Source organism: Mirounga angustirostris, unplaced genomic scaffold, assembly GCF_029215605.1.
Source record: "Mirounga angustirostris isolate CCGP_5_RB_7025 unplaced genomic scaffold, mMirAng1.0.hap1 SCAF_17, whole genome shotgun sequence".
NCBI lineage: Eukaryota > Metazoa > Chordata > Mammalia > Carnivora > Phocidae > Mirounga > Mirounga angustirostris.
The window spans coordinates 23,100,902-23,658,851 of record NW_026991725.1 but is presented as its reverse complement, the minus strand read 5'-3'; the positions used below and the strand labels follow the sequence as shown (position 1 = coordinate 23,658,851).

Genomic DNA, 557,950 nt, shown 5'->3' with positions numbered 1-557,950 from the left:
AGAGGAAGCTCTCCCCCAAGAAGATGGTCTTTACTTTCAGAAGGGGCACTACCACTTGCGGAGAAGAATTATCTAGAAGCTGGGCTGGAGGCAGGGAAGAGCATCACCTGAGACTCAGAACACTGGCATCTCATCTTCTGCAATGGATCTGGAGTGTCTCTTTGGGCAGGTCACTTTTCCTTTGAGGGCCTCAGTTTCCCCAGTGGCAAAATGACCACACTGAACTAGTTCTGTGATTCTCAAGCACAGGTGGAGAGTGGAGGGGAGGGATTCGTTTTCAACCACACAACTCCCACTGCACAACAGAATACTTTCATACTCTGTCCGTGGACTGCCAGCAACAGCATCACCTGGAAACTTGTTAAAAATGCAGAATCTGGGGCACCTGGGTGGCTCAGTTGGTTAAGAGGTCGACTCTGGATTTCCGCGCAGGTCCTAAGATTGAGCCCCGCGTTGAGCTCCGAGCTCAGTGGGGAGTCTGCTTCTCTCTCTCTCCCTCTGCCCCCCAAATAAATAAATAAATCTTTTTTAAAAAGATGCAGAATCTTGGGCCCCACCTCAGACCTACTGAATCAGAAGCTGCATGTTAACAACACCCCGCCGTGTAAAGTTTGAGAAGCGCTGTTCTAATACGCCCTCGAGGACATCACTTGGTGGGTGCTGGAGAGTTAATCGGGTGTCTTGAGAAACTCCATGGGTGACTCGAATACGCCCTCTACCGGGCGAAGACAGCCAGACTGTTCGATTCCCGAGATGCTTTCAAACCCGCGCTGCTAGGACGCGGAGCTGTCGAGCTCTCCAGAGCTCATGGAAAGTGAAGGCTGCTTCAGATGTGCTGTCGACGGGGAGGTGTCTTGAGGTTGCCGTCGGAGGTCATTCCAGAAGCAAACGTCAAGGCTGTGTGCTGATGAATGTGAGCACCCAGAGCGGCGGGCAGCCCAGCCGGCCCCCCTCCTGCACTTCCCCGGCCGCCCGAGGTGGGGCCGGGACTGGCCGGAGGAGCAGCGTGTGTCTGCGGGCCACAGCGCCGCCCCAGGCTGCAGTTCCCGGGCGGCCTGCGCCTCCGTCACTTTCCCATTCCTGATTTCACTCACCAACCCGGGAGAGGAGGTGGCCGCTCAGAGAGGTTGTCCAAAGGGTGAGCCCACATGGCCTGATTTCCCTAATTCCTCCCTGGCCCCTCCAGGGTCGTCCCAGCCTGGGAGCGCCAGATCTGAGGGGTCAGTGGTGGCCTTGGGCTCCCGGGGGGGGGGGTGTCAGGCCAGCCGAGCAGCATTGCTGCCAATGCGGGCCAGTGAGCAAACATCAGAGCCCCACCAAAGGCCCCCGCTAAGAATGCAGGTCAGCAGGAGGAGCTGCAAGGGGAGGAGGGGTGGCCCCAGCCCTGCCCAGACAGGCCCAGCCAGCCCCACAGCTGCCCTCCTGTCCCTGGGGGCAGCGATGGGCTACAGGAGGAAAGGGCTCCCCAGGTTCCTGGGGTCTAAGTTCCGCAGAACCAAGAAGACAAAAGAGGCGCCCCACAGAGTGGGGCCGGCAAGAGGTCACGGGAACACAGGCCTGCCCCTCCTCCTCCTTCTAAATCCAGGAGCAAGAGAAAGCAAAGAGCTACTCCCCCAAAACCAGTCTGCTTCCATCTGTAACCCCTAAATCAGGCTGCTACCCTCCCATCCCAAAGTGGCCTTAAACTTTGTGACCCCAGATTCTCCCAAACAGGTGATGCAATGAGCCAATGTGGGTACCAGATTTGGCTCCAGGCAACTGGGTTAGGGGTGGAGTGGGGGAAACAGGAATCCCACTAGGGAAGGTAATTGTGGCCAAAATGTAGGCTGGGAAGGTGAAAGAACACCCTTTTGGAGCCTGAAACTGCTCTGCTGTCAACCTGCCTAGCTTTGGCCTCTGGACTCATGAGATTTTTTTACTCATTTCACCTGCATCAGGCACCTGAGTAGCAGGCATTGGGCAGCCTGGGAGAGTATGTACAGATGGGCGTTTCTGCACATCCCAGGCCGCCCGGTGGGTCTGGTGAGGGTGCGTTGGTGCGCACTGGGTTTGTGTAACTGTGGCGAGCCCTCTAGCTGGGAGTTGCAGTAGGATCCTTCCCTCATACTTTCCAGCTGGGCCGGAGCCCATCAGATATCTTGGCTGCCTTTCATCGCCTCGTCCCTGATAGGATCATCCTGGGTGAAGAAATCGCTGTCAGTCACCCCCGCCTCGCTCACAGCCAGAGGGATCGATCACACCCCCACGGGGGCGGGGTGACCGAGCCGGGAGGCTGGTTCTCCGGGGCAAGGCAGGGAACCGGCATTCTTGGAAGGGGAGGGCAAAGAGGGGGCTTATATGTGCGGGAGGCAGGAAATATCTAGAACCTTCTCATCCCCAGGGAGGGACAGTTAGCCCAGCTATCAACCCTGAGGGAGCTCCTCTCTCCTCCGGCACCAGCCACCTCCTGGGGAAGGGTCTGACCCTTCCATCAGCTTGGCTCTGCCCCAAACAAAGGGAGGAGAGGTTGCAGCAGGGCTGCGGGATCAAAGGAAGTGTCCACCCCACCCTGCAGCCGGCCTGGTCCTCACTGCTGAGAGACACTGAGTCAAAAATGAAACAAGAGCTGGAAGACAAATGAAGCAATGATGTGGTTGATGACTTTATTATGGCATAAAAAACACAGGCTGTTTCTTCCTCCTCCTCCCCCCCCAAAGGGGGTTCACAGCAGTTAAAGGGAAAAAAAATCCTACATTTCTCCTCTAGGGGGCTGCCTACAAGGGGGTAGACAGCCAAGCAACCTAGATCTATAAAGGAGGGGAGCAGAAGAAAACCCATCCAAAGCCCTCACCCGCACCCTTAGAGCTCAAGGCCTCCATAGGGGGAACATCAGTGTCCCCCCCTGCCGCCCCAACACCCATTCGGGAGTTCCCCTTACAGTGGTCACTGGGGAAGGCTGTCCTGGTGGCACAGGGAGGGGGTGGCTGGTTTCGATGGGTGGAGGAGAAAGGCATCCCACACCCACAGGGCCCTCCCTCTCTCCCCCTGTCTCCACCTGGCCAGGCAACCTGCGGTACTGCCAACTCTCTCCTGCCCCCAACCCTCTCGACAAGGAAAGGGACCTCTGGTTGGCATAGCAAGAGGTAGGGAAAAGAGGGAGCAAAAAGAAAGAACATTACTTCTTAAACTACCCCAGGCCCATGGTCTCTCAGGGAGAGTCACCCTGTCCCTTCTAAGAAGGGCTCCCTTCTTTGCAAACGCATATTCCTAACCAGACCCCAGACCCACTTCCCATTTAGCTCCCAGTCCTGGGACTGGGCTCCAGCATCCCCAAGGGAGGGAGAGATGCTGTGGGCCTAAGCCCTAGGACTTTGGACGGGGTGAATAAGGTGGGGTCTCTCCAGCTGGAGACCCCAGGCTCAGTAGAGAAACACACACACATGCACACACAGGTACAAACAACATGCACACACACATGCCCTAATATTAAATAAAATACCTTTTGCTTATAACTTAAAAATCAATACACAACTAATCCTTGCATAGGGCTCTGGGTGGAGAAAGAGGGGCAAGGTCAAGGGAGGTCAGAGGGAATCTTAGGGCCTCTACCTCTAGCTTTGGAAAGGGTACTAGTTCCAGATCCTTACCCCTATCAGCTTCCTTCCCTTTGCCTGGCTCCACCCCTGTGAGGCTCTCCCCTCCCCAGTCCCCACCCCAAGATCAAAATCAGGATGTATCTCTAGCATCTAAAGAAGGGGACAAGGACAGCTTCCTGGACATCACCTCAGAAGGCAGACCCCTTCCAGTGGGAGAACACCTCCTTCATATGGAAGGGGAGTTCCCCTGCCCAGAATTGAGATGAGGAGAAAGGAGCCTCCTAACACATACTCTACAGGAGGGCCAAGGCTTGCAGGCAGCAGAGAAAGGGGAGGGGAGAGAAAAGAAAGAGTGGGCCTGAGCTTCTCAGTGAATAGAAGATGGCTGGGCAGAGGCAGAGTCCTCTTCTCTGAGTGGGGACCACTGGAGGTCCCTCTGCTGGGACACCCCACCTACTCCCCCAGGCAACCCAGGTAACCCTTTTCCTTCCATCCCTAAGGGGAAGGCAAATGATGGGGGCGGGGACCCAGGATGAGGAACTACATCAATTCTAGGGTGAGGGCCGGGGCTTCCGGTTGCCTTGAAAACCTAGATCAGGTAACAGAGGGGGAATGTGAACTATACTGAACTTTTTTTTTTTTCCCATAAAAACCATGAGTTAAGGACTGAATCCGAGTTAGAGAGGTAAGGGGTTAATTCCTTCCATTGCCCCACCAAATCCCTTTCTCTCATTTTGGAAGGGGACTTTCTGCCCTCCCCGTCCCAGTCTAGCTCCCTCCTGCACCCCACTGCTCTCGATTCTGGTCTCTTCCCCTCTTCCTTCATGGCTCCATCAGAGTGGGTTTGGAAGGGTTAATCAGGAGGCACATCAAAGGAGTTATTTCTACAGCAACAACCCTCCCAACCAGATAGAGACCCCTCCCTAAGGGGGGACCCCTGTCTCCCCTACCCCACCTCAGCTCTCCCTCGGGAAACCATAAGGATAGAAGCACTATAAGGGGGATGAAAGGGACCTGGGCCGCAGGGCGGGTCCGGAGGCACTTTTATGTCCCGGTTCCCAGGCGCTAAGGACGTGTCCGGACAGCTACCCCCAGCGCCCGCGGCGGCCCCACTCCTCTCTGCTCCGGGGACGCGCCGTCTCTTCCAGCAGGTCCCCTCCGCCCTCCAGCCGCGGTAGGGGTACCCCACCCCAACCCCCCAGCCCGGACACAGGAGCGAAGTAGTGAGGAAGGGGAGGACGGAGGGGCATGCGCAGCTCCTCCCAGCCCAGCCAAACACATCTCGTCCAGCCCCAGAGACTAAAGAAAACCCTAGCGCCCGGTACCCCTGACCCCGCACCACTTTTCCTCCCCCTCAATAAATAACCACCTTCTCCTCGGACTCAAGTCGCCCCCCAAGGGCGTCATGCCGGCGGGGGGGGGGGGGCGGGGGCGGGGAAATCTCCTCTGATGCCCCCAGGGGAGACCAGCGTGGGGGGCGGGACGGGAGCAGCTCAGTTGGAGGGAGCCGCGCCGCCCTCGGCCTCCCGCTTGCCTTTGCCCCCGGGGGGCTCCACCGCTCCGCCGGCCTTGCCCTCGCCCGGGGCCGCCCCTGCAGCCTCCTCTTTGGCGCCCTCGTGGGTTTTCATGTGTTTGGCCAGGTGGTCGCTGCGCATGAAGACGCGGCTGCAGACCGCACAGGGGAACTTCTTGGTGCCCGTGTGGGTCTGGAGGTGGCGCTGCAGCTCGTCGGAGCGCGTGAAGCGCTTGCCGCAGAAGAGCCAGTTGCACACGAAGGGGCGGTCGCCGCTGTGCCAGCGCAGGTGCGCCTTCAGGTGCGACGTCTTGGCGTAGGCTTTCCCGCAGCCCGGGATGTGGCAATTGTGCAAATGCTTCTTCTTGCCGCCGTCGGGCCCGCACGGAGCCCCCAGTCGCTCCGCCTCCAGGCAATTGGGGCAGCGGCAGACGGTCTGGCCGGAGCTGCGGGGCACTGAGCGCCGGGAGCCTTTGGGCCGGGCTGCCCCGTCCAGACTGGAATCCAGCCCCTGGGACTCGGGGGCGGCCGCTTCCAAGGCCTTAGCCCCGTCGGGAGGCCCCAGGAGGTGCTGCCCTCCCGCGGCCGGGAGGAGGTGGTGCGGGTGTGGGTGGGGCGGCGGGGCACAAAGCTGGTGGTCTCCGACGTAGCCCCCCAAGCCAGCCTGCAGCGCCCCGGGGTGGCCGGGTGAGGTCAGCGCGCCCTGAGTGTGGGGGAGGTCCATCCAGCTGGCGCCCGGATGAAGGTCCCACCACGAGCCATCCTCAGTGCCTGGGTGAGTTGGCCGGAACCACGATTCGTAATGGTGTGACATGTCCGGCTGCAGGAGCTTGGAAAAGGGTCCCGGGGCCAAGGGACTGTCGCTTTCCAGGTCCTCGCAGGTTACCCGAGAGGAGGCCCCCGGGAGCTCATAGCCCTGTGAGAAGTCCACCTCAGGGCCCAGCGGGAGGCTCTGCAGCTCTCCAGGCTGCAGCGGGGAGGGGTAGTCCCCGGCCTCCGGGCTCGTGTGGCCCTGGTATGTTTGGAGAGGCTGCAGGTCGAGGCGCGGCGGGGAGGCGTGGGGCGCGTCCGTGTGCTGGCTGCCCAGAGAGCCGCAGACAGCGGTTAGCATTGCCGGGATCCGGGGTGGGGTGAGGAACAGGGATGGTCAGGGGCACCTCAGGTGGGACCTAAAGGAGGCAAAGAAGAGGTGAAGTGAGTAAAGTAACCAACTCACTTTTAGTCCTGACCCAGATCCCCTCGAAGTGCTCCTCTGCGGCTGGACAGCAGGTGAAAAAGAGGAACACACCTCTGAGTGGAGACTAAAGACCAGTAAACAGAATTTGGAAGTGCTAGGAAGGGTTGAGAGTGTGAGGGTCTCAGCCAAGGGGGGAAGTTGACCTTCTGCTAGCTGATCCCTCCTACCCGACCCAGCTCATCCTGAGAGTTGGGCTGGTCCCAGGCTGGTGGGTCAGATGCACCTACAGTACAGTGCTAGAACCATCCCCACCCCGGGTGCCCAGGCCAGCACAAAGAGCGGTGGCATTTACCCCCTGCAGACCGGCCGCCACCCCCAGTGGAGAGGGCCTAGACCCAACTCTGCTTCCCTAGTTTAACTCAGGACACAGATGAGGAGAGGGTGGTGGTCTGTTTCTGGAACTCAAAGCTTGAGGTGACTTGACTTTCCAAAGCCCAAAGCAAGTTCTGAGATATTGGAGAAAGAGACCTCATTCCATCCCTGAGGCATGTTCAGTGAGGAAGAGCATTTCACTGTTCTGTACCATTCACCTCAGCTCTCTGCCTGCCCGGCTTGCCAGGGCCCCACCAAACCCATGCCTGGCCCCCACCCCTTCCCCTCAGGCAGGGACTTCACCTTCCTGGGGGGCAGCCACAGTGCCAGTTCCCAGAGAAAGTTAAGCCTCCTCTCCTGTTCTGACCCACACAGGCGCCAGCCGGCTGTCTGGAGGCTACCCATGCCCTCCTCCAATCTAGGGGAGACTCAGATGTGAAGCTGAGAGGAGGTCAGCTTCCCCCGAGAAGGGGGCCAGCCAGAGAAGAGCTTACTAACCAGCTCAGGAAGGTAAAATTGTCACCCCGTTAAAGGATACAGAGTGAAAGTGGGGACAGCGAAGGGCAACAAGAAAAACCAGAATCACAGAAACTACGAATTACCCCAAGAGATTATAGAAAGGGGTGCATTCTAGGCATGGATCATTTTTAGGAGTTCTGCAGATGGTTCCCATATGCAGCCAAGTGTTGAGAACCACTGCTTCAGGCCAACCCTCTGATTTTAAAAAAGAAACAGAGGCAGTATTCGGAGAAGTGACTTGAACAGACATTCATTTACTTGTTCAATCAACCGATATGGACTGTATGTACCTCTGTGAACCAGGTCTCTGGACTCCCCGTCTGTTACCCTTTCCCTAAACTGTCAGCAACCTAAAGACATCCACCCCGTTCTTAACCACATTATCTTTCCCTGCCCCGGTACTTCAAGTGCAGAGTTTGTGTGCCTGGCCTCCTCTGATGGTGGGGGAGGAGGTGCGGTGGGTTAGGCCAGGGGCTTCTTCCCACAGCAGGGCTGACCCTACCACCTTTGGCCCTGGTAGTTTGGGGGGGAGGGGAACTGGGGCGCCTACTCAGGCTCCGGCTGCCTTACCACAAGAAAGGAACAGGGTGAAGCAGCAGGAATGGAGCCTCAGGCCCAGGCGGGGCGGCCCAGAAGGGGCTGGGCGGGAGCAGCGAGGCCTGGGACCCTAATAGCTTTTAGTGTCTGGGAACTGCCCCAGGGACTAGGGGGTGGGGACGCTAACGACCCAGGCTCCAGAGTGGCCTCTCCCGACGCAGAGCCAGGGAGTCCAGCCCTGGGATGCAATGGCCTGCCTGCAAGTTTTCGGGACAGCTGGACACACACTCTCGGCTTCCCGCTCCCCAACGCAGGAAGCCGGGTAGAGACACCCTTCTAACCCCCTTCCGCCGTCTCCCTCTCCCGATCACCGGCGCTCAGGTGGTCAGGACTTCCGTACTCCCAGTCCTCAAGGTTCCAGTCCTCCGGTTGTCCCAGTCGCTCCAGTTTCCCCGGTTTTCAGCCTCCTCGGTCCCTCGTCTCGCCCTTCCGCCCAGTTGTCGCTCGGCCGGGACTCTAAGCCCCTCGGATTCTTTAGAACCACCTCCCCCAAGGCCACCGGAGGCTGCGGCGAGTTCGGGGCGCCGAGAGGATCTTTCCGAGAGGATCCCCGGAGCGCGCACCCCTCGCCGCCCCGACCCTGGCTCCTACCTCGAGGCTGCGCTCGGGCTCCGGGCACCGCAGGCTGGCGCGCTACCGACGGGCGCTCATGGGCCCTGCGCGCCGGCGGGCTCTCCAGCGGCGAGGGGCAGGAGCCGAAGACGAGCGCGGGCCGCGACCAGACCCGGCTGCGGGCGTCGGAGGAGGGGCGGAGGGCCGGCGGGAGGGCGGAGGGCGGGCGGGAGCCAGGGAGCGAGCGAGCGAGGGAGCGAGCGAGCGAGCGAGGCCAGCTCCGCCCGTGACTCACCCGCGCTCTCTGCCTTCATCCTCTGCCCTGCGCTCCTTTTTCCCCGAGTCCGCGGCCCCGCCCACCTCACCTGCCGCCGCCTTTAACCCTTGCGGGCTCGGCCGGACGGGAGGCCCGCGCGGCCGGGCCGGCGGAGAGGGGGCGGGCTCGCTAACTAGGTCGCCTCCCGCCCCTCCCTCGCCCCTCCCCGGCCCCTCCGCTCCTCGGGCGGGGGTCCTGGGCGGAGCGTTTCCCAGGCTCCGAGACCCGCCCCTCGGGTGCAAAACTGCCCCGGAGCCAGCTGAGTCTGCCGGGGGACGCGGGACTCAGACCCTGGGGGCCTGGAGAAGGGGGCGCGTCCTCGGGGCGATTAGGAGCGTCCCTTGGGCGGCGATTGCTTCCTCCGCGCTCGAGCCACCCGCCCGGCCGCGCGGCGCTGCCCCGGGTACCGAGAGGAAAGGGAAACAGGACTGAGCGCCAAGGATGTGTCCGGTCTACCCCAGGCCTAGGCCGTGAGAACTTTGGGCTGCCGCCCTCTTTCACCATTCGCCCCGCGCCGCTTCTCTCCGCCACCACCATCCTCCCCCGGCCTTTTCGCCCCGGCTTTCTGCCTCTTCCTCTCCGGTCACTCGCCTTTTTCGGGTGGCCTCCTCTTCTCCTCTGCCCACTCCCCTGCTCCTCCACTTGCCCTGTTTCCCCCTGCCTGCCCCTGTTCGTCTCCCAGGCCCCCTTCAGGTCTCACTCCCCATCTCCCCTTGGGCAGCAACCCCAGCGCGTCCTAAGTCCATCTTTCAAATACGCGACCCCCTCGGTCCGGGAGCTGCTCAGCCTCCGTACGCCCTCCACCTTTGCCCCCGTCCTGCGCACCCGGCTCTGAAAGTTGGGGCAGGCGCCAGAATGGCCCTGGGAAGGGACACTTCTGGAAAGAATTGATCGACCCATTGGCCACGATTCTCACCTGAATGTCTAAACCCAAGGTTCTGAAGTTTGGGGAAGAATCTGGGATTCCTTTAAGGAAAACAAATGCACATACACAATGCACCATTCTGGCAAAATTTCAGGGCGCTCACGGCGTCCACCGAAAAACCTCTCTCCAGGTCCCAGTTGGTGGAGATAGCAAGCGCGGGTGGCGAGAGGAGCTCCTCCTCCTCCTCGCCCGCCTGGCCTGTGCACCCGGGGAGTCCGATGCTCCCTTCCCGATCAGTGCCTCCTCCCCGCCGCGCTGACCTCCCGAAGTGACTCCTTTCTTGCAGGGGAATTCTGATCGATTTCCATATTTTTTTTTTCTTTGCGCTGTTTGGCTTTCCCTACGCGCTCTGCCATCGGCTTTTTAAATTTCGTTTTTTGTCTTGACAGTCTATCACGCACAGCAGGACCAGAATTAAGGATGATTCAATCTCACCTCTATAGCCTCGATTTCCATCACCATCGCTCTACACGGCTCGAATTTCCGTTGGGGACGTTCTCGAAGTGCCACTACAAAACGACTAAACTGAATCCACAAGCCCCTTGAAAAGCAGCCTTTGCCTGCATAGTTCCCCACCACCACCACCAAACACACACGGTCTTATATCCAGAGTCAATGTCTGATTCGTCGGTTTGTCTCCCTCTGTTCTAAGACTCAATTTCTTCATCTGGGCCACCTGAGTTCAAGTTGGGAGACTTTCCCGGGGCTTAAAGTAATTGCTGTACCTAAAATACTTAGCCCCTGGATCCCCCGGTAAGCTCACAGTAAAGGGAAGATGTTGTTATAATCATTAAATAAGTGGGGTTCCCAGCAAATGTTTATTGGATTAAGGTATATTCACAAGATCTTTGGACTGGAAGTTGGTGGACCTAAATTCTCGCCCCGGCCCTGGACTTGCTAAGCTGATCTGGTGGGTCAGGTTGCTCTGAGCCTCAGTTTCCCCCTGGGTTAGAATGCAGTTAGAGCAGCTGCCCTGCAGGGTAAAAGACAGGCGCTTGGGAAGCCTGGAGGAGCTGTGGCAATGTCCGGGATTGTACTTTCTGATCAGTGGCATTTCCTTCTTCCGGACACTCAGACCCCAGCGATGTAGGTTCTCAAGCACTGCTCTGGATCTTTGTGGCCACTGCCACATTGACAGCTCTCTATCGACATGGTTTTATCTCTGTTCACAGCCACATCCAGAACAGAGCCTGTGACTCAGGCCCCTGTGTTAAGTCTGATTTGACCCATAGGCATTCTCTGCCTCCTTCCTCCCTGCAGCCCACTGGCCTCTGGCTATTCCTGAAGCTACTGCTCTTAAGGGATCTAAGCAGGGATCTGAGTCCCCCCCATCCCATTTTTTTTTTCTAGGCACCAGATTATCTTATCTTCCTGGCTCCTTCTGCTCTTTCCTTGGAAAGCAACAGGGAAAGGGGTCCAGGCCCCGGATGGTAGACTTCCCACCCCGCTTTTATCCCAGGTCCCCTTCAACCCCACCCAGCCCTGACTGGCAGCCACCTAGGGTTCCCAGGAGCAAAGACCCTCCATCTGCCTGTGGTGCCTAATACAGTTGTCTCAGAAAACCCAGCCATCCTGCTTTCCTGTCGTGCCTAGCATTCTGCCTCTGACTCAGGGTGCTATCTTTCTTCCAGGTCCCCCTCTACTTGCCTTCTTCTGATTCCAGTCCTTTCCAATTTTCCACTTGCCAGATGGTTTCCTACTAAACAGTGCCCCTGGTCTGACGTTGACTTGACTGCCAATATCACCACTGCCCAGTATTCTTATGTCTTCTCAAAATTGAGCAATGCTGCCCACCTCATCTCCCACACAAACTGAGATTTTGCCCAGGACTTGGACCATTTCTGGTCTTTCTCCCTCATTTCCCCAAAGGGGTAAATAGATTTTGCCACAAGTGTCCAATCCTGCCACCCCTCTTCTCACACCTCATTTATACTCAGCAATCATTCTGCACCTGGAGCAGGTTAGTCTCCTACTCAAGACCACCATTTATTTACTGAGCATCTACTATGTTCCAGGTACTTTACACAAATATCATGAGGGGCACCTTAGTGGCTCAGTCATTAGGCGTCTGCCTTTGGCTCAGGTCATGATCCCAGGGTCCTGGGATTGAGTCTGCATCAGGCTCTCTGCTCAGCCAGGAGCCTGCTTCTCTCTTTCCCTCTGCCTCTCCCCCTGCTTGTGCTCTCTCTGTCTGAAATAAATAAATAAAATCTCTAAAAATGATATCTGTTTTGGGGGCGCCTGGGTGGCTCAGTCGTTGGGCGTCTGCCTTCGGCTTGGGTCATGATCCCAGGGTGCTGAGATCGAGCCCAGCATCGGGCTCCCTGCCCAGCAGGGAGCCTGCTTCTCCCTCTCCCACTCCCCCTGCTTATGGTCCCTCTCTCACTGTCTCTCTCTGTCAAATAAAATCTTTTTTTTTAAAGATTTTATTTATATATATATTTATTTATTTTTAAAGATTTTATGTATTTATTTGACAGAGAGAGACACAGCGAGAGAGGGAACACAAGTAGGGAGAGTGGGAGAGGGAGAAGCAGGCTTCCCGCCGAGCAGGGAGCCCGATGCGGGGCTTGATCCCACGACCCTGGGATCATGACCTGAGCTGAAGGCAGACGCTTAACGACTGAGCCACCCAGGCGCTCCCTAGATTTTATTTATTTATTTGACAGAGAGACACAGCGAGAAAGGGAACACAAGCAGGGGGAGTGGGAGAGGGAGAAGCAGGCTTCCTGCAGAGCAGGGAGCCCGATGCGGGGCTCGATCCCAGGACCCTGGGATCATGACCTGAGCCGAAGGCAGACACTTAACCGACTGAGCCACCCAGGCGCCCCTCTGTCAAATAAAATCTTAAAAAAATATATCTCGAATTCTCATGGGCATGCCGCAAAGTTGTTATTATTGTTCCCATTATACAGATGAGGAATTCTGCCAAGGATCAAAGAAGTTCAATGACCTGCTCAAGATTACAGAACTATTAAACGAGACAGAGAAGGAAACTGAGTCCAGATCTGTCAGGCTCCAAAGCCCTGTTCTGTCTGCCACTCCATCTGGCCTCGCTGGGGCAGCAGCGCTGCTGGGCCCCGGGAGTCCGGCTCCCCTAAATGCTGAAGGTAAAGAGGATAGCATTCTTCAGCTGATGTCCAGATCAAAGCCATCCATGATCCTGCCTTTAATAGGACAAACTGGTCCCATCTTGGATTGCTGGGACAAGCCACAGCTTTATCTGTGGCCCTTTCTAAACCTCAGTTGTCCTTCTATGGAGACCGCGCTAGGAAAATATCAAAGCTGGTCTGCCTATAAAAATGGTCTTGTGCAAGTCCTCATTTTACTGGTAGGAAAACTGAACCCCAGAACAGGGAGGCAAGTAGCTCAAAGTCATCGGAAAGTTAGAAGCAGAGCAGGGCCCAGAATCCCAGTCTCCTAATTCCTGGTTGTTCACTCTTCTTCTCCACTTCCCACCCCCACCTTCAGGCTGCACTTGGAAACCTGCAAACTAATGATCCTGGACACCAACACATTCCTCCTTTCCGTCCCTCTTCCTACCCTGCCCTCCCATGTTCCTGGGAAACTGGACAGAATCCAGAGCTGGGGCCAAAATGGTTCTCTTTCATGCATCTCTATTCATTCAGCCAACATTTACTGAGGGTTTACCTAGGGCCGGGCACTACACTGGACACTAATTCTATTATCCAAATTCAATATTATCCAAATATCACTAGCGTCCACATCTGTTTTTGGTCTAAAAGATGAAACCAGCTGAGGCCAGTGCATCTGTATGCTGGGGTACGTGTGTGTGTGTATGCACAGGTGCATGTGTGTACCCATCATGCCTGTGTGTACCAGGGGTTTGGAGGTGGGGTGTCTGCCCCCCCTCCTCCATCATAAAGGGAGTTCCCCATGAGATATGCACAGAGGTTTCTCCTTTACCACTTCTGCAGGTGTTCTATCATGCACGAACTTCCATGTGGCCAGTGTGTGCCCTGCGGGTCTATTAATATCTGCCCATCTTTTCTCTCAGAGTGAAGCCCCTGGCCGTCAATTAATGACCACTCCACTTCTCCCCCACATCTCAGCCTGGCCCAGTCCAAAGACGTCCAAAGGAATCCTCCTTGGTTCTCCATATAGATCCCCCCAGGATCTCCCTCTTATCTCTTCCTCCCAGATACAGAGAGAATCAAGCTTTCCAAACCCTTCTCAATGATCCCTCTAGAGTGGAGACTTGATCCTCTTGCCCCCTGAACTGGACAGGGAATGGCCCCTCTTACCAGTCCATGGAGCCCAGAGCTGGCAGCAGCAGTGAGGGGCAAGTGCGGGTGATGGGAGAGCCAGGCTTTATAAAGGAGGCGACAGCCAGAGCCAGAGGGGGGAGGTGAGAGTCGTGGGCAGGGCTGTTGCCAAGTCCTCACGGCCTCTCGGAAGCTTTTAGGATAATCCAGGAAACAGTGGCCCCCGGCTCTCCTGGGGGAGTGGTAGGGGGTGAGATCTGAGTTTCTGAGGTCTGCCAGGAAGGTAGGATTTCAGCTAGAAGAGGCAGCTGGGGGTGGGGAATGGAGGAACAGGACTTCCTTCCCTCCTTCCCTCCCCAGAGGTTGGATGGCAGTGGGAGAGGGACAAAGTGGTTCTCACAGGATCCAGCGGAGAGATCTTGGATGGCTGGAACTCTCCACATTCCATCTCCCTCCTTCTGAGGTTTTCTCCATGAATTTGATGGGAAGGAAAGAAGTACCACTTTTAAGAGACTTGAGACACACACACCCCCTTCTAGCCGATCGATCCCTCCCTGCGGAGCTCCCCATCAGAGAATGCTGTTCAAGTGGGGCTCTCCCACCTCTGCCGGAGCCTCTCTTCTCCTTTCCTTCATCCCCTTTTCAGTTACTTTCCAACTTGGAACCCCCAGGATCCAAAACAATCCACTTTTTGGGTCTGGGATCTCTCATTGTGAAATGGAGTGGGAAGACCAAGACCATCTCCCGGACTTCGGATGGGGTGGGGCAGCTTGGGTTGGACAAGAAGAGGTCACCTAAGACCAGAGGCGGAGCCCAGCCAAGAACTTTTACAGACAGTTCAGGAATCCTGGGACTCCAGGAGAGTGAAAAGCCTGGGAATACGGCCTGGAAAGGGAGATGGGGCCTGGAGCGGAATTTAGGTGGTGGCCCCACATCCCCAACCATTTACATGAACTTAATTTTAGGGTGGTTGTAAGTTTAGGCCTGTCAGCTAACAGGAGCATGTCCTGGAGCAGAGGGGGACAACAGCCCAGGAAGGAGAAAGGAGATGAAACAGAGTAAGACTGGTTTCCCAGAGCTCTCTGAAGCTAGCAACTCTGAGCCACATCAGAATGGCCTGGAGCCTTTTCAAGGGGTCACATCTCACGCTCAGCCGTAGCCCAGCACCCTTGGCCAGGCACTGCTGCACCCTTCCGGACCCGCACACGACCCAGTGACTTCGCCTCGAGGGCCACCTCCCCCCCACGGAGTCTAGCACAGGGTGAGTCAGGGTGCCTTCATCCTGAACTCTTGTCCCACCCCTCCCCCTACACCCCCAGAAATCTCTAGACTGGGGATTCCCAGTCCCTTCATTAGCTTTTCAGTAATTATCCTGTAAAAGCCCTGACAGGTCCTTCCTCTCCCCATTTCAGAGATGAGAACACTGAAGCCCAGAAGAGCGCTAAAAAGCTCAGCAGAGAGCTACCCATCAGGCGGGAGAGAGTAGAGCGGTGGCGGGGGACTTGGGAGGCAGAGCTGCACCCCTTCCTTCAGCCCTGGGCCAAGTGGGCAGGACAGGGCCAGCACAACTTCCCCCGGAGGACCCAGGCGTCAGGACTGTGGCAGGCTCCAGGGAGGGGCTTCCCTGTCCCTCCCCACCTTCCAGCCCAGAAAATCAGAGTGAGGGGGGGAAACAAGCTGGGGAGACCACACAGGTGGAGTAAATAATGTTAATACGGGAGCATTATCACTAGGGCATTTCCTCATGGATAAATGTCTCAAATACCAAAGGATGCCTCCAAATTATAGTTAATTACAGAGTTGATTTGCATAAATTATAAGGTGAGCATACAAATTCTTTCAATCGGTTCCATATGCTTAGGTAGCAGGTCCAGTCCAAAAGATGGGAGAATCTTGGGGTGGGGGGAGTTGGGGGGGAGAAAACGACTCAGTCCTTGGCCTGGACCTGCTGGCCCACACCCCTTCCCCCAGCCTTTGGATCAGTAAAGGGTGTATGGAGACCCTGACTGGTTTGCTGAGACAGGAGCTATTAACACGACCCAGACCCTATCTGGCAGGGGACCCCCTTTCCTCTTCTATTCGTACCTCCGGAACAACTGAACAATGTGCTTTCCCACCACCGATGAGGGGCGGGAGGGAGAGATGAGGTAGGACTGCTGGTGGTGGGCACAGCGGGGGGCCTGGAGCTCTGTGCTGGGGATGGGGCTCTGGAGTGGCGTCTGGGCTTCAGAGGGAAGGGGAGGAGTGCTGGAGGAGGCCGAAGGCCAGCGGGGTTAATGGCGCATCCAGGCCCCTCTCTTGCTCTCAGCTCCCCCTGGAGCCACGCCCTCCCCCAACTGCAGTCGTTCCCAGAGCCAACCCTGGATCCCAAGTTTGATGTTGCCGCTGCCTGCACCTTCCAGGTGGCTCCTCAGAGGCTCAGACTCCCAGACTTTTGTCTCCAGCTCCTGGGCCCATTTCCTCTGCCCTCGCCTCCCAGCCCCCACGTCCTCCCTCACCCACCTCTAGCAGCTAAGACCATACTTCCTCCTCCAGCTCTCGGGTTTGTCCCTCCCTCCTGGCCCCCATCCTCACCCAGAGGCCTGCCTCCTTCTGGTCCTCCACCTTTCTCCTCCTTACCAGCCTCCTTCCTCCAGGCACCCCATCTCCTCCACACTCCATGGCCAACTTTGCTCTTCCCATTCTCCAACAGCTTTCTGCTGCCCCAGCTGCTCACCTTCCCCACCTCAAACTTTCTTACCTCACACCACCCCACAAACCCTTACTGCATGTGGCTCTCTCATTTTTTTCCCCATATACCTGCTCCAAAGACCAAAGCTACTGGATTAGTTTAAGTAGAGACGAGGAGGCTGGGCTGAGGTCCCCCAGATGCCGTGGGTGAGAGTTTACCTTTGTCTTCTCATCCGAAAGTCAGCAAGACAGAGGGGGGAATGAAGAAAGAGCCTAAAATGGCTCCTGGTACTTAGTAAGTGCTTAATAAATATGTGTTGAATGAAGGGAGGAAGGAATTGGAAGTGGGCACTGGTCTGTGAAAATTCTAGGGAAGTGTCAACTTGGTGACAGGAATTACTTCTCCCCTGGAATATTTTTCAGGTCTCCTATGGGGTTTCTGCCACTTCTTCCCCAACCACCTAAGTTGTCCTTTATTTAAATAAACCAATAACAGATGAATCATGCTGAAATGCCACTCCGGCTTGGCCCTCTCCATCTTAAACACCTCCAGTGGCTCCCCAGTGCTACCTGGGAAGACCCCCCTATTTGGCCTCTGTCCCCTTTGCAATCTCCACCTCCATTGGTCCTTGTACAAACCCTCCAGCCCAGCCCCGCACGTCCAGCCACCAAACATGTCCAGCCTTCCTGCTTTTGCTCCAACTCTTTTCGCCCCTGCTGCCCTATCTGTGCCCCAGGAAAGCATATCAGCCTTCCAGCTCCTGGCTCAAAGCTTGCTTTCTCTAATGAGCTCTTCCCTTATTAGCACATCACTGGCTTGCTCCTCAGAACTTCCCAAGTACTAATTGCCACATGCCCCGTTTCCATGGAATTGTTTTCTTATCTTTCCCACCGGTCAGTAGGCTCCTGGAGGGCAGGGGCAATCTCTTCAATGCCATGCACTCCACCGGGCACCTTTCTCTGAGAAAGGTGGATAAGCCACGGCTGAATGATTTAGAAAATTGTTTCCCTGGAATCAAGGCTTCCAGAAGCTCCTCAGCTGGGGAGGGTAGCGGTGAGGGTAGAAGCCTGGGTCAGCTGGGAAGACACAACAGAGGCCTTGAAATCCAAAGATCCATGAAGGAAGTGAGCCCAGCTTCCCTGACATTCACACACACACACACACACACACACACACACACACCCTGCCGCCCTCCCCCACCCTGGCCCCTGCTTGTGTGATGGAGGTGGAGGGACCCAGCAGGATGTCTGGGACCTGCAGAGCTTGGGTGAGAGCTGAGGGATGGTGATGGGTTCTGCCCTGTCAGCCTGCTTGGAACAATGAGTTGGAGGTTTGGAGTAAAGGGAGCAGGGACAGTGAGCGGGAGTTGGGAGAAAGCACCGGCGGGCCAGCAGCCGTGGAGAAGAGCAGAGGCAGAAACAGCAGAGTCCTCTTTGTCCCTCTTGGGCACTTAAAATCCTCACCAGCGTGGCTGATTATGTCATGCCTCAGCTCAAAAACATTCAGTAGCTTCCCATTACCTAGAGGAGAAAGTCCATACCCTCCAGCCTGGAAGGTAAGCCCCATTCCCCATCTGATCTCAGCCCACCTTCCAGCTTCATCCCTCTCCCTCCCGGGGGCCGCCACAGGGGGCTTCTACCTTATTCTTATTGCCCACAGGTTTTTTTGTTGAGATTTATTTATTTACTTTAGAGGGGGAGGAAGGGCAGAGGAAGAGAGAGAAGTTCAAGCAGACTCCCTGCTGACTGCGGAGCCTGACTCAGGGCTCAGTCTCACCCCTAACCCTAACCCCAAGATCATGACCTGAGCAGAAATCAAGAGTTGGTCACTTAACTGAGTCATCCAGGTGCCCCTGTCCACACATTTTTATGACACATCATGTTCCTTATCTTAAATGCTCTTCCTCATTTCTCTGCCTAGGAGCTCCTATTGATCCTTTGAAGCCCAACTCATATGTCCCCCTCCTCCATGAAGCCTTCTGCAGTTCTCCAAGTTACCCTTTTCTGTGTCCCAGAGTCCTAAAATACAGAGGGCTTAACACCAGTGGGTGATAGCATTAGTTGTGTGTGTGTCAGATTGTGAGCCCCTCAGGAGACTGGAATTTTCTCTGGTCATTCTCTGGTCATCTTTGTACCAACCCCCCAGCATCTCATACAGTGACTAGTATGGAGTGTACAGTAAATATATGTTGCACTGGATTTATTTGCATCCTTTGCAGAGGATAAAGGGCTACCAGGGTGGAGGTTGGTGGGTTTTCTATAAATCCCTTTGTCACAGCCACCCATCGTCTGCCTTGTGGGCATCAAGATGCTGCCCGAAAAGTGTGCCTTGACCCTTCCTCTTTCACCACCCCCCACTGTGCCCAGTGTCCTTTCAGGAATCCAAGATCAGGCTGGCAACAAGGCACTGAGAGGCCCCGCATCCCGTGTCCTGGCCAGTTGGGCACGGCCACCAACCTGCAACCAGGGTCTCCCAGAGAACCTGCAGCAGGATCCCATGAGAGGGGAATTAGAGGGGAGGGCTTGGTATCAGGACCTGGCAGGCAAAATCAGGCAGGTAGTGGGGAGGGCGGGCAGTGCCCTGGAAAGGGGGCCGGTCTCATTGTTGTGGTCTGTCTGGGAGATTCCTCCCCTTTTTAATTTGCTTCCTGATTGAGGGGTTGGCTCTGCCTGCCCAGCTCCCCCATCATTATGTGCTGCCGGCGGCTCAGGTGCTGGCGAGCCTGGCGTGGCCCCTGGGTTATTACCTGGAGCTCTGGGGGTGGCAGAGGCTACCCCTCTGGCCGGGGTGGGGGCCTGTCTGGAATTTGCCCTGATCCTACCACCCACAGGACAGTCAGCCCGATGCCTAGCATAGTGGACACACTCAGGGTGAGGGTCTGTTTTTATGGGAGACAGCTGGTTCCAGGGAGACTTCGAAACCTGAAAGAAGGTTCATCTATCTGTAAAGCGCCTACAGTATTGATTCAGGAACCTGAGACTGTTCACCCCAAATCAGAGCTCTTCCCCAAAGGCTGATGAAAGGTCCTGAAGTTAGACATCAAGAAGAACTTCCCAGCCATGTTGGCAATGAGAAAGAGAGGGCAGTGCAGCTTGGTGATTTCCACCCCGAATTCTCCCTCTACTGCAGCGTTCAGAAAGCCGAGTCCTGGAGGAGCAGGAGTGTCACTGATCCAAGAACCCATGACGACCAGAACCCAGAATCTAGGAAGTTCCTGTAGTGTGGGCTCTCCTCACTGATGCCCGGGAGGGTTAGTTAGACCTCAGACCTCTGGCCAGCCGCCCTCGGGGGGCACAGCCTGGAAACCTGCAGGGGAGAAGCCGTGCCTCTCCCTCTCTCTGAGTCCCCAAGGCTCCTGTCCTTTACCCCATCTCCGATTGGGCCTGTAGGCTTCAAGGACAAGAGATAATATCAAGACAAACAGGAAGTGCTGAATTAGAGACATGAAGTTTGCTGTTTCAGAGGGCGCCCCGCGCCAAGCCACGGTGCCAGGTTGGCAGCCCCGGAGCCCGGCGTCTGCCTGCTCTCCACAAAGCAGCCAGGGGCCCCTTCCCACCCTCACTCGGGACCCTGGCGGGAGGGCTCCCTGGGGAGGAAGGGAGCGGGGAGGCCGGGCATGGTGGCGGAGCGGTTGAACAGTGATTCTGTTTTCTCCACCCCAGCTGAACTGTTGCAGTGTCGCCTCTGATTCACCCTGAGCCTTTAGTCACTCATTCAGCAAATACCCGTGAGCGCCTACTCTATTCCAGGCATGTGCTGGGCACAGTCCCTTCCCTGTGTCTCTAACACACCACTCACTCAAACGGAAGCTCCAGGGAGGCAGGGGCTTCTGTCCACTCCATTCCCGGGGCTCGGAATGGTGCCTGGCACTCTCTGAGGGCGTTGGAGGTTTGTGGATGAATGGAAGTCAGGATGGACGGGTGGAAGGCGGGCAGGCAGGCAGGAAGGAACCCTTAGAATGGATCTAGTGGGACCCCAGGATTTTTCAGTCCACTGGACTCTTAATGAGGACATTGATGATCCACAGATGCTCTTTTTCCCATCCTGGCTGCCCCCACATGATTCTTTGAGTCTTGACACTAGGAGGTAGCCATGGTCCATTCTCTTGCTGGGATTCCACCCAGGAGTTCTGCCTCTACACTGTAGTCAGAGGATGAGGAAGGCGGGCTGGTGGGACAACAGGGGCCGTGCGTGCAGGAAAGCCCACCAGGCCCCTCCCTGGGGAATCGAGGTGCTCCCTCGAGGTCGCCCAGGGCCTGTGAGCTGACTGCTCTCCTGGGTCCTGGCGAGCCGCCCTCTGCCCCAGCCTTCCTCCATCCTCGGTGATGGTGCCAAGTGAGGCTTCAGGCCGGCAGAGGCTGAACTGAGAGCCACCCCACCTTGTTCCTGCGGCTCCATCTCCCCGATCCACACCCAAGAGGTGAGATCCTGGGGCAGTTGGCATCTGACAGCCTGGCATCGACTCATGCCAACAGCTTGGAAGCTGCAGTAATTAGAAGGGAAGAGGGAGAGAGGGGGAGAAGAGAGCGAAGGCAAGCTCGGAGAGAAACCTTCTCCTGCCTGCCGCAGGGCAAACTACTTCAAACGAATTCGTTTCGCTCTTGTGAAACTGAAGACAATTTCCTTTTCTGTCATAAAACAAATTATTGCTCATCAGGAGCACTGGGCTAGTCTCTCTCCCCAGGGTTTGCTCTTACTCCCATGCAAAGCCCCAGGTGGGCAGGAAGATGGGGAGCATCAGGGGAGGGGGCCCAGAGCACAGGAGGGGATTCAGTGGGAGGCTCTGGGGGTGGGTAGGAAGAAGGTGTGGAGAGATTAATGTTCCCATCAGGAATGAAATAGCCCAGTATCCCCCTCATCAGCCTCCTCCACTGACCTGGGAAAGGGCCCAGGACCATCCCACTGGCTCTAACCCCCAGCGCTGAAAGGGACCCAGGAGGTCATCTCATCCATCCTCCTGCCTCAGAGCCAGCCTGGAGGAGGCTCCACCTCCTCCCTCAGGCACCTGTTCCTGGGGTGGGGTGGGGGCGGGGACAGGAAAGGGGAGCCCAGAGAAGCTGAGGAACTTGCCAGAGATCACTCAGCAAATTAATTAATGGCAGATCCAGGATTAGAATCCAGTGGGTTCTCTTCCAGGCCAAGATTGGAGGCTGCCTGGGGACTTTTGTTAGCACTTTTTTTTTTTTTAAGATTTTATTTATTTATTTGAGAGAGAGAGAATGAGAGACAGAGAGCATGAGAGGGAGGAGGGTCAGAGGGAGAAGCAGGCTCCTTGCTGAGCAGGAAGCCCGATGCGGGACTCAATCCGGGGACTCCAGGATCATGACCTGAGCCGAAGGCAGTCGCTTAACCAACTGAGCCACCCAGGCGACCCTTTTTAGCACTTTTGACGACTCTGGATTGCTCCAGTCAGTCCACGGCATCCGAATCCTACTGCTAGGCGAGTAGAAAGAGGGGACGGGCGGATGGAGCAGGTTTCCTCTTCCCTCCACGATGGGCTCCCACAGAAAGTCCTTGCTTCGGTAAACTCTTCCAGGGAACCTCTGGTCAGACCCACCACAGGAGCCGTGGGACTTTCTCTCTTCCCACCCTACCCCTCCCTACGCTTTCCTAACTCTTCCTTTCTCTTCACTGCCCTGCAACCTGGGCCCGAGCTCAGGGGAGACACACTTCTTATTTCTGCTTGCCAGTTCTTTCTCAGCACCTCCCCCTGATAATCACACTCATCCCCTCCCTCACCTCTTCAAGCCCCGCTGTCATGGACTTTTCTGGGGTGTTTCTAATCGGGGTGGGGCGAGATCCAAACCTCATCCTCTGAGAACTGCTGGCTTACCTCAGCAAGAGCCAGCACACATGCCAGGAGAGACACTGGCAGACTCTGGCTGAAAGGGGGGAGGGCATCAGGACTGGGGAGATAGGCCAAGGCGCGAAGGAAGAAGCAAGGCCCGGTGAGGGCTTCCTGGAGGACAGAAGGAAGATGTGAGGAGGTGTTTGGAGTAGAAAATCTAAGCTGCAGAACTCTTGGAGATGAGGAGGAAGATGGGCCCAGGTTGGGGAGGCATGCCTGGGAAGGGACTGGGAGCCAGGACAGGCAGGCACCTAGGAAGGTCCAAGAGTGGCAGCCATTTCCAGTGATGTGGAAACCGAGTTTTAAGCCAGGGTGGATGGAGAAATGTTTGGGACTGGCTGCCAGACTGGAGCAGCCAGATATCTGTGGGGAGCAAAGCGTTGGAGATGGCGTCCGAGGGCGGAAGGGAGACGGGAAAAGTCACCCAGCCCACCTCTCTGCCCCCGGGGCACACTGTTCCTTTCCCTCCCAACTAGTTGGCCAGCACTCTTGCTCCCAGGGTAAGTGGGGCCTACCACCTGCCCAAGTTCTTCACTCAGTAACACCCCTAGAAGGTCCTCCTTGGGTCCAACCACAATTCCCCTAGTGGCCAGTGGGGGCTTGGCAAGGAGAGGGGCAGGAGGGAGACCACAAGCAATCCCCCCCCCCCCCCCCCCCCCCGCCCCGTGGTTTCCCCCTGGTGGGGAGAGAGACAGGCAGGAGGTGAGCAGAGGGCAGGGCTGGGAGAGGATCGTGTCAGGGCGAAGACTGTGGCTCATCGGACACGCCACGCTGGGAATCTGAGAATCCGCAGTGGGAATGGGCCAGGCTGGCAGGAACAAAGGATGAAAGGGAGGTTGAACGACCAGCTGGGACATCCACACCCACTGCTGACGTACATCAGCTCCAGTGACCTCAGCCAGCCGTCAGACCCCATCTCATTGTGCTGTGCCAGAGGGGTCCCCCTGCACCCAGCCCCTTAACAGGGCCTGAGAACATCAGGGAAGTCGGTCAGACTCCCAGAAGGACCTGCTGTCAGGATGAGTTTGGGGAATGACCTTTCCTGAGATGGACAGGGTCGGAGGAGGGGATGCAGGGAGGTGAAGAGAAATGACAAGGCTTAGGTAGAAGGAAAAGGGGGGGCAAGCGTGATGGCTGGGCCCCTTGGCCTGAGGATCAGAATACCCAGGATCAAAGGTTCATGTCTAGGTAAGGATTCTGACGATGGGAGGGCAGGGCCCAGGTTGGCCTGGAATATGGAGGATTGGGTTAGACACTGAGAAGAACTTCCTTGCTTTGGGGTAATAGGACCACCTAGAGCCTGAGTGCAGAACCCCACCGACAACACGGGAAGTGTGCAATTATGCGTCCTGTGCAAGGGCAGATGGCCACTTGCTCATCTCGCCAGTCAGGGAGCTTTGACTCTCCCACCCTGGCTCCCCAGACCCACCCAGCTTCCTGGGCTTCCCAAAGAAACCCATCACCAGCAGCTCAGCTGGTCCCTTGGACCAGGAGGGATGTGGAGGACTGTGATGTTAGGGTGGTGGCTGCCTCCCACTCACCCCACTGTGGAGAAGGAATGGGCTCTTACCCCTTTTCTCTCCCAGCCTTGATGCTGGGGGCCTGGCAGGGGAGAAGCCCTCCGACTGGGGAGCTCGTCTGCTTCTAAAGAGCTCAGCCCCATTGGAAGCCCTAATCAGACCCTCAGGTACAGCCACCTGCACGTTCCTCCCCTCCGCCCTTCACACCTGCAGACGTGGGTGGATATGGCTCCTTGCACAGAGTTCCGCACGGAATCATGCAGGTGGATCCCCTGCCGTCACGCACACACACACACGTGCGCGCACGCACGTGCATGTACACCTCACTCACCCACATGCCCTCCTGGGGCATCCCTCACTGAGAGGCTCATTCAGACCCCAGTGCAGACAAGTGCTGCAGAATCACTCCACTCATACACCCGCGGCAACCTCTAGGGCACACGCGGGTGCACACGCTCATGCACCGGCCCATGCCCCCCTCGCTGTGTTGCTGGCACGCACGCGGTGGCCACACACACTCTCCTGCTGACATAAGGCCTTCCCCCACTCCAGAGGAGCCCTTCGCTCATGCGCTTCTATCACACTCTCTACTCCCACGCTGCAGCCCGTGTACTGAGCACCTGCTACGTTCCTGGGCGGGGCTGAAGGCACAACGTGGCGCTTCAGCGGATTTGCTCACATGGTGAAGGGAGACTGGAACTAATTTTTTTTAAAGATTTATTTATTTATTTATTTATTTTTAAAAGATTTTATTTAGGGGCGCCTGGGTGGCTCAGTCATTAAGCGTCTGCCTTTGGCTCAGGTCATGATCCCAGGGTCCTGGGATCGAGCCCCGCATCGGGCTCCCTGCTTGGCGGGAAGCCTGCTTCTCCCTCTCCCACACCCCCTGCTTGTGTTCCCTCTCTTGCTGTGTCTCTCTCTGTCAAATAAATAAAAAAAATCTTAAAAAAAATAAACAGATCACTGCAAAGCAGAGTATCACGTGCTGGAAGAGGCATAAGCATAGAGAACTGGGGAGACATACTAAGTCTTGGGGGTCCAAAAAGCCTTCCCTCGCAAAGTGGCAACTTTCCCACACTCAAATAAACCCCTGCTAGAGGCCAAGTGTTTTATGTGCATTGTCTTATCTATTCTTCACAACCACCCTGTGAGGTAGGCATGCATATCCCCATTTTACAGGAGAGAAAACTGAGGCTTACATAAGTAACACGCAAAGTCATGCAGCTAATAAAGTAGTGCAACATGGATTCCAACCCAGAGCTGCCTGAATCAGAGCCCACGTGCTCATGGTCACCATTAAACCAGCTCCGTCATAGATTTGAACTTTCGCACCCACAAGGCCCTCACCTACTCCCTGGTGCCTCTCAGCAACCCTCCTAATGCTACCCACACCCTCCGTCTCCCACCCCTCAGGTGCACACACAGGCCCACCTCCCAGCCTCTGCTCTCAGGCACCCTCCCTCCCAGAAGACAGGGCCACTTGTCCCTAGAGGAGCCCTAATTGGCAGGTGCCGAGGCTGCCGCCAGAGCTTTAGAACAGGCAGAAGGGAGGGAGGAGAAGGGTTCCTGAGGCAGGGGGCTTGGGAGCTGGGATGGGGGAAGAGGGAGGGGGCTGGCTCCAGTGCCCTCTCCTCTGCTCTGCAGGTGTAATTAGCCCTGGCAGATGAAAGGGCGTCTTTGAAAGCGGGTGAGATCCTTGTCTGTCAGCAGGGCGCTCTGGGTGGCATCGGCAGCTTATCCTGAAACCACACACGGCACCAGAGCCGGGCTGTCTGGGTGCTGCCCGGGAGGCGGAGAGGCGGACCCCAGGGGTGTGGGCCCTGGACTCCCCACTCCCCAATATCTCAGCCCTGAGCACCCTCTTTGGGCAGGAGCGTCTCAGAACAGAGAATCCTTCAGAGCCTGGCAATGCCAATCCCATAGGCTGTTGCCCCATCTCTGGGGCCTGAGGGCACAGGGTCCTCCCCTCCCCCGCCAAGCTGGACAGGAGGCCAAGGACAATGGCTCTAGGCAGTCCTTTCATCCTGAGATCTCAAAGCGCCATCTAATTAACCCCGCCCAGGTCGGGGACTTCCTCTGGAGTCCCTTTGGAGGGGTGTGGTCTGGGACCAACAGTTCCCAGATCCCAGCTTGGATAGGAGGACAAGGTCTCCCAGAATGTTCATCCTGTTTGGGACCTGGGACTCTAGAGGACTGGTGAAGTGGGGGTGCTGACACCAAATTCGGAAAGGTTCGAGGACAGAGGATCTCAAGGGAGCCTAAGTTTGAGACCTGCAGAGGCCAGTCTCTGATACATCCCATTTCTCTCCTCACAGATGTGTTCAAACTCAAGCAAAGGCTGGATCTCACAACCATGTGGAGTGAAAGAGGCCAGACACAAGGGTGCACAGTACATGTCTCCATTCATATGAAGGTCAAAAATAGGCAAAAAAAAAAAAAAACTACGTTCTTTGAAGTCAGCGATTCTATTACCCTTGGGCAGTTTAGTTCAGAAGGGGGCACAGTAAGGGCCTGGGACAGTGGTAATGTTCTGATCCTTGAGCTGAGTGCTGGTCACCCAGGTGTGTTCATTTGGTGAAAGTTTATCCCACATTTTACTTACAATTTACTGAGATCGTATATTTATGACATTTTTCTATTTGCATGTCATAGTTCAATAAATGTTCACGTTAAATTTTTTTTTTACACATCAAACCAAAACTTTGTTTTATGATTCCTTGAAGGGGCTCTCACAGCTGTCTCCTTCCTCAGCTGGAAGATCACAGGGGTCACTCCAGAATGAAAACCTGGTGAGGCCAGATTCCTGGAGAATTTCTTGACTATGTGTGTGTGGGTAAAAAGCAGGGGGTGGGGGAATGTGGAGCTGTGCAGAGTCAACATATTGGTATAGGATCCTGCACCCCTTTCCCTATCACCCCTCCCCAACACTCACACAAACACTAATCAGTTCTACTTTGCTGAAAGCCAATGGATGCTTTGATGCTAAGGGAGCCAATGAGATTTGCCAGGATCCCTGCTTGCCTCTGCCCCACCCCCTCTATCTGCTCCTGAAATCCATTCCCAGTCCGGTCCCACCCTCCCCCCCACCCCCCACACACACCCATGGTCAGCTCTGTCCCTTTCATCTCCCTCCTCTGCTTCAGGGCCTAAAAGAGGCAGCTGGGGAGAGGTGGAGGGGTGTTTGTGAAGGAGGCTTTGGTCCCCACCTCATCAAATGACATCCTTGCTTCTTTGTCCTTCTAACCCTGGAAAAGGGCAGGAAGCATTACATTCTTCACTGCCGCTGAGGGAGAGGGCTTTGAGCTGGACCTTCAGGGACAGCTTCCTGATAACAGGGACGTTAAGAAATCCTTGGAGAGAGTGAGAACAGAACCAGGAGAAAGATGAAGGTTGCTTTGAATACTGACCTGCCTAGAGATGAGTCCTCCTTACAGCGTCCTAGGCTTGCTGGTGTCCCACTGCAATGAACCCCTCAACCAAGCATGAACACAGCGAAGGTTCTTGCTCCTGACATCACATCTCCTGCTGGAAGGGATCCTAAATGTCCGGGTTTCCTAGCTGGTACTCCAGAACCCACAGCCATACCAGATACTGAAACTCTGCCTGTGTTAAAAGTGACCTCAGGAGGTGCCCACCCTTTCCTGTTCTGAACTCGGTGGGTGTTCCCCTGGTGACCTGGTCTCCACTGGTTTGCCTGGCTCCATGATTGAGTCTAGAGCTCATCTTCTCTAGAATTTTCTGGCAGATCCCAGCCCTCCCAGAACTCATTTTCTCTAAGTAGCTCCCCTACAACATGCTGAGAAGAGGGATTTGTACTGTTGTGACCTTCCTGCCGGCAGGCAGAGTCCATAACGTCCTCAACTATTCCCAAGGATCTGTGTTCGTTTTGCTCACTAATTGTATCAGAAGCACTCAGAACAGTGTCTGGCACATAGTAGGAGCTCTAAAAACATTTATTGTTTGATGAATGGTTCTTATGCTCAGAAAGTCCCTCCACCAGAAGTCCATCCTACATCCCTCTTGCTGCCACTTATTTGTTTTTTTAAACTTTATTTATTTATTTAAGTACTCTTCACCAGCATGGGGCTTGAAGTCAAGACTGGGAGATCAAGAGTTGCATGCTCTTCCAACTGAGCCAGCCAGGCCACCTCCCACCCCACCCCCCATTGCTGCCATTTAAATTTTGAATTGTCCTGGCCTCAGAAGAGAGGGGTCCTCTGCCATCAATTATGATCGAGCGCCTACTGTGTACAAACCTTTGTGATATGTGACTCTCTTCAAAATTTGTCTTGGCTCATCACGCTGCTTCCTACTGTCCTCCCACCTCCCCTCCAAGTCCAGCCTTTATGCAACTTCAGTGGTCTATTCGCCAAGAGTTAACCCAAGATTTAATAAAATATAACAAGAAACGAGAGGTTTGCTATATTTGTCCGTTCTATTTCTTTTTTCGTCTCCATTTAAGAGAAACGGAAACCTCTCCGTTTCTCCGTCCTTTCCTCTCTGTGCGCCTCTGGCTCGCTGCGCAGGCTTCTCTGTGGCCCGGGTCTCTGCTTCTCTGCTGGAGTCTCCCCCCTTTATCTTGGGGAGTGTCTCTCTGTTTCTTCCTTGGTGCGTGGCTGTGTCTCAGGCTCCCGGGCTAGCTCCCCGGCTCGCTCTCTCTTCTCCGTTTCCTTTACAACAAACAGGTAAACAGGTGACCGAGAAGTAGGAAAAAAAGAAGCTAGAGTGGAGTGTTTTCTCCCAGGTATCGGGGTCGCAGGTAGCTCCAAGCCTAACTGGGAGCAAGTCCCGACAGGTGCAACGCCCGTCCAGATGTTGCGCAACGCGAGGCGCGTGCCCGGAGCCCAGTCCTGGGTCCGGTTCCCGGGCTGAGGACGGGGGTGGGGGGTGGATTCAGACCAGAAAGATTCTTTCAGGTCCCCGTCTGGGAGACCGACCCCCGCCGGCTCAGCTCCCGCCCACCCCGGCTCCGGGGCCGTAAGGGGAGGCCGAGCGGCGGCTTGCCGGAAGGGGACAGTTTGGGACCCGGGAGGGGAGTTCCCCGCGTCTGGGCCCGTGGGGGGAGCTGCAGGCCGGCGGGGTGAGTAAGGCCCAGCGGACGCAGGAGGCTCAGTGGCGGCGGCGGCGGCGATGGGGAGGAGGGTAATTACGCAGGGAGGCTCTCGCCACAGCACGTCCCCACAAATGAGAGGCCCCGGGCCCCAGACACCACACAACAAAGCAGGAGGCAATTATTTGGCTCCAGTGGGAGGGGACAGCCCTTCGCCGGCCCACTGCCGCTGAGCACCCGGCCTCCGCTGAGGGCGCTGGGGGGCGGGGTGGGGGGCCGGGGCCGCTCTCACCAGCCCCCTGTGAGCAGGGGAGGGCCCGAGGGACTCCCGCTGGGTCACCCTCAGAGGGGGTCCACGTTTCGGAAGGCAGAGCGGTAGGAGGCCCTGGGCATGATTAGAGCCATCCCTCAGCCAGCCGGGAGCCTCCCCCAAGGCCTCAGGGGAGGCCTCCTGGGCACCCCACGGGAGAGAGGCCAGGAGGGCCCGGGGCGCCCGCTGCAGCGTGGAAGGCGCTTTGTCGGTTCCGGGGGGAAGCCAGTGGCCAACATCTGACCCCCCCGCCCCCTTCCCCAGCTGTGGCCACACAACTGGCAACCAGAAGCCTCTCAGGCAGGTGGGGAAACCACAGAGGAGGGAGCGGGAGCCAGGGAGATTCCAGAGCACGTGGCCAGGCCTGGAATTCACGCAATTGATATGCAAATCAAACGCAAATTGGTCCTCTTTCCCCCCACCCCTCAAAAATCATCCGATCGGGGCCCCTGTGGCAGCAGAGCATGCCCGATCAGCTGGGGGTACCCCAGCCTCTGCTGGTCTCCCTCTCCTTCTCCAGCCACCCATGTTTGCTTCAGGAAAACTGTTAGCGAGTCCTACCAATACCTTGGAATCATGAGGAACCTTCCTGCCAAGGACTTCCCCCTCCTTGATGAGAGAACCCAAAGTACAGATGGAGAAAAAGAGGCCTTAAGAGATTCAGGTACTTTCCCCTGTTCTAACAAAACACCTGGAGGATAGCAGGGCTCCTAGAACCTTCTGACAACGGCCCTAGGTTATCAGCATGCCAGCTGGGGGAGGAAAAGGAGAGCAGGACTAGGAGCCCTAAAATCTGCTCTCTGGTCTCAGCTTTGCCCCTAACTTGCTGGGTCACCTCAATCCTGTCACTTCTCTTCTCTAAGCCTCAGTTTCCCTGAATGTCAATCCTGTCACTTCTCTTCTCTAAGCCTCGGTTTCCCTGAATGTCAAATGACCATCTCTGGAGAAAAAAAAAAAAAAGGCTCTTCCAGATGTGGAGTCCTCTTTTTGCACTGCGGCCCTCCAGGGTTGCTGCCCAGAGGCCCATGAGCCAACTGTCCCCTTCTTTGTCCTCACCAGCTCTACCCTCACTGCCCCAGGCCAACCAAGGATGAACCCTGAACCCCTGTCTTTCTCCATCTTCAAAATTTCACTCAAAATCCACTTGAGGGAGCCTCCTCTGATTAATTCTGCTAAACTAATTGCTCCTTTATCTTGGGGTCCCCTCCGTCTATGAAAGGCCCAGCATTCACAGCTGTCCCTTATGTTTGCCTTGCTGCTATGTTGCTGAAAGAGCTTCTAAGTAATTTTGAAAATATGTATCGTGTCCCATTGTGTCCCCCACCACCCGACCCCAGGATGGAGGCAAGGGTTGTGTCTCCTCCATGAGACTAAGGACTTCCCATGGACTTGAGTTGTGTCATTGGGACAGAAAGCCCCCATCGGGGTGGGACTGTGTCTCTGCCATCAGATTAGGACTTTTCCCTAGGGTGGAGGACTCGGCCTCCTCTATCTGCCCCAGCCTGGATTTGGCAGGAGCCATTTGACAGTGGGGAGGGACCCAGACAGCCTGCCTTTCCCAGGTCTCCACTGGCCGATTTCTCATTTCTCAGCTTCCCCTTCAAGCCCGAGCAACAGCCAGGGCGGCCGCTTTCGCCATCACCCTCTCCTGCCCAGGAGTGATTCTGCCTCTTCCTTGCTCAGGAAACTGCTCCAGCACTCTGCCTCGTCCCCTTCCTCCTCCTCCTCCTCTCTCAGCCTCCAGCCTCCCAGTCCCTCTCTAGGGCCTCAGGGCAAGTATTTGCCATCTGCCGTACTGGTGCGTTCCTGGGGCTGGCTCCAGGCTCCCTGGGAGGCCTGAGAGCCCTGCTCAGCTGCCCTTCACCCTCAGGGCAGCCTCATTACCCCCCAGAATGCCTGGGTCCCTTGCTCTCTCCCCTCCCAGACGTCCTGGCGTCTGCAATGCTGGGCTCCTCAAGTCCCAGACTGCCCTCTCCACTCTGGAGCTGGAAAGCCTATCAGAGTCAGCCTGAGGGGCCCATGCGAGCTGCGGGCGGCCTCCGGTGCTTCCCTCCTCCACATCTCCGTCACCACCTCAGGGAGCCTCCTCACCTTGGAACCCCACCGCTTTATATTCATCTGCAGACTACACTTTTTTTGGTCCAGTCCAAGCAAATGAATGTAAATGCAATGCAAGCCGGCTGCGAAGAGGCAGCAACACGGAGTGGCCCTGCCCCAGGGTAGAGGACTCCTCATCTGGAAGAGCCTCGCCTTTCTTTCCAGAGATGGTCATTTGACGCTCAGGGAAACTGAGGCTTAGAGAGGAGAAGTGATTTATTCGGGCATTCCTGGCTGGGATGCCTAGTCCTTTGGAAAATTCCAGGAGCCGCTGGCCTGAGTTGTGCAACAGGTGTGCTCTCCTCTTCCCCCAGACCTCGTTTAGCTGTGGCTCCTCTTTCAGTTTCGGTACTTTTCCTTCTCTGTGAGGTTCCCCTTCCCGGCCTCCTGCCACTTCTTGTTCCCGGAGGATGGGTGAGGGAGGCTGTGGTTCTTGTGTTCTCTGAGGAGAGCTGAGAGGCCAGGGCTGCCCTAGTGAGAGCTCCCACCGGCCTAAAATCCCTGTGATTAGAGTATTTCTGGGTGTGCCAGTGATATATACAGATGTGTTGGGTTAAAGACCTGTGACCCAGGGAAGGGGGGGGTCCGGTTGACATATTCTGGCATTACCACTCCTCAGAGAGCAGGAACTTGGGGCCCCTCCCCCACTCCTCGAGGGAGATTGGGGTTGTTGGGGTTGTTGGGGTTGTTGCCTGGCGTGAAAGGAGGGGGTAGTCACCATCTAGAAATGCATTCAATCGGTGGATGTTTATTGAACACTTACTATGTTCCAGGCCCCAAGCTGGGTGCTGGGGATGTGGTGGAGAACAAGAGAGCCTGCCCTCAGAGAGCACGAGGGGGCAGTTCTCAAGCTTGGACTGAACCAGCATCACCTGGGATGCTCATTAAAATGAAGGCTCCCGGGGCGCCTGGGTGGCTCAGTCGGTTAAGTGTCTGCCTTTGGCTCAGGTCATGATCGCAGAGTCCTGGGATGGAGTTCCATGTCGTTGGGGTCTCTGCTCAGTGGAGAGCCTGCTTCTCCCTCTGCCTCTGCCTGCCACTCCCTCTGCTTGTTCTCTCTCTCTCTCTCTGTGTCAAATAAATAAATAAAATCTAAAATCTATGGGGCCCAGGACCGTGCATTTAGACAAGCATTTCCCCTTCTCTTTCCCAGGGACGTCGATGCAGGTGGTCTGGGGGCCCACACTGGAAGAGCCCTGGTGGCATGTTCTGGGTTGTAAGAATGGCCTGGAGCTCTCACAGAGCCCCGGGGAGGCAGGGAGGGGAGGAGGATGCTGAGAGGAGAGTCAGCTGGGGTAGGAGCAGAGATGCAGGGTCTCCCCTCATCACTAAGAAACAGGCCTGCCTCCCTCTTCTGATGCCGCCCCTCACAGACTAGGAGTTTGCACACTCAGCCCCCCGCCCCCACACCCTGTTGATTCCTACCCCTCACCTCCCTGGGGGCCCCAGGTAACCTTCTCCACAGTCCAGAGAGGGTGAGCACCAATGGGGAGGGATGGCAGAACTGCCTAGCAGAGACCCCTCTGACCACACTCCCCCCCACCTGCCTGGTCTCAGAGGGGCTCCTGGTCTCAGTGTCCAGGCTACAGAGAAGGGGGCCAAGAGGAAGGGATTTGAGGAAGAGAAATAGAGGGTGAGAGCAAGGCGAAGGGAAGGAGGCTGCCCCTCCTCCCCTCCAGCGCCTGGCGTTTGATGCTGGGGATGCTAAGACATCTCCTCTCCCGGAAACCCAAGGCCAGACAGATAAACACAGATGGAGGGAGAGACTCAGCTGCTTTATTTATGGGCCTGGTGACAGGCCCTCTCCTGTCTCAGAGTCCCTAATCTACCAGGCGGAAGAGCCATCCCACCCCCTCACTACCCTCTTCCCTCCCTCCTGAGACTGGGGCTCAGCCAGGCTCCAAGCCTTCCCCACAGTCAGGCACAGGCCTGTGTGCCTGCTCCCCTGGGCTGGGAGAGAGTGTCCAGGGGCTCTCTCCCAACAATACGGGGAACACACATCCCACTCCTTGCCCACCCCCCACGTCCCACCCTGTCTTCACGGGCCATTAGGAGCCATTGGCTCTGCAAGGAGACCCACCTCCATGAAGGTGCCCGGGGACAGGTGGATGGGCTAGGTGCCACTTCAGAGGGTCCATAACCACCTAGAGGTTGGGCAGTTCAAGTGTCTTGACTTGGGAAGTGCCTGAGGAGAACCTCTGGGCCGGCCCCACATGGGCCTATCCCGAGCGGGGGTTGATGGGGGATTCCCTGAGGTCCCTAGAGGCTCAGACCCAGAGCAGAAGGCTCCTGGGCCCCTGCAGTGCTTCCCTCTAAGGAATTTCCTCTAATGGCAGTTCGTACCCACACAGAGGGGGCTCTGGGGACCCACGTTAGTTCCTCTTTTGCCCCACCCCCCTGGCGCTCACACGCCAGCAGCCTCTTATGAAGGGTCAGTTCCACTGTGGCTATCAGAGTGGGGTCCAGCCCTGGCCAGGCCTCCCATCAGCTGAGAAACACGGATTTCTCCAGCTCCCTGCCCTGTGCCCAGGTACACAGCCCCTTCGTTCTGTCCCTTTTATCCAGGTCTACCCCAAATCTGGGTAGGGGGAGAAGTAACTCAGCTTTCCAGGGAGGCCCCAGGGTCAGAGGTCAGAGAGCAGCGAAAGGGCAGGAAAAGAGGGAGGTCAGGGAGGGGGCAGATCCCTACTTGGAGGTGGCTTTGAAGCTAGACCTAAGAAGCCTTGAAAGCCCCAGAGATTTGGGGATTTGGCTCATAGGATCAGAGGGCTGTCTCCCTGACTCACAGCGGCCAGACAGGGACCTGTTCAACTCGCCTCTCTTTCTTTTTCATTTAAGTGACTTTGGTTCATCCACAGGCCAGGGAGGAACTTCACCAAAATGACACGCTTCCCCCCGTCCTCCCATTTCAGCCGGTCCCCTGATTGTCTCCCAGCCCTCCCTACCTCCCACCTTCTCCTAGCGCCCTCCTCCCCCTGGGGAAAAGGGGCAACTTGGAATCCTGGCTCAGATGTTCTGATTTACTGTGAAGTCCCAGGCAGTTTCTTTTTTGGACAAATGGGCCTGGTTTAAGGATAAATGGCATTCGCTGGACTCTCCCCCTAAATCTACTTCACATTCTCTTCTAGGAGCTTCTCCCCACTGACTGCACTCAGCCAGCTCCCTAGAGTGTCTTCCCAGTCTCTGAACACCACCTCAAGAATTCCATCTCTTTGCTGTCTGTCCTTGTTTCTGGACTCTTGTTGAATCAGGGACATGCTCTATCTCCCCTGTCAGTCTGGGAAATCTTTGTGGTCAAGAACCATGTCTCCCCTATCTGACCAACAGCTCCCTGAAGGGGTGGCCTTTTGCACCTACTTCCAGCACTGGGCACAGGCCCCCCTGCCCACCGGTGGGGGAGGGGGAAGGACGGGAGGCACGTTCAGTTCTCCACTCAGTGAACAGGTCACTACAAAGGTAAGCAAAGGGGAAAGGTTCCCACTGTGGCAACTTTTAAGTTGAAACTGAAAAGAAGAAAGGAAGAAGAGAGAGCGTTTTCCCCCAAGATTCTCCCAAGAACCTCAGAGCCTTCCTCCAGCCCCACCTCCTTGTTCTACTTGCTTTCCCCTCGAGGCCCAAGACCGAGGCCAGCAGGGTCTGTCCCATCTCTTCTGTAATGGCACGGTGCTCCGTCCTCCTCCCACTTGCCTGCCCTGCCTGCCTGAGGGCCCTGGCTCCGTGCCAATTGTCAACCTGCTCAGCCCCACCCAGGGTCCTTCCTCAGGGCAGAACCAGTTGGAGAGGCTGTGCCTCCCCTTCCTGAAAGCAACTGCCAAACCTGAGACCCCCTTCTCCCTGAAGACAGGCAGTATGGATATGTGAGGCAGCTTGTGGACCACTCTGAACCCAGGAGCGTGTCTCTAGCCATGAGAGGGAAGATGAATGTGCTCAGCTTGGGTATGTTTTCACCTCCTTCTGTCCCCTCCCCTCCTTCAGGTGATGTTAGAACCCATGGTCTGGGAGAGGTCACAGTGTCCATCCATGCCCAACCCTCCACCATGCTGGATAAGCATCTCTGTTGGGTTTGAGACCCCCAGCACCCTGGCAAAGATGCTGCCATGGTCTTCTGAAGCCATGAAGCACACGGACCCTACTCTCCACTTGCCTTGACAGTAGGGTCCTAACCTGAAATCCCTTCATTGCTGCCCTCTCTGTTCCGGGTCCCCGAGGTGGCCCATGCTGATCACAGCTCTCCTTGCTCTCTCCTGGAGAGAATGGACCTGGTCCGTCCACCTGGGGCTCAGCCAGAGATGCTCACAGAGCTGCCAGGCTGGCTGGCTTCCGGCCTTCCCGTTTTAAGCCTGGGCTGCTGGAATTCCATCCTGACTTCTTTTTTTTTTAAGATTTTATTTACTTATTTGACAGAGAGAGACACAGTGAGAGAGGGAATACAAGCAGGGGGAGTGGAAGAGGGAGAAGCAGGCTTCCTGCAGAGCAGGGAGCCCGATGCGGGGCTCGATCCCAGGACTCTGCGATCATGACCTGAGCCGAAGGCAGACGCCTAACGACTGAGCCACCCAGGCACCCCCATCCTGACTTCTGATGGGCCGAAAGCTGCTGTCTCCCTTGCATCGGCGGCCCCCAGAGCTAAGAAGAGCTCTCATTTACTGAGCCCTTAGTACGGGCCCGGAGCGCACACGTTCTTTATAATTGTCACAACAACCGCTGAGGTGGGTCCTATTATTACCCCCATTTTACAGATGGGGCAATGAAGGCCGTGACAGACCGTGGTGGTGGCACTTCCTGCCCAGAAGGCAGCCCACTTTGGGCCAGACCACAGTCATTGTTGTATGGACAGCAGGAGTGACCTACTGTGGACAAAGCTCTGCTCTGGGCAACTGAGGGAAAGGGCAGAGTACAAACCATGCTTTCGCTTGCAAAGACAGCTTCTTGAGGGGTTTTCAATCTGATGGAAGAGACAAGACCACTGTCCTCTGGGAGCTGCCAGTCTGAGAGAGGAGTCTGATGGTACTAAGGAAAAATCAGCAATTCCCCTGACCCCCGATGACCCCATCCTGGGGAGCACCCACCAGAGGCCTCCACAACCACATCCGTGTCCTACGTGGGAGGCTAGCTCCTGCTGACCCTGTCCTGGGAAGAAACAGGATGGGATTCCTCTTCCCTGAGTTGCTCAGCAAAGGACAAGAGAAGACCCCTTTCTGGGCGCCTGGGTGGCTCAGTTGGTTAAGCGACTGCCTTCGGCTCAGGTCATGATCCTGGAGTCCCGGGATCGAGTCCCACATCGGGCTCCCTGTTGAGCAGGGAGTCTGCTTCTCCCTTTGACCCTCCCCCCTCTCATGCTCTCTCTCTCTCTCATTCTCTCTCTCAAATAAATAAATAAAATCTTAAAAAGAAAAGAAAAAAGAACACCCCTTTCTGAGGCTAAAGGACTCTTGTTGGACACAGAGGCCTGCTGACTTCCAGGGCTGAGGACCTCACTTGGAGGGAGATTCTCCTGATGGCATGGGGCATGGCCCCCCGACCCGGAAGCAAGGGGATGGCTGGCGTGAACTCTGAAGGCATCTTGGAATTCCTTGCCATCCCATTTCCTCTTCATCCCGGCCAAGCTCGGAGGATTATGACAGAGTGGGCAATAAAAAGTGCCTAATTGGTTGTTGTCCAGCTGAGGCTGCTCCCCGGTTCCCTCCGCGGGGGCGGGAAACCCGCCGAGGCAGTTTCACTTTTGCTGGGGCCCAGTTTCCTGAGGGTGGCTGGCGCTAGTCCCTGGGGCTGCCTCCAAGGTGGGCGGGCCCCAGGAGGCGGAGGGCCCCCAGAGAGGACCAGAACCGCTCTTTCCCTGAGCAAAAAGGACAACACGCCTGCTGGCCTCTGTGGGAGTTGGGAGGCGGCGCAGAGGGTACCCTCTGCCCTGGGTGACAGTGCCCTCCGTCTACTTCTGCATTAGGGGGCCGAAATGGAGCGTGCTGGCTCTGGAGCCAGACTGCCTAGGCTGGAATCCTGACTGTGCCATCATCCAGCCGGATGATCCCGGGCACATTCCTTAGACTTGCTCTGCCTCAGCTTTCTCATCTGTAAAGTCGGGCTACGTGCGCATGAAGTGCTTAGAGGAGGGCGGCTCTTCCCTTCCCAGCTCTTCCCTTCGCAGCTCTGATTCCAGGAAGGGCAGAGCCAGGCATGGGCTCCTCACCTTCCCCGCAAACCTGCTCTGTCCCCAGCATCGCCCCCCCACCGCAACTCCGCCAGGGAACTTTCTAACAGACTGTTCCCTCCACTGGAACCAGCCACCCTGCTTCCTCTGCAGCTCTCCCCTTGTCCTCTTTCTCCAGCCACCAATTCCCAGGCCCAAGCCCATCCCTCCCTTGCCGGCCCCAGCCCTGAGACACCCCAGGCCCTGTCACCTGAGGCCCTCCTCTCTGTCCCGTCCGGCCGAGTGTCCAGTGTCTCCCATCAGACTGGGAAGTTAAGAACTATGTTTTACTACTGAATCTACTGGACCGTGCTAGTCATGTGTGGCCCTCCACGTCGCGGGCACCATTACCCCCTTGCCCATTCCTCAAGCTCCCCATTTTGATCCAGGAAAGTGGCACAGTCACTGGGCTGCCTGCCACCTCCAACTGCACCCAGGGGCTTGGCAGACACACAGCCGCCTGTCTGAGAAGGCTCAGGTGGATGCCGGCGGGCAGCGGAGGCCAATAGGCCTCCCCACCAGAGCCCCGCAGAAGCCCCTCCAGCGCTGGATGCTGTCACAACAGACCATTCAGTTATAAGGTCCAAACCCGGCCAGGCAGTGGCTAATGCTGCAGAGCCAAGTGGGACTCTCCAGAAACCCCCTCACCCAACTGCTGCCCTCAGAAGTCCTTTAGCCTCCTTTTCCTGCCCCTGCTATGCCATCTGCCATCTCTTGGGGGGGGGGGGGTGAGATGCTTATGGGTGGGGAGTGGAGTGGGAGGAAGGCGGCTTGGCCCCTAGGGGGGCAGCTGAGATTTATGGGACTGGATTTTTACAGGCTGGGGAGAGGCCCCAGGCAGGAGCTGTGGAGCCCACAGAGGAGCAAAAGCATAAAAACCTCCGGACTTGAAAGCTGAGCAACAGGCACCCCCAGGCCTGTGGGTGGTGAGAGATTTACGGCTCTTGCACAAGGCCTGGAGGGGGCCTGGGGAGCTGCAAGGACACTTCAGAGCCAGAATAACTCCCCACCAAGGCCTTCACCTTTCTCCTCTAGGAAAAAAAATTACTCACCAATAGAACAGGTTGGAACCGCCAGAAAGATGGTTATCGCTGTGGGGACCCCGCCCCACCTGGAGACTAGGTGACTCCCAACTTCCTCCCCCACCCCGGACTCTCCTTTCTGCCCCCAGGTCAGGGAGAGGTGCCTGGGGCCAGGTGGAGGGAGGGGGGTGACTTCCAGAAGGGGCCTCCTTCTGGAGGTAGGGACTGACGCTTGGATGCTTGTGTTCCCATGGCCCCTTCTCCCAGGAAGTGGGGGCAGGACGGGAGGGTGGGTTCTGGCCAATTCTGGAAGAGTCCCAAGATTTACGGAACACTTTCAGAGTATGTTTGTGGGGTAGGAAGGAGTCTTCCTTGAAGGGAGACAGGAATGGCACAATAAGGACACAAAAATACAGAGAGCTCGGTGACCCTGCGCTTGGTGACCAGCTTTCATTTAAGCCAATGAACCAGAGGCTGAGCTGGGAGTCTCATGAGCAGGAAGTGCCCAGCCCAGCCCCTACCTTCAGCTCTTGCCCACCAAACTCAGCTGCCAAGTTTCCCTCAGGCTTGACCCCAGGCTCCTCTCCCCGTCCAGGAAAGAATTATTTAGTAGTCATCGGAGCTGTGTCTAGGGCTTGACATCACTGGGGGCAGCTCAACTGGTTTAATGCTGTGTTTCTGCTTCCTCCCAGACTCTGGACTCTGCACCCCATCACCCTAAGTCCCCCCACGTCTCCTGCACCTTCATGGATCAGCCCTGAACCTCAGCTGGGTGGAGGAGGGGTGCGCTGTTAACCACTTAAAAGGGCCCCAGGGGGAGCATCCCAGGACAGGTGAGGAGCTAGAGCCTTTGAACTGGGCCAGAGGGTGGGGGTTGCCGGAAGATGGAAATCCTGGGCCAGCCTTGCAGTGCTATAGGCAGAGGGACGGCGAGGAACTCCATCAAAGGCTGACCCACCCTCTCTCCAGTCTGGCCTTCCCCTCCCCACCCCCTAGTCCGGCCTCCCAAGACCAGAGCTGGCGCTGAGACGGCCAACTGAGTCATGTCTCGGGTGCCCAGCCGGGTGGGCACAGACTTGCCCATGGCCAGGCCCCACCCTGAGTGGTCGGTCAGCACTCCCCGGGAACAGGCCAGGGGCCCAAGTGGGGAGAGGACAGAGGCACTGTCCTTCCAAGCAGGGCACTGCTCTAATCTAGCCCAGCAAGGGAGACATTGGGGTGGGGAGCCCAGTGCTGGGTAGAAGGTGGGTAGGGAGAGCCAGGTATATTCTCCTTTTGTCCTTTCTTCTGCTGATTGGCAAGCAGGGAAGGGAAGGAAGACTCACTTGAGGTCAGGGTTCTAGCAGGGAGGGAAAGGAAGTCAGAGAGGAAAATGGCTTTGCTCCCCTGGTCCCCAACCCCCCCCCACCCCCGCCCCAGCTTCAGACTACAGGCTCAAGGAGTGGGCCGGGCTGGTCAGGACCTGCCTCCAGCCCGCCTTCCTCCCCAGCAGGTCGGGGAAAATTACTCTCCTCATACTGCTTTTTATTTTTTGAAGCCAGATCAAAGCTGGGACCCAGCTGGGAGCCCTAGTAAACTCCCAGCAATGTGGAGCCTTGGAGTTTCAGCCGGGGAAGCAGGAGCTGTGGGACGGACAGGCCCAGGCCCTGGTGGCCCCGGGGTCAGGGGCGAGACAGGAGTCAGGAGTGGAGCTGGGAGGTGGGGGCCAGTCAAGGATCAGGGACTTGAAGTATCCAGGCAAGGCCGTGGCTGTGGTCAGCTTGGTTTCCGCAGCTGCTCTCCCCAAGCAGGGACCCACCCACGGAGGTATGACGCCCCAATCCCAGCGCCCAAGCCAACTGGAACGGTGTTGAGATTAGCCAAACGTCATCCCACTTTTACTTCACTGCCCTCCTCCACCACCTGCTCCGGGGCACAATTTTGTGTAGCCAGGAAGCTTTTAGATTAGATAGCCGTGTGCCCTCCTGCAAAAAAAAAAAGCACATTCCCCCTTTCCATGCCTGAGTTCAGACTAGAAAGCATCTCCTTCTTTCTTTCTTTCTTTCTTTTTTTTTAAATATTTTATTTATTTGTTTGACAGAGAGAGCGCACACAAGCAGGGGGAGCAGTGGAGGGAGAGAGAAAAGCAGGCTGCCCACTGAACAGGGAGCCCGACGTGGGACTCGATCCCAGGACCCTGGGATCATGACCTGAGCCGAAGGCAGAACTGAGCCACCCAGGCGCCCCTCCTTATTTCTTTTATACTTTTTCGGTGAGAACTTGAAACTGAGAGTCAGCCCTGTGCCTGGCACCGTCTCTCCCTGCCTCCCCTTGTTCCTGTCCACAGCAGAGTCTTCTTGTGTAGGCCAAATAAGGGTCATTACGGTTTGGGGGGGCCTCCCTCCTCTCTAGGGTGGCCACGTCTCTTTTCTGGAATCGCACTGCCGTCCCCACTACCGTGGCTGGAAGGGATGAGTGGGGTCCCCCGGGTGAATGCGTGTCTGGCACTATCCCGGGGACATGTTGTGCGGGCACCCAGACAGCCCCATTTCTTCCCTCATGCGTCCTGAAGTCTGGAGAGCCTGGATCCTGACTGGCACCCTGGCAGACCTGAGAGATTCCCCTGGAGCCTTGGCTGGCCCCGAGAAGCCCTCCTCCATGGTTACCCGGATTCCCTCCTTGTCACCCCAGGCAGCAATCCTTTGCCCCTGTTCCAGCTTCTCCCGAGGTGGAGGGATGGACACTGAGCGGGTGCACGTGCATGCGTGCGTGTGAGTGTGTTCTCGGGCACACACACCTAGGTGGGTCTGGATCTAGAGGGAAGCAAGGACAGAGGGCCACTCTACCAATTCGGCTCCCACTGATGCACTGTGTGACCTCAGCCAACCCTACCACCTTCTTAGAGCCTCGGTTTCCCCTGGCCATAAAATATGGGGTTAATTGTCCCTCCCAGGGAAGCTAGGAGGCTTAACTGGGCAATGGCTCTGAAGTGTCTTGGAAGGGAAGGAGATCTATAAATACAAGTGATCATTAGGGGGTATTTTGCAGCCATTTTGTGGGCCCCAGTGTATTATTACTATTATCATCGCTACTGCCATTGCCAACCCCGTCACCCACTTCCTGAGTCTCTGCTGGCTGGGTCGGCGCTTCCAGGTGAAGAAGTGATGTTCCTGAGCCCAGCATCCCAGCCGATGGCCTCACTGAATCCACATCCTCCACACTCAGGGCGTCTGGGGAAGCCTCAGGAGGCCAGTGATGGCCACCAAGATGGGGCTTTGACAGGAGGGGGTCAGGGACCCAGAAGAGAGAGGGAGACAGGGCCCACCTGGGGAACTTCACTTTGTCCCTAGGAACGTCTCCCGTCTGCCATGGGAAGCCTGGACCCGGAGAAGCAGACACAGAGCTGCGGTCTTTGGATCAGGAGGGGTGGAGAGGGGCTGAGCGCAGGCGAGAGGCTGGGGCAGAGATAGGAGAATGTTACCAGACATGGGAAGATGAGCTGGTCGGTAGGAACTGATTCCTTGAAGAGGCAAATGGCTCTGCAAGGAGTCTTTTTTTTTTTTTTTTTAATTTTATTGATTCATTTGAGACACAGAGATACGGAGAGAGAGAGAGAGCATGAGCAGGGAGAGAGGCAGAGGGAGAGGGAGAGGGAGAAGCAGGCTCCCTGCTGAGCCAGGAGCCCGATGTGGGGCTCGATCCCAGGACCCTGGGATCATGACCTGAGCTGAAGGCAGACGCTTAGCCATCTGAGCCACCCAGGCGCCCCTCTGCAAGGAGTCTTTGCAGCAGCTAGAACATACCCTCTTTCCAGGGGAAGCAGGGCATGGGCCTGGCAAACAGTAGGCACTCAATGCATGCTTGCTAAACTCAATTTCTATGCTCGCCTTTCCCTTCCAGTAAGGTTAAAAACCCAGCACCGGGGCGCCTGGGTGGCTCAGTCGCTTAAGCAACTGCCTTCTGCTCGGGCCCTGATCTCAGGGTCCTGGGATCGAGCCCCGTATAGGGCTCCCTGCTCCGCGGGAAGCCTGCTTCTCACTCTCCCACTCCCCTGCTTGTGTTCCCTCTCTCTCTGTCAAATAAGTAAATAAAATCTTTTAAAAAATAAAATAAAATAAAAAATAAAAATAAAAACCCAGCACCTGCTTTTAGAAGTGCCTTGGACGCCCCCTAGTGGCGACAAGCGAAGGCTGCGCGGGCACAGGTGCTTTCGACCCTAAAGGGCTGCTCCCTGGGAAGGGAGGAGGGAGGAGGGGGGAAGGAGGGCCTGCCCTTTCTTCCTGAGGCTCCACAGACCTCATCCCAAGGGGACTAGGGGGTAGAAAGAACCAGGTAAGAAGGAAGAACTCTGTGGAGAAGGATGGGTGGAATGTTCTTGCTGGAAGATTCCATGGCAGTTGGCGGCCAGCCATCGGGTCTGGCAGAGGAACCAGGGACAGAGGGAGCTGACAAGTCAGGGCATGGGTCAGGAGCAGCATCCCTGGACAGTGGAGAAAGGGGTGGCTCTGTGCGCACCCCTGGGGTGTGGGGTGGGGTAGCTGCCAGAGTATAATAGAGAGATACACTTTACAGCCTCCATCAATGTTTCGTGCTCATAGAAGACTAAGGAAACTTAGATCACTGAAATCATAGATGGGCTGGGGAGAAAAAAAGTAATGAGGCTTCACTTAAACTAGTTGTTTGTCCCACATTTCTCTGGGCAAGTAGGAGTGGCAGGGATGGTTCGACAAGTCTGCAACTTTGATTTCTCTGTAGGTGGAAAGAGAAGGAATGAGAATGTGGAAAACCAGAGGAGGGAAATGGGAGAAGCAGAGGCTACTGGGAAGATCCTTAAGGGAGAATGAGCTGGCTTTCGAAGGCTCAATTGGTTGTAACTCTTCAAAAATAAACAATAAAGCTCGGGTTGTAGTGCTGAGTGAGGACCAACAGATAGTCAAGGGTGGGACACTGACGTTCCTCTAGCTTCTGGACATCCAGCACCCGCTGCACCATTCTTTCACAGAAGGCCCCAGAAGGAATCTGGAGCTTCCTAAGGGCAGAAACTGCAGTTCTGCGTCCCGCCCTCCCTCTGGTGCTCTTGCCCATCCTTGGGGATGGATGCACTAATGAATGAGATGCGGGCAACTACATGCAAAAGAGGCCAGGGAGGGTGTCAGGAAGCAGGAAAAGCAGGGGAGAATCGAGAGGGAAGGAGGTGAAGAGGGAGACCGGGAAGGAGAAGTGAAATGGAGGTGGAGGAAGCTGGGCCTGGCAGAAAAGGGAATCCACGAAAAGTGTTAAAAGGATGCAGTCATTTAGTCAGTCAACAAACATCACCGTGCACCTACCCTACAGCAAGCAGTGTGCTGTGGGGGGCGGGGGAGAGGGGCAGGGGTGAACAAGATAAACGTGGGGCTTTAAGGGGTGGCATAAATGAGAAAGAGAGAGAAATCAACCGCTTAGAACAAGAGGCTGAGAGTAGTTAGAAACAAGAAGGGAAATATCACTGAGAGAGAGAGAGAGAGAGAGAGAGAACCTGCCCCCAGGCCCATCGCGGGTGAGACACAGCGGGAACCACCTGTCAGCCCTGGCTCCCTGAAGACCAAGGCAGGTAGGGGGAGCAGGGGTGAAATTCAGGAAGGGGAGGGACAGAAGTGGGGGAGGGAGGAGGGTGAGACTGTTCACAGTTTTTCACTTGGCACCCACAGTCGACAGATATCTTTGGGCTACTGAGACATTTGGCTGCCTGAGGAACTAACTACTTAATAGGGTCGCCGGGGTCCCACCCCCGGAGATTCTGATTTTCTCCACCTGGGATGGAACCTAGACTTCAGAATTTATGAATAGCTCTCCAGGGAGTCTGAAGTGCGGCCAGGGAGAAAGTGGACATTAGAGGCTGCCCGCCTGGCCTCCTTCCCCTCATGAGGGTGGGGGCCTTCTTGAAAGCAGCGCCCTGTGGGAAGAGAAGTTGTATGGTGGTTTTAGGGGGTTGTAAATGAGGCTCAAAGACTCCAACGGTCCTGACAAAAGTATAAGGGGCTCCTGTCTTTAGAAAGTGCCCCCTTGGGCGCCTGGGTGGCTCAGTTGGTTAAGCGACTGCCTTCAGCTCAGGTCATGATCCTGGAGTCCCGGGATCGAGTCCCGCATCGGGCTCCCTGCTCGGCGGGGGGTCTGCTTCGTCCTCTGACCCTATCCCCTTTCATGTGTTCTCTCTCTCTCATTCTCTCTCTCAAATAAATAAATAAAATCTTTAAAAAAAAAAAATTAAAAATAAATAAATAAATAAATAAATAAAAAAGAAAGTGCCCCCTTCCTCAGCTATGCTTCTGGTAAGAAAGGAGCAAGAGAGCCTCGAAAGAAAGAACAAAACAAGGCAATGGCGGTCTTTAAAAGAGAAGACCAATTCAAGTAACTCACAAGGGCTGCCAAGTTCTGTTTTTGCACCCTGTTCCCCCACCCACACACATGCACCCCCCCACTTGGGCTGCCTTCATGATGGGGCCTCTGGGGTGAGAGCAGCAGCAGAGCTGCCCCCGCTTTTGTCCCACAAAAGGTTTGGCAGTGGCCCAGCAGGATATTCAACCTCACCCCCCCAAAAACTCCCTGCACCCTAATACAGCTGAGTCACTGAACCGGGGTGGAGTCCTTGGCCTGACAGTGAAGCAATCTTAACTTGAAAAATGACATGGGAACAGAATGTATGGTCTACATAAACAAGTCCCATGTAGATGTAATTGTATGCAAATATTCATTTTTTAACTCCGCATTCATTTCCTGCCAGTCCTCTTGTACAGGCCTCAAACCTTCCACTGCAGCTCACAGTACAGCAGGGGTCAGAAGTGAAAACAGAAGTGCAGTGTTAGCGAGCCAAGCCCTCTGCTATGGCTCAGCAGGAGTTAGGTGTTCAGACTTTAAGCAGGATCTTGAAGGATGTATAGGAGTTTACCAGGAGAAAGGAAGGCTAAAGTAGGAAGGGAAATAGAAGAAGTGTTTAAGAAATGTGGAATTTTTCCTTGAGGCAAAAGGGTAGGTAGGATCTGTAGAAAGGGAATGGGGCGGAGTAGGAAAAATCCACAAATGAGTGTAAAGGTTACGGTTTGCCTCCTAGAAAGGAGTTTGGGCTTTTTATCCAGAAAGGCATAGATCGGGAGACAATGAAGGATCTTAAGTAGAGGAGGGATAGCTTCTAGAGCTTTGTTTTTCCAAAGGCTAAGGCTGGGAGGGGTAGACTGGAAGAGAATATTAACATTTATTCATCAGTTCCTACATACAGGGCATTGGCTCTGCATTTTATCACTCCAACCCTTTATGATAGCGTTTTTCAAACTGCCAGTCATAATCAAGAAAAGGAAGGCAGGCAGAAAGGAAGGGAGGGAGGAAGGAAGGTTAACAGGATAGAAAATACCAGCGTCTCACGGGTAGGAAGGTTTAGTATTGTTTGCGGAAACTTTGTTATACATTCTCGCAGGAGTGTTAAGTGTACTGTATCAGGATTCAAATGTATTTCTCGCTGTGGCTTATGGTTAAAAAAAAGAGAGAGAGAGAGAGAAGCCGCTGCTCGGAGGTGTAGGTGTGGTGGGCCTCCTCGTACAGACGAGGACGGAAGGCGCGGGGAGTTTCAGTACCCTGCCGCTCTCCTAGGGCGATGTGTAAATTTCGAACCAGGCTGGTCTGAAGCCAGAGAGGATTCCTTCTCGATAATGCCCGGCAGCGCCCTCCAAGCGCTGTGCGTACTCACACGGCACCTCATTCCAGGAGGTAAGTGGGGCAGGACCAATTCTGTCCGCCCGAGGCGCTGGTCAGAGCGCATATTCCGGGGGTGCCCCCGACACACAGAATCGGATTATTAGAGGCAGCCCCGGGAAATCTCCCTTTAGACAGCTTCAGGAGATTTTGGGGGGCCGCCCGTTGGGGGGGGGGCGGTCGCGGCAATAACCAGGTGAGGATGGACAGGGGCTTGCACCGAGACGGCGAAATAATCCCTTTTCTCAGAAGTGTCACGTAGCCCCAACTCCCGCTATTGTTGGACTCCGATGCCTGGCAGCACAAAATCGCCTGGGGGCTCATTTCCCTCCCCCGAGGCGCTGAAAGGCGAGGGACTAAATAAAAGGCTGGTGGCTTTCCACTCACCAGGCACGGGGCTTGAGTGGCCGAAAAGCAGGTGGCCCCTGCCACACCAGGGCGACACTGGACTGAGGTGTAATGTATGTACTATTTATAGGGCATTTCTGGGCCTCACCCTAAGGACTTCTGATTGGCTTTAGGGGAGATCTATCACTCATCTTTTGGATTCGAGGTGGGTGGAAGGTCAACCACGACCAATACAAAACCACTCCTCGGCTAAACCCCTCCTCGTCTAGCTTCCTGTTGCTGTCCATCATCCACCTAGCGGGCGGGACTTTGCCTCCCGCCAATTGGCTGGCGAACATGTCGTTCACTCTTCAGTAGGTTTCCGGTTGGTGCCCTCTACCGTCCATCAGTGACATTTCACAGGTCGATTGGCTAAACCAACGTCGCTCTAGATGCCTCTCTTTGATTGGTTATTGGTGCTGTCGGTCCCCAATGTACTGAACTTTTATTGGTGAACGCTGCCGTCGCTCGGGCGGTGGCGGGCTCCGGGATTGGCGGGTGCTGGGCGGGCGGTGTCAGGCTCTCGGTGGCGGCGGAGGCGGCGGAGGCCAGGGAGGAAGATGTCGTAATGAGCGGTGGGTCCTCGCCGCTGCCGGCGGGGTCTTCCCGGCCCCCAAGGGTCGGGAAGACGGGCAGAGGCCGCAGGGACGGGGAGCCGGGGCTGGGGGTTCCCCCCTGGGGCCGGGCCTGGCGCCGGGGCCCGGCTCCGGGAGGGGCGGGGGAGGGAGGATTCCCGCCCGGAGGAGGAGCGGGGATGGCCAGCCGGGCGGAGGCACCCGGAAGGGGGCGTTCGACTCCCCGCCCCCTCGGAGCCCGCTGGGCGGGAGGGTGGCGCTTCCGGGGGCTGGCAAGAGGTGCGGGCACCCGGGCGGGCCTGGCACCCCCCTCCGCCTGGTTGCCGACCCGCCTCAGTGCTGCTCGGCCCGTGGACATAGCCTGGGTCCGCCCCGAGGAGGCGGCCGACGCTCCTCGTCCTTGTCCTGTGTTCGGGGGACCCTCCTGCACTCTGACTCTAGGTGCCCGCCAGCGATTCGGGGCCCTCCCGAGTGCAGAGAGGAGCAAGGGAATGCTTGAAATGCAGACGGCGCCAACCACATGGGCACTGCTGGGCAGAGAACCCAACCTGGTTCCCGATATGTCCCAATGCAGAGATGGTGTCCGGACACGAGGGCACCCCTTGGACAGATGACTTCTCGCCTTAGACTGCGGAGTGGGCAGAAACCTCCGTTTAATGTTTTTACTTGGGTCTTTGGAGTACCAGCTAGATACATGCAAGCTCTTAGCAGAATTGTTAGCCGTTTAAGAACTTGTTGACAAAGAGTTCCCAGCCTGTTAGCTGATGCTCCGTCGGGGGGACTGCTGATTTCCAAAAGCCAGGTGCAAACCTAAGGAATAACAAGAGAAACAAAACAAAACCGATACTTACTTTCTTCCTCCACCCCACCTCCATCCCCATTGCTGACTTAAGGTTTTCAGCCTCCTACCCGTGCTTCTTGGCTTATGTTCCCAGTGGCTTTCTAATTTTAGTTGAAAAGGAACTGTGTCTTCTCCTCTGGGCAATTGAGAAACCTGTCTTCACTGCGTTCCTTGGTTTTGATTCCAGTATACCCTCATGTTTGTTTCTTAATTAACTTGATCCAGAGGGACTCCCTCTGGCTCTTCTCAGTGCACATTCTCCCAAAGTTTGTTTTTCTTGAGGTTACTTCTTGCTCACTTGTTGATTCCTAGAGAAAGGGAGAGAGGAGCTAGAGATCTGCTTTAAGCAATGAATTGGCTCATGGTCCCCCATGACACTGATTTTAAGCGATGATTTATAGGTGATGACTCTTTCAAGGTGCACTAGCATGCACTATCTAAAACTTGCATGCTCTAACCCAGAAGGCATTAAGTATCATAATGGAGGGCTAGGTGTTGAGTTGGTGTTTTGGGTAAGATTTTTAGGGCTAGAAAGTTAAGGGTGTTGGCCAATTCACAGAGAGGCTGTTAAAGGAACAGTGCAGGAGTCCACACCATAGAAGTCATTTTGATTAATAACACAAAGAAACATGTTGTCAGCAATAATGAATGTAACTGCAGTGTCTTGTTTTGTTTTAAATTCTTGTGTGCGATGAAGGGGGCGAATCTGTCAGACAACCTAGCAGTTGGGCTGATGATGTCAGTGTTCCAGTGGCTTCTAACAGGCATTAATACCTGTTGGAAATGGATTCTCATTGGCTGGGGCGATTGGTAAGTTTTCTAATTCTGGTTCTTCCCCTTGGTTGTAGAGAGGCTTACCCCCTTCATTTGAAAGCTGCAGCAAGGAAAAAAAAAAACTGGTCTGACACAGTGTCTTTGCCAAGGAGACCCAAGTGGAGTTAGTTCATAATCAGATCCTCACCTGACTGCCCTATAGGGAGAACTGGCTCCTGGAGGAAGAGTTTGGCATCAGTGTTGACAGCACATAGACTGGCCAGTTTTTTTGTTTTTTTGTTTTTTTTGTTTTTTTACCTCCGATTCTATTAGTTTGGGCCTCTGGAGGCCTGTCAGAGGAGAGAAGAAGCTGTAAGAAGATTTTGGCAAATTATCTGGGTAAAGGAGCTTCAGGGCGTAACAGCAGATAGGTTAGTTCATTTGGATATCTTGGCCTTGAACTTCCTCCTCCTTCTGTTGACTAATGGCAGCTCTCTGGAGAAGCTGCAGGGTCTCTGTAACCTGAACCATCCTTTGCCCATAGGCATGTGATAATTCGAGTCTGCTTTAAGCAAGTATTGCCCATCCAGGGCCCTTATGAAGACATTCTAAACTTGCTGTCAGCCAGTAGACCCTGGTATTGGCTTGAGTTCAGCAATCTTCTAGACTTTGTCACCCCATTTCTATGATGGAAATGTAGCATATTTTTCTTTTATGATTTATCTTTGCCTTCTTCATTCTCTGTTTACACACATATTGGAAGCCTTGCTTCCAAGGATTGAAAAATGTAATTATTTTGGAAGGGGTGGGCAATGGCCACAGAATGAAAGATGCAGAGAAACACTGCTTTAAAGTGCGTATAGAGTATTAGAAAGTGTAGAGATGTGAACACTTCTGAGTTTAAATGATTATGTGGTCCAGTTGAAACCTTGTGGGCTGAAGACTTGAAGTAAAATCTATTTGGAGAAACTCCAGTACTTTCTTATGAGTTTATTGGGTGATACATCTGGTTCCTTTGGGTAGCTCAACTGGATTAGGGAACTTCTAGTAAGTTCTAAGCTAGGAAAACTTGGCCTACATGCTGGACCAAATCAGTACAAGCTGGACTGAGAAATGTGCATCATGATGGAATGCATTTGTTGATGTTTTGCTTGTTTTTTGCTATGGATTAAGAGGGTAAAAACATGGGACATTACCAACTCAAGGGCATTGTCAGCCTAAGTAGGGAAGGGATTAGAGATCGCCCTAGAAGAGATGCTCCCAGGTGGTACTGGTAGATTTGTTCTAGTTGATAGGATTCCAGAATGGAAAACTGATTTTTCTGCTGCCTCACGGGATGATGGAAAGAGAACCCAGGAGCAAGTTCAGCCAGCACTCACTGCTTGGGGGAAGCCATGGCCTCTACCACGTGTCTAGGAAGTGGTCTTTCTGAGTGCTCCGAGGCCGTCACTGACACGGGGGATGACCAGGCTTCTCATCAGGGTGGGCTCTGGGCTGGTGGGCTCTGGGGAGATGAGCTCTGCTCAGGAGCAGCGGAGAGCGAAAGGGCTGAGTGCCCAGTTGAGATGCTCTTCAGTCTGTCCCCGGGAGCGGCTCCGAGCAGTGCTGAGATCAGGGCTGTTTGTGTCACGGGAAAAGCATGTGTGCAGGCCCAGCTGTTTGAATGCTCCCTCCGGACACCTCATTCCCTTAGCTAGTTTGTTTCAGCTGCCGAATCGCACGTGGCCAGAAGCCTCACCATCCCAGTGCCAAGGTTTAGCTTGGGTGACTGTTGTTTTTGATTCTAAGGGCTCTAAGATGCCAGTTTGTCCTTACGCACTGGCCTGCACCCTGCCAAATGTCCTCTTTCTAGAGCTTCCTCTTTGGGGTATTTGTTACCTCTCCTCTGGGACTCCGTGGAATCACAAAGCGGCTTCTCAGAGAGTGTGACTGGGGAATAAGAGATAGCAGGCAGGGCCGTGTGATTGGAAGTGGAACATTTCAGCCCCTGGTCAGTGTCTAACTGAAGTCTTCTCAGATTGGCCTCAACACAGACTGAAACATTTCCCAGCCTTCAGAACAGTAAATGGTATGAAGTCAGCACTCATCTCAGAACTGGTTCGCGCCCAGGATGAATGCGGGAGTGACTCAAATAAATGTGCTAAAGCAGAGAAAGCGTGTTTGTACAGAATGCTCTTCTAGGGGGAAAAAGTGTATCTTGCTTTCTTTTTTTCTCCCGTTCTCCAAGACAGCTCTGAGGTCAGGATTCTTTGTACCATTTCCTGGGGCTGCTCTGTCAGAGCGCAGAGCTTCCACCACCCTCCGCTGCCCTGGGTCCCCACTCACTTCTCCAGAGCCCCTTCTAGGACCAGTGGGTGTGACCCAGGCAGGATGCAAAGTAACAAATGACAGTCCCATTTCGAGGAGGGGTGTACATATAGCAGATGCTCTCATCTGAACTTATTCGGAAAAGAGCCCCCTCCCTGTGTATGTTAATCAAAAGAAGCATTGAAATGTGGTGCCTGGTGTGTGGTGATGAGGTGTGGGCTTGGAGATATTTGTCCAGGAGCAGGACTGGACCGTGCTGGTCTGCACACAAGCACTTGTCCCCTCATGACGTGACTGGCAGGCTTGAGAGTTCCATCTGGGCCTGCATCAGCTGAGCCGACCTGGCAAGTGGATTCCCAGCCTCCTGCCAGGACACACACATCTGCGGGTTTTCTCTTGTAAACTCCATTTAGGCTCTCCTGCTCTACAGCCTCCAGGATTCATTCATTCATCCATTCAAAAAGAATATACTAAGCACCTACTATGTGCCAAGTAGGAGGGATACAACAGTGGGTAAAGCAAGGGGAAATCCCTGGCTTTAGGAAGCCTACATCTTAGCGGGTGACAATAAATAAATAACTCCTCGGTATTAGATATGGGAAGTGCTAAGGAGAAAAACAGAACAGAGGATAGAAGAATGGGAAAAGTTGAAATTTATATAGGGTGGTCAGGGAAAGTTTCAGTGAGATGGTGACGTGAGAGCAAAACGGGAGAGAAGGGAGAGAATCAGCCATGCTCAGTCTGGGCTGGGAGGCGGAGGGTGAAGGAGAACAGCAAGTGCAAAGGCCCTGAGAAAGGGCCAAACCTGGCATGTTGGGAAACCGCAGGGAGGCGAGTGTGGCTGAAGCAGTGAAGGGGAGTGACGGGATAGGTCAGAGGGGTCACAAGAGACAGGTCACATAGGGCCCTTATGTGTCGTGGTGGGGACTTTGGTTCTTTGAATGGGAGAGGGGATGCTGTTTGGGGCGGGGGAGGGCTCTGAGCAGAGGAGTACCATGAAGTGTGGATAGGTTTCATTCTGGATGCATGTTGCGAATAGGCTGATGGGAACAAGGTCAGAAGTCCAGATAGGAGGTTTTTGCATTTAACCAGGGGAGAGATGATGCAGACCTGAATCTGGGTGATAACAAGAGGTGGTGGTGAGAGCAGTCCGATGCTGAATATATTTTGAAGGTAGAACCTAAAGTGTCTGCTGACTGTCAGATGTAGAGTGTGGAAAATAAGAAGGGGCAAGGATGACTTGCAGGGTTTTTAGCACCAAACCGCTAGAAGGACAGAATTCCAACCCCTACATGAGGAAGTTTGAAGGAGACACAGAATTAGAGCGATATCAGTGGCTAGTTAGATTTGAGATGCTTGTTAACATATCCATGTGGAGATGTCACTAGGCAGTTGGATATACAAGTCTGCAGATATAAATTTGGAAGTCATCATTACGTAGAACCTATGTACTGTTGGTTTTTAAAGCTGTGAGGCTAGATGAAATCACCCAGGAAACAGGTGTAAACAGAAGAAAGGTAAATGCTGAGACGGTACCCTGGGGCCGCCCAACCAATTAGAATTTGAGGAGAGGAGCACCCAGCAAAGGAATCTTCGAAGAAGTAGCTAGAGAGGTAGGCCAACCTGGCAAGTGTGTCCTAGAAGCCAAGTGGAGAAGTGTTTCAAGAAGAAAGGGGTCTGCTGTCAGATCAACACACAGAATGAGGCCTGAGAATTAACTGTTAGACTTAGCAACGTGAGGTCACTGGTGGTCTCTGTGGCATGGCAAAACCTGGAGCAGTTCCAGGAATGGCAGGAGAGGAATTAGGGGCAGCAATTATGGGTAACTGGCAAGGGGTTTTGCTTGAAATGGAGAGAAATAATGGAACTTAGCTGATGTAGGGAATTTTAACTTCTTAATGAAATGGTGGGCCCACATAAGGGTCCTGGGCTGAGGCCGGGGTCAAAGTTGGGCGCAGGGAAGGCTCCTAAAGTGTCTGGATAGAGACAAAATCTTCTTTTCCACCCTCCTCCTCTGGCCTGAGGCATTAGCCAGCTTAGCCAGCTGCCACCCACAGTGTCCTCCTGAATTGGAAGTCAGTGAAGTTCCTTTTGCCCGTATTGAGCTCTTCTGTATGGTTATTACAGTGCTGGAGACTTGCTTCTCAGTGCTTTGGAGTCTTTAACTGCCAGTGTCACTGCTCCCTCCATGCGGGCCAGTTCTCTTAGCTCATTTATGAACGCCCTTTGAGGTCCAGCTTTGTTCTCTTAAACCAGCCATGGCTTGCTTTTCCCTTACCAGCTCTGAATTCTTCCAGGCCAGGCAACTGGGAGAGACTGGGCTTAGACACTGTTTTGTTGGCTTCCGGCCCAGCTGCGCTGACCAAAATAGCCAGCAGAAGGACTGTTTGTGCAGAGTGAAATTCCTCCAGGGGAAATAACATAGCGCATGGCCAAGAAAGCCATGGTAGGAACCCATGAGGCAAAGAAAAAAAAAAAAGCCAAGTACCCCCAAGGTCTGGCTATGGAGTTTGACCCAAGTTCTCTCCAGAGGGAAAAGAGCTTCCTAAAGCCTCTTGTGGTATTTCTTTGGACCCCTTCTCTCATTCCTTGTGTCTCAGGAGTAGTGTTCTCAAGTGAAGGACCAGTGGAATGGCCCCCAGTCTGATGGCCAGGACTTCAGGGTCCTGTTGGAGGCCTCTTCCCGTTACTGGTGCTCCTTGAGCCAAACCATGGAAAGACCTCTAGGACAGATAGCACTCCCTGCTCTGTGAAGGGGGCTGTGGGGCCTGTGCATTGGCATATAGCAGGGGCACCTGACCCAGACTCGGGGGGCTGGAAGGGAAGAGGTCAGGAAAGGTTTTGCCTGAGTGAGTTATAAACCAAGCTCTGAGGACCGCCGTTGGCCAGATAAATGACAGAGAGCGCGTACACGCGTGCGCGCAAACTTGGGCTCCAAGTGAGAGAGGGCAGGGCATAGTTCCAGAAATGGAAAACACTGACGTGCCTGTGGGGAGAGTTGGAAGAGCAAGAGATAAAGGAGAGGTGGAGGGGGGAAGGGCAGATTGTTTTGGCTTTTACAAGCTTATCATAAGATCATCTGGAAGCTATTGAAGGGTATAATCCGGAGTGGCTGGATGGGATTTGCATGTTAAAGATTCTTCTGACACTGATAGTGGAGGCTGGATTAGAGCGGGCAAGTCCAGAGGCTGGGGAGCCATTTTGAAGGCTTTGGGCAGTATTCCAGGCTGAGTGGAAGGTGGTTAATGCCAGGGTCATGGCGAAGGGGATGGAGAGCAGTGAGTGGATTGGAAAGAGGTTTATATTTAGGAGGTAGAATCATGAGGACTTGATGAGTCATTGGCGATGAGGTTGACGTTCAGGTTTCCTTGTGATTAGAAATACCAGGGAGAGGCTGGTTGAACCAAAGACTCCTCCGGCCTGCGGGCGCTGAAGGACCCCTGGGTTGTGTGCTGGGGCGTGGTGTAGCAGTGCATTGAAAACTGGCCTGGCCCACCCTGGGCACCCTCCTGTGAATATCGACAGAGACATTAAGCCCATGATTATTTAAAGGGGGGCGAGGGTTACCAGAGGGGTTAACCTCCTCTCAGGGGTCTGAGTAAATGACACGCTGGATCCGGAGTGGGCTCTCAATAAATTGCGCTGGGGAAAAAACAGGCTGAGACCTGAAGGGTGAGTAGGTGTTAGCTAGTAAAGAGAGAAGAGCTCTGAGCAAGGAAAGGGCAGCGGCAGAAATGAAAACTGCAAGGATCTGGAAGAGGGCCTGTGGAGGCTGGGGATGAGAAAGCTGGGGAGAGAACGGGCAAAGGTGGCAGCTCAGTGTGGGCAGTCCTGTGGCCCATCCAAGCGAAGGCCTGCAAAGGGCTCAGGAGACCGGCGCCACACACACCCCCTGGAGTCGTCAGTCTGCGGACGGTACCTGAAGCCTTGTGAGTGGGCACGGTCACTTGTGGAACGGGTATTGGGCGAGCAGGAGGGGTGTTGAGGAACAGTAGTATTGAAGGGTGGCAAAAGGCAGAGGAGCCCACAAGGCGAAGAGGAGGCCAGAGAGGTAGGAGAAGATCCGTGGGAATTTTGAGGAGGAGGAAACAGCGAAAGGGTCAAGAACTGCTGAAGAGGGTCTGTTGGCTCTAGCAGTGAGGAGGTCCTCGGTGACCTTGGCAGGAGCAGTGTCCGCAGAGAGCCGCTGCTCCAGGAAATTAGCAAGTGAGAAAAGAGGGAAGCAGTAAAGTGCTGGCAGCTTTTCCACCAAGTTTGGCCAGGGAGGGAGGGAAAAAAAGGCTGTCGCTGGAGGGGATGGTGGTGGAGATGGCTGATCTGTCCATCAAAAGCCAGAGGCTCAGCGGATGCCTTTTCTGCCGTGTTGAAACTAGACTGGCTTCCAGTATGGGGAGAGGAAGGTCAGGGGTGGTGCCGTCAAGCCCTCGACCCCACCCCCAGCCCCCCAGTCTGGAAGCCTTGCTTGATGCCACTGGAAGTTTTCCTTGGATGGAGCCTGAGAGCTACTGTTGTTTGTGTAATAAATCACGGTCAATCTTCACCAGCCAAGGGACTGTTGGGAAAGTTTTAGCCAACCTGAACTAATGAAGAGTCTGAATGACTGAACTCTGAAAGGAACGCAGCATTTCTTTCAAGAATACTCACTAAATCCCATTTACCGTGTTGCTAAATGTAGGTTTCAGTGACCAGACATAAACTGTTAAAAGCAAATGGTACGATTAAAATGGTAGAAGCGGTATAAAACAATTACATGATTATGCCCAGGAGTCCCTTTGCAGTCTTCATACAATAGTTAGCCTCACTTTGAATAGTATGAAGACAAATTTAAGCACAATTTATGTCCCAATTACACGTTTAGATATAAGGTTCCAAATTAATGAGGTTCAAAGATCATAGTCTTGCAGTTACATATCTACGCCACTTCTGAACCACTTTTCATTTTCAAACACCCAACTGGAAATGCTTCTCTTTTCCCTTTCATGGTTAATCCCAGGATATAATTCTGCAATGGCAGGGAGATCAGTCTGTTTTGGTTGCCCAAGCTTGCAGCCCAGGGGCTGCAAAGCTCAGCGACACTAGGAGAGATACTTACAAACACTGGTTTGAAAGCTAGAGGGTTATTTCAGGAGCCAGCTGGGGAGGAAAATGAAACCAAACTGAAATGGTACAATGTCAGGCCCAGCAGTTCTGGCAGCTTGCTCCAGTAAATGCTGCTGTTAACTTCCTAACTGAAGAACCGCTCTGAGCCCAGCCCGAGCTCCAAACTGTTTGAGTCCAGGGTATCAAAGACTGCAGAGGGAGAGAGGAAGATGGGAAAGGGAGATGAGTAGGAAGCACGAGGCCTGTTTTCATTTCATTTGCACTCTGTCCTGTTCTAGTGCCCTTCCATTTCCTTAGCAGAAGATGTCTGTCTGCAGGAGAGTCAGTCACCCATTTTAGTCAAGGGAACTTGAGTCCAGGGGAGCCTCCTGGGAGAGCCCCCTGCCTTCCCTTCCCAGCCTTGGCCTCAAGTAACTCAGCTTGTTTTTAACAGCAACATGGTCTGAGAATTTAAAAAAATCTTCAATATCATTTAGTCCAGGTTCCCACCCCATCTAGACATCCCATCTCCAACAGAGACACACATCCTGCCTCTTGTCTAAATGATTCCAGAAAAGGGAGAACATTACCTCAAAAGGCAACTGATTCCATTTTTTGAAAGTTCCCCCTTCTGTTAATTTGAAGTCTGCCTTTTTAAAGTAAACTCTACATCCAGCATGGAGCTCAAACTCACAGCCCCGAGATCAGAAGTCACATGCTCTGCCTACTGAGCCAGCCAGGCACCTCAAAATCTGCCTTCTTGACGTTTCTATCCTGAAGTCTTTGAACCACGTATGGGGTGGATGCCCTGGTGGGTATCACTAGTCCGGCATCCTGGCCACACCACTGCAGCTGTCCTCTGAACAAGCTCCCATTGAAAATGCCCCTTTCAACATATCCCTCAGAACGAAACCTGACACTCCAGATGTGGCCTGAATGTGCAGAACACACTAGGATGATTATTTTTATCCCTCTATGATTGAACTTTTGGAAATGCAGTCCAAGATTGCAGTAGATTTTTGGCAACCACATCTAGATTCTATTGCCTCCTGTTTAGCTTTGAGGCAAACCCACTGGGGCTTTTTCACAGGAGGACCACTGTGAAGCTCTGTTGTTCCGTCCTATAGGCATGTGAATTTTTTTTTTTTTTTAAACCCAAGTGCAGGATGTACTCAACTTCAAAATTTAAAACACTATTTATTGATTATCCACTGTGTGCGTGCTGCTTCCATAGTAATTATTGACACCTCCCAGAATCCCAGGAGGATGCTGTTCCCTCTGTCCTATAGATGGCACAGTGAGCCTGAGAGGGATGTCCCAGCCACCCCACTGATGACAGCACGGCTCCAACTCTCATGGAGGTTTGGGACCTCATGCTCTAAAGCACTGCACATACTAGTTTGTAAAGATCTCTTTGAACCCTAATACCGACAGCCAGTGTATTTATAATCCTTCTCGGTCTTGTGACATCTGCAAGTTGAACGTGTCTGCTTGGTCTTTGCATGGTTTTCCAAACTTGGGTGGTGGGTCAACTACTCTAAAGCCACGTTTTCCAGCCTCTAGGGCACAGAACCAATTCAGTGAGTCACAACTAGCATTTAAAAAAAAATGAAATAGAGTAGAAAAATACCCAAGTCCGTCACACATAGTAAGGGCAGATTATTTTTTTCAAGAAACTCACTGCATGAGCACAGGACAGGGAAGTGTGTGGGTGCGTGCATACTGGGTCTTGACGTAAACTGTTTTTATAACTGTGGCTCATGGTCTAAATAGTTTGAACACCACTGCTCTAAAGGAAAAATATTTTTGAGTCAGCTTAGATCGTTTTCATTTATAATGCTGCAACTTTACTTAATTATGCACACAAATCTGTTTATCAGCTCACTGATCCAGCTCCTATAAAATTAATTAACTACCAAAAAGCCAGTAAAAGTCACATCACCAGCCACATTCTGGGAGGATGACATCTGATTGAACCCAGATCACTGCTGTCAGCATAAGCACGGCCAACTTGACACCTCGGGCTGCTTGGGTTTCGCACGCCTACCCTGCCATGTCTTGTGCAGAGCCATCATCCCTCACTTTGCACAAATGTAGCGCGAATTAAAACGTGCAGAATTAAGTTGTCTTAATTAGCCCACGCAGTTAGAGTGGTGCCACTTGGCACCGATACAGCTGTAAACACACACACACGCCCCAAAACAGGCAGAGCTTGGTAAAGTAGCAGTCACCCAGTGGATGTTTGTTTTTAAAAGATGCCCATCACAGTGATAACACAAGAGGAAAACATTCTGGCAGAAAAAGCACGCGCCTCCAAGGAGAAGCTGCAGACCCTCATCCTAGGACTCACCCCTAGTTTGAGACACCCCGGTTGCCCCTGCAGCAGCAAACCCCTCAGGATGTGCGGATCTCAGCACTTCTAGGGGGAGGCACATCTGGCTTAGCCCCCAGACTAGACCATCCTGCCTGCAGTTTTTTTCCCTTCTTGTTCCTAAGAATATTATGAAGATGTCAGTCAGATGCCTTGTTGAAATAAAAAAACACAGTGTATACTCTTCTCTTGATGTATCCAGGCAAAACCCCATGAGACAGCATGACTCCGTTTTTGCAGCCCTGTGCTTATTCCTCATGATCATTGTTTCCTTCAGTAATTGTAGTGTGCTGTTTGGTCATGTGTTCTCGGATTTTGCCAAGGATCAGTGTCTGTAATATTTCAGGATCTCCCTATACGATTTTGTCCAGAGCTGCCCTTTGGCTTCTCAACACAGTTTATTTCTCTGAAATAATAACCTTGTTTCTGTACTTCTCGAAAGCTACCTTCCAAAGGTTTAGGATGCAAGTCTCACTGCCTGGTGTCCTTTTCCTTTGTGATTTATGAACTACAGGATGGCATAGATTCTCTCCCCACCCCAAATTCTCATGATTTCCATTTTACTTCTATTTCTCTTATATCAGATTTCAGAGTAATTCCCCTCATTACTTCATCAACATTCTTTATTTTTCTTTATTTAAAAAAAAAAAAAGAATAGAGTATATTGACTGTGGGAAAATGAGAAAATCCAGAAAAAACAGGAAAAAAATTTAAGTCAAGCAAAATTCTACCACCAAGAGATAATGGGTTTCAACATTCCAGCATTTTCAAAGACTTTTCCTGCTGTATTCACATACAGAAATATGTCCATGTTTAACGAAAACAGAATTTACTCTATTTTCATTCTTCTTCTTATATTCAGTCATTAGTTCTAGTCTTGGTGAAGCCTTTGGGGCCATACCTATTAGCCTACGTAAATTCACTTAAAGCGGTTACCCATATGCTGAAGATCATTACCTGGGCCATGGCGCTTTTGTGGTGAAGGCTGAGCATAAAGCACCTAAGACTTCCTCATGGAGCAGGTGTATCTTTGTCAGGGATCCTGGCTGAGAGACGCTACTCTCCCAGGCTGACTTGGCATCTGGCTATAGCAGGAGTGAGCAAGAAGCTTGGGTTGGGGTGCCTGGGTGGCTCAGTCGTTAAGCGTCTGCCTTCGGCTCAAATGTAGCGCGAATTAAAACGTGCAGAATTAATTAAAGGGTCCTGGGATCAAGTCCCACATCGGGCTCCCTGCTCCTCAGGAAGCCTGCTTCTCCTTCTCTCACTCCCCCTGCTTGTGTTCCTGCTCTCGCTCTCTCTCTCTGTCAAATAAATAAATAAAATCTTTAAAAAAAAAAAAAAAAAGCTTGGGTTAGAACTAGAGGATGAACTGCAGGGGTGAGGGGGACTCCCCTGCTCACCAAATAGGGATTCCGACCCAGCTAGAGAGAGTCAGCAGTACCCCATAGAGACAGCTGTTAGGTCACTGAAGCTGGTCTTGGCAAAGTCTCGTATCTTCGTGTTGTCCCAGGCTTTACGATGGCTGGAGACAGGACCAGCTGCCCTCACAGCCCGGGATGGACAAGTCATTGGAAAGCAGAGGTCATCCACTGAACAAGACGTAGGCTTGCTAACCTTGAGTGGGGAGGTGTAAGGAAAGGTTTACCTCTCAGAGAAGCAGCAGTGAAGAGAGGCAAAAAGGGTATCTGAGGCCCGTGGGCCTGGGTTCCATTTGGGCATCTTGTGCATTATTCCGTCTCCTCTTCCAACAGATCCACAGACCAGCATGGCCGCTACTGCCGCTGTCAGTCCCAGCGACTACCTGCAGCCCGCCGCCTCCACCACCCAGGTGAGTGGGCAGCGGGTTCTGAGCGTTGGGGGCTGCACCAGCCTGGAAGCACTCGCTGAAGCTGACATTAAACCACAGCTGAAGACTCTGTCCTGGCTCACTATAAACACCCTGGGATATGAGCCCTGGGAAGGTTCGGTTGTCTGCTTTTTCTGAACTGAGAAGCCAGGGCCACTTACCTGAGGTGGCACAGTTGAGTCGGGGGGAAAAGCAGGATTTCCCCACTGACCATAAAAGGGAAATAGAGGCTGGGTCCCTACACTCCAGAGGTTCTATCCTTGTCACCTCGAAAGAGCAGCCCTCCCCACCTTACCAAAGTGTTTATTCTTCCTGCGGCCTGTCCCTTCTTCTTTCCCTCCGTCCCTCCCTCAGTCCTTCCTCAGCTGAGGAATCAGGGGCCCCTTAACGCCTGTGATGGGCCAGTGGGCTTCTGCCTAAGAGCTGAGGGTGATTCCGTGACCCCCTGAGAAACAAGGCTGCTGGGAAGTAAGGGTGTTGGTTCACCCTGTAAATGGGGACTCCTGGAGAGTTCCTTCCTGAGAAAGACATTGCCTACTCTTTCTCCCTCAAAGAGGAGCCAGCAGGGAAGGGAAAGATGTTGGCACCGTGCCTACCACAGAGGTGGCGAAGAGCCTGCCAAGAGGAGAGGACCATGAAGGGCAGAGGGTGGCTGGGCAGCAGGTTCACGTCTCACCTTTCCTCCGCTTGTTCTCTCGCAGGATTCCCAGCCATCTCCTCTAGCCCTGCTTGCTGCAACATGTAGCAAAATTGGCCCTCCCGCCGTGGAAGCTGCGGTGACCCCTCCTGCTCCCCCCCAGCCCACACCACGGAAACTCGTCCCCATCAAACCTGCCCCTCTCCCTCTCAGTCCTGGCAAGAATAGCTTTGGAATCTTGTCCTCCAAAGGAAACATCCTTCAGATTCAGGGGTCGCAACTGAGTGCATCCTATCCTGGGGGGCAGCTGGTGTTCGCTATCCAGAACCCCACTGTGATCAACAAAGGGACCCGATCAAATGCCAATATCCAGTACCAGGCGGTCCCTCAGATACAGGCGAGCAACTCCCAGACTATCCAGGTACAGCCCAGTCTCACCAACCAGATCCAGATCATCCCCGGCACCAGCCAAGCCATCATCAGCCCCTCACCATCCAGTCACAAGCCTGTCCCCATCAAGCCAGCCCCCGTCCAGAAGTCGAGTACGACCACCACCCCTGTGCAGAGTGGGGCCAATGTGGTGAAGCTGACAGGTGGGGGCGGCAACGTGACGCTCACTCTGCCCGTCAACAACCTTGTGAACACCAGCGACTCCGGGGCCACCACTCAGCTCCTCACGGAGAGCCCCCCCACCCCACTGTCTAAGACTAACAAGAAAGCCAGGAAGAAGAGTCTCCCTGCCTCCCAGCCCCCTGTGGCTGTGGCCGAGCAGGTGGAGACGGTGCTGATTGAGACCACTGCGGACAACATCATCCAGGCAGGAAACAACCTGCTCATTGTTCAGAGCCCCGGTGGGGGCCAGCCCGCCGTGGTTCAGCAGGTCCAGGTGGTGCCCCCCAAGGCCGAGCAGCAGCAGGTGGTGCAGATCCCCCAGCAGGCCCTGCGGGTGGTGCAGGCGGCATCTGCCACCCTCCCCACCGTCCCCCAGAAGCCCTCCCAGAACTTTCAGATCCAGGCGGCTGAGCCGACGCCTACTCAGGTACCACACTCACCCTCTGCACCTGCCTCTCTCTCCTTCGCACTGAATGGCTGACTCTCTGTTCCCCCTTGGCTTGCTTGGAAGATGATGCTGATGCATCTCCTGGTTTGACCTGAGTGCTAGGAGTCCGTGTTGCCTGGGGTGGGCAGTGAGTGGCCATTTCTGCCGACACATGGGGTCTCTTCAGTTCAGAGGGTTATGTACAGCTCATCCTTAGAAATCAGATGAGACGTCCCTATATACCTATATTATGGTCCACTTCTTTTTGGGGAGTCTTTTTTGGAGGGTGGGTAGGGGGCAGATACATACTTGTTTTTTTAAATAAAATTTACTTTTTTTGATAGAACTACATACTCAGAACAGTAGCAAGAAAAACGAATTTCAGTCAGAACCATAGAATTTGATTTAAAGCAAGAACAAGGAGAAAAATTCTGGTCATTGTTAATGGCAAGGAAAAAAATAGGAAGACAGGGCACCTGGGTGGCTCAGTTTGTTAAGCGACTGCCTTCGGCTCAGGTCATGATCCTGGAGTCCCAGGATTGAGTCCCCCATCGGGCTCCTGCTCGGCAGGGAGTCTGCTTCTCCCTCTGACCCTCCCCCCTCTCATGCTCTCTCTCTCATTCTCTCTCTCAAATAAATAAATAAAATCTTTAAAAAAAAAAAAAAACAGGAAGACATAGCCCAGCTTGACAGCAGGAATACTTAGGCTAGATCCATCTGGGATGTTAATAATTCAATAAGAATGTTCTTTTGGGGGGCTTATATGAAGGTGCCATATTACTCGAATCTCTTTGGCCCTGTGAGGTGGTTTTATTGTTTGTGTATGCCTAGTAAATGCCAGAGATTATGCCCATGTTGCAGATGGGAGAACCTGGAACTCAGGAAGTATCCAAGAGCTCGTGGGGCATAGATGACAAGAGCCAGGATTCAACTCAAGTTTCTGACTTCAAACCCCATGCTCTTTTCCACTTTTCACCTTGACTTGCTGTTTCTCAGTGTGGCAGGTGCTACAGTTAAAATTGAGGACAAGGTTGTTGTTGTTGTTGTTAAGGATCTTTTTAAATATAAGAATATAGCTCCTGCCATTGAGGAATTTATAATCTGGAGTTGTCTGGAGAGAGAACAGAAGCATCACAGAGAGTGACAGTGGGGAGTTATGTCCTCTCCTGGGTGGAGAAGGAGTGCCCTTGAGATTGAGCTATGGACATGGAAGTCACACAGGAGAAAATCTGAGGCCTGCCCTGGAATGCCTCCTCCATCCTGGCATATTAAGTATTGCCAAGTGATTTTCTTTACACTGTTTAATTTACTTACTAGAATTCCTATGAGGTTCCATTACCAGACCTACCTTACAGATGAAGAACTGAGGTGACAGCTCAGGTGCACACGTCCTTGGCGGTACCTCCCCTCCCTTCCCTGAGGTCCCATATCTTGAGATTGATGGAGGCACGGCTTAACCCAGGTCTTCCTAAGGAAATAATCATACATATGCAGAAAGTTTTAGCTGCCTTATTTTTTTTTTTTTTTAAGATTTTATTTATTTTTTTGACAGAGAGAGACATAGCGAGAGCAGGAACACAAGCAGGGGGAGTGGGAGAGGGAGAAGCAGGCTTCCCGCAGAGCAGGGAGCCCGATGTGGGACTCAATCCCAGGACCCTGGGATCATGACCTGAGCGGAAGGCAGACGCTTAACGACTGAGCCACCCAGGCGCCCTTAGCTACCTTATTTCTTAAAGATGACATAGTTTTCCAATATCCTGAGTTGCTGTATATTACACAACTAATACTCTCTTAACTGTAGATTAGGCAGTTTACAGTCTTACAGCTAACTAAATTCCTAAAAGTGGGGCAAAGCATATGCACATTTTTCTGAAAGGTATTATATTCTGTATCAGAGATGGGCAGTCCACAGCCTGGGGTCAAATCTGGCCCACGCTTCTGTTTTTGTTGTAAATAAAGTTGAACTGGAATGCAGACACTGGAATGCCCGTGTGCACTGCATTTGCACTACAAGGCAGGGACCTCGTCATGACCTGCAGAGTTTAAAATACTTACTGTCTGCCCTTTACAGAAAAGGTCTGCTGACCCCTGCTCTATATTATGAACAAAAAATGTTCTAGTAACAGAAATTTGAGATACACAGAAATAGCATTGATATGCAAAAGGGGTACGATAAGATGTGTCTATTCATTAAGAGATGACATGAGGTTTGTTTCTTTGCTTTTAACTGAGAAACAATCCCAAACAACCCAGGAATTAAAAATAACTCTAATCAAAATCACAGCAGGATTTTTTTTTTTTTTTTTTTTAACAAATAACTTTTTGCTCCTGGATCATTTGAGTGTAAGTTGCCACCATGATCCCTGTCACTTCCAAATGTTTTATAGAAAGTGTCTCATTATTACATGCAAGGACATTGTACATGACAACAATACAATTAGCAATGAAACATGCTAATGTCTTTCGTTCCCCAGTCTTTACTTGATATTCACGACCTTGACACTTTGGAAGGCTACAGGCCAGTTATTTGGAATACGGTCCTCAGTTTAGGTGTCTGTGATGTTTCCTCATGACATGTGGGTTGTGTGGTTTTTGTGGCTTGTTTTTTGTTTGCTTTGGGGTTTTTTTTGCAGAAATACCGCAGACGTGATGCTGTGTTCTCACTGTCCCCTAAAAGGGGTGCGTGATTTCAGTTTGTCTCAGTACTGAGGACAATTAAAGTGATGTTCGCCAGATTTCTGCACCTTTTTTTCTTTGTAACGAATTAGTATTTTGTAGGGAGGTACTTTGAGATTACGTAAATATCCCATTCCTCATCAGACTTTTTCCCACTTGTTTTAGTATCTTTTATTATGATAGAGGTTTTCTTAAAATTAATGTTTTGTTTTAGAAGAACTTTCTATTTACAGAAAGGTTGCAAAGGGAGTACATAGTGTCTCTTTCCCTCTCGCTTGGTTTCCCCAATTGTTAAACATCATACAGGTACCTTTGTCAAAACGAAGACACTGACATTGGCACATGACTGTTAACTAACTTCACACTTGGTTTGGATACCACCAGCTTTTCCACTTATGTCCTCTTTCTGTTCCAAGATCCAGTCCACATACCACGTTGCACTTAGTGGCCCAGGACCCTCAGGTGATAGCTTTTGGTCCTTGTTTTCCATGATCTTGACAGTCGTGAACTGTATCGGTCAAATATCCTACAGAACTTCCCCCACTCTGGGGTTATGGGCTTTTGGAAAGAATACTGCAGAGGTGACATGGCCCTCTCACATTACATGAGGAGCACGTGATATCCACATGACATCCTGGTGATGCCCTGTCCCTGATGATAACCTTTTGCACTGATTAAGGCAACGTTGGCCAGGTCTCTTCATTGGAAGTTGCTACTTTTCCCTTTCTCTGTTCTTCAGAAGGGAGTTGCTAAGTCTCCCGTCTTCGGGGGTGGGAATTAAGCTGTACATCCTGGAAAAGAAAGTTATCTATGAAATATTATTTGGAATTCTTCTATAAGGAAAAGTTTTTTCTTCTTTGTTCAGTTTACTTTTTCAATCATTATTTATTTATTTATTTTTAAAAGATTTTATTTATTTATTTGACAGAGAGAGACATAGTGAGAGAGGGAACACAAGAATGGGGAGCGGGAGAGGGAGAAGCAGGCTTCCCGCTGAGGAGGGAGCCCGATGCGGGGCTCGATCCCAGGACCCCGGGATCAGGACCTGAGCCGAAGGCAGACGCTTAACAACTGAGCCACCCAGGCGCCCCTCAATCATTTATTTATTAGCAGTAGGGGTTCGTGTGTATTTATTTTATACTTTGGGTTATAAGCCAGGATCATGTTATTTATTTTGTTGCTCACATTGTTCCCAGCTTCGGCCATTTGGAGTGCTTTGAAGATGGCCCCTGTATCCCCTGGCCCACTCCCACCTTTTGTTGCTTTTTTAAATCAGCTATGAGATATTCACGTGCTATGAAATTTACCCTTTTAAAGTGTACAGCTCAGTGGGTTTTAGTATATTCACAGAGCTGTACACTCATCCCTGCTGAGAACATTTTCATCCCCCCAAAAGAGACCCTCTACCTTTAGTAGTACCTCCTCATTTCCCCTCTCCCCCCAACTCCCCTGGCAACCACGAATCCATTTTTTTTGTCTCTGTGAATTGGCCTATTCTGGACATTTCGTTTAAATAGAATCGGACAGTAGGTGATTTTTTGCAACTGACTTCTTTCACTTAGTAGTAGCGTTTTCAAGGTTCACCCCTGTTGTCGTAGGTGTCAGTGCTTCATTCCTTGTATTTCTTACTTATTTAAGTAAGTAAGTACTACCTTACTTTAGAGGTACTACTAAAGGTAGAGGGTCTCTTTTGGGGGATGAAAATGTTCTCAGCAGGGATGAGTGTACAGCTCTGTGAATATACTAAAACCCACTGAGCTGTACACTTTAAAAGGGTAAATTTCATAGCACCTGAATATCTCAAAGCTGATTTAAAAAAGCAACAAAAGGTGGGAGTGGGCCAGGGGATACAGGGGCCATCTTCTTAGCCCTGGGATCGACCGTTCTTGGAGAGTGCAGTAATGGTTGTTTAAATATGTCATTCTCTTCTCCATTCGTTTATGTCAATAGGGACTATTAGGTTCCCATTTTATTCAGTGGGTTGTAATCCATTAGTATTAAGATTTTGACGTTCAAGTTACCCCGTTTGGCCAGTGGGAGCGCCCTCAAGTTGGCTCCTGTGTCCTTTTCCCGTCGTACCCCCGTTCCTTGAGGACCTTCTTACTTGCTGGTACCACAGATGTTCCAGTCTCTTCTTGTACTCTCCCTGCCCCCAAACCTGGAATCCGTTTTTTTCTCCAAGGAGCCCTGGTTCCTTTTAGTGGAGCATGATATTTAGAAGCTGAATCCCGGGTGCTGGGTGAGCTCATTGCCCCTGGAGCGTTGCTGCTCCCAGCCCTTCTCAGTAGACACAGCCAAGAACTATATATAAATATACATACATATATATGTACACACATGTAATGCCTGGATATATAGACATAGGTGTGGACACACACATGTACACCTACAGATATACACACATTTATATCTATATTTCTGTCTTTATATCGAAACCCAAGAGTTGCCACAATACCTCTGATTCCTATCTAGTGCCACACACTTCATCCTAGTTTCTCCCTTTCCATATTTGTAACCTTCTTCTGACAGTGAGAAACCTAGCTTCCTTTAGCCTTAATATATTCCACGTGGACACGCTCCTCAGCCTGCTGGGCCGGCGACACCCGGGCCGGCCTGCTGTCATCACTGCCCCACAGAAGCCCTCCTCGTCCCATTCAGGCTCTAACGTGCATATCTTGCCGCCTTTGAGACACACTCCCAAATTTCCCTCCGGCAAGCCTAGACCACTTTATACTCCCGCTCCTGATGTAAGAGTAAGTGCCTGTCTCCCTTCTGTCTCACCAACGGTGAGCATTATATTTTATTTTTCCATCTTTGCCAATCTGAGGTGGGAACAACTGTTTCTCATCGATTGTGCCTCTTAAGAGCTGTTTTCATTTGTTTGGTGGTCTTTCACGGTGCATCTTTTCTGACGTCACCATTTCGCTGCCTTCTAGTTCTCTAATTCTGAGGGCTGGCAGTGTATTTTTCCATGCTGAGTAAATTCAGTGTTGGTTTCCAATCAGCAATCAGCATTTTGCTACCTTAGTACAGGGATGCCATCGGCAGTGTGAACGTAGGTCTGGGCCAGTTGGAGAAGACTTGGGTGGACCAAGAGGTGCCCCCACTTCTCACCTGGGTGGTGAGGGCGGTGACACTGCATTCAAAGGTGTGGGGGCGTGGGGCGCAGTCTGTCCTGGGGCACTGACCCTTTTCCTCCGGCCCTTCCAGGTCTACATCCGTACGCCTTCTGGTGAGGTGCAGACGGTCCTTGTCCAGGACGGCCCCCCAGCAACAGCTGCAGCCCCCTCTGCCACCACGTGTAGCAGCCCTGCGTCCCGTGCTCCCCATCTGAGTGGGACCAGCAGAAAGCACTCGGCCGCCATCCTCCGGAAAGAGCGCCCCCTGCCAAAGATCGCCCCCGCCGGGAGCATCATCAGCCTGAACGCAGCGCAACTGGCAGCCGCGGCCCAGGCCATGCAGACCATCAGCATCAACGGTGTCCAGGTCCAGGGCGTGCCTGTCACCATCACCAGCACCGGCGGTGAGGGGAGGGCCCCTGAGCCAGGGTGTGGGCAGCGGGCCTGTTTGTCCTGCCCGTGAGAACTGTGGGCCAGCCTGGGGTTTCCAGTCACCACAGCGAGGACACTGCCCATCATTTGCCTGGCCCCTTCTAGCTTAAGAGCATGTCCTTACAGTTGCCCTCTGAGATCATCTAAGACACATGTTGGCCCCACCTGACAGCTGAAGATCTTGGAATATGATGGAGACATAAGATGTACTCAGGAAAACTCCAACTAACATACACATGCAGATTACTTTGGTACAGACATGAGGGAGATGTTCAAGGGAGGTTCCAGGTAAAGGGACATGAAAGAAGGCTTCTGGAAGGAGACAGCCTTGAGTTAAGGTGGGAAGGAGAGGACAGAGCCTTTGGCAGCGGGACTGGCTTGTCCTGCACTTCGTTTCAGTAGTTATATTTGGTAGTATTTACAGTGCGAAAGCGCCTTGCACATAATCAAGGGCACACTGTAGCTACGTAGCAAAAATGGTTCCTTGTACTTCAGCAGGGTGTTCTTTAACTGGGTGAAGAGCACTTTTCAAGGTAGTGGAAGCTCTCCGAATCTCCTCTTTTCATCCTTAAATGAGTTTACAGCACTTAACGTATTGTGCGTCTGGGTTAGGGGCATGGGATGCATCCACTCAGAGAGACACCAGTGTTAGGTCAGTGACACTCCCCCTGCTTGAGAATGGCTTTATGCAAGTCGTAGAGGACTTGATTTTGTCCTGGTTTCTCAGTCTTTGTACCAACGATCCCTGGAGACCTTCCTGAGAGCCTGAGCTTGGAGGAGTTTCCAAAGAAACACTCCCAAGACAAGCCAAGACAGGAACTTTCCCCACTGAAGTCACGTGGGCAGTGTAGTGACTCAGGACACCAACCGTGACGTCAACTGCCTGGGTTCAGATCCAGGTCCTACCAGTGATTAGCTGTGGCCTTGATATGTTATTGAGCCTCAGGTCCCTCAACTACAAAAGAGGGATAATGGTGTCTGATTTATGGAGTTGTGAAGGCTAAGCAAGTTAACACATTTGCAGCCTTGAAAATGGTATGTGGCACATAAGAGCCTCACAGAAATAGGAGCTGCCGCCACGACCACCTTTATCGAGGGCAGAAGGGCATCCGGCTTCTGCACCCTCAACTGTGCCCCCCTCTGCCCCACAGGGCAGCAGCAGCTGACGGTGCAGAACGTCTCCGGGAACAACCTGACCATCAGTGGGCTAAGCCCCACCCAGATCCAGCTGCAGATGGAGCAGGCCCTGGCTGGAGAGGCCCAGCCTGGGGAGAAGCGGCGCCGCATGGCCTGCACGTGTCCCAACTGCAAGGATGGGGACAAGAGGTAACGTGGGGCTGGGGGTAGTCCAGACCACCAGCCTGGCACATGCCTGTTCCCCCAGCCCTTCTGTGGGACACAGATGGAAAGGGGATGTCCTCCTCACCCTTCCTGTGCCCTCGGACCTGACCTCGCATCCTCTCTCCATCCTGTCCTGCCTCCATCTTCTACCTCCTCCCTTTCTCGGCTTCCCACTCCCTCCGTCCCTGCCCCTCAACCCAATTCCCAGGTCCGGAGAGCAGGGCAAGAAGAAGCACGTGTGCCATATCCCCGACTGTGGCAAGACTTTCCGGAAGACGTCCTTGCTGCGGGCCCACGTGCGCCTGCACACCGGCGAGCGGCCCTTTGTCTGCAACTGGTTCTTCTGTGGAAAGAGGTTCACCCGGAGCGATGAGCTGCAGCGGCACGCCCGCACGCACACAGGTCTGCCGCCCGCCCCTGCGGCCCCCTCGGGCCCGCACCCCCTCTGCTGCCTTCAGCAGCATCCCGACTCCTGGCCCTGCTGACGAGCTGCCCCACTGAGCAAGAGCCACAGACTGTTCTCAGGGGGGCCAGGACGACCCAGGAAATCCCTTCAAGCCAGTCCTTTACTGCAGTGTTTCCCAAACGGAGGTCATTTCCCTGACCCAGCCTCCACGACTTCCGCCAGAGCCGCAGAGTTACTTATTTAACAAGCCCTGGTGGAGAGGGCCAAGCACCGTACAGTGCTTTTTACCCATGAACTCATTTAATCCTCTGAACGACTGTGGGGAGGGCTCTTTGATTGTGCCCATTTTACTGAGGCCTAGAGAGGTGGCCGGGTCACCCAGCTAGTGACAGGTGGAGCCGGGTTCAACCCACGCGCTCTGTCCCAGGTCCGTACTCATCACTTCCCCACACTGCCTTTCCTGCTAGTATCTACCAAATGACTTCCCTCACATCGTTTCACTGTTTTTACTCATTTGTGTCCAGTGCCATGTGTTTGACCCCGCAGGCTTGATATCATAGTTACATGTTTTAACGCACTGGCGAATAGAGAACGATAAAATAGAAAAACGTTCACCCATCTGCCACCAAGCACTGCTGCGGGAATCTCCGGCGGCCCCCAGCACACGCTTTGAGAACCACTGCTAGAGCGAGGGCGTCCGTGAGCAGACCCCTGTCCTGGGACCGCCATCCTGGGCCTGGGGATGGGGCACACGACCCGAAGCCAAAGTCCTTGGCCGGTGAGGGGCAGGGGAGGGGGGCAGATCCTGCCCCCCCCCCCCCGCCCCGGGACTAAAGAGTCACTACTCAGAACAGCAGTGGCGGGCCAGCGAGGAGTGGGGCTTTCCTCGCAGGGGGAAGACATGGAGCCAGGGTTAGTCACAGGGACGGAGATCAGAAGGAAGCAGGTGATAGCCTTCCCTACACAGGAAGAGCCCTCGTGCAGGTACAGGGGCCCACGTTGGGGCGCTTCAGGCAGGGGAGGGAGGATGGGAACAGAGGAGACGGGGAAGTGACGTCACACGGGGGCGCAGAGAAACGAGAACTGCCACAGGCTTTGCGTGAGTCGACCGTAGGGAGCGGATGTGTAAGCAGGAGGTGGGTAGACCAGGATGGCGATGCCAGCTTTACAGGGTGACCCCCCCCTCGTCGGCTGGGACAGTGTCTGCACGTGGGCTCCCAATGACGTGCATCTTGTCTTCCCAGGGGACAAACGCTTCGAGTGTGCCCAGTGTCAGAAGCGCTTCATGAGGAGTGACCATCTCACCAAGCATTACAAGACCCACCTGGTCACAAAGAACTTGTAAGGCCAACTGAGGCAGGAGGCCCCGAAGACACAGTCCCTCATCTGCGTCCTGCCTGGGCCCCTGGTGGAAAGGAGGTCCCCGGGCTGCCGTCGGCCCCTCCCTTCTGTTCTGCGACTGTCCCCCCAGGAAGGGGCTCCGCTGCCCCTACTCGCCTCCCTCTCAAGCCCCTCGGCTCCGCCCCGGCCCTCCCCTCTCACCTCGAGCTCCCGGCCTGCCCAGACCGTGGACGTTGGCCGTGCCCAATGAGACGTTCTAAACCAGGACGAGTGGGAACCCTTATTTCCAAAGGAAAAACATGAATTTCACTCCGTCGAGGAGCAAAGTGAGCCCCCCCAGTCCTCTCCCCCAACACTGCCGGAGTCGCATTGTGCCATCTCTCTCTCTCTCTCCCCCCCCGCCCCTCCCCAGCCCACCAGCCACCTCGGATGCCCTGGGACCCTGCACCCAGGGCACCACTGGCACCCCCTTCCCCCCGGAGAGGCTCACGGGGCTGCCTCCACTCCACATGCCCAGCCCTGCCACAGCTCTCCTCCAGCACATTCCAACTTTCTATTTAAAAAGTCAAGCTACCCACCGATGCCCTCTTTTTCTATGGAGAACGTTGCCTTATACTCTACTTCAGATGATGAACACTGTGTATTGTGTGTGCTTTAAAGTTTTATTTAATTGCTCCCTTCTTCCTGTCCTCGTTACTCACCTCCCCCACGCCTGCTTCAGTTTAGGGTTTGGGGGGCAATGAAGAGCATACGGATTTTTTTTTCCCTCATTCTAGCAATTCTCTTTTCTAAATGACACAGCATTTCAACTCGAATCTGGATCCAGATAAAAACACCTTCACCTCCTGACCCCTTCCCTCTCCCCCTCATCCCACCCCAGCTGTGGCCCCAGCCCTACTCGTGTACAGTGTATATTGTATAATGGACAATTGTGTCTACTACATGTTTAAAAACATATTGCTTGTTATTTTTGAGGCTTTTAAATTAAACAAAAATCCAACTTTATTTTTAGTTGTAACTGCTTGAGGTATGTTTTATGAATTAAGTGACAGATTTGTTATCCTTTATTAACGATGTACTTTGTTGGTCAGCACTGGGCTGACAAAAATTTTTTCTTGCTAATAAATTTAGTTGCCTGAGGCAAAAATCTGCAACCTGGCGGTGCAGCTTCTTTCCTCTCTCACCTCGGAGAGCTTGGAGAAGGGGACTCCAGAAGAGGGAGCCCTGGCCTCTCCCAGCAGTCCGCACGGGGACCAAGGCAGGACCAAGGCAGGACCTGGCCCTCCTGGCGTCGGCATGAGCCCCCAAAGCCCCCGGGTGGGACCTCGGGCCAGGGCCCAGCACAGGCGTTCCTGCTTCTTTGAGCCAGTTTTGCGGGAATCAAAGCTGGCGCACGCTCTGCCTGCAGACTCAAGTGACAGCAATGCCTTCCTTACGAGCGAGAGAGTTCCCCTGCTCAACTCCTCTGCCCCGGGAGGAAGGCTTTGGCCTCAGAACCTTTTAGCAACAACTCTCGGGGAGAGAGAGCCAGAGGGCCCTTGGCTTCATCACTCCCCGGAGGCTAGAGAGTCTGGAGAAAAGGCAGTTCCCTAAGGCCAAGATCCGTTCCCAGGGTGGAGGGCTGGGAGCCCAGCTTTCCCCGGGCGAGGACCCTGACCACGGATTGTGTTTTTCTTCCGTCCCCCACCCCAGACAGGCCAGCCCAAGTGCGGCACCTCTGAAATTTTGGTGGGGCTCTCGGGGGTGGGGGGGGTGGGCAGAGCTCTGAGGAGGATGTGGGTGCACGTGTTTAAACCTGGCGGGGCCAGAAGAGCATCTGGGCTGAAGGGAGAGGTGAGTGACAGAACAGTATGTGCTTTCTCCTTTTAACAACATGCCTCTTCACCTCCAAGGGACACAGCGAGGGTCGCTGCGCCGTGCAGGAGTGGGCAGGCTTGGTTTTGAGCTCTCCGCTCCCTCACTCGGGTCCTCTGCCACTGGCGGCCTGCCTTGGCGAGCAAGCAGCTTTTCCTCAGAGCCAGTCCACCCTCACATCTAAAGACATAAAAAGGTTATGATCTCAGATAGATCACAGGTTCTCTGCCCCTGATCACTACACATAAGCCCTTTGGGGGAAACCAGACCTACAGCTGCATCTGCCCCGGCACAGAAGTCTCTCAGCCAACTTCCATCAGTCCTCTATCTCATCGCTGCCCGGGCAGGGGGGAGACGTGAGGAGTGTCTCTCCCTCCCTCACATGTGGGCTACATGACTAGAAAAGTGTCTTTGCTGTGTCCTGAACTGGGATTGATGGAGAGAAGGGGAACATGAGCACATTGCCCACTTTTTGCCACATTTCCCCCCTTAGCTTTGCTCTTCGGCGCAAAGAACGATCCTCTCCTGAGAGCTGATTCCAGTCATGTGCTTTTATGCTTCATGTGCGGAAACTGACCCAACTCCCGGGCAACCTTTGGTGATGAGGGGGCCAGCCCCCAGCGAGCAGAACTGCCTACTGGCACTCGGATTTCCCTTCTCCAGTGAGATACTCAGGTTCCAAGTTAGGCCTGACTACCTCTGCCTCCCATGGGGTGCCTAAGTCAGACAGGCAGTGGGAGAGTGCTGCCTGGTGCGGGTGATGGCATGAGCAAAGAAGGGAGACTGGTGGTAAGGGAGCCCTCCTCTGCCTTAATCCAGCCCTGGTTTACTGGAGAGTCGTGGTGGCGGGGGGGGAGGGGGGGGTGCAGGGAGCTGTTGATGGTGTCGTGCGGCCCCAGCTCACCCCAGGTCAGAGGCGTCTCCGGGACACCTGCTAGGCCCCGACTGAAGATCTGGAAGCAGGCCACCCCCAGCAGCTCAAGAGTGGGGGCCATCCTGCCCAAGTTCCCTCCTCTGCCCTGCCCCCTCCTCAGGGTCGTCTGCCCCAAGGTCACCCCTCACCGCACCCTCCTGTCTGCTCAGTGATGCTCAACACTGCGGCTCTTTGACCCCAGATACTGGGATTACAAGCCTGGAAGGAAAGGGGGCGGGGTTCCTCCTTTCTGAGATCCTCCCTCCTGAAGGCAATTCCAGGCAAAATACCTTTAAAAAACAAACAAACAAACAAACAAGGCAGCAAATAGAGCTCAGACTTCCTTTAAACTCCTCAGTCCATCTTCACAATCACCTTCTGAGGGCCCTTTGAGGCCCCACACTTGAGTCTGACCAAGACCCACCCGCAGCCTCTCAGGTCCCTGGACCCCATCAGGGGCTTGTGGCTGACGGAACGTGGCTGAGGTCTACATGGTGGTGGATTCCAGGGACCCTCACCCGGGGACTCACTGCCTTGGGAGACCTCTTGTGACCTGACCAAGGTCTTTGGGGCTAGGATAAAGTCACTAAAGGAACTGCAGTCATGTTGGGACAGGTGGCAGCTGGGTTTCCAAGAGGAAGAGGGCGAGGAAGGGACAGGAAGTGAGCCTGGGAAGATGGATTACAGAACAGGGGTGGCTGAAAAGAAAGCAAACCACGGTGGCATAGGGCAGAGAATCGGGGCTTGAGGAGGAGAGTCAAACACTGGCTCATCATAGGCCTGGGTGAGAGGAAATGAGAATTGACCAGGGGTCAGGCCAAAAGCCAGGACTGACCAGGATTTCTCAAAGGAAACTAAGAAGCCGCCAGGTCATATTCCTTGGGTTCTGCCTGGGAACCCCCCATCAGGCCCCCTCCCTCTGCCTGTGGCCCCAATTACCAAGGCAGCCAGGGCTGAGACTGAGACTGATGCCCTAATACCCCTCTCAGCCTTGGAAAGCCTAACATCCCTCCAGCCCACGGAAACACTCAGCCCGGCCCCCACCAGGCCCCGAGGCCCACTCACCAAGCCTGGCACCCAGGTACAGAGAAGCTTAACGAAGGCAGTTTATGCATAAACATTACAGAAGAGCGTTTCCTGGCCGGGATTTTGAGAAGGAGCCGGAGACAGTAAGGGATGTGGTCCCTCCCAGAAAGGCACTTCTAACGAGGGCTGGGGCAAAAAATGAAAGGATGCATTTGGGAAGAGATCTGTGGGCCCACACAAGGGTCGTGAGAGGGGCTAACCCCACAACCACAGGCAGGCCCCTCGGGGAAGGGTCAGCCTCCTCCAGATCCCACTACAAGCCTCTGAGGACCCAGCTCCCATCTGGGCCCCCCAACAACCATAGTACTCAGGGCTCAGGTAGCTGCTGGCAGAGCACCAGGTACCCCCCCTTCTGTGAGTCCTGAGTGCACCCCAAAGCTGGGCTCAGGAGTGCCTGAGCTTCGGGCCCCTAGCACACCTCTCTGGCCTGCCTGCCGCTGGCCTCCTCGAAGGCTGCATTTCACTGGCATCATTACCACCTTCCTGGGCCTCTCCCCTCCCCCGCCCATCCTCCTTAATCCTCCCAGGCCCTCTTCTTGGACATTCTCATCCTCCCCCATGGCTTCAGGTGCCACCTCGGGGGCTCATGATGCCCAGCCCAGTCTCATCAGCCTAGACCTCTCCCCTAAGCTCCAGACCTGATGATCAAACCTGGCCAAACATGCATGTCCCATAAACCCTCACACTCAACAGGTCTGATCGGCTTCCTCTTTCCCCCAAACCTCCTCCTCCAACATGCCCCCACTTCAACAGCACCACCCGTGATGTCTCAGCTTATCCCGGTGAGTGGATTTGCCTCCGGCCCCATCCCAGACTCCGGCACCAGGCTCCCGGCTCCCAGCTTCTGCCGTGTCTCTCGACGTCTCCCTGCCCCTGCCTCACCCTCCCTAGCCCACCAGCCACTCTGTCACCAGAGCCAGGTCCCCAGTCACTAAGATCCAAGTGAAATACAAATTAGACGAAAAGGTGACTTAAGAACATAAAGGCAAAAACATGGGAAGAAGACAGGCAAGGCCCAGTGCCCAACCTCACACACAGCCCTTTTGTTTCATAATGAGAAACCAGGGTACCTCTTCTGCACGATGAAGCATTACCACACATTTTCTATTCACTTAAGACTCTCTGGAGAAAAGATTAATAATTTTACAAAGTCAGGGAAGGGAGGAGGGTGGCAAAGTGTTTAGGAAAAAGCAGTAACAATAAAATATTCCTTTCTCCCACGCAGACAAAACCCCTGGGGGGCTTCAGAGATAGCAGCAAGGCCGGCCCCTCTCTCGTTTGCGCTGTGGGGCTGCTTTGTGATCCAGACACCAAATCCCACTAGGCAGAAAAGCACAACACAAGCCTACTTATTATTTTCAAGGCAGAAGGGAAAAATCTAAAAAGGCAACAAATTGCAAACTTCCTTGCTAATCGCAGAGGATGGGAGAGGCTGTCGGAATCTAGTACTTTTTCTCTCCATCTGGTCTTAAAAAAACAGAAATTAGATACTCTGGTTCAACAATAGCAAGAAGGATTAAAAAAAAAAAAAAAAAAAAAAACCCAACCAGAATCATTGTCTAAAAGCCTGGCCCTTTCCACCTGTCCGATCATCAGCCCTATTAGGCTGGCCTGCTGCCCACCTCGCCATCTTGCTCTAGGAGAACGAAGCTGTTTGTTCCACATTTCCCTAACACACCGCGCCTTTACCCACATTGTTCCCTCTTCTGGGCATGCCCGTTCCATTGTCCATCTGGCAAACACTCAATAAGACAAATCAAATGTCTCCTCCCTTTCCGAAGGCTATCTGACCGTCTGACCCCTGGAGACCACTTTTTCATTTCTGCTCCCCTTTTCCTAATAGAAGTATCTGTTAAAGTACCTGTAGGGCGCCTAGGTGGCTCAGTTGGTTAAACGACTGCCTTCGGCTCAGGTCATGATCCCGGGGTCCTGGGATCGAGTCCCACATTGGGCTCCCTGCTCTGCGGGGAGCCTGCTTCTCCCTCTCCCACTCCCCCTTCTTGTGTTCCCTCTCCCGCTGTGTCTCTCTGTCAAATAAATAAATAAAATCTTTTAAAAAAATAAAAATAAAAATAAAGTATCTGTAACCCTTCAGCCTTCAGACTTGCTTCCCCTGTAGACTACAAACCCCTTGTGGGCAGGAAGCATGTCACCTTCTTCATCTTAGTATTCTCAGACCTAGCTCAGTGCCTGGTAAAAAAAGAAGTCTTTAACAAGGGCGCCTGGGTGGCTCAGTCAGTTAAGCATCTGCCTTCAGCTCAGGTCATGATCCCAGGGATGGAGCCCCACGTCGGGCTCTCTGCTCAGTGCGGAGCCTGCTTCTCCCTCTGCCTGCCGCTGTTTGTGCTCTCTGACAAATAAATAGATAAAATCTTTTTTAAAAAAGTCTTTAACAAATGTCTACGGAATGAATAAAGATCTAACTGATCTCTTGGCTTTTAAGCAAACTATTCAAATGATCCTAGTTTTGGTGCCCTAGCGTCCCAGGTCCAGGGTAGCATAGCCCAGGAGTGCTAAGAGTGTGGCCCCATGAACAAATCATCTGTGTTGAAGGGCACTAATTACGCTTACACAGGTCCAAGTGCAGGGGCTTGGGAGGAGCCGAGAACAGCAATGTTCACATGTGAAAAGACAACCTCAACAAGACAGTAAGTCCAGTCAACTCTCTCAGTCATGTTGATGGAGGAAAACGATGCAGCAAAAAAATTCCAACCAGTGGAGAATCCATAGATCAACATCATTAAGCCTTGAGACATGTATTATTTCATTGCAGCAAATTGGTCTTCCAGATTCCATTTGGCTCAAGCTACATCCATATAATAAAAGATGATAGGTATCTAATGCAGGGCTTTATGAAGCTTAACACCTGGTAATGCAGAGACCTGGGTAGGACAGGAAGTTCCCCTTACCTGGCACAGTCCTGGGGTGCCTGCCTAGATGGCTCTTGCAGCTCCCCTTCCTGATGTTGGTGGAAACCAGGACTACAGAGAGGACTTGACCCAAGGCTGCCCCAGCCAGGCCAAAGCCGGAATGGGCACTGGTAGGTTTTCCACGTCTCAGCCCTTTGTCCACAGCCTGCAAGCGGCTTTGCACAGCCACCTGCTCCCCTGTGCCCTCAGCTATGGCTGGCATTACCTAGGAACCAGACTCCAGCTAACTAGGAAGATCAAAATGTGAAGAAGGTGGAAACCCGGCTAAGATGAGGGAGGCCCGGGAGAGGTGGGGCAGTGGCAACCTTTCCATCTACCAGAACACTGGCTAGTGTGAACTCCGCTGCACCAGGAAAGGAGAAACCATGGGCAAAGGGAGCAGCATGCTCTGACCCGGGGGTTAAAGAAATGAGGCAGAGAGGAGTTCAGAGCTGCACAAGGAAGATGGCTCTGGTCTGGGATGGCTTGATCCCAAATTTCCCTTTCCCCTTTCCATTCAGCAGGCTTCATTCCCACCCCACAGTCTCTTCCTGGTCCCGCTGCATCTCCCCCCACTCCCCCAACTCCAGAGAACCCCCGCCCATACACTCACGCACAATACACAGCACCTATCCTGTGTGATCCACAACTCACTTCAACCTCTCCCACTCTCCAGCCCCAATTTCGTCCCCCAAACGGACTGCCCCTCCTTCTGTGTCTCCCCATCACCTTGCCTCAGAGTCTGGCCCCTAATTCCGTTTTCCATTTGTCCTTTCCCAGCCCACAGGCTTCCCCCCTAGGGGGTACTTCCTGCACTAGGCTCGCCTCCAGGCACCTGCTAGGGGCCAGCCACTTAACATTGACCACTCCCCTCAAGCCCCCAGCGACTCATTCCCCGCCCCCCGCCTGGGCGGCTGCAGTCCCTATACCTTTAACAAACCTCCACGTGCGTGTTAACGGCGGTGACAGCATTTCCTTGTCTCTCTGCTCCCGCCCCCGGAGGCGCCGCCCATTGGCCGCTGGGTTCCTCTGTTCTCGCTCTAATTGGCCTCGCTGCCGGACAGCTCCAACCAATGGCCTCTCCGCGCCTGTCTCCCTCCTCCGACCCTGAGCTCCCATTGGCTCCGAAGACTTAGGACCTGTTAGCGGGGCCTGGCGACGGGCGAATTCTTCCTTCCCCCGGGTAAACTCCCGGGCTGAGAAATTGGTTCCGAACCCAACGGAACCCAGCGCTGGGCGCCGCCGGGTCACGTGGCTGGCGGCCTCATGACGTGCGGGCTGCGAGGCGTCACCGTGACGTTCGGGCGACCTGCCGAGTGGCCCCGCTACCTCCACCACCTGTGCGGTGGCGGTGGCGTGATGGACCTGGGCCCGATGCGCAAGAGTTACCGCGGGGACCGAGAGGTGAGGCCACCGGGGCAGGGCCTCCCGCTGGGAGGGGTCCCCGAGTCATCCGCGAGGGGAGGAACCCCATGGGGTGGGTTTGGGGTCACCCCGTAGGAGAAGGGGGTGCCAAGACAACCAATGGAGGGAGGAAGGGCTCTGGGGAAACAAGGATGAAGACAGGCAGCGGGTTGCAGTGGGTGAGAGCGCGAGCTCTGCAGGCGGCCCGGGGTGGGATCCTGCCACTCACGGGGTGCATCACTTGGGTCAATAACAACCTCTCTGGGCCTCAGTTTCCTCACCTGGGAAGTGAGTACCTAACTCGCAGGGATGGTGTGGACTTTGGTATTTGCAAAGTGCTTGGAACAGTGATAATCAGCTTCTAAATATTTGATAAGTAACACATGGGGGAAGGGTACTGACTCACGGAGGGAGGGGAGGAGAAAGCTCCTAGATCTCACTGCTGTCAGTCCTTTCCCTTACCTTTTGGAGAAGTTCTTTTCCTTTTCCCTCCTCAGAGGAGAAACCAACAGAACTTTTTTTGGAATTGAGGCCGGAGTTGCAGTTTCTAAATCTAGTTGTGTGTGAGCATTTCCAGAAATACTTGTTAAATAAACATGCAGTTTTTCACTGAACCTCAGACCTACTGAGAATTTGTGGGGGTGGAGCCCAGGAATATGGCTTTTTTTTTTTTTTTAATGCTCCCCAAGTGATAGGTTTGACACTCATGACATGAAACTCTTGATTCATCCATCACTACTGTGGAACCTGGCGAGTTACGCCACGTTTTTATGCCTCTGTCCTCACCCGTAAAATAGAGCTAGCAGAATCTACTTCCTGGGTAGTACCACATACACAGTAAGAATTATATGTGTTTATTAAATAAAACTCTCCTTTCCCAGGCATTTGAGGAGACTCAGCTGACCTCCCTGGACCCCATGAAGCAGTTTGCTGCCTGGTTTGAAGAGGCTGTCCAGTGTCCTGACATAGGGGAGGCCAATGCCATGTGTCTGGCTACCTGCACCAGGTGGGCATAGCCGTGGGCCCGTCTGTGGGTGGGTACAGGTGAAGTAGGAAACTTACGAAGCTCTCAACTTGGTGGAATGCAAATTTATGGTTATAGCTGTGTTACTAACATGCTGTGTGGCCTCAGACAAGTTACTTGTCCTCTCTGGGCCTCGGTGTCCTTATCTGTAAACCAAAGATCATACTTCACTTAATTCCATTTCAGTAATAAAATGTAGTGCCTCATTCATCTCTGCCCCTAATGCATTCACCCCCAGAACCCTTGTCTCCCTTATCTCCCCATCTACCCAATTCCCATCTGTCCTTTAAGAGCTACATCTCCTGGAACCTCTCCATAAAGCTCTCTCTCCCTCTCCTGAAATCTAGCACAGTGCTCGGCTGTATTATTTATTTGACAATCATATACCCCTGAGACACCTCTTCTAGTAGGCTGTTATTCAACTCTTGTCGCCCCCCCTCATTAAAGTGTAAGGCCTTGGGCGCCTGGGTGGCTTAGATGGTTAAGCGTCTGACTCTTGGTTTCGGCTCAGGTCATGATCTCAGGTTCTTAGGATTGAGCCCCGCCTCGGGCTCCCTGCTCAGTGGGGAGTCTGCTTCTCCCTTTCCCTCTGCTCCTCCCACTGCCCCCCCCCAGCTTGCAAGCACACGTGCGCTCTCTCTCAAATAAATAAATAAAATCTTTTTTATAGAAGATTTTATTTAGGGGCGCCTGGGTGGCTCAGTCGTTAAGCATCTGCCTTTGGCTCAGGTCATGATCCCGGGGTCCTGGGATCGAGCCCCGCATCGGGCTCCCTGCTCTGCAGGAAGCCTGCTTCTCCCTCTCCCACTCCCCCTGCTTGTGTTCCCTCTCTCACTGTGTCTCTCTGTGTCAAATAAATAAATAAAATCTTTAAAAAAAAAAAAAAAAGGAATTTATTTGAGAGAGAGAGAGAGCTAGAGAGAGCACGAGTGGGGGTAGGGGGGAGAGGGGAAGCAGCCTCCCCCCTGAGCAAGGAGCCCGATGCGGGGCTCGATCCCAGGACCCTGGGATCATGACCTGAACCGAAGGCAGACGCTTAACGGACTGAGCCACCCAGGCGCCCCTAAATAAAATCTTTAAAAAAAAAAGTGTCAGGCCTTGAAGGCAGGGCTCTGGTACTGTGCCCCTGGATACCCCTCAGAGCTCTGAGCAGAGGTCCTAATGTAACTACCCTTTCTATGATCACTAAGCGTTGGCTGATTGCGTTATTGTTGGTCACCACCCTGAGAGCCTTGTTAGCCTGCTAGGACTGCCAAAATAAAATACCACAGACTGGTAGGTGTAACCAACAGAGATTTAGTTGCTCACAGTTCTGAAAGCTAGAAGTCCAAGATAAGGTGCTGTCAGAATCGGTTCCTAGTGAGGCCTCTCTTTCTAGCTTGTAGGTGGCCACCTTTTTGCTGTGTCCTCACATGGCCTTTCCATCATGCCTGCTGAGAGCGGGGGGTGGGATGGGGGGTGGGGGTGGGGGGGAGGAGAAGGAGAGAGAGAGACATAGATATCTTTTCTGGACACCAGGCCTATTGGATTAGAGTCTCACCTTTATGACCTTATTTAATCTTAATTACCTCCCTAAAAGCTCTGTCTCCAAATACAATCACATTGAGGGTTAGGGCTTCAACCTAGAATTTTAGGGAGACACAGTTCAGTCCATAACAGGTCCCAGGCAGCAATGTCATACATGCACCTCTAGGACAAATCCCCAGGGTGGGGGGTGGGGGGTGGGGGGGATGGGTAGCCAGACAGTGCAGAATAAGGGGGCACAGGTGTGGGGAGCTCAGGGGAGCACCTGGGGAGAGAGGTGGTAGCAAGGACAGTGATGTGGGTTCTGACCACACGCTCTGGTCTTTGCCCCAGAGACGGAAAACCCTCTGCCCGCATGGTGCTGCTGAAGGGCTTTGGCAAGGACGGCTTCCGCTTCTTCACTAACTTCGAGAGTCGGAAGGGAAAAGAGCTGGTAAGGGGCCTGCAGGGGCCAGCCCTGGCTTCCTTCATCACCCTCTGGTGCCACCCCTGCCCCAACCCACTTGCTGGCTGTGCTCAGGCACCGTCCTGCCTGTGGGCCTTGGCACTTGCCCTTCTCTTTGCCGTGAATGAGTGCTCTCTCTGACCACACCGCCTCCGTCATCTGCTTCCCTAAGTAGCTCCTGTCCCTTTGGCCCTCAGCCCCCGTGTTGCCTCCTTGGGAAAGTCCTCGATCCCCATGCCACATCAGCTGTTCACCTTCGTGGTAACTCGTAACTTTACTTTCTGCCTTTTTTTCAGTTTATAAGTGTGCATTTGTTTGTGTGCTTATGTGATGGATATTTGTCTCCTCTGCTAAACACCCAGTAAGCTCTGAGGAGGCAGAGGCTGCATCCGGTGTACCCCTCTTGTCCCCCCGGCACCTCTCATGGTGTCAAGCCCAGAGTTGATACTTAGTGTACATTCGATTCATGAATCCAAAGGACTCCCCGAGTCCATGCCGGCCGCAGATGCATTTCTGAGGACTTGCAAATCTATGGATGAGAGAAATGGCAAGCCTCACTTTGGTGTCCATCTGGCTTAGGTTTTCAGCACGGCTCTAGCACTTCCTGTGTGAACTTGGGCAGGTTCCTTAACCTCTCGGAGTCTGTCTCCACCCCTGTAAAAGTAGGCATACCTTTGAGGGTTTAAATGAGATGTGACAGTGAATGCATCCCCTGCAGGCCTGCATACTGCAAACTTCCTGCCTCCTTTCTGCATGGTGGAGGTGTTCTCCCTGCTGTTCGGATGGCCGACTGTGAATTCTCTTTCATTTCCAGGACTCCAATCCCTTTGCTTCCCTTGTCTTCTACTGGGAGCCCCTCAACCGTCAGGTGAGTGAGCATTCCCAGGATGGCCTGGGCCTCGTTATGGATGCGCCCAGTGGAGGGCCCCAGGCTGGGCAAACAGCCTGCCTCTCAAATAGCTCTTAATGAGCTGGTCTAGTTGGAGCCAGCAGTGGTGGGGCAGTGGAGAAGGGAAGAAAGAGAGGAAGGGGGCCTGTGTTGGTGGAGAGGGCAGATGGCATTGAATGCCATCTAGCCAGGGCCGTCCTTGAGCAGGTGCGCGTGGAGGGCTCCGTGAAGAAGCTGCCTGAAGAGGAGGCTGAGTGCTACTTTCACTCCCGCCCCAAGAGCAGCCAGATTGGGGCTGTGGTCAGTCGCCAGAGTTCTGTGATCCCTAATCGGGAGGTGAGTTGGGCTCCTCCTTAGTTCTCTGGGTGGCAGGGGCCTTAGCTCATCCCCCAACAGCTGTCCCCTGGGGGTGCCAGGGCCCTGTCTCTCCAGCAGAATGAAAGGATGGTCTCCCTGGGGGAGAGGGGGAAATGGGCTTCCTTTGTCTGACCCTCTGGTTGGACTATGCTCCCAGAGGAGAGAGGCCAGCCTCCCTTGCTCACCTGTGTCCCCAGTGCCTGGCACACAGCACATGCTTAGTAAATGGTTATTAAGTGATCACTGACCCGGTCTGGGCCTTCCTCTATTTCCTTCCCCTGGACAGTATCTGAGAAAGAAAAATGAGGAACTGGAGCAGCTCTACCGAGAACAAGAGGTGCCAAAGCCAAAGTACTGGTGAGTGATATCTGGTGGTCGTCCAGACAGGGGCCCCAGAACCCTCATGTTTACTCAAAACCACTCTTACCTGCAGAATTACAGATCTACTCCCCTCACCCCCCACTAGGAATCCTCTTTGGATTCATCCCAGCAGCTTCCTTCAAGGGGCCCTGAGATGGGCTGGGGTGGGGACCGGGGGGTGACCTGCTGGAAAAATGCACAGAGTACCAAACCCACTGCCTCTCCTTGAAGGGGTGGCTACATCTTGTACCCGCAAGTGGTAGAGTTCTGGCAAGGCCAAACCAATCGTCTGCATGACCGGATCATCTTTCGGCGGGGCCTGCCAACAGAAGACTCCCCTCTGGGATCCATGACCCACCGTGGGGAGGAAGACTGGCTCTATGAGAGACTTGCACCCTGACTTCCAATCTGCTGGCACCAACTGGAGCTGGGGCCGGGTGCTAAGAGAGGGTGTGGGATGGCGAGTGGGACCCTTCTAAACTCAGCCCATTTCCCTCCCCACCCCTTATTTTTAAGGCTCTTCAGAGTTCAAGCTCCGAATTCTGTATTTTCGGTTGGCTCTCAAGTAGGTAGTCTAGTGGAGCATAAACAGTGGCGTAGAGAATCACAAATGGGGGGAAAAAAAATCCTGTAATTATTTTCTTGACCTTGAATATGATTTATTGGAATAGCTCCCTCTAGAGGTAGTAGCTGGCGTGATTCCCTTTTCTAGAGACCCTGGGTGGGCCCCCCCGCGGCCCTGTCCACTAGGGTATGATTGAGTCATACTGCCTGAAGCTGACTGGTTCCAGCATAACCACCTGAGCCAATCTGGCTGATCCGTCCTTTTCTTGTCAACAATTTGAAATCTGAAATGGAGAGACCCAGAGCATGAGAGGCATTGTAGCTAAGTCCTACAGTGGTGATGGCAGCCAAGAAGCAAGCCTCCAGGTGCTGTTCCTGTAACTCCCAGAGTGACCTTGGATCCCGCCTTCCCATGTCTGGGCTGTGTAACTCCTCCTCCTGCCTCAAAACACCCATTATCCCTGGTTTTGTTTTGGTGTTTGTTTTTTAAAGGAAGTTTTTGGCTTGAACTAGCCAGAATCACTTTCTGTTGCTTGCAACTAAAGGAAACCTCATTAACTTACTTACTACTAGGGTATTTTTATAGCCCTGTACCCCACTGATAACTGCCTCCCGTTATCTGAAGCACAACAACGTGGAAAAGAGATGAAATGTATTCTCTGGAGCTCCAAAGAACCCAGAGGTGGGAGTTGCATGGACATAGATTTTCCTCTCTCAGTTCGGGGAGAGACTTCAGACAACCAGGGCTGCCTAAGGGGGAGTGGACTGTTAGGTAGCAAGTGTCTCCAGAAGTATTCGATCCCTGGTAGTCAGGAGTTTTATAGAAGGGATTCATGTGCTGGTACCTACAAGCCAGGCAGATTTCAATGAAGCTTTACTTTACATATTTGTTTCTGAGAGCTACGTATGTGCGTATATACACATACATATGTATATTTCATTTTCCAGGTATAAAATTGTTACAGAGATGATACCTTTTTTTTTTTTTTAAGATTTTGTTTATTTAGTTGAGAGAGAGAATGAGATAGAGAGAGCATGAGAAGGGGACGGGTCAGAGGGAGAAGCAGACTTCCTGCCGAGCAGGGAGCCCGATGCGGGACTTGATCCCGGGACTCCAGGATCATGACCTGAGCCGAAGGCAGTTGCTTAACCAACTGAGCCACCCAGGCGCCCGAGATGATACCTTTCTGACTACTCATGCATCCCCTTCACCAACTCCCCACCTCTATGGATGATGACTCCGAGACACAGGTTTTCATCCATCCTGGACTTACCCAGGGAGCTTTAATCACATGTGATTTCACTGGTCTGAGTGACGTCTGAACTTTGGGAAACTTAAGAGCTCCCCAGGGAATTCTGTGCAGCCAAAAGTTGAGACCCCGGGTTTAGATCTACTCGGTGTGGTCCACAGACCAGCAGCAACACCACTTGGGAGCCCACCTCAGACCCATGAATCCCATTCTGCATTTAATAAGCGCCCCCCCCCCCCCCCGCCAGTGACCGGATGCATTGTCTCCAACTTCCACAAACAAACGACCTCCCACCCTCACCACTGGATTCTTCATCAAGGCTGGGCTGAACTGTATTTGCACACTCCTTGAGCACAAGTCTGGTGACAAGGACAACTTAAATGAATGGCCTACAGGCCAGGCTGGGTAAATGTTTGCTGTGACTAAGCCAGAATCCAAGAACTATTATTTGTACGTGTTGGCATGGAACTTGCCAAGTCTGTACACGGTTTCATTCCACTGTGTGGGTGTGTGCTCTGCTTCAGCGTCTGCCATTAAGTGGTTCCTCCAAGGGAGGCCCTCTCGGTGTTGATCGCCCTCGTAAACCCAAGTGCAGGAAGGCACAATGCTAACCCTGTGGCCACTGAAGGAGAGGGTGCTGGGGTGCCCTTCTGTACCTTGTCCCGTTACTAGGAGCTCTGTATCCCCCACCCCCTCCCTAGCTCTGAGCCTGCTTTCAGCTGTCCCTTTCCTGTTCTTTGACAATCACTGTGCCAAGTCTGTAATAAAACTTCGTCAGCCGTGTGTGACATTAATGTTCAACCTGGCCTGGTCGCATCCTCCCATCCCCCACCAGCCCAGGAAGGAGGGAAGTTGGGGGGTTTAAGGGCCCCCCCCACCTCACTCCTCCTCTTCCTAGAGGTAGGGCGGCCAGCAGGGGGAGCCCGCTGCCCAGGGTTGGCTCCTCCTGGGCAGTGCAGGCCAGTTGGAGCCGGCCCCTCCTGCCTCCCCCATCCCCCTGTTGGGTCGTGTCCCAGTGAAACTGTGGCCGATAACCCGTAGCCTCTCACAGCTCCTGCCCATATTTGCACTCTCGGTTCCTCCTCCTCTGGCCTCATGAAAGCTTGCAGCTGCCTCCCTCTGACTCCCTGGCCAGCCAGATTGCCCTTTGGCTTTTAGCACACACCCACCCCCTGCCTCCCAGCTTAGGGATATATGTGGGGGTTTCCCTGGAAGATTCCTGCGGACATCACTTAAAGGCTGGAGCAGGATCTCACGCACCAGGCAGAGGGGCCGTAGACCCTCTCACCTAAGAGGGGTAATGGTGGCCGTGTGGTGCCAGTATTGGGTAGAAGCTGGGCTTGGTGGCCCAGGCCCAGCCTCATTCCCAGCCACCACCTCCGTCAAGGAACCTCAGGATGGGCTGAAGTGGCAGGCCCCTCTGGTCTGGTGTCTCAGAGGACACTCAGCCTCCGAGCTGGTTAGCTTTCCCCCATTGGTGCCAGAATCAGGATTCCGAGCCCCAGGCATTACCCTCTGCCACCCTACCTCCCCTTCTGCAGAAGGTGACTGGACTGCATTCTTTGTTCTGAGCCTCAGTTTCCCATCCCCCCGAGCAGAGGCGGAATCAACCGTGGAGGGGGCTGTGGGCAGCAGTCGTTGCATAGGCCAGCTCTGGCTTCAGTCCCAGCTCCACTGTGGCGAGCAGGTGGCTTCACTTCCCAGCCTCAACTCAGCTGGAAATTGGGGATAATGACAGCACCTGTCTCAGGTGATGAGGGGACTGACCAAGGAACCTCATGGAGTACTTGCCACAGGGCCTGGTCCATTGTAAGCTCTCTGCAAACCCTGGCTATTCACAGTGGACAGGGCTAGAGTAGGGGGGAAGGCAGCTCCTCCATGGGACATTTTATGGATTGGGTAATCAGACGGACCCTAGAAAGTTCTATATGGTGGGAGGGATAGGGGAAGAGGCCTTGGGCATGCTTGAACCAGCCTGCCTTCCCTCCCTCCAGCTCCTGGTGTCCCTCACTCATCCTCAGAGCTCTCCCTGGCCTGGGTGAAGCCACCCAACAAAGGTCCCCTTGTACGGGTCTGTTTGTTTTGGTAATAAATTTCCTGAGCAACACTCCCTGGGGTGGGGTGGCCCGACAGCCTGCAAGGAGCTGACCTGGAAGCTGCAGGATCACATTGCTTAGTGGCCACCTTGGTTTCTCCCTGTTCCCTCCAAGAGCTCCAGAGATGTGTCCCAATTTTTTTCTAGCTCCCAGCTCCTGGGGCTTGAGAAAGATCTGGATCTAACAGCACAGAGAGCACACTCTTTCCTCTTCCTTAACCAGAAGCTGTGGGCTATGGTGGAGTTCCTTAATAAAGGAAGGGGGAGGAAACCAATATTAACTGAGCACCTACTATAGGATTGCTTATGGGGCACTTAATACTGACCATTCCCACGAAATACATATTATTACAGAAGAGGAACTGGAAGTTCAGAGAACGTTTTTTAAAAAAAGTATTCCCCAGGGCGCTTGGGTGGCTCAGTTAGTTAGGCGACTGCCTTTGGCTCAGGTCATGATCCCGGAGTTCGGGATCGAGTCCTGCATCAGGATTCCCTGCTCAGCAGGGAGCATGCTTCTCCCTCTGACCCCTTCCCTCTCATGCTCTCAATCTCTCTCTAAAAAAAAAAAAAAAAGTATTCCCCAAATCACCCAGCTACTAAGCAGTGGGATGAGAATTTGAGTCCTGATCCTAAACCAAACCCCTGCAACTGTGGGGTCAGTCACCAAAGGTCTCCTCCACTCTCTAGAGCCCCTGATGGTCTCTCTGTTGACCACTGAGCTGAAACTAGCCTCTTCCTTTGCGTATTTTTATACTGACAACGCCCTTTCTTTTTTAATAAAAAAGATCTTATTTTTAATAATCTATAGACCCAATGTGGGGCTTGAACTTACAACCCCCGGATCAAGAGTCACGTGCTCTACCGACTGAGCCAGCCAGGCACCCCCTGGGGACCCTTCCTGACGCTTGAAAGGAACCCTGAGCACTTCACTTACAGGCAGGGAATAAAGGCATGAGAAACAGTCCTCAGGAAATGTAAGACAAAAAGCATAAGTAGGTTCTCTGCTTTTGCAGCATTGTTTATTACAAAGAGAGAAACCTACAATTATTATTTTTTTAAACAAAATTCAAAGCTCCAGGACTCATCTCTGGGGCTTGTCCTTCTTAAATACCAGTAGGAGGGGAGAAGAGAGCTGACTGCTTTTAGGTCCTACCACAGCTTCCCTACCTGCTCCCCGATTTTGGACCCATGAGCCAGTGCAGTGTCCCTTTGAGGAGGTGTGCAGGAACCCACGGGGTCCCTCACCTGGATTTCTGCAGCAGCACCCCTCCCCCCCAGAGTGCCAGTGACCTCCTCTCCCTACACACCTGGGGGCAAAGTTCCAGGAAGTTTCCCTCTTGTGGTAGGAGGTGAGCTCAAGTTCAGGGTCTCCGCCTCCTCCAGCTCCAGGAAACCACCCCATCATGTGGCTTCAGGAAAAGTCACGTTCAGAATTGGTCCAGGGAACAGTTGTGGAAGCAGCAATCGAAACTCACCCTTGACCCTGTGCCCCAGGAGGAGGCGAAGTCTGTCCGCCCCCTCTCTCCGTCCCTCGCCATGCCCACCTCCCTGCCGGCGCCGCGACTTTGAGGAGGGCTGTCCTTCCTGGGTGGGACTTTTCATCCTTGGACTGGAGTGCCTTTGTACGTGCTGGGGGACGTGGGGGGACGCTGGGAGAACCCAGACCTTCCAGAAAGCTGGGGCACATAAATACAAACCTAGAACCAGCCATTTCCTGCCAGCAGGCATCAACTGCCCCCACAGCGTCAGCTGTGGCCAAGGAGGCCGGCGTGGCAAGCTCCTGTCTCAGATCCGGCTGATGGCAGGAGTAGGGAGGTGTCAGCGTCCTCCTTGGCCCCCCTCACTGTCCTTTGCCCTCCCTGTCGTCAAAGAGGTTGGGGTTCTCTGCCAACGTGGCCCGGACTTTCTTCTTCTCCTTGAAGCGGCCCGAATTGGAGACTTTGACGTGCTTGCCTTTTGTGTTCTTGTCCACAATCTTCTCCAGGCGGGTGTTAAAGTTGCCGTTGGGGGCCCCGCCCTCGGGCCTCGGGGCCTCGGCGCTGCCCTCGGTTTGAGCATAGGTGTCGGGGATCTCATACAGCACCTTGGGAGCTGATTTCTTTTTCCGGAGGAAGGTCAGCTTCCACCAGCCAGCCTCGGTCATGGTGGTCCCTGGAGCCGAGGGGGGTGCTTTCTGCAGGAGCAGGGTGGGACAGTGAAAGGGGTCAGTGGAGAGAAGGGGGGTGCCCTGGAGCAGCCCTCTCTAAACTCCTAATCATAGGCTATTGTAAGAGTCCAGGCCTGAGGGGCGCCTGGGTGGCTCGGTTGTTAAGCGTCTGCCTTCGGCTCAGGTCATGATCCAGGGTCCTGGGATCGAGTCCCGCATCGGGCTCCCTGCTCCACGGGAAGCCTGCTTCTCCCTCTCCCTCACTCCCCCTGCTGTGTTCCCTCTCTCGCGTTCTCTCTCTGTGTCAAATAAGTAAAATAAAATCTTAAAAAAAAAAAAAAAAAGAGTCCAGGCCTGAAAGGATTGAAGGTGGGAACCAAATGAACCCGGGGTTCAGATAAGCGCTACAATAGGAGAAGAGGGGGGTTTGGGGAATGATTGGCATCGGATGGACAGAAACACCCTGTGCATTTTGCCTGGAATTCATTACAAAATAAAGAGGATTTATGATTTGGAGAGTAATTTGGACTTCCCAGTGGGGGCCAGCCAGGGTGAAGGAGCTGTTGTGGTTTTTTTCTAAGTGGGAGGAGCCTCAGGGCAGGCAGGGGAAGTCCTGAGGACTGTACCAGCCTCGTGACCTCTAGCAAGGGACTTCTCTGGACCTCAGTGTCCTCACCTGTCCCTTCCCGCGCTAACATTTAGCTCTAATGTTAATCCCAGCCCTCGGAGGGAGGCACGCTCTGCACAGTAATACGTGATAACGGTGATAATTACTGAGGGATGGCTACTTTCCCCTCTAGCTTCCATGAGGACAGGAGTTTGCAGGGAGGTTTGGTGGGGTCACAAGGTCCACATGAGATACGGTTATCACAGGCCAGACTCTCCACAAGGAACCCAACAGAGGTGGGGCTTGGGGGCTGACATCCAGGCTTCTCCACTGACAAGTGATGTGCCCTGCGGTGATACGGCCCCACATGGAGGTGGCCTCATCTTTTACTCATTTCCACAGAGGTGTTGTCTGAGCTAGTGGGAGTTCTGGGAGATGAGTCTGCTGGGACATCGTTGGCAGGTGGGGCATGTAAAATGGAAGGAGACAGCAGACTGGAGGAGTTCCGAGCAGCAAAAGGGCAGGCAGAGGGGTGAGAAATCGAGGCATCTCTGGTCCTGGAGAGGTCCTGGTTCTCAGGACCCTGCATGTGGCTGGGAAGGGTCCTGGGGAGGGGGCAGTAGCCCAGAAAGCTAGATGGTCAGGCGGTCTGAGCACAGGCAAATAGATCACCTCCTTTTAAAAACCAGTGGTCTTAACTACATTTTCTAAAAAGACCAGAAAGAAATACGACAAATGATGAATAGTGGTTTTCTTTATGGAGAAGGAACAGAGGATGTTTTCTCCCACTATTTCTCATTTCTAGACATTCCATAATGAGCGTGGATTTTTTTTTTTTCTAGAGGGGGAGCAAATCAAATTTGGGGAAAACGAAAGCAGGATACTGACCTAGGCTTGGAATGGGTTGAGTGCCCGCCTCCGTGGGCCCCTTGCTGCTCTTGTCCCCTGTCCCTCCACATACTCAGCCTCATGCCCAGAGCGCATGCCTGATGGATTCCTTCCTACCTCTTGTATGGGAAGTAGATCCCACATTGCTAGCTCTGTCCCTCCAGCTGAGTTCAAGCAGCGGGAGAAGCCCAGGGGAGATCTTGTGCAGCTTCCACTTAGAAAGCGGAGGAGGGGGTGAGAGTGGCCGGGGAAATACTTTCAGGGCACCCTGGAGAGGTGAGTGCATGAAGGGGACAGCCTGAGAGGTTTGCTTTGGCAGCTTGCCCCACCTGGGCTTAGCACAACCTTGCACAGAACTTGGTGTTCCGTTTCTGGAAGGAGTTGTGGGGAGGGCACTTGCTTGGCCCATGGGTACCACTCGCCTGGTCTGGGGCAAGGCCCACGACCCCACCACCGCCCATCCGGGGTTGGATGGGAGGAACTCAGGGAGTGGAGGATCCGGCTCGTGGCTGACAGTAACCATCTGACTGCCCACCTCTTTGAGAGACCGTGCTTCTGCCCCTGCAGCTAAAACACACCTCCTTTAGCGGGTGCCACAGATCGGCATCCACAGGGCTTAACTCTCCTTGGCATGAAGGAAGTGACAGATCACCAGGAACTTACCAGGAAACCACAGAGAAACGGGAATAGCCTTTGGATCCTGCCCCGGGGCCTCCACCACGGCACGAAGGCAACTGTTGGCCTTGAACTCTAGTCTAAGATGCCTCTTGCTGTCCCTTCTGTCCGAGAGGACATACAAACCCCAGTAAGAGATGTCTGCCCCTTTTCAGCAGGACCGACATATGGAAGTCTGAACAGAACAGATAAATTAGAGGACTATTCTTTGTTTTACAAACTAACCAAACTATAAGATTCTTTTAAGTAGTGAGCCAGCCCAAGGTAGTATAAAATCTGATTTGCTGGGGGCGCCTGGGTGGCTCAGTTGGTTAAGCAACTGCCTTCGGCTCAGGTCATGATCCTGGAGTCCCGGGATCGAGTCCCACATCGGGCTCCCTGCTTGGCGGGGAGTCTGCTTCTCCCTCTGATCCTCCCCCTCTCATGCTTTCTGTCTCCCATTCTCTCTCAAATAAATAAATAAAATCTTTAAAAAAAAAAATCTGATTTGCTTTACATCAAAAAAGTGCTGTGATATCAAAAGCTATCGAAAGTTGGAAAGAGCAATATAGCTACAACTGCATGCCCAGGCTGAATCACAGAAGGCCGGAGGGAGCTGGGGGCAGGAGGTGTACTTGGGATTTCAAGCAGACCCAGCATTTAGTGACATGTGGTGAGCCACGCAGGCGGCCTGCACAGGGCCCTTAGCTGGCCAAGCTGAGGGCTGGGCCCTTGCCCTGGGGCCCTGCAATCTGGGGGAAGATAGAAATCAGCCCTGAGGGAGCTAGCTACACCTCTGCTCTTTGCACAGCTTCCGAGCCCACAAAGGGCCTCACAGCACAGCCTGCCACCCCTCCCCTAGGCCAGCCAGCCCTACGGCGTGCATGTGGCCAGCCCAAGACAGGCCCCACTGCCCCGGCTGAGTTTTGTGAACTGCTCTAACGGCCTTGCCCAGACTGGGCCGGGCCCCTTCTGAGCTGGAACGAGTTAACCATTGACTGTGCTGGAGGTGGGGGGCGGCAGTAGAGGGGAGTTGAGAAAGCAAGTCAGCTTCTGGGCTTTAAGACAACACCCAGAACCCCCCAGCCCACATCCCTCCGCAGGGCCCCTGATGGCACTTCTCCATTCTGGATAAGACTGGGGTACCCAGGAGAGGAGCAGGGAGACGTCCCTAGCAGATAGCCAGGAATATCCTCCAGGCTGGGGGGTAGGCTCCAGCTTAGCAAGCGTTAATGGAGAACTGCTCGGGACTGAAACTTTCCCAGAAAGAGCTCTGCTGGAGGCCTGGATTGACTCCAAGAGCCGGTGGGATGAGTCTGACTTCTGCCTGCCCACCTAGCGAGAGATGGGAGCTGGCCTGCCTGGGCCCCCCTTCCCAGTTAGGCTTGTCAGCCACGGAGGCAGAACCGGGTGCCCTGACCGGGCTCTGTGCCTTGGTTTCCCCACCCGCTCTCCCTCTTCCTGTACCTGTAATCCTGACTGCTTCGGGCTGGAGGCGAGACCTTCCTTAGAGAAGGAGCTGAGCGTAGCAGCTGCTCGGGCGGGAGACTGGGAGAGGCAGGGTGCCGCGCCAGGCAAGGCTCAGGCCAGGAGAGCTGGGTGGGAGCAGCTGCACGGCAGGTGCAAGAGAAGCAGGTGCAGGAGCGGGTACCTGCTCCACTGCGGCTCCGGGGAGTCAAGGTGAACCTGAAACCCAGCCCCTCCCGGCTAAGTAAACAGAAGCAGAGGCCGGATCGGGCTGATGAATATTCATTACTCCAGAAATCCAATCCCAGTGCCCCTGCACCCACCCAGAAGCCAGGGTCCTCCAGGGATCGCCTCCACGAGAAGAGGAAACCCCAAGGGAGGTCTGGAGCAGGAGAAACAAGGGAGCCTCTCTCCTGTTTCCCCATTCTCATGGGCCTGGTTGCACCCCCAGCTGTAGCCAAGGTCACCCTCACCCATTTCATGCCCCGAAGAGGCTCAGACCCTCTCCAGCACGGACTGGCCCTGGACGTTGCCCCAGGCACAACCGGGAAAGGGTTAAGTGTCGCTGCTCCGTTGGCCGGGCGGGACGGGGTGCACCCCAGCTTCTTTGAACTCAGGAGCCGAAACCAGTCCCTGGTTAAACTGGTTGGCAGACCGGTTCCCAGGCTGTCCGCTCCACCCCAAAGCTCAATGCTTCTCAGGCGGGCACAGGGTGGGGGGCTGGGGTTCCCTCCTGACCTGAAGGGCCCCTCCTCAAGTTGGGGGGTGCAGTGGCCACTGGTGCTGCCCTGGGCCAGCCTCTCGAGACCCAACCACCCTCAAACATGGGCAGAGGGGCAGGGGGACATTTGTATTTGTGAGGTGGGAAAAGAGGGAAAGGCAGGAAGGCAGAGTGTGTGCACCCATTCTCCCAGATCACTGACCACCCCTCCTGCAAATCTGCATTAGCCCAGGTGGTGCGTGGCCTGGCCTGGCGTCCAGCCAAGGCTGCCTTTGCATCTCACTCCGGAGAAGATTATTCTGCAGCCAGTTCATGTTGGCATTCTCTCTCCCCTAGGACCGCACCGGCATCCCTGGAGAGTGGGAAACATTGGCTGCACGGTCAGGATCCCTGCAGCTGCCTGTCCCAGGGCTGCCCAGCTTTGATGCTCAATCCACCCACCCAGCTACCTTCCTCCAAGGACTGAGTGGGTATTTGCCAGGCTCTGAGTGAGGCACTGGGTGGAGAAAAGGCAGATGATTCCCCGTTTCCTTGGGTTCCTCCTCCCCTCAAACAACTCCCAAACTAACCAACTCTCAAACCCGCCCTACCATTCCCAACCCTGCTTCTACTCGGTTCAGCTTCTCATGGCTTTGTGAGTTCATATTCCCCGCCTTCCTAAACAGCCCCCCTGCCCCTAGGCCTCAAGTGCACAGTCCTTCAAAGGCACCTCCCCATTACCCATAGTGGAACCCACTGGGCCTGGTCCTCTTGGGATGGGCCTCTCCCGACCCTCCATGAATACTCTCACTAGTCCCTTTCTCTGCCTACCTTCCTGGGCGCAGAAGCTGTCCAGGAGGGTGAGATTCGGAGTGCATGCTGTGCTCTTGGTCAGGAACAGCCTCCTGGGTAAACCAAGACAAACTCCTATTCATCCCTTAAGACCCTAATTCATTATTATGCCTCCTATGCCACCAGGAATTGTTTTGGTCCTACAGAGTTTGCTCATATGCTTCTATTTAACGTGATATATACCAGGGCAACCCCTTCGGGTCCCCTCCCTCCTTGGGAGCTCGTACTATCACCTTGCTTTGCTGCCCCCCCAAAAACCAACAAAAACATGATATATACCAGAATTGATTATATATATATGTGTATGTGCACACATATATACATATATGGTATTGTAATGATCTAGTCATACATTTGGCTCCCTTAGAGAATTTTAGCTCCTTGAGCCAAGAATTATCTACCACTGATACAGACCTGACATAGTAGGGACTTAATGCAAGCTTTAAACACAACACAAATGGGAAATAGAAGTCTCATCTTTTCCCTCAGAAATTCTTAATCTAGCCTGTTGCCCGTGCCCCACTCTTCCTGGGTCAGGTAAATGTGAGAGAAAACCCATCTATTTTACTTGTGATTTCAGCTACAGCAGGCTTGCTCTTAATGATCATCTTCCCAGGGGTTTATGTGAATTAAGGATATTATTTTGCAAGGTCCTCCAGCCTCCAGTAAGAAGTGCATACAGTTGGAGCTCCGGCCGGCTCAGTCGGTGGAGCATGCAACACTTGATCTCGGGGTCATGGGCTTGAAGATTATTTAAAAATAAAATCTTTGAAAAAAAAAAAAAGAAGGCTACATGGTTGTCTCAGGGAGGTGCCCACAGCTTTCCAGATCTGTCATTTTCTCTGAAAGCCCCATCTCTTTGAGAGCAGATGTCCAGCCTAGAGGACACCAGAAGAGGCTAAACACTCATCCCAGCCCAGGTATCAGGAAGAGACTGGAGGGATGGTGGGATGGGCCCCAGCCTGGGGTACAGTAACCAAGGGTCAGGGCACCAATTCTATGTGTACTAGAAGGGCTCCTACTGGAGGCACTCATCCCCCAGCCTCCTTGGTTCCAAGATCTAGGCCTTTCTGCTGCCTGGGACATAGGGGGGGCAGAATCCTATTCTCTGACCCCCACCTTGGAGAAGGCACCCCAGTGAAAACTGCAGTGGGCAGGATTCCGTGGATACCCACCTGTGGCCTGCCACTGGAGAAGGCCACCAGAACCAGAAGCAGGCGTGGAGGCTCTGGCCCACCCTCCTGAGAGGGACCAGCCTGGGAAGTCCTGCCCAACCCTTGGCCTTTAGGAGATTTATTTCTGGGAAGAGCAATGTTGGGAGGGTAGTTTGAGATAAGGCTATAAACTATGAATACCTTTTAAACAGGCCGCTTTATTGCTTTATAATTTTTTAACCTTTATTTTATTTTATTTTATTTTTAAAGATTTTATTTATTTGACAGAGAGAGACACAGTGAGAGAGGGAACACAAGCAGGGGGAGTGGGAGAGGGAGAAGCAGGCTCCCCGCTGAGCAGGGAGCCTGATGCGGGGCTCGATCCCAGGACCCTGGGATCATGACCTGAGCTGAAGGCAGACGCTTAACGACTGAGCCACCCAGGCGCCCCTTTTTTTAACCTTTAAATGCACTTCCTTAGGGGTGCCTGGTTGGCTCAGTCAGTTGAGTAGCTGACTTTTTTTTTAGTTTTTTTTTTTAATTTATTCATGAAAGTCAGAGAGAGAGAGAGAGGCAGAGGCAGAGGGAGAGAAGCAGGCTCCCCGCCTAGCAGGGAGCCCGATGCGGGACTCGATCCCAGGACCCCGGGATCATGACCTGAGCCGAAGGCAGACGCTTAACCATCTGAGCCACCCAGGCGCCCCGAGTGGCTGACTTTTGATTTCGGCTCAGGTCGTGGTCTCAGGGTCATGCGATTAGGCCTGTGTTGGACTCCAAGCTCAGCGCAGAGTCTACTCGAGATTCTCTCTCCTTCCCTCTCCTCCTGCCCTCCCCTTCCCCCTGCTTGCCCTCAAGCGCACTCTCTCTCTAAAATAAATACGTAAAATCTTAAAAAATAAATAAATAAAATAAATGCACCTCCCTAAAACTAGGTTCAAGTATGATATTTCATATACAAACATGCAATGTGCATATCTTCGGAAATTTGTCCCTGTTGAGTGAAGCACGTAAAATACACCTAGGGAGCCCCAGAGGGCCTTGGTGCCCTATTGTGTCACAAAGACACAGGGCCCCATTGGATTACAGAGGGGCTAGTTCTAAGTCCCGAGCTGCAGAAGGAGGGATGCAGAAAAGAGCTGGGGAAGGTGCAGCCCTTCCCCCCAACCAAGTGACCCCAGTCCCCACTCATTACTAAATGCCTGCCTGCACACACCACACCTCTTATTCCTTCCTTTATGAGCATCCATTAAAGCACCTGACATTCAGTGTCAGGTGTCATACAGGTGTTGGGGTTATAGACATGAACACACCTGTACTCCCTGCCTGCAAGGTGCTCACAGACTATGTATGGAGACAGACTGAATAAAAACTACCCAGAAACCACACTACAAACACCAAGAGACCCAGCCGAGGCTGCTGAGTTTCCAGGGTTTCAGCCCAGCAGGCAGACAGACAGACAGACACACACACACACACACACACACACACACACCCCCAGTCGGTCTGGCTGTGAGCAAACACACAGAAACACAGACCATAAAGTAATAACCTATGGAGGATAAAAGAAATTGATTACTTGAATGTCAAGGGTAAGTAAGCCTTTTTATGGCTATTGTAGGAAGATAACTAATGGGTGTTCTTGCCCAGAATGACGGCTGGTAAGAAAGAACTTTGGAACCGGACAGGGACTGCAAGGGGGTGTTCCAAGTGTTTGGCACAACAACTGGGGAGAAAGTGGGTATCAGGCTGAAGAGGAGGGAGGAGAGACCCAAGCCCCGGAGCTGAGGTGGCTGAGTGGAGTGAACGGGGTAGGTAGGGCTGAGGGAGAAGCCGCATCCCACAGAGACCAAGAATGCAGGCTGGGGAGCCCAACAGGCCGGGTTTGAATCCCAGCCCCACCAACTACCAGCTGTATGATCTTGGACAAGTTACTGAACTTAGCTTTGGCTCCCTTACCTTTTAAAATCTGGCTCACAATAGTACCCACATTATATAGTTGTTGGAAGGATCAAATTAGATAAGGCTTGTAAAACATTTAGGTCTACATGGGCACGTGGCACACGGTTATCACTTCACAAGGAAGTTAACAACAACAACAAAGGATAGTCAGGCAGCCTGAGGGCATAGCACCCTGGGGCCCTGCACTTTCTGTCCAAAGCTGGCACTGGCCTGCCCTGTGCTTCTCCACTTCCCTCAACGTGCTGCCCCTTCGCCAGGGTCCCGTCTGCTAAATCAGCAGAGAATTGTGAGAATCACAGTCAGAAGCATCCCACATGCCACCTTCCAACGGCTGGCAGCCCCGAGGACCTGATGCCCTGGAGGCCAGATCACTAATGTGCTTCTCTGCCCGTAGGCCCCCTGAGGTTCCCTCTGGCCTTGGGAAAGGACAAACACTGCAGAATGCTGCCCAAAGCCCACACTCGTATGCTGGCTCGGGCAGCCACCCTGAGCTGAGGCCAGCAGCGAGGTACAACTATTCTCAAACCTCCTCCTGTTACACATGAGTCACCCCCCCACCCCCATGGCGCTGTGGGTGGGGTGACGTGCTGGTGGTCTCTGCCTTCACCAACTCACCCTGCCCTACCCTGCCCTGCCCCACCTGTTGGTTAAAGGAGGAGGGATGCACCTTGAGGGTGGGGCAGGGCCTGTTTCTTGGGCTGTCCCAGGGAGCCAGGAACACATAGTTGGAGCCCAGTGAGTGTTTGTTTAATCACAGGGGAGCCCCAGCAATTCTTCCAGCCTGAGTCAGGATTCTGAGATGGGAGCCAAATTCTCATGAGAGAGCCCTGAAGAGGCCTCTAGTTCTGCTCTATGAGCCATTTCCAGGGAAATCTTTCAACCCATTTTATAATAATGACGATTAATGTCCCCCCCCCCCCCACACGAGTCTACAAAGCCTGAGAGATACATTAAAACATGTTGGAAACTGTAAAGAGTTATATACATCTAGTTTGTTTATTTAAGCCTATAAACAGAAATACCAAGATAATCAGGATAGGTGCTATCTCCACGTTGAGGAAACTGTCTGGCAGAGGTTATGGAAATAGTCCAAGATCTCACTGGGCAGAAATCTAGGTCTTCTCACTGCTGTACCACACCACGCAGTTCAGTAACAAATTTACTGGGTCCCAAGTGCTGTGCTGGGGCAGAGGTGGGGGGTCCAAGGACCAGGTGGAGCCTTGGGGAGGAGCTAACATCCTGGAAAGGGAGGGGCCCCAAATGGCATACCCAGCCCTGGTGATCTATCCTTGGCCCACCTAGTCTCCTCACTCTAGCCATTTCTTGCCCAGTCTCATGCCCTCCCTTAGCTTCAGCCACTGCATGGATTACAGATCAGTCAGCCTGTGGCTCTCCAAAGCTGTATCCCTAGCCCTAGGGCTCCCCCGAACTCCAAAGCTATAGACCCAAGTGTCTCCTGCATACTTTTCACGTGGGGTCCTCCCAGCACCACTAACTGAGTAAGTTCAAAGCCAAGATGCCCTCCTCCCAATACCTGCTCAGCATCCTGCATTCCTCTTGCAGGTGGTGACACTCCCAATCCAACCACCTAGGTTTCATCCTTGCTGTCTATTTCCCCCATCCACATGGCCATTTGATGGCCAAGTTCTGTCCATTTCCCTCTAAAACATCTCTCAAATCCAGCCCTGCCCCCCCTCCTCACATCTTTTCCCAGGTCAGGCCCTAACCTCTGCGTTAATAACCTCCTGGCAGTCTCCCTGTCTCCAGTCTTATCTCCCATGAATCCATTCTCCCAGCAGTCAATCTGAATAGGTCCCTCCCTGCTTCAAGTCCTTCAAACCCTCCAGTGGTTCCTCTGGGTCTGCAGGGGTGAAGTCCAAGTTCCTTAATGAGGCTCCTCCCTATGATATGACCTTTTCACCTTTACAGTCTCATTGGCCACTCCTTGCCTCAAATCTTTTACTGCACCGGGGCTGGCCAGCCTTGCGATGCCACTGGCGTCATCGGTGTGAGACCTGTCCAAGTGCCTTCTTGAAATTCTTCCGTTTTTTTAAACAAGGGGCCCTGCATTTTCATTTTGCGCTGGGCCCCACCAATTGTTTCCAGTCCTGCCTGCCTGTTGTTCCTTGCACCCCTCTTGCAGTTCGTGGACTCCAAAGCTTTGTGCAGTCTCCTCCACCTGGGACACCCCTGCACACATACCCCTCTTCCTGCAGCTCTTCCTTTAAGACTCAATTTTGGTGTTATCTTTGGGATGTCTCCTTCCCCTTCCCTAATCATCTACACGCAGCAGGTGCTCAACACATGTCTGTCAGATAAACCGAACGGGAAGGCAAAGTGTGACAAGTGCCACAAGAGACCTACAAACTACTACAGACGGTAAAGCGAGGCAAGGCCGGAAGGAAGCATTTCTAACGGCCTCCGGGTCGCCAGGGTCGGCGCGAGAACCCTCTCGGCGGGACAGGTAATCCCCACACCGAAGGCTCCGCGCCCACCTGGCCGGAAGCGGTGGTAACCAGCTCTCCGGCGCCGCCTGCCGCGACCTCGCCGGCCCTGCAGCCTTTTCTCGGCGCCCCCGCCCCTCTTCAGCCCTGAGCCCGCCTCGCGTCTCCCATTGGCTATCTTCCGTTCTCCCGCCCCTCCCGGGCTCAGCCATTCGGAGCCCCGGGGTGGGTGGGGCTTGTGGCCAGGGGTGGAGCGCACATCCCGATTGGCTCGGAGGAAGGTGGCGACGTGGCCGGAGGAGGCCCGTTCGTGCCTAAACTGAGGCTCAACCAGGCCTGCGCCGGATTGGTTGTGGGGGGGCGGGCCTGCGTCGTCGGCCGGAAGCGGAAGTGGAGGAAAGATGCAGGTGTGGGGACAGGAGCTGGGGGGAATGGGCGACTGGCCCGGGGTCCCTGGACTGAATTCAGCCCGTCGGTCCTTGGCCCGCTTCCCCGGCCTCCCTCCCGGGCGCAGCCATCGCCCCGGCCCATCATTCTGGCCCCGTAGGATGGCGGTTGGGCCCGTGAAATGAGCGCGCGGGTGGCACGCCCCCTCCCCGCGCTCACGCCCCGTTCCCCTCCGTGTTTCCCGCCAGGACCATCAGCACGTGCCCATCGACATCCAGACCAGCAAGCTGATCGGTAGGAGGGGACGCCCCGCGCAACCGGCTGTCGGGGAGGCCCTGCCCTTTGCCCTCTGTCACCAACAGCTGGGAGCCGTGAGGCCCCAAGGCCCCTGTTGAGGCGCTGACCACTCGCCATGAACTATGCTCCCAGCGGTGGCTGCTTGCCACGCTTGAAGGAGCAGAAAGGAACCATACATAGATTCTGTACTTGACCTTTCTTCTACTTTATAACATTCATAATAGGTGTCGTCAAATCATTAGGCACAGAGTAATGGCTTACTTTAAAGACGGTCAGCTACTAAGTGGCAGATATGAAATTGGAGTCTGTCAGGTTCCAATATCTATGCTTTTTGTATGAAAAAAACTTTCCCTCCTTCCTTTTTAAAAGCTTCCATCTTCCCTTGATTTTAGGAGGAATAGGGACATAGACCCAGTTGGGAATAAAGACCCTTTTAGTGGCCAGCCATCTCCCTGCTGTCTGTATCTGATCTAAACACCTCCTCAGCTCAGAGTCAGGCTAGGACCTCTTCATTACGACCCTTCCAGGGCAAGTGCACAACTTCTACGTTTTAAAATGCTCATTGCACCAATTGATTTGATGCCAGTTTTGTCATTAAGATACATCTGTTTGACTGCCTCATCCCCTTCTGGTTCTATGACACCTACAGAATTTTTCTTTCTGAAGATTTTAGAGGAATACATCAGAGGGAGTATAACTGGCAACTAGTGTGGGACCCCAGTGTTTGACCAGTTGGCAGGTGTATTAACAAGGACAAGGTTCTGAATTCACCACCGTGGACCATGTAGCCAGTCCTGTGCAGTGGCCACTTAATGGAGCTTTTTTAGAGTCATTTCAGATTTTTTTTTTTAAAGATTTTATTTATTTATTTGAGAGAGAGAGAGCACATGAGGGGGGAGAGGGTCAGAGGGAGAAGCAGACTCCCTGCCGAGCAGGGAGCCCGAGCAGGACTCGATCCCGGGACTCCAGGATCATGACCTGAGCCGAAGGCAGTCGCTCAACCAACTGAGCCACCCAGGCGCCCAGAGTCATTTCAGATTTGTCCCAGTTCTTCAGCACAGGTGCACTCTTGGTGTATGAGCTTGTCATTGGTTATGAAAAGGACCATGCCATTTGTTGAGTGTTTGCTCTACCAGGTGCTGTTTTAGGCACTTGACATTGTAAAATGAAGATTTTTACTAGGATTTATGGAATCCTTGCCATGTGCCAAGCATAGTGCTCCATGTCTTACCTTCATTCCCTCTTGTATTCAGTAACTTATTATTCCCATTTTATATGTGGGGAAACTGACGCACAGAATGGCTGAGAGACTTGCTTAAGAAAGTTGATAACTAGGGGTGCCTGGGTGGCTCAGTCATTTAAAAAACGTCCGACTCTTGATATCAACTCAGGTCATGATCTCAGGGTCATGGGATTGAGCCCTGCATTGGGCTCCATGCTCAGCTGAAGTCTGCTTGAGGTTCTCTCTCTCTCTCTCTCCCTCTGCCCCTCCCCCCTCCCCTTGCTCGCATGCTCTCTTCCTCTCTCTCTGTCTCAAATAAATCTTTTCAAAAAAGTTGATAATTAGAAGCCAGGACCGTCAGAACACAAAGCCTAGCTCTTAGCTCTCTCCTACTAAGGAAACGTGCATGGCTCTCCCCCACCCACACCCTCTGCTAAAAACACAGATCTGGGCCCAGAGTCCAGGAGGTCAGTCACGTTGGTATTCTCATGGTGCCAGGCGGTACTTCACTGTTGAGAGTAGACCAGTGGTATCTAGTCCTTAGGGCGCTGTGGGTATTAGGGGCTTTGCAGTTCATTCATCCGGTACTTGGCATAATCATCTTGTATTTTCCATTGTCATGGTTAATCCCAGCCCTGAGAAAGTGGAAGTTGAAAAGCATCCTCTGTCAGTAAGAAAGATATAATTACCATGGAAGCAAAAATATTATGGAGAATTTAGAGTGGTCAAAAGTGGCACTTTGATGTCAGGACCAATTTAAAGTTTTTCTTTATCCCTGCGTGGAGGCAGTTGCTTTATAAAAGTCACACTGCAATGGAGTCCGTTTAACCCCAAGGGTCCCTTTGAGCTCCTCTTCATTCCCACGATCCCCACACCTTAACCGGTTTGCGTACAACTTTTGGCCAGTCTCTTAGCCTATTTCGCTTGAATTAATGATGGACTTTTGGCTGTGTGAATGGGAATGCTGTGATTTGGGTGTTTCTCACATAGACTGGCTGGTCGACAGAAGGCACTGCAATCTGAAATGGCAGAGTCTGGTGTTGACCATCCGAGAGAAGATCAATGCTGCCATCCAGGACATGCCAGAGAGCGAGGAGATCGCCCAGCTGCTCTCTGGATCCTGTGAGTGCTTCTGGGCTACAGCACCAGCGCCCTCTCTTCCTTGGCGCACTATGTATCAGCTGAGCCGCTCCCTTGTTTAGCCGTAGGGCTGACCCCTAGAGAGAGATTTATTTGGGGGGTATAGATGCTGGTTTCTCCCAACACAACATGCTGAAGGGGAGAGCTGTACATGCTAAAATTCTCAGCATGTTCATCAGTCAGCCATGTGCCCAGAGTAGGTGGGGAAGATACTATAATTCCCAAAGTCTTTGTTCTTCCTTGCTTTCCAGACATTCACTACTTCCACTGCCTAAGGATCGTGGATCTCCTCAAAGGCACCGAAGCCTCCACAAAAAATATTTTTGGCCGGTACTCTTCACAGCGAATGAAGGCAAGTGTGGGCAAAGCTGGTAAGGTGCAGCTGGAAACGTCCCGTCTCCAGGGTCAGAGCCTCTGGTCTCTCTGAGGGTCCAGTGCATATGCTTATGTAGAGTTTCCTGAGCTTTCCCTCCATCCGCAAAGTTTATAGCAAAAATAGACCCTACCCCCTGGGTTTACATTTTCAGGACTGCTGCTTTGGGGAGCGCTCATTGGAACCACGTTCTTAAAATGAAGTGGGTGGTTCAGCCAGCGTTATGAAGGAGGACAAGGGCTCTGTGTCTGGTGTGATGTGAAGGCTGGGGGAGCGTCCCCTGTTTGGGGCTTGAGCTGAGATATGGCTGCTGAGCGCTCTTCCAGCTCACTTCTGTTTCTGTCCTTCCCCAGGATTGGCAGGAGATCGTAGCCCTGTATGAGAAGGACAACACCTACCTAGGTAAAGTTGCCCAGCCTGGGGGGCCCGGCGTCCGTGGGCAGCCCACTCCCCGAGTTCTGAGACACTAGGCTTCCAGGCAGCACAGTCCGTGTAGGGGAAGAGCCTGCGGTATAGATGTTTGCCAGGTGGGCAAAGAAATTCCCCAAAGAGTGTTGGGAGGAGGAGGAAGACCAGGCAGGTAGTAGGCATTGGCTGGGCCTGGCCAGGCAGGTGGGTTTTGGTCCTCCCCCATTGACCTCTTGATGACTGACATTCTCTGCACCTCTATTCTCCCCTGGGCGGAAGAGGCATGGGTCATCTGGGGGCCACATCAGGTGCCCGATAGAGTAATTACAGGACGCATTGTACTTTGGGGTATGTTTTCTAAAAGTTCTAATAATAATAGCTCATACTTACTGAGCATCTGCTGAATGCAAGGAATTATACTCATGTTTTATGTGCATTCTCTCTCTTAATCCTCATGGTAAATATTCTTGCCCCAATGTTAGAGAAGAGGATTGGATCAGAGAGGTTGAATGACTGTGTGAGGTGCCACACTGGGAGGCCAAGCGGGTCCCAGGGGCATGCTTGCCTCGTGGCCTGGGCATCTGGGGTGAATTTCCTGGGCCCTCTTCAGTGGAGCTCTCTAGCCTCCTGGTTCGGAATGTCAGCTATGAGATCCCCTCGCTGAAGAAGCAGATCGCCAAGTGCCAACAGCTGCAGCAAGAATACAGTCGCAGGGAGGAGGAGGGCCAGGCGGGGGCGGCCGAGATGCGGGAGCGGTTCTACCACTCGTGCAAGCAGTACGGCGTCACGGTGAGCCTCGTGGGGCCTGAGCCCAGCTCCTCTGCCGCCCACCACTCCTGTCTCAGGCGTCCTCTTTCATCCTCGCTAGGGAGACAACGTCCGAAGAGAGCTGCTGGCCCTGGTGAAGGACCTGCCGAGTCAGCTGGCTGAGATCGGAGCGGGGGCTCAGGGCCTGGGCCAAGCCATCGACCTGTACCAGGCCTGTGTGGGCTTTGTGTGTGAGAGGTAAAGGACCTCAGTGTCTCTCCAGAGGGGAGGGGACGGCTGACCTCTGTTCCTTGGCTGTTCTGTCTTCTCCGCTTGTATTTTTCCCGCATCCCATTTGAGTTTGAGTTCACACGGGTGAGCCTGCGGGAGCCTCGGCCATCTGCCCGGAGGGCGTGGGCTGCCTGCGGGCGCGGCGGGAGGGTCAGCCCAGTGCTCTGTTGCAGCCCCGAAGAGCAGGTGTTGCCAATGCTGCGGTACGTGCAGAGGCGGGGGAACTGCACGGTGTACGAGTGGAGGACGGGGACAGAGCCCTCCGTGGTGGAGCGGCCACACCTCGAGGAGCCGCCTAAGCAGGTGGAAGAAGATGCGGTGAGACAGGCCTGGCGAGGGCAGCTTCCTCATCCCTCGCACACCGCTCCCCCGTCCGCCTGCGTTCAGAGTCCCAGAAGGTAGAAAGAGGGATGCGGGTGAGAGAGACTAGAGCTGGAAGGGCCCAGAAGGCCCTCCTCCTTTATTTTTCCGGGCTTCTTGAGGCCAGAGTATAGATTAACCTTGAAGAGCCTCGGCACAGCTGGTTGGCTTTGAACTAGGAATCCTTCAGTCCTGTGAACTCTCTGAAGATGGGTTGTCCTTTGGGGCGTCAGGAGGCCATTGCATTTAAACAGTGTGCTGTTACCCCCTAGAGGGGCAGCTGAGGCCTCCAGGGAGGCGCGCCCCTTTTCTTTCACACACTTTCTTTGAGCTAACACTTTTTTCCCCTCCTAGATTGACTGGGGCGACTTTGGAGTGGAGGTGGCTTCTGAAGGGGTTGACTGTGTCATCTCTGCCCAGGCTGCTGGAATCGACTGGGGCATCTCCTTGGAATCGGACTCAAAGGTTAGGAAGCCCTTCTCTCTGAGGACTTTCTGTGATCTCTGCTTTGGGGTTAAGAGAAGTGGTGTCTGTCTTTAAGGACGTTACTCGAAGTCCATAGCCCTCAGACCAGGTATAGTCCAAGGGGACGCAGAGCTTCCACAGGGACATATCAGAGGTTTGACCCTTTTTCTCCCGGTATCTGGGGGCAAGGTGTGGGGGGATAGACCGGTGGTAACTCTCCAAACAGGGATGAGGGTAGCGGCACACGTGGCCCCCACCGCCATCTTTGCTGCCAACGTCAGGGCGGCACGTCCTTCATACAGTTGAAATGTGCAGGCATTGAATTTATCAAGGGCTTTGGTTTATGCCGGCTCCTTTTGCTGGGGAAGAATCTTGCAACCCTGCTGGGGTTCTTTGCTTTCCACCCAGGAAGCTGGGGGTGATGGGATAGACTGGGGCGACGATGCTGCTTTGCAGATCACGGTGCTGGAAGCCGGAACCCAGGGTAAGCACACCCTCCCTGGAGCCCTGGCAGAAGTGGGGGCTCAGAGGTCCCTGTGTCCCCAGAAACAGTGCACTGCCGAGAGTGGGTGGCTCGCACATCTAACTGTTTTCTCAAAATCGTGTTGATGATGTGAGAGTACGGGGACGGAGAGAAGTTTTTAAAGCTAAGTCTAGAAGCTCTCAACTTTTGGGGTAGCGAACATGGGTCATCTTTTCTGGTGGGAGGTTCCAGGTCTGACCTGACCCCTCTGCCCAGCAGCGGGGAGGATGTAGCAGCGATCTGAGCCGCTAGAGGGCGGTGCAGGATGAAACTTGGTGGCCCCGCCGGAGCAGAGGGGGCCTTTTCAGGCCCTGAAGCCAGCTCTGTGGTCCTCCCAGACTGGCCGTTGGTCCTAGTGTCTGATTCGGGCTGGACGTATGGGAGAGGGTGACCCTTCCCCCCAGCCCCCCTGGGATGAGACAGCAAGTAGCTTTAGTGCATTGAGTTTGCATCCAGATTAACCCACCAGAACCTCTCAAACTTGAGGGTCTTTTTCTCTGGTCTCCAGCAACTTTATCACTTCTCCATCTCTCTTCCCGGCAGCTCCGGAAGGTGTTGCTAGGGGCCCAGATGCCCTGACACTTCTTGAATACCCTGAGACCCGGAATCAGTTCATTGATGAGCTCATGGAGGTACCTTCATCCTCTGGGAGGACCCTTCCCATTTGTGTTCATCTCCGTCTGTTCCCTTCCCAGTGGCCTGCTGGCTGGTGAGGGCCTCGTGCAGTTTGTAGTCCTCACCTGTTCCTTTCTCTTTTTGCCCAGGGAGGCCCCTCTTAGCATCCAGGGCAGAGGAGGACAAAGGGATCACGTTTCTCTGGTAGAATAAGAATGACAAGATGTGTGGCTGGTTCCCAGATTCTTCTAGCCCTTTCTTAATCCCGGGCTTCTTAAACATGGGTTCCTGTTCCCTGAATCTTATTCCTCTCACAGAAAATACCTTCACTGGGGCAGAGAGAACCCGTCGAATTTCAGTGTTCTTAGTTATCTGAGCCACACGTAGGGAGGAAGGAGAGGTATCGAGGGCTGGGGGTGGGGGCCTGAGATGGCAGGAGGGGACGAGAAGAGTGGCAGTAGAGGCTGCTTCAGGCTCACGTTATAGTTGGTAAGTTTCTCGCAGTTAAAGTATTCAGAGGAAATAATCTCTCATCACCCGGAGTCCAACCCTCACCTCTCATTCTTACATTCTGAGCAGTCTGAGGGCTTGGCCTCCAAATTCTCTTCTTGGTTTCAACCAGATCCTCTTGTGCCCTCAGCTCGAGATCTTCTTGTCCCAGAGAGCCATGGAGATGAGTGAGGAGGCGGACATCTTGTCCATGAGCCAGTTCCAGCTGGCTCCAGTCATCCTGCAGGGCCAGACCAAAGAGAAGATGCTCACCATGGTGTCGGCGCTGCAGGATCTGATCGGCCAGCTTGCCAGTCTTCGAATGCAGCACCTGTTTATGATCCTGGCCTCCCCAAGGTCTGGCCTTCCCATTGACGTGAAGTGGGGTGCCGCCATCTTGAGCAGCCCCGACTCCTTGTGTTCCCCTTCTGCACAACCCCTCGGAGCTCTTCTCTGCCTTCCCTAGCAGCTCTGTCGCAGCTGGGGTCAAGGGTTCTCTTGGGGCAGGACGAGGTGGTTTGAGGTGTGCAGGCAGGCTCTGCTTCCCAAGCGGGACGGGGGACTGGGAGCCATGTGCCTTGCAGAGAGGGCGCACAGGGTGTGGAGGCCGAGAGGCCAGTTAGGGATTGGGTTTCCTGAGCCTCCCCTTTCCCAGCAGCTGAGCGGGCATGCGCAGGTGGCTCTGCTGCATCACGCACTTACCTGAGCGCCCCGCGCAGGTATGTGGACCGCGTGACTGAGTTCCTGCAGCAGAAGCTGAAGCAGGCCCAGCTGCTGGCTTTGAAGAAAGAGCTGATGGTGCAGAAGCAGAAGGAGGCCCTTCAGGAGCAGGCGGCCCTGGAGCCCAAGCTAGATCTGCTGCTGGAGAAGACCAAGGAGCTGCAGACACTGGTGAGACGGGAAAGGCAGACCTGTCGAGGGGGAGGGCCCCCCGTCTTACAGAACGAGGCACCTTTGCCTCTCTGCTTCCCGCCCGTGGTGTGTCACTGTCTTTCAGATTGAAGCTGACATTTCCAAGAGGTACAATGGGCGCCCCGTGAACCTGATGGGAACCTCTCTATGACATTCTCCACGTTTCTACCTGCCCGTCTTCCCAGCCTTCAGGAAGGAGGGTGGGACGTCAGGGCTGATGTGGCAGGGCCCTTCCTGGCCAGAGACCAGGCGATCGGAGGATGGAAAGCCACAGGAGGGAGCCAGCATCGCTAAATGGTGGCCTTGGCAGTCGCTTACTCTCTGGCAAGGAGCTGTCTTGGTTGGCCCTGTGGCCCGTCAGCCTGGAACCACAGTTTCTGGCCCTTCTCATCATCTAGTTGAACTTAATAAAAAAGGAAGACTTTTGCTTCACTACTGACAGTTTCTGTTTCTCAGGGCCTTGAGTCAAGGCTGTGCGCCTGTTGGCCGGGGGTTCTTGATCCAGTGGGTTCCCAAGGCCATTGGCTGTTCCTATGGAGCCCCAGGGTAGGGACGTCCCCCCTTTGCTTCTGGTGACAGGGAGGGCCCCAGTTGAGTACAAGTGGTCCAGCAAGGGGTTCTGGGGTAGCTGAGTCGGCTGGGCCCCTTTCCCTCCGTGGCCAGGCGAGACAGCCCCACTCAGGCCAGAAGCCCAAGGGGACCAGTCAAGTGGCAGCCTTGTAGGAGCCAGCAAAGCTGTAGTTTCCTTTTAATCACAGCTTACCTCCAGGCAGAGGGAAAATGTGGTTTGGGGAGGAAGGGTCTGATAAACAAGGTGGAGACAGGACTTGTCACCTTCACTAGCCACCTGTCCACTTCCTGCCCATAACTGCCTGCGTGGTGATTGGGTAGAGCCCCCCCCTCCCCGGGATAGCACCCCTCTCCCAAGCCACCTACCCATCCCTGTTTCCCAGGAAGGGTAGGGGTTGGGGGTGGCTGGCAATTCGATTTTAATTTCATAGCAGAGCAGTTGATTCATGGCTCTTTGTCGCTGGCATTGACTCCTGTAATGACTTTCCATCAAAATGAAAAGTGGAGTGACACCACTCATTATTCCTGCTGCTTGTTATCTCAGTTCTGGGGAGGGCCGCCCCCTCCCTGCTGCCTTTCAGCTGCCCTGGACAGTGAGTGATGGCCCCTATTAATCACCGACCCCGCGGACTCCGGCGGACACACGCTATCCAAAGGAGAGAGAGATAAGGCAGCATGAACTGCTCGAAGCCGCTCCTATCAATTAATGTCAGCCCATTGCTTACCCCCAGTCTTTGCCTGTTCACCTCCTTTTGGAGGTACTGGGGGCTGAAATTAGTCTAGGAATTGGAAAAGGAAAAATACTGGTGCGGAATGTTGAGGTAAAAGTGTCCCTAGCGTCGGAGGACGTACAGGGGACCGGGTGGGCCGCTTGGCCTTGGGAGTTGTCTGGGTCGCTTAGTCCCCGTCCCTCTGGAGGGTGGCGGCTGCCTCCTGCCCCACCTGTTCAGCTGCTGGCCCCGCTGGCCTTCTGGCCCACCCCTGGCAGCCGCCATCGGCTCACCGAGGCAGGCCGCCCTCCCCGCTCCGAGGCCCTGCCCAATCGCCAGCTGCTACACCGGCCAGCGCTCTCGCTTCCAGGCCCCGAGCTGGGGTGGGGGACGAGCCCCGTGGACCATGCGACCGTGGCAGGCTGGGTTCAGGCCTCAAAAGTTCCTTTTGCTCCTGCCCTTCCAGAGGAGCGCCTTGCCTGCTTGCTCAGCTCTGCCTGGGGTGATGGCAGGGAGTCCCACAGGCCGAGCTTTGGCCGTCTTTGCAGGAGCGGAAGTGGGTTTAGACAGGGTTTTCTCAGATTTGGGGCACCTTGCTAAGTGGTGTGGTTAGGGGACTGTTCTCTCTCAGAGGGATCAGGCCCAGTCCACTGCTTATGTGGTAAAAGGAGGGCCTGCCTGACACCGATGACAGTTGTTCCCTAAAAGCTGTTATAACCCTGTAACATTAGGTTCGTCCAGAACCTTGAGCTCCAGTTGCCCTTGGCCTGGGCTCCACTTCCTAGGGCCCACTTTCCCGACCACGCAGACACGCTGAAGACCCCCCAACCCTGACGCTTTGACCCTGCAGGAGAACAGCACTGTGTCTCGCAGATCTGCTCCCAGGTTTGCCCTCGTGTCGCTCTGATTGCAGTTGGGATCCCGCTTGCTGTTCTCCGGATTGCCTGACAGAATCCACTGTGAGGATTAAGTGAGTTAACATACACAGAGGTCTCAGAACGGTGCCTGGCCCAGAGTCAGCGCTCCCGGACAAACGGGAGCTCCTAGTTTGGGTTTGTGAAGCAGTGGGTAAGGACCTTCCATCCTGGTCTGACTTGGCTTCCTGGAAGGGAGTGGCGAGAGGCTCTTGTGGAGCTTGAAGACCAAGTCCTGGGCCGGCAGGTTTCCGGGGCTGCAAAAAAGTGTTCTGGGAGAGGGGGAGGAGGCAGGCCGAGATTCACCCTTAGTTTGATGTGAATTGGATTGCCAAGAGCACGCCCTACTCTTGTGTTCACTTTTTTTTTTAAGATTTTATTTATTTGACAGAGACACAGCGAGAGAGGGAACACAAGCAGGGGGAGTGGGAGAGCGAGAAGCAGGCTTCCTGCCGAGCAGGGAGCCTGATGTGGGGCTCGATCCCAGAACCCTGGGATCATGACCTGAGCCGAAGGCAGACGCCTAACGACTGAGCCACCCAGGCGCCCCTTGTGTTCACTTTTATGCCACCTTTTTCCAGAGAAGATTTCAGGCTCTTACCACTCAGCTGACTGACTGGTGACCCTGCAGTGACCAGTTTTCCCTAGACTCTCCCCCGCTGCTAACTCCAGCTGCCCGAGCCCCCTCGCCATCTCTCTGCTCACGGGAAGCCTTTCTTCCCTCGCAGACTCCCACGGCCTCTCAAAGTGCGGCTCTTTTTGTCATCAACAGAAGTAGGACCCCTTGGCTCCGCAACCCCTGATGTCTGGCCATGACCATGAGCTACGTGGAGTGCTGACAACTGGCCCTCTGGCTTCTGGCTGCCCACTAAGGGCTTGCTGAGGAGATGGGGGTCCTACACTTCTAGAACTAGTTCCCCCTGGCCAGGGTGGGCAGGGATTATCTGTCATCCAGACGGGAAATCTCCTCACCCACTGAAAGAAAGCCCTGCTTCGGAGAACTGGCCTGGAGCTGACGACCAGAGCAGAGCACGTCCCAGGGCTCCAGGAGCAGGTGCTAATTGTGGCCAGGCCTGCCGAGTCCTGCTCGCTCACCCGCGTGCGCCTCCCCGCTCCCTCTCCCTCGTTAATTCCCAGATGTTACTTCGGTCTCCCCCCTAGAAAAAGAGGTCCTGTGGCTCTTCCCTGCCTCCTCATCTGCACCTGCTTGTCCTATCACTAGTTTTCATTTCTTTTAATTGCCGCCATTCTCTATGTTCCTGTACATGCACATAGAAAATCTGATCACAGTAGTAGGTTAGGAAGGAAGCAGGCAAAGATCCGGACGGCCTGGGTCACATCCTGGTTCTGTTCTTGCCACCATGTGATCTTGGGCAAGTCCCTGGACCTCTCTGTGCCTCATTTCCTTCACCTGTAAAATGAGGACAGCGATACTACCAGCCTCAGGGTAGGGAGCCTCGGCCAGTGTGTACAGCGCCTGGATGGTCCCTGGCCCAGTCAGACTCTGATGTCAGCTGTTGTGAGAGGGGACAAACCGGAAATCACCTGGACTGAGGTCAGAAACTTGTGTTTGGGTCCTGGCTCTGTGTGTCCCAGATAGCCCAACATGTCCCGAACCAAACCCATTGTCTTCTCCATTCCACTCTTCATTCCTCTCTGATATTTCCTATCTCTGTCCATCAGCAGCTCCCAGCCCCTGCTTTGTCACCCTCATCATTCCCCTGCTTAGAAACTCTGACGCCCCCTTAGCTCCCTAAGCTCCTAGAGTAGCAGACCAGCCCTTGGTAATCGGATCGCTATCCTTTCCAGACTGGGCATCCACCCACGACACCAAACCCACATGGGTCCCCAATCCTCTTCTCAGCCCCTTCATAGCCTTCCTGTCCTCACTCAGATAAGGCTCAAATACTTCTCTGTGGGCATGTCCAGGCTCCGATAGGAGGACCCCCTCCTCCTCAGCAGCATCCCCGAAGCTGTGTGGAGATGCCCTTCCCCTGTCACAGCGTCCCGGTGCAGTCCTGCATCTGCCCTCCAAACTGAGCTGCCTAAGGACGGACTGGGTCTTGCTCACTTCTGTGTCCCCTTTGGAATCTCAAAATTAACTTCAAACTTCAGTTGCCTCAATGATCTCTAAAGTGACTTCGACCTGTAAAATACTACGGTCCTGGGGCTCACAAGTTAGCAAAAAGGAAAAGTCCCACAAAGCACTAGAAGTTGGGAAGAAAATTGGGTTTAAGTAGGCTTTTAAAATGGACTGGTGGTCAAAATAAAATCTCTTCTACACGCTTTCCAGGGAGAGTGCCTGCCCTGAGCTTCTCCTGGGCTCCCTCCGTCCTCTCTCCCTGTTTAGTCGAGGGCTGTTCTGAAGCCGAGGTCAGCCCCCACTGCTGAATGCCGCTCAGACGCTGGGCTCGGAACAAGCTGTTCTGCCCGCTGCGGGATCAGGCCCCAGGCTGCCGTCCTGCCCAGCAGATCCCGGCGCCTGGCAGGAGGGTGTCAGGCCCGCTGCAGGGGTAGGGAGGCCAGGGGGCCAGCTGACCGCACACCCACTTGTCCTCCAGGTGCCCTTCCTCTCGGCTGATGCGCAGCTCCCCACCATCCTGGGTAAATTGGCCCTGAGTAAACTCGTACTTATCCTGCCTGCCACCCTCCTCTCATTCCCCAGGCTTCAAAGAAAACTAGTTTGAATATTTAAACTTCTCCTGTGTGTCTAATAAAAAGTTCTGCACTATTTAACGGCCCAGCTATCCATTACTGTCGGGAGCTGCCCTCTCCCTCCCAGCCTGCCCCTCCCTCCCTCTTGCCCAGACCACGTGCGGCAAAGCCATTTGTCAAAGCGCTCCCGCCGCGGGCTGCGCTTGGCTGTGTCGGAAAGGACAAGGCGCCCACAGGGGAAGGTGGGAATGAATAAAGGAGCTATGCAAATTGCTGCTTAATCTGCAGAGAAACACCCAGGCTTTGGGGAGACGCTCATTACTTCTTTTAACTGTGATTAACGGGCAAATTAAACCCAAGCCCTTAACTCTCTCCTGGCAGAGGACTCGAACGCAGAGCCCTGGGCCGGCGAGAATGGAGGGAGCTCTGGTCTGCAGCTGCAGCCCTAGGGACTGGGACGGAGTAGCACGAGTGCTGCCCCTTACCCATCAGCATGGTTGGCACTGTCGGTGGGATCGGAAGGAGGAAGCCCCAATGGGGTGGGGGAGCAGATAAACAATGTGCGGGGAGGAGGACTGTGTGGTCTCTTTTGGGTTTTTTTCAGCCACTCCAGAAAGAACAGGTGGTGACCCTGGGATTTGCTGCCCTTCTTCCCCCACCCCCACCCCCTAAAAAGGCAAGAGAATCCCACTTGCCACGACACACTGATAGGACCAAAGAGGCTTTAGCCACAAACAGTTCTTGATTAGACCAGCCCCAAACCCAGTCCCAGAAAGGCGCGTATAAGGAACCTCCAGATGTTCAACTCCAAAACTGACCTCGAGGATGATTAGCCCAGGGAATGGGGGAAGAGGTAAAGAAGTAGGAAGTGGGGGCAGAGTCCTGGGAATAGTGTGACAACAGGTTATACAAGTTATAGGCGTACACGGTGGGACACCCAAATTGGAAGGGCTCAGAGATCCAAAGTATCTCTCTTTGTTTCTTACTTATCTATCTTACTCCATCTGTGTGTGGTTAGATAATGTGACCCAGCTCATAACACACAGTTGACCATTTTAACCCTTTTTGAGTATACAATTCATTGGCACTAAATACTTCCACATTGGTTTTTTTTTAAAGATTTTGTTTGTCGGGGCGCCTGGGTGGCTCAGTTGGTTAAGCAACTGCCTTCGGCTCAGGTCATGATCCTGGAGTCCTGGGATCGAGTCCCGCATTGGGCTCCCTGCTCGGCAGGGAGTCTGCTTCTCCCTCTGACCCTCCTCCCTCTCATGCTTTCTGTCTCTCATTCTCTCTCTCTCAAATAAATAAATAAAATCTTAAAAAAAAAAAGATTTTGTTTGTCAGAGAGAGAGAGCACAGCAGGGTGGGTAGAGCGGCAGGCAGAGGGAGAAGCAGGCTCACTGCTGAGCAAGGAGCCCCATGCAGGGCTCGATCCCAGGACCCTGGGATCATGACCCGAGCCGAAGGCAGATGCTTAACTGACTGAACTACCCAGACGTCCCAATACTTCCACACTGTTGTGCAACCATCCCCCCCACCCAGTGCATCTGTTTTCACAGGTGATTACTGAGCCTTTCCATAAGACCTATAATCACCTCTACCAAAGAGCAACAAGTGGGGCGGAACTCTGTAGGTAGGAAAGTTGTCCTTGAAATCGAGAACATCGGAGAACGCCAGCCGGAACTCTGGGGCAGTTGAAGCAGAGGCCTGACGCTCCCGAGGCAGGTTGGGTGGAAATCCTGTAGGGACTCCCCGTTAAATGCAGGTCCCCGAAGCCTGAGTGATTATAGGAGGTGAAAGATGACATACAATGGTGACAGACTGTCTGTCACCCTGACGGGGCCGAGAGACGCGACCCCGTATTTTATTTTGTCGCAGAGTGGATCAGTGGGTCTGTCATAGAAACCAGGTCTGACAGCTCGCTCAGCGACTGCTCCTTTTCCTTAACTCCTGCGGCCCAGCTCCGCCATCTATTAAAACATCCCGGGCTGTCAGGGATATTAAAAGGCTCTGTCACTCCTTCTTAAAACAGTCATAAATACAATCTGGACATGAGCATTTGGGCAGGAGCCCCGGTGCTGAGTGGGAAGAGACAACAGCAGGTACGCCTGCCTTGTCTGACAGCTGAGGCTTTGGCACCGTTCACATGGGCAGCCACGGACTAAATCTCCTTGTTCTCTCGCTCGCTCGCAGCAAGGCCGCCTCGTCATCTGCTGAGGCTCGTCATCTTGAAACAACTGCTCTTGAGCATAGGATGTGGCCTTTGTTAGCGGGACCACAAGCCTCAGCTTATCTCTGGGGCCTGGTGCGCTTACCCGGCCCCTGTTCTAAGTGTCTATCTGTGCAGCTGGCTCCAGAGGCCTCCCCAGGCAGTGGGCGGGGCGGGGGGGAATGAGGAACGAAAAGGTAACAAGAGAGCCCTAAGCTCTCCCTCCACGGTGCAGCGGGCCTCCTGTCCCTCTTTTACCTTCCCTGTCCCATGAAGCCTCGGGGCCGACCCGCCTTGGTAAGAAGAGCCTTGTTGGGGGGTCGGAAGCGGACCTTCGGCCTTTCGGGTGGGCTCCCCAGAGTGCAGGCTGCTAATTGGAGGACCCCGGTCAGCCCTGAATCCTTGGATCTCTCCAAACATTGGGACCACAACTGTTTCTGCCTGGGGGCTGCTGGCCCCAAACAGGGAGGCCTCTTCCTTTCTATGTATTTGCTAAGAACACATGACCTCTGACTGCTTGTTAGGAACCGACCCCTCTTCTCAAGAGGGTCCTATTGGATGGAGGGGGTTTCTCCAGCTTGGAGCAGAGCCAAACAGCCAAAGACCGGGCCCAATCCCCTGGCAAATTCTGACTCTGGCCTCCATCTCTGTCTGTTGGGCGGGGTGTTCCCCAAATGCCTAGTTTGTTGAAACATGCCAAAGGCCCTGTCCATGACCTTCTGTGTTGGCATCCGGGTGGAGCCCAGGACCTTGGCATCTTGAGATGTCCTGTCTCCTGCTCACCTGGTGTGCAGCGCCCAGATTCGCGCCCCAGCCAGTATTTCCAGTTAGCTTTGGATAGCTTTTAAACTATGGACTGTGTTTCCAACAAAATTACCTTCTCAGCAGCTTTTCCCAAATATCTCAAGTCACGAAGGGTCTGATTGTTATCTTTTCTTTCTACAGGATTTACTAAAAGCCTACCTCATTTTGTGGTGCAGCCCCAGAGAGCAGACCTAGGCCTGTGTGTGGTGCTAAGAGGAAGACAGGTGTCCACCTAATATAAGGAAGCCCCTTCTGACAAACAGAGGTGCTCACAGGGCCCAGGTGAGAAAGTCACCATCACTGAGGACCGTGGGCGGGCACTGGATCGGTATCTGGCAGACTGCTGCAGAGGTTGGGAGATGGCGTCCGTGACTCTGAGATTCAATGGTTTGGGGGCACTCAGTACGTCCAGAAGCAGGACAAGGCCTAGCAGCTGTTCACCAGCTGCCTTCCATGTGGCCATCGTGCAATTTACTCCCAGATGGTCAGACCCCTCACCCTCCAGGGTCATAGGGCCAGCTGCAGGGTAGTGGGCCAGGCCTTCTCTGCGCCAGTAGCAGAGATGTGGAGAGGAGAGAGATGAGGCTGAGAGTCCCTCCGGGTGAGAAAGGCACAGAGATCACCCCTCTGGCTCTGGCTCTGGCTGGCTTCCCAGGCCGCCCCCTCCTGCCCACTCCTCCCCCGGCTTCACCTGCCTTGCATTTTCCCTCCCTCTTTTGCTCTCTTAACCATCCCCCCCATCTCCATGGCGATAAAAGGGGAGGTGGGGTGAGCTGTGCCCTGTATTTTGAGTCGCTCCACAATAGCCCCTTTCTCTGGAGACACAGGGGCTGCCTGTGGAACTAATCTCCCCCTGCCCATCAGCTCACAAAGGACCAGGGAAGCCCCTCCCCCGGCCCAGCCGCCCTCGGTGACCCCGAGCCCGTTTCCGGGTGCGCTTCCAGCCCTCCGGGGCCTGCAGCTGGGCCTCTCTCACGGGATCCTGCACACAGGCAGGGTCACCCCGGCTGACCTCCCCCGGAGGACAGAGGTCAGGCCCCTTCTCCGGTCTCTGATGTGATTGGAAGGTTGCTGAGGCGGGGGGAGGGGGAGGGGAGGGAAGGGGAGAAGAGGGGGAGGGGATCTTCTCTTTTAATGTAAAATTGAAAGACTCCCTGTGCCTTCCTGTCTGTGCCTGTCTCCGGCTGGGTTGGGTCGCCTGGCCCTTGGAAATCCGGGCACCTTGGAAATGAGCTGAACTCCTGGCAACGGGGCTTGCTACAACCCGATTCCAGAGTATTAGAATCCTAGAAATCCTTTGGCGTGGGAAGTGGGAGAAACCGCTTGAGGGCGGCAGGGCATGCCAAGTCAGCCCTGGCCGGGAGACTCGGGTCCTTGCTTGCCGCTGTCGGCTTCTAGACACCTCTGGGCCTTGGTGTGCGCATCTGCAGAGTAGGAATGATAGAAAATAGTACCAACCTCACAGGTGGGGAGCGGAGCAAGTGAGATCATGCACGGAACAGGTTTCTGAGCATAGCGCCTGGCTCATGGCACGTACTCAGTCCACCGTAGCTGTGACGGTCTCGGGCAGGAGGGGATAACCAGGCTCCAAGAATCATCTCCTTAGCTCAGGCCAGGGCATCCCCATCTCAGAGTTAAAGATGGGGATAGCACCACCCCCAGTGAAGAATATTCGAGGCAGTGTAGCTGGTGGGAACACAGACTGGAAAGTCGGGATGGCTGGGGCTCCATCCCAGCTTCACCACCTACCGGCTAGGACACCTCCCTTTCCTCCTGCCTACAATGGGCATGATGAGACTTTCCACTGCACAGGGTTCTTATGAAGATCCAATATGTTCACACACGTAAGGTGCTCAGAAGGGAACCTGGCTCGTCATCCCTGCAATATAAACATTAGTTGTGATTAGTATCCATGTTGTGATCCTTGGGTCTCTGTGGGCCTGATTTCCAGAACAGTGCTTATTTCAAATATTCAAAGCCTTTGTCCCTACAAGTCCCCTCTCTTTTCCATGTCACACAGCACGTTCTGATTTCTGGCAAGGAATAATATATGATCCCTGTTACTTGCTTGGCTGATGGAAAACCGCACATCTTGCCCATATAGACAGCAGCTCTAAAGGGACTGGCTAACCCAGAAGGGAGTAATTGGCCTCTTATAAAACAAGGCCAAGTGAAAGATAGGAGTTCAGAAAGGTCGAGGGAGGTCTGGCAGGAGCTGCCGACAGCTCTCCTAACCTGCCCGACTTATTACCGGAATCATTTCAAGAGATAATTTAACGTTCTCCCTCTGTGGCCCAGTTTGCTCCTGAAGGGAAAAATAAATAAATAAACAAACCCAACCGCCCCAAACAACACATGCTTTATGAGAACATTACTTACTAGTTTTTAATGGCCCAGTTATTAATATAACTGTCCCGGCACCTCCCCTACATCTGATCACTGGGAAATGATGAACTTTGAATTCTGATGAATTCTGATTGCCACACCCCTTACTGCAAACATCTCTACCCCAGTCCCGCCAGGAAGGGAGAACCAGCCTTTCACAGGCCCAGAGAGCTCAGAGGCGGGAGCCCCGGCGGCTAGTTGCTACGCAGGCTCTGGGGGGCAAGGCTGGGAGATGAGGCAGGAGAGTGAGAAGGAACCCGTGGAGGTGGGGCAGGGGGATGCCTGTCGGGTGTGGTGGTGGAGAAAGCACTGGAACGTGCCTCTAGTTCCATAACCTAGCCCAACCTCTTACCTTCCGGGACCTCCTTTTCTTCTCCTACAAAATAGAGATTCTTAAGAATTCTTTTCCCTTTTGCCATTTGTAAGCATTTATGATGTGCCAGGCATTGTGCTCAATGCTTTTCTCCTTTAACACGTTCTCCTAACCGATGTATAGGATAATACTAGTTGAATCCCCACTTGGTAGATAAGGAAACTCAGGCTCCCCAAAACGCAGAAGCCTGCCAAGGTCACACAGCTGGTAAACAGGGATGTTGGTTTACAACCTGGATTTGGGACTGTGGGGGGGGGGCCCAAGCCCACAACTGCTAGGCTACACTGCCTTCCAGGGGCAGTAACACCTGTCCTCCTACCTGGCCCAGGGGTAGAGGTGGGGGGCACAGGCAGATGTGCCCACAGGAGTGGAAGGGCTCTGCCGACCACCCAGTTCTCTCTCACACGTGGTGGTGTAAAGGGCTTTCCCAGCAGAAGGCAAAAGAAGAGGCTGGGCTGGGTGAGCTGAGATTAGAGTTGCCAAAGACAGGGCAACTGTCTCGGGTCCCCTCCCTCTTTGGGAGCTCTGTACTATCGCTCAATAAACTCCCCCCCCCCCAAAAAAAAGAGCTGCCAAAGACAGCAACATCCCAAAGGGGACTGAATTTAGCAACGAGCATGGCCACATCATAGCAATACTCACTTTGGAAGAACGCATTATATAGGTTGATTTCATTTGACAATTGTGGATAAACAATGAAAGGGAGAACATTCTTATGTTCTGAGTCTTCCCACCCCCCACAAAGGGTGTTTTTTCTTTTGGTCTGGCTAGGTCATCCTCAGAGGCGCTGAGCCGAGCAGGACTCTAGTCCGCTTGGGTGAGTCAGATGCTACTTTTTCCTGCCCCCCAGGACCCTGGCTCCACACAGGGCTGACGGCCTTGGGGAGGTGAGATCTGGGAGTTCAGCCACAGTAAGGAGTTGGTGGAGTTGGCAGGAGGGCACAGAGGGGGCGGGGGGGGGCGGTGGAGGGTGGGGCCAGGCCCTGCATGTCTTTCCTGGCCCAACCCAGGTTTGCTGGCCACAAGGGGCAGCCTCAGGCCCAGGCTCGCTGCTTGGTATTCTGCTCAGGCCCCTGCATCCTGCCTGCCGGCCAGTGGGGCCTCCTCCCCTAGCCCAGACTGGGCCATGCATTATCCTCGCAAGATTGAGGACCTAATGGAGGCGATCAGCCCCCTGGGGGAGCCACTCCATCCAGGCTCTGGAAGGAGGGCAGAGCAGTGCTTGCTGGCTCCTTTACCCACCCTGAGATTGGGGTGCACTTTGAGAGGGGTTTCCTTGGAACTGAGGAGGGGCTCCCTGCCACCCCTCTGGGAGGGCTCTGGACAACTCCAGTCCAGGAGGTGACATTGCAGCAATCCCTCTCTTCCTCTCCAGAGGATACCCTCAATATCTAGGGCCCCTGGGGGGCAGACCCCAGCCACTGTCAGCTCTCTTGAAGGACTTTCTGCTGGCTTTGGGGCGGGCATGCTCCCACCTCTACCCCACCCCCTCGCCTGACTGCAAGCTGGCCAGAGGTGGAGCCAGCCCTCCACTGCCCATTGTTCCTGGCTCCCCTCCCACGGTGGGAGGTGGGGGGCTGAGTCTGGTCCCCCCAGATCGGGAGCACAGAGCAGCCCCTCCCCTCTCCAGGCTTCAAAGTCCCAGAGGGACTAACCCTTGCCACTGTGGGGCCTCCTCTCTGGGAGCGGTGAGGGGGGCGGCTGCCCCCAAAGCAGCATTCAGCAGCTTTCTGGGAGTGAGTAGAGCAGGCCAGGGGTGATCATGAGCGTGTTGGAGGTCAAATGAGGGGAGGGCCTGAGGCAGACGGCCTGGGAAAAGCCTGGGGCTGGATGGGAAGCAGCAAAGGTGTTGCATAGTGCAACAGTGTTGCTCCTCCCAGGAGCACCTAGCCCCTGCTCCTCCCAGGAGCACCTAGCCTTGACTGCATGCACACAGCGGACCAGCAGCTGTGTCCACGCATCATGTAATTGCATCCTCCTGGGAGCCAGGGCTTCTAGAGTTCTATTGCACAGAGGGAGAAAATCAGGCTCAGAGAGGTTAAGTAACTTACCTGGGCTCACACAGGGAGGATCTGAACAGGATTTGGACCCACATTGTTTGACTCTGGAACCTTGCTCCTCACCTCAGTGCTGGGCCACTGTAACAGGCAGCTGGGAGGGAAAGCAAAATGAGTGATGGGCACCCGCTCCAAAACACTCACCTGGCTTCATACACATCAGCAGGATACGTGTTTCTTGCCAAAGAACATCCAGGGATCCCAGAGGTAATTGTTTTCACTGAGCCCACATACCTGTTGGCTTTTTATGTACTATCTACTTTATCCTATAGGGATTTCTTTTTTCCTGCTCTTTCCAGCCCTGTCCCCCCACCCCCCGCCCCAGGCTTCTTCACTCCTCTTCTTCCCAGGCTAACATTCTCTCCTCCTACCATCTGCTCCCAAGATGGCCGGTACTGCCCACCTTGCTTCCCTGGGGATGGATGAGTCCAGGACTCATCCCTCCCCCAGGTGCTGTAATTTGAGGGGCTGCCCAGCTGGAATGGGCCCAGGGCCTCCCCTGGCTGCCCTCCCGCCACTGTGAGTCGGCTGGCCTCTGCCCTCTGCCCTCTTCTGCCATTAACCCTGTCACCTGCCAGACATCAGCCCCGGAGCCCAGTCTGTCATCCGTGGCCAAAGATGGATGGGGGGCGGCTGGGAAGCGTAAGTGGCGACCCCTTAATGAGATCTGGCGGGGGAGGGCTGGCTCTATCAGGCAGCAGCAAGACCAGGTTGGCAATAACGGCCCTTGCTGAGCGTGACCCATTTTCCTTCTGGGGAGGGGAAGACAGTGGAGTGAGAAGCTGCGGGACAGGCTTGGGGGCCATAGGATTAGGTTGCCACCTCCCTGGAGAGAGACTGGAGCAGGGAGAGATGGGCAGAGGCTAGGGAAAAAAAGATGACCGCCCCCCCAACCTCTCATTCCTTCTCCTTGGCACTGTGACCCCAGCTCCTTGGGAAGAAACACAGACACAAAGAATCACTAGGAAACAGGAGACCAGCTGCCTGGCCAGGGGCAGCCCTAAGGCAGTCCTGGGAGACTTCGTGTCTCCTCTCCATGTGCAGAGAAATCAGAGGGAGGGAGGCTCTGTGGGGTGTTGTCTACAGAGTGGGGAACATCTTCAGAAGGGCAAGGAAAGGGTCCTTTTGAAACAGGAAAAAGAGTGGGAGGTAGGAGTGGGGGAAAAACGTTATTGGATGGTCACCTACACATTCCCCCTTAGTGATCCACGGACTTTTAAAAGGAAGAGATGCTGGAAAGCATCAGTTCTCACCTTTCATTGTGCAAATGGGGAAACTGATGCCCAGGGAGGGGAAGAGGCCCACCCAGTTAGTGGCAGAACCAGAGCCAGGATCCAGGGTTCTAGAAGATCAAGTCGTTTACTTGGCACTAGCCTCACTCTCTCCTTGCTTCTTACCCAGGAAAAAAATAAAACAACGGCTGAAATCATCATTCTTGGACTCGTCTGAAAGGGCTTGTTCTTTCCCAGCTCCTTCCTGCCCCCCCCCCCCCGCCCCACCATGAGGGAGAGTACCTTGCCCCAGGGCTTCCAGCAGGTCTGGCAGATAGACTGGGGGAGGGCGGGGGAGGGTGCCTCCTGAGATCCTAGCCCGGAATGGGGAGCCATCACTCCCTGACGATGTGAGTGAGGTTGGTTGAAAAGAGGGCTCTTTTGAGTTTGAGTTTGAAGTTTTATGATTTGGGTTGTTGTTGTTTTTTTCTCCCATGAAGAGTAAGGAGAAGAACCAAGTGGGTGCCCAGCAAAAGTTGGCTGCAAGACCCTTTGACCCTTTATTTGGATATTATCCACGGCCAGTCCATCCCCAATGCTGTGGCCTTGGCTTTCTCTGTGATGATTTCTGGTCTCCCCCCTCCCCCAGCTGCCTAGTGCAGGCTGAGCAGGAGTCATAATGTGGCATCTAGAGCTTGGCGGTCAGGAGGATGCTGGTCCTGGTTAGCTGTGTGACCCTCAGCCATTCTTTTAAACTTTCTGGGCCTCAAGTGCCTTATATTTAAGATTTTTTATTTATTTCTTTATTTTAGAGAGAGAGAATGTGCACGCAGAGGCAGAGGGGGAGGGAGAGGGACAAACAGACTCCACACTGGGTTCCCAGGAGTTCAACGCAGGGCTCGATCCCACGACCCTGAGATCATGACCAAGGCCAAAATCAAGAGTCGGCTGCTCAACCGACTGAGCCACCTGGGGGCCCACAGTTGCCTTATATTGTTTATTTTATTTATTTATTTATTTTTAAAGAGTTTATTTATTCATTTGACAGAGAGAGAGAGATAGCGAGAGCAGGAACATAAGCAGGGAGAGTGGGAGAGGGAGAAGCAGTTTTCCTGCCAAGCAGGGAGTCTGATGTGGAACTCATGATCCCAGGACCCTGGGATCATGACCCGGGCCGAAGGCAGACGCTTAACGACTGAGCCACCCAGATGCCCTGCCTTATATTGTTCAAAAGGCAGTGCTAGATAATGGTCTTCACACTTCTTTTCTTTTTTCTAAAGTAAACTTTATGCCCAACATAGGGCTCAAACTCACAACACCAAGATCAAGAGTTGCATGTCCTACTGACTGAGCCAGCCTGGTGCCCCTCCCCACACTTCTTTTAAAAAGGACCAGAGCTAGGGCTCCCAGGAATGCCTTATGTGCATTTTTCAACTTTGCCTTGGGTGACATCCCGTTGGTAGCCTGAAATGGGCTTCAGTGGGAGTATTTACACCACAGAAATTGGCAAATGCGACAAATCGGGACTTCTCCGCAAGGACCCCAGTGAGAGGCCGCTGTTCAACTTTTACCAGCTGACCAGAACTCTAACATGTTGTATCAAAACAAAAAAGCAGGGGCACCTGGGTGGCGCATTTAAGAGTCCCACTCTTGGTTTTGGCTCAGGTCATGATCTCAGGGTCATAAGATCGAGCCCCGCATGGGGTTCTGCACGCAGCATGGAGTCTGCTTGAGATTCTCCCTCTTTCTCTGCCCCTCCCCCCACCCTACTCACTCTCAAATAAATAAATCAATCTTTTTTTTAAATTAATTAATTTATTTATTTGAGAGAGAGAGAATGAAAGACAGAGAGCATGAGAGGGAGGAGGGTCAGAGGGAGAAGCAGACTCCCCACTGAGCAGGGAGCCCGATGCGGGACTCGATCCCGGGACTCCAGGATCATGACCTGAGCCGAAGGCAGTCGCTTAACCAACTGAGCCACCAGGCGCCCCTAAATAAATCAATCTTAAACACACACACACACACACACACACAAGCAGAACTGCTTTGGTTGAAGCAGGAGTGCACCCTGCCCCATCAAGCTTTGCCCACATCCAGGACTTGAAAACTGTCATACCAGAAAGAAGAAGGCTGAGATTCGTTCTAGCTCCCAATTCTGTGGCTCTCAGAACAGGCCACAAGAGGAGACAGAAGGGAGATGCAGCCCAGTAAAGAGGCTTGGGTTTTACCACTGTATTCGGCCTTGTGTTGCAGCAAGTCAGCTTTGAGGAGCCGGGAGAGTTGCTTAACCCTGCGGGCCTGGGCCTGGAGGCCTCGTGGTGGCTTCTGAAGGCGGCACCCTCAGGAGCGGTCTTACACCAGGATGTCTCTCCACTGAGAGGCAGGAGGAGGGTGAGATTGCACGGGGTGGGGGGCAGGGAATGCGAGCCATCTCCTCTCCTGGTCTCCCCACCCACAACTGTCCCCCTGACCTCCTGGGTAAAGGGATGTGACTTGGGCACAGAGAGACCTGGAACCATCTGGGGCAAGCCCAGCGGACTTCATCCATCTGTGGGGGGGCAGATACCAAACTGGAGAGGCAGACACTGGAAATCAGATGCAGGGCTCAGCCTTCAGCTCCAGCGGTCCCTGACCCGGATGATTTCTTTTTTTTTTTTAAGATTTTATTTACTGGGGCACCTGGGTGGCTCAGTTGTTAAGCATCTGCCTTCGGCTCAGGTCATGATCCCAGGGTCCTGGGATCGAACCCTGAATCGGGCTCCCTGCTCCACGGGAAGCCTGCTTCTCCCTCTCTCTCTCCCCCTGCTTGTGTTCCTGCTCTCACTATCTCTCTGTCTCTCTCTCTCAAATAAATAAATAAAATCTTAAAAAAAAAAAAGATTTTATTTATTTACTTGAGGCAGAGGGAGAGAGAGCACAAGCTGGGGGGAGCGGCAGGCAGAGGGAGAAGCAGGGTCCCCGCTGAGCAGGGAGCCCGATGTGGGGCTCGATTCCAGGACCCTGAGACCATGACCCCAGCCAAAGGCAGATGCTTAACTGACTGAGTCACCCAGGTGCCCCAGACCTTGACAACTTTTGTTTTGTTTTAAATTAATTTTTTTAAAGATTGATTTATTCATTTTAGAGACCGGGGGGAGGGGCAGCCGGAGAGGGAGAGAGAGAATCCTCAAGCCGACTCCCTTGCCTACCTAGCATGGAGCCTGACACGGGACTTGATCCTACAACCCGAGATCACGACCCTGAGATCCCGATCCAAGGGCTGAGATCAAGAGTCGGACACCCAGCCGAATGAGCCACCCAGGCACCCTGACAATATTTCTTTTTCTTTCTTTCTTTGTCTTTCTGTCTTTCTTTCTCTCTCTCTTTTCTTTCTTTCTCTCTCCCTTTCTTTCTTTCTTTCTTTCTTTCTTTCTTTCTTTCTTTCTTTCTTTTCTTTCTCCCTTCCTTTCTTTCTTTCTTTCTTTCTTCTTTCTTTCTTTGTCTTTCTGTCTTTCTTTCTCTCTCTCTCTTTTCTTTTTTCTTTCTTTCTTTCTTTGTCTTTCTGTCTTTCTCTCTCTCTTTCTTTTCTTTCTTTCTCTCTCCCCTCCTTCCTTTCTTTCTTTCTTTTCTTTCTTTCTTTCTTTCTCCCTTCCTTCCTTTATTTTCTTTCTTTCTTCTTTCTTTCTTTCTTTCTTTCTTTCTCCCTTCCTTCCTTTATTTTCTTTCTTTCTTCTTTCTTTCTTTCTTTCTTTCTTTCTTTCTTTCTTTCTTTCTTTCTTTCTTTCTTTCTTTCTTTCTTTCTTTCTTTCTTTCTTTCTTTCTTTCTTTCTTTCTTTCTTTCTTTCTTTCTTTCTTATCTCTACACCCAATGTGGGGCTCAAACTCACAACTCACAAGATCAAGAGTTGCATGCTCCTCAGACTGAGCCAGCCAGGCGCCCCCTGACCTTGACAATTTTTGTATTTCAGTAACATTTTGTGGGAGGGGGCTGCTAAACCAGGATTAAAATCATATTCATTTTCAATTTGGTCTTTTCAACAGGGAAAGTAGAGGGTGGTCACCAGGGATCATAACCTCATTCTGCTTGGGTTGAAAGGACCCACTCAGCAAAGCATGTTTCACTCCTACATTTGCCCAGGTTCTGTGAAGAATACAGAAGTCAATATTCCCAAAGCTTGCTTGCTTTCTGGTTTATTAGAATCAGCCAGGCTGATTCATTCTTGCGGGGGTGGGGGCTGGGGCAGCAAGCAAAAAGAAAGAAAAACAAATGTTTGTAGCTGAGAGAAGCCTGACATTTAATCTAGTGGTTTCTAAATCGTTAGAATGACTAGGAAGATTTTAAAAATACAGTTTCTTGCCCCTGCCCCTAAATTTACTGATTTAAAAATCTCCACTAGGGGGAGGTGTTCTGGTGCTTGGGAGCCATGAGATTCACTCTCCTGGCTGCCTGTAGTGGAGACAGAGGCCATCAACTCAACTTTTGTCTTCTTTCTTTTTAAAAAAATTTTTTTGAATTTTTTTTTTTACTATTTTTTAAGTACTCTCCATGCCCAACATGGGGCTCAAACCCCCAACACCAAGATGAAGAGTCATGTGCTCCACCCACTGAGCCAGCCTGGCGCCCCTGAGTTTGTCTTCTTTCTATTTCTAAAAGAGATTTCCTGGGGCGCCTGGGTGGCTCAGTCGTTAGGCGTCTGCCTTTGGCTCAGGTCGTGATCCCGGGGTCCTGGGATCGAGCCCCGCATCGAGCCCCGCATCGAGCCCCGCATCGAGCCCCGCATCGGGCTCCCTGCTCGGCGGGAAGCCTGCTTCTCCCTCTCTCACTCCCCCTGCTTGTGTTCCCTCTCTCGCTGTGTCTCTCTCTGTCAAATAAATAAATAAAATCTTAATAAAAAAAAAAAGATTTCTTCATTCTCCCTTAGCACGTATAGAAAGATGCTTTTAAAAAAGTTCTTCCCTTGGGGCGCCTGGGTGGCTCAGTCGGTTAAGCGTCTGCCTTTGGCTCGGGTCATGATCCCAGCGTCCGGGATGGAGTCCTACATCAGGCTCCCTGCTCAGCGGGGAGTCTGCTTCTCCCTCTCCGTCTGCTGCTTCCCCTGCTTGTGCTCTCTCTCTGTCAAATAAATAAATATAATCTTAAAAAAAAAAACCTCTCTCTCTGTCAAATAAATAAATAAAATCTTAAAAAAAACCCTCTCTCTGTCAAATAAATAAATAAAATCTTTAAAAAAACCCATCAACTCTTTTTTTTTAAAGATTTTGTTTATTTATTTGACAGAGAGAAACACAGCAAGAGAGGGAACACAAGCAGGGGGAATGGGAGAGGGAGAAGCAGGCTTCCCGCGGAGCAGGGAGCCCGATGCGGGGCTTGATCCCAAGATCCTGGGACCATGACCTGAGCTGAAGGCAGACGCTTCATGACTGAGCCACCCAGGCGCCCCCCAAACCATCAACTCTTTAAAAAAAACAAAAACAAACAAAAAAGTTCTTCCCTGCCACTAACCTCAATCCCTGCTGCATTTGTAACACTCTCATCTGCATAACTTTGCTGATGGCTTTCAGAGTTTGCCTCCATGCTGAGTGTCCTGGGCTTATTCTTTCAGTTCACAAAAATGAACTCAGCACCTACTAATTGCCAGGTCCTACACTGGGTGTTGGGGAGACAGTGGTGAGTGAAGTGGCCGTGGTCCTTGGCCTTTGCGCTTTCAGCCTTGGGAGGGAATCAGAATTCAACTAGCAACGTGGGGGATGCTGGGGCAGGGGACATGGGGTGAGGGTTAGCATCCTGAAGAGAGGAGGGCACGGCCGTGGCCTCAGGATAGTCTGGGGAAGGAGGATGGGAGGGCAGAGATCATAGTTCCCGGCCCAGAGAACAGCGAATGTGGGGCTGAAATAAAACAGCAGAGCGGACCTCCAAGAACCAAGTGAAAGTCCATACAGCTGGACACTGCCTCCTGAACCTTCCTGTCATTCCTCTGGCCCTTCCCAGAAGCCACTCTAAGCTCCCCCATGACTCTCTGGGCCCCATGGAGCCCACAGCAAGACAAAGAACTTTTGTCTGATCAGCTGAGCTATAATGAGAGAATGATCCGCAGGACCCTTATTTATGCATCCAGCATGGAGCTTGCTGTTCTAAGAACAGCACCGGATTACTGACTCACAGGCAGCCATGCATTTTACAATAACTCCACAATGTCTGTCTTGGATTTGATTTCTGCCTAACTTCCCTTTCAGCTTTCTTTTTAAAAGCCTGGCCTCTTGGCTGTCTTGGTACTTATCTCCTTCTGAAGTGGAACAGAGTCAAGAATATGCGGGTTTTGGGGAAATCTGCTGTCCCCAGGGCCCTTCTCCAATGAAATGCAGGTCAAACTGAGATTTGGAGTTGAAAGCTGATTAGTGTAAATGCTCACATCTCAGAGAGTCTAGCTAATCTGCCCATCATGGCTGCTGATCCCATCCTGTCTCATTTGCTGCTGGGGAGCGAGGGTGGGGTGGGGGGAGGCGAGGACGGGTGCCGAGTCAGCGCCAGACACTGATGTGCCAGGCAGAATGGCATCTCCACACAGTGGCTCCTGGCAGGGAGGGCAGCGGGGAGGGGGGCAGATGCTGAGAGGCTCACGGGAGCCATGCCAACAGATGGGTCTGCCTGGGTCCCCAGTGGAACCGGCTAACCCTTCCCGAGCCGACCCGTGTGTGCCCATTATTCTTCCCTGGGATCCCAAATGACGCACGAAGGGCCACGAAGGAATTCACTGGTCAATGCTAGCTGGGCGGGTGCGAGCGGGGAGGTCAGCAAGGGGCAGGCATGGGGGTGGGTTTGCTGGGATTAGCCCCTGGGAGCTCGGTGGGCCTCGGAGGAAGGGATGCTTTGGCATTCTCCTGCAGTTACCGGGCCTCCCCGCCTGCCAGGCTGCTGGTGTGCGGAGCCCAGCCCCCTCCCCAAAGAGCCCCTGAGAGGGGCCAAGAAAGGGGGGAAAGCCACCCGTGGCCTTGTGAGGCTGAAGCACAAGCTCCTTCCTCAGCTGCCAGGGAAGAATTTAATTACCAATTAAAGCCCCCTCCATCTGTTTCGGGCCTGCCAGCGAGCTCTCTCTACCCTTTAATTACATCTCTGACAACAATTTAACTCAATTAGCTGGTAAACACAGCAGAATGCAGGCAACCCAGGGCACCCTCTTGTCCCTGCCATCTGTCTGTCCATCTTAAGCTCTCCCCACTCGCTCTCGGTCTGTCTGTCCTGCCCCTGCTTCCCCCTCTCCTTTTGACCACCCCCCCTCCTCAATTTGCTCCTTTCCTTCTGTCTTCCCCAGCACCTCTTGTCTATCTCACACCAGCTGGAGTTGCTCCCCCCATCTTTGTCATTCCACCTTCCTTTCCCATCTGCTGTCTGTCTGTCCCTCTCCCCCTGCTCTGCCTCGTTCCGTCCATTCCAACTTTCTGTCCTTCTCTGCAGGCCAGTCTCCAGAGAGCCCACCTGTTCCCTTTCTTCTTCTAGTCTTCTTTCTCCTTCTCTGCATCCCTCCTGCATTTATTTATTTATTTATTTTAGAGAGGGAGAGAACAGGGGGAGGGGAGGAGAGAGAGAGAATGTTAAGCAGACTCCATGCCCAGCACCGAGCCCCATGTGGGGCTCAATCTCACGACCCTGAGATCATGACCTGAGCCGAGATCAAGAGTCGGACACTCAGCTGACTGAGCCCCCCTGGCTCCCCATGCGTACCTCCTGCACTTAGCCAAACTCACGCCTTCAACCTGTCTTCTCTGAGTCTCCTCCCTGGTGTGTCTCCCTGACCTTTATCAGCTCCTTGTGCTTCGTCCACCCAGTACAACAAATGTGAGCCCCAGGAATAACCGCTGTTGTGTTTTGAGCCTGTCTTTTGCCAGTCGCCGGCTAAGAGCTTTATGTATTTTATTTCGTTGAACCTTAGAAAAATTCTGTGAAGTAGGTATAATTCTCCCCATTTTACAAGTGGGCTCATTGATGCTTTGAGAGATTTTGCACCTTGCATGAGATCATGGGCAGGGAGCAGCTTTGCTGATACTAGAGAGGGCCTGTGTATTTGGGGAAAGGCTCTGTGTTGCCTAGATGAAAGGCAAAGCAATAGGTCCCCAGTTAACGGCGGATGGAAATTAGGGATGATTTTTGAGAATCTAACCTCCCTATTTCTGCTGGAGGAAAACTTCCAGATTCTAGTTTGCCACAGTGTAAAAGAAGTTCCTCAGTCCCCTGAGAAAGTTAAAAAAAAATTTTTTTAAGACCCCAAGGAGTAGGAGAGAAGGAGAAAAACAAGTAGGCTATAATTATCCTAGCAATCCTCCCCTGGAATGAGGGGGGTAGGGCGGGAGAGAAGGGCAGCCTGATCCGTCTTGTGGACAGGCAGGGACATGATGGAGACCCCAGGTCAGCCAGGTAGTCACATGGCTTCGGTTCAGGCAGACCCCAGCCAGATAAAACTCATCTGCTTTCTTCCCCCGTCCGTCCTCGGCTGACTAATCATTCTTCTTGTGATTAAAACAGAAAGAATTGGGGGGAAGTCTACAGCAGAGAAGGGGAGCCTATTTCTTATCTCTGTTTTCTACCTTCCTTTGGTTTTAAGATTTGTAGTCCTTGCTCAGAGGTTGTTTTCACTTGGGGTTTAGAACCCACACACCTCCACCCCGCCTTCTGCCACCTTCAGCAGGATTGCTGGGATCCCAACTAAATTCCTCAAATGCAGGAATTGTGCTCCGAAAGAAATGCCAAATATGGGCTCTGGATAGGGAGACTGGTACATCCCCTAGAATTTTCATCGTCAGAAATCTCTCAAGGAGGGTCCCATTCTGCAGGTAGATACGGAAAGTTCTGGCAACCAAGAGGCAGATGGGAGATTGGAATATAGGCAGTATAGAGAAGCAGAGAGCACTCAAAAGGAGGTTCCTTGTTCAGGCTTCCCAAGCCTTATGAAAGCAGTGAGTTTGTGGGCAGTTGCTATAAACATGACATAATAAGGACCACAGAGTAATGAGGCTGGTGGGTTGTTTTTTTCCAAACAGACACATGATTGCCTAGAATTTCAGAGTTTAAGGGACCAATGATGTCTCTTTAACCCAGGGTCCCTCCTGCTGCAAGAATTCTTATTACTAAGAATTCTAATTACTAAGAATTCTTATTAATAAGAATTCTAATTACTAAGAATCCTTATTATATTACTAAGAATTACTAAGTAGCCTTGAAAATACCCTTCTTTGAATACTTCCAGTGACAGGGAATTCACTATCGCACTAGGTATCTGCTTTCTATTTTCAGACTGGTTTAATATTTAGAAAATTATTTATCATATCGTCTCCCTGTAATTCCCAACCTTCTGCCCTATTTTCCCCTTGTGAAGTGATGGAGAATGTGTAAACTTTCTCCCAAATCCAGTGTCTAGAAGGCAGCCAGTAGGAATCCTGGAAAGTTAAACCATCCTCGTTCCTTCAGCCATTCCTCAAATGCTCTCATTTCAAAATCTCACTATTCTCTTTCTTTGTGCCTCTTTTCGTTAGCAGTGTCTTTTGGGCCGGAGGCCTAAAGTTAATGCTCTAGATTAAGTCCAATGGGCAGAGGACAGAGAAAGACTATCACCTCCCCTGTTCTAGAGACTGTATCCGTGGTTAATGCAGCTCAGAATCTATCATTTTTCTATGGCAACAACAGATCAGAGTAGCCATATTGAGGTTACAGTCAACCAAACTTACTTGTTTGGAATATGCCACCTTTAGGCCATGTGTCTTCATCCCTACTGAGTTCATGCTTTTAGTGATAAATATCAAACATATCATTTAACCCTTTTAAATCTCATCTGACTCAGCTCAAGTTAACTAACACGGATGGAACATTATCATGTTTCACCATGTTCAATTTGAGCCAATGTTCCCATCCTACCAAAGGTCTTAGATCCTGAGCCTGTCACCCAAATATTAACCAGCTCTGTATCATCCCCAGGTCTGATGCCCTCATCCAACCATCCATAAAGTGTTGAAGAGTACTGTGTCTCCTGAGAGGACTATTTTGAAAGAAGTGAGGTCTAAATGAGTCTCTCTCTTTCAAATGGAGGCCACAGTTGGGTTTTTGGTTTTTTAAGAACTTTCAATTTTGGTAAATTTCTAACACAGAAGAGGATCAGAAAACAGTACAAAGAACTCCCACATGCCCTTTACCCAGATTCATCCACTGTTTACATTTAGCTCCATTTGCTTGATCCTTCTCTGTCCACATGTTTAAATATGAATTTTTTTCCCTGAACTTTGTGAAAATTGGAGACATAGTGTCCCTTTAGTATTTCGTTCCTAAACACAAAGGCATTCTCTTACACAAACAACCTCAGCATGATTATCAAAATCCAGAAATTGAACATTGCTGCAAGACTGCTATGTAACTCATAGTCCATATTCAAATTCCATCAACTTTCCCAGTAAAGTCCTTCATAGCTATTCTCCCCAGTCCGGGCTCCGATCCAGAATCATGCATAGCATTCAGTAGGCAAGCTCTTTCGTGGGAGGCTATGGCTTTATTTCAGCACTTTGTTAAAAGCAGTTTGGAAACTTTTTTGAAAAACACCAACCTACGATAAACAGTGAAACCATCCCACCTTCCAGGGATGAAGAATCTGTACCTCCGAGGACAGCCAAACAAAATGTGCTGCAGACTCTGTAGGTACTTCCCATGAAGGCTTTGCCAATGTTTTTGAGCCATGGAAACATCTGGAACAAGTGCCGCCACCTGATGAGATCACTGTGGAGGGAATATCCTCAAAGAGAGCTAGGACTCCTAGGGCATTTGCTTATAAATTTGGCTCATTCCATGATAGTCAAACTGCACACCATCTTAGAGTTTCAGCTTCTGGAGAGCAGGGCCTTCTCAGTTAATTTGTTGAGGTATTGGGCTGCTGGAGCTAAGCCCCAGGTTTAGCTCCCCAAAAGGGCTATTTTTATTTGCCAGGGAATGAACCCTTCCCCTCTAAGGTCAGTCATGAGGGAGGGAATTGGGAGAACGAAGATGTACAGGGCAATCAATTCCCAACAACTCACAACACGGGTCAGGCTGATGGAGGATGGATTAACGTTGACTTCCTGCCATACTCACTCCATAATGGACGCCCAATGAACACGAAAGCCCATCAACAAGCACTTGGCAGCAGGTGGCGCAGTGATCTGCTCAATGCAGGCTCCCACCGGAAATCAGGTTAGTGATGACCAGACAACGTTTCTGTAGATCTCGTCCCTCCCACGAGGTTCCAAGGCTTAGATTAGAGCTCAGTGCTTAATTGCTCCCCTTTCTCCCTCTGTTCCCAACATCTGTGAGTCACCAACATTTTCACGCTTCTCACACTTATTCTTTCCTCTCCATTCTGGTCCAGGTCTTACTTTACTGTCTCCCGGTCTCCGGTCTCTCGTCTCTCTTTGGTCAATTCATTCTATGTACTACCGCTAGATTAAGTTTCCCTTAAAAAATAGATCTATCTATGCTCTCCATGTCTGTGTTTAATGCTCTCCTTACGTTTCCATTTTAGATCCAGCCAAACTCACTCATCCATGAGTAAGCCATCTTCTTGGCCTTTGCTCTTGCTCTAACCCTTTCCCCAACCACCCCACTCCATCTCTCATTTCCTTAGAGATCTGGTCCCCGTGGCTCCTTATGGGGGCATGCCTAGCTTCAAGTCCTGCAACCCCTCCCTTCTAGCTGAGTGTTGAAATCATTTGACATCTCTACTACTTATTTGGCACTTAGCACATGACTCCTTTGATGATTTGTAATGTTAATGCATCTACTCTTTCTTGTAAGAAAGACTAAACCCTTCAAGAGCAGATATCATGTTCGTATCTCTTCCCATCTTATATTTAATGTAATGCCATTTTTATAGTTGGAGCACGATGCATGTTTAGTGCTGGTGACCATGGGATTCATTTGAAAAGGGTATATAACGGAGAAATAATAACAGACAACAACGTATTGAGCACATAACCATTAGACACAATGCCATACACTTTATGTGGACTCTCTCATTTGTTCCTTCAACAACCCAATGATCTAGGAACAATTATAATCCCCATTTTACTGATAAGGAAACTGAGGCTCAGGAAGGCTAGGGAATTTGCCCATGATCATCCGGCTAGGGAGTAGAAAAACCAGGATTCAACCCAAATGGTCTGATTCCAGAGCCCCTGCTCTTTTCCACCATGTGATGGCCATGAAGAGGATAATCCTCCCACCCCCAAGACTTTAAATAATAATAATTGTGATGCTGATGATAATAAATAAACATTTTCCAAGGGAAGTAGGACTCTGAGCTGTTCAAGTAGCTTTTCCAATGCTTAATGACTTCAGTCTTGCAAAGCTCTTTGGCAGTATGAATTCAGTCCTTTTTTGTTTGAGAAGATAAAATGAGCTGCAAAGTAACATTAGAATTTTACCTGGTCTTTAAAAGGCTACCCTCTTCTTTTTACTTTGTGTTTTGGCAAGGGTTAGCAATGAGGAAGACTCTAACCTACAGACCCTCTCCTGTGTTTCTGAATCCCAGGCCTGGCTAGAAATGTGTAATTTTCAGCCTCCACCACCTCTCCCAATTCCTAGTGAGCTGGGGCTTAGGGAAATTTGGTGAGGATGGCAGAAAAGGGGTAGGGTTGTGTTTTCTCGTTACGGAGGTCAGGTTTGGGGTTCCAATGGGGCCCTCAGTTCCCCATGACTCCAGAAAAGAAAAGGAAACAGGAAGCATTCTGTGTTCAGCCTGTGTTCACAGACGACATCTCAGCAAGGCAGACCCTAGCAGAGCCAGCTGATGTCACCAAGAGAGGAGGGGAGGATGGAGGAAAGAAACAATGAAAGAAGAGACAAAGAGAAGGGAGGCAAGAGGAGCAAAAAGTGAAGATGGGTAATATAGCAGAGGGGTGACAGCAAAGGGAATAGTGGAGGACAGAAAGAGGGACAATTGGAAGCCATCGTCCTTCGCCCACCTGCCTTCCCCCATCCCTCACCCCACGGGTGAGGACCTGTCGCCCTTCCCTGTCATCCAGAGGGGACCCAGACCCTCACCCTCCGACTTCCGGTGCTGTCTCCTGGGCCCAGAGGTTGCAAACAGGGGAACCGGTAAACAGTTTGTGCAATTTTCCTCCGGTTTCCCCGGGAGTTGCCCGTTTCCAGGGGCCATTCCTTTCCCTGCAGCCCTCGGGGAGCTCCCTCCCCGCAGACCCCAGCCAGGCTCCAGCCACCCCCCTCTCCTCCATTCCCCCAGCTCTCTGGAGGGGCTCGCGTCTCCCCGATGCGCTCTGGTCTCTGTCTGAGCCATCCATCAAGGGTGGCAGGCTGAGGGAAACATGAAAAAGAGCCTATTTGGCTATTAACATCCCCTCCCGCTTTGTTGTCTCTCTCCTCCCCACTCCCCTTCCAGCCCCCCACCCCACCCCTCCCCTTCCCCTTTTGCGGGAGACAAAACCAGACTGACAAGCTGAAGACTCAAACATTAATCAAACTGCGCTCCGGAACAACCTTTCCCTCGCATTAATAAATACATTTGCGGCCCCTCATTGGACCGTTGGCCTAATTTGTTTCTCTTTCGCGGGGTGGGGGGAGCAGCCGCGCCCGCGCCCCCCGGCTCCCAGCAGCGCCGTGCAAAGCAGATGTTCCGCCGCGGACGCGGAGCTGCGCCGAGCAGCGCGCCCCGGAGGCCGCGGTTGTCATGGCGACGGCCGGGCCGCCTGCTGTCGCCGAGCACGCTGTCTCGCCCGCTCAGTGATTACCTCCATCTCCGCGGCGTTCGCCATACGGCCCGGCTTCTAATCAGATCCCCTCCCCTCCCCCCACCCCTCCCGGCGGCCCGGCGGAGCCCACCCGCCTCTGCCCCCCCAGCCCAGGGGCAGACGTGCCCCGCGCTCGCGTGTTCAGGAATGACCGGCCCCCGTTGGGAAGGGGTTCAGTGCGCCCGAAGCCATCTCTGGTGGCCCTGGACTCCCCCCCACCCCCCCGCGGCCCAGCTCCCAGTACTGTCCCCTGGAGACTCTTCCTGCCCCCCCCCCCCGTCTTGGTTATGTTGAGGCGGGTCACCTGGGGTCCCCAAGAGAGGTAAGGCAGGCAACCCTAGATCCCCTTCCACCTGGGCAGGACTCTTCCATTCTGATTCTGAACATGCTAGAAATTTCTTCTGCACAGCCTGGAGGTGAGGTGGGCTCCTGGAGCCATCAGAACCTTCCTCCAAGCTCTGCTTCTTGTGCTAGACCCCGTGGTAATCCAACGGTGCAGCCTGGCCCGAGGGTGGCCCATGGTGACTTTGACCGCCTGGCCATCACACACACACTATATGCTTCTCGTGCTCCCAGGCTGAGGGGTTTTGTTTAAGGGCGATTTCCCGTGCACGCCCAGCAGGCAGTCTTGCAAGCCATGTGGTCTGTCCCTTCTCCAGGCTTGGTAGTGGGCAAGAGGCCGTTGGAAGGCCTCAGGGCCTTGGGGTACCCTGAGGTCTTTCTATTGAAAGAGGAGAATCTTTTCCTTTAGACTCTGAGGCTTCATTACAAGACCCAAACATCCCTTTCCAAACATCTCTGGCTTCAGGAGAAACAGGGTAATAATAGAGGCTGCAGGCAAAAGAGGACAGAGGGGCTAGGGGTGAGGCCAGCCTGCAAGCAGAGCAAAACATGTGGGAGAGGGATATGAGACTGTGGGTGTCGAAGTCCAAGGTGGTTGGAGCAAAAAATAATTTTGTTTCAAGTGAGGGATCCACCCCCCTCGGGGTGATGAGAAGTGGAAAAGTTCTCCTGAACACCAGGGAAAGCTTACTTAAACATTCCCACTACATCCAAAATGTGAACCTCCTCCCAATGTTTGCCTGCAAAGTCCAGAGCGGTACCAGCCAATGAGAAGAAATGCTACGGTCTGGGCTCTTTCTCCTGAGTCTACTAAGAATCCTCATGTTAGAGCTGCAAGGGCCTTTCGAGACCCAAAGCAATCCTTCATTTTACAGATGAGAAACTGGAGACTCAGAGAGGGCCCATAACTGGCTCAAGATCCCGTACCTAGCAAATAGTGGGACCTCGCTTTTGCTTTCTGCTATGGTGGCCACTGGTGCCCCTCCCTTTCCTCTCTCAGAGGCAACTAACTGGCTGGGAAACTGGTTTCCAAGAGGCACAGGCAGAATCCCAAAAATCTTAGGCCTTTCTAAGCCGGTCGTCACTCTGTCTCCAGAAGACCTGTCACCTGAAGGCAGCGCCGCTGAGTGACAGCTCCCGTTGGCCCCGGGCCAGCCTAAGGCCTCTCTCGGGGGTGGTGGGGTGGGGAAGGAGCTTTTGTGGGGCCTCCCTCAGTCGATTGTCTGCAGCTCTGTCTTTGTCTGTCTGTCACTCAGAAGTGAACCGCTGGGGGGAGAGGTCAGGCTGGTTGGTGGAAAGGGAGAAAGAGGCTTGTCCCTGGCTGTGAGGGGTGGGGGAGAAGGCAGGGGGAGGGTGCCGCTTCTTCAACCTCTTCATGCCCCCTCCCTTCAACTCCTCAGCTCCCCTAGGGAATTCCAGCCTTGGCCCACTTTAGGACCAGGGTAGCAACTGTCCACAAAGAACCTTCTCTTCTTGCCACGTGAAATCTTGGGTCACCATTGGGGATCTACTCCCTTACTCTGCCCTGTCTGGAAGAAGGGGCTGCAAAGGAGTCTAACTCAAACCTCCTAGGAAGGGGGTTCCATTAACTCTTGGGTCGCCACTGGAGATCTACTCTTGTTTGGAAGAAGGGGCTGCGAAGTCCAACTGAAACCTCTGAGGAAGGGGGTTCATCCTGCCCCCATTCCACTTAGCCACCTCTCTGACTCCACTCCTGTGCTTGGCTGTCTCCCTGCCCCGCCTGCCTCATCAGATTCCCCAGGCTCCCCCCTCATCCCCCCACCGCAATCCCACACAAATCTATCCCCTGAGAGCCCCGGTTTTCAGGCTGCCCCAGCTTCTCCTGTACACAGCACATCTCCCCAGATTGTGCGGTTTCCAGTCTCCCCTTGCTCCCCCTGCACACGAATCTACCTCCCCAGCCTCAACAGTTTTCAGGCTTCTCACTCTCTGCCCCCCTGTACACGAACTGTCTCCCCAGATCCTGCTGTTTCCAGGTTCCCCCATGTTTCCCCAGTATACAAATTGGCCTCCCCGGGTTCGGCAGTTTCCAGAACCCCCTTGTTCTCTCACTAGGCAGTTCCATCTCCCCAGATTCAGCTGTTTTCAGGCTCCCCTCATTTGCCCTGTACACGGATACCTCTCCCAGGTTCTGCTGTTTCCAGGCTCCCCTATTTCCCTTGTACACGGATCAGCCTCTAGCTTATGTTGATCCCAGCTGCCTAAGGGAATCAGCAGGTTTAAAGAGAATGGAAGGCAGAGGTGAGTCAGGAAGAGGAGGAGGAGAAAGACTACCATCAGGGAAGCTCCTTATTCCTCTCGTGACCTAGAATCCTGGGCCTCTGACTCTGCAAATAGCTCCCTTGAGCCAATCTGCCCTGGGACACCCCAATTCCCTCCCACCTGCTGCTGCCCACCATCTGAACTTTAAGTCGAGCATCCCCGGGAGGGCCCCATCTTGGAGGGGGTACTTGTGAATGCCCCTCAGTGAGTCAGGCAGGAGCCCTCTCAAGCCCTGGGCTGTCTCTCAGCCCGGCCTGGTCTCTCCCCTGCTTTCCCTCCACGCCTTCCCAGCTCCTCTTTGTCTACCTGCTGCACCTTAGCTCCCCTCAGTGTCTTCAGGTAGAACTCAAAGGAGACCCCAAATGCAGCCCCTCGGAACAGAAGAGGTACAGAGCTAGAGACCCACACTTTTTTTTTTTCTTTTAGTTTTTCAGGAGGGAGTTGATACTAATCTCACGTCCTGGAAATTCATTCTGTGCCTGGATTAGCATCCTGGCCTGCGTTGTAAACCCGTGTTTCATCCTTTCGCAGCACAGAAGCAGCCTTCCTGCATCCTAATCCTTGTTGGGGGATGGGGTTGAGGGGGGCGGGGGGCAGTATTCCGCAAGGTTTTCCAGGATTCTTGCCTTCTCTGATTCATTTCAGTATTGCGCCCAAAGCTTCTAGTGGGCCCTAGGGAAGAGTGTCTGATTCTCCATCTCTCTCCTCCACTCACACACCCCCCTACCCACCCATTAGCCCAACGCCAGCCATTTTGTCAGTCATCATGCTCCACCTTGCTGGCCCCAGCAAACACCCTGGGTTCATGGGGAACACCTAGGAAAGGCAGGCCCACTGGGTCCTGGACAGTGTCCTAACAGAAGAGAGACTCTTCTTCAAAGCGAAGCCCACACCTGGGTTCAGACCTCGGCCTCTGCTCCCAGGTCCAGAGTAGCTTCCATTTCCCCAGCTGTCACGTGGGGATGGCAGTCACTGCTTGCCTCACAGCTCAGGGAGCGCAAATAAAATTACGTGTGTGAAGGAGACAGAATTATTTTTACAGAACATGGCAAATGTGAGCTATTTATGTAAGTCTTGTGAAAAGAAGTCTGTGCAAGAAACTGTTTTGTCTTTTGTATGTATATTCTCCTTCCACTGTTGGAAAACAAATGCGGCTAATGGTGCTCATTTCTTGATTTCATTATTTGAAAATCACTGTTGGAGTTGGTGTATCTGGAAACCATACAAACTCCCTATATACTGTTGTCAATTAAAATGTAGTTTTAGAGGCGCCTAGGTGGCTCGGTTGGTTAAGCCCCGGACTTTTTTCTTTTTTAAAGATTTTATTTTTATTTTTATTTATTTATTTATTTTTAAAGATTTTTGTTTATTTGATAGAGAGAGACACAGCGAGAGAGGGAACACAAGCAGGGAGGGTGAGAGAGGGAGAAGCAGGCTTCCTGTGGACCGGGGGAGCCTGATGTGGGGCTCGGTCCCAGAACCCTGGGATCATGACCTGAGCTGAAGGCAGACACTTAACAACTGAGCCACACAGGCGCCCCTTAAAGATTTTATTTTTAAGCAATCCTTACACCCAACATGGGGCTTGAACTCACAACCTTGAGCTCAAGAGTCATATGCTCTACCAACTGAGCCAGCCAGGTGCCCCAAGTCCCAGACTTCTGATTTTAGCTCAGGTCTTGACTCAGGGTCATGAATTTAGCCCCATGCTGGGGCTTACATTTGGAAAAAAAAATTTTTTTTTAAATGTAGTCTTAAAATGGATGAATTGTAATGTGTGTAAATCATACCTCAATAAATCTGATTGGAAACATGCCAAGAAAAATGTGAATTGGGATTTTCAGTCAAGAGCCCTATCTTTTTCAATTGCCCAGGAAGGCAGTCCTTGTCGTGGAAATTCTGTTTATAAATGTTAGATTCTGGTGTTCTGCAGAAAGCAGGGGGCAGTGGGGCAGAGGGAGGTGAGTGGGGTTTCAGGAAACTCTCATTCCTGTCCCCACTGTCACTTATTAGCTCTGTGACATCAACGAAGTCATCCTTGGAGATTCACGTCCCTCATCTGAGGGTCTCTAGCTTCCTCTCCCACAACCACCCAACTTCCTTTTTCTACATCAGAGTATAAACTGTGTTCCGTGGCCCGAGCCTTTCAGCCCTTGTCTCAAGCCTTCAGTTGCCCTGGGGAGTGGGGTCAAGTCTCAAGTGTTGAAAGGTATATCTGGTTTTCTTGACAGTGTATTTATGGGGGGGGCCCCTCTTATCTCCGCACAATTGTCGCTGGTCCTATGTCCCTCATCAAGGGACGCTCTTGCCTTTCCACCAAGACGCTCTCGTCTCTCTGAGGGGGCGCCCCCCCCCACAAGGTTCTGTTCGGTCGTCTAGGGACCTCTAGGAAGGGATTCCAGCGCTCAGCACTGCAAGATAACCGCCGCCAGTAGGTAGTAGGGAAGCCCCCTAGATCTGGTCCCTGCAGGCTTTCCACCGCCCCATCCCGAGCCCAGCCCGGCAAGGAAGGATGGAAACGGGGCTTGTCTTACAGCACCATCTTCTGGGCAGACCTGTGAAAGCCGATGCTTCTTGCTGCCATCCAGAGAAGGCAGAGAACATTTTTGGTCCCAGAAGTTTTAAAAATCTCATCTGCTTCCCCGTAACCAAGTTCTGAATTCTGAACTTTTCCCAGCCATCTCTTAGGAGAGCATGTTCCAGGAGACCTCCAACCTTTTGAACACACGGCTGGACCCTCTGGAGCGGTAGGGATAGTCCTTCACCCACTGGATCCAGAGCAGCTGAGGCCAGTCTCTCCCAGTCATTTCTGTCAGTGAAGTCTTGTCTCCACATATCTACCCCATATGTCCCAACATACCCACCTTGGGAACCCCTGTCAGTCACTAAGCTGTTGCCTGGGGGTAAGGGCATGGCCTCTGTGACCTTCAGAATTTTCTTCCATCCTTAAGTTCTCCTGAATGAGGATTCATTGCAGCCAGGAGGATAAGATATTTGTTTTCAATGCCTTAAAAATCGGGTGTCTAGGGACGCCTGGGTAGCTCAGTTGGTTAACTGTCTGCCTTTGGCTCAGGTCATGATCCTGGGGTCCTGGGATTAAGCACCGCATTGCATTGGGCTCCCTGCTCAGCAGGGAGCCTGCTTCTCCCTCTGCCTGACACACCCCCTACTTGTGCTCTCTCTCTCTCTGACAAATAAATAAATAAAATCTTTAAAAAAAAAAATCAGGTGTCTAGATAAAGAGTTCTGGGTCTGGTCAAATGAGATCAGATTGCTCTGACTACTTCTCTTTCTTTCATTGTGTGTGTGTGTGCGTGTTTTCAGACAGGGGGTAGGTGAGGGTGATAAGAGGGTACCAAATATATAAGCTACCATGTAAATTTATTACTTTTTTTTAGGACCTAATATCCAAGTCATTGTCCCTAACAAAGTGGTCCCTTTGGAAGCCTTCTTTTGGAATGATTGCCTGGAATTACCTGAATTGATTCAAAAGCACCAACTCGAACGCTAAATGGAACTTGAGTTTTGCAGGTTATTTGGTGACACGATCCTCAATCAGGATGGGTGGCACTATCTTAGAGAGAGGATGAGCAGTGTAGTGAAAGCGATTGCCTTTTGTGGGTCATACATTGACCCCAAGTTCTTTTTTTTTTTTTTAAAGATTTTATTTATTTATTTGACAGAGAGACACAGCGAGAGAGGAACACAAGCAGGGGGAGTGGGAGAGGGAGACACAGGCTTCCAGCCGAGCAGGGACCCCAATGTGGGACTCGATCCCCGGACCCTGGGATCATGACCTGAGCCGAAGGCAGACGCCTAACGACTGAGCCACCCAGGCGCCCCGACCCCAAGTGCTTCTTCCCCTCTTCAATCCACATTCCGCATTGCTGCCAGAGTTCCTTGCTCAAAATACAGAGTTGATACCACTTAACTGCTTGAAAATCTCCGGTGGTTCCCTATAGGCTTCAGAATAGAAGCCAAGCTTCTTAGCTCTGTGGTTGGGGCAAATGGCAACAGCCATAGAATCAGACCAGTATGGGCTTAAATCTCACCTCTGTGCCATGAGCCAAATGACCCAAACCCTCAGGTCCCCTCAGTTATAAAAGCAAGTCTAACAACATCTACCTTGTTAGGTTGTTTTGAGGACAGTTACGTTTCTAAGGTGTACAGAGTAGTAAACTCAGTACATGGCTGTTATTCTCCAGCATGCATTCAACATTCACCCCCATCCAAGAGGAACCTGTCTTGGGAGAAGCCTCCTGTCTCAACACACCCCAGCCTCCCGCACAGAGGCACTCATCCCCCATTCCAGCTACATTTGCCCACCTTCGGTTCCTTGAACAGAGACTCTGCCTTTTGCTAAGCTAATACCATTGCTCCCTTCTTTCTTTCATATAGTATGTGACGCACCTTCTCCTCCGTCAATATTTATTATTTCAGCCTATGTGACTTTGTTCCCAGTCAAATCAGGAACTGTGTCTTCTAATTCATCTTAAATGTTCCCACCACCCTCAGCAAGGTGACTGGCTCAGAACAGACAGTTAGTAAATGTCTGTTGAAAGAATTCACTCCAGGGCGCCTGGGTGGCTCGGTTGGTTAAGCAACTGCCTTCGGCTCAGGTCATGATCCTGGAGTCCCGGGATCGAGTCCCGCATCGGGCTCCCTGCTCAGCAGGGAGTCTGCTTCTCCCTCTCCCGCTCCCCCCTCTTGTGCTCTTTCTCTCTCTCACTCTCTCTCTCAAATAAATAAATAAAATCTTAAAAAAAAAAAAAGAATTCACTCCAAATGAAAGTGAATTTTACTAGCATTATTATTATTATTTATCAATACTGCTTTTCTTACCAAAGGGTCCACTCTGGGGGACAGCGCTCATATACCTGTGCAGGGTAAAATCTATGTGTATTTCACAATGGCTCTCATTTCTTTGGATCCTCACTGAAGACGTTTTCCAGTTTTAGTTGGCAGAGATGAGGACCATACAAATGTGGATGATAGAGTAAAACTTGGCAGCCATTCGATTCTTTTCTTTTTCTTTTTTAATGAAGTATGACTTACCTACAGGAAAATACACACATCTTAAGTGTAATCTTTGAATTTTTGCCACCGCTCAGATCAAGATATAGAACATTGTTGGGCTTTAGGGGCGCCTGGGTGGCTCAGTCAGTTAAGCCCCCAACTTTTGATTTCAGCTCAGGTCTTGATCTCAGGGTTATGAGTTCAAGCCCCTAAAAAAAAGAAGAAGAAAAGAAGAACATCATTTGATTTTACAATGTACTTCAACCTTGAAATATCTCCCCTAAACCATTTTCTCCTTTCAGCCCTCCACTCCTACCCCACTGCCAAGTCTGGAGTCAATCACTTGCAAAGAAGTCTCTCTCTCTCCTTTCCTTAGCTCCTGGCTCATGGCAAACACTCAAATACTTGAATGAATGAATGAGTGTAATTCACGAATATTGTTAAATGAATGAGACCCAGTTTAGAGGGAAAAGGGAGACCTGTAGCGTTGTGCCAAACCTGCTTTGGGTAAAATTTCCAACTTTGCCTACATCAGGTTCTGGAGTGAAAGGGTATTTACTGGGAATTCAGAGGTAAGATTTGTTGTTGTTGTTGTTGTTGTTGTTTTCCCCCTCCGTAGAGTTTCAAAGGTAGATTTAGGGCACAGAAAATTTGAGCTTAGGTTGAGCTCCAGCTCATCTCCCGCCCCATCCTCAGGTCTGGCTGGCTCCGCCTTAGCTAAACTGCCTCCCAGGAAAGACACCCTCGGCCGGCAGCGGTCCAGCCAGTGAGGAGCCATCCATCTCTGTCTGGATGCAAGCCAATCCGACCAGCCCTGCCTTCCTGCCAGCCAATGGCCGGAAAGCAGGGGGCGCGCGGGGCGCGAGAGGGAGCGACCCGCTCTGAGTGGTATAAAGGGGGTCCGAGGGCCTGGCGGTACTAACTCTGCGTCCCTAGCCCGGTCTAGGTGTGGCTAGCGTCCCTTCTGCAAGCAGAGTCCCGGGGCCATGCTTCTGCGTGCGCCCTCTGCCTGGACCCAAGCCCCTGGGGTCTCGGTTTCTGACCTGCCCTGGTGCCCATTCTGCAGGGAAAAGCAGGCGCCCTGAAGTCCCCTTGTCCTATGTATACTCGAGACTCGCTGGGTCGCCCACGAGGGCGAGGAGGAGGAGAATGTAGAAAGACGGGGAGGGCCCCTGGGAATGAGAACAGACGCGAAGGCAAGGCCTCGGCGGCCGCTCCCCGCGCCCCCCACCTCCCGAAACCGCCAACTGCCCTTCCCGAAACCCGGTCCCCGGCAGACGGCGCCCCCGCCTGCGGGGTGCTGCGCGCTCCGCCCTGCGCCCGCCGGCTCCGTCTGCGGGAAAGCCGGCGCTAGCGGGCAGAGCTCTAGGCAGACGGCCAGGCCGGCCGTTCTGGCGGCGGCGCCGGGCTGCGGGCGCTGAACGGCCCGGGGGCGCAGCGGAGTCTCCGCCTCGGCCTGCGGAGAGCCGGGCCAGCAAACGTGGGATCCCCGGGAAGAAGCAGCGCCCCAACTCTTCGGTTTCCACCGCCCTCTCTGCGCTGCCCTCCCCTCGCTGCGGACCTGGGTCGGCTACTCTGCTGCAATCCGCTTCCCCGTAGTCCTTTAGCCGCAGCGGGCGAAGACACTTTCTTGTCGCCTCTCTGCGTTACTATGCCCCCTCCGCTCATTCCTCTGAGCCCGCTACAGTCCCTGCGTGGCCCTAGGTCAAGGAGCGCGGAAAAGCCACCTCTCTCCAGCAGTCCTCCTTCCCCAGGAGGCTTTGCAGAAACTGCTGCACACAGTTTAACTTTCAGAGCCTCGGTGTGCAACCTCGGTAAAATGGGAATAGCATCGGGGCGCCTGGGTGGCTCAGATGGTTAAGCGTCTGCCTTCGGCTCAGGTCATGATCCCAGGGTCCTGGAATCGAGTCCCGCATCGGGCTCTCTGCTCCTTGGGAGCCTGCTTCTCCCTCTGCCTCTCTCTGTCTCTCATGAATAAATAAATAAAATCTTAAAAAAAAAAAAAAAAAGGGAATAGCATCGCTTGGTCCACAGGAATTCAGTGAACCAGTTTGTGAGTAGCGCCGGGCCCTCCCATTCCAGTCCCTGCATAACTGGAATTGCCGGGCCTCGGCAGACGCGACCGGGTTGCTAGGAAGCGAATTTGCCCCTTCCGACCTTGCGGTCGTTTAGCGGCAGTGGATGGAGCCGGGCACCGGATAAGGCCGCATGTTTGCCAAAGTATTCCTGGAGAACTTCTCATTTCCCGTCGCTACACTGGCCCCCGAACTCTACAGCAGTTAATTGCATATCCTTTTCTCCCTTTCGGAGTTGCCTTTTTGCATTATTTACTAGAATGGGTTATGTACACAGTGCTTACAATGTATTTGTTTACATAACTATACCTTTATCATTTTCTCTAATTACAGAAGTAGTCATACCCATTACAAATATCCAATCTTAGAGAGTTTTATAATGTAGGACGTGATAACCCGCGGGGACAGCCTCCATTACTATCCAAGGCTCGCGGCTCTCCTACTGTAGAGGCTGGCAGAAATTCGTGTGCCCACGCTGGTGCGGAACTCGCAGGGCGGGTCAAGCGTGCTGGTTGCTAGGGCAACGCCCTGTTGTCCGTGTTGGAGGCCTGGGAGGATCTTAGGAGCAGGGCTTGGTCCCGCCCTGGAGGCGGAGTTAGTCAGGGGAGCGGGGAGCGCGTTTCCCATCTTTCCCTCCAGGTGGCGCTGTAGGATCGCGGATGCGGTCCTGGGGCGGGGCTCCCCGCGGTGAAATGTGCCAGCGAGGGGCGGGGCCGGGGCGGGGCCAGGGCGGGGCGTGGACCTGCGGCTGCCGTCAGAAAAGTATCGAGGGAAACGAGCTGTTCCGGGACGGACCGTTACACACTCTAGGGGACTTATGTACAGGGACGCAGGGACGCGTCAGAGAAAGAAGGAGAAACAGGAGGTTCTGGGACAGGGAGAAAGAAGGGGAGTTACGTCGCCTAGGAAGTCGCTCCATCCTTCCCGTTTGCCCCTGGCATCCCCTGCCTTTCTCTCCTCACCCTGAGGACCTCCACTCTTCACGCACAGCCTCTGGAACGCACTGGGTGTTCTGGACACATATGCGGGTTGGGGCTGGCCAGTGCTTCCTCGCGGCCAGCATCGGGCCCAGCCATGGCAAGCTCGCAGGGCTCTAGTGCCCAGGCTGTTAGCCGAGGAATTCCGCGGCACCGGACATGCCAAGAAAAACGGGCGTGCTGTTCCTCAGTTTGTCTAGAGGAAGCCTTACGCCCTTCCCTTTTGGAAGCTGAGAATGGAAAAAGTGACTCAAAGAATCCCCAACAGGGTCACCATGTGTATACCATCTTTTGCTCTCTTTTTCCCCGGTTTGCGCCACTTAGGAGTACCATCTTTTGTCTCCTTTTCCCCGAATGTGCGCCATTTCACCCATTATTACTTTTTTACAGTGCCACACACAATCATACCTAGCCCTTCCCATCACATATGGGGCCCCGTGAAATCAGTAGCACACTCCCTTCACGATGATAAATCGTCCCCTTTCTCTCGACCCCCTCCCCCATCACAAGACCTCAGGGATAGTCCTGGACACCTCGGTCCTGGGCATCCTGAAAATGAACCGCAGACAGTGAAGGAGCCCTTATCAGAACTTATACACACTTCTCAGGCCACGAGAGAAGGAGACCATTGGCAGGAGACAAAGCAGGTTTATTAGGGTTCTGGGGCCAGGGATGCCTAAGGTCTGAGTTAAGGCAGCTCAGCTGGTTCTCATGGCCCAAGGGGCAGGCCAGGGCAGTGAGAAGGGGTGAGTCAGTGCTGAAGCCAAATCTTTGCATCTCAGAGTCCCTGGCCAGATACCTCAGGAGTTAGTTCTGGGAGGGCTTAGGGATACAGAGGGGTCTCTCCTGTTCCCTGGGGTCTTTGAGCTTTTGCCAGGATTGGGGAAACGCTCTGGGGGCAGGGAGCCCTGAATGCACAGCCTTCATTTCAGTAACGACCATTTAATTTGTTCCTTGGCAGACTGAAGAACCTGGAGGAGAGGGAATAAGGTTGCGAGAAAGAATTGGGGGGTGGGGGGGTGGATATCAAGTGTCTCTAAGTGTCCCTGCAATCCTCTGTCACTAGGTGGCAGCAGCTCATCCGTGCTTGGCTTGAGTGGGGCCAGGCAGTCCAAACTGGCTGCAGCTGGCTCCCAGCTCAGGCCCGAGCCTGCCTGCCCCGCCGTTCACAGTTCCCGCGGTTGCAGCCAGGGGTGTGGCAGCTGGCCCGGTCTCCCCTAGGCCGTGCCATTCGAGCGCCCGCCCAGTGCCACGTCTGGGCAGAGACTAGGCCCAGGCCAGTCACTTCCTGTGCCCAGACACCTCGGCAGCCCCCTAGCTCTGGCCTGGGCTGCCAGTGTGTCCTCAACACCCCACCCCAGGTCGCTGCTGATGTGGCAAAGGGGGCCAAGGGGGGCTGGCCCAGTGCTGCCTTGGGACACCTGCATTCAGATGCATTCATTCTCACATCCTGCTGAGGAAAAAGCCTCCGTCCGGGACTTAGACAAATCCATACAACTGGGCACACGCAATGCCGACATGGTGGGGACCCCAGGTCTGTCTTTCAGATCCTCTCTCCGGCCATCAAGCCTCATTCCCCTCCGAAGAAGTCCCGTCCTACGCCGTATGTCTCTTCCTCCTGCAGTCTCCCTCCTCTCTCAGGGCAGCCCGGCCCTGGGTTTCTCCTGCTTCTCCCAGCCAGAAACTAACCTTCCCCTCATTTCATCTCCCGTTCACTAACTACAACTTCCTTGGTTCTTCCTCAAGAATTCCATTAAAGTGCTATGTCTTCAGGGCACCTGGGTGGCTCAGATGGTTAAGCGTCTGCCTTCGGCTCAGGTCATGATCCCAGGGTCCTGGGATCGAGTCCCACATTGGGCTCCCTGCTCCTTGGGAGCCTGCTTCTCCCTCTGCCTCTCTCTCTCTCTGTCTCTTATGAATAAATAAATAAAATCTTAAAAAAAAAAAAAAGTGCTATGTCTTCATTCTTTCCCCCTTTGGAAAAAATAGGAGCTGGGCTAAAAGTCTTCCCTGCATTAGCTCTCCTAATTCTCCTAGGAATGCTGTGAGCAGTGTCCCATGATCATGTGAGGCCCAGAGAGGTTGGGTAACTTTCTGTAGGTCACACAGCTTGCAGGCCGTAGGGTGGAACAGACACCCTGGGATGACTCGCACCAGCACCTGTGTTCCTAACTGCTCTGCTCATTGCTCTCCAACCTCTTTCTGACCTGAAAACTGCCATGAGGCCGCCTTCATCCCAGCGAGGTATGAGGAGGCCTGGGGAACTGGGAGGAGGAAGAGGCAGGGTGCGCAGCAAGGGCAGTAAAGGAAGTGGGCACCACACCTGGGGCTCCACGTGGGATGGCTTGGCTCCATCCCCTGCCTTAGCTGTCACAGCAGGAGGTGGTTAGTGCACTGAGGCAGGAAGCTCCATAAAAGCAGGATTAGTCTGGGCAGAGAGACCTGTGGGCAGACAGAATGGAGGTCAAGCAGTGGGCCTGACAAGCAGGAAGTTTGCACAGCTGCGGAACCAGTCAGGCCTCAGATCCAGGAACCTGCCCTCCGCCCACCCCCCACCCCCCACCCCCCCGCCGCACATGCATCCCAGATAGGACCGTGCAGGCGGGGATGGACTTTTCCACAGCCAGGTCATTCAGGGGCAAGGGGACAAGTGGTGAGTGGAGACGGTTAGGGGGTCCCTTAACACTCCAGCAGGAACCCTAAACAGCATGGGGTGAGAGGTTAGAGAAAAACTCCTATTTGGTATCCTTTCTGGGTTTGGGGGAGCATCAGGGGCCTCAGTCCCCAGAATGCTTTGGGGGACAAGGGACCCCAGTCATCTCCAGAGTGGTAGCTCGCCCTGGGGTTTGGATCCAACTACCCCAAGCCAGGCGATGAGGCAGGCGCGCATCACTTATGAATACCCAGCTCTGCACCATGACTCTCCAGGAGAGGGCCCATCACCGCCCCATCCCTTCCCTCCTGCACCGGTGACTTATCAGCCTCGACGGCCCCCCTGGGTCCCCCTGGGAGGCTCTGCTCTCCTTCCTCTAGCCCACTTCCGGCCAAGGCAGACAGATGCAGGGGGCCTACCTGGGCCACACTCTGTTCGGTCAGGCTGCTGTCATCGGCCTGCAGGGAAGCAGTATCAGAGGGCGGTCAGGCCAGGGGAGGGATCGGGTGAGGAAAGCGAGGTGAACGAAGGGGGCTTTGGAGGGCGGGGGGAGGTGATGCAGTGCTGGGGGGACCCAGAGTGCACCCGTATCACCGGTGAGTGGGAGCCCTGCAGCTTGCCACTCGGAAGCCAGGCCCCCGGGGCCCAACTGTGGATGGGTGCATGGACAGCAAAGGCACGAAGGGGAATAAAGATGGGAGAAAAGGTTTCATCCAGACACGAGAAGCTAAACTAGGCAGGGAGGGTCTCTCTGTACCCCCACTCTCCAAACTCAAGGCCAAGGCAGCCACCTGGTGTCTCTTGGAGAGTTTCTTTCTTTCCCCACTCTACTTCCCACTGGGGAGGATGGTGAGGTACTTGGTGATTCTCCAGGGGGGGAGAGGGCAAGAGATTTCTTTTATTCACTGCCACCCCTGCAAGTGCATCCACTCAGGACTTGCTTCTACTAGAGGAGCGCGGGTTCCTAGTCTCCTGGCCTTGGCATCGCCTGCACCAGGAGGAAAGGAGGCGAAGAGGGTGGGATGGGCAGCCCGGGGGAGATGGGAGTCAGGGACACGCAGGAAGACTCTTACCCTAAAATTCACTTTCTGGATCACTTGCTGAGGGTCGCTCTCCAGAATCACACTACAAGATGAGAGAGAAACCAGGAGGAAAATCAATGACATGACTCTCCCTTCTGCTGCCTCTCCCTGCCGGGCCCCTTGCCTCCCTTACCACATCCTGCAGGTGTTCCCTCCAGGGTACCTTCCCACTGATAGTCCTCAGCCAGGACTCTCCCTCCCTATGTGCGCCCTCAGCTTTGATTCCTCTATGCTTCAAACCTGATGGTCACACACACTTGGTTGTCCCTGGTCAAAAGCTTTGAAATGGGGTGAGGGCAGTCCAGTCTAGAATGATGAGAGTGTCAAAAGCAGAGACTGAAAAACTTTGAGCTCTTGAAAGTGCTCTTCACGTTCCGGATCTAAGGATGAATTCAGATGAGGTGAAGGAAGGGAGGGCCCCTGGGGACCCCATCCTGTCTCACTAGGATTCTATGCCACGGGGTCATGCCGTACAGGAGGGAAACAGAACACTTAAAATCAGGATCTATCGGGCGCCTGGGTGGCTCAGTTGGTTAAGCGACTGCCTTCGGCTCAGGTCATGATCCTGGAGTCCCGGGATCGAGTCCCGCATCGGGCTCCCTGCTCAGAAGGGAGTCTGCCTCTCTCTCTGACCCTCCCCACTCTCATGCTCTCTATCTCATTCTCTCTCTCAAATAAATAAATAAAATCTTTAAAAAAAAAAAATCAGGATCTATCTTCCCTTTCGATAGACCCAAGTACCAGGGCTTCTCTTGGTTAGCGGCCAGTCCTTCACCATGCAGTGGGGGTGCAGGGGAGCTTTTGCGGGTATGTGCAGGGCTGCGGGTGGGAGGCCTGGTCACTGAGGGTGGGACAGGGGCAGGGGGGGGGGATTGACTGAATGCTCTTCACCCCATGAGGCTCCTCTAGGGCAGAAGCCGAGTTTTTCTTTCATGCCAGTCCCAGGGGAGTGAACAGGTATTTCTCGAGAGCCTCTTCCAGGCCCCATCGCTGGGGCACCCAGCACCCCTTCATCAGAGATCCTTTCATCCATAAAGACAGGAGCATCCCAAGCCAAGGCTCCCGTTCAGGCCCTGTCTCAACTGACACTGCCCCAGTTTTCCTTAGAGGGATACTGAGCTCCTCAGGGGGCAGAGACTGGGCCTTCTGGGGGTACAGGCCTGGAGGCATACAAAGCTTACATCCTCCTTTGCACACCTCTTCCAAGGCTTTCATTTTGTATTTATAATAGTGTGTGTGTGTGTGTGTGTGTGTGTATTCCTTGAAGAGGATCCACAAAATTGTATACATTTCAGGTCCTACCAAGGCTGGTCTTACCCCACTCACTTTGGGGTTCGGGCAGTTAGCACAAGGTCTTGCTGCAACAGGCATGGGCGGGAGAGGGAAGGAGGGGGGAGGGAGGGAAGGAGGCGCCGTGCCCCGCTCCCAGAGTGTCCAGTGTCGTGGAAAGAGCACAATCTCTGGAACCATGCACATGGCGTTTGATCTTGGCCCTGCTCTTCCCTAGCCTCGGGACCTTGGGCAGGTCACTTGAATCTCTGAGCCTCTGATTCCTGTCTATAAATTGGTTGTTATGAAAGAGGCACGTCTTTCTCTTATCCTTTGCCCTAGAGCCAGAGTTCTTTTTCTCCCTCAATATCATCCGAGATGGAAATTCACTACCCAACCCTTCTGGGAAGGGCTCCCAGCTTCCCAGGAGTATCCGAGCGCAGCAGGAGGAGGTGATGTTCATTGGATGAGAGGCGAGAGGTGGGAGGCGAGAGGCGTGAGCTTCACCTGCCTCACCTCATTTAATCCCCACACCGGCTGAGGTAGTCCCCTTATCCCCATTGGAAGATGAGGAAAGATGAGGAAAGGTCATGCATCTAGCTGATCTAGGTTGGGATGGAGCTCTAAGAGCGGGGGTGTGGAGGCAGCAGGGAGCTGAATGGGGATCTCCCAAGGAGAGGCGGGGGCCTGTCCTGCCCCTTTCTCCTGGGCACTGGAGATCAAACCATGTCCCCAAACCCTGCCTGTTCAACAGTGGGCCATCGTTCGACATGTGATTACTTTGTTTGCCTGACTTTGGCTAACGCAGAAATCAACCTCCACCCTCATGAGCCGTGTGGGGGAAGGGAGGGAGGAGTTGGCCAGAGAGCCAACAATGTGCTTGGTATCATCTAGAGCTGGTGACCCTCAAAGGCACCTCCCGCTGTGAGTGTCCCGGAGCAGTCCCTCTTCTCTCCACCCGCTCCTCACCCGCCGTCCACAATCTCGTCCAGTACCAGGAAGGCTCCATCCATGTTCTCCAGCAACCAGCGCTTCTCCACATTCTTCCTGAAGGCAGACATAGCTCCTGGACCTCTCCATGGCCAGGAGGAGCTGGGTTTCTGCCTGGGTGAGGCAGACCCTCTCTCTCCACCCATTCCCCCACCCCCACCCCAAGCACAGGGAAGGAGAACGTCAACGGCAGTGAGGGCAGCGCCTATGCAAGGGATTCCTGAGCTTAGGCCCCCCTTTGCCCAACCTCCCACACTCGGGGCATCGACACTGCGCCCACCAAGTTACCCCTAATGCATTTCATAGCTGGGTTAGACGTTAAAGCTGTACTATAGTTAATTGTCTCAACTGTAGATATTTATTTTTGGACTATCCTGGTTTGGTTTACCCAGGCTATGTTCACTGGGACAGACACCAGGTAACTGAATGGGGGTGCTGTGAAAACATCCTGAGCTTCAAGTCAAAAAACCTGAGTTTGAGTCTCTGTTCTGATATAAACAGACTGTAACCCCAGGCAAATCACCTTGCTTCTCTGGACCTCACTTTCTGGCCATAACCTGATGTGGCTCTGCTCTGGGTGACACCACGGTGGTCCAGTAAAGGGCAGGGGCCTTGGAGGAGAATGCTCTGGCTCCAGTGTTAGTCTTTTGGGGACTTCGTGGGGAACGCAGAGGAAGGGTCCTGCCTCTGCGATGTATCAAGGCCTGGGGGGTGAGGGCCTTGGAGGGCAGAGGACCTCACTCACCTTAACACATGGCTCAGGGACTCAAACAGGCAGGTGAGAACAGACATGAGCATCAGCTGAGGATGGGTGGATAGGGGAGGAGGAAAACAAGAGAGCTTGAGGTTGAGAAGGCCAAAAGGAGCATTCAGAGCCTACCTGTGTGGGCAGTTGTCCCTCTTCAGAGAGGACAGGGCTAGAGACTGACTGCAGCTTGACCCCAGGGTGCCTCCCGGTGCATGGGCTGAGAAGTACTGGGGTGCCCCACTGTGGGACCCTGAGGGCATCCTTCCCTGGTGATATTTAAGGAAGAAACCAAGGCTCCCTACCCGGGATTTCATTTCTGGTTCCTGAGGAACCTAAGAGGCATCATGGATATGTCCCATCCCAGAAAGACTCATTCTGGGTGCTCCCCAGCCCCAAGAGCCTAGAAGGAGGAGTACCAATGATAAGCCTTCAGAACCCAGCTTCTACCCCAGAATCCAAGCTACGGACAGACCCTCTTTGTCACCCCAACCTCCTGAATTCACCTCATTTTCGTGGGAAGAGCCCACCACATACAGGAAGAGGTCAATGCTGCTCTTGTAGATGATTGTCATGCCCCCGAAAAATGCAATCTCACCTAGAAATGGAGGGGGCTTTCAGGTCTGGCCACCTCTGCCGGGCCCCTCCTCCCGATCTCCAGCTCTGCTTCTCTCCCCCTTCTTCCTTCTTCACTTTCCAAGGAACCCTTGAAAAGACTAGCACTAGGCACACCCCCATTAGGCTACTCTATTTCTGGTGACTGTCTCGTTCTGAGAAGTCAACAAATCCAGTACAGGGTGACCTTCGGTCCCCCTCCCACCATGTGCAATGCCTCGTTCCAGCCTCAGGCTGGTGGGGGACACACAATGCCATTGGCCTCTTCCGCTGAGAGAGAGGTCTGGGTGTGTTGGGGGGTGGAGTGGGGGGTTAGAGAGGGATCGGGAGTGAAGGTTCCCCAGAGGAAGGGAGAGGAGAACAGCTGGGAGGGAGAGGAAGAAGGAAAGGGGATGGCCTGTGGGTATGTATGGCCGACAGGGATAGATGTGTCCAGATTGAGAGGCTGGCCGTGTGCATCTGAGAGCTCTGGGCAAGGAAGAGGCGGCCACTTACTGTCAGTCCGGCTGGTCTTGTTGAAGACATTTTTCTCGAAGGCCATCTGCTCCTTCAAGGAGGGGAATGTCTCATCATAATACTATGAGAAAGGGAAGGAGAAGGGGTGATAACTTTTCCATAGGGCCTGGCTCCTCCCTGGATGGGAGGTGCTGGCCAAGCAGAGCCCCGTCCCCTGTTTGTGGCCCTTTAGGCCTGTGTGCTCACTGTCTCCCCATAACCACACATTTTAAGCAAAGGAAGTCATAAAAAGTCGAGGAATTTTAAGCCCTGCTTTTGGAGTCCTCGCCTGATTTCCTGGAGGCTTTTGTACATTTGGCAGATGTTCAGTGTGCTAAGGACTGGGGTGGTCAGTGGGTCACCCTGTTGCTACAGGAACCTGAGTCCACAGGAAAGAATGCAGAGCCGGGGTGGGGGGGTCCCTTATCACAACGATGACAATCACAGCAGCTTTGTTATCCCCATTATATTGATGGGGATGTGGAGGTGTGAAGAAGTCAGGTAACCTCCCCGACATCTTGCAGTTGTAAGGGGCAGAACCAAGGATGGTCCGACTTCAGACAGGGTTGTGGTGATGAAGACTACATATCAAAGGGAAAGTTCCTGGCGCACACCGCATAACTAGATGGATGCTTTTTTGTTTGGGTGGGTGAGCCTCTTTCTGTGACTCAGTGTCTTAAACTGAACATGGATGGGTCCTGCAGGGAGGAGGCCCTGGAGCCTTGGGCATGGCTGATCCACCTCTGATCATCTGCTGGAGCAGAGTGTGATCGGCTCAGCTTTCAATTTTCTGGATGTGGATTTTGCCGCTTAGTACCCCATCTGCAGGCAAATTAGTAGCCTCCCTGCTTGGCCACTGCTGTGGTGAGCAAGCTCATTTGAATATCAGGAAGACAAAAAGTTTCAGTCCCAAACAAACAAACACATCTAGAATGCATTTCATAGTTAGTTTAGATGCCATAGTCCTACTGTAGTTAATTGTGTCCATGATAGACATTTCTTTTCAGATTATTCTAGTTTGGTTTACCCAGGCCATGTGGGATAGACACCAGACAACTGAATAGTTGGTGCAATGAAAATCACCCTCCTGAGCTTCGAGTCAAAATACCTGAGTTCAGATCTGTGTTCTGATAGTAACACTCGTGACCTTGGGCAACTCGGCTAGCTTCTCTAGACAACATTTTCTTCATTTGTGAAAGGAGAGAGCGGGATCATATAGTCTCTAAGATCTTGTCTGGTTCTAAATTCTCAGACTCCTCAGACTAAATCCTGAGTGTTTCCCAAACTGTAGAAGAAAAGTGGAGGTTGCTTATATAGAATATGGGGACTAAGGCTCCTGGGTCCCAGACTCAACACTCCCCTGACCTCTCAGGAGGTCCTTCCGTGCCCAAGGTCCTGCTGACCACTGGAAAGAATGATGAGAAGACACTTCGGGGAATGTGAACAGAAACAGAGGTACCACACTGCCCCCGCCCCGGGGCCAGCAGTCTGACAAGGCAGGAGGATGGACAGAATGACCTTTGGAGGGGTCTAAGCTGAGTTGCTCTGAGTCACTGAGCCCCCAGTGGGGTCTCTCCTGAGACAGGAGAGTCAGCTGGGTGGGGACTTCTGTTCTTGGGGCTGTAGCAGTGTCCTCAGGGGCCTTCCGGTGAGGGTGGGAGGTTACCTTGGCCAGGAGGCGGTGTCCGTCATTATCTAGGATGAAAACAGCCTTGATGGTGTAGAGGGAAGGTTCCTGCAACTGACACCAGGGGAGAGCTCCGTTGACTCCTGACTCAAGGCAGACACCCTGCCATTGGCTCTATGGCCTCTGCTGGCCCCAGGAGACCATCCTCAGGGTCCAGCCACCCCAAAGGTCCACAGCTGGTTCTGGCCCACCCCTGTGCGGCACGGGCCAACTCCGGTGCCTGCTCCACTCCCCGCCAGATGTTCCACTGCAGGCCCCGGGTGGGCGCTGTGCCCATTGGGTGCAGAAGGTCCGTCCGGGCCCAAGTTCTGTCATGCACTGACTGCTCCAGAGCCCGAGTCGGAGTGTATCACAGAACCTGGGCCGGGGGGACAGCGGCGCCGAGCCTCCTCCTTCCAGCGGACCCCGGGCCGAGGCTGGACCCGCGCTCTCGGCGCGCCCCCAGCCCCCTGGCCCGGGGAAGGGGGCTCCAGAAGCCCCGCACGTCAGCCCACACCCCCCGCCCCGTGGAAGCTCGAGTCCCGGGCGGCCCCGCCACTCCTCAGCCCTCCCAGCGGAACCTCGGTCCACCGCCCCCCCCCTCCCCCGCCCCGAGCTCTGCCCATCACCGCTCCGAACCGATCCAGAACTTCAGTCCCACGCGCACTCGAGCCCGGCCTCCTCGCGGGTCGGCGCCCGGAGAACTTTTTCTCCCCTGCCCTGGCCCCGGGCCCCCTCCCCGGGCGGTCGGTGGGGGCCCCAAATTCCTGGGCGCGGGCGCGCGAGCGGTGAGTTGGCGGCCCCCCGCCCCCCCTCCCCCGCGCTCTTTCCTACCCACCCCAGCCCGGCTCCCGCCGCCCGGGACCCCGGCGCCCTCCCGCTCCGTACCCGCAGCCCCGCCGGCTCCCCGGCTCGAGCGGGCGGCGCCGGGCCCCCGGCCTGGGCCGCCGCGGCCCCCTCCCCCGGGTGCAGACGTGGCCAGGCCTCCGGCCGCTGCATTCCGCCCGCCGCCCCGCGCTGACAGCGCCGCCCGCCGCCCCGCCTCCGCCCGCCCTGCCGGCCGGGCCGTCCCCCGGACGCCGCGGCCCGTGCTGTCCCCGCGGCCGCAGGCCTCGCGCCCTCCCCCTCTGCCCCGCTGTGCGTGTCTTCCCTTCTCCCCGTGGCCCCTTCCTGCCTCTCGCCCTCCCCGCTCTCCCTTCCCGCCCACTCCGCCCTGCGCCCCGCAGCCCAGCTCCCCTTCCCCCGCTGCGCCTTCCCCTCTCTCCTCCTCCGCGGCTCTCGGTTCCACGGAGTCCAGAGCTCTCCGAATCCTCGCGCTGCCCCGGGACCGGCCCGGCTTTCCCCTGCCGCCTCCCGCCCTGGCCCGTGCATCTGGTTTGCTGCGGGGTCCGCAGGCGGTCCTGGGGCCAGCAGGAAACACACGCCAAGGCCGGTTTTGTCTCTTGACTCCTGTGTTCGATTCCTCGGGGACAAAATATCTCTCGGCATCCCTCGGGTCTCGGGACAGGTTCTGGGAGTGAGAGCAGACAAGAACAGTTCTGGGGAGACCCCTCTACGCAGAAAAGTTTCTCCCACTCCTCAGGAAGGGAGCCATGGCCCAGAGACCCCTCCCTAGAATCTCCCAAGACACAGACAGGACAATCTGGGGCAGGACAGATGCCCCACCGATGGCGTCAGGCGTTGCCATGCTTTGGTTTCTTTGGTTGGAGAAGACCCGAGTTCAAACTTTCACTTCAGGAGACTTCTCGAGACCAGTGGGAAATTCATATTCGGAAGGTACAAAGTTAAGGGTCTTTGCCCATTTGCCCATAACAACACCATGCGTGTGTTTTACATTTAAACATTTACAGCCATTAACTAATATAACCCACACCTGTGAGATAGGTCCCATCATCCGTTTGTGTGACCATATCAGGATGGTACAGCTTATAAAGACTGTAGTTGAATGGGGGAGGGGAGCCGGTTTCCGGCTCAACATGGCTTCTCCCTTCTCCTCCTCAAGGCCTGTTCCGCTGTGTACCACACTCTCTCATCCAGATGATTCCTGAGTGGGCTCTTCCTCCGCTGACGAAGGTCTTCTTGCTCTTCGAGGGTCAGCTTCATCACCAAAGGGAACCTAACCCACGGGACCTAACTCGATAGGTCTCTCCTGTCACATTCTCTGTCTCAGCTCTCTACTTATTTCTTACATTGTACCTTTCTTAATCTCGAGATATCATCTTTACTGAGTTATTTACATACAAATGTGTACGGTCCGTCTCCCCACCAGACTGAGTCCTAGGAGAACAGAGATCATGTGTCCGTCCTGTTCCCTGTGAAATCCCTGGACAGAGCCTGGAGAGTGACAGGTACTTCAAAGGATTTGTGAATAAGTAAATGAATTCAGGATGAGGAAGATTGTATATAGTCACAGACTACCTATTTTAAATAAAAATAAAAACGTATTTATCAAACTGTATTTTATGTGCTGTACAAATATTGAGTGCTTACTGTGTACCAGGTACTTTTCCAGTTACTGGGATAGAATAGTAGACAAAATAAACAAAATCTTCGCTTTCATGGAACTTATATTCAAGTGTTTTGGTGTGTGTGCAGGCATTTCTGTGCAAATCAGATAAGCCACAAATGAATAAGATAGGTATTGTGTGAGTTGGTGATAAATGCTATGAAGAAAAAAGATCAGGAATGTGAGGGGTTGGGGAACGCAGGACAATGCCATTTTCGTTAGGGTCATTTGAGAAAGGTGACATTTGAACAAAGAACTGAAAGAGAGCGAGCCACACAAGCATCTGAGGAAAACATCTGCCGAACCTCTTTCTATGATGATTTAGAAGACACATCTGAATCTTCCTTGCAGGCTATCAGCATTATAATAGTGAACATGAATCAACACTATTTGGTGCAGTAAGGGGAAAAGACACAGTATTTTATTTGTTTGGAGTCCAGATCATCAGAAGTTATGGCAATGGTCATGCCGGCTCGGTATGTAATAAAAAATACCGATTTGATTATTTTGATGCCTTAATATTTTTGTCAGCTAGTTCACTTTTAGCTCATATTTACAAGGACAGATCAAAAAGCCTCCAGGGGGCATTTCCTAGCCTCTGTTTGGCATATGGTACCCACAGTGGGAGAGGGTCAGCTTCCAGAAGGCCTGGGTTGATAGGGGACTTAGGGAGCCCGTGTGGCTCCACGGGGGAGTGGGGGTGGGGGAGCTGGTTACAGGAGAGTGGGCATAGGCATAGGGTCTGGGATGAGAGAGAAGGCCCTGGAAGGAAGCGTAGGAACCACAAGATCCTCCCCACTACCACCTCTACCACCTTGGTTGTTGCTACAGTTATAATCACTGGGATCTCTTTACATGCTGTGGTGAAAAAGTAAATTCAGAGACTTCAAGGTAACTTTTCCAGAAAGGGATTCTCCCCAGGGATGGTTCCTCCTCTAAAGTCGAGAGCTCAGGACTCTCAGCAGAGAGCTCAGGACTCACTCTCTTCTCTGGGCTCCCAGCCCAGGGTGCCCCTTTAATATAAAATATGTAAAAATGTAAAAATACTGGCTCAGGGAGCGCAGTGACAGGACAGTGTCTTCTCCAGAGGACTGTCCCAAGGGGACGTCACAGCGTAAGCCTGGCAGCACCTAAGCAGTGCGCAAGTGCAGCAGATGAGAAGCAGCTGGAGAGGCTCCCTGGAATGAGGAAGCCAAAGCTGTGTTCAAAAAGAATGCAGCCTTGTGCTTCCCCGCTCTCTGCTCCCTTGGGGGTGGGTGCGCTGGGGTGAGGGATGGGGGTGAGGGGCTGCGTGAATCTCTAACCAGCTGGAGTCTGCGGAGTAGCGGGACCCCGAATTGGTTCTGACAACTAAACACAGGTCCCTGCCCTTGGGAGTCTCCTGGAGGCTAGTGATTCACATGGGTTCCCCTCTGGGTCTTGGTAGATCTTGGAGGTGAGACCATTCTGTTTCCTCTGACTCACTCTCCTGCTGCCACATTTCTGTGCTGTCCTAGGATTTGGGCATCTGTTCTTGTGTGACAAGAAGAAACAGCTCCCTTGGGTAACAGTCTCTCTCGCTCCTTCTTGCTATAATGTCAAGAGGGGGAGGTGTGTGTGGAATGAGAGGTGTGGATGTGTGTGCTTGTGGCATCCTCCAGAGAGAAAATGAAAGCTTCCCTGCTCTGTCTGCAGGATGAGTTTCCAGCTGATTATCCTAAGGACAGCTCTCATTTCTTTCAAGGCGTTTGGCTTTCTCTGGGATAATAAGGTTGTAGGGTGGGTGGAGAGAGAGCTGGGCATGAAAGGAGCCTCATGCTTGGTTTTACCCAGGCACAGGTGGGTTTAGACACAGGTCTGATTTTTTTTTTTTTAAGGAGGCTCCAGGTCCAACGTGGGCTTGAACTGGTGACCCTGAGATCAAGCATTACATGCTTTACCAAATGAGCCAGCCATGTGCCCCATGGGATCTGATTTTTAAACCTTGTGAATTTGTATGTCATCTTCATTTAGCTCAGGAGGGCCCAACAAGTAAGTGGGAGAGCCAGATTTTTGAACCCAGCTCTGAGTCTGAAACACCCACTCTTCCCACCTCAGGATAGCACCTCCCTGAAAATTACCCAACATTGTTGGGGCAATGGGGTGAGGCGTGCAGAATGGCTGAACTTCATAAATTGTTACCAAAACATGAATGAACAATGAGGTGTTTTCATTGGATAGTTCAAGGAAGGGGGCATTCCAGGACTGAGAAAGACTATATCCTAAAATCAGGTGGTGATTCTAGTCTATGCTTATGTATTACCACTGCTGTTTTCTTTTAATATCTATCTATCTATCTATCTATCTATCTATCTATCTATCTATCTATCTATCTATCTATCTTTTATTTATTTGACAGAGAGAGACACAGCGAGAAAGGGAACACAAGCAGGGGGAGTGGGAGAGGGAGAAGCAGGCTTCCCGCTGAGCAGGGAGCCTGATGCAGGGCTCGATCCCAGGACCCTGAGATCATGACCTGAGCCGAAGGCAGACGTTTGAGGACTGAGCCACCCAGGCGCCCCAACCTCTGTTCTTTTTCTTTTTCTTTTTTAAGGGAGAGAGAATTTTATTTTATTTTATTTTTTTAAGATTCTACTTATTTGACAGAGACACAGCGAGAGAGGGAACACAAAGCAGGGGGAGTGGGAGAGGGAGAAGCAGGCTCCCCGCTGAGCAGGGAGCCCGACGCGGGACTCCATCCCAGGACCCCGGGACCATGACGTGAGCCGAAGGCAGACGCTTAGCGACTGAGCCACCCAGTCACCCACTGCTGTTATTTTTTACCCAATTTGGATTCTTGCTCCAAGCTAGCGATTCTCTACTTTGCACGTAAGAATCACCTGAGGAGGGGCGCCTGGGTGGCTCAGTCGTTAAGCGTCTGCCTTCGGCTCACGTCATGGTCCCGGGGTCCCGGGATCGAGCCCCGCGTCGGGCTCCCTGCTCAGCGGGGAGCCTGCTTCTCCCTCTCCCACTCCCCCTGCTTGTGTTCCCTCTCACTGTCTCTCTCTGTCAAATAAATAAATAAATAAAATCTTAAAAAAAAAAATCACCCGAGGAGCATTTTACAAAATCTTGATGCGCGGGGCTGCTCTGCGAGACTCCGACTTAATTGGTTGGGGGTGGGACCTGGGCATGGATAATTTTTACCAGCCCCCCAGGTGATTCTAATGTGCAGCCAGGGTTGAGAAGCAATCTTCTAAGACAGCCGAGGTGTAGGGATGCACAGGGAAGAGGCTGGTTTGTGGAAGAGCTTTACCTCTTTTGAGGGTTTAATGGTAACAAGCTTGCTAATGATGTTTACCATGTAAGAAAGGAGGCCAGATGTCTGGATTAGCTGGATAACTAACTGATTTCCTTGCAAGACATGTTAACATTTAGTATTGACAGGATGTAATCCTAGAATCTCTCAGAAGGGCTGTAAGGAAATCTCTCAGTCATCTAATATACTCTGCTGGATTAGATGAAAGTTGGAGAGTGAGAAATATTTATATAGATTAGCAATATTTAAAAACATTTTTTTTAAAGAAGAGGAAAAACAATGGGCAACCAGAATAGCAGAAAGACTAGATTTCCCCTCAGGGGAAAAAGCAATCCCTGCTATTCCAGAAGAAATCCAACCTCTTCTCTGAGGGTTTCCTGGCAGGATGACTGGATGTGCCTGCTGGTGGCAACAGCTTTTTCCATGGAGGAAGCTGGGCCAACACAGATATAACCCAGATGAGTAGGGAATCTAGTGTATAGTTAGCTGGCTCTTCGATGACCCTAAATCCCTGTGCATTAGAACAAACTCTCTTCCTGGCTTCCCACTGCCTTCTCCTTTCCCAAGTGGTCTCGGTCTCGAGTCTCAGTCTCGAGCGCAAGGCCTGGTTTTACTGACGGCTCTCAGCCTCTCCCTTAGGGAAGGGAGCGCATGTGTTCACTTTTTCCAGTGGTCTTCTCAGTCTGATTTAATGGATATACCAGGACTGATGACACATCAGCATGGCATCTTTCTTTTGCTTCTTGGGTAATTTTCCTATTAACAGCTGTCCCAGGCAAAGGAGAGGGAGAGGATGCGGTGGGGGTGGGGGGAGGGAAGAGGGTGGCTTCCTAGGTGAAGGACACACCCTGGATTTTACAGGGTTAATCAGTGGGAAGGAGCTTTGCACCTGCTCAGACTTGATCTGGAACTCTCGACAGAGTGGAAGACAGTGTTTGGATCCCCGCTCCCTACCATGGAGTATCAACTATCCTGGATGCCCACAGCCTGCCAGGCCTAAATGCCTACCATGCTGATTGAGACTCTACATCTAGATTCTCCTCAGCCCTTGCAACGGGCGAACAATTCTTTAACCGTTAAGCAGGAAACTTGAACTATCCAGGCATCCTTTAACCCAGTTATATAGTTCCTGATCCACCTCTCTCCCATTGAATGCTCAAATAATCAGACACAGTGAAGCACAGTACTAGAAGTACTGTGGCAGGCAAAAGAAAATGAAGGGGACAGTGTAGACACAAACAAAAGACTTTTTCCACACCTCTCCCACCCCTTCTCTAGGGATTAACATGGAGACCCTCCTCTCCTCAGTGCCTGCACCTCCCTTTACACCCAGGACCCCAGAAAGGGGAGGAGAGGATGGGTAGGACTGCTATCTATCTCAACAAATTTTGAGTCATTAAAAGCCACCAAATGAGTTTAAGCTTTCCAAGTGATGTGACAGTGTCACATGTTAGCTCCCCAGTGTGGCCTTCAACCTACGGCTGCCATTTCATTTCAGTGAATATTTACCTCATTTGACTTCACATTAGTCAGTTTGGTGTCCACTGTAAGACTTTTTTTTTGTTTGTTTTTTAAATTTTTTGCTTGTTTTTAAGATTATTTATTTATGAGAGAGAGTGCATGAGTGGGGAGGAGGTGCAAAGGGAGAGAGAGAAGCAGACTCCCTGCTGAGTGGGGAGCCCAATGCAGGGCTCCATCGCAGGACCCTGGGATCATGACCTGAGCCGAAGGCAGACGCTTAACCGACTGAGCCACCCAGGCGCCCCAGGACTTTCTTTCTTATCCCAGGCACCTGGTACCCTGCTATGCAGCTCAAAAGGAACTTGGAAAATACAAGTGGACCTGTCTAAAACATCAGTTTTGTTGGTGCTAAAGTTTCCCCTAGATTAGAGGCTCGCCCAGTTTTTTGGGTTTTTTTTTTTAAACTGTGTCAAGGTTTAAATTTGTTCTGTATTTGCTGGGTCAAACAAACGACACTCTCCTATTTTCTCCAAAGTCTTGTATTTAAGCCCCGCAACTTTAGTCTAGCTTTGGTATCTTTCAGTTCTATGGTTTTTATACATTCTTCTCAACCCCGTTGGTATATTTTTAGAGTTAACAAAGCACACCTCAATTTCTCCTCTTTTCTTATCCAACAGGAGTATTGCCCTTCATGGTCTTATTAATTCAGGGTCCGAATGGTCTCCCATTTCCTTGGTAACATGCCATATCCCTCAAAACCACATCTCTTCCACATATTAATTTCTGCTTTTAGCAGGAACTTCTAATCACAGACCTGCCTGCTGGAGTTCTCCTTCAACTATTCAGTATTTATTGTCTACTTTGCTCCTGGCACTGTTCCAGGTTTTGAGGACTCAACAGTTAATGCACAGAATTCCAGTCCTCATGGAGTTTATATTCTAGCATTTACTAGAAGCCAAATAGTAAAACGAGTAAGTAAAACATGTGCTCTCTGAATCAGTCTTTGTGTTTTTTTTAAAGCTTTTATTTATTTATTTAACAGAGATAGAGAGAGAGTGTAAGTAGGTAGAGTGGCAGACAGAGGGAGAGGGAGTGGGAGAAGCAGGCTCCCCACTGAGCAGGGAGCCCAATGCGGGGCTCGATCCCAGGACCCTGGTATCATGACCTGAGCCGAAGGCAGCTGCTTAACCGACCGAGCCACCCAGGCGCCCCCTGAATCAGTCTTTGAAATGCACAACTACCTTGCAGTTTGTTAAGGATTCAATGACCAGACGCTGGTGCACTTTCTGTATGAATTTTCAAAGTGCTTTATAATCTGTGAACCACCCCAAATTAAGCCTCCCAACTCTCCAAACACGTGAGGACTGCATGTTATCTGAAGAGTTGGCAGTTTGTCTTGTCCTTAGTTGTACCAGGACCAGTGATTTCACCCACTAGATAAACGAGGATCTTCCTGGGAGTCAAGAATTTGAGTTGATGTCTCTTTTTCCCACAGCTGGGAACAAAGTACTATGAACTTCAACTTAGTGATTGCCTAAAGGTGGTCTTGGGATCAACTGTGTTAAAACTACGCGAGTCATTACTAAGCAGGCAGGTTATCAGGCCGCCACCCCAGGGTTAAGTGAATCGCGATCTCTGGAGTGAGGCCTCAGAATTTGCAGGTTTAACAAGCTCCCCCAAGAGAGGCTGGGGATAATAAAGCAATGTTCGAAAATCACAAAGACGTTGGCTAGGTGAGACTGGCCAGCACCTGAAATCGAGGGAAGTTCCTGAAAGGCAAGACTAAACTCGGTGGTAGTCTGGGCGGGGGTTGGGACGGTACTAGACGGGGAAGGGTAGCTCTACGGGATGTTCCTATCACGAGAAAACTCAATTATGCCACATCCCCCCACACCGCCAATGTCCCACCACTGTGGTGGCAACCCGACCGCTGGGCCATTCCCGCGACGTAACCGTCCCTGACTGGCGCGAGCCACGGCCCGCACAGACCGGAAGCGGCGACAGCGGCTTCCGCTGCCAGCACCCAATATGGCGGCTCGAGCGTCGCCACCGCGGGAAATACTCTGGGTCCCGCCTCGGCCCCCTCAGGTCTTACTGGGCTTTTGCAAGTCACCGTGGGAACCTTCGGGGCGGGGAAGAACTCCGCGCTCCGGCAGCTATACCACCTCTCACCCCCAGCCCTAATCCCCGAGCTGGAAAATGCACTGGTAGCGCTTAGCTTGCACACTTTACTCCGCGCCCCGCCTGAAATACCTTGGGCGACCGACGCACCGCGGAGGGGCCAGAATGCCGGGCCGTAGGGCCTTCGCCCCACTTACTGGTGAGCCCACGCCGCGGGGCGGGTCTATGCGCCCACTGGGCTGTGGGCCATGTCAGTCTTGGGAAATCGGGAGAGGGAGGAGGAGGCACACTCAGCCATTGGGCTCTTTCGGCTGTCAATCAAAATGACATCCGGCGACGGCCGCAGTTTCGGCTCGTTGATTGGAGAAACGTGGTCCTAGGAAGGACGCGGAGGGCGGGCTTCCGAATGAGGTGGGAGGTGGAAGGAGGGGGCGGGGAGGGAAGCGGAGGCTGGGGAGCTCTAGGCCGGCCGGCGGTGGCGGCGGCAAGGCCGGGACTCGGGCTGAGGGCCTGCTGTGGCGGCAGCGGCGGACGCCGAGCTCTGCAGCGGGTATCCGGCATGTTCCTTTCCCCGACGTGGGGGGTGGTGGTGGGCGCAGCGTCGCGGGAACGAGGCTTGTGGGGTGAAGGGCGGCGGGGTGGAGTCCAGGGGCAGGAGGCTGGAGGCGGGAACGGGCGGGCGAGCGGGGTTCGCGTCGGGCCCGAGCCCGAGCCTGGGCTTGGCAGGGAGGGGCCGCGAGGCCGTGGAGAAAGCTAGCTCCGGGGTGGGTTGGACTGGGGAGGGCTGAGGGCGCGAGAAGGCGTGGTGTGAGGCCCAGGCCTGAAGCGGGGTGGGGCCATCGGGACGGAGGGCGGGGTGGGGTTTGGCTGTGAGGGTGGGTCAAGGCCGCCGAGTCGCACTTGTTCGCCGTTGCCCCAGAAGGCTAGAAGCCGAGGCGCCGACAGCGGGCATGGCGACTTGGTCCCGGCCGGACTCGGGTATCCGGGGCGGGGTGGGACCGGGCTCAGACCAGAGGCCTCTGGCCTTACTCCGTCTTTAAGGGGCCTTGTCCGGTTTCTGGAACTTAAATGTCTCTTGGGAGGTTTTAGTAATAAATTGGCGTGAGAACGGGAGGGTAGTGTAAGCAGGAATTCTGAGTCGCAGTTGTGTTTACTTTAACCAAATAAGGTGTGTGTGTGTGTGTGTGTGTGTCCGTCCGTCCGTCCGTCTGTGTGTCACTCTTCCCCTTTAGGACGAAGTTGGTAGGTGGGTCACAACAGTGAAGAGGAGAGTTATGTTTTGGTCTGGGAGGTTAATGGAAGCTCAAAAGTAGAGACCAGAAACTGAAAGGCAGGTTTACTCCCTCCCCAGTTGGCTATCTAGGTTGAGAACTTGGCCTTATCCTTCTGCTTAGGCTCAGAAGGTCATATGAATGAAAATAAAACCTGCGTATTGCAAATTCTGGGTCGAATAATCCTCCTGCTTCAGTGCTCCCCGCCCCCCCCCAAGCCCTCTCAGCCCTCCTTCCCCCCTTTAATGTGAGAGATAGGAAGGGGAAATCATATTTTAAAGTTGGGAAAACAAAAGGCATTATTGTTTCGTGAGGTGGTGTCCTGAACGTGTCCTCATATCCTTTTACACCCTTCTCCCATTAATAGTTTCTCCCTTCTCTTTAAAATGGGAAAGGACAGGGATTGTAGGCAGTTTTCTCTTGAGAGATGGAGGATACAACTTTTCTTTAAGTTAGGAAATGGGCTTCTCATGCTAAAAATAGAAGCTGGGTAGTGTGTGGATGGGGTGGGGGAGGGTTAGTAAATCAGACAACATGTAAAATATTTTGGATGCCCCGGGCATTATCTGCTTATCCAAAACAAGCTACCTTTTAGGGTATTACAAATTTGGTATCCAGAAACAGGGATCCTTTGTGAGCAATATTTTCCTTTCGTAGTTGTTCTGCCTATAACAGATTTTTGGTTTTTATTTCTTTAGGAGTAAAATAATTGACTTAGTTTTCAATAAAATATGAAAGTGGAATTTGAACGTCTTTCCTGCCTTCTGCCTTGATCATGGTGTGAAAATTCTGGAATCTTATCCTGTTGCTCTTGTGATTCCCATTTCAGGTTTCTCTGGAAACCCCCCTGGTAAGTGTGGAGGAGGCGGGACACTCTGACCCAAGACAAAAGGCTTGTAGCTCCAGCCAAAGAAAATAAACCTTAGGGAGAAGGAAAAAAAAAACAAAAACAAAAAACAAAACCAACCCATCAGCTGTTCCTGAGAACAGTCTGCAGTGGAAACTACAGAGAGGACAACTAATGTGAGTGAGGAAGTGACTGTATGTGGACTGTGGAGACAGTAAGTCACGTGGGCCCTGAGGGCCTGGACTGGGTTAGCAACAGTTGTACGTGCTGAGGTGAGGTGCTGAGAAGGGAAAAGTGAATGTGGTCTGGAGAGTGGCCTTGGCTTCACAGGGTGTGCTTTCCTCTGAGGCCATCCGGGAGCTCAGCCCCTGTGTTCTGCCAGGGTGGGATACAGGGTTTGGCACTGAGGAGGGTAACTTGCTGGCTGGAGCAGCAGAGCAGTGGCCTTGATTTGTCTTTTGGAAGATTTAAAAACCAAAAAGCATAAACATTCTGGTCCTTCAGCAATGCTTTCTCTGAAGAAATACTTAACGGAAGGACTCCTCCAGTTCACCATTCTGCTGAGTTTGATTGGGGTGCGGGTGGACGTGGATACTTACCTGACCTCACAGCTTCCCCCGCTCCGGGAGATCATTCTGGGGCCCAGTTCTGCCTATACTCAGACCCAGTTCCACAACCTGAGGAATACCTTGGATGGCTATGGTATCCACCCCAAGAGCATAGACCTGGACAATTACTTCACTGCCCGGCGGCTCCTCAGTCAGGTGAGGGCCCTGGACAGGTTCCAGGTGCCGACCACTGAGGTAAACGCCTGGCTGGTCCACCGGGATCCAGAGGGGTCTGTCTCTGGCAGCCAGCCCAGCTCAGGCCTCACCCTCGAGAGTTCCAGTGGCCTCCAGGATGTGACAGGCCCAGACAACGGGGTGCGAGAAAGCGAAACGGAGCAGGGATTCAGTGAAGATTTGGAGGATTTGGGAGCTGTAGCCCCTCCAGTCAGTGGAGACCTAACCAAAGAGGTTAGTGACCACACGTCGGGGTGGGTGAGAAGGGCTTGGGGTTTCGGGGGGGCAGGGGCTGGTTCTGGTCCTGGTCCTGAAGGGGCGAGGTCATAGTACTAACTCCTGTAAAGAACTAGAGTGGTTTAGGGGGTGGGGGTCTCAGGCATTGTTCTTTGACAGGAATGAGCTGAATTGTCTGACCAGGATTGGGGCTGGGAGCATTTCCTTGCGTTGAACCATTGACCCACCTCTAAATGTACCGTCAGGGCAGTGGGAGGTTCCTAGAACATGCCAGCATGTTTACTGCTTGGATTTCAACGTGACTGCTGGAGGCCCCAGAGTGGGGGAGGGAGTGGTGTTGTGATGGGCTTCGGTGCGGTGTGTATTTGTTGCTAAGACACAAATACTTTGTGGACTCTTGCCTTGTACCTCCCCCCACGTCAAAACACACATGCATATCCTGAAGTTCTCCTCCTTTGTGGTCGGGCCTGTTGTTGTAAGGTCCTTGATAAGTCGGCTCTCCTGGGCCTGAGCCAAGGGGTAGATTTAGATAGTTATTCTTGGCCAGAAGAGGGCCAAGGCTTCCATTCCTTGCTAAAGGCCTGCTGCAGGGAGTAGGGAGAAGAGGGCTAGGAGCTAGAAGAGAAACTGCATTCTGCTGCTTAAGTCAGCTTGCTCTGAGCTGTCAGAGATCCGTAGCTCCTGACACGTGGCTGATACACTGTTCTGGGCAGAACAGAAAGCCTTTAACAATGTGAATGGTTCCTGCTGCTCCCACCTCACCAGCATGATGATAAAACCACTTTGAGCTCTGTGTTTGGCCTGGGCTTGCCACTCGGCCTTAAGGAGCTTGAGAAAAGGCCTGCTGCACTCTCCTGGCCATTAGGAAGGGGAAGGCTAAGGCTGGATTGCACTGGGCTGGGTTTCCCAGAGCTGAGTCTTGGGGAGGGGGGGGTAGGTATGTAAAAAGTTTTACAGGGGCTGCAGATCTTGGCTCTTTTTCTGCCCACCAGTCAGACCAGGTTTTGCCTCCTGTCCTGCATTTGAGCCTGTTTCTGAGCTCATTTCTTTGAATGTTAGTGGCTGTCAGAGCTTGTGGCTTTCTCTGGCCAGTGGTGTTCAACTGGGGACGATTTGGCCCATCCAGGGGATAGATGGCCATGTCTAGAGACAGTATTGGTTGTCACAACTGGAAGAGGTGCCATTGGTGGGGAGAAGCCAGGGATGCTGCAAAACTTACTAAAAAGCACAGGACGGCCCCCGGAGGTCAGATGGATCTGGCTGCACACGTCTGTGGTGCCAGAGCTGCTCTCTGCTCAGCTGCCTCGCTGGGTCTGCTTTGAGAGAGACTAGAATTATCTGAGCACGGGAGCTGTGAGCATTCCTTACCTTACAGTGCCTCAGTTCTTAGATTCTCCCAGTGCCACTGGGAACTTTGCCTTTTTTCTGCTTCCTCTGTCCTTTTCCTTCAAATGGGCTTCAGTCTCGGCACGGTGGTCTGAAGAAGTATGTCTCCCAGCTTCCTCTTCCGTCCTTCTGCCCTGATGCAGCTCCCCAGGGGGTGGGATGTGTAACTGGGCTTGCTCCTGGGAACTCTGCAGGTGAAGCTCCGTTCCTCTTCCTGTTGGGAGCTCTCCTGGGATGGGGTGGGAAGTTTGGATATGGTTGGATGGGTTGGGGCAGAATGGGATGAGACTTTGACCCTGCTTTCTTCCATTTCTTGGCCTTCATGAAGGTTGTGCTGTCCCTGACCCCAGGCCTTCTCTGCTCTCTTTGGGGGTTGGGGTGGGTCAGCATTAGGGCTCTAGGCTGGGTGTGGGGGAAGGGAGGATTATTACGTGTCTAGAACAACATTTCCTCAGCAACTCAGGGATAAAAATACCCAGGTCCAGAGCATGTGACAGGCACTGCTGGAGCTGGTATTCTCCCCCCCGGGTGGCAGCACGCCCCCGCTGCCAGGTCGGTTCGATGGGCAGCCCTAGCCCAGGCCCTTGTCGGGGATAGGATTCCCCTGGAGGCTGGCACTCTGCCCAGAGCAGGGGGTGGCTTGTGTACAACTCTCTCCCGGCGAGGAGCATTCTGTGACCAAGGGGAACATACTGTCCCTCACCTGACCTTAGGCCCGAGGGGTGCAGCAGTGAGGTTGGACGTTGGAACTGTGCTCCCGATTCTGTGGGTGGCGTTTTCCTGGTGTTAGAGATGGGGACCAGGGGTCCGGGGGGAGAAGCTCTTGAACGAAGCTGGAGTGAAGAGGGAGCGTGGCGCACGTGTCCGGCTCTTTCAGGGTTGGCCTTCAGGCCCGAGGCTCCCTTCTGCCTGGGGCGAGGCCTGGCCGGCACTCCTTCCTCTCCTCTGGCCTGGGGTCCCTGGCTCTCAGCAGGCCCTGCCTCAGCTTGCGATCCTTGGGCTTCAGGACGAGCGGCCGCAGCCCTGCTGAGGAACAGGAAAACTCCTTCCACTTCCAGGGAAGAACTAGATTCCCTGAGAATCTGCGGGAGTGGTTTCTGCCCAGTCCTGAGTGGGCTGGGGAAGCAGGATGCGACAGGAGGGAGAGTGGCACCCCCCCCCCCCCAGGGCTCTCTCACTGCGCCACCCCGGCTGGCTGACTGGGCTGGGTGGGGCTGCCCGCCCCTGGGTGCGTCTCCTTGAGGAGACGGAGGCGGCCCAGGGATGGGCTGGTTCCTTGCGGCAGCTTCTCCAGCTGCCCTGGTGCAGAGATTGGCTCCCGGCTGCAGCTAGGTAACAGGCGGTGGGAGGGGATTGGCTCCTTCCGCATCTCCAGCGGAGACTTGGGGGAGGAGATTGGCTCTCGTCGCAGCCTAGGTAACGACAGTGGGAGGGGATTGGCTCTTTCCGCAGCCCAGCTGCTGACCTGGGGGAGGGGATTGGCTCTCCGCAGCCTCAGCAGTGACCTGCGGGGTGGGAGGGGGAGGGGATTGGCTCCTTGCTGCAGCCTAGGTAACAAGTTTGGGGGGCGTGGGGAGGGGGAGAGAGGGAGGAGCGGGAGGCTAGGCCCTGGAGGGAGCTGGCTCTCCTCTGCAGCTTGAGCACGGAGCATGGGGTGGGAGTCCCATCTCACTGCAGCCTCTGCGGTGAGCTCAGGGTGGGGGCTGCCGGGTGCCTGAGTGGAACTGGGGTTGTGAGGTGGGAGGGGGCTGCTCGAGGATGGAGGAAGGGGGCTGGGCTGGGCCGCCCAGGCAGCAGCACGGGCGGGGCACCCTCCTCGGGCCCCTCGGAGCTAGCAAGGGGCCACCCTTCCAGCCTGGTGTGCTCCCTGCAAGCCAAGAGCTCCTTGCAGCCCCCTGCCCGGCTTCCCGGCACCAGCTGCCCTGGGGCTCTTCTCGCAGACCATGACCCGCCTGGACCGCAGCTCTCACAGTGGTGGGGGCCATGCCAAAGGGAGCCGGCCCCTTAACTCTTTGCTGGCTGGGCACCGGGTGGCCCAGCCCCCCTCTGCTCCTGGGTCCAGGGCTTCTGTTCAGGTTGGTGTATGTGGGGAGACTGAAGGGAGAGGTACACCTGGGAGGTCTTGGGATTTGGGAGGGTTACGGTGGGAAAGGGGTACCTGGTCAGGGCTGGGGAGGTGGGTCTCATGTAAGGATATTGCTTTCTGGAAAGCGCTTTTTGAACCTCTGAATGGAAGGCAAGAGTTCAGGGTTTCTTCAGCCACAGGGGGATGGCATGTGTAGGAAGCCCAAATGGCTCCTATTTATTGGGGTTCTATGCTCGTGGCTCTGGGGGTGGCAGTCGGTGCAGGAACTGATCAGGAGCCACCAGGGTAGAGTGGGAAGGAGGAATTTTGGTCCCTGAGGTGGCAGTTGTGGCTGAGCGGTGATGGGGCCCATGTCCTTGAGTGGGTTGACTGACGGAGCGCCAGTGAGTCCTGGGGTGTGGTGAGGAAGGGAGTGAGAGTGCTGGCGTGAGGGGACACCAGGGCCTTGGCAGGGGTGGGGTGCCCAGTGAGGATCATCTGACTGCCTGCGGCTCTCCTGGGACAGAGGCAGCCTGCTAGGATCAGCTGAGAGTGGGAATTCTGGCAGGGATGGACCTTGAGGTGAGCCTGGGCTTTGGGTGTCCGGCCTTACTCTTGGCCTCAGCCAGGGAGGGGGACCGGCTCTAGGCAGGGCTGGAGGCAGCCCGTCAGTTGCCATCGGGTGCAGCAGGTGGTTGCAAATGCAGGGATTTTCCTCTCTGGCCCACCCCACCCCTTTATGCAAATGAAATGGCACCAGAGGCTGATGCAAGCCTGGCCACCACGAAGCAATTCTGCATGACAGTTCGCCCTTGCCTGGCCTGGCCAGCATCCTACAAACCCAAGTTTGAAGGGATTCTCATTCCCAGAATGAGAAGTGTCTCCTGCTTCCCCCTTCTTTCTTGTGTAGCGGTGAGGTGGCCCTGCCTTTTGGCCTGGCTGTGTCTCTGGTCCTAAGCCCACAGGCTTGTATGGGGTTGATTATGCTGGTAATTTTTGCTAGCTCTTGTTTTTGTTTTGTTTTGTTTTGTTTTTTTATTTTTTGGAGGCTGGTATCTGGAAATGGATGAATGAAGCCTTGTTGGTATGGAGGAGACAGAGGCTGGGAGAGCTGCCTCCCACTCCCAGGACTAATTGGAGTGACGCTAGGAAAGGCCCCTGGATCTGAGAGCTAAAGTCACGGTGATCTGTCTTTCAGGACATAGATCTGATTGACATCCTTTGGCGACAGGATATTGACCTGGGGGCTGGGCGTGAGATTTTTGACTATAGTCATCGCCAGAAGGAGCAGGATGTGGATAAGGACCTGCGAGATGGAGCGGAGCAGGACGACACCTGGTCAGGCGAGGGTGCAGAAGCTCTGGCGCGAAACCTGCTAGTGGATGGAGAAACTGGGGAGAGCTTCCCTGCACAGGTACCCCCATCTCTGCCCACTTCCAGAAACTTCTCCTTAGAGAAGGCCGCTTCTGTCTGTGGGATGAACCCGAATGTATCTTTTGGGTTGGGGTCTCTTAAGTCACTTGGGCTGAGGAACGGGGAGTGGATGAGCAACAGAAGCAGAGGGGCCAGGCCTTGGTAACGAACAGCACAGAGGAGGCAAGGCATCTAGCAGCTTCCTGTTTGCGTCAGGACTCTTCCACTTTCCCTCTGCTCTTTCCTGGAGGTTGGGACGCAGGGCCAGCCATCAGCCCGGGCACAGAGGGAGAGTGTGGGCCTGTAGCCCTTGCCGCCCTCCTTCAGCTTCCCCCTTGGAAGGGCTGGGGAAGAGGCTTTGGCCCGCAGGCAGCCAAGGCCCAGGTCAGTCAGACTTACGGTTGCTGTTGCCACAGGTGCCTGGTGGGGAGGACCAGACGGCCCTGTCCCTGGAAGAGTGCCTTAGGCTGCTGGAGGCCACCTGCCCCTTTGGGGAGAATGCTGAGGTGAGCAGGACTCCAGGGAGAGCCCACCAAGCCAGCAGGGCAGCCTGCACGCCGTGGGCCCCCGTGCGGCTGCCCAAGGGGCCAGCACCCGGTGTGGCCTGCTCCTGGCTGCGGGGCTGAATTCAGAGGAAGGAAGAGACAGAACCTCAGCTGGCAGTCTCTGGGGGGAATGCGACGGTGGTCTTGCCTCCCCCCGTTAAAGCCTCTTGTGTTTTGCCCTAGTTTCCAGCAGACGTTTCCAGCATAACAGAAGCAGTGCCTAGTGAGAGTGAGCCCCCAGGTCTTCAGAACCACCTCTTGTCTCCTCTCCTGACGGGGACGGAGTCGCCATTCGATCTGGAGCAGCAGTGGCAAGACCTCATGTCCATCATGGAAATGCAGGTAGGATTAGCCAGAGCAGGACCCGGCGTTCTCGGACCGGGGGTGGGGGTGGGGGTGTTCGCATTCGCTGCTTTTTCCCCGCTGGGAAGAGAACGGAGCACTTCTCTGATCCATAGGAAAGTGGGGACACAGAGGCCATTGTCCGGGTGTCTCCTTGGGGTAGGGGGTGCAGTCAGCAGTGGGGTTTGGGTTAGAAGCCCAGGGCTAAGCCTTCTAAAACAGGACTGTCCCCTAGGTATGCCTTCTTCCTTCCCTTTAGGTAGATACTCAGTTGACCAAATGCTCCAGCTTTAGCACCGGCCATTCGTGCGGGGCGTTGGCAGCCCCGGCGCCAGCCCCCCTGCCCCTTACAGTCACCTAGTCCGCCCTTTGTTATTTTAAAGGTGAGGAAATTGGAGCTCAGAGAGGTTAAGTGCTGTGCCCTTGGTCACACAGCAAAGTGGTACAGCTAGGTTTTCTCCCTGCAAGGCTGGGTGTTCCTTTCGCTGTGCAGATTTTACACTGAGGAGAGGTAGCCCTTGTTGGGTGTTTCCTTTTTTTCCTTTCCCTCCAAGGTGGGGGAGTCTGTCCAAACACAGCTGGGAACTGGTCAGCCCTGCATTGGGGTGGGGTCTACAGGGAGGACCCATCTCTGCCAGGCCTGGTAGGTCTGGTGGATCGAGCAGGGCCAGGAGTGGACCCTGGACTCTGGATTCCAGTCTCTTGCCTTTCCACCCGCTCAGCTGTGCCTGTGTTGGGTGCCTGTTGGCGGGAGCCCCCCGCCAGCCTCGGGGAGGGAGTCTGCTCAGAGTGAACGGTGACGCTCTTCTCCCCTGCCAGGCCATGGAGGTGAACACTTCAACGAGTGAGATCCTGTACAGTGCCCCTCCTGGAGACCCCCTGAGCACCAACTACAGCCTTGCCCCCAACACTCCCATCAATCAGAATGTCAGCCTGCATCAGGCGTCCCTGGGGGGCTGCAGCCAGGACTTCTCACTCTTCAGTCCCGAGGTGGAGAGCCTCCCTGTGGCCAGCAGCTCCACGCTGCTCCCGCTGGTCCCCAGCAATTCCACCAGCCTCCACTCCACCTTTGGCTCCACCAACCTGGCGGGCCTCTTCTTTCCACCCCAGCTCAATGGCTCGGCCAACGACACGGCAGGCCCTGAGCTGCCCGACCCACTGGGGGGCCTGTTAGACGAAGCCATGCTGGACGAGATCAGCCTGATGGACCTGGCCATCGAAGAGGGCTTCAACCCCGTGCAGGCCTCCCAGCTTGAAGAGGAGTTTGACTCGGACTCAGGCCTCTCCTTGGACTCCAGCCATAGCCCTTCCTCTCTGAGCAGCTCCGAAGGCAGCTCTTCTTCCTCCTCGTCCTCCTCCTCGTCCTCCTCCTCGTCGTCCTCTTCCTCTGCTTCCTCTTCAGCTTCTTCCTCCTTTTCTGAGGAAGGTGCTGTTGGCTACAGCTCTGACTCGGAGACCCTGGATCTGGAAGAGGCCGAGGGCGCTGTGGGTTACCAGCCCGAGTATTCCAAGTTCTGCCGCATGAGCTACCAGGATCCGTCCCAGCTCTCCTGCCTGCCCTACTTAGAGCACGTGGGCCACAACCACACATACAACATGGCGCCCAGTGCTCTCGACTCTGCTGACCTGCCACCGCCCAGCACCCTCAAGAAAGGCAGCAAGGAGAAGCAGGCCGACTTCCTAGACAAGCAGATGAGCCGGGATGAGCATCGAGCCCGAGCCATGAAGATCCCCTTCACCAATGACAAAATCATCAACCTGCCAGTGGAGGAGTTCAATGAGCTGCTGTCCAAATACCAGCTGAGCGAGGCCCAGCTGAGCCTCATCCGCGACATCCGGCGCCGGGGCAAGAACAAGATGGCGGCGCAGAACTGCCGCAAGCGCAAGCTGGACACCATCCTGAACCTGGAGCGGGACGTGGAGGACCTGCAGCGCGATAAAGCCCGGCTGCTGCGGGAGAAGGTGGAGTTCCTCCGGTCCCTGCGGCAGATGAAGCAGAAGGTCCAGAGCCTGTACCAGGAGGTGTTTGGGCGGCTGCGGGATGAGAATGGGCGACCCTACTCGCCCAGTCAGTACGCACTCCAGTATGCCGGGGATGGTAGTGTCCTCCTCATCCCCCGCACCCTGGCCGACCAGCAGGCCCGGCGACAGGAGAGGAAGCCAAAGGACCGAAGAAAGTGAGCCTGGGGAGGAAAGGGGGGTTGACGCTCACCGGGATGGAAACTGGAGAAGGGCTGGGCCTGGACCTGGACCTACAGTGGGGACTTGAATGCCTTCTTATCCAATAGATCTTCTCAGATGGGATGAACTGCGGGTCAGTGGACAGGAAGAGGAGGGCGCAGGCGCTGTCTGGCTCAGCTTCCCCCCGTGGGGGGGTGGCGGAAGCAGCCAGACCGTTTGGGTGGACAGGGTCCTCACCCCTACTGTTTCCTCTGAGAGAAGGGGTGGTGCTGGAGGCCGACCAAGGGTAAAGAGGGGGGATCTAGTGAGAGGAAAGTCGTAGAAAGTCTCATTCCTGGAAGCAAGTAAGGAACGAACGAAGGAAGGAAGGAAGGAAGAGGGATAAAAAAAACCCAAAAAAATCAAAGCGGGAAGAAAATCAAAGGGCAGGTTAAGGTTGGCTCTGGCCAGGATACCAGGCGGCAGGTTTCAGGTGGGACTAGGCCCTAGGCACGAGTAAACCCCACTTCACCCCCGGGGAGGGTGGAACACAAGGTGGGATCTGGGAGGGGCTTCGTGGGTCTTTCAGCTCCTGCCCTGTGGCAGCCCTGAGAGGGGAGCTCTTGGATGTGTCCTGTGATGTTCTCCTTCGGACCGGAGCCACTGGGACCCGACACTGGCTTGGGGGGTTAGGGTCAAAAAAGGAGAGGGGACAGGAAAGGGTCACGAGGCCCCTGTGCCGTGTTGCAGCAGCCCCAACACCAAGCATGTCCCTCACTGCCCGGCCATTCCATCTCTCTCTGTGCCCGGTCCCCACCCCCCCCAGCTGAGGTCCCCACGTTTCCATCAGAGTCTGCATGCGAATGCTGTTCTCTTCCCGCCCCGTGTGCCCCCGCCCCTCCCCTCCCCGCTGCCTGAGCTCTGCTGCAGCTGGGGTGCCGGCTGCGCCCCCAGTGCTGAGCCTGCGGCCTCGGGGGGCTGCTCTGAGGCAGGGCGTGTGGAGAAGCCAGGCAGTATTCAGCACAACACTGGGGAGTGACCCTTCCCTCAGGCCTCCCCTGCCAACCACTGGGCATGTCACTGGAGGACAAAACCACAAAACCCAGCAACAAAAACAAACTAGTCCTTTTAGAATTTCTTGCGCTTTGATTTTTTTAGGGCTTGAGCCCTGTTTCACTTATAGGGTCTAGAATGCTTGTGTTGAGTAAAAAGGAGATACCCCAATATTCAAAGCTGCTAAATGTTCTCTTTGCCATAAAGACTCCGTGTAACTGTGTGAACACTTGGGATTTTTCTCCTCTGTCCCGAGGTCTGTCTTTGCCTTTTTCTTTTTCTTTTTTTTGGGGGGGGTGGGGTTTCTTTCTAGGAGAATGAGAAGTGCATGTAATGAGGGCTTGAGAGCACCTACCCCCCCAGGCTCTCGGCCACAGGCTGCTTCTCTACACCCCCAGTTTAGCAAAGGCCCCAAGCAGGAGGACTGCCTGGGGGAGGCAGAGAGGGGAGCGCCAAGGTGGCCAGATGGTTCCAGGACCACAGTGTCTTTATTTTTAACTGTTTGCCACTGCTGCCCCCACCCCTGCCTGGCTCGGGAGTACAGTCAGCCCAGACTAGCAGGGGTGAGTTGTGGGGAGAGATGGACCGATTCTCCTCCCCACTGGGGGGCGTTCTGACTGAGCAGTAGGGATAGAAGGCACGAGCCTGGGAAGTGCTTTTATAAATTATTTTCCTTGTAGATTTTATTTTTAATTTATCTCTGACCTGCCAGGGAGAGGAGAGAGAAAGAGAGATGCTGTGAGCACATGACAAAATAAAATAAAATAAAATGGATGATTCATTCTCAAGTGCAGTTTTTCCCTACTTTTAATTTAAATTGAGTAAAAGACCCAGGAAGGGAGGACTGGCCATCGTGTGGCTAAGCCAGAGCTCACTTGGGAAGGTGGATGGAGAAAGGGGAGGTTGACAGTGAGGAATTTAGAAAGACAAAAGTCTTAAGTACCGTATTAAACCGTCCAAGCAGGTGTTGGTACCTCTTCACAGGGTTCGCTAGTTGAGTCCTGAGAGGAAGGATTCAGAATCCTTTTTGGCCTTTCTCATAGGACTGGGCTAGGTGGAGGTGCTGTCCCTTGGCCCAGCTCCTTGTCTGTGCACCTCTGAGAGAGTGCATTTTTTTTTTTTTAAGATTTTATTTATTTTTTTGACCGAGACATAGCGAGAGCAGGAACACAAGCAGGGGGAGTGGGAGAGGGAGAAGCAGGCTTCTGGTCGAGCAGGGAGCCCGATGCGGGGCTCGATCCCAGGACCCTGGGATCATGACCTGAGCCGAAGGCAGACGCTTAACGACTGAGCCACCCAGGCGCCCTGAAAGAGTGCATTTTTAATCTTGAGCGTGCTGTCCTTTCTCCGGTGGCCCCACCTGCCAAAGGGCTGCAGAGCATCGGAGAGTAAGCCCGAGCAGTGACCGGGACTAGAAACCCGAGAAATCCACGAGACTGACACATGCCCGGTACTTGAGTGTAAGAGCAGGACCGCAGAACTAGAGAAGCAAGAAGCCAGACTCCGGGGCTTAAGGCCTCAGAAAGCCTCCCAGCTGAGGTGAACAGAATCTGTTCTCCCTCCGAAAACCTGCTTTAATATCAAGCCTACGAAGAGCTGGAGGCTTCCAGGTGCTGGGTGCTTGCTGGCGCCGCCACCCCAGGCTGGGGTAGGTGTCTAGCAAATGCTAAGGAATGAATGCTCACCCGGCAGCCTGTGAAATTACTGGACGAGGTTTAGGACCAGAAGCAGTTGATCCCCACAATGGAACCTCCCGTGTTACCACTGTGTGACCTGGCTTAGCCCCATAGTCCTACTGGAGTACCCCAAGGGATGGAATAGAATTCATAACATCAATTTATTTGTTTCAGTTTACACTTTTTTTTTTTTTTTAACCCCCATCTAGTTGGAAAGTGTCATCAGATGAGCTCTTTCCTAATTAGGAATTAGCTATGTCCGTAAGCCAGATAAAAGCAAGATTCTTGAAAAACGAGTAAGTTTGAAAAACTTTAATTCATGCTGATAAAAAATACAAACATATAGAAGAATAGATTATGACAGGTAAAAGTCATGTTTTTGTATCCCTTCTAGAAATATGTGTATGTATTTTTAAGTACACAATTAGGCTGTAACTTTAATCTTGCTTTGCAATTTTAACCTAACATATTTAAATGTTTTTTAAGAGTAAAAAAAAAAATCCTCCCTCACCCTGTTAGTGCTGCCCCTGCTCTGAGAAAGTACATTTTTGTCACCCGTCCCCCGTGCCCCCTTATGGAGAGACGTACAGTTGTCTAGGATCCCGCTGATTAGCTGGGGCTTTGGGCCAAGTTGGTCAGCACCGGCTGTGGGGTTGACCTCTTTTTGCTGCTGGCAGGTGGAGTGGGTGCTCCAGCTTCAAGGCTTTTTCTGGCAGGAAGAAGATCCGAGGACTCGAGTAAAGCCCGTCAAAGAGCCGCTACACCTCAGACAAGTGAGAAGAGGTCCTAGACTCGGCAGGGAGATGAGCAGGCCTCAGGCTTAACTGAGCACCAGACTTCAAGGTGACCTGCTTGGGTGGGGGCGGAAGCCTGGCTTTGTCTTGACTTCAGCAGCAGTAGGCTCCCTTCAAGCCGATTTCTCCCCACGTCCTAATTCACATTAGCATTTGGAAGTAGACCCCTTGTTCCAAACTCTGCCCTGCACAGATCTCACCAGTGAGGCTGGGCTCGTTATTTCAGTGTCCATAAAAATGGAAGAAATCCCGAACTAAGGGGAGATGTAGTGAGCTTGAGAATGCTCAGTGTCACCAAGACCTGGCCTCTAATGGCGGACTCCAGCCCCGACCAGGGAAAGCTGAACAGCAGCAGCCAGCCAGCGAATGGGGAGTACTTTCCATGGAGCCCTGCGTTCCTCAGGCAGCCCTCGGCCCTCGTACAACCCCAGCTAGGCCGGACTTTGCTGCTTCTCAGGTTTGTTTGGCAAAAGCTGGAAAAACAAGTGCCTCGTAGGAAAAAAACCGTCCCCACCACCTTCACGTCTCCTGCCTCACCCAGGAGGCACTGACCTAGACCTACAGCTTCAGCTCCAGCTAACTTGTTTTATGGCGCTACCAGCAAGAAGTCCATTCCATCACTGACGCTGTCCACGGACAATCACAGGCACCAGACTGGTGGCTGCCTCTCTGGAAGTCATTTTCCCAACCAGGTGTAGAAATGGTCTAGCAAAACCCACGTGCTTCATAATCATGAGTGGTTAAGCCTTGTTATCACTGCTCCATCTGGGACATGAAAGGGACTCAGAGACCTTCAATTTGCCATTCTGTTAGCCTAACAAGAACCTTTCACCTTTCACTTTTCCCACAGAAGCCAGCCATCCTCCTTGCCTCTGGTTCTGAACTTCGTAGTGCAGAACGTATGTGTGGGGGAACTTGGTATATACATGGAACTTAGCACATGATTTGAGTTCTACTCCTTGTTCTGTCAAGGACTTTTGAAAGTTCATGTCAGCCTCGATTAGTTGAGACACAGAATCCAGTGCACAGATTGTCTGGAGGAGTTTGGGATCCCACTAAAGAGGTGTGTTCTTAAAGCTGGTTCTTTTCCAGTCTTAACTGCAGAATGGATAGGCTGCATAGTATTTGTTACTTAATTCCAGATGCCATCTCAACCAAGGAAACAAAACCTAGTTTATACTTGGGGGAGGCAGGGAAAAGGCTAAGGAGTTGGTGCTCTGCCTTTTGTTTTAAACACGAATTTAATCAGGCTAATTCAGTTGTCTTAATCCTTCCAGTTCTCAGCTAGGAGCTGAAGCAGTAATTTAAACAATGAGCCAGTGCCCCACAGCTGGGCCCCAAAGTTGCCCAGTCTGACCTGAGGCTATGCAAACAATAAATGGCAGGATTGGTCAAAGTCAACTAGGATTTAAAAATCCTTATGGGGGGGTGCCTGGGTGGCTCAGTTGGTTAAGCGTCTGCCTTCGGCTCAGGTCATGATCCTGGAGTCCTGGGATCGAGTCCCGCATCGGGCTCCCTGCTTGGCGGGGAGTCTGCTTCTCCCTCTGACCTTCTCCCCTCTCTCATGCTCTCTTTCTCTCATAAATAAAAAAATCTTAAAAAAAAAAAATCCTTGTGGGGTAAACAGTGGCTCTGGTATTACCACAAACCACCAAGGTTACAATGCAGATCCAGATACGCTATTGAGTATTTTAACACAAGCTATTTAATGTAAGCAACAACTACAGAACCAAATCATCAGTATATATCGTAAACATGATGTTTCAGCCTTGCCTCATAGTCCTGCTGCCTCACTGGCCTAAGGCTGGGGGCGGGGGGGGGGGGGGGAGCCTTAGCAAACAGAATACTTGCTCTACCTGCCCCCCATACAGCAGGACCAATTATGTTTTTCATCCCAGTGCAAGACGGTTTTATTTTGGATTTCATTTGCTTTCAATATTCAGCCATTTATTCAGTGGGAAGCTCCCAAGGCCAAGGTCAATTAAAAGTCATCCACAGAAGAGAGCTGAGCAACTGTGAACACATTAGTTAGAAGAGCAGTAACTTCTAAAGAAAACCTCAATGCTGGACAGTCAAACCAACGTGATAGGCAGATCACAGATTGAGGATTGTCCCCGGAATCTTTAAGCTCCACCATCACCAAGCTTCCTTAGCCACACACCACAACACCCAGATGCGTCTGCCCAGAGTGGTTCCTACTGCTGAAAAGCAAGATGAAGCCGAGATGCCTTCCTTTACTAAAGCTGAATGCTGGCCTGGTATTGATATTTGTATTTCAGTTGTATGCTAGAGGAGGGGAAGCATTGAGCCTGGACTTAGTTCAGTCCTATCAGCTCTAAATTTTAAACAAGATCTTTTTATCCTCACAAACGACCCAACTTGTAAACCAGATTAATACTAGTATCACAGAAACTGATCGGGTTAATTTGATCTCAAACAGAACCCGGGTCCATTCATAGTTTAGTATCTGGAGCCCCTGTAGAAAATTTGGATTTCAGAGTTCCAGTTCCACCAAATTATTTTGGAGTAGCAGTTTCCTCTCATTTTCCCTTACTCTGTGATGGAAATAGTGACTAGAACACATTCCACTGTCACAGGCCATAAAGATGTCCTGAGCATACGTGGCCAAACACCAAATGGCCATGTTAAAATCAAATTGAGCTGAGTTGGAATGAGTTCTAGAATATAAGATTGTATCTGAAAATAAATACTTAAAAACTCAACTATTAAAAACAGTTGTCCAAACTTTCAAATCACACTGAAGAGCAGAAATAATTATTCCTGAGCACTGTCGGCTGACAGATTGCCTCTGTGGTCATTTGCTGTACTAACTTGAAACTCAACTGAAGACAGTGGAGGACACCTCAGATGGTGACTGGTCCCCAGATTAGGAAGCTCTTCTGAAATAGCAACTAAGGTGATCCCGTCTCCTCTTCAACTCCGGCTGAGGAGTCTCCGATGACGCAGCTCCACAGACGCCATCCAGCCCGCCTTTGTGCTGCCGGAAGAAATGCTCTCCGAACACCTTCTAAGACAGATGGAAGCTTTGTTGTGCCTGTGTAGCTTTTATTTCCAGCATTTCTGCATCTGTGGCTTCAACAAGCACTTGAGAAAATTTTATACCGAAACCCTGCATCTAGACACGTGACAGTTGGCTTTCAAACGTAACGAAATTGTGAAAATCTATCCTTACTTCAATTTTCATGCATTATCAATTTCAGCATCTTCCTGGGGGGAAGAATGAGAGGGTTTTACAAGGGTTCAGGAATGCCAGAAATGGCAATTAAGTAGGTTCCAAAGGTTGAGACAAAAGCTTAATAGCACTCCATTCTGGACACACACCAAGGCTGAAGGCTAATTTCAGTGCATCTAATGAGGCAGAACAGAACCAGAACGTCTCTGCCCACCACCCCCCAACTCATTCAACGAGCAGCTCCGCTGCCAACCCCAAGGACACACCCAGACCTCCACGCAGAAAGGCGTCCTCCCGGGCTCCGCTTTACCTCATCGCCCCAAACTCCTAGGAGGCTCGCTCTTTTTTTTCTTTTTTTAAGATTTTGTTTTTAGGTAATCTCCACACCCAACGTAGGGCTCGAACTCACAACCCTGAGATCAAGAATTGCATGCTCTACTGACTGAGCCAGCCAGATGCCCCAAAGAGGCTTTTTTTTTTTTTTTAAGATTTTATTTATTTATTTGACAGAGAGAGACATAGCGAGAGAGGGAACACAAGCAAGGGGAATCGGAGAGGGAGAAGCAGGCTCCCCGCTGAGCAGGGAGCCCGATGCGGGACTCGATCCCAGGACCCCAGGAACATGACCTGAGCCGAAGGCAGATGCTCAACGACTGAGCCATCAGGAGTTTAAGTCCCACCTTGTAGAGATTACTGAAATAAGTAAGTGTTTTTAAAGATTTTATTTATTTATCTGCCAGAGAGAGTGAGAGAGAGAGCGCGCACAAGCAGGGGGGAGCGGCAGGCAGAGGGAGAAGCAGGCTCTCTGCTGAGCAAGGAGCCCGATGTGGGACTCCATCCCAGGACCCTGGGATCATGACCTGAGCCGAAGGCAGACGTTTAACGACTGAGCCACCCAGGCGCCCCCCAAAGAGGCTTTTTGAAAAAAATATTTATGCATCAGTTTATTTGGAGCAAATGCTTTGTACTATTGAGTAAAGCTGATTTGATCTCAGTGGAAATCCCATTTTCCCTTTTAATAACAAGAACCTAGTTCCATTTTGGCTCTCGAATTATAGGCAGAAAATGATGTTAAGAAAGTGGGTAACATTTTAACTCAGTGATCAAACACGAGGCCAATTCCTGAAAATTTTAGAGTTGACTATTTAGCTAAGGTGACACAAGTCTACAAACTACATGAGCCAAGGGGCGCCTAGGTGGCTCAGTAGTTAAGCTTTTGCCTTTGGCTCAGGTCATGGTCCCAGGGTCCTGGGATCGAGCCCCGCGTCGGGCTTCCTGCTCCCACTCCCCTTGCTTGTGTTCCCTCTCTGGCTGTCTCTCTCTCTGTCAAAGAAATAAATAAAATCTTAAAAAATATATATATATATACATGAGCCACGAACTAAACCTAACTCAAAACCCATGTTTCCAAACATATCATAGTCTGAAAGTGCAAGCAGGTCAGAGTGCTAAATAAACTTCGAGCAACATGAAGACAATGATGTGACAAGCTTTACAACCTCTGGAGTAATTATAAATGTTCAATAAATATTTACTAAATAAATAATGATGAAACCACTCAAAGATTCAGGCCAGACATTAGATTTTCAAGCCTACAGGGTTCAAGAAATTAAACCATCAAACTGTGGAAGCTGTTTCCTTATAGGCTGAACCTATAAGGTAATGAAAGTCAGGGAGGGTTTTTGGTAATGCTTAATCAAGACAGAAATCCAAGATTATAAATCTATAGTTTTATTAAGACAAAAACTGACAATGTGGTATGAAGTTTACATTTAAACAAAGTTTCCACAGAAACCTAACACATGCCTAAAAAGATTTTACAATGGAGTTCTAGAATGCAGGTCTAGACGATGTCAAGAACTGATGGATCTCATGATTCAAGACAGCATTTTGGGTATTAGTTAATTCTTAGGATTAAAAAAATGTTTTGTTTTGTGTTTTAAAGTGAACCACTGCCCCAGTATGAAAGTTTAATCTTCTCCTGAGACCAGGGCTTTTGAAATCCTTCCACTCTTGAAGTGATTCAGTGAACTTGTGCTGTCAGTGACTGAACCCTGCCACCAAAGATTGATTTCAGAGTTCAAAGTTCAAATAACAGGCTCCAAGAGTTTTCCACCCTAAGAGCAGGGGCCTTTGTCTTTCTCTACTCGCCCACTTTCTATACTACCCTCTTCCCCTCCCCAAATACCTCAGCCAGTGGTGTGGATGGACAAGCTGATGTTTAAAACTTCATATTGGAAAAGAAAGGGTCTTCTTAACAATTTCAAGAATTAGCACCTCTAAGACAGAACAATCTGCCTATGTATACACTCCAATAAGACTTCCTCTTCAACCAGTTTCCATCCCCAAAATGGCAGCTTTGGTAACTTATTAACTGGCTTAGTCCTTTGTTGGGAACAGCATTAAGCTCAGGCAGGGAACACCTGGGCTTTTAAGTTTCGGGCATTCACAGCTTTTAAACAGTCTCTCACAGTCCTCATTTAGGTTGCCAATGACATCTTTTTGAAAAGATAAAATATTCTGGACACAGAACCGAATCACCACAAGTTTGTTCTTTCCATTGTTTCACCATTTTCCCAATCAGGTCCCAAATTTTAACAAAAATGATCCTACCCATCTCTGTTCCTTCCCTCCCCCAACCCTCCCACCCCCAAATGATACACCAGTAATAGCCAAAAACTACACACATGCTACGCTGTAAAAATGCAGAGTTAACACTATTGGGAAGAAGGCTGTGGGTTGTGGAGATGCGCTTTGAAGATCTACAGTATCTTTTGCTCTCCCACACACCCATTCTGCAAGTTCTGTCCTTCATGGAAGGCCCTTTGCCTTTCTCAGCAAAGTACAGAATGGGTTGCCTTGCAACACTTCTCTTCCTTCCCCTCCACTGGGATGGGTGTGCCAACTACACAGCATGGAAAGGCTTTAAAGCACTTGGGCTGCCGTAGGGCACAGAAACGATACTGACTCTTCAAAGGACATCTTCTCAAGCCACCTCTATGGTGTCAAGACAAGTAGAACTCCTTCCCTCCCCACTTGAAACCCACAGTCAGATGTGACAGGGGCAGGTACTCAGGAGAGTTAATTCTTGTCATCTTTTTTGTCATCATCCTCCGAGGGGTAAGAATGCCACGTCAGCCTTTCCTCATAGAAGGATATGACCACCTGTGGGCACTTGACATTGGCTTCCTTGGCAGGGACTAGGTCAGCCTCATCAGAATTTTTCCTGCAGAACAAAGCAGAGAGACCTTGAGACCAGGTGCTGGTGGTCTCCTAACTTGGATGACACAAGGGATAGGGCTTTAAAAGTACTAATTCCAGAAAAGTAGCCTAGGGAAGGGTGATAACATGGCCCAAGCAGCATTTTGTCAAGTGACATCCTCAGAGATCTTCTGTTGAAAATCCTCTCTGGGTATCTTTGTTAAAAGCGAAGTCACTTAACTCAGTCGATCACATCTGAACCTCTGGGCAAGGCCAGAAAAAAAAACATGACTCTCCGATTCTTAGAGGGCAGAAGAGAGGCTTCCCACACTCTTCCAAAAGCCATATCCCAGCTGCCAAAAGCCCATGGAGAGATCTTGGCTTTGTAATAGTATTTAATACCAGGTTGGACAGTAAGATTTAATACCAATAATAAGACTTAATACCACTGGCTCTAGCCAACACGGGTGGACACGTTCTCGCTGACTCGGAATTACACTGTTTAACATTACCAAGTGCCATGCTCACACAGATAGTCCACAACTCCCAGGTGCTTTGAAATGGTGCTTCAAAACTGGGAAGTAGAAAATAAGGGACTGTTACGTAATTTTCTGGATTTTTCTGGATTTTAAAATGGTCTCAGAATTTGAAAATCACATACATATTACAAGGGACTTAGGAGTAAGGTCACTGGGAATCTCCTGGATGGGAGCAGTAGCATTAGGGTAGGTAGCAGTTATGTGATGGGATCTCTGATGAGGCACCACCCCAAACTTCTAGAACTCAGCGACAGGTAAACCAAAGCCAGAGAGCCCAAAGAATCAGGGTTGACTAAGCTGGTAAGGTAGGTTTTTGAACAATGGACTGAAGAAAATGGGAGAGAAAAGGAGTATGATAGTATGGGAGCCTGAAGCAGGCTGCCCTTGTTGACAATAAAAACAACACTTTCTGAGGGAAGGTCATTCGGTCATTTCAGAGCAAAGAAATATTTGCTATTTTGGAAATAGACAAGTATCTCAACTCTCCAGGAGAATCACCTTAAAATGCACTTGGTTTTATAATCAACATCCAATCTTTTTATCTTAACCTGTAGAGTTACATTCAGGTACTATCTTTACAAATAGCAGTAATTCAACCACAGGAGTGTAATCTTAAACAGTATGGAGATAGTACTGTCACTCAGACTGGTCACATGCAGACAGAGAAAATATATTCTAGTTGGACTATAAACCCTGCTATCAATCCTTTTCCCCCAGACGCACATCTTAAAAATGAACGTTTCTCCTATAGGCTAGCAATAAATCAGCTAAAAGGTCAGATTCAGTGAACATCTAGGGAATGCAAAATAAGAAAACAGTTTCACCTAACTGTGACATAGGCTTTCAGTAGTGTCAAAATTAGGCCTCTCTGGCCACCTTCTAAACCAGAGGAGTTAGTGTAGATGGGAGTTTCAGAGAAGGTTCTAGACTGACAAAGAACAAAATCCTTAGAATGATGCCTTAATTGGCAAAAGTTTAGAATCGAATGATCCTATGGGAGGGGGGGAAGCACAAGTATTTTTCAACAAGCAAGAAAAAGGAAAGCCTTCCTTTTGGACAGAGAACAGGGAAATTTTAGAGAATTTGGGGTTACAGTTCTTGTAACTCTCAAGACAAGTGTTTTCATTAAGCTGTTACGTGGAGTATTACTACCATTGCTATACTTCTAATGAAAAAAAAATAGCCTTGCTCTATGCTCAGTATAGTAAAGAGAACTTGCTGACCCCTACTGGCTGATCCTGGAATTATAGAATCTGCACAAAGTAGGAAGGATCTAACAATCAAGGACAAAGGAAGAGCTACAGAAATTCTTAACTGACCCTGAGAAGTTAACAGCACTTCTGATCCTGGGGCCAGCCCGATCTTTATTAAGGAGGTAGTACAAGGGGAGGGTGGTTCAATCACATTTCATTCTCCCCCTTCATTTACGTAAGTGAAATGTGATTCTTCCTGTATCTTCTCCGTTCTGGATTTTCTCCCACCTCCTAAAAAACCGGGCAAAGATCTGAGAATCCTAAGGGCCCCTACCTGTAACTCATGAGTCCAGGTTGGCAGTCAGGCCGAGGGTCACTATCGAAGGACTATGTCATCTTAAAGATTTCACACTTGGGCGACTGGAATTTCGAAGGTCCAGCTCTTTTCCTCTGGCATGGAACAGATGGGGAGAAGAAAAAAACCACCACACAGAGCCACTGGCAGACTCACCATTTCATCAGGAACATGAGTTCTCCACTGGAGTCTGTAGCTCCAATAATCCGCTCTGGCTCCAAACCCCGGGCAAAGCCTCGTGGCTTTTCTGACTGTAAAAACCAGATGGATGGAACAACTTTAATTATACGGGACTGTTATCCAGACTGGAGTCACTCCTGCTTCTCTGATTAATATAATCACACTTTTGTCAATATTTCACCAATACCTTGGCTCCAAGTCACAGGCCTTTTTGCATCCTTGAGTGATTCTTCCATCAAGGTCTTGACGTTTCCCCGTATGTAAAAAGGGACATACATCTCAAGCAAAATGAATTTTCACAACTGTTTCTTCACCCTCAGAAAATAACTTACTTTGAGGTACTGAATAGATGAACATAGCTATCTTACACCTATAATGATTACAACACTGAAAACTATCTACAAGAATGAATTTACTTGCACTGATTATTCTTGAACCTCAGATAAAATAAGTATAGATTATGTGGCTTTAACAGAGTGAACCTCCTAACACTTTGTAAGCATTAGCCTAAGATTCCAGAAGGAATGAGAGATGGCTGCTGAGGTCCAAGAAGCAGCCGAATAAAAGTCCTTAAATTTAAAAATTAAAAGGGCTTTCAGCTTCTTTGACAGCAGTAGGAATTCTGGACTAGTAAAAATTCTTCTCCCCTTACCTCTTCTTTCTTCTTCTTTGGTTTGCTCTCTTCTCCCTTATCTTCAGAATCAGAGTCAGCTTTGCGTTTGCCTCCCTCTGATTTATCTGTCTCATGTGCTGTTTTCTGTGACTGCAGAAACTCGGCAATGAGATCAGGGCAATCCAGGTTCTCTTCTGGCTCCCACGTGTTATCCTCACTGAAACCAGAGGGCACAGTGAGTCACACTTTCCATTCAAAGTTAGCACACTCATACTAAGGAGACGCACAGGATGACGAGAGCTGGTGTCCTTGGAAAAGAGGAGTTAATGATAATGAGTAACCAGATTTTGTCCAAGACCAAGAACTTGGTAATGCTGAAATTTCTTGGGGGTGGGGGGAGGTAGGGGACTTTTTAATACAAATTGAAAGCTTAGAAACTTGCCTTCTTCAAAGGAAAATTACTCTCTTTGCATACTTTAATCAGTCTAAAGCTGCACATAAAACTGCTTCTCAGAAATCACTGTCTTGCATTATAGCACTTTGTACATGTAGACAGTTTTCCTAATTAGACTATAAGCCATGAAGGCCAGGCCTGGGTCACACTCCCCATCAGAGCACCCTAGGCCTTGCACATTACTAGACTCCTAAGAAATAGTCAGTGACTAAGTGAATGGATTTACCCAGGTTAATGAAACTTACTCTGAGAACCCCTTCCACTTTAGGAGGTACTCCACTTTGCCCTTTACCACTCGACGGTCAAGAACTTTTTCCACCACATATTCCTCTTCCTCCTCTTCTAGCACCTCCTCCACTTTCTTCTTGTTTTGTTTCTTCCCCATAGTGCCCGCCAGCTTTCTGGTCTAAAGGGTGACGCTGCTAAAGTGATAAAATAAAAAGGGCGTTAGGGCACACTTTTCTTGGTTAGGTGAATATGTGGATGGTTAGAAATCCAGGGACATCACTGACTTTAATAGCGTATGCTGCTTATATTAAGTGTTCTGCCCATTCAGCTTCAGTATAAAATAAAGTTTTCTGATATATTCAGCTAGAAAGTTAGTGCATAAACAGCCCCAACCAATCTCATAGCAAAACTTTATTCTTGCATATCCACTTAAAACTTTTATACCTATTCTAAGTTTTTTGTTTGTTTTTGTTTTTTAAGATTTCATTTATTTGTGAGAGAGAACAAGCAGGGGGAGTGGCAGGCAGAGGGAGAAGCAGGCTCCCCACTGAGCAAGGAGCCCAACGCGGGACTTGATCCCAGGATCCTGGGATTATGACCTGAGCTAAAGGCAGATGCTTAACCAACTGAGCCACCCAGGCGTCCCTATTCTTTCTAAATTATTACGTTCCCAATACCCCTTTAATATAGAGCATAGTATCTAAAAATATTAATTAAATTGGGGGCACCTGGGTGGCTCAGTTGGTTAAGCGTCCAACTCTTGTTTTCAGCTCAGGCCATGATCTTCACTCAGCGGGGAGTCTCCTTCTCTGTCTCTCTCTGCCCTTCCCCCCTGCTCATGCTCTCTCTCTAAAATAAATAAGTAAATCTTTAAAAAAATATTAAATTGAAAGCAAGGCTCCTAAAAATAATGTACACACATCAGACTTATATACATATAACCCTCTGATCCATACCTCCGTATTACTGGACTTCAACTTTTACAGTGTGAAGTAGCTTGTCCTATTTATCACACACCTGGCTTAATTTTCCCCCATTTCTTTGCATTGTTAAAACACCTCTCCTGAGTCTCCTTAAGGTTTTTTATGCAGCGTTTTCTGAATGCCAGCAATGATTTACAATCTGAAAGTTTCTTGTTAGTTTCTTATTCTACTTAGTTTATTTCTGAGGTGGAGAAAAGACTCATAAAAATGCCAGAATGACCACAAAATCCTCTACACTGGGACAATGCAACAGTCTGGAAAATGATAGGAAAAAAAGAGATCGTTATTACAGTAATAGAACCTAAGTTTATTCTTTTGTAAAATACATCTCCAGGCTGGGTGACTTCTAGTGCTTAAATTCTAGTTCCCTATGAATTCATTTTTAATCCTTCAAATAAAACTGTTGGTAGGCTTAAAGCCATTTGCTTACCAATTTGTGTCAGTAGGTGGCGCCATAAGATATCAATACAACAAAATGAGCTACAAAACTGGCCAAAAATCTAATTGATGGATCACAGTTGCCCACAATGATACACAAAGAATCAAGAGTATAGCAGATAATCCAAGCCAAGAAAGTAGTTACTACCATGTCTGAAATTCAAGGCAATGATGATTTGGGGTTAAACTGGTTGTTCCTAGCATCCTTGAGAAAGGGAGTCTTACTTAGCCTAAGTAGAAATTCTTCTAAACATACTTTAAAACGGGCATGTACAAAATGTTTTTTTTTTAAAGTCCATCTACAGACCACATGAAATATAACAAATTTTCATAAAAGTCAGGATCATCATATCAATCAGTTAAATTATCCACAAGAAGCTTTGGTTTATACCCTGAGATATTCCCATGTCTGCATACATGAGCAATGTTACTTACTGAAACATCTGTTTAACTATACTAGAAAATCTAGACACTGCTGGATACTGCCTGAACAAGAGAATAAGACATGGTTCTTGCTTTTCTGATGCTTAATGTCTGAAAAGAAAAAAGCAAACACCACTTTTACTTAAAGGTATTCTGAACTTTAAGATTTTGTTTATGGGGCGCCTGGGTGGCTCAGTTGGTTAAGTGCCTGCCTTCAGCTCAGGTCATGATCCCAGGGTCCTGGGATGGAGCCCCGAATCAGGCCCCCTGCTCAGCAGGAAGCCTGCTCCTCCCTCTCCCACTCTCCCTGCTTGTGTTCCCTCTCTCGCTGTCTTTCTCTGTCAAATAAATAAATACTTTATAAATAATAAATTAAATTAAATAAATACTTTATTTGACAGAGAAAGAGAAAGAGAGCGCACAAGAGGGGGAATGGCAGGCAGAGGGAGAGGGAGAAGCAGGCTCCCTGCTGAGCAGAGAGCCCAATGTGGGGTTAATCCCACCTGGGATCATGACCTGAGCAGAGGGCAGAGGTTTAACTGATTGAGCCACCCAGGTGCCCCAGGTATTCTGAACTTTTGCAGAGTGGCACAAAACAATGTTTTCTGGAGTGCTTTTAGTGTGGTCTAAGGCAACACGCAAGGCCCCTGTCCACAGAAGGATTCAGAACAGTTCTCAGATAAGAGGCATCTTTTCAACACTCTTCCTCTCCACTTACATACCGAAGAATCTGCTTTGCTCTCCTTCCCTCCCCAACCTATTTTTTAGAGAAAATACCACACGAGTCTTCCCTTCCGTCTTTTACTGATCAGACTAACCAGGGGACTGAATGTAATCTGGCTAATTCTTGGCTAGCTTCACTGTGCCTCTGATTCAGAGGCTGTGTGTGCTTCTTTGTGGAGGGAGATAATTTCATGTTTTCAGAATTCTAACTGCCATATGACAAGTATTATTTTATGAGGAAAGAAAAATTTAGTTTTCCTTTTGGATAAATGCAGTTGTGTTTCCTCCCAAGAACAAGTGCTATTCCTTGCTTCCTTCCACTATGAGTTGAAGGAGTGAGCAGGATTCCTCCTCAGTCTTTGGTTAACATGTGGAGAAAAATAAATTGACAATCACCTTAGATAAAGGGTACCACAACTCTCTATACATTAATTTGGACTCAGAAATTGGAAGATACTCCCTTTCTCAAGAGGTGGAAGTGGAAGGAAAACAATGGGTTACAGACAATCCCAAAACAGTAACTGTCCCCTAACAACCCCTCTACCAAGTAATTAAATTTAAGAAAGTAGAGGAAAGGCATTCTATCATTATGGCTTCAAAATTCAGGGCTATGCAAGGCCCCGTGTTATCTACATTAATAGCTGTATTTGTCTTACTCACAAAAAGCAGCAGCTCTGAATACTGCCCATCCTATCCTGCTACTGTGAACCAAAAGGGTCAGGACAGCTTCTGGTTTGTCTCTAGCTACTCTACAGGGCCTACTCCATCTAGCAGGCCTCCTCTCCTTGTATCATTAACCTGGTCCCAAGGAGGAAGAGTCAAGGGACAAAGAATATATCCTTTAGGTTAAGTGAAGAAACCCCCCCAAATGGGGAAATCTAAAGGGAGACCTCTTTATTTTCTTTACTCACTTAACTCATTGTCTTAAGAGCAACTCAAAAAAGTGAAGAATGTAGAAAACAGACTCCTGCTTCTCTCTGGGCTTTCTTATCTGGCTCATCCCAGCATCTACCTCAGGTACCGGATTCTTCATATTGGAGATTCTCAGCCAGGCTTCCCAACTTGTTTTCCCCTTATTTATAGGTAGTTCTCTAGGGTCCTGAATAAGCTGTTTGTCAAAATCAGTGAAGTAGATTAAAAATGCAACCCACTCTTTCTATAGAATCTAGCACCTTCAGATAAGCCAAGAGCGCCCTTAAATATTATAACGTGCTGATTCTCAGTTTCTGTATGGATTTTTTTTTTAAAGATTTTATTTACTTTTTTGAGAGAGAGAGCGAGCATGAATAGGGGAGGAGCAGAGGCAGAGGGAGAAGCAGACTCCCCACTCATGACCTGAGCCAAAGGCAGACACCCAACCGACTGAGCCACCTAGGTGCCCCCCAAATGGATTATTTCAAGAGAAATCCTCTTTCCCTGAATATGGCAGCCTCCAAACACTAGCAGGGGCATCCAGAAGGACTCTCAATTGGAATTGCTTGGCAAGGAAATCTCAGAGTAACTCAAATCAGTGTAGTAGCACAATGGAAAAATGCCTTTCATCAACACAATTTGCCATTTCCCCCTAAGCATCCTGGCACCAAAAGTGCCACAATCAAAAAAAAAAAAGAAAAAAGGAAAAAAAAGTGCCATAATCATTGAACAAAGAGTCAAAAATTATGACAGAACATCACAAGAGGTGTATGTTAATTAAGGGTGAACTCAGAAATCTTAGTCCTTGGACAAGTCCCCTTAAGGCTTATCCCGATGTTGCAGACAAAAAAACCTAGAGTTAACCTAAGCTGCTATAACTTTTATCAAAATAATTACTGGCGGGGGCACCTGGCTGGCTCAGTCGGTAAAGCATGTGACTCTTAATCTTGGGATTGTGAGTTTGAACCCCACGTTGGGCTCAAAATAAACAAATAAATTTACTGGGTCTGCCACAGTTTAAGCTGCCTAGAAAAATACACTTATATTGAAATTTAGTTTACAAAGTGCTACCTCATTTGTTGTTGTTGTTTTTTTAAAGATTTATTTATCTGACAGAGAGAGTGAGAAAGGGAACACAAGCAGGGGGAGTGGGAGAGGGAGAAGCAGGCTTCCCGCGGAGCAGTGAGCCCAATGTGGGGCTCGATCCCAGGACCCTGGGATCATGACCTGAGCCGAAGGCAGACGCTTAACGACTGAGCCACCCAGGCGCCCCAAAGTGTACCTCATTTGAGCCTCGAAACCATCCCATGAAACAAGCCACTCAGATGTTACTGACACCTCATAGATAACAGAACATTTACACACAATAAATCACCTAAGGTCACACAATTAACAAAGAGCATAGCACCTCAGTAAGGACATCTAGCAAGGCTGAGCTAAAAGCCCTGCTGCACACACAGAACTAGGAGCTAGCCACACACCTGTAGGGAGAACTTCCCTTCAACCTGTACAAGAACAGGACAGAGATTTCTTTCTTCCTTCTTTTTTTTTTTTTTTAAGTATTTTATTTATTTGAGAGAGAGAGCATGAGCAGGGGGAGGGACAGAGGAAGAGGGAGAAGCAGACTCCCCGCCGATGCAGGGGCTCGATCCCAGGACCCCGGGGGGATCATGACTCGAGCAGAAGGCAGAGGCCTAACCAACTGAGCCACCCAGGAGCCCCAGGACAGAGATTTCTTTAAATGGATCCTCCCTACAATTTGTCATCAGTAAATAAAAAGTGACTGATAATGATTTTCTTTCAGAAAAGACATTGTAAGGTATGGCTATTAAAAAAACCAATGATTCTTAATTGGTTACTGGAATACAAAGGTACTCATTGTTAATTAAATCAGCAGGCAGTTACAAAGCCTTGGTTGTCAGTGCCCCAGCAAGTCTTTGGAGTCTTAAATTGACACATGATAGACGGTGCGGAAATTTTGAAGTAACCTACACCAAGTAGGCTGGAGAGGGTACTAAGAAAATGCCAATTTTAAGAAACCAAAATTCATCTAGAGTGTCCCAATGAATCCAGGGATGGTGTAAATCTGAAGCAAGAGTCACGAACTCATAGCACTTTCAAGAGGAAAAAAAAAAAAAAGCACTGTCCTGATTCCCCCTCCACACCCTCCACCAGGAGGTAAGAAGCTAGAAAATAGAGAGGAACAATGCTACTTGAAAGCAGAAGGCGGTACAGTATCAGATACAAGATAAGGCATTTTGTTTTGTTTTTGAGGAGCTGGTACTTATTTCTTGCCAGCCTGAAAGATCAAATTCCAGATGTCAGGACAGGTAACAATCACAGACCTCTGAAACCAAAGCAGTAGGGCTTTGAGCTAAATGCTAAGGAGCATTCAGAATGTTGGTCTGGTGAGGTGACCATCTTTACTAAGAAAGAATTCACAGGAAAGCAGACCTTGAGGAGAGAGCTTTCACCTATAGAAGAATCAGAATCACCCATGGAGTTTATAAATAGACACCCAGATCCAATGACATAGAAAGTAGGGTGTGCATTATTTTTAAGAAATAGTTTTTCGGGGTGCCTGGGTGGCTCAGTCGTTAAGCGTCTGCCTTCGGCTCAGGTCATGATCCCGGGGTCCTGGGATCGAGCCCCGCGTCAGGCTCCTTGCTCGGCGGGAAGACTGCTTCCGCCTCTCCCACTCCCCCTGCTTGTCGTTCCTGCTCTCACGATCTCTCGATCAAATAAGTAAAATCTTAAAGAAATACTGTTTTTCTATCTGTAATATAATACATGTATTCATATTCAATTACAAAAATATTTTATGTAGGAAATCAATTCCTTGGCCCAAAACCTGCCAAAGCCTGTTCTCATTCTTTATACATAAACTAACACAGATATACATTAAGTGAAAATAGATTATTATAATTCTACAACTTGCCTTTTTATAGAACGTAGTGCATCTTTCACACTGTTCCATATAGATCTCCATTCATAACAAGCTGCACAGTATTCCATATTGTAAGGACACACCATACTCTAACCATCACCTAGTGACGAAAATTTGGGTTGTTTCCAATTTTCTGTTATTACAAACAATGTTGCTTTGACCATGGCATCTGCATCTTTAAAAGCTTCTTAGGCGGGCGCCTGGGTGGCTCAGATGGTTAAGCGTCTGCCTTCGGCTCAGGTCATGATCCCAGGGTCCTGGGATCGAGTCCCGCATCGGGCTCTCTGCTCCTTGGGAGCCTGCTTCTCCCTCTGCCTCTCTCTCTCTGTCTCTCATGAATAAATAAATAAAAATCTTAAAAAAAATAAATAAATAAAATAAAAGCTTCTTAGGTGATCTGTGTGACTCTTTGTCATGAGTTTGAGCCCCACGCTGGGCATACAGTTTACTTAAAAATAAATAAATAATAATATAAAATTAAAAGCTCCTTAGGTGATTTAATGCATATCCTTGGATAAAAGCGATTGCTATAAGAGGACTGGCAGAAACTACATTCCTCAGGTGAAATGACACACATTATTACAGACATAAATCAATTCTTAGAGTCAGCTAAAAGGCAGGTGAACATTTTACTTTCTTTATAGAATTGAGAATAAGGTTGGAGCAATAAACTAATGCTCTTGAAAACAAAACCTTCTCTATATCACACTCAGCATTATTCAATCTAGACCCTTTCTGCAACAGCAATGAAATTGTTAGAGCACTGCTTGAAGGATCCTCATAGTTCCTCTCACCAGAAGAAAGCTAGTATGAGGACAAGATGGTTATCTTTCCTGTCCCTACCTCTCAAAACAACTTTATGCCTACAGGCAGTTATATATATTTATTAAATAACTCGATTTCCTAATAAGTAAAAAAAAAAAAAATAGGTGTAACAACCCTCACGGGATTCCTGAGGTGAACTTTTATGACCTTCTGGTATTATCTATTTATGTATTTGCAAATATGTCCTATTTCATTAGATTATTTACTGCTTTAAGCTTAAAGATAGCTTTCTGAAACCCAATGCATTAAGAACTCAATAAGAAAACTGCACTTCCATCCTGTGTGTATGGTTGAAATTCATGGCTTAGTTTTTAAAACCGGAGAGCAGCTCCAGAACACACTCAAGAAGGACCCAGGTCTGGCTGTTATGAAGGAACCAATAATTACGAAAGAGAGAAACCAAGATCTCATTTCTAGATGACCAAGACAGAAGAGCTGCCAGAAACTGAAAAATCACACTTCATATACCTGAAGTGTAGAAAATTTCTTGTGCTCTTCCTTTTATCTGGCCCTCACAAGAAAATAAAGTAGCACTACTCTTGTAGTAACTGGCAAAAGGAATATATCTTCTTATCAAGAAAGATAAGATGGGTGGGATGCCTGGGTGGCTCAGTTGGTTAAGCGACTGCCTTCGGCTCAGGTCATGATCCTGTGGAGTCCCTGGATCGAGTCCCGCATCGGGCTCCCTGCTTGGCAGGGAGTCTGCTTCTCCCTCTGACCCTCCACCTCATGCTGTCTCCCATTCTCTCTCTCAAAAAAAAAAAAAAAGATAAGATGTAAAAAGCCAATTAAATGAACAATGGTCTAAGAATTCACAGGGCTTTTACTGAGCTCAAGACAAAAGTAACAACCATCCTTGATTTCTCTCCACTTATCCTCTGCATCTAGCCTCTTACTAAATCCTATTGAGTTTGTATCTTAAATTTCTTTTCTTTTTTTTTTTGGTAAATATCCTTCAATTCATACATTTTTTTAGGCCTACTACTTCCATCCTATCGCAAGCTAACATCATCTCTTGACTGGGTAACTCCTAACCAGAAGTATCTCAATACTAGCCATTCATTTAAAATGCAGATCTCTTCATATCATTATCTGCGAGCATCTGAGCTGAAGACCACTACACCTAACCTATCAATCACAATTACCTTAATCTTTGACCGATTCTTTCACTTGACTGCTTCCCTTACCTAAAATGTCAGGGTCAGAGCTTCCCTGAGGCCCCAGACTAGGTTTACGTTATTAATTCTTCCTACGAACACCCTCCTACAGTATTCATCATTTAGCAATTATCTATTGGATACCTATTATGTGTAAGGTGCTAGACAAAGGGGGTGAGCAGAAGAGACAAAAATCCCTGGTCTCTTAGAATTTATATTCTAATGTAGACGAGTTGAGCATGAGTGGGAGTATGTGCATGCATGCATGTGCAGGCAGAGCAGGGCACAGACGATACGCAAGAAGGTATTAGTGATAAATGCTATAAAGAAAGTAACTTTAGGGGCGCCTGGGTGGCTCAGTGGTTAAGCGTCTGCCTTCGGCTCAGGTCATGATCCCGCAGTCCTGGGATCGAGCCCCGCATCGGGCTCCCTGCTCAGCGGGGAGCCTGCTTCTCCCTCTCCCTCTGCTGCTGCTCCCCTACTTGTGCTCTCTCTGTCAAATAAATAAAATCTTAAAAAAAAAAAAAAGTAACTTTAGATTAAGTAACATTTAAACAGAACCTCAATAACAAGACAACTTGGCAAAAATCAGAAAAACACACCAAGTTGAGGGAATAGTTGGTTCAAAGTCCTAAAGTGAGAAGAGCTTGCTTTATCTGAGGAACAGAAATGGGACCAGGTAGAAATGATGAGACTGAAGGAATGGCCAGTAAGGACCACATGATAATTACTGTGCGTATCACTCCCACATCACTCCCTCTTTCATCTAGCTCCTTTTTCCCTTCCTTGTTTTCCTTCTGCCTCTTTTGCCTCTAGCTTAGGTTTAAGACCTAGGCATTAATGACCATAAAAGTTTTTAACTACAGCTCCTCCAGCGTTTAATACTATCTATTTAAAACCAAATAAAATCAATAAGCATTTATTAAAAGCCTGGGTGGCAATACAGGGTGACCAAGTCACTCTGGCGAAAGCACTGACAGTTGCACATTGAAGGGACCCTCTCACACCCAGACAAATGCAGCTGGTTGTTCAGGCCAGCAGGGTGTGCGGCCACACAGGCAGCCCAGGCTTCTGAGAATCCCTTAGTGGTTAAGTGATAACAACAACTAACACTTCCTGAACACTTAAAACTGAATGTATATAGGGGCGCCCGGGTGGCTCAGTCGGTTAAGCGTCCGCCTTCGGCTCAGGTCATGATCCCGGGGTCCTGGGATCGAGCCCCGCATCGGGCTCCTTGGCTCGGCAGGGAGCCTGCTTCTCCCTCTCCCTCTGCCTCTCTGCCTCCCACTGCTTGTGCTCTCTCTCTGACAAATAAAAAACAACCCACTTAATGTATATAAAGGCATTCAATCCTCATGGCAACTCTATTAGACCCATTTCACAAATGAGGAAACTAAGGCTTATGAAAATTTCCCAAAGCCCCTAGAGCCAGGCCTGAAAGATAAAAACATACAAAACAATGCAAGTGGAACTTTATTTCAGTAAGAGAAATGGTAAAAGTGTATAATAATTAGCAAAAGAAACATAAGCAAGAATAAGTAGCCACAAAAGCACTACAGGGACTTGGAAGAATAAATGGATAGGGGGATTAGGAAAGGTTTTGAAAAGTTGGAATTGAAGCCAGGCTCCAAGAGCATTTGAAAAGGTGGACTGAGGAGGGCAGTTTGGCCCAAGGAACCTTTGTGAACAAAAGCAATGAGGCACATCTGAGGTAGACGGTGTGTAAACCAGTTTGGGCGGAGTAGACTGAATAGGAAAGTGGCAGGTAACTGCTAAAAAATTTTCTGCAAGGTCCCTCCTCCTTAAAACAAAAACCAACTCCTCAGTGCAACATCTAGCACCCTTTGGTTCCAACCATTTCATACTTCTACTCGCTCACAAAACCTACACTCCTGTCAAAACTATAACCTGAACATGTCCTGCACATTTCCTCCATGCAAGGCTTTGCTCATTAAGAAGTGTTCCTGTCCAACACCAACAGTCAAAATCCTAGCCATCCTTTAAGACCGAACTTAAATGCTACTTCTTCCATGAAGCCTAGTCAAATATTATTTCTCTTTTCCTTGTGGTTCCTAAAGCATTTTGTTTCTATTTTTACTCACTCAATTAAAGGCAGGTCGGAGCCCTATGTAACGTGTTGAACCTTCCTTGTATGGACAGTAAGGATGGAGGTCTCAGACTCCAAAAATCAGGGACTAGAAGTCCAAAGCTGTTAGTGTTTTAGAGTAAGAGGAATCTCATCTGCAAGCCCAAAATGGAAAACAAGAAAGAAGTACTTCTTTGCTGAGCATTAGCAACTACATACCAGTCATCAAAAGGCAGGTGAAGGCATGTGTGATATATACTTCATTTGTAGCCCTCTTGACTCATGTTTCTAAACTGCCGTTAGTCTGTTTGTTAGCTATGGCTGTTTGGGAGGCAAATGCTTTCCAGATGGAAAACTTTACTGAGTAGAAAACAAGAATTCGTGCCACATACCCAGTAAGCAGGAGTTTCATTTTTAAAGGAATACCTGCCCTTGAATTCCAGGACCAGGACTAGAATACTGGTGTGTTAATAAAATTAGAATTTCATCTGAGAAGTGCCCAGAAACTTGGCTAACCCCTTTCAGTATGCTGATGTGGATGAACCGACACACACAGCTTTGGGCTGAGGGGCCACAGGGATGTGCAAATATTAGTAGGACACAATGATAAACCTGAAGCAAGTCTTTTAGTTTAAGAGGACATAAAAATGATTAGAAAGCTAGACCAGAACTATGGCTAAGTTGGAGTTAAAAGCAGAGACCAAAGCATTCAAAGATAAAACAAAACCAGATTACTGACACTAACCTCTCAAATACCACAGTTCGGTTAGGCCCTCAATGTGTTAGCTATTAGTAACGAGAAAGGCACAATTTCACATTTAAATTAGGTAGCTCCTTTTTGGTCAGCAAATATAAAAGCTAAAGGCAGTGAAGATTTTTTTTTTTTAAAGATTTTATTTATTCATTTGAGAGAGAATGAGATAGAGAGAGCATGAGAGGGGGGAGGGTCAGAGGGAGAAGAAGACTCCCTGCCGAGCAGGGAGCCCGATGCAGGACTCAATCCTGGGACTCCAGGATCATGACCTGAGCCGAAGGCAGTCGCTTAACCAAATGAGCCACCCAGGCGCCCAAGGCAGTGAAGATTTAATACAAGTTATTCTATTCAAATACTGACATGATCTGAATTTTGTCCATATTTGAATAACTTCTCCAATTAACCCTGGAAAGGCTATTCAATTTTTCAGTAGACATCACTATCTGGAAACACTATTTATTTAACTTTATGCAAAGAATCCAAAAGATTTTTCAAGATACTTTCAAAACAAAATATTCAAACTATAGCTTGCTGTTGAAACCTAGAACCTGAGGCCTCTCCCAAACCTCGCCTAAGGTATTTAAAATTGTCACTTGCACAATCTACATACCAAGGTGAGTATATTAAAAACAGAGGCTACGACAAGCATGCCAAGGGCGACAGTTATAGTCTGCCCAATGTCATTGATCAAAGACAGGAAAGCTCATTATTTAAGTGCACATTAACTCATTCTGCTAGCACATGGAATTCTAAGAAAGATCTCAAAGCCATATCCATTCATTCAACAATGTGAATGACCTACTATGTGCCAGACATTTAGAGGAACAAGAGGCATAGCCCTATCTTATGTGAGTCCATATACTAGCCATTAGTATTTTGTTCCAAAAACTCTTCAGAGAAATAACCTACAAAATGAAAATCTATCGGGCGCCTCGATGGCTCAGTCGTTAAGTGTCTGCCTTCGGCTTGGGTCATGATCCCAGGGTCCTGGGATCAAGTCCCACATCAGGCTCCCTCCTCGGGGGGGGAAGCCTGCTTCTCCCTCTCCCGCTGCTTGTGTTCCTGCTCTCGCTATCTCTGTCAAATAAATAAATAAAATCTTTAAAAAAAAATTAAAATCTATCAAGTCTAATGCACAATCTGTTATATCCCCAGAGGTACTATATAAACAAGGTGAGATTCTGATGAAGAAACTACTAAAAGAATGACAAAACGCATCAATTCTCTTTTTAAATGGTATGAACTCAAAAAGAAACATTTTCCTAGTCCCTAAAATGGGCACAAGATATAATGGTTGTTTTTTATTTTTTTAAGTTCATTTATTTGTAAGTAATCTCTACACCAACGGAGGGCTTGAGCTCAGGACCCAGAGATCAAGAATCACGTGCTCTGCTGACTGAGCCAGCCAGGAGCCCCTATTTAATGGTTGCTTCTTTTCAGATGTTTGGTTAGAAAATTATCCGTATCCTGCACTTAAAAACGCAGAAGGCTAGGGTATCCTTACTTGGTCCCTTTCAACCAAGAAGCTAGAAGCACCAGACTACACACTATTTACATCTTTAATGAAAAAAACAATTTAGGCTACAGCAGCCAATGAAGAAAAATGGCACCAAAGGGAAAACTGGAAATGAATGAGGATCCTGAACCTGCCCTAAAGCTTTATTACGGTGTGACCAGTTCCAACAAGTTTCCCACTCATTCATATTACTTACAATACAAATGTCTGTAAGCACCCAGGGAGGAACACAGGTACTAGTTTCCCCACTGTATTTGTCCTTCCATTCCAAAACCTTGGAGCTTTTCAGAGCTATTCCAAACTGCTGAAAGGATTCTTAATACAACTGAGGAGACTATCTTACCCCAGGCCAGGGTTTCCAGTATAATTGACCTTTTTGTAAACTCCACCTCAATCGAGTTAAACCAATACAAGTCTATATATAAGGCCATCCATGAAAACCCTTCATCTGAAGCTTTGAAGTATTGCTCATTTTGTATTCAAATTTTCCAACAACAAAGAAAGGCTGGCTAAAAAATCACAAGAGCCTAAGAAATAAATCTCACGATCTCACTAACTTTTCCTCCTTGTCTCCCCATTTCCCACATCATCTCACAGTCTCTCTCACTAACTTAATTCCTCAAGTATGAACTCACCTAGACGCTTCTACAACTTCACTGTCCTCTGTGACCAGTGACGACCCCAGATAACAACTTACGGGCTGTGAATCAAAGCAAGCGCTGCACTGGGGCTGTTTAACTCCCTGAAGGAATCAGAGTGAAGATAGCAGAAAATCCGCAAGAGGGAAAAAATCTTGTTTTGTACTTTCTTCACACATTATTCTTACAGCCTCCCCACTGTGTGAGGACCCATCAGGAAGCAAAGGCGGCCAGTTTTCCCCTTTCACTCCTTACAGAAACACTCTCGGGGCCTCCGCCCTACTTACCCTAACAGCTCCTCCCCCTCCAGATCCAAGCCGGGCACAGAACTGCCCCTCCCTCTCCTAGCCCCCTCTCCTGTTTAACCAACAGGTCTCCTCCCCAAGTAGCACACCTTGGGCTGCCCAGCCCCCTCTACCATTTCCTCGAAGTTACTTCTCCGTAGCCCGGCGAGCGAAATTCCGCTGGCAGCCCCGGCCGGACCCAGTATTCTCAGGTTGCGTTCGAAACCGAGGGTCTCGCAGCCGTCAGCCCTCCCCACGCACGTCCAAGCACCAAGGCTGCCCAGCCTGTCCCCTTCCCAATTTACTCAAGTGTTTCCTCCCCAGCCCAACCCGGCAGCCGCCCACCCGACCCACGTAGCATTGTCTTGGTCTACTCGGGCCCCGAGGAGCGACCCGCCAGTGCTCGGCCCAGCCCGAATCGCCTCTATCTCGTGTTCAGAGTACGCTGCCCGCCCCGCCCTCTCCATCCTTCTCGCGCCCGGCGCCCGGACCCCCTGCACCCGGCGGAGAGCTCGGCGCGGAAGGGCGCGGGACCGGGCGCGTTCCCCGCTCCCAACCTCCGCCACAAGCGCGCGCGGCCCCTCACCCAGGGCTCCCGCCGCCGCCGCCGCCACCGCGCGCCTCCCCCCCGCTTCCCCGCCTCTAGCGGGCTCTTCACCTCAGAGCAGCGCCCAAGAGCCCGAGAGGAATCGGTGCCGCACTAATGGCGCGTCGCGTCGGGCCGGCCGGGGGAGTGGCGCCCAGAAAAGCAACAAGCCGGTGGCCGCAGTCGACCCCCTCACTGAAGCGGCGTACCGCAGGCCCCGGCCAACGGCCCTCCCCTCAGCCGAACAAAAGAGCCTCGCACTCGGCGCTGCCCGCCGCCCGCATCGCGCAGGCGCGACGACCCTCCGCACAGCAGTATGGGACTCGCAGTCCGCCCCACACTACAAGACCCGAAGTGCTGCGCGCGTCCTGCGCCTCTAGGCGGAGTTTGCGAGGGTTTCAAGGAGTTTTAGTTTTTTAACTGCAAGCGCCGGAGCGAGTGTAGTTTAGAACGTTGCCGCCTAGAGAATTAGAACCTGCGGTTTTACAAGCGAGCCCCATGATGCTTGGTGCGAAAAATCAACCACTTCTGGACAGTAATTCACATCCTCGAAATTTTTTAATCGAAATAGGTTTCTCACCAGAGCTTTATCGAATCTCCAATAATCTCCGTAATCCTCAGTTTCTGCCTCAGATTTGTGTAAGGCTCCTACTTCCCCTTCGAGGTCTTGCCTGACCCTTTAGACTAGGTTAAGTCCCCCCGGTAGTTGTCATGGCATCCTGAACTTCCCTTTTTCATTGGCTGTGCCAAGGGAGAGCTCTAGTGCAGAACCCCCTTATCTCCATGAGCACTCCTCACCCAGCCACCTCCCAAAACATAGAAATAAGTAAAAATCACTCTTGTTATTTGAGACAAACGGTTTAGTTCTGATTTCAACTATATCGCTGTCCCCAGATTTGTTCATATTGGAAATTCAGTCTCTCATGTCATTCACCCCACTTTATGGTCATTAGTTAATATCTGCTGTTCTCGAAACTCCCGTGAAGGGTAGAAATTTCGCCTTGTGTTGTTCACCACTTTATAACTGGTGCCCAGTACAGTTCCTGGCATGCAGTTGTCAAGCAATATTTGTTGAATAAATGATTAAGTGAATTAATGAAATGTTCTATCTGATGGGAAAGTGGGGGTGATTAACCTTTCCTTCATCTCTTCACATCAGATTTATGGGTTTTGTTTTTTGTTTTTGTTTTTCTCCTCTGTCTCTCCTTTATTCTTCTTTTTTCTATATAATCAGGAACTAAATAGAACTACCAGGGGTGCCTGGGTGGCTCAGTGGGTTAAACATCTGCCTTCAGCTCTGGTCATGAGGTCGTGATCCCAGAGTCATGGGATCAAGCCCAGCATCTGGCTCCTTGCTCAATGGGAGCCTGCTTTTCCCTCTCCCTTTGCTGCTCCTCCTGCTTGTGGTCTTTCCCTGTGTCAAATAAATAAATAAAATCTTTTTTTAAAAAAATAGAACTACCAGAATATGACTCCCCCCCCCTTATTTTGAATATTCAAATATCCTCCTAATCAGAGGTAAAGAAGAAAGGCAACCAGTCTACTGTACTCCACCTCAGAATGCAGGAGCCTGTATTTACATAACAGTGTTCCTGAGCCAGGCACTGTGCAGGGCTCCGGAAAATTGCTGTGTTAAGAAACCCAGCCCAATAATATCGTAATACTTTTGCTAAGAGCCGTGAGACATTTGGGTTGGGTGTCCAGGAAGAGGCAAAAATCCACCCACTCACTCCCTCCTAAAGTGTCCTATTTTGTTTTTAATAACTGTAATGATGAGAAAATTAATTCTAGTAATATTAGCTACTGTTATTGATGTTCGCCCCAGCACTATGAATTCTGTTAAGACCTTGATTAATGTTATTTAATCCTAAACAACGCTGAGAAGTGGGAATTACCATTTCCATTTTACAGAAAGACCCTCAGAGGTCATATAATCTGACCAGGGGCATTCAGCAAGAAGGGGGTAGAATTGAAGTTTGATGTTACCTCTAACTTCCAAACCACAGTTCTGCCCACAGGAAATGCTGCCATCCCTAATTCCTCATATTAAGCTGAATTCTGCTTTCCCATGTAAATACCACCAATTCCTCCTAATTCTGGGTGTGTGGTTGCACACAGTTGTGTTCTGTAAACCTAATTCCTCTTTCGTATTATCCTTCTAGTTTTGAAATTCAGCCTTTATGTTCCCCAAGGTCTTACTTCTCTAGGCTAAATGTCACCATTTTCTTAAACCTACGTCATCGGAATACAGCTTCTGGTCTAGCACATATGGTTTGTTAGTAAATTCTGGCTCTTTATATGGGTATTTCAAAGTAGAGGGAATCATCATTGTATAGATGCTCTAAACCTTTCTAGAATCAGGGAGTAAAAGGTCACCTTTTCAGATATTGGAACACCACTGGTTTATTCTAATCTGCAATCTTCTCAGAGCTCTCTTGTTAATAATCTATTCTGGAACTCCGGCAGGGATGAAGGTCAAACTCTCAAGCCTAAAGTTTCTGCATAACAATATCTTTTTTGAAGGTCTTTTTAGGATCAAATGGGTTCAGTTCTTTTCTCTTCCCATAAGAATGGGTGGCATTTTAAATTATTCAGAGCCTCAGAGTTTCTTTCCCTTCTAAGGGTAATGGCAACTCAGTCATAATAACCTTGCTCAAGACAGCATTTAAAGTCACACTGCTCATGCCCACAGGAAATATGTCTCTCACATGGAGTTCCTAAAATCACAAGGAATGTGGGGAAGAGAGGAAGTTGGATGCTGCAAAAAGGAACAAGGACTTGGAATCAGGCTAAACTGGATTCAGTTCCGTCTCTACTTTTTGTCTGCTGTGTAACTTCGAACAAGCTCCTTAACCTCTCTGAGCCTCAGCCAACTTAAAAATCTGAAACATGGAAACATTACTCAAGACCTAACTTGCAGGGGCGCCTGGGTGGCTCAGTGGGTTAAGCATCTGCCTTTGGCTCAGGTCATGATCCCGGGGTCCTGGGATCGAGCCCCACACCAGGCTTCCTGTTCCGTGGGGAGTCTGCTTCTCCCTCTCCCTCTGCTATTACCCCTGCTTGTGCGTGCTCTCTCTCTGTCAAATAAATAAATAAATAAAATCTTAAAAAAAAAAAAGACCTGACTTGCAGCATTTCTGTGGGATGGACTGTAATGTATGAAGGGAATGCCATACACCGGCACAGACAGTAGCTATTTTAGGTACAGCGGATAGCTGCTTCTCATGTGTTTAAGGAGTGGGGGGAAGTACAGCACTTTTGAAATATTTTCTTCCCTCCTGTCTGAAGTTCTGTTTCATTTTTCCCCAATTTTTAAAATGATGGTAAAATATGCATAACAAAAATTTACCATCTGAACCATTTTTTTTAAGATTTTATTTATTTATTTGACAGAGAGAGAGAGAGAGCGCGAGCGAGAGAGGGAACACAGCAGGGGGAGCGGGGGAGGCAGAAACAGGCTTCCCGCGGAGCAGGGAGCGGGATGCGCGGTTCGATCCCAGGACCCTGAGATCATGACCCGAGCTGAAGGCAGACGCTTAACAACTGAGCTACCCAGGCGCCCCTATCTGAACCATTTTTAAGTGTCCAATTCAGTGGTATTAAATGCACTCCAGTGTTGTGCAACCATCACAATCATCCATCTCCAGAACTCTTTTCATCTTGTAAAACTGAAACTCTATACCCATTAAACAAAAATTCCCCATTCCTCCTCCCCCTAGCCTCTGGCAGCCATCATTGTACTTTCTAAGATTGGGACTACACTAAGAATCTCATTTAAGTGGAATCACATAGTACTTGTCTTTTTGTGACTGGCTTATTTCATGTAGTATAATGTTCTCAAAGTTCATGCGTTGTAGCATGTGTCAGAATTTCCTTTTTTTTTAAGATTTTATTTATTTGATAGAGAGAGACACAGCGAGAGAGGGAACACAAGCAGGGGGAGCAGGAGAGGGAGAAGCAGGCTTCCCGCCGAGCAGGGAGCTCGATGCGGGGCTCAATCCCAGGACTCTGGGATCAGGACCTGAGCCGAAGGCAGACGCTTAATGACTGAGCCACCCAGGCGCCCCCAATACATCGCATTTTGCTTATCCATTCAACCACTATTGGACCTTTGGGTTGCTTCCACAATTTAGATATTGTAAATAATGCTGCTCTGAACATGGGTGTATGGATATCTTTTTGAGACACTGCTTTCAGTTCTTCTGGGTGTTAAAAGACAAAAATTCAACTAAGTGAAATTAAAGATTAAATTAGCTCTATTCAATAGATGGGCAGCATCCCATCTAGCAAATAGAAAGGAGCTCTGAAGAGCATAGAAAATGGGAGACTTTTTTAAAGTAATCGTTATGCCCAACATGGGACTTGAAATCAAGAGTTGCATGCTCTACTGACTGAGCCAGCTAGGTGCCCCCGAACGGAAGGCTTTTCTAGAGAAATGGGGGCAGGGATGGGAACAATTGGATTATTTTATCTTTCTTTGGGAGACGGAAGGGGTCTTTCAGGCAGATTACCTCACTGGTGCTGACAAGGTTACCTCACTAGACTGACCAGTTAAGATTACATTGTGGGAGGGGCTGAAACAGCAATTAGGTTAGATTTTTTTTTTTTAAAGGTTTTATTTGTTTATTTGAGAGAGAGAGAATGAGAGACAGAGAGCATGAGAGGGGGGAGGGTCAGAGGGAGAAGCAGGCCTCCCGCCGAGCAGGGAGCCCGATGCGGGACTCGATCTCGGGACTCCAGGATCATGACCTGAGCTGAAGGCAGACACTTAACCAGCTGAGCCACCCAGGCGCCCAATTAGGTTAGATTTTAAGTCTTGGTTTACTGACATAGACTTAGCACAGGTGACTCCATTTTGGATCCATTTTTTGTTTGTTTAACACTTCTTCAGCTCCAGAAGTGGAATTGCTCGATCATATGTTAGTTCCATTTTTAATTTTTTGAGGAATTGCCAAACTGTATTCCCTAGTGGCTGTACTATTTTACATTCCCTCCAAGAGCGCACAAGGGGTCCAATTTCTCCAACCCCGTGCAAATCCTTGTTGTTTTCTGTTTCTTTCACAGTAGTCATCTCCTAATGGGTGTGAGATTCTTTCATTTTCACTACTTGACATTCTATTGTTAAAGATTTATTCATTTGGCATTAATAAGTACTCTCTTTTAAGAGGCAAATATACTTAAGAGCTATGTCTTTCTTACCTCCCCTGGTCAGTTTGATTCTCAAGTGACTTCCTGGTAGTTACTGGACTCTAATTAAAACCTACACATCTCAAATCATGTACCTATAGCCCTGACATTGATTGATTTTCTTTTTTTTTTTTTTAAGATTTTATTTATTTATTTGAGAGAGAGAATGAGAGACAGAGAGCATGAGAGGGGGGAGGGTCAGAGGGAGAAGCAGACTCCTTGCTGAGCAGGAAGCCCGATGTGGGACTCGATCCCGGGACTCCAGGATCATGACCTGAGCCGAAGGCAGTCGCTTAAACAACTGAGCCACCCAGGCGCCCCCATTGATTGATTTTCTCATGCAAAATGATAACTGCCTGGAGGGGCACTAGAATTTCAGGTGTGATAAAGATTGGCCCCACTATCATGTGTTAGAAATTATCGTTGGAAAAATAAGGTCAAGATATGGCACTGAGTGAGAAACCTATATTACATTCAAACTGTTTAATAAATTTATTTAAAAACATTTATTGAGGGGGTGCCTAGGTGGCTCAGTCAGTTAAGCATCCAACTCTTGATTTTTGCTCAGGTTATGATCTCAGGGTTCTGAGATCAAGCCCCACATCTGGCTCTGTGCTGAGCGTGGAGCCTGCTTGAGATTCTCTCTCTCCCTCTGCCCTCCTCCCCCAACTTGGTGTGTGCATGCACTCTCACTCTCTCTCTCTCAAAAAAATTTTTTTTTGAGTAATATGTGAGGCAATGATGCTAAGCCCTTATACTACTTATAATATAAGCTCCAGGAGGTCAGGGTATTTTCCTGTTGGGCTCACTTTATTCATACTGTGTAAAACAGGGTCCATAGAAAGGGCTCAATGAATATTTGTCTAATGCATATTTGCAGATATATTCTTTGGTTCTCCACGTGTAGTCCACAGACCCTGGGAGTGCCTGAGAGAGTTTCAGGGAGTCTGTAAGGTTGAAACTATTTTCATGATAATATTAAGACATGATTTGCTCTTTTTCACTGTGTTTATATTTTCACTGATGGTGCAAAGGCGATGGTGGGTGAAATTGCTGGCACCTTAGTGTCAATCAGGGCAGCACAGCACCAGCTGGTGCTAGAGTCATCCTATTCTTCCCTGCCATGCCTATGCAATAAAAGAATTAAGAAGTCACTTCGGGGCGCCTGGTTGGCTCAGTCAGTAGAGCATGTGACTTGATCTCAGGGTTGTGAGTTCGAGGTCCACATTGGGTGTAAAGATTACTTAAAAATAAAATCTTTAAGGGGCACCTGGGTGGCTCAGTCATTAAGCATCTGCCTTCAGCTCAGGTCATGATCCCAGGGTCCTGGGATTGAGCCCCGCATCGGGCTCCCTGCTCTGCCGGAAGCCTGCTTCTCCCTCTCCCACTCCCCCTGCTTGTGTTCCCTCTCTTGCTGTCTCTCTCTCTCTCTGTCAAACAAATAAAATCTTTAAAAAAAAAAGTCTAAAAAAAAAAATCTTAAAAAAAGAAAGCCACTTCCACTTAAGACTATCCTTTATGAAGCAGTACAAATTATTAATTTTGTGAAATCTCTCTTCTGGAGTATACATCTTTTAAATATTCTGTGTAATGAAATAGGAGAGGTACATAAAACACTTCTGCTGCTTACTGACGTATATAGTTGTGTGATAGAGATGTGTGAGCTGAACTGGCTGCATTTTTTCATAGAACACCATTTTTCCCATCTAAGTATTAACCAGGGCTGACCCTGCTTAGTTTCTGAGATCAGGGGTGTTCAAGATGGTATGGCTGTGGGCTTTAGAACACCATTTTTGTTTGAAAGAATGACAGGGAAACTGTGGTTATTCAGACTTGATTATTTGAATGGAAGGAGCCTGACACTTCAAGGAAAAATGGCTTACAAGTATTTTGTCAATGATAAAATTTGAGCTTTTTCTTTTTTTAAGGATTCTTTCTTTATTTGAGAGTGACACAGAGAGCCAGAGAGAACAGGTAGGGGATAGGGGCCGAGGGAGAGGGAGAAGAAGCCTCCCCACTAAGCAGGGAGCCAGACTTGGGGCTCCAACTCAGGGGCCTGAGATCATGACCCAAAGTCAGACACCTAACCAGCTGAGCCACCCAGGCACCCCAAAATTTGAGCTTTCAAGAAAAATATTGCAATTTTGGAAAAGGTGGTATCCACCAAAATGAGCTTGACAGCTTCCCAGGATTTTCCTGTTGAGATCAATGATGATTATAATAAATGTGATTTTTTTATGTTGAGTAGTGAAATTCATCAATATTTGGAAGATCCGCATAATTCAGTAAACCAGTATTTTCCAAGTGGTTTCGGATTCCCTATTGCAAGTGATCTTTTTTTTTTAGATTGATTGATGATTGATTTAAGAGAGAGCCCAAGCATGCACATGAGCAGGGGGAGGGGGCGAGGCAGTGGGAGACGGAGAAGCCGACTACTCATTCAGCTGGGAGCCCATTCAGGGATCAATCCGAGGGCCCTGAGATCATGACCTGAGCCAAAGTCAGACGCTTAATGGACTGAGGTGCCTAGGCTGCTAATCTTTAAGAAATTGGGGCACGTGGGTGGCTCAGTCCTTAAGCGTCTGAGTCTTGATTTCCGCTCAGGTCATGATCTCAGGGTTGTGAGATGGAACCCCTCCTTGGGCTCGTGCTGGGTGTGGAGCCTGCTTGGGATTCCCTCTCTGCCTCTCTCTCTCTCCAAAAAAAAAAAAAAAAAAAAAAAAAATTACCATTTGTTGAGTTTTGCTAGTATCTTAAAGTATCCACAATTATTGGCTAAAAATACTGCTTCCTTTTCTAACTATGTATCTGTGAGACCGGATTTTCTTCATTTCCTAGACCAAAATAACAGCAAACCAGAGAGAATGGGGAGGCAAATATGAGAATCCAGCTGTCTTCTATTAAGCCAGACATTAAAGAGATTTGCAAAATTGTAGTGCATCTCCACTCTACTAATTTTGGGGCGGAAGGTGCAGTTATATTTCATAAAATATATTAAAATGTATTGATTTATTATTAATTTAGGTGAATTAATACATGCTTTTTAATTTCTCAATTTTAATTTTTAATTTGGTGAATATCCCACATAAACAGCCTCTCTGTGGTTTTTTTTTTTTTTTTTTGAGAAAGAGAGAGCGTGCACATTGAGCTGGGGGTGGGGGGAGAAGGGCAGAAGGAGAGGGAGAAGCAGACTCCCCGCTGAGCGGGTAGCCCGATTTGGGACTCAATCCCAAGACCTGAGATCGTGACCTGAGCCATGACCTGAGCCAAAGGCAGACGCTTAACGGACAGACCCCCCACCCCGGGCGCCCCTAAACAAACACTCTTAATTTTTAAGAATGTGGGGGCGCCTGGCTGGTTGAATCCTTAGGGCATACGACTCTTGATCTTGGGGTGGAGTTCCAGCCCCAGGTTGGGTGTGTAATTTACTTAAAAAAAAAAAAAAAGTAAAGGGATCCTGAGACTAAAAGGTTTGAGAAACTCTGCTTTGAGACTGTACAATATTCTCCATTCTACAGATGAGGAGACTAAGATTTACAAAGCTTTAAGATCAGTTTAAAGCCCCACGGCCCAGTGCAGTGCTGGGTATTGTAGTCAGGCCACCTAACCCCAGAGCTTGTGTTTTGTGACCTTGACTTTTTCCTTGATAATATCTTTGCAACAATGATCTTTTAACAGGTTGTAAAAGACGTTTCAACAACATAAAAACATCATATTCAACGTATTTTCTTTTCCCTAACTAGCTGCACGATCCTTCTTTGGACTTGTTTCCGCGAGTGAATCCGGTGTTTGTTGGGCCATCGCAGTTCGGTTTTCGCTGTGACAATCTGTGGTTTTACGAACGTGAGTTGGGACGCCTTCGATAACTCCGCGAGGGAACTGCAACCCACGGGGTTCAAATGGGGAAGCTCTCGGCACTTTGCGAATCTCTAGGAACGTGGGCGTCTCCTTCCCCGATCCTCCCACATTCCGGATGGCCCTCGGCCAGACAAATACCGGAGACAGCCTCCTGACACCTCTCGGCCTCGGAGACCCTCCTTTGGACCTTTAATAACCCTCCCTGGGCCTGATTGGCTGGGCCTGACAACGATGGGCGGGACACGGCTCCGGATTGGCCGCCAGAGCCCATTCTCGGCTCCTCTCCCGCGTCCACCCTCCAGTGTCCCAAGTGAGTCTTAGGGGATCCCGACTCCGGGCCAGGGCCTGGGCGGGGCCAAACGCAGCGTCTCCGAAGCCGGGATCTCCACTAAGAGCTCGGGCCTGCAGGGGCGGGGCGTCCTGGGCCCCGGGCATTGGCGTGGCCGGGAGCCTTCTCCCGTCGTGCACCGGGGCACCGGCCACTCACCCGGAAGGAGAAGCCAAGATTCTGGCTATATGGTGCGGCGCTGGCGGTGTCGCTGTGGGGAGTGGGTGCTGCTCTCAGGTGAGGGGTCGTGGGCGCGGGGAGGGGTGCTCCTCTCAAGCGAGGCTTGAGCGTCAGGAGTGGCGTTTGTGCGTGGGGATCTCGCTTGACATCTTAGGGAAGAGGCTGTCTCGCCTCCCGGGATGAAGGCGGGGGCTTGCTCCGGATCCAAGGAAGGAAACCCGGCTTTTTCATTTGTTTTTAAAGTATAAAGCATCTTTCCTTTCCACTCCCTAAGCTTAATAGTCAAAGGAGAAGAAGGGTCGTGGGGCCCTTTTGCTCCTAGTTCGTGGAGAATGGAGGTGGAGTGACCAGAGTTTGGCAACATTTACCGAAACGGCTAGGGCTAGGGGTAACGACAGGTATTTTTTGGGAGAGAGGCGGGCTCTTGTGCTAGATTGTGGTCGCCTTTATAATTTACCTCCCAAGTGTAAGGAGTGGCAAGTTACAGACGGACAGAAGGATGGAGCGGAGCTGCTTGGTTGGGAACATACAGAACTTGGTCAGAAAAGGGAGCATCCTCTACCGCCTGTGGGTGTTTAAGAAGGAGAGCTTTTTGAGTTGGCATCAGTCTCCAAGGGTTCAAGAATGAGTAAGAAGGGATAGGAGCCTTGGTGGCTCAATACACTTTTATCACCCTATTTGTTTTTCAACCTGTCTTTTTGAAGTAGTTTAAATGGGAGTGAAAATGGTGGTGCGAAAGCCTGAATTGCTACCTTGAATTGTTAGGACACAGGAAAACCTTACAAGGAATCTGCTTTGTAAAGCAAACAACTGGGTTCTTCCCAGAGAGACTGGTGGTGGTATAGGTGGAGAAAGTAAAGGAAGCTTCAGATGTGATTGAAAGGACCCAGGAAATGTAGTTACTGCAGAGTGAGATGCATACATACGTAGCTGAGAGGATTGCTGACTTATCCTTATTTGAATGACGGGGATCCATCTCCCAGATCACCAGCTAACTTGAGGAACTTCCTTTTCCCCCTCCACCGGCAAAACTGAGCTTCATTTCCTCCTGGGGAGTGGCATTTATGTGGAGGAAGCTGATGGAGAATGGTAATTGCTAGAAATTACGACTTGGAGTCTAGGTTTTTATATTTGTTCCAGTGTCCAATGTTTTTAAGGCAAAGTTACAATGGAAATTTTGTTAGTGCTCTTTAAACTTAGATTTAAGTTTACAGCATCTTGGGCCGGAGGGGGGGGGTGCTAGGATTTTTTTTTTTTAAGCCAGTTTATTAAAGCCAGTTTATAGCTATTTTTTTCTAAGTGGTTTTAGCCTCAAAGGAAAGGAGAGGAACTTACGCTTGGAGGTGGTTCAGGGCCCTAGACACACTCTTCTTGAACCTGAGAATGATGGCCACTTAGTCACTAAATTATGGTCCTGAATTTGGCAAACCTTTGAAGGCACAGGAGATGTGTGAGCTCCACTGAGTGTGTGGATGACTCTGATTTCCTTGTCATCTTGCCCATCGTTACTTTTGTGAAAAGACACGTCAGAATATTTAACTGTCTGCTCCTGTGCTGGCAATTTACCAAATGCCTGAAAAGAGAAGAGAAAAAAATTTTTTTTTAATCTGAGGAGGTTAATTGTTCACGAGTCGGCCTGTTCTTTTTGGTCACAGTCATTTGATTGCTTACATCGGGGATGTTACAGATTGGTTGTTAAGGAATTGGAATTTCCTTTCAGTTCAGGACCCCTTTGTGAAGGTTCCTTCATCAGATGAAAAATCAAATTGTCAGCAAAAGTACAAAGATGGCATCGCAGTCATAAAACCTCTGGTTTGCTCAACGGTGTAGCCCAGTCCCGTCATCCACCATGCAGTTTTGTCTCTGTGTGCAGTGGCTATGTGTGGAGAGATCTTCCGGTATACTGGAAAGGATTGGGAAAGCTGTTTGCTCTGCTAATTTTTTGGTGTAAATGAGTTCCCCTTCTCTTGAAACGTTAGCCTTGTGTTAGCAAAACATAAAATAGAAGGGAACTCATTACACACTGTTCTAATGGTAAGGCAGAACTAATAAGAGAATGTGTTTAAAATTAATTGTGGGACTGTAAAAATGAGTGGGTGTGTGAATGGGCATGGGGGGAGGTGAGGGAGAGCTTCGAGATAGTCTTGTTTTCCCAGGAGCCAGCCTGGATCATTTGTTGGCAGTACATATTGGCTGAAGTCAGTTTTCATTTCAAGGTAAATTGGAAAGGGAAATTAAACCTTATTGTTCCGCTCTTAAGAGAGGAGAAGGGGGTGGAGGCGGCCGCCAGGGTGGATGCTGTTTGAGTGGTTCTAGGAGTAACAAGATTAGTGCTGTATTTTAACAGAAGGTGACATCATGGGCCCCTTTGGACTAGAGTAACCCTGTGCTGGAGGCTTCATGATCCCCTTGTCGAAGTGGGCGATGTCGCTGCACATGTAAACGGCCACATTGGGGGAAATCAGGGGCTTAGGCTTTAATGAATCTTTACAAAGGAGCGGAAAACATCCCGAGCCGACCCGTGCAGCTGTGGGGTGCTTGGGCAGAGGTACAAACCGGATAGCATGTCGAGAGAGGAAATGATTGGAACCGTTGGCTTGGGTTCCGGAGAACAGATTAGGTAAGGGAAGGTCGCAACCGGGCAACCCACTCAGGTGCTCCCGGCGCTCTCCAGCTCTATGATTTACCCCCTGGGTAGCCGACTGGTTAGCAAGACAAAGAGAGACTTCAGAGCATGGGTGTTTATGGGGCTTGGTGGTCTCTAAACCGCCAGGAGGGGGTGCTGTCAGGCTCACTTGCAGAGGCGTGTTGTGTGGCCACAAGACAGCTGCTTTCCCCTGCGGTGCTCCTGCAGAAAGGTCTGACAACCCAACTTGCCTGTTCCGGCTGCCTGAGGTGAACGCTGCATAGACCCAAACATGCTTTGGCTGGAGGTGGCCTGGTTAAGGGTCCAGGCTGTGGTCTGCGAAGGGAGGCAAATCCCCCGGGGCTTTTAGCTTGGCACTGGGCTAAGACGGGGAATTTTTTGCTTCCTCTTAAGTTTTACACAAAAACAACAAAAAAAGGTGGCTGGGTTTTCCTGAGGGGAGGTCAATGAAAATTTTTCGTGATAAAGAGTGATAAGAATAGAAGCATGCTAACCATGATTGTTCCCCTGTCCTCTGTCCCCCATCAGATGTTTTCTTCCAATGGGCTTTTGGTGTAGGATGTTGGGAAACCAAGAGCAGGAGGTAAGCGTGTGGTCTTCAGGAAACAGGTGGGTAAAAGTTTGACGGGATTTGGGGAAAAACGCCAATCATTGCTCCATGGTATTTTAATGACAGTAATACCTTGGGGGTTCCGATGAGCTCAGAATAAAGGCAGGAGAAGGAAATCTATAGTAAAGCCATTCCTGGGAAATAAGGGTCCATTTTGACTAACTTTTCCATTCGTTGGGATGCAGCTGATGTCTGATTCACGAGGGCAAGGGTTTTTGTCTCTCGTTCGTGTTCTACCCCCAGTGCCTCAGAGCAGTGTCTGACACACAGTGGGCGGTCCGTAAATACTTGTTGGATTGAAGGGCTGCATGAGTGAAGGTCGGTGCCGACCGGAAAGAGTCTGGCAGCCTGTGATGTCAGAGCTTCCTCACCTTGTGGCTGAGCTGAAGGAGCCTTTCTTACCTCCAGGAGGTGATCACTGTGCGTGTGCAGGACCCCCGCGTGCAGAATGAGGGCTCCTGGAATTCTTATGTGGATTATAAGATATTTCTCCACGTAAGTGCATCAGACTTTATATTGGGGTCAACCCCCGCCGGGGCTCAGGGCTAGTGCGGAGGCGGAAACTGTTTGTGGATGTGACAGTCCTGAGACTGAAGAGGAGGCAGGAGAGGACTGAGCGTGGGGCCTGCGGGACCGCAGCGGGAACTGCCTGCCGGCCTGGGCTCTAGCTGGAGCCTCGGCTCGGCACTGTGGCCTGGTGGCTTGGATACTCTGTGAGCGTGATGAAGGGGGAGTGAACCTGGTCTTTTTCTACTCGGTTTTTTTTTTTTTCTTTTTCACGTAATTCCTCCTGTAGACCAACAGCAAGGCCTTTACTGCCAAGACGTCCTGTGTGCGTCGCCGCTACCGTGAGTTTGTGTGGCTGAGGAAGCAGCTACAGAGAAATGCTGGTTTGGTGTGAGTTTGCTTCTGCTTCTTTCTTGGGTCTGAGACTGGCTTTTTAGGCACGGACATGAGAACCAGAGTTTACAATAAAGAAAACGTGGCAACATGTCAGGCACTTAGGAGAGAAATGTGTTCTTAAATTATGTTTTCAAGTCAGTGGAAAAAATAAAAACAGAGCTGTAGTATTTTGACTTAACAAAGTCATACAAATATCAAAAATATTTTTCATTTTTTATATGCATATTCATCTAGGGCTACACAAATGTACTGCTAGCATTTTATATGTGCGTATCACTCGTGATCAGAAACTTGTTAGCACCTGGACCTTTGTGACCCGTGGTATTCCTGTCTGTTTGACATGTAATACAACATGTTAATTTTTTTTCTTTTTCATGCAGAGACTTTTTCCCAGAGACATAACAGACTGAAAGCCTTAGGAAAAGCAGTATTGTTCACTCCTCAGTTACACCACTCCAAATAAGTCCTAAACTGGAGACAATGTAGAACAGTGATTCCGTTGCAGACAGTCACTGAATGCTCTGGGAACAGGGGGCCTGTGGGTGACCTAGCCAGTTAGTTAACATGTAGGACTGATGAGGCCGCCGTCAAGGGTCAGGCCCTCACAGCCAGTTGGAACTTCTGACAGATCCTGCATTCTCTTGCCTGGCCTATTTTTGTTTGTTTGTTTGTTTGTTTTGTTTTGCTTTTTTAGAGAGTGTGAGCTGGAGGGGAGGGGCGGGGGGTGGGGAGAGAGAGAGAATTCCAAGCAGGCCTCATGCTCAACTCAGAGCTGAATGTGGGGCTTGATCTCACAACCCTGAGACCATGACCCCAGCTGAGATAAGAGTTGGATGCTTAATGGACTGAGCCACCCAGTCACCCTGGCCTGTTTTTTTTTTGGTGTGAGAGAGAGAGAGAGGCAGCGTGAACAGTTGGGGAGAGACAGAAGGAGATGGGGAGAGAGAGAATCTTAAGCAGGCTCCACACTCAGTGCAGAGCCTGAGCCAGGGCTCAATCTCAGGACCCTGAGATCATGACCTGAGCTGAAATCAAGAGTCAGACACTTAACCAACTGAGCCACCCGGGCGCCCCGGCCTGTTGTTTTTTTAAAAAAATAGGTTCATAATAGAAGCTAGGAAGATTGAAAGAGTTTGTGGATGCCTTGCTGCAACTCAGCTACTTTTAGAAAATTCAAAGCATTGTGAGGGGTGCCTGGGTGGTTCAGTGGGTTAAGCATCCGACTCTTGATTTCCATTCAGGTCATGCTCTCAGGGTCATGAGATTGAGCCCCGGGTTGGCTCAGTGTGGACTCCGCTTGAGATTCTCTCTCCCTCTCCCTAGGCCTCCCCCGCCCCTGCCCCCGCTCATGTTCCCTCTAAATAAATAAATAAATAAATAAATAAATAAATAAATAAATAAAATCTTTAAAAAAAAATTCTAAGCATGTGGCCTTCTTGGATTGGAGGAGCTAGTCTTGATTTATACACAGGGACTCAGCATGCTTCATGCCTCCATGTCCAAGTTTCTCCATTTTTAAAATAAGAGCTGATGGCGGGAGTGGGTTTTGTAAACAGTGTAGTTTAGCAGCAGTCGAGTTTTGAAGGCACAGACATGGTTCAGATACCAGCTCTGCTGGTTACTAGCTGTGTGACACTGCCAAATTTACTTAACTTCTCTGATTCTATCTCCTTACTCCTCAAATGGGGACATCAATAGGTTTTTCATAGGGTTTTTGGGAGGAGTAAATGAAATAAGGTTTGTAAAACATTTAGCATGGTGGCTGACATGGGGCCTGCAGTCAGTATTAGCCCTGCCCCCCCCCACCTTATTAAAAGCTATTTGTTTTGATTTGTGCCTCTTTTTAGGGGATTTCCTTGATCAGGGGGTGGAATGACTGTCTTTAATGTCGCACTTATCTTGGGTGTTACATTATGTGACCCCATAGGCCTGTACCTGAACTTCCTGGGAAGTCAACCTTCTTTGGCAGCTCAGATGAGTTCATTGAGAAGCGGCGACAGGGTCTGCAGCACTTCCTGGAAAAGTGAGTAGATGGGGTGGGCTAGCACCTGCCTCCTGGGTGCGGGCGGGGAGGGGGAAGGTGCTGGGCAGGATGGCCCCTTGGAACAGACAGGCACCCGCATGCCTTCAGTGCCCGCTCAAGCCAGAAGCCCTTTGTGGGGGGGGGGGGGGGGCTGGGGAGAGCAGCTGCTCAGGGTGAGTCTGTGCTGTACCCCTGTGTTTGCCCCAGGGTCCTGCAGAGTGTGGTCCTCCTCTCAGACAGCCAGTTACACCTCTTCCTGCAAAGCCAGCTCTCGGTGCCTGAGATAGAAGCCTGTGTCCAGGGCCGAAGCACCATGACCGTTTCTGATGCCATTCTCCACTACGCTATGTCAAACTGTGGCTGGGTCCAGGAAGAAAGGCAGGGCTCCTCTCACCTGGCTAAAGGAGACCAGCCGAAGAGGTAACTGGAGCTCCCTCTTTTTTTTTTGAGGCACTGAGGGCTAGGATTACTGTCACCTGGGCCAGTGAGGTGTCCGCTTAACAGAGGAAGTACCGTCACAGTGTTGTAGGCTCTCAGAAGAGGCCTCGTCCTCCCTGTGCATGGTTCTCTCCTCTCATGCGCCGGGGCCTGAGCATCTGGGTTAGCCCGAACCTGGGTAGCCGGCTCTCCCGCTGAAACCTGGGGAAAAGAAGTCTCGCTTGTTCTTTATTTCTCTCCCCTCTCTATTTTAAAGTAACAACTTTATTGAGATATAATTTACATACCATAAAATTCACCCTTGAAATGTACAATTCAATAGTTTTTAACTTAGAACCCCAATTTTTATCACCCCCAAAGAAACCTCAGCAGTGACACCCCATTTTCCCCAATTCCTAACCCCCGGTGATCACCGATCTACTTTCTGCGTCTATGGATTTGCCTCTTCTGGACATTTCACACAAGTGGAGTCATATGATGTGTGGTTGTTTGTGATGAGCTTCTTTCCCTCAGCATGTTTTCAAGGTTCATCCATACTGTAGTGCCTATCAGCACTTCCTTCCTTTTTGTGGCCAAATGATAGTCCATCTGTATGGCCATACCGCCTTTTATTGGTTTGTTCACTGGGCTTATCCACTGATTTTTATCTATCTGTTCATGCCCTTTTTGTTCCTTTCCCATTCTTTTCCAGTTGCTGCTTTCTTCCAAGATCGGGCAGAAGGAGCTCTCCCTCACCACCTCCCAGGGAAGAAAAGGACCATTTCGAGGTGTGGGCTCCCGTTGTTGACTGTGAAGCTCCTTCCTTGGAAAGCCCCCCTCTACCACCCTCCCCCTCACCATCATGCTGTGATTTTGCAAGACCTGAGGAGGAAACCTCTGCTCCTCAGCCTGTGAAGAGGGCTGTGGGAGGGGACCGTGCTGTGCCTTTGGACCCTGGGCAGTTAGAAAGGGTTTTAGAAAAATGAGCTCTGGTCCGAGCGCTGGGTTCTGCTCTGAGGCAGAGAAGATTCCGGCAAGGAGCCTTGCTGGGGTGGGAGGGGGCGCAGGGTAGGTGTTGGGGAGGCTGGGCCACTTAGTGTCTTATGGTCACCTCTGCTCAGGTTGGTGGCACAGAGGTTGGTCACAACTCCTCAAGTTTCCTCCATAGGATTAAACACTGGACAGTTGTAAGTTAGGCATAAGGCCCGTGGGCTGTTGGCTTTGCACAGAAATATGGGGTATATTTACTCTCCTGGGAGCTGAGTTTCTTTAGATGTTTGTTAATGGGCCCGGGAGCATTGCCTCAGGTTGACTGGTTTGGGGGGCCCTGCAAGTGACCACTTTGGAGCTGTCCTATTGAATGCTGGCCCAACAGAAATGCTTGTGTAGTTGTATTCCCACTGGCTGGGTTTTGCTGCAGCCCTTGGAGCACTTTGTTTCTGAGAGGCTGGCCTCTTGCCTCCCTCCTTTCGAGGCCAGGGTGGTGAATGTTCTCCCAACCTCCTTGCTTTTCCTTCCCGAATACCACGGACGGCTGCGGGTTCCGCCCCTCCCCAGCCCTCAGCCTGGTGTGAGGAGCCCGAGGCCCAGGACGTGGTTCACGGCGGTCCCTGGAAGAGACCCGAGACCCGGTGGAAGCCAGAGGAAAGGCAACACCCCCGGGGCGGGGGGGGGGGGGGGGGGGCTTTGTTTTAGAAAAGGCTGTCGGGGGCTGTCACCGTCTCCTCTGGCTATAAAGCCCAGACCTGACGGTCTTTTCTGCAGGGTTGGCCTGGGTTCCTTCCTTTCTTTTTTGAATCCTGCTCTTCTCCCTTAGTAACAGCCCCCTGCCCCCAGGGCTTCAGCTCCCACAGCGTCGCTCTGCTGTGTGGCAGGGAGGCCGTCTGTTCAGTCCAATGGGGCGCAAGGGCTTTGTGCCTGGAGAGAGGGCTCTGGGGATGGAGATGAGCAACGACCCGCCTTCAGACAATGAGGCATTCTGCCCTCCCGCTGCCCTAATTCCTCTCCACCGAGAGCCCCAGCCAGCGGCCGCTCTGCGTGCTCTCCGCGCCTCTGCACTCCGACGGCGGGTGGCTCTCCCCCTCTCGCGCCCCCCCCGCCCCGGCTGTGGGCTCTTTCCCTCCCCGCCTCTTGGTGGGCCTGTCCTGGCCTTGCGATCGGAGTCGAGGGGCTTTGGCCTGAAATAAAATCCAAGTATTTAAGGCTCTTATTGCCATTTGTGCCTAACAAGCTGTAGCCGAGGAGGGGGTGCGAGCGCTGGCGGGAGTTGCTTTCATAAATCACGAATTTACCAGCGTGGGGGGCAGGGCCGGGCGCGGCTCTCCCGCGTGGGGCGAGCGGCCTGGGGTCGGAGGAGGGGCCGCCGTCCGCGGCGCCCGCGGCAGGCCCTCCGCACCGTCGCGGGCACGGGCCTCGTTAGGTGTAATTTACCTGCTGCCGCTTGCGGCCTCGCAGCCTGTCTGAGGTCCCAGGTGCTGGGAGGCAAAGTTTGTCAACAGGCAGATGCGGAGCCCTGGCGGGGGCTCCTCCCTCTTCCCTGCCCGCCTCCCCTGGGCCTCTCCTTTAGACGATGCAGCCGAGCAAGGCGAGGAGAGAAAACCTACAGAGGCAAATCCAAAATGTCAAAAGAAGTTCATTTAAAAGGGGGAAAAAAAACCACAAAAAAACTCCATCCACAACGCTCACAAAAACCCGACAGATGCTGAGCTAATGGCATCCGCTCTGCCGATTGGTGGGGATGACTCATGAATATTAATGAGCCCAATGCTCCAAATGGTGCAGCTGTGAACCCAGCTGTGCCTGAAGCTCTCTGATCTCGAAACTTCCAGACAGGAGCCGGAGGTGGTCTGTGTCAATTCCCTACTCAGCCAAAAAACAGCAAGCCGGGTTGGCCTTCTTCTGTTCGCTCCTTTTCTTCCTGGAGTTGGGGCTCAGCAGCTAGTTCTGCCAGCAGGGTAGGCTGCTGGGACAGCAGGAGCCATTCAAAGACACGGATGCGATTTTTCTGACTCCTGGCTTTTTTAATGATCCATTACCAGCAGTGCATACAATAGCAGCTCAGTTACTCCAAGGCCAGGCACCACCCCCTCACTGTCTTGTGCACAGTTGAGAGTGTGCGCCATGGGAGGAGATGTCCTAAGAAGGGAAGAGTTTTCCTAACACGGGCCTGGTTTCCAGGGAAGACAGCAAAGCCGAATTCTCCTCCCCATCCAGGCAGTGCCATTGGCCGCTCACGTTTTGCTCTGTCCCTGTGTGTGCTAAGGGCTGGCCACCATGGCCGACCACCTCTGTAGAGGGAGAGTGGCTGGCTGAGCTGCACTCAGCTTTTGTAGAACAAAAGTATTTTGTGTTAGGATTTAGGTTCCAGCTGGGTTCTGTGCCTGATTGAGTCACCACCTGACCGCTACTTCAGGTGGCTACTTGTGGCCCAAGTCTGGTTGTCTCTTCTTACCCAGGATAAGTGATCCCCTGCTCATGGGTTTCATGTTGTTTGGTGGAAGGGTGCATGTTACACGTAGGGGGAGGTAGGTCTTGTTTGAAGATAAGTCTCCTTTGTTTGCTTCACTTTACTTGACCTCCGTGGCCAGTGAGGAGTGCAAGTCCAGTACTACACCCATTTTTTAGCTGAGGAAACTAAGCTGAGCTGAGCATGGTTTTTAAAAAGCATGTTTTGATTCATTTAAAATGTATGTATTTGTTTATTTTTCAAGTAAACTCTATCCCTGACATGGAACTCGAACTCACAACCCCAAGATCAAGAGCCACGTGCTCTACCGACTGAGCCAGCCAGGCGCCCCTACAAAGCATATTTTTAGATGGTGGGAGAATATATTCATGTGAGTTACCTCCCCAGCTCTGTAAGATGAGGTGTTTGTTTGTTTCCTCCCCCCATTTTTTTTTTTAAACTAAAATAAACCCACTACTACTCAAGGGAAAAGAAAAACAATTCCCCTCTTGTAGCTTTTCAGAGTAGTTCTCAGAAATCCGAGCTCCTCTGCAGTCCTGTTTTTGGACTACTCCTTATATGCACACCACCACGTCTTAGACACCTCTCCGGCAGCTGAGTTTGGGAGGCGATCATGACTCTTTCACAGTCTGATCGGACTTTAAGTTAGGTCCATTTTTGTGAATTTGTTTCTATGCCTCAGCTCTTGCTGGATATTCTTCCCACCGGAGGTGTGGGGAAGACAGTGGGCCAGGAGGACGTGAAGTGGGGTTGAAGGTAGAGATGGAAACAGACCAGCACCTGGCCTGCCTCCCGGAGGCCACAGGACCATCCAGTCAGGGACTAGAGCAGCATCTGCTGATTTATGCGGAGGCTGCCAGCTGAGACGCAGCTAAAGCCCAGCAGATAAGCAGCGAGGTGCAGGATGGTGACTTCCTCAGGCCCGCCTGGGCACGGATCCTAAGCCAAGCCTCCTGGGCAGCCCTCTGCCAGCCGGGACTCAGCTCTGTAGAGGGCATGTCACCTGGCTCAAGTAACCTTTCTCTGAATTGTGGAGAAGCATCCCCCTTCCCATACTCCTTACCACTATCCCTTCCTTCCTGAGGGTTTCCTCAGCCCACTTTGGGAGCCTCCCAATTCACCTTTTCTCATTTACTCCCCGCTCTACAGAACTCTTGCAGGAACTGCTGTAAAGACCAAATATGCACTTGACTTACCAACAGGTCAGCAGGGGCCAGTCCTAGCATGTTATTAGAGAAATAACTTCTTGGCAAGAGCCAGTTCTGCCTTAGAAATGGCTAGATTTGGAGTTGAAAGCTGGAACCTCAAATCTCAAGATATAATAAAAAACATGGACAGTTTATGCTCAAAAGGGTAACAGCCATGCTTTTTAGGAGACAGACTGCTCCTGAGTAAATGAGCAAAGTGAATAATTTTATTTCCCGTCCATTCAGGGGAGGGCTGGCCCACTTCCACCAGCAAAGGAGGCAAAGGAGACTTACTCAGCAGTGAAAGGGGCAAGAATAATACGTAGGGAGAGATGGGAAAGCTAGAGTGTGAGAATTCAGAGACTGCCTGAAAGTCTTTAAGGGTCCCCCCCCCACCCGATTGAAGGGGAGGAACATGAGATGCTTCTGTAATCTTTGGATTATGGGAAGCCCCCAGCCAGAATTTCTTATCTGTGGCTATACGTCCCTTCCTCCATTCTTCAGCCTAGCACCTCTTCCTTCTACCATCCATTTCGAAGGGGCCAGCTAGTTTAGATCTTTCCATAAGTGCTCTAGCCCTGGGTCTGTACTTCCCCTGGTGGCTACGTTGGTGTGGGAAGCCAAGGCCCACCAGCAGCTTGACCCAAGTCCCTTGAGCAGAAGGCCCAGAATAGGGAGAGCCCGAGGCGGTTTGTTGGAGGCAATGCAACCTGCCTGCTATACGCTATGAGACTTAGATATATTCTACCAATTAGGGCACATCTGTTCGAAGCGCTGAAAGGTGGGCACTGTCTCTTTAAGAGCCATCCCACTCCTCTCCTTGAGTGATGAGGCCTGGGAGCACAAGGGAGTCGGATGCTGATTAAACAGTCCTACTGCCCAGCTCTGTTAGAAAATTACTGTAATTATGATCTAGTCCCAGCAGAGGGATGAGTTCCAATCCTGCTAATAACCCTTCCAGGTGCCTCGGATTCGGGGCCCATGGGAGGCAGCGTCGTCAGGGCTCTGGCTGGCACCAGGGCCGGCAATGGCCTTGCTGTCTGGCCCGTGCAGGCAAAACCAACAAAGGTAATGGGCCCCTTGTCCTATCTTGGCCTCCTGAGAAGGCAGTGGGTTTTGGCTGGCTTTTACTTTTTTGGTTCTTGATAGAGCTCCTAGGAGTTACTTTGCCTAGGAAAACTTCCCCTTCAAAACTAACGTGGAGGAGCGGGAAGGATGGTGGGCCATAGCTGCCGGGAGGTGACATCTGTCCTACCTGACGGCTGCAGTCAGCCCCGCACCAGCCCGACCCAGTGCCTGCCAGGCACGGGGCACCAGAGCCCCCCATCGGGGGCAGTTGCTGCCCTCTCCGTGGGCCGACGACCCTGGTCTCCTGCTCTGAAGCAGAGCACGGCATTTCACTCAGTCCTGATCAAGAGTTTCAGGGCTCCCCTTTTAGATTTCTGCTACAGAAAAGGGAAACAAGGATCGCAACCACAGAGCTCTAGATGTGAGGGACTCGCTGGCCTGCAGCTCTCTAAACCGGCACTTCTGGGCTTATTCATTTGAAAACATCTTTTTTTGTAGCGCAAATCTGCAGCTATGCAGGCCCACGATTCTCTAAGGTGCTTGTGGAGCGTGGCAGTTGGTTTGCCAGGTGTTAAACCCTGAGGAATCCATGGCCTTTCTACTCTGGGTCTTCCCAACCTAGCAGTATGCTCCTCTCTAGTGCTATAATCCAGTGGCTAAAGCACAGACTTCTAGAAGGTAGGGCAGTTTCTCCGTGCTTGGCCCTAAGCAAACAAATGACCCGAGACATTGGTGTTCAACCAGGGGTGATTTTGTTCCCGGGGGACACTTGGCAATGCCTGGAGACAGCTTTGGTGGTCAGCACGGGGTGGGGGGGAGGGAGGGTGGGGGGAGTACTACCAGCATCTAGTAGGTAGAGAACAGGGGTGTTGCTGAACATCCCACAATGTCCCCAACAACATAAAGTTATCTGGCCCCAAATGTCAGGCCCCAGGAGTGCCAGGTTGAGAGAGCTTACACTAACAGGTGAAGTAATAAGCTCCAATTCTGCACACCCCCCCCCCCGCCACCGCCGCCACCTTCCCCTGCACTGCCTTCGAGATGTCAGAAGAAATGATCTAAAATCTCCAGATGCCGGGCGCTTGCCCCGAGGTGGGCTGTGCCAATGGCAGGCCGAGCAGGCGCAAAGTCAGCCCTGCATCCCGGCCCCGTGGCAGGCGTCCGGTATGTGTGGGTGGGGTGCAGATGCCGCCTGGGGGATTCAAGGCAGAGCAATGCCGGGGCGGCTGACCGTGGGTAAAGGGGAGTGTTTGTAGCCTGTTTTCTGTTCCCTGATCTGATGAGGGGGAATAAAAGAGGACCAGCTGCTCACCATCAGGTTGAGAGCGTCTGCAGTAGACCCAGATGCCTGCCCTCTTTGAGGACCAGCACTAGAAGCCTCTTGGAACTCACTCCCGTCACAGGAGGCAAGAAGTGGCATACTGTTGCCTCGTGCTCCAAACATGCTTCCCTCCGTGGCACCCTGCCAGGTGGAGGGGTGGCGGGCTGTGATGGGGCCCCACGAGGGAACTGAACACACATAGCTACTGACAGCCGGCCAGCCCCACCAGGCGCTTGATGCCAAAGATACCGGGCCTCTCAGGACAGCCTGGGCATCAGGAAAAGAAAGCCTCATTGGCAGGGTTTGCCTAGGAACCAGGCGGGCAGGGGAGGACTTCATTAGAAGGCATGTTGCCCAGCGTCGTACCAGGAGAGGCCCGTCATCTATCTACCCCCGCTCCCCGTGTGACTGGACAACCCATTTTGCCTGATTTTTAGGGTGACCTCTGATCCTGGTTTACACCTGTGATCTTGGCATCAATTAGCAATAACTCCCCCTTTCAGTCTCAAAGTGTCTCTGGAAAGTAAATTATACGGTCGCCCTACTGATTCTACTTGTTTCCTCTAATACGATAGTTTTTTTTTGCGGGGGGAGGCGTTACATTTATAAAAGATTTTTGTACAAAATGGGCTGCATCTTAAAATGTATCATTAATTGAATCCTAAAGAGTTGCAAAAGAAGTCATCGATTCATTCTAATAACAACAAAAAACCCCCCAGAAAACAGCCATGTTTTCTGAACAGTTAGTTTTTGATAGGGAAATAGGGAGAACAATTTGAATCCTGTGAAGAAGAAAAATCTCTTTTTGGTTGCGAGTTTGAAACTCCCTACCCAATCTCTAAATTCTACAGGGAAAGGCAATAGCTGGGCAGGGGGGAAGGGGGAGGAGCAAGGGACTATGGTAATCCACAAACTAGTAAATGAGTCTGAGTCACTGGGCTGTGTAGCAGGGATAATCCTCTGTGTAGACGGCTCCTTTTTCTAAAGTCAGCTCCACAGATTTCGCTGGTGCTCTGGGAATTAGCAAATCAATGCCACGTAAGATTTACCCTTCCGAGCCACTCTTGGCTGGGGAGAACCTGTGGGGAAGGCTGCTCTGGGGCCAAAGATGAAAGCACCCCTGTCCTTGGCATCTGAGAGTTTTGTTCTTAAAATGAAAAAAAAAAAGAAAACCAAAACCAAAACCAAAAACCAACCACAAAAAATCCTACTTTGGTTTTTTTTCTTTCTTGCTTCTCTCAACTCCACCTTTCTCCAACGGGTTTTTAAAGGCAGGGGTGAGGGGCGCCTGGGTGGCTCAGTCGGTAAGTGTCTGCCTTCGACTCAGGTCATGATCCCAGGGTTCTGGGATCGAGCCCCGCATCGGGCTCCCTGCTCCGCGGGAAGCCTGCTTCTCCCTCTCCCACTCCCCCTGCTTGTGTTCCCTCTCTCGCAGTGTCTTTCTCTCTGTGTCAAATAAATAAAATCTTAAAAAAAAAAAAAAAAAAGGCAGGGGTGAATCTCCCTCGCCCCACTATCATGGCATTGTCTGGCTCTCTGCTTTACTGTGACCCACGTGCTGGGCATGGAGTGTAGAATTTGAAAATGTGTCATCGGAGGTGTCCAACGGCGGCACAACTCGAGTGGTTCAGTAAGCAAAGCAGCAGACCAAGAATTTCCAGAGTCCTTCATTGCATTCGCTCTTCCCCGGCAGATTTTGTGTGATTTTTTTTTTTTCCTCCAATTCACCCCCTTTCAGATCCTCAGCTTTGCCACTCGCAAAGACCCGATGACATGTGAGGTGGTGCAACTGGGCAAACTGAAGGGCTAAAAAAAGAAGGGAATGATAACTTGAAATCTAGGCAGTTCCTTATGTGCTATGTTTAGATCAAGTATCTCTTTCGAACGGGAGGGCGGGCATCTCGTCAGTTCCACCCTTGGAACTTTAAATGGAATCAAACTGTCTGGGTTTCAGGAAGGAGACACAGTAGGAATTCCCTTCTTTTTCCCGTTTTTATTCGCCAGAGGAAGAAGTGCAGTTGGTTTTGAATTAAATACAGATTTCTAAGAGATAATAACAGTATGAGGAAATTTAATATTGAGATGGTTGCAAAACAATGTCTATGCTATTTTGCTATACAGATGACAGAGAAAACATAGTGAAATGGAGCTGAAAGACTGCTTTCAGAGTATTTAGTATTCTCAGATACCAGCTCGGACAATGCAGGCCCAACCGTATGGGGCCCTAGGTCAGATTATGCAGTGGATGTCAGCGAGTTCTTGGTAAATTATTATTTATCTGTAAAAGGAAGATATACAATGGCTGTTTTTTTTTTTTAAGATTTTACTTTTTTAAGTCAACTCTATACCTAATGTGGGGCTCAAACCCATAACCCCAAGATCAAGAGTCACATGCTCCACCAACTGAACTAGCCAGGTGCCCTTATACATTTGGGGCTCCTGCTTCTTCTTCTAAGATTTTGTTTCTTTATTTTATTTTATTATTTTATTTTTTAAAAAGATTTTATTTATTTATTTGAGAGAGAGAGAGAATGAGTTAGAGCATGAGAGGGGGGAGGGTCAGAGGGAGAAGCAGACTCCCCGCTGAGCAGGGAGCCCGATGCGGGACTCGATCCCGGGACTCCAGGATCATGACCTGAGCCGAAGGCAGTCGCTTAACCAACTGAGCCACCCAGGCGCCCTGTTTCTTTATTTTAGAGAGAGAGCATGAGCCGGGGGGAAGGGGCGGGGAGCACAGGTGGAGGGGCAGAGGGAGAGGGAGAAGAGTGGGGGAAAAAATCTCAAGCAGACTCTCTGCTGAGCAGAGAGCTCATGACCCTGAGATCACGACCCGAGCCGAAATCGTGTCGGACCTTTAATTGACTGAGCCAGCCAGGTGCCCCTATACATTTGCATCTTAAATTTAGGATCTTACCTTTCTTATTTTCCTTCCTTTACATAAAATCAGGGAAGGAAAAAAAGCCTCCCTCTCCTATTTCACATGCCAGAGCAATTAGTGGCTATTAAGAAGCCATCCTACATACCATGTGGTTAGTTACTTGGTCTAATGCCCCGGTTATCTTAGTCACAGGCGCTAAAGTGGGGATTTGGTTAGTGGGGTCAAACAGAGAAGTGGTAACCTGATTAGCCAGTTGCTTTCTGAGCTGTTGGTTAAAATAGTGGCTGTTGAACTGAATGGGGAGCAGTTTTGCTGGGTGAGGTTTCGCTTCAGGCCTTAGGAACCCAGTGCTTCCCAAAGCTCTCCTGTGGAACGTTCTCCTCAGAGAATGCCCTACAGCCTGGAGATAGTCTTATCAACCCCTCAGATTTGCTCTTATCTTTTTCTGCCTGAAACAAGGTCAAAGATCGCCCCATGGCGATGGACCGAATTCCGGATTAGTCCATTTTATATCTTTTAGTGTCAATCTGATTTCTTTTCCTGCTGGGCTTACCAGCTGCCAGGGTCAGAGGTCGGAGTGGTGGCTAGCTTGCAGTCACCGGAGACCTCCACAGAATGGTGAGTGGTATGGGTATACACAAGCCTAGAGGTATAGAAGGGACTATTGCACTAAGGGGATTTTGTTTTAAATCCTGTTTTAAATGCTGGAAGCCAATGACCATGATACTGAGAGATCCCTGAACTGTGCAGAGAGTGAAGTTACCTTGACCTTGCTCCTTTTTCATCCCCCTTCTGACCCTGTCCTGGATACCGTCTCTTCCTCTTCTGGTGTCCCCTCTTCCGGTGTCTCTCAGTCCCAGAGCAATGGTACAATGCCTTTCTCCTCTCTTAGCCACCAGCCTTCCAGCCTTGGGTCCCTGGGGGTTCTTTAAGGGAGGGACCACTCGGGGGGGGGGGGGTTCTGTTTGCTTCCTCTGTTAACCACTTAAAACAATGCCCTTGTGCTTACCTGTAGGTTGGGATTGGTGCAAAGGCTCCTAAAAGGGGAGGCAATTGGTTGTTTTTGGTTCATCTGCTCATCTGCTGCCACCTAGTGGTTCAGTCTCCTTTAGCACCCTGTGTAAAGTGGAGGGCACGTTACCAACAGTTCTATATTGCCTTTTATCTCATTTTTTTCCCTCCCCAACCTCACTTGTCCCCTTTTCTTACCTCCTTATCCATCACATACACAAAAAGCTTCCTTTTTTTTTTATGCTCCTGGGTCAGACAATCTGGAAATGAATGGCTGGCATAAAAATCTTTTAAGAAACTTGGAATGCACTGAAGCATCCCCGTTTGCTCTCCAGTTTCTCTCTTTTGGTGATGTGAAATGGGTGTCTTACTGCAGGGCTAGAAGACGGCTGTTACAGAGCTGAGGAAGGCTCCTGCCGACCCAGGGCTGCTCTGAATAGGCAGTTCCAGAGAGAAAATTTCTATAGCTGCGCAGTTGCCCATTTTTCAAAATTTCTGCATAGCGACTGGCCATAATAATAGCGAACCCTTATTGAGCAGTCACTATGCGGCAGGCATTGTCCCAAGTATGTTACACGTGTTGACTCTTTAATCTTCCTAATGACCCAGTGAAATGGACTACACCCTTTCTAAGGTGAGGAAGATGAGGCGTGTGTATGTCAAGTAACTTGCTCCCCTAGTAAATGGGGAACTGGGATTTGTTCTCAGGCTGTCTGTCTGCTTCCAGAATTTATGTTCTTAACCACTATGTTTGCTGCCTCTTTAAGACACAGATAACGTGAGACCACAGGAAGAGGAACAGGGCTGTGTACACATAAGCCCTCCCCAAAGCACTTCCTTGGCCTTTGCCCGGGACTGATGATGCAAGACACATTGTGGTTGTGAGCTAAGGGCCAGGAAGGAACTCTCCAATGTGCTGACTCCAAGGACTTGCTTCTAGCCCTGTCTCGTTTCAGAGATTCAGCACATAAGGAAAAACCACCAAGAAGGCAGCCAAAGGAAGTCTGAGAAGCCAAACAGAAAGCAGGCAGGCTCGGATTCCAGAGATGATTCTGCCCTGGAAGATAATCGCAAGTCCCCCCCTCTGTCCGGGTTCTTGTTTTCTCTCTGGCTCTCCTTTTTTACTTTGTCTGGAGGTGGCAGGAATGCCCAGAACCGGCCTTTTTGAGATCACTGCAAAAAGAAATTTGACACCATCACACACTGCCAGGAACCAAATATGAAGTTTATTTATGCTTTTCCCATCAGATGAAACAACCAGCAACTTCCTCCTCCAAAGGTTTCCTTCTCTCTCACCTTCTCTGTGACAAGCCTGTGGAGAAGGCAGAAGTGGATGTGTGGACATGTTTACAGGCGGGATGAAAAGAAAGTAAAGGTGGGATGAGCTATGACAAGGCAGGTGTAGTAACAGATCTGCTGAGTGTGCCTTTTCCCACTTGTCTCGCTGGCGGTGTTCAGTTACTACAAGGTGTCAGAGGCTTGGGTCTCTTCAGTAAAGAGAAGAATCCATGCTGTTGGTGGGGTGGCTGGGGTAGGGGATAGGAACTCCTGACGATCGGTTTCTTCATAAAGGCAGGCCAGAGACAAGGATATGTGTCCTAAAGGAGGAAAAATATATAAATTTGCTTTTATGATTCAAAACAAAGATGTTATAGAAGGGCACAAAGTAAAGAGCATCTCCCTCCTACTCTCCCAGTCATGCACTTTGTCCTCAGAGGCAGTCAGTGCCATTGTCTTTGTTCTCCCAGAGATATCTTCTACACACAGAAACAACTGGAGATTCCCTCCCCCCCAAACTGCCACGTTGTTTTCAGTAAGCCTCTACACCCAACATGGGGCTTGAACTCATGACCCTGAGATCAAGAGTTGCATGCTCTACGGACTGAGCCAGCCAGGTGCCCTTGGAGACCCCCTTCTCACACAAATGGAACACATTAGGCCTACCCTTCTTTGCTGCTTTTTTTTTTTTTTCTTACCAACATCAGTGCAGAGAGCTTCCTTTTCTTTTTTGCTGTTGCATAGGTTTTAATTCTATGAATGTACTATAGTTATTTGGCCAGGTCTCTACTGAATATTCAGGTCATTTCTAGTGGTGTGTTATTACAGACAAGTAATCTTGTGTGTATATCCTTTTTTTTTTTAAGATTTTATTTTATTATATATATTTTAAAGATTTTATTTATTTGACAGAGAGAGAGAGACAGCGAGAGAGGGAACACAAGCAGGGGGAGTGGGAGAGGGAGAAGCAGGCTTCCCGCGGAGCAGGGAGCCCGATGCGGGGCTCGATCCCAGGACCCTGAGATCATGATCTGAGCCGAAGGTAGACGCTTAACTGACTGAGCCACCCAGGCGCCCCAAGATTTTATTTTTGAGTATTCTCTACATCCAGTGTGGGACTCAAACTCACAACCCGGAGATCAAGAGTCACACGCTCCACGGACTGAGCTAGCCAGGCGCCCCATGTGTATATCCTTTTGCATGTGTGCAAGTATAGCTATAGGATTAATTCCTAGCTGTAGAATTGTTGGGTCAAAGAGAAAGGGGAGATAAACAGCTGTGTCATTAAATAAATGACAAAGTGAAGTAGAGTGAAGGTGTTTAGATTTGCCAGAAGAATTCCAACGCTTCTGCATTCATGGCCAGGAAATGGAATCCTCATTAGGAAAGTCATAAAGTCAGACCTTGAGTGACAGGCCTGAGCTGGTGCTTTATGGTTGTACAAGGGCATCATAGAGTAAGATCTATACTTATGTATCCTCCTAAATGAATCCACTCAGCTGCTGCTGACACTACAATGGGCCCTGGTCTGGAAGATTCCAAGGATAGTTTGTGTCACTGTCATGCAAGTCATCCCTCACCCCCAGTAGTGAAGGCTGCTCCCATTTCAGGCCAGAAGAAGGAGCTAGAGACATCATGCTAGCCTTGGGTGCCCTCCATCACCATCCTAATTCTAAACAAAACCCACTCTGCACCAAAGCTACGCCACCCAAAGCAGGCACTCCCTCCACTGTTTTAAATGTGATGTGTTTCTTGCTCATAAAACACAAGCTATATTCTTTATTACCTAAAAGTTAATTTGATTATGTTCCATAGGAATCCTCATCCTGGATTCCTAGTCTTGGCCAATCATATCGTAATACATGGGCATTTGGGGAAAATGGTACTCTGGATTTGAGAGCTGGGGATAAAAAAAAGCCAGACCCATCCTTGTGGCAAAAATTCCTAGTTGTCCCCAAATATCCATTCTCCCCTTTTTTTTAATTAATTAATTAATTTATTTATTTTTTAAAGATTTTATTTATTTATTTGAGAGAGAGAGAATGAGAGAGAGCAAGCACATGAGAGGGGGGAGGGTCAGAGGGAGAAGCAGACTCCCCGCCGAGCGGGGAGCCCGATGCGGGACTCGATCCTGTGACTCCAGGATCATGACCTGAGCCGAAGGCAGTCACTTAACCAACTGAGCCACCCAGGCGCCCCGGCCCTCACTGTTCTAAAAAGTGTTCGTGTATTAACTTCCTAGGACTTTTTTTTTTTTTAAGATTTTATTTATTTATTTATTTGAGAGAGAGAGAGAGAGAGTGAGAGAGCACAAGAGGGGGGAGCGGGAGAGGGAGGAGCAGACTCCCCGCTGAGCAGGGAGCCCGATGCGGGACTCGATCCAGGGACTCCAGGATCATGACCTGAGCCGAAGGCAGTCGCTTAACCAACTGAGCCACCCAGGCGCCCTCCCCTTTTTATTTATTAATGAATCCTCTCCCCTCTCCACTTTTAAGCTGGACACAGGTTCTACCTAGAATAAGTCTATCTTTCTGTCCAAGTTCTGGCCAATGGGATGTAAGCTGTGGAGTGTGCAACGTCTGTGAAATGTCCCTAAAACAAGTGGGTGTACCCTTCCCCTTTCACTTCATCTTTCCTGCTGGGTAGGGTACAGACATGATAGCTGGAGCTGGAGCATCCAACTTGGGCCGCAAGGTAAGCTTTGGAATGTTGGGACATACAGTGGAGCAAAAAGAGAAGATATCTGGAACCTGGGTACCTTGGATCACTTACCTCCAGATTTTTTTGGAAGAGAAAAATAAATTTCTATGTTAATTAAGTCATTGTTATTTTGAGTTTTGTTTCACATGTCGTTGAACCTAATCCTAACCGACACAGTTCCCCAATTTAGGAAAAACAGTTCCAGCTTCATCTTGTTTCAACAGGAAATCATTAGCATCACTTGTGGAAGTGAAGAAAAGCCACTGGCAACTCTTATCCTTCACAGAGAGATGAAGGCATGACCAATGGATTTATTGGCAATAGTTTTGATACCTGGGCTTCATATTTCTTCCATTTCAAAGGCAGTGATGAGATACTCCTTTGGAACAATCCCAATGAGGCTGTTCAGTTCTCCTACCCACCAGCCATACGCGTTATACTCCTGAAAAATGAAAAGAGAGTGGTTTCAGTTGGAATTCAGTCACGTTTCTGTTAATCTCTGACAGTGACTGCATGGGAGATTATGTTGGGTGGTTTCTTTCTCGACACTACAGTATGACTTGTTAACACCCCTGATGGGATTATTAGATTAAAAAAAAAAAATCTCCCAGAGGAGGAAAGCAAACTCTACCTTCATTTTGCCGTCTGCCTGTCTACGTTGTAAATCTAGTACATTCGATGCCATTGCTGAACCTAAAGAGCATGTCTTTTATCAAGCGGAGTGGAATGGCTTCTTCTGAGAAAGTTGGGCACATCCTAAATGCCAGAACACTGAAGATATTCAGGGAGTCAGGTCATAGTTCAAATCAATAATATTTACTAAGCATCGTCTATGTGCAAAGTGCTGTTTGAGATCCCATGAGATATATAATGATGAATCAGAGCATTGCTTGCTCCCTAGGAGCTTATAGCATAGAGTAATGGGCTTTGGAGTCAGACAGACTGGGATCCGATCCCCACTTGGTCATTTAGTAGCCGTGTGACCTTACACTCTCCTAGCTTTAACTTCCTTTTCTGGAGGAGTAGGGATAATATCATCTCTCCCCTGTGTTGTGGGAATATAAATGTCTGATGCATAGTAGGTGCTCTAAACATTAGATTCTTCCCCCAGAAGAGTTGGGAGGTTGACAGGCACATCAGTAAAGACAGGGAGGACATAGGAGCCCCAGAGAGGAGCAAATAAGAAAGGGAATGAGAAGGTGTAAAAGAACGAGCAATCACAGGGTTGGGAGTAGGGCGCCCTGAATACAGAAGAGCTTTTCAAAAGCACAGCAGATGTTAAACACTATGGGACTGCTTCTGAAAGCACCAGAAAATATTTTCTTTCTTTCAAAGGAAGTAAAATTTAGGAATACATAGGGAATATCATGTATTCTAGTTCAGCTGCATATACGGTACCATGAAGCTGTCTTTTTACACACTTGGCTGTTGAATTCTACTAGGAAAAAAAAGAAAAGAAAGAAAGAAAACCAGGTTGGTGACACAATAAAATTCCAGGTCAACTGGTTATCCTTCTTTTCCTTGGATAGCTTATCTCTCCCCTCCTCCAGCTCTGCCTCCCCTGCCCTTCCAGCAGATGACCTCTTTTCCACCTTCAAAAAGAAAAGAGAAGCCATCAGATGTGTCAACCTTCAGCCGCCAAAAGAGGAACTTACCTGTACTGACAACCACCCTTCCTTCCCATTAAAGTGGAGGAGGCGTCCTTCCTCTGGTTTAAGACTCTCTCATCATGGGTACATAAGAGCATCATGTGGGCTCCTATGTCCTGCCTGTCCTTACTGATGTGTCTGTCAACCTCCTAACTCTTCTGGGGGAAGAATCTAATGTTTAGAGCACCTACTATGCATCGGACATTTATATTCCCACAACATAGGGGAGAGATGATATTATCCCTACTCCTCCAGAAAAGGAAGTTAAAGCTAGGAGAGCGTAAGGTCCCACGGGCTATGGTTGAAGACTCTCCCTGGTAACATGGCCTTGTAACCCTTCCACTTTCTTTATTTCTTAGAGGTGAGGTTCTGTGGAGTCTGACTTCTGCCTCTAATATAAATGGCTCCTTCCATCACCACGAAATGTATTCAAGTTTCTTTTGTCTTTGGAAACAGTGATTAAATAGTCCCCACCTCATGCCTACTTCCCATTTCTACTCATCTATGCTAATTCACTGTCAAACTTACTGAAAGAGTTTACTTCACTTTCTACCCCAACTTCTTGCTTTCTGTTCCATCTTCAAGCCACTCTACTCAGGCTTCTGCTCCTATCACTCCACTTACACTTTTTCTCCACGGTCTCCTATAACCTCCGATTGCTCGAATTCTGTGGTATTTCTCGGTCCTTAACTTCATCTCTCAACAGTGCTGGCAACTATGGACCCTTCTTGAGGCATTTCATTTTCTTAGTTTCTGTGATAATTATACTCTCCGGGCTTCCCTCTTACCTCCTTGGTTGCTTCTCATTCTCCTTTGCAAGCTCATCTTTCTCTATCTTTCCTTTTGATGTGGTTGTTTCCAGCATTCTGTCCTGGCCCTCTTCTGACTTGATGCACTTCCTTTGAGCAATCTGATATACCTCTGTGCTTTAGCCACCATGTAAATGACTCACAACCATAGCTCCAGCCCAGATCTAAGTGTTGGATCCTAATGCCAAGTGCATGTCCATCAAGCTGCTCAAACTCAATATATCCTAAATTTAACCCATCATCCTGCCTCTGTCTCCATTCCTACTCCCAACCAGCTCTACCTCCTGTGTTCTCTATCTCAGTGGATGGCAACTCTATGCACTCTGTTAATCAAGCCAGAAACTCAAGAGTCATTTCCAGTTGCACCTTCCTCTTCCAGTCAGTCTTTGAGTTCTGTTGATTCTCTTTTCAGAGTATTACTGGAATCCATCCACTTCTCTCCATTCCCATTGCCAATACCCTTGTCATGTCACTGTCATTTCTCATGAGGACTACAGAAACAACCTCCAAGCTCGTTTCTGTATCTCCATTCTTGTTCCCCTCCAATCTAGTCTTCATTCTGGGGCCAGAATCATTTTAATGCACATTGATAAAAAATCACTGCTTTGGGATGCCTGGGTGGCTCAGTTGGTTAAGCATCTGCTTTCAGCTCAGGTCATGATCCCAGGGTCCTGGGATCGAGTCCCGCATCGGGCTCCCTGCTCTGCGGGGAGCCTGCTTCTCCCTCTGCCTCTGCCTTTCTCTCTCTCTATCTCTCATGAATAAATAAATAAAATCTAAAAAAAAAATCACTGCTTTGCTTGAAACCTTTAAGTGGGTTCCCACTGCCTCTTGTCAATGTCTTAATAAGGTGAACAAGGCTGTGCATGACCTGGTCCTGTTCACTGTTCAGCATTGTCATTTACCCCCTAAATCTAGTGGAACCTTAGTAAAACAGACTTTGTGTCTGCTACTCCCATGGGCCACAGGCTCTCTTAGCTTGGAGCCTTTCCTCTGCCTGTTTAGCTCCTATTTCCCTTCACCCTTTCATGGGGCTCACTCCTAAGCAGCCTTCAGATCTCAATTCCTGGGCTTCTCTAGACGCTCTAGAAGCTTCTCTTTGCCCCTCTCTGTGTGGGGGCCACAACTCTGTACTGTGTACTGTGTCCTGTGCTTCCCTGGACATGAGTTCATCACGCTGTCTTGTATCTGCTGCCTTTGTCTCACTGCCAATCACGAGGTGGAAAGTCCTGTGAGAGCTGGAACTTCGCTGGTTTTGTTTGCTGTTCTACTCCCAGCACTCGGCATGGTAGCCGGCACAGATAGGGGCCAAAAAATACTTGTTAAATAAGGTTATGAAGAAATGAAGGGAGCAGTGGGATTTATTCTTTCAGTTGAGCAGATTTAGTTTCAGCTAAATCCAAGATATTCTCCTGGTAATTGAACTGGTTGTGGCGGGAAGAGAGCAACTGCCTTTGGAGAGAGTTTTTCCCAAATGGCTCCCTAAATACCATGAAGAGAGTCTCAAATGCCATACCAAGCGAGGCTGAGTTGATCCTAAAAAGAACAGGGAATTACCTTTTAAGAACCAGTCTTAAATAACTGCATGTGTCTGCCACCCAGCCCACTGTTTCCCCACACCTTCTCATGCCCCCCACTCTCCCCCAGGCCAACTTCTCCCTACAGTCTGCATTGCCTTGTGGGAAATTACCCAGAGCCCCTCAGCCTCTGCCTGTCAGGATGTTTTAAACTCCTCTCCGTACAAATTATGTTACTGTCCATTTTCCAACACTGAAGTTAGGGCAGTTTCTGCCTTAAGTTTTCTTGTAGTGTTGCCTTTTGCTTAGCATGTTGCTGGAATGCCATTTCCACAAAGCCTTGCTGAGAGAGACACATATTCTGTCTTCCTCCCGTACTGTTACTCATAAAAACCCTAGCTTTAGCTCTTCTGCTACCTCACAGGCGGGAGGGTGGGCACAGTGTCGTCTGATAGTCTTTTGATCGATGTCAACTTGCTGAAACACATGTGAAGGGCGGCCTTCCACCTGCCATATGGTGTCATCTTCATCACCTGAGGGGCTCAGACCAGGCATTCCCTCCCTAGGGACTGTCTCAGACTCCTGACTTCGACTCATGCTCCGTAGCATCCGCCTTTAGCCGTAATGCTGGGAGTAGGGACCAAGCCTTGGGAAGGTGTTCTCTGCCAACCCGAAGAGGGTGCAAACAGGAAGCAGATGAGGCTCAGCAGGACACCTGCAAAGACCAGGCTCCCAGGCCGTGTGCTCTTGCTCGAGGGGAACACTGACCCTGCCGACCGCAGATGGAGAAGCCTCACCACAGTGCTGAGGACTGAAATGAGTGAAATCAACTCTCTGCCCTTCAAAACAAAAGAGCAGGCAGAGAGTAAGGAGGATGGCACAGTCTCAGAGACCGTAAGTACCCTGCTGTGGGAGCCTAGGAGCTTAATCAAAGCACCTATAGGTCTTGGGATCTGACTGGCTTTTCCAGATTTCATCCCTTGGCTGGATACCCAAAAAGGGCTGCAGGGCTGAGATTTTAAAGCATGAATGGAAAATTTCTAGGCTTCTCTTCCACTACCACCTCCCATGCATTGCTCCAGCCCAGTCTGAACACCACGAGGTATTTTAAAATAATTTCTACTTTGATGAATTGCTGGGGAGTCCACAATTGCTCATAATCAAAGGGAGAAAAATGCAAATGAGATCCGGCCGAGAACTATCACCACCAAACGTTTATTTCACTGCACAGTGCCAAAAAGAATTAAAACAACATTAAACTCACAGCAATCATGTTTAAACCCTCGTTTCCAAGTGCCAAATTGCACCACTCTGGATCATACAGATGTTCGTTAATTATGCTAATTTTTATTAAACTATTAAAATGGAGAGAGTACTGGCTCAGCCAGGCAGACCCCAGCTCTGAATGAACTCTGCTCTTGTCTAGAGGTGCTAATTTACTGCATTTTTATTAAGTTGCTGATTCTTGGGTTTTAGTTTTGGATGGCAGACGGGACTGAATTCCTGGGATCAACGTTTTCAGTAAAGTTTGACTTCCCCTGCCTGGATGTTTAGAAAGACCAGAAAATGCTGAGACACTCCCGGGAGATCTGAAATCCTCAATGCGCAAGTGGTTCTACCTCCACGGTGGGGATACACGCCTACCACGGGAAGGGATCAGAACTGCCCAGGCTCCTCACTCCTTAACTCTATACACATCGTGTATGGTATAGCCAAGGGGTTAATTACGTAACACAAGATGCTTTAGATAAGAATATAAAAAGCTGTTTTAAAAAAAGCAAACCGACCCTTTACATCAGCACTTGCCTATTGTCACGAAGTCTTTACAGAAGCTTTTCACTCAAAAATAGTGCACCGTGTGGTTTGTTCTCATCATAAATATTTCTAGGCTTGATTAGACATCCGTTTCCCTCAACACCAACCCTGTTCCACCTCCCTGAACTCCCCAAATGAAGGAATCTTGAAAGCAAAGGTGGGTTACTTGGACTCCCTTGTCTGGTTGGAGAAGCTATGGGCCGAGATGAGCAGAACATCGAGTGAACTTGAAACAGACACAGCACTCACCATCAGCACAATCAAAAGTGTTTATGGGGGATTGCACACTGCCATAAAAGGATTTATGCTGCTAATCTCCATCAACAAGGAAAAAAACAAAACAAAACAACCCTACCAAACCTGCCATAAAAAGAACAGCAAATTCTATAAACAAGAAGCAGTATGGCCACCAACCACGGACATGTTGCACAGCTTGACTCTGCCTCTAGTGGTTCCCTGTTGCTGTTTATGGTTTCAGGACTATCGCGGACCTCCTCAGTGCTCCTCCTGTCACAGGGCCCTGAGTCCCTGTGTGGTGCTGCAAATACCCTGTCAGTAGGTGTCAGGGGATATCGGGGGGAAACCAGCAGGCGCCTATCATAAGCCTTAAAAGAGATTAAATACCCCTACTCCATGATTGCTACATTTTAATTTCTCTCCTCCCTGCTGGTTCCTATTTGTATAAGCTCTTCCATGGCTCCCCTGGAGTAGCACAGACATGACCTGGAATGACCATCCTGTCTTGGGATGAGAATTCAATTTCTAGGCTCAGTGAATCCTAGGCTGTTCCAACAAAAGGAAAGCACCATCCTCTAGGGCACAGATTCTTAAACTGGAGTCTGTGAACCCCTGGCTTGTCCATGGATGGACGGGAAGGGTTCTCTGAACTCCTTGAATTTGGTGTAAAATTTTGTGTGCACGTGTCTATATGTCTTTATGTCTTGTCCCTGGGGTGAAGTCCAGAACTTTCATCAGATTCTCAAAGGGTTTATGAACCCTCTACAGTTTATGAACCAGTGCTCTGTGTGTGTGTGTGTGCGTGTGGGTGGGTGGGTGGGTGGGGGATACAATGATCTTTATGGCCTGGATCTGCACTTTGGCCCAGGGTGGCCTCTCTCCACCCCAGCCTCCCCCCAGCTTTTAAAAGTACAGTGAAAGGAAGTCAAGAATCCTTGTTTCTGCCATGCTGGGTTTCTTAGGCTTCAGCCCTCCAGCTTCAGAGTCTGTTCCTCCTTCTAAGGTTGAAGGCTGACCAAGCTTCCTCATTCTTTCTAAGGCACCATCCCTCTCTCTCTCTCTTTGTCTTTTATTATTGAAGTATAATTGATGTACAGTGTTATATTACTTTCACGTGTACCACTAAGGCACCATCTCTTTAGCTGTGACGTCTCTCAATAGCTCCCATTCAAATCCACGTGATGGCTTTTGGAGCAAGCTGCTTGACCCCGTCTGCCCTGAGAATGTTCCTAATAGAAATGTTCTCTTTTCGCATTGAATTGGGTTTCGATAAGCCTCTGTGGAACAAGATTCCCAGAAAATGTCTCATACTTTTGTTCTTTTAACCATCAAAGTTCACTATACCAGTGCTTGTAAATAAGAGAATTCCTCTTCAAGAGAACAATCAATCAGCCCCTGACTTGAAAGATCAATAGAAGCTTGATATATGTATGGGAAAGGCCAATCAATCACAGAACTATTGGTTTATGATTGCTCATTTCTCTTATCAGTGCTTGCGCATCCGACATTATCATTAGCAAAGATGGGAAATTCGAATTCCTAAGCAGAGTAGATTGTAATATTCCAGGATCAGCCAAAAACATAGTATTTTTACTCTGGATTGGCCCACAATTTCTCTACTTCTAAAATCCAGCTTTGGAAATTTAATGCTTTCTGAGGATATCATAAATTATTAAATAAATTGAGGGCTCTAACTCAGCACCCTTCCAACTGCTGAGAAAAGCAAGGCTGGGAATAAGGATTGCTCACCAAAGACAAGCAGGTGCCCATTTTTCAGCATAAGTGGTTTTGTGGGGAGATTTTGCAGAAGGGAAAAGGAAGTGGTCAGTCGGGTGGATGGTGGATTAGTGGGGTTGGAAGCTGTCAGAGGACTGGAGCTCAGCGCTCGGCTGAAACCTTGGGTAGCTTGGCAGCCTCCCCAGGCTGACACCATGTTTTAAGTTCTTGGCAATCATTTTCTCTTTTTTCCATTATTCAGAGTTTTGGTCTATCAATCATAATAAAAATGAATCATTAAATTTGCCTCAACTGAACCAGTTTTATTTATTGTTACATTTCAGGGAACTTGCTAACCTGGAGATTGGCGGGCCTGGACTGGGGAGGAGGGAAAGGCATGTGAGTGTGAGAAAGGGGGCAAGGAAAGGCTGGGTGGTCAGTGACAACAGCTGGGGGGGGCATAAGGTGACAACTGGACAGCTAAGAGTTGAGTGTTCTGAGGAGGAATGTGTCAGCTAGATGGGGGGCGGGGTGTCTGAGAGCACTTGGAAGCAAGGGGAAATTCAGCCTCAGGCCGGAAGCCTGGCGTGCAGGACCCGTGCACATGCTGGACACTGTTGGTGATGAAAGTGTGTGCAAAACACAGGCCGTGCGCAAGAGAAAAATCCTAAACTGTGAAGAGAAGAGGGAGGGCGGGAAGAGAAATGAGAAAGATACACACAACTTGAACTTTGCCTAAAAAAGACAGAAAGGATAAAGGGAAGGTAAACACTTTGCAGATGGGAGAAAACAAGGTGCCAAGTGCAGAATTCAGGAACAATAGAGACAGCACCATTTCGGAGCTGATAGAATTGTGATACCATGTGAGACCGGCGTATTAATATGTATTCCGTAAACAGCTCACAGCTCTGCACCGCTCTGTTTTGCTCTGAGCGCAGTACCAGCCTCAGGCACCACAACACAATTTGGAAACAATGTGACGGAAATGTTTAATCTGCTCGGCCCATCTGTGCTGCGTATTTCTCCAGATCTCCCTGAGAGAGGCGCCTTGAATCTCCACATTGCCTTTAATATTCTCCTAAATCACCTCCCCACTGCACTTCAAGGGCCATCGCTACAATATCACAGGTTCATCTGAAGTGCAGTGGGGGTGGGGTGGGGGGGAGGCACAGGCCAGGATATTTTTTATTTTAAAATAATTTCCAGGGTGGGAGGATGGGTTAGCCTGGTGGTGGGTATTGAGGAGGGCACATTCTGCATGGAGCACTGGGTGTTATGCACAAACAATGAATCATGGAACACTACATCTAAAACTAATGATGTAATGTATGGGGATTAACATAAGAATAAAAAAATAAAAAAAAATAAAAATAAATCTCCTAACTTGAAGGAAAAAAAAAAAATTTCCAGAGATCGTCTTTTCTGCTTCCTTAAAAAAAAAAAAAAAAAAGAAAGAAAGAAACGTTATTCTACTATTGCCGGAAGGTTATTGAGGTTGTTTGGTACAAAACAGGGTAGGATAGAGCGGAATCATTCTCCAAAGAATTATTTTTATTAATCTCGATTCCCTCAATTGGACATGGGAGGGGGTGAGTAGATACTTGTTTTCTCTTATCTTTTTTTCTTGCACCTTGCTAGGGTGATGTGTTCATTTGGGGCTGGTGCCTACTCTGCTTTATGCTCTCCTCATTGGGTATTGGCTTAATTCTGCCCTGCTCCAGACAAAGCCATCTTATTCAGGACAGGTATATGTTTGGTCCCTGCTCAACTAAATGCCCTCACCAGAAAGGGACACTGTCTATATTATTAATTTCAGTTTCAAACCTTAGGTTTTTCTCTCTTTAAGGTACAGGTGTTGAGTGTCAGATTTCTGCCTCCCCCGCCCCCCACTTGATTTTGCCAGATTCAGTGATTTGGGGCTAGAATGTAGGAAGCTGGGGTAGGTTTCAGAGAAAGAGGGGATGATAAGTTGCTGCGTTCCAGACCTTAGACAAATGAAAGAGAGTTGCACATCACCAAGAAAATTAGGATTCCTTTTGCTTTGTGAATTAAAGAAATGAATAATTTAATCCTCAAGATTGTTCCAGCGAGGGAAAGGCAACGTCCCAGTTGCGGAGCCCTACAGCCTGTCGGTGTGTTACATCATCTGCACACATAGGCGTTTCCATGACAACCGCTTATAGCTTCATTTCCTGGATCCCTCTAGGGGGTGTCACAGCCAGATCCACCTGCTTTTCACCCTACCCTCGGTGGGGTCATGGTAAGGTCGCCAGAATAAATGAACGCGGGTACTAATGATCTGTTTACTGCTGTTTATGCTCTGTGTGTGTCAGGGGCACGCACATTTAGAGAGCTCATTATGGTTGCAATTAGAATGCACCATCGCTAGATATTTAACTCCTTTTTCTTTTAAATTAGCATTTTAATAACATTCTTTGAGCAGAGAAACAAAATGACCATTTTTCACGGACAAACTTCTAGCTGTAGGTGCAACTTTAATGGCAAAGTTGTGAAGGGGAAAGAAGGAAGGGGAAAAAAAAGGCCATTTTTACTACTTCCACCCTCCTCCTTACCAAAAGGATATTTTTATTTGCTTTCTAACACACTCAATTTCCTAAATTTGTTTTGAATCCAATTATTTTGGGTGGCTAAAGTACCGTACTCTTGTTGGATGGAAATTAGCAGCGATTGAAATTAACTGTCTATGTGACCTGTGAAAGGGGCTAAAATAATTACAAGTGTGTGTAAGAAACCCTCTCTCCAAAAGACCCTTGCTGCAGGATCAGGCTCTGATCCACTGATACCATTACTGGAATATCTTTATAATGTAACTGCAAGGGCTATTTTCTTTAAAAAGTTGATTGTTCTGTTTTAAAATTCTTAGGATTGTCTTATAGGGGATGAATGATGACAAAAACTTGTCATTACAGGAAGAATGAAAATAACAACACGGCCTCGTTTGCCGTTTAAAAATGGCCAGATCTTGGAGCACCAAAAAACAAGAGAGACAGAACAGGAAAGATTCAGTGTAGAGACCCACTCGGTCAGGATGTTCCATAAGGCACTGCTTTTTAGGAATTGGCCAACACCTTTGCTAGGTGTTTATAGATGCTCTGTTTGTGGGAAGTACAGTGAAAAATAACAATTTGAATGTTTCGATTATCTTTCCCAGTCTGTTCCATTTTCATTATTTATTTCCTATAAATCGGGACCTTGCTGAACATAATTCTGCAGACAAGGAGGTGGATGGGACAGCCAATGTGAACGAGGAGATAGATGGTGGGTGCGTGTAAGATAGATGCTATGCGTTTATGAAAAGGAGCAGTATGTCTGCATGTGAACATCCACAGAGTAGAGCAAGCAAGCGTGTAAACTATAATGGGTATTTATAGGTAAAAAAAAAAAAAAAAAGGTGCAAGGAAGATTGTATGGGAACAAGCACACTGAGCCTGAAAAGAGTTTTGCTTATTTCCTACCCTCTTGGAATCCACGTCCAAGTTCTGCTAAGAACTCAAGCCTTTTCATGACAACAGACGGGGGATTTCACAGCCAGAAGACTCAGGAGGTCAATAGTTGAAAAGCAAGAGTTAGAAAGCACGATCTTTATCGACATCAAAACAATGCCACTAAAAAAAACCCAGAACGATAGAAGAAGGAAAATATTTAAAGACACAGCAGGAAAAAAAAAAGAGCCTTTATAAAAATGCAGGTCTAAAATGTTTATGCTGTTGTATCAGCCTAGTTGCACCTTAGAATCTGCCATTTCATAAATAAAATACGGATGGCATAGACTATAATTTGGTGATAGCTACCCCAGGACATATCTAGATGCACTTGTGTTATTTTAATTAAATACTGCATTATGGTTTGTCACAACTACATAGCTACAGCGTAAATGAATTCGAAATTAAAGTGTTACTTAGGCATCCAGTAATTTTTGTTTCATTCCTCAGTTTTACAAAGCAAATAGCTATAAAATCAAGATGTTTGTTCATTTACAGATGGAGCAGGATTGTTGTTGCTGTTTTTTTCCTCCTTAATCCTCATGCACAAAAAGAAGACAGAGCTCAGAATCTGGCTCCCAACACTCTTAGCTTATGAGCCACATCACAAAGAAAAACACATCCTCTTGACTATAATGTGAAATGCTGAATATTAATTGCTGGTATTATGCTTATCTTTCTAGCCGGGTTCTGTCTTTTAACAATTATTCTGATGGGCTGCAGTCTTGCACCGCCAGGAGATTTTTCTCCTTTGTTTAACAGTTAAAAACCTATTTGATTTGATTTGATTAAAAAAGAATCTTAAAGTTCACAATGCTCCTTGGAAGTTTTAGTATCTGGAACTCTTCCCAAATACAGAATGTTAGTGTGAACAGAGAAGACGCCGAAGCGCTTTGCTAAAAAAAAAAAAAAAAAAAAAATGCACATTTGTGCATCTAAAAGAAAAAAAAATATTTTTCATTCTGGCAATATTGTTTCCTTAATGAAACTGGAGAGGGCATTACAATTTGATATAATCAATTAGTTTAAATGTCACTTCACTAGCAAATCATGAGGAAGATTCAGAATATTCTCATCTAACAGGCACAGGTTTTCCCTCAAAATTAATATGGTAGGGTAAAAGGATTTTTGCTCAAATCTGAGGATTTAATTGTATCTTTAATGTGTCATATGTCAAGATGAAAGTTTTTAAATAGCAAGTTTTCCGAAACCATTGTCTATTATTTCTAGTTTGAGAATCAATATAATCTTTTTATTAGCCTTATTAAATACCATACGTCTGGCAATGTCTGCTAATCCCGGCTTTTCTGTGTTCTAACCAATTACCCCAAGTGGCCCCCCGCCCCCCACCAACTAATTCTATAAACTGAATGGAAGTTACTCCCCTATGTTTGCAGTGAGGTTATAATTTGCTTTTAATATTTTGCTAGTTTGGTTGGAGAACTGGACCCATATACTACCAAGAAAGGCTGGCAGACAGAGGTTTAGGGAGGCTGAGCTCTTTTTGAGAAAATAATTACACAGAAACAAAGCTTTTGTGACTCCTTTTAAATAGAGCACCTCACCGAAATGTCATCCAGCCTCTTTGGCAGATTAGTGAGGAGTTTATTACTAGATCTCTGTCTAATAAACGTGCAGTTGACTCTGGAGGAGCTGCTTGTTATAATACTGGCAGTGGGAAATGGAGGGAATGTCACAGTTAAAGACACAAATTTTCCCCATAATATATTCGAATGGAAACCTCTGAATCCAATACTACATGGGCATATCTAATAAATTCACAATATTTCAGTCTCAACAGGCTTCACCGGTTAGTTTTAAAGATTTATGTGGTAAAAAATTACTCAGTGATGAATATGGTTTATTCTGTGCAGTATTGGAGGTATAAGGAATTAAACTACTGTCTTTAACAGTGAATTTATTATTACCTCTGTCAAAAGACGAAGCCTTTAACAGCATTTGTTATAAATTCACCGCAAAATAAATGGCTGGAATTTTTTTACACTGGAGTTTGTAAAGCATCGGGCGATTCTGAGCATTAACCTAACCCTGCCAAGGCTTATATAGGTTCTAGGTAAACAATTCTGTCTGGGCCTCATAGTTAACTATCTGATCTGGGACTTTCCACCTGACTGAAAGGTGTGTGCATGTGTGTATGTGTGTGTGTGTGTGTTGTGTGTAGAAAGTGAAGGCTCCTGTCCAGGACAACAGTTTAAGGGTAAGTGGAATAAAGTGGAAAATGCATTTTTTTCTCTTTTTAAAAGATGGGTTTTATAATAAATGGCCAGGGTTTGGCGGGTAGGGTTGATATGCAATTGGGGCTCTTGTTAGCAGGTTTATATGCATGCATATGCACACACACACAGACACACACACACACAAGCATCCTCTCCCTTTTGTCCTCTCTTGGAATGGGTGTCCCCTCATTTATAAAAATTACCTGGAAGGAATGAGGCTGCCAGGGTTTGTTCTAGACGATTGGTTCCTGTCTGGGGGAAAGGAATGGCCTCTACTGAATTTGACCGGTGTATGACCGTTGCCTTCCAGCTGACCCCAAATCCCATTCCCATCCTCCTAACTCTATAGACTCCCATTGGGGTTATTAATGAGAGAAAACACCATCATCATCATCATCTTCGTCATCACAGCACAGTGTTGACCTGCTTGTTAACATGAAATGGGGTGGTGGGGACAGGTTCTGCTTCTCTTTCATATCATCATAAATAAGAAAAGATATTTTCCGATGGTCTCCCCTTACTCGCCCCCTTTGGTTAGGTCAGAGGTGGATAATTGCTCTTTGACAGGCATTGATCAGTTTCATCACACTGTTTGGGCAGCCTGCGCCCCAGGCCTATATTCTCCCCACTTACTCCCCTGAATTACCTCCCAAATAACCCTGCCCATCCCCCCACGCAGCCAAGCTGAGGGTAATGGTGCCTGAGGAAGTCCTAAATGGACACTAGATGTCACCAAACACCTCCTTTCCCTCAGAGCCCTGAAATTAAAAAACCAAAAAAACCAAAGAAAAAGAAAAAAAAAAAAAAAAACCAACCCAAACCCAATCCAACCCTTCATTTAAAGCAATTGAAGGAATTAACTTATCTGTTTTTATGAGGCTTTTATCACATTCAACTAAGCACACTTAGGACAGGAAGTACTGCTGCATTCAGATAATTTTACAACATACAAATCTCTTTTGGAGGGAATGGGGTCAAGGGAGGGGAAAGGTCTACAATCTTTAAGTAGTCCCTTGAGGGAGGAGGTGGAGAACGGGGGGCTTTAAAACCCCCATTATAACAGACATGGTGTTGTGCTAAACACAGTCCAGGTGCTGGGAACAGACGTGCTGCCTTCAGATCACAAGGAGTTGGGTTTGGAGTTAGGGTCCAGCCTCATTCTAAGTAGCTTCAGCCACGCTGGAAGCTCAGTGTCACTCAGGGTGACAAAGTCGGTCTATCCTCAGCCTCCAAAGGCCCAAAGCATCTGACAGCACCATGTGTCTGATGTTAAACTTGACTTCGCCTGTAAGGCTCTCTGTTTCCATGTTAACTGCACCGGCACAGAAGACAACCAAAGGCTGGTGTGTTTGGTCCACGGGAACATCCTCCCACCCCAGCTAAGCCACTATGTAAGTAGAAACCTTCTGTTGTGCCCAGCTGATTGCTCCGAGGCTGATCTCCCTCCATGGGCTTAAGTGGCAGGGCAAATCTTGGAGGAGCCTAAGCCCAACTCATGAGGCACACAATGTAAGCCTAAGAGATGTGGCTTGTTGACTCAGTTTACCCTAAATAGAAGACCTCATTCAGGGACCTCTTCTTTCTAGTCAGTTGAGAAAGAGTTTTTCTTTCTCTCTTTAATTTGGCCCTATCTGCTGGACAGCTCACGTTGCCACTATGAATTACTTCTGGAACAGGAGGCTTAATTTTTAAATAGGCATTTATTTAAGTTCTCTCACATAGTAGAATGAGCACCTTTATTACTTAGAAAGCAGGTTCCCTAGTGAGAGACCTTGGAGCCGGGAAGAGAGTCACTTCCCTGAAAGTTGGAACTTGCAACTCATCTTACCCAAATAGAGGCTTCTTACCTTACCTCCCTTTCTCCCACTTGGAATAAATGCCCACAGCGGTGCTGGCCCACAGAAGGGCCTCACGGTCCGCAGATAAAAAGAATGAAGCCAGGGCCCGGCGCTCCTGCATGGAGGCTGCTTAAAGCACCTGCCGTGTCATGCCTGGCGCCCAGGCTGAATGGATTTTTGGAGTACACCTGTTGTTGAACCCCTGCCAAGTACTGATGGCCACTAACCCCCAAATCACTTTTCCCCGCTGTTGATGTTTGGAATGTCAGACAGGACTGAGTAGCAGCCGGTGTGTATTTCAAACACAGCAGATGGATTTTTATATTAGCTCCTATTTCATTTCAGGCAGAGCGACCGCCACACTAAAAGCCGCAGCCTCGGTGCTGCAGAGTTTGCTTCTGTGAGATTAATTCTGTGAAATTAATTGGGACAAGATTGAAAAGGAAATTAAAATGCAGCTGAGTGAACAGGCCTTTCAAACACCTTTTTCCTGCTCTATTCAAACTTGGATTCTGCGGTGGTCGCAGGCATCGTGGGAAGTAATTTACGAGAGGCAGGCTCTCAGGAGCCATCGGTTACATATGAGGAGACCTGCACAAGCGCCGCAATCTGGAGCCACTGAAGGGCGCTAAACACCCCGCTGTGGCCTGAGCTGCGTCCTTGCTTGGGGGTGGGGGTGGGGGGGGGAAGCGGGGCTCAGTTCCTGTACCAGAAAAAGCTGTTCAGAAATATCTGGGCCCAAAAGGAATGTGGGAACATCCGCTAGATGCGCAGATCTGCTTCGTTATTAAAATCTCCCTTTAATATATTTTAAGGCCCAAATTGGAGCTCAGTGAATTAAGTGGGCATGAAACTGCATGGGGCCTAGGAATGTATGGATGTGTTAGGGGAGGTCAGCAGGGGTCCTGCTGATGGCGCCCATTGGTTACCGTTTCGGAGCTTGGATACGTGGCTCTGGCCTCTCATCAAATGAGAAGTCTGAACAATCCATCAATTATTGTCAGGGACAAAATCTCTCAGACCAGGGAAGGCTAGTGGATTTCCATGTAGGCCTCTTCACTGGATGGTTTTCTATTTCCAAGTAAGACGCTTTTGTGCTTTTGAGTGTCTTTGTGGAGAGTTTTTGGGCAGGACAGGCTACCAGTTTTTTCTCTCTCACTTCACCAATAATTTATTGAACTCCTAGTATGTACCCAGCATTGACCCCAGAAGTTTACTTTAGGGACGCCTGGGTGGCTCAGTCGTTGGGCGCCTGCCTTTGGTTCAGGTCATGGTCCCAGGGTCCTGGGATCGAGCCCCGCATCGGGCTCCCTGCTCAGTGGGAAACCTGCTTCTCCCTCTCCCACTCCGCCTGCTTGTGTTCCCTCTCTCGCTGTCTCTATCTGTCAAATAAATAAATAAAATAAAATAAAATAAAATAAAAAAGTTTACTTTATTGTTAGTGGTAAAGAAAGGAATATGATAATAGTTACCATTCCCTAGATGCCAGGCACTTCTTTACATGAATTCTCTAATGCAAGCATCATAACCCCTGTGAAAAGAAGTTACCCCAATTTTTACAGATGAGAAAACAGAAGATTACCAGGATTAAGTGACTTTGCTCAGGATCACATAGGTAACTCATCTGTTACTGACCTGCTTCCGTAAGAATAGGACAGGTGATGGGTATTTGGTTATCTCTGGGATATATCTTTCTTGCCCAGCCAATCATCCTTTCTGGAAATTTTATTTTAAAAAGGACAAATAGGGGCACCTGGGTGGTTCAGTTGGTTAAGCGTCAGACTCTTGGTTTCTCAGAGTTGTGAGATTGAGCCCCGTGTTGGGCTCTGCACCTGGCATAGAGCCTGTTTAGAATTCTCTCTTCCTCTGCCCCCCTTCCGCCACCCCCACTCGCGGGGGTGTCAAAAACAAAATAAAATAAAATATAAATATTTTTTCTCTCTTTCCCCAAAATAAAATAAAATATAAAAAGGACAAATAGCTCTCTTTCTGGGGTCATTCTTGGGTCCAAAGACCCTAGGCCCTAACAGACTCTCCTGGCCCGAGGATTCTAGGATTCAAGGTTGGATCATATTTGGGCAACCATTCAGAAACATCAGGGAGTGGCAGGAGCCCAGGAATAAAGCCCAGACCCAGACCCAACCTGGCTTCCCCATCCAGGGGCCGCTTCCTGTTCTTTTTTTTTTTTTTTCAAATATTTTATTTATTTATTTGAGAGAGAGAGAATGAGAGACAGAGAGCACGAGAGGGAAGAGGGTCAGAGGGAGAAGCAGACCCCCGCCGAGCAGGGAGCCCGATGCGGGACTCGATCCCGGGACTCCAGGATTATGACCTGAGCTGAAGGCAGTCGCTCAACCAACTGAGCCACCCAGGCGCCCCCGCTTCCTGTTCTTAACCTGCTCCTCCCCCCAATATTTTTTTTATCATACAAAGAGAGAGGGGAAAACCAGAGGCATTTATGAGGGCCCAAAACAAAAGAGCTTATAATTGAAATTTTTAAATTTGTTTAATCTGAGTAAATAATTAAAGCGAAACACATTTTTGTGTGGAATTTCTTTAGCAGTTTTGTGGTGACAGCCTCATCATGTTTAGAACAGGAATGCTCGAGGAGGTGGAAGGAACCTTAGAGGTTATCCAACACAGCTCCCTCATTTTACAGGTAAGGAAACTGGTCCAGGTAAATTGAGCCACACTAGGTTGCATCTTGCCTTGCATTTTGTTTCTTTTCTTTCTTTCTTTTTTTTTTTTTTTAAGATTTTACTTATCTATTTGAGAGAAAGAGAGCGCACAAAGCAGGGAGAGGGAAAAGCAGACTCCCCACCGAGCATGGAGCCCAATGTGGGGCTCAATCCCAGGACCCTGAGATCATGACCTGAGCCTAAGGCAGACGCTTAACCTACTGATCCACCCAGACACCTCTTGCCTTGCATTTCTTGGTGGAAATAGACTTCTCCAGTTCCTAACCCAGTGGACCTTTCTTGTCTGACAAAGGTTTGACTGGCCAGAGAGAAAAGTACAATGGAGATTTCCGGATACCATTTTTCTGGACTAACCTCCACTTGGGTCAGTTCTTTTCCTCCACATGTGAGAAGCAGGTTGCAGAGTATAACCGAGTCCAACAAAGGAAGCCAGTTGGGGCTAAAGTGGAATGCATTTAGGATTCATGTGAGAGAAAATTCCGGAGATTGGGAGTTGCTGAACGTCTGAATAGACAAACAGCTAATGGTAGAGGGATCTCCTTTTTCTATCTGTCTGAATTGTTTCATTTGTGCTTCTTCGAGCAAGGGAATGGATTGGGTGGCCTTTTAAAGTTCCTTCCTGTCCAAGGACCGTTATTGAGTTAGGTGATATAATAAAGGTAAATCCAATCCGAAATGCTCCCCAAGCCAACGTTAACTGGAATGAAGCTTTATGAGGGAAACTCCACTTGAGCTTCCAGCTTCTCATTTCCTCCTCTGACACGCAGGGATTAACAGCGTGCAGAAGGGAGGCAGCTGGTGTAGCTTTGGGGGGAAGAAATGCGCTACTACACCCGCAAAGGATAAAAATAGACTTAAGACCTTCCAAAAGATGGAGAAAGAAACCAGACAGAACCAGAGCAGCAGGGTATTCTCCCTGAATCAAACTTTGCTATATTAGCTCTCAGTACGGGAGGAGAGGAAGGGGGATTGGTTAAAAAAGACAGGTAGAGGAGGCTCTCCATGTTCTTTGGTATCTCTTAAAAATACGACAGCCATGGTACCCGCAGATAGCTCTGTACTTCAGGGCAAGTCACCACACAGCCCCTTCTAAATGGAGGAAAGGGACCCCCAGTGAGAAGCCATTAACAAAGGCAAAAGACATGCAAAACAAACAAAATAATCATGACCGAGAGAGAAGGCCAGCAGACAGTCTGGCTCTGTTCTCCGCCCCCCTCTCCTGCGGCAGGCACCTCAGACAATGTAAACAGTTAATTTGTTCACCTGCAGGCTCTGGGCAAACAGAGGCCTGGTCACACCTGAGTGGATAACTCGATTACCCCTGTAATGCCGGTGTGGTAATGTACACAAATTCTATTACAAGGCAAGCCTTGCTTTCGGGCATTTGAAATACCAATCAGGCCAATGTCCACTCCCTTCTTTGCTTCCAATTTATTCTTGGTGTATTAGAGCTGCACCAGAATGGCACTAGGATGGAGCTGAATTAGGACTCTGGAAGAAATCACTAGAAGACTGTGATCGCAGTCAGCAGGGCTTGCAGGCTTCCTACTCTTCTGCAAAAGGTTGGGTCTGAATTTGGTCCTTGTTCCAAGGGGCCTTGTTGCAACCCCTGAAAGTTACCTTAAGTCAGCCCTGGTCTGTTTCCTGAAGACCTTATGGTATCTTTCAAATCGAGACAAACCCTTGGCCATGGACAGAATAAAGATAAATGGCAAATGATGGGTTAATAACACAATGGGTTTTCAATTTACCTTTATGGAATCCACATACTCAGTAATTAAAGAGCAAACGGTGCTTATTTAAAAAATGTGCTTGTAGATATTGACTGACCTCATAGAGAAAGAACTTTTTTTTTTTTTTTAAAGATTTATTTATTCATTTGAGAGAGTGAGAATGAGAGAGAGTACATGAGAGGGGGTAGGGTCAGAGGGAGAAGCAGACTCCCTGTGGAGCAGGGAGCCCGATGCGGGACTCGATCCCGGGACTCCAGGATCATGACCCGAGCTGAAGGCAGTTGCCTAACCGACTGAGCCACCCAGGCGCCCGAGAAAGAACTTTTTAGTAAGTTACTTCAGAACCTGTTTTCTTAGCCCACCTATATAGGATATGTATAATCTTTCTTTCTTTTTTTTTTTTTTTTTAGATTTTATTTATTTATTTGAGACAGAGAGAATGAGAGAGAGAGCACATGAGAGGGGGGAGGGTCAGAGGCAGAAGCAGGCTCCCTGCCGAGCAGGGAGCCCGATGCGGGACTCGATCCAGGGACTCCAGGATCATGACCTGAGCCGAAGGCAGTCGCCCAACCAACTGAGCCACTCAGGCGCCCCTGTATAATCTTTCTTTACAAAGGATGATGATACTGAGCCATCAAATGGTAGCCTGTGAGTTCTGAATCATCTTCACATTAGTGATGGATCTGCAATAATCTATCCTTTTATTTTTTCCCAATTGTTTTATGATCAACAACACTACTTGTGAGATGGTTAGTTGGGGCTAGGGATTAACTTTATGACTGAGGAAGAGAATAAAGTTAGCTGGCTCTTGTGGGGTTGGATTCACTATCTTGATCTTATCAGCACTTGTTCAAACCGAATGAGCCAACTAGCTCTGACTGCCCCCCCATCATAATTATATTACGGTCTTGTTTATCTGTAAATGACATAAGAAGATGGTTTACCAAGACTGAGTGTTTTGAAGAGTTATACAGTAATAAATTATGTACATAATGATGACCTTTTAAGTACCACAAGACCCTAAAAAGAATAAATTGATTGGCATGGCTTTAGTGTTATTATCTACTTTATTGCATTTTTAAATTTGAAAATTAGTTCCTGAATCTGAATTTTCAATTAAACTTTTCCCTAACAATTATAAATCAATGGGAATTTACTTTATGTGTGAGGGAGCCATGTAATGCACACAAGAGAAATATATGACATGGAATAATTTTGGTTATGGTGACTATATCATTGAGAGTGAAGAAATCGATTTTTTAGAGGGGGGAGGGGCAGGAGGAAAGGGAGAGAGAGAGAGACTCTTAAGCAGGCTCCATACCCAATGCGGAGCCCGACGCAGGGCTCCATCTCACAACTGTAAGGTCAAGGCCTGAGCCAAAATCAAGAGTCGGATGCTTAACTGACTGAGCCACCCAGGCGCCTCCCCCAAATTGACTTTTGATCCAGACCCCACACTCTATGTCCTTACCTTGCTCAGAATTCGGATGAGGTCACCCCTTTGGAAGGACAGTTCGTCTGGCTGGTCACCATGGCAATCCCATAGGCCCTGGTAATAACTGGTATAGTCCACTGGTCAAAGAGAGGAGAAATCAAAGTTAAAAGGACTCTGTCTTTTTCCATGGAGCCCACATATTTACTGCAAGTGGAAACCAGGGTTCTAATATTGCCCCTAGGAAACCTAGGATTCCGGGGGGTGGGGGGAAAGAAACAGCCAAACACTCAGCATGAGCAAAGGACTGTGGGAAAAGGAGATCATTAACTAATATTAAATATTTACAGATTACCCTAAGTCAGATGTTATTCAATAATATGATAAATACATTCATTTATTAACAAAAGAAAAACAGGCAGGTAATTTTTTACTTGGTTTGTAAGTAAGCGGTGCAGAGATTTCCTGCCAGATTTTCTTGATCCAGGGCATCTAAACTATCCAGCGCTTGTCTTCAAAATACATTTGAAGGAACGGGGTAAGTCTCCAACTTCTGCCTATTTACAGAGAGGCTGAGTCAGCCAGCTTGTGTCTGCATCACAATCTCACACATTGGTCTCTTCTGTTACACAGGAACTTCATCCTGGGCACTTCCCACCCAGATTCTGTGTGAGGTAATCCCCCAATAAATACGGTTACGAATAGCCCAGTCTCTAAGTGGAACCAAGGGGGGTGTCTCATCCATTACAACTAAATTCTGGGTGGGCTGGCCCTTTTCCAGCATCTCATTTGTAGACCCGGAACATGCCTGCCAAGATTTATCTGCAAGCCCCCAGGGGGACAGAAACCAAAGTGATCTGCATTAAAAATGAAAGCAACTGAAGAGGACAAACCAAGCTTTCGAAGCAGCTGGAGAGATTTACTGGGCTTCTCAGCAAGACTAGATGGCAGTGATGCCACAGGACAGCCATCGATTCTTAGCAATGAAGAATCTGTATTGATCTTCTTCTACCCGGAAAGGTTAAACACTAGAGCGCAAAGTGGGAGAGGATCTGGGGATTTGAATGGCAGGAAAGCGGATGCCCACTGGACCAGGGATGATGTGGCTGTGCTTCTGTTCCTTCGGATGCTACAGGGGAGAGCGGTCAGCAAAGAACCTACCAAAGATGAAATTCTTGTTGATGGGAGTCAGGAGTCCTGGGTTCTAATTAAAATTCAAGTGACTTTTGGGGATCCTATTTGTACCAGTTTCTACCTTTCCCTTTGTTTTGACCCTCCCATGAGGAATGATAGTGCTGGTCACTGAGGATGGGAATAGATGGGGGAAGGCAGGTGGGCAGTGTGGGTGGACAGACGCACTGGCTATGTTTACTTTCTAAAAATCTTGTTCCTAACTTATCAGCAATTCAAATAATAAAGGCACAGGAAAACAAGATCCCTGTGTGTATCTGGAAAAGAACTTTAGTAGGAACCTTAAAGTGCACAAAAACCAAGGAGGGACAGATCTATTTAATTAAGACTCAGATGCTGCAAACAGAAGTAAACATGTTAACCATATAGAAATGAGCATGTTTTCTTTTAAGAAGGTAATTGTTTGTATATGCAGTAAACAACAGAGGGCAGCAAACAAGACAACCACACTGGAAACCATTAGTTAAGAATGTGTTCAGAAGAAAAATACATTGGCAGAAAAATGCTAACTATTGGAAAGACAAGGCATGTATTTTGGGGGATAAAAGGGCATGAAATAATAGAGAAATATCAGTCCCTGAAGAGTGAAAATAGTTTTCCCAGAGGATATATTAATGTATTTTTAGTTATAATGGAATTGATTAATCAGCTGAAGATTTTGACAAAATTAGAAATGAAAAGTGTATATATATATATATATATGTATATATATATTTTTAAGGATTTTATTTATTTATTTGTCAGAGAGAGAGAGCACAAGCAGGGGGAGCGGCAAGTGGAGGGAGAAGCAGGCCCTCCCGTTGAGCAAGGAGCCCAATGCAGGACTTGATCCCAGGATCCTGAGATCATGACCTGAGCCGAAGGCAGACGCTTAACTGACTGAGCCACTCAGGGTCCCTATATATACATATATTTTATTTATTTATTTATTTATTTAAAGATTTTATTTATTTATTTGAGAGAGAGAGAATGAGAGAGAGAGAACACCTGAGAGGGGATAGGGTCAGAGGACGAAGCAGACTCCCTGCCGAGCAGGAAGCCTGATGCGGGACTCGATCCAGGGACTCCAGGATCATGACCTGAGCCAAAGGCAGTCGCTTAACCAACTGAGCCACCCAGGCGCCCTATATACATATATTTTAAAGATTTTATTTATTTATTTATTTGAGAGAGAGAGTGAGAAAGCACAAGCAGGGGGAGCGGCAGAGGGATAGGGAGAAGCAGGCTCCCTGTTGAGCAAGGAGCCCAATGTGGGGCTTCATCCCAGGAACCTGGGATCATGACCTGAGCTGAAGGCAAATGCTTAACTGAGTGAGCCACCCAGGCATCCCAGAAATGAAACGCATATTGACGTCAATATTCTTCATGCATTTATATGTTATAGAGAAAATAATTTCTAAAAATAGATTTGTAAAGCACAACTTGGTATTTCTGAATGATAAGAAGACTGGCAAAGTTGTCTTGGCTTTGTCTAACTTAGCAGATGGTCACTGTGGGGTACTGCTCCCCATTTGCCTGGAAATGCTCCTAAGATTACGAGTACTTTTTGGGTATATATGTAAAAAGTGACTTGATGTTGGCATATAAGACACCAGAGGAGAATAACTGGAAATATACCTATTCTAAAAGCAATATAGATCATAGGGAAAGCAAGAAGCTAGGAAGAAAACAAGAGTCTTCCAAGAAAAAATATAGAAAATGCCTTTGGTTCTTCATAAGCTAAAGGCTAAAAGAAGATAGAGCTCAGGAATCTGGCAGATAGTTTACCTAGCCCAAGAACCAGAATTGTCAGAACTAGAACCATAAAAGGACAGCTTCGAAAAATAAGCAGAATGAAGGGCTAAACATGGGGACTTGCTGTCCAGACAGAGGTATTCTGGTACTAGGGAATTCAGTGAGGAGGAACGCCTTAACTGGACAAGATTGGACTCGGTATTGCAGACTCCCTGTTTAATATAGATGTGACTTGCATTTATGTGTATGTGTGCACACAGCTTCTCTACATTAATTCCTTAGCATTCAACAGACATGTCCACAGCGCTTACGAAGTGCCTGGGACCATGTGGGATGCTGGGAATTCCACATTGGCCACACACCGTCCCTGCTCTTTGGGCTACTATCCAGTGGGGGAGGTACTGGGAAACAGAGTCGTACAGATATTTACTTATCTACAATTGTGATATGTCTTCAAAGGGGAAGTTGAGGGTGCTGTGTAGAACAGGGAAGCTAACTTCACGGAAGGCTTCCCGGAAGCTTTGGTTGTGTTATAAACACCTGACTGAGAGCGGGTGTTATTTAAAGATCTTGAAGAGGGGACGAGGTAAGGTGGAGGAGGGCTTCATTCCTGACCCTTTGCCTCTGGAAGAGCTTAAAGGCCTGGAAGTTTGCCGGGGCAGTCCAGCTTCTCCCTAAATTTGCCCAGGTCATAAACAGGGGAATGCCTGAGGAGACTGATGTCTTTAGACCAGTGAGGAATTGGGACCCTGAGAGAGGATTTCCTCTGTGGACTGGATTGAGGTTCCTTTAGGTTTACACGACTCTAGCAGCAGTCTGAGATCAGACATGGTGCAGCATTCTGACCATTTAATTAATTCAAAGCATCCTCATTCTCATTTTGAGGACATTATTCCATCTAATTATTTTTTTTCCAGTCTGTCCATTTGGAATGAAAAACAAAAGAATAAAGCTTAATGCTAGCATTTCTCAATGTCTCTCCAAAAAACGTAACTCTGCACTAAATAAAGCCTGGTAATTCAAAAGCAAAGCACTAATATATTCAGCATAAAACAGACAGAGGACCTAGAGCAATAATGACACCACTAATAACTAAAACAGTTATAACAATTAACAACAATTACAATGATAGAGAAGCTAATGGGTATGATCACTGCATTTAAATTGCAAGCAGAGCTGAGAAGGACTTTTTCTAGAGAAAAAAAAGGGAGGGCAGCATCTTATTTTCTTTATCCCATGTAAGAGAAGCTAAGCTCCCAGCAAACAAAATGTCATAGGAAGAATAGCGATAGTCTAAGTTTAAAAATATATTGTTTTCTCTCTTCTCTAGGTATTTATTGCAAAGCATTTGCCATTGCACACCAAGTTCTTTATAACCAGTAATAGTCATTTCTCCTGTAAAGGAGGCCAGGTTGGTACTACTGTTGACAGGGTCAGAATTTGAAAATGAGCCTCTATGACATGGAGAGTTCCAAGGTAAAAAGGACCAGGATATCTTTTTGCCTGTCCTCCTCCTTAGAGACAACAGAACTTGACTGTGCTCTGTCCAGAATTCATATGTCACCTTGGGCTTTTGTTTGGGAGACACTGGGTAGCTCCAGAATTCAAGTTGTGACCAAGAAAGAGAGGCTAAAAGGCAGGTCAGCATGTTGTTTACATTTGCTTGATGAACCAGGGGCTGTGCTAATGAGGCCTGGTTATGGGAGCAACTACTTAACAAATTATGGAAAAGAGAGACAGAATGAGAAGATGGATAAAGCCAGTCCTTGCTAGACCATGGGTAGGTGAGAAATGGACATAGAAGGCCAAAGCAGTGACCCACTGGAAGGGAATTGGAGTATTTTCTGAGCCAGGCCGGAGAAGTCCACCATGTTCAGTCCATTAAAACAGACTCAGTCCGATACCTTACTGTTTCAGAACGAAAGGCATAAAGAAATTTGCCAGGATGCCTGGGAGGCTCAGTCAGTTAAGCGTCTGCCTTTGGCTCTGGTCATGATCTCAGGGTCCTGGGATCGAGCCCTGCGTGGGGCTCCCTGCTTCTCCCTCTCCCTCTGCCCCTTCCCCACGCTCATGCACCCTCTCTCAAATAAATAAATAAATAAATAAATAAATAAATAAATAAATAAATAAAATCTTAAAAAAAAGAAAAAAAAAAAAAGAAATTTGCCAAGCTCCGCTGGCTAAGACACTAGAACAGGAAGAGCTGCTGAACATTACCATTTGCTTGTTTTCATAGCCCTTTAATCTTGAGTTTTGAAATTTCTATGGTCCTTAATGTTGTATGATCTTGAACTGGATGGAGAACACTCACAGATCTGATCTTCATCTCCTATGCTCCTTTTATTGGGCCAAAATTGTAGCTGGCTGATGCTCAACTTATGTTTGGTCTTGGGAAACAGGTTTCAAAAAGTAAGAGTTGCAAAGCCCTCTGTGGCTTCCCTGTTTCTTTCGTGGAATCACTCCACTGGTATATGAACTAACATGGAAAGGTGTCTTAGTGGTGGAAGCTCATCAGTGACATTTCTGCCCTGCAGAAATTACCGCTTGTGGGCTCCTTTTTGGCTGAGTTTGCCCACAATTTTAGAGTGAAAACAACCTGTTTGGAGATCTTCCTTGGTCAGATATTTGATGTATCTAAGGATGAGTTGTGCCTCCAGCTCGGCTTTTTATTTGACATGGCCGACCCAAGCCAATGGACAGGAGTTTTTGTATAAACAACACAGAATGAGTTTTCTTTTTGGTTACCTGGACATTACCTTCTCATGATAGGGAAGGGAGATAAACTCTCATCACAGAAGACACTTAGTGTTAGACTGTTAGGCTGATGGGTTGCAATTTAGTGAGAATCTGAGGTGTTGAAGACTCACTCATTAAAATAACCCTGTTACTAACAGTCATGCTGTAAACTGAGCTCTTTATAGATTGAACAATCAATACTACAAGGCTGTGATAGATTTTCTAGGTAACAGAATAAAATAAAAGAAATTACATCTTACAGGGTCATTAACACCCAATGAGGATAAACTGAATTCCTTTTTTCCCCCCTCTTCTGATAAGATCTAGTTGGGCTTTAAAAATGTTAGTAATTCTATCGCGGGAAAGCACAGCATTTCTGGGAACAGGATCCCTGGAAGAGTTCTGGAGAAGAGTACGTGGATTTTAAAGGTAACCCTGATATGGGGCGCCTGGGTGGATCAGTCATTAAGCATCTGCCTTCTGCTCGGGTCATGATCCCAGGGTCCTGGGATCCAGCCCTGCATCGAGCCCTGCATCGGGCTCCCTGCTCTGCAGGAGGCCTGCTTCTCCCTCTCCCACTCCCCCTGCTTGTGTTCCCTCTCTCGCTGTGTCTTTCTCTGTCAAATAAATAAAATCTTAAAAAAAAAAAAAAGATAACCCTGCTAGCCATAGTATCTTTTAGGAGAAAACGCCCCCCCTCCCCCGCTCCCACCAAACCCTGCCAAAGACATGTGACACTTGAGAAAAAAACTAAGTGAACCGAACTTGTGTAGCTTGTCTGTTACATAAGAATTCACATTGTCCTAGAGTTCCCTTTTATATGCCTTCATGGGCCTGCCTACCCTTTCCTTGGACCTGTACATTTTATTGTTATAAAGCTAAGTGATGACATTTGGATGCTCCATATTTGTTGCCATTTCTATAGCTCCTTTGGAGAAAAGGCGCTGTATAAATTCAATAAATAAATAAGTAAACACAAATAATAAAAATTCCTGCCTCAGATTCTGCAGAGAGAGCAAAAAGTCCTGCTTTTTTTTTTTTTTTTTTAAGATTTTATTTATTTATTTGACAGAGAGAGAGACACAGTGAGAGAGGGAAAACAAGCAGGGGGAGAGGGAGAGGGAGAAGCAGGCTTCCCACTGAGCAGGGAGCCCGACGTGGGGCTCGATCCCAGGACCCCGAGATCATGACCTGAGCCGAAGGCAGACACCCAATGACTGAGCCATCCAGGCACCCCAAAAAGTCCTCTGTTTTTTAATCACCAAGTCACCAATCATTATAACTGGTGGGAAGTATAAACCATAGAAACATATTTAGAGTTCACTACACTTTAACAACACCTATTTTGGCGGAAGGAAGCATGAGGAACAAAAGGTGTTTTTTTTTTTTTTTTTTAACTTACTTGAACTAGAGCTGTTGAAACAGTTAAGAAATAAATCTCCCCTCCTCATTCCCCCACCCAAGATAGAACCTCAGAAAGAAAGGTTGAATGAGGAAATGTGATGAGGGAGGAGTCTGAAACTGAATTTTAGACTTTTGCCAGAGACTGCTGCTTCCTGAATGGAGTTTACTATAAAGTTGGCCACAGGAAGTTTAGAGTTATTCCACCCAAGCTGTCCATATGAAGCGTCTCTTTCCTACACTGGTGATAGAAGTTGGTTGAGAAAAGACATGGGACATACGTTGGTCAGAAAACAGATTTTCTGTTGGAATTCTGCACATCGAGTAGGAAACAGTAGAAAATAGGTTTCAGAATGGACTTAATTATATGGGTTCATTGTTACGAGGTGCTCACTGGAAGCTACGCTAATCCTGGACCACACTTGTGACAGTTCTTTCTTTCTCTCCTGCTCTGGCATCTGACTCCTGATGCTGCCTCTTCTCCCTGGGAGAAGTTGGGCATTGACGAAGTTAGGTCCTTCACTAAAACAGTTACATATCCACTTCCCTTAGAACACGAACCTTAGGAGAAGGGGGCCTTACCGAGTGGATAACAAAGAGAAAAAACAGCAAAAAGACGAGAAGAGAGAGGAGAACGGGAAAAGGAAGGGCCAGGGAAATGGGGAAGGACCAGGGAGGGAGAGTTGGGAAGAACTCCTAGGCTTAAGACTTTCATAGAATCTCTAAGAAAAAAATCAGCTAATATCTATATCAGCCACAATTTAGGCTCTGCTGATGAGATGAATGTCCTTGAGGTGGCCCTTGCAGTTCACATTCCTTCACTGACAAGGGTGGAATAGGTCCTTGGTTCACTTAAAGAGGCTTTGGAGGGGCATCTGACCTTAGAAAAGGATGGGCTCACTAACTGCCTGAAGCATGGTTAACAGTCTGGGATGAATAAGATGTAATTTTGTATTCAACAAACCTGTTACATATTCATTTCCAGATGTGCCTGGAATCAAACCAGGCCATCAGAAGTCAGCATCACCAAGGAGTTCTATCCTTCACCCCAGGTTCACTTTTCAGATCTGACACATTTCCATTCCCCTCTGAACTTGCAATCTCCAGGCCTCTCAGAGAGGAGACATTTCCATTCTTTCCATTCTCAATCCTTTGATCTCTTAGAGATGAGGCAATTCTATTTTCACTGTACTGATTTAGGAAATACTGATAGGAAAAAATAAATATCCGGTTTGGTTTTTTACCCTCTCTAGGATAAATCTTAGCTGTTCTGGGAACATTAAATAAGGTGAGTGGCTGCTTTGAAGGTTGAGATATTTACCTGTCCAGTCATCTTATCTGGGACTTTTGAGGTTGACACACCAGTACCCTCTTAATTAGTGAGCCCAGTAATATTTGTAGTCTGAACAAAAGTGCCTTCTCCAGTCAGAAGCCTGAACGTCCTACCCAGTACCTATATATTTGTGAGGCTCTCATACCTTCTTTATGTGGAGTGCCATTCTCATCCTCTTCTAGATCATGCTCTTCATCTGAGGGGATAAACATGATCAGCATTAGCAATTAGTAGTTGATAGTCTTATGCTCTTTATACTGGTGGGTCTTCTTTCTCATCATGCTCTTTTCAAGGCAGTAATTCTTCTTCTTTTTTTTTTTTTTAAATCATCTTGCATCTTCAAACTGGCCCTCTCCTTCCCTCCCCATTCATTCATTCATAAATGTTTTTAAGCGCTTACTATATGCAAGGTGCTACACTAGGAACTGGAGGCCCAGCAATGGACAAGACTGGCAGGGTCCATGCCCTTGTGGAGCTTTCATTCCACTGGATTATTTAGGCACCTATCACTAGAATCCTGATCCTTTCCCTCAAGCTCTATTTCTCCTCTCCTTCTAGAATTCTCTTCTAAATGTATTGTTTCTATGTAAGCATCCAGAGTTATGGGTGTGTGTGTGTGCGTGTGCGTGTGTGTGTGTGTGTGCGGCTAAGCATGTGTTTAAAAGCTCCATGATTAATTAGTCCTTAATGTATCAAGTTTTGTTCAGCTGTAGCAGAAGCTGGTCATGTAGGTAATTTTATGTTCCTAGTACTTAGGGCTTATAGTTATCTTTTTACTGTTGTTATTCAGCCTGCCTTGTTCATTAGAGTGTAAGCTCCTGAGGGCAGTTGGAATGGTCTTTTAATTAACTGCTGCAGGTACACAATGGGTTCTAAGTCAGTGCTGTTGTCTAACTCCAATCAAGTGTTTATATGGTCAAAGTCACAACATGATTGGCCTGTTTCTTACCCTCATTAACCTGTTTCATCTCAGACTTCACACTACCTGATACCATGTGAACTGGGTCTTTACAAAGAAAGCATGAGTACCAGACTCATATTAAGCCATTTTCTATGTGGAGTAAGATGAGCAAAAACACAGTTGCTATTCTCCTTTTCATCATCTCTGCGCATGCTCTCTCTCACTCACACACACACACACACACACACACACACAATGAATGGGGCATAATAAGCAACATTTTGAGGATTGAATACTTAGGTTTTTTTTGGTCCACATTTACTTTCTCTTCCTGGGTCTTGGGGCACTTACCTGGCTTGTTTCCCCATAGTTATGCCACTAAATGAAACTTTTGAGGAGATGGCCTGGGAACAGTTCCTTTTTTTTTTTTTTTTAATGTAAGTTTTATAGGGCGCCTGGGTGGCTCAGTTGGTTGGACGACTGCCTTCGGCTCAGGTCATGATCCTGGAGTCCCTGGATCGAGTCCCACATCGGGCTCCCTGCTCGGCAGGGAGTCTGCTTCTCCCTCTGATCCTCCCCCCTCTCATGTGCTCTCTCTCATTCTCTCTCTCAAATAAATAAATAAAATCTTTAAAAAAATAAATAAATATAAGTTTTATAGAGCAATATGAATTCTGGTATGTCAGAATGGGGGAGGTAAACTCTGAGCTCATAAGTAAGAAGAAACAGCACAAACAAACGTTAGAGCACTATAGAACATTAAAGAAGTAATCGATTTCACATTAAAATGATACAATTTCCCTGCAAAAAATAAAAATTAAGGGATTGATATTCTAGGGAAATGAGTCATATGTCACCCAGATTAAAAAATTATCATATATGGGTACCTGGGTGGCTCAGTCGTTAAACGTCTGCCTTCAGCTCGGGTCATGATCCCAGGGTCCTGGAATCGAGTCCCACATCAGGCTCCCTGCCTGGCAGGAAGCCTGCTTCTCCCTCTCCCGCTCCCCCTGCTTGTGTTCCTGCTCTTGCTATCTCTCTCTCTGTCAAATAAATAAATAAAATCTTTAAAAAAAATGACCATATATGTAATGTATATTTGCCCTACAAGATTCTGTGGGGAAAGAACTCAACTCTTCTTACCTTCATGTATGGCCTCACAACAGAGAATTTCCTACTGACCACCTGTAGTGTCCCCCCAACTCCCCCCGCCCCGCGATGAGGAATAAAGATGTGAGATAATGGAGGAGTGAAATCAAATATCGGAAATAGACCTTGCTGAAATAAATCATGTCAAACATGATTCTTTGCACATTGTCTTCCTATTACTTGCCCACTTCCTTCCTTCCTCTGCCCTGATGCTTTTCCTTTTTGACATGGGACCAATTTCACAGGATTGAAAACATTAAAAGAAGAGTTGGTACGGCCTCAGTTTTAGAGATACCCGATAATTTGGACAGGGAGCATCTCTTCTGCTGATACCAAACAACTCAATCACAAAGACCAATAATTTGCTGTGCTTAGGCACTTTTGCAGAGACGGTTTATTCTACCTCGGCTGTCTGTGCCCAGATGTCTCTTCCTCCCAATTCTAATCAATGTAAATTGGGTCAGATCTCCGCTGTGAATTACAAATTGGATCCGAAGTTGGAGGGTCACCGTGCCTGTGACTCCACCTCCTTCCCACCACCATTAGATGGGAAGCTACACCAAAGATCTTTTCTAAATAAATCAGACTTTATTGTAAAACTCGGCCACTGACGAGACATAACCTCATTAGCATTGATTTTAAAATAAATTATTGAAAGTGGCTTGCCTGCTCTTTGCATTTGTAAAATAGGAGAATGTAAATGTATTTGCAATGATAAAAATGAAAACTAAACTTGATTCCTTTATCCTTTCAGGCAACAGCACTTAATCTAGTCATGATACAAAAATGGGAAAAATAAAAATCCGTTCTATGCCGTCCAATTCCAGACCAGATACTCTGATTTCCTTTGCGCCTGTGGAGTCACCTAGAAAGAAAGCAGAACGCTGGCCATAGCTCTAATCCCCACATCTATTCTATCTGACGTTGACCTTCCCGGGGGGCTGAAAGGGGGCTCAAGTCAAGAAGCCTAGCTACGGATGCGAGAGGCTGGGTGCTGTGCCTTTGAAGGTGTGAGCATGGAGGTTCCGTCCCGTAGGGAAGGCAATGCTCTCCACAGCTGGTATACAAGACAGCAGTTCTCAGCACCTTCCCAGCTGCAGAGAGGCGGACACTTTACCTCGGATCCTTCAGTGAGATCAAACTGGCATCTTTCAAACTCCAAAGTCGAGAAAACCAATTACGTGGCCCCAAAAAGAAATGTCTCTTTGCTCACAAAAGAGGGTGGGTTAAATAGCTAGATTTCTTTCTCTCTCTCTCTCTCTTTTTCATCTGTAAAATGAACCTTCAATTTTAAAGAGATTATTTTGAAAAAAAATTTTTCTTTAGGCTAAAGAGCTTGTTGAACTTCTTTATAAGAATATTATTAGGCATTTTAGCATTACATCTACTGGAATACATCTTCATTTAAGAGATAATTAAAATTTATGTGCAAGCTCAACTTTAAACAGTAATAGATTATAATGGTCCTTGCTCCTAACAGGGCATATGGGACCCCAACCTTACATAGATTTTAAACAAATTAACCTCTAAAGATTACTGTCCACTTATTACATTAAATGCTCTACTTGATTCCCAAATATCTCATCTCAACTGGGAAAACAGTTGAGGAAGATTCTGTGAGCTGTGCGAACATGTGAGAGAACCATGGGGCATCACAAATGAGGCTCAGTATCCAGAGAGTTGATTTCAATCAACACTCTTGGCACAATGTCAGGGACACTAATGAGAGGCTGAAAGGAACAGGACACTGACTTCACCGCAGAGACACAGAGAGGAACCAGCTTCCCATGACACCTGGCTCCTTTCTGAAGTGCTTTCTCTGACATCTGCTAAACTGAGAACAACGCTGGAAAAAACGACTGGATCAGAAAGAGGGAAATCACTTCCCCCAAACAAAGCAAGGTGACAGAAGCTTAAAAAATGCCAAATGTATCAATGTGCAACCAGATGTCAAGGTGCTCTGGTGACAGATGCAACAGAAATGCAGATAGACTCGGAGTACAGAGACAGCACGCAGGACAGTAGAAATGGAAAGCACTCCACGGCAGGCACAGATATGCTATAAATCTGTGGATGCTACAGCACCTCTTCAAACCACATGGAAAATATGAGCAGGATGCTAATAACACACTTAATTCTCTGTTGTATAGTTTTTAATCTCAACTGTTACCTCAGAATATTTGCATCCTATCTCTGTGGTATGGGTCTTGATGAACACGATATCAGATCCAATTTGTGCTGACTGCAACACTTGGAATGCGCTGAATTTAATTTCACAAGTAATAATTGAGCACCTACTAACTGGAGGAGAAAGACCCGAATGCAAATCACTGTGGTAAGGGCTGAAACGGAGCTCAATTCTAGTTGAGTATCTGGGAGGGTGTCACTAAGGAGACATGTTTGAGCAGAAGGAGCAGGGTTTCATAGGCTGAGCTCAGGGAGGATGTTCTAGGTGAAGCAAACCCCAGCATGATCCTGGTTTTGGTGCTGGGCCAAACAACACCTGGTGCCCGGGGCCCAGTGTGCACGGGAGTGAGAGAGGGAAAGGGCCAGGAAGCTCAGGCCTGCTGATGGCTTTGATTCTTTGAAGCTCCCTCCCATGGAGTGCTGTTGCTTTTCTGTGAAGCTGAAAATCCCTTTCTTCATAAACTTTGTGTTTTTGGCGTCTGTTTTTTTCTTTCCTTAGACCTACTCTCACCATTTCTTCTTCCTGTGGGTCTGGACAACAGTGAAGGGGGAAAAAATAATTCCATAGAATGCTTGTTTCCATTTGACTCAAATTAAAAAAACAAAAACCAAAAAACCACCCAGTTATATGCTTTATTATAAAGCAATCTGGTTTCTGGGTCTGTAATAACCCTCCCGGGCAGTGTGGGCAGCATCGGAATGCATACAGAAATTCCTAGGGAGAACTCATTGTCTCTCTTCCCGTTTGCTCTCCTGAAATCTCTCCTGAGAACACAGCCAGATTCTGTTGTCAGTGCAGCTGTGACAAGGCCCCAGTTAAAGCTGTACAATGGTCTCAGGCGCCTTGCTGGATTCCAGCTTTGAGGCCCCAGACAAAGTGAAACCTGATAAAAGTTGTCCTTTTATGAAATACTGAATCACAAAACTGGGCCTGTGCTAGCCTGTAAAATAATTTCCAGGGAGGGGTGAGAGAGAGCTCAGCAAAGCCTCCCATCTTCCACAGATTGCTTTAGCATTTCTTTGTGGTAGTTCCCTATAGTTTAATCTACTGCAAATGAGATCTTAAAAATCAAGGGCTCCCATATACTCAACACGGATGCTCAGAAATCCCACCGGATACCAACCTTGAAACCATATTACCCAGGACTAATATTTTTGTGGTCTTGGCTGAAAACCTCGAGTGCTCTGATGGGCCTTTCCCTCATGGGAAGGACGGTGCCAGCCACGTAGCAAATGCTAATTATCCCATGATCAATGTGATGTAGTGCATTTAATTTGATGACCCATACATTATTTTGATTAGGAAAAAAACATTTTTGTATTGACTTGGTATGTGTTACAAGCACTTTTCTCTCCACTAGGAAGACTACTGAAATTATATTCTGGAAGGGAGATCTCACTTACGTGGCCTTCCAATAGAGACCATGAGGCTTGTGTAGGCCCCAGCCCAAAGAGGAAGCCGTAGCAGAGTCATCAATGCTAAGTATTCTCTGCAAAGCACATTTACCTGTTACAATGAAACAAATGTGAGAAGCCCAAATCATTTGACTTTTGATGGGTATGCAGTGTTAGCACAATCCAATGTTACCATTGGCCATCCCTCCACCCAGCACCTGTCTTTGCAGTAAAAACGGGCCTGAGCAGAAGGTGCACTCCACATTCCATCTGCTCAGGATTTTCAATTTCACCTGCTTCATACATATAGCTGAAAATGTCCAACTGGACTGTCTCAGGTTTGGTTGGTGGAGGCGGGGGACTAGCCATCCCTCAATTTTTCAAGGAGGTAACCCTTCCTATTTAAACACCACCAAGTTACTAACGGCCAGCATTACTGAGTGCTCACTGTAGGCCAGGGTTCCATTCTAAGTGTTTTACACACTCCGGTTCTAGGCTTCTCACAGCATCCCTCTACGACAGGTACTCTTGTTACCCCCATTGTGCAGGTGGGAAAATCACACACACAGAGGGCAAATCACTTGCTCAAGGTCTCACAGCTAGCAGGTGGCTGAGCAGGTCCATTCTGACTCAGAGCCAGCACTTTTACCTGTGATACCTTGCTGTCTCTTGCATGCGGCTGCTCCATAGATCTTGTGAGATGGCAGCAGAGGGTAGGCAGCTGCCCTCACATTCCCTTCCAATTCCTCCAGGGCTGGTACTGTGGCACATGTATAGTGGACAGAAAATTCCAGAAGCAACAAGCTGAGTGGCGTGGGTGGGAAGCTGGGGGATGGAGACTCGGGGCTGAAATATTCTTATCATCATTAAATGCCAATATAGCCCACCTCCAATGCTGTCTCTAAAAACTGGGATGGATAGATGGTTCTTTTCGGGAAAGTAACTGTTAGTTAGCTGCGGTTTCCCTAACATGAAGAAAGACACCCTGGATCTCCTGCAGTGTGGCCTTGCTCACTTTCGGGGGACAGTTGTGAGCATAGGTGAAGCGGTTTTCCTCGGGAAAGCAGGCCAGTGTCCATGCCCCCAGAGTCTATCTAACATCTCAACTGGTGCGAAGTTCGGAGGCATGCCCTCGGACCCTCGGCAGTGCCGGGATGGCCAAGGGTAAGAGTTGAGGAGGCAGGGGAAGGATGGTCGTTAAGAAGCCAGTCATATATTCATTGATCCATCATCTGGGGTAAGGTGATGGTCTCAAAATCATCTTATTTCCCGATGCTCCTTCTCTTTCCTGCCCTTTGCTCTGCGCCTCTGAGCATCAGCCCCCTCCTCTCTGGTTCCTCTGAGAACTAAACCTGGGCATGAAAAGGCCCTTCTTTGCTCCCCAGAAGGCTGAGTGGTTCAGTGAGGTTTTCCCAGAGCACTCTTCCACAGCTGTAACCCAAAGTGGAGTGTCACCTGGATATTTCCCCCAGCCTAGATGGGAGTGTGTGGAATGTGAGCTCCCTAAGAAGATTCTGGCCAAGTTGGGGAGTACATCTCGTTTAAGGGAGTGTTGTGAATTAGACCCATTTCTGCACCCTGCTGTTGCAGTGGAGCAGACTGTGAAAGGGAAGATTCTCAGAGGAGCTGTGTTTTAATGTAGCAATTTGATTCAATTTTCCACTCTATAAAATTACCCATCACTGCTCGTTGCTTTCTAACAGACACCTTCACTCTTAATTTAACAATCCTATCGAATTCTGCCAGGGAAATTGGAAAAATTTATCACCTGTGAAATTTTATTTTCCTTTGGTTGTATCTGTTTTTGTAAAACTTCATTAACGACGATGACTTGCTGAGGAAATTATCATTTTTTTTTAACTTCAGACACAAGAAATGGCTCGACCTCAACCAAGATATCATTTGCATAATAAAACACAACAAAAAGGCTGGGGAAGTCGGGACTGGCAGAGGCTGGAAGTGCTAGGAGAAGAAGCAGGCTCTCCCTGGTGGATGAGGAGGTAGGTGAAGTCCTCAGCAAGAAGGAGACATGGGGCCACAGCCCGGCTCCTTGACTCAGGAAGCAATGACGTGGCTCACCCCCACACCCCCAAGGGAAGAGACAAATGCAGCATTGGGACAGGGTTGGACCTTCTTCTTAGGAAGCCTTGAAATGCAAGTTGCTTACTGACCCTGCTTTTTAAGCAACCAGTCCTATCTTCAGGGGCCCGAGTGTTAGATTCACCTTAGTTCCTAAGTTCGTCTGGGATCGAGGTTTAAATTGCTATAAATTTTGGCTTAACTCGAATTTCTCAGCAGAGCACTGAACTCCTGGCAAATTTCCACAGGAGCAATCTTTCTGAATGGACTTGAAGATTCAGTGTTCCTGTGGTCTAACTACCTCACAATTAAGAGGCTCAGGCTTTGGTTTTCCACAGTCTGACCCCCACTGTGCTCCGCGCCGTTCAACAGCTGCTGTTGTTCCCACAAGAAGGGGCTATGTGGAAGCAGTGATGACTATACATTTTTTGAGATGCCAGTTATCATGCCTTTGGAAGAAAAGAAATATGTACATGGGCCTGCTGTAATGGTGGGCAGAGGAAACAGGTTTATGTGTGAGAGAGACGATTAGATTTGTGGTATATCTGAACCAGGTACTGATGGGTTATACTCCATTGGGGTCTTCTTCGGTTACTGACAAGGTTTGTCAGCACTTACTTGTACTCCTTTAGGCTTTTGATAACCTTCATCATTTTGAGGTGACTTTATTCACTCTCACATTTACCCAGAAAAGAAGTTGAAACTAGAGAGTTTTGATGACCCACCTCAAGATCCAGAGTAAACCAATGGAGGCCAACATGAGTAGACTTGACTCTTTAACCTTGTTGACATATGTAATAATTAAGTTATTGTTGACATATGTAATAAGTTACTTCGCATGGCAAAGGTGAAAGACATGCCCTGATCAATTCATCTTGCTCCCAGAGCACGGGAGAGCTTTTGTACTGGGAATCATAGAAGCTCCACTGAAGCTTCCCTATGTTATTTTCTTCAGAGATTGGGCTTCCTCTGGAGGTTTCAAACTTACATTCTTCCACCAGGTCAAGAATTTCTGAAACTAATAGAAGATAATCAGAAGACAAAATTTCTCACCTGGTAAGACTTCATAAATATCTTCTTCTGTCTCCTTTGTGGGCTCTTTTAGCCCCAGACTCCCAGGCAAGATGACAGGTCTGCACTGGGAACCGGAATTTGGGGCATCAAAACCATCGATATCATCATACGTCTCTTCCTCTTCCTCCTCTTCCTCCTCCTCTTCACATGGAATGGTTAAGGAGCTCAGATCTGCCAGGGCAGAGATGAGAATGAATCCAGATGGGGAGAAAAAAGGAAAGAATAAGGCAGGGAAGGGAAGAGGGAGAAGGAGGCGGAGGGATGAGAATAAGATATGTCAAAAGAAAATGAAACGCTGGGTTAAGTGCTGTTATTTCTAATGTGGGCCTTGGTGCCAGGAAATCTACAGGAAAGGCCAGACTAGCACTGTGTCAGGTTTAAACCATCAACATAAATCCTTCCTTGCAATAAAACTTGATCAGGATGAAGCAGCTCTGAAAAGCAGGAGTGTGCGAATGAGCACAAGAGGCGAAAGGTTGAGAAGAAGGTGGAAGAGGAAATGCCAGCACCCCGTGCACTGTTCCCTGAGTAGAGAAAGGGCAGGGGGATGGCCTGTGGCTCCCCAGGGTGCGCAGAGCCCTGGGAGCGATGGTGACTCCTGGAGGGTAGCCGAGCTGTCAGAAGCTCGTCACCCCCATGATCTCACTGCAGAATGTCAGACAAGTTTGTTCGTAAAGAGAAAAACGGGCAAGAGTGGAAGAAGGGAAAGTGAGATACAGAAAAATATAACAGTTGTGCGAGACCAAATGGAATGGCTGAGCCACGGGGTTACCATGTCATTTTGTAACTGTGCAGTCTGGCTGACCTCAAAGTGGGTCACTGCAGAGAGGATGTTGAGCCGTAACAGCACTGGGCAGCACAGGGCAGGAGAGGGAGATTGCTTTTTTATTTTAATGGGGAACTGGGAAGGTTCGCTCTCGGATGTCTAGTACAGAAGGCTCTCTGAAACCCTGCTGAGGGGTCTCTGCAGGATGGGGGAGTGCAGTCAGCGTACTCTGGGGAAGGAATGGATGGAGAGACATCCGATGTTCATTTCAAAACACAATAAAACTGTTTGGCTTGATTAGGCATTTAATAAAGATTTTGCAACAATTTTCATCGGAATTCTGGTGCCACCTCATATGAGGAAGGGATCAAAGACACATCTGTGACTTAAACCATATGTTATTATTTTGTTTGTTTTAAAATAAAATGGAATGAATAATTTCTTCAATGTGGGATTCTGAACGTACCACAGGGTACAGCTCAATAAAGCTGCTTTGAGTTTTATTGAGGTTTACACACTTAGGGGTATATTACACGCATAAATCCAAGGCACCTAGATGAGAGTGTACCCTGTAGTCTTGCCATCAATGTTCATGTTTGCCTAGCTCCAGTCTATTATACGTGATGCTCTTGGTAGATGCAATAGTTTGTTTTTGTGATAGCAAAGGCATAAACTGAGTAAAATAGGCAATTCTTGTAATTAAAGCTCTGGTGCTTCCTTCTTTTTATCCACAATAAAATCTTACAGCAGAAAAAAAAAAAAAAAAAACGGAGACGAAAAGGCTTGGTGTTTTTAGGCTGGTGTGCTTCTCCCTAGGTCTTGGGCCATGTACAACATTGGCATTTCTGCCTTTCTGCAGCGGCAGGGTCCTGCCACGAGGGTCTATCTTGGGTTATCTGATGCCAAGTGACGGACTCAGTTGGCTGTTTCTACCTGTCAGGCCACTCCCAGATAAGCCTTCCTGGGCCACTCTCACTGCTGTGCCTGCAGGCTGGCCAGCAGAGGGTACTCTAAGAGCGGTCATTTAACATCTTCAGGCAGGACTCTTCCCATCCCAAAGCAAGGGACATTTTATTGTGGTTTGGGTAAGAACAGTTTGCTTTTAATGTCCATGTTGATGAAGGCCACCTTGACAAGTATAGATTTCTACTTCTTGCTAAGTTTCAAACAAGAAGATTTGGGGCCTAAATTGTATCTAGGTGACTTTACATTTGATATCATGAATTTGTTTTCCAGAACATAAGGGGTTGTGAGGCACCGAATGGAGCTGAGCTGGTTTTCAGAAGTTCCTTTTCTAGTGATTACGAATACTACAGAGGTCATCTCCAGGTTGATGGTTTCTTTATCTTATGATTCATACATGGTACTATTTGTTGTTATAATATAAGGGATGGTAGAAGGGAGAACGAACAGAAAAGAAAATACAGATTGAAGACTGTGGATTATATTTATGCAATATAACTTCAACTGCAAATCCACTTAAGTGTTGTTTCTGTAATAAGGATACTTACCCTTTAACAAGAAACTGATTTGATCCACCCAGTCTCTGGCTTCAGCTGGATTAGCAGCTGTAAACTAGAGAAAAATTAGTGAATTAATTTATTACCTTCATGAATTCATAAAATTTCCATGAATCCTAGAGGGAGGTTCAAAGAGAAGAGCCTGTGAGTCAAGTTGCAGAGTCAGGTTGAAAGCAAGGATTCTCTGTCTGCTTAATATTTAGAAAAAAGATCGAAATCTTACTCAAAGTGATATTTCCCTTCATCTGTATACCCAATGTTGACTACTATTTGAGTCCAGACCTTCACATTCACATGCATTCATTTGATTATCCATGCATTCATCAGGCATTTTTTTGAGAAAAGGTTACCAAAAAAAAAAAAAAAAAAAAAGGCAAACCCAAACTCCTGACTTTAAAGAACAGTGTATCAGTTATGGAGACAAGATACACACTTGAGATGGGAACCCACGAAGCAGGTGCATCTGAGAACAGTCGGATGCTGAGAGAACACAGGAGCACTTGCCTGGAGTAAAGCCAGGGAAGCTGGTGCAAATAATACTGTTTTGGTCGGGTTTTAAAAGAGTTGGTGGAAACTGCCTGGTGGAGGGAACCATGTTCAGGAGATTAGGAATGAGACCACTGTGTATGGGGGAAGGTAGGCAGATCAACTTGACCGGAGAACAGTAACAGGTGATGTGGGAATGTTGCCAGTCCGGGAGGAGTTGGTGAAGGGGCTCTGAGTACTAGGTGTTCAGACTTAAAATGTAGGCAAGAGCAAACCACTGTAAATTCTAGCAAAAGGTGTGGGAGATTCTTTCAAGAGTTGTGGGGAGTAGGGATTAGAAAAGGGAGATACTGGAGACAGGAGACCAGCTAGAAGGCTGTTTCATTGGTTCTCTGGGGGAAGTGGTTGGGACAACTATTGTGATGGCGGTGAGAATAAATAAGAAGGGGACGATCCAAAGGATATTGTAGGTGAAGAATCCACGGACCATGATAATGATTTGGATTCAATGGGCCAAAGAAAAGAAGAAGTAAACAAACTCTACATTCTGATTCACAAAACAAGCCAGTCAAGCACCAAGCCTTAGCATTTTTTTATTTTAAATGAATCAACTTGAAATGACTGTTCCTGAAAAACATTTTTATTATCTGGCCATTAGGGTAAGATAAAGATATGTGCCATATAATAAACCTAGTTCCTGCTTAATACTTATTAATAGACATTGTCATTCTTGATTTCTTAAAAACCCACTTCCATAAGAAATGTCTAAGGAAATTGATTTAGACTTGTCATATAAATTTTTATCTGGAGGAGACACCATCAATACTGAATAATAAAAATAACTTAGATACATGCCCAGTGCATACATCTGTTATGTATATATCTATGAAGGACTCTCTAGAAAAGTTTAGTTTAAATAAAAAAAACCTTTTTTTGAAATTCCATATTGAAGACCTGCTTGTTTTATCAAAACGAGGTTTAAGATACTGTAGAAACATAAAAGGATGAGTACTGAGAAGCATTTGAAGAGTCAAAGGTTACTCAAGTGGTTAATATTAACCTTAGCATGTCTTTTCTCTTTTTCATAAGTTAGCTAAAAATTTTCCAAATTGCTTTAGTAAAACTGTGACAAGATAAAAATGACCAACAAGCAGGAAATAATATTTGTTTGTACATATATATTTATACACACACACATGTAAAAATATATTTTCGGAGAAAATCATGACATTCCCATAGTCAGAATTTTAAAAATTGCTTTAGTTAATAAATGCCTTACTTATTATATTACCTACTATATTGTGTCAAAATGTATAAAAATGAACACAGTGAAGAATAAGCCTTTCCCACCCCAACCCAGGTACTCTAGTCCCTCCAGTTATCACTGTTACTACTCACTAATCATTGTCACCAATGTCTTGGGAGTCCTTCCAGAGATATACAATGCTTCTACACACAGGAAAATTATTTTGGATAGCAAGATGAATATGGGAAAGTAACTTATTTTTCATTCTACAGTCAGATTTTTCTTTTTCTGGGTTTCATGGAAGGAAGTAAAGAAAGTTAAAAAAAATAAAGAGAATGGGAATTGAAGGTGTGAAATCAGACATGTTGAATAAGGAATTGGATTGTGTGGTCCAATAGACAAGACTCTCACCTATGGAGTGAGACTGGGACGGCGGGGGGTGAGGGGCGGAAGCCAACCAAAGGCAGTATCTGGGATGAGAGTGACAAGAGAGAGGAGGAAGGAAGGCATCATATTGCAAAGGTGAAGACATGTCAAGAAAGAAGGTCCTGGTAAGAAGTGAGCAGGTAACAGAGAAAGGATGGAACCCAGCATAGCACCCCCAGCTCACATGCTGCGTGGAACAGAACTTCAACACAAATGAGGATCATCATCTCCTCGGCTCATCCTACCTCATAGCTGCGCCTATCCTGGGAGGTCAGTTCAAAGCAGGACTCTTTCTTGGAATCTTTTCGCAGGTAGGGGGCCATCCGTACACCGTAGCCCTTAATGAGAAAGGTCCCTTTGGGCTGCTTGCCTGCAAGACAGGAAAGCTCCCTGTATCCCCAGAGAGATGCAACCACCGAGGGAAGGCATCTTCTCTGGAATGTAAAATAAAAGCATGGAAACAGCTGTTACATCCCTGAGGAAACACAACAGTCAAGGAAAGGTTATTAAGGAAGCTTAAGAAGAGGCTACTGTGACAGCGAGGCAGAGATCACTGCCAAGCTAGGGAAATGCAACATGAGAGGTTGTTTTGCCAGAAGAGTACAACAGAGACAGAGAATTTATTAGAATGTTAAGAGATCTATAATAACAGAAGGAAGGAATTATTACAGCAGGGAGAGTGTGGCTGTAAATGCGAGGCTCTTGAAGGCTGTTAGAGAACTGTAGCATATTATCATCAGGGCCGGCAGAGCTCACATTTGAGGGGAAGGACAGCAGTGTGGGGGGTGTGATGAGTTCCCGGGATCTCTTCCTCTGCCCTATGTAGCATTTGGGCTAGACTGCTCTCCCCCTCCTGCTGGCCAGGTCGGAATTGGTGCTAGAGGGAGAATAATTAAATCTCAGTATTTTATCCCCCTTCCCAGAGGTCAAATTGGGAAGTAGTACTGTTAATTATCATTGGGCGATGAAGAAGGAAGAACAGGATTAAGGGAAGGCAAGGAGAGAGCACTCTGTCTGTTGCTTTTTTTTTTTTTTTTTTTTTTTTTTAATAAACTATTAGGAATGGGAAAAGAGGATCTTGTTTCCAATGATTTTGTGTCCTCCTGGTGTGGTTCAGGCAGAACATACAGAGGAGTGGAACCACAGTGTCTGGGTGATGATTTGTGTCCTGTAACATGTGCAATGGATTGTTTAATACATGCTTTTTGAGGATGATGATGATAAGGTGGCAGTGGGATGACAGTATTAGGAAAAGAAAAGAGAAAGACTCTATCCTTACCTGGTTGAGCTAAAAGAAATACACAAACACTCTATACTTGCTAAGAAAAATGTCTTGGGCACAATAAGAAGTAACTGGCAAGAAGGGAGCCATGCAACAGTGCTTTTTGACACCAGAATCTTTTTTGTTAAAGTATCTCTCCTTGTTCTAACTGGCCACTAAAATGTTTTGTTGTTTCTTTGGTCACCAGGTTTTATTTCACCCTGACGGCAAAATGATCCATAAAAGTCTCCACGTCTCTCCCTCTCCCACTCTCTCACCTTGAGTATAGAGGATTCTGAATGATTGAACATGATACCTGGCTTTATGTTCAGATATGCCAAATACTTATTTAATGCAAGGGAAATGAAGAACATTTTTACAATGATGTAAATGTTATATGAGTTTGAAGGTTTAAAATAAGAAAATAGTACCTGGCTGGCTTGTACACCTAGAATTCAGGGAAGAAATTGTGGTTGCTGGGCTGGAGAGTGGTCTGGGGGTTGGAGGGAAGCTGGGGATGGTTTTGAGCTATGCGGCTATGATTGCCAAGTAGTGCTTCACACTTCACCCCTACATGGGAAAGTCTCCGAGGAATATAAGAGGGTGAACCCAAGATGAAGTCAGTGATACCTGTGGTAGGCAGAAAAGCAGGGTGAGCCAACTGCCTTAAAGCCCAAGGGCAAATCTTAAGGATCCCAAGTCATTTAGCAAAGTTGCAGTTCTTTCTGCTATCTTAATACCAAAGGTATGGGAAGTCCAAAGGCAATTGGGTAGATATCTGATTATTCCCTGGGACTGGATATCTAGGCATTGGGAGATGCATAATCCTGGGAAGGAAGGAAGAGGGGAGAAACAGGGAATGACTGGAAGGAAAATGAAGGGTTTACTCGGAATAACTGGCCTCTGTGCCAGTTGGGAAAGCCCCCACAAGAATTGATGTGTGGCTTTTTTAATTTCTCTCTTGCTTCATAGAATTATTCCTGGGGCTAGTTAGAGTCTGCAGGAGGGTGTCCCCTCTTTGAAAGTTGTGTTCACTTACAATGATAATTTTTAACTTGTATTTAGTTGTAGCTGCCTCCAACTTGTGCTTATATCCTGTTCCTTCTCATGAACTTAGCGACACGGTTAAGCATGGATGGGAGGTCTTTTAGGGATCGCATATGAGTGTTGTGCTTGATTGACTCAGTGGTGGCTCATTAAGAAGCTGCCTCTGGCCTGAGTCAACACTTCACTGCTGCTGCCATCTGGCTGGAGGGTGTCTCTTGGGCACAGCAACCATTTGGGTCTCAACACTCCATGACTCTAGGGATGTCCACTGGACTACTTCCCAGTATGCAGTGAGATAAAGTTGAGAGCATATTCTTAGAGAGTTTGGACCCAAGGGTTCTATTTCTGGGCTGTTGGTAAGCTGTTCAAATCCTTCTCAGATTTTTTCTCAATATTTTAACTATATTATTAACATCTATAAAGAGTTTGAGGTTCTTGGGGCGCCTGGGTGGCTCAGTTGGTTAAGCATCTGCCTTCGGTTCAGGTCATGGTCCCAGGGTCCTGGGATCAAGCCCCGCATCGGGCTCCCTGCTTGGCGGGAAGCCTGCTTCTCCCTCTCCCACTCCCCCTGCTTGTGTTCCTTCTCTCGCTGTGTCTCTCTCTCTGTCAATTAAATAAATAAATAAAATCTTAAAAAAAAAAAAAAGAGTTTGAGGTTCTTAAAAAAAAAATGCCAGTGTTCAACCTTGATAATATTATGTTATTAGTCATAATAAAAGATAACTTTTTAACATTTTATTTTTTTAAAGATTTATTTATTTGAGAGATTTATAAGATCTAAAGAGTTTATTTGAGAGAGAGTGAGCACGTGTGTCCACGTGAATAGGGGGAGGGGCAGAGGGAGAGAACCTTCAGGCAGACTCCCTGCTGAGTGCAGAACCCCACCTGGGGTTTTGATCCCATGACCCATGAGACCATGACCCCTGAGATCATGACCTGAGCTGAAGCCAAGAGTTGGACACTTAACCGACTGAGCCACCTAGGCACCCCAAAGATAACCTTTTGATATGCTGACCACACGATCCTAGTGTTTAAAGGGGAAATAATTTCTAAATTGGCATCTGAGTTTTTGGGGATGGGCGAGGTATTACTTACCCAAGTCTCTTTCTTTCCCAAGCATGTCCCTTTATGGGTGTTAGTTAAAGACTGCTATCTTGAGATCTAAGTGCTTGAGAATTTACGAAGTGCTTGCATCCAGGAGGGAGATGCTGCTGTGCAAATGAAGAACACTTACTTTTCTCATTAGCATAGTAGTAGAAGAGGCCTCTGCTGACCACACACCATCGCTTCTGCCACTCTGATCCAAAGAAACTATGATCTAAACGGAACAGCGGTAAGGGACATAAATTCAGGGAGCTACAACCACGGACGAGTCTGTAAAGTCCAACACACAGTCCAGTGTGTTATTGTTTTATTTCCTAGGTTAATGGACTGTAAACTCCTCCCTTTCACTCCCACAGGCTATCCCATATTGACTCAGAGTCCAGAGGGCTCGCTCAGTTAAAGGTCCAAATTCTAAACAGGGTTTGCCTGTTCTGGCCCTCACGGCAGTCCCACTATCTATCTTCCTTTATGGCTCTCGGGTTCTAATCTCATCCAGTACTTTTCAAATTCTCTGTGATACTTTCATGTGGTGCCTTTTAGCAAACCTAGCTGATGCTCCAGGCCACGGGCATGAGAAAGGCTTTCATTGTACTAAGGCAATTTGCCTTTTGAGGGTTAAACCTGGGACCCCGGGCTTAGTTAGGGTAGCAGTATCTATTTTAATCCAGTGAGTGACAGGTCGAGAGTCAGGCTCCTCTGAATTGTGAAACTGGGTTGCTTCACACAGGATGTAAAATTACACTTTGGCAACATAGTTTTACTCTACAGGAGCATACTGAGAGATGAGAACAAGAATATCATCACTCATTCATTCAACAAGTATTTTTATTAAGCACCTGTTGTGTACCAGGTGAACAAAGCAGAACGGGTTCCTATGCTGATGAAGCTCACAATTGGCTGAAGATTTTGGGGCATCTCTCTTCAGCCTATGCACAAACACCAGATTTCTTTTCCTCTCCCACCTTCCTTTTGGCCTTCCCCCTCCTGAGCACAGAACTGGGCATAGAAAAAGCACCTGCTATGTTAGCCCTCTTTTTCCTCATTTCCCTTCCCTTCCTGGAGTGTTCTGAGACTTTTAGGTCTGGTCAGTACCTTTGCTTTTCTTCTCCAAGTATCCTTGCTTGATGATGTTATCAAGTTCTTGAGCTCCTCTTATGATGTCTTCCACTCCTAAAAGGAAAACAGCAGAATGCGCTGTTGAAACCTGACAGAATTTTCATTTATTTAGGTTCCTTTAGATGTTCCACATTAATGAAGGGGGTGCAGAAGGGCAGCTGCTTAAACACAGCACAAAATAAAACAATTTTTATATGATTGGGGGGAAAAGGTAAATTTTCTCTTCCTAATTATATCTAATGCTAAAATCACTTATAATGATTGAAACCTACATTAGTTTGTGCAAGAGGAAGTAGCCTAAAATATGTATGGATTGGCAAGAAAAGGACTCTAGAGAATTAAGAATTTGCTGTGGATTATAAGCTCCAAATTGGATAATCCACATCGAGATAATCAAAAGTCAAATGAATAGCTACCAGCAGAAAGAAGCTTAATGAGTGATAGAGTTCACCATGAATGCAGCCACCTCCGTGAGAGCAATAAACACACACTCACTCTTAAAACAACAACAACAACAACAACAAAACAGAAAGCCACCTCGTGAACATAAATTTTATTAAGTTTGCACAAAGAAGGGCTATGCAGGCTGAACTGGCAGTAAGTGCCACATCCTGGTTTTGTCCAAGTATGGAAAAGAGTCTAAGAAGGGTTGAAGCCTTTACCAAGAGAAGACTCTGGAACTGACATCGGCCTTTAAACATATGCTGCTGGGGCACCTGGGTGGCTCAGTCGGTTAAGCGTCTGCCTTCGGCTCAGGTCGTGATCTCAGGGTCCTGGGATGGAGCCCCGTGTCGGGCTCCCTGCTCAGCAGGGGAGTCTGCTTCTCCCTCTCCCTCTGCCCCTGCTCCTATACTCTCTCTCTCTCATTCTGTCTCTCAAACAAATAAATAAAATCTTAAAAAAATAAACGTATGCTGCTCATATCCTTGAGTTTCAATTAGCCTCATTAGGTACAAATTTATTGAGAAGTCAAGATCCTGATCCATCTTTCACTACTGGGGTTTACACTTATTTCACAGAAGTGAGGGGAAAAGGACAAAAGAGAAGGAATTGACTCCTCAAAAAATAAAATGAAAGAAGAACAGCAACAATAAAAAACTCTTTAAAAAATACAAGTCCATATTTCTTTTTTTAAAGTTTATTTTTTTTTAGTAATCTCTATACCCAACATGGGGCTCGAACTCATGACCCCCAGATCAAGAGTTGCGTGCTCTTCCGACAGAGCCAGCCAGGTGCCCCCAAGTCCATATTTCTTTCTTTCTTTCTTTTTTTTTTTTTAAAGATTTTATTTATTTATTTGACAGAGAGAGATAGCGAGAGAGGGAACACAAACAGGGGGAGTGGGAGAGGGAGAAGCAGGCTTCCAGCTGAGCAGGGAGCCCGATGCGGAGCTCGATCCCAGGACCCTGGGATCATGACCTGAGCCGAAGGCAGACACTTAACGATTGAGCCACCCAGGCACCCCCATATTTCTTTTTTTTTTTTTAATTAAAAAAAATTTTTTTTTTAAGATTTTTTTTTTTTTTTAATTCATGAGAGACAGAGCGAGAGAGAAAGGCAGAGGGAGAAACAGGCTCCCAAGGAGCAGGGAGCCCGATGCGGGACTCGATCCCAGGACCCTGAGATCATGACCTGAGCCGAAGGCAGATGCTTAACCATCTGAGCCACCCAGGCGCCCCCCCCCATATTTCTTAATTAGGAGAAATAAAGGGAGTGGCCTGGCAGAATCCTACTGTTTGTTCTTTTTAGTCTCCAAAACCAAAGCTCTTTAGGTTTCCCTTAATAGATTTAGAAATCAAAACAAAATACAAACCAAATTAAGGCACAACCCCATATGAATCAACTGGGTCACCTATACGATATCTTGAGACTTTTGGGTGAAATAATTGTTTTTTCAATTGCACAATTTTTTTTTTTTTAAATCTACAACTAACACTCAGGAGGGCTACGAGCTGGCACTTACTTCTTGTTTAAAATATTTCTTGTTTAAAAATAACATTTTCAGACAATTTAAAATGCAACTAAGATTTTACCTTTTGCTTCTAAGCAGTTTCAAACTTAGTTTTAAACATAGAAATCCAAAGAGTTTTTCTTTTTTCGTGTGTCAAAGTGCCTGATTCTTTCTATTTGTCCTTATTGCCAACTTCCTTGTTCATGGACTATTTTCATTTGTGTGCTCTACAGTTAGCAAACTCTGTGGCTGCTATAAATCCTCCCAGATGGGTCTCAGGGTGCACACATGAGATGAACAGCAGCAAAGGGAAGTTCATTTGTCTAGGATCCTTTCATTTCTCCCACCCCTCTGAAAATTCTAATACCTCTCTGAAAATGCTCTCCAAGAAAACAGAAACTGAGCCACTGAGGGTGGAGTGGCTGGGTCGAGGACCCGGCATGGCTCAGAAGGAAGACCATTTGCAGGAGACCCCATCCTCTCTGCAGCACTGTCAAAAATTGCTCCTAGAGGCCTAAAAATTAAATGAAAGACAGAGGGGATGAGAAAAACAGGATCTCCTAAGCTTGGAGGACCCATCCCTTCTTCCAGTTTTTTTCTTTTCTTTTTCCTTTTTTAAGGTCTTGTTAAACTTAGAGACACAGCTTCTTGTTAAAGATGCCGAGAGTCTGAATCATAAAAGACATGTTAAACGTTCTATTAGAATTCAAACCTCCTTTTTTAATGCAAATCTAAATGCCATTTTATGGAACATCTATAATTATGAAAATGGGAAGACATTGCCTCGTGTGCAGGGAGAGTCTGTGAGTATGAATATTACATTAATGTGCCCACACCAGCTCACTGATCCTGCTGGCAGGAGCATAAAAAATGCTTGAGTGAAACTTTTATTTAGATGTTAAGACTCCAGGCCCCAGCGGGGTGACAGAGACAGTCCCTGCGAGTTGCCATCAGAGAGAGAGCTTGAATTGAATTACCCAGGGGGGAAGGAAGTAGTGATGAGCACTGCTTCGCTTATTTAATTTCATTTACTTTCAGTACATTATCAGCATGAGGCTTTTCTCTCCCCACCAACCGAAACCCAAGAATGCCACCACCAAGAAAACAAAGACACAATGCTGCAGAGATGTTTGAACTCTAAGTCATGAATTCTAGGAATCTAGGGTTAGTCCCGTCACCACCTTCTCTCCCGAAGAGTCACACTTAGTTTGCAAAAATTGGGCAGGGAATGAGTTGCTGAATTTTCTCTCTTGGTCATTCACCAACAGATTCTGAAGAGTACCAGAGCTAGAAATGCGGTATTTTAATGTGCTGCGTTTTTAGCAAGATGTGTTATGTTGCTTTCTTATTAGAAGGAATTGGTACTGATGAACTCTCTTGCCTGGTTTCCCTTAAGGGCAGTGGACAAAATGGGATGATAGGCGAAGTTTGAAATGGCTATGGAAAAAAATTAGGAAATCAAATCAAATCAATCTTGATTTCTAGTGATGGTCTCCTGTGTACAAGGCACTGTGTGGTGAGTATAACAACAGAATTGTTCTCAATGTATGTTGACGCCGAGCTCAATTTCATTAACACCATGATCTATCAAAAAAATCCAGACAACCAAGATGGGAAGCCATTGTGGCAACCAAGCTGTCTCTTCTTTCAGTGTCAGCTCAGTGTCCTACTGATCAAGAACCAGTGATCTTGAGGATGCACAACGTTAGTCATGGTCCTGGGGTGATGAGGCAGGAGGAGTCTTGTATGCCTGAATCCGCACCTCCTGGCAAGTGAACAGATCTGCAGAGCTACTTCATGCCTAATAGAAAGTATGCAAATGCTTTGCAGGATGATAATAAAAATAGGAAGAAGCCACAAAGAATTGCATGAGTTGCTATTTTAAGTCAAAAACATTTATATTTAAGGATACAATTTTTTTTAAAAAATCGAGGCTTTTTGTCCATTACCTGAAAAAAAGATATCACCATCTTAATGAAAAAATAGAAATGATTTAGATTTATTGGGAATAAATGGCCTTCTTGGATAAACCTAAGTATGTATCACATTGTATCAGCACAAAACAGAATTACATTCATGTCATAATCTTTCTCTACCACAGCACTTAACTAAATCTCCCAGAATAGCCCATATAAAGAAAAGATTCACTTAGCTGAAGGATGTGGGGCCATAAAGATAAGATCAGTAGAGAAGTGTTACCTAGAAGTGATGCCACCCAACTTTCATGGCAGATGAAGATAAAAGAAATTCTCAGACATCTTTCTCTCCTCATCCAGATGCCTTTAAACCCTTGTATCCCACCCATACCCAACTCTGCAGTAAAAAATGACAGAGTAGGATTCCATCTCTCAGCGCTAAACATGACTCCTCAGTCAGCTATGCACAGCAACAACAATGTGGACCCTTTAGAGTGTGATACATTTCCATAAAGGAGTCAATAAAAAAGACACGGGAGCTTATGTGAGTCACGGCCTATTTAATCAGCTGCGTTCTAGCCCACTGAGAAAAGAGAATTGGAGAAATCACTTGGCAACACCACAGCAGAAGGCGAATAGCACAAGAGGCCACACAATTTCACTGCAAAAAGGCTGCAGCCCCAGCAGAACCAACCAGGTGCCCATGAACTTTCATTATAGGCAGCAGGCTTGGTTTCTTGCTAAACCAAGCTGAAATGAAAATCAGTGATTTTTTAAAAAAAAATCTTTGTTCAACCCCCACCTGTCCCATAAACTGTGGATGTTTCCCATCCTCCCTTTTCCTTTCAATTCAAGCTCTTTTCAATTGTTTGGAAAAGGGACCAAACTCCAGCCTAGAGACTGACAGCTACCAGCGGTGAATTTCAGGCAGGGTTAGGTTTACCAGGTTCCTCCATTGAAGTACCTGTGACAAGAGCCCCGGGGTGTTTGGGTGGATGAGGTTGGAGAAAATTTAGTATTTGAAGGCTGGGGATGGTGAAGCGCCATCTGCAATTCCAATTCACTCATAGTTTGCTGGCATATGTGCCTTTGCAGAAAAGTGACAAACACACTTCACAATGCCTCAAACGTACACAGGGGAAAGGTTTTGCAGGGAGGGTTGGAGAAGGTAGTATTCTCCTGTCTGGTGGTCACTGGTCCTAAATCTCCTTTGTATTTGGCTCCTGTGGCCTTCCTTAATAAGCTCCTTACAGTTTTTCCTTAGCTTCTTGTGTTTCTGGGTCGTTTTTTGCTTTTTTTCTCATTTTTCAGGACCCAGTCAGTAAGTGACAATCAGTTTGAGGTGTCCAGCCTGCAGTGTTCAACTTCTGAGCATGACACTAACAGGGAAGTTGGTTTCGATGACTCTTCCTCTGTTAGTCTCTTGGGGACAGGCTTATCTAATTTTCTAACTTCTGTGGTTCTACTCGATACCCACCCGAGTTTACACTTGTTCCTCCACTTTTCTGTCCTCTTGCTTCATTTATTAAGGAATTTACACCAACACATATAACACATGTAAGGTGAAAAATTCTAAATCATGAATAGTAATAGACTTAGGATCTGAAAGTTTCAGAGATAGAGACCAATCGGACAGCGTTAATTTCGTGGAGGAATAAATCAGATATGAGATGAAAGAAAGGGGTGAACAGCACAGACTTGGTCAAATTCTTCAACAAGCTGTGACAGAAGAAGCCAGAAAACAAAACAGGGACAGCTGGAGCTAGACTGAGGAGGTCGGAAAAGGAAAGAAATCACACATCTGCAGTTGGCAAACCAGCACAGGAGACAATGTTCAGGAGATCTTGAGGGACTCTTTTTGGCTCTCCGACTTTTTAAAGTCTTTAAAAAATAAAAACCTTTTAATCTGAGTAACAGACCAGACATTTATACAAATGTGTAAACATTTGTGGAAGAAATCTTGTTATACTGAGGATAAAGAAAAATCATGAGAAATTCTAGGCCTATGAGAAGTACTAAGAAAAAAGGCAGAGAATTGATGAACAAAATAACATGAATACATTTTAATAAAAATGAAAAAAGGCTAATACATTTTTAATCTGCATTTTAAAAAGATTTATTGATTGATTTGATATATATATGTACATATATAGAGAGAGAGAGAGAAAGAGGGAGAGAGAGAGACACCAAGAGTCAAGAGTTGGATGCTTAATGGACTGAGCTACCCAGGCTTCCCTTAATCTGCATTTTATAAAGCATGTTTACATCTTATTTGAGCTTCACAGCAGCCCTATGAAGTATGTATTATTATCAGCTCCACTTTACCGACCAGGGCACTGAGGCTCAGTGAGATTGCCGAACTTACTGAAGGTTGCTCAGCTGGAACAGCCCATGCACTTTCCACCACCCTGAGTCTGAGTTGAGGAGACACACTCAGAAGTGGCTAAGGAAAGACGGTCTTCTCACCTCACGCTCCCACAAAAGGAGACCCATTTAAGTAAGGGGAAAGAAACAGACACAGCATGTGGTTATTCTAGTAGTTGGGGTCAAAAATTATTTTAAGATATTATATTTCTTATTTACTTTTTAATGTACTGGCTGACTAATCTGTGGAATTGCTTTCCAGGGCAGGTCTGTGTAAAGTCCGAGAAGTCAACAGATATACAGTACACTGCAAAAAAACCCAAACATATGAGAATGTGAGAAAAGGATACACAGGTAAAGAAAATGCAGGAGGAAGCAACCTGGAACTCTCACAAATAGTGCTTGGTCACCAAGGTTTGGAAGATGTCTTCTGACACCAAGAGTGGTATCTAGAAGAATGAAACCCTGCTCCAGTGTAGGGCTCATGCAGGAATCTTGAACGTGATTTGTTTACTCTTTAAGGAAGAGGACTTGGTTTAAAAAGAAAGAAGATTTTGGGGCCCCTGGGTGGCTTAGTCGGTTAAGCATCTGACTCAGGTGGTGATCTTGGGGTCCTGAGATCGAGCCCCGTGTCGGGCTCCACACTGAGTGTGGAGTCTGCTTGGGATTCTCTCTCTCCCTCTCCCCTCCCTACCCTTGCTCACACTCTGTCTCTCTCTCTCAAAAAAGAATAAAAGAAAGAAAGATTTTTAAGCCAAATATCCAAAATTGGTTTCTTTTCACAAAACATTCCATCAATAATGCCAAGTTACAAGGTAACATACAGAAACCATGAATATTCATGGAGCATAAAGAACCTTGTTCCTACAAAGAGGCACCACACTAATTGTCTAAGAGGCCTGTGGTCTTAGTGGATGCTCCTCTCCCACATCTTCACTTTCAGTGGAATTTTACTTGTAAGAAGTGGAAGTATTAGGGCGCCTGGGTGGCTCAGTTGGTTAGCCGACTGCCTTCGGCTCAGGTCATGATCCTGGAATCCCGGGATCGAGTCCCGCATCGGGCTCCCTGCTCAGTGGGGGGTCTGCTTCTCCCTCTGACCCTCTTCCCTCTCGTGCTGTCTCTCATTCTCTCTCTCAAATAAAAATAAATAAAATCTTTAAAAAAAAAAAGGAAGTGGAAGTATTAGAAAAAAGCCCTTCCAACTTCAACACACTATTTCTAGCATCTAAGTAAATGGTAATAATAATCAGCAGCATCTTCTAGGTGTAAACATTTCACTTTAAAGAATGACTAACTCAATATAATAATCCACTGATTCTCAATCATGGCATCATGACACATGGGTGTTTTTGATCAGTTAAAGGTGTTCATCTGAAGGGCAGAGATTTTGAATAATTTACTTTTAGAATAAGAATGAAGTCAAAGTTTTTCTTAATAATACCATTCGTCTGCATTCTGATATGCTTTCTTAAGGGAAAAAGTCAATGAAAAATAATTTATAGCATATCTTAGTTATGCTACAGTCTATGGTACTAAACACATCAGATGCACTATTATAATTGTGGCAATCAAGAATTTCCCCCGTGCTGAAATCCAAATCGAAACCTCAATGAGATACCACCTCACACCAGTCAGAATGGCTAAAATTAACAAGTCAGGAAACGGCAGATGTTGGCGGGGATGCGGAGAAAGGGGAACCCTCCTACACTGTTGGTGGGAACGCAAGTTGGTGCGCCACTCTGGAAAACAGTATGGAGGTTCCTCAAAAAGTTGAAAATAGAGCTACCATATGATCCAGCAATTGCACTACTGGGTATTTACCCCAAAGATACAAATGTAGGGATCCAAAGGGTTACGTGCACCCCGATGTTTATAGCAGTAATGTCCACAATAGCCAAACTGTGGAAAGAGCCAAGATGTCCATCAACAGATGAATGGATAAAGAAGATGTGGTATAGATATATACAATGGAATATTATGCAGCCACAAAAGGAATGAGATCTTGCCATTTGCAATGACATGGATGGAACTGGAGGGTGTTATGCTGAGCGAAATAATCAGAGAAAGACATGTATCATATGACCTCACTGATATGAGGAATTCTTAATCTCAGGAAACAAACTGAGGGTTACTGGAGTGGGGGGTGGGGTGGGAGGGATGGGGTGACTGGGTGATAGACACTGGGGAGGGTATGTGCTCTGGTAAGCGCTGTGAAGTGTGCAAGACTGTTGAATCACAGATCTGTTCCTCTGAAACAAATAATGCAATATATGTTAAGAAAAAAAAAAAGGAGATAGCAGGAGGGGAAGAATGAAGGGGGGGAAATTGGAGGGGGATACGAACCATGAGAGATGATGGACTCTGAAAAACAAACTGAGGGTTCTGGGGGGGGTGGGAGGATGGGTTAGCCTGGTGATGGGTATTAAAGAGGGCACGTTCTGCATGGAGCACTGGGTGTTATGCACAAACAATGAATCATGGAACAGTACATCAAAAACTAATGATGTAATGTATGGTGATTAACATAACAATAAAAATAAAAAAAAAAGAATTTCCCCCGTGCTGAAATCCAAATCAAAACCTCAATGAGATACCACCTCACACCAGTCAGGATGGCTAAAATTAACAAGTCAGGAAACAGCAGATGTTGGCGAGGATGTGGAGAAAGGGGAACCCTCCTACACTATTGGTGGGAATGCAAGCTGGTGCAACCACTCTGGAAAACAGTATGGAGGTTCCTCAAAAAGTTGAAAATAGAGCTACCATATGATCCAGCAATTGCACTACTGGGTATTTACCCCAAAGATACAAATGCAGGGATCCGAAGGGGTATGTGCACCCTGATGTTTATAGCAGTAATGTCCACAATAGCCAAACTGTGGAAAGAGCCAAGATGTCCATCGACAGATGAATGGATAAAGAAGATGTGGTATATATATACAATGGAATATTATGCAGCCATCAAAAGGAATGAGATCTTGCCATTTGCAACGATGTGGATGGAACTGGAGGGTATTATGCTGAGCGAAATAAGTCAATCAGAGAAGGACATGTATCATATGACCTCACTGATATGAGGAATTCTAAATCTCAGGAAACAAACTGAGGGTGGCTGGAGTGGGGGGAGAGGTGGGAGGGATGGGGTGGTTGGGTGATAGACACTGGGGAGGGTATGTGCTATGATGAGTGCTGTGAAGTGTGCAAGACTGTTGAATCACAGATCTGTACCTCTGAAACAAATAATGCAATATATGTTAAGAAAAAAAAAAGGAGATAGCAGGAGGGGAAGAATGAAGGGGCGGAAATCGGAGGGGGATATGAACCATGAGGGACGATGGAATCTGAAAAACAAACTGAGGGTTCTAGAGGGGAGGGGGGTGGGAGGATGGGTTAGCCTGGTGATGGGTATTAAAGAGGGCACGTTCTGCATGGAGCACTGGGTGTTATGCACAAACAATGAATCATGGAACACTACATCAAAAACTAATGATGTAATGTATGGTGATTAACATAACAATAAAAAATTAAAAAAAATTTCCCCAGTGCTTTATTTCCTTGAAAAAATTGGTGTTTCTTCAAAATTGTGGGTGTTCCACGGAAGTGGGATGAGCGTATAAATGTTGGTGGACATGTGATATGGTGGGAAAAAGGCTAAGAATTCATGTGATCTCCACACAAACTGCTTAAACCCAGTTTTCTGATTTTATTAATTATGCATATCTGTAACCCAGTACCATCAGCTTTATTTTTATCCTAGGAATCCATCCTTAATATAGAACCACAAAGATCCAAACTACCTGAAGTCTCTTTAGCAGCCAAACCACAGTAAGTGGCAACTGTGCAAAGTGAGAATCCGGATACAAATCCAGGCAGCAAAGCTCAAATGCCCCTGTGACTCTAATAAGGAGGTGGAAAGGATGTAAAATGCCACATTGTCTTTTTACAAACTTTGAAGGATCACTGTATTCCCTCCTTGTCCTGAGGCAGATCACCATTATATATGTGTCACTTGAAGGCATCTCTATAAAATGAATGACAAAATATCATTTCCAAATCTATTTATTTACTACTCCACTGGACCGTGATAAGAACACGGAGAAAAGGAAAGCAAAAGAGAAGAGACTTGCCTGCATTTGGAATCACCTTTTTATGGCTTACCTTCTACTGGTCTACCATACTTTGGCCAGAAATCATTTTTCTGAAACATAGATTTGGTCATGTCACATTCTTGCTTAAAGCTTTTAACGGATGAAACTCAAACTCTCCAGCATACAGAAACTTTAAAATATTTTGGTCTCACCTACCTTCCCGTTTCATTTCCTTCCAACCCCCGTACCTCCTGATACTCCAGCAACAGTAAGTAACAGACTGCCTTCTGGAATGTGCCATGTACTTCATACTGTAGAACTTTGCTCATCTGTTTTTCCTGCTTGGGAGTTTCTCTCGCTCTCTTTCCATTTTTCTTTTTTAAAGATTTTGTTTATTTGACAGAGAGAGACACAGTGAGAGAGGGAACACAAGCAGGGGGAGTGGGAGAGGGAGAAGCAGGCTTCCCGCAGAGCAGAGAGCCTGATGCGGGGCTCGATCCCAGGACCCTGGGACCATGACCTGAGCCGAAGGCAGACGCTTAACGACTGAGCCACCCAGGCGCCCCTAGGGCATGCTCCTTTAAGACTCCTTTCAAATGTCACATCTTCTCTGGATCTATTTCACCCATGTAGAATTATATACTCCCTCGCCTGTGCTCTAATACCATTTTCTATTGGGCATTATTATAACACTGTCTTGGCTCCCAGGGGAGCCTGAAACTTTTCTCCAATACTCTCCAGTCTTGCCTCTTTGCTTAGGTTTACATAAGACCTTAGTTACTAAGTAAAGCTACTATGAACAAGGAAACTGAAAAGGGGCTACTTCTGGGAAAAGGATTGTAGCCGTGGGTCTAGGTAGAAGGCAGTAGGGAGGATGATCTAGAAAGGGGAAAGAGAGTAAAAGCAGATCTTGCATTCAGAGAAGAGACATGACACTGTGGAAGAAGCTCAGTGAACAAACATCATAGTACCTGGATCGAAATGGGGGAACAAAGAAGAATCCAATACAGCCGTGCACCTAGTGGGATGGGCAGTGTTTGCACCAGGTAAGGAGAGTGAGAATTAGACTGAGGAGCACTTGGAACATGTCAACAACTGAGACCTGTCAGGGCTAGGGTGTACTTTAAGTAATTGTTGAACTGATGCGGGATTAAGAAGGATCCTTCCCTAAAATATTCCACAGTAAAGGCTAAGGAGTTTGGTGCTAATTATTTAATTTCTTGCAACCTGAAGAATAGCTGCTGGTGGGAACTCTGGTCCCCTTCATAGAGGGCAACAGAATCATTATTCATTAGTATTCCCAGTATCCCCAGGGGCCTAGTACACACAGTAGGTGCCCGGTAAATGTTTGCTAAGCTGAACTGAAACCACTTCTAGCCTAATGGGATTTGTGGTCTAAGAAGGCAATATGGGAGTGAATATTTGTTAGATAAATCATTTTCACCAAAGCCACAAATGGTAATTTCTGTTCTGCTGTATATTCACAATTTTAATCTTAAGATTGGTAACATGAAATAAGAAAAAAAAGGGAGAGGAGAAGAAGCTTTATCCAAGAGAGCAAAGAGGAAGTGGGCAGTGCAGAAACCAGGATGAATAACAGGACTAAGAATGATAGGAAGAGGGGCAAACAGAGTTTGGGGGGGAAATTAGAAAAAATACCACGAGCCTCAACTGGAAAGAATTACATTTCTGAGCCTATTTCACAGCCTCGTCGAGACACCAACTGTCTTCACCTCAGACCTGATCTATCCTCCGGAGAGCATCCAAGGATGGGATCCAGAGGAAGCCATAAGTGGACAAAGGACCAAGCCAAAACTCCAACAACTTAACAAATGGATAGCGAAATACTTTGCAGAAATAGCTGTTGAAAGCCACTTTTGAGCTACAGACCTTGAGTGGCTGAGACTTGATCTTTTCTGATAGTATTTCCCTAGTCCTCTTGTTTCCCTGCAAAAATGGTATTTTTCTCTTTGAACTTCCACAGGTACATCTGTTCTGCATCCTGTATGCAGACATCTTATGTGTGTCTGATCACTTAATACAGCTGACGGTGAAAGCTATGTGGGGATTAGTGTACCAGAATCCTGGGGTCTCTATTTCAGTTATTCTCCAAACCAAAATGTTTCAAAGAGAAATCAAATGATAATAATTTTGCTTTCTCTGTGTCTCTCTAGTTAAAGACATTCGGATATCATCAGAGCACTGCATTGAGGAAACTTTTAAAGCAAACAAAGCAGAAAATAAAAAAGAAGACTCAGGAACTAATTATCGTGGTTCTCCGGGGGTATTTCAGGGTGGGTGATCTAATGAGAACTCTCACACCCCAAAAGGAAGAACTTGATGGGAATGCAATGATCTTAGCATTGTGGCTTTGACCTGGCATGTATCATCTACTGGACAAAGTGTCACTCGCAAGCCAGACCTCACTCCCAGCTAGCTCCCTGGGTGTCTCTGTGCAGCAGTATGGGATCAGACAGAAAAATGATGACTATGATAAGGAACCTTTAGGGCAAAAATCACCCCCTTTTCTTTTAAGTTACACATTTGAGGCTTAAAATCTTTCTTGAGTCTTCTGTTTCATCTGATAAAACTCAAGCAAGTTTGAAGTAAGTCGAACTTTGTAAGGGAAAAAAATTAGGGAGGGGAAAATGAGGGTGATGTTTCTAGACCCAAAAGTTTCCAACCAAATCACCAAGTCTGTAATTGCAAAATAAAAACACTAAATCTCAATATCTATTTGCACAGCTCATTAACTAAGGGCTCACACTCAGCAAACAGAGAGAGAGAAAAAAAAAAAAGAAAAAGAAAAAAGGAACCTTCAGCACCAAATACATTTGGAAAGTTACTATGGAGACTTGTCGTTCCCTAGATCTAAGCTAGACTGTCACATTCGGCTAAGCTGCTGTCAGATGCATCCGTCTGTCTGTCTGTCTTTATTGCTTATTTAGAAAGTAGCAAATCGGTATGACACAAAGTGTCTTTTGTCAGACTGTGCTGGAGAGAGAAAGAGAACATTCCTTTCCCCACTGAGCATTATGAACATTACGGCAGGCACTCGACCTGCTCTGCTACTGGGACAACATGATTTACAATGTGAAAAGGGAAAACCTAAATCACCAAGTAATGAAAACATTAAAGTTAATGCATCACAAGTGAGGAATTTATTACCATTAACTCCAATAAACAGTTATAAAACACTCGTCCTTTCCTGTCCATGCACAGGGACACAGACACTGGACTTCATTAAGCTCAACTTTCTTTTCTTCCTCACTAGACCAGTCATGTGTGTTTGAACCAACCACCATTTATTGTTAAGTGGACTGGTTCATTTTCCAGGACTGTAGAAAGCTGAAGGCACATCCATTTTGCTTCACGGTGCTTGGTACAGACGGATGAAAAAGCAAAGTTTAGAAGACATGCAGCTCGGTGTTGCTATATAAGTTTATTTAAAAGTCCCTAAAATGTATGTCTGTTAAAAGCAGAGTAGCTTTTCCGAGCAGCCCTTCTCCGAAGCAGGTACATAAGTAATAATGTCTGACGAGGAGGGTGGCACATTGGATGCCAACGCACGTCAGGTGCGTTTAGCTGAATAATTTTTCCCTTGTTATTGTTTGGTTTAGCACCTTAGAAGCCTCAGATGGAAACCCATTTCCTTCCAACATTTTTCTCTGTCACAGGGGCATACCAGTTTATTACCTTAAGGTTGTTCATGAACAAAAGAGGCTGCACATATTGGATGGCTAGGGTACATTGGTTACAGATTCATTTGTTTTCAGGGAAGAAAAGAACGAAAGTGTCTTTTTGGAAAGCCAACTCTAACTGTGGAATTGCCTGTGTGTTATAGACAGGAGGAGGCAGCATGGAATTCAGGCTTCCCAGACCAAATAGTTACCAAATAGTTACCAACAATGGTAATAGTAATACTATATGTTTGGATAGCACTTTATTTAGTGTTTGTCAGATGGTTTCCTTTATGGCACCTCCTTGATTCTGACACAGACAGAAAGACCTTGCCAGTCTACCCTTCTGAGGCTGAAAATAAGGCTCAGGGAGGGTAAGTGACTTTCTCACAAGAGCTGGAAAGAAGAGTCAAGACACAAACTTGTTTCTGTTTTGTTTTGTTTTTAAGTTTCAAATCTGGTACTTTTTTTCCCTCCACATTTGCATAATGAATCATGTTACAGTCATAACTATAACGTAAAGTCAAGATGAAGAATTTTTTTTTAAGATGAAGAATGCTTTAATTCTAGATTTCTCAGTTCAGATTTCATGGTTTTTAGGAATCCTCTCTGCTAAGCATGGCTATGGTACTTGCCAGATGGAGGCTGGGAGTTGTCCAGGACGTCAGCCCTGAATGGGGACCTGATCTTTGGCATTCCCTGGAGAAGAGGCAGGTGCCTGGATGACCCCCCTGTCTGAGGTTCACAGGGATGTTAAGCTTTGCCCACTGAGTGGACTTGCTGGGCCTCTCATGGGCCAAACTGTGTGGAATGTAGGAAAGAAGAGGCTAGAGGGGCTCTGGATGCAGAGCCTGAGCAGCATATCCTATGATACCAAAGCTAAGATTTCCATAAGTAAGACCAACTGCCACAAAGTAGCATAATTTATGCAGGTAGTAATACTTAAGGGAACTCTTCTACATCTTATTTCATCACATATGTTAGCATCTCCATAAGGTACCCTAATGAAGACCTCTTAGCTGGAGAGGTCACAGGGCTCTCCAGTGGTGATGGAGCAAATGACTTTGCCACTCATTTTACCGACGGGGTAACCAGCTAGATTATGTGGCTCATCCAGTGATGTCATTATGTGACTCACCCAACAGTGGCATGATGTGACATTACCCATGGTGATGTGACTAATTTGTTGTAGAGCTGAGAAGAGAAATAGAGTTTTCTGACACCAGCATATATCACCCTTTTGCTCCCATAGTCAGGTAAGCCGGGCATAGGGGGTTTATTTTCTGTGGGGAAACGAGACCAGGGAGGTCCCAAAGCTTGGGACAGACAGTTTTGGTGAGCATAAGAAGCCATCCTGAAAACAGGTGGACTATTAAGTCCAGGTCCCTAGCTTCCTTTCACTGCTCAGTTCCAAAAACCCTGCTAGTAGTAGGTGTATAACGGCATCACCAAGAGATTCATGGATCTTTCTCTGGAGAAATGAATGGCCTCAGAATGGAGACCTACAGCTACGGATGTTTGGGAGACCTCAAGCCAATAAGGTTGGGTCCCTTCATCACTCTCAACTTTAGGCTTTCTAAAGTGAAGCCCACAGGTGATATGTTCCACCTTGGCACACAAGAGTTTCAATCTGCACTTGGTGCCTCATTTTTATTTTTATTTTTTTTTAAGATTTATTTATTTATTTGAGAGAGCGAGAATGAGAGAGAGAGAGTACATGAGAGGAGGGAGGGTTAGAGGGAGAAGCAGACTCCGAGCCGAGCAGGAAGCCCGATGCGGGACTCAATCCAGGGACTCCAGGATCATGACCTGAGCCGAAGGCAGTCGCTCAACCAACTGAGCCACCCAGGCGCCCTGGTGCCTCATTTTTAAATATAAGCAGGATTTAAGGATCACCAGACTTTGCAGAAAAGCTTCCAACATGCAAGACAAAGACCAAAACATGTAACAGATAAAAAGGAATCAGGGGAAACAGAGCTGACGTAAGGTGCAGGAAAGAAAAATGAAAAATCAAAACAAACCAACAAACAAGCCATCATTAAGATTCCCAGAGGGATGAGAAGACATTACATCCATGAGATAGGATGCTTAAAAAGGAACAATCAGAGAGCAAGAAAGGAGAGTCAGAAATTAAATATATGACTGCAAAAATTAAAAACAAAATCAATAGATGAGTTAGGAGATATAATTGAGGAAATCTTAAAGAAATTTGGCAAAAAGATCAAGGAAAGGAAAACAGAGGAGCTAAAAATATTAAAACAGAAAATAAAGGGAAAGAAATGATCAAAGAAATGATGAAATTTCTTGAAATGAAGAATATGAGTCTTCTGATTGAAAGGATCCTCCATACACCCAGAATACAAATGAAGAGAGACTCATACTTGATAAATCACTGTGAAATTTCGGGACACAACCAATAATTTGAAGTTTGTAAAAGCTTCTGAATCAAGGGGAAAATAGGTCCTACACAAAGAATGAAGAATCAGAATGGCATTGAACTTCTCCACAATAACACTTAGAAGCTGGAAGTCAATGAAGCAAAACTATCCAAATTCTAAGGTGAAATAAGTTCCATTAGCATTCTTACACACAAACTGTCAATCAGGTATAAAGGTAGAATAAAGAGGTTTTCAGACATGTGCAGTCTCAAGAAATCTACCTCCTAGGCAGCCTTTTGCAGGATGCACCAGAGGATGTGCTCCACCAAAATGAGGGAGTCCAGCAAGAAAGAAGGTGATGTTAGATCCAGGTGAGATTCTGACAAAGGAAAGAGACAAAGGGAAGTCCCAGGGTGACAGCTGAGCCCTGGGCCCCCAGAGCAGCCCTAAGGGCAAGAAGTAAATAAAATCTACATAGTTAAAATCATGTAAGCCCTTAAACTAAACTACTAAAAATGATGGCATAATCACGTTGAGAAGAAGAAGGGAGGAGGTGTGAGGGTTGGGGTGAGATAAGAGTGTTAAATTAAATTCTCCTCTGCCATGATATGAAAACAATAGATAATGTCTGAAATTGATAAATCAAAAAAATAGCTGTATAATAATATTATTTAGAAATGCGGAAGTAGAAATGAAAGAATTGAAAGGGCTTTCCTCTGGAGAGCAGTACTCCAGGATTGGGAAGGGTTGACTTCGCACAGTATTACAGTATTTGATTTTTAAAAAACATTCCGAGTGACTGAATACGCAAAATTCTCAAGCTTGATATGAAGGGTATATGTCAGAGGAATCCAGAAAAGAAAAGAAGATATCTGTGTAGAATAATGTGAAACAATTTTATTGAAAACACTTAACCCAAAACCATATTTGAATTAGGTATCATTTGATGAATATTTTAATAATCTGTAGTCTTTATGCAATTTCAGGACTCACTTGCAACTCTAATATTGTACTTTGTACCACAGGTCTAATTCTGCTTAGGCTCTTCCTGCATTGGAAGGGAACCCACAGAAACAGTTGCCCCTTTCCACTGGAGATCCGTTTTACTTCACAAGTAACAAAGGGTATGCAATCCCATTATGAAATTTGGGGTCAGAAGCCCAGGTTATAAACTTGGGCTGCAATCTACAGAATACTGTTGTATCACTGGGCATAACCAGAATTGGATAAAGTACCTGGAGATGAAATCAAATCAGAAAAAATCTATTTGGAACCTACCCTGTGGGAGGCCTTGTGCCAGAGAGCACGGAACTCCCAGGATGTCCCAGAAAGACAACTTCAGATCAGTGCAAAGACACAGACGGCGCAGACTTGATTTTAATTTATAGGGTTGGAAAGGTACAAGGCCATAAAACAAGACACCTGTTGTCCTGCATTTGTGTTAAAGGTTTCACCTTTTTAAAAAATAATCAGAAACACATAATCATCATTCTTAACATAAATGACACTTTTGATTGGGGGTGGAAATCCTGTTTTAAGAATAGGAAGGGAAGGAAAAGTAAAACCGACTGCGTGTAATTTTTCAAGTGGGAACAACGGCAATATGAAGATATATGGGTGTCAGACCCATTGATAGAGGAAGGAGGCTGTGCTCTCTTACCTCTTGTAGTGTCACTCCTGTGACCTCTACCATTTGAAATGCTTTGATTCCACCTTGCCCAAGGGACCTGTGAGCACTGGGGAAAGGGATGAAGGATGCCCATGCCTGACCTCACCTTTACATTGTCTAAGGACTGGAGGTATAAATCAGCTTTCCCCTTGAAGACCTGAGTGTCAGAAGCTCATGTGAAATGCTGGAAATATTAAATGATGTCCCTTAGGCTTTTATTGTTACTCAGTTTTCTCCTGTAACTGGGAGAGCTGTTCACATGAAGGATACTCTCCCCCAGGACCTCAATTTGTATATAAAATGAAGTATGAAACTCCAACAACTTCTTGCCACTTTGGAAAGAAAATAAACAATTAGTGGAGGTTGCACTTAGCCCACTGGTCCTTTTTATATATATGATCTCTCTGCCTGTTCTCTGAGAACAGTTCACATCAACAAAGGTGTGAGAACACCCTCATTACAAATCCTTATTTCCAGGGATAATAAGTTTGTGATGGTTACAAAATAAATCTCCATAGACAACTCAGTGCATTTTTGTAATGGGGAAAAACAAAAGCTCTTTCTTTTATCCTATTTAGCAGACAAAGTGTGCTAATAATTAGAATGGAGGAATAAATGCTTGGATGCCATGGGCCCATTTCTAGCTCAGCACCTTCCTCTCTCCATCAAAGATGTGAAGCACAGTTACACAAATAATATATTCCCTATTATAGAAACATGAAAATACATTTGTACAGAGTTTTACAATATTTAGAGCACTTTCAAACCCTTTATTTGGTTCGATTTTTATAATAGCATGATGAGGTAGGTATTTACAGAATCTGGAATGAGAGAATAAAAGTAAAAAGAAATCGTTTAAACAGTTGAGAAGAGAAGCCAGTGAGTTATTAAGGATTACCTAAGACTGAAGAATCTTAATTATGCCAGGTTCGTAAAAGATGGCCAGATGTATGAAAATATTGATTCGCCTGCCTCTCTTTGAGCTGTAATAGGAACCAATCTCTAAATGGCCCTCTGCTCCATGTTTCAAGATCATATTCCAGGCATGAAAGGATATTCAGAATAGCGTAATGTGCTCTTTTAACATGTGTTCTCTTGCCATCTAACTGTGGCTGAATTAGGGATGAATGGCACTGCTTCTCAAGGGAGCAAGAGAAAGTATGAGGGCTGAGGGGGATTCCAAACACAATACAAGGAAAAATGAAGAAAGAAGATTCTTCTTTTCCCCCAGAAGCCTAATCTTCTGAAACAGGCCCGTGATTTAAAAAAAAAAAAATTTTTTTGGAAGTCCCACCAAGTAGAATTGGTGCTGCTTAAATAGGATGTGTTTCAGGGAACTAGAGAAAGGTCCCTCTTCCAAAATACCTTCTCAACGGACTTCTTTAATTCCTGATGTTCCACCGTGAGGAGCCCATTCCCTGAGATTAAAGCATTACTCCCTGTTGAACTACAAATGCCTCTGGGAGAGGTAGTACATTAAGCGAGGCATTCTCATCCACTGTGTGGTAACAAACTGATGCATCGAGATCGTTGGAGGAGGGAGGCGCAAAGTTCCAGCTCTCACAGGGAGGAGGCATGGCCATTTGTAACCGTGCAGTAGGCCACTGAGCAGACATAACAGATCGAAGTCTGTCCAGCAGTGACTTATCCATGAGGTGTGTGCGGTTGATGATACCACATTGCGCCATTATCCTTCATTAGCACCTTAAAACATCTGCACGTCAGAATCACCTGTCAACCTTTCAAAAGATGTAGATATCCGAGCTGCATCCTAGATATGCTGAATCAGGATCATCTGGAAGTAGGGCCAAGGCATGTTTATTTTTACAAGGCTCTACGGATGGTCTGATGCTCAGCCAGGGCTGAAAACCACAGCCTCAGCGTGAATTTGTACGTTAGGCCCTTGTCCGCCTAATAGCTTGCGGGTACGCCTTGGTGAGGTGGGCCCCCAGCTGGGGGGCCTGGATACTGAGTACCAGAACAGGTGGTAAGAGACCAGAGAGGTGCCCTCAGAACAAAGTAACCAAAGGTGACCTGGGGAAGAACCAGGACAACTTGTCCACAGCACAATTTTGACAAATTACCCTAGAGCATTATTACCAAAATCTGAAGAAGCAACATGAATCCATAAAAGTTAGTGTCTCTCATGTATCCTAAGACTGGACGGAGGCAGTTCAGAGATGGGAGGGCCCTCCATGTGCTCAGACTCCATCTATCTCCACCGCCTTGAGCGTGTGATTTCTTCCTCATGGTCCAAACTGGCCCCTGCTCCAGCCAACAGGAAAGAGGGAAAGGGGCAAGGAAAAGAGCACCACCCTCCCCTCCCTGGTAAGGACACATTTGTGGGACCCTAGAAGTTGACACATCCCTTTCACATGGCACTGGCCAGGACTTAAGTCACATGGCCAAATCTAGATGTTAGGGAAGTAAGGAGGCAGGGAGTTGTCCTGGGCAGCCATGAGCCCATCTAGAAATGCAGAAGAAGGGGAGAAGGGCTATGGGGGCCTAGCTAGCAGTCTCGGCCACACTGGGAATTCTGCACACAGTTCAACAAGTACTGGTGGTCACCTTATGAACCTAGCATATCCCACCGGAAGGAAAGCAAATGAGTGTGGTGAGAGAAGTCTGCTTCATTCCAGGTGTTGGGTAATTCATGGGGATTAGAAGAACGTGTTTTCCACTAATGAAGAGTGAGAATTTGTTGAAAGTAGTTATCTGTGGCCCAGGAGTCATAACAGAGATCTAAAATAAATGAAGTGCCTGGTTTGTCTTTTGAAAGCTTATGTTTCCTCTTGGAATTATGTGATTCAAAAATCCACCTCTTGCCTAATGAAGGACTGGAATGTGGTCCTTCTTGCCCAAGTCCCTGGAGTCAACTTCTGTCCTCTGTCAGGGACAGAATAGCATACTAGACCATGGATTTCCTCACTAGCTTCTAGTACACAGAGTGCTAACTAGGAGAAATGCTAATGCTAATTTCACATACAGATTCTGCTTGGATGCGCTTAAAAAGATTCTGATCGGTGAAAAGGTGTATTTCCCCCTGCCTCTAGGACTCCAAGCACATACAGATATGTCAGTACTTTCCAGTCGTGATTGATCTGAGCGTGCAACCAGAACCATGCTGGTCTAGAAGCATGTGATCCAAAATATAAGAAATCTGTTCAGCTCTATGGCTGTGTTTGGATTGTTTCATTAACTAGGATGGTTTTAAAAGCAAAGCACTGCTTTTTTCCCCATCTGATCTTCCTAAATCATCCAATAGACTTGTTTCCTTTCTTTGTGCTTCTCATTTGTCCAGCTGATGGAATTGTATGGCCAGTTAGCTCAGATAGGGCATGGTGCTAATGAGACCAAGGTCACAGGTTTTATCCCTAGATAGGCTGACTGGTGTACAGAGTGAAATTTTGTGCCATGATTAGTTGATTGCTTCTCTATCCCTGCCAGCTGTTCTGAAAGAATGCATGCTTCTCAAAAGGGGGATTGAGTAGGAAAGAGTGGGTGTCTCCGTAGAATTAAGCCGTACTGTTAGAAAAACTCTGCAAAGGCCCTTCTACAGAGTTGGTGGACCAGAAGTATATCTCTACAAAGAGGAACACAAAGTATTTTGGATATGAAATGGTCCCTCCAAAAAGAAGTCATCCTACTTCCAGGAGACTATTATCCAGAAACATGGAAATTGAACTGCCACATCAGGAATGGAAAAAGAAAGCTGGAGTAACAAGAACAATTATCGTATTCATGGGCTAGGGGGTCCAGAGCCCTTCATTTCCTGCTTCCTGCTGGATCCAGGACACCACATTCTGCCATGGATTTCCCACTCCACCTCAGTGTTCCCCACCTGGTGGTGAGTTGTCATGATGATGCGGAGGAAAATCATGTCCAAAACAGGAATAAGATTTGCCGCCGCTGTTACCTGTTGTACATAGAAATATCATTTCTCACCACAGGAAGACTTTTTCACCCTCTTATCAAAAACCTGCCAGTCTGTCCACACAAGCGGGAGAACAAATGTGTTTTTTATCCCTCTGTGAATACACGAGACTCTGCACCTGCGCGACACTCAAGGGTGGTTGGCCCTCGTCCTGACTCTGAGCTGGCGGCTGCTCTTGCGGAGAGAAAGTAAAAATGATTGATTCAACATCTTAATTAAGATAAACAAACAAAGAGGAACATCAAATAATGGACCTGACAGTTTGAAACAGACTGAAAGTACAGCTTAGCATTTCATAAAAGAAAGAGCGTTTGATGTGTGGATGGCAGTTTAATAATTTGTAAATATCACTGACTTGGTATTATAGCTAATCCAAATATTTTCATTTCTCATCATGTGTTACCCTCTGCTGATGGTTTGTCCTCTTCAACTTACAGCTTTCACCCTGGAGCCTTCAACAGGGGTGGAGAGGAGAGGAAGAGAAAGGGTCACAGGTTCTCTGTGGAATGTGAATTCTATCATCAACTTCCTTTCTACTTTCTGATTCAGATATTCCCTGGAAAATACCACCGACTAGCCCAAAGGATATATTGCCCTTTTCTTCACCTCCCCCCAAAAAGTATCAAAATTTGATTATAGCTTTCCATTAGCTTCTGACCGTTTTACTAATTATCTCTTCGTCTGAGTGTTTCCCTCATTCCTAAAATGTAAAGAAACGAGGCAATGGGACAACCATATTAACTATAGTGTCCCTATAATGCTGTTTTTATATCATAATGAAGTAGTCAGCTATAGATCTATACTCCAAGAGGTGATTTAGTGCCCTAAAGTCCTACAAAGAAGGGTAGCTGGTGGTAAGAGTATCTTTTTAATGCCCGTGTCTCCCACCGAAACACCTCTGGGTGGGTACTGAGGGTCAGCAGGGAGTTGTGGTGTCAGTCCTAAAAAGATGGATGTGGGAACCTCTATGGTAGCCAGGGCACTGGGATGTAGTTCTTGTGGAAAAAAATTCAGAGAAAGAGTAGGCAATTTTACCAATTTATTTGAAACTTCCAAGGGTGCAAGTCAGAACATAGGTCTGTGAAAGCAGAGCTGGAGGAACACCATGGGGCAGATAGAGGCTTTGGGCTTTGAAAAGGTTATGTGAAAACGGAAAGGTGGGGATGTGGGCCTGTCAGGTCAGCCTGCAGTCAGATATACCTCTAGATTCAGGACATGACTGTTCTCTTGTGGCTTTTCCATTCTTTTTGCTGAGGTCTTAACAACAGCAAATTTTTCTTTAAAAATTTTTTTTTTAAATTTGTATTTATTTATTTATTTTTTTTATGGCTCTGGGATGATAGCAAGCCCAGGCCAGAGATCACACGAGGTGGGTGTGACCAGCAGGGGCCCACAGAGGGAGGCTGCAGTTCTGAGAATTCTCCACAGGGAAGCAGTATGAGATCAGGGTTTAGACAGAGGTGGCCCCAGCCCCACCAGCGTTCTCTGATTCTGATGGAGACAGTCCTTCTTTCCTTCCACTGTGTATGGGGTGAGTACCAACAGGGCAAGCTCGCCTGTCAGGAGAGCTCCAAGCCTCTCTGGTCCTCACCACGGCTCTTCACCCCCCACATCTGTTTCTCCGTACTTAAAACAGTTGGTTCCCAGAATACTGCTTTGTGGATTCCATCTCTGGCCTGTGCGCTCTCTGAGGGATGCCATAAGGGCTCAGGATGCCCTCTTTCCTGAAATGGCCTTATTTTAAGCTGCTGGGTTCACATCACTGCCACAGGGAGGAAATCTGCAGAGGGGACCTTAGCAACATGTCAGGCACGTGTTTTCCTTGCAGTCTGTATTCTGTCAACCTCTCAATGGTCGGATAACTCTTGACATTTCTCAAAAAGGAATCAGTTTGGTCTTTGGCACTCTTAAGAAAATGGTGCCAGCAACAACTTGATTTTGTCTGAGTTATAGGAAGCGATACAATGTTACGGGTAAAACTCCTGAATAGAGAGTTTACAACTTCGGTTCTATCTTGACAACAATATATTGTTGATATATTGTATGATATACTGATATATTTTATGATAACAATAAAGCCACTACTTATCTTCCTTGCTTATAAAATATAAATAACATCTGGCACATTTCTGATGTTTTTTTTTTTTAATTTTTTGGAGAAAGAGAGAGAGAGAGAGCACAAGCAGGAGGGGCAGAGGGAAAGGGAGAGAGAGAATCTCATCCAGACTCCACATTGAGCACGGAGCCCGATGCGAGGCTTGATCCCAGGACACTGAGATCATGACCTGAGCTGAAACCAAGAGTCAGATGCTTAACTCACTATGCCACCCAGGCACCCCAATTTCTGATAAGTCTTAAGAACTATAGATTTTCGGGGCACCTGGGTGACTCAGTCATTAAGTGTCTGCCTTCAGCTCAGGTTGTGATCCCAGGACTGAGCCCTGCATCGGGCTCTTTTCTCCGCGGGAAGCCTGCTTCTCCCTCTCCCACTCCCCCCACTTGTGTTCCCTCTCTTGCTGTCTCTCTCTGTCAAATAAATAAATAAAATCTTAAAAAAAAAAAAAAGAACTACAGGTTTTCCCTGCTATCCAAAAGTAGTGTTCCTTATGAAACCTTCTGTAAGCTCAAATGGTGTAAAGCAAAGAAACAATTACATTTTGTAGAAGTGAAAATCTCTTCCATATTTTTTTCCATTACTAAAAACCAGGTATAATGTAGGTCTTTCATAAACGCAAAGTAGTAGTGTAAAGCGTATTTTCAGAGATCGGGGGAAACTGGTATATATTCCATGTAGTCCTTGATTCTATGAATATTCTTTTTTTTTTTTTAAGATTTTATTTATTTATTTGAGAGAGAGAGAATGAGAGAGAGCACATGAGAGGGGGGAGGGTCAGAGGGAGAAGCAGACTCCCCGCTGAGCAGGGAGCCCGATGCGGGACTTGATCCAGGGACTCCAGGACCATGACCTGAGCTGAAGGCAGTCGCTTAACCAACTGAGCCACCCAGGCGCCCTCTATGAATATTCTTAAGATAGAAAACTTTGACCTTTCTCTTGTCAGACATTTTCTAAAATACATTTCCTTTACTTGAAAAATTGGCAAATATTACATGTATCAGATTTAAAACTAAGAAATTTAAATCTTGAAAACTCTCAATATAGGGCACCTGGGTGGCTCAGTTGGTTAAGTGACTGCCTTCGGCTCAGGTCATGATCCTGGAGTCCCGGGATCGAGTCCCGCATCGGGCTTCCTGCTCGGCGGGGAGTCTGCTTCTCCCTCTGACCCTCCTCCCTCTCATTCTCTCTGTCTCTCATTATCTCTGTCTCAAATAAATAAATAAAATCTTTAAAAAAAAAAAAAAGAAAACTCTCAATATAATAGGCAGAAATTCCATTTTCAGCATTGCATATGGTGAGAGTGGAAAGGGGGGATTAGGGTCTAAAGTCTGGGTTTCCCACAATTTATCTCAGGTAGCCTACCTCTTATCATACATTTTATTTCTTTACCTGAAATACTTCAAAACTTAAATGTTTCTGCCAATTTTGAGAAGGGTGTGTGGTATTGACTTCTTGCTGATCTCATTTTTTTTCTTTATGGTCTACCCAAACCATTTTCAGACCCCTTAAATCAGTTACCTTTCTTTTAGGGACAATCAACTGAAAGCAAGCAGAGGAAAAGGAAAGAGATTAAGACCTGCTCTCCCAGTGGCCTCCCATGTGACTTTGCCTCCCAGACAGGCTGATGCAAACATGAACAAAAGAGAAGTTTCTGGACAGATCTCTAGTAGGACTGTTCTCAAGAACAGATCAGCAGCAGTAGTGGTAGATAAAACCACAATTGGCTACCTTCATCCCTCTGGGGCCATAAACTGGGCCAGAGAGGTAGAGACTGAGACACATATAAACAAAATGGAGAACACAAATAAAATATTGATTCTCTTTCCTGTATTTCATCCCCTAAAGACAAGTCAACCACCTAGCAGTGGGAAGAAGGTTATCCTCATAATACTGATCCACTTAAATTTTTCAAATGCAATAGGGTGCAGTTATTGGTATAGACTCTGTGCTTTCTCTTCTGGACATAACATGACTAGGAAGTTTTAGAAATTTTGGTGATGCTACATCTAAATGAGCTTTAATGCCAAGGTTAGATGATATTGTTAGGGTCTGTGTCACCCATGATTTTGTGTCTGTCTGGAAAAGGTTAGGCAAAGGTAAGAGAGATATGGAGCCTACTGAAGCATCTCTTATCAAAGGGAAACTTGTTAAAGAAAGATTTTAACAGCTCAAACTACCTTGGAGGCCAATAAAAGCACCAAAACTGATTATTAGACCATGATCTGAGGTTAGAAAAAGGACGCCAGCCCTGACTGATTGGAAAGCTATTGGAAATAAATAAAAAGGCTACATTTTGTGAAACGGAAGGTCACAGTGCGGGAGCATCTTGAAAAGCCATAGGTGCACTGATTACATTTATCACGACATTAGTGAATGCTTTGCGTGTGGCTTGTTTTTGCAGGTCTTTCATATGAGATATTTTTAGATAAACTGATTTCACAGAAGAGGAGAAAGGTAATAAATGTCACATTGTGTTAAGACACAAGCCCTACACCTTTGGGATCAAATTTGGTGCAGGGCACAAGCGAAATGAGTTTGGTGGCCCCAAATGAGGCTACCGCCAATAGCCATCCTTAAACAAAATCACAAATCATTTGCTGGCAGCCGGGATCAGAGACCTGGTGCTGAGACAGCGGAGTGGTACAGCTCAGGGGGAAGTGTTGGGCTAGGGGAACCGTGCATTACCTCTGGGTCTCCAGCCTGGTTCCAGCTCATGCCACCAACCGACCCTTTCTTACCATAAGTGCTAACATTCATGCTGATTTTACGACCTTTCTTTCCTTGCCAAATCCAAGATGAATATTCCCCAAAACAGTTCATGAAACCTCCCCTTATCTAAGTCTTCATTGTTCAGAGAGTCCTTATAAGAGTAATATCATAGTCACTTAGGAAAAGTAGTCCTACTTTTAGAGTGTTACTTGTTCTTAGCAAAATAATGGAACTTGTTCCAGGGAGTTTTAAATCTAAACATTGCTTGCTCTCTCCATCAGTGAAAGACTTCTTTGCTACTCTGATGAAAACACAGAGAATTAGAAAACAATGACTGTGTGAATGACATTTACAGAGATCTCATACTGGAAAGGGCACATTTTATTGTGACTCTGTGTCAAAAGTGTAGTTTCATCAGAGGACAGGAGGCAAAAGAAACAGGCAATCAATACTTGGGCCTCTGATATCTGAACTGAGAAAGAAAATCATTATCCTGTTACTTTTATTATAGCATGATGTTTGAAATACTGCACCTTGTTTCCATAATAATCCCATACTTTGGGGATTGCAGACTAATAGACCCCTCCTAGGGGCAGCCATGTGAAATTAGAACATAAACCAGAAAGGAATGTATATAAAAAAAATATATATATATATATATATATTTTTTGGGTGGGAACTTTTAGAAAGGCAGTTTGAGAAAGAAAAAAGCTAACTTTTTGAAAAAATGTAATGATCCAATTTCCTAGTCACGTTTATCTAACAGCATATGTTTAATGTCTGAATTTCCAGAATTATTACTAAAGGGTTCCTTGTTTCCAATTTTGGGGCAAAACACACAGATTTCCAATAGATAAGAGTCCCCTCATTATTAACAAGGTTACTTGGGCAGCATTTGCATCTCTGCATTTATTGAAAATGGTTCTACTGTTTAGAGAGTAAACGAGACCAAGGTGGGAGGTATGTGGAATTTGATATCTGATTTTCTAAGCTAGCTGTACCATTCACTTCTCCCTGGCAAAAAACCTGGTCACTGAACTTGAATTTTTTGCTGATAAAAGGAAAGGAATTATCATTCACAAACATTTATGAAGCTCTTATGTATCCAACCTTTTTTTTTTTTTTAAGATTTTATTTATTTGAGAGAGAGAATGAGAGAGAGAGAGCACATGAGAGGGGGGAGGGTCAGAGGGAGAAGCAGACTCCCTGCCGAGCAGGGAGCCCGACACGGGACTCGATCCTGGGACTCCAGGATCATGACCTGAGCTGAAGGCAGTCGCTTAGCCAACTGAGCCACCCAGGCGCCCATCTTATGTATCCAACCTTAAGTACTGCACCAGTTCTGCCTACCTGCTTCCAAAAGACTGTTTATTGGTTAATATTCTCAAAACACCTCAAGACAATTAACCCTCCCCTCTCTAGATTTCACCATTCAATTTAAAACTCTATTTGAATGTATATTGTGGAAAATGGGGTCATATTAGTCATATGTATGTTGCATAAACAAATACAGCTGTCCTCAACCTAACTTGTGTACCTTCATGGGTTGGTATCTTCATCAGTTATTTAAATTCTGTTTTTTTTCCTCTTTGAATTATTATTGATGAGATTATCATTGTATAGCCATAAAGTCATGACCTGCTTTTCTAGGCTGTGGGCTGCAGCCGCACAGAGAGCTAAGTGGGTCCTTAATGAACAAGAAAATGTTATCATGGCCACACGTTGTGTCTCCCAGTCTGCTCTGTCTACAATCTCCAGCAGCCGCAGATAGCAGTTCAAAGTCATGCAAATGAGGGCTACGGCTCTCACTTTGTTCCTCTCTGTGCAGATGTTCTTGTGATCCCTTGGCAAATGCACAAAAACAGTAGGAAAAAAGGATATTCGCAGAGACCTAATCCACCCAGGCAGCTTATTTATTCCAAATGAACATGCTACTAGCCACAAAAATTGCTAAAATTCAGAAAAGCTGACAGTACTAAACGTCAGTAAGGATGGGGAGGAACTAGAATTTTCACACACTGTCAGTAGGAGCATTAACTGGTACAAATGCTTTGAAAAACTGTTTCGCAGAATCTATTGAAGCTGAACCGTTGGATCCAGCAATTCCTCTCCTAGGTATAGACCCAACAGAAATGCCAACATGATGTGCATCAAAATACAGGTATAAGAATGTTCATGGCAGGGGGCGCCTGGGTGGCTCAGTCGGTTGAGCATCCAACTCTTGATTTCAGCTCAGGTCATGATCTCAGGGTTGAGATTGAGCTCTGCAGCAGGCTCCGGTTCAGCGTGGAGTCTGCTTAGGATTCAAACCAACGACCCCTCCCCTCCCGCACCTGCACCTGCTCGCATGCGCGCTCTCTCTCTTAGAAAAATATACTTATATATAAAGAATGTTCATGGTAGCATTATTCATACTATCTTCAAAGTAGAAACAACCCAAACGTCTACCTACAAGAAACTAAAATGAATAATGAAATAGTATACAGTAATGAGAACAAAGAGCCACTGATACATGTAAAAATATGGATGATTCTCACAAATATAATGCTGAATGAAAGAATCCAGACACACCAGAGTATATATTGTATGATTCTGTTCATCTGAAAGTCAAATACAGGCAAAAGTAATCTGGTGACAGAAGTCAGAGTAGTAGTTACTTTTGGGGAGATAATAATTGGGAAGGGATACAGAAGAAAGCTTTTGGGGGTGCTGGTAATGTTCTATATCTTGATCTTGGTGGGGATCACATGAGTGTTTAAAAAATCACTGAGCTGGGGCGCCTGGGTGGCTCAGATGGTTAAGCGTCTGCCTTCGGCTCAGGTCATGATCCCAGCGTCCTGGGATTGAGCCCCGCATGGGGCTTCCTGCTCAGCGGGGAGCCTGCTTCTCCCTCTCCCTCTGCCTCTCTCCCTGCTCATGCTCTCTCTCTCTCTCTCTCTCTCTCTCTCTGTATCTCTGTGTCTCAAATGAATAAATAAAAAAACTTAAAAAAAATAAAAAAAATAAAAAATCACTGAGCTCTACACTAATGATTTGGGCATTTTTCTGTATCTATGATATACTGCAATAAAAAGTAAACTATCAGTGCAGTTTGTTATTAACTAATGCCTTTGTCAGCTTCTGAAATACTAGGAAACAAAGGAAGAATGACTAAGGTAGTAGCTCCTTGAGTGAAATTTACTACAGAATTATATATTAAAAAATTCCAGAGAAATTACACAGGTGGTGTTAAAAAGTTTTTTGTTTCTCTGCCTGGAGCTCTTAAGGGCAAGCGGCAATTTGGTTTAGATTTTGAAGGGCTATATCGTGCATTCTATCAGAGGTTTTATAAGGAGGGTGCTAACCTGCTATTCTGTTTGTACAGCAATAGGAAACTGGCTTAAATTAAAACAGAAACAATTTCAGCTGGACGTTAGGAATGTCTGGACCAGGAAGTTAAGTGATTGTGGAACCAGAATTGCTACGTATCTTGAAGAAAAGAAAGGAAAACCATCTGCCAGGTGGACTGATCATAAGATCCCTTCAGGTATCCTTCAGCTCTTTTCTTCAGTTCAACAGCAGAATGGTGGGATAGTTTAAAAAATCTACTCTGCACAGAACTTAGTACAATGCCTGGTAAGAGTAAGAGTTAAAAAATATTAGCGGGGCGCCTGGGTGCTGCAGTCCGTTAGGCTTTGGACTCTTGGTTTCCGCTCAGGTTGTGATCTCAAGCTTGTGAAACTGAGTCCCATGTTGGGCTCCGTGCTTTCGCAGTCTGCATGGAGTCTCTCCCTCTCCCTCTGCCCCTCCCCCTGCACTCGCGCTCTTTCTCTCTCTCTCTTTCTCTTAAAAAAAAAAAAATTAGCTCCACTGTAACCCTGTTAATAATACTTACAGAGAGCACTGCAAGTTTTAGAGCTTTATCCCTAAACTTATCGACAGTGAAACATCCCTAAGTTTCTCTCTGTAAATCTCAGCTGTCGTCTCCTCCTGATGATAAAGGAGGAAGAGAGTCCAACTGGTTAACATGTATAAATTGTACTGATTCTGTGATGACATGTGGTATGTAAATTTAAAGAATGATTATTATCATAAACCCTGCCAACTGCAACATTGATGGTGCCAGAAATGTCGATTTAAATGGAAACTTGGAACTCTTAACACTGGCTAAGGGATGAAGTCGCTTTAGGTAGCCATGGGCTTTGAGTAGAGGGAATCACCAAAGGGCCATTAGGGAGCTAAGCTAGGGTAAAAGGAGATGGGTTTGGAGGAACCCCTTAGCAAATGTGATAAAAAAGAGTTTCTCAAATGATTGTAAATCAATAATAGTTTTAGCTATCATTTGGAGTTTTCTAGACGTTTTCTTCCTTTTGATTATCCTCCACACTCCTATACTCTTTCTGCTATTAAAAAAAAACAACAACTTGGGGTGCCTGGGTGGCTCAGTCGTTAAGCGTCTGCCTTCGGCTCAGGTCATGGTCCCAGGGTCCTGGGATCGAGCCCCGCATCGGGCTCCCCGCTCAGCGGGAAGCCTGCCTCTCCCCCCTCCACTCCCCCTGCCTGTGCTCCTCTCTCAATGTGTCTCTCTCTGTCAAATAAATAAATAAAATCTTAAAAAAAAAAAAGATTAAACAACAACAACAACAACAACAACTATATTCCAGGGGCACCTGGGTGGCTCAGTTGGGTAAGTGTCCAACTTGTGACTTCAGGGTGGTGAGATCGAGCCCCACGTTGGGTTCTGTGCTGCATGGAGCCTTCTTAGGATTCTCTCTCCCCTCTCCCTCTGCTCCCCGACCCCGACATGTCGGCACACAAACACTCCCTCTAAAAAAACCTAAAAAACAAAAAACTATATGCCAGAGATGTAATTGAACTGCCTTGGTGGTGGTGGTGGTGGTTGTTTTTAGCTGAGAATATACTTAACTAATATAGGAAATGCATATAGAAAATATTTTTAATGGTTCCTAAAATGTCCTCTTGAAAGGTGCATGGTTTGAAATCAAGCTCTTCAGTGTTAAAGTGCTAGCAGGTTTTTAGCTCAATTCCCGTGTGGTTTTAGAGATATTGGCATTCTAAAAACTGCTGATTCTTGCTTGGTAAATGGAAACTGAGTTACAGCAACCAAGGTCTGAAGCATCAGAAGGAGATTTATGCTTCATAAAGACCTAGGTAAGAGAAAAATAATTATGTGGAAATTTTAAGGCCCTTTTAGGTTTCTAACTTGTCTGGAGCGGCTTTCTGACCACAACCAAGGCACTGGTGCTCAGTTATAAGCAACACTGCAGTCCTCTGAAATATATGACTAATCTTACATTCTGGTTACTACTAAATTTCCACCTTATATGCTGCAATTATACACTGCACAGTATACAGCGATGTCCTTTCAGCATGCAGCCATGAGCTGCTGAAAACTGAAGCTAATGTCCTGTGTGCTTATATGTCTATATAAGCCAGGCCACAGAAGAGAAACTTCTGCAAATTTCCACAAATCAAGTCTAGAAGAACTATCACATATATTCAGAAATAACCAATTATTAAAAAATAAGCCAATTCAACCAGTTTTTATGAGCTCATAGTGACTCCTGGTTAGCAGTTTGCTTGGAGATATTCTCATTCTTTCAAAATTTTATTGGCATGTTCTATGTGCTAGGGACCAAGAGGAAGGGCAGATGGCCTCTAGGAGCTGGTCATTGTGTGGCAAGCTGAATCTCTGAAGTTGTTAATGAACAACATAAGAAAGGAGATGATTAGGGGTCCAAATAAACAGCTAAAGTTCAGAGAAGGCAGTGCTCACAGACTAGAGTATTTATTTGAGCTGGACTCTGAGAGATGGACGGCATAGGGATTGAAGGAGGATGAGCTTTCTAGACGGGGAAAGAGCATGAGCAGAGCTTGAGCCTTTGCTGAATATGGCGTATTCTTGGTCAACAGGAACTTGACTAAAGTCTAGAGCTTTTGTTGGGTGTGCAGGTGTGGGTGTATCCTGGGAAACAACTCAACATTTCTTCTATGAGCTTAGAATGAGCTATGAAAAACTTCAAAGACCACATTATGAAGTTCCAATAATCTAGTTTTCCTTTTAGTTATGTAGAGCCATTGGAAGTTTTTTAGCCAGGAAATTACATGATAAAACCAGTGTTTTTCTTGTAGTGGAGATGATTTTTAATATAGTTGTCCTACAGCTATTCCCCTATTGACTGAGCTATTCCATTTTCAAACAGAGTAATAATTCTTTTTTAAAAATTTTAAATTCTAAGTTTTTAAATTTTTTATTTTTTTGAAAGGTTTTATTTATTTATTTGACAGAGACACAGCGAGAGAGGGAACACAAGCAAGGGATGTGGGAGAGGGAGAAGCAGGCTTCTCGCTGAGCAGGGGACACAATGTGGGGCTCGATCCTAGGACCCTGGGACCCTGACCTGAGCTGAATGCAGATGCCCAACGACTAAGCCACCCAGGTGCTCCCAGAGTAATAATTCTTAATAAAAAGTTGCTTTGGATTCCTTCTGGAACAATGTGGCATATTTATACCTATTTAATTGGTAGGAAATTGTTATCAAATTAAGACTTTCTCCCATAATTTTCTCTTGTATCCTGGATTATTTTATTACTTTTCTACAGGTGTTCAAAAAAAAAAGAACTAGTAAATAAATACACTAATGGGAATTTTTGGAGACCACACTGATCCTGCTGAGTTCAGTGGCCTTTTCTGGGGGAGAAAGGAGATGGGTATACTCCTGATTGAAAATTTATATTGTATACATATAATATGGTCACATTGTATGTTAGTGAAATTCTTTATAGAAAAGGAATCAAACATATATTTAACAAGGTTTTGTCAAATGTACTAGAACACATTTAAGAACTACTGCATGCCCTATTCGAATCTGTTCACTTTCAACAGATTTGGAAAGAGCTGTATGGGGACCATTTTCTTTACCACACAGGAATTTATAATTTCAGAGCAAAGGGCAGTTTACTGGCCTCTGGCTGATTCATGGTAAAATAGAATAGTATTTGTAGCTCTAATACATGCATATAAATGCTCTAAAGTAAATAGTATTATTTCCATCTGCTCCCCTCCCCCACTAATATTGACTTAGAATTCATTGGGATTAAATGGGTTAGTAGTTGCCCCACTGTCCTCCTGTTTTCCCAGCCCTTGGCACACATAGTAGGTGCTTTATAAACATTTTATAAATCAATGAATTAAAGGATTTGATATTGCAGGGAGTCAGAGATTTTAGGTCCCATTATTGATTTTGTCCCACATTTATTTATCAAATAGATTTGGGTATATAGCCCCTCTGTGCTCATTTTTTTCCTCTGTGAAATCAAGATGGTAAAACTCCTTTTGCAGAAATATGGTAATGCTTGAGATACTGTGTGTGAATTGATTTGCACTCCTCTGAAGAAAGGGATCTTATCAATAGAAGACATTGTTCAGGTTACCCACAGCATTCAAATTTAATTTGTACCACATGGAATATGTGGAAGGTCCATGACCTCAGTAATGAAAACTGCTGAGCCCTTGATGCCCATGGAAAAAAGCATTTTCTCCTTGTTTTTCTGGCTGTAAGAGAATGACTGCTGTTTCCCCTGTGTGCCTGTCCTAACTATGATGCACTTATTTCCTTCAGCCTCATCCCAGTTTCTCATTACAGATGAGAACGAGCAAGTCCTTTAAATTGGAGAGGGTGGAAGGTGTGTATGTCTGAAAGAGCAGGAATAAGGACCCTTAACTTAAGAATGAAGAGTTGAGGGAGGTGGGTAAAGAACACTGACTAGGACTTGCAAGAAAAGACAGATCAATCCCAACGATTCATCATGCCAGGAGCTGTCCAAATAATCAAAGGTATCAGCCGGGGTGATGTATAGCTGATGTCATTTGGCGAGACCCTTAACAAGGCAGCTGTAGCGTAACAGCTGCTGCTGGTCAGTGAGTATGACAGCACATGCCAGGCCAGGGCGGGGAACACAGACCATCCATCACTGACCCAACTTAATGGCTAGGCTTATTAGTAAACATTCTCTGTGGCTGACAGCCTGTAATGGTACAGGATGTTCCCCAACTGTCCCCCAAATAAACGGACTCACCTGACAGATGTGTGAAATCTGGGGTCCCCCTTCAGATTCTGTGGGTGAGTAGAATTCATTCTATTTTATTGATAGAGGAGAAGAGTCTTTAGTAAGAATGAGGGGGGATATGTATGAAGCCCCCACTTAGCAAATGTACTCATAATCTATTCTTCACCCAAGACGGTTTTTCTCTTCTTAACTGTAAATCAGGAAAGTGACAGTGTATGTTGACATACATGTATTATTCCATAGGAACTACTGTAGGTGAGTTTCATCTATATCTTTCCCTACTATGGATCAGAAATTCCCAAAGTGGAAATAAAATCCACTCTCTGTACTAAAGATATCTAAGTCTACTTTAACTACATTATGTTCTTGGAGGGGATATCTTAATGGACTAAGTATGAGGTTTGAAATATCTAGACTTCCTGGAACCACAGGTTCAATTCCCAGCCGAATTGGCTCAGTCCTCAAGTCTTCACTGGCAGATAAATTAAGATACCAAGAAGCTTACTGTGCACAGATCTCTTAGATGAGCTGGAGTAACCTATAATCTTATCTATTTTTTTTAAGTGGACATTAAACTTGGTACTGCTGTTCTTGACCTCAGGGAAAAATTCTATATCATCTGCATGGTAAATCTAATGCTTATCATTCAAAAGAAATGTACCATTTAGGATGACAGTGCATCCTCCCCTGAGTCTGAGACTTTTTTTTTTTTTTTTTTTTTAAGGCATCTGGGCTTTGAAACGGTCAGGTTATTGCAATTTCAATTACTCCTTCCTAACTCTTCACCTTTTGTTTTCCTGGACTTGAGCTACCTGTCTTGCTTCATCCTTCATTGTATCTTCCTCTGGGCCTGACCTTGCCTTGCCTCTCTAGTCTTGGCTATTGACCTTGCTTTGAATTCCAGCACAGGTGAATTCTTCAATCCCTACTTAACAACTTAGATTCGGATTTTCCCCTACTCTGACTTCTGAGATTGGTGTGATCCTTCAAGTCTTACTTCAGTTTCTGTAGATAGAGAGGGGACACGATCCGGGGGAAAAAAGCCCTGGCTTGGGAGATATGAAGACAGTTTCTAGCAGGACTGTTTCCTCAACTGCCCCTATTCATTCTTGTCCTCTGCTCTAGTCCCAGCACTACTACTACTAAGTGGTTCTGTAATGATGGGCAAGTCATGTGGTCTATCAGCTTGTTGGTCTGTAGAATGGGTACGCTAGGCCTCATGAGTACACGCTCCTTCCAAGTTCTAAGATTCTCAGATCCTTTGTTTTACCTGGGACCCTAGTCACCCTGGCTTCAGCTTGGTAGAAAAAGGGACTATGAAGCATTTTAAAACCTAAATTTTAGGCATCGTCATCACCACTGATAAATGCTGATTGAGCATTAACACTCTGAGTTAAGAATTTTATACAATCAGAGAATATTAGCACTTTGGAAATTTATATTAAGAAAGGAGACTCAATAACAGCCTCAAGGAGAAATTTATTTCTTTTTATTTTTTATTTTTTTAAAAAATATTTTATTTATTTATTTGAAAGAGAGCATGAGCAGGGGCCGGGGGAGGGGCAGGGCGGAGGGCAGAGGGAGAAGCAGACTCTCTGCTGAGCAGGGAGCCCAATGTGGGGCTTGATCCCAGGACCCCGGCATCATGACCTGAGCCGAGGGCAGACACTTAACTGACTGAACCACCCAGATGCCCCAAAGAGAAATTTATTTTTAATTTTTTGTTGTGAGGATTGGAAGATGTGAAGTTTACTGGGCTGTAGAAAGTGGCAGTGAGGAGCAGGACTCTGGGGCCAAATGCCGTGCTCCTAATTCATGTTCCACCACTTAACTAGCTGTGACACTTGAGCAAATTGCTCTCTGTGACTCAATTTTCTCATGTGTAAGATGTGGGTAATGATAATATCTACCTTACAAGGTCGTTATGAGGATAAAATGAGTTACTGTTTGAGAAGTGCTTAGAATTGTGGTTGGCACATGGTAAGTACTGTAGAAATGTTGGCTAGATAAAGAAAAATACTAGAACTATAAACTCCATCCTGCATTTCAAAATATGTTCTATGTGTGTCCTGAGCATTCCTGAGTAGCAGAGATATTATGACCCATATTTCATATCTAGAATTAAGTTGTAGGCTTATGTGCATAGAAACATTCATATAATTCAATATCATTAAGATTGCTGGAACCAGGGGTGCCTGGGTGGCTCAGCTGGTTAAGTGTCTGCCTTCAGCTCAGGTCGTGATCTTAGGGTCCCAGGATCGAGCCCCACATTAGGCTCCCTGCTCAGCGGGGAGCTTGTTTCTCCCTCTCCCTCTATCCCTCTCCCTGCTCGTGTTCTTTCTCTCTCAAATAAGTGAATAAAATCTTTAAAAAATTGCTGGAAACGGGACGCCTGGGTGGCTCAGCCAGTTAAGCGTCTGCCTTCAGCTCAGGTCATGATCTCAGGGTCCTGGGATCGAGTCCCGCATCAGGCTCCTTGCTCAGCGGGGAGCCTGCTTCTCCCTCTGCCTGCCGCTCCCCCTGCTTGTACTCTCTCTCTCTCTGACAAATAAATAAATAAAATCTTAAAAAAAATTGCTGGAAACATCATCATATAAGTAGTGTGTGTGTGTGTGTGTGTGTGTGAGTGTGTGTGTGTATGTGGGAGAGAGAGAGAGAGAAATCTTTCTAACCCACCAAGGAGAAGTCTGTCTCTAAAATACTTTAGAGAATTTTCACTGGTGTGTTGTGTGCCTAGCTCAAGGACAGGATATAGAACATTTGTGTTAATAAACCTCCCATAGAGAGCACTGACACTTGAATAGCTCTAAATGTTTTCTGACATCTGGCCAGAGCTAATAACAGCTTCCACAGGTTGGTTTCTGCTGTCAGAGCATCATTCAGATTCTGTTAGATTCTTCAGTCATATCCAACATCTAGACAAAGGTAGGCACGATTGAAGCCTTGGACTAGGTACTGTGCTAGAACTGGGGAAATGGCTAGAACTGTGCTAACACTTACTAGACCCCACCTGTGTGCCAGCTGTTGTGCTGGGTGTTTCACATGTATCAACTCATCTGGTTCTTATAGCAACCATATGAGGTAGGCACTCTCCCATTTTACAGATGAAGAAACTGAGGCATAGAGAGAGTAAGTAACTTGTCTAGGTTTCACAGCTAGTGAATGTCAGAGCTCATAGGCAAGACTTTAAGCTTACTGGCTGGGGTTTCAGGCAATTTAGGAAACTGGAAGGAGAGCTAGGCACCACAGATCTAGGCTGAAAGGGAGGTTAGTGTGGTGGGATTCCTAATGACAACAAAAAAGGTTTATTTTTGCCAGGTCTGTTGTGGGGGCCCAATCAGTATGTGGGAAGTATGAATACTCACTTCAGCTTAGGGAGTTCTGAAGTTTTAGTATGAAAAGTTTATTTTATTTTGGTTTTTAATCACATAGACTTGGAAATGAAGCAAGAAGATGATAAGTATCTGTGGTCTGGAAGGGTCAACTGAATTAGCAAAAATAAGCTTTTTTTGTATTGTCATAAAACATTTACAGCTTTTTACTTACAGGCTCGACTCATCACCACAACCTTCTCCCTGCTGAATCTTGAGTATGTATTTTTCCTGTTGCTGAACACCAACATTACCCTTCCCAATTAAAATACCAGGAAGACATTTTAACCCAAACACTATTCTTCAGATTAATGAAATCCAGCAGCAACTCTTTCACCTCTGGACTATTCCAAACCAAGTGCTAATGACCAAAGACCATTCCTCATCTTGTGCTTGGGTAAGGAGCTCTGAGAAATGAATCTTGGGCCCTGTCCAGTTTGTAGTGGAAAGTGCACATGTCACAAAATTTTGTTTCAACATTCGCTTCCTTGCTGACAGTGTCTGTGGGAAGGGCAGAACATCCAGGCTCAGACCTTGAACTGAAAAACCCTTCTCACTTTTCAACAGTGACCCTCTGGGTTGGAATGGAGGTCAGGCACACTTGTCCAGCTGTGGCCACTACTGGGCTGTCTGCTCTAGGGCTAAAAAAAGATGCTGACTTCCTGGATATCTGCCCTGCAATTTTTACAGGAACAAGCCTCATTAAATTAAAAATAATAAACTAGGCAATTTTCTTGTCAAAACCTGTTTCTTAGAACTTGTCCGCAGGGGAGCCTTACAGAATGTCTCCTATCCATGCCACGTTGGGGCAACAACAAAGCTTTGTTTTGCGTTAAACTTAAAGGTCTCTTCCTACAGATTCTTCCAGAACTGCTGGATGGACACAGGCAAAATCATGTTCAGCAAAAGAATGATTTGCTGGTTGACTACTTGAAACAAACACACACATATAAACAAACACGATAAATGACCATCTCTTAAATTTGTTCTATGAATAAATAAACATATATGACTCTAAGATCCTAATCCTTTATTAGACAAACATATATTAGGATAGAGTAGGATAGAGGTATAATAAAATAGTCACTTGAATGATCTTTATCTAAAAATGCGCTTGTATAAACAGGACATTGTGTAGTCCTTTATGATAACCAAGTGTTACATATATCATGTCATGTAATCCTCATGATGTAGGCAGTAGACGTGATGTAGATGAGGAAAGAGGAACATGCCCACTCTCACACCAGATAAGGGGTAGATGTAGGCAGGGTTTGGATTTCTCTGTTTCAGCCTCTTTAAACCATGTAGGGTTCTCAACTTCAGTGTGTACAGTGGTTTTCAAGTCAGCTGAATTTTCAACACCTTAAAGATATACTTTAGGGGCACCTGGGTGGCTCAGTCGTTAAGCGTCTGCCTTCGTCTCAGGTCATGATCCCAGGATCCTGGGATCGAGCCCCGCATCGGGCTCCCTGCTCTGCGGGAAGCCTGCTTCTCCCTCTCACACTCCCCCTGCTTGAGTTCCCTCTCTCACTGTGTCTCTCTCTGTCAAATAAATAAATAAAATCTTAAAAAAATATATACCTTAAACATACACTTTCCAGAGCCTACCTCTGTTCAACTGGATCTCAGAATGAATTTCTGGTTAAGGTTACTGGAAATGGACATGTTTTTTTCTTTTTTTACAAACTCCCCGAATCATTCTATCATGCAGCCCTGTTTGAGAAGCATCTGGCCCACTAAGTATCTTCTCAGACCAACACTTACACTATTATTTCAGGAAAAACTAATACTGCAGTGAAACTTATTGCAATAGCTGTTGTAAAAGCATGCACTGCAAAAAAAAAAAAAATGCTGAAGAAAGGGCTGGGTGGAAAACAGGAAAACTCGGGTGCAGAAAGTAAAGGCAAGTTAATTTAACAACATGATACCTTACATAGGTGAGAGGATTTCAGAAAATGAGTTAATCAAAGAATAGTTTCAGAAAGCAAGGGTTTTTAGATGGGATAACTGTCCCCAAATATTTGAAGGGTTGTCCTATAGAAACAGGGAGAAGCAAGACAAGGACCCGTGAGCAGGAGCTAATGAGAAGGAGGGTTAGGCTCAGCCTTAGGAAGATCCTGCAAACTCTGGAGTGCTCCCCCCGGTCCCTGGTCCTGGGGAATGATGGTGACCACCAGGTAGGAAGCCACACCTCACTGCAGGGTTCAGCAGGGACCATGTGACCTCATGGTGACAGTCCTCTACTGACTGGGAAGTTGGCTTCATCCTCTATAATTCCTTATTCTCTCTACACTCTCCTATTCATGCCTCTCAAAATACCCATGTAGAATAAATAAAGGTATACATTACTGATATGGATTTTATAGTCAGAGAAATTGAATCGAACTAAGGTGAATTGCCAAACATGATGGACTTGCTAGCAAAGCTGAGAACAGATCTATCCTTCCTGGCCTTCTTCTCTCTTGTGCCTCCTTGCCCCAACCTATAGCCATTTAGGTGCCTAAGAAGCCCTATAGCACCTTGGAATATAGCTTGAAAACTGCTACTTCAGGCCAGGTACCTTGGAATTAAAAACACAGATTCCTGGGCACCACACCAGATTTACTGACTCACAATCTGTGGGAATGGGACCCAGGAATCTGAATGTATACCATTTTAGACTTCTTCTGTCTGAACTAGGGGACAGGAAATCTGATCATCTTGTGTTGTACATACTATTCTTAGTCATTGCTGATAGATTTCTATGAGTCCAAAAAACGTCACCAGGTGAGTACCTTTCCATATAAAAGCTTCATTGTCCTTGCTTTATATTTACATAGGTACAAATATTTATATAATGATCACAAGTTCATGTATTTATAGAAGTAGCAGATGGCTGCAAAGATGATATGAACGCATTTGAGTCATTGGTAAGGGTTCCCTGTGTATTTCACAGGCCTGAGTAAATGTCAGCCTTTACTTAAATTATAGCAGCATAGAGTGTATGGATATGGGAATAGTACAGCATTAGAAAAAAATTCCCTGCCCTTCCCATAGGCTCTGAATAAGTATCCCATTGGATTAACTGGAGTCCACTTGATTGCTACAGTTTCAATAGCTTGTTCAGACATCGATCGCTGTCATGTCACTGGGAGAAAAGGATTAATAATAGGGTGCTCAGGTTGGCTCAATACTGCTGATAGTGCCTGAAAAAAGATCGTTAGTAGGACTCCCAAGAGGATGCTGCCTGCATAGGAAAGCTACAGGCAACATCATTCAGGATTCCACAGAATAATGATTAACTCCAGAACTTCAGCCTACAAAACCCAACCAACAGTTCCTATTATTTCCAAATAAATTCACTCCCTGATCTTCCTTTTCTTAGGCTCACAGATGATCCAGAGCTAAATTCCCTAGTGGATACCCATGACCGTGATTGTGTCCTTGTGTAAGTCATTGTGCCTTCATTATTTCCAAGAGATGCATTTTTTTTTGCGGGGGGGGGGGGTCAATCTCAATCATGGGAAACAGTACAAGACCAGAGAAGTTCGGTTTGGTGAGTGCTTCCTGTGCAAATTTTACAGGAGAAATGCTCCACCTCCACTGTGTGTTCCAACTCAACTGGAATTAGCAGTTGTGGCTAGTAGGCATCACAGTGTGGGGAGGACACCAGTTCTGAGCAGCCCATTTAAAAGAAATCCCATTTCGGGGCGCCTGGGTGGCTCAGTCGTTAAGCGTCTGCCTTCGGCTCAGGTCATGATCCCAGGGTAATAGGATCGAGCCCTGCATTGGGCTCCCCGTTCGGTGGGAAGCCTGCTTCTCCCTCTCCCACTCCCCCTGCTTGTGTTCCCTCTCTCGCTGTGTCTCTGTCAAATAAATAAATAAAATCTTTAAAAAAAAATAAAAGAAATCCCGTTTCAACTACAGAAAAATTAAAGGGAGCTACTTCACAATGGGGTCCAATGTTTAATTGGAATTAAGATAAAGGAAAATATTAATAGAAAATAGTGATGACTCTATTGCAAAAGAAAAGTGAAAGAATCGCAATCCTAGAAGGCGAGCTTTTGCTGCACTTTGTCTTCCCTGTTTGGCCAAGGTTTGGAGAAAGGGACTACAAAGAAGGGGGGAAATTCTGACTTCTAGTAAAAATAACAGTTTGAATAGATGAAATATAACACTACAAAATTTAAGCCCAGCAGCTTTCCTCTCTGGCTGCCCCCCCAACCCTTACATGACAAGAGGTTCAAGGTGGTAGGTGGTTTGTTCTTGGCAGTGAGAGGTGTTTAAGGGCATTTATCTCCACAGCTAGCAATTTAATAACTACATGACTTTTTATTCGTGCCTTTAGATAATTTTCTGAGTTTTCATAACAGCTTTATTTATCTACGCTTTAATGCCTTTCCTCTTAAGAGCTCAAGATGCTGGTTATTTAACATTATAATCCAGATATGAGAATTAAAAAGGCATTGGGTTCCATACTGCTATCTCCAATGATAGCGCCACTAAAAATAACACAATTAACTTGATGTCAGCACTCAGCTTGTTCTTATATATAGGTTTCTTAAAAATATCCAGACTACTTTAATTAGAGCCACAGACTATTTTAATTATTCCTAAAAGACTGAGTATACTCCACTGACTACAGTAAATATATGAGATAGAAGATGGTTCTCTAGGAACTTATATATGCTAATGACTATGTTCTTCAGTCACATTCATGGGAAGATGAGCAACTGTTCACAATGAAGTTGATACAGGGCTACACATGGACAATTTTGAAGGCAACTGAGGTGACATGTCACCTGGCATCATGGAAATGGCATCCAGAGCTCCAGACATCAGAAATGCAAAGTTCTGAGATTCAAGGTAAATATGTTTTTCAGTTCAATTCAATTGTAATGAGATCCAATCCACCCTGTAAACCTTTATTCAGTGTCTGGTATGCGTAATGTTTTGAAAGCCTTGGGGGTATGAAGATAAATAAGAAATAAATTTAACTTTCAAAGAGTTATTTTTCTGATAGGAAAGACAGATGAATAACACAATAGACACTATGAATAAAAAGCAACATTATAGACACATGCATTGATAGAAAACAGATAAAGGAGATAAGTAGTGGCATCTTATGGTAGAATATGTATCAGTTTTAAAACCATGCGAACTTTGGTTTAAATCCTAGATCTTTCAATTATTTGCTATAAAGCTTTGGGGAAATTATTTTAACTGTGTTAGGTTTGGCTTCATGTTTTGAGAATGAGGATAACACAAACTTTGAAATGCTTTGTGACGATTAAGCAAGGTAAGATTTGTAGAAGTATCAAACATAGTTCTGGCATGAGTTTCCTAGCAGGAGCTCCAGAAATGTTAGGTTTTTCCCTGTGCGTGTGTGTGTGTGTGAAAGCTTCACAGAGGGGATAAAGACTGAGCCTGGGTTTTGAAGGATGAATAGAAGTTCTCTAAGAATAAAGAAACAATATATAGAAAAAAAGAGATGTAAAAAGTGGTGGATATCTGATATGTAGAAGGCGGACTGAGCAGCAAAGGGAAATGAAGCATCACAGAATGTATAACCTTGGAGCTTTAAGCATCATGATAGTTTTAAGGTCAAGAAGTAGCCCACTATCTTTTTTTTTTTTTTAAAGATTTATTTATCTATTTGAGGGAGAGAATGAGAGACAGCGAGCACATGAGAGGGGGTAGGGTCAGAGGGAGAAGCAGACTCCCTGCCGAGCAGGGAGCCCGATGTGGGACTCGATCCCGGGACTCCAGGATCATGACCTGAGCCGAAGGCAGTCGCTCAACCAACTGAGCCACCCAGGCGCCCCAGTAGCCCACTATCTTAACTTGCCATGGTACATGAAGTTGGGACAGAGTTGCAAAGGTTAGCTTTCATTCTTCTAGTGAAATCAATGTCGCTCATTACTTTCATTTATTAGCAAACTGCAGAATAAGATCAACTACAACAAAACTCTGGGATGGGAAATGCAGTCATTCTATCCTGTGCCAAGTTAACAACAGCAGAATACCCATAATGCTGCTGCACAATGTGTGAAATTGGGATTAGCATGATTGGAGACATGTTTAATTGCCCATGAAGCATAGCATTTAGCAGTTCAGCAAAACCGAGGATGCCTGGTAATGTTAGTGTTCACCTCCCAAATCTGGCTCATAGCACTGAGAACACATTCTTTGCAAGTGTAAGAGGCTACTCCACTCCCAAAATAACATCAGCTAGAGGCAAGTCTTGTGTGCACTTGGACCAGATATCATAGGTCTTGCCCTTGTTTTACTCACAATGAACTTATAGTCAAACATACCAGAGCAAACAGTGCATACTGTCTTTCTTACTACAGTCTGGTATTGGCTCAAGGGACCACATTTCCCCCTTTTTTTCCTTTGAGTAATAGTTTAGGATGATCCATTGATTTAAGAGGGAAACCACCCCAGGGTCTTGGATTGAGCTGCAGACCTAATTTAAGGATAAAATTCACATGGACTCAGCAGAAAAGATGTTCAGCCTTTTTAAAATAGTTACATTGGCATGGAATGATGGTGTCCTTTCAAAATCATGGATACTACAATCAATCATAGAGTTAATAAGGTTCAATCAAGCTCTTTAAAGTTGAGAATGCTCTCTGATATTCTTTTATTTATTCAATAAACAGAAACTGAGCACCTTCAAAGTTTTAGGTACTGGAGAGACAAAAATGATTCAGGTAATTGCCCTTAAGGAATTCACTCTAGAAAAGAAGGGGACAGAAGGTAAACAAATAATCATAATACAAACAATCATTTGTTTTAATGCTTCTACCAGATTCCATGGAATCACGGAGGAGAGTAACTAACCCTTCTCAAATTTGAATATTGCATTATAGTTATTGGAATACACCCTATGCAGAGGCTTACACTCCATAGTTGGTTCTCAATATTAATCGAATTAATGAATAAAATGACAAACCCCAAAATATAAATTATCTATAATATTAAGCTATTTAGTCACTTATTGAAATTAAACCAAGAAACCTAACAAGCACTTGGTGTGAGTTTGGCAATCTGCAAAATAACATGAGACCATGGAAGACTGTTTGGCAATGGAGGGGGAGGGACAAATAAGGATGCTAACCTGAACTGTAAAGTTTGAATTGAATCTTGAAGGAAGACTAGGAATTCACCAGACATACAATTCACTGGAACAGGATTCCAGACAAAGAGAAAAGCACGTGTTAAGGTGAGCAAGAGTGTGTTTTGGTCCAGGGGACCACTTGGATACACTTGAGTCTATCTGTAGACATAGGGTGCTTGTAGTCATAATAGTAACATCGATTTATTGTCAAGTGCTTACTATATGCCAGACACTGGGCCGTGCACTTTATATCACGTAATCTTCAAAACAATACTAAAAGGTAGGTATTATTTTTTTTTAAAGATTTTATTTATTTGACAGAGAGAGAGATAGCGAGAGCAGGAACACTAGCGGGGGAGTGGGAGAGAGAGAAGCAGGCTTCCCGCTGAGCAAGGAGCCCAATATGGGGCTCAATCCCAGGACCCTGGGATCATGACCTGAGCCGAAGGCAGAGGCTTAACGACTGAACCACCCAGGTGCCCCAAGAGGTAGGTACTATTATTATCCCTACTTCACAGATAGAGGAACTTGAATTCAGTGAAGATAAGAAACTTGCCCATGATCATACAACTATTAAGTCATGAAGCTGGATTTCTTTCTTCTTCTTTTTTTTTTTTTAAGATTTTATTTATTTATTTGAGAGAGAGAGAGCACGAGAGCAGGTGGAGGGGCAGAGGTAGAGAGGGGGAGAGAGAATCTCAAGCAGACTCAGCGCTAAGCGCAGAGCCAAATGTGGGGCTAGATAGATATCTCAACCCTGTGATCATGACCTGAGCCGAAAGCAAGAGTCCGAGGCTTAATTGACAGAGCCACCCAGGGGCCCCCTGAAGCTGGATTTCAAGTCCAGCTCTCTCCGATTCCAGAGACCATCTACTTAGCTAGCATTAGTTCTATCTTATATATTAAAAAGATACTTATTATGCCTTAACCACTCCATGTTCCCAATTCCCAAATACAATAAGAGAAAACATACAATTTTCAGGACTAGAGAACAAGAAAAATAAGAAACAAGAAAAACAAGAAAAATAAGAACTATAAAGTGATTTTTTCCATAAAGTTATGTAATTATTCCCTATAAGAGACTTTCTGTTGAACTTGTGTTCTTACTGTTTTCTGACATCAAAACATTCCTTTGTGAAGTTATGTTGATAGAAAATGATAGTTATTTTAAGAATATTTTCATCAAAATTAAAAACTGTCAATCCCATGACACTTCTCCAAATCCTGGAATCACTGCTCTAAGCTTTTAAGCTATGCTGCCTTACAAATGGTTGTGTAAGCCATTGCTATGGCATTTAAATTTGTCCTGTAAGCCATGGGCAGTCATTTAAGCATTTTTAGCAGGAAAATTATAAAATTTGCATTTTAGAGGGATTACTCCTTTATGAGTGTTGAGGATGGATTGGAGGAGGATGCTGAGAGGAAAGACAGGAAGATCAGCTGGAAGATGAGTATAGTAGTCCAACAAAGAGATGATGAGAATCTTGAACCAAGACTAAGGCGAGAGAATGAAGAGAAGGGCATTGTTTCAAGGGATACTGAAGATGTAGACTCAGTGGGCCTTGGTGGCCAATGATACATGGGGTGTGCCGGAGAGAGAGGGGATCTAGGACAATTCCCTACCTCCAGACTACAACACTTCGAAGGGTGGATCCTCCTGTATAAGATTTTGTATACAGGAGGGAGAGTGGGTTGGTAAGGGGAGAGACCACTAATGAGTTCAGTTCAGACATGTTTTGATTTCAAGGACAATCAGATACAGATGATTTTTAAATATTGATTCTACCTTACCAAGCTTCTGGGAAAAAAAAGATTATCTAATCTAGTCATGACACTTGATATAGATTTAAGACTCAAGGCCTAAACAATAAATTTTGCTACAGGAAATAAAAATTTTAGCAAATGTACAAAACTAATCTTAGGTACGGGTGTGATTATCATATGACTATTGTTATATTGTGAGCACTGTTATACTTTATTGTTTCAAAGAAACATTAGTGAACTGGCAAAATGTTTAGAAAGCTAGTAGGTTATTTTGGACCTATCAGAAAAACCAAAACAATGGTTACAAAGTGCTTTGAGATCCTCAAATGAAAGTACCCAGAAAAACACATTATTAATGTTGGCTATGAAGATAAATAGAGAGGTATCTTTAGTTATCCAGAAAAGCCTGTAGGTAAAAGACAATGACTAAGGGACTTGGAAACAGACATACTTGATATTATTTCTGAATTTCTCTGAGAGTAAATAGTAACAAATCAAATGCACCATTTAAAAATATGAACACTTGGGGTGACAGCAGCTTCCTGAAGACAGAAATGAATTTAACACAACATCCATCTCTGGCTGATGAAATTCACATTCCCTCCTCACGCCACCCCAATTAAAGTGAAAGAATCTCGACCTGACAATCTGCCCTTCAGTATCTCAGACCCGGGCTGAGGGCAGATCTAGTGACCTCCTCCTGAATAAAAGGGGGAAGGGGATTGGGCAGTAAATTCTGTCCTGGCGAACATCAGCCTGGTAGTAAATCGGAATCCTCTCTGTGCCCTCTTTATTATCACATTCACAGCATGAAGTTATGAGCTTCCTCAGAGCTCCTGCTATAAAAATGTGATGGATGGTGGGGAAACCTCAGGGAGTTAATCTATTCTTCCATTAAATTTTACTTTAATTGGTCTGTGAGTCAATCAGAAACTCACTAGACAGTGAATTAAGAAAGAAAAGAATGAAATAGAAAAAGAGCTTTCTTTTGCAGTTACTATATTATAATGCAGGATTATTCTTCCATTGAAAGAAAAGGGAGACCATTGGTCCATACAAATAATCCCTGGCCCTGTGAAGAAAATGAGAGAAAAACAGGCAACCATGAATCCTACTCACTGGTGACATTAATACATATGACATTTACACACACTCACACATACCCCACCAAGCAAAAGCAGGCTTCTCAGACCCTCTCCACCCCCACCCCCAGTAATTAGAATGGGAGAGAGGGAGAGAGAAAGGGAGAGAATGGAAACAAATCTGACTTGCTGCCTCTAAGAAAATTAATACAAAGAAAAATAAGCTGTTGAGAATCTCCATCATCAGTAACATAACTTTATCGATACAAAAGAAGGTAGATGTTAAAGACCAAGGACGGATCAGCTGAAATTTTCATGGGTTCAGTTAGCAAAATGTTTGTGCAGTGTTTAAGGCCATAATGGGCTCTGATAAAGATTCTCAGAATCTAATAATGGCCTCTCTGGACTTCTTGTCTAATTAGTGGAATAAGGAGCGAGCCAGATTGGAACTGAGCATTGCTTGAGATGAAGAAGAGGGAAAAGGAAAGCCAAAGCTGAAAGAAAAATAAACCAGAGTGAAGCAGAAGAAAAACAAGAGCAGCCAGGGCTTTAAAAACTGTGCTTCCAAGCTGACAACCGAAGTTTATGCCTTGAAATACATGATAATAAGGTTTTATGGGAGTGAGCCCCAGGGACCCAAATGTCTCTCTGTAAACAACGGACTTCAGGGAAAAGCCAAGGTTTGAATAATGTACTCAGTCTCCCTCATGATGATGATGATGATGATGAAGAAGAAGAAGAAGAAGAAGAAGAAGAAGAAGAGAAAAGCAACAAAGACAGGAAATACCTCCCTTTGTTCTAAACCGTAGAACCTTGCCTGAGTTGCTGCAAATGCCCTCTGAGGGTATAGACAATTGACGACCAGTGTAGAAATACAGTTGTTTCATGTTAAGACAAGGAATTTAAGCCTCAGCCGCCTCAAAAACCTGAGGTTGTATGAGAAGAACCTAGTAAAGTGCTGCCTGTCCACCCTTAACGCATGGGCAATATATGTCCAGGAACCACATGGTTTATCGTGCCATGTAGCTGCAGTGGAATGGCTGCAGGGACATCGGAATGACTGAATCCCTGAAACGTGTACTATTTCTCCCCAGTGCCGCAAAGGGTTATGCCTGAAAGTGCTGCCCGTTTCCACTGGTCTACATTTCAGGACAGCTTACCTAGTGGGATATTACCAGCTGAACTCCATACATAGGATGATGATTTCCTTTGGCGACTAGGGTCAGGTAAAGCTCAAAGGTAGCCTTAAACAACTGCTAAATGATCAAAGTCCCTGGTGTACTCGGAGACTAAATCAGGTTGCCTTTAAAATTCTTCATCCTCAAAGACAACAGCTCTATCCTCTTTCTATAAATGTAAGGCCATGAGACAGTAAAGTGCTCTTTCTATAAGCATTAGTTCCACCTTATATATTAAAAAGGTATTTGTTGTGCCTTAATCACTCCAGGTCCAGGATCATAAGAGACCTTGTTACTTGGTGGGAGGCTACAGTGTGAAAGGTTACTTAGTCATCACTAGCCTCTAGCGATGTTGGAACACCACACATGGGGCTCCCCAAACAGGAAGTCAAAGCCAGGCATGACCCCTGGATGAACTCGGTGCATTTTCGGGCAAGGGGCCTGATGGATCTCCAGGGACAGTGCTTCTCTGTGCCTCTGTGTCCGTATGGATGTGTTTGCTCCTCCGTGTGCGTGGATGGAGGTGGGTGGTGCTGAAGGGAAGGAGGGTGTGAAGGTTCTGGATAATTATGAAAATTAGATCTTTTACAGCAGGCTTCAAGCTCAATTTGGGTTGACAGCTCATGAACAGATCATCTGAAGTCTTAATAGGCCAATGCTGGTTCAGTAGTTGTATGGTTAAATCATGCACATTTGTACCACAGCTGACACAGAAAGCAGACCCACATGCCTCAGAGGGATCGTGCGGATGAGTCTATATTTAACATGCTTCCTCTCCAGGGAAGGCTAAACAAAGCAAAACAAAACACATCTAAAATCATGCTTAAAACTTTTGCCAGCCAAAGAAATATTCTGGCATTCTTTTCACTATGAAACGTCTAGTAGTAGAAAGGATACATGCTTAATAAAGCTGTTCTAAATATATTTAATCTTGATGCCTTCTGAATCCAGCAGTAAGAGATATCATCTTCCAAGCTGCTCATCTATATTCAAAACCAACTGGCTGGGTCAGGGTGGGAAAATTTTTTTTCCTACTTTTCAGTTACCTGTCCCCAAAGCACTGACTCTCCTGCCTTCCATGCTTTGGTGGTAGCTTTGCAAAATGATGTCAAGATACCCAGGCCCCTGACACATCCTGAATTCTGAGGGAATGTGTTTCCTGAATATTCCTGATAATGGGCTTACTACTAAAGGGGTTAATGAGGTTGCATAAAGCAGTATTTCCTCTTTAAGGGAGAAAAGAAAAAAAAAGTCCCAACAACATTAGCAGCATTTTCTTCTTATTTTTCTCTGTGTTTGCAGTAATGGCTCCTCCTCGCAGCTTCACATGGGGGAAGGGATAAAGCGGTATTGCTAACCTGCCTGGCATCTGGCTTCCAGCAGGGAGAGAGGCTCATCCACCTCACCCCTCAGGCTTCTTTAACTGAATTAGCCGTATTAAGTGCCTTGGTAGCCCAGGGAATGAACGTCGTCCATCAGTGCCTGAGAAGGCATGTTTGGAGGGTATAATTCTGCCGGAGGAGAATGGACTCCCCAGCCCATGGGCCTAAACTGCAGAGTAACAGAGCCCTAAATCTCCACTTGCAGATTTACAGCCCCCATTCTCCTTCTTTACTGCAAATACAATTCGGCAGTAATGGTCTAACACAGCAACACCATCACCAACTGGCTGATGGCTCGCATAAAAGCAATGTCAACCAAAAACTATGAGTTTATAAAAGGGAACAAACCCTCAACAGTGACAAGAACATGAAACCCATTAACAATTTAAACACTCTCCATTTTTTATTTCCTACCTTGAAGCTATTATTGCTGATAGAAAGCTTCTCAGTGGAGTTAACCACTGCAAGGGAGGGTTTGGAAGCTAGCTTAACTCCTAAGACAGGAGGTTATGTGGTTTGAACCATTTGATGGTGTGGTTTGAACCTTTGTTAATAGGAATGCCACCTGGTAACCTGTCGCTGAGAAGGTCTCAGGAAATTGCAGGCGGGATAGGACCTCCACTTAGTAGGGCTGTCAAATTATTCTCCAGAATTACACTGAATAAATGTGGTTGGGATTGGACTTGCTGGTCTATTGAACATGTCAAGACTTGGTCCTGTGCTGTAAAAGGAATGGTAGAATATTTTTTGGAGGAACTTCTGTGAAAATCAAGGATGAAATCTTGGAATTATGCTATTCAGTGTTCATATGAGGTAGGTTTTATTTCAGTGATAGTTCCAATCCTTGAAGGGACACTGCCGCCAGAGTATTTCCACTGTACCAAGCTATGTTGTAAAATGTAACTTGTCACACACCTTCCAGTCTTCAGGTAATCAGATACAAAAATTATAATTAATTTGCCCAACTTAACTATAGGACTCTCCCATTAAAAAAATTATTACTATGGAATTCTTTGGGGAAAAATGCTTGAGCAAACCATCATCTCCTCCCCCTTCCCCACCAGTGGAAAAGAAGACATAACCTTAAGGATATATAAACCCAGCATTGGGTGATTCACCCCAAAACAAAAATTCTTCCCTCTGTTCTTTAAATCAGACAAACCCAATGGCAATAGCAAAGTCATTCCTTTTGTAATTTTGAGCATCTTGTGTATGTAATTTGGCAAACAATTCATCTTTTAGAAGTAGGATCTTTGCACTAAAAAGGAAAGAAATCCTGTTTTAACAAAGGGAAAAAAAGGTTATGTTGAATATGTACATATATCTACACAAATAGTGCCAATGAAGTTAAAGTTCCTGATTTACATATATTGTGCTGATTATTTGAGCAATTTAATATAAAATTTAATCTGTACTAATGGGTCTGGGGGAAGTACAAATAAAACAGAGAAATAAATACTTATTTTGCAGTAAAATGAATACCATCTACCTATATATATAAACATAGGTTTCAGTGACACAATATTGTAAGAATATTCCCAAATTTTTGGCACTTTAAAAATGCATTGCCTCACAAAGGAATTATCAACCTATCTGCAGGTTCTCTTAACCTGGGCTAGTTTTAAGACAGGGGTCATTCTATGCTGCTTTTGTTATACGTACGTAGATTTTGACCTGAGCTGACATTGCACCTGTTGGTTTTAAGTGTCTCCTCCTCCAGGGAAAAGAAAAAATGTTGAGGAGAAGAAACACAAGAGAAGTTAAATAAAAGACAAGATAAAAAGGAACTAACAAAAGTTATCCCTCCCCTCCACCCCCCGAGTGGACAAGGAAATCAAGTTACAGTAATTTTCATTTTAATAGTATTAGAAAATGGTTAGCCTTAATGCCTGGTAATGGCCAGAGCTAATATGGTGCTGCTTTCAGTGTGGATAACGTTTAAGGAAGTAGCAGAATGTATGGCAGCTTTCTGGATCTATACAATCAACTCCAATGAAGTCTTTTCTCTAGCTTGAGTCATAACCATAAATACTGACCCATCCCCACATTCCAGTAACAAAGTCCTTCCTTCCTCCTGTGCCCCTAAACAAAGGGGACAACAGTGTGTTCGGTGGGAACATCTTGAAATAAGATATCACTCCCCAAATGGAAGGAAGTCACAGGGGAGATTGACGCCATAAAGGCAGTTCTATCCTATTGAAACGCCAGCAGATGGGGTCATAAACATTTCCTTCTCCCCTTGCTAACAGCCACCGAGTCAGCTTCATCTTTATCTTTATCTTTATCTTCCTGTCAGGTCATAAATACCTCTCACTCAAGCCTCACGCACAGCTGGGCCATGCCAGGCAAGTTTACTTCCTGTGAAGGGTTCATTTCGGCAAACATTTAGAACTGAGTGGGGGGAGAAAACTGAAAGCTCTGCTCAGGATACACAGTTATAGTGCAGTAAAGGAAGTTTGGGAACCTCAAAGAAGGGGCTTGGTCAGACTAAGAAATGACCAAATTATCTAGCAAAGAGCATGAAGACCCACTTAGAGGAAGATGCCATCACAGAGTAAATGGCTTAGCTAATTAGTTAAAAATTATGCTTGTGACAAACCAACACACAAAAGAGCTGGATTGTATCTGTGGCTTTTGTTCTTCTAGAACCTCCAAAAGGCCGCATGAATTCTTTCCATTGGTTCATAGGTCTGGAGCCTGGACCATAATCGTGCATGATGGAAATCAATACCAAGTCCTTGCTTAACCAGAGCATGGAGAAAGAACGCACCCTTTACTTAACAGAATTTGGGCACATGTGGGAGGAGTGACTTTCTGACTCTTCTCCCTTTCAGGTGAGCAGTTTTATGCTTGGAAAACCATCTGCCCGAGGGACTCTTGGTCACTCCAAAATTGTGGAATCTAAAGTGGTAGGAACTTGGAAGATAATGGGTATCCCCCTCCTCAGCTGGGCTGGAGTAATTGCACCTCTTGAATTTCTGGGATGTGTGTGTTTTTCAAAATCGACTTTCATGACTACAGTCTTTATAAAACACAACCCACAATCTGGTTTTTAAAAAGCAGTATTTTTATGAACACATTCTGATAAAACAGTTAAGTCTTCTTAAATAATAATGATCGTGACAGGCTGCTGTTGATTATAAAAAGATGTTTCTTGCTCAGACAGGAGTTGGGTAAAAGAGCTTTCACTATGCTTTGAGAATGGCTATTCTGTACTGGCTTATTTTACTCAATCTTTTGATTTTTTAAAAAAGATTTTATTTATTTATTTGAGAGAGAGAGGGACAGAGAGAGAGAGCATGAGTGGGGGGGGGAGGGGCAGAGGGAAAGGAGACTCCAAGCAGACTCCCTGCTGAGCAGAGAGCCCCATGTGGGGCTCCATCCCAGGACCCTGAGATCATGACTTGAGCTGAAGGCAGCCGCTTAACCGACGGAGCCACCCAGGTGCCCCTCAATCTTGATTTTTACATGTGCTTTTAGATACTGTGATACTTAAGGAGAGAAAAATGAACATCACACTAGTAAGTTTTCTATAGTAGTTATAACAAATGGGTTTGACTCCAGCCCTGACACTTTACTAGTTGTGTAAACCTGAGAAAGTTACTTAACTTCTCTGTGCCTTGGTTTTCTCATCTACAAAATGGGTACAACCATAGTCTCCCCTTTTAAGCATTGCTTTATTTTCACTAAAATCTATTTTAGGGGTGCCTGGGTGGCTCAGTCGGTTAAGCGTCTGCCTTCAGCTCAGGTCATGATTCTAGGGTCCTGGAACTAAGTCCTGTGTTGGGCTCCCTGCTCAGTGGGCAGTCTGCTTCTCCCTTTCCCTCTGTGCCACCCCTCCCCCCACCACTCATGCTCTCTCTCTCAAATAAATAAATAAAATCTTTAAAAAAATCTACTTTAAAGTCATAAAGTGCAGTTCATTTCTCAATCCATAAGATTTCATAATTTTCCTATTTTATTCCATTTCAGTATATCTTTTCTTCCTTTATTGCTTCCAAATTACTTTTCTTTATATTCCCTTTCTCACTGGATATTACAAAGATAAAATAAATTAACTTGTGTAAATCACTTAAAACAGAGCCTGGCACATTGTAGGGGCTATGTAAGTGTTAGCCTGCATGGAAAATGGAAGATCTAGGTAATTCAGTTATCTGGATGGCATCTAAAGCAAAGGGTATCGATTACATTTTTAAAAAGCTTCAAATAAGCTGAATATTAGGCCGAAGACTGGCATTCAGTTTTCCATAAATTAGGCTGATTTACCTTTACAGTTCTCTCTCTTACTATCCTCCTACAATAAAGTGACCACTGTTAGATTAGACTGCTTGGTGTTTTCCGAGCACATCCTTCATTTTCCCAACATCTTCACTCTGGAGTTTGCCATTCCCATTTTTATGCTCCTGCATCTCTACCTGTTGAAATCATAGCATCACAGAAGTTCTCTCATGCAAACAATAAGGCTTTATTTTACTTTTCTATCCATCCTTCAAGGCCTGAGTCAAATGCAGCTACTTTATGAATCAGGGGGTTTTAGAGCTGGAAGAGCTGTAGAGACTCAATGGTCTAATTCGTTTTACTAAGGCCAGGAGAGATTTGATTTGCCCAAAGACACCAAGCTACAGCTTGGGCTACAAGCTGGGCCTCCTAACTCTGCAGGGACTTCAGAGCCAAGCGTTGAGCCTCTTGGTCCTCATGGCTGGAGCCTGAACCTGACTGGTCTCCTTGCAGCAGCTACAGTACCTACGGCACTTAACACATACACCCCTTGAATTGCACTTTTTTTAGGTACAGGTCTTTTTTTTTTTTTTTAAGATTTTTTAAATTAATTAATTAATTTATTAGAGAGTGAGTGGGAGAGAAACAGCATGAGAGGGGAGAGGGTCAGAGGGAGAAGCAGGCTCCCCGCTGAGCCGGGAGCCCGATGTGGGACTCGATCCCAGGACCCTGGGATCATGACCTGAGCTGAAGGCAGTTGCTTAACCAACTGAGCCACCCAGGCGCCCTAGGTACAGGTCTTAATCCCCCAGATCTCATTCACCTTTGACACCTACATTTCTATCCCCAGAAGTCTTAGAACAGAGCCTATAACCAGGAGGCACTTAACAAATATTTGAATTAATGTATGAATGGATGTCACAGGGGAGGAGTGAAATAGCATCCCATCCCAGGGACTCCTATCTCTCAATGTCCCAAAGTTCTTTCTAACCCAGCTCTCTGAGTTGAACTACCATTTCTGGGGTACAATAAATAAATATTTCCATGCTTGCAGAAAGTTAGTGGAACTTAAGTGTCATTATACATATGCACGCATTCACTTGCTTCACAAAACTTTCTGAGCACTCACATACATGTCACTATAAGGTGGGCACAGGAGATCTTGGAGCGATCATTTACCAAAGAAGTAGGACAGCAAATCTGGTGTTTCAATTGGTTGGACTGATTGCAATCAATGGGGAAGAAGTGTGCACGACACAAGGAGCAATTTATTTTTTTATTTTTATTATTTTTTTAAAGATTTTATTTATTTGACAGAGAGAGACACAGTGAGAGAGGGAACACAAGCAGGGGGAGTGGGAGAGAGAGAGAAGCAGGCTCCCCACAGAGCAGGGAGCCGGATGCGGGGCTCGATCCCAGGACTCTGGGATCATGACCTGAGCCGAACGCAGACACTTAATGACTGAGCCACCCAGGCGCCCCCACAAGGAGCAATTTATAAACTAAGCACCATGAAAGCACTGGACATGTAACACATCTTATGTTGTCTCTTTTATGGGCCTCCAATTTGCAAACTAAGCCTGACTTCTGATTTGTTTCCCTCTGGCATTCATTTTCTTTATTCAATGATATAAGGATAGCCTTCTTTTCCTTCCCCATGGAAATTTTGGTCACTGACCAAAGTTTGACTAAGCACCATTACACATGTACTTTCCCACCTGAGGGCAGTAACAGTAACAACACATGAAACATTTTCAGTTTTTCAAAGTGCTTTTATAGGTCTCTTTCTATCCTCCCCCCAACAAACTCAGGAGGGAAGTGTCAAGTGCAGGCCATATACCATAGATGTATATGTATATTACATATATATAATATGTATAATAGCTATATGTATATAATATATGTATGTAATACATAAATGTATATTAGTTAGACATCAATTTTGCAACATTGTTCTACTTTTTTTCTGGAATCTCCCTTTATGAATTTCCCCAAAGGAGGAAAGGAGGGCATCTCTCTATTACAATACCCTGCTTATTTTCTTTATCACACTAATCACAATATGTAATTATTTTATTTATTGGTTTACTTCTTTATTGTTAGTCTCCCCAAAAGGATGTAAAACCCCACGAGGACAAGGATGTCGTCTATCTTGTTCTTCTGTTGCAGGCACTCAATAAGAAATTGCTAAATAAATGAATGAATGATCAACAAAGCTATTTCTATTAAGGCATATAAGTCATAATGATAAAAGAGGCCAATGAACAGACTTCCCAGTGTAGAACTGGTTAACTATATTTTTACTTATTTATTCTTCCAAGAAAGATGATCTACAGAGGAACAAGTCATGTTTTTAGTTTTGTTACTCCTTCCTAAATAATTATGGAGAGTTTTCTCTGTATAGGGTACTGCATTAAGAATGGTAGGTGACAAGAAGTTTAAGATGTAATCCTTGTCCCAGAGGAGCCCATGTGATTACAGCAATATGATAGTGATATAAGAACATAAGGACAAATCCGGAGTAAGTGGTGCATCAACATGTGCTCTCAGTTAGAGAAAGGAGAAGCTGCCTTAGAGTGGTGTGATTGGGAAGGGATGCCTGGGGGTGTGGGGGGTTTTGAGCTGAAGATAAGCTGAATTTCTGTCATGAAAAGGGCTCACTAGAAAGCCTTTAAAAAAGATACTGTAGTTGTGTTATGCCTCAACATACCCTTGGTTTAGGTAAGGTTTTTTTTTTTTATTTAAAGATTTTATTTATTTATTCATGAGAGACAGAGAGAGAGACAGAGGCAGAGGGAGAAGCAGGCTCCCCGCGGAGCAGGGAGCCCGATGCGGGACTCAATCCCAGGACCCTGGGATCATGACCTGAGCCGAAGGCAGACGCTTAACCGACTGAGCCACCCAGGCGTCCCTAGGTAAGTTTAATTAAAGAATAGAAATATTCTGAGATCCTCCAATAGACAGTAGCTTGTCAATGCTATAATATAGTTCTACTAGACTATCGGGCCGGCCCCATAGCAGTTTTAATGGCTTTATGTATGTTTAATCACACTTACTTGGTCTAGCTCTCTCAGCTTTAGTCCCATTAGAATTTAAAAGGTCAAGTTTCAAAATCCTAAAAGTGATTTAAAATAGAAACGCCAACTTAACCTTAACCACAGTTAAACTAATGCTATAATAGTACTGAAAATCACACCTTGTGTAAAATATAGGAGTGAAACAAGAATACTAAAACTTTATAATTCTTTCCTGAGGTTATATTAAAAAAAGAATTTTAGTAAAATTTAAAGTCACAATTTGAATTTTACTAAAAATTATGGCTCACGGATAACTGTTGACACATATTGCTTATCTGGGAAAGCACAGAGGCCCCATTAAGTGAGTGAGAAAGGAGACTAGGTAGTCCTAACCACACGGAAAGGGAGCAATCTTTTGAAAATGACATAAATTTGTTATAGCTCTGAAGGGTAAGAGAGCACCTTAGGAGCGTTTTCTCAAGCTTGCTGGTTGGAGCTTTTGCTCTTTTACCTGGAGTGTCCCATCCAGAGCCTCTCACCTTCACTGATGCTGGCATTTAAATATCTCCTGCCTGTTTTCATATAAGCCTTCCTTGACTACAATGTTATAATATGCTTTATATTAAAATGACCCCAAACTGTTATAACCTATTATGATTTAAGGGATACCTTATTTTTTGCTGCCCTAGAAATAAAGATGATTTTTAATTAAAAAATTTATTATTATTATTTTTTATTTGAGCATATTTGACAATGTTTCATTAGTGTCAGGTGTACAACACAATGATTGGACCAGTTTATACATTGTGCTATGTTCACCACAAGTCTAGCTACCATCTGTCCCGATACATCATCGCTATTACAATGAAAGATGATTTTTAAGCTGCCCCTTTTCACGAATGGAAAAGTTAGAAATTAGCCTAAATATGCAATTCTCTTTTTTTAAAAAAATAGTTTTTTGCATTATTATTTAAATCACAATTCTTTATTTTTATCATAATCTCTGTTACATAACTCCATCTATCAGGAATTCTAGTTCCATTTCTGATATTTCCACACCTGCAGATATATAAGGGATTAAAAGTAGATTAAGAAATGTTACCATAAAGCAAGCAAAATCCTGAGGGAGACAGCCTGGGAGACAAGTAACAGTATACATGGAAGGTGCCAAATGGTAGTAAAACCAAAATGGGAAATCATGAAAATAAAATAACTGCATTAAAAATATATTTGGACTAGCTCCTCTGTGCTGGTGTTTTGTAATATTAACTGTTTAAACCTGCTTAAAATGAGAGCTTTGAGTTCTCAAAAACCTTTAATTCGGTTAAACATCCGCTACCCTGAAAGGGCTCCACAGAATCCCATAAAACATTATTTATCTGTGCGCGTTAACTGCACGATACTGTAATTTCCAGAATAAATGCTGGGTGTAAATTGTTGTTTATGTTGGATCCTGACTGTCTTTACGAGAAACAAAGTGAAAACGGAATCTTCACAGCTTTATTTCTTCCGTTAAAGTCTATTCTGCAGCAGGAAACATGCCTAGTGGAGTTTCTTAATGAACACTTATAAAGCCTGTTGGTTAAAACCGAGTATATAGAATCACCTCCAAATGTATACCCTCTTTTATTCCACAGTCTTTTCATTTAAATCAAGTTAAATTAAAGTGAAAGTAGCACCATTCACATTGTTATAGTTAAGGGTCTGTCAGCATTTTTATGCAAAGCCTTGTTGCCACAAGTTTATAACTTGGAAGGGACAGAAGAAAATTAAAAGAAAAACCCACCTTAATACAGATGAGCTTGGCCTGGAAATGAATTTTTGTTTATCTTTAATGACTTAAAAGTCCCTCTTGGGGCAAAAGATATAGACATACTAGTGATTTAAGACATTTAGTCGGGATTTTCTTGGTTTTCAAACAAACAAACAAAAAGCTTTTAAAGGCATTCCAGCTATAAAGTTGATTAAAACATGAAATTTTCTTTGTGCTTGGATTTTCTAAAGGATATTAAATATTGGAAATTCTATTGTATTGCCTCCCACCTCCTGCCACACATACAAAACGTACAACAAATAATTCCCCCATCTTTTTTATTGCAAATGGAAACTCAAGCAAGGAGAAGCTGGGGGGGGGGGGTGTTTAAAGTGAAATATGGGTTGGACCATGTAAAATTTAAAAATTCTCTTTTTTGGGGGCACCTGGGTGGCTCAGTTGGTTAAGCGACTGCCTTCGGCTCAGGTCATGATCCTGGAGTCCCTGGATCGAGTCCTGCATCAGGCTCCCTGCTCGGCAGGGAGTCTGCTTCTCCCTCTGACCCTCCTCCCTCTCATGCTCTCTGTCTCTCATTCCCTCTGTCTCAAATAAATAAAAATTAAAAAAAAAATCTTTAAAAAAAAATTCTTTTTTTATTCTTTCTTTGAATCCTGGAATCTTTGAACTCTGGAAGACAAAATGGTAATTTTGTCTTCCAGAACACCACTGTTAAATTCTAAATAAGAGCAGTCTTTCACTGCATGCATAAAGCACTCATTTAACATTTCTTCTGGAAAAAAAAAAAAAACTGCACAGATTTTAAGCCCAAGAATTTACTGTACCCATGAAGCAGCTGCTCTTACCTGATAAAATTGTGATGATTCTTTCTGAACGGTTATGACTTACCAGGTCAGTGACCAACAAACTATAAAATAGATTCTAACAGCCCCCAAAGGGTTGGTACAGACTCTTGAGTAAATAATATATGTAAGGGAGAATGGAACAGGAGGAGAGAGAAAGGAAAACACTGATAGAAAGAAATAAAGAGGAGAACACACACCTGAGTGACCTAGTTCGTTTGTTTAGTTGACATAGGACTGAAAGGCAGAATCCTTGAGTTTAATCCTGGCTTTCTCACTCAGTAGCACCTCTTGAGCCCACAAGTCAGATAGGAGACAGTCCTGTTTTTAGCAAGAGCAGAGGTTCCCTAGAGCAGCCCTATAGGATTTTCTGATGTATGCTATTTTGCCCTGGATTTGATGATAAGCCACAAACCAGCTGTTACTTTTGCCTGTCTTTATATGTGTATCATATACACATCATGACAGCCATTGACTCCTGGGACTATCTACCAATCCTTAAAATGAACCTCTAAGAGGAGGAGTACCAGGATGAAGCATTACATTAGTGTGTTGTTCAACTTAAGACCTTAATGAATAGTACTGGTATTCAAATATGTTTACATTGGATTTAAAGGAATTAAAGGAAACCTTAACAAAGGGATTAGGACACCATGATAAAAATGGCCAAAGCTCTAAGACAGTATGTGTGTGCGTGGGCACGCATCTGTGTGTGTGTACAGATCCAGTCACTTACAACTACAGCCAGTATAAGGGAGGAACTTTGATCTATATACTGTACTTAAGTCAGGTTTTCCTAATTGCATCAGCTTCCCTGGAGGTCTCTGCTGCTTTATGACTAGTAGATGCTACAGAACTTCTCTCCGGTTTTTTTTTTTTTTTAAATATTTTATTTATTTATTTGACAGAGAGAGAGAGATAGAGAACACAAGCAGGGGGAGCAGCAGGCAGAGGGAGAGGGAAAAGCAGGCTCCCCGCTGAGCAGAGAGCCCGATGCAGGGCTCGATCCCAGGACCCCGGGATCATGACCTGAGCCGAAGGCAGATGCGCTTAACCAACTGAGCCACCCAGGCGCCCCGAACTTCTCTCCGTTTTAATGGCATAGTAAGAGTTGTATTTGCTTTTCAGATCTTGAAAGAAAACCGGACAGAAATTGTTGCTTAGGTTTTAAGACCACAGATTGATGGCATCATTCTGGTCCCCACTGGAGACATATCACTGTGGTCCTCTGGTTACTCCTCACCTGACGGACTACAGCATGAAGTAAGCATGGTAAGTTTCAGGTGGGGAGGCCTCCAAACTATTACTGAAGGGAAGGCTCTGAATCTTGATCTCGCTGGAGATTGGCAAGGTCAGAGTAGAGAGAGGCCTGAGGCGGAGGCATGAATAAAATGGTTCCTGCAGATCCCATTGAGCCTGAGTCCAACGGAATTCTTAAGAGTCTAAGTCTCAAAACTTTGAGAATGGACCATTTTTTCCCCCTGGGTCAGAACTTGGGTGTTCAAGATGTGTCAAGGCCAAGAATGAAACAGCAAGGGGAAGGAAAGGAAGGAAGGACAGATAAATGAGAGAATTGAGATGGTTTTCCAGAAGATGAGTGTGGGATGTCTGCCAAACAACCAACACTATTCTTGACTCAAGACAGTGCTAGCAGTTTTATGAGCAATGGCTTCATTTCCCTCTAAAATTACACAAGTGGCATTTCTTGGAGTGATTTTGTAGAGATCATATTATGGTTGTTGTTTTTCTCCAAGGGGACCCAAGTTAGGGATGGGTTAGGATGGCTACGGGAGACTTCTCTTAAGCGTAGGTGCTGGACTTATCTCTCCCCACCTAACTGGGACCCTGCTGTGTTCTGTAATGAGTCCTCTTCTTCTAAATGACTGTGGAAGGGACCAGAGCCAATGCCACCTCACACCTTCCCTATCTTCCCCTGAGAGATCCAGAGATATGTTGGCTGCCACCAAGGGGAGGCAAGGAAGCAGAGTTCAGATAAACTTTTGATAAACTGCCATAGCAAACCCCTCATCAGAAGGTAGGAAAGGTCACACAGTAAAAAAAAAATAATAAGAAAATATAACTGCTTTCTTATGAGGAAAATATTATGAGTTCTTCTCCTTTTTCAGCTTTTATGGAAGGAGATTCTGCCAGTTCCTTCAGAAAAAAATAAGAAAAAGTAGTTTTAAAATGAGATTATGCACCTTCAGGGTGCCATTAGGAAGTTTTACTGTACTGAGATGACATGAAAGCTCTGGAATTAATATCCCTGAGATGCTTCAAACCTGCAATAGCAATTATTGTACTACGTGTCCCTGGATAAATAATAGGGCCATTCAACTAATTAGCTTCAATGATTTCAGCTCCCTGTAAATTCTCTCTCACTCGGCTATAAAAATAACACTAGGAAAACTTTTGGTAAGAGAAACTTCTTTCAGGAAATGTTGTCTTTTCTTTTTTTCCCCCTTCAGTTCATGATGCATCATGTGTAGAGTAACTTTCAGTCCTAATCACGACGCTAGAATGGAATATACAAAATTCGCACATTATCAATGGCCATTTGCTGCTACTGAACATACTGATTTAACTCTCTAATTCATGCCTTCTACAGAAGGCATACACATTTTGAGAAATTTAAACTAGTTTCTCAATACACACACAGTGTAAACAATCGTGTGTGCATGAATAGAGTATAAACCCCAGGTGTACATATACATATATGTATGACTAAAGAGAAGAGCAAGATTTACTAATATCCATACTTCATTACATTATCACCATGTTATTTTAGAGAATTCTGACAACATATGAGCTTTCTGATAGTGTTCATGGGATATTCATTCATTCTTTCATATTTACTGAGTGCCTATTAGATGCAAGACATGAAGTTTCTTCTTTACGTTTTCTTGGAAGAAAGGTAGATTTACTTAAATTTGGTATTATACCTCCTTAAAGTGACAAGGATTCCCCTATACTTCTGTCACCTAGAAATACCATTAAATTCTATAAATCCAAAGTGATAAAAATGTGAACTTCAATCACTCAAGCTCATACAATTCTAACATCATCAGCAATGGTCTGAAAAATCTGTGGTACAATCCCAAGAGACCTGAATTTTCTTAAAGCTTGAGGTTTTGTTTTTCTTTTTCCTTTGGGTAAGCTGTTGAGATTTCTTCTTTTCCTCTCATGGAAATTTCTTTACACATTGAAATGAAACAGAAGCTCCTCCCTGGGATAGGCTAGTGCTCCCCCTTCTAATGCTGAACGTCATCATAACAGAGGGACCTAGTGAGAGGCAGATGGTGATAAGCTTCATCCTTGGTGAAGAAATGGAGAGGAAAAGAGTCTAAAACTCTTCTTGGGCTTATCTTGTTTTTAATTAACAGAATATAATTAAAATTAAAGCCAGACAAAATGACTGGATCTTAAATCAGAATTCTGTCTAACAGTAGAGACTGCAGTCATCTGTTTGCACTCATTAGAGGTGACCTGCACTACTTTCTGGGTCTCCCATTTTGCTCCACCACTTATAGGCAAGTGCTTTTTTATTTCTTAGCCACATAAAAAAGGATTTTTCTTCTTTGTGTACGAATACTTATTAAATATATCTATAAAGACAGATGTACTGCATGTTAGAACGAACAGTACAGTAAGATAAAAAAAATCATGACCTTCCTCTGAAGCATTATGTAATTATTAAATTCAGAACAATTTCCCTAAAATGGATAATTATGTAATCTGGAAAAGAGACTTACCTTCTAGCCAGAAAGTTGAATATTACAATTTTCCTTAATTTAAGCAAGATGTGGCCAGAGATTAGGGTTTTGTTATACAATTATTCCATGTTATTCAAACATTCTTGTCCCCCCCCACCTCAAACTCTACACCCTAAGAACCATCTAGGAGGTTTGTAATATCAACCCCCATAATGTTTCCTTCGAAGAGATCTGCAGCCTCAGCTTATGAGAAATGCAGTCGGTTCACCCTAAGAGAATATAAGTCATAACGTTTGTTTTGGAAATCTATTTTACCCAATATTTCTCAATGAAATAAATTGTGTAAATGAAATAAAACTGACACCGCAATATTTACTAAATCGCTACCGTCTGCTCTCTGCTTAACGCTCTATCACTGGTTTCTCCTTCTTGTGCAGTTTAACAGGCAAAAGAGCAAAGGGAAAAGCCTTCTGCAAAGAATGCATTTTTAAATCAATATAAATAAGGTTATAAAATAGCCAAACTTAGCATGGTTTCCTCCTTGCTTGTTACCCCTATGCATTTGTCACTTTCCTCAAACTCATGTGTATTCTTCAGTTTAGCAAAATGTGTGTGTGTGTGTGTGTGTGTGTGTATAGGAGTTCACACATGGAACTAGATCAAGAAGGTCTAGGGAGTAGAGATAGAAAAAAATACTGAAGGAAGTCAATCCCATATAAACAATATTAATGGTCTGATATTACATGTTGAAAAGGGAAAAAAAAACTGTACAAATAATAAACATCCACGGTTGAAAATGACTATCAATGAAAATTAAGTATTTAATGAAGAAAAATCTTAACGAAAATTAAAAATTTTAATATCGAGTGTATACATAAAAGGAAACACAAATATTTTCAGGTCCCAACACTGTATGTTTCTTTCAGTCTGTGGCATTACACAGTCCTACTTTTTCATTGACAGTGAAGGAAACTAGACTTCTACCAGTACCTCAGTCCTCTTACTTTGCAGAACAGCTGTGAGGCAGTGTTCTTAAAGCCTTATGAAGGGAAACCCCCTGTACTCTTTGGAGATGCTCTGATTTGAGGAAGAGCAGGACTGACTTATTCATCTGTGTTCAGAAAGTCTTCTAAAGGACAATGCCTATGATATGAGAGAAGGAGGGTAAATAGGAGGCTCTGAGGGCTCCTTTGGCAATTGGGAGGTGGGGAAGGAAGGAGCCAAGCTATAAATAAAAAATATTTCTAGAAATGGTATGTGGTTGATGCATTATTAATGATCATGAAATATATCTCAATATGGAAGGGAGAGTGGCCACATCTCAAGATGGAATAGAGCCAATATCACAAAACACTTGGTCCAAACACTGCTGGCACTCTTGTGATTTTAGAAGGATTCAAAATACCCCCTAAAGTCAAAGAGGGTTTTATTAAGTGTTTGTCAGTTTACTTGATTAACCATATGGATGATACCAAAGAATTGCTATGTAGTAAAGGGATGAGACAACACAGAATGTTATTTCAACAATTTCAATTTTTAAAGCTATACCAACAATAACCGTATGAAAACCAAGCATATTGCAGTTTTAAATGTATTTTATTGTATTTTAAAATCTCTATCTTAAAACATTTTAAAACAAGTTTCATTGCCTACTGAGTCTGGCAAGTACTGTAGCTTGCTGCAGGTCAGGAACTCAAGGATTCCTGACTAATATTCCCTGTTTTAACCACTAGCTGTATTCTCTGCTAACACATTCTGGGGCTCAAAAATGTTTGCCTTTTCATATTTACCTGAACTCACAAATATGATCCAAATACTATTTAAGCCATTTTATTACAAACACAAATCTTACATGTGGAACTATATAAGAAGTTACCGTAACTATAGCCGTAATGCAGAGATGGGTGAAGATGACCAAAACAGAGGACAGATGGTCGCAAACTTAAGATTTACAACTTCACAGTGTAGTTTTACTTAGAGGGCTATATTTGTGGTACATCCATGGACATTCGTAAAATTTGCTAGGAATTCGTGAAGGGGGGAGAGGAGTAGCAGGTTAATATGCTCTTTTCTTCGCTTTTTCATTTTTTTTTTTCTTTTTGCCATCTAGATGGGAGATTTAGTCCTGCTGCCTGAATTTGAGTGTCTCTCACACTGCTCATCTGAACAATCAATTTTTACTGCTGTAGAAGATAATAATGGTAATAACACTATAGAAAAAACTACCATGACCCATAACTGTAACTTACTATAGTCTTTTAAAAAATAACTGTGCTGTATGGAGCTTCTTCATTTCTTGAAGCAGAAAAGGAGCTGACAGTTGGAGCCTCTGAGGCTGTCTATATATCTCCTGGATGCCTGGAAGAGGCTGATCTACTTACAAAGGGAGAGCTGCTTTGGGTATGGGCCACGTGGATGAGAAAAGTGCCCCGACACTAGGAGTTTGCTGAGAACAGTCACCTTCTGGCCTGCCTGTCTTCTTGTACCAAGTGCCAGCAAAAAGCTGTTGGTGGGACATGCTAGTGCTTTATCATCTTAAACCAAGACAGTCAGGATTCTTGACTAGTTACAGGGATGCTCTTACGCAGTAAATTGTCAGTATTCCCACCAGGACTGTCTTCTGACGGTGCTTTTGATACTGAAATTTCAAAGGTCTCTGTTTACCTGAATAACACCATAAACAAAATCTCCCATAAAGCTCAATGTGTTTTTCTATTGCATTTATCAGAGAGGATGCAAAATATAAAGATTTGTTTCATCCTGGCGCACAGATTTCCACATGCTTAAGAACTCACCTGGTTTCTATGTTATGTGAAAGGATTGCCCTTATTAGACAAATTATATTCTAGACACTTTCAGAATGAAGTGGATTCACCAAGCACACTGTTTATCTTTAGATCTGGAAGCCTTCCTTGAAGCATGACTTTGCAACAAAGGAGTTTTAATGCCACTCCACTCTGTAACGCACTGCATACTAACAAGATTTATATACATTATTGGTGCCGTTAAGGAAACTTGAATGACTTGCAGTTTCTCTAGATGAGATTAAAAAAAAAAAAAACTTAAAAAGGGTGTGCAGCATACAAATGAAATCAGATTACATTAGAAGTTGTTTAAAAGTACAAGCATACTACAGCTTGTGTACCAGCCAGGGAACACACAGCAAAGATTTGTTTTACTTCTCTTAGACAACCATTCCACAGTCACTGAACATAAACAACCATAAAGTTACAGCTGCTTTTAAAATGTCACTTAGGGTCAAACTGTATAGATGGGAAATTAGATAGTACTGAATGCTTTCAGAAAAGGACCAGCCCAGGGCGCCTGGGTGGCTCAGTTGGTTAAGCAACTGCCTTCGGCTCAGGTCACGATCCTGGAGTCCCGGGATGGAGTCCCGCATCGGGCTCCCTGCTCGGCGGGGAGTCTGCTTCTCCCTCTGACCCTCCCCCCTCTCATGCTCTATCTCATTCTCTCTCTCAAATAAATTAAAAAAAAAAAAAAAAGGACCAGCCCTATACTCTGAACAGCCAGCTCCACATTTATGAGAAAGAAATATTTCTCATCACTAATCATATGTTTTCATATACAAATACATATATCTACGATGTGATCCAAATGATTTCTCAGGTTAAGAATGATTAAATAACAGTCTCCAAAATATTCTGAAAAATTGAGTCTGGTTATCTGATAGGAAAACTGACAAAAATGAAGTAGGTGAAGTTTGGGAAATAATTAAAATTTTAGGCAGATGCTTAGATGCTCATAATTTTTTAAAATGGGAGACTCTATAGAACATGTTGCAGAAATGACTTGAGCTAGGATTTCCAGTTAAATATGCTAAGACAGGGCAATATACTTTTAGGAGGCTGAATAAAACGTAGAATAACCTGTATTAAAAAGGCACATAACAATGTCAAATCTTTAAGCTTCCATCTAGGGGATTTGCAATAAAATGAAATCATTAGGCACAGAGTGGTCACTGCTATGATGAGAAGAAAAAATAACTCAAAATTCTCATAGCTATTATTATATTAGAATAGTTCACTTTCTTCTCTACATAATAACATTGAGCATTAAAGAGCCATTTATGCATACTTTATTATTATTTATGAAATTACAAGTACACACGGTGTCTGATAACTCATCTCTCTGTATTAAATAGGAACATATATTGTTTTTTAAAATGTCTGTCTTTTACAATGTGCTAGGTAACAGCTTTCCATAGCATAATCATGAATGCATTATATAATGTGCTTTATAAGAAGTTATTAAGGATTATGACTATAGCAACGTAAACCTAATATAAATATGAATAAAGCATTTAGGAATGGTATTTTCACTTAGACTGTTACCTATATAATTTGTAGCAATACAATTATCATAGAAGAAGATATACCACATTTACAGAAAAAACTGTTTCCACGAATATTAGTAAAAATCTTATAATGTAGGCATTTTTCTAGCAATTTCACAAAACCCATGCCTTTAAGAACATGAGAAGAATCCACAATGCCACCTACAGTATTCTTGTTAGTAATCTTGCCTTGCAGGAAAAAAAATATCAGCTTTATTTGATAAACCAGGTGCATGTAAATTTCCAAACTGCAAGTAGGTGGCAGTGGAGACATTTCTGGATGAATTTTCTCCGTCGGAAATGTAAAAGGAGGAAAAAACCTCCTTAAAAACAAGTTACAAACATACTAAAATAAATAATGTCCTGAAATGTAACCTTCCGTAGCAGATCACCATTAAGAGCTAATAAAATATTTGTCTTCAGGGACTAAAATCCTCCCAGTCCCGTAATGAAGATATCCATAGCATGAAGAGTGAATAGCACAGATGAGAAAATCAGAAAAATTGTAAAGAGAGAAGGGTTGGACAATTGTTTCCCACAAAGCCCAGAGTAAGAATTAGGAATTTGATGTGGACAAGAAACTCTGTGGTTGGCAGCATGAAACACAGACATTTAAAACTAGTAAGTTATCATTTTAAGAAGCCATTAAGAAATCTCCTGTTTGAATGTAAATTCAAGAAGAAGGCGAATGAGTTCTTTAGGATCTGGTCTTTAATGGAAAATATCAATTGAGTCCGTCAAAAAACTGTGTACAACAAGAGGCTATTAAACAATGTAGACATATTTAAAGTGTGCTCGACTCTAAACAAACATTAGAATAAAGCCACCTGAATTGTCTTTCAAGGTTAATGAGTTGGCACTCAGATTCATTCTGTTCTCAAGTTTACCTGCAAAGACAAGCAGGGTCATTAAATTGTATTATCAATTCAATCTAACTTATTTGACTTGTGGAGATCATAGTAGAAACTGAGATAGTGTCCAAGAATAAATTCTGGAGATGGGTATGTGTGTGTGTGTGTGTATGTGAATATAGATGGAAAGAAACAGGTAAATGAATTCTAAGAGGAAAAAAGAAAGTTAATGATATTATTCATACCACAACCACTGTGTGAAAAGAAAGGAAAGTGAATGTCCAGATCAAAGCTTTTTCACACCATGGTTATCAAATCAGCTTTTCTCCTTGCCTTAATTGGTTAACCATGCAGTTAACAACAAAGACAACCAAGAAGTTGAGGGATGCAAGAAACCTGATGAAAGCAAATGTCACATTCTCAATACTACTGTTTCCCCTGCCTGGAACATTCTTCTTCTATTCATCTTTTAGGATTCAATTTAAAATCCACCTACTCCAGGGGCACCTGGGTGGCTCAGTTGGTTAAGCAACTGCCTTCGGCTCAGGCCATGATCCTGGAGTCCCGGGATCGAGTCCCACATTGGGCTCCCTGCTCAGCTGGGGGTCTGCTTCTCCCTCTGACCCTCTTCCCTTTCGTGCTCTCTCTCATTCTCTCGCTCTCAAATAAATAAATAAAATCTTTAAAAAAATAAAAAATTAAAAAAAATAAAATCCACCTACTCCAAAATGCCTTTCAGAATCTCCCAGGTGTGGGGCGCCTGGGTGGCTCAGTTGGTTGGGCGACTCCTTTAGGCTCAGGTCATGATCCTGGAGTCTCAGGATCGAGTCCTGCATCAGGCTCCCTGCTTAGTGGGGAGTCTGCTTCTCCCTCTGACCCTCCCCCCTCTCATGTGCTCTCTCTCTCTCTCTCTCTCAAATAAATAAATAAAATCTTAAAAAAAAAAAAGAATCTCCCAGGTGGAATTAATCTCTCCCTCTCCTACAATATCTTTTTAAAAAACTTCTATTATAGTAATTATCACATTGCAGTATTACATTCTAGTATTAAAATCATTATGCCTGTGTTTGGGTCTGGATGACCCCCAAGTTTGCAAGTCCCAGGAGGGCAAGGGTCAGTCCTTGACAATTTTTGGTGCCATGTTCTCCAAGGAGAGAATGCTTCATGTGTGTTTATTTGAGTTAGTTGAAAGGATTACTAAAACCACTGAGGACAGTGAGGATGGCTGACCAAGAGAACAGTGGCTTGCTCTGAACAGACCCTTATAAAGCGTAAGAAATGTGGCCCCAAGCTCTACAGACTTACAAGCAGAGGGGTCCCAGAAGTGCAGACCTGAGAATCATTAGTGCATTGGCCTCATAGGAACAGTAGAGGGCGCTTTACAGCTGAGGATCCGGGCAGAGTGTGAGCTCACTGACTGGTGGGAGGAGCCTGCAGAAAACCTAGTCATTGTTTTGGTGACCTTTTAAATGTAAGCAGCAGGGGGCACAAGTCAGGCCTCCCAGCAGTGATCAAACGCCTGGGGGGAAAAAACTGCAAAATCTCCAAAAGTAAGGGCCAGCCTGAACCCAAAATTCTGATTAATAGAGAAAGTTCTTTAATGGAATTAAAGAGTTATTTAGATTTTCACCATCAAAAAAGATTTGGTGCCATCCTTCTCTACACTTCTGTTCCTCCCTCCCTTATGACACAAGAGGTTACGCTTGTTTTATGGTCGGGGAAACCCCTTGCCCCCTAGGAAAGAATATCGAGAAACTTCTGTAAAAACTGCCCTGAGAGCAAAATCTCTGGAAGACATTCTTCCTCTCAGAAAGGCATTGCATCAGTTTCATTCTTCTCCAGATAGCACAAAAAAATCAGCACCAGGCTAAGTAAGTACAACCAAATTTCAGTAAGGCTTTGTTTCTTGGTGTCAAAGACCTGCAACTTCTAACTGCCTGAAATACTGAATATATGTGACATTAATGTTGCAAACAACTAAAAATATTAGGAGAGTGGCTGAGGTGTCGGAGCATCTCACCTTTGGAACAACAGAGAGAAGGACAGCCCTCAATCAGGAGGTTAGAAAAACATATTTAAGAAGAAGGAATCAGGGCGCCTGGGTGGCTCAGTTGGTTAAGCGACTGCCTTCGGCTCAGGTCATGATCCTGGAGTCCCGGGATCGAGTCCCGCATCGGGCTCCCTGCTCGGCAGGGAGTCTGCTTCTCCCTCTGACCCTCCCCCCTCTCATGCTCTCTGTCTCTCATTCTCTCTGTCTCAAATAAATAAATAAAATTAAAAAAAAAAAAAAAAGAAGAAGGAATCATCATCGGAGTTTGGCTCCTACCTAGTACATTTCAAGTAGCCTTACTGGATACAAAGAATGACTTGGCTAAAGGCCTATGTTAAAATTGGACCAGGATACATTTTTAAATATGTGCAGAAAATTCTAGGAGCACAGCTTTAGAATTGAAACAGCACACTTTTCTTTTTTGGTTGGAAAACTAGTTTTGGATTACCTTAATCCATAAAATTTTGTCATTCACTGTATTGGGCCATAGTAACATTGTATTTTATTTTATTATAAAGTATTATAGCATATTTCTGTTTGATGAGTTAAGATTTGAACAATGAAAAGGAACCAGTATATTGTAGTATCACTGCATGAAGATTTGATTTGCCTATTTTATTGTACATTTAAAATTTCCTACCCTGTTAAAAAAAAACCCATAAAACAGATTTTGTGAACATATGTTTTATGAGTCAATGCCAAAATAAGGGTGGTAAATCCCTCAATCACAGACATAATCTTTAGAAGTCAACACTTAATTATCCAGCCTGTGGATTTTCCATGCTTTCTCGCCCCTCCTCCTTTTCCATATGTAGATATTTCATTGCACACAAATACTTCTTTTAGAAAGTAGGCAGATGAAAGAAGTAGAACTGTAACTCCAACTTGGTGATTTGGATACTTCTAACATCACTTTGAAATATTGTGGGCAAGGAAAAAGTTAAAGAGAAAAGATAATCAAGAGCTGGTATTAAGTAAAAATAAAGAATAGCTTTCATTTCAAAACAATATTCCATGGGTAATTTTTTTTTCAATGCCCTTTAAAAAGTTTTGGTGAATTAATTGTGGTTACGATGTTTCAAACTGATGCAGTAAACAGATCTTCATTTCAAAACTTACCTACTTAAAAACATCTAAATTTTATTTAATATTGACTTTTAGATTGATTCTTCAGCAAAGTAAGAGCTTGTCATTAACTGCCAGCAGGTGGTGGTATTCACAAATAGGGTACAAGAAATACCGAAAGGGCTGTGAATATAACCAATATGTGGCTCAGATTTATGGATTATGGATTTTTAAAACATTTTTAATGGAGTTGTCAGCACTCTGAAACCACTTCCACTCCCATCTGTTCCATATGAATGTGGAAACTTGGAAGTTACCTTAAAATATGTGCCTGTAGAAAGTTTCACATTAAGAACATCAGATCTTTTTATAAAAGACAAAATACTTTCTAATTTTTAAAAAATTTTTAGGGCGCCTGGGTGGCTCAGTTGGTTAAGCGACTGCCTTTGGCTCAGGTCATGATCCCGGGGTCCTGGGATCGAGCCCCGCATCAGGCTCCCTGCTCGGCGGGAAGCCTGCTTCTCCCTCTCCTGCTCCCCCTGCTTGTGTTCCCTCTCTCGCTGTGTCTCTCTCTGTCAGATAAATAAATAAAATCTTAAAAAAAAATTTTTTTTTTATATTTCTAGATAACAATGCACTTCAAAACAAGCACAGATATTATTCAGACTCTTCCAATGTTTTGGGAGCCTCTAGGTTTGGAATCTGGTCTATTGTCTATTCGGGGCAGACATGTATCAAGAAGGAGCACTGACTATACACTTGGGCCAAGCTAACCTGGGCCAATGCTGAATGGCAGAGTACTGTGTATACACAGTTGCTAGGGAGAAAGTATGTCTGTTCTTGTCTCCCAAAATAAAACTCCCAGGTTTCAGAGGATACAGAAGCAACAAGAGGCGGTGAACTCCAGTCATGGAGTCAACAGCTTCAGGGGCTTTAGGAACAGGCTGAAATTATTTGGTTTTGACCGCCAGATGACCTCCATTGCTGCCCAGTCTGATGGACAGTCGGACCATTAGTTCTTTTAGCACACATTCTTTCCTGAAACACAGACAGCACTCTGCGTACGCACAGAGCAAGAGAGGAGAGAAAACGAGAACGTCTGAAAGGGAGAGACAGAGATGCACATCTGCAGAGAACCTTCTAAATCAGCCGTGACCCTTCCACCGGTCTCAGGCCTGGGACTGGAGGAATTCATTCCAAGCAAAGAGACAGCAAATCTTTTTCCAAAAAAATCCAACTTAAAAATCTGACTCTAGACTACAATCAGGCAAGATTACATCCACGATATGTCCAAAACAAAAACAAGGGAATGCTTAAAGCTGGTTTTTAAAATATTTCCTATAGCAACTTGATTTCTAGCTTAAAAATCGGCAATACTATTTTTTAAAAATATATGGATCAGAAATGAAAAAGGCTTACTGTGTCCCGCTTACTGTTAGTTCAGCTTTAGTGCAATATTATTTTCCACTATATGCTACCCAGCTCTTTATAAATCCATTTAATGAGTATAATTCTCTGGCCACATCACTGTGGTGTGTGAGATTCAAAATATATTTTATTTGCTTTTTTGGGAGTATGCATGTGTTTTGATGCATGTGAATAAGAAATGACTTTTGGTCTTGTTATTCTTGCAAAACAAATCAAGAGCTAAGCTTTGCTCTCAAACAACCTATTAATCCCAAGGAAAACTGAAAAGCACAAAGACTGTACTCCAAAGAGACCTATCAAAGATACTGAACTTCGCCAGAAACGGGGAGAGAAAAGGGAGTAAAAAAATGAAATTCAGGTGGAGGGTAAAATTTCCTGTAGATGAATGTATCTTTAAATAAAACAAAGTTTAAACTCATATTTAATCAGGTTTTGAACACACACACACAAATAAGCCCTCTCTCTATCTCCATTTTCTTGGGGTTGGCTGACAGAATTGCGCTTGTCCCCAGCCTCTTCTGATTTTCCTCTTGGGATAAGTGATGAGCTACGCTGCAGTAAACGAGGAAACATCTGTTTGACTTTCCGAAGCTGGCATGGGGAACTGGAGTCTGAATCAGAAATGCCACTTTCACAAACAGGTTTCCCACAGGAACCTTGCTGAAAACATGAGTCTGTTGGGGAGAACCATGGCTCCAGTGAGCAATGGGGAAAGCTGCTCTCCTCTCCAGCTATTCGAGACAATACACACTCTGTATAGGATTTGTTTGTGGGGTGAGATTTAGTGGGTCCCAATATGTTAAAGAGAAAGAGTACCTGGATCCGGTTTTAATTTGGAAAGTTAGTTCACACTGAAGTTCAAAAGGCTTTAAAATGAAGTTTGATTCTAATAAATCGGGAGTCTTTTGTTAGCAAGAAACCTATGAAACTTGTGGTATGTGGGTCCTGTATATTCAGAAAAGGCACACAGAACCTCAGATTATTTTTTTTTTAAGCACCTTGACGTGGTAGTTAAAGATCAGCACACTGTTTTCACATTTTATTTTATTCTAGTGTTGTTGCTATGTGAGTAGCTTAGGAATATCACTCTGGCTAGAGGTGTGTCTAACCCACCTGGGTTGTAACCTTTTCACTTTTTTTTCCCCTCTCCAACTAGGGAGTTGTATCTGCCCAAAGACAAACTCCTGTGGCAGGTGGGACATGCTGCTGGCCATACTCCCAAATGTCTCTTCCATTAAAAGTTTACCATCTGCACATTTTTTTTAGACTGTCCAAGTTCTCAGTTAAACTTATTTTTTTTAAACCTTTTTTTTTAGTTTGGTGATTTTTGTCTTTATGAGAAATGACTGCTTGCTGTTTGATTCCTCTCTTGGGATATTTACTCATCTCTCTCTTGAACAGGGCTCCCATTTCCTTGTCAGTACTTGCTTTGGCTGACATCATCGTGTGATTATTAACCTGTGAGTGAGCTGGAAATATTTTAGGGACAATCTAAAACAGAAACAAAAACAAAGACCAACCCAGTCTATTTAACTGAAGTATTTACTGAAAATAATATGTTTTGTAAGATGTAGTCTGATAGGTCTCAATGTAAATGTCACACTGATGCACAAATTATGCTATATATTTCTACTTAGCTTTTGAAGGCAGGGAGCATTTATGTCAGAAAGGAGTTCCTTTATTATTCAAAGACAGTTTCCATCTATGGGCACAGATGGATGGTTGTTGCCTGTGAGATACCAATTATGCTATAGACAGCCACGAATACAGTATTGAAACTGTTAGTGCAAGAAATCAGGTCCGTATCTAGAAATCAACTGAATTTTTAAAATTCTGGTTTCTTTTCTTTATTCCTCTTCTCTTTCTCTCTCTTTTTAAAAATTCAAAAATAATATTTATACCTTATAATTACTAGAGAGAATTCTTAGGTGAATGAAATGGAAATGTTCAAATATATAGAAATTGTTTTTCTTTCTGTGAATATGACTACACTTGAACCTATAATGCTTTCATTGCTCTAAGAAAAACTCTCAGAGAAAACACCAGATGACAGAATTAGCACATTGAATATTGTTTTGCCATCAAAAAATGTGATGGAGAGCAATCAGAACTCTTTTTCTCAAATTTGTTTTCCACATCTCTCCCCACACTCAGGGCTCTGGATGCACCTACAATATCTAGGACCTTCTTTAGATAAAATTTCAACTTATGAATTATGAACACTAAGAAGCCTTTCCTTAGGATAGAATGAAATTAAGCCATGAAGTAGGTATATGAGTTAAAAGGCCTTAGAGAGAAAAAACAAAATTAGATACTCCTCAACATACAAGATTTAACTTAAACAATACCTCAACTTTACTTCTTTTTCACAACAAGAAAATAAAGTTGAGCATAAGGAACAATAGTTGGAGAGTTCTTCCAAAATCCGTTTTAATTAAACATACACACACTTGAATGTTGAACATACCCATCTAATCAACGATTTTGGCTCTAAGGGGTCATGATCAGCATTTACACTTAGAATTAACACTTGATACTAACAAGCACTCTGTATATAAGGCATTAAGGTCTATACCCAAATTATTGCCCTATATTAATCATTAATAGCTTACAAAATGATAATTTTCTAAACCTCGCTTATTTTTCTAAAGAGGGGCTATGAACACTGGTTTAGCTTCATTTGCTATTATTAAAATGATTTGTAATTAATTCGGTATCAATTAATTTAATGCTAGATTGCCTACAAAATTATTTTCTGTATCTCTATTCTTTCCCCATTTGGCCTTAGGTACTGAGCCATGGGAGAAGTTTAGGAACTCTCTTAGAAGGGTAATTATGGAACCAAAGGCAGGGATGACTGGCAAAGTTGATATCAACAGATAAACAGAGGGAAGGGGAGAATGGTAAGGTGCATCATTTCTTGAGTGATTACATAGAAGCTGTTAATAGGTACCATTACATTACTACCTCACGTGTATGTATTATTATGCCCATTTTATAGACAACAAAGCTTAAGATCAGAGAATTTAAATGACTTCCTTGAGATCATACAGGTAGTTAATGTAGTAATCATTTGGGGTTTGGAATAGTTTACGAAATGAATCTCGTAAAATCCTCAAAAGAGAGACATTACTCTGTAGAGTTTCTAAAAAGAAAACTTGAAGAAGTCTCCAATCTAATATAATAAGCCAATTTTAAAAATGGGAAGACGATGCAAAGTACATCAGTCCTGGGTAACCTAACAAGTAGTAGCTAACACTCAGAATGGTAGACAGAAATAATAGGATTATAAAGGACTACTTTAAAAAACAACAAAACCTGTATTACGTATCGTACTTGAGAGTGGCACAGTTCTCCAATATATGAACTTTACGTGAATACAGGCAATCCCTGAACTTACAAACTCCTGAGTTACCACGGATAATGTATATCTACTGCTGCTTCCGACAGGGAGTGTCTGTGAGAAATGCTTGTAAGACTGAAAATAATTTGTTGGTACAAAGTGGAGAGATTCAAGTCAAGTTTTAAGTTTAATGCTATACCAACTAAAATCACAATAAGATTTTTAAGGCATTTGATAAAAATAATTCTAAAATTTATAGGAAAAATCAAAAGGAAAATAGCATTTTGAAATTTTGAAAAAGAAAAGTAATGACTAACATTAACAATTATTGAAACATTAAAGAGCTACAACATGTCCTAGTACTGGTGCAAAAATACTCAGATCAATGTAACAGAATAAAGAGCTCCTTTTATATGTAATACATTAATATATGATAAATAAGGCACACAACTAAAAGAGGGTGATTCAATAAATGATTCTGAGAAAAGTAGCAATTTGGAAGGAAATAAATTTAGATGCCCATCTCGCAGTAGATGTCAAAATAAATTCCACCTGAATTAAATATAAATATAGAAGTCAAATTATAGAAAACCGGAAGAAAATGGAAAGTTTAATAAATCTCTGGAGGAAAAAAAAAGGACATTTTAAATTAGTAGTGGTAAAATAAGTAAATAAATATTAGGTTAACAAACAAAAACCACTCCTGTGTGTAACAAGTATCAATCTATGCGACACAATGTCGTATAAATGGGAAGACCTTTAGGATGCTGACCCTGAGAGATATACATTCCCAGGAAGAGTTAACCTGCTATGTGATCATATTCTTGTCCAAAATCAACTTAACCCACACTGTCCAAATTATTGTGCTTCATTGCTCCTCCACCTTGAATACCATCATTTGAAAAGTCATTTATTAACTCTTCTTTTGAGACAATAAATATGTTTTGAAGGACAATGGAGGTACTAATCACTCACAAATTGACACAGAACAAATCAGCTCAGCTCCTACCTCTATCTGAGAGAAGCCATGCTAAGATGAAGAGAACTTTGACTGGTAGGGAGGAAAAGTAAATAATTTGGGAGTTTTAAACACTTTGTATTACTAAAAAAAATGAAAATAACTTTATTGTATTTTCTTAATCCTAAAATAATAGAAACACATAGTAAAAATTTAAATACAGAAATACAAATAAATAAAAGTCACCAAAATATCTCAACATTTGTGACTTTTCTTTCAGATATCTGCTTTGCATACATGCATGTGCTTGCACATACACATGTAATTTTAGCAAAATACAAAATACAAAAAAGTAGTTTTTTACATGATGTTTTATAACAATGCTTTTAAACCTTCTAAAATGTCGTGACTAATTTTCCAAATTAAGTAGGTTGTTAGCATTATGTTTAATGATTACATAGCATCCATGATCTGGATACATCATAACTTATTTAACAAATTTCCCACTGATGGACACCTAAGTTGGTTTCCAGGTTTTCACCATAGTGATCAAGACATCAAGGATCAAGTATGATAGGTTTGTTCAGTTTTGGTTGGTACTTGGTAGTAAAGAGAGCAGTTCAGAATTTCGTGATTCCAAATGCACTCCTTCAATCCAACCAGCCTATTTGGAAAGAAGCTTCCTCTTTGTTTCTGCCTCACTTTAGAATCAGTTCACTTTCCTCCCTGCTCAGCCTGGACTCCAGGGTCAACCTCCTTTTGCCTCCTAGAGAGCTATCACACTCATTGGGCCATTCCCAACTTCTTGGATCAATCTGAACATTTGCTTTTCCATCCTTCCTGGGCCACTGAGCTCACCAGAAAGAAACAGCATACTTAAATGACTGACATCTTTTTTTTTTAATTTTTTTATTCTTATGTTAATCCCCATACATTACATCATTAGTTTTAGATGTAGTGTTCCATGATTCATTGTTTATGCATAACACCCAGTGCTCCATGCAGAATGTGCCCTCCTCAATACCCATCACCAGGCTAACCCATCCTCCCACGCCCCTCCCCTCTAGAACCCTCAGTTTGTTTTTCAGAGTCCATCGTCTCTCATGGTTCGTAAATGACTGACATCTTAATTTATGATTTCAACCCAGGTTCTTCATGTTCTTTGGGAGTCCTTTATTTCATTTTTGCTAGGTTCCATGTTTTGTTTCCCACAAGGGCTGTGCCAGACTTTTAACACTCTTTAGCTTCAACTCCATTTCCACTTCTATATGATCTCTGTTAGTATTTCTTAAATTTTAGTATGCATAACTGCCACCTGCAACTTTTTAATAATGCACATTCAGGGGCCCTGCCCTCTAATATTTTGATGCACTAAGTCTAGGGTAGGCCTGGGGAATCTCCATGTTTAGTAAGAACCCAGGTGATGTAAATCTTCATCTTATCTCTTCCAGTCCTGACTTCAAAGAGGAGGAGGCTCTGTCCCCTTCCAAGGTCAACCTATTCCACATTGCTACAATTTCCATTGCCTCTTCTCTTCTCCGAGATAACGCTTCATCCTGTGTGCCTCTGCTATGTAATATTTTCAGTCTCTTCTCCTCCACCAGCTCTTTTTAGAAAAGGCTCAGTTTTTCACTACAGAAAAAGCCTTCTTTTAACATTAAATCCCTTTCTGTTGCTTCATCCTTCAGCACTCCACTGGACTTTCATTTCAAACAGTCTCTACTGCTGCTTCTACTTGTCACCTCCCACTACAGTGTAAACCTGAGCAACATGAGTTTGAACTGCATGGGTTCACTTAATACATGGATCTTTTCAATACATAAGTACTGTAAATGTATTTTCTTTTCTCTAGCTTACTTTATTGTAAGAATAAAGTATATAATACATATACAAAATATGTTAATTGATTTTTTCTATTATTGGTAAGGCTTCCATTCAACAATTGGCTATTAGTAAAGGGAGTCAAGTTATATGTGAATTTTGCCTGTGTAGGCGTCAGTACCCCTAGCCTCTGCATTGTTCAAGTATCAATTGTATTTCCTTAACCATAGGATTTTGGCTCCCACCTGGAAAGCTACTCTAAATCTATTCTTTCAAAGTACCCAGTGACCCACTAATTGCCAATCCCAATGACTTCTCAGTGCTTACTCTGTCTGATCTCACTGCCCCTCTTTGAGCTTATTTTCTCCCTGGTTCTCCTCCTGTCTCTCTGAGGCATCCTTTTAGGCATCCTTGTTAGTTCCTCTGTCTGCTTCTTTGTATGCTAGCATCTCCCAGGATATTATCTCCAGGCCTCTTGTTTTCTCAGGATATTATCTCCAGGCCTCTTGTTTATGTTAGCATCTCCCAGGATATTATCTCCAGCCCAAGGGATGGATCCCTTGGGCTTGAACTTTCAGCTTTAATACAAGGAATCTTAAACCTGTATCCATCTCTCAAAAGCCCTTATTTAAAGCTCTAAACCTATAGTTTCAAGCTCCAGGTGTGTAACTCTTTGAACTTGAATGATGAGTTTGGTTTTGGACATTATTTGCTTAAGAGTTCTTAGCTGCATGGCAGAAGCTGACTCAAGGTCAGAATCAGGGGAGCTCCTGAGGGCTAGGGGACAGGAACCACAACAAAAATCCAGCAGTGCACCAATTACAGTCGTTGCTGCTGCTATGACCTATGAGTATAACAGCCAGATGTCTTCACATCTTTGTATCACATGGTCAAGATGCAAAGCCTTCAAAGAGGTAGTGTCATTTTGGCTAAACCTGAATTATGTGGTTGGATCCTGGCAGCACCAGATTTGGTTGAGGAAGGTTCTGGTAGTGAAAGAGAACCACTATCTCTTAACTAATACCACACATAATAGGAGATAACACAGAAAGCATTCAGAGAGTTTATAGGAAGGGAGAAGTGTTGACTGCAGATGGCCAAATAATGCCCACCATAGAATACTATATAGTTGATTGGTCCCTAATGTCTTATAAAATAAAGTCTAAACTATCAACAGGAGGTGATGGGGATGGATCTACAGAGGAAGACCATCCATATTCTTTACAACTAACCCTAACCTACCCCAGCCATTCTCGTTATACATTCTCTCACATAGCAAGTATTTTCATACAACTTGCCTTTGTTTCCTGACATTTTCTCTTCCTACGGTATCCCCACTTTCCTTCATTTGGTTGAGTCTTACTCATCTTTCAAGAGTCAGCTAAATGTCACCTCCTCTATGAAGCCTTCTCTGATTCCTCTGGGCAGAATTAATTTATTTTGTTCTCCTTCTACTTAGCATTTTGCTGAAAACACTCATATATCTCAATGATTAGGGTTAGCTGCACACATCTGTTTTCCATTGGATTATTAGTTCCTTGAAGGCAGGGACTGGATCTTATTCATCTTTATATCTTCAGTGTCTATATCAGTAAGCACATTTTAAGGAAGAATTAGGAAACAGAAGAGGTGATGTTGCTATAATGAGCTAAGGTCTCTTAGCTTATGGTTTACATTTTTCAGCTTAATTTCTTTTGCCTCATACACTGTACTTGCCTAATCATTTCAAATGAAACAGTCTATAGAGTTCTAGGTCAACTTCACTCTGGGTCAGGTAACTTTTCTTATTTCTTATTCTTCAGCCGAAGGAAGCAGAGAGTAATGTTCCCATTGCTCTTCACAACTGAGGTGTCATCAGTACTTTCAGAGGTCTAACAAGCAATTCAATTTTGCTTAATTGATAAATGTTTCTTTCAGAAGCACAGACTGAGGTACTTGCATACATTTCTCTGTATCTAAGACAGTAGGCTTAGAAGTAAAAACGCTAAAAGACTTTAGACAGAGGATATTATATCTAACAATGGAAATAAGTGTCTGTGGTTATGAGTCAGTTTCCTATTGGTAAAAATGCTTCTGTGAGATGTCTGCAAAATAATATGGTCGATAAGCATCACAGGCATAAAGGGAAATTTAAATTTCTCTTTTAAGAAGATTTCTTTTACATTATGAAAAGTATCTTAATTGAATAATACATTTCTTCAAAAATTAAGAGAATGCTTTTGATTATCCAAAAGTTTGGAGAATAAAATACAATCAGAAGATGAAATTTGAAAGGAAACTGTTACTTTAAATTAAATTAAATTAAATTAAATTAATCAAGTGTAACAAGATAAATGTTAAATTTATCAAGTGGACATTCAGTAGTAGCTGAGGATTAAAGCTGCATTTCTAGAAAACTAATATTTTATACCTAATCTGTGCTTTAGGCATCCCACAAAACCTTAAGGTGACAGACCTTCTGTCATTTGTGGATAGTCTAATTCCTCTGAACTAAAATTAATTATTAAAGAAGGTGGGATTTACATGATGAGTATATGGAATATTCCTGTTAAGAAGCTGTTTAAAAAGACTCAAAATCTGAAGATGTTGAATTAATTTCTTTTTTGGTTGATTTTGACCATATTCTACAATCAATGGCTTTTCCAATTTTTAGATCCTGAGATATGTTCCAAGGGAAGGGAAATTTGGGGATATGGGATTTTGGCCACTTAAACAAGTGGAAAGATTTTAACAAAAGTTGATAGAAAAGTACTCAATGAATAAAAAAGGGGATTTTCCTCAGCTCTATTTGTTCTAAGAGAAATCAATAGCTAGTGGTGATGACCTCAGTGATACGGGAAACTACCCAGCACATACTCTAAAGGAGAATTATGCTTTGGGTTTATATTATATTCCTAAAATATTTTCTGGCATGAAGAATCTGACTTAAAATTAACATGCACACGTTATTCTTATTTATTCTTCCAGATCTAATACAGTCACTGTCACTGCAAAGCTTTCTCTGACACACCAACACAAAGCTAATCACTCTCCTTTCTCAGTTCCCATGTCACATTTTACTGTTTTTAATAATTTTCTTGTATCTCTATCCCCCATTAGGCCCTGAGCTCATCTTGGGCAGGGAGCCGACCATATTCATTTTGTATTCTCAACACTTGCACTGTGCCTGATGCATAAAAGATGCTCAGTAAACGTTAGTTGGATGAGTGAATAAATGAAAAAATAAATTACATGTATAAATCCCAGTACAACCATGGGCAATAAGAGTAACAAGAAGAGGGCGCCTGGGTGGCTCAGTTGTTAAGTATCTGCCTTCGGCTCAGGTCATGATTCCAGGGTCCTGGGATCGAGTCCCACATCGGGCTCCCTGCTCCGCGGGAGGCCTGCTTCTCCCTCTCCCACTCCCCCTGCTTGTGTTCCTGCTCTCACTGTGTCTCTCTCTGTCAAATAAATAAATAAAATCTTTAAAAAAAAAAAAGAGTAACAAGAAGAGTGACACGAGAAAAGAATGAAAGCATGCAAAATCTTGGATGTGTTAATGACACTGAATCCAATTCTAAGGATAACAGGAACCTTTGAATAATGGCAGCATGGTGACTCTAATAAGATGCCAAGAGTAAATTTGTGAAGTCCAGCTGGACAATTAGTAGTCCAGATGAGAAATGGTAAGGTTTGGGCTAGGGCAGAGATGGTGAGGAGTAATGGATGCATCAGAGAAACATCTAGGAGGCAGACTTGATAGCATTTGGTGAGAGCTAGATATTGGGGTGGGGTGAACGAAAGAGTGAGTCAAAGATGATTGTACCATTTACCAAAAGAAAGTAGAAGAGATACAAGTTTTAGGGGGGACAAAATTTCAAGCATGTTGAGTTTGGGGTGCTGGCGAAATATCCATGCATCACTATGAGGGAGGGACTATTCCTATCCCCTCCCCTAACACACAAGGCAACTGAGGCTGAGGAGTTTCCATAACTTGCCAATTGGTAGACCCAGGAGGCAGCCCCAGACCTGCCTCCAAAGCCCATGCTGTTAACTCCCATGCCATACAGCATAGTGATCCTTTGTTTAAAGAAAGTACCAATAGACAGCAAGCAGAGTTGCCCTGTTGACTTTCTTCCTCCTGAGGCTTAAATGTGTCTCAACTGAAGCAACCATGCTGGAGGGCAGGGCTACTGAACAGCTTCCAAAGCTAGGCGATGGTATTCTTTTTTTTTTTTTTAAAGATTTGTTTATTTATTTGACAGAGAGACACAGCGAGAAAGGGAACACAAGCAGGGGGAGTGGGAGAGGGAGAAGCAGGCTTCCCGCTGAGCAGGGAGCCCGATGTGGGGCTCGATCCCGGGAACCTGGGATCATGACCTGAGCCGAAGGCAGACGCTTAACGACTGAGCCACCCAGGTGCCCCTAGGTGATGGTATTCTAAAAGCCCTGTTTCCCACACGTCTCTGCCTAAACAGATGGCAGTGAAGCCATAGGCCACTGGAGAAAGACATGGAACAGAAAAAAAATGGTGGATCCTCAGGGCACTGGTAGAAGTGCAAAGGTCTTGTTCAGGTGAAAGAAAATGTGTAATAAAATTCACCGGTTCAGCTGAACAGGTAATTACAGAGTTAATAAAACAAGAATTCCTGACACAACAGATTCTAACACTGCCATGGGTGTCATAGTCACTAAGTGACTTTTTAGTTTGCTGATCATTGATCCACTAGACACTAACAGCTCCAATCGGATCAATACGGGATAACATATGAGGAGGACTTTTGCATGTTAAAAATCTACTGGAAATTTTACATGAAAGAGTTCATTATCTGGGTAATGTGACCTGTGTCCAAATGATACATGTAGACCATTTGTCATGTTTTTTAATGGCAAAAAATGAATTTTTTCCCTAAAAGCTTAATTATGTGAAAAATTCCACTGCCGAGAAATTGAAGCCACGTGGGTGTCATGAATGTGTAAACATGTTAATTTGAGAGCTGTGATACCTACAGAGGTACATTTTTTTTATTTTTTATTTTTTTTTATTCTTATGTTAATCCCCATACATTACATCATTAGTTTTAGATGAAGTGTTCCATGATTCATTGTTTGTGCATAACACTCAGTGCTCCATGCAGAATGTGCCCTCCTCAATACCCATCACCAGGCTAACCCATCCTCCCCCCGCCCCCCTCTACAACCCTCAGTTTGTTTTTCAGAGTCCATCATCTCTCATGGTTCGTCTACCCTCCGATTTCCCCCGCTTCATTCTTCCCCTCCCGCTACCTTCTTCTTTTTTTTTTTCTTAACATATATTGCATTATTAGTTTCATAGGTACAGATCTGAGATTCAACAGTCTTGCACAATTCACAGTGCTCACCATAGCACACACCCTCCCCAATGTCTATCACCCAGCCACCCCATCCCTCCCACCCCACCCCCCACTCCAACAACACTCAGTTTGTTTCCTGCGATTAAGAATTCCTCATATCAGTGAGATCATATGATACATGTTAAAGAGGTACATTTAATCTCACTTTCTCAGCTTCCCTCTCCCCAGCAGGTCACCTCCTCCCCTCCTCCCCTTCTGAGGGCCAGGTAATGCTCTGTTCTTGAGTCTTCCTCTCTCTATAGCCTGGGAGAGTCCCACTTTTCCTGAATCCCTCTCTCCTGTGCTTACAGTTCTCCTCCTAGGAGCTTGTTTATCCAAGGCCAGCATTTAACTCAGGATCTCTTCTGCTATCTTTATCACCCTGGGGCCCTGTTGTTATGTGCAGTTTTACCAGAAGAAAGTAGATACGAGAATATACACGTGGCAAAGAACTCACATATCCCTTGGTTCTAGAAAGACATGGCTTAAAGCAATAATGATAGGCTTGTTCATGGAAGCCAGAAAAATTAATAAGAGTTCTAGTAAATGTATTTTATATATTTGGTTCTGAGTATTTTACTGAGACATAATTTACATAAAATACAATTGTTTGTAAATATACAGTTGGATGAATTTTGACAATTTATGTACACAGTTGTACAATCATTTTAGTAAATCAAGAAGTTTGATATTTCCATCACTCCAAAAAGTTGCCTTATGCATCTCTGCAGTCAGTATACTCCCTCCATCCCTGGCCCTGGCAACCATTGATCTATTTTCTATCTATGGATTTGACATTTTAGCAATGTTCTATAAATGAAATCCTATGATATTTAATCTTTTATGTCTGGCTTCCTTCAATTAGCATAAACTTTTGAGGTCCATCCATGTTATCTGTATCAGCAGTTTATCACTTTTTATTGCCGAATAGTACTTCATTCATTATATGGATATACCAAACTTTATGTGTTCACCAGTTGATGGGTGCTAGAGTTGTTTTCAGTATTGGACTATTGTGAGTAAAGCTGCGATAAAGACTCAAGACAGAATCTGTGTTCAGACCTAGGCAGTCTAGGTTTACAACCATGATTTAAAGCGCTCCACTCCACTGATGCCCCATCAGGAGCTGCAAAGCTCTTTGCCATCATCATGGCACCTCTTTTCTCATGTTCTTCTCACTGCTCCTGGAGCTCTCCTGGTCCCATATCAAGCACAACACAGTTAGGCAAGTGGGCAAAAGCAACAGGCCTTCAAACTGTGATTTAAAGAAAGCCTTTGTATTCCCAGACTAATTGAGGGAATTTATTTGTAAAGAAATCCTCTAATTTAGGTATCGTTAAAGAGAAGATTTAGAAAATAAGAAAGTAACATTGTGGCCACCATCTGGTGGTCCACAGTTTAAGTTCTAACATGGCACTTAAAACTTCTCTTACCCAGAAGGGCTGATCTAGCATACTTTATTTTCTTTGGAACAGCATACGTTTAATATAAAAACAATGGAAAAATACTTGCCAATGGTGTGACTTTACACTCATACTGTTTAGAAAAACAAAAATAAAAATAGACTTACAAGAGAAATAGTACTATCTAACAGTCTATGGACAGGTAAGACAACTTTAAATTTTTTTTCTAGTTTATTGCAGGCATATATTTTTAGTACTATAACAATAAAGAAAACCTGAATAACAATAGCTAAAAATAACTAAGTATGTTCTAGAATTTTAAAAAATTACAATCAAACATATACTTGATTCTTTGTGCACAAAACGGCAAGAATGTCAAAGAAAACTGAAATCCAAAGATCATACAAGTTTAGGGGTGCCTGGCTGGCTCAGTTATAACAGTGTGTGACTCTTGAGGTCAGAGTCATGCATTGGAGCCCACATTGGGTGTAGAGATTACTTAAATAAATAAACTTAAAAAACCCCAACAACAAAGATAATAAAAGTTTGTCTCAGCAAACAATGTAAGTTAGAAAATTCTTATTATGTTTGAGGCATCTGGGTGGCTCAGTTGGTTGAGCCACTGACTCTAGGTTTTGGCTCAGGTTGTGACCTCGGGGTCATGAGATTCAGCCTGGTTCTATGCGCTCAGTGCAGAGTCTGCTTGAGACTCTCTCTCTCTCCCTCTTCCTCACCCCTCCCATTCCCTGCTCTCTCTTTCTCTTTCTCTCTTAAATAAATAAATAAAGCTTTTGGGGCTCCTGGGTGGCTCAGTCAGTTAAGCGTCCAACTCTTAATTTCATCTCAGATCATGATCTCAGGGCCCTGGGATCAAGCCCCGCGTCAGGCTCCATGCTTAGCACGGAGTGTGCTTGAGATTCTCTCCCTCTCCCTTTGCCCCTCCCCTTGCTTGTGCTCTCTCTCTGTCTCTCTCTAAAATAAAATAAATCTTTAAACAAAATAAATCTTTAAAAAAAAGGAAAATTCTTATGTTTGTCCAAATTTGAACTGCATAATTGTTATGTCTTTCTTTTTTATTAGATTAAAAAATTATTATTATTATTACTTTTTTAGAGAGTGAGCATGTGAGGGGGAGGGGCAGAGGAGAGAATCTTAAGCACACTCCTCACTGGGGGTGGAGCCCCACACAGGGCAAATCCCACCACCCTGAGATCATGATTGAAGCCTAAATCAAGAGTCGGGAGCTTAACCAACTGAGCCACAAAGGAACCCCAGATTTAAAAACTGTTGTAAAAATTTCAAACATGTACAAACATAGAGAATATAATAAACTTACTGTTCTTAGCACCAGCTTCAACAATTACCAACTCATGGCAATTCTGTGTCTTCTATCTCCCATTCACTCCTCACCTCCACCCAAATTAATGCTTTTTTAAAAAAACTTTTTAACTTTGAAATAATTTTAGATTTTCAGAAAAGTTGCTAAAATAGATTTCCCATATATCCTTCATCAGCAACTCCCAATGCTAACATATTGCAAAACCACAGTATAACTGCTTAACTGCCCAAACCAAGAAACTGCTCTTATTTTTCTGTAAGAAAAACTGCACAATTTTTGTGCTCCTCTGCTGAATGCAGATCTACCCATCTGAGGGGACGATAACTATAAAACACCATCCATCCTTAGCAGCTTTGCAATTTCTTGTAATTATTTTCTTAATTTAGATAAAAGAGAGCAAGTATTTTAAGATCTCTGAAATAGCCATAAACTAATGAAATTTTTATTTAACAAGATGTTTGGGAAAGTCAAGCTCCTATTTTAGGGACAGAATATGATCTAATAATTATCCAAACACAGAAATACCATAAAGTTTTGGCTCAGACACATTGGCTATTTCTAAAATATAGATAATTAATGTCAAGAGATTCCTGCTCTGAGTCCCCCATTAGGATGTTCAAGAGTAAATGAGTTTCTCCCTGCCACTCAGAATTCCCTATTACTAATTATGAAATATAATGAGTTATCTAAGCCATCAAATATTTGGGATCCTGGGTCTGAGGACCTTGTGGGGGTCAGCCTTGGTTCCCCTAGGCAGGGTGACTGGGACTGCACTTAGTGTAGCTCCTTGAGAACTGGCAGGGTTGGGATGCTGTGCCTATTTGTCTTTCCAGTAAATACGTGAACTACAGCAAGAAACACAGCCCAGGCTATTTGGGAGCTCAGAATTTTGTCAAGGTCATCAAAATATTCACATATCTTTAGCAACTTGAGAAAAACTCCAAAGCAGCATTAACAGCAGTGAAAAATAAAGAGTTTAGGGTTTTTAGACAAAATATGTAACTGATGAGGGAATACAGAGACAAGCTGTGATGAAGGTGGACTGGGAAAGAGAACTGGAGAAAGCATTCCAAGAGAAGAGCTGCTTGAAATTCTATCTAAAGTTTAAGTGCACATGATTGAGGCAATGTAACCTAGTGGTTAAAGCCAAATTAGCTCTAGAGTCAGACTGCTTGGATTCAAATAACAGTTCAACCCCCTCTTGCTCTGTGGCCTGAGACATGTTCTTTTTTTTTTTTTTTTTAAGATTTCATTTATTCATTTGAGAGAGAGATAGAGACAGAGAGAGCACAGGCAGGGGGAGCGGCAGAGGGAGGGGGAGAAGCAGACTCCCTGCCGAGCTGGGAGCCCAACATGGGGCTCCATCCCAGGACCTGGAGATCATGACCTGAGTGAAGGCAGATGCTTAACCATGAGCCACCAAGGTGCCCCCTGAGACAAGTTCTTTAACCCTTTCAAACCCAGCTTGACCCCAAGTGCTTATATTATCCTCTGCTATCTACAGATACGGCAGGCTTGGGACAATGAGAACCACACAGAGGAGATCAAATGTTTGTTGATTTGGCTGACTAGCGATATTTCACCTTCACTGAAATCTGGGAGGCAGGCAGGGGGTGGGGTCTCATTGGCTCCTTAATATTCATCTACGGTTGTAGGTGAGGGCTGGTTACAAGCTGCTGCCCCCCTCCATTTCCTTCAGGGTGGGGAAGTAACTTAAGTATCAGAAGGACAGTGTGCTCTCAGTCTGCCTAATTGGCCCTTCTGTCTGGGCGTCTTGTACCTAGCTAGTTGCCCATGGGCTTGAACTCCAGCCAGGGCAGAAGGGGGACTCTGGTCATCCTCCTTCCCTGAGACCAGACTCCACTTCCCTCCAGTCCCACATGGAACTCCCTGGTGAATCCCTGGGTTCTCACCTGTCATTCTTTAAACCCTCAGTCTGTTTTGATGCCATTCTCTGCCTAGTACTCTTACCTTGAATGCTTTGGGTATAACTTTGTAATTATTTGCCAAGCTTAAATTTAGTTCCAGTAAAACCAGCTGCTCCCTCCCTTTCAGCATCCCTAAATCTTCCTCTCACACTGCTTCCTGTTTCTCCTTAGCTAAATCCCACACAGCCCCTTCTCCTAGAGGGAGCTACCAACGTGTTGACTGACTAACCCAACACCATTGACGGCAAACATTTGTAGTTGTTCTGATTTTAATGAGATGATCCTTTATAATAATTTTTTGAAAGGAGGTCATGATTAGAACTGCTAATAAAGATAAAGAACAATTTCTGGAGATCAGTTTCTTTTAAGACATTCTAGATCAAATAGGAACTTTATGATGAATTTGAAACATTAAAACAGACCACTCATGGGTAGTTGTCAGAACATGCAGGAAACATTGTTTGCTATTTTAGCATAGGTTATTAACGAAATGGAATTCCTTTTCTTGTACTCAGAGACACCTGGGCCTACGGCATCTCTGCCAATTCTGCAGGTGGTCATCTGTGAAGGAGGCTTGGATATGAGTACATAGGTGACGTCTATGTTCAGATGTATTCTATCACCATGTTCAGAAATAGCTTCTGAAAAGTACAGGTGGCACACTGTGGAGAAAAAAAATACACTTGCACTTGATATGTCTCTTTGCTATAAGTAACTCAGGGGTTCAGATATTCTGTGACAATTTCCTTCTCCCCTTATATTAGAGTCAAGCAGGATATATTTTAGCAGTTATAGAGGCGTGGAAATCTTAAAGAAAACTGGATTTTAGCCAAGTCTGGGAGGACCTGGCTTTTATGGGGGGCCAAAGAATTTGGCATAACATACATGATAAGACTGAAAGCATTTGGGTTTTATTCACAATTCAACAGAATTCTCCCGCAGTAGTCATTAAACTCCAATCAGGTTACCAGATCAGTAGTTTTCAGCATAGGATGCCAGGCAGTGCACACTGAAATTCTTAGTTGCTTGAGATTTACGGAAGTCATATTGAAAGACATGGAGGTATGGATTAGTCTACAAAGCAATTAAATGGAGAGATCTCTCACAGTAAGCCTGAGGCCTCTTGTGACACTCAGAGAGGGCCATTTTTTATGCTTTTGGTGTATTCACTGTCTAAGCTCTACAAATATTCACAGCTGTCTTTAAATATTCTTCTGGCTTTTTGCTCAATGGTCAGGATGTTATTAGGGATGGGAAAAGCATTTAGCAACATATTTGAGCCATTTCTGAATGAGCAGTGAGTAAGATGGGAAAGGTGAGTCTATTTATTTATTTATTTATTTATTTATTTATTTATTTATTTATTTTCTTTTTTTATTCTTATGTTAATCCCCATACATTACATCATTAGTTTTAGATGAAGTGTTCCATGATTCATTGTTTGTGCATAACACCCAGTGCTCCATGCAGAATGTGCCCTCCTCAATACCCACCACCAGGCTAACCCATCCTCCCACCCCCCTCCCCTCTAGAACCCTGTTTGTTTTTCAGAGTCCATCGTCTCTCATGGTTCGTCTACCCCTCCGATTTCCCCCGCTTCATTCTTCCCCTCCCGCTACCTTCTTCTTCTTCTTTTTTTTTTTCTTAACATATATTGCATTATTTGTTTCAGAGGTACAGATCTGAGATTCAACAGTCTTGCACAATTCACAGCGCTTACCAGAGCACATACCCTCCCCAGTGTCTATCACCCAGTCACCCCATCCCTCCCACCCCACCCCCCACTCCAGCAACCCTCAGTTTGTTTCCTACAATTAAGAAGGGAAAGGTGAGTCTAAGAGATGAACAGAAAGCATATTTCTGCCTACTGACATTTCTTTTTTCTTCCAAATTTATTGAGATACAATCGACATTTAACATTATGTAAGTTTAAGGTATACATGTTGACTTGACACACTTCTATGACAAAATGGTTACCACATAGCTTTTACTAATACCCCCATCAGCTCACATAATTACCATTTCTTTTTTTGTTGTGAGAACATTTAGCAACTTTCAAGTATATAATACAGTATCTTTAACTATAATCATAACACTTCATTGAATCCCAGAACTTACTCATCTTCTAACTGAAACTTTGCATCCTTTGAACCAACATCTCCCCATTTCCCCCACCCCCACCCCCTAGTAACCATCATTCTACTATCTGTTTTTACAAGTATAATATTTTTAGATTCTACATATAAGTTATTATATATAAGTATTTGTTTTTCTCTGTACATCTTATTTCACTTAGCATAATGCCCTCAAGTTTCATCCATGTTGTTGCAAATGGCTGGGTTTCCTTCTTTCTCATGGTTGAATAATATTCCATTGTATGTGTATATACATATATATATGTAACATATACATTCATCTGTAGATGGACACTTAGGTTTGTTTGCATATCTTGTCTATGGTGAATAATGTTGTAATAAACATGGAAGTGCAGATATCTTTTCCAGAAACTGTTTTTGTTTCCTTTGGATATATACACCCAGAAGAGGAATTGTTGGATCATATGGCAGTTCTACTTTTAATTTTGGGGGGAAAATTTATACTGTTTTCCATAGTGCCTGTACCAATTTATATTCCCACCAACAGTGCACCAGGATTCCCTTTCTCCACATCCTTGTCAACACTTGTTATCCCTCGCCTTTTTGATGGTAAGCCATTCTAACAGATGTAAGGTGATATCTCACTGCTGTTTTGATTTGCATTTCCCTGATGATTAGTGATGTTGGGCACCTTTTCATGTACCTGTTGGCCATTTGTATATCTTTTTTTGGAAAAATGTCTATTCAGTTCCTCTGCCTATTTTCAAATTGGATTTTTGTTCTTGTTATGATTTGTATGAGTTCTTTATATATTTTGGATATTATCCCCTTATCAGATATATGGTTTGCATATTAACTCTGAATGGATTAAATACTTAAATATAAGACCTGAAACCATAAAACTCTTAAAAGAAAACACAGGGAAAAAGCTCCTTGACATTGGTCTTGGCAATGACTTTTTTGGGTATGATGCTAAAAGCACAAGCGAAAAAGCAAAAAAATCAATAAGTGGGACTACATCAAACACCTACTCTCCTTCACACAATACCAACTCCTTTTGCTGGTCATGCTGGGTCTAGAGAGAAGGAGGGAGCCCATATGTCAGTATTTCCCATGAACCCTTTTGGATTCTTTGGCCCTAAACAAATGCTACATTTTTTATGATTCATCTTTTTCTCCACCAGAAATTATAATAGCCATCAAGTGTAATCTTATGGTGAAAAGAGGAGACAGGAATTCTGAGTATTGTTCCTTACTCTGTTCTTCATTTTCTCAGGCATGTATTTTTGGAGTCCGACATAAATTAACATTCCTGTTTTGCCACAGCTGAGTAGTATGATCTTGGGAAAGTTACTTAACCACTCTTAGTTTCCTTATCTGTGAAATGGGGATGGTAATATCTAGTTTACAGAATTCCTGTGAGAGATATTATATGGAAAGCCGCCAGTAGAATGCCTAGAACAGATAGGGCTCCCAATAAATGATTGTAATTTTAATTTTTGATAGTAGTTATTTAGTTTGGGTAAAAGTCTTTAAAAAGGTGGGGGAAGCTACCTCAAATGCTTGGAAGAAGGAGGAAATATATAAACAAACAATTAAGAAGAAAGACAAATGAGGTATCAGTCACATTACCTTATGGAGAGAATTTGCTGAATGATGCTGAATTTTAGGTATTTTTGAGTGTGGGGTTATTGCTAGACCATAGTAGGGAAGTTGTTTCATTTATATAGGGAGGCATATAAGACATGTGAAGCCTGGAGTACATCATAAGACTTATTTTCATAACCTTCAATGAAGGGCATTATGCAAACATAAATTATACATTTTTACTTTTGTAATTATACCTAAATCACATACTCCCAGATTTCATTACGTAATTCTTCAAACTTAACTTCGTTTCCTTTATAAAGCAATGTGCCATAAAAAACCTTCTGTAATAGATATCATTACTAATCACACATTTACTATATAAAGAAAAAATGTCCCCTAAATATTCATATTTATATTGCCACATTAGCTACTCTGAAATTGTTATTGGACAAAACTAATCATCTATTCAAGGCAGGTAAAATATTTATAAACATGATTCAAATTACCTACATTCAGAAACTACATAAAATCTTTTTCAAATAAATTTTCCTCTAAAAATTCAGGAATATATTAATAGCCCTTAAATTGTTGTGCACATTGTGGGTCATTTGCCTTCGGTTCTGGCTCAGAATGGGGTTTATGCAAACTATTTTTATCCTCAAATTCTCTCCATGTCCTGCTAAATTTTTACAAGAAAGTTCTCTGCAACATTCCCATTGCAGTGGCATAAATAGGACTTTTCAAATGGCACATGTAGAATCTCTAAATATTTGAACTAGAAAAGCAAAGACAAAGCCTATGCATTCAGCTCAGAGGCAAACAGCCAACTAGGAATTACTGAGTGGATCTAAGCTACATAAGGCACACAACATCTACAACCAGTATCTATAACATCCCTATAGCAAACACAGACTTCTTCCTCAAGAGCAAGAGTTCTTTTTGGCTTGCAATCAGCTTAATAATAACTGTCCCCCCCTTTTTTATAAATAATTCCTCTTCATATTGCTCATCTTAATTAACCAGGTAATTCTAATTACTTCATCACTTGGCTGATTGTGCTATGCTGCAACTAGGACGTGGGCATGGCTCTTACCACCTGGTTTTTACTACCTGTAGTCAGCAACATCCCCCAAACCTACAAATTTCACAATAATAACAAAAAATGAAAAATATATCCAATAAGCAACTTACACTTTAAGAGAATGGCAGGGTAATTACATTTATTGAGTAGAAACAAAGGTAAAACTATTATATAATATTTCGTTCCAAGATTCTAACTAAAAGAGTGTACACAAAATATTAAACTTGAATGTATGAGAGGAAGTGATATATGATTGTTAATAACATGGGACAGTGGTATAATTCAAAGCAGAGACATAGCTCCTACTAGCCACAGAAATTTTGGTAAAAGAGAAAAGGGAGCAGTTTCTCAAAAACAAAAATACCACAGCACACACAGCATACAAAGTAGAAACTTCCCAGTACTCATTTTTATGTGGTTTCTGACTATGAACTACCAAGGCAGGGTTAAATTGATTGGTCTATTTATCAGTTATCAGTTAGTTAAATGCTTCTCAGATTATAGGGATCGTTAGTTTATCAATCAAATGCCAGCCAGCAGCACACAAGGTCTCAGACAAGAGACCAGCTTGCTTATCAACATCTATACACAAACTCAAGTGGAAAAGGAAGTCTATTTAAAAATACATATTTTGAATTGTCCATAATAAATATTTGACACAGCTAACCAAAATGTTTTAGCATACTCTTAACAGCTTAAATAGCAGCATGATAAAGCATATAATAGAAAAACTCAAACTAGACATAACTCAAACTTAGAGTGAAGCCATAAACTTACATTTTACAAAAAAGGAAAAAGTAAAGAACATGGACTGATTCAAGAGGAACTTGGTATATCTTTAACTACTGTGCATTTGGTAACAGTGGTATTTAATTTGACAAGTACTCAATTCGCTTACAGATTATTTGCTAGTCTGTCTGATTCCTATGAATTCCTGGGAGAGTTTAAGCCAAGTGGTAGCATTTAATGGAGACACGTTCTGATTAATTATCTCTGAGTGATCTGTCCAACATACTGTAAGTTATGAAAGTCGTCAATAATTTTCCCTTATTTTAAAATAGCAATAACTCTCTCTGTGTAAAAAGTTATATTTTAATGGATTTATCAAGCTATAAATCTCTTACCAAAAACAATGAAGCACTTGCTTAGATTGTATCAAAATTGTGGCTGACTATCAGATTGAAACTAAATTTAAACATATTAGTAGTGCTTGAGGCAGACTGCTAAGGTGTCTCAGTCAACGTGTTACCATAACTGTGTCTACCTAAAGGCAAGCAACAGGAATGCTGGGAAATAGCACAAAACAATGATTTTAAGAAAATACAAAAATGATATATACATATAAAATAAAAGTATATAAACTTGTGCAGTGTATAGCAAAATAGCTACTTGTAATATAACATGAATAGTGTGGCTCCAGGCAATTGAATAGAGAAGTGGAGCTGAACGCCTACTATACCAACCAAATGGCAAATGTGACACCTGATAATGTAAAACAAAGGCATCCCCAGGGCGTCGTGTAAAATTATTATAAAGCGGTGAAATAACAATATAAAGTTAATTTTATTAAAATTAACAATACTTCCCATCAGCACGAGACAATCTATATTCAAAATTAAAACAGTAGGAATGTTTATCCATTCAAGCATTCTGATAGGCTAAATATTGTTGATTGTTAAAAGAAATAAAGTTTTCAAGCCTCTTTTTTTTCCTTACACATTCATAAATACTCATCCTTAGGAGCAACACCATATTCAAAGACCTGAAATTAAAAACATGTTTCCTTATGAAATTTGGTCTATCTGGCATGTTGCTATAGAATTATCTCAGCCTACTATTTTTTTCTTTTTAAAGGAGCTTGATGTCTTAGGAATAAGGAAAAAAGGGACAAAGTGGTCAAACTTTGCGCAGCATGGCACTTTTCAAGTACAAAACAGAAATAGGTAAAATAAGTAACTTCATGGTATTATCTAAATTTTGATGCTTGCCGATTTCTACTACTTTCTATTATTTGCAGAACTGCTGATCTGCATACACTTGCCAGTTTGTGGTAGGTAAAAAATACCAACTTTTAGGCTCCTTTAGCTTTCAGAAATAATATTGAGAGTTTCTTCTTGATTCCAAAAGGATACAAGTTAACTGTAGAAAAAAATTAAACTATAGAAAAGTGTAAGGTAAAGAGTAAATATTATGCTATAACTTTAGCTATTATTAGCGTTTTGGAACACATCTTTTCAGTATTTTTTTCCATGCAGCAATAAGTGTGTGTGTGTGTGTGTGTATTTAACCAAAAATAAACCTGAATGAAGACTCTGCATATTACAAAATGAATTTTACTTTTTCACCTAAAGGAATAAATACTTCACAGCAGATACTATGTTTCATCTAAAGAGTAGTTACAGTTATATGATAAATGACTTTTTTTTTTATACTATAAATGACTTGAAGAACTGAATATTAGTTTAAAATACAGGAGTCAACTAGTCAATGGCCCCATGGAGTGAGGTGGGGAATATATTCTCTGGATTAGGATGAATTTTGTCATTAGGGGAGAGAAAGGTTAATTTGTGAGATCCCCAAATTTTGAGGAGCTTCCTATATTTTAGACACTTGGGAAATCTGTTTTATATGTTTGGAAATCTAAATCCACTAAATCACCTACAAAAAGATTCCTATATGAGGCTAGTTTTATGTCCTTGAGATTTAGAAACAAGGAAATATGGATTATATAAGGTAGAGCAAGGAGTAATTGAAAAATTATTTAAAATTAAAGATGATAATGTGTTTTAACGCTATTATCAAAGGAAAGAAACCAAAGCATAAAAAATTTATATAACATTATTAAATTTAATTTAAACCAAGAAAATCTAAACTTACACTGAACATACTCCAACTATGTAAAACTCTGGTCACTGAGCTGAGGCTATTACAGCAGGTATGTTATTGGACAACCCACTAGAAATTTCACAAGATCAATGAAGTTGGAAGATAAAGAAGAACTTTCCTAGCCTCTTTTATTATTCCTAGGTGATCTTTTTTATGTTGTTAAGGGGGAAAAGGCAAATCTTACGCTCTTACACTCTATCTTAGCACTGCCTCCCTTCCCTATTAAATTTCTTCCATATCTTATATCGTATTATATCATATATATCATATCATATATCATATCATATCATATCATATCATTTACCGCCACCCTTGAGGAATGTAAACTCCATGGGGGCAGGGTTTTTACACTGATGTATTCCCAGTGCCTAGAACAGAACTTAGCACATAGTAGGTGCCCAATAAATATTTGTTGAATTAATGAGTTTTCCTTAGTTGGATAATTAGAGTTAGCAGAAGGCAATTTAAACCTTCAAAACAAAGAGATTTCACAAGAAATAAAAGATACTTCTGCTCAGAAATTGGATTTCTCTTACTTTAGAAGCACACATTTTTATAAGTTGTGGTTTCCTTTATAGGGTTATTTTGATAACAGTAATTATTTGATCCTACTTCACTGAAAATTTGTGAATTCATTTTTTAAAATTTTGGAAAATATTTTTTGGGGGGGCCGCTATGCTGGAAAAATAATTGACTCTCTCTGTTTTGTTTCTTATTAAAAATACAGTACTAATCACACAAATCCAGGTAGCTGTCTCATCCATTGTCATCTGTTCTCCTGCTAAAGACATTCTATGCTCTATACTCCTATTGAACAATAGGATCATTCTGAAAAATTTGCATACTGGCAATCAAACCATTTTGCAAACAGTAACGCAGATTCCAGTGATAAGATGAGTGAGCAGGATGAAGAACACCTTAAAGATCACCTGCCACACTTGTGTTTGAGGTGCTCAATGGCTGTTTACCCCAAGTGCCATCTGGCTCTACAGATATAATAACAATTATTCCATCGAGGTGTGTAGCTCCCTAAATCATATTAATATACAATGATTTCACTCGTCTTAGAGGAGTTGATGTCTTTGTGTGCTCCCATTTAACCTGGGTAATGCGCTAAAACAAGTCTGCCTCATCATTAAGAATTGATTTTTTATTTATGTGAATGTCACTGGCAATCCCATGATATCCCTTTGTAATTCAGTTGAACAGGACTGCATACTATCGTTAATCTATTTTTATGGCATATCTTTAAAATTTTGCAACATCTTGCTACATTTGGATATTTATATAGAGATTTGTGTTCCCGCAGAAAGCTGTTGTTAGCTTTGGAGATCCATTTCATACAGCAATAGGGCAAGTATCTAATATAGTTCATTAGCTATCTTATATCAGATAAGGGCATATTTCCTTAAATTATTTAACCTTGGTAGAACCTACTAAGATCATATAAATTACAAATACACTAATGAAAATCATTAGTTAGCCTATTCAAAAAAAAAAACCCAACAGGCATAAAATGAAAACATTTAAAAATCAGTCGTTTAAAACATGGAAACATGTTTTAAAAATAAGTTGGTGAATTTACCACGAACACCCATTTTTTAATGTTGTCATTTGTCACTTATTTGGATATTGACATCAACAAACTATTCGATATGCTAATATTTGTAAAAGAAAAAGTCACATTGCTTTTTTCTGGCCAATTCAAAAATCTGATTTTAAAAGTTATAGTTATAATTATTTATAAATGTGCTTTAATGACTTTTGCTAATTTAAAAATATTACAATAAAAACAATAAGAAGTAATAAAGAGAAAAATCAATATTTTAAAATACTGGGAACAAACACTACACAGCAAAAATAACACTTTAAATCTAGTTTTCCAAGAGTGCTTACAGGATCATTAAATAATTAGCTCATGGGCGCCTGGGTGGCTCAGTTGGTTGAGCGACTGCCTTCGGCTCACATCATGATCCTGGAGTCCCTGGATCGAGTCCCGCATCGGGCTCCCTGCTCGGCAGGGAGTCTGCTTCTCCCTCTGACCCTCCCCCCTCTCATGCTCTCTCTATCTCATTCTCTCTCTCAAATAAATAAATCTTCAAAAAAAATAATTAGCTCATGAGGAAGTTTTTCAGAACACTGTTCAGACTTAGATATGTATTATAGCTTGAACCTGCTTAGAAAGCAATAGGGAACTTCTTCCAAAAATCACAAAATTTGGGGTGTGGAGGGATTATGTTTTATTATATATGAGGTTATTGCCCATTTTATTCTGCTATTTAAAGGCAGTATTGATTTTATGCTATTGAGAATTTATCATATGCAATTAGTGATAAAGCAACTCATAAGGAAATTGCACAAGTTTCAGGACATTTGAAGAAATGAGGCAATACTTCTTCAAATCTAAAGGATTTTGTAGAAAAGTGTTACTGCAAGCTATAAACTACTTTAAGATTCTTGGCCTAGAAAAGTTTCTTGTGCATTGCATGGATTATTTAGACAATTAAAAGAAAAAAAGAACACTGGGGGAAATTCATTTTTCTAACTTGTTATGTCCTAAAACTTAATTAAGGGCTCAAACTTAAGAAACACAATCCTAAAAATCTACATGTGAGTTAGAAGTGTGAAGTCAATGTAGTTTTCAATGTAATCCACTAATAACCATATTATTTAAACTGTAATTTTTACAAATATGTTTCCTAAGAGCTGTGTAAATTATCTCCTTTATGCACTACACACATTATAAATAACAAAGAAGCAACTATGTGCTTTTGGATTCAATAATAAATACATTAAATGCTCAGATATTTTCACTAAAGATAGGTCCACAAAGAAGCTGGGGACATTTTTCTGTACTCTTCAGAACTATGTATGGTGAACAATTATCAGGAATAATATACATGTCAGTTTTTGAGTACAGTATTGCTTCTAAACATTATTAAAAAATCACTCCACAAAGGTGACAAAAGGTGGATTAATCACCTAAATGCCTATAAATTGAGATTTAAGGTCAGAGATATTTCCTTCACTCACCCTGTTGTCTCACATGGGGTTGGTTGGTCACACATCATACCCTGGTTCATATAAGTATGCACTGTGGTTCAGAGTTAATACTGGGGATTTGGTTTATGGGGCTCATAAGTCAGATTTTTTTTTCTTTTTTCTTTTCAAGTTTTTTTTTTAATCTATATAAAATTTTTTTATTATGTTATGTTAATCACCATACATTACATCATTAGTTTTTGATGTAGTGTTCCAGGATTCATTGTTTGCATATAACACCCAGTGCTCCATGCAGAACGTGCCCTCTTTAATACCCATCACCAGGCTAACCCATCCTCCCACCCCTCCTCCCCTCTAGAACCCTCAGTTTGTTTCTCAGAGTCCATAGTCTCTCACGAATCACAAGTCAGATTTTAAAACATAATAATGGTAGCATCTACGATACTATTCTAATGAATCTAATGCTTTATTTCCATTAAAATAATTCCTTATTTCAGGAATGAGCCAAGTAAAGAGGGAACATGGAGTCAGTCTGAAATCTACTTCAGGGCTCATCTCAATCGGGTGAACAGTGAATGCTCTGACAATGACATTCACAATAGCATCGCTGCTGGGTATTGCTATAATTTGCTCTCTATGATTGTCCCTTTAAACAAAAAGCTCTGCACTCAGCATGCAAAGAAGTTAGAAGTGGGGAAAGGAGGGGGAACCACACATATAAGAGGAGAGAGAGGAAAAAACTGCAGATCAATCATTTATAATTAACAAAAATCCGATTGGTGCTTTAAATAGAGATCAATGTGTTCCAGGCTGCCTGGATTGTGGGGATGTATTCACCTTCTCGTAACTCTCCAAGCAAGCTGTCACACCTACAGAATCACCATTTGTTTTCTTAACAAAGCTTCAGGGGGCGCCAGGCTCTCATTGAAATTTCATTAATCTAATGGAGTAAAGTCCTATAGAAAAAAATCAAATTCTCGTTGGACGAGATGCTACCTGGGAAAGATAACCTCTGTTTGAACTCTCAGACTCCGATCGCTCTGCTATTAGTCTGAGGAAACAGACAGCAACAACGCTGATTACAGCCACCGGCCTCAACAATTTTTTTTTCTAACTAGCAATTTCGAGTGCAAGTGCCACAGTGTCAGCTAAAGAAACACAACTGTGGGTTTTCTGCAGAGCGAAATGGTTCTGAAATGTCACTGAATAGCTCACAAAGGACGCCAATCTACGACAACAGAGACATAAGCATATAGGAGAAAGGGCCTACACATCCTCCTCTCAAAGGTATGTTGCTTACATGCATGTAATTTGTGAAACACACAGCTATTCGATTCAGGGTTTTCACAGAAGTCTAACCAAAATCTGTTTGGAAAGCAATGATGAGATTCTTCCAAAAGTCACTGAATTTGGGGTGTGGGGAGATTATGATATGTTTTACACATAAATAGATATCCTACCTAGGATCCTACCTGGATGATAGCCTTCAAGTTTCCAAGACATCAATTATAATTGTTACTTGGTGATCATATTTCATTATCACCTCCACGTAAGCTGATATACAAGTTTGCAAACGTGGCTCATATGTTTACACAGCAATATGCAGTAGCAGCAGGACCTCTGAGAGGAAAATATGAAATGTCGACTCCTCAAAATTCCTTCCAGGAATGTCCCCATGGCTCATCTGACCCTCACATGGCAAAAGTATAGGATGGTAGGCATGTATGAGATAAAAGGGCCAACGTGACTAAGGTTGTGTCTATCACCAACTAAAATAGCTCCTCTGTGTTTAGTTTTTCCCTACTTAAATGTCTATTTAAAAATAATTAAATGACTAATAGAATGGTGGTTTTAGTTACCCTGTACGAGAGTCCAAAGAGAAAATGAAACAACCTGTAGAAAGTTCTCTGTTAGACTCCTGTGTGAACATTATGCTTCGTAAGCAGCGACTGGGCAAAGGGAAGTAGACTTAATCAGGCAACATCACGGTCAGGTTCAGCACTGCTTTCTGATTCTGAACACTCCTAAATTTGCAAGCAGACATGCAAACCTTATTTGTGTTAAAGGAGAAAACTAGTCTTACTTTAAAGTAAAAAAGAAATAAGGAATTTGGATGAAAATGACAACTTTGTATTTACTTTAAAAAAACACAAAGATTTTTAAAATTGTGGCATATAATAAGGAGAAAGAAGCAATACTTTGAAAAAAACAAAAGGAAGATCATGACATCCTAAGTAAGCGATGGAGATAACTGAAAAAATCTTGAGTCCGTCTGTTAGATAATATTTTTCTGTTACAATAAACTTGCTGTTTTCACCTAGGTCACATAAAGCTTACTGCAGGTCAGGAAATGTCTTCTGTCTCCAAAGCATCTGACAGGAGTGAGTCACTTCCTATGATTTATTTTTTCCATTTCTCTGTTTATAGGTAGATATTTTTCTACTTGGGATAGATTTAATATTTTTTCTTTTGGTCTAAATTTATTCATAAAGACTTATCTTATTTTCATATATAATTCCTTTAATTTCCTGTCTGAGATCCACCTGTAGAATTATACTTCCTGCTCTCTATCTACATCCTGTTTAAAGATGCCACTGAAAGTATATCAATTTTTTATTGTAGGCAATAGGAAAATGGGTAAATAACACATTTATGTGTCCACACGTATGTACTGTTTATAGGAAACATATATGTTGTATACAAATCTATAAACACAAAAAATTTAGTTTACTCAAGTTAGGATTATTAAAATTGATCCTGGGAACAAAATAATACACCTTTCTAGGCATTCATCCTTACTATAGAGAGGGAGAAAGAAAGATTGTGAGAGGGAGACACACACATTCAGATGAGCCTTCAGGGAATTGTATGAACTTTTGAACCAGAGGCGGAGAGCCAGAGACCAGCCTGTTCCCACTTTAATAAACATTTTTTTTCTTCAATTAATTAAGGTTTGGGAAGGAAAAAAAAAACCACAGAAGAGAAGTAATTTAGCATGCGGTGCATACTTTACAGATGGATCCTACCTTCGGATGCTTATTAAATCTATGCATGATTGCGCTGGAGAAAATTAATTGCATTGTTTCTCACTATTCAAAAGGGGGTTGCAAACAGTTCAAAAACAAAAAGGAAAATGAAGCAAGGTTGTTGTTGTTGTTTAAAAAGAAAAAACAACAAAACAGCTACAGTATAAAAAGAATACATCCAAAGTTCCAAAACAAGGAATACTCACAACTGGCGTAAGAGCACAAAAGGTTCTTTAAAAATTTTTGATATTTCAGAATTAACTGTGCTAACAGAATACATATATCTACTTTAAGCTTACAAATGTTCTGGCCTAACCGAAATTTTCTATCCAGTGGCGTTTGAACTATTCAATTAAGTGGTGTGTTTTTGTTCAGATCCTACTGTGAAGAAAGATTTACATGGGCAGCTGGGAGTACACGCTGGCACCCATTCACTGTATCTTGGTTAGCTGGTATTCTCTCCATTCCAGTCTTTAGGAAAAGTGATAAATTCCTAATTTGGGGGGGATATAAAATATTATTATAAGGTATTCAGAATATAGGTAATATTTTACATTGTATCAGCCTTGATTATTTAAAAGGAACAGAAGCTTCAGAAATTCAATCATTTTTGCCTTTCCTGAAGTCCTGCTAGTAGAAATTGAACTGTAACCTCTCTCTTAGACTATCCTGAAAATGACCTTCATCAAACTTGAAAGGACCACTCTCTGTCTAGGGAGCTAGAAGAGCCATTAATTTTCCTAACTCACTCTTTTCCAGATTAAAAAAAAAAAAAATCCTTGTGTTCCTTCATTACAGATGCTCCTTTGGAATGACCCACACTGTTGTTGACTTGACTAAGAACATTTCGCTTAAGAACTTCTAAACTTATTCGATTCCATGACTCTAATAGGTGGCGGTTTTACTTTATTCTTCCTCCCACTCCAAATCTATCAATCAGTCTCTCTAATACCCAGTAAACATGTGTAATTATTCTGAAATATTTATCATGACACAAATTTTGCTAAGAGTAACAAACTAAGGACATACCATAAATAAATGGATCTGTCCTATCTACAACAGAGTTTATAAGATATGGATAAAAATATAGATATATTAACGTCAGGATTCGTTTATATGGTGTCTTTCACAAGCAGATCTCAAAGAACAACATAAATGACCTTATAAGTAGTTACAGATATCATCAACCCCTAGTTAGGATGGGGCAAAAACAAGATCATATGGTGAGACAGGTAGAGCTAAAACTTTAAGGCAAGTATTCAACCTCTATCCCCTTGCTTTACTTTTAAAAATCAGATTTACTATCCTATTAGAACAACAACTAATTAAAAGTAGAATCTTATTAACAATCAAACACATCTGGTTCAGTCCAGGCACTACTCAGAAGAGAAAAATCCATGCTGCTATGAGAAATTCAGGTCAAAACTGAGCCTATGGCTTGTGCTGCTAGTCTTTCTAAATGTGACATAAAATGAGTAGTACCTATTTTATTGGTTATTTAAAAGAACAAACAAGACTATATGGGACTGGACCTATATAACTTTACCATTACAAAAACAGTTTAACTTAGGTATTAAAACAGGGCCAGCTTCAGAAATTTTGGCAGTCTTACTTAAGCCAAACCACACTGATAGTTATAAAATGCCTGAATAATAAAGATGGGAAGGGAGATTTCTTAGCTCAAGGCACCTGAACTTATTTCCCTGCCCAGAAAGATCTCTTCTGTTTGCTGCACTCCAACCTTGAGCAGCTACCCCCACAGGGTAACTGTAGCATATGCTTGCATATTTGACGTGTCTCTCTATTCCAGATTCTCTCAGATGATCCAACATTTACCTTTTGAGGTTCCCTTGCAATTGACACAACCCCTATCCTCCTCAAATATGGAGTATTGCAAAGCAAAGTCCTATATGTCATCCCTAACTATAGGTCATCTAAAGTGCTGGGACTTCCTCTGTATAGAACCTGTCACATTAGGGAACTTTATAATCTTTCTGCAAAAGTTCCAAAAGGAGCACCAGTAAGCAACTAGTCAGAACCTGCTAGCAAGGCAGTTTTGGTAGCATGGATGACTCAGGCTCTGCTTGGAACAATTCACATTGAGTATGTGAAAAGGTTATCAAAATCAAGATACCAAAAGTGCAAAATAATTCTAGAAAAGTAGATGATTAAATTTACTTTAAGGAATCCAAGGGTTTAGAATAAGTTTTGAATTTTGAGATACTTAGTGTAAAAATAAGAAGAATTAAAAGATAAAACTGTAAAACTCCTAAATGACTTAATCTTTATTTTATATTTCTTACACACCTTACAATGAATGAGTACACTGTTTTCCTGGAGGAAAGAGCTCACTGATGACTAGGGAATTAGATTCAAGACACTATACTTCGATTTAGCAAATCTCTGTATTCATTTATTACATGGGATCCTGTTTTCTCCAAGGAGTTAAACTCCCTCTATAAGGTAAAGAGCTTAATCACTCTGGGATGAGATATTTTTTCTATTTTCCAATGCAATTACTCTTTGTCTTAAATCTAATTGAATTCACTTTCCATGTTAGTGGGGGAAGGGAGGTGGGTAGGAGAGATGCAGCATATGTTAGAAGATAAATAGTGTAAATTGTAGACTTTTGATATAGAGGATTTCTCTTTAAAGACAAAAAACTGTGATCTGGCAAAAATATTTAAACATTCAGTGGTGTGGTGGGGGTAGGGGGAGATTTTGGCTGTTAGGAACCGGATTTGGGGTATGGAGAACATCAGGGACATTGCATAAGGAACATTCATATTTATAATTTATTAAGTACCTTGAGATTCTCTGGATAAAAAGCACCATATAAATATGAGCATTTTCACTTCCTGTGGGTGATCACAGATTGTTGACATCTCAGCATAAACATATTTCAGTAGTCAAAGGGATAGAAACTCTTATGTGGATTTGGTTTTTCTGCCATTTTCTCTTCCCCAAGTTGACATACACAATGGAGCACGTCCTTGTTGGCTGGCTCTTTTCCCGTTTTTACAGTTCCTGTCTCTCTCCTGTCTTTGTGGTGTCAGTGTACTATCCAGCATTTGCCTTTGTACTCCTAAGCTTTATTATTGAAGGAAACAAACATTTATCTTGGATCTATCTGGTATAGTGTTTTCCACCCTCAGTATTTCTAGTGTCTAAGGGAGGAAATCCTCCAGGTACCATGGGAAAGGGGAGAGGGGGCGGCACTCACTCTGTAGCACATTAAGAAACACCGTAGAACAAGAGACTGTTCTTATCTCAAGGTTCTTTGAAGGTTTTTAGGATCTGATATAATTTGAGCCTGAACCACACAATCACATTTTTTTGCGGGGGAGGGGGGTGTTCAATTTGACAAACACTTACTGAATGTCTAATATATGCTGAGACCTGTGAGATACATAAAAATAATTAAGACACAACCCCTGCCCTCTGGAGCTCACAATCTATTGGAGAAGCCAGCACATGTAAGTACTATAATGCAAGGCACATGGTGGTAACAGCTATAACAGAGGCATTGATCAAGTAAAATGCAAGACAGGGAGATGTTGAGTCCAAGTTGGGGCAACTAGAAAGCTATGTTGAGAAGAGTTTGAGCAGAGCCTTGAAGGATTAGTGGAATGTGGGTGGCTAGAGAGGTTGGGAAAGGCATTCCAGGCGGAAGGCACAGGGCTGGATTTCGGGAATGATAAACAATTCCATTAAGGCCAGAGTTTAGGGCATGAGTTTCAAATGTAGGAGGTAAGAGGAAAGGTTTCGAAATACAATGCATATTTCAGATTGTGATTTCAAATCCTCCTCAAAATAAGCTGAGATGATGAAGCTGCAGTGTAACCAAACAAGAGTTTTTAACAATGAGTACTCCTAGGGACGCCTGGGTGGCTCAGTCGGTTAAGCATCTGCCTTTGGCTTGTGTCATGATCCCAGGGTCCTGGGATGGAGTCCCGCATCGGGCTCCTTGCTCAGCGGGGAGCCTGTTTCTCCCTCTCCCTGCCACTCCCCTTGCTTATACTCTCACATGCTCTCTTTTTCTGGCAAATAAATAAATAAAAAATCTTAAAATAAAACAAAACAAAATAATGAGTGCTCCTAGCCTGTTATTCCCCGTGTGCTCAAGAGGTTCTGGCTTCACTGGCTCAGCCCCCATCCAAGGAGGGCTCTGCCATCCTCGGACAAGTGTCTTGGCATTTTATGATGCAGTATGGGGAGAAGAAGGAGAAAGAGATAGGAGTTTGAAAGGGCAGAGGAGTTCACTTGGATCGATAGTGAAGGACAAAGAACAAAGAAGCACTCTCTACCCTGTATGGCTGAGGATCCGGAGAGACAGGGCAGAATGGCATGTTTGAGAAAGTTCTGGGACAGAAGAGCAAGAGGTTCCGGGGAGTGGTGGGGATTTTGAGGAGGGGAAGTTGCCTTGTAAAAAATACTAAAGGTATTTTTGAGAACTGAAGTGCTTACTCTTATTGTGCTTCTGTGGATGTGACACATCTTCAGGACTGGGTCCTGGTGTCAACAAGGATGATAGGTAAGCAAAGATTCAGGACAGCTCAGCGAGAGATCATATGTGATTTTCCATGGACAGGAGGCTATGGCTCCCATTATACCAGGAGAGAGAAAGATGAGGGCTGAGCCTGAAAATGAAGTTGGACCAGTAGCTTTTACCATTTCATACCTCCATGAATTCTCCATTTAATGTTGAATACATTGAGATGGTTCTCACTGTATATTATTTACTGCTTAGCAGTAATTCTTATCTTCTTGACTATCATACTTATTTGTGAAGTTTTGCTGCCCTAAACTTCTACTCTCCATTTTCCCCAAGCCCTGGGCCAATCCCTACCCCATGTTCTTTACTGTCAGCACATGGCTTTGCCCTCCCCTCCCTTCAAGTAAAAACATCTCTGCATCTTTACCCCCTTCCATCCTTGAGCTCTAAGAAGTGAGTGCTTTGCCTTTTAGCTAAGGCTGATTCTTGAATTGTATATCCAATGCACTTCCACCTTTTTCAGGACTTGATTCTACCCATTATCTTCTCTCTCTTTCCCATTTGCTGGAAAATCAGCTCAAATTTACCCTTTCCTACAACAAAAACAAAACAACCAAAAAAGTTCCTCTTCCTTGCTATGATTTACCCCAAATTTTATTTTATTTTATTTTTTAAAGATTTTATTTATTTATTTGAGAGAGAATGAGAGAGAGCACATGAGAGGGGGGAGGGTCAGAGGGAGAAGCAGACTCCCTGCTGAGCAGGGAGCCCGATGCGGGACTCGATCCAGGGACTCCAGGATCATGATCTGAGCCGAAGGCAGTTGCTTAACCAACTGAGCCACCCAGGCGCCCTACCCCAAATTTTAAAAGCAGTGTAAACCACTCTCTAGTTTCTCACCTCTCACTCACTTCTGAATCCCTAAAACCAGGCTGTTCCCTTCACCAGTCTACTGAAACTACTTCTTGAAAGAGTAGCAAATAACTTCTTGTTTTGTTTCCCATCTATTCCCACCATCCTTGTCCTCTAGGCCCATATCTAAAAGCTTATGAACATGAAGGGGGTATTGTTAATTACTTATATAATCCCTCAACACCCAGCATTATGCTTTGCATGTGGTAGAGATCCCATGAATATTTGAATTGAATCTGAATTTCTTCAGCCTTTCTAATGGCCCCATGACTGCTGATCTTCTACCATATTAGGAACCTAGCAATGGTTTCAGATGTTACAGCTGGTATCAGGGCATGTAGCTTTCACTAATAAGTTTAGAGAATTAAAAAACATCTCATCCTCAGTTGTTGACAACAAAATTATTTTAAACTCCCATTTACCAGAAAGTATGGTGAAGATTGTGTTATATTTATTTTGTTGCTAAAATATACAAAACCAAAAATAGATACCCAACATGAAATGTATATCATGATGATCAATGGTATTGATCAGCAATCAAAAATGACGAATTCAAGACACACTGGCTTGCCAAACTTATCAAGTGGCCTCTTGTTGACACAAACATAAACCACATTGTAATATCTTGTTTTATTCAATAAGCTATATTTCTTGAGAATTTTCCCAGGAAGTTCTACAGGTGGCTGAGACACGATAAATACTAAAACATAACCAGGAATTGAGCCAGTCACAATAAATAAATAAATAAATAAATAAATAAATAAATAAATAAATAAATAAATAAATAAAATTTTAAACTAGGCTCCATGCCCATTGTGGAGCCCAATATGGGGCTTGAACTCAGACCCTGAGATCAAGACCTAAGCTGAGATTAAGAGTCAGATGCTTGATCTTGGGGTTGTGATCGAGCTCCCTATTGGGCTCCATGTTCAGCAGGGAGTCCGCTTAAGGATTTTCTCTCTCTGTCTCCCCGCTGCTCATGCTCTCTCTCTCTCTCAAATAAATAAATAAATCCTTTAAAAAAATATGCTTCTTTTCTGTGGAAGGTACAAGAACACATATTCTTGCTTGAAATCCAAATGTGTAAAGATAATCAATGGGATGTAGGAACTCTTTTTTACTTCTACATTTCCCTTAGGTGTTTTATATTGCTATGGAATTTTACTAACAGGACATGGAAGCTTCTTCTCCCATCTCTCACAAACTCCTCCATTTCAATGAGATCCTTTAGGACTGGTGAGGAACAGCTCAAGTGTCACATGACTTCTTCACACATGCTCATCCTGGGGTTACCCTGCCACTTCTCTACCCTACACTGCTGCCCAGCTTATTGTGGGTCACGGGAAATGCCCAAGAAAGCCAGCAATACTGACTTGTTACAGTTGTTTACTTGTAGCCTTCCTTTAGCCTATCCACCAAAAATGTAAAGAATCCATGAGTTTCTGCGTGGCATTCTAATGCTAAGTCAAAATCCATCCTCTTTGCCACGGTTTGGTTCAACAGGTCAGGTCAACAGACACTCCGGGAGTACTTATCCTGTGACAGGCATCATGCTAAGCCTTCAAGGAACCCGAGTCCAGTGGGAATAGAGATTTATAAACACGGAATTCGAATATAATGTTGGCAGTGATTTGAAAAAGTCAAATCACAGGGACTGAAAAAAAAAAAGAACGCACCATGTTTGGGGCAATTCTATATTTTAAGATACAATTTAAAGAATTTTTTTTTTTATGAGAGAGAGAGAGCTCGAGTGAGAGCATGAGCAGGGGGTAGGGTCAGAGGGAGAGGGAGAAACAGACTCCTTGCTAAGCAGGGAGCCCCCTAATGCAGGGCTTGATCTCAGGATCCCGGGATCATAACCTGAGCCAAAGGCAGATGCTTCACTAACTGAGCCACCCAGGTGCCCCTTAAGATACAACCTAAAATTTAAATTAAATTAATTAAATTTAATTAAAAACCTAAATTTTATCTTAAAATTTAGAATTGCCCAAATTTAAAACTTAAAATTTGTTTTTGAAGATTACTTAAATGTTAACAAAATAAATAAATAAGTACAAAGTAAAAGGGAAAAAAAAAAACCATTAACAAGTCACTGAACAGATTCCTTTCAAACTAAAGCTCCTTAAAGGCAGTAAACATTTTATTCAACAGTAGAAGGGGCAAAGAAATATTAGAGAATCTTGCTACAACCAGCAACTTAAAATTTATCTTTTGGTTATGCTAAGAAGTTACCAGACAGTGGGCGATCCAGTGTCACTATCCTCTGACACTGTTGTAGGGAAGGGAATCTTTTTATTATAATACTGTTTTCTTTTTTTTAAGGCCCTCCTTTCCTAGATAAAATCCCATTTATCTCAACCCCTTCAAATAACCTGTGAACAGTCTTTACATGAATGTCTATGTAATCCGTCAAATAATGCTCCGCAGTCTTAGAAATATAAATAGGTGAACATTTTGCTCCTACAGAGCACTTTATTCATCTGGTTTCACTAAAACTCTATGACCCAAGTTGTTGAGTGAGTACTCCAAGACCATATTGAACACACATAAAGGGGGCAGACTTTTAAGGCAGAATGTTTTCCTTCATGTACCTCCAATTTTGTGGCTATAGAACCATCTTAAGTAAAAAAAACTCCATATGTGTTAATAGTTTTCTGACAAAAATGTCTGTAGAAGATACAGGCTTGGGAAAAACTTTGAAAATTTGACTCCAATGGCTATTCTGATAATGAAATACAGTCCTCTGAATTTATCATACCTAGGACATATAGAAGGTTATTAGATAATAAGGGGATATTTCCTTGCTGTCTATGAAATAAATTGCCAGTGCTTGGGAAGCTACAAGGCATACAGCTCAGTGGACTATTCAGGAGTTTGAACACTGAGGTTGTAACTGGGGATAATATGTAGGAACATTATGATATATGAGATCTTTAATATTTTGTTTTTATCACATCACCTCAACAGACACTAAGGAAACAGAAGCAAACTCTGGAATGACTGTGAGTTTTAAAGCTGAAAAAAAAAAAAAAAGAGTTTTAAATTCACAACCAGCTGTATTACTTGATTTTAAAAGAAGCGATGATTTGCTACATCTATCAGAATACCAAAGTATTATGCAACTAAAGCAGTTATGAGTTAAGCATATGGACCTCTGCAAGACACTTATTTTAGGTAATAAGGACATGTATAGGAATTCTCACATATACATCTTTTGTTACAAAGAAAAGATACAAAGAAAAGACGTCTCTAACCTTTCCAGTTCCTGGTTTTATCATAAAATAAAGATAAAGACATTTTGGAAAGGGTTCCTTTGAACATTACAATAATAGCTAGGAGAATAGAAAACAATCTACATGAGTGAAAAATAAGTGCCTGGGAAAAGGACTGGAGGTCCTTACCTTCAGCTGCAGAGGTGATGTAGAAGTTGTAGGAGGTAGAGTAGCATTATGTAGAAGACAGAGACAAGCTCATCGTTATTTCTAAAGAGTGGAGAAGTGGGCTTCCACTGCATCATAAGGAACTCAGGCTAGATATTAGGACGACAATCCCGATAGGAATAGCCATTAACATAAAATGGCTTGTTAAAGGAGATAATGAAATCTCTTTCTAGAAATATCAATTAAATGAAGATAATTCTTCATCCTTCTGAGATAGTTTAGATATAGTCTTTCCAAAGGAAAGGAACGGGCAGGCTTGTTTTCCAAGGTGGCTTTCAATTCTTTAATTACAAAGCATTGAATCCAAAATGGTTACCCTATTTTTGGAGCTAGAAAATCATTGAATTTAAAGTTTTTTGAAGAGTAATAGCTTTAGAGACCATCTAGTTCAACTTCTTATTCTGTACATTGAGAGGCATACAAAGGCAGTAGATAGGTTAGCAAACTATGACCCATGGGCCAAAATCTCACTGACGCTTTCTTTTTATAGGGCCTGCAAATTTAAGAGTGTTCTTTTGGGGGCGCCTGGGTGGCTCAGATGGTTAAGCGTCTGCCTTCAGCTCAGGTCATGATCTCAGGGTCCTGGGATCGAGTCCCGCATCAGGCTCCCTGCTCCTTGGGAGCCTGCTTCTCCCTCTGCCTCTCTCTCTGTCTCTCATGAATAAATAAATAAAATTAAAAAAAAAAAAAAAAAAAAAAGAGTGTTCTTTTAGTTTTCAGCTTTTTTTTTTTTTTTACATTTTTTTGAATGGCTGGGTAAAAAATTAAAATAATAATATTTCATGCTAAGTGAAAATTATATGGAATTCAAATTTCAGTGTCTATAAAAAAGAGTCTTAGTGGAATACAGCCACATTCATTTATCTACATGTTACAACATCTACATATTATCTATGGCACATTTGCCAGTCTAGAGACTGTATGGTCCAAAAATCCTAAGATACCTTATGGCACTTTTCAGAATAAGTTTGCTGACCCTTGGTGCAGGCTTGTGAAGCACATAAGCTCTAAAGCTAGACTCCCCACCTGGGTGTGATCCCGGAAAAGATGGCATGCCTCAGGTTCCTGATCTGTAAACTGGGGACAGTAATGGTACTTACCTGATAGGGTTGTTGTAAGAATGAAGTGAAGGTGCTTCAAACACCAGGGCCTGGTAGAGCAAGAATTCCGTTAACTGTGTTCGGTATTCTTATTATTACACATGAAGAAACTGGCCCAAAGCAAACTGGGAGAATTTCTTGATTCTCCTTGCCTACACTGGGTTGGTTGTCTTTTTTATTTTCTATATTGCCTGACAAGGAAAAACATTCTTGTGACGTTTTAGTTGCTGTTTTTAAACTACCTCAAGGCCACTGTAAATGAGAACTTGAGTTTCATCAGACTGGTCTCCTATCAATCCTGTGACCTATAGTTGCCCAAAGGCAACTTTTGGAACATTTGAGATTTTCAGGTCTTTACCTCAAACTTCTAGAAATCAAGATTTTTTTTACGCTTTCTAAAAAGGACACTCCAAGTCGCTTACAACTCAAAACTGATGAGTCTGGATTTTTTTCAGTATTTACAGCAAAAACTTCAGAAACAAAGTACCGAGGCAGGCATACAGATGCCAGGATCTGAATGATCGCAGATTATTCCATGAGCATTCAAGGATATTTGTTATTCTCGGTAAAACCTCTTAAACCGAGTAGGATGTCTGTTTACTAGCCCTGGACAACCACCCTTTTTGAAGTTTTGTTCATAAGAAGTCTTTCTTCATTAAATCCATTCCCAAATAGTCATTTCATTACGCCATGTTTCCTTGTCAGATGGTATACAATTTTAAACAATTACATATTTGTCACTGCTGTCTAATTCTGCTCCAGTTTTTTCTCTTTCTATGTCATACTTCCCATCTTGCAAAAAAACTGGAATTCCTTAGGACCAGGCACACACCATTTTTTTTGGTATCACCTCACACTACTTAGTTGAAGTTTTTTATGTAGTAGGCTCTCGACAAATGCATCTTGCATTAATAAAAGAACAGCCACAAATACCTCCAATGAACAGAATTTTAACCTTAGAGATGAATAAAATAATACTTCTATACTATCACCAAGATTGTGGAAATGATAATTTGTTAGTACATGGATTTAAAGATCAATTATAAAAATTAAAACAGATCAGAAGTATAGAAGTACCTTAATTAAAATGGAGACTACAACCCACAATAGAAAGATTAACTCTAGATCCTTAATGCTTACTCCTTTCAGATACTTTAGCTCTATGACACTGGAAAATGTTAGATGTGATGTGGATACTGTGGCCATTGGTAAAATCTTATCTATTTTTAAAAATCCGGCCATAAAGGATTATGTTGAAATCCCACACCAGCATAATTTTCTTCTGCATGTATAATATACCGATAGCAACATTACTTAATATATGAGTATGTGAAGTATATTTTATTATAACAGTAGACAAGCAAACTGAATGTGTCCCAGGAAGGGGTCTTTTCCATTAACTTTTATAAAGGCTTTCATTTCAAACTTTCATTAACATCTGACAAGCAAGCTGAAAAAGCTTTGCTTAGAGCTTGGGTTAGGGGCAAAATGCATTTTGGCAAAACTATTCCAAGATTACACTGACTGGCTGTGCTAGAATATACTAATTTGTTTTGTTTTGTTTTGTTTTGTTTGGAGTGTGGAGAAAAGAGAGAGAAAGGAGAGAGGAGTCATGGACCCTACTTTATGGTTGCCATGGAGGCAAGGTCAGCCTTCCACACTTGGATCTACCAGCAGAGTTCAGACAGGTCAATGTGTGACCGGCTCAGGCCCTGGGGTTAAAAGTTCAAGCAGCGATGGAAAAACCAATATGTCCACGCAGAGTATGCTGTACAATTTATTTCAATTTACATCAAGCCATGCATATAAAATTTAGATAAATTCCATTCAAATCTGATGTTGCCTGACACACAATGTATGCAAACAGATGTCTGTGGGGCTTTTTCTGTGCTTTAGAAAACAACATTAAATTTAAAAATATGTCTCTGGGATTTCTTTATTGAATTACAAAATGAACATAATTTTAACTTAAATGTTTTCATTCTTTCTTCCAATTTTTTTTTGTGGGGGTCTTAATAATTTCTCGGTTCTCAATCTACTCTATGTCATATTAAAGAGGATAATGTATATTTACAACTACAGCTTCACTGTTATTGTAGTTATAGATTCTATTTATATCCCTTACCACTTTCTGCAAATATTTAGTGATTGATATTTCTGATTTATCTCTGGCTTCTACCCTCATCTCCTTTACTTTCTACAAGGAACAGAGCAAGGGTTCTGGAGGCTGCTGGGTCATCTTCCAGCCACAAGGTGGCTCTCCCCACCCCTTCTGTCGAGCCAAAGGGCGCACACCTTTGCTGAGTCCTGCTGGCAGACTAGGATTCAGAGGCTAATTATGACCCCTAAATACCATTATTTTCACTGTGAATTGAATGGATAACAACCCAGGCCCTGGTACAGTAAGATACAATACAAAATTGGTCTTCATAAAGAGGAGAAAGAAAAAGATTTTCGTGTTCTGCCTGATTGCTCTTCACCTATCCTTTCAAGGGTACAACTCACTAACCTTAGAGTAAAAAAAGGAAAATAATGACACGCCCTAGAGGAACCCAATTTTGTGGCCAAAGAACAGTGACACAGAACAGAGAAGGCAAAATTTCAAGGAAAAGTATGCAACTTATTCTCACTCAAACTGGAGCCTGCTTTTGTAGGAGTAAAGAGATTTCAGTTTTCTGGTTCTGGTAACTTCCCCACAAGGAAGTTTTCATGAGGGCTTTGTAACACTTCCTTGCAGTCCTGCACCATGTCATAGATGAAGAGCAGGGATCTCTAATCCTGCAAGGCTTTAAAAGGAATAGAAATATTACATATTTACTTCTTGCTGCTTAGGAAACAGGGTCTATATTTCACAAATGTGATTTTTACAGCGTACATCATAATTTTCTACAGATGAAGTAAGCATAAAGAGACAAATCATTCATCAGATTACATGGAAATTCTTTCCAAAAGTCTGAGTCCTAATTTCTCATGTTTTCCATTTTCTGTTCCAGGGAGAAGTGATTTGGGTAAGTTTCATTTTCCTCATCTGTAAAATGGAGATAAAAATAGGAACCTATTCCTCATGGGCTTTTTGTCAGGATTAAATGAGTTAATATATGTTAAGCACTTACAAGGTATTTAACAAGAGCTATATAAATGTTTGCTATTATTATTATTATTTATTTGAGCTCAGTACCTCCTCATTTGCAAGTATTTTGTGACACAAACATTTGGACAAATGAACTTTCATGGATTTTTGTAAAGACATGGATATATCATTTTCTAGATATCTGAATATTCTGATCAGGAATAACTGATGTGTCTGGGTTTTTTCCTCCTCAAGAACTTAAAAATATATATATAAACATTTCTTCCCAATTCATGATATTACTTTCAATATGACATTAAAAAAATAAACTGCCGATTTCCAACTCTAAGGCTTGTTTCAGATATTACCTTGGCAAATGCATCATTTCACTTAAGCAAACAACCATAAGTGGTGGTTCTGATTACTTGGTTATAATGTGTATATTACACAAGTTTTAATTTTCATTTTTCACTATATTAAAAAAAATCTCAGGCTCTCACTCATGCCAGAATGTAACTTTGTTAAGCCTCTTGTTAAACTTAGAACATATGAGTCCCCTGCTTCTAAAGTAAATAAACAATTTTGAATTTCCTTGTAAGCACTGCCTTGACAATTCCCAAACACATTTTCTAAGGGTACAAATGGTATCCTTAATAAGGTGACCTACAATAATTCATCCATGAGCAAAAGTTTATGTGGACATAAAATCCTGCAGTCACATAAATCCTTGTTTGTATAAGGAAGGATCTTGTATACATAGATGTAAATATGTATATATGTGTCAACATGTATGTATACATATATGTCCACATATATGCCCTTCACATATATTACAAAAAGATGGAAATGCATATTTAGAGAGCAGGTGAGATAAGCAAATCAATTTTCAATAGCCAAGGAAAGGAGTATGACATTTTTTAATACCTGCTATACTGTCATGCAACCCTTTATTCTTTATTATCTCTGTCAGCTACTACTAGGTGCCTAGTAGACAAATGCTAGTTCTAGTCCTGACCATTTATTTCTATTTGGAATTATTTCAAGCCCAACTCTTTTGAACTGCTTGAAAATGCTGTCCTGATGTGTTGGTCTTGCACTCTGGAGTGAGGGGAGGGGGAGAGGAATCCTTATGCAAAAACAATTCGGCACCTTTTTAGAGGGAAGCTTGCCTTGGCTTTTGCACTTGCACAAATACAACTTCGAAAGACCCCTCTTCCATTCTGAACAATATGTATGTGTTACCAGCAGCAGTGTCTTTTGTTGCCAGAAGCAGTTTTTGCTGCATGCATCAACTTTCACTATATTCTTAGCAACTCTTTCTTTTATGCCAGTTTCAGACATCAGTTAACAGAACCCCTTAAAGAACAGATGTACTGAAGAAATGCATCAATTCGTTATTTGTTACAGTTTGGGGGTGTCTGTCCTGTGGGTTTTCTAGCCAAAGGCTTATATGTTTCCCAAGAGAAATTTACTTTCATGAGAGGAGAAAATTGAGGCAAATCACTGCTGTTAGACCCTGAAGTCAGAGACACTGGTTTGTTGTCCTTCTGTACATGCGAAGAAAAAAGCCCACAGTTACAGAAACAGTCATGTTTCAATCCATCCCTCATTCTTCCCCAGTGTGAAAAATTACAAATGAAACCAAATTTTTCTCTGTCAATAGAATGTGTATGATTACAGCTGTTCATATTTTCACTCTAATGAAGGGCTGCACATTTAATTGTAAGATTTATTAGGTACTGTACATTGCTGTGTACATGCAAAACAGTTAATCGACATCTAAAATGCTGGTTGTTTATTCTGACATTAATGATCATATTTCTTAATTTGAAACAAAAAGCATTTGGGGAAAATGCATTTTGTTCCCTCCAAATAAGAAATTAATAAATTCAATGTAAGAAATAAAAAGGACTGGGGAAAAAATTATTGATTTATGTATGTGAGGCTGGGGAAAAAATAAAGATGCTTTAAAAAAAAAAAGTCCATAATCCCCCATTCTGCTGGAAACAAGAGAGTTGATTGCCAGCTTTGTTTGATTTCACAGAGATCTCATATGAGGCTGGGTTCATAAACAGGTGAAATGATGGAGTTTATTGCAACGCACATCAACACTGAAACTAAATAACTGTGTTGCCATCTCAGTCCTGCTGTAAGACGGATGGTAAACTTGACCTGCCGCTGGTACTATCCGATTGCCATTTTTTATTCCCCCTTCGCCGCCCCCCCAGGCTGAGCCACGTTGAGTAAATGCATGTGCACGGTCAGGTCAGGCCCCGGGATCGGGTGAAACTCGGTTCACATTTGCATACAGGCGGAGCCTCACAATGAAAGCCCATCTGTTCCTGTCTCGGAGTACAAATCGAATGTCACCCAACTCACTGCAAACGACAGCAGCATGGCCATTAGATGGAGGAACACTCGGCTCAGGTTACGGATATGGAACTGCTGATTTGGGTTTAAATACCTGATAACTGAAGACTTTTCATTATATGTGAACAAAGAATGAACTTTGAACTGCTCAGGAGATACCCTCTCCCCACGTTGGGCACCCCTAGTTCTATCCATTACTAATACTTAACTGCTATATTTGCCACTGTCTCTATCTTTTTGTATAAAAATTAGCCAGGCTGAATGTCACAATGTCCTAAATAATTGCTTTTTTTTTTTTTTTTGGAAGGGGGAAGGGTAAGAGGCGGGGCAGCAAGGGATGTTGTAAACAGAAAATGAACTTTGAACTCCATATGCCCTCAAAGGTCATTAATATCATGGCAATGTTGTTCCTTGAACTTCTAAGTTTTACCAGGGTGGAAATTTTAGTTTCTAGAGTTTAACCAAAGTGTCAGCCCTTTACCCCTCCCTCCCAAACCCATTCAGTCAAGTGAGGCACCTGTCTCCTAGAATCTTCTCCACTCATAGGACTGTTTATTCCAAAATAGTTTATCAATCACGATCTGTGTCAGAGATTATTTTTCTGTTAAAATCTGGCAAGTATCTTAGAATTTACAGACAGAAATCACATACATTCTGACACAAAAAAGAAGTTGTTCGAGAAGAAACGCCAAGATAATGAGCCCATCCAAGCATTGAATGTGATAAATACAAGGAAATTCATTAGCAAAAATATGGGTAGTTTTCATCAAATGCTTTCTTGTCCTGTTTCATGGCAAGAATCTACTTCAATGAGTATCTTTCTAAGGACACAAGCATCTGGGGTTTGGTTACGTGTATTTATATTTGAAATCTTTCTGTATTCTGTTACATGAATAACATTTAACATTAAAATACTATTCCAGTCATTAGCCAGTTTGTTTGAGCCCCAGTCATATGTGGTGGCAGGTCCTCACACATGGCTCCATTGTAGAGAAGAGAAAACAGACTGGCTAGTTTTTCTTTTACCAGTTATGCTTCTTGGTTTCCAGTCAATAATAATGTCACTTCATGAATTGCAAATGTAATACTTGATTGGGTGAAAAAAATACTTAAAAAAAATCTGCAAGAACTTTCTTGATTTGCTTTAAGCAATTGTATACTTTTTTGCATATATTTCTTTCTTAAAACACTTACTGAAAAAATCTTATAGAATTTAATGTATTGGGGTTACACATGGAATCCAGAATGTTTAAAGGCCATTGGATCTTAAAGGCCGTGTCTCCTCAGCCAGGGTTTCTTTACCACTATGTGAAACTATGTTCTTATTGTTTGTCCTTTAAAAATAATACCAGGGTAAAGAAAAGATTTGAGGGCTTTTTCTTTTTTCATCCCATGCAAGAGCTTACGGTCAACCTTAATGGAAGTTCTACATGCATTAAAAGGGAGAATAGACCCTTTGTTTCAGAAGAATGACCAAGACAAGGGTGAATTTTGGTTCCACTTTGTCAAGTTTAAGGGGAAACTGAATTCAGGAAAAGAGAGAGACCCAAACAACTTTCTTAGCTGTCCCCCCACTGCCTCCAATCTTAAACTTAAAATATTTTATTGTTATCTTGTAAACAAGTTAGGAATTTGCATTAGGGGACACGTAGCCATGTGATCTCCTGAAGATGATCTGTTTATTTGCATTCCATGCAGCTGGATGTCTTGTGTGTGATCAGCAACAAAGCAGAAGAAACCAACAAGGAGGAAATACAATACTAGAGGTATTCTTTCTGTCCACATCAGGAGAAAATGCCCCATTAAGGAGGTGTAACTGCTTTAATTTTATATCCCAGAAGGGATATGAAATTCTGGTTGTTCCAAAAATAATAAAATAACTTGTTTATAGAAATATTGGTTGCTTGGTTTCTTGTTATGCACCACTGGTGGGGGTGTGTGAACAGGAACCGAACCTTGAACTTAATTTCCCCTTTGAACTCATGACCTTTGACAAGATTCCCCATGCGTTCCCCTTCAGACAAATTTCATCACAATTACAGTCCCTTCCACTTGAGTTAAAGATATATAATCATTGATTTGACCTAATTATCTGATACATCCCTTTCTTTGCAAGGTGAAACCTAAATGTGTGAACAGAAGCTGACCCGTGAAGTTCTGATATCCAATTTTTATTCTAATTATCATAAAACACTTTCAGTCTTACTCTATTTTTCTCAAGTTTTCTTTTGGCCCCTTCCCTGAACCCACTATTCCTTCAAATTCAACAATGCCCCCTGGGTTTCAAGCTGCTTGGCAACAGACCTTCAAATGCATTATGCACTACATGTTCAAAGTGTCATTTTTAAACAAAAAACTAAAGACTAACTCTGCATTAGAAAGTCGTCACTAATCCCTGTCTTTCATGAAAAAGTCTTCTGAGGTGATAAAAGAGGAGAAACTAGAAAGTTCCCACAAGATTCTGAAATTATTTGACTTCTTAGCATCAATCTGTTAAGATTCAGACTCCTAATAATTTACAAACTTCAGGTTATAAAATGGACACAGGCAATATCAATAGGGTTAGTATAATCAATTTAAACTATAGGGGATTGTCTTTTTAAAAGAGAATGTGTGTGTGTGTGGATGTCTGCTAAGTTTAGTGCAACAAATCCCAAAGACTTTAATAAGAAAGCTTAAATCATGGAATACGTTTTTAAAAACTAAATATCTGATCTAAAAGCAAAACTAGAGTTGATAGAAACTATATAAATTCACTTTTAAAATGAATTTGTATTTCTACCCTACGTTACATTTTTAAAAGAAATAAACTGAAACCAGAATTTTCACTATCTTGTCTTAGACAACTGAAAAATAAAGATGAATTGCAAGAAGTTAAACAAGAAAGAATAAACAAAGAAGAGATTGTTTCACTTCTTTATGTCATAGTTTAAACTCAGGGCATCATGTTCTCTTAAAAATGACATGACAGTCAATTTTCCCTTAGTGTCATGTTTGCATCATATCACTCCAAATGTTAATGGGCATTACAGGTGGAAAAGGACAAAAGGCTTGGAAAAAAACACACCTATGAATTCAAATCATCTGTTCTTTTTGTTAGATCTACTCATGTCCTTTCTTACAAAATTAAACAACACTGAAAATGTAATCCTTCATCTGATCACCATAGTGGACTAGCATGCCAAGTTTTATTCTCAGCATCCCAAGTTTTATTCTCAGCAGTTAGTTTTAATTATACTTTGAAACCAAAGGCCTAAGCAAACAGGGGAGAAAAGTATGTGGGCAAACTTTCTAAGTAAGAAATTATCACAGTGTGCATTGAACAAAATCTTAGATGAATGTTTTATGATATCAAGTGTAACTAGGGTTGGACAGACATTACAAAATAGGCTGGAAGTTTCCCATGATGCTGAGCCATTAGGTAGAATTTCTAAAGGAAGAGTTCAAATCTGCTACCTTCCTTCATTTATAAAAGTACAACTATAAAGCACTCTGCAGAATACTTGAAAAACACATGATTTCTACTCCCACTTCTGCCCAAGGGCCTGAGGAAGCACAGAAGAGTGTCACAGAACTTCCTTGAGGAGAGAGCAACATTATAGCCAGATGGCTGGGATACATGTTAAAATCACATCATTTATTTATAAAAACATTACTTCTAGTTTGTGTTTGGCTATCATAAGGACCTTTATCAATACACATTAATTTTGGTCTACCAGGCAACACTCCAGAAAACAAAGAAATAGGGTAGTCATTCAGAAATGGATTTGGCATTATTCTGAACCTCAAGATAGTTCAAATGTCAAGATGTCAAAATGGATGGGTAGTAAAATATAACTAAAAGAAACTGGCTCACTTGCAGGTGGAGATTTTAGGCTTGAGGAATAAATTGGAAATTTGAACTCATAATTTTAAGATTGACACAAACATGGATAGAAATGCTAGAGTAGAGTGTTCAGAAAAAAAGGACAAATGTTATATCCCTGGGGTGGGGGTGGGTGCTGTGAAATGATCCTCTACAGTCGAGATTCTTAATGTGGTATCTGTGAACACCCTGAAATTATATGCAAATGTGCGTGTGTGCTTGCCTGTGCATGCTCATTTTTATGGCATGAAGAGCCACTGCTACATAGTGATAAGAAAAGGAATAAAAGCACACAAAAAATGATTATTACATTTCCAAAGAAAAGATGTTGGAAGCCAACTAACAGCCACCATCATCTTTCACTTAGAACAGCAGTTTTCAAACTTTTAAAAATTGATTGTCCCAATTGTAAATTTTTTATTAGATACAAAAATATATGTACATTAATTTATAAATTATATACATATACTACCACTAATCCATTAATATTAGAAAACCTTAATTTCACACACACACATGCACACATTCTACTATTTTCTCCCTGTCTGCTGTGGGTCATCTAGTACATCTCATTCTGGTCTTTCCCCTCTTCCTCTCCTATGTCCCTTTTAATCAATTCTACAAAGAGTAATTAGGGAAATCTTCTAGAAATATAAATTATACCTTACTATGGCTTCAAAGACCTTCCAGGATTTAGTTCTTTCTGCCTCTTCAACCTCATTTCCTCACTCTGTCTCACTCATTTAGCTCTAGTCACACAGGCTTCTTAATTATTCCTTGAACTCTTCAAGATGGTTTCTACCTCCCAACCTTTGTGTCTGCTGTTCCTTCTGCCTGGAATGCTTCTCCTTCAGATCATGGCATAGTGTGATCTCTCACTGCATTTAGGTGTCTATCTCAAAAAGTCCCACTGCCACCCCTTTTCAGTCATTTTCTATCTCTGTGTTTTCCAGTCTTTTTTTGTTTTGTTTCAGAGCATTTACCATGGTAATGGTAATGACATTATACTATCTATCTCCCCCAGTAAAATGTAAGCTCCATGTGGCTAGGGACTTTGTCAGTTTCATCCCTGTGTCCCCAACAACCTAGTCTAAGGTCCAGCAGACAAGTAGGTCCTCAATGATAAATGAATGAAGAAAAGTCAAAGTAACTGACACACATTCCACCTGCTGTTCATTTGAAAATGAACCTCAAAGGAATGTTTACATAACATAGGCCACCACACTAAGATGAACCATCAGCTAAACTAACAGCTAAAAATCAGCTCTCTCTTTTCTCAACTTCCCTAACACTAAAACCACATCTTCCTTAGGGTACCTATTACTATTTCTTTTGTATCGTGCTTTTTTGCATACAGATCTTGTCTCCCTTATCTAATCCTTTATTTTACCCCTCACCACTTCCAACATATAGTAGGTGCCCAGCCTCTGGATTGTGGGTGGGGCTGACAGTCACATTCTGGCCATGACAAATTGAGGTCCAGCTGCTCATGCGAGAGTGAGGGTTGCCAGCCCCTTGGAGCTACCCTAAACGATGATCCTTGACTCTACACTCAGATGGATGTTCATGGGCATTCATCTGTTGACAAGGCTGAATGAAGAAAAAAGACTCACACTGGAAATGAATCTATGAAAAATCACCAATTCCTTGCATGATAATGGAGGAAAAAACTATCTCAATGTTGATAAAAGAATGATGAACACAAATAGAGACTAAACTTAAATTATCAGATGACCTTCATTTCTTTTTTAGAGGTCAATTCCTAACAGAAGTAGAAATATCACAAACACGGCACTTACATAATAATGCCTAGTAGAGCTACATACACTGTATTGAATAAACTTAAATCAAGCTATGCAATAGGAACAATTTTAAGGATGATGAAATGAAAGTACTCAAATGTTCAGACTAAGCAAAATGTTCTATACTTAGATCAGTAGGCTGGTCATATAAAATGTCCATAAAAATCTGCTTTTGAAATAAATTCAAATATACTTGGAAATGAGTAATTTTCATGTACCAAAAATTAGATAAAACTTGAAGACAAATGATAATAAGAAAGTCACTTAGCACTTCTGCATCTTAGTATCATTGTCTATAAACTAAAGGAACTGAAATAAATAACTTCTTAAGGTCTCTTCTTATTTGAATTATAACAGTTCAAATAAGAACCTACTTGGGTTTTTCAGGACGCTTATGTGTTTTATGCTTATTAATGACCAAGCCCAGAACAAATATTACTCTCACGACGCATTAACTTAGATGGTACAAGGTCCATCTTATCATAGAAGTCCACAAAAACAGGGGCGCCTGGGTGGCTCAGTTGGTTAAGCGACTGCTTTCGGCTCAGGTCATGATCCTGGAATCCCAGGATCGAGTCCCGCATCGGGCTCCCTGCTCGGCAGGGAGTCTGCTTCTCCCTCTGACCCTCCCCCCTCTCATGTGCTCTCTCTCTCTCATTCTCTCTGTCTCAAATAAATACATAAAATCTTAAAAAAAAAAAAAAGAAGTCCACAAAAACAGAGAAGCAATCAAAAGGGAGTGTAGAGGTAGAAACTGAAGTACTTCAAGAGTAAAATAAAATGGAATCCAATCAAGAAAAAAATTGCAATCAATAGGTCTGGGAGAAAAATAATCCAAAATACAAGTATCAATAAAAAGGAAAGTTTTCAAAGGCATAATACTGTTAAAGAGCTCGTGGCAACAGAGAAGGGCAAATGAGCTTGCAATATGACACACTAGCAAAAGCAATGATTTTTAGATTTCATATTCATCACCATAATTCATAATGACCTAGGAAGGCATTTGTTTCTATAGTCTTATGTAGGAATTGCCATATTGAAACAGACCACTGGTCCATCCCTTTTGCCATGTGACTCTGACAGGGAACAGATGCTTCAGAGGGAAGCTCTACTCTCAGCAACCCAAATCCAATAATACACCTAATGGTGCAATTCTATATCAAGAACATCATTTTTTTTTACCTCAGATGGCAATTATCTTCTACCCAAAGCAGGAGGCTGACTCACTTTGATTTCATGCTGGGTGGCCCACTTAAGGCGCTCCACTTAAAATTACATCAAGGCTGCTATCTTCATTCACTTGGCTTTTCTGACACACTAAACTACTTCCACAATCTGCTGTCATCACCGTCACTATTAGGCTCTCAGAGGTTTGGAATCATGTAGGTTTAATACAAATGGTTGTATTTGTACTAGCAACTGATGTTTTGAAAATCATTGCTTTCTTTAAAAAAATCAAGGTTTTCTATTATTAGCTTCCATGTTTTCAAAGACTTGAGTATTCCCAATTTAATATAAATAATCATCTTGAAGTGGAGACAAAAAGGAGGTATGAAACTTTCATGTTTGAAGGAAACCATAAATATACAGAGTGGTAAGAATAGCCTTTTGATAGAAATTCCCTAGAACAAAAAAAAAAAAAGGAAGGAAGGAAGAAAGAAAGAAAGGAAGGAATGAAATTCCCTAGAACAAATGCATTTGAGGGCTTTGTTGTTGATGGTTCTTTGACAGAGGAAAAAAAAATTAATAATAAAATAAGTAGACTGGAATGGCAAAAGGCAGGCAAATGATCAGGAGTTTGAAACTAGAGCCATGTCTCAGCAGTTTCCAGTCCCCTTCGGGTTCCAACGTCCATTGTAGAAGCATTTTTCAGCCATAAACCCAGGTCCTGTCACCGCCAGGGGACTCTCCTTTGCGAAAGATCTTCACCTGCCACACCCTTTCCCTAGCCCTGGAGCAGACAATTTTAAGAATTAGAACTAGAACAATATTTAAGCTAATAGGAAAGAATAGATAAAGCCTTTTCCCAACTGGGAAAACAATGACAAATTTGGAGAAACCAATCATTTTTTCCATCATTGTACTGGACATAAGAAACTGCAGCAGATCATGGTGGTCAATGATGGTGCTTCACAACTTGAACAGAACAGTTCTACTAAAATTCTGAATATTGTTTTTGAGATGGCTCCTTTCTATTAATAAAAATTTGAAGACTTGGGGCACCTGGGTGGCTCAGTCATTAAGCGTCTGCCTTCGGCTCAGGTCATGATCCCCAGGGTCCTGGGATCGAGCCCCGCATCTGGCTCCCTGCTCGGCAGGAAGCCTGCTTCTCCCTCTCCCATTCCCCCTGCTTGTGTTCCCTCTCTCTCTGTGTCTCTGTCAAATAAATAAATAAAATCTTAAAAAAAAATTGAAGACTTAATAAGAAAGCTTATGACCAAGTGTCTAAAATATCCCTTATATAAAAACCATCTACCAAATGGACTAGTAACCCAAGGTCTTCTAGTAATCAACAGATAAAAAAAAAACTGGAGCAAAATTATCAGGATATTTCATGAGATAAGAGATCCAAAGGCATACAAGATAACCCAGGAACAAAAATCATGCCAAAAGGAAAGGATGGATTTTCTATCAATGATATTGATTACACCAGGAAATAGTCTCTCATGAACCACAAATAACCACACAGTAACTCAAGAACATGTCATCAGGAAAAACTTGGCCTTAAGTATGAATTAAATGATCCTATTGGCTCTTTGTATACCTTAAAAAACCTCTAAATCATTTCTGGGACCTAAACAAATCAGTAATATTACCTTAAAATTAAGCTGATATTTCTAGACAAAGATGTTTTCCAAAAGTAAAATTTTCCTTTACTATTCTGGAAATAAGGTTTCTATAAAAATCTATAACATGGTAGAAACTCATAGTGCCCAGCACACTTATAAATGTTAAATAAAAATAACTTATTGGAAAAAAAAAAACTTATTGAGGCTGAACTTTGTGATTCCTAAAAATAGCAACAGTGACTGTAGTATAGAAAAGAAAGTAACCTTCTCTTAAAAATCTTATTAAGATAAAGGAAACACAGTCTGAAAGAAAAAAATAGTACAAACTTTTTATCAAAAGAAACAGGATTTCTTCTTATCACGAATAATGGTAGTTAAAAGAGCAATAAAAAAACATGATACCATATACTTGAAAGTTGCTAGGAGTAGATCTTAGACATTCTCAGCACAAAAAAAAAAAAAAAAAAAAAGAGAGAGAGAGAGTTAAGTGTGTAAGGTGATGAATATGTTAATTATCTTGATCTTGGTAATCATTCCACAATGTGTATGTATGTGAAATCATCACATTGTATACTTTTAAATATATATAATTATACTGTCAATTATTCTCCAATAAAGCTGTGGGGAAAAGAACAATAATAAATAAAATTCATAGATACTTAAAGATTCATTCAACTGTTATCATGCTGGCCAGGGAAGAGGAGAAGTCAGTGATTACTGAACTCATTACACATCTAATATTTTCTGTTTGTTGTGGAAATCTGTGTATTCAGGCATAGGTTACCCAAGCCAATGACAGGCATCCAGATAACAGGAATCTTGGCATATGAGGTCTCAGAATTTCTCCAGATTTTTTTTTTTGGACGAATTCATACTAACCAATAATATAGTTAGCAGTCTACAACAGGATGGAGAGAAAAAAGCAATAGACTTAGATGAGTAGTAATCCAACCAGATTGCAGAAGGAGTTACCCATTTGTACATGTTTTTTTATTTTCCCAAAGGCAGAGAATGGTCCCTCAAGAAATCATATGACCTATTCCTTACCTTCCTAGATATAAATATGCAACTCGTTCAAGATAGATGGTTAGCCACTCTTTTTAAAATTTTTCAAGGAACAATATACCATTGTTCATCTTTGATGTCCAGCTCAACCTTCTGTTTCATCATTTTTACAGGTAAAATGCATTCTGAATCCATCCCTCTCCTTTGCTCCCACCAATGACATGGAAAGGTCCTTACCACTGCTCATCAACTCTATGGCAAGAGTCTCATAACCTTGCTTCCTTCCTCCCAAAACATAGATCTGACTATGTCAATTCATGATTTAAAAATTATTTTTCATAGATGCCTACCACCTACAAAATACAACTGAAACATAGTCTTCATTAACAATAAGAAAGAAACTGAGGGTTGTTGGAAGGGAGGTGGGTGGAGGCATGGGGTAACTGGGTGATGGGCATTAAGGAGGGCATGTGATGTGATGAGCACTGGGTGTTATATGCAACTGATGAATTACTAAACTCTACATCTGAAACTAATGATGTACTATATGTTGGCTAACTGAATTTAAATTAAAAAAAAAAGAAAAAGGAAAAAAAAAAGAAAGTCTTCACAGTCCATACCCAAACTACTTTCCAGCTTTGTCTCCTTCTGTTTCCACCTGTGCAGCATATGCTCCAGCCACATTCAACTACCAAACTCTACCCAAAAAAGTCTCCTTTTATATCTTCACTCATGTTTCATTATCTGCCTGGAATCACCTTTCCTTCATTTGCAACTGTTGACTGTACTTCAAGGCCCACTGCCTTCCCAAAATTTCTGTAGAATTTCCCACTCAGGATGGATCTTACACTCCTTTGTTCCCTTAACACATTACATAATGACCACATTCTATCTTCATTACATTTGCACAAAAATTTATTTGTAATCCACTTGAAGGCAGGGATAGTCTTTATCTCCCCTTTATTTCTTGGCATGGAACTTGCACAGGATCTACGATAAGGGAAGGTTTACTGATAAATTTACTGTTACACTCAAGGTATAACAGAAAGAGTGGTCTGGATATTCATGTTCTTCTAGTTTTACTACTTATTGGCTATGTCTAGGGCAAGTCACAATATCTCTGAGTCAATGGTTGCTATAGCTTTAGGTAACAAGTCTGTATTCTAAGCAAGAGGAATGTAAAGGGACAAAAGGAAAGGTGAAGACAAGAGGGGCAGAGAACTTTCTCAGCTTTCTTACTAAGGAATGGATGCTTCCTCTGGTGATTTGGTGACTTCACCAAAATCAGGGTAAGAAATGAAATGAAATGGTGCTGATACACAATTAGTAGAGCCCCTAACAACTTAGAAGAGGGAAGATAGTGAAATCGCTACATTTTCAGGCAACAGTAAAACAAAGCTAGAGAAAAAAAAAATCAAGTTAATGTGGACAAATTGCAGAAAAGCTTCCCAAGACTGCATCAATCACTGGGCAGAGAAATGGCAGATGAACTCCAGTGTAGCTAAGTGTTAGTTAATGTTTTTTTAGTACTGGGAAAACATACAAGAAATTTTACTCACAGAATCTAAATTATACTTAATGGATTATGGACATTCAACAATTAAAACCAAAGAAAAGTTTCTCACTTAGATCTTTAGGAAGTGATCCTTGAAGATATTAGTCTAATGGGCTTCTCTGGGCAAATAGGGCACAAAACTGGAAGCATTCTGATAAGAAGCACTGTGACTTTTATTTTTAAATTTGTTTATTCAAAAATTTGTTTAACAAACATTTATTGAGCATTCCTATGTGAAAAGTACCATGCCAGATGCTGGAGGCTGGAGGAGGAAAAAATAACACAACGTTGGGTTAGGCATTATCACCGCCTTCAAAAGAGGTTAGAATGAGGAGGGAGACACATATGAAGGCCTGGGCAGAACAGAAGGGTTGGGAGAGACGGTGCTGAGTGAGAGCAGATTCCAAATGGGACCATGGATGCTGGGCTGTCTGTTACTCTAACACTGCTCCAGGGACAGGATGGAGAATCATGAACATTTTCCTATAACAGTAATGACTCATCTACTGACAACATGACTTTTAATGGCTGCACTGCAGTCCATCATACGGTGTACCGTAATTTATTAAACCAATCCCATGTAATTAGACATTTAGCTTGTTTCCAATTACTTGATGTTCTAGGAGCTATATTGGCTTATTTCCTTAGAATAAATTCCTAGAAGTGAAACTTCTGGGCCTAGGGCTCTGCACATTTTCAAGATTTTTGAAAAATAATTTTTATTATTTATTTTTAATTATAAAAATAATGTTCTACTATATAAAATTTAGAAATAAAAGCACGTCAAAGTATTATGGTGAAGAACATTATAGTTTTTTTCTTTTTTTAAATTACTATTTTTTATTATGTTCAGTTAGCCAACATATAGTACATCATTAGTTTCTTTTTTTTTTTTAAAGAAAGTCTTTTTTTTTTTTTTTTAAGATTTTGTTTATTTATTTGACAGAGAGAGCAAGAGAGCACAAGCTGGGGGAACAGTAGGAGGGTGAGGGAGAAGCAGGCTCCCCACCAAGCGATGCGGGGCTCGATCCCAGAACCCTGGGATCATGACCTGAGCCGAAGGCAGACACTTAACCATCTGAGCCACCCAGGTGCCCCCATCATTAGTTTCTGATGTAGTGTTCAACGATTCATTAGTTGAGTATAACACCAGTGTTCAGCACAACACATGCCCCCCCTTAATACCCATCACCCGGTTACCCCAACCCCCTCCCTTCTGTAACCCTCAGTTTGTTTCCTGGGAGTCCAGAATCTCTCATGGTTTGTCTCCCTCTCTGATTTCTTCCCATCCAGTTTTCTCTCCCTTCCCCTGTGGTCCTCTGCACTATTCCTTATGTTCCACATATGAGTGAAACCATATGATAATTGTCTTTCTCTGCTTGACTTATTTCACTTAGCATAACCCCCTCCAGTTCCATCCATGTCGATGCAAATAGCAGGTATTCATCCTTTCTGATGGCTGAGTAATATTCCATTGTATATATGAACAACATCTTCTTTATCCATTCATCTGTTGAAAGACATCTCGACTCTTTCCACGGTTTGGCTGTTGTGAGCATTGCTATGAACACTGGGGTGCTATGCACACATATACATCTATTTCAGAAAGTGAGAACTTACTGTATATGATGTCTTATAACCTTGTATTTTCACTTAATTAGGGTATAAACATCTTTCCACTCATTAAATATTCTTCTATAAACATCACTTCTAATGGTTGCATATATTCCATTGTATTGCTAGTAGCTTAGACATTTAGCCTGTTTCCAATTTTGTGCTTTTATAAACAAGTGTTCAGTGAATACCTTTAAACATCTTTATGTATATTTATTTTCTCAAAGTACACTTAAGGTTGAATTGTCAAGTCAAAGGGCATTTACAATTAAAGTTTTTGTTACATTTCCCCCATATTGTCCTCTGGGAAGATTATACTAGTCAATATACCTACCTGCAGTGTGTGGTCACTTTCTACACTTTTGCCCAACTCTGAATATTTTCATTTATTGCTGCCCAACCCTTGTCAGTCTGATAAATTCCTAGAGATCTTTTATGACATAATTCAAATATCACCTCCTCTAAGAGGTCTTCCCAATCTCATTTCCTTCCCAGGTATAGTTATTGCTCCCTTCACTATGCTCTATAACCCCATTTACGTTCCACATTTTTAGTGTTTACTTCTTTTTTGAGAGAGAGAGAGAGAACAGGGCAGGGGTAGGGGGCAGAGGGAGAGGGGGAGAGAGAATCTTAAGCAGGCTCCATGCCCTGTGCGGAGCCTGATGCAGGGCTCAATCTCATGACCCTGAGATCATGACCTGAGCCAAAATCAAGAGTTGGACGCTTAACTGACTGAGCCACACAAGTGCCCCTTTAGTGTTTACTTCTAAGTAGTCAAATTACTCGTTCAAATATTGTCTTTTCAAGTAGACTGTGTGCTTCTTATTCACTCTGTAGTCCCAGTGCTTGGCTGTATCTGATACACATTAGGCACCAACAAATGTTTGCTGGGTGAATGTATAGATTACTGTCACAACTTCCCATGTTTTCTTACAGAAAATGCTGCATGTTTGATTTCAGATTTCAATTCTTGATATAATGAGCTATACAAGAATCTGTTGGTATTAAACAAAAATAGGAAGCGTCCTGGTTTTTTAAAGTATAATCTAGTGGGAAGTGTTCATTAGTAATCTTTATGGAAAGGAAAACAAGGCATACATTTCCAAACTATCTGGTAGGTCTACCAGATATTTATAAGCAAAAAAATCCTTTTTTTTTAAAGATTTATTTATTTATTTGACAGAGGGCGGCACAGTGAGAGAGAGAACACAAGCAGAGGGAGTGGGAGAGGGAGAAGCAGGCTTCCCGTGGAGCAGGGAGCCCAACGCGGGGCTCGATCCCAGGACCCTGGGATCATGGGGACCTGAGCCAAAGGCAGACGCTTAACGACTGGGCCACCCAGGCGCCCCACAAAAAAAGTCTTAATGTTATAAATTGTTTTCACTTTAAAAGGGAAATTGTTCATTAATGCACATAAACACACTTTGCATTGTCAAATACACACGTGCACATGCACCTTATCATGGTATGCAAACAACCAAGATCTACAAGTTCCAAACAAGTAGAATATGGGGAAACTTAAAAATAGTTATGTTAAACTGATTTTATAACACTTCATGATCCTTCCAAGGGTGTAAAGCATCAATAATTCCACTTTTACTGTAAACAACCCAAAATATGAACATCTTTGTACATACATCTTGCTAGAACTGTCCTGATAATGGGGGGAAATGTATTGTTTACTTTAGCATGAGCCAGACTAATTAGTATGCCTGTCAAAATCTTCCTGTCCTATATTATTCTTGAAACCTTGATAAGCTCATTTGTTTCAAAGCTGGGGAAACAGAGATGATAAAAACAAAAGAAACTATCATAGCCTGTAGGAAACTCTACAGGTCAAATGTCTCAGGCTCTTCAATCTTCTGGAGCTTCAGAATTGATTAGAAATGACATCTGCAAGGTTGTCTCTCATTGAAATATTTTTTTTCCTGCAAACTCAGCACCCTTGTGAGTGAAGAAACTGATTTTGTGTTAAATGGTTTATCTAGAGCAAATTCAAACACTTAGGATATTGCAACTCAGTATAAGTGCATTCCTTTCATGTTTGAAATCTCTTTTTTTTATTGTTTGTTTTCATTCTTATATTGATTGTAGATCAGAATTCAGAGCAGGACATTAATAACATACCCAAGAATTTCTCCTTACTGTTTTTTCTAGATTATTCCTTGTTCTGATGGCCATAAACTCGAGCATTATCAAGATTTACAGAACACTAGTAACTTATTATAAAGCTTCTCAGTCCAAAATGCTTTCTTTCCAAAGAACCATTTTAAGTGATGACCACAAGGTATGTGATAAGAAAACTGGCTGGGCAAAAGGTTTATAGCCATTCAGAATAGACCATTAGGGTTACATACAAGACATTTTAAAAAATGTTTAAATATGTATTTTCCAAAGTGTTTGCTAAATATGAAACTAATGGAACGCTCTTTCAACTTAAGTACAGAAAGGCATAAAGCTCAAGATACTAAGTGGTAGACCAGAAAATAAATCCTAGTTTTCAGATTGGTGTTCCAATATATCTGCACCTTAATTTTTTCTTTCCTTTTTAAAAATTTGCCCATGTAAAAAAAATGTTATGTCTTGTAAATCTCTTTGCCCTTCATCCCTTACTTTTCCTTATAATTTATCTGTTGAAGAACGTGGGATGTTCAATTGTTTAGAGTTTCCCATTGTCCGAATTTTGCTAATTGCATGCTCACAGTTCCACACATTCTTCTGTCCTGTTTTTCCTACAAACTGCTAGTTGGACCCAAAGGCTTGATGACTCATGTCTGACATTATTTTGTGCCTCAGTTTCTTTTCTTTCTTTTTTTGTTCCGCTATGCTCACCACAAGTATAGCTACCATCTGTTACCATACAATGCTATTACAATACTATTGATTATATGTGCCTCAGTTTATTAATGTGAAAACTGGAAACCCACACATGAAAGTATTACAGCTCACTGAGGTATCTGTACTTATCACTGCAGAGGAAGTTGAAGGCCAAAAAACAACCTTGGCAAGAGTTTGGTCAGAGAACTCAGACCCTGCAATTGCCCGGCTTCTGTCTGGTTCCAGCTTTGCCACATGGGAGGTGCGTGATCCCAAACAAATCTTAGCCTCAGTTCCCCGCCCCCCTCAGTCAAGGATACCACTCACCTCATGAGACTTCTGAGGGTTAAATGGGGTGATGCATTCAAACAAGATTTTTAAACTGTAAAGTACTATAAACATGCACAAAATAGGGACATTACTCATTCGCAGGGGCTTAAATAGTTTCATAATGAAAAAATATTTTAATGTCTTAGAGAATCAATTTTTTGAAAAAGGTTAGATATGGCACTAACACAAAACAAAAAGATGATATATATGACCTAATGAGTCCTTGTGAAGGAATAAATGACAGCTTCCCGGGCACGTCCCAGAAACTTACAGCCCTATGACTCAGGAGCTCTGTGAATTCTGTAGGATGAGAGCCTTGCAAGCTTCTACCGCACACAAACATCACAGCGCCATTTAAACAACCCACTCCAAAGCCACTCATCAAAATGACGAGTAATGATTTATAGCTGGTGAATACTGAAAAAAAAAAAGATTTTATTTACCTTTCAATCTGTGCAAATCCATTAACTATGGGTTCTAATGCTCTTCTTCAAAGCAGTTTGCCAGGCCAACTTTCCTTCTTCCACTCCACATCCTGTTTTCTCTGGGCTTCTCACATAAATTTACTTGAGAACTCTTCTGCCTACTCACGTACCTCACACCTCTGACCTCCTCCTCAGCCACAGCCTACGCCTGAGCCTTCCTTTCTTCTCTCCCTTGCCCACCCAACTTCTATCCAATCCATCTCTCAGGAAGTTTCTGAAATATTATTTCCAGGCTGTCTTGATTAGCTAGTTAAGAAGAAGCCATTTTTCGAGAGCTGTGCTCTTCAACATGGTAGCTATTAGCTACCTGTGACTATTTAAAGGTATATTTAAATTTAAATTAATTTTTTAAAAGATTTTATTTATTTATTTGACAGAGAGAGACACAGCGAGAGAGGGGAACACAAGCAGGGGGAATGGGAGAGGGAGAAGCAGGCTTCCCACGGAGCAGGGAGCCCGATGTGGGGCTCGATCCCAGGACCCTGGGATCATGTCCTGAGCTGAAGGCAGACACTTAATGACTGAGCCACCCCGGCGCCCCTAAATTTAAATTAATTTTTAAAATTCAGTTCCTCAGTCTTGCTAGCCACGTTTTCAAGTGCTCAGTAACTACGTCTGGTGGTGGCTGTTTCATTAAATAGTGTAAATATTACAAAACATTTTCATCGTTGCAGAAAGTTCTTTTGGATGGCATTATTGTGCAAGAGCACCTCTCCTCTCCCTCCACAGTCTTGTTAGATGTGAGGGAAGAGATGTGAGCTCTGAAATTAGATGTCCTTTAGCTTTTGAATAATAGACCTAAAAGGTGATTAAATGAGATTGTGGAAATGCCTAGCACAATGCCTACCAGAGGGTAGCTGCTCACTTAGTGGTAGCCATTATTGGTACTGTATTCCTTTTTCTTTTTTTTTTTTTAAGATTTTATTTATTCATTTGAGACACAGAGATATATATATAGAGAGAGAGCATGAGCAGTGGGAGAAGCAGAGGGAGAGCGAGAAGCGGACTCCCCGCTGAGCCAGAAGCCCGATGCGGGGCTCGATCCCAGGACCCCGGGATCATGACCTGAGCCGAAGGTAGACGCTTAACCATCTGAGCCACCCAGGCGCCCCTTATTCCTTTTTCAAGTAAGTCCAGAACCTCTACTTTTTCCTTTTAGCAGTACACACGAGTATCTGAAGGAATAACAATAAAGGTTGTTGTTTTTTTCTGTGAGGCAGAGTGGCATATTGGAAAGATTATGGGCTTTGGATGCATAGAGACTTTAGATCCACTTGACTAACTAAGGATCTCGGGCAAATTAATCTCTCTGAGGCTCAGTTTCTTCATCTGTAATATGGGAATAATAATACTTACACTGTGCAGTGGTAATGATGATGAGAGATAATGTATGTAAAAAAAATGCTGTCTGGCATATGGTATGAGTTCAATAAATTTATTATAGAAGGCAGGTACTATGAATTCACTTTAGAGAGTGCCATATATCCAGCATAGTTAGATGCTAAATGATTGTTGCTGGTAATGAAGGTCAGGCTAGTAAACTTTTTGTAGGATGGTGTTATGCATTATTTAAACACTTCTCCCCAAACAGGGCTTTCTCTGGTATTCCTAGGATGCAGCTAAACTAAACTTTTCCTCTGTGGTATTATCAATTCTACTCATAGCAGTTATCCTAAGTTTGTATGATATAGAGAAAAAATTGAGCATTCACAACTCATCAGGCAGGTTTTAATTTACCATCACTCAGTAGTTTTAACTATTATAAAGGCATTTATGGAGTGGCATGCTGGATTGAAACTGCAAAGATTGGCCTAAAGAACTGTCAACCATCACTGTCACCAAGAGAGGCTGTAGCTTAAAATTTTGCCCAGACAGTAAGTCTGAAATATATGCCTTCAGAGCATAATCCAAGTATCACAACTTTTTTTTTTTTTTTTAACAGAGATTAAACACATGCATGAGCAACTGGAGGGCTGGGGGAAGGAGAAGGGAAACGTTTTGCATCCTCAGACCCTCTTATGCATTCATGCTGCCAAGAGAAGGGTAAACAAGAACCAAGTCTCTCTTGCTTCTAGCAGTTGGTACACCCTAAGTGAGTGTATATTTCAAGGAGTTGTTCTATTTGCTTGAGTTGTCTTGTTCCTTCATCTGCTACTTGTGGGTCTTTCTAAACTATCCCTGGGGGAGGAGGTGAAGAGTAGTGAATAACCAATCTAGTACCCAGTCATTCCAAAGGAAGGAGAGAGAGGAAGGGAAGGAGAAAGAGAGAGAGAGACCAAGTCACCAAATAAAGAGAGCTTTGAGTTCAATAACTGGGATTATCCCATGGCAAGAGATAAAGGATTCTGTTATCATTGAGCACGATTCCTTTATCTCTCAAAGACAATCAACCTTTAGCAAGAGGAGTGTAAACTTAAAACCTCATAACTCAATTTAACATAGTGTTAAAGTTTGGGGGGTTATTTATCAGTGCTGGGGCTGATATAATCAGTCTGAGGGACCCTAGAACAAAGAGCAGTGGGTGAAGAGTATGTCACCTCCGTGCACATTCGTTTCCTTGATGAACAAGGAGCTATTAGCTGCAGAGAAAGCATTATCTAAGTGAAGAATGATGCCGATTGTTTTAGCTGCTTCTCCTGAAATTGTGGAGTAAAACATAGGGTCCCCGTGAGTTAAGGAGCAGTTTTTGTTACTATGGTGTTGAGGACTTCTTAAAAATTAAGTTTAATTTGGGAGGGTATATGGACATATAGTTCTTCTTCAACAGCAACCAGAAATCAATTTGAGACATAGATCTCTTTTTAACCTCTGCTCTTAACTCATTAAATCAAAAAGTTTTAAAATAATCATATAAGACTTTTTAAAGGTCTCGTTGGGTTGAACACTGACTTTTATGCAAAATTCAAGGACTAGTTAATAAACCATCTAAGGAAGGGAAGAATATACTCATTGAGCATGTGGTTTTTGAAGGAGTAGGCACAAACTTCAAAATTTAATTCTCAAATATAAACTTTACTCTAATTATAAACTCCTACACAAAATGTTATTTCTAAGTTCATCTGCCCAATAAAATATTTTACCACTTAACAGAGTCACTTCACATTGTTTTAAATTAATCATTGCTTTCACTGACTCTAAATAGAAATGCAACCTGTAATGCATTTGCAGAAACCACTTCATAATTTTAGTTTGTTTTTTAAAAACTACAAATACATTTTAAAATTACATTTGTTATCTTAAAATATTCTTTCTTTAATTTTACCATTCAGCAGAGTTTATAACATTACTACAGCTTTAAATTACTGATAACATTTCTAAAAGACCAACACTATTAAAAAAAAAAGAAGAACACTATTTACCCTTCTCTGAATGTAGGCTTCCTGGCTTTAGATATAAAATTTTATTCTTATTCTTTGCTGAATAGACTTCTTTTTGTCATTTCTTGTTATAATTCTCTGGATATGCTGGACCGTGGTCTAAGTTAGCATCTTAGAAATCCAGAAGCTTCCATATAGCAAACTCATTAAAATATACTTCAGAAACTGACTCAGACGACATAAAATATCTGCTTTTACCATTTAAAAAATGACCAGCATATTTCATTTTAAAAGGATAGTAAAAGTTTCTTAATCAAAAACTTCTCGGGGATTTTTTACCACATGGATTTACTGCAAACCTTCTGTATCTGCTGGGCCAGTAAACCTGCCAGCCCACCTCAGTCAATATCTCACACTGAGATACCGTGTTTTAAAAATCTTCCTGATCAGGTAAATATTATAGGATATATTCTTTTCTAACCCTGCAGATACAGCTTTCATGGAGACATTTATGAGAGCTGAAAGGATTGAGGGAAAAATAAAACCCATGCTGCTTTTTAGTTTTTTTTTTTTTAATTCTCTATTGGAATTTCAATAATTCATTTAGCAGAGTGTGCAAAAAATTTCATAAAAATCTTTTCTTAATTTTATACCTTTGCCATATATTGAAAATCATACCCAGCATGCTCTTTTATCACTTGGACTGAAAAACAGAGTATGTTAGAATTATTGTGAGTGATCAGTTGGGTAAGAGTTTAAAGAACATTATAACTAAATCAGACAGAACTCAATTTCTGCCTATTTTATACAGGAAGAGAAAACTTAAAAGTTGTAAAACTTTTTACCTCGGTCTGCCTTCTGCAGCGCGAGACCGGGACCTCTGCTCTATTGTGGATGGTGATTTAGACCGTAGCAGTCATAACTGAAACCCACAGTATATCATGCTGTAATAATCATAAGTGAACTATAAAATGTGCCTCATTACTAACTCAACTGTTAGAATTTACCAAATCACCACTTGCGCCTTTCCAGAGATTTCCCCTTAGCTAACTTCTTAAAACTAACAAGTAAACAAAAAGAATATCAGAAACAACAAAAATGCTGGAGGAAGGCCACCATCAGATATGAAAGGTAAACATCTTAAACATTTATAAATTTATGTGCCTTCACAAGTTAGCCCCCATGTGTTTTTGCTAAACATAATTTAGTGGAGTAACCTAGCCTTCCTAACTGAACTGGAATTAATATCAACTTTTCCAACATTTCTTCTAAATTTCTTTGCATCCGATATGCCAAGTCATTATTTATGCATGTATTTTTCTCTCTCAGTTAGATAAAGCTGGGACTTCTCACATAGTTGAAAAAGGTTTTCACTGGCACCCTTAACACTAAATGAAACATTTCTTTTTTCAAAGTTAACATATTTAGAATTAAATTACAGTACAAATTTGATAATTTATTCATTGGATGGATACAAAAGCAGTGAGAAGTTGCTTTTTTTGAAAAGCAGGATTTGAACAAGTTTAAAAGGTAGTAAAAGTCTTCTCTGGCTCCTTTTTAATGCTCTCATCCTAAACGAAGGCAAATTTTAATGATTTCCATATTAAGAGGGAAACACTTAAAAAGCAACACTATCAAATTTAAATAAATTTGTTATTTTTGGAGGAGCAAACATGCAGAAGATTTCTTATGAAGAGCTCCTTGAATTGCTCTGGTATTCCTTAAGAAAATTCAGAAAGATACTTGCTTTACAGCAGAAGGTATTTACATGTATAGAGTGAGAAGACAAGGAAGGAACAAGTAATCTGCCTTCCTTTCAGCTTAAATGATATGATAAAGAAAATTATTATTATTTATAATAAGACATTTAATAAGAACTCAGATATAATTTCCTAGGAAAATCTCTTCTATCCTATACCAACAATGACTGCAATACTCCAACAGACCCTATGACACCTCCTTATCATTAGAAAAGTCAAACTTCTGCAAACAATTTCTATATTATACTGTTATTAATTATAATATCCAGGAAACTGATCATTATAATTTCCTTAATTTTAACGCTAAAATAAAGAATTCAAACTCTTAAACTGATTAATAAATTTAGGTTAATAAATAATTATTCTAAAATAGATCTTTAAAAAAATAAATAAAAATAAAATAGATCTTTTTCTAATAGTCAAGGAAAGACAGATCTCTAAGTAAGAATGTACACTTCAGAGAGCTTTGTGAAAATACATATATATATAATTTAAAATCAATAGTCAAAGAATGTGTGTCCAAGAGCAGTCACAATTTTTTGGTGACCAAACCAATTGAAATATACATGGTAGTAAATGGTGCAGGTATAACTAAGGACCATTTTCTGCTTCTCTACTTAAAATAATGTTCCAAAATTTTTATGAAAATCCACAACTTAGTCTTGTCTCATGAAAAGTGCAGCCTTTACATGAAAAAAAAAAATCAGATCCAGCAGTTGCTTGAGAAACCTGACACAGATCAGAAAATCGGGGTGTATTAGATCACCTAACCTGATTACAGATAAATCTCAAGAATGTTAATGTCAAATCATTATTTTTGAAAACATATAAAAATTAGACTACTCCTATTAAGACTCATACTTTGTTATTAAGAGGTTTCATCTTTAGGTTTGTTAAAGTTTGTGTCCAGATGCTCAGAGGAATGTCAATACCACAGATTGATAAACGGCTGAGATTAAATTTTATTCACACATTTTAAGGAAGAAGCACACAAAATGAATTAATTTCCCTATTTAAAAACAACAATTAACATCTCTTCAAGTAGGGAAGAAAAAAAGAGAACCAGTCAAAAACTATCAGTGTTCTATTTAATATTTAAATCGTTATAATATTCTCACTCGTTTCACCTGTGACCAACCCCTTTTCATTTTGTTCTGCTATGTCTATGCCATTCCTTTCTTGCAATGCCTTAATTGGTGCAACATTCAATATTCCCTTTTAGGAAAAAAAAAATCTGATATTAAAAAGCATGGCCCCACATTTATTTCTAGAGTTCTCAGAATTTCCAGATAGGACCCCATATTTTCATTAGAATGAGACCTGAGCATAAAGGCAAGCTACCTAAACCATTGCTCAAATTTTTAGAGTAGCTTTAAAAAACAAACAAACAGGGTGCCTGGGTGGCTCAGATGGTTAAGCATCTGCCTTCGGCTCAGGTCATGATCCCAGGATCCTGGGATTGAGTCCCACATCGGGCTTTCCGCTCAGCAGGGAGTCTGCTTCTCCCTCTGCCTCTCTCTCTCTCTGTCTCTTATGAATAAATAAATAAAATCTTTAAAAAAATAAAAAACAAACAAACAAACACAAAAATTACTTAGGAGCTGTGTTTAATTTGAATCTCTTTACTTCCTGGGTTGCCATGTAAAGCATATTAATAACAACTCCTCACTGGTTCTTTTCTATACACCAACTATTCCAAGACAGAGGTGTTACTTTTAGTGGTGTCCTAGAAAAATAAACGTAATTTTGTGCTACCTGTAGAAATTTTTTTCCATAGGCAAGATACATGAACTTATTTGCATGCCAGTTCAGTCTTCCCTTCAGCTATTTGCTACTTAGTAGGACTTTATGAATATCTGAATGTGTTTACCATAGAAGGAATGCTACAATAATAAATTATAAAACTGGTCAAATGAATATGTTATAGGGGATTTAGGATATCTGTTTAAATCTGTTAGAAATGCTAACCACACGCGTTTATAATGGCAAAGAAAAAAGTACCTATAAATTTGGTTTAAAACTCTTATCCAAGCCTCCTTTATTTATCTATTTAGGAATATAAAACCCTCAAGATTATAGTTTTATTTTATTTGTCTTCATCCTAACTTATGTAATAAGAATATACTGAAATGACGGTTGTTAAGAAAGCAGTATCTTTTGGGTTTTAGGGCATTAATAAAATAAAAGAACAGGAATTTCTCAGATCCAAGTGTATATGCGCTTGGGTACATATATATGGATATGTGTGTGTGTGTGTATAATTTTTAAATTTTTTGATTCATTATCTATGCTCACATGTTGAGAATTTATGTATTTTAGCCTTCCTCATCAGCCAAAACCAGATAATCCAGGAAAGCCCCAAAGTAGTATTTTCTTTTACCACAAGAGGGGGCTAGAGAATTCTGATCTCTTCTAAGGTTGGTAAAACCCACTTAACTGCTACTTTATAGACATTCAATTACAACAGGCCATAATACATTAAGGCATTAAAATGCACATATATCCCAACATATGCCAAAGCAAGCACTACACTGGTGTGCCCACCAGATGATCACCAACAGCAACATCAAATAAACACTTAGGCATTGTCTCGTGGTTTATATGAGATTTTACACTTTATCACTTCCCTCCCCAAAAAGGCAGCTCTCTTGGTTAGGTGATCCCCTTGGAATGGAAAATATCAAGGAGTATGATAAAATACCCAAGGACTGGAGAGTATGACAGGGGCAGAGTGAGGTAAGGATTAAGAGAACTGAAATTTATGTAGTTTGGAAAAGTGAAGACTCTGGGGATAAACATTCATAGTCTTTAAATACCTTCTAAAGGTAACAATATAAATGAATTAGGGGAATTATTCCATCTCAGAATATGGTATAGAAAAGAGCAATGGCCTGAAACTAAGGAAGGAAAAGTTTAGGTTAGACGTGAAGAATAAATTAGTAATAATAGTTGGGCGGGCAAGATGTCCTGCAAGGGAAGGGTATAAAGCACAATCACTATATTTGATAATTAATTAAATGAGATATTAGTAAGAATGATGTGAATTCATTAGAAGGACTAGATTAGATAACTCAAGTGATTTTTTTCCCCTAAGCTGTGACAATCTCTAGGCCCAATTGTGTTCTTGGACATTCATAAATGTCTTTCAATGATGATAACGATCTTTCGTAGAGAGGAGAGCTCATGATCTCAGTTAACCCTATGTTTTGTCGATAAAAATAAATCTGAGTATTACTATGAAATAATTATAAAATTAACCACGACAACAATGGTGTTTATCTTTCAGAGCACTCCACTAAAATATACTGTGCCATATAAGCTATACCCTAACAATTTATAGAAATGGATCTCTAAATTGGATAAAGGCTTCTATAAGTGAAAACTTTCCATGAAGGAACAATTCCCCTATAAATCCCAATTTTACAAGCCAGAGCAACTACTCTGTATAATCTTTCTTTCCCACTAGACTAGTGTATCTGGGCATAAGCTATTTAGGGCCCAACTTAAAAAAGGCTGTCACTCAAAGTCAGAAACACAGTCAAGAGCATAAGTGTAATATAGTTTGTGAATTCAACAATCTTTCCCTAGTAGAACGCAATACTCTAGATTAACAGGTGCTTCCATATTGTTTTAAACAGCATTACTAACATTCTAACATTTATTTTTTGCTTGAAAAATCAGTGTTCTATGATAGGCCAAAGAATTTATGGATAGCAGAAAAACAAAGATCACCAAATCACCGTTTGAAAAAACAAATCACCATTTAAAAAAATATATATCTACATATATAGAGAGTATAAATATAAATTTATATTTACATAAATTAAGTACATGTATCTATATCATACCTGAGAATATGGAATTCCTGAACTTTAGACATGACTGTAAGGTAGCTAACCCTCATGTGATTCAGTGTTCATCTATAAAGCAGACGCTATGCTTAATTATAATGCATTTATAGACTCTAAGAACAAGGTAATTAAGTATGACATATAAGATTTTCTAATAAACAGCACACAGATATATAAACCCTCCCCACCTCTGATTGATTTATATATCAATCAGATAAATATGTTACATTAGCAACCAAAACACCGCATATCATTTTACCACCGCTGTAATGCCCACACTAACATCTTCAATAATCATATACTAGAACCTTCACTTTACCGTTAACCTTGTTGGCTACTTTAGAATTTGGAGAGAAACAAAGAATACTCGAGGCAGAATGAAAAAGCTTAATCTCATTTGCTGAGTCACTCACTTAAAAATTAACTATTTGCACTTAAAAATGGCCACTGTTATTTCACTACTAATTATAGTGGAAGCTCAATAAGGGTTTGACCTTTCAGAGAATGGACTTTAGCGTATACTCCCAGTCTGGAAGAGACTTCTAAAAACACTTCGGCCACGGCGCAGGTCAAATATTATCTTGACTTTCTTCCAAACCACTGCAAGTCCAAGTTTTTTTTCCTGCAAACTCTGTCCCTGATAATCACCACTTGATTATATATTGTATACTTTGTTGTGGGGGTGTCTAATCTCTCTTCAACTAGATTATTTACTCACTAAGGAAAGGAGTCATATCCTATTCCTCTTTGTATCCTCCATCCAGTCTCTGAACTCATGACTGAATAAAGGCATCCAATATAGATATTCAATAGCTACCTCTTCATTAGCAGTATATTAAAATCTATAACTGGACAAAAAGGCCAAAAAAGATAACTAATTAGTTATACATCAAATTAATTCAGGGACTTATTGTATGTCACTTATAGTTATAATTGCTAGCATTTATGGAACCTTTTGAAATTATTAAACATACTACTCCCAAATCATTCTGGGAAAAGAATAAGAACATACATTGACCAGAAAGACACATGTACCTGAAGAACCTGACTGAAACTTTCAAGAAATAGCTTAAGAGCCACGATCAGACCTCCTGCAAAGCTGTTTGGGTTTGCACTGAAAAGCGTGTTGAGATCATGCAGGTGAGGGAAGGTATATAGTGTGAGCCTGGGAAGGCCACTCCCAGGATGGTGGTCTTGGATTCCATACTGGCTCTGTCTTGTTAGATATAGGACCTAGGCATTAGCCTCTTTAAAATTTAGTTTCCTCTTTGGTAAAACAGAGATTAGATTAGGTGATTACCAAGTAGTCTCTTTCAGTTCTAAATTGTCACGATTCTATGTAAAAAACTTGGGTTCAATTAGTAGGGTATATTCTAGTGAAAGAAGCATTATGGAAGATATCCCCCATCAACACATGAGAGACTGCTTTACTGGGTACTGGACGGAAGGTTAGAGTTTAAACACGCACCGACAGCCCAACATGCCAGGCTGAAGAATGAAAAATGGGTAGTTCATAGACAGATAATTGTTATTGTTTTTTTATTCTTCACAAAACATGTATAATCCTTGGTAATCATTTGTTTAAGTTATATAAATTACTGTCAACTTTGAAACCCAGTTTGTCATCCTCATCTGTGATTTATACCAGACTATATAAACGACATGATGTCTTCAATCTAATAAGACATTTATCTTCATGAAGGAGGCCACTGCAATCCTGAGTGACAGCTTACTTACCCTTATCACAGTTAACTCAACATCGGTCCTTAATTTCTCCCAATGATCTGAGATCTGATGGACTTACCTGAAGCCAACAGAAACTTGTTCAGAAATCCACCATGCTTATGAAAGTATGTGTTTTACAGTAGAATTTTTTCTTTGGCCCCAAAAGCACAGACATGGAAGGAAATAAGTTTTGTGTTCTTCCACAGTGTGCACCGTAAACACACACACACACACATAAACTCCATCAGGGTTGATAGGAGTCATGTGCCTTTATTAAAGAAAAATATTCCTGTGAGCAACAAAGATGAAAGCAACTGTCTGAAGAATAAAAAGAAAATGAGATGGATGCTTGTTTGAATGCATATATGTATGCACATATGTTTATTATGTATTCGTATATGGAGAGAGACTATTTTGAGTCACATTTGTTATCTTCATATCATAGAGTAAGAAGGAACTAAAAACTCTAAATATCTTCATATAGTTTATGTACTTAAAAACACACACACCCAAGGGCTCCTGGGTGGCTCAGTTGGTTAAGCATCTGACTCCTGATTTAGGCTCAGGTCACAATCTCAGGGTCGTGGGACTGAGCCCCGTGTCAGGCTCTGTACTCAGTGCAGAGTCTGCTTGTCCCTCTCCCTCTGCTCCTCCCTCTACTCGCAGACACAGGTGCATGCGTGCTCTCTCTCAAATTAATTAATTAAGTAAGTAAATCTTTAACACATACACACAGAGTAGTGAGCTTGACCCTATCAGTGAGAAGGAAGTAAACAGCTTGTTGTTTTTAGTCCATTAACTCTCTCCACCTACAAGGGTACCAATGGACTGAGCCTGCAATAGGTTTCTAACATTCCAAGTAAAGCCGCCCTAAAATATGCACATTTTCCTCCAAAGTCATCAGCAGGATGTGGCCTAAGATTTACCTGATTGGTAAGGTCACTTACCACTAACCACTGCATCGTTAATTCACATACCTCAGTAAACGCTGTAAGACATGCAGTTTATTTATCCTGTGAAACAACATAATTTATACGCTAAACTCAGTCCTTATACATGACTCAGAGCAACGGGGGTCTCAAATTGGCTTGTGAACAGACATCTTTTATACTCCTTGAGTAGAAGAAAACCAGTTGGGGGTGTTATGGGTAGACTAGCTTAATAAATGGAAGTTCTAGGGAGAGGATTTCGGTTCAATAAGAGGAAGCCTTTTAAAACAAATTACAGCTCTTTATAAGTATCTAATAACATGACCTTGAAAATGTAAAGCAAAACACAGAAAAATGGATACATCTATAACTATAATTGGAGATTTTAACACGAACCTTTCAGCAGATAAAGAAAAGCCGGGATATAAAAGATTTGAAGATTACTATTTATAAGTATAAAAATAAATAAAAAGTAAAAAAACCTAAAATTTGATAAGAGTGTGTTCAATAAATACTTTTGGGAGCCACACAGCACCTAAGCATAAATTAATCATTACTAGGCCACAAAAGGACTCTCAACAAAGTCCAAAGAATCTAAATGATATAGATGATGTTCTTAGACTATCATGTAATAGAAATTAACAGTCAAAATAAAAAAGCAGGTTTAAAAATCCCTAGAAACTAAAAACAAGCCAAAATAAAAACCAGGAATACATACACATGCACACACACACAAATGCTTCTAAATAATACATAGGTTAAAAAAGGATATCATCAAAGGAATTACAAAATACTTAGAATGGAATTGCAAATTATAATGAAAGTAGTACATATCAAATTTTGAAGGATGCAGTTAAAGTGGTATTTAGAGGATAGCTTTTAGCTTTGAATACAATTATTTTTTAAATGAATGTTATACTCGATGGAATAAAAGCAATAGAGAAAATGAGATGTAGAGCCCATAAAAATGGGTGTTTCAGAGGAAAAACATCCAGCTAACTAGAGCTCTACACAAAGCAGTAGGTTTGTAATTTATTTGAACCCTACACCTCCACCACCTGCCCCCCACCGACACGTGGATTAGATACTTCATTCTTGACCAAGTTACTGAATTTCTCTAAGCTTCAATTTTTTAACTTGTAAACAGTGGGGATAATGGGACTTTCTTCTCTGAGCTGGTTTGAGAATTAAATGAGATAATCCACAAAAAGCACCTAGTGCAGCATTGTAAGTGCTCAATAAATGATTCCTCTTACAATCATCCTTTCCAACTCCCAGAAGGCATGATTCTAACTTCGGTACAATGAAATTTAAGACAAATGTGAATTCCAGCCAAAAAAAGTCTAATCAATAAAATCTTATTAATAAATTAAACCTTCATTTTTATTTCACAATACTAATGTAGATTTGTTTAAAATATATTCTTCCCCCCATTAGGGAAGATATTAAAATAGTGTTTTCTTCCTATTATTATTATAGAAATGAAACACATAAGGATCAACAAAAGCTAGTCTATTGTTATTCATAATATCAAATCCAAAAATTGACTTCTATTTCAGAACTAAAATGAAAGCAGAGAAATGTAAAAAAAAAAAAGTGCTAAAACTAAAGCTGTGAAAAATTGATTCTCTTTATTTCAAAATATTCTGTATGTTTTTTAATGTACCTTTCAGAAAAGGCATGGAGTTGAAAATGGCCACTATTTGTACTTTAATGGGACTGTAATTCCTTTAAAATCAAGTAGCATATAATAAATTGATCAAAACCAGGCTTTCACTTATTCATTATTACTGTTCTCCAAAAATGGTTATGGGTCTTTTTTTTTTTTTTAAGATTTTTTATTTATTTATTTGACAGAGAGAGACACAGTGAGAGAGGGAACACAAGCAGGGGGAGAGGGAGAGGGAGAAGCAGGCTTCCCGCCGAGCAGGGAGCCCAATGTGGGGCTCGATCCCAGGACTCTGGGATCGTGACCTGAGCCGAAGGCAGACGCTTAACGACTAGCCACCCAGGTGCCCAAAAATGGTTACAGGTCTTTAACTTTCCCGGTTCTATTTTTCATTTCACTGGAGAATAAGAACCTTCTCTAACCTTCGACAACCTGATGTAAAAATAAACTCTAAGAACATTTTTCTCACTTCTTCCCAGATTTATTGTCCAATATTCATTCATTACTTTTTCTTTAATTAGAATATGATAATATATATTACATGATAAACAATACACTGTTACAGATTCTAGGTTTCTTCTCCTAGAAAATAACTTTATTTTTTCTTTGTCTTCCAGAAGGAGTCACTATATCCTGTTTATAGAACACTTTGCCCAACCCATCTTTAAAAAATGTATGTAGACCCATCTTTTAAAAAATGTACACTAATGAGGGGCACCTGGGTGGCTCAGATGGCTAAGCGTCTGCCTTCAGCTCAGGTCATGATCCCAGGGTTCTGGGATAGAGCCCCACGTCTGGCTCCTGGCTCGGCTGGGAGCCTGCTTCTCCCTTTCCCTCTGCCTCTCCCCTGCTCATGCTCTCTCTCTCTGTATCTCTCTGTCTCAAATGAATAAATAAAATCTTCAAAAAAATTAAAATGTACACTAATGAGATAAGTTTATAAACACATTAAAATTCACTGTATATTTTGGACAATGAAAGCAATCAGATCTTGAGCAGCATAGTTGGCTGGCTTTCGTACAGTAATTGTATCCAGTGTTTCATGCTGAACTTTTTTTTCTTTAATATGGTCGAAACCATGCCTCCTTAGGTTTAGAAATCTAAATGTTATTACTTGTTAGCCAGTTTTCATTCCCCACAGTGGGGCTATGCTCTTGCTTGTGGGTCTCTCTCCACAGGGTATAGCCTGCTGTTCTCAGACTGAGAACATTTGCAAAGCAAAAGGAGAAGAAATTGGGATTAGGTAGCGACATGCTCTCATTTTTATGCATGGTTTAGCCTGTAACCTTGGTGTTCATTTTTTGCTGTGCACCTGGCCGGGCTTCTATATGCTTCTAGAGCTCTTTGTAGTCTTCACAAAAGCACGATACAAACATGACACACACTGTGGTTATTGCTTCTCACACTGAAGTTATGGGTGGATGGGTCAGACCATGTGTCCTTCTATAATTGTACATTTAGGACACTGTTGTGGCTGGAGGGGGGATGCAACAATGCTGAAATATTTTAACAGTAACCTTTCATTTTCTAATAAAGATGAAATTCCAAAAGTCTAAAATAACTGTCACTACAAAGAAAAATTAAAGAATATCTTTTCTTCCTAAAGGATCACCTTAGCTATCCCACCAGCAAGTGAAGACATTGACTTTACATTTGTTCATTTGTCTACTTACTAATCGTGTGTTTTTGCAATGAGATGGTAAGCTCCAAGAGGACAGGGACTGTGTCTGATTTTTTACTGCACATTTCACTTACTGCTTAGCACAGTGCCTTGCTATTACCTTGTAATCTCTAAATAAGTATTTGTTAAAATAATGAATAAGTAACATATGAAGTGTTAGTGTTCTCAATAATGGTAAAATCTAGTTAAACAGAACAGAATGTCTACTGAAAAATTTTTTTAAAGGTTTTATTTATTTATCTGAGAGAGAGAATGGGAGACAGAGAGCATGAGAGGGGGAGGGTCAGAGGGAGAAGCAGACTCCCTGCTGAGCAGGGAGCCCGATGTGGGACTCGATCCAGGGACTCCAGGATCATGACCTGAGCCGAAGGCAGTCGCTTAACCAACTGAGCCACCCAGGTGCCCCTGTCTACTGAAAATTTTAACATCTTTATAACTTTCTCCTTAATTGCACAAGAAATGTATATATCATTACTTTTTAGGGGAAGGAAACAAATATTTATCGTACCCACTATGCATCAGGCACTCAGGTACTGTGCTAGTTTCAATGCTTTGCAGAAACTCATATTTAAACATTAGCTCCCTTTCTTTTTTTCCCTCTTGCTTGTTTGTTTTGTTTCTTAAATTCCACATATGAGTGAAATCATATGGTACTTGTCTTTTTCTGACTGACTTATTTTGCTTGGCATAATACTCTCTAGCTCCATCCATGTCATTGCACATGGCAAGAAAAAGAGAGAGAGAGAGAGGCAAACCAAGAAACAGACTCTTACCTATAGAGAACAAACTGATGATTACCAGAGGGGAAGTGGCTAGGGGCATGTGTAAAGTAGGTGAAGGGGATTAAGGAGTGCACCTGTCGTGATGAGCAATGGGTGTTGTATGGAAGTGTTGAACCACTATATTGTACACCTGAAACTAATATCACAGTGCATGTTAACTAACTGGAATTTAAATTAAAGCTTTAAAAAGTGAAATTTTAAATAAAATAAGTAATACTTTGTAAAAATAAACATCATCCTACAATCAAATTTTTAACACATAAACAATCTATTCCTACCGCTATCATTGACTGTTTCACTTTGAGAATTCTCTTAACTTTTATAATTGAAACTAAAAATTAAAAGCTATGAAGTAAGAATTTAATATTACTAATCTAGTTAGCTCCTCTCTCATGAGGAACCATAATGGAGCAAAGTTTCCACCTTGGAATTTTCCAGATACTAGGCTTACCTCTTTCAACACTATATATTTCTTTAAATTTAAACTCTTTTTAATGAAAATACTTTTAAGCAAACTATGTATCTGTATAGTCTTAACCAAAATGTCTGGAACATGAATCCATCTTTTTTGATAATCCAGATAAGGATAGTGGTAAAGACAGTAGGGTGGTTAAGAGCAGAGGTTCCAGAACTAGACTACGTAGTTATAAATCCTGGCACTACTGCTTACTAGCTGTGTGATCCTATTTAACTTCCCTGGGTCTCTGTTTCTTTCTCTGTAAAATGAGGATAATCTTGCTATCTACCTCTCAGGGTTATTCTCAGGATTAAATGATGATAGATGCAAAATACTTAGAACACAGATGCCAGGTACATAGTAAGTGCTTAATAAATGCTAGCTGAAAAGTTTTACTTTATTAAAGGTACTGAGCTCTTTAGTTTCTCTCTACAATATGATATGGCCCCAGAATGCTATGTTTTTGAGTTCCCATATAAATTTTATTTTTTTTCTGCATAAATTTTTAGTTGTTTTCCTGTTTCTCACCTCAATATTATTTGTTAATTGATGCCTCTAAAGTGCCTCTTCTTCTAAATTTGATGTTTCATCCCATTATGGGTTTGAGAAATCAAACCACTGTAATGGTTAGAAATGTGTAAAAAGAGGAATCAAGGCTTCAGGGGCTTTCCCAAGAATATGGTATGGAAGTGTTAACACAGCACTCAGGAACATCCATTTCCACTTAGAGGTCCTTCTGGCTTACTTACTGTGTTCTCAGCAGTGTCTGGGAAAGTTGGAAATACCAAATAAGTGACCTATGGATCAATGAGGTACTATTGTTCTAATTCTGTCAGGCATTGGATTAATCAAAAACAAATGAAAGGTTGGTTTTGCACTGTTAATTTTCTAAAATTATTAATAAACTACCAGTGTAATTATTAAGCTTGCAATCCAAACAATGTTTTTAGTGTACACTTGAATCAATATACAGATCCTAAATTGCAAGGCCCAGTTTCTAAAAAAGCTCAAGCAAAATAAAATGTTTCTGTATGACGGAATCCATAGTTCTGAAGTGGAGGTTATTAATTCAATGAAAGGGAGAAAATCTGAATCGCCAAAAGGGCTAAATGAAATAAGAATTAACGGACGAGTGAACTAATATTACACTGTATGCTAACTAACTGGAATTTAAATAAAAACTTAAGAAAAAAAAGAATTAGTGGATAAGTTAAAAAGAGAAAGGAATTAGGGGTTATGAACTCCTGGAAAATGCCAAAGTCATAGGGAAATTTGAAAGAAAAATAAATTGAAAGATTACAGACTAATAAAAAGAAATAAGGAAGAGTTTACCAACTCTACTCCCAATCCCTAAGTGAATAATATGCTTCCAATTTAATATTTAGTTTAGTAGCTTGTCTACCTTTATCCCCCACCGAAAAGGCACAAGAGAGACTTTGGTAAGATAACCGTGTGCATCAGTGATGATCAAGCCGTCTGTTCCAGTGGCCAGATGCCAGAAGAGACACAGGGAGCCCCCACCCTTGGGATATCTGAGCCTGAGCCAGAAACTGGCAGCCACCAAGCCAAAAATTTTATGTTCATGTATCTTAAAAATTCATGTACATTTTGCACCCCGCTCTATTACATACCAATGTGTTTGTAATATAAAAGTAATGTTTATATCAGTTGAATTATTTAACTCCTCCCATTCCCAAATCTTCAAGTAAAATTAATGCTCCAGGAAGATTTACATTGTGGTTCTTGTGGCTTCCCTTTCCCCTTGAACAATACCAATATGGTCAGAAAGGGATATGTGAGAAGCATGGGTTAAAATTGTATCTTATTATGATATGATGAGCTCAATGGCCTCAAATAATCCACAATAAATCAATAATCCAATAATGACTAAATGAAAGCTCTGATTCTCAGGCAACTCTGTGAAACTAAGAAATCTGAAAGATGGTGGACTGGGCCGTGCAATCTTAAGACGTCCTCTTAGCTTTTGAGCTGCAGTTCTTATAAAAAGATCAATAATGATGTCTTCCTGCTCCAGTATGGAATTAGTGTTTCCCTAAATACATTAGCTTCAGAAGTATTGAATTACCTAGAAGGATCAGCACCACAATGAAACAAATAGTTGTTTTTTTTGCAAACTAGTGATTACCAATACAGAAAACCCACTGAAGTCAGCTTGGTTCAACATGACGAAAGGCAAAAACACTAAGACAAAAAGTAACAAAGCAGCATGATTAACCCAAAATCCAGGAAGATGACACTCACCCTCATCCTGATAATCAGGCAAAAAAGGGGCATCGGATGTGAGAGAAGGGCGGTGAGTTCCACTCTGATTATCATCAGAGCTGTCCTGTCCAAGGTAACTTTCAGCTTGGTCTCCCCCTGAGGGACAAAAAAGAAGGAAAATAAGATCATACTTTGGACATCTTTATAAAGCTCTTTGTAGATGTCTTCTGATACTCATCCCTGCCCTCCTCCGAAAGATACATCTTTTACTTGGTGGACATGGCCGCTATCCATAAACATATGAGAAATAGATAAATAAGAACAAACTTACCTGGATGGGAAATTTTCCACTCAGGTAACTAACTAGAACTTAGAAACCGTTACCATCGAGTGGGGAGACCTCTTGCCACCCAGAGAGAAACTTCTCCATCACACTTAAAATGAAAACACAGCTATATAAACACATATTCATATATACTGTCTTCCATTAATTGTAACCTTTACCCTGAATGCCTGTTTCTCTTTATATTTCCAAATGGAACAGAATAAGTCACACAAAAGGTTAACCTATACATAATACAATGTAACAGGTCAGTATTCTTTCCTTCTCTGAAAACTAAGAGACTTAAAAACAGAGAGCATCTAGACTTTGCTGGATTCTATTCCAATTTAAATCATACTTGCTTTGCAACCTTAAGAAAGTTCTCTCTTTATAATTCTGGTTTACAGCCTATGCAACCAACCTCTTAGGAATTGTAAAAGCCCTAAGAAGGTAATATTTGTTCTGTAAAATGGCTTTGATGAAAGGTAATGTATATGCAATACTGAATTATGCAATTAAAACAATGCTAACCCCTTTTGGGTGTTTTCAACATACATTGGATTATATTTTGTAGAAGTGGCCCATACTATTATGATACTTTAAAAGGTTCAGACGGAAGATGTTCGATCATTCAGAAACCGGAAGAAAAGGCTCTGCGTTGCAAATGGCTTTCCTTAAAATCCCCCAAACAGAGGTACAGTCTGCTGATAAAAGGACACCAACAGCTGCTCAGTTCATTTCACAAACATGAAAAGGGGATTTTTAACTGAATTTAATATTATCTCAAATACTAATTTCCAAAGGAAATCACCAATGCTAATCTCAGTAAACACTGTAGAGTTTTGGCCCTGGATTTCAACGAGGGAGCAGTGAAACCAAACAACCTACATAGAATCTGTATTGCCTCACTTTAAAGGTTTATTTCCTACAATTAAACTGGAAGGATAGGGAGGATATAAAAGATAAAAAGGGAATGGCTGTAGCCTTCTCTTTCCATAAATTAGATGATCATAAGAGTCTCTTCTATGAATGCTCAGTGGTAGGTAGCTTGTCCATAACTGAGTTGAACACCTGCAGATACAGGACTTTAGAAATAAAGTATGGACTTGATTGTGGAAAAGAAACAACAACAACAAACAACAACCTCACACAGCAGTCTTGGCCAGAGCCAGAACAAATCCTCTCCTTTATTAGGCTACTGATCAGGATACAAAGCTTATTATAGTTATGCTTATAGTATCACTGTGAAATTTCCCTTATAACCAGAAAAATTCTCAAATACTGGACTGAGGGTTGAACTACTCAAATTTTACATCAGTGGAATTTGTAAATCCGCTGAAATTATATTACCAAAACAATCTAAATGGACTGTTTGGCAGATAACCTGAAACTGCGAGGTTAAGGGAATTTTAAAATTGTGAGCCTAACCAAAATCTGTTTTTAAAAGAGGAAGTAATTTGGGTTGCCAAGTAAAATTTAACATCTGTAGGTATACTGAACGTTATTTATCAACTGTCATTCTAGACTCAAGGTTTTCTGCTTGCTTCAGAAATTTGACAAAATTACTCTTACATGTTCTAGCATTCCAGGCTTTAAAAAAAAAAAAAAGTCGATCAGGAGGGACTTTGTTTTGTTGTATTTTAACGAACATTTTGTTTTGGAATGATTTTAGATCTATTGAAATTATTACAAAGATAGTACAGAGAGTTCCCACACACCCTTTACCCAATTTCCAACTTCTTATGTAACTAGGGTATTTCTGTCAAAACCAAGAAATTAACATTGGTACACTGCTATTAACTAGAAACTATAGACGTTATTTGGATTTCATCAGTTTTTCCACTAATGTTTTTTTCTTTTTCTTTTTTTTTTAATTTAAATTCAATTAGCCAATATATATCATTAGTTTTAGATGTAGTGTTCAATGATTCATCAGTTGTATATAACACCCAGTGCTCATCACAACACGTGCCTTTTTTCTGTTCCAGGATCCCATTCAATTGCATTTAGAGTTTCCATTTTAAAAATCTCATCTAAAATACCTGCCTGGATTTAACATTCGATTTATCAACTTCAGATGGAAAAGTCACTTCTGCGTGTTTCCTAGGGTTTCTGAACAATTACCCAAGATGGGCTTTTAACAGCCATCCCTGTGCCAAACATAAGACCATGCCTTTGTAAAGTATACAACAATAAAGGTATACAACTCAATGCAGCAAAAACAGAGCCTGGGTTAGTACTAAAAAATGGTTGTGGTGGGGGAAACGTTTAAAAATATGTTCTACATCCAAGCGTAATTAGTTCCTGATGATGGAAATGTTGCTGTAAGTGTTTTTAGTGTCACATCGAGTGGCCCAACTCCCTTGGGCACACACAGAAAAAAGCCTATAACACTATATAAATAGACACTCCCGTGTAATTAAAATGATGACAACTACTCGAGATGCACGGGTGAAAAGTTTTATAGGAGAGCCAGCAATTACCGTGGTCATTTTGGATTTAAGTTTAGAACATCATTTTCCGTTAAAACATAACTGCAAGTGATCGCTGGATTCATCTGCAGCTCTGAGAAACGCAGTTCCAAGCGGCCACCACTACCGTAGTCCAGTGGGATCAGACATAAATGATCACAAACTATAGTGACAGACACTTCCATTCAGCAGCTCTACAATTAGGGCTTAGAACCCCATTGCTTAGAGTGGCTTTCTCACAAGCAAGACCTCTTGCCACTAGAGACACTCTTTCCCATTGTAACTTGCTCAGAATCAATATATTTCTATACAGATATATATTCTAACACACAGTATCTCCATTAATCACATCCACTACCTCTGGTCCCTTTTTTTTTGTATTTCTAAACAAGATCTGGGAAAACTATATCAAGGGTTCATCTGCTATTAGCTGGTAATTTGCTCCTCTATCCTAAGTGTCATAAGAATTGGGCGCTAGATACACTCCTTAGTATATTCAGTGGCAGGTTCTCCACTGAGTATCGTACTGAGGGGCCTATAAGGGGGGTGATTTCTCTATTGTTCCTTCCTGAGACTCAAACTCAATTTCATTCATGCTCCATAGAATGATAAGTTGGGAATTTCTGAGGTTTGGAGGAGAAATATAAAGCAGCTTTGTGTCAGGTGTGAGGTAATTATTTGTGAGGGTTTCTGTGCTATTTGTTTTTATTCCCAATGTTTTCATTAACAGTTAATGAGTTTTCCCCCTTAATTCTGAAACAATAGCTTGGCCACTAGAAGTTGGTATTTTTCTGCCATGGATTCAACCAGCTGTTGCTGCTCCATAAACTTTATGGAGAAGTGAATTAAACTGCTAAAAACTTTCATTTCCTAATTCAATTCCAAATAAAACGGGGTGGCGGAAAATGAACCATGATGATATTCCCGTTGTAGCTATTTTGACTCACAGCAAACCCATCTGATTCTGAACTTACAGGTACCATTTAGAGACAAAAACAGGCCATAATGACAACTTTACCAAAGAAATGAAAAAAAAAATGGTGGAAAGCAGTTTAAGCATAAAAAGTAACAGGACAATAACAAATAGGTAAAACTAAATACATGTTTGCTTATTCGACATATAAATGCTCAACGGTTTTTCCATGTTAGTATGAAGCCATCATCTTTTACTTCTAATTAATTGTGAGCTGTGTTACAAAGACTTTATTCACATCTGCAACCAACTGTTTCTATGGCATGGTTCAAAATTCCCAGGGTTTGCTATCACTTCACCAAGTATCTTGGGATAAAATAAGGAAATTGAAATCAATGTAGAATTATCTGCAATTTTTTGGCTTTTGCTTTTATTGTTGCCATTGGAAGGGAACACACAACTTCTGACTCTATTTAATATTTAAGAACCCATGAGACACACAGCTCCCTCTTTAAACTAATAAATTCTAAATAAAATGCTATAAATAAAGGTCCCTGATCCAAATCCAGTTAGTTTTCATGCTTGATAGCATTAATATTGCCAGGTTTTCATGGACCAATTTAATAGTAATACAGTTCCCAAAGCTGAACTAAGGCAAGATTGGAAAAACTGCAGCTTGTTATTCCTTATTATAACCATTCACCTAAATTATTGAATATAACACCAACTACAGAAATAAGTTGGATACATACGTGCCCATATATGTGAAATGTTCCTCCCATGTAACTATGTTATGGAGCCCATTTGCAACACCAAAGCTAAAGTTCTGTCAACACTTCTGTTATAAATTAGATAACATTTTGCACATACTCATGCATTAGAAAATGTATGGTGTTTCCCACAGAACATCTTAGAGGCTTCACTGATTTCTAAATATCCACTTGGATTTGCGTGGTTAGTTCTTGTGATTAATCCATGTGTAGTGAAGGTCTCAAATTCCTCTCCACTCTATAGTCTGACTTCCTGCCCATCTCTTTTTTCTCCCTCCTACATCTAGCCATAACTCAATGTATAAATATTCTTTTTTTCCCCCCCAAGGCCCTGGCAGTGAGTATAATGTACTGAATGTCATTAAGTCTACAGAACAAATGATAGGTCAGGTAAAGAAAGTTCCCATTTATCATTCTTTCAAAAAGTTGCTCCAACAAGATCTCGAATGTACAAGAAATAAATTGAGCCCAAGGTTAAGTTTTTTTAGCTCATGATACTGTTTACTAATTGTATTATTTTCAACATGCCGAGAATAACAGACTTCTCAAGAACCTTTTGGGTTATCATTGCAGAGAATAGCACAGTCTAAGGGATCAGAAATGGAATAAAATTGATTTGATGCTACAACCAAAAGGGTAGCATAGCTTAATAATATTTCCAAAGGAACCTCGTCTGTCAGGAGTGAGGGGGTGGCCGTGGTTGGACAGGAAAATGCCCATGGGAAAGTTGAAAAGTTTTTTCCCCCTTCTTCCAAAAAGTGGTCCTTTATGATGCAGTTTTTCATTTTGACCAGTAGGGTGGGCTGCAGTGTGTAGCATCACTCTAGTTCTTAAAAAAAGAAAAAGAAAAAAAAAAGGTAGCCACCAAGTGAACCCTTCTGTTCCTACCCCTCCCCCACCAGAAAATGCTAAGATTTTTAACCCTTCTTAGGTTTCACACAGGGCACAACTCCTGGATGTTAACAAACTGGAGAGCTGGCAGCAACAAATATAAACCAGATAATTGTATATGTGACAACACACACTTCATAAAGCAAATTATAGCCTGTCAGCAATCATTCTGGCTTTATAACAACACACTCCATCTACCACTGTTATTGTTCAACTGTTACTAAAATGGAGCCTGCTGAGTTAGAATATTTTCAATAGTAATGAGATTTTGACAGAATTCAAAACATGTAAACTTAAGTATTTGGTATATATGGATAAATATACTGTAAAATAAGCGCATTTATCATATGTCAACCAGGCAATCATAACCTGGAATTATTGGTTCATAGTTCTGTTTCCCTTGGACCACTGTATTCTCAGTGTTTAATTCTTGTTATGAAACTATTCAACTGAGTTCTCAACATGCTTTGACTTAGAGGAGAAAGTCAGTTACAGCAATAATAAAAACATAACAGCTCACTGAAGTCTTACTGGATACAGGCTCTAGGTCAAGACTCTTCACGTACTATCTCATTTAATTTTCAAGATAATCCTGTGACATATTATTATCTCAAAGCTTCGGATAAAGAAATTGAGACACAGAGATTACATAACTTACCCAAAGTCACATTAAGTGACTCATAAGTGGCAGTTAGGCTTTGACCCTACCTTGTCTGATTACTAAAGTCTTGTTCTAATCCACTGAGCTGTACAGTCTCCAAATCTGTATGCTTTATAAATTATGATCATTACTCAAAGGCAAAGCATACTGAATGACAGCCAATGACTTGAATTTATGGCATGTGCTATTAATTAGTGTTTTTTCTTTACTTCGGTGAAGTAAATCTATAATAAAAAGTATAAATTATTATAAATAATAGTAATACTAGTAGCCCCATTAGGTATGGAACTAATCAACAAAGCCAAATGTGGTGAGTGATTTCGTGAAGAAGGAGCTGGTTCAATTCCCAGGTTCAAATTTACTATAGTAGTGTTGTTGCTGTGATTTTTAAAATAACACCTTTTGGCATGGATTTCATACTTAGAAAATTTAGTACAACTTTGGGTTTTGTCAGATCGGTATATTAAATATTTTCCAGCACCTTCTGTTTGATTTTCTTGGATCCGGGGTATTTTTGACTCCGCTTCATATAAAATGAGCCAACATACTCCACACCCAAATACAGCTTTGACCTGGCTTAATTAAAGAATTTATTTCCTTTCTGGCACCATCATGGTTTAAGTCTCACAGGAGGAAAATGCCTCAAAAAATATATAATTACATGGGGTGTCTGGGTGGTGCAGTCGGTTGAGTGACCTGACTCTTGGTTTTGGCTCAGGTCATGATCTCAGGGTCTTGGGATTGAGCCCTGCCATTGGGCTTGGCACTGAGTGGGGAGTCTGCTTGAGATTCTCTCTTCCTCTCCCTCTGCCCCTCCTGCTCATGCTCTCTCTCTCTAAAATAAATCTTGGGGCGCCTGGGTGGCTCAGTCGTAAGCGTCTGCCTTCGGCTCAGGTCATAGTTCCAGGGTCCTGGGATTGAGCCCCATGTCAGGCTCCCTGCTCAGCAGAGAGCCTGCTTCTCCCTCTCCCACTCCTCCTGCTTGTGTTCCCTCTCTCGCTGTGTCTCTGTCAAATAAAAAAATAAAATCTAAAATAAATAAATCTTTAAAAAATATATATATATATAATTACACATGAATGTAGCAGTTTTATTACTTATGGTTCATCTTGCTCTTAACTCCCATCTTTTTTGTTCTCTTCTCCCAAATAACAAATTGTAGTAGACTTAAGCACCCACTTTGAGTCCTGATGCATTCTAGGATCTATTATGCCCCAATTAGTTTACTGACATCTCTTCTTGAGAGAAACTGTAAGGCTAGTCGGATACATGACGTAGGGGCCCCTGGGTGGCTCAGTCAGTTGAGCGCCCAAATTTTGATTTCGGCTCAGGTCATGATCTCTGGGTTGTGAGATCAAGTCCTGCATTGGGCACTGAGCTCAGCGCAGCATCTGCTTGAGATGTTCTTTCTCCCTCTCCCTCTGCCTCTGCCTCTCCTCCCACTCATGCACTCCTTCTCTCTCTTTTTCTCAAATAAATAAATAAAATCTTAAAAAAAAAAAAAAAGAACTACAGGGTCTATAGGCTAAGGGTAGACATGAGAAAAGTTTTACGGAAGTCCAAAGAGTAAAAATAAAACAACATATGGTAAAGAATAGATTATGGGTAAGATTAGCAGGCCTGAACACTCGAAACAACTTCTAACATCCTGAAGAGTGGTGAGTTTTCTTTGTGAGTAATAGAGACCTCCAATATCACTAAAGCTGTAATGGCAGACGGTGACAAGATTAAGCCTTCCTGTGACTACCCCACCTCAAACAGGGACTCATGTTCAAGTATGAAAACAGCATGTAACAACAACATCGACAACCAAAATCTCTCACTATCAACAATTCCATTCAACGTTTGGCCCCTTTTGGGACAGAAGAGCATTTCACATGGAAGAGCATTTCCTTATTTCTAAAATTTATTTTTCCAATGAGCCTAGGTGGCTCAGTAGTTAAGCGTCTGCCTTCGGCTCAGGTCATGATCCCAGGGTCCTGGGATCGAGCCCCGCATTGGGCTCCGTGCTCTGCCAGGAGCCTGCTTCTCCCTCTCCCACTCCCCCTGCTTGTGTTCCCTCTCTCACTGTCTCTCTCTCTCTCTCTGTCAAATAAATAAATAAATAATCTTTAAAATTTATTTTTCCTTTTTTATTAGGGTATCACTAACATGAGGAAAGTGCACAAATCTTGAGGAGGATAAGGAGGATAGTGGTATCGCATTTTAAGTTTAGGAAAATACCTTCTGGAGATGAATTGTGATCAAGAGCTATTGTGGGCTGGCAGGTTTGTGTAAATACACGTTGGCTGACAAGGGGAGGTTCGAAGACTGGTTCTTTTACTCTTTACCTCACAAGAGTCAGCAGTAACCGGAAGCTTCCTTTGGCATATCATATAAATCCCCTTGTCCATAACTAAGCCATTCATTTCCTGTATTAGTGATACTCCAGCCATCCTGATAAATGATAACTATTAAACAAGTTTCTGAGAGAAGTATGTGTTGATGGGAAGTGCAGTGAAAAATTAATGCTTTATAATTTCGCTCAACCAACATATTATTTAGCCTCCAAAAATCAAATTCACTGGCTTTCAAGTCCAAAGACTTAACCTACATACTCACAGAAGTTTTACTTAGAAAACCAAATTTGTATTCAAATTAACCATACATTACACAGTTCTCTCAATATTTTGTGCCCAGAACATGAAAATTCATTAGAAGCAGAATTCCTGAAGTAGATTAATTCTTATGACAAAATTCTCTGTTCAGAAACTGTACTCCTTACCTGATTTTCTGTATTGGTCCAGGGATAATACCCTCTAAGAGAAATCGCTTATATGTTTTTTTTTTCCTCAACAAAAGTTCCCAGATTAATGAAGCTTAAAGCACTCACTTATTTACCAGTTATTTTCTTTGCCATTTACATAAAACAAGAAATTTCACCAACTTTTAATTACCACATATGGGGAAAAAAAAGACTGAGATTGGGTATAAAGGTATTCTTTATTGGTGACCCTGGGTATTCTATGATACTGCTTTATCATTTATGTTTAAATTCACTTTTGGGGAGTCTGGGTGGCTCAGTCATTAAGCATCTGTCTTTGGCTCAGGTCATGATCTCAGGGTCCTGGGATCGAGTCCCGCATTGGGCTCCCTGCTCAGCGGGAAGCCTGCTTCTCCCTCTCCCACTCCCCCTGCTTGTGTTCCCTCTCTTGCTGTGTCTCTCTCTCTCTGTCAAATAAATAAATAAAATCTTTAAAAAAGAAAATAAAATAAATTCACTTGCAAGAGATAAGTCAACCTAATACACCTATATATGCTGGTCCTCAAACACTAATTTCATATATAAAAATAAATAAATAAGTAAAGGAGACCCCCCCCCAAAAAAAACAAAACCCTTGAACAGATATGAAACTACCAAATCATGATTCTACTGAAAAAGAGCTCACTACCATGTTAAATGTAGTTTTTTGGTAAGCTTCTTTTTTGCCCCCAGTTTTAGGTGTACAACATAGGGATTTGTATATATTGTGAAATGATCACCACAATAAGTTTAGTCAAAATCCACTACTTAACATAGCTACAAATTTTTTTTCCTGAGAACTTTTAAGATCTACTCTAGGCAACTTCCAAATATATAATACAATATTGTTAGCTATAGTAAACTTCTTTATTAGATTTAAAAAAAATTTAAGCATGCCCAGAGCAAAAATTTCAAACATTACAAGTAGATATATAATGAAATCTCATCTTCCTTCCCTCCTCTTGGTTCTTCTCTCCAGAGGCAACCAGTGTGAGGTTTTTTTGGGTGTTCTAAAAATTTTCTATCTAAATATAACAAGTGTCTGTGTTAGTGGTGTTTTTTTAAAAACAAAAACAAATGGCAGCATTTGTCCAGTTCTGTATTCTGCTTTTCTTCCTATTCATTTATCTTTGAGGTTCCTCCGTATCAGCACATATCAATTTATCTCATTTTTCACTTTAACCAATTTTTAGTCAAAAAATAATACATGCATATGGTGAAAATTCAAACAGTACCGAAGGATATAAATAATGAAGCTTCTCTCTTCCATTCATATGGATATCCCCCTCAGCAGAGGTTACCACTGTTAATAGATTCATGTGTACCCTTCCAAAAAATATTCTGTACATAACTAAAAGCAAGCACACATGCAAGTCCAGTGTATATACACACACAGAAACAAATTGGACACCATGTGTCTAAATTGCCTTTTCACTTAACAATATGCCTTGGAGAGCTGCACATGTTACACACATATATATATCATGTTCTTTTAACCTATATGTAGCATTCTATTAAATGAATGTGACATAATTTATTTAACTAGTCCCCTAATGCTGGACATTCAGGCTGTTTGGAGTCTTTGCTATTCCAAACAATACTTGTACATAATGTATTGTGTAGAGAATATAGAAAGCAGCAGTATTTGATTCCAATGATTTCTTCCTTCAACTACATGAAATTCAGTTCTTTTTTGTTTGAATACCATCTACTCCAGAAAAGGGCATTTAGAAAGAACATAAAAATCTTAGAAAATTTTAACATTGAGAAGAAAACAAGTGACTCTTTTTACTTAAAAAAAATTACTCTTTTTGCCAATTATTATAAAAGTGCATTAATTTTAAAATATACTGGTCCACTCTTAAAAAAAAAATACAACACCCAAACTGTAGATGTATAGGAAGTTAAATATTTGAAAAGTTATCAAAGTCAGTAATTAACTTCAAAAATGACTTGTGTGTATATCCACTTTCCACAGATTAATTTGTATAATATGTAGCAAATAAGGAAAGGGGGGGGCGCCTGGGTGGCTCAGTTGGTTAAGTGACTGCCTTCGGCTCAGGTCATGATCCTGGAGTCCCTGGATCGAGTCCCGCATCAGGCTCCCTGCTCGGCAGGAAGTCTGCTTCTCCCTCTGACCCTCCCCCCTCTCATGTGCTCTCTCTCATTCTCTCTCTCTCAAATAAATAAATAAAATCTTAAAAAAAAAAAAAAAAGGAAAGGGGGAAGGCCTAAAGGAAGTCAAGTCACAAAAGCAGCTGTCAAGATTGTTGATGCTAAAAGGTTGGGCTAAAGCCAGAGGCAGGAGTATTAGTCCTGTGTACATTTCCCGCTATTAAATCCCCAAAAGACATAGAAAACGTTCTGGAAGATTTCTTTATAAAGAGTAGTATAGGTTAGGCTATTCTAGGTTCATAACCAACACTTGTGTTTATAAAATATTAGCATTCCGGGAATAGTGATAGAAAGATATTTAACAATAAATTACAAATATTGTAAATTCAGACTTTTTCTTACAGTTGCAAACACATCATAAATTTAGGCTGTGTTTCTTTGTATAAATCCTGCTTAGGACTGTGCTAAAACCTTTTGGCATGAATGCAAAGAGTATTTTCATAAATAAAACTTAGTAAAATCACTGTACACTCCATTAATTTAAAAACACTTCTCTTCAACTTCAAAGGGAAACCCTTTTCTCCTTTTTTAGTGCAAAGATGGTGTTTCTTTGCTGCTTTAATGGTTTGCTTCTTGTAGCTGTCATAACTACATGTTCCAAGTATGTGATAGTAAGAGACGAGAAGTTAAATGACATCTATGCTTCGATTCAACATGTCTCAGACATTACAGAGCAACAAGCTCATAAATCTAACCTCTGAAGTGCCTACCAATAAAAATTCTACACACACATCCTTTAAGTGCAAACCTCACAAATATGTACATGGCCTTATACTAGGGTTCAGTTGGAATGGATGAATTTTATGGGAGGACATGTGAAATATATGTAGTTTAAGTTCTGTATATGGATTTACTCACATAGCCCTACTTTGAAACATAAAAAGAATACTTGCTACCACTTTTGTGACTACCAGGCAGCAAGCACTCCTCAAGTTCATCATCTCATTATAATTCCTTACCACTCACAATAACTGTGAAGTAGATATTATTGGCAATATTTTGTAGATGAAGAGGTTATATCACTTGCCATAGCTCGTGCAGCTGGTAAGTAGAGGAGCTGGGATTCGAATTCAGGCCTGATGTCAAGACTCATGCTCTTTCCATCACAAAATATTAAACTTGAAGTTTTTGTAAAAGCTAACTATTCTATGTATTTTGTGTCTAAGATACATAAAGTATTTTATGCACTAATGTACTACGTCTCACAATAGAAATAAAAGAATAATGCCACATTTTTTATTAATCTCAACCTGGATTTCTTTTTATCTTTGCATTATGAAGAATTTTAAATGCATACAAAAGTAGACAAAATAGTGTAATAAACCCCCATGTACACATCATCCATCTTCAACAAGAGTCAATTTATGATCCATCTTGTCTCATATAAACCCCCACTCCATTTCTTTCTTTCTCTCCCATATTATTTTGAATATCTATTTGATATTCAAAATATTCAAAATATTATTTTGACTAATAGATGTCAGACATTTATTATTTTATCTTTAAATATCACAGTGTACACCTCTCCAAGATAAGGACTCTTTTAAAAAATATATAAGCGTAACACCATTGTCACACCTAAAAAAATAACAATAGATTCTTTTTTCATTGAAGTGTAATTGACATACAATCTTCTATTAGTTTCAAGGATACATCACTGTGATTCAATATTTATATATATTATGAAATGGGCCCCAAGATAAGTCTAGTTAGCATCTGTCACCATACAAAGTTATTACAATATTATTGACAGTATTCCCTATGCTGTACATGACATCCCCACCACTTATTTATTTTATAACTGGAAGTTTGTACCTCTTAATCCCCTTCACTTATTTCACCCACTCTGGTAACCAACAATTTGTTTCCTCTATCTATGAGTCTGTTTCTGCTTTGTTTTGTTTGTTCATTTGTTTTGTTTTTTAGATTCTACATATAAGTAAAATCATATGGTATTTGTCCTTCTCTGACTGACTTACTTCACTTAGCATAATACCCTCTAGATCCATCCATGTTGTTGCAAATGGCAAGATTTCATTCTTTTTAATGGACGAATAATATTCCATTGTATAAATATACTTCATCATCCATATATTTTTTAAAGATTTTATTTATTCATTTGACAGCGAGCTCAAGAGCGCATGAGCCAGGGGGAGAGGCAGTGGGAGAGAGAGAAGCAGACTCCTCACAGAGCAGGGAGCCCTACATGGGGGGCTCAATCCCAAGACCCTGGGATCATGACCTGAGCCAAAGGCAGACACTTAACCAACTGAGCCACCCAGGTGCCCCAGCCTCATCTTCTTCAAACATTCACCCAGGGGCGCCTGGATGGCTCAGTCATTAAGCGGCTGCCTTCGGCTCAGGTCATGATCCCAGAGTCCTGGGACCGAGCCCCACATTGGGCTCCCTGCTCGGCGGGAAGCCTGCTTCTCTCTCTCCCACTCCCCCTGCTTGTGTTCCCGCTCTCGCTGTCTCTGTCTCTGTCAAATAAATAAATAAAATCTTTAAAAAAACCACATTCACCCATTGATGGACACTTGGCTTACTTCCGTATCTTGGCTATTGTAAATAATGTTGCAATGATTATAGAGGTGCATATATCTCTTTGAATTGGTGTTTTTGTTTTCTTTGGATAAATACCTGAAAGTAGAATTGTTAGATCATACAGTAGTTCCATTTTTAATTTTTTAGAAATCTGCGAACTGTTTTCCATAGTGGCTGCACCAATTTACATTCCCACCAACAGTGTACAAAGGTTCTCTTTTCTGCACATCCTCGCCAACACTTGTTATTTCTTGTCTTTTTGATACTAGCCAATCTGACAGGTGTGAGGTGATATCTCATCATGGCTTTGATTTGCATTTCCTTGATGATTAGTGAAGCTGATCATTTTTTCACATGCCTGTTGGTCTTCTGTGTGTCTTCTTCGGGAAAAATGTCTATTAAGTCCTCTGCCCACTTTTTAATCCGGTTGTTTGGGTTTTTTTTATTTTGGATATTAAGTTGTATCTTTATATATTTGGGAATTAACCCCTTATCAGATGCATGATTTGCAAATATCTTCTATTCAGGAGGTTGCCTTTTCTTTTTGTTGAGGATTTCCTTTGCTGTGCAAAAGGTTTTTAGTTTGATGTAATCAACAGTAGATTCTTATAAAATATTCAGTGTTCACATTTCAAATTCTCTCATAGCTACAACTTTTTATAGTTTATCTGACTCAAGATGAAAATGAGGTCCACACATTAGTTGATATGCCTTTTAAATCTCTTTTAATCTATAGTTAATAAGGCTTTATAATAACATTTCTTTACTCACTTTGCATTATTTGCTTTTGCCAAGCTGTATTTTTAGGCATCAATTTACTTTGACAAGGGATATAGGCTTGCCATTTCATAAGATTTTTAAGACTCACACAATGGAAATTTTTCCTATTAAAATATACTGAATCATTTTCTCAGAAACTCTCTACACCATTCATGAAAACACTCAAAGAATCTTCACGCTGGTAAGAAATTTCACTGGTTCCTATTTACCACTATCACAAATGTAATGTGAGTGACCATTGGGCAATTTTTGTTATATGTATATATACATATATATTTATATACATATAAGAATTTTGTTATATGTATTTATATACATAAGGTTTTTCTTAAATTTTTTATTTAAATATTGTGTAATTTGCTTTAGAGTCTGGGTCCATGGTGGGCAATTTTTCTAATATTCATGATGATGTTTTTCTAGCAATAAATTTTTAATTATAAACATTATACCTTGACATTCAAATTTGATTAAACTCTAGCTGTTGATGATTAACTCATTTTATAAAAAGGGAAACTAAATATAATGAAGTAAATCAGTTTGCTCAATGCCATCAAGTCATACTGTCACCATATCTAAAAGGTAAAACTAATATGTGTTTAACATCCGATCAATATCATGTTTTGGGTATCTGAGTAATAAAATGGTAAAAGCTCCATGGCAAAGATTCAAGTGAATTTTCTTTGTAACTTTAAGTGAAACATTAAGTAGAAAAAAAGTTCTTAAAGCAAGCAGGACCTGAATTGTCAAAGGAATCTATGTCTTATTAAAAAATAAAAATAAAAAGCCTTTCCCACATTCTCCAATCTTATTTGAGCTCATTAAAAGAGCTCTTTCATTTATGTTCCTTCCACATTAAAGTAATAAATTATTTGGATTATGTTTTATTTTCCCCATGTTTCATTCTTTACTAATGAACATCATTCAGGAAGGTGACAGTGGACTGATAAGAAAATTTGGGTGGAAATGTGAGGGAAAGAATTGCCATTAACACTGTTGTAAATGCGATCTACATTTTCTTACTGTCCAGGTTCCATGCTAGAACTTACACGTTACCACTAGTCCTCATACCAGCACTGTAACGAGGTAGTAAAGTACAGCGATGGAGAGCATGGGCTTTGGAGCTATTAATGAACATGGAGTTTCTTATTGGGGTGACGAAAATGTTCTGAAACTAGAGAGTGGTGATGAGTGCACAACTCAGTGACTATACTAAAAACCACTGACTTGTATACTTTAAAAGGGTGAATTTTATATTATATGAATTATATCTCAAAAACGCTATTACTTTTTTTAAAAAATTTTTTAAAGATTTTTTTTTTATTTTATTCATGAGAGACAGAGCGAGAGAGAAAGGCAGAGGGAGAAGCAGGCTCCCAAGGAGCAGGGAGCCTGATGCGGGACTCGATCCCAGGACCCTGAGATCATGACCTGAGCCGAAGGCAGACGCTTAACCATCTGAGCCACCCAGGCGCCCAAAAGCTATTACTTTTTAAAAAGCAAATGCTATGGAGTCAGCCTGACCAAGTTAGAATCCTTGAGGGGCATGACCTTGAACGATTCTCAACCTCTCTGTGCCTCGGTGCCCATGTCTGTCAAATGGGTTTATTAGTACCTATTTTGTAGGGCTGTTCTGAGAATTAAATAAGATAGTGCATATGAAGGACTTAGCACGGTGTCTGCAGATCCTCCATTTTATAGGTGGGGAAGCTGAGTTTCAGAGCAATTAGGCAATCTGCTAAGGTCAGATGACCTTTAGCTAAATGGTATAGGTAGGATTTGAACTAGGTCTGTCAAGCCTCAATGTCCATGCTCTTTCTACCATGCCAAGTCAATGGTCACTCCACCACCATATTAAACCTGGGATTGAATGGAATGATGGATAAGAAAAATTTTATTTGCAACCTTCTCTATGCCTAGGTAGTCCATCCTCCCAAGCATCTTTCTTTAAAGGGTAAACATTAAAGCACATTGTACCAACTCATCACAGACTTTTCCATAACCAGATGTTTAACTGTGGGCTACTAAAGAGATCTATAAATAAGGGATCTTTTATAATTAAGAACTATTTTCCTGGGGCACCTGGGTGGTTCAATCAGTTAAGCATCTGCCTTTGGCTCAGGTCATGATTCTGGGGCCCTGGGATCAAGCCCCTGTGGCGGGCTCCCTGCTCAGCAGGGCATCTGCATCTCCCTCTCTCTCTGCCCCCCTCAACCCCTGCTCATGCTCTCTCCCCCCACTTCTCTCAAATAAATAAATAAAATCTTAAAAAAAAAAACAAAACTATTTTCCTTCCAGGCACCAGACTATTTTAGTCCACATATCCTGAAGAATACAAGTGTGTATTTAGGCAAATGCCTGGAGTCAATAAAATTCATCCCATCATCTTCAGGCACGAGGATCCTGCCATAGATAAAAATGATAAGGAAATCTGAGGCCATCATTTCTGTCTTTTCTCACTCCCTTCCCAATACTACCTAGTCTTCTAGGGCTTTTTAAAGTCTTCTGTCAGCTGTTCTCTTATTTATATATTCCTATACTTTTCATATTCCTAAACTGTCCTGTAGTACCTTACAGAGACCTGTTACCGGCCCCACATACCCTGCAAGTTTCTAAAGCACTTAGCAATCAGCTAAGATCCGATCAAAAGAGCAAAAGGTAAAAAATAACCCCTCCCCCAAAAAAATGTCTTAGGGGGAGGAGCAAGGCTGAGGCCAAGACACAAGTATGGGCTTTCCAACTTGACCTTTCCCTACATTTACTTCTAAATGAGCAAAGAATTTGCTCCATATATCCAATCGTCACTGAGAAGTAAATACAGTCTTCCGTTCTAAGTGCACTCTTCAACCGTCCCCTTGCCTGCTCTACCTAAGAGAGAAAAGCTGTGTGGAAGTTGCTGTCAACCGGAAGATGACTGCAATGCCGGTTAAGATTTGCCCTTTGTCTTTGTAGCCCCATATAGTCTCTCTTGTGTTCAACTCCAGAATTCTTTTCTCTTCTCCACACATTACTATACCATAGCTCTGACACTAATTCTTTATTTCTCCTTTAGGTAATTAATTCTACCCTCACAGTTCCATTCATTTCTGCCAGTTCACATTCATGTTCTGCCCCCTGTGGATTTTGACTGACATCTGTTAAACCCTGAACTATACAGGGCCATTGCCTGAATAGCATATTTCGCACTTTGCAAAGCAAAATACACTGTTACATATAATTCTCTATTCTCAGTCTGTGTTTTTAGCCATAAGTGCTTTAGGACAGTGAGATATATGGCAACACCACATCGCATTATTTAAGATATTATAAATACTATGACCAATTTACAAGAGTCAAAAAGCTTTAAATATGTAAGATTTTTTATTTCTTAAAGTTTGATTTTGAAGAAAACCTTAAATAGACTTGAAATACACTAAAAGTATGATCTAGGAAAATTAAAATTTTCATAAAACTAGTATCATTCCTCACAATTTGAATTTCTCTAAGGTATTATGCTCATTGAGAATGGATACATTGACAATATTAAGAGAATGGAAAAACTGGAAAGTTTACAATTGATTTTAAAAAGTTTTAGAGCAAAATAGTTCATAAAGCTATTTGTGAGCTTGATCTAAAACTCCCTGATTCTCTGAGAAAATAAAAATCCCCCACTTATAATAGGTTAAGAGTTAATATTGAGAATGATGTTTCTGACATTCTCAACCAGAGTACTAAAAAGAAAGACAACCCTTCAAACTGAATTCGGGGGAAAAAATTCCAATTTTGAACCTTTTAAGAATATGTTCTAATCCTGTCCTTTTTTTTTTTTTTTTAATTTTGCACACAGCTGTCTGTTGTAGTTTTTAGAATCATGCCAGATGCTGGGTTCATCAAGCAAAAGCAGGAAAACAATGGTTTGAAAGCAATTAGAAGCACAGAGGCTGCAGTGGGGCTCATATTAAAATGTGATAACATTGTTCTAGTGGGAATTTCAACACTACTCCATTTCTGACATTTCTCTGCTGCCAGACAGGCAGGCTGTGTGGAAAAGCACTGTGACCAAGGAGGTAACATACTGGAATTTATTTCTGGAGCAAATGAAGGATTAGCTGAGTTGGAGCCCTCCCAAGGTTTTTATTATGGACTCGGCCACCATTTTATTTGAATGTTAGCGGCTCCTGTTGTCATGTGACAAAGCTCAAGGAGTAAAAGCATATTATAGCTTTGGTTCTGTAAAATAATCCAGCACCAATCCACTCAGAAGGCAGATGCATCAGAGCCTCTTGTTGCTAAAAAGCAGAGCAGGGGAGCCCAGCAGGGTGAAGGTTAATTAAACACTCCACTAACTTTCCTTAGAAATGGCTAATATCACTCTGTGTAGAAGCTTATTTAGAAGACGCAGAAGTAAACAATGCCATCCACATATCTTTAGTGTAAAACCATAAATGGCCAAAAAGCACTCACCTTGGGGCTGAATATCCCAATAGTACCTGAAATACAAGGAAAAGAATGGAGATAAGTCAAACTTGTATTTCAGTCTTGGTTGGCATATGGTAGAGACAGCACCTAGTCCAAAAAGCTTGCTAGTCAATAACCAGCCAAGCCACTACCCACTTTGAGAAAAACGAAAGGGTTGTCCCTGAGATTTGGAAGATTCTCAGTGGCATTTAACTCACTGTAACTCCTTAGACAGTTTTGACCATGTTGCTGGAAAGGTCCTAAGAGGTTACTTAGCCACAGTCCAGAGTTTCTCATCAGGAGCTCTACAGGCTTGGAGGGCCACAATTCTTTGTTGTGACAACCTGTGTATTACAGGACAATCAGTATCACTGGTCCTCAGCACCTAATACCAGTGGTACCCCCAGTTGTTATAACAACCAAAACATCATCCCCCCAACACATCCTCAAATACTTCTAGGTCTAAATTCTTAATTTTACAGGTGAAGCATGAACAAATGACACAAGGTCACCTAGCATTTCAGTGTCTGTGCCAAGACTGGGGCTTTTGCAGTCCACTGTATCATCCCATCTCCTCTTTTATTTTGGGGTATTATTGGCAAAACCAATAACCCTTCAAGTCTTCAAACTAATGAAATGGCAATGGCAGAAAGGATCATTTGTAAGTCACTTATTTGGAATCTAAATTGTACTCCCCCATAGAAACAATGTTCTACATGATGGCTACCCACAAAAGTCTATTGTACTTTGGATTCCATTTCCTCCTACCTTCACAGGAACCTTACATTATTCTATATCGATTTTCTCTTGTATATATTCAACCTCTTCCTCTCAACTTGGCCCTTTCCATCAGTATTTATGCTGCCATAAAAATAAAGCAAAGCCTCCCTTACCTTCTTCATATCCCTCCATCTGCTGTCCTCTTTCCCTTCACAACACAATGAAATTTTCAAAAAGTGTTGTCTGTAGTTTCTGTTTTCTTCCACCTCCCACTCACTCCTCAACATACTCCAATCTTGCTTATAGTAACCACATGTTAATTCCTGCAATGGACATAATTCTATGCCACTAAATAGAATGAATATTTTTCTATCCTCATCTTGACCTCTCAGGAGAGTACACGTTCATTTGAACACTTTTTTTTCCTTGGGAAAGAGTTCAGTTCTTAAAAGAATCCATAACCCAAAATAAAATATTAAGAAAAAGACAATACATAGGTAATAATGAGGTGTGTCTTCCAGCACACACATGGCTGAAATAAGGTGAGGTTACGTTAGAGACAAATATCATCCCAGTGAGTATCGAGGTTATTTCTTTATAAGACTAAAGTTCAGGAAATGGAGAAGTAGGAGATAAGTGGGAATGTGTTGCCATAATTCAGAGATGCATTTGTGGGAAATTATCAGAGATAAGGAAGAGAAGATGAATTATCAGAGATAAGGAAGAGAAGATGGAGAAGCCTCCTGGTTGACTTTTCTTATTCCTTTCTTTTCCCAGAAGAGTTCTGGGCTGGCAATCAGGTGAAGGGAAATGTGAGATACTTGGATGACAGGGACGGAAAGTTCAGGACAGCTCTGACATCTGCAGTGGAAAGGGGGAGAGGGACTAATAGGAGGAAGGGGTGGAAAAGGTAAAGCTGCAGCAGGTGGGAAGAAGGATGTCCATGTCAATAGGAAGGCATATGTAGATTGAGAATGGCTGTAACTTAAAACAAGTTGTATATATTAGTATGACAGGTCAATCCCTCCCCCGCCAGCAGATGGTGCAGTTTCCACTGTACCTGGCCACTGTGAAGAGCTTTTCCATCAAACTCGTTTCTATAAAACACAGTTAATCAAGTAAATCATCAAAGGGGCAAGCAATTTTCTATGTTCTTGCTGTGTCCCATCTTCTCTGGAGGCACTCCTCTAGCCCTTGATTCCAATCATTACTCAACCTCCAATTCAATATAAATAGAAATTAGAATGTGAGCCTGTGCAACTGTGTGTGGGGGTATGTGGGGGGTGTGTGGGGGGGTGTACTTCTCCTTCCAAAATGTATATGATGGCAATAGCAGGAACTTCGCTAACTAATGTTGTTCTCATTTATTGACCCAGAAAAAAAAATGGAGCCATGCTTGGGCAGTTAAAAGGCCAACTCTTGGCAAATTGTTCAATAGGTAAAACATGTTATTGATGACCTTAACCTCTTCTTTTGTCCTCTCTTCCCCACAATCCCCACTCCAATGCACACGCACATTTTCAGTCCCCTTCTCTACCTACTGTAAAGTGACGCTGGTTTCCTGCTTTCTCTTTTTAGTTAAGAAGATCTTATAAGTTCACATACACTAAGAGTATTGCTTCTGCCAATGGTAGCTGTATCATAAGAAGGCTGATTACAGAGAAAGAATTCAACAGTATTAAATAAAGTAGCAGGTCTATTGAGTTGATGTTAAATAGCGGAATCTGCCTTAATCTTGATGATGTTGTAATTAAATATTTCTGTCAGTAAAAATCATATGTAGAACTTGACATGGAATGGCATGAAGTGGAATTTTAGTTCCTTTCACTTTCAGAAGGTATAGAACAATCTTGCTACCCTACCTTTTCCCCTTCGTCTTACTCTAAGTCTTAATTGTGCAACAACCCTAAAGAAAGTTTGTTCACACACACACACACACACACACGCACACAGAGAGGATAACTCTAAAAGACAAAGCCAAAAGGTGAGCAATATCATCCCTCACTGGAGGGTACCATGGATTATTCTCTGCTGGGCACAACACATTTAAAGTCTTGATCTTGTCTCATTAAACATATCCTATGGATGATCTTCATCACATTCTCTGGAAAAATGACCCCACACTAGAGAATTCTACACTCCTTAGGAGGCATTTAGTCAAATCCTGCCCACATCTTCTAATTCTTATCCTTCACTCTGAAAACAATTATCCTTTAGCCAGAGACTCCAACAAGTCTGAAACTAGACATTTTAAACCAAAATACAAACACCACAATAGAATTACATAGAAGAAAAGGCATACAGACCCACACACACAGAGTTGTGTTTATCCTAAAGGCCTCTGAGAATTTCATATCAGGCCTGTGCAGATAGATAACAAACACTCCTTTAATCTTCCCTTTGAAGCTTCAGCTTCAATATGAAAAGGAAGCTATCACTCTGCTGCAATATACATACTCAACATCATCAGGTCCATGCAAATGATATTTGGAACTGGAAAAAGATGAGTACAGAACGAGCAGACAGAAATTGCTGCAACCATATTGATGATTATTGTTTTCACATTCAGTCAAAATAAATCCATCTTTACTTGATCCTCCAAAAATGAAAATGGAAGAACAAAATTTCCTAACATTTTGTCGGCTCTGCAGAATAGAGTCTAGAAAATTTAGAGTTACATTACATGTGAGACAAAGTTTGCTATTTGTGTTTCTAAATGTAGAGAGGTTTTCAGCGAACTTTAGTTTAGGGGACGGTAACAACAAATAAATGGGATTCACCATAGTGAGGGGATCGTGAGGCTACTATAGCAATGACAAATAATAATAATGTTAAGATTTCTCGAATATATTGGGGGCACTGTTCTAAACACTTCTCTTATATTAATTCATTCCTCTGCCTGTAGCCCTATTATTATGCCCATTTTATAAATAAGGAAGCCAAGTCACTGAGAGGCGAGATGACTTGCCCATGGTTTACACAGCTAGTAATAAGGCAGACAAGTTTCCAATCCTAGCAACTAGTTCCAGAGTGGGCACTCTAATAACACATTAAGGAGAGTCTTGAAAATATAATCTAACTTAAAGACACTCAGAAAAAAACGATTTTTTTCTCTGAAGACTTTCTACTATCCTAACAGAATTCAGTCACTCCGTCAACAAATCCTTGTTGAATGTCTTCTATATGACAAGTCCTTTGCTCTGGTGCCTTGGATGAAACGGTGACTAAAGTACATATAGTCTGTCTACAGATATGTTTCAGTATCTTTCAAACTGCAAACAAACTGCTCTAGTTTGCCACTCAAGAATCACAGAACACTAGATTCCTGCTAAAAATGAAGCTGTTAACTCTTATTCATTAGATGGGGGGGGGGAGTTTGATGCGGGTATCAAACTCTTGACCATGGAACTAATGAATGAACGTGGTTATTGAGATCAAAGTACTCAGAGCTTTCACCACTCAGCCAGCTAATTAGATCCTGGCGAAGGAGGTAACTCTACAGGTAACAACTGTAACTACCCTCATATTATTGCAAATATCTAGGAAGGAAAAATAGTTCCATTTCCTGATTATAATTTAAAAATTAGCATATTCAGCACTTAACATATGCTAGGCATTGTGTTATGTATACATTTTATAGGTATTATTTTATTTAATCTTCATCACAACCCTATTAAGTCGGTACTGTTATTATTCCCATTTTACAGATTAGGAAACTGAAACTCAGTAGGTCAACCAATTTGACCAAAACCACATAGCTATTAAATGGCAGAACTCAGATTTGTATCCAGATCTCCTTGGTTCCAGAGCTCAAGCTTTTAAATCCCACATTAACTGTTTTTCTATTGACTGTAATGTAGAAAACAAATCTATTATTGTCAGACAGCTTAGTATTAGAGAGTAGTTAGATCAGACATCTTTAACTTAGAGTCCACAGTTGAGCTTTAGAAGACTCATGAACTCCTGAAAATTGCAGGTGAAAAGCAATCCACATTTTCTTTTCTCTTGAAGAAGAGTTCATAAACTTCATTAGATTCCCAAAAATGTCAATAACTCTTTCCCTCCAAAATGATAAGACCCTCTGGGTTAGATGAATAAGGTTGTAATGGCATTATAAAACTAGCTACCCACAAAGGCCAACATCTGTAATGTTATAAATCTAGAACATCTAAATGAAATTCTTTTGCAACAGAAGTATTAAACATGTTATTCTGCCTGTGACTTATGGAAATTTAAAACACATCATACATTCTCTGCTTCATTAAACCACCTGCTAAACAAAATCAAATCTCTTCTTGATGACTGAAGGATGTAAATTTGAACTTTGGTTTTTGTACCAAAACAGTGGTGCCTTCTCAATGGATAGGCTGTCTGCACCACTCGATGTCCAGAGATGACTTCTATTTCCCTCTTGACCATCTCTGTTCTCTTGGTAATGACTATCTCCAAAGAATGAAGTGTTATACTGATAATAGAAATGGAATTCAAATGGAAACCTGGCTGAGCAGGGGCTTTCAACAGCAAGTTGATAACACTAGGAAAACCCCTTGCAATTGACCTTCATCAGTGAGCCACATGGTAGAGACTGATACATGTCCAAGGAAATGGCTTTTCTGAATAATGTTAATAGTCTGTACACTGTAGATATTTCCTATAATTTCTTTTCTTACTTTGGAAGATTCACTTGATTTCAAATTTTCTTTCTAGTAGCAGTGCTCCATCTACTACCTTGCAGAAAGAATGGGCAAGTGGCAAAGGGTCATATGGCCAGTGACACCCAAGAACAGAAATGGGAAAAGAGCACCATCTGGTGGAAGTCCCTGGTGGAGGCATCAGAGGCTGGGACTCAGGGGTCGGGACACCAGCCTCAGAAACAGTCAGGCAGCAATGGGAAGGCCCCTGGAGGGGAGCTGGTGCCCCCTCTAGCCCCAGTACCTTTAATCCATCAAAAGGACAGGACCTAGTATCTGCCTACAAGGAGCTTACAATCTAAACAATGAGATATTTATACATGAACAGACGTCAATCTAAGATAGTAAATAATAAATACTATGGTAACAACAGACAAGCATATAACTCAAGTAATAGAAGGACCTGCCATAAGAAGTTCCTAGTTCCGGGGCACCTGGGTGGCTCAGTTGGTTAAGCAACTGCCTTAGGCTCAGGTCATGATCCCAGAGTCCTGGGATGGAGTCCCACATCGGGCTCCCTGCTCACTGGGGAGCCTGCTTCTCCGTCTGAGCCTCTCCCCTGTCAGGCTGTTTGTCTCTCTCTCAAATAAATAAATAAAATCTAAAAAAAAAAATAAGTTCCTAGTTCCTTTTTTTGGGTGTAATATTTCTGTGGTCTCGAGTCTATATCCACGAGTTTTAGAAACCCACCCTGGAAGGCAACACGATGTCTCCTACTTATGAAATGGTCACAATTAAACTTTTATTAAATAATAAACAAGCAACATTATCTAATGTTGACAGTGTTGATTTTTTTTAGAAGTCTGTTCCCAGACAATAAAAAAGAAATAAAAGAAATAAGACCTTACTCATCACTGGAGTTTTCCATAACACTTTTACTGCATAAAATCCCTGCTATGCTCAATTCAACATCCACCCTGGATACCAACAGTAAGAAATCTGGTTGCTTTTCTCAATTAGTCAATGATTATGGTCTTTCACTACAACACTGAAAATATTCCTTCCCCTATGTTCTAGCATCCAGACTGCAAATTGTGGTTGTATGTCTATGTAATCCCCATACTCCCTGCATGTGATAGGCAACCAATTATAACTCAATGAACTGTTAAAGAAAAAGCCAGCCAGGTATGTTGTGACAAAATAAAAGACCATAAATGTCAAGTCAGAGTTGAGATTTTTCTCTTCTTTCTATAGATAAACTGAAGCAACTGAAGGATTGGATGGTTGGTTGGTTTGCTTATTTTAAGGATAGGAAATGATGTCCACCATGATCAAACCAGCAGAAATATGCAGCCTTGATGGGAGGGAGAAAACCTGAGAGGCAGTTTACTGGAGACCAAGAAGAAAGACAAGAGATTTGATTTGGAGGAGAGCTGGGAACAGAGTGTCAAGAGGAAAATCAGAGATATCTTTTGGTTCGAAACTTGTGTATGGGAGAAAACAAGGCAGCACTCACAAAGAACTCCAGCTGATTACTATATTTTACTGTGGTATCTTTGGCTCTTGTCCTGTTATTTTTATCCGTGTTGATGCTTGGAACCTAATTTTATTTTATTTTTTGCTTTCTTCAGGTTAATAGCTACTCTTAGACCACCAAGACTCCTACTTATCTGATTAGTGAATAACTAATGACACTGTGACTGTGGACCCTATACTCATTCAATTTTACAGCTGGAAGGTCACTGAAGGTCATTTAATCCAACCCCTCACTTTCCAGATGAGAAAATGAAGTATGGAGAGGTTATGTGATTGCATCATAGAAGTTTAGAAGTCCACATTGTGAAGCTACCACAGTTTATCTTGTGCAGGCAGGTTCAAAAACATGATATTCACTTGAAAATTCCTTTGGTATTTCCCTTGTTATGAACATGGTCACATTATTCACCTGAGAACAAAAGTTACAAGAAAAATATTTAGGCTGGACTAGCTCTTAGCGCTCATCTAGGCCGAGTGGATTTCTCAACATTAACATGCCAACATACCATCTATATCTCAAGTTATGAAGACTGCATTCGTTCTCCCAAACATTAATAAATCTCCACTATTTGCCAGATACTCTGTGAGGGACTGAGAGTATGGAAAGCCCCAACTGTGGGCCGGTTGGGCTGGTAGTCAAATTGTGCCAAAGTGATAGGATTTGCACAAAACACACACAAGGTAAAACCGGGGCCAGAAGAATCCAGGTCTGGCTAATGCCAGAAGCTGTCTTACTGCCTGCAGATAAGGGTTGCTGAGGGAGGATCTGGGATCAGATAAAGGAAGATGCCTGGTAGGGGAGGGGAGGGTCACAGAGAGGCCAGGCCCAGGATGCAGAGGGGCCGGGCTCATCAGAGCAGGTGGCAGAGGCCCAAAGCAGACATGTTTGAGGAAGGGATAGGGCAAGATTCTGAGTGGCTTCCAACCTGAAAGCCTCTTGTTTTATCTTGTGAAGTAGGTGATAATGTCATGCCAGAGTGATATGATAAATCTGCTAAGGATTGGGGAGGTAGGGGGGAAAGAGGAAGATTAGAAAAGTTGCTACTAGGGTCATGTAAGGTCACTGCCAGGTTTCATTAAGGGTTCAGCTGAGGTGGGAGACTAAGCCTAACAGTAGAGGCACTTCTACTGTGTCATTTTTCTTCAACACTGAGTAGCTGCCCAAATATAAGAGCAGAGACGTGGACAGTTGAATTGATCTGAGGTTAGGATTCTGCTAGACTTGGGAGATGAAAGGACAAAAGAGCAAGAGAACACTGGAGGGCATGGACACTGGTGCTCAGGCTGGGTAGGAGAAAAACCAACGGCCCAAGACTTGACTATAGTGTCTATACATATTAGAGACTTTTAACAATCAATTAAAATGTGCAAAAACAGGAGATAGCATTATTCTGCTCTTCTCTCTCAGGACTATCCTCTGTCCCACCAGTCCCAAACCTCTCCTATCTCATGCTCCCTGTTTCAACGGCTGACATCTTCATCCACCCAACTGAAACTTAGGGACCATCCCTTCATCTCTTTCTCTATTACTGTGTACATCCCATCACCAAGACCTGCACATTCTACTCCCTTGATATCTTTTAAATCTACCTCTTCTCCATCCCTACAGGCACTGAATTCATTCAAGCCTTCAAAACGCCTGATGCAGGTTGATGTCACCATGTCCTAAGACGTCCACCTGCCACCACGCTCCTCTCTGACCCATTCTCCTCAGTGCTGATGGAGAAGGAAGGGCAGTGGTGAGCAAAGGCTTTGCAGACAGGTCTGGGTTGGAGTCCCAGCTCTTCCATATTCTAGCTGGCCGACTTTGGCGGCAGCCTCGGTCTCCTCATCTTCTTTTTTTAATCGAAGTAGAGTTGACACACCATGTTACATCAGTTTCAGGTGTACAGTATAGTGAGTCCACACGTCTGTACGTTATTCTGTGCTCACCAGGAGTGTAGCTACCACCTGTCACCATACAATGCTATTACAATATTATTGACTATATTCCCTGTGCTGTGCCTTTTATTCCTATGACTTATTCGTTCCATAAATGGGACCCTCTATCTCCCAATCCCCTTCCCCCATTTTGCCCATCCTCCCACCCCCTCCCTTGGTTTCACCTTTAAAATAAAAATATTAACTATACCGGCCTCATATGTTTTTTGGGAGGATTAACTGAGATAATGCACATGAAGAACTGAGCACTACGCCTGGCACCTGGCAGGCCTTTAGTAAATGTCAGCTGTTATGTCCTTAGCACCATCGTTATTCTAATGACCTAAAGTACAAGCCCAGTTTTGTCATTGCCCTGCTTAAAACCCTGCAGTGGCTGGGGCGCCTGGTGGCTCAGTCGTTGAGTGTCTGCCTTCAGCTCGGGTCGTGATCCCAGGGTCCTGGGATCGAGCCCCGCATCAGGCTCCCTGCTCAGCGGGAAGCCTGCTTCTCCCTCTCCCACTCCCCCTGCTTGTGTTCCTGCTCTCGCTGTGTCTCTCGCTATCAAATAAATAAATAAAATATTTTAAAAACAAAAACAAAAAAACCCTGCAGTGGCTTACTCCAGCCCCAGCCTTCAGGTCCTCCCTTGCTCTGTTCACAATGCTGCTCTCACATGTCTCTGCTCTCTCTGCCAGCGCACTTTCTCCATCGTGCCCCTTCTTCTCCCAGTGAAGCTTTGAGGCTCAACTCTGTCACCTGTGTAAGCTGCTCTCATGGCACCTCTGTGCACACCTCTCAGCAGCACCACAATCCTCTTGTCTCTCTATGTCACTGGGCCCTCAAGGGGCAGTGGCACAGAGCTGTGCTCAATAAATGCTTGCTAAAAAAGTGAATGGACATGAGAAACAGAAGGGCTGTCTGAGTTCAGCACGAGTGGAGCACAGAGTGCATTTCAGAGAGGGGTCAGAGACGAGGCTGCAGATGCAGGCAGCAGGCAAGGTTCTCCAGATAATGCCATGGGGGTGTGGATTTTATCCCAAAGAAGATGGGGAGAGACTTTCATTTTCCTCTAAATTACTCACACAAAGACAAGAGGGAAAAGCAGAAAGAGAATTAAAGGAGAAGAAAAGGAAGAGAAAGATAAAAAAATAAGAAACTTTGTTAAATTAAAACCTTCATCCTGGGTGATAGACACTGGGGAGGGTATGTGCTCTGGTAAGCGCTGTGAATTGTGCAAGACTGTTGAATCTCAGATCTGTACCTCTGAAACAAATAATGCAATATATGTTAAGAAAAAAAAAAAAAGAAGAAGAAGAAGAAGGTAGCGGGAGGGGAAGAATGAAGTGGGGGAAATCGGAGGGTAGACGAACCATGAGAGACAATGGACTCTGAAAAACAAACAGGGTTCTGGAGGGGAGGGGGGTGGGAGGATGGGTTAGCCTGCTGATGGGTATTAAAGAGGGCACGTTCTGCATGGAGCACTGGGTGTTGTGCACAAACAATGAATCATGGAACACTTCATCTAAAACTAATGATGTAATGTATGGGGATTAACATAAGAATAAAAAAAAGAAAAAAAGAAAAAAAAAAAAACCTTCATCCAAATGAAGAATCCCCTCGCCCCAAGACTGGTTTCAAAGAATAACCACAATATGACTAGCAGAAGTATACTTCAAAAGACACGACCGAATACACATTGTAGTGGCAAGAATCCAATATATAAATACAATCCATTTGTTTCTTCATTAAAAGCTTTCATGAAGAAAATGATTTAACAGAAATGCTAAAGCTACTGACACAGATTAATTGAAAAATAACAACAGAATCCTAATTAAAGACATGATACTGTTTCACTCATTCACACTACTCCAAAACTGAGTAAGTATATAAAAATAGAATTGAGAATGCAGGCTTCTACTGGTAACCACTCCAAGAGCTACAATGAATTACCGATGTATTTTAAAAATTTCATATCCTTATGTAGATGCTTTCTTCCAGTTAGGAACTGAGATGTACACAGAAATTCAGAAATCATTTTTAAATTGTTTCAGTTTTGCCCTCAACTTGAGCTTTTTCCTAATCGTACAAGATTCTATACTAAAATACAATGCTTGGCCATTTATTTCTTTGTATAGTATCTCTCGCAGTCGTATTAAACCCTTACAGGAAGTACACAGTTATCAAAATTTATTTTGATGGAATTACTTTGATCTAAAGGCTAATGACTATGTGATCAGTTCCAAGGCTGTATCAATACAGGTCAGGGGTCACCAGCAGTTCATCTACAATCAACCAACCGTTCAATCCCAGGACTTACCTGACCCATTGTGGGGCCAGGATTTCGGTTCTGTCACACTTCAAGGGATTCTCCAGCATCAGGAAGTGTCTCCCCATGTTGCCAGGCCAGCAGGAAGCACAAAAGGCAGCAGGCAAACATCAGGCCAAGGGAAGGACCAAGGCCATTTGCTGCTGAACCTATCCCCATCCCTCACCCTACAAGCCAACTGGGTTGAAATGTTGTCAGTCACTTGCTGGTCCTAAGACTTGCCTGTAAAATTTTTCTGTCAGTTAAAATTTTCCCTCCTCACCACCCAAAAAACAGCCTCAACTCATACTTTCCAGTTAAATCCTTCCTCCATCATTCCCCTTCGCTATTCAAATTCATTTGAAAACCAAAGTAGTGTCTTACCTTAAAAAAAAGAATGAAGTCTTCTGATAAAGATTTTTACATATACTTGCCTGATTTTAAGAACCTCCTGGAGCCCTTATTGAAACATGAATTCCCAGAGACCACCCCAGACCTAGAAAATTAACATCTCCAGGGTAGAGACCTAAAAATCTGTATTTTCTTTTTTTTTTTTTCAAGATTTTATTTATTTATTTGACAGAGAGAGACACAGCGAGAGAGGGAACACAAGCAGGGGGAGTGGGAGAGGGAGAAGCAGGCTCCCCGCAGAGCAGGGAGCCCGATGTGGGACTCGATCCCAGGACTCCGGGATCATGACCTGAGCCGAAGGCAGTCGCTTAACCAACTGAGCCACCCAGGCGCCCTTTTTTTTTTTTCCCTAAAAATCTGTATTTTCTTTTTTTAATCTGTATTTTCAACAAGATCCTCAGGTAATCCATATGATCGGGCAAGTTTGGAAAACAATATAAAGGAAATGGGTATTTTGTCAACAGTTGTCTGTTAAGAAAATTCTAGACAGGTAGCCCCCAGTTCAAGTACTGACTGTGTCGCATTTCCTGTTGTTTGGACCTTGGAATGCATTTTCCTAATGAAACAAAGTAATAGTGTTAAGTTTTCTGGGCCAGCTTCAAAAACCTATTAAATCTTGTTAACAGATCTGAAGAACAGTAAATACAATCTTTCATTTACAAACCAATCACATTTCAAAAGTGGAAGCGTAAAGTTGGCTATTTAGAATGTATTTTTCCATAAAGTTCTGAGAAGTGGTCAGGTTACCTGGCTATCCATAAAAGCTTATTAAGCCCATAACAAGCCAAAGCCAGCTATAGAACCACAGATATAAACATGAAGTTGGTGTCCTCAAAGCAAAAGATAATGAGAGGGAGAAATGATATGTCTTCCTTCTCTGGGCATAGGAAACGTAGGTGAACTTTGACATTCTTACCCTCTTTGCCTTTGCAACCATCTCCCACCTCCGAGTGGCCAAGCACTACCCAGGTGCCAAGGATTCACATGTTTTCCATAGCTCCCTGCTACAGCATCAGCTTACACACCCCTGCCCTGTGCTTTCCTCTCCTAAATTACCTCTTCCCCCTCCAAAATTCAGTCAAAACTCTCGTTTCCATAATTTGGTTCCATCCTATCTTTTTCAGCTTATCTCTCCCATTACTCCCTTATACCTAATAAACTGAATCACCGTTTGGTTCCCAAATATGGTTAAACTTTATCCTCTCTGTATCTTTGTACCTGCTATTTTTGGGTGCAATGTATCTCACCAAAAACCCATCCCTTTCAACCCATAGCCAAGCCATGATGTCATCTCACAGCCCTGAAGGCTTCTCATAACCCACCGGCCAGAAGTGACTTCTGTCTCTGGGATTTCACAGCACGATCTATGTGTACCTTTTCTAAAGCTTTAGCCACAATATATGTTGAGATATAGTTATTTGTGCATGCTTTTTTATCTTTCCCATTGGGTTGTAAGTTTCTTGGGAATATTTTGGGGGTATCTAATTATGTAACATGAATTATATTAGGCACTTTTATATGCATAACAACAATCCTACAAGGTGAATGTATTGTATAATTATTTGGTTTATCCTGATCAAAAATAAGTTACAGGAGGACTGGAACCTGTGTCATATTCACCACAAAAATGCTTTGCACATAGTATTTGCTCAGTAAACATCTGTTGAATGAATGAAGTGACATTATTCACTTTTCATGAAGAAATTGAGCCTCAAAAGAGTGCTGGCCTAACAGTCATACTGGCTGGGTTCAAATCCAAATTCCAGAACCTAACATTTGTGTAACCTTGAGCACATCATTACCTTCCTGAACCTCAGTTTTCTCATCTGATAAATGGGGATCATTCGGTATCCATCTCACACACACGGATTAAATGAGATAATGTATGTAAAGCCCTTGACAATGGGCCTGGCATATAGTACGTGTGCGGTGAATGTTGGCTGTGACTATCATTCCTAAATTGCAGATGTCAGAGTCTCTGGAGCCGTCATTCTTCCCAAGGAAAAGGATTCTCTGACGCTTGATAACTTTCAGTGTACCTAGCACTGTTCATTGCCCATAATAGAGGTTCGACAGCTCACTGGGGGTTGCTGAATTTCCTCAGCACAGTCATCTTAACCAAAAGTTAGAAGAAAACCATCAAACACAGCTAATGTACACTCAAAAATCTCTTAACCCTCCAGGTGAATTTGTATTTTAAAAGGTGATGAGCCTAAATACATTTCTAAATGGTGAAAAGGTATGCAACAAATGGGACCCAGACATTTCAGACCTTCTAGAGAAGGTATCTGTGAGCAGTGGTCTCCATGCTGGCTCTGGTCATGAGTCTGGCCACTCATTGGCCCAATAACTTCTTGGAAAACAGGGATATGTAATATGTGACACTATCTTGATAGCCTGGCATCGTGCCCAACAAAGAGTAAACAAATAGCCAATACAGGGGCGCCTGGGTGGCTCAGTCGTTAAGCGTCTGCCTTCGGCTCAGGTCACGATCCCAGGGTCCTGGGATCGAGTCCCATATCGGGCTCCCTGCTCTGCGGGAGGCCTGCTTCTCCCTCTCCCACTCCCCCTGCTTATGTTCCCTCTCTCACTGTGTCTCTCTCTGTCAAATAAATAAATAAAATCTTTAAAAAAAATAGCCAATACATGTTTGTTAAGTAAATTAACTTCTTCGGGCTTGTAATCTTTACCCTGCTCTTAGGTGATTCCATTTCTCTTTATGACCAACATAAAAATCAATCATGGTGACTGATGTTTTGAGAAGGAGGAAGTGAATGGTTTACTCAAGCACCATCACTTTGGGAAACTAGTCCCACAAATGCCAATGTTTTACTAGATAGTCCTACAGAATGTAGATAATCCTTTTCTAATGAAGGATTCATCCTGTGTCAGTTCAGTGCAGCTCAAAGGGATAATATCTAAGAAATGAACGTTGTCCTCAGTCAGTGATACTTCATCTATTGAAGACCTTGAGAACGCTTCCTTTATTTAAAAAAAAAACAAAACTTATTTTAGCAAAATCATCAAAAATTACTCAGAGGACTGCTGTATTTCATATGGCTCAAAAATAATTTCACTTTCATGTGCATTTATGGGTGTGTGTGTGTGTTTGGCACAGAGTAAAACACCTCCACATACAGCTGTTTATTTGTGCAGGAGTGACCCAAGGCTTCACGACACAATTAAAGACTAATTTCCTCTTTCTACATCTCTTTCCCCTCAGTTCCAACTCCTTTTCCACCTGGAAACCAAAAACTCTTTGGCTATTAAATCTCTGCCCCTTTTAAAACAGGAAAGGCTCTGATCTCAATGATTTAGGATTAAATACATATTCACTGCAGAGTTGGAAAATACAAATAAACGAAAGGAGTAATTAAAAATCACTCAAACTCCACTTGCCAGAGATTACCGTCATTAACATTTTGGTGGGGGCAGGGCACCTGGCTGGCTCAACCAGAAAAGCATGTGGCTCTTGATCTGGGGGTCATGAGTTCAAGTCCCACGTTGGGTGTAGAGATTACTTAAATACATTAACTTAAAAAACAAAACAAGGAGCGCCTGGGCGGCTCAGTTGGTTAAGCAACCGCCTTTGGCTCAGGTCATGATCCCGGGGTCCTGGGATCGAGCCCCACATCGGGCTCCCTGCTCAGTGGGGAGTCTGCTTCTCCCTCTGCCTCTACCTGCCACTCCCCCGCTTGTGCTCCCTCTCTCTTTCTCTCTCTGTGTCAAATAAATAAATAAAATCTTTAAAACAAACAAACAAACAAAACAAAACATTTTGGTGGATTTTTTTCAGACATTTTTCTCTGAGGTTTTACATATATATGTAACCTACTTTTTCACTTATAGTATATCTTATCGTTCCACGTCAATAAATCTTATATAGCATGTATGATTAAATTATTTATTTATTTATTTTTAAGTTTGCCCTTTCAACAGAACAGAGAATAACTGGAACAGGGAGAAACTTGAGACAAAGAACCAGAAAGGAGAATTTTGCAATGCTCTGAGTAAGACTTTATGGAGGCTGAAGTTTAGCCAGTGACAAAGGGAGAGGAGAAGACTGATTTAGGATAAAGAATCAATAGGCTTGTTGATGGCTTGGGGAGTAAAGAGAGAGGAGTCAGGAATGATGCCCAGGATTCTTCCTTGGGGGCCTGGGCCTAGGGAAAGCAGAGTTAGGCATTAGGGGTGAGCAGAATATAAAATAGTAAGTTCAGTTCTGGACACTTAAGTCAGGATTTTTCTGACTACCATAACAGAACACCCAACTGACATGGGCTTAAATAAAGAGAAGTTTATTTTCCCTTCAAAACAGAAGGTCTGGAGACAGGTGATTCCAGGGTTGATGCAGGGGCCCAACAGTGGCATGAAGGGCCGAGGCTCTTGCAGTATTTCTGCTCTAACACCGTATAACAGTCATATATTAAGGTGGCTACATCATTCAATATACTACCATCTCCCTCGCATAAGACTGTCCTGTGAGAGGCTATCAGAAGTCTGACTTGGCTTTCAAACCATGATTCATCCCTAGGCTGGTAGGGTTCTGTTGTCAAGGAAGAATGGAGGGTGCCTGCTGGGTAGGCATCCAGCAGGGTCTGCCCCAGCTTTGTGAACTTTGTGATCTCTAAGACACCCAAAAGGAGCTACCAATATGCTGTCTGAAGCCTTGCCCAGAGAACTGCAGCTGAGCCGTAGAGCCGGAGAGGAAGTCATGGAGTTGTGGACATGGGTGCAACTGCCTAAGTGATGAGGACAGAGGCAAGCCTGAGGGGCAACACTAAAGGGGGCAGGGCAGAAAAATGAACCTAAGCACGAGCCTAGGGAAAAAAAAAAAAAGAGTGTATAATGCAAGGAAGAAAGAAAACCAGGAGAGACTATTATCATGGGAATGCACAGGAGAGTTGCTTTTTTTTTTTTTTTTTTTAGCTTTTTGAGGAAAAGGAAGCTATTAACAGTGTCAGATGCTGCAGAGAGACCAAGTAAGTGAACAGTGTACTCTGGATGTGGCAATTAGAGTTACTGGTACTTTGGCAAGAGTAACTTGATAAGAGCAGAGGCTAGATCATAGAGGAATGAGGAGTGACCAGAGAAGAGGAAACCAGAAATGGCTAGTCTAGGCTTCTGTCTATAAAAAAAAAATACAGAATAGTCACTGGAAAGGGAATCACTGTGTAGGATGTAATGTTTTTCTTAATATTAGGAGAGATTTGGGACTACTGGGCGGCTCAGTCATTTAAGCGACTGACTCTTGATTTTGGCTCCGGTCATGATCCCAGGGTCCTGGGATGGAGCCCCACGTTGGGCTCCCTGCTCAGTGGGGAGCCTGCTTCTCCCTCTCCCTCTGTCCCCCGGTTCATGCTCTCTCTCTCTCACTCTATCTCAAATAAATAAATAAAATCTTAAAAAAAAAAAGATGACAGAGGGGCAGAGAACTGTAAAGCTATGTAGACACATCTCAAAAGGGGAGAGGTTGGGACAAGATTGAATGGGAAAAGTCTAGAAGTGGCAGCAAGGAGCTTGAAGAATGCCAACAGCACTTCCGGAAAGTAAGCAAATTCTATTTAAGATGACTGCAAGCAAAACAGTGTCCTGCAGAAGAGCTGTGTTTTACTAAGGCAGAGATGGAGCAAAGTGGTTGAGGATGCAGTGGACTTTGATTATAAAAAAGACATGGATCCTAAGAAACACAGGGGAAAGGGCTAGAGGAGAAGTCATCAGGAGAGTTGAGAGACGGCAGAGACAAGGACATGCCAAACTGCGTAGGAAGGATGATGACCAGAAGCAGAGGGCTGGTGATAGCTTACAGAGATGGTGGGAATGACTGGCATCCATGCTCCTGAGGAATGCCAGTGTAGGTTCAGCAGTCTGGTCATCTTTTCTCACAGAATGTTAGAGAGACGTTATCATAGCAGATATATGAAGAGATGGGCCCCATGTCTACAAAGGTCCTGTACCTCCTAACAGTAAAAAGAAAGCATCCTATCTTTGGAAAAGAGTATGTGGGGCTGGCTACTACATAATAAATGTCCTAATAAAGAGGGTCTCTTAAATTTTAGCCTAGGACCTAAAAACACAGTTTTTGGTTCTAACAGCCGCCCCTCTCCTCCATTCACTCAACTCACATTACGGAGCTCATACCACATGCCAGCATGTGACTTTTTTTTTTTAATTAACGTAAGATCATCCATACCTTTAAAGAGTTAATAATCTCTGGAAATATGTATTCTGAGTTCCGAAAAACTGAATTTGAAATAAAATTAAAAGTATGCTTCTCAAATGTGAATATGCATACAAATAACCTCAGGATCGTATTGAAATGCAGATTCTGATTCAGTAGGTCTGATTCAATGGAGCCTGAGATTTTACATTTCTTTTTTTTTTATTCTTATGTTAATCCCCATACATTACATCATTAGTTTTAGATGTAGTGTTCCATGATTCATTGTTTGTGCATAACACCCAGTGCTCCATGCAGAATGTGCCCTCCTCAATACCCACCACCAGGCTAACCCATTCTCCCACCCCCCTCCCCTCTAGAACCCTCAGTTTGTTTTTCAGAGTCCATCACCTCTCATGGTTCTTCTACTTCTCTGATTTCCCCCGCTTCATTCTTCCCCTCCCGCTACCTTCTTCTTCTTTTTTTTCTTAACATATATTGCATTATTTGTTTCAGAGGTACAGATCTGAGATTCAACAGTCTTGCACAATTCACAGCGTTTACCAGAGCACATACCCTCCCCAGTGTCTATCACCCAGTCACCCCATCCCTCCCACCCCACCCCCCCACTCCGAGATTTTACATTTCTAACAAGTTTCCAGGTGATGCTGATGTTGCTGGTCCATAGGCCACACTTGGATTATCAAGGAGCTAAAGACCCTAGCAAAAAGATTCCTTGCTTTAACTTTTCTATTTATACCTCTTTTCCTTGCTAATTCTCCTATCCATGCATTTTTCTAATAAAAACGTGGGGAGGGGGGGGCGCCTGGGTGGCTCAGTTGGATAAGCGACTGCCTTCGGCTCAGGTCATGATCCTGGAGTCCCTGGATCGAGTCCCGCATCGGGCTCCCTGCTCAGCGGGGAGTCTGCTTCTCCCTCTGACCCTCCTCCCTCTCATGCTCTGTCTCTATCTCATTCTCTCTCTCAAATAAATAAATAAAATCTTAAAAAAAAAAAAAAAAAAAACGTGGGGAGGGGGTAGAAAACCTCACAAAGGGCTTTTTCTCCCAAGCAACTATTAGCTATACCCACTGCTTTCGTGAACATGTCAAACATCTATCTCATGTGATTAAATACTTCTGTGGAACCTCTAATATTTCAAACAGGGCACCTAGATATTCAGTAAAAGAATAAGACTGGGAACAGCAATTAATTCTAGTTATGCCATATGGCAGTATAGAACACCGGCTGGAACCTGAGAACTCAATTTCACAAGAGCCTTACTTATTCTGAATTTTAATCATTGTAGGATCAGCAAACATATATGCCTACCAACCTGCTCCACTTACACAAAATTCTAAAGAATAATCACACTGCACACTCAAAAATGATTGGTTTTTCCCACATGGACTTAAAATTTCTCTCCTATCGGATTCTCAAAATAAAGTAGCTGCTGACAGCTCCAATTTAATCTCCCTGTTAAATAAAATCTTCAAATAGTTCTCCTTTTAATGACTAGAATCACTGGCTTTTCATTTCATCATCAGCTCACAAATTTGCACAAGTATAATTATTTCTGGTTCTGGATTCCCCAGTCCTGGGGTTGGTTCAGGTGCTGGCTTCCCAACCTGGTGGACTCCTTCCATCAAGCCTGTCACTGCTGAGACACCCATTACACCATACACTCTCCATTTCACCTCTCTCCAGGATGGAGACATTATCATTTTCAACACATACTCCATCCCCTGTCCTCTTAGAGCTAAGATACTTTCATCTCCTGTACATCTAATAATTTCAACATAAGGACAGAAAAATCAGTTCTTGTTCTGTGAACTTTTGTCTCCAGCGCTTGAGAGACTATCCTAATATCCCCTGAACATGTTTTAGTGATAACATTTACTGCACTAGGGCCAAAATGATTTTCTGCCACTTTCAATTCTAGTTCAATAAAAGAATAAGAGCTTTGTTTCTAACCTCTGTCATTTTTAATACCATAAAGTGATTTTAAAAATGTAAAATTGAGTTCCATTTCCTACTGGACTACCAATCTCATATTAGCTTTCCTTTTATCAAATTTATGAGAAAAGTCAGAAATTGCCTTTCCTTAAAAAAAATAAAAATTTCAGGATCTCCTGGGCAGAATGTTTGAATTGAATTTTAGCACTCCATAATTGCTGGCCTAGAAGTTTTAAAGAAGTATAAAAGTTAGCTACTTATATCAGGAATAACAAACTGGAGGATTATCCTTTAGTTCACTTAAAGTAACAAAAATAATAAGGTTATTCCTAGAAAATCACCATCTTTAAAAACCCCAAATATGTTTATTACATTTCCAGATTGAGGAAGTCTATGGTTTTCTGAAACCACAGTGAATGAAATCCGTGGTTTCTGAAATGCAAAGTCAAACAAAAAATATTTTTGCAACTTTATATTATGAAAATTTTCTAATATGCATAAAAATGGAAAGAACTCCATATATACCTACAGCATAGCCTCTATAATTCACATTTTGTTGTATTTGCTTTGTCACATATCCATCCATCCATCCATCCATGCATCTATCCACTCATCCATCCATCTACCCATCCATCTTTCTTTTGATGCATTCCAAAATAAATTAGTATACATTATACATGAGTTTACTCCCTCCATAACCATTTTAGTATGCATATATAATTGACTAAACTTCAGTATTTGTTATGGTTCTTTTAAACCAATAATCTTTTGAAAGATGCCAATTCATTTTTTGTAATGGCTTAGCTAAGTAAACAACCAAATACAAATTCTAAATCCTAATCTTATATTAATTCTATTAATTTGAGTAATTTCTTATATCCCAGTTCTCTCACCAACAAAGGCACAAGGACACTTGATAGACATGGTAAAAGGTGTCAGTTACCAAACTGCAAAATGGACCTTGTGGATTATGGCAGAATTCACAAATGAGAGAGACACTCACAGATATAACTTAGAGAAATAGCGAACTGGAGATTATGAGAACATAGAGTTTTCTGTAAATCATAATGAAAACCTCAACAAGGCTCACAAACTTAAGAGGGAGCTTGAGTTTGAGCATTAAATAATAATGCATCTTATATAAACCACATTGTAGCCACAATACAACAATCTGAAGCTGGACTTTTGAAGACTAGGTCACTCCAGGAATAAATTTGGCAGCAAAGTACTAGCACCAAATTGGAGTTTTCTTGGCTTTGCAAAGCCGTGTTGTTACTGATTTGTAAACTCCCTAATAACTGACTACAGTTAGAGCTGCCATAGGGAGAGCTGCCCGTCCTTTATGAGCTGTTTGTTCCCCTACACTGATCTTCCTTTTTTTTTCTCTTTCAGAGGATTGGCCCTGGAAGGGGCATCCTTTGAAGCCTGAAGAATCAAAGCTATTGCAAAGCACTGCTGAGAGTTTTGAAAGAAATATGAAGAAACTACATTGGACCTGGGGCGATAGGCTGAGATCCTCCCAAACAGGTCAGCAGTTGGTCTATAAAATATTCCCATTGCCAAGGAGGCAGTGACATCTTGTGTAAATCAAAAACTAAAACCCTAAGATATCTCATTTCCATTTTAAATGCATGGGGGTTAAATATGGATATCTAGCACTCGAGAAGATCCTGGGGGATTGATTCCCCCCCACCCCCACCCCGTCTTCTCTGAGCCCTTTGCTGAGCGTGATAAGTAGGACCGCATTTCATTATCAACCCTGCTAGCACTGCACTTCGGGGAGACTAGATGAGGCTACACAGTGGGGGAGAAGATCCGGCTTCCAAAGAAGAAATGATTCACATGGTGCGATTATAAAAACCCACTTTAGGCCCAACTCATTTTCAACAGAATCGTGAAATAAAATAAAATCCCAAGGAAATGAAATTTCCTGCATCATTTTCCAAATTAAAAAAAAAAATCACAGCAACACCATAAAAGAAATCAAATAGAGGTGTCAAACTTTGGTTGGTAATGTTTTTATTTTTGTAACATTTAGAAAAAAAATAATTCCAAAAAACATGTTGCGGGGAGGCAACTTCAAAAGAAAACATAAGATCATCGTTAGGGCTATCTTCAATTGAATCAGTCAGCATTACAGAAATAACATCAGAACGAAGAGTTTGGCTCCTGACAGCTGACCCAGTGCTCTTATATCTCTCTCCCCTTTGCTCTAGTTTCACGAAGTGGATACAGGGTGGGTCTATACCCGAAATAAGAGAAAACAAGCAAATTAGAGAAAACCACAATCAGGAAGGCTCCACACCACAAGGTCCCTGGAAATCCACAAATAGATGAATACTGGGAGGCATTTTTTTTTTTCCAGTGGCTTTCTATAAGCAGAGAAAATAGTGCAGTGCTGGAATAAAAGACTAGCTCCAGATAGAATGAAACTTAAAATCAAGGCCAAAACAATGGTGTGGTAAAATGAAGACAGTGATTTCATACAAATGATCTTTTCACACAAGGCATGAATTAAGAACCTCTATTTATAGACAAATAGACAAGCTTCCTGTATTAAAAAATTGACACAGGATTTTCTGAGACCTTTCAAGACAAATCCATATTGAGTAGATAATAGGAATGTGCCCAAGCGATAACAATGGCTGTAATTCTATCAGGAGTAAAGCAAATTTCAGTGACCTAACCACATGGCTAAAGAGTGTGCTCAGCTTACTATTCTAGTGGGTTAGTCCAACCTGAAGGGTGCAAGCTCAGTCACTTGCCTGCCTCCTAGGTCACATTTCAAAATTCCTTTCACTCTTGATAGACCATATTATTCTGTTTAAAGAGATCAGTACTTGGAATTTTTAATAAAATTTATTCATCCATGTTTTAAATGCTTTTTAAAAAACCTACCTATTACTTAGCATGAAAAAATACTAAAATATTATTATATATCAGAATTACTTATATAAAATATTTTATAGGATACTCAAAGGGAGAAGCTTCTGCCCACTAACATCACCACAATAACCCAGTGTAAAAGAAAAAAATGGATCAATTTAATCTTGGATCTGGCACCAAACCCAAAATAGACTTACAAGTGATAATCATCATCATAACATTAAAAGGCAAGTTATACATTTCAAGGCTGCTTGGGAAGAGCAGAAGACTTGCTAGGAAACAACACATAATAAGATGATCTTCCTTTCCAGGTTAAGCCAAGAGACCAGAAGTGGGGGATATCATATCAGTCTCACCTAGCATTTCAGAGTCAAAGAACACTAAATATAACCCCTCACTGTCAGATAAGTATATCCCCAAAAATCTTTTAACACAGTTGTGAAATCTCAACATACATTCACTGAATAACAGAACACTAGTACAGGAATTTGGCATATAATTGATTGGTGATAGCCCTGAATTTGTTGCGGGGTTGTTTCCTTTCTTGGTTTAAGGATGGAAAACAGGGATAAGACTGAGAAAGGAAGAAATGAATTATTAACCTTCAAGATATGGTCAAATTATTGCTATAACTTTGGAGCCTTTTCAGAGCCATTGAAACTTAGATGGATTGTACAAGTATCTCCTCCTCTTTCTTTTTCTGAGTTGGCAATGAAACTCCAGTGTAGGTAGCAAAATGAAACATCAGAAAGATATTATGAGCAAATAACTAAAATCACAAGTAACACAAATGCATTAAATAATAGCACATTATACCTTAGTTCTCTTCAAGCATGCTTCATTTGAGTGTGTTTTCTTTTGGGGTATTTAAGCTCAATAACCAGCACTTATGAAAGGTCAAACTTTCTATGTAATTAATGGTAATGATATTCACAGTATACTATTTTGAAACTCTTCTAAGAGTCGTGTCAGATTAAATTTTCATCTCTCTTCCTATAAAACAAAGACATCTGATGATACTCTTTTTTTAAAAAGATTTATTTATTTATTTTAGAGAGAGCGGGGGGAGGGGGAGGGGGAGAGAAAGCATCTCAAGCAGACCCCCCCCACTGAGCACAGAGCCCGACATAGGGCTCGACATGGGGCTCAATCTCACAACCCAGAGATCATGACCTGAGCCGAAATCAAGAGTTGGACGCTCAACTGACTGAGCCACCCAGGTGTCCCTGATGATACATTCCTAAGCTAAATCCTGCTTTAAAGTTAAATCCATATTAAGCTGGAAAGAAAAGCCTGAACTTCCTAAAGAAAATTGAATTGCTTTTATATTTGTATTAAAGTATCATGTTTCATGCAGAGCTATACACTAGCCACCCACAATGAGACACGTTCAAGATACTCTTTCAGCCTGTACATTAAACGTCCTGGGTTTTGTGCCATAATCCTGTTACAGAAAGTTATTTCTTGATTTCTTTCCCTTTCAATATGCTATAAATCTACCTGTCTCTTTTGGAGCTCCTTTAAGTTTCACAGAAGGAAACAATACTCCAAGTTTGTTTCCATTGGCTCTGACCTTCACTTCCAACAGTGAGCATAAACGACCAGTTGTTCCAAAACAGGCCATCAAGAAAGAATATATCCCTAACTCAGTAATAAAAATATTCTATTTTCTTCATTCCTTCCCCCACTCTCAAGGTATTCTTGCTGTCAGATGGTCTCCACTGAATCAAACTTTTAAGAAATGCTCAACTGTTTCTGCAAATGCTTGAGGCGGCCGTCAAGCGTCGAAGTGCATCTCCTGTCTGCTTCATTCCAGGTGTCCCACATCTGGCGCTGATCCTGCAGTGACCACCATAATAAAACAGGAGGAGCCTGTGCCTGGCCTTCATCCTAATCATTCTCTAAAGAGCTCAATGAAAACTTGGACTCAGAATGCGAAAGCTGTTAGATTTTAGGGAGAAGGTTTAAGTGAGACAGTTGGAAGAAGAACAATGCATATCACAGCTCAGGACATGGAATACCACAAAACAGCTTCACTTCCTTGGAATCACAGGAATTAGTACTTTTTTTTTTTTTGTCTTACATGGAATACATTATCCTTCATTGGTGATACATGAAAGCCAAAAAAAAAAAAAAATAGTGTGTAGATAGAGATACAGATACGATTTTTGTTTGTTTTCTAAGTCTGGGAGGAAAGAGAACAGCTAAGCTACTTGTACTGAGAAACAGATAAGCACTTGGAGGACATCCATGAGTCTTGACACATCTCTCATTTCCTGGGGCTGGTCACACTAAACAACAGAAAGGTGGCAAATGGCACATTATAACAGCTGTGATGGAGTCAGACACTTTGACTTATGGCAATTCCATAGCCGTGGCAAACACCACTGAATTCTGAGTCACCATAAAAATTAGGGCCAAGCCTCTAGAGTTTACCAAGAATCAGAGGCAGAGTTATTTTCACTACTCTCCACCCTTTTCATTCTCAAGCAGCTCAACTTGAGGAAAGAATTAGAGGAACTGAAGCAAGAAAACAACAAAGATAGAGTGGAAAGTTGTGTGTATGTGTGTGTGTGGGGGGGAAATATATATGTGTGTGTGTGAGTATACATAGTATTTATATCTACTGAGTGGCTTTCTCAGATTTCCTGCTTGAGGTTTTTGTTTTGTTTTGTTTTTTAAAGATTTTATTTATCTATTTGACAGAGGGAGAGAGACAGTGAGAGAGGGAACACAAGCAGGGGGAGTGGGAAAGGGAGAAGCAGGCTCCCCACCGAGCAAGGACCCCGATGTGGGGCTCGATCCCAGGACCCCGGGACCATGACCTGAGCTGAAGGCAGACGCTTAACAACTGAGCCACCCAGGCGCCCTCCTGCTTGAGGTTTCTTATCCACCTTCAAGTAAGCCCTGAAGTGTCAAATCATAATTTTAGATAGGTTCCTATCCCCCAAAATGTACCAAACCCTAAAATATCCTCGCTTTAATATGACTAAAGATACAACTTTTTAAACAACTTTCAGTGGTTCTTTCCATGTTACACGGCAACTTGCCATATACATTTAACTCTCAAGTTTGATGATTTCCAAATTTCTTTTCACACCTGGCTTTTTGGCATGAGATAAAATGCCATACAGCAAGAGTAAATGTGGCGGTATTGTACAAGCTTTCGGTATCAATACATAGAGTATATAATTTGACCAGCCATAAACAGGACTATAGAAGCAACATGGCTGAAGAAGAACATTCAGTAAAACAAGGGTTACATTAACAGGATGATGATTGAATGGGTGGATGTAAGACAATTTCGAACAGCTTGCCAAAGGAAAGCCTCATTTTTCCATTTTCTGGTACAGTATTTAATTTCTGGCTCCTCATTTCCTCTGTGATCTGATAATTATGAAATTCTAAATAAAGTGTCATCTTTCTTGCAACAAATCAATGAACAGAAAGCTGTTCAATGAACAGAAACATCAGATGTTTCCTAAAGCTCCTGCTGATTATTTCCTGAATTCTATCCCACAAACCACACAGCAAGTTCTTTGAGAACAAGGAACCCTCTCCACCCATAACAAATACAGCTCTTTTCTGTGTGCATGGGTGTGTGTGTGCATTAAAAAGGAGGACTAAGAAATAATATGCAATTGATAACAATGAGTTACCACAAAATCACCTTTATTACCAATTTCAGATTGAAATTTAGCCCCTCCAAACACTGTGGTACAAATATGGGAAAGGAGAATTCCTCCTCATTGTATATATTTGTTCATAAAGATGCAGTAACATTTTTTTTGCATTCCTTATCACAAATTTATATCAATAGCACCACCATTACACAATTATATTTTGGGCATCCCTCTTCCCTATCCTACAATTTGAAATAATGCCACCTTTATTCCTCAGGCAATCCTTATAATAATCCTGTAATACAAAGGTCAACTCATGAAAATAAATTCTATGGGTTACTAATGAAGGCTTCAGATACACAAGTAAGTCTTAACTTATCTACTGATAAAGTAACATTATGGAGAAGTTTGTTTTGAACACTCTTCCAGCATACCAAAAATTATAGATATTCTCACTTTTGCAAAAAGCTCCTATCTTCTGCATTCTGTTTCTTTCAATTATTCAGGGCAACCCAGGCTGATAATTACACAGTCTCCAGTTGCTGAGTAAAAGTGATGCTTAATTAGCCAGCAGGAAAGATCGATTAAGATCCAGCAGGGCATCTTGTGAGGTTCTCTCACATTTCTGGAGGGAATAGATTCTGACTGTGCCCTTCCAAAGGAGAAAATTCCCTGCTTCTAAGGAGTTTCAGCGAGGTTTCTAAAGTAGATGCTCAGATCAGTCAGGCACACAAATTAAATCCTAGTCATAACCCTACAGATGTTCTCTCTTTTCTAAGAGTGCTTAGTTCAAACATTCTGAACCACATTGCCATAGGGTTGAGAAAGCTTAAAATAACACTCAACTGATCCCCAATTCTCGTTCAGTTACCATATCTCAAGCAAAAAGTGGCCAGGAAATATATTATAAAAGAAAATTTTTATTTTTTTCTCCCCCTAGAAAGTATATGTATCTGCCAGATGCTCTCATTCTAAAAGGCACAAATTAGGTCAGGACCTCTTATTTTAAAAAGTCAATGAGTATGATACTCCAAACCAGTCTGAGACTAAAACATTCCAATATGGTCAAAGAATCAACTGGATAAGTCTGGTTTAAGTTTTCTATTAGGGAAGGAGTTGTGGAAGTAAAATCAGAACCAAAAATTATAACAAAAATCAATTATCTCTAACTGCCTAACATCTTCCCTTTGGTAGTTTGGACAAGCATAAATGTTTAGCTTTACACATTTTGCAAAAGCATTCAATAAAAATGAACATAACAATCTAAAGCTAAAAGCAGATTCATTATTGTAAGATACATAATGATGAAAGTATTTTTATTTTGGTAAGCTAGCTACATTAACCATGCCTCCCTACCTCCAATTCAACTCAGTAAAAATTTATTAAGCCTCTGTCAAGTATAAAAAACTATGGTAAGTGTGTCCTACATGGTTAATTGATACACTATGAAAGTAGATTTTACTATGAATTGTTTCAAAGCTGACAAGAAATGGACCCAGTTTATACAAACCTAGTTTTGACTTGTTGGAAGCCCCGTAGAATATGGTCTCTGTGGTCCCTCGCAGTAGCACTGAGATTCTCATTCCGCAAACCTTCCCCCAAGAACTCCTCAGCATCTAAAAGAAAAGGAAAGTTGATCAACACAAAAGAAGTATTAAGGGCAAAATAGGAAAATCTGAAGGATTAAGAAATAGGTATTATTTTCTCTTTAAAAACTTTAAAGTTGCAAAGCCATGTGAATATACTTAATACCACAGAACTGTATACTTACTAATGGTTAAAACAGTAAGTTTTATGTTATGTATATTTTACCTGAATAAGAAATGAATAAAGCTTTAATATGACTATAAGTGATGCCTTCTGATGATCCAAGACCTTGCTACAATTTGGAATGCTACTGCATTTATTAATCACAAAAAATAACTATTTTCTAAACCATTTCAAAGGAACATGGAAATATTAATTATCTCTGATGGCAGAGGATGGACTGTCAATTTCCTAAACCTATAAATATTACAAACCAGTCATAGAAGGTCACAGGCCAACAGAAGTGAGAAAGAAACACCAGTAAATAGAGCTGAAATTAAAAATAGAGCTGAACTACAAAATCAGGAACAAAAAGGGCAGGCATTCAAAGAAGAAAAATTAATTGGCAAATACATCATCAATGAAAATGACAATGCAACCAAGTGAAGGAACTCACATGGAAAAGAAAAATGTGTCCAAGAGAAGGAAACTGCAATTAATGTGAACATACATTATAAAATAGGGACATGATAGAAATACATAATATGAAACAAATCATGTTATGTTGAAAGAAATGGGGGGGCATCAAAGACAAAGTACAGGGACACCTGGGTGGCTCAGTCGTTAAGCGTCTGCCTTCGGCTCAGGTCATGATCCTGGGGTCCTGGGATCGAGCCCCACATCGGGCTCCCTGCTCCGCGGGAAGCCTGCTTCTCCCTCTCCCACTCCCCCTACTTGTGTTCCCTCTCTCACTGTGTCTCTCTCTGTCTGTCAAATAAATAAAATTAAAAAAAAAAAAGACAAAGTACATTGATAATGATTACAATTGCCAGATATACCAGCTACATACTTCACTATGCAAAAAAGGGTTATCATCCCTACAAAGTATATAAATGACACAGTTAAAATTTCCCACCTCCAAAAGCAGTGCCTGCCATACACAACTGTGTCACATATGCTATCAAAATAATGTTATGAATTTATACAGTTGGGTTACATAAGCATGGTTAAAAATTTGATTTACATTCATACCATTCAACACCACCAAAACAACAAAATCTAGATAGCCATCACCAGTGCTTTTGATGAGGTATAAAGTTTTGGAAATTAAAAATTTCATGGAGGGCCACCATCAACTTCCAAGGCTTACATCATGTTTCTTGCATTTGTCATTTAATGGGTTCCTTGAAGGCTAAAGAATGAGGAGATGGGAAGTTGAATTAAAAGATAAAAATAAATGCTACCCAAAATTCAATGAATGTAATAATACACCTAATAATAAAGGACAAGGACCACATGATCATCTCAATAGAGGCAAAAAAAGCATTTGACAAAATTCAAGATAATAAATACTCAACAAACTAGGAAGAGAAGGAAACTCCCTCAGCCTGATAAAGAGCGCTACAAGAAAACCCCACAGCTAACAACATACTTAATGGTCAAAGATTGATTCTTTCCCTCTGTTCCTAAGATCAGAAATAAAATAAGGATGTCTGCTCTCACCATGTATACTCAGTCAGGGCAACTGCACAAGAAAATGAAATTAAAATAGTCGAGATTAGAAAGGAAGAAGTGAAACTATCTCTACTTGAAGATTACATGATCTTGTATAAAGAAAACTCTAAGGAACCCACTAAACAACTACTAGAACTAATAAACAAATTCAGTAAGTTTGCAAGATACCAGATTAATAAACAAAAACTATCTTTCTATAGAGTAGCAATGAACAAAACAAAAATGAAATTAGAAAAATTCCACTTAGGATAGCATAAAACAGGGGCACCTGGGTGGCTCAATCGTTAAGCGTCTGCCTTCGGCTCAGGTCATGATCCCAGGGTCCTGGGATCGAGCCCCGCATCGGGCTCCCTGCTCAGTGGGAAGCCTGCTTCTCCCTCTCCCACTCTCCCTGCTTGTGTTCCCTCTCTCGCTGTGTCTCTCTCTGTCAAATAAATAAATAAAATCTTTAAAAAAAAAAAAAGATAGCATGAAACAGAATTAAATACTTAGAAATAAATTTAACAGAAGCAGTGCAAGACTTAAACTCTGAAAATAGCAAAAAAAATTGTTGAAAAAAATTGAAGATCTAAACAAATGGAAAGACATCCATGTTCATAGACAAAAAGACTTACTATTGTTAAGATGGCAATATTCCCCAAACTGATCTAAAGATTTAATGGAATCCCTATAAAAATCTCAATTGGCTTTTTTGCAGAAATTGATAAACTAATCCTAAAATTCATTTGAAAACTCAAGGGACCCAGAATAGCCAGAACAATTTTGAAAAAGAAGAACAATGCTGGAGGATTCACATTTTCTTTTTTCTAAGATTTTATTTATTTGAGAGAGAGAGCGGGTGAGAGAGCGACAGCACAAGCGGGGGTGGGGGAGAGAAGGATAGAGGGAGAGGGAGAAGCAGACTCCCTGCTGAGCAGGGAGCCCAATGAGGGGCTCAATCCCAGGACCCCGGGATCATGACCTGAGCGGAAGGCAGACGCTTAACTGACTGAGCCACCCAGGCGCTCCAGGATTCACATTTTCTGATTTCAAAACTTACTACAAAATTACAGTAATCAAGACAATACAGTACCAGCATAAAGACAGACACATAAATCAAAGGAATAAAACTGAAACTTCAGAAATAGGCCTTCACATTTATAGTCAATAAATTTTTGACAAGGATGCCAAGACAATTCAATAGGAAAAAAAATAGTTTTTTCAACAAATGGTGCTGGAACTACTGAATATCCACATATAAAAAACTGAAGTTGGATCCCTACCTCACACAGTACACAAAAATTAATGCAAAATGCATCAAAGACCTAAATGTAAAATGTGAAACTATAAAATTCCTAGAAGAGAACAAGCATAAATCCTTGTGACCTTGCATTAGGTAATATTTCCAAAATTAGGTAAGTGTCTTATATGTGATCCCAAAAGAACAAGCAACAAAAGAAAAAATAAATTGGACATCAAAAAATTAAAAACTTGTGCTTCAAAGGATGTCATCAAGAAAATGAAAAGACAACCCACAGGAGAAAATTGCAAATCATACAGCTGATAAGAGACTTATATGTAGAATATATAGAGAACTCTTACAACTCAACAATAAAAAAACAAACAATTCAATTTTAAAATGAGCAAAGGATCTGAACAGACATTTACCCAAAGAGAATATACAAATGGCCAATAAGCACATGAGAGGATGCTCAACATCAGTTGTCATCAGGGAAATGCAAACCCAAACCACAATGAGATACCACTTCACACTCCTTAGGATGGCTACAGTCAAAAATATGGACAAAAATGAATGCTGTAGAAATTGGGACCCTCATATTTTATTGCTGGGAATGTAAAATGGTGTCGCTGCTTTGTAAAACAGTCTTGCGGTTCCTCAAAAGGCTAAACAGAAAGTTACCATATGACCCAGTAATTCTACTACTAGATATATACCCAAGAGAAATGAAAACAAATATTCATAGCATTATTCTTAATAGCCAGTATGTTCTCTCTCACTTGGGAAAGAACACAAGTGTCCATCAACTGATGAATGGACAAATAAAATGTGATATATCTATACAATGGAATATTATTCACCAATAAAAAGAAATGAAGGGCGCCTGGGTGGCTCAGTTGGTTAAGCGACTGCCTTCGGCTCAGGTCATGATCCTGGAGTCCCGGGATCGAGTCCCGCATCCGGCTCCCTGCTCCGCAGGGAGTCTGCTTCTCCCTCTGACCCTCCTCCCTCTCATGCTCTCTGTCTCTCATTCTCTCTCTCTCAAATAAATAAATAAAATCTTTAAAAAAAAAAAAAGAAATGAAATATTGATACATGCTACAATATGGGTGAATCTCTGAAATTGTTATGGTAAGTGAAAGAAACTAGTCATAGGACCACATATTGTATAAATCAATTTACATGAAATATACAGAATAGGCAAATCTATAGAAACAGAAAGTAGATTAGTGGATGCCTACAGCTGCAGGAAGGAGGGGGACTGGGGAGTGAAGGCTAAGGAGTTCAAGTTTTCTTTTGGGATGATGAAAATGTTCTAAAATTTATTGTGGTGATAACTGCACAATTCTGTGAGTATACTAAAAGCCATTGAATTGTACGCTTTAAAGGGTAGGTTGAATGATATATGAACTATATCTCAATGAAGTTGTTAAAAATGAAAGAAGGAAAGAGAGAGAGGGAGAAAGAAAGAAAAGAGAAGAGAAGAAAAAAGGAAGGAAGGGAGGGAGGGAGGGAGGGAGAAAGGAAGGACAAACAATATCTGTACATACCTTTCTGAACTTTCAAAACTGAAGGAAAATGAAAACATCCCTCAAGGACTCAGACAAAAAAAAAATAAGTTTTTTACAAAACAACAGAGTCAAAATGGCCTCTCCACAAAATAAGCATCAGAAGATGAAAGTTTTACAGAGTTTTAAAGGAAAAATTCTGTGTTCAAGAATAAAATAAAACCAGAACTTAATATTAAAAAGAGTAAACAAACCCCTCCACACCTAGACATTGAAAACACACTCCTACACGTCATGGGTCAGAGAGGAAACGCAAAACGACAATTTCAACCTACTGAGAAAATAGCCTGAATAAAATATTGTAGGATGTAACCAGCATTGTACTGACAAATTCATAGACTTAAATGTTTCCACTATTAAATAAGAAAAAAGCACCAAACTCAAGAAATCAGAAAAGAGCAATAAAACAAGCCTATGGAAAATAGGAAGAAGGAAACAATAAAGATAAAAGCATAATTAATAAGTCAGAACAGTGGCTAACAGGGCTCTCTGGAGTCACAACCCTCTGATAAGGAAGAGAAAGAGCAGGGGCAGGTCAAATGAGAGGGACTCTGGGCAACTCCCTCCCTCCCCTATGCCTTAATCACAAGCACTTGGCTTTTATCTATTTATACACTGCAATCTCATGTGAGACTTTAATTTTTAAAAGGGTTCCATTGTACATCTTAGTGGTTAAAAACCACTGACCTTAAAAGCAGTGAAAAAAAAAATGTGTAAATGCTAAAGAAGTGTTTAACAGCTGGGAATTTTCAGAGGTGAGGGGGAAATCCAATAAGTTGAAAAAGCATTAGCATATATAATCAAGGAAAAGGGAAAGAAAGCACAAATATACAGAAATGAAGCAGACTAAAAGGGAGCAATAACAAACATAGGAATCTTAATAAGATAATGAAACATTTTATAAAGTTGGTGAGATTACAAGTTATTTTAATTTTCTTCTTTGTGCTTTTATGTAATCTGCCTTTTATGATATTAGGTATCATTTTTCCCCTTAGAAAGGTTATTTTCAAAAAGAAGGGCCTATGTAAACAAAATAAAATGCCATGCAAATAAATTTGAAAACTGCAGTGAAACAATTTCTGAGAAAAATACAGATTTCTAAAACTGAATTGAGAAATGGAAAACCTGAATCCCAAACAAGCTAATAACCAGGGAAAAAGAAGAAAAGTTCGTCAAATTGTTAAAAAAAAAAAAAAAAAAGTTCAGATTCATATAGTTGTATAGATGTCTTTCAAACTTTTAAGTAATAAATCATTCTCATTCGACATAAATTATCTCAGTGCACAGAAGAGAATGCTTTTTTTTTTTTAATTTTTATTTATTTATTTGACAGAGAGAGACACAGCGAAAGAGGGAACCCAAGCAGGGGGAGAGGGAGAGGGAGAAGCAGACTCCCAGCTGAGCAGGGAGCCCGATGCAGGGCTCGATCCCAGGACCCTGGGATCATGACCTGAGCCGAAGGCAGACGCTTAACGACTGAGCTACCCAGGTACCCCGAGAATGCTTCTTAGGATTGAAGCTGCTATGGCTGCTTGCCCTCTGGCTGCTATGCCCCTGCTTGTGTGTGCTCTCTCTCTCTGACAAATAAATAAATAAAATCTTAAAAAAAAAAAAGAAGTGAATGCTTCTTTAATCATTTAGTAGTTTACTATACAAGTAGGTTGATAAATGGCAAAAACCTCACCTGATGATATTTATTATCTATTTGTGACAAAACTGTATGAAATAGAAGTAAAAGAATACCTTCTTAACCTAAGAGAGATATATATTACATTTATGCCTGAAAAACTGAAGTCATTATCATTAAAGAACGAGATTAGTTTGTCAACTACTCCCACTATTAATTAATATTGTTCTGGAGAAAAAGAAGCCTAAGAAGGAAAAAAATTGTCATTATGTGCAGATATTATAATCAAATATACACAAGCTTAAAACTATAAATTTGAAAAATTTTAGAAATTGTAAGAATTTCTTAGGGTAGCCAGAAGGTAAGTATTTTAAAAATCAATAGCTTTTTGGGTATAACAGAATAACTTGTGTTGGACTAAATTTTGTACAGATAGGAATTGTCAACAAAATATTTAAAAACAACAATTTTAAGGCACCAAACAGTAGCCAAAAGCAGGCAGAAATTGACAGGAATTTGATCCCTGAAAGAAAGGAACTGCAGAGTGAAACTTGCATTTTTATAGCTTTTCATCTAAGGGTACATCCAGACCACATATGGTGGAAGTAGCTGAGGAGTACCCTCAGGCAAAGCTTCGTGGAATGTGGGACAACACCAAATGCCATTACTTTCATTACTTTCACTTTTTTGGTGTTCCAGAAGAGCAGAAAGAGAATGGGTCAAAAAAAAAAAAAAATCAGAAGAAATAAGAGCTAAAAATTTCCCAAGTTTGGTAAAAAATACCAATTACATATTCAAGAAGCTCAGTGATGTCAAGTAGGATAAATATAAAGAAAACTAAATGTAGGCACATTATAGTCATACTGCTGAAAACCAAAGATAAAGAGATAAATTTCAAAGAAGACAGAGAAAATGACCCATTACATATAGGAGAATAAGGATAGGAATAAGAGTGACTTTTCATCAAAAATAAAGGAGGCCAGAAGACACTGGAATGACACCTTTAAAGTGCAGAAAAGAAAAAGAAAAAAACCCTGTCAATCCAGAATTCTATATCCAGTGACAGCAGTCATCAAAATGTGAAGGCAAAATAAAGACATTTTCTAGATAAGTAAAAGAGGAGAAAATTTTTTGCTAGGAAACCTGCACTAAAAGAAATCTAAAGGATGGGGCGCCTAGGTGGCTCAGTTGGTTGGTGGCTCAGTTGGTTAAGCATCTGCCTTCAGCTCAGGTCATGATCCCAGGGTCCTGGGATCGAGCCCCGCATTGGGCTCTCTGCTCAGAGGGAAGCCTGCTTCTCCTTCTCTCACTCCCCCTGCTTGTGTTCCCTCTCTCGCTGTGTTTCTGTCAAATAAATAAATAAAATCTTTAAAAAAAAAAAGATAACTGACAATTTAAAGCACAGATAAATACTACATTTTGTAGTTTATAACATACGTGTTTGTAAAATATATGGCAACAATAGAATAGAGGATGGGGAGGTGGGTAAATGGAACCCATTTAGTGGTATAATATTAACTCTAAGTAGACTGTGACAAGTTTAGGATATTGTAATCACTGGAGTAAATGTAACAAACAAAAGAAAGAGGTACAGTTTTTATTTTTATTTATTTATTTTTTAAATTTTTATTTATTTATTTGACAGAGAGAGAGACAGCAAGACAGGGAATACAAGCAGGGGAAGTGGGAGAGGGAGAAGCAGGCTTCCTGACAAGCAGAGAACCCAATCCGGGACCCTGGGATCATGACCTGAGCCGAAGGCAGACGCTTAATGACTGAGCCACCCAGCTGCCCTGAGGTACAGTTTTTAAAAATAGAGAAATTAAAATGGAATACTAAAAAGCATTTGATTAATTTTTAACAAGGCAAGTGTAACTAAAAAATGTGACAATTGGAAAAAGTAAATGGTAGACCCTAAATCCACTCATAACAATAGTTATATTAGATGTAAATGAACTAAACACTCCAATTAAAAAGCAGAGAATGTTTGGGGTGCCTGGGTGGCTCAATCAGTTAAGCGTAGGACTCTTGATCTCAGCTCAGGTCTCGATCTCAGGGTCTTGAGTTCAAGCCCTACACTGGCCTCCACACGCCCAGCATGAAGCCTACTTAAAAAAAAAAATAGAGAATGTTTGACAGAATAAAAATGAAATTATATGCTGTCTACAAGAAACATACTTCAAATATAAAGACACAGATGGCTAAAAATAAAAGAATGGAAGTGACATAGAAACAGCCAGCATAAGGATGGCTATTTTAATGTCAGACAAAGTAGACTTCAAGACAGGAGTGTTACCAGAAATAAAGAGGGATAATTCATTATGATAAAAGGGCCAAGTCATAAGGAAAATATAATCATAGATGTATACACACATAACAATAGAACTACAAAATAGTTGAAGCAAACTCCTACAGGACTAAAGTGAGGAAAAGACATGTCTACAATCATAGTTGGGAATTTTACCACCTCTTTCAGAAACTAAAAGAACAACTAGACAAATAATCACTAAGGAGATAGAGAACCTGAACAACACTATCAACCACTTTGACCTAATTGACATCCATAAGATGATATATCCAGCAACTGCAGAATATACATTTTTTTTAAATGCACAAGGAATGCTCACCAAAATATACCTTATTCTGAGCCATAAAATAAGTCTTAAAAAGTGCCAAAAGTCTAAAACCTTGCAGAATATGTTCCTTGACTACAAAAGAATTAAGTTAGAAATTAGTAAAGAGATATCTAAAAAACCTCCACAATTTGAAATAATATAAACCAAAGAAGAAATAGCCTTCTTTGAATAAACTGAATATTTCAAACTGAATAACTATAAAATACAACATATATAAATTTATAAGATTTATAGATTCTTGTGCTTCAGGGAAATGTATAGTTTTTTTTATTTTTTTATTTTTTAAAGATTTTATTTATTCATTTGAGAGATAATGAGATAGAGAGAGAGAGAGGATGAGAGGGGGGAGGGTCAGAGGGAGAAGCAGACTCCCCGCTGAGCAAGGAGCCCAATGCGGGACTCGATCCCGGGACTCCAGGATCATGACCTGAGCCGAAGGCAGTCGCCCAACCAACTGAGCCACCCAGGCGCCCAAATGTATAGTTTTAAATGTTCATGTTAGAGAAGAAGGAAGTTTTAAAATCAATGATCTAAGTTTTCGCCTTAAGAAAATAGAAAAATAAAAGTAGATTAAATCCCAAGTAGAAAATGAAAATAATAAAGATAAGGGCAGAAATCAATTTAGAAAGCAGAAGAAACATCAGCTGTTTTTTTTAAAAGACCAGTAAATTTGATGAACCCCTAACAGGTTTATCAAGATCCATCAAAGGAAAAAAGGGAAACACAAATTACCAATATCAGGAATGAAGAAGGGATATTAAGAAAAATCTCACAGAAGTTAAAAGAATAATAAGGGAATATTATCAACATCTTTTTGCCAATAAATTTGACAACTTATATTAAACTGACAAACTTCTTGAAAAGTACAATTTACCAAAGGGTATACAAGATGAAATACAAAATCCAAATAGCCCTGTATCTATAAAAGAAATTGAATGCATAGTTTTAAAAAACCTTTCTAGAAAGAAAAGTCAGGCCCAGATGATTTCACAAGTTAATTCTATCAAACATTTAAAGTAGAAATAATACCAATCTTGTGCAAACTCTTACAGAAAAAAGATTAGGGTGAACACTTTCCAGTTCGTTTTATAAAACCAGCATAATTCTGATACTTAAACTTGCTAAAGATATTAAGAGAAGAAAATTACAGATCAGTATATAATACATTCGCCCTTCAGAAGATAATGCTATTCACAGTGAATGTGATCTGAACACACTACTCACCACTGAACAGGAAAGAGAATTTAAAAGGTCCCTCAGTATATTACCTCCCTCATTTAACCAAGCTTACCACTCTATCCGATGGGTTTTCTGTTAAGCAATCAACCTCTTTTTTTTTTTTAAGATTTTATTTATTTATTTATTTGAGAGAGAGAGAGAGAGAAAGAAGGAGCAGGGGCAAAGGGAGAGGGAGAAGCAGGCTCCCCGCTGAGCAGGGAGCCCATGCAACCATTAAAGTATTCAGATAGACTGATAGAGGAAAACAAAAAAAAAGAGATTTCTCAGACTTTAGAAAACAAACACAAACATATTTTACCTTTCTGTCTAATAAAAAAGGTATTGCTGGGGCACTTGGGTGGCTCAGTCAGTTAAGTGCCCAGCTCTTGATTTCAGCTCAGGTCATGATCTCAGGGTCATGACATCGAGCCCCATGTGGAGCTCTATGGTCAGCAGGGAGTCCGCTTGGGAATCTCTCCCTCTTCCCCCTGCTTTCTTTCTCTCTCTAAAATAAATAAATAAATTCTTAAAAAATAAAGAAAGTATTGCTGCTCATTGTAGAAAATTTGGAAAATACAAAAATTGACATAAGGAAGAAAATTGCAATTACTTGCAATTCCACCATTCTTATAGATTTTATTCTCTGCTAACATGACCTTTTTATCTTCATTTACAAAAATAAGATATCAAATATTCTGAGGTTTTTACATTCAACATTGGTTATTGGTTATATTATAGATCCATATAAAAAATATATAGCCATTTAAGCATAATATTCATCATGAAATTTTAAGGAATTCAGAAAATTCTCACAGTGTATTTTTAACACAATACTGAAAAAGAAGGAGGAAGAGAAGGAGAAAGAGGAAGAAAACTGGAGGACTGACTTTACTCAACTTCAAGACTTGCTGTAATGCTGTGGTGATCAAGACAGAGGACTTTGTTGAAAAATAGGACACATACATCAATGGAACAGAACAGAGAGCCTAGAAACAGACCCACATGGAGTCAACTGATCTGTGACAAAGGAGTAAAGGCAATTCAATGGAGAGAGGATAGTCTTTTTTTTTTTTAAAGATTGTATTTATTTATTTGACAGAGATAGAGAGCAAAAATAAGCAGAGAGGCAGGCAGAGGGAGAGGGAGAAGCAGGCTCCCCGCTGAGCAGGGAGCCCAATGTGGGACTCGATCCCAGGACCCTGGGATCATGACCTGAGCCAAAGGCAGCTGCTTAACTAACTGAGCCACCCAGGTGTCCCGAGGGGATAGTCTTTTAACAAATGGTGCTAGAACAACTGGACATCCATTTGCAAAAAGAAAAAAAAAGACACAGATCTTTACACCTTTCACAAAAATTAATGCAAAGTGGATCACAGACCTAAATGTAAAACATAGAACTATAAAACCTTAGAAGATAACATAGGAGAAAATGTAGATGCCTTGTGTTTGGCAATAAGCTTTTAGATATAACACCAAAAGCATGGTCCATGAAAGAAATAATTGATGTTAGACTTCATTAAAATGGAAAACTTCTGTTCTGCAAAAGACAACATGAAGAGAATGAAAAGACAAACCTCAGACTGGTAGAAAATCTTTGCAAAACATACAACTGATAAAGGACTGGAACTAAAATATACAAAGAACTCTTTTTATTTTTAAAGATTTTATTCATTTGAGAGAGAGAGAGAAAGCACAGAGGGAGAGTGAGAGGGAGAAGCAGACTCCCAGTTGAGCAGGGAGCCTGACATGGGGTTCGATCCCAGGACCCTGAGATCATGACCTGAGCCATAGGCAGACGCTTAACTGACTGAGCCACCCAGGTACCCCTAAAAAGAACTCTTAAAACTCAACAATAAGAAAATAAACAATCCAATTTGAAAGTGGACAAAAGATCTGAGCAGATACCTCACCAGAAATGATATACAGATGATGAATAAGCATATGAAAAGATGCATTATATAACATTAGGGAATTACAAATTAAAACAATAAGAAATCACTACACACCTATTAGAACAGCTAAATTCAAAAAATACTGACAGAACTAGAGGCTGGCAAGGATGTGGAGCAACTGGAACTTTGATTCACTGCTAATGGAAATGCAAAATTGTACAGCCACTTTGGAAGACATTTGGGAGTTTCTTACAAACTAAACAAGTCTTACCATAAGATCCAGCAATCACACTCCTAAGTATTTACGCAATTGAGTTGAAAATGTTGTCCACACAAAAATTTATAATTGCCAAAACTTGGAAACAACCAAGATGTCTGTCTGTACGTGAATGGATAAATAAACATCTAGACAGTGGAATACTATTTACCACTAACAAGAAATGAGCTATCAAGCCATGAAAAGATATGGGGAAATCTTAAGTACATATTACTAAATCAAAGAAGCCAATCCAGTGGCGTCTGGGTGGCTCAGTCGGTTGAGAATTGGTTCTTGATTTTGGCTCAGGTCATGATCTCAGGGTCGTGGGACTGAGCCCCATGTTGGGCTTCACACTCAGTGAGGAGTCTGCTTGAGATTCTCTCTCTCCTTCTGCCCCTCCCCCTACTCACACACTCTTTCTCTCAAATAAATAAATCTTCAATGAATTTTTTTAAAGGTGTTATTTATTTAGAAACAGAGAGAGTGCACATGTGAGCAGGGTAAAGGGGAGAGGGAGAGCGAGAATCTCAAGCGGACTCCACACCGAGCACAGAGTCCAATACAGGGCTTGATCCCACTACCCTGAGATCGTGACGAGAGCCAAAATCAAGTGTCAGATGCTTAACCAACTGAGCCACCCAGGCACCCTAAAATAAATAAATAAATAAATCTTTTAAAAAAATTCATTCACTAACTCAATATTTATTGAGTCCTTCCTAGAGGCCAGTCACGTACTACGATAAACACCAAAATATGAACAATGATCATCTCTAGACAGTAGAATTACAATCCACTTTTATCATCTTCTTCATACTTTTCTGTTTTCTAAATATTCTAAAATACGTGTTTTAGAGTATGAAAAAAATAAGTAAAATGAAAGTCACTATGTAAGCACAGAGTAATTCTACTCATACTTTGGATCTATAGACTTCAATTTTTTTAAATTTTATTTTATTATGTTATGTTAGTCACCATACATTACATCATTAGTTTTTGATGTAGTGTTCCATGATTCATTGTTTGCATATAACACCCAGTGCTCCATGCAATACGTGCCCTCCTTAATACCCAACACCGGGCCAACCCATCCCTCCACCCACCTCCCCTCTAAAATCCTCAGTTTGTTTCTCAGAGTCCATAGTCTCTCATGGTTCATATAGACTTAAATTTTTGTTGTTCATCTGTGTTTCACTTAGTGGTAGTGGGCTGAGCTGGTTGTGAGCAGGAGACCGGGCCAGCCTGGACAGACAGAAAGTAGGGAATTAGGAAGATCCTGTCAGAGATAGGTGGTTACAGTGTATGCTTTATTCCTATAGATGATAAATATATACAGTTGACCCCTGAACAACATGGGTTTGAACTGCACTGGTCCACTTATATACAGATTTTTTTTTAATACATACAGTATGGTACTATAAATGTATTTTCCTTATGATTTTCTAATAACATTTTCTTTTCTCTAGCCTACTTTATTGTAAAAATGCAGTATATAATGCATGTAGCATACAAAATTTGTGTTAATCAACTGTTTATGTTATGGGTAAGGCTCTGGTCAACAGCAGACTACTAGTAGTTAAGTTTGGGGGGAATCAAAAGTTATATGAGGATTTTCAACTATGGGAGGAGGGGAGGGGAGCAGGTAGCCCTAACCCACACACTGTTCAGGGATCAACTATATTGTATTTTGTACTTTTACCCTCCTTACTATATTCTTATAAGTATAATATTCTATGTAATTATATCTGTATATACTAAAATTGTTAAAAGAACATCAACAGGATATATTCATCCCCCAATGATATCACTAAGAAAAGACTGATATTTTTATTATGAGTTTACTTCTTAAGTTTCACTTCAAATTACTTTTTTGAAAGGCTTTCTTCCCAAATGCTTTAGGTGTTCACATGTTAATTTAAGTACCCATTCCTTCACATGCAAAAATCAGCTACTCAGGAATAAAATAACAAGAAGACAACCTCTGCTGTCTGTCTTATCTGTTTTTTTTTTTTTAATTTAATTTATTTTTTGACAGAGAGAGAGACAGCGAGAGAGGGAACACAAGCAGGGGAAGTGGGAGAGGGAGAAGCAGACTCCCCGCTGAGCAGGAAGCCCGATGCGGGGCTGGATCCCAGGACCCTGGGATCATGACCTGAGCTTAAGGCAGATGCTTAACCGACTGAGCCACCCAGGCACCCCTGTCTCATCTGTTTTTTAAAAATCAGATCTAGGGGGGCGCCTGGGTGGCTCAGATGGTTAAGCGTCTGCCTTCTGCTCAGGTCATAATCCCAGAGTCCTGGGATCCAGTCCCGCATCGGGCTCCCTGCTCAGCGGGGAGTCTGCTTCTCCCTCTCCCTCTGCCTGCGGCTCCCCCTGCTCATGCGCGCTCTCTCTCTTTCTCTCTGTCAAATAAATAAATAAAATATTTTTTAAAAATCAGATCCAAATTTACATCCACACCTTATTAGATGAACAAGGGTATAAATAAGAAAAATATAAACAAGTTAAAAACAAGGGCTATATTATATTTCCAGTATTATACACACTTGCCTACTCATTTTACGAAGCCAGCATGACCCTGGCATCACAACTTGATAAAGATACTAAGGAAAGAAAATTACAGCTCAATATATAATACATAATCTTTCAATTTAGAAGATGCTGCTGCTTATTGTGATTATGACCTGAAGGTGCCCGAGCAACCCTACTCAGAAACACACCACCCACCACTGAACAGGAAAGACATTTTAAAAGGTCTCTCAACATATCATTTTCCATATTTAACCGAGGTATCTGTAGGTCTTCTGTTAAGCAATCAACTTTTTACAAACAAGAACTCTTCTATAAACATCACATCCTGCCACAATAGGATGCCTTAGGCTCCTGCAATTGCAAAACCCAGTGTGAAAAACACCACTGCTTAAGAACATTCCTGAGGCACCTCTGACACCACAGGTTTCATCATATAGAATACTCGATGTTACAGGGTCTGCACATCATTGCCTGCAGCTGGTAAGTGAGCAATATGAACCACATGGTGTAAATGTCTTCACATCAAAGAGAAAAGACAAAATCAGAAACATACCATCAACAATGCCACTTTTCCCTAAATGTCTTCATTCTTCAACAAATATTTATGGAATACTTAATACATGTAAGTACTGAAAAACGTGAATAAGATAGACCTAAACTCTATTGTAAGAGTTGACAGTCTAGCAAAGAATACAGGCTTAAACAGGCTATTAAAATACATTGTGATAGGAGTTTTAATAAGAAAAGTAAGGGAGGCACAGGCCCATGGTAGAGGCACCTTGTCTAGAGAGGAAAGTAAGTCAGGGGAGACTCTCAGAGAACTGACCTTTTATCTGGAATTCCCAAATTAGCAGGCCAAGTATGTATGTTTTGGATGGGAGCAGGTGCAGAGTTGGAACTAGGAAAAGAATGGCACAAGCATGGGAACATCATGTGCAAAGGTCCTGAGGTGACAGATCTCAGTTCATTTGGGGAGACTGAAAGAATTTCAACTTAGATGGCAGAACATGAAGGTTAGAGGTGAGAGGGACAGTGGTGAAAGATTACTCTGGAAGGCAGCCTTGTAGCAATATACAGTATTTTGTACTGAAGTAATATATGATGATTTTAAGTACCATATTTATAAGATAAATTCAGCTCTGGCCAAGATATATCTTCCTTTTATTATTCATAGCTGCCCTAAAACATAAATTCCCTCAGCTTCTAAGCAGCTTACATCTACTCCAGCAAGTCAGAGTAGGAAAAGAAAACAGGAAAAGAAGACAGAAGGACAAGGGAACAGAGGGTATATGGAACACTGTAGGCATAAAATGATCCTCACACCGCTGGGAAAAACTGCTGCAGGATCTAAGGCCAACTAAAAAGATTCTTGGCAGTTTGCATTCAAAACCACTAGGTTCTGTAGACAAGTGAAAGTTTCTGACATTCTACAAGTATCTGACCTTGTCCATTTACAAGGCTACTCTTTTGTTTATTTGGAAGACAATGATATCTTATGGGTCACATTTTTTACTACTAAGATCTCTGGATATTCTTTACATTAAATAAATTATCACAACTATTCCTTTAAGTTACATATTCCCATTTTACAGAAGAAACCAGCCTGGTTGCTAATCCAACTTCTACAAGTCTCACTGACAGCTTCTGGTAGAAACAAACAAAAATTCCTGATTCCCTGTCACAGGTACACTAAACATACCAGACCTTTAGGATTTCGGCAGTCACTCTTAAATGTCTCACTAAAATTAAACCTCTAAAACTTCAGTGTTTCATTTTTCCTACCCTAATAATGGAAGCCTTCATGGAAACCTTATCTATTTTCATACCAATTAAATAAAAGTAACTTAGTGGGGAAAAATGATTTTCAGTTTGTTTAGAACTTATTTTAAACCTTGCATTACATTTTTGATCTGGCATTTCATTGCAATCCTTAAGGCATATATTTTTTTTGCCCTTTGTTAAGAGGTAAATTTATTGGCAAGGCCAAAATCATACCCACCAGCTTTGTTTTGACTTGTGGGAAGTTGTCCACATACAATAGAGAAATTACCAGCATGTTCTGGTTGTGGTTTGCTTCAACCTGCTGATTGTTTCTGCCCCATGACCCAAGAAGTGTGTGGTGTTTATATTTTTAATTCTCATTTAATTCTCATACAATACCTGTATATTCACAGCACAGACAGAACAAAAACCAGAAACTAAAACACAGAGAGTACTTTAGATTAAGTTTTAACTAGTGGCCAAACTAAAATTCTAGGATTAACATGTTTGCAATCTCCATTTGAGTGCCTAAAAACTTATCCTACAGAAATATTTGCACGTGTACACAAAGATGCACATATACATATGTTCTCTACAGCATTGTGGAAATATGAAAAAAAAGTTGGAAACAACCTAAACATCCATCAATAGGAGAATAAATAAATTTTGAAACACCATGCGGCAATTTATATACATACATGGATAGATAGATTCACATGGAAAAGTATACAACACTATTATGTTTTTAAAGAAATCAAGTAGTCTATATATTTCTATGTTATGCAAACATTCCACAATAAAAATATATCCCTGAGAACTCTCATACACTGCTGGAAGGAGTGTAAAGTAAGTATAATCACTTTGGGAAACTGGAGTTTCTAATAAAATTAGACATTTACCTACCCTATGACTGACCAGTAATTCTATTCCTAGATATTTATCCAAGAAAAATGAGTGCTTATGTTCACAAAACAAGTTATACAAGAATGCTCATAGCAGCTGTATTCATAATAGCCCCCAAACTGAACAACTCAATGACCATCAGCAGAAACATGGATAAACAAATTATGGAATATTCACACAATGGAATACTATTTTGCAAAAAGGATAAGATAGAACTGATACTCTTAAATGTCTCACTAAAATTAAACCTCTAAAACTTCGGTGTTTCATTTTTCTGACCCCTAATAATGGAAGCCTTCATGGAAATCTTGTCTATTTTCATACCAATTAAATAGAAGTAACTTAGTGGGGAAAAATGACTTTCAGTTTGTTTAGAACTTATTTTAAACCTTGTGTTACATTTTACATGAATAAATCGCAAAAATATGATGTGGAAGACAGACACAAAAGAGATCATACTGACAGCAACACTACCCCATGATGATAGAAGTCAGAATAGCAGTTGTCTCTGGGGAGGGTTTCTGACTGGAAAGGAAACCTTCCAGGTTTCCATTTTGATGGAAATGTTTATATCTTCATCTGGGTGGTAGTCACACAGGTGTATACCTATATTAAAGTCATACAGTTGTAACACTTAAGATTAGTGCATTTTATGTATATAAATCATACCTTAATAAAGTACAGGAAAGGAAGGATGAAAAGGAGGGAGGGAGAAATGGATGGATGGATGGATTGAGGGATGAAGAGGCTCACACAAAAAGTTATCAGAAAGGAAAAATTATTTTAAAGGCAGTGTGTGATAAATAAATAAATAAATAAATAAATAAATAAAGGCAGTGTGATTTTTTTTTTTTTTAAAGCTTCTATGTACTTACTTATTTTAGAGAGAGAGCAGGCAAGTGGGAGAAGGGAGGGAGAGAATCTCAGGCAGACTTCATGGTGAGGGTGGAGCCCGACTTGGGGCTTGATTTCATGACCCTGACATCATGACCTGAGCCAAAACCAAGAGTTGGATGCCTAACTGACTGAGCCACCCAGGCGCCCCTAAAGGCAATGTGATTTTAAGGAGGTTTATTATGGTTCAGTTTAGAGATATTTTCTGCATACGTTGAGCAAATGTTGAGCAAAACAGCCAGATACATGATAAGATATTATGTGACTGAATAAGCAAAACTGAACTTTGCTGTTAGATATCAGAGACGTGCTTGCCTATAGGGGTGAGTAGTTACCAAAGGATACAGAGGGTCTCGGGAAGTTTTGGTAAACAAAGTCTTGCCATTGTTTAGGGGATATGTTCTCTTTGTGAAGATTCATTGAGCTGTATATTAATGATTAAGCATTCAATAAAAGTATATTGCATTCAATAAAAACAATACAAAATAAAACATATAAACAAAAAGAGATATACCCAGCATACTTCACATGCTTGATTTATAAGGTACACTATCTTAATTAATTTCAACTATACTATTTTTTTACATAAGTATAAATATGTGTCACTGGACACATTTTAGCAAAGCTTCTATTATGTGAATAAAAACCTTATTTACCTGCAAAATCCTAATATTGGAATGTCAACAATGTTAGGAGGAGACCCTAGAGGAGAATTTAGGTAACTCATAAATGATTTTATCAAGTCCATCAGCCTTCAGGAAAGTTGCTCTCTGGATGTTAAGACCACTTTTTTCCTGAGCCCACATCTGTCCCATCTTCCATGTAAAAGCTGGATAGTAAAATTTAAACAGTGGAACTCAAAGACTCCAAACCTGAAAAGCCATCTGTTATAATCACCTAACCTATAATGCAGCACTGACAAACCGGAAAAGCAAGCAATGAACTTGGAAACACAGGGGAAATAAGTATGAATAAATGTAGCAGAAATTATAGGATTTCTGTAGGGTGTAATGGCTTATAACTTGAAAAAATTAGATCTATGATAGTTATGTCAATATGTTAAGGTTCTCAGATGATGGTAAAACTTGAAACTTACCTTACTTTTCCAATATTTAAAATGACTGAAAATTGTTTAGGTATTACACTTATATAATGAGGTAAGAATGTTATTATCTTTTTTTTTTATTTAAAGATTTTTATTTATTTTTTAGACAGCGAGCGAGAGAGAAACAGCATGAGAGGGGAGAGGGTTAGAGGGAGAAGCAGGCTCCCCGCTGAGCCGGGAGCCCGATGTGGGACTCGATCCCAGAACCCTGGGATCATGACCTGAGCCGAAGGCAGACGCCTAACCATCTGAGCTACCCGGGCGCCCCAAGAATGTTATTATCTTAATAGCTGGCACCAGAATTCCTCTCAGAGAACTGTCACCGCTTGGAAAAATAACTTGTTTCTCTGTGTGTGGGTGTTGGACGGAACCTAAACAACTAAACAGAAGCTAAACTATCTTTTCAGATGACAAGGGAAATAGAGTTGGGGGTTTTTTGTTTTTATTTATTTTTTTTTATTTTTTTTTAGATTTTATTTATTTGAGAGAGAGAGAGATAGTGAGAGAGAGGACAAGTGCGGAGGAGAGGGAGAAGCAGGCTCCCCGCAGAGCAAGGAGCCCAATGTGGGACTCGATCCCAGGACCCTGGGATCACGAACCAAGCCGAAGACAGACCTTAACCGATTGAGCCACCCAGGCGCCCTTGTTTTTATTTTTTTGGTTTTGCTCCAGATATGATAAAGGGAGAAAGGGCCTGTGAGAAGGCATAAGGCTGAGAACCACATCAGGTGAAGGGCCAGAGAGCACTCTCTGATGACTGGGATGGCAAAAGCGCTTAGCAATAGGGATGCCTAATATTCAAATTGAAATAATTTGCATTACTGTTATGTAAATGCTGCCTCCCTCTCCTGGCACCCCCTAAATCTCCAGTGATGTCATCTACTGTCACAGGGGCTTCATGCGGGTAGGCTTCTGTGGAAACTGAGGAAAAGGATATGTGTAGACCAGGGTTTCTCAATCTAGCACTACTGACATTTGGGGTTGTATAATTCTTTTATTGTGGGGGCTGTCCTATGCATTGTAAGAAGTTTAGCAGCATGCCTCGCCCCTACCCACTAGATGACAGCAGCATTCTCTCCAGTTGTCACAAAAAAAAAAAAAAAATGTGTCCATGTGTTGCCAAAAGTCCCCTGACAGATAAAATCACCTGAGTTGGGATCCACAAGTTTCTGCCCACATGACTTAGGGCAGCTAAGAGCCTGGAAGGGAAGGCAACCCTGAGAATGCATGCTCCTTGAGAAATATTAGGATTTTGAGGAGATGTTTGGGCTTCCACGGGGAATAGATCATGCCTAGAGTTCAAAAGGTCTGGGCAGCCCACTTAACATCTAGGCTATACCCACAATGAAATTCAAATATTTCTACCAACAAAAAAAAATTTTCTTTTTAAAAGATTTTATTTATTTATTTGAAAGAGAGAGAGAGCATGAGCCGTGGGGTGGAGGGGGGAGGCAGAGGGAGAAGCAGACTCCCACTGAGTGGTGAGCCTGACATGGGGTTCAATCCCAGGACCCTGAGATCATGACCTGAGCCGAAGGCAGATGCTTAACCGACTGAGCCACCCAGGCACCCCCCCAAATATATATATATTAAAAAACAAAAAGAAAGAAGAGGAAGAATAAATCTTTCTTTTTTTTTCAATGGAGGAGTAATGCAAAAGGACTATTTTACACACATACACATGCATACGCACAGACACAGCATTCTATGACAAGATAAGGAGCCCATATTTTTCCTAAGTTAGCAATGAAGCAGATTTCCTCTATGCTTCTTTCATAAAGTCTCTCACAGAATGATTACTGGACTCTAATCTAAGGAACGAAGGAAATGGAGGAGACTCTGAAACAAACCCTACAAACTCCCCCTAATTTAGAGAAGCCAGGGTAAATCACCAACATAGGCAAAAGGCCATGTCTGGGAGCTTTCCTATGAAGAGACAAATGCAAACAAAACAAAACAAATTAACAACAACAAAAAAAAATTGATAGGACTTTCTCAAAGAAAATAATTTTTAAAAATTTTACCAAATATTTATAGCATGTATAACACATGCTAGATACTATTGTAAGTTCTTCTCAAATATTCATTCCTTTATTCTTCATGTAAATTCTATGAGATAGGTACTATTATTATCCCCATTTTACAGATGAGGAAACTGAGACCCAAAGTCAAACAGGTAGCAAGAAAGTGGCAGAGTCAGGATTTGAATGTAGGCAAACTGAACGCACAAAAAACCATACAGGACCTGTGAGAATACACTAAAGTTCAAAGAGAAAACACTAAAGTTCAAAAGAGAAGAACTAGAAAAAAATACCTCCCTCTGAAGTAGATTTATTATTAAAGAACAGAAATGTATAGAAAATTTCTAATTCATAATCTCAAAACATACAAAAAGTCATTATATCTACAAGCCAGAGCTTTGCAAATGTAATGAAAATGAAACAATGAGTGATAAGGAAAAAATACATGGAAATTTTTTTTAAAAAAATGAATGCTGAACTTAAAATCATAATGAAGTCAGTGACAGATAAAACAATAAAAAAGGTGAAAAAGAGAGTAGATTGGGATCCAGTATATGCATAATGTAAACCCCATTGTAACAAAATAAAGCAAATGGAGCAGAAGTAGTGATAATAGAGAACTTTCCCAAGTTTAAGACCTGAGTCTACAGATCAAAAGGGTTCATTACAAACTGAGCAAAATTATTAAAAAACCTAAGACCTTGACACTATCTAGTGACACTTCTGAGAGCAAAGAACAATATCTTATAGACATCCAGGCAGAAGGTGGAAGGAATAGATTATAAAAGAAATACATCAGGCTGGCATCAGATTTCTCCTCCACAAAACTGAAGACCAGAAGATAATGGGACACTTCTAGAGGGTGAATTAGTAGGAAGGGGAAGGAATGGGCAGAGTATAAACCAAGAATTTTATGCCCACACCCAAGTTTATATGAAACTAGATAGACACATTCTCAGACATGCAGGGGATCAGTAAGCATAATATCAAAGAACCCTCTTTGAGAAATTCACTCAGTATTGTATTCTAGATCATCATCTACTAGGGCTTTATGCTTTGTCCAATGCAGTAGTCAGTATGGCTACTGAGCAGCTTAAATATAGCTACTGCAATTGAAGAAGCAAATTTTTTCTTTAATTTAAACTTAAATAGCCACCTGTGGCTAGTGGTTACCATATCAGCCCAGGTTAAATATCTAAGAGATAAAATTGAAAGTTCAAGAATGAAAAAGCCATGGTACCAAAGGGAAGCAATGAACAAATTAAGGGGAAAAAACAGCATTATAGCTATGGTTTTAAAATACAATGCAGGGGCACCTGGGTGGCTCAGTCAGTGAATCGGCTGCCTGTGGCTCAGGTCATGATCCCACGGTCCTGGGATCGAGCCCCGCATCGGGCTCCCTGCTCCGCGGGGAGCCTGCTTCTCCCTCTCCCTCTGCCTGCCTCTCTGCGTACTTGTGCTATCTCTCTGTCAAATAAATAAATAAAATCTTTTTAAAAAAATTAAAAAAATAAAATACAACGCAAATGTCAAAAATAATTATTGTAATATAATATACATAATAAAATATGAACAATTCTCTGAGTCTAAAGTCTCAGATTAGAGGGGCGCCTGGCTGGCTCAGTCAGTAGAGCATGTGACTCTTGATCTCTGGGTGTGAGTTCGAGCCCCATGATGGGTATAGAGATTTCACATTTCATACTGGAAGGAAGAGTCAAAAGGTACCGTTTCATTCTTAATGTTGCTAAATCAAAGGGACATGGTGCTTTTTTAAAAGCCATAACAGGAAAACAACCAGTGGAATAAAACCTGAATGTATAACTTCTAAATCACCAGGAAAAAAAAATGTTTTAATGATCTAAGAAACTGCTCAGGAGACTTTAGCAACTGAAAGACTGTAAGTGGAAAGATCAGAATATAAAACTACCCACACAATATGTCCCAACTTTGAAAGTATGTACATATAATAAAAACTGAAAGAAATACATGGAAATTTAACAGTTGTTGAGCATGGGTGATTGTGTTATCATCATGTGTTTTCTAAATGTTCTACAATTAGCATTATCACTTTTATAATCAGAGAAAATTTTAACATAAAAAACAAAAAGAAGTATTATGGTTATGTCTCAGCTTTTGGTAGCATAACCTAGCTAGAAGACAATCCGTTATCACAAATTAAGCAAAAATGACTCTGATCAGCCAAAATACATGTCATGACACACCTAAAGATCAGGGTACTGTGTTCATCAAGAGAGCCCTTCATAACTTCTTTTATACGTATCAATTCCAACAAGCTTGATTACCTGATGTTCTGGTAGCACTGTGGATACAGATACACTGAGCATGGTGTAAAGTGATAGGCCTAGCCTCACAGTAGGAAAAAAGTGACAAAAATAAAAATACAAAACAGACATTAACATTCACAAAGCAGCTGCAGGACAATTACGGCAGAATCATCCCTAAACAACTGAATATATTTCCACAAATATGATAACCGATATTCACTGTAACAACTTTTTTTTTTTTTAATTTTTTAAATTTATTTGACACAGAGAGACATAGCAAGAGAGAGAGCACAAGCAGGGGGTAACATCAGGCAGAGGGAGAAGCAGGCTTCCCGCCGAGCAGGGAGCCCGATGCGGGGCTCGATCCCAGGACCCCAGCATCACGACCTGAGCCGAGGGCAGACGCTTAACAGACGCTTAACGACTGAGCCACCCAGGCGCCCCCACTGTAACAACTCTTGAGTTGAACTGTTCAAAGGCCATTCCCTTTGAACACAGGCTGGCTGGTTGAAGAAGTGAGAAAAATTCCTAATACGTTTTAGAAAAAAGATTGATCATAAATATTTATGATAAAAAGTTAGAGTGCTTAAAGAGAATATCCTCAGCTCTCCAGAGCAGCTCACTCCTGCGAGTTCCACAGAGTTGGAATTTTACTATATTGAAAAGGATTTTATAGTTGGCTGCATCAACCAATACAAATCTGGAGAACAATCTAGAGGGAAATGATTAATGACTGCTTCTTTCCAAGGAAGTTTAAAAATAAGTAACCATAGGCATATCAGAATTAGTGTTAACACAGCAATTGCTACTAAATGCAGCCTGGATGTGGATGGCTTTTTGTTTGTTTTGTTTTGTTTTGTTTTTGCTTCACTCCATATTCCCAGCAGGATTTAGGTACCTTGGAGGTAGGTGGGACCTATTAGCTTATTAGGGTAAAATCAGTAAGCCCCATTCCATCACACACAGCACATTTGAACTGAAGAAACATATATTCTACCTCCTTCATACTTGCCTCTTGTGCTTCTGACTTCAAAAAGCAGGGATACAAAGACAAGGAAGAAACTGATTATGTTTATATCTGTGGAACAAAGATTATGCAAACTGCCAGCACTCCATTGTTTTTGTTTTCAGTATGGTTATCACAAAACAAAAAGATAACTTCTACATCTGAAGCCTGATAATTTGAAAACAGACCTGAATATTTCCTCCTCTTTCAATAAGGCAGTAAACACCTTTCATTTTACTTATCTGTAAGGTACTTATTTGCTGATATGGACTAGTTAACTATTTCCATAAGAGCTTGACAGAGTCTATCTGAGGAAGCTGTTTCCTGAGTTACTCTGAAGGTACCCTCGCTGCTTTAACATTTGCCAAAAATCCAAGAAAGCATTAAAAAAAACTACACACACCCCCAGAGCTAACAAGAGAAAAACATAATCATAACCTTGGTTAATGGTTGGTCCTTTAGCACTCTGACCACTATGACCTCTCCAAGCTTCTATTTGTCTTTTGTTTGTTCCTTTTTCTTTTAAATAACCCTACTGGTTGTTTATCTGATTAACAAAAGTAATACATGGTCAACATCACAACATGAAGATGTATGAAATAAAAGTGATAATCTCTGTCTCCCCCACCCTCTCATTTCCCTGCCAAAGAAACCAATGTTAACAGCTAGGTGTATATTCTTACTTCTTCCTAGGCTTACAAAAAATATATATAATATATGGGAGGGAAGGGGTGGTTCACTTATTCGTTTTCAAACAAAAATGGATTATATATATTATTAGTCTTAAAAATATGGACACCTTCCAAGCCGGTAAATACAGATCCTTCACATTCTTTTTAATGACTACAAAACATTCCATAAGATGGATAATTCATTCATACCATCGCCCCACCTTTCCCAACGCGTGGACATTTAAGGTAGATCCTTGTACTTACACTTCACGTTCTTTAATTTCAGTAACACGGATTCCCAGAAGTAGAGTTTCTGGGTCAAATGAAACATTTTCAAATGTTTAAAATTTTATCTTTAAACAAAATTAATTTTAGACCTTCAACATTTCTGTTCCCTTCTTCATTATGCAAAATTTTGGCATAAACCTTTCATAATGCTTTGCATATTTTATTTTTTAAAAGCACATGTATTATGTCAAAAAACACCCCTGTCATTTATGCTCATGTACTTATAAATAAATAAATGCTTAAGTTATGGCTGTGATGGCCAGCGTTAAATCATTGTGCAAATGCTTCTGCCTTGGTTTATGAAAGTAGTAATTCACTGTGGAAACTCTACCCCCACAGTCATGTGGGCAACCCCGAAGTAGCAGCTCCCTCACCTTGTGACTCTCTCCACTGAGTGACGATATAGAGATCAGGACCTACATATTTTCTAATTGTCAACAGTTAACCTTAAAAAGTGTGTGTGGTGGGAAGACAAGTACACAGCAACGACGATAAATTGAAAGCCATTATGGGTTTCTAATATCCACAAATTATTTGTAGTATAATGAATAATTCTGTTGGTCTACACCAGAGACTATCTTTCATTCAAAAAAAAAAAAAACAAACCTATAACCAATGTGTTGCTATGATTACATGAACCTTTCAAAACCATAGTCCTCCAACATTTTTAATAGAATTATTGGTTGGAATCCCACTTTTGCCTTCCTCCCCCCTCTACTTCAGATTCAGGTTCTGATTGCAAACTGTAAAAAAAGGCCTTAAAGAAATGCATTAACCAACGAAGCTCCTTAAAATTTAATCTCAGACTCCTCTGTAGATTCTAAAGACCCAAGCACCAACAGAGATTGTTAAGACACAGCAAGTTTGACACAGAAGTATGTGACATGCAATTAATCTCCATTCATACCCTGCTCTACTTGTCAGCAAACAAAGGTTCTGCTTTAGAAGGAGATCTGAAGACTTCAATTAAAAACAGTCAGCTAACAAGAAAATAATCTAAGCTAAAGGAAGGTGACAGGTGCAGAAATGAGTTGTTTACCAAAGTGTCAGTTTTGAACAATAAAGAACTGCACATCAAAAATGTTAAAGGAGTGGATTTCATTGCAAGCCTCTGAAAATAAAAAGGAACTTTCTACTAAGGCTGCACACAAAACGGAAGTACAGTTTAACAAACTTGTAAGATAGGTTTTCTCTCATCAAATGACAGATACCAATAAGAAGAATCACTTTATATTTTTAAATGCAAGGGCAGAATTACCCTTTTTGCTACAGTTCCTTCTCTCCCAGAAACCACCACACTTAACAGCCTCTCTTTACATTCAACATCCAATACTGAACCAAGGGCAGAGGGAAAGGCTAGATTGCTTCTTCTCAGACACCCAGATGATGCTATTTTACCCTACAAATAGTTTTCTACTCTGAAAGTTTAGATTGACTCGGGTCATAAGTAAAGTGGATTTTGGAAACTTCACCTCAAAAGAAATACCTAGTTGACAGCTTTTACATAGAAGCAATCCAGAATGGAAACAGTGCTACAAACAGAGACCAAAAGGACTGCCAAATATTTGATTAGGAGGCATTTATACCGAGATAACAAGGTAATGGAGATATAAAACCAATTAAATTGAGAGAAACTAAAAAAAATATATATATATATATACTCCTTGCCAAAAGTCTGACCTGCCCAAAGCAGGCCATCTGTTAAATATGTGTCAAAAATGTCACTTGGATGCCAAAAGTCTTAACTCAGGGTAGTTTCCTCCTGGGACCCTTATGCAAGCACAGATTCCAGGCCTCTGTCCTTCCAGGAAAGTCAGTTACAGGAAAGCAAGTTACTTTCTCCAGAAAGAAAGTGTGAATGGAGCAGGTGATATTGCCCATTAGCAAAAAAGTCTCTTTCCAGTGTTAGAAGGATCTGTGGAGTGTCGCTGAGTATGGCCTTCACTGTTCAGAGGACTGCTTAGGCACCACAGTTTGAAGGTAAACACACCGGGATGGGGCATTTCTAGAAAAGTCAGAACCGTACTACTGCATCCGCCTGCCCTGGGTGGACAGCAAGACCCCCTGCAGTCTGCAGGTTGGCAGAGGGAGGCGCCGACAAAACTCACACGAAGCCCCAGGCCTTGGCCGACAGCCTCGCACGAGCCCCTCGCAGCCCCCTGAGAGCCTCAAGGAGCTCTGAGCCGGAAGCTGAGGGGGCTTCGGGGCTGGGGAGGGAGGAAAGCAAAACCCCACAGGCGCGGGGGCCTGTCCCGAGGAGGAAGGGTCGGGCCGAAGACCACTCAGGGTGACATGGGGGGCCCCCCAAGAGCCTGGCCGGAGGTGGCGAGGAGGGCTGGCGACGCCTCGTGGAAAAAGAAAATGTGGAACTGAGGCGAGTGAATGGGACCGTGCGCGGGCAGGGTGAAAATCTGGCTGTGCGGAGTTGAGGGCTCTAGAAGTCTCGAGGTTCTAGAAGGCGGCGGGTGATGGAGCTGAAAAGCGAGGCCCGTCTTGGGAGCCCCGGCGTCTCGGGTCGGGCCTCCAGCTCCGCACCTGAGGGACTTCCCAGGGGGCCGGGAGGGGCCTGGGGCTGGGTCGGGGCGTTACCTTCCATGAGCCAACGGATCTCCTCGGGGAGGGCGACGGCCTGCATTTGGCCGGGCGGTGGGGAGGCCGGAGTGTGAGGCGGGAGAGGGGCGTGAAGGCCTGGTGCCAGGGCCGGCGGGCTGGCAGGCGGCTGTCGCCTGGCGGAGGCACCTGTGCCTCTGTGGCCGCCGCCGCTGCCGCCGCTGCCGCCGCTGCCGGGCCTGGCCGCAGGGCGGGGCGGCGGGCCCGGGGCGCGCTCAGGAAGTGGCGCGCGCGGCGGGCGGGGGGCGCGCCCCGGGCGGGGGGGGAGGAAACACCTGTGCGCGGGTGCACGCGCCCCCCCCGCGGCGCCCTCAGGTGGAAGGACTGCGGGGCGGGGAGCGCCGCACAGGCTAACCCCCACCGGAACGAGAGACTCAACGCGGCCCCAAGGAACTTCATCTCCTGGGACACTTTCTATCCTAAGCACGGGGCAGTTGGCCTCAAGGGGCAGATTTAAAAGCCACGGTGGTGCCCGAGGTGGGGCGCGGAGAGGCAGAATCCGAGGAGATGCGTCCCCGCCAAGCCCAGCAGCAGGCAGTTCCCGATCCAGCTCGCACGTCCACGCCGCGAAAACCAGGGCAGAACGCTCACTGTCTGGGGCAAACCAGCTGGCTAAAGGGAACGTCCCACTAAGTAATATAAAGCCACCAACACTGGGGAGAAGCAGAGCGGCAGGGCGGCAGTGGATACAGGGAGCCAGTGTCCCTTCCTCACTAAGGCTGAAAGGATGTGAGGGAAGGAAGGGGTAACCTGCGGAGAAGGCCGAGGGAGAGGGGAACCAAGCCTTTTCCCTCTAACAGCTGACGAAGGGAGGAAAGTGAAGGACAAGATCACAGAAAAGTGTTCTTCTCCCCTCATCCAAACTACAGTGGGGGGCAGCGTCCTGGTTGTGATATGGTACTGTCATATTGCAAGACGTTAAAATCGGGGGAAACTGAGTAAGGGGTAGAGAGGATCACGCTGTATCATTTCTTTTAATTTCTGCGAATCTCGATCTCAAAATAGTTTCGTGGGGGTTTTTTAAGCACAATAAGTCAAGTGCCATGAAAGTATAAAGTGCCATGAGCAGTAAAAGGTGGGAGACAAATATAAAAAGGAGTGAAGTGTGGGTCCATGTGTGTTTAATGGTGCATATGGCATTCAAGATGGGCTCTGAACACACCAGACTTCCAAGGGGCAGGAGGGCTTTCCAGGTGCGACAAGAGTAAACAAAGATGGAAAAACCTTCTGCTTGAGGAATAGCTAATAACCCTTTTACTGGATGGTGGAGGGAAATTACGGTTGTCAAGAAAACTTGAAGTTTTATTGTGAAGGGACATGAAAGTCAGAACAAGGATTTTGAACTCAACCGAATGTGCGCTGGGGAGACACTGACAAATTTTGAGCTGGAGAGCGACCTGTGTAGTGTGTGATCTTGCACATCTCACTTTACCTCTACTGTTTTCTTTCTTTATCACAAATGGAGTTTCTAGTCTCAGACTCTGCCTACAGAATATGTGGGAAGGATTAGAAGCTGTAAGGGAGAGAACACAGGGAAGATCGGTGAGGTGGTTTTTACAGCAGCCTCAGGGAAAATAATGATGGAACCATGGATATGGGGACAGGAGCCACAAGGAGAAACTGTCCAGAAAGACATGGCGTCGCACTGCCTGCCTCCTGGCATAGTTTCCCAAGGTTGGGGGCTTGATCCTTTAAGGGGTGCAGTGGTTTTGAGTCATCTTTACACGTCCACATCCTGCAATCTGAAGAGGAATGGTCCCTTGGTTTCAGGATCACATGACCCACCTACAAGTTGCAGCAAATTGGGCTGGGGGTGGGCTGGCTGCTCCTCCTTGCTCTGGAAAAGTTAACAATACACAGGCTGCCTTCTTTAGGCTCCAGAGCAAATACTGGGTCCCTGCTAGGGCATTTTTATCATACTCAACTGCTCCTTCTATAAAATTGTAACTGCTCCGGAATCATTTTTGAATGCTTATGACATATTAAAAAGCAAGGGAGGTTATATCAGAGCTCTCTGTACCAGCATCGTAATTTTTCTGTAAATTCAAAACTGTTCTTAAAAAAAAAAGCAAGGTAGGGCGCCTGGGTGGCTCAGTTAGTTAAGCGACTGCCTTCGGCTCAGGTCATGATCCTGGAGATCCAGGATCGAGTCCCGCATTGGGCTCCCTGCTCGGCGGAGAGCCTGCTTTTCCCTCTGACCCTATCCCCTCTCATGCTGTTTCTCTCTCTCTCTCAAATAAATAAATAAATAAAATCTTTAAAAAAATAAAAATAAAAAAAGCAAGGGAAACAAAGTCCCTCCTATACGTAACCCCAGCACTTTGCCCTTTTTTCCCCATTCAGCAGTGGGAGGAAATTTGACAACCCCCGCCCCCAACCTTCTTCAAGGATATTTGTCAAATGCTAATATAGGCCACAAGCTAATGAGTTGTTTGGCGGAGAGCAATGAACCCGGGTAATCTTCCGTCCTCTCAGGCCTGCATAGCTTACTTATACCAAAGGAAGCAGCAGAAACTGGAGGCATGGGTATTCTACAACCATTCTGGGTCTCAGATAGGAGGAGAGGGAGGTGCAGAGGTGGGTAGTGTGCGGTGGGTGACTGGCAGATTGCAATACGGCATTGTCATGTTGCATCAAGTTTCCTTGTTGCAGACAGAAACCTGCCTCCACACATGAGCGCGGCCCCTCCTTAATCATCTGAGGACCCTGGTTCAGCAGTCAGCCTCACTCCTAATGACGTTCTGTTAAATGGACAAATTCCTTTGAAGCCTTGTCCTTCTTTGAAATCCAATTTCGCAAGAAGCCAAATCTGATTGGGGGTAGCCATGGAAACTGCACCGAGGAGTCTTGGAGAAGGTGGAGAGAGGCAAGGCCAAACGTGATAGTCGAGAGTCCTTTACTGCTCTGTTGGAAATATCAAAGGGATTTGGAGATGTTGGCAGCAGGTGAGTCCCTGCCCGGGTCCTTTTCTGTGTGGCTGGGTACCATGTGGCTGTCATGGAAGTAAGCAGCCAGCTGTCTCCGCACACAGGCAGGAGGATGGAGCAGAATACACAAATCCCAGATCTGTCTGCCTCCCTCTTCTTCCCCTTCCCAGCCCCAATTCCAGCAAGCTCTTAGCATCCCCTTCGAAGCTGCCTGCCCCTTAAAGGCAAACAACAAAAGAATGACAAGGTCAAAATACAAGGCCCCCCCGACAGATAAGAGGTCCTTTGGAGCAGAGGCCACGAAATTAATCTGAAATTCCTTGTAATTAGATAAGATAAGGGTATCTGAAAGAGATGCAGAGCAGCCAGAAATGGAGTCCAGCAGCACAACATGCAGAAAATATACCGTCCGATCCACTGGGGCCCCTCACACAACCGTCAGCAGACAGAAGACACGGGAAACAGGGTCCATGCCAGCCTCTGGGCTGCTTGGAGATGCCATCTACATGTTCTCATGCCAGGTGGGCCCTCACTAAATATGCATCCGTGGGGTGTCCAGGGGGGCTCAATCAGGACGAAGCAAAAGCATCTGGCACCCAGAATGGCATGGGGTGGGAACAACTGCAAGCAAAGCAGGAGCCGGCTGGCACTGCTCCACCCTGGGTAAAATGGGTCTGGAGAGGAGACTGTGGAGGGCAGGCTCTTGGACTTTATTCTGAGCTGGTTATTGATCCCTGGATGCTGGGTCACGACACGCGGCCAAGCTGACGTCTGCCCTGTGGATGTGCGACTGCTGCATCTCAGCCCCTCGGTCCCAACCCCATCAACCAGGTTTATTGACTCTTTTATTGACGATGCTGGGGCCTAATGAGGACAAGAGCTGCACACTTCATTAAGGGCTGTGGAAGGAGAGATGATGCATCCCACCCGGTGCCAAGAACCAGGCTCACTGCGTGCTTTGCGAGGCCCCAGAAACCCAGCCTCATGCCACCCCAGAGGGAGAGGAGACGGACACGAGATGTGCACGTGGGCTCATCACCTCAGCAGCCTTAAAATGCAGGGTGTCTACAACTCGCCGGAAACCCTGTTCTTAGTAATTAGCCAACCTTTTGAATCGGGAGGGTCCTATCCACACACTCACACAAATGCACTTTGATGGTCTCCCTTCCCAGTTCACGCTCCTAGATTCTCTGCACTGATACATACAACAAAATAAGCAGGTCCTCACATCAGGGAACAGGCTCAAAGCAGCTTCTTAATGAGGTACAGGCTCAGAACAGAAGAAAGGACTGTTAAAACTCAAAAGTATCTTCAGGGTGATCACATTCAAGATGAGGAACAAACCTAGTGCTCTGCCCATGGTCACTCAGCTCACCAGGGTCTGTGCTGGAGATAGAAACTCGGTTCTCTCGCACTGGTCCAAAGCTCTTGTAGAACTGAACACCTGAGATGGATAATTACAGCCCAGGGATGACAGGGAAGTGATCTGGGAAGCCACGATTGTTGGGCTCCCTCCATCTAAATAGTAACATTTTTTTCTTTGTTCTTTATCTCATCTTTCTATCACACCCACCCCTGTTATTTTTCCCCCATATTCCCCAATCACTTTTATTTTTGTATCTTCTTTGCCTATCCCTTAGACCATATTAGACATCCCTCATGGGCACTGCTGAGCCCAGCAGAAACCCTAAAGACCAAAGAGGTTGCTGACTCTGACATTCTCTGTCTTTGATTGCCTCTCTTGGGAATCTGAAGTGAAGGGGGGCACACAGAATGTGTCAGCTGTAGCCAGATGAGGCTGTGCACTCTCTGAGTGAGATGTGCAGGCCGTCTAAGGGTTAATCTGCATGGGAGGCAGGTGGGGCTGGGCCAATTTTATATGCTAGATATTTGCAGACATGAGAACTTTGGGAAATTATACAGAAGGAGGAACCATTTCTTTGGGGGTGATTAAGGAGATTTAAGGTAAATAACAGAGGGATGGCAATTTTTTAAGGGTGAGCAGGCTTTCTTTGGTTTCCTTTCATCTGTTATTTCAAAGGGTGAAAGTTTAAGCTCTCTAAGCTCCTTCCTTTATTTCTGGCCTTTCTTCTCCCTCATTTTACTACAGATCTGAGGATTCAAGGTAGAGGTAGGGGGGATTCAAGGTGAGAGAAGAGGCAGTTTTTAGAATCTGATAGAAATCTCTGGCCTGCACGGCCCATGTGCACACATGCTTTGGAAGAATAACTCACCAGTTGATGTAATCTGACTGGAATCACCAGTAGTCAACAATTACCAACAGAAGCACTGTCTGCAACAGAAACACTCTGTGGAGTCAGAGATAACACAGCAATGGCAGATTATTTCAATGTCAGAAAGTAGGTAAAAATACCTTTCCCCCATGGACATCCTATATGTAATCGCCTATCGGTCCCCAAAATATGTTTTTTCCTTGCTCTCAGAATTGTGTCAGTGTCCATTTTAGTTTCTCTCTTTGTAAATGTCTGTTCCCAAACATCCTTGGGCTTCCCTTTCTGGCAGCATTTTCTGATAGCATAAACCACACTCCCATATACAAGACCTCATGCGTAGTTCTTACTGTGTTGCTTTTAGGCTTTCCTTTTCCTCCTCTTCTAGAAGGTGAATGTCCCTCCTCTCATTCTTCTACTAGAATTCATGATCCCACCCTCTCCTACTCCCCGTTAGAGCTTCAATCTCATCCTTTCTCATCTTCAAGTCTTTCCCGTCTGTCTGCTAACATTCTTGGTCTCCTCTATCCTAAAAAACAAACCAAAACAAAGAAAAACCTTCCTTCGACCCTGCTACTTTCCCTAAGTCTTTTCTTCTCCTTCCTTCCCCCCCCCTTCAGAGCTCACATCCTGTCTCCTCACCTGCTCATCTTTTTTTTTTTTTTAAGATTTTATTTATTTTTTTGACACAGAGAGAGAGACAGCTAGAGAGGGAACACAAGCAGGGGGAGTGGGAGAGGGAGAAGCAGGCTTCCCACAGAGCAGGGAGCCCAATGCAGAGCTTGATCCCAGAACCCTGGGATCATGACCTGAGCCGAAGGCAGACGCTTAATGACTGAGCCACCCAGGTGCCCCACCACCTGCCCTTCTTTACACCATTGAGGTGACTCTCTCCCAAGGTCATCAATGCTTCTCAGCTGTTCTTGATTTTTTCCAACCTCTCTCTGCAGCTTTGAGTGGCATTGGCCCCTTGCCCTTGCTTTAAGCAGCCAGCTTTCCCAGCACTGCACTATCCTGATCTTCCCATTCTTCTTAACTATTGTTGCTCTGCCTCCTTCTCCAGCTCACTTCATTTCACCTCTGGTCATGGGTATTCCCCCAGAGGTTTGCACTTGCCTTTCTCCTCACCTTCTTCTTCTTGGTTTTCTCCTTGCTCTCTGGGCCCCCCATGGTTTCATTCTCCCGCAGCCTTAACTTTTCCCTTTATTCACGTTACTTCTCTAATTTATACCTCTGTCACATTTCTACCTGGATAGCTGAACAGTTCCACCAATTTATTATTTCCCTTTCTCCTTCATCCTTATAATGGCAACAAAGCTCAGTAAAAGTCTTAGGAATGAAAAAGACCCGTATCCCAATTCTGGCTCAGCCACCTACCAGGTTTAAGACTCTGGGCAAAGCTCTACGATCCTCAACTTCCTCATCTGTAAATTAGAGATCATAATCCCTAGCTTGCAGGGTAATTGTGAGGCTTAAATAGGATTGCATATGCATATAATATATGGTGTATGTTCAATAATTTGTAACAATTAGATAGGAATTGCTGTAATCTAAGGTTGTAATCTACTCCAGTAATCTAAGCACAAAATGGAGAACCTTTCTTCATCCTCATTTCAAACATCCACCAAGCCTGTCAGTCTTATCTTCTCACAATGGCTTTTGAATTCTTATCCTCCTTTGCATCCTGAGTGTCACCACTGGTTGGTTTCTCATTATCTTTGTTGAGAAGTGATATTGAAATGGCTTCTAATGAAGCAAGACGAAACCAGAGAGGGAGACAAACCATAAGAGACTCTTAATCTCAGGAAACAAACTGAGGGTTGTTGGAGTGGAGGGGGGTGGGAGGGATGGGGTGGCTGGGTGATGGACATTGGGGAGGCTATGTGCTATGGTGGGTGCTGTGAATTGTGTAAGACTGATGAATCACAGACCTGTACCCCTGAAACAAATAATACATTATATGTTAATTTAAAAAAATTAAAAAAAAAAGAGAAATGACTTCTAATCCAGCCTCTGACATCCAATCTCTGCACCCATCACCCAAGTTCCAGAATACACATCCCAAAGCACGATCCTGACCCCACCAAAGAGGTGATAGCGTATAGTGGCCCTAGAGTCAGACAGTCCTGTGCTCAAGTCTGCCACCCGCTCACTGTGACCTTGAGCAAACTACTTATCCTCTCCATGCCTCAATTTCCTCATCTGCAAAATGGCAATATTAAAAGTATTTTCAAGGTTTTTGTGAGGATTCAAAGAACTAATACATATCATGTTTATATCTATCTGCAACATGGTAAGTGCTTCATAAATGTCAGCTCTGGTTATTATTTCTGCATTCCCTGCAACAATCAGCATCTGAGAGGTGCTAAATAAATACATATACTGAATCATCCATAATCTCTCACTTGATCCTCCTTGCTCACTAAAGACATTTGAGGAGTGACTGGCCAAGATATGGGTGTCATTGGTCCCCAGGGATGAGTGTTTTTCCTTGTTATGAAGTTAACTTGCTTTTAAAGAGATGGAAAGAGTGGTCTTGACTTCCTTAGCACCACGCTCTAACAAATTGGGATAATCAGCCTACATATTCTCCCTGCTCACCTCCAAAGATTTTCTCCCTGCCCCATCTCTTCTAGAATACTGGCAGTGTTCTCCAAACCACATGGGGAAAACACTCATCTGGAAGGCATGAGATATTAACTCCTCCTTTCACTCATTGTGGCAGAAACCAAGTTTCTACTATAAACACAAGCCCAGAAAGGACCAGTCAGAAGGCAGATTATATCCCCCGAGTAGAGTCAGTAGCCTCCTTATTCTGGAGGCCTGCCAGCAGGGCTAACTCTGCAGAAAGGGGTGGGCATTGTGGTGACAGGGAGGGGTGACAGACTAGGGATAAAGCAAACAAGAAAGAAAAAAAAGGAAAAGTGAACAAGAAGCTGGATGAAAAAAATGAAGAGATAGAGAAATAGGAAGAAAACATAAGGAGAAAATAAAGAGATTCCCACACTTTAGAGGACTAGAAACTTAATCAAACAGATTCGCTCCATTTCCTGAGTTGTAATTTCAGGATATTCCATATTCCACCCCCAAGGACACTGAGAAGCTTCAGGGAGTAGCTGTAAATTCCTAAAGAAAAGTGCATTTTGTGGAGATTCAAGCCATTATTATCTGCTGCTGTACTTTTTAGCATATGCACTATTAACACAATGACATGTCTTATTGAGTAATATGTGATATTCCACATCGTGAGGCTATTGATGCAGAATTCCCCTTTTCAGAGCTCAATATTCCATCAAAGCCTGTTGCATCACATCACTGAGGCCGTCCACTTAATGACAAGTTGTAAGATGCATATTGCAGAATATTCATGTTCATTTTATGCTCACAGTGCTTAAAATTTCCTCTAAACAGCCTCTGCTCCCAGCCTATTAAGTTGCCTGTGTTATCTACACTCCATTCAATGGTGTGGAAATAATTGTCTTGAGACTAAAGAAAAAAAATGGATGGTCACAAGCCGAGTCAGCACTTGTGTTCTTTTCTTACTCTGTTGAATCAGGTGTTATTTACCTCTCCCAACACCTGGGACTCCTGATAAGTCACTCCCCTGGTATCTGTTTCCAGGACAGTGCTCTGGGGTCTTTAGAAGAAGCAGGGATCCTTCATAAACCGTATTGTTATCAGCACAATTCACACAGCTACCAGATGTGCAAAATCGAAACCACCAAGGGCATTCAGGCAGAGGGGGCTTCCCCAGCTCTATCTGGCCGCTCTAAGATGTGCTCACGAGCCGGAGAAGGTCTCAGAGGAGGAAGGGCTCCACTCAACATGGGGGCTCATGTGCCTCTGAGGAGATGTTTGTATTCTGACAAAGTTGGGGGGCTTTTTGGTTCTCTCACGTCTGCTCTCCAGCACCTCCAGCCCAGAGCTCTCCTCCTTGCAAACCTGGCTCTACGAAAGAGACCTGCCTCTTAGAGACAGGTGGGCTCTTTTCTCCATCTCTTCCCCTTCCTCTTGCCTCTGGGAGGAAGCACGAGGACTCAGGCTCGTGAAGGAGAGCAAATGCCCCTGGCAGCTGATAGTTCGGCACCAGGGCCTGTGACTTTGCCTTTAAATATCAACCACACACACAGAAAACACACTGGCAGCCCGAGAGGTTTCCATGGTGACAGAATGCAGGCCATGACCTCTGTAAATGTAATCAGAGCACTGGGATTGGTATGTGAGACAGGTTTAATTTCTCCTCCGGTGGAAGCTCTGTGGTCTGGGCTGTACATAGGCTTCATACACTGACAGACAACCTGTTATCTCTGCCAGGGCAGCTCTGCATATGGCAACCCCCTCTGCCCCAGAGCTGCTGCCTCCTCCGTCTGAGCAGGCTGCGCGATGTAAAAGGTCACTGGGGACTGGAATGGCAGTCATAGCAATACCTGGCATCCCTGCCCAGCATCCTCAGGACGTGTGACTGTCCCTTAAACGAGGAGCAGCTGCGGCATGGCCCAACGAGAGCCAAAGACTCAGAATGTTGGCGGAAGTTTTCATCTCTGCTCTGCTCCCAACACTGTGACCTTGAGCAAGTCATTTGACCTCCAACTTTCCGCATCTTCCCACCAGGAAGAAATGCCTGGAGAAGAGAGGGCTGGGGGCTTCCAAAGTCCCCCAGGAGAAGATGGAACCCAATTGTACTTGTTGGGAGGGGGGGACATTCTGCAACTCCCAGTGGAATTCTGCCCCCGGAAGTGAGTTTTCCATCTTGCCAGTGCTAGTCACTAGGGTGTCTGGCCCTAATTCCATGGTTGTCACCAGAAAGTGTGGGGATTGCCATTGGAGGGCCTCAGCAGGACTTCCTCACCTCTATGCTGATTTGGAAACAAAACCAGGATACAATTTTTTCTGACCTGGCCTAGAGTAGGAGTCCAGAGTTTTGACAGGAAACAGGCTCAGAGAAAATGTAGCAATGTCCAGCCTCTTTCCTTGAATTCTGCTCAGCCTCAGCAAAGAGCTCCTCTGGCCATTTCGATGCTGGCATCCTCTGATTCCATTTGCCAATCCACATGAGACGCTGGCAGATTTCAGTTATCAGTCACTCTGCTTCTCGGATTTCTTTCACAGTTCCAGGATAGTGCTCTGGAAAAAAACCAACAAGGTTTGGGCTAAGAAGAGATTCATAACGCTGTATGACACATTTTTCTTCCCAAAGGGGACGGACCATTAAGATTTTTCCTTTCAGGGGCTCAACAAAGAACCTCAGAATATCAGAGCTGGAAGGGACTTTAGAAACCCCATAACTCACAGGGGAAAACCTGAGACCCAGAGTGGAGAAGTGTTATGCCCAAGTTATGGCAAATTAATGGCAGAACCACAGGGGTGTCAGGGCCCCACTCTGCTCAGCTAAGTACTAATTTACCTCTTGGATGCTTTTGAACCTCAAACTGAAGCAGAGAGGAAGTGGGGGAGGATTCAAAAGTGGTTGTTGCACATTAGAATCAGGAAATGGTAATTTGGCTGAATCTACAGATAATAGCACTACCACTTCCTGTGTTAGCTGATGCCAGGGGAGGCAAGATGGGGGAAGATTCCGGAAAAGAAAATAGTTAAGTGACAGGATTGTGGGCTTCTACACAATAGTCCCCAACCAATCCATACTGTTTCAGGCCACTGAGGGGAACATGAATCTGATTTTTCAGGGGGATTATTGGTTAGTGTCCAACACAGAATCATGAAACCAAAGAATAATGGAGTTTATAAGAACTCCAAGAGAATATCTGGTTTGGCATTATGTCTTCTGGTAACTGAACTATCTAGGACAGGTAATTTGATTGTCTTTCCTTTTTATTAAAGGACCCAGTTCCTCAACTGTAAATGAGGAAATAAGGCTCCTTCCAGCTCTACATCCAGAATTCCATGATCCTAAAAGTGGAGACGTCCCAGCCTTTTCCAGTATCCTGTTACAGTGTTTGATTACATCAGTGGTAATGCACATAATGGAAGTAGCTTATTTCCCTTGCCCCAACTTTAGCATCATCTGTGTGGCAAACACCGAAAGTATGTTCAACTCCCTCGGATTACCACCGACTTCAGGCCAGAAGTGGCACATGCAGCAAAACTTCTGGTGTTTCAAGAAGGAGGAGGAGGAAACCTGTTGTGTTTTACTCATGTCGGTCCAAATTGTTAATACCCCAGCTGATGGGCCAGCTCGAGGGAGGGCAGTAGTGTTGTTTGGACTCAAGGTTTAGTCCTCAGTGGACCCATCAGCTTCATAAGAGGAGGAAAATAGAAACAAAATACTACCAAACATTTCTATTTCCTGGAACTTCTGCCAACCTCAACTGCAAAATGGCCTTGTGTATTCCTTTAGTCACGAAGAGAACCAGGAATACCAGTATTCCTTTTCTTTCCTTCCTTCCTTCCTTCCTTCCTTCCTTCCTTCCTTCCTTCCTTCCTTCCTTCCTTCTTCCTTCCTTCCTTTATTAAGCTCTTACTATGTTCTGGGGCGCCTGGGTGGCCCAGATGGTTAAGCATCTGCCTTCGGCTCAGGTCATGATCCCAGGGTCCTGGGATCGAGCCCCACATTGGGCTCCTGGCTCAGCAGGGAGCCTGCTTCTCCCTCTCCCTCTGCCTCTCCCTCTCCCTCTGCCTCTCCCGCTCCTCATGCTCTCTCTCTCTCTCTCTCTGTATCTCTGTGTCTCAAATGAATAAATAAAATCTTTAAAAAAAATAAGCTCTTACTATGTTCAAAACACTAGGACACAAACATGGAGACAGTATGGCTGCCCTTAAGAAACACATCACTTGGAATATTATGCAGCCATCAAAAGGAATGAGATCTTGCCACTTGCAACGACGTGGATGGAACTGGAGGGTATTATGTTGAGTGAAATAAGTCAATCAGAGAAAGACATGTATCATATGATCTCACTGATATGAGGAATTCTTAATCGCAGGAAACCAACTGAGTGTCGTTGGAGTGGGGGGTGGGGTGGGAGGGATGGGGTGACTGGGTGATAGACACTGGGGAGGGTATGTGCTCTGGTAAGCGCTGTGAATTGTGCAAGACTGTTGAATCTCAGATCTGTACCTCTGAAACAAATAATGCAATATATGTTAAGAAAAAAAAAAGAAGAAGAAGAAGGTAGCGGGAGGGGAAGAATGAAGCGGGGGAAATCGGAGGGGTAGATGAACCATGAGAGACAATGGACTCTGAAAAACAAACAGGGTTCTAGAGGGGAGGGGGGTGGGAGGATGGGTTAGCCTGGTGGTGGGTATTGAGGAGGGCACATTCTGCATGGAGCACTGGGTGTTATGCACAAACAATGAATCATGGAACACTTCATCTAAAACTAATGATGTAATGTATGGGGATTAACATAAGAATAAAAAAAAAAAAGAAACACATCACCTGGTAGCTGTCAAATATTCCCATTCTCATGACTGGACCCAAACACATGACCTATAAATGCTATATTAATAATATCGCCTTTTGTTAAATGACAATGCTATGCTCTTCAAAGACCAAAATCCTTGCCTTTTAATGCCTCAGTATTAACATCCAAAGATGTTTTGTGCCAAAACAGAGGTTCCCAAAATAAATGTTCAATTAATGTTTCAGGTAGACCACAAGATGCAGGCTAAGATCCATCCTATACAAGGGCAGGATGGGCAGTTGACCTCATGATGTGGTTTGAGGAATGTCGAAAGGCCATCTGCCCCACAGCTATCTCCCCCACTCTGATGTGCCACATGCTTGAAATTCTTACCATGGGGGCCTTAGCTGTGAGTAAGGTATTGCCTCCAGAAAGTCTGAGTGAAAAGGGCCATACTCCATCAATTTCATTTCAGTAGACATGAACTGAAAACCCGGTATGTGCCAGGAACAGTGTCAGGTAGTGAGAATTCATAAATAAGACATGAGTAACCCGGCAGGGCCAACATGTTGCTACATTCATACTCTTTATCCCATTAGTACACACTGATTTATCAGATTAGTAGCTGTCCTGAGGGGCTGATATTGGATACAGGCAGGTAAATTTTGATAGGACATGAAAGCAGGAAATGTCTGGAACACTGAGGATTACAGAAGAGAATTCAGGCCTGTGCAAATATTAAAAATTAATTAAATACTAATTTTAAAATCACCTGAGGGACTGGGTACCAAGGAAGGATGGAGAACAAAAGGGATCTGAAGGCAAGCAATGTTTATTTCAGAAGTTCCTCCCCAGGAGCTCTGCTCATTGCCCTCTGGAATCGTCCATCTTTGGTCAACCTTACTAAATTCCTGGCTCAGATACGGGCTTCCTCCATGGCTTCTCTTTGTGCTAATAAAAAATTTTTAGGGGCGCCTGAGTGGTGCAGTCGGTTAAGCGTCTGACTCTTAGTTTCGGCTCAGGTCATGATTTCAGGGTCGTGAGATCGAGCCCCACATACAGCCCCGTGTTGGGCTCTGTGCTCAGCGCAGAGTCTGCTTAAGATTCTCTCTCCCTCTGCCCCCCACTCCAACCAGCTCTCTCTCTCTCAAATAAATGAATAAGAAGTTTTTTAATGTGGTCTTCCAGGTATTACCAGGTGAGATCACTTAAACAATTTGTCCCTAAGTCCACCAGATCCATAGCCCTTATCTCTCAAATGCAATTATCTCAGTCCTTTTTTCTCCTTTCTGGGTCTTTCTGATATTTCCAGGGTCATTTCACAGCTTTGCATCACTTCTGCCTTTGCCAACACATTGCTTTTTGTTTGTTCTCTTGGCTCATTTTAAAGTCCTACTTTTGCTATGGTTCCCATGAAACGTGGCCCAGTACTTACCCTTCACCTGACAGAGACCCCAGTCAGTACCTCTAAGGGCTAGGTCAGGAGGGCCCAAGAATAACCACATTCCGCCTTCCACTCAAATTTTGTCACTGTTTCTGGCCCATCTGCGGACTCTATCCTTTCTTTTGTGATTATCTTTCTCTCAACGGTTTCATTGTCTTTCTAACAACCTGGCTTCTTTAAGGGTCCCTTGTATTAATCAAGACTCTTGATTGTATGAGACAGAAACCCAAATCAAATAGCCTTAGGCAAAAAGGGAAATTAATTATCACCGAGAATCCAAGGAAGGGTTGAATCATTGAACGCAGAAGGGCAGGAGTATAACTGGGTCTTAAATGCAACTGGTCTTTGGAATCCCTGATCCCATTGTTTCTTCAGCCGTAGGGCAGGCTGTCATTGGCCCAACCTGGCCCAACGTGGCCACAGAGGCATAAGAACATAAGAACATAGTAGCTCCTGCAGAATCCAAATGGGTAGAAACGGGGGAGAGAAGAGATCCCTAAGACAACACGGATCATTGTTTCTAGAAATGGGTAGAGTTGTTGAACAGAAAGAGCAATCTATCCATCATAGCCCCTCTTCTTCAGATCTACCTGTATACTCCTCAGTCACAATAGAGAAGGTTCAAATTCTCACAGAACATCTGGGCCCTTGAAAATCAGGGATGTGGTCAGATAGAGGGTTTAGATCCTTACTCCACTCACTGGAGCCGTAGTTCCAGCCTGATTGGGGCTCTGCTCTACTAGGTGTTATATTTTTGGTTGTGAAATGTGCAGGGTGGACCCAGATTCCACAGAGATAACAACTCATCTTTTCTTGGCCAACCCTCTCTCCTTCCAGCTTCCCTAAGTCAGTATATCATACCGTGGATAATCCAACTGCCCAATCTAGGAAGCTGGGAGTCACTCATTCCTCTTTCTCTCTTTGCCAATTCTACCTGCTAAATATCTTTCAAACTATCCACTTCTCTCCAGCCCTGCTGCCACCATCCTGGTCCAGGCCACCATCACCTCTCACCTTGCAGCCCTCTAGTCTTATACTCATCCACCTATTTTCCACCTTATAGCCAGTGATCTCTTTAAAAAAAGAAAAAGAAATCTGCTCATGTCCTCCTGTAATTAAAACGTTAGTAGCTTCCCAATATTATACTTCCAAATATGGCTAATAAGCACCCCCACCACCACCATGCTTGATGTCCTGCTTATCTCCCCTGATCCACCTCCCACATGGTCCCCTTGTTCTTGGTCATTTTCAGTAGCCAACTTCTCTCAGTTTCTCAGTGAACCACACCTTCTCCCACTGTCATTTTTCCCCCCACACATGCTGTTCCCTTTGTTCCCTGTGTCCCCCTCTCTGCAACACCCTTCCCCCTACCTTTCATTCCGCTAACCCCTACTCCTGCTTCAAGTTTCAAACATCATTTCCTCTGGTAATCATCCTTGGCTCTCCAGGTTGTTTTGTTTCCCTCCCTCACATTCTTGTAGCACTTAAGACCTGCCATTCAAAACTCACCTTCTGGGGCACCTGGGTGGCTCAGTCAGTTAAGCATCTGCCTTCGGTTCAGGTCATGCTCTCGGGGTCCTGGGATCCAGCCCCGCATCGGGTTCCCTGCTCAGTGGGGAATCTGCTTCTCCCTCTGCTCCTCCCCACCCCCACCCCGCTCGTGTGCTCGCATTCTCTCTCTCTCTCAAATAAATAAAATCTTAAAAAACAAAAAACAAAAAACCTCACCTTTCATCTGTAATTACTTGTCTATCACCTGTCTTCCCCTCCAAACTGCGAGCTCCCCGAGGGTCCAGACTTTTCCCATCTTGTTCATCCCTGTATCCCCAGAACCTACTATGCCTGTAGGTCCTCAATAAATGCTTATTGAGGGAATGCTGTGAGGTAAGTCTGTCGGGGCTTCATTATACTTTTTACTTCAAATTAATTACGAACTTACAGAAAATTTACCAGAGTACCTACAACTCTTACATACCATTTACCTAGATTCATCAATGGTTAGCTTTTGTCACATTGGCTTTATTATTTCCTATTTATGTGAATTTACATATTTGTTTCCAAACCATTTGAGAATAAGTTGTAGACCTCATGGTCCTGTTCACCTAAATACTTCAATCGTATTTCCTAAAATAACACCCAGTACAGTTATCAAAATGAGGAAAGTTAACAAAGATAAATGAGTTCTAATTCACTTTTTTTTTGGGGGGGGGTCTTTTTCTTTCTTTCTTTTTAGAAAAGTAGAAGTACCAGGGAAGGGTGGCAGTCCAGAATTAAGTGCAGGCATTTCTCCTTCCTCTCTTGTCTCTGCCCTTGTTCAGGGGTTTCTTCAAAAACTGCAGCTGTTCTCAAAGAAGTCCCTTGCTTGTTGTGTCTGTCGTTCCTCTGTGCCCCCCACTTGCTCCAGTAACTTCTCTGCACCCCCCCATCTCACCTCCCCCACGGTCTCCTGTCGGGAGGCTGGAAGCCCCCCTGAGCAGGATGGCTTTGTTCCACAAGGCTCCGGAAACAGGAGGAGGCCAGTCTACAGAAGTGGAAGTTGGAAGGCAAGGTGAGGCACGGGAAATGGGAAAGGTGGCTCCTGGGACCCTGAATCGTGCATGGGCATCTCAGAGTCTCAGAGAAGGGAAGAGGACGAGCTGTGGGGGTAGAGTAAGATTTGCACACCGTGGGTCCTGGGACCATCCTGCTCGGCTGAGTGGAATACCAAACGAGGGTGTCTCCCCGCCGCACTTCACCTCAGCCAGGCAATCGACAGGAGAAGCAGCGAGCGAGACCGACAGACTGTCACTGGCAAAATGAACTGTCACCTCCCATTTTTCAGAGGCACGGCGGGATGAATTGCAGCCTTGAACCGTGCGGCCCGCTGCTGATTGAGTTCCGCTGTCTTAGAACCCCTTCGAACAAGGCGAGTTCATTTCAGACTGACGTCCCACCGCTTATCAATTTAGGAGCCAGTAAAATTAACCGCTTCGGAGCTGATCTGCTCCCTCCCCCTGCTTGGATTCCGCATCCGGAAAGGTCACCAAATAAATCTCTCCGGGTCCTGCTAGCATAATACGCAGCCTGGAGCCGGGGGTCTCAGAAGAGGAGAGTAAGCCAAATGTAACCCAGGCCCAAAAGGTTGCTAGCCCCGCCTCCCCCCCACCCCCCATCTCAACCACTGGCCCATGGCCTTGGTGTGGGCCGCCAGGCCTTTGCTAGCTCTACTGCTGTCCACATCAGCCTCTGCTCCCAAGAGGGACCATGGCTGGGTAGGGTTGATGGTCAAGAATGGAGGTGCTACAGAAGTGCCCCTAATCTTGCGGCAGAAACCTCTGTGCACTGTTCAGCTTCATATCTGCTATGGACTGAACGTTTGAATCTCCCCAAATGTGTATGTTGAAACTCTTAATCCCCGAGGGGACGGTATTTGGAGGTGGGGCATTTGGGAGATAATTAGGGTTAGATTAGGTCCTGAGGGCAAGGCCCTCATGATGGGATTAGTGCCCTTATAATTAGAGTAAGAAACACAGGATCTTTCTCCATCGGGAGAGGCTACAGCGAGAAGACAGCCTAATGTAAACCAGAAAGAGGGCTCTCACCGGGAACCCAACCACACTGACAACCGTGATCTCAGACTTCCAGCCTGCAAGAGCTGTGACAAATATTTGTTCTTTAAGCTACCCAATCTATGGTATTCTGTTATAGCAGCCTAAACTAGGACAACAACCTCAGGGCCTTATACATGGTAGGTGCCTGAGAAATATCTAGTAAACCAAGTAAGGCTTGATATTTGCTTTAGCAGCAATGATTGGGTGGAAAAGTGTATACAAGGTAGCATGAACGCGGGCTTGGTGGGGAAGGGATAAAGGGATGTTTTTCAGGGATATCTCTACTGTCACAGCCATTGATTGGGCGCTAGTCCATGCTAGAAACCCACTGGCAAGTCAAGATACAGCTCTTTGGAGCAGAGCAGAACAGAGTCCTCTGTGTCCAGAAGAAAAAGTGCCTTATGCCTCCCCACACGCACATACACCCCGCTTCAGTTCACAAAGGCCTATCCAATAAGTCTAATTAGCAAATCTTAGGGCTTCTCTCCTCTGCATCTAGGCACAAATGGTTTATTCAATACTCTTTGAACCCCTCCTTACCATGGAGTAATGTAACGGTTTTTGTTTGTGGAGATACAACTAAACCATCCTCAGGGTGCTTTTAAGGTTTTAAAGTGATTTTAGGGGGCGCCTGGGTGGCTCAGTTGGTTAAGCCTCCAACTCTTGATTTTGGCTTAGGTCATGATCTCAGGGTCATGAGATTGAGCCCTGCATCCAGCTCTGCGCTGAGCGTGGAGCCTGCTTAATATTCTCTCTCTCCCTCTCCCTCTGCCCCTCCTCCTGCCCCCCACTTTCATGCGCATGTGCATATGCTCTCTCTCTCTCTCAAATAAATAAATAAATAAATAAATAAAATAGTGATTTTAAGGTGAAGGCCAGATGATGTCTATGCCCCAACTAATATCCACCCACAGATCAAATTAATGGTCTCTGCTGCCCCGAGACAATGGGTTCACATTCCTGCCCTCATCCTAATGGTTTCTTTCTCGGTGTTTACACCGGGGACTTTTGACCTACACCTGGAGTGAGAAGACGCAGTTTTCAAATCTGGCTCTACTTTCCCTAGCTATAAAATTTGAGCAAATGACTTAACTTACCTAAACCTCATTTTCCCCCCCATCTGCAAACCCACACAGTTGTTAAAATGGGCAAAGCACTTCGTGTACGCGAGAGCCTCAGTAAATTACAAAGTTATGTACAGATGCTGGGGCTTATTCATTTTAGCCTCAGCAACAAAAGAAAAATAATGAGGATAAAGGCATACAGTATCTCAACCTTTGAGCCAGCAATTCCACTTCCAGGAATTTGTCCCACAAAAACGCTCTGCTGTGCAGAAGGATGTATTTATGAGGGATTTCACTGCAGCGTATTGAAAAATCGGAGATAAACTGAATGTTGTCAATAGAAGATTGGGTAAATAAATTATGATGCATGTATGGAAGGCACCACTGCACAGTAGTAAAAATAATAGGATAAAGTAAATAAAAAACTCTCACAGTTGTTAGAGTCATGCATCAATGTCAGCTTATATAAATTAACAGGTGTGGTTATCACATCATTAGATAATTGAGTGGAATGATCAGAGAAAAATAGGTCCAGCTAAACCTTACACAAATAAGCTAAGCTTTAAACAGAATGGGATCATCCTACATATAACAGTTGTATTTTCATTTACTATCTCATTGATATCTTCATGTCAGTCCTTTTATTTTTACTTTTAGAATTTAAAAATTTTCATACTAAAACATAGGTCACGGGTTATAAAGATAGTTCTCTGGGTTAACTATTGAGAAAAGAAAGATTTGTAGGCAGCTTACCTGTGTTTTCAGGAATACAGATCTATAATATTCCAGTGTAAGAGCAGCCTCTGGTTAGAAGTGGAAACAGCCCTAACGCAAGAATCAGGCTCCCAGCACTCCTGTCCGGGCTCCGCTATTTACTTACAACATGACATCAACCAAATCCCTTATCTGGGCCCCTGTTTCCACATCCAGAAAATGAGTGTTGGAGTACATGTTCTCTAAGGTCCATTCAAGCTGAAAATTTGGTGGCTCTATGAAATCACTTTTCAAAGATTCAATAAAGGATGTTTATATATAATAATAGTCTGGTCATTTCTGGCACTAACAGGAAGACTTTAACAAGGCTTTAAATACTCAACTTACATTCAGAGCAGTATACAAGAATTTTTTTTTATTTAAACAAAAAGTTCCTGCCCTCAAAAACCTGTAATTTAAGAAGAAAATAAGACAATTGAACTAATAGAAATACAGGAGTACCACGTTTTACAAAAGGAATGTAATGGTAAATCTTTGAAGCAGATGGCTGGAACTCAAACCTCCTAGAAGCCCTTGGGTTCCTCAGAGGGTTCCAAAGCTACTTCAGGGAGAGGGTAACAGGGTCAGGGAGTGAGCACTGCCTGCTCCCCATCCCTGGTTCAGTCAATGTAGATCTGCCTTCCTCTGCCTCATGCATCTAAGAAATGTAAGAAAGACTCCAAATGAAATAAGGCTGCTGCAATAAAATTGTAAAAACCAGTAGCCTAGATGATTTCTAGGCCAGTTCCATATTTAAGGTTTCACAATTCTATGATTCTCAGATGTATTGAAAATAGATTTTGGGGCACCTGGGTGGCTCAGTTGGTTAAGCATCGGACTCTGGGTTTCGGCTCATGTTATGATCTCATGAGTAATGGGATCAAGCCCCGCATTGGGCTCCACACTCTGCGGGGAGTCTGCCAAGATTTTCTCCCTCTGACCCCTCCCCCTTTTTCTCTCTCAAATAAATAAATAAATCTTTAAGAAAGAAAAGGGGGGCTGCCTGGGTGGCTCAGTCAGTTAGGCATCTGACTTCGGCTAAGGTCATGATCTCAGGGTCCTGGGATTGAGCCCAGCCTCAGGCTCCCCACTGAGTAGGGAGCCTGCTTGTCCCTTTCCCTCTGCCCAACCCCCACCCCCATTCCTGCGTGCGCTTGTGCATGGGTGCGCTCTCTCTCAAATAAATAAATAAAATCTTTTTTTGAAAAAGAAAATAGGTTTTATATTCTGCATTCCAGCTTTGCATGTACATAGGAAATTAACTTCATAAAGGTTAATTCCCCTGTAAAACAATTATTTTGTAATATGAATAACGAACCCTAGGTGTATCTGTTTAACACAGTCAGCTTTTCCTGCCTTGAATTTTCTGAACATGAGACACGGTTGCAATTATAAAAGAATTGGATGGGAACGTGAGGCAGGCAAAGAGGTTATAAAAAAGATTCACAAGATCCCTGGGACACCATGTAAAAGCTGTTGGTTTCATCAGTAAGACAAAAGACACTGAACTGGAGCTCTACCATTGAATTAGGTAATTTCTGTTTCATAGAACACATCTCAGAAAATACATGGTAATTGCCACAACTGCTAAGTGCTTTCCATGCATTATTTCATTTAATCCTCCCAACCTCATGAAATGGGTATTATTTTCTCCCCATTTTACAAACAAGAAAACTGAAACCCAGATTGGTAAGTACATTGCCCAAAGTCACAGAGCTGGAGTTCAAACCCAGGGAGACTGATAGCCAAGCCCATGTTCTCAGCCACCAGCTCTACTCCACGCTGCTGTTGGTGACCTGTAGACGCTAGGCAGGCAGTTTGCCCTCTGACCGCTGAAGAAGTCCAATGGGACTCTGCCTCCAACTCTTCTATAAATTTATTTCTCCTCATGATCCAATCACAAAGAATGTTTTTCACTTCTGTTATCAAGACTGGCCCTAGATAAAAATTGTGAGTAACTACAGTTTGTTCTCCCTCCCTTAGCAGCTCCTCTTCACACTAGGCAGGAAAGCAATACCGTCTCCATGAAATTTGTTTTCTTTTTTCCAAGATTTTATTTATTTATTTGAGAGAGAGAGAGAGAACGCGCGCGCACACCCACAGGAGTTGGGGGAGGGGCAGAGGGAGAGGGAGAAGCAGACTCCTCACCAAGCAGGGAGCCCGATGTAGGGCTCAGTCCCAGGACCCTGGGATCATGACCTGAACCGAAGGCAGACGCTTAACCAACTGAGTCACCCAGGTGCCCCTGCATGAAATTTGTTCTGATGCCTCCAAAAAGAATTGGTTGTCCCTTCTTCTGTGCACACACTGAAGATATACATATCTATATAGAGAGAGAGAGAGAGAAAAAAAAAACTTTCTTGCTCATTTTATGTTTCTCCAGAGAGACTGTACCTGCCTTAGGAACCAGAACTGATATTTGTCTCTGTATCCGTAACACCCACCATTGTGCCCAGTATATAGTGAAAGCTTACTAAATGTTTACTTGTTTGAATGAATGAATGAATGAATGAATGAATGAAATACATTCATGCTGCCCTCAACTTTCCTAGTGTGTCCCCTGTAGCACCTCACCTACTCTTGTCCTCCTTGAGATCCCTTTCTTCCAGTCCAACTCTGTCAGCCCTCCCTTTCTCTTCCCTCTGCCCTCCAGACTGATAGCTAGTTAGCTAACCCCATGTGTAGTGAGTGCTAATGAGGTTAGCTGGGGTTAATATATTAATGTATTCCTTTTTTTGATAATGTATTTTCACTTTAACTGGAAACAATTCCTTGACCTAACAGAGCCATTTCTAATGGTGAATGCACTGTGCGGGAATTCAGGGCAGGGGAGGGTTGGGAAAGAGTTGGCAGGAGGGTTTTAAGAACACCTGTGTAAGGACTCCTAAAACCATGTCACCCACCCCACCTGTGTAGAAGAGTCATAGAACTAAAATGGCAGGGGCGCCTGGGTGGCTCAGCCGGTTAAGCGTCTGCCTTCGGCTCAGGTCATGATCCCCGGGTCCTGGGATCGAGTCCCTCGTCAGGCCTCCCTGCTCAGCAGGGAGTCTGCTTCTCCCTCTGCCCTGCCCCTGCTTGTTCTCTCTTTCTCTCAAATAAATAAATAAAATCTTAAAAAAGAACTAAAATGGCAAAGCACATAGATACTAACACTGAGAGTGTGTGTATGGTCTCTGCCCTGACCAAAGAGATGAACTTGGATCTGCCCCAGGATTTGGGGATTCTCCCACTGACCTTCAGGCTAGGTTAGGGTCAGCTGCCTGACAGGCTCTCCCAAGCGGAGAGGAGCCGGCACAATGTTTAACTGGTACGAGGCTAGGCTATCAAGGAGGAAGGAGTTATCCCGCAAATCCCTTACACTGTGTAGAGGAGGAAACTGACAGGAATACTCTAGGAAACTAGAGAAACAGGTGAGCTTTTCAGGGCCATGAAGCCAGAGCCAGAATTAGAACTAAATACTTTATTTCCTTGAGCTAATAATATATAATATATAATAATATATAAACTGGCTTGGGGCGCCTGGGTGGCTCAGTCGTTAAGCGTCTGCCTTCGGCTCAGGTCATGATCCCAGGGTCCTGGGATCGAGCCCCGCATCGGGCTCCCTGCTCAGTGGGGAGTCTGCTTCTCCTTCTCCCACTCCCCCTGCTTGCGTTTTCTCTCTCTCTCTCTCTGTCTCTCTCTGTCAAATAAATAAATAAAATCTTAAAAAAAAAATATATATATATATATATAAACTGGCTTTTCCACTTATTTGAAGCACCATAGGTGCTTCAGTAATCTAAAGGATCCAACCCAGGGTGCCTGGGTGGCTCAGTCGTTAAGCGTCTGCCTTCGGCTCAGGTCATAATCCCAGGGTCCTGGGATCGAGTCCCATATCGGGCTCCTTGCTCCGCGGGAAGCCTGCTTCTCCCTCTCCCACTCCCCCTGCTTGTGTTCCCTCTCTCGCTGTGTCTCTCTCTGTCAAATAAATAAATAAATTCTTAAAAAAATAAAAATAAAAAAAATAAAGGATCCAACCCAAACGAAATGTGGCTAAGGCTTCTGGGCAGCAGCTGACAGCATCAGCCAAATCTCAGGAAAGTGCTTTTAATTAGTGGAACCTAATTCCCATGCAGAATGCGGGGTGGAAGATGTAATATTTAGCTTTCCTGCCTCTGCACCACAATAATAGCACACCAGAACAGTGGGAATGGGTACCGAGTGCTAATTGATCTTATCCAGCACATTAGGTATGATAGGTTTTAAAACCTTCCTAAGCCTTTGTCAAGTTGACAGAATTGGTATCTTGTTTTTATTTATATTTATTTGATTATTGGTAAAGATGAACTTTTAAAAATGTATCTATTGGCCTCTCATTACTTCTTTTTGTAAATGACTAGTTCTATTCCTTACCTATTTCCTTTGGGGGGTATTTGTCCTTTCTTTTCTTATAGATTTTTAAGAACTCTTTATATGTTTAGAGCATTACCCCACTCATCAGAGACCATTTTCAAAATGTCAAATTTTGCCAGGAGCCAGCCCTGATCTGATGAACCCAGCTGATGGTCCCTTTGTGTGGCACCCCTTCAATATGTACACATTTAGTTTGTTTCATAAATATTCAGCTTTATTCACTGTGTGCATATGCTTTTTTTTCCCCCCCACACTCCCTGCAGCAGAACTGGGTTTGTCTGTTGGAAAGACAAGACCACTAGAGAGCTCTGCAGATGTCAAGGACAGACAAATACCAGTGGTATGGGATCTGGAGTTGAAGGTGCAGATGCCATAACGTGGGAGGTCTCCCTTGTCCAAGAGGATAATGAACATCTAAATGCCATGAGGTCATTTGCAAGATGGGGTAGGGGAATCAGATCCCAGATGACAGGAATCTGCTCTTCAGGAAGACATTTAAAGTCACATCACAAGTTAACAAAACACATCTAAATGGCCTTGATCGTCTTTTATACTTCCTGACTAGGTAAGAGGATGTGGTCTCAGGAGCTAGCACCGGAGATACGAATAAAATGGCTTTAGCTGCTTAAGGAAGTAGTATATAAAGCAGCAGCTACGTTTAAGTCCTTAACTGTTGTTATAGATATTTAATTGTATCCTAAGTCTTATCAAATATACTTACTGCAGCTGGGCAGATTCTATAAGTACCTTACCTCATTCTCACCATTCTTTATTTCTGGCCAAACTGCATCTCATGATAGAGACTGAAAATACCAGATTCTTGCTTTCCCAGGTTCCCATGAAAGTGAAGATGGCCATACCCAGTTCTGGCCAATAAAAATAAGAGGAAGACTACATTGGGAGATGTCTGGGGACATTTTTCTTCTAGTTGAAAGGATGAGCATGCATGAGGCTCCTGCCCTTTCCTAGATGTCTATGAACATAGTTGTGTGAAGGCATGTTTTTTTTCAACTATGGTGACCATACAACAGCAAGACCAAGAGCCAACACGGACAGTAAAGAAACAAAAGGATGAAAGAAGCGTGGTCAGTTGTAGTATTTTTCAGCTGAGGAACCAAAATAGGACCTCTACACTTCTTATTTTGTGAGACAGTGAAAACTGCTTTGGAGGCTTTGTGTTAAGTATTCTTGTTACCTGCTTCTGAAAGCATTTTGATATATTCAAAACACAAAATGATACAGAAACTAGAATTGTAAGTACATAAAATGTGTTAGTGTGTGGGCGAGACCGGATGGTAGAATGTCTGATAGAAGGATATTCTATAGAGAGCTGTTGGGGCAAAGGGGAAGCAGGTCTCACTCCTGGACATTCTGATTTAATTGGCCTGGTGTAGGGCCCAAATATTTGGTATTTAAAAAGAAAAAAGCCCCCCAGGTAATTCTAATATGTAGAGACCGGAGAACCTCTGATCTAGTCCAATTCTTTATTTAACAGTTGGGAAAACTGAGGCTCAAGCAGTGTGACTGCTAGAAACCATACTAGGCAAAGGTAAGCCAAAAGAGAATCATACAAAAATGTCTTCAGGATCGCCTCTTCCCCTTACATCGGCCCTTCAGTGTCCCTCCTACTAGATGTCCAGTGTCTTCTTTCCATCTCCCATCTGCACTGATCCCCTAAATATTGCATCCACCAGTGCGAGGCCCTTCATCCTTTCCTGGGCCCCAATCCTGCTCAAACCTCTCATTCTCTCAGGGATCTGCTGAGCAACAAACAAACTAATCTTAACTGAATTCTAGCCAAGGTGTTAATGACAGATAATGGCTTAATGCATTACTCCTCCCAGATAACATTTCCATTTTAGTGGAAGCCTTTAAATGCCTTAACCCAAAGGAAACAACCTGAAAAGTGCAGGGTGGGCAATTACCTGGCTGGCACCTCTGCCCCTCTCTGTTCCTAGAAGACATTTCCAAATTGTCACTGAGGCCCTCCCTCCTAAGCTTGGACACAGCCTGAGAAGCCCCGGGGCCCCAGGCAGCCCCTATCAACCAGTGATGGGATTTACTGCATAAGATAAAATCTCTTTGCCAACCCTGTAGTGGAATGAATACTTGTCCTTGAATAAGGAGCCTTGAATCCTATTTTGAGGTTTTGACATTACCTGGATGTATGACCCTGAACAAACTATTGCATATTTCCGGGTCTCAGTTTCCTTCTCCGTAAAATGAGAGGATTGGTATCTTCAATAAATAGCTGATGATCTGCCAGAGACTCTGGGAGCCGGACCTGACAGCTCTCCAAGCCAGTTGCTGCTCCCCCACACCTCTTCCTATTTTTGCATTGCTTCCCACCAGGAAGGAAATTTACTCAAAACAGGAGGAACACCTTTCTAGCTCTATTTAGGGACTTTACAGTCCCTAAAAGGCCCTGGGGAAATCATGTACACCAGCATTTGAGGTGACTGCTACGAAGCCAAATCTTGGGGCACCTGGAGCCTAATCATGTGGTTCAAGGAGCCACGAATGCCCAGTGGAGAGCATTCTATCAATGGCGGGAGGGGCAGAGCCTCGGTGCCGCACGTGTCAGGAAGGGGTGTGACCGGTCCAGAAGACACATCAAGTGGGGAAAAATCAGGTGTGCAGATAACGTTTTGTAAATGCCTTTCTAATGCTCAATGCTCCAGGAAGGAATCTCAGAGATTAAATTAAGCTGTTAACCCTCTAGGCGCTCCTGTCGTTTATTGTTAAGGAATTAATAGGAATGCGGGAATGCAGATGGCCTGGCTGTCAGCTCGGAGAGGCGATTTTTCTGATCTTCACGGACGTTTCCAGCATCTTTCATTAAGCGCTCATGTACCAATTTGTCATTTTAACCGAGCAGGAAAGAAACTCCCACTGAACTCCCTAGCTCAGGTGCTGGCGGTTAAATCCTCCCACAAGTCCTACAGGGTCGCATCCGCAGGGGAGGCTGCAGGCCACAGTGTGTGGATTCTGATGGGGGTGGGGTGAGGCGGAACCATTCCAGGAAGGCAGTCGGGATCCCCAAACCGGGCTGTCCTGGGCGTAGGGTTTAGGGGACTGCAGGAGAGCCCACACTAGTAATCCTACACAGAGCAGAAATGTAAAGAAATTTCAACTTCCTCAAGCGCTCCAGAACTCAGGTAGGGCGCTCAATGAGGGGAGGCGCCACCTACAGGAGAGAGGAAGACCTGCAATCTGATCTCGAGAATTCGACCGCTGGGGATCCGGAATAAACTGGGCACCGCCCTCCTCCTCCTCCTCCCCCTCCCCCCCCGTTCCTCCTCCTCGTTGTAGCCCCTGACATTTATTGAATGCTTTTCTCGTGTTAGACACTGTTCTCAGCGCTTGGTATGTATTAACTCCTTTAAACATCACAACAACCCTATGAGGTAGGTATTATTGTCATTCCCATTCCAAAGAATAGAAAACCACAGCTCCAAGAGAGTAACTTGCCCAAAGTCACACCCATTCACAAGTGGGAGGCTGGGATCCCAACCCTGAGAGCGTCCCTCAGAGCCTGGATGTTCAACAAGCATTACACTAAGGAGGGCATGGGGAAACGGTTAGAGTCAGTCCTAACTCCACTCATGATTCTCAGTGTGACTCAGGGCCAAGTATTTAATTCAGTGGACCCTCAATTCTGCACCTCGGGGTTCCCTATTTTTGAGACTGCCTTACTCAGCTGGAGAGAAAATCGTGGCTAAGGTAATCATAATCTTGTGTAATAAAAAAGGATGGCAGGGGGGAGAGTAGGGATGGTAGAGATTGTGTCGCTCTCATCTTCTTAGGTTTAGAAGGGACCCAGCCATGGCTACATTCTTAGTGATAAGGCAAGAAGTAGAACCCAGGTCTCCTGACTCCCAGTCCTGTGCTTTCCCCCCATACAACCCTCATTCTTTAATCATCCATAGCCAGGGTCGATAGGTCAAAGAAAGCTAAGCACACACAATGTAGCTTCAGAGGCTCCAGGTCTGTCCTCTGACCCAAACCTGCTTTTGGGGTTTGTAAAATCTGGTGGTTTTTACCTGAAGTCCCACCATTAGTGACTCATTCCTTTCACTAAAACTTTCATCCTATCCACCCAGGACCAGTAAGGCTTTCACTGTTGGCTATCATTTCATGCGCATGTGGTTGAATTCTAAATCCGTGCTACTCAAAGTGTGGTCCACAGACAGTAGCATCTGTGTTATTTGAATGTTGTTTGAATTACAAGTTGTGGGTTCCGACCCAGACGTACCTTGGTTCCCAAACTTCAGGGTGTGTGTGCTTAAGGTGTCATCTAAAGAGCTTATTAAAACACAGTTTCCTGGGACAACCTCTCTCCACTGCATCACCAGAGATTCTGATTCAGCAAGTCTTGGGGAGGGGCCCCAAATTTGCGTTTCTAACAAGTTCTCAGGTGCGGGCTGCTGTTGGTCCGGGGACTATTCTCTCTCTCTTTTTTTTTTTTTAAGTTTATTTAAGTTCTACACCCAGCGTGGGGCTCAAAATCACAACCCTGAGATCAAGAGTAGCATGCTTTACTGACTGAGCCAGCCCGGTGCCCCAGTCTGGGAGCTATTCTTCCAGCAGTACCTAAAAAATTCCTAATAGCAGATATCAAGAGTGGAAAAGGAGGAAAAGCACCCTGGGGTAAAAAGAGAGAGAAAGGACATTATCATGGTTGAAATGGATACAGAATATGGAAATTTGGAGTCAAAGACTTCTGAGCATGTGGGTTCACAATGATGCCTGTGTCTTTCTTTACATTTGAATAAGTTGAAAAGCTAAACCATTAAGTGATTTCATAGACTGTATAAATGTTCATGAGCTGAATTTATCTAGCCATGGTAAATAAAATCCCTTCCTGCTTCCCCTTTGGCTGAGCCCTGCCTGTCTCAGTTACAAATGGAAGTCTTCCCGGTCCCCTCTGACCATCAGTTAGCTCTCCAATTTCATTCCAGAGTTAACTGCACTGTCAGCAGACAAAGCTGGCCCGACGGCAGGAATACTGTTCCCTGATGGTATCAGAACCTCTTCTGTATTTATGTTTGCTGTGTGACTGTCACTTGTATACAATCACATAGAGACTCTGATATTAAGACTTGGGCTGCAAATCACCCCCATGGCACAGCTCTGGTGGAAAAGGAAAAGGGACTGCAGTGGCAACCAGATATCAAACACGAATTACATTGCCTTGTACCAAATAGGCATCTTTAAGAAATCATGTCTTCTGGTCCTCCTTTGCTATACTTCAGGTCATATGGTACCGAGAGGCACCCAGATAAACGACAATCTCTTCTATTTGTAAAGACGACTTGTGAAGGAAAACTCCGTAACTTCCCTGCGGTGGAGGGTATTATTATTCAGCAAACATTGGGTGTGCTCTCTGTACCGCCAGGTGGGGAGAAAACGTAGCCACACCCCTGATGATGCTTTTAGTCAAGTGACATGCTTTAGCCAATGGAGTGTAAGCAGAGGTTTTCACTCTACTTGCTTGGTTTGGCTTGGTCGCTTCTGTTTCTACACTTGGCCATGAGAAGAGCATGCTCTGGTCACTTCCGCCTGGGTCCCAGAATGAGAAGGTGCACGGAGTGAACCTGAACAAGATCCACAACCTAGAACAAAGCCACTGCAGCCAACCCATAAACCTATAAGCAAGAAATAAATATTTTTTTTTGAGATTTTTTTCTTTTTGAGATTTTAGGTCATTTCTTATACAACATTATTTTACTAAAGTTGACTGATATATTTCACTAAAGTTGACTGATATACTCCCTCAGGCACCTTTTCCACTGAAAGTTTTGCCCACGCAGTCTTTCACTGTGTCTAACTTGAATCCCTCATACATTAAGGTAAACATCCATTCTGTCTTCAGGCCAAACAAGGAGGTCATTAGATTACATCCTTTATTCTAAATGTCCAAGGAATGTAGCTTGCTTTGTTTAATAACTATTTGCGCTAAGAAATTGGAGATGCACTCAAGACATTGTTTTACAAAGTGTCACTTATGCTTGTCCTTACTGGAGTTATTAAAGGGAGGGTTCCCAAAAAGTGGCCATATCCTTCAGGAACCAGAGAGGTAGCAATGAATGGGAGAGATGAGAGTTTGGAGCCTGTTTAAAATATTATAGAACTCCCTTATCCTCTCTCAGCTCTTTCTTGGCACTTATCAGAGTTTGCAATTATTTATTTATCTACCTGTTTTCTTTTTCTTTGGTTTTCCTCCCCACGAGAAAGCGTTTCCACGTGGGACAGTGCTTATCCTGTTTACCACTTTATCCTCTGGTACTCAGCAAACTCTGGCATGTAGACGTGGCTCAAAAAATATTTGTTGAGGGGCGCCTGGGTGGCTCAGTCGTTAAGCGTCTGCCTTCGGCTCAGGTCATGATCCCGGGGTCCTGGGATCGAGTCCCACATTGGACTCCCTGCTCGGCGGGGAGCCTGCTTCTCCCTCTCCCACTCCCCTTGCTTGTGTTCCCTCTCTCACTGTGTCTCTCTGTGTTAAAAAAATGATAAATAAAATCTTTTAAAAAATATTTGTTGAATAAATAAAGGAATTCTAATAAAGCATATTCCTGAAACAGGTAAGGAAGAAATTGAAAAAAGCCTGGGATTTACAGTCTAAAAATCTGGCTCTGGGGCACCTGGGTGGCTCAGTCAGTTAAGTGTCTGACTCTTGATTTCAGCTCAGGTCTTGAGATCAAGTCCCAGGTTGGGCTCTAAGTTGGGCGTGGAGTGTACTTAAAAAAAAAAAAAAATCTGGCTCCAACATTATGCAATCTTAGACAGTTCAAGGGGTACCTAATTATGAAAAACAATCATTTGAATAACAATAATGATAAGTCAATGGGGAGCCACTGATGAATTTTGAGCTGAGGAGAACATGATTAAGATAGCACCTTGAGAGGGCGCCTGGGTGGCTCAGTTGGTTAAGCGACTGCCTTCAGCTCAGGTCATGATCCCGGAGTCCCTGGATCGAGTCCCACATCGGGCTCCCTGCTCGGCGGGGAGTCTGCTTCTTCCTCTGACCCTCCCCCCTCTCATGTGCTCTCTCTCATTCTCTCTCACACAAATAAATAAATAAATCTTAAAAAAAAAAAAAAAAGATAGCACCTTGAGAGGATGTACCTGACAGCCATGTTCAGGGGTGGTTTAGAAGAGAGAGACCAGGTAGGAGGCAATTTCAAAGTGAGGGGTAAAGGCCTGAAGCATGAGGTGGCAGTGGAAGTTAAAAGGAGTGAGGTCACTTCCGCCTGGGTCCCAGAATGAGAAGGTGCACGGAGTGAACCTGAACAAGATTCAGGAAAACTGAATTCCCCTCTGGGCTCACTCCTTTTAACCTCCCCTCTGGGCTCACTCCTTTTAACCTCCCCTCTGGGCTCACTCCTTTTAACCTCCAATAACCCTATCCCCCTGATGAGAAAAGAAGGCAGCAGAGAGGGAGTGCCGTGATCAGATACCTGTAGGGCTGACAGAATAACCATGTTCTTAACAGAGACACGGACATTGGACAAAGAGGCCAAATGTTTTGGTGAGATGATAAGTTAATTTGGACAGATAGAATTTTCAACAGTGGCCTGGGTATCAGGTGAAAACACCTCTCCCCCAGGACAGCTGGCCTGCAGTCTCAGGACTGCATCTTGAGAGAGAGAGGTCAGGACTGGACGAGCACACGTGGACGTAGACTCACGGAGGTGACAGCTATAGGAAGAGAGAAGCCAGAGACTGAAGCCAGCCTTACAGACTGCCAAATTAGAGGAGGCAGAAGCGGGGAGACTGGCTGACGAAAGGGAGAGAACAGCGGGATCAGCAAAGGGTCTCTCAGAAGCAAAACAACAACAAAAACAAGGAAGGGGAGGAATGTGGATGTCCAGCCCAGTCTGTTGTGGAAACCGAGTCGGCTGTCAGACTTCAGGAAGCCTCCTTTAGGAGCAGAAGGGAACATCCTTTAACCTGACTCCTGGCCTCTAACCACCTGCGTGGCTGGGGGCCCCAAGGTTTTGTGAACCTTGAAGAGAAGTCCAGGGAAGGGAAAATGGAGAAATGTAATCAATAACGAGAAGCCGTGTTGGTGTTGTTTTTTTTTTTTCCCCCACTTCATATGCAGGAAGCAATCCAGGGCTGTAGCTGGTGCTATGATGGGTGTATTCTGGATGTTCAAAAGGTCATCTGGCATGGAGACAGGCTAAATTATGGCTGAAGTGTATGAATCTGAGGAGGTTCTCCATTAACATTTATTAGGAATTGTCATCGCTTCAACCCGAATGGGCCCCAGATGTGGAAACCCCAGCCGCCCCAGACTTCTCTTCCGGGCTGCAATCTCTCCTCTGATTTATTGTTATTAAACATGACCAGATTTTGTAGAGGGGAAAATTGAAGAAAGCAACACACACATGGGGAACTGTTAGGTGGAGGCTGCCAAGAGAAACAAACCATTTTATTATTTCTGGTGGCAGTGGGAGCACGTGGAGATACAGACCATTGTTACAAGACTCCATAGTCCCTCTTTGCTAAATCAAAAAGACACAGGCCTGAGCTTCTGGATGGTCTGTTCCAAGAGCAGAGGTCTTAGCCCTGAGGGTGACAGGGGGGCAAAGTTGAAGGTAATGAGAAATACTGAGAAAGAGAGAGTTGGTGCTTAGAATTCTAGAAGCCATGGCAGGGACTTTCTTCCTCAGAATATATTACCTTCCAGGGCAGATGACTTCCTGCGAGTCAGTCACACCCACTGGATATTAGGTCATTTTTCTTATCAATAGTATTTACTCTCCCGCTGTGTAAATATGGTGAGGCATTCCAAGAACTCAAAGTTAGAGCCCTACCTTTGGGTAGCTTGTGATCCACTTCATTTATTCACTCATTGGACAGAATTTTATTAAGCACATACTATGTATAAGGCATTGTTGTAGGTGTTGGAGAAAAATGGGTAAGGAAGAGAGACAGAGTCCATACTTAATATATCTGTAAGGGAACAAAGTCAGAAAATGCCAAACAGTTAGCTACTAGACAAAAAAGTGTTTGCGAGGAAGGCGGTGAACTTCTTTTATAGCTGCTATATTAGGTAGGAGTCAGGAAAACTGAATTCCCCTCTGGGCTCCACTACCCAAGAGTCTGGTGGTCTTAGGTAAATTATTTAACTTCTTGGAACCTCAACTTCTTGTTTGTAAAATGGTGATAAACCTGCCTTGCCTTATCTCATAGGTGTATTGTAAACATTTAAGGAGGTAATGTATTTGAAGAGTTCCTTGTAAACTGTAAATTGCTCTTTGGTGTCGGGTGTTTTATGACAAGCGCCAAATAAATGATATAGTGAGTGTTATGAACCGGTATGCCTACTCGCCGGGAATCTGGGGACGCATCCTCTCCTGCTTTCTTTTGGGAAAAAGAGCAAACAGGACTATTCCCCAGGCTGCTGGACACATCTCTTGGGGAGCCTTTTACTAGTGGAATCAGGATATCTGTGGCTGATCTTACTAACAGGCCATTTCTGGAAAATCCTCACTTGACTAGGCCTTTTTCCTAGACCTTTGCATGGAAATGATCCTATGTGGGAATAGTAGTGAATGCATGCAGGTAATGGGGCATGTCTTGAAAGTCACTAGGTCTAACTACCTTTGTTGCCACATCGTCCCTCTTTGAGAAGATTATCTAAGTTCCCAAGGAGAAGGAATTGTGTTAAGCCATCTCGATCTAGTTTCCAACTTTCCATTCCTTGCCTACCCCAGTGCACTTACATCACATATATATGTATATATACACCCGCTAGTGCACCTACCTGCATTATGTCTGGAATTAATGGAGATACCCCTAGGGCCAGCCTTTCTAATACCAGGCAACTGGACCAACTGGGGCTAAGCCTGCAGCTGCTTCCTCCTGTTGTAGGGGTAAAAACAAGGAGAGAAAAAGGAGACAGGAAAGGTTGTAGGACTTAGGAATATTCCTTAAAGATTTCCTCCAGTGGAGAGATCTGCCTTCAAGTTCAGGGGGTCCGCAAACCCACATCTTTCTAGTGTGGCCTTGCAACAGGAGGAGGAGAAAGAATCAAATTCTGGGTTGCTGCTAGATAGCTGGGTTGCACCAGAAGGGTATTTTGGGAGAAGGAAGGGGGGTAGGAAGTAGGGAGGGAGTTTTACATCTCCGGTTTTCCCCTAACTAGACAAGCCCACTAGGGCCTGGGGTGGGGTGGGTATGGCCTAAGACCCTCTTAACCAAATGGTGGTCTACAGGCCAGCAGCATCTTAGGATTCAACCCAGTCCTACAGAGTCAGAAATTGCATTATATTCCCTAGATGGTTAGTATGCCTGTTAAAGTTTCAGAAGCATTAGCCTAAGATGCTAGTTTGGGAATGACTTCCTGCAATGAGCCACTGAGGACCTGGGCTGGGTGATCTCTCTGGCCTTCCACATCCCTTCCCCTGCTCTTGGCGCTGGTGCTGGGAGATGATCTTTATGAATTACTTCAACAGTCTCCCTTGTCCTCTGACTTCTGGTTGGGCTCAGTCAATGGCCAATGCTCAAGAAACAGTGACGTCACCTCAAGCTTTTAAAGGAGAACAAGATAATGCATTTATATCATGCAGCAGGTCACTGGAAGCCTGAAGATAGAGCATGAGGTCAGGGTCTTTATTCCCCCCAGCTCCCTGCCTGCGGGGCCTCGGGTTGACAATGCCCATGTTCCTTAATCAAAGGGCATGGCTCCTGTGGGTCACCCTCTGCTATAGCTCTCTCCAGATTCTGGGGAATGTTCCTTCTTTAACCCTTCAGGCCTAGAGTGCCAATTGCGCCCCATTCACCATCCCTTGTGGATTTCTCTGAACCCTGCCCACAGCTTTGTAAATATGCCTTTATTAAACTCTGCTCAAACAAACCCTGTTCGAGTGAGCTATCTCTTTCCCAACAGGACCCTGATCAGTACAGGATCCCGGGAGAACAGACTCAGGAGTTCTTGCTCACGGCAAGGGAAAAGGACTAGATGAAGACTTCCCATTTATGAGATTAAAATAGCCATTGTCAATCCAGCATACTATTTCCTGTGAGATCCTTGTTTCTGAAATACAGAAATATATCACAGGGTCACGTGGCACTTCCTTCAACACGGCTCGGCTTCTGTGCTACAGACATGTCTTTGTGCGCCCTGTGGGTCACACGGGGGTGGTCTGGAGCTGACTCATTCTGGCTTGTGAGCACTGATTTTTACATTTTCAGGAGTTTTGTCAAACAGTTATTTAAGAAAAAACTAAAACTGGGGCACCTGGGTGGTTCAGTCAGTTAAGCATCCAGCGTGAGACTCTTGGTTATGGCTCAGGTCATGATCTCAGGGTCATGAGACTGAGCCCTGTGTTGGGTTCCACACTCAGTGCAGAGTCTGCTGGAGATTCTCTCCTTCTCCCACTCCCTCTGCTCCTTCCTCCCCACCTCCCGCCCCTGCTTGTGTGCACTTGTGCACTCTCTCTCTCTCAAATAAATAAATAAAATCATTTAAAAAAATTAAAAATAAAAGACTAAAATTATATAAAGTTACAATTAAATAAATTAAAAAACAATAATAATAAATAAAAACACATACCTTAGTATTTATTTCACTAGATTTTTAAAAAGATTTTTATTTTATTTTATTTTTTTTTTTTTAAGATTTTTTATTTATTTATTTGAGAGAGAGAATGAGAGACAGAGAGCATGAGAGGGAGGAGGGTCAGAGGGAGAAGCAGACTCCCTGCCGAGCAGGGAGCCCGATGCGGGACTCGATCCCGGGACTCCAGGATCATGACCTGAGCCGAAGGCAGTCGCTTAACCAACTGAGCCACCCAGGCGCCCAAAAGATTTTTATTTTTAAGTCAGTCATCTCTATACTCAACGTGGAGCTCCAACTCACAACCCCAAGATCAAGAGTCACTCGATCTTGCTCCACCTGACTGAGCCAGCCAGGCACCCCGTCACTAGATTTTACCATAATCTTTTGGGGTTATTTATATCTGTTGTACCCATATGGTGGAAAACTATAACGGTGTGATACTGTCCATCTCACAATTCTGCACTGAGCGATGTCATAATGATAGTTTGCAATCAGGCATGATGGGAGTATTTACACCAAGGAAATTGACAAATGCTACAAATCAAGATAGGACTTTTTTTCTGGAGAGCTGTTTGTTAAACACGATGAGGTTAGTCCCTATCTTTGGAGGGGGCTGGAGAGATGAATAGGAGGAAGGGAATCCTTCGAGATAGTCATGGTATTTCGACTTGGGTAGCTTTAGGGGAGATCCATATGCCTGCTCTCTAAGGAGAGAAAGAAACGTGGACCAGACTTGGCACTTGACTAGAAAGGATAAACTAAACAGAGAGAGGAAATATCCTCTTTGGCTCCTTAGGGCAGGATGGATTAAGCAGATCTTTTAGCATGTGAGATTTGGTATTAATAATAGCTTACTTTCACAACGGGGTTGTTTGTTTAAAAGCTCTCAAAGTACTTTACGTCTATTACTTCTTCCATCTATCAAGTATTTGACTGAGGAGAGAAGCAACAGAGACATTTTTTCTTAAAAATAGAAAAACTGGGGCTCGGGGAGGGTAAGTGACCTTTCTAACCTCAGAAAACTGAGGTCCAGAGGGGCAACAGGGCCCAGTACCCAGAGCTAGATGCCCATTGGCATCCCTCCTCTAGTGGCTACCATTCCTGTGACCTTGAGTAAGTTGTCTTGAGTTTTCTGAGCCTCAGCTCTTCATCTGTGGAAGGTTATGGGGGAATAAATGAAAGAATGTGTATCAATGACTAGGCATGTGCGATCAGTGCTGCAAAAATGGTGAGTTTACTGGAGAAACCCAAAGATCTGGCACAGGAAGAAGAGGCTGTCTCTCACGGCACAAGGCCCTGTAATGGGCACAGTGGGCAGTGCTGTTCCCAAAACACCTGCTGGTTGGGCGCCTGGGGGCTCAGTGGTTAAGCGTCTGCCTTCGGCTCAGGTCATGATCCCAGGGTCCTGGGATCGAGCCCCGCATCGGGCTCCCTGCTCAGCAGGAAGCCTGCTTCTCCCTCTCTCCCTCTCCCTGCTTGTGTTCTCTCTCTTGCTCTGTCTGTCTGTCAAATAAATAAATAAAATCTTTTTTTTAATACAACACATTCCTCTTTTTAATATATCAGAAATGTTTCCAAGGCAAAATTATTAAAATGATTATACCACAGTCCCTAATATAACACCAAGCGCTAATAGGAAGGTAGAGTGAGGGCAGAAAGGTTTCATCCAGTCAGTAGTTTAGGTGCTCTTCTTTTCTTCACCAAGTAAATTCACTGCTGCTTTCTTGGCTTCTTTAGTGATCGTATCTACAGTCTCTTTGGCTTTGTCCTTCAAGTCATTCACCATAGTGTCCACCTGGGACTCATGCTTCAGGAAGAAAGGTTAGATGACGTGCTTGTACAGCAGCTCGGCCCCGCTAGAAGGGCTTGGGGCCATGCATCACAACAGGAAGCCGCACTTCAGCATGTAGTAGAAGGGGATCCATGACAGGAAGAGGTCAGAGAAGAATTCAGCAATGCTGAACACACCATACACTACCCAGTAGGTCAGCCACTGGGTATCATCTTCTTTGTTGGGGCTCTCTATGGCTTTAATTGAGACGTAGGCTGGGGAGCCAAATCCTATCAAGTTGCAGAGGAGCGAGGCTCCGTAACCGAACACCAGGTGCAAAGCCAACAGCCCAATGACACCGAGCGCGATCTCTTCTCCGGTTCACACCAGTCCTGTCCTCGAGCTTGGCCAAAAGGTCGGTCATGCAGTTCTTCTCCTGCAGAAACCGGTCGAACCTCTGTCTCATGGCCGCAGACATGGCAAGGACCTTCACGCCACTGCCCGGGCTGCTCCTAGTGCTGGGTGGCCGCAGATCTGAGTGAGTAAATAAAAATCTCAAAAAAAAAAAAAAATTAAAAATTAAAATCTTAAAAAAAAAACAAAAACGGGCGCCTGGGTGGCTCAGTTGGTTGAGCGACTGCCTTCGGCTCAGGTCATGATCCTGGAGTCCCGGGATCGAGTCCCGCGTCGGGCTCCCTGCTTGGCAGGGAGTCTGCTTCTCCCTCTGACCCTCCCCCCTCTCATGCTCTCTCTATCTCATTCTCTCTCTCTCAAATAAATAAATAAAATCTTAAAAAAACCAAACAAAACAAACAAAACAAAACAAAACAAAAAAACAAAAAAACAAAGCACCTGCTGGTCAACCCAACCAGGGTGGCATTTCACGTGCCGCTTCAGGATGCCTGGCCTCTCTCTATCCTGTTGGAGCCTCACTGCCCCTTTTCGTGTCCTTTCTCTGTCTCCTGCAGAGCAATACTCTCCTTTCTCTAAAGCTTTGGTAACGTCAGCCATATGATAAACACATATCAAGGCATTCTTCCAAGCAGAGTTCGCTTCCTAAGAGAAACCTGGTGAATAAAATGATTACCACTCCATTATACATAGAGAGTCATTTGCACGGGGTTTTCCCATCCACTATTTCCTTTGAACCTCAGAGCCACACTGTGGCAAGGATTATAATCACAGCCCCTTTACCTTGGGGAAACTGAGGCCCGAGGAGTTGCCCAGGGTCACAACTTGTGAGTGGCTGAGTCAGGACTTGAACCTGGCAATTCATATCACACCACACTTTGCTGGCTTGATTCTTCCTTCCTCAGAATGGGCACATTCTAGTCTGTCTCCTAGAGGACTGCTCTCTCTGCCATTCAGTTAGCTGTCTAGACCAAGGGCCCAGAGTGGGTAGATTCCTGAGCTGGATGGATACCAGGATGGACGAGGAGTTAGGAGACACAGGCTGGGGCTCTGATTTCTTTCCTAGCTTTGTGCATAGCCCGTGGGCAAGAAGAGTGGAGATGCAGGAAGGTACCATGTTGTGAGCAAGTGTTGCATTCTGGGCACCATGTGCTAGGAACTTGACATCAGTTCAATTATTTCATGTAGTCTTCACCACAACTCGGTGAGATAATATCGTTATTTTCATTTTAAAGGTGCAGAAACTACAGCTCAAAGAGCTTAAGACACTTGAGCCAGGTCATCTAGGTGGTGAGTGATAGAGATGCAATTTGCACCTATGTCTCTCTGACTCAAAACTCCACCTTCACCGCCCCCCCAATACCATGTCGTCCCTCTGAAGCCCTGTTTCATGAGGCGAATCCAGGCACCTAACCTCTCTGGTTCCCAGATCCCACTTCCATCAGCTGCTGGACTATGCTCCTCCTATGGTGGGGGCTTCGCGCTGGGAAACCTTCATGCCCTTACCCATCTTCTCCCAAGTTCAGAGGTCAGAGTTAGAAGTTCTGATTATGGCAACCCCCCTCCTCCACCTCTAGGAGGGTGCCACGTTTCACTTGGGGCCAGCAGCCACACATCTCCTCTACAACATTCTTCCGAATGTGGGCTCCCCACCCACGACTCATCCCTGGCCTGGGGCAGACTGTTCATTAAGGGGCTGGCAGGGAAGAGACGAACCAAGATAACACAGAGATCCATCAAGGTGCGGAGCTGACAGGTGCACACACCTGCTTCCAGCCAGAGTAGCTTGCAGCCAGTGGGAACCTGCCTCATAGGAGAGAGCTTTATCTGGAAAGGGAAGGGAGTATAAAGGGAAGAAAAAAACCCAAACGAGATTAGATCACCATAATCATAAGCCTCTAAATCATGGAGAAGAACCATGGCTCAAACATCCAAGTGGTGGAGGATGGATTTTTTTTACCTTGACTCCTGCTAATTTTCATTGATTTATGTGGCTTGAAAGCATTTATTTTCTGCTTAGAAGCTTCCCGGCTCCTGCTAAGGAGGCTCAGGACTCCCCTAAATGCCCTCACCATGGAGAGGCAGGGGGCAGAGGTGGGTTTCAGGACAGGGGCTAAGTTCCCTGCTTGGTTTCGGTCGCTGCCTGAGAGCCACGGGGCCTGATGGGAACCCCTGGACTGCCGCAGCCACCTCCCCACTCCTGTCCCCAGAGCCTGCCTGCTTCTGGTCACAGCTCCTTGAGTTTAACACTCCTGGCAGCTTAGTGCTCTGGTTTTATGTGCTAGGCCATAATATTTGGTGAGCTGTGAGATGAGGTGGGAGCATTTGCAGCTGACACTTCCCTTCTGGCCCCGCCCGGTGATTCGGGCCAGCAGTGTGACAAAGTGAGGCTGCCCCTCCTCCCCACTCTGGCTCCCACCTGTGGCTCTTTGGCACCATGTCCTTCCTCTGTGGTCTCCCCTTCCCTGCGATCCCACGTCTGTGAGACTCCCATATCTCTTGGCTTTTGAAAGGGGGGTATTCAGTCCTCACATTCCAAACCATTTGCACATTTAAACATTTTAAAGAGCAATTCTGAGTCTGCCCAGGACCACATTCCAAAAGGGGAGGGGTGGGTGTCAGGAGGGAGGCTTTCTAAATGTCATAGGCCTTGAAAAACCCTTGATTGACGATGACAAACTGATGGGAAGCCAATGGGTCAGCCAGTGAGGGTCAAGTTTTCTTGGGGATTAGAAGCACAAGAAAGCAGCGTACAGATCTTGAAAACTCCACTTCCTTTACCAGAGGCTCCTGAAGCATCATTTGGGCACCTCTGGTTTATTTCTCCAGGTCCCTGAACCCTCCCTGTCCCTTCACATGGTCCAGGGTCAGAGTTCAGATCCCTTTGGATCCCTCCAGCCATCCTCAATCTACGGTTGTCTTATTTTCTGCTCCATCTTCCCCCCCATTGGCCTTCGAATTGCAGCTGCTTTCCAGGAATGGAGTAGACTTCATTATGCAGGAGAGTACAAGAAAATGGAGCTGATTATTTTTTAGGGGGTAGTTTTGAGTATAAAAAGATGGAGAGCTTTTTTTTTTTTTTTTTTGGTGTTGTCATAGGTCTTTTTTTTTATTCTTATGTTAATGCCCATACATTACATCATTAGTTTTAGATGAAGTGTTCCATGATTCATTGTTTGTGCATAACACCCAGTGCTCCATGCAGAACGTGCCCTCCTCAATACCCATCACCAGGCTAACCCATCCTCCCACCCCCCTCCCCTCTAGAACCCTCAGTTTGTTTTTCAGAGTCAGATGGAGAGCTTCTTAATAAAATTATGATCAGAAGATGACTCTGAATGAGATTCAGAGCCAGACTTCAAATACACCACGAGCAGTGGAATCTCCTACTGTGTCTTTTTTTTTTTTTTAAGATTTATTTATTTATTTGACAGAGAGACAGCAAGAGAGGGAACACAAGCAGGGGGTGCGGGTGAGGGAGAAGCAGGCTCCCCGCTGAGCAGGGAGCCCGATGCGGGGCTCGATCCCAGGACCCTGGGATCATGACCTGAGCCAAAGGCAGATGCTTAACGACCAAGCCACCCAGGTGCCCCATCCTACTGTGTCTTTTAAAATGAAGAGGGTCTTCCACATTTGGTGCTATTGCCTAAAGATAGTGGGATGGGTAAGAAAACTACTGGACTCGTGGGGGACATGCAATGCAATGAAATAATTCCTCAAGATGAAAGATTAAACCTTTATAATAAAGAACCCAAAATGCAATGTCTCAACAAGATAGAAGATTTTTTTTTTTTCTCACAGAACAGTCTGAGCTCCAGGGTGGTAGGGGATTCTCCTCCATGTTGTTATTCGAGGACCCAGGTTCCTCCTGTCTTGCTTTTCCACCATCTCGTATGGTGGCCTTTGTCTGCCTGATCCAAGCTGGGTTGAGGGTACACTTAGGTTCTAGGTCTCAGGAAGGATAAAAAGTGTAGAAGATGCACACCCATTTCTGAAGATCCCAGCTCATCATGGACCCACATCAATTCTGCTTTCATTCCACTATGAAGAACTTAGTCATATAACCATCCTAACTGCAAGGGAGACTGAGAAATAAATATATACGTATGAGCAGCCATACTTTCCACAGTTCAATTATTACAGAAGAAGGAAAGAATAGATTTTTGGATAGTGTCACTACATAAGCATGCATGTGACCCAAACACCACCAAATAGAGGATCTTTGGTTATTATAAACAATTAGGTCAGAGTTTTTGTTAAAGCAGAAAATAGGAAAATGCAATTTATAGAGGACATAAAGGCCCAGGGTCCCTTCAAGCAATGGAGCACGACCTCCGGGGGATTGAGAAGAACATTTTTCTTTCTTTCTTTCCTTCCTTCTTTCTTTCTTTCTTCTTCTCTTTCTTTTTTTTAAGATCTTATTTATTTATTTATTTATTTTTATTTTTTTAAAGATTTTATTTATTTATTTGACAGAGAGGAGACAGCGAGAGCAGGAACACAAGCAGGGGGAGTGGGAGAGGGAGAAGCAGGCTTCCTGCCAAGCAGGGAGCCCGATGTGGGACTCGATCCCAGGACCCTGGGATCATGACCTGAGCCGAAGGCAGACGCTTAACGACTGAGCCACCCAGGCGCCCAGATCTTACTTATTTGAGAAAGAGCACAAGCAGGGGGAGAGGCAGAGGGAGAAGCAGACTCCCTGCTGAGCAGGGAGCCTGACGCAGGGCTCGATCCCGGGACCCCTGGATCATGACCGGAGCCGAAGGCAGACGCTTAACCAACTGAGCCCCCCAGGTACCCTGAGAAGAATGTATTTTATTTGTTCTTCCCGATGGGGGACTTTGGGGCAGTCAGCAACAGACAAAAGGGACTGATACCCTGAATGTTGCTTATAAAATGCTTTATATTTAAATATATTTGAATATGATTTATATCTTACAAGGATCATTTATACACATTATCTGCCTGGATGCCAAAAACATTCCTGACTCAGGAAAGCAAGGCTCAGAAAGGTGAAGAATCTTGCCCAAAGTCACACAATCCGTAAGTTGCAAAGGTGTGATCCCCAAGTCTTCAAACTCAAGTCCAGTGCCTTTTACATAACAAGATGCTGCCTATTCATTTTACATCCCAGGAGGGTGACTAGTTGGACATCCTGGGGGGAGTCGGGGCTTTACTTTTTTACTAGACTTTACTTTTTCGGTCTCCATGTGATTTTGATGCCATTTTTAAGACCACAAGAGTCTTCTGAACAATAATAATACTTATTATTACCTGTTGACCACCTACTGTGTGTCAGGCTTGGAGCTGAGCACATCATATGTATCTTATCTACCCTCATAATGACCCAGCAAGCTAGACATTGTTATCCCTATCTTACAGAGAAGAAAGCTGAAGAGGTTAGGGAACTTTCTCCAAACCCGTGGCTAATAAGTGGTTGAGCCAGGATGTGAATCCAAGTGGATCCGTATCTTTTCTCTCTGTGCGCTTTAAAAGACGAAGGGTATTTGCTGCTTGCTTAGGCCTCAGGAAAGACACACAGGCAATACTTGGTAATCTCAAGTCTAAGGCAGACCAAATTATTTAAGCTTATCCCAAACTCCTGGCCTCCCTTTGAATATCCTAGCAGTTGAACCTGTAATCAGGTCTTCACTGGCCATAACCCCCAAATGTCCTTGGCCTTTGGAATCCTAGATATTTACAGTGTCTGAACTGGAAGTAATCAAAATTCCTCTGGTCCACGATGTCCCTTTTACAGATGGTGAAACTGAGACCTAGAAAAATAAACTATATGTCAGAGGTGTCAGGGCTCATTCGTGACAAAACCAACACATTCACTTGTTTCACCAGGCTCCAGACCCATGATGACGAGCTGGACTAAGAACTGGCCCCACCTGCCACCTGTCAGAGCCTTCTTGACTCTAGCAAAGAGAGGGGCAGGCCTCCCCGGGCTCCATGCTGTCCCTTCTCCCTCTCCATTCCCACCCAGCCGGGCAAGCTTGCGGTTTTTCCAAGGCAGGGCCAGCCTGTCCTGAGCTGCAAGATGTATTAATCAATTTGATGAGGATGTTAAAGCTTTCTCTTTGCAACTAATTATGGCCTGATTTATAGGCCTGGCCTTGGTTTGATAGAGCTCTCCTCATGACAGGGATGAATGCCGTACTGGCATGGACCCCTTCATCTCTTCCATTTCTCTCCCTTCCTCCCCCCTCCCGCCTCCCTCCCTCCCACTCTCCTGCCTCCTGTCTCTGCTCTTGGTTCCCACAGGAACGCCCTAATGACATGTTGACAAGCCGGTGAAGCATAGTTCCCTCTCTGTTGCGTCTGCCTCTGACACCACCATTCCTCCTGTAGTCTCTGACACGGCGGACGGAGGCCTTGGCAGGCTCCAGCCACCACGCAGGAGCTGAGCTAGAAGCTCTATACACCCCTTTCTTCTGGAAACGGAATAATAAAATTACTGTGGATCGACACAGCATCTTCCTTCCCCAACATTTCAAGAGCTTGTTGAAATAAACGTCATCCCCAGTAGACTTAGAGGTGGGTGGAGGGATCCAGGTAAGTTTCATCCTGGTCATTCTACACAAGGGGAAACTAAGGCAGGGCTCTGAACTTGCCCGTGGTTCCACACACAGTAGAACAGCACAGGGGAGAATAGTCGGTGCCCAGGCTTCCAGCTCCAAGGTCTTCCCGTTGTTAGGGTCCTCGAGCCTCTAGCTGGGCTGTTCCTAGGAAGCCCTGGCATACACACTGGCTTCCTGACTTTCGGCATGAAGGTCTTTGGGCTGCACCACACAAATGAGACACGCAATAACATGTAGACAGGCACTTGGGACAAGAATACATATGCCTGTGTGTGTGTGCCCGTGGGCTGTTCCCAGCTGTCCCCGTGGCACACACAGAGATGAGAACAACCCCAAGTAAATCACCTTCCTTAGGCCTGAAGGCCCATATGCAGTCACTCTCCACACACTCAGCAGCGTTCCATGGGGAGCTCCCCAGGGAGGGGGCATCTCCTTGTATTCTGTCCCCCAAGTCGTACAACTGCTTCCCAGAGGAAAGACACAAAATCCATTATATAATATTTCCACAACACACTTACAGCAAGCTGCTAACCTACACATGACCAACGCACAAAACCTAACCCTAACCTGAACCTGAACCTGAGCCTTCACCTTACTCCTGACCCTACATCTAAAGGACTTCCCAACCCTAACTGTAAACTAACCCCTAATCTAAACACAAACCCAGGGGCGCCTGGGTGGCTCAGTTTGTTAAGCGTCTGCCTTCGGCTCAGGTCAAGATCCCAGGGTCTTGGGATCGAGCCCCGAATCGGGCTCCCTGCTCAGCAGGAAGCCTGCTTCTCCCTCTCCCACTCCCCCTGCTTGTGTTCCCTCTCTTGCTGTGTCTCTCTCTGTCAAATGAATATAATCTTCAAAAAAAATAAATAAACACAAACCCAACTCCACATCTAAAATAGCCTGGGGGCCCCTGGGTGGCTCAGTGGTTAAGCGTCTGCCTTTGGCTCAGGTCATTGATCCCAGGATCAAGCCCTGCATGGGGCTCCCTGCTCAGCTAGGAGCCTGCTTCTCCCTCTCCCTCTGCCTCTCCCCCCTGCTTGTGGTCTCTCTCTGTCAAATGGATAAATAAAATCTTTAAAATTAAAAAAATAATAATAGAATTTAAAAATAAAATAGCCTGATTCCAGCCCGTATTCCTGACATTAACCTTAACCCTTATATTAACTCAGTGGCTCTCAACCAGTGGCGATTCCTACCGCCTCCCGCACCACCCTCACCCCCACGCCCAAGGAAGCATTTGACAACGTCTGGAGACATTTTTCGGTTCCTAAAATGGGAGTGGGAGCAGATACTATTAAAATCTAGGGGGGAGAGGCCAGGGTTGCTGCTAAACATCCTAAAAAGCTCAGGGCGGCCCCCAAGATGGAATTCTCCAGCTTCCCATGTCAGTAAGTGCCAGGGCTGAGAAATATTGCCTTAACCTTAACCTAACCCTAATTCTAAATTAAACTAATACTGACCCTAACTTTAAATATAACTTTAGGGGCGCCTGGGTGGCTCAGTCGGTTAAGCGTCTGCCTTCGGCTCAGGTCATGATCCCGGGGCCCTGGGATCGAACCCGGCATCGGGCTCACTGCTCAGCGGGGAGCCTGCGTCTCCCTCTCCCTCTGCCTGCCACTCTATCTGTGCTGTCTATCTCTCTGTCAAATAAATAAATAAAATCTTTAAAATAAATAAATAAATATAACTTTAAACCTAATTTCCCACACCTAACTCTAACCTAAACTTGCATCCACACTCAGAATCTAAACCTAACTGAAACACCAACCCTAACCCTCATCCT

General features: G+C 45.1%; 10 protein-coding genes and 1 pseudogene across 40 annotated transcripts; 5 read left to right on the top strand and 6 right to left on the bottom strand.

Moving 5' to 3' along the window:
- Nucleotides 1-2,635: 2,635 nt before the first annotated feature.
- SP6 (Sp6 transcription factor) lies at nucleotides 2,636-79,245 on the bottom strand. 10 transcript variants are annotated; one of them, XM_064582882.1, is made up of 7 exons: nucleotides 79,020-79,245; nucleotides 63,362-63,481; nucleotides 56,134-56,330; nucleotides 48,943-49,084; nucleotides 48,050-48,289; nucleotides 46,566-47,950; nucleotides 2,636-6,257 (listed from the first exon to the last, which is right to left on the bottom strand). In XM_064582882.1, the coding sequence occupies exon 7, from the start codon at nucleotides 6,197-6,199 to the stop codon at nucleotides 5,069-5,071; it is 1,131 nt and encodes a 376-aa protein (XP_064438952.1). In that variant the 5' UTR covers nucleotides 6,200-6,257; nucleotides 46,566-47,950; nucleotides 48,050-48,289; nucleotides 48,943-49,084; nucleotides 56,134-56,330; nucleotides 63,362-63,481; nucleotides 79,020-79,245; the 3' UTR covers nucleotides 2,636-5,068. The 10 variants fall into 10 exon arrangements, 7 of the variants coding, with proteins under 7 accessions (XP_064438952.1, XP_064438955.1, XP_064438953.1 ...); XR_010408578.1 differs by lacking the exons at nucleotides 2,636-6,257; nucleotides 48,943-49,084 and adding an exon at nucleotides 27,558-28,481 and having other exon boundaries at nucleotides 79,020-79,130; XM_064582885.1 differs by lacking the exons at nucleotides 48,943-49,084; nucleotides 56,134-56,330 and having other exon boundaries at nucleotides 79,031-79,245.
- SP2 (Sp2 transcription factor) lies at nucleotides 45,264-72,324 on the top strand. 5 transcript variants are annotated; one of them, XM_064582880.1, is made up of 8 exons: nucleotides 47,113-47,140; nucleotides 48,679-48,791; nucleotides 60,243-60,319; nucleotides 61,039-62,013; nucleotides 67,900-68,212; nucleotides 69,392-69,566; nucleotides 69,790-69,983; nucleotides 71,232-72,324. In XM_064582880.1, exons 3-8 carry the CDS (start codon nucleotides 60,257-60,259, stop codon nucleotides 71,330-71,332), a joined length of 1,821 nt encoding a protein of 606 aa, XP_064438950.1. In that variant the 5' UTR covers nucleotides 47,113-47,140; nucleotides 48,679-48,791; nucleotides 60,243-60,256; the 3' UTR covers nucleotides 71,333-72,324. The 5 variants fall into 5 exon arrangements, with proteins under 5 accessions (XP_064438949.1, XP_045745003.1, XP_064438950.1 ...); XM_064582879.1 differs by lacking the exons at nucleotides 47,113-47,140; nucleotides 48,679-48,791 and adding an exon at nucleotides 45,264-46,193; XM_045889047.3 differs by lacking the exon at nucleotides 48,679-48,791 and having other exon boundaries at nucleotides 47,043-47,140.
- On the top strand, nucleotides 79,215-96,039 carry PNPO (pyridoxamine 5'-phosphate oxidase). Of its 3 annotated transcripts, none has more exons than XM_064582889.1 (7): nucleotides 79,215-79,494; nucleotides 80,376-80,500; nucleotides 82,376-82,475; nucleotides 83,302-83,355; nucleotides 83,584-83,712; nucleotides 84,020-84,090; nucleotides 94,822-96,039. In XM_064582889.1, exons 1-7 carry the CDS (start codon nucleotides 79,357-79,359, stop codon nucleotides 94,949-94,951), a joined length of 747 nt encoding a protein of 248 aa, XP_064438959.1. In that variant the 5' UTR covers nucleotides 79,215-79,356; the 3' UTR covers nucleotides 94,952-96,039. The 3 variants fall into 3 exon arrangements, with proteins under 3 accessions (XP_064438959.1, XP_045745005.1, XP_064438960.1); XM_045889049.3 differs by lacking the exon at nucleotides 94,822-96,039 and adding an exon at nucleotides 84,325-86,690; XM_064582890.1 differs by lacking the exons at nucleotides 83,584-83,712; nucleotides 94,822-96,039 and adding an exon at nucleotides 84,325-86,690.
- Nucleotides 89,168-90,169, bottom strand: PRR15L (proline rich 15 like). Its single transcript, XM_064582891.1, has one exon. It carries the CDS (start codon nucleotides 90,143-90,145, stop codon nucleotides 89,843-89,845), a length of 303 nt encoding a protein of 100 aa, XP_064438961.1. The 5' UTR covers nucleotides 90,146-90,169; the 3' UTR covers nucleotides 89,168-89,842.
- Nucleotides 96,040-101,124: 5,085 nt separating the features above from the next.
- CDK5RAP3 (CDK5 regulatory subunit associated protein 3) lies at nucleotides 101,125-109,534 on the top strand. Its single transcript, XM_045889050.3, has 14 exons — nucleotides 101,125-101,280; nucleotides 101,509-101,554; nucleotides 103,770-103,901; nucleotides 104,171-104,271; nucleotides 104,646-104,694; nucleotides 105,311-105,489; nucleotides 105,569-105,705; nucleotides 105,912-106,056; nucleotides 106,453-106,563; nucleotides 106,972-107,047; nucleotides 107,630-107,718; nucleotides 108,342-108,547; nucleotides 108,910-109,081; nucleotides 109,188-109,534. Exons 1-14 carry the CDS (start codon nucleotides 101,275-101,277, stop codon nucleotides 109,251-109,253), a joined length of 1,515 nt encoding a protein of 504 aa, XP_045745006.2. The 5' UTR covers nucleotides 101,125-101,274; the 3' UTR covers nucleotides 109,254-109,534.
- A 38,511-nt stretch (nucleotides 109,535-148,045) lies between these two features.
- On the bottom strand, nucleotides 148,046-157,979 carry COPZ2 (COPI coat complex subunit zeta 2). Of its 2 annotated transcripts, XM_045889061.3 has the most exons (10): nucleotides 157,821-157,979; nucleotides 156,933-157,007; nucleotides 155,267-155,348; nucleotides 154,663-154,754; nucleotides 154,157-154,212; nucleotides 153,391-153,468; nucleotides 151,144-151,195; nucleotides 150,490-150,528; nucleotides 149,741-149,859; nucleotides 148,046-148,388 (listed from the first exon to the last, which is right to left on the bottom strand). In XM_045889061.3, the coding sequence occupies exons 1-9, from the start codon at nucleotides 157,929-157,931 to the stop codon at nucleotides 149,788-149,790; spliced, it is 657 nt and encodes a 218-aa protein (XP_045745017.1). In that variant the 5' UTR covers nucleotides 157,932-157,979; the 3' UTR covers nucleotides 148,046-148,388; nucleotides 149,741-149,787. The 2 variants fall into 2 exon arrangements, with proteins under 2 accessions (XP_045745017.1, XP_045745018.1); XM_045889062.3 differs by lacking the exon at nucleotides 149,741-149,859.
- An 8,290-nt stretch (nucleotides 157,980-166,269) lies between these two features.
- Nucleotides 166,270-183,341, top strand: NFE2L1 (NFE2 like bZIP transcription factor 1). Of its 11 annotated transcripts, none has more exons than XM_045889053.3 (7): nucleotides 166,270-166,496; nucleotides 168,398-169,431; nucleotides 174,084-174,299; nucleotides 174,715-174,804; nucleotides 175,027-175,185; nucleotides 176,005-177,362; nucleotides 180,752-183,341. In XM_045889053.3, exons 2-7 carry the CDS (start codon nucleotides 168,922-168,924, stop codon nucleotides 180,813-180,815), a joined length of 2,397 nt encoding a protein of 798 aa, XP_045745009.1. In that variant the 5' UTR covers nucleotides 166,270-166,496; nucleotides 168,398-168,921; the 3' UTR covers nucleotides 180,816-183,341. The 11 variants fall into 11 exon arrangements, with proteins under 11 accessions (XP_045745009.1, XP_054366817.1, XP_064438356.1 ...); XM_054510842.2 differs by lacking the exon at nucleotides 166,270-166,496 and adding an exon at nucleotides 166,715-166,847; XM_064582286.1 differs by lacking the exon at nucleotides 166,270-166,496 and adding an exon at nucleotides 166,719-166,854.
- Nucleotides 183,342-185,776: 2,435 nt separating this feature from the next.
- Nucleotides 185,777-205,397, bottom strand: CBX1 (chromobox 1). 2 transcript variants are annotated; one of them, XM_045889063.3, is made up of 5 exons: nucleotides 205,169-205,394; nucleotides 190,842-191,018; nucleotides 190,182-190,359; nucleotides 189,506-189,600; nucleotides 185,777-187,287 (listed from the first exon to the last, which is right to left on the bottom strand). In XM_045889063.3, exons 2-5 carry the CDS (start codon nucleotides 190,979-190,981, stop codon nucleotides 187,143-187,145), a joined length of 558 nt encoding a protein of 185 aa, XP_045745019.1. In that variant the 5' UTR covers nucleotides 190,982-191,018; nucleotides 205,169-205,394; the 3' UTR covers nucleotides 185,777-187,142. The 2 variants fall into 2 exon arrangements, with proteins under 2 accessions (XP_045745019.1, XP_064438360.1); XM_064582290.1 differs by lacking the exon at nucleotides 185,777-187,287 and adding an exon at nucleotides 187,307-187,836 and having other exon boundaries at nucleotides 205,169-205,397.
- A 9,170-nt stretch (nucleotides 205,398-214,567) lies between these two features.
- Nucleotides 214,568-223,453, top strand: SNX11 (sorting nexin 11). Of its 4 annotated transcripts, XM_045889064.3 has the most exons (8): nucleotides 214,569-214,706; nucleotides 216,806-216,865; nucleotides 217,825-217,879; nucleotides 218,315-218,401; nucleotides 218,703-218,803; nucleotides 220,737-220,832; nucleotides 221,040-221,252; nucleotides 221,962-223,453. In XM_045889064.3, exons 3-8 carry the CDS (start codon nucleotides 217,838-217,840, stop codon nucleotides 222,233-222,235), a joined length of 813 nt encoding a protein of 270 aa, XP_045745020.1. In that variant the 5' UTR covers nucleotides 214,569-214,706; nucleotides 216,806-216,865; nucleotides 217,825-217,837; the 3' UTR covers nucleotides 222,236-223,453. The 4 variants fall into 4 exon arrangements, with proteins under 4 accessions (XP_064439547.1, XP_045745020.1, XP_045745021.1 ...); XM_064583477.1 differs by lacking the exon at nucleotides 218,315-218,401 and having other exon boundaries at nucleotides 214,568-214,706; XM_045889065.3 differs by lacking the exon at nucleotides 216,806-216,865 and having other exon boundaries at nucleotides 214,577-214,706.
- Nucleotides 223,454-233,387: 9,934 nt separating this feature from the next.
- Nucleotides 233,388-512,240, bottom strand: SKAP1 (src kinase associated phosphoprotein 1). The gene is made up of 13 exons (XM_064583476.1): nucleotides 512,050-512,240; nucleotides 483,828-483,933; nucleotides 456,176-456,201; nucleotides 437,466-437,582; nucleotides 283,472-283,549; nucleotides 282,510-282,593; nucleotides 279,213-279,337; nucleotides 276,801-276,864; nucleotides 274,503-274,694; nucleotides 265,884-265,934; nucleotides 257,383-257,483; nucleotides 236,492-236,600; nucleotides 233,388-233,778 (listed from the first exon to the last, which is right to left on the bottom strand). The coding sequence occupies exons 1-12, from the start codon at nucleotides 512,093-512,095 to the stop codon at nucleotides 236,499-236,501; spliced, it is 1,092 nt and encodes a 363-aa protein (XP_064439546.1). The 5' UTR covers nucleotides 512,096-512,240; the 3' UTR covers nucleotides 233,388-233,778; nucleotides 236,492-236,498.
- Nucleotides 512,241-548,943: 36,703 nt separating this feature from the next.
- LOC123853507 (receptor expression-enhancing protein 5-like) lies at nucleotides 548,944-549,731 on the bottom strand (annotated as a pseudogene).
- Between the last annotated feature and the right edge of the window lie 8,219 nt (nucleotides 549,732-557,950).

Excerpts from the sequence above, each read along its gene's own strand:
- SP6 (XM_064582882.1), bottom strand. The coding sequence starts at position 6,199 with ATGCTAACCGCTGTCTGCGGCTCTCTGGGCAGCCAGCACACGGACGCG.
- SP2 (XM_045889046.3), top strand. The coding sequence starts at position 54,820 with ATGAGAAAGCTGGGGAGAGAACGGGCAAAGGTGGCAGCTCAGTGTGGG. Across the intron at positions 68,213-69,391 it reads CACCATCACCAGCACCGGCG|GGCAGCAGCAGCTGACGGTG; the intron begins GTGAGGGGAGGG and ends TCTGCCCCACAG. Across the intron at positions 69,567-69,789 it reads TGCAAGGATGGGGACAAGAG|GTCCGGAGAGCAGGGCAAGA; the intron begins GTAACGTGGGGC and ends CCCAATTCCCAG.
- PNPO (XM_045889049.3), top strand. The coding sequence starts at position 79,357 with ATGACGTGCGGGCTGCGAGGCGTCACCGTGACGTTCGGGCGACCTGCC. Across the intron at positions 80,501-82,375 it reads TGTCTGGCTACCTGCACCAG|AGACGGAAAACCCTCTGCCC; the intron begins GTGGGCATAGCC and ends TCTTTGCCCCAG. Across the intron at positions 82,476-83,301 it reads GTCGGAAGGGAAAAGAGCTG|GACTCCAATCCCTTTGCTTC; the intron begins GTAAGGGGCCTG and ends TTTCATTTCCAG.
- PRR15L (XM_064582891.1), bottom strand. The coding sequence starts at position 90,145 with ATGACCGAGGCTGGCTGGTGGAAGCTGACCTTCCTCCGGAAAAAGAAA.
- CDK5RAP3 (XM_045889050.3), top strand. Across the intron at positions 107,048-107,629 it reads GCTGGAAGCCGGAACCCAGG|CTCCGGAAGGTGTTGCTAGG; the intron begins GTAAGCACACCC and ends TCTTCCCGGCAG. Across the intron at positions 107,719-108,341 it reads TCATTGATGAGCTCATGGAG|CTCGAGATCTTCTTGTCCCA; the intron begins GTACCTTCATCC and ends TTGTGCCCTCAG.
- COPZ2 (XM_045889061.3), bottom strand. The coding sequence starts at position 157,931 with ATGCAGCGGCCGGAGGCCTGGCCACGTCTGCACCCGGGGGAGGGGGCC. Across the intron at positions 154,755-155,266 it reads CAAGACCAGCCGGACTGACA|GTGAGATTGCATTTTTCGGG; the intron begins GTAAGTGGCCGC and ends CTCCATTTCTAG. Across the intron at positions 149,860-150,489 it reads CCGAACAGAGTGTGGCCCAG|GTCTCTCTGCCCAGACTAAT; the intron begins GTAGGCCCCCTG and ends GTCTGCCCACAG.
- NFE2L1 (XM_045889053.3), top strand. The coding sequence starts at position 168,922 with ATGCTTTCTCTGAAGAAATACTTAACGGAAGGACTCCTCCAGTTCACC. Across the intron at positions 174,300-174,714 it reads GGGAGAGCTTCCCTGCACAG|GTGCCTGGTGGGGAGGACCA; the intron begins GTACCCCCATCT and ends CTGTTGCCACAG. Across the intron at positions 177,363-180,751 it reads AAGCCAAAGGACCGAAGAAA|GTGGAGTGGGTGCTCCAGCT; the intron begins GTGAGCCTGGGG and ends TGCTGCTGGCAG.
- CBX1 (XM_064582290.1), bottom strand. The coding sequence starts at position 190,981 with ATGGGGAAGAAACAAAACAAGAAGAAAGTGGAGGAGGTGCTAGAAGAG. Across the intron at positions 190,360-190,841 it reads AAGTGGAAGGGGTTCTCAGA|TGAGGATAACACGTGGGAGC; the intron begins GTAAGTTTCATT and ends CTCTGGTTTCAG. Across the intron at positions 189,601-190,181 it reads CAAAGAAGAAGAAAGAAGAG|TCAGAAAAGCCACGAGGCTT; the intron begins GTAAGGGGAGAA and ends TGGTTTTTACAG.
- SNX11 (XM_045889064.3), top strand. The coding sequence starts at position 217,838 with ATGGGCTTTTGGTGTAGGATGTTGGGAAACCAAGAGCAGGAG. Across the intron at positions 217,880-218,314 it reads TGGGAAACCAAGAGCAGGAG|GAGGTGATCACTGTGCGTGT; the intron begins GTAAGCGTGTGG and ends TCTTACCTCCAG. Across the intron at positions 218,804-220,736 it reads CAGAGAAATGCTGGTTTGGT|GCCTGTACCTGAACTTCCTG; the intron begins GTGAGTTTGCTT and ends GTGACCCCATAG.
- SKAP1 (XM_064583476.1), bottom strand. The coding sequence starts at position 512,095 with ATGCAGGCCGTCGCCCTCCCCGAGGAGATCCGTTGGCTCATGGAAG. Across the intron at positions 257,484-265,883 it reads TGGCACTCCACATAAAGAAG|TGGACTATACCAGTTATTAC; the intron begins GTATGAGAGCCT and ends CTCTTTGACCAG. Across the intron at positions 236,601-257,382 it reads TCATCCGAATTCTGAGCAAG|GAGTATAACGCGTATGGCTG; the intron begins GTAAGGACATAG and ends TTCATTTTTCAG.